Source organism: Aedes aegypti, chromosome 3 (genome assembly GCF_002204515.2).
Source record: "Aedes aegypti strain LVP_AGWG chromosome 3, AaegL5.0 Primary Assembly, whole genome shotgun sequence".
NCBI classification, from domain to species: Eukaryota; Metazoa; Arthropoda; class Insecta; order Diptera; family Culicidae; genus Aedes; species Aedes aegypti.
In genome coordinates, this window is record NC_035109.1 from 262818585 (window position 1) to 263222872 (window position 404288).

Sequence of the window (404288 nt, forward strand, 5' to 3'; positions counted from 1 at the left end):
CAGTGTCGTGTACTAGACTCGACTTCTAGTAGTAGTTCTAGTACACGACACTGAAGACGGCCTTACAGTTGAGGTCGAAATACGCGTATCTGTCAAAGGATAAAAACTCTAGTGAAATTAAATGGTATAGTACTAAATTCGGTTTTTTCATCTGCCTATTTTGTGTGTTAAGGGATATTGAGATGCACCTAAGATCTTTGTCATATACCATTGTTGAGTTGTGTTGCGTTGAGGAGTGCTTACCATATGGATACCTTTATTATTTTTTTTTTCTCTCAAGTCCTTTTGTGTTCATACTCTAGCATCTCGGCTGGAACGAGGCATTGAATGATTTTTTTGGCATTTGCGCCTACAAAGTAAAATGAGATTCCACAAGACTCTCAAACTTGCGAAAAAAAACATGAGAAGTTCACACAAAACCGATGAAAACATCAAAAACTTCGTAGTACAGATTTCATTCTTGCATTGTTACACTGATGATCGACAGTTATGTTTTTAGCTAAGGTCGTTTTGAATTGATGAATCGTCGAAGTACACATTGTGTGGTGAGTGAGTGAATGGTTCCACCGGTGGTCAGAGACTCTGTTGTGATAGAAACTATTCTCATCAGGCTTTGTGCATGAATGCAACATTTTATAGAAGTGGCAATCGACTTCACGAGTCCACCTTCTTTCGAGTGACTTAGTCGGAAGTGGATGTGGCTTTTGGATATGATTCCATCATGGTTCGTTGATTAGTTTTTGACTATAGATTCCGTGTCAAAGCTCAAAGATTTTTTTTTACTGGAGTTGTCAATTTTTTTTTTTTTGTTCATGACCACTTCTTCATCGATGTTCTTGAAGCAGGACTGCCGATCCGGAGTTTTACCAAAGAGAGATCGATGTTACGTACCAGGAATTGGTATTCGATATGACTATGCTAATGACGTTTTCAGGATGTTTTATGACCCTTTTCCAGATCTCAACTAGGCAGCTCATAGGAAGTCTCTATGATAGCCCGGAACTTGACCTTTGGAAAAATGAATGTCTTACGCTATAGTTCGCAGAATAGAGAATCATTGCATTGTCATGCTGCTATCAGAAGGCTTTTTAATTTCCATAGGATTAAGCGTGAAAGATCGGTATTGATTCTTTGAGAGCAACATGCGGTTGCTGGAAGCAAGGTGAATATGGACTGTACTGCTCAAAGAAGTATACGCATTCTTTTTTTCAGCGATATTACTTGATGGAGGACTGTGTCACTTTTTTTATGTATTGTTTCATAGTCTATTTTTTGTCCGGAGAGAAAGGGGGATGTGTGGGGCGAGATGACAACAGAATGTTTGTGTCGCCTCGGCCTGATCGTTGCTCACCGATTAATCAGTCATAGCGAAGTGGATTACAAAGGAAGATGTGTGTTCCCTTCCGAAGTGGTTGTCTGCGTGATGGATGATTTCCCAGTTACAGTTTGAAGTTACACAATACTCGAACATTATGCGACTTCTGCCCAGAATACTTTCAAAATGTATATATGGATCCAGAAACACTTCGCCCAAATTTTGAGAGAATTTTGTTTCAAATTCCTAGATATATTCTGTCAATATTCTATGAAACCTGATATAAATTCTGTGATTATCCTGATTAACATTTTGCAATATCACAAGATTTGTTGAACAACAAGAATAGCCCAGTGATATCGAAGAAAACGAAAGTTGTTGCTGAATGTTATACTCAAGATTCTGCATGATCCCCTTAAAAATTATGTGATTAGCTTGACGCGGGTTCATAGTGAATTGTGCTCAAAATTGTATTTGAATCTAGCTCAAATTTCTTCAATAAATCATGTTTCGAACATCGTTATCAGAAATCCATTTATAATTCTTAAAATACTTTTCCTAGAACACATTCCTGGATTTTGTCTGAATTCTGATTACGAATCATTCTTAAGTCTTGTTCTAGAATCTTCAAGAATAATGCTCCGAACTTAATGAGAACAGCCCTGATTTAGAGCTTTTCAGTTCAAAATGTTCGAACATGTATAAGAATCCAATACCATAAGGTAAATCAAAACGTACCCTTCAATATCTTGAAATCATTCGCGATCTCAAAGTGGTTTCTCTAAAGGAGATCAAGGTCTGCTGCCTGAATCTATCAAATTCTGAAATACTGACCACGATTGGCGGTACCCTTTGCTCCTCACTTCAATCAATGAGACTGGCTAGAGGCTGCTTCGATATGTTGCTCGAAAAGTTTGTCTAAAGCATCGAATTGAGTACTTATTACTATGCAGTATCTATTTTGAACGCCATTAGTGATAGTTTTGAATATCATTTTTCGCAAGGAAGCTGTGAATTCAGAAATAATCCCTTCCAGTCAATTAGTCGAAATAGTAACAAGTTCAAAGGACATAACCTTCTAAGATGTTTTGCCAAAGACCTAAGAAAGTTCGAAAAAGGATCAATTGGTGTAGAAAAGGCACCAAAGAGGGGGCCTTCCTTAGCCGAGTGGTTAGAGTCCGCAACTACCAAGTTTCGATTTCCGGTCGGTCCAAGATCTTTTCGTAATGAAAATTTCCTTCACGTTCCTGGTCGTATAGTATCATCGTACCTGCCACACGATATACGAATGTGAAAATGGCAACTTCGGCAATGAAAGCTCTTAGTTAATAACTGTGGAAGTGCTCATAACAACACTATGCTGAGAAGCAGGCTCTGTCAAAGTGAGGACGTAATGCCAAAAAGAGGAGGCACCAAAAAGTACTGTTTCGTCAAAACTTACATCAGGAGCAAAAAGTTTTGCTCCTCTGAACCAAGATTTAGAAACATGTTTGTAAATCTCAGAAATCATTTTATCTTTTCTGCATGGAAAACCACCATTCGTTTTCATTAACATGTCCCTTCTTGCCAGCCCAACTCCAACATTTCCTAAGCCTATTAACGCTGAAAGCAATTTAATCTAATTCACTGAAAATAATTCGAATTTATTTGGCTCCAGGCTCATTACTTCTGAACCGAAATCGTTTCTGTCCTGCTGTTAAAACCCACACTCAACCATCACATCGATTCGATTCGAGAGAGGGACACATCCAAACACACACAGCCACACAAAATCGCCCAACTCCGGGCGATTGTTTGTCAAATCGAAGAAACACAGTCGGAATATCACTTGTGTCTAACCCCGTCGAACGACCCTTTCAAGATATCTCCTTCGAACACACCACCGTACGAACGTGTGACCCCTTTACCCGCATATAGTTCATCTGTATCGGTTGCGGAAGATCGTCGTCGTCGTTGTCCTGATTCGGTTCGAATGTGGCCGAGATCCGAATCGCTTTCGCACCCCCTTTCTTCATAGCACCGATTCACAGGGAATGGGATGAGAGAGCATATTGACCTCGGGTCAGCTCTTCCGGAGAGCCGGGGGCAAGAACACCTGCGGAGATAATATCTGTTATTGAATATTTTATTCTATTACTCCCGGACTTACGGCTCTTACGGCTTTCGGCCGAATGTGGTCGAAGCAACAACGAGAGGACGTACTTCGTCTTCGCATTTTCGGTCTGTGCGAGTGAAAATTTCGGGTTTAATTCCGGGGAGTCCAGCCGAGTGAATGGATGTTTCGATTTTTTTTATGCACACACTTAAATTCCCGGGTGACCGTTGAGATGAGAACGGGATCGAATCGAAAGGGAGAGTATAGTTGTTACTTTTATTGTTGGTCAAGGAGAAGAACCTTCTGGGAACGGATGTTGAGATGCTGGCGATGCCAAAACCGGACCGGACTTCTGCTTCTAGGGTGATAGTTGATTCTGAATTGCCAGAAGGGTAAATGTTTTGCTTGAATCTTTCCGGTGAAGATGTTACTTCGTGGAAAGGCTTTCGAATATATGTAGGATTGATTTTAAAGTGGAACGAAACTGATTTGAGAAGCAGTATATGGGCAGATTATGATCTGTCTTAGATTTTTATGAGATGTAAGCTTTTATAGGCAATCAGACGTTACAGCAATTTGAATAGATATTGTGACATTTCTCGCGTATTTTTTTAAAAGGACCTGTCTTACATTGAGAGAATCACTTTGATCATTAGCTGAGCTACATTAACCTTTTCTGATGGTATTTTTTTTGCAAGAATCGCTGGGCAAGGACATTGCTTTTCGTACTATAGTGAAAAACTTCATAAAATCTTTAGTGTTGCACTATTATAATCATTCAATCTTATATGATCATCCTACAAGTTTCTTTAAATATAAAATTCACACCTCTGCTCTGAACAAACGCACCTCTTCAGCACTAAAATAATGCTTAAATAACTCTCAGAGATTCGGTAGTTTGCAACATTTTCCTGTGCAAAATAATTCTTTTGAAAATTACTCCGGCATTTTTGTTCCAGCTTCATAATTTTGCTGACTGTTTTTGCTTTTTATTCACAAATTTCATCCGAAGTTTGACGAAAAGTATTCAATAAATGCGCTGAAACCGTTTCAATATTTCATATCATCATCCTAATTAAACTTCACAGATAAATTCAATCAAGATCCCTTCTAAAAAATTCCCAAGGTCTATAATGTGAACTTGTTTGTTTTCGGTACTCGGTGCTCTTGGTCATCAATCATGGTGCTCAATCATAAGGGCGATTGAAATAGTTCAGAATTATAGAGAAGATAGAAAAGGGAACTGACACATAAGAAGACTACGAGTGGTAGTCGAAATACGCGTATCTGTCAAAGATAAGAAATTAGGGTGGAATTTTAAGGTACAAAGTACACCAATCTACTTTTTTGATTTTCTATTGAAATTCTGCTCAGAGGATTCAAATACATTAAAAAGAGGCTGTTTGTAGAATTGTAGTTGATAAAAGCATCATTCCACTAAAGTACACGTCTTGCAATGGTTGCGTGGGTCTTTTGAGTAATCCTCAGAATAAGAAGTTTCCTATAGAGATAACTCAACATAGACCCATGTGGACAAAGATCACACTTCCATGCCGAATTCCTCGAGAACTTTGGACTTGGTAAACTTTTTTAAGGTTTTGTAACTTTTATAATATGGGATATTCATCACCTTCAAAATTTGTTTACGCCAATATTTGTCGATCTAAGTTATTTTTGTGTAAAATCAGTCAAGGAAAAAATAGTAGTTACAAGTAAATAAGGGCCATTTTATAATTAATCGGCAACTATTCGGATTTTAGCTACCTCGGAGAACTATAAAACGGCAGCACACTATGTATGCAGGATAGTTTAAATGGGTTCGAATTCTGAAATACATTCGTTTTACGTACCTGACCAGAAAATAAGTTTCGTTCATAATAAACTGACAGTTCGTTCGTTGATATGTTCCTGTTTTCATCATTGTGCAAGTGAAATAAGCCCGCAGAACTTAGTGAAAGCCGGCATCCAATAATCCACTGCCACTAATTATGAAAAGGATGTCTCCAAATGGATCAGCCATCGCACCGACCCTACAGACGCTGGAATGTGCGCGAACAAAATTATAATTTAAACATTACACTGAACTTCTTATTGTGGTCTTCACAGAGCTCTCAACAAAAATGTCCACATGGATCTACATGAAGGTCTCCAAAGGACTCCGTCACGACGTGAGGATCTCTACAGGGGATTCCACAACGATCTCTACAATGATACCTGGAGTATTCAAAGGAGTTTCCAAGTCTCCACAGAAATTTGTAAAACTTGGTATTTCACCAACGTATTGGAGAAGAGTTAAAATTAATGGAATATTTTTGAAATCTGAAGTATTTTAAGCAGCTGCTTAATTCTCAGTCGTAAAACAGTGTAAAGAAGTAAGATTAGGTTTCACAGGACCAGACAATTACCATGCAAAACTAGTCCAGCGAAAGAAATAGTGAATCTTCTAAGCCACACCCTGGCCAAGCCCCATTTTCCGTCAGCTGACCTCAGGATTTGCACCGAAATGATCCTACACACCATAGTTCATCCGCAAATGCCACCAATCCACCTTATGCATGATTTATTCCGTTTGCAAATGTCTTAGCCGTTGCCGTTGTCGTGTCGTTGGTGTCGTCTTATCTTTCACAACGCCGTACAATAACGACTACGAGGACGACGACGACGACGATGGAGTGCAAATGCGAAAAACACGTCCTACGACACACCAGAACACACGTTCCTATTGCTCTGGAAGGAATTCCGGAGATCCGTCGTAATCGACCTGATATCCTTTTTCTTTTTTCAGTGCCAGGAAAATATATGCCCAAGGGGGAGGTGGTCCACGTTGGTTGTGGTGGTGGAGCTTGAATGTCAGCCGGCGTGGATGAATTTATGTGAGAGTATTTTCATATTACCATCTCCATCCAAAAGGTCCACACGCCGCTCGCAGCCGGAGAATTTCCGTTTTTGTCACAGCAGACACAGGACCCGAGAGCGACTGCGGTTCTTTATGGCCTCGGTCCATCAGAGGAGATGCTATAGGAGATGTTGGTACAGCGATGTCCGGAACTGTGCGATTTGAGGGGGTTTGAGAGTATTTCATGAAATTTTTCGTACGCGTATGCAAAATAGAAAAATACTTAGAACTTTGAAAGCTTCAATTTTGATATTAACACACATATTGAGCTGTACAGTAATCCACTTATTACGCGTGGTATAAATGGATAAATCATGAGTGAAATTATGAAAACAAAAATCCTCACATGGGATTCGAACCCACGACTCTTGTATGCTAGACGAGTGCTTTACCAACTAAGCTACCGAGCCACTTGTTGAACCATTAACTCAAAAGATTTACAGAGGAATATATAATCAACCCTAACACTACTTACGCCTCTACTAGAATCTTGGATGTCTTCTCTGAAAAGAACCTTAAACGACCTTGTAATTTGACCCCCCCAAACGGTCATAAAAATATGTCGGTATGTACCACATATACTTAATTAAGTTTATTGTCATTCGCCAATATGTCCCAACATCCTAAAGCGCATTGTTCCAGCGAAGCCTGTGTGCACTTACGAGAGGTTATCTGGCCACCAACATAAGACGACATGAAGCTCCAAGTTTCGGCATCTCCGCGTGTGATGGAAATCCGACTTTCGGTTGTTAGCGCTCCTCCGATCCGGGGCATAAATAATACAGCTGGCTGGTTGGCTGAGTAAGGGAAATAATTTCCCGCTTGCTTTCCGTCTTTCCTTGGAGCGGAAAAGGCTTCGCAGACGTCTTGTGGGATCGTCTCCCAAGATTTTCCAGGAATTTTTCCGTTTCTCTTTTGTTTTTCGCTCTCTCTGGAAACGTTTTCCGCAGGGTGTGAAGGATCCTGCCAGCTGATTAATATTCTAATACGGTGCCGTTCCTCGTTTGATTTATATTGAATCCTGTTTTTGCCGCGGAGTATCGGCTTCTATGGACTTGGTTGCCATATTACGGCACTGACTCGGGGATGATGATGATGGCGATGACGATGACTATGGGTCCTGGGAAAGCTTCCACGAGTGCCAAGCAAGAAGACCCAGATAAATGACTGAGCACTCTTGGAGAATATCTTCCTGGCAGCCATGGCGGGGGCTTAAAGCTGGCAACTTATTACTTGGAGACGTCTTGAGGGCGGATTACTGCTCTAGTCGTCGCTCCGGCATAGAACAGATACCCTTCGGGCGGATCGGATGTGAGGTTAAAGAGCGAAGATTTACATGTCAATTTTTCGCTCGGTTGGCACTCACCGTGCACTATTTTTGCAGGGATTTGTCTTCAGTGCGGTGCCGGCATGGCGATGCTCCATCCTTGTCGTCATCATCGTCTTCGTTCCCGTCAACAAATTAGGAATTCATTACTTGGATGGAAGTTGAATCCGGATGCGGAGCTTCGGGTTTCGGTGAGGATTACGGCCAAATAATTGGAAGATTACCGGGTGAATGACGCTTGACATATGCATCATTACGCTCCTGTGGGGGAGAAATAGGATGCAGATTTGCGTGCAGGAAGATGATTGACTGGTTCTACGAACTGCTGATTTGGAGTCAACTCACGTTTTGCCGTGATTTTAAGAATTGCGTGCTTTCTAGGTATGTAGGGTTTTCAATTAATGTAGCTGAACGGGTCTTCTTATGATCTTTCCGGCAATACGTTCCAACTGACACAAAGTCCGTCTCTTTGCTTAGACGGCGCAGTTATTAGTGGAGATTTTTTTCTCCTAGTTGAATTTGTAGATGAATTCTCTATCCCAGTCGTGAAAATTTTCAACTGTGGTAGATCATCAACCGACGAGATTCGAAACTACAACCTCATCTTTGTGGATTTGTATTTAACATTTTACACAGTGTATTCTGTGCTGCTTTGTCTTCGGCGTCTTTCAATTGATATCGTTCTGTTATTCTGTTACTATTAATCTTAACTAGTTTGGGCAGTGACTACGTTAAGAATAGCTCAGTTCTTTATCCAGCATAGCGTAGCAACAATCATAATTTGTAGTTCAGGGGCAGCTTAGATGTTAATTTGAAAGGCTTAAGTCGGTAGGATTACTTAAGTAGTACATCGTGGATTACCTTATATTGGAATGCCTATTTGACCCATGCTACGAATGCAGTTTCGCAGACTTTGTGTTTTGAAAATTTCTGGTCAACAAACTGGGAACAATCTGAACTGAATTTGTTGTGACCACAATGCGCCTCCAAGCGCGAAACGCAACATACTGTTAGCCATCTATACTTTGGTAGCGCAACTAATCAGTGGATGATAGATTTGATTTTTCACGCATTCATCACATACCACTGTGGGGGGAAATGTTTTATTTTCTTGATAAAATACGAATAACAGTGAAACAATTAAGTGGGAAAGGTAGAAATATCCATACTCTATGTTCTACATTCAGTTTTTTTTTCATATTATTCCACTATTTTCATAAAAATTGAGATCCGGCTGGTAGAAGCACTAGTTTGAGGTTGGAAAACCAGGATATGTGAGGTTAGTTTCATCGGAACTTCCGCCTGAGCGGTTTTTGCGCTGCCTCTAAAAATACCATTGGGTAAAGAAATGAATTTTCTACCATTGGATCTCATTCTATTTCATACATTACTTCACTTAAGCGGTGAAAATCAACGGACGAATTGTCGTTTTGGGAACGAATTCATGGACACTCTTCATGCACTGTAAATCAATATGACTTGAATAGTGCCGTTGATTGTACACCAATCTACATTATGGTAGCTTTTAAAAAAAACATGTCATCTGCGGTCTGTGTAAACCTCAAAAGGGGCCTTAATGATGGTATTCCAATCTTCCCAACTCAGGGAACATAGGAAAAATGGTTTAGACAGGTTATAACAGTAAGGGAGAATAAGCCTTTAGGCAGATTAACGTTAAGCCGAAGGTTATTAGACCACATGCCTCAAGACCAAAAACGTTGATGATCCTAAGTGGTCGTTAGGCCAAAATGGCATTTAACTATTTTAATTTTTTTTCTAGCAGGGTACAAAAAACCTTCAAAAGCCTGGCATGTTGTGTGTTGGCTCGGTGTGGGACTCACGAGAGGCGTGCTTACCCATAAATAACTTTGCCTACTGCTCCTATGAAGAGGGCTGTGCTCATGAACTTCGTCAGTCTTAGCCCTAACTGTTCTCCTAGTTCACTATTGGAGCTCAATGTCGTCAAAAACGCTGTTCACTATGGCATTTCCACGGCGTCTCTGCGACTAAGCGTTTTGTCCAATTGACGGTTGAATTTCGCCGGGGCTTTGCACAGCTACTATTGGGCTGGCCTCACGGCAGAGCCCTGTATAGTTTCTACTGGACGCGCATGTGAACTTCGCTACTCTACGACAACTCGTTCTTTGCTACTCCGCGCGAATTGCTGCTTTTCAAACTCTTCAGGTTGACCAGTTGGATGTCGAGGTTGGCCCAGCGATTCCGGTTGGAGAATGGCTTCCGGTTCACTGGCGCCTCGACGACCCAACACTGGTGATTTGTGACGATCGCTGCTACTCGGCCTAGTTCTCGATGGTGGAGATAGCCTACTCTGGCGGAGAAATCTCAAACATAGGAATGTCTACCGAACAGCTGTTTGTATTACGCGTTTATTAATGCTTCGATACTGGCCAGTGGAGTGCCGTAGTCGGTCCAGCGATTACGGTTGGAAAATGGCTTCTGGTTCACTGGCGCTCCGACGACTCAAGCCGATGATACGTTACGTACTACTCAGAGTAGTCCCCGGCGATGGATATATCCTACTCCGACGAAGATCGTCCTGCGCCTGTTCGACCGTTTGCCGATGCTACTAGGAAGGTCAGAGGGGCCAGCCTTTGAGCCCAACCATGGGGTCTCGCCATTGTGGGTTTTAACGCAGGACGATAGACACAACTTTAAAAAGGGGACTTGCGCTTTTGCTGGGCCAACGACTTCTGCAACCGACAAAAAAGAGAAAGAATCATTGGCGTGGTTGCGAGTAATGACTTTGTTGTTGGACGGGTCTTACCCCCGAAATCGGAATCTTACCGGGAGCCCACCGGTCGTGCCGGCGTGAAGGTTTTTGCAGGTTCATTGAAAAGATGGTGCAGTTGCGTATGGAGTTAAGTTAATTGGATGGGACTTCACCCCGAAGGAGAGGATTTCGAGGAGTCGTCCGGTCGTCCAATCCTAGGTATTCTCTGACGTGGATGGAGTTGGGTTCAGGATGTAGAGTCGTCATGAACGGTAGTAGAGGTCTGTAATTAGGGTATCACGAATGCTTCCGGGAACGTTATTAGTACTTCTGTGGTGTTCGTACAGAGGGCAGTGACAGATTACATGTTCCGCTGAGTTGCGTACACCGCATTGTTCTTGACGGAAGGATCTGCCATCAAAATTATAGGTAAAACGGGTATGTCCGGTTCTAAGGCGCGTAATTATTTTCTAGTCGCGGAGCAAGGAGTGCTCTTCCCAACTAGAAGTACCTCTTTTTACCTTCCGAAGCTGAGCCGAAGTATTTTGATGCCACTCTTGGGCCCAGTAGTCTCTGACGGATTTAGCAACCCAGCGTTTTACGTCTGGGGTGGAACGAAAAGGGTAAAGCGAGACATTTGGTGTCCCGTACCAGATAACAAGTCTGCAGTGCCCAGGAACCCAGGTAAAGGTAACAGTCTCTGGAGTACCCAGTAAACACACAATCGTATATGATAGGATAAAAGAGTACAAATGTGGAGGCGATATACGTACATTTTGCATGCAGCCTAATGGCGCATGTACGTATATCGCCTCCACTTTGCACTCTTATGCGCTATCGTATACGAGTTTGTGTTTACTGGGTATGAGCTCATATGCCCAGTATTCACAAGAGGGACGGCCGTTCTGACTGTAAGGGCTGATAGAACGCTTGCGGAATCGGTGAGGATAAGGATTGGAGCACTTGCTGGTGAGATGGCTGCATAAAAGATGGCCGCTGCTTCGGCAAAGAAAACCGAACACGCTTTGACAGAGTGTTTTATTGGCGCTGGAGATGCCGATACCTACTACACGCTGGGGAAGAGAGCCGTCTGTGCAAAGGTGTATGTGTTCCGGGTATTGAGTCCGCAGAAGTTCCAGTACGGACGTTCTAAGGACCTGCGGAAGGTCCTTTTTATCTGGTCGTCTTTGTTCGGAGGGGGAAGCTTCCAACCTCACGAAGGATACCATCTGCTTGATTAAAGAGAGCGACCCTTTCCAGCTGTTTAGCGCTTTGCGGCAGATAGCTGCATGCACTGCATGGGGTTGATGGAAGTAAACCGGAGATAGTGCGGACGTACCAGTTGAAAATCGGTGAGTGAATTTCTAGGAGATTTTGTTGGCTCAAACAAGTGATCTCGAGACCGTAAAGTAGCCTGCTATCTACGATAGCTTGAGCTATCCTGAAGCGTGTGGAACGATTGTTGGACCTGTGTGGCTTGGGTATCGTTTTAATGATGTTCAGACGGAAACGACAGTTCGTTTTGACAGCATTGAAATGCTCCTTAAATAGCAGGTTACGGTCAATCAAAATTTCTAAAGTCCTGACATTTTTTCCTGTTTGGAATGGGCTGCCCAGTCAATTTTGACTTCTCGACTCACTAGCTTGTGTCGCGAGTCATAAACGTGGCCGCGGACGCTTTTAGCTGCGGAGAGGGAAAACAACGGAACAAGCCCCGTTACTACTACTTGCGCTTTGACTCTAGTGTGCCTACCAGCAAGATGTTGCCAGCATATACATAAATGTAAATGTCTGGAGGCAAGTTTTCAAACACTCCATTCATTGCTACCAGGAACAGCGTAACCGCGATGACCGAGCCTTGTGGGACCACAAATTCCTCGGCGAAGGCACTAGAGCTGTGGTTCCCTTCTGCAACCCAGAAAGATAGATGCAGAAGAAAGCTTTTGAGGAAGCCGACCAGTTTCCCGGAGAAACCCCATTCCGTCAGTTGTTTTAGTACCAAAGGCGTCCATGTTCTATTGAACGCCTTAGAAATGTCCAGCTAAATGAGATCTGCATGCTGTCCTTTTGTCCGTGTATCATGAAGGAGGTCGCCAAGGGAGGTGAAGTTAGACGACATAATATGCGTTATCGCTCTGTTAATCGCGTGCCACGTACTTAAATGTGGGTCTATCTTCCTTTCTCCGCGCAGTCCCAATAGTGCTGCCCCCTCGCCATTGATCAAACTCTGGCCATCTTTCGTACGTTTCTGATGTCTTTTTGTTGGTATCAATCGATATCCTCCGCCAAAATTATGCAAATGGGGATTATACCGGCTATAACGCATACAGCATCTGAGGATATCGTTCTATACCTACTCACGACTCGCTCTGCCATCAGCCGAAACGCTCTGTTCAGCTTTTCGCGTTTCCGCTTTGTTTCTAGTGCCTTATCCCAAGCAAGAACTTCATACTTCAGTATCGATAACGAGACGTTAGCTAGCAGACGCCCGTACAGCTGCTTGGACCACCTAAATTTGGCATGATTCTCCCTATAGCGTTCATCGCCTCGTCGGACTTTTCGCATGCGTAATCTTCGTGGCTGTTGAAATTCAACCGATCAAAACTTGACTCCCAGGTGCTTCAACATGCGCTTCGGTTCAATCACATACCTTCCGATGTTGACCTCCATCTGCTGAACCGCCTTGCAGTTTTAGATTAGCAATACCTCTGTTCTGCTCATCCAGCCCTCGATGACGTCAATTGATTCCATCACTGTCATCTCCACTTCTTCCAGCGTCTCGCCCATCACCGTCAGTGACACATAATCCGCAAAATCAAAAATATTCACCTTCCTGAGCAGCGGCAGTGTCAAAACTTCGTCGTACATCCCATTCCAATGAGTTGGGCCGAGACTGGAATCTTGACGCCCGCTGTCACATGCATTGACGTATCCCCTTCATTTGCTTCGTATACCAGGATTGTGCTCTGGAAGTAGCTCTTCAGGATCTTGCACAGATAGTCGGGAACCTGCATTCTGTACAATGCTGCGGTGATGGCCTCCCAGAATTAGTATTCCACATCTATCGTGACCACGACGCAATATTCATCTCCTCTTCGTTTCTGCTTCGATGCTTTTTCAGCGAACTCGAGTACTGCTCGAATTGCGTCTACCGTCGATAAGCCTCTGCGGAATCCAAACTGCATTTGCGACAACCAGCGCTCACTCTCCGTACTCTTCGTCCGTCTTATAAGGATGATTCTTTCCACGAGTTTTCCGAGCGTATCCAGCAGGCAAATGGGCCTCAACAAGGCGTTATTTCCCAGTGGCTTCTCTGGCTTAGGTAGCAGCAACAGTTTCTGGATCTTCCAATTTTCTGGAAAGTTACCTTCGTCAAGGCACGATGAGCGGATATGCGGATATGCCAGGATGGCAGCTTGCAGCGCTACGTTCGGCATTCCATATAAACCAGGGGCGATTTTAGTCGTTTCGCCGATACTACAAGCTCGTAGTCAGACACTTGCCGTTCCTCCGCGATTGCTTCACCGTACGGCGTTGGTGGCCAGGACGTTGGGTCTTGCTTCGGGAAGAGACGCTCCATGATCAACTTCAGCTTGTCTGGGCACATCTCAGCTGGTGTCGAAGAACCCTTGATCTTTGTCATAACGACACGATATGCATTACCCTGCGGATTGGTGTCTGCTTCTCGGCACAGCTTTTTGTAGCAACTAGTTTTACTAGAATTTGAGTGCAGTCCTAGTGTCTCGAAAAGCCGTGTTTCGCTCCCTTCTCTGCATTTCCTTCCTTGCGCCTGTTGGTGTATTATCCACACTCTTTAATCTTTATGAGATCATCAGTTATGCTTGTAGATTAAATGCTTTTACTTAAATGAGTTCAATGAGAACCTGGCAGTATGAACGGAACGAGCCCCCATGAGTGTAAATCTTGTTCATTTATATTCAAGAGATTGCTGGATTGCTGATCGTTGGAAGTCCTGTATTCAACGGAGTTTTTGGATAACTCTAGTCAGTTGTTGCACGCAAATCTTGATAGACTATGTTTGTTTGTGTCTTCATGAGTTGTATCGTGGAACTATAAGATATTTATGGTCCCTTTGTTGCTAAATATACACAACTATTATTCTTCAGTTTCAATTTTTTCAAGAACTCTGTTTAAAATGCGAAAATACCAGAAACATTCTGAATGGATGAAACTTCAATTCAGAGAAAGTTGCAATTTTCATTCGAATGTCTGTCATAGTTGACATCATTGACAGCAGGTATCCTTTACCATCTCAGAGTTCACCTATCCATACCCTAATTAGCATCCAATCAACACAACACGGCGTCGTTAATTCGAGCCAACAACAATGATTCCGGTTTTTGTTGTTTTTTTTTTGCGGTCCACTCCTGTTGGTGGTGGCATGCATTTAGCCTGCAGCGTTGTTGTTTCAATTTCGCAAATAAATTACATTTTAATTGTATTGAAACAGCGTGAATTCAATAACCGCTCACTTTCAGACTTCTGTTTGTTTTGCACATACACTCTGTCGAGGAACTGTTCTCCCCAACCCCGTCCTCGCTCCAAGCGAACAGAACCAGTGGGCAGAATAAAAAATCGCCCATAAAGCAGCAAAACCACAGATAGAGAGTCAAACAATAAATACTTCCAACACACTCTCAAACGCATCCTCCGTCGACCCTTCCTTCACTGTCCTTACGCCCATTGGAGCTATCCATTATCGGAATGGCAATTAACATAACAGGTACACAATGGATCCTTCCACCTTCCCTCCCCGAGATCCGTTCGTCCACCCAGCTTGAACATCCGGATAAGCTTCAACCGACACGAGGAAAGCGCGCGATGCGGAAGCTGAAACAACAGAGATCCTTTTTGCCGCCGGATACCCTGAGCTCGGAGTCCGAGTTGCGTAGCTACCACCCCCTCCTTCCTCCCAGTCGATGAGGGAATGAACAAACAAGGAAAATGTAATCCGCAAAAAATCCTTTAAGGACGATGGCAATCTGTGGGTGGGAACTTAATTATGTTAATATTAAACTATTCGTTTTTATTTTCGCCTCGGAAAACGTCTGGCTCTGCGATTTCGGGGTGGTGGTCTGGTCAAGCGCGTTGCCGAATCTTACTCCGTGGGCTGGTGAGGTCACCATGCACGACTGGCATAAATCATTGTGGAGTTATATTTAATCAAATGTGTGAGAATGAGGTGGTGGAGTTTTAAATTCGAAACTCGTACATTGAAGATAGAGCTTATGGTCACGCGCTATACCATAGGGATCTGAACCACGAAGCCGAGTCGCGTTGGTCAACTGCCACTTGGTACGGGAGAATTGATTATGAATTATGACCTCATCAGCGGATGAGTAAATCAGGGAGTGTTTGTTTGATTTTTTAATCGCATCACATGGGGAAGCGTGTCATTAATAGCACGTGTGCTGTTTATTTAAACACTGTCAAAGGGTGGATCAAGAGCTGGAGCGGTATAATTTAAAATGTGATTCCTAGTAATGAAATTACTTGCGTAGAGATAACAAAGAGAGATTCATACTTTTTTATATTGAATTCCTGGAAGATCTCCAGGAATTCCTCAGGAGTTCCTGTAGGTATTTTAGGAGAAATTTTTGCTAGAATTCATGGAGGAACCCCTGATGAAATTCCTAGAGGATTTCTTGAAGGATTTTTTGAAAAATTCTGGAGGATTCCCTGGAGGGATCACTGGAAGAAATTCTGGATAAATCCCTAGAGGAAATACTGAAAAAATCCATAGAATTCCTCCTGCAATCTCTGGAATGAATCCCTGGATATATTTCTGTAGAAATCCCAGGAGGAATTCCTTGAGGATTCCCTTGGAGGACTCCCTGGATGAATTCCTAGAGGAATCCCTAGAGGTTAACCTGGAGGAATCCCTGGAGGTATTCCTGGAGAAATCTTTTGAAGAATCCCAGGAGAAATTCCTGGGGGAATTCCAGGAGAAATTTCTGGAGGATTCCCTGGAGAAATTCCCGGAGGAATACCTGGAGAAATCCCTGACGGATTTCCTGGAGAAATCTCTAGTGGAATTCCTAGAGAATTCCCTAGCGAAATTCCTGGAGATATCCATAGAGGAATTTCTGGAAAAATCCATGGAGGAATTCCTGGAGAAGCACCTGGAGGAAATTCTGTGTCAAAATCTGGAGGAATCCCTGTAGGAACATATGAAGTAAATTTGGAGAAATTCAAAGAGGTATTCGAGGAGGAATACCTGGAGGTATTCCTGGAGGAATCCCTGTTGGAATTCCTGCAGGAATCTCTGGAGGAATTACTGGAGGAATCCTTGAGAAGCTCCTGGAGGAATACCAGGACGACTTCCTGGCGAGGAATACCTGGAGGAAATTTTGGAGACATTCTTCGATTAATCTTTGGAGAAATCTTTTTAGAAGTCTTTAAATGTATATAAGAAATTATCTCCAAAAGCATCGATTGAAGAATGCCCTAACCATTTTCTCAAGAAATCTGTGAAGAGATTCCTTAAGAAGCTATAGGAGAATCAAGAAGGAATCGGTAGCCCCAAACATTTTCAAAATATTTTTTCGGAAAATTCAATGCAATTTGGCTTTATCTCTCATGAAATGAAACAAATCGTACCCATTCAACATCCCATTCGTTCTGCTTCAAAATCACTTCCCATTGATCTTCCGCAAAAACCCCCAACTATCTATTGATTTACTCGCATTCGGATTTGTTTTAATAATATCATCAATGTTAAATTATTCCAGTACAGTTCCACCGCTCCCCGTCCAATCCCGCCGTTCTCTCGAACACGTGTGCGGCTCTCCGATCCCGATTGCATTTGCATACATTCGAATATCGCACCCGAAGCAACCAACGTCCAGAGGACCGTCCACTCCGAATCGGTATTTCTCGTTATCCGACAGAAGTGGCCGCAGGAATACATTTATTTAGTATTCAAATTCTAAATTGTTATCTTGAGAAAAAGAAGCTCCCCAAACTGCTGCTCGTGCTGGATGAGGGAATAGAGCCGAGGTGGTATCGCTATCGAAGTTGGGAAGATTAATTCAAATACTAAACCACAAGAACAACCGCACGTACACGGGAACCTCATAGCTAGGACAGCAGGACACCCGGATCGGTGTCGGATACTGGCCATTTGTATGTGCATGTTTCCAGAGGGGGTTAATTTACATTTTGCGTACCTATACGGCAACACAGGATATTAGGGGTGTGCGATATGAATTGATTAATATGGTGATACGAATTTCTTGCATTATCAATGATGAAACGGAACGAAATCATACGCATTAAATCCTACAGATGCCTGTCTGTCAGTAACGCTTTGTAATGTTTCACCGAAATGTTTCATTGGGCACTATGACTATTTTTGAATTACTACAACAGTTTAGAACATTACAATTACCATTTCGAAAGACAACAAATTAAAGAACATTACAACATAATGTTCTGGAGCGTCGTAAATGTTTCAAAACAGAAGGAACACTAGAACAGCATTGCATTTAAGATTAGAACATTACAACAACATTCATACAACGTGCTCAATGAAGTATTAATTCAGCAGAAATTCAGGCGAGTTTTCAGTTATTAGTACCATGTGTTTGTCGATGTCAGGCAATAAATAAATTTGAAACATAATCCTCTACTTCTTAAAATTACATCTTAACTGGGATGTAGTTTTAGCTTTCTGTTCTTACAGCACTTTCACAGTTATTATGGTAGAGATCAATTCATAACTTAAGATTTCAAGTAGGCCAGACAGTTTCGAGCTGAAAACTTGATCGATTAGAACCACCAAAGTGAAAGGCTGTCTGGTTCACAAGATTTTGCTGTTGGCTTAACAGAAAAATATATTTTCCTAAATAGGCCTTTTCATGTGACTGGTCCGTCTATGCATTTGTTTACATCGGTGGAGGACCGATGCATACACGAGGCTGTCATTTTCATAGAAGAGCTTCCCGATCAGCTGTTTTGGAATGTCATGTGAATAGGCCTATTGTTGGTTTATAATGTATCTGTTGAATTTGGTTTTGTTTCACAAAATGTAGTTTTCATCCTTATTCTTTTGATTTTTTTCATGATAGGCTTGAGAAAAATATTTGTGTATCATCCACAATAAGGTATGCAAAATCAACCAAAACTCTTCTTTAGTATTGTATAGATTAAATCGGGAACAAACCCAACAACTTGTCTTAAGGCAACTTCATCGGTGGTTCAAATCACTGTTTGGGTCCAAATTTTTGGACCATGGTAAAAATTGGAGCTTGTACCGGTGTTGCAAATGATGTTCCAATTTTATTTTTCACCAATTTTCTGGTCTATTTTTTTGGAGCAGGCTCCATTTTTGGTCGGATTTGGAACAAGATTTAAGCTGTTCCAAATCTGATTTGATACACGTTTGTTTACTAGTTCGGATTTTTCTTCCTGATCTTGGTAGTCTAGGAAGTAAGGGACCAAAACTTGTCTAGGTGTGTCTAACAGGATTTCCTCTGAGGATTTGCTGCAGGAATAGCTCCGAGGATATTTCCTTCAGGAATTCCTCCCGAAAACCCTACAGATATTTCCATCACAATTTTTTTCGTGGATTTCGTCCAGAAATTCTTCCGGGGGATGGCTCCAAGAATTTCTCCGAGGATTTCGTCCAGGAATGGTCTGGAGATTTTCACCAGGATTTTTTCCAGGGATTTGGATATGAAATTCCTCCAGGCATTTCTCCAGAAATTCCTTCAGGAATACGTTCACATAATTGATCCGGGGATTTCCTCCAGGAATTTCTTTGGAGTTTTGCACTAGCTATTTCTCCGGGGATGTCGTCCAGAAATTTATGTGGGGATTTCATCTAGGAATTTCACGAATTATTCCAGGGAGTTACTCCAGGAATTCCTGCTGGAAATTTGCTCTAGGAAATTCCTCCGGAGAGTGTTCCCAAACATTCCTCCTGGTATGTTCTCCATGGAGAGTTTTTTATAAGAATTTCTCCAGGGATTTCCCCAAGAAATCCTCCGGGGATTTTATCCAGGAACTTTTCGGGGGATTTCCAAGAATTCATCCGAATATTTCGTCCAGGAATTCTTCTGAAGATTGAGTCTAGAAATCCATTAAAAAAATCCTCCGTGGATTTTCTCCATAAATTTCTTCGGGAATGTTTTCAGAGAATTTATCCAGAGATTTCCTCCACAAGTTTCTTTGGAGATTTGCACCAGATTTCCTAGAGGGATTCCTTCGGGGATTTCAAGGATTCATTTGGGATATCGCGCAAAAACTCCTCCTGGTATTTTCTTCAGGAATTTCTCAGGGGATTTCCAAAAGCAATTCCTGTGTGGATTTCGTCCAGGAATTCCTGTGGGAAATTCGTCCCGAAATTCTTCCGGGGATTTCATCTAGAAATTCCTTCAGGATTTTTTTTTTCAGAGAATTCATTCGGAGATTTCCTCCAGAAATTTCTCTGGGGATTTGCACAAGGAGTTTCTCCGGAGATTTCCTGTTGGGGTCAAACCTACGCCACTGTAATCCGATCGCAGGCAACCCTGCTCGTCGTCACAAACACTTATCAATTGACAAGCCGTCAAACCTTGACAGATAGCACTGTCGTAATATCCGCTAACCATTCTTCTCTAAACCATTATTTGTACCACACGAACAAGGCAGAGTCAGAATTTGTAGAAAGATATAGATCGTGAATTCGAACCGTCATCCTGTTGCTTTAACGTTGAACTAAAACTAGGAGACCAATTGTAAGTTAAATTGTATGTATTACTTGAACTACTTACTTATAACCATTCTTAATAAATAGTTGGAGCTCGCTTAACCTATAAAACGGCGTGCTACAGAAACTCCGAAAACGTCCGAAACGTTCCAACAAAAATCTCCAAAATTGCGGTGAAACACGCAGGAACGCTTGCACCAGGATGCCGGAGACCGATCTATTTGATTGCCAGATGTGCGAGCTCGCAAATAACATCGATGATATGGTGCAATGTGAGGGATGTACTAAGTGGTCGCATTATGGATGCGTCGGCTTTGACGATGGGAAAAAGGAAGAAAACTGGAAGTGTGCCGGTTGTATTGCGAAATCATCTTCCAATAGCACCGGCGGAGATTCCAATGTTCAAGCTACCGACGGACAGCAGAAGACAAGAGGCTCTACAGGAGGAGCAGAATCCATTAGTGATCTCGCACAGCTTAACCTTAAACTGTTAGAGGAGCGCAAGGCCGTCCTGTCGAGGGAGATCGAACTGCAGCACTCAACTCAGTTAGAACAACGTAAACTTCAGCTGGAGAAGGAGGCATGGCAAGCAAAGTACGATATTCTCAACGCGAAATGTGAATCAACCAGTAGCACGGTAGGAAGCAGCGGTCTCGGAAACTGCATAAGCCGTATGAATCAGGTCGCTGTCAGCCAGTACCAACAAACATCCGTGTCGGCAAGTACGGTGACGACTTCATTGAATCCCATGATGAGACAGCAGCACACCGCTACTGGAGGAGGAAATGCGACATCAGTAGTAACGACGTCATCGCGACCAGGCTGTTCGCTGTATGGAAGCGAATCGACATCCTTTCTTCCGCAAATTACTTCTACGATCGCCTTGTCTGCAAATCAACCATCAAGTACGTATGCGGTGGGACAAGCAACCAGTTATATGGGAGACTTCCAACCTGGAGTAGGAGCGAATCGTCCGGGATCATCGACGCCAGTGACCAGTGTAAATTGGGTGAACCCAGGGGCGAATCCAACCAGCTCCGCCCAGTGTTTGCCACCATACGTCAGCTCGATGGAACAGCTAGGAGGTCATCCGATGCCATCGGGATACGTAAGCCACCCGTACCAGGTAACCAGTAGCTTAAATAATTTCGCACCAGTAGGCCAGGTAGCTTTTTCACAATATGCTCACAGTAGCGTAGGGTCAGGTAATCCTTATTTGGATTCAATAAATACACGCTATTCCTACGCTCCTCCTCTCCTTCCTACAAGCCTTCCTCAAACCAACCCACACGTCTCACAAGCGCCATTCAGCGCGCAAACGATTCCCGATGCACAAATCGATAATTCGTCACCAACGCCTCGCCAACTCGCGGCGCGACACGTTATGCCGAAGGAACTGCCATCGTTCAGTGGTAATTCAGAAGAGTGGCCCATGTTCTTTAGTGCTTTCAACACCTCCACAGAAGCATGCGGCTACAGCAACGTGGAGAACCTTGGGAGGCTTCAACGTTGTTTGAAAGGTGGAGCCTTGGAAGCAGTCCGTAGCCGCTTACTGCTACCCTCATCTGTGCCACAAGTGATGCAAACGCTGCAGTTATTGTACGGTCGCCCGGAGCAAATAATATATGCTCTACTACAAAAGGTACGAGATGTTCCGGCACCGAAAGCGGATAACCTGTGTACAGTGGTGACCTTCGGAATGGCAGTGCAAAACTTCTGCGAGCATCTGGAGGCGGCTGGCCAAGTGCTTCATCTATCCAACCCTGTCTTGCTACAGGAGCTTGTGGATAAGCTTCCAGCGAACCTGAAACTCGATTGGGTAACATTCAAGCGACAGTTTCTGGTGACGGACCTCCGCGTATTCAGTCGTTTCATGACGAACCTGGTATCTGCAGCGGCTGAAGTCACTCTCACGTTGGATCAGAAAGGGCCAAAACCGAAGAAGGAGGAGAAGCAGAAAGGATTCGTGAATGCTCACGCTATGCCGTCCAGTATATTGGTGACGGAAAAGCCGAAAACGGAGTTCGTCAAGGCAGCATCGCCAATTACCTGTTTGGTCTGTGGAAATCCGGATCATCGGGTGAAGGAATGTCCAATCTTCAAAAAGATGGATTCTGACGATCGGTGGAAGGTTGTTCAGACTCATTACCTTTGTCGGGTATGTCTCGGGAAACACGGAAGAAAACCATGTCGGTCCTCCACGCGTTGTGACGTACAAGGGTGCCAATCACGACACCATCGACTTCTGCATAACGAAACAGCAAGTTCATCGCCTGCAACCAAGGCGACAACACAAGGAGGTGAAATGACGCCATGCAAAAATCCTACCGAAGGTGTGAATGCTCATCACACTCAGAGCTCCACGCTGTTCCGTATGTTGCCGGTGCGCCTGTTTAGTAAAGGAAGGAGCGTCGAAACACTGGCCTTTATCGATGAAGGTTCTTCGGTCACGCTGTTGGAAAGGAGTATAGCAGATGCTTTGCAAGCCAAACAAACCGAAATGCGTCTCTGCCTAACCTGGACCAGCAACATCAGCCGTGAAGGGGAAGGTTCATGCCAGGTGGAGGTCGAGATTTCGAGCGTCGGAGGAGGTAAACGATATCCTTTGAAAGACGTTAGAACCGTGGAGTCCTTAGCGCTACCGGCTCAAACGCTGCACTACAAAGAGCTCGCTGATCGTTTCGAGCATCTCCGAAAGCTGCCAGTCTCGGATTTTGAGTCCAAAGCTCCTGGAATACTCATTGGAGCCAAGAATACGCATCTCACCGCCACTCAACAATTACGTGAAGGTCGAGTAGGAGAACCGATAGCGGCGAAAACTCGTCTCGGATGGACAATCTATGGGTCAATGCCGAACGGGTCGAACATCGCGAGTTGTAATTTGCACATCTGTGGTTGCGATTCCGACAATACTCTGCACGAGCTAGTGAAGCAGTACTTCACGGTGGAGAATGTAGGAGTTTCGGTGGATCGGAGCCCTGATTCGGACGAAGACAAGCGAGCCAGAGCATTACTCGAGAAAACCACTAGACGAATCGAAGGCGGCTTTGAAACCGGGTTGCTGTGGCGCCACGACATCGTGGAGTTTCCCGATAACTACGCCATGGCAGTGAGACGGCTACGGTGTCTGGAAAGGCGCTTTAACACGGATCCAACTTTGTTCAAAAGCGTTCAGCGTCAGATAATGCAGTATCAACAGAAGGGGTACATCCATGAGGCAACAAACGAGGAGCTGGATGCTGTCGATCCGAGAAGGTTGTGGTTTCTTCCGGTCGGAATAGTGCGAAATCCAAAAAAGCCGAATAAGCTACGTATTGTATGGGATGCGGCAGCAACAGTGAATGGAGTATCCTTGAACAGCATGCTATTGAAGGGCCCGGATCTAGTGCAGCCTCTTCCAAATGTTCTCTGTGGATTCCGAGAACGCAAGATCGCGGTGGTGGGAGACATTATGGAAATGTTCCATCAACTGAAAATCCGAAAAGAAGACCGATACAGCCAACTGTTTCTTTGGCCCAATGAAACCGGTCCAGATCCGAAGATCTTCGTAATCGACGTTGCGACATTCGGCTCCACCAGCTCCCCATGCTCGGCGCAATTCGTTAAAAACTTAAACGCCACAGAGCATGCGGAAGCTTATCCAAGAGCAGCGGAGGCGATTGTACGTCGACATTATGTCGACGATTACCTGGAGAGCTTCGACAGCGAGGAAGAAGCGTGCCAAGTCATAGAAGAAGTTAAGTTAGTGCATCGGCTGGGCGGATTCACTATCCGCAACTGGCTCTCAAACTCGACAGCGGTTCTCCGACGGGTCGGGGAAGCCGAGACGAAAACAATAAAGATAGTTGATGATAGCGGATCCCAAGTTGAGCGAGTACTGGGTATGCAGTGGAGGTCGACCGAAGACGTGTTCGTATTCTCCAGCGAAGTTGACGTAGAATCAGTTATCCCTACCAAGCGAGGCATCTTACGATGCGTAATGAGCCAGTTTGATCCGCTGGGGCTCCTGTCACATTTCCTCATCCACGGACGTGTGATAATCCAGGATATCTGGCGAAGTAAAGCTGATTGGGACGACACGATAAACGAAGAAATCCTAGAAAGATGGCGTGTATGGACGACCAAATTCAAGGAACTCGAACAGATCCAAATATCACGTGCCTATTTTCCGGGCGTTACGTCAACAGACATCGAAGATTTACAGTTGCATGTCTTCGTTGACGGCAGTGAGACTGCTTATGCCTGCGTCGCCTATTTCAGAGCCACCATCAACGGAAAGTTCGAATGCGCACTTGTGGGAGGAAAAGCGAAAGTAGCCCCGTTAAAAGCACTCTCAATACCAAGGCTAGAGCTCCAGGCAGCGGTCATAGGCTGTAGGCTAATGAAAACGCTCTGTAGCAGTCACAGTCTACCAATATCGAAGCGAATGCTTTGGACCGACTCGAAAACCGTGCTCTCCTGGATTCATTCCGATCACCGGCGCTACCGACAATTCGTCGCTTGCAGGATAGGAGAAATTCTTTCCAAATCCAATCCTGAAGAGTGGAGATACGTTCCATCAAAAGCAAATGTCGCAGACGATGGCACAAAGTGGGCCAGAGGGCCGAATCTGCAAGCCGATAGCCGTTGGTTTAAGGCTCCAGAGTTCTTATGGAAGCCTGAGGAGTCTTGGCCACGTCAAACTGAACCTGAGGGCACAAATGTCGAAATTAGATCATGCAACGTCCACCAGATAATGGAGAGCAGCGAAATCGTCAATTGGGACCGCTTCTCCAAATTCGAATGGCTCAGGCGAACAGTTGCCTATCTTTATCGTTTTGCCAACAACTGCAGACGAAAAGCGAAGCAGCAGCCGCTACAATATTCGCACATTACCCGTGAAGAAGTACAAGAAGCCGAGAACGCCATATGGCAATTCGTGCAACAAGCCGAGTATCAAGAAGAGATTATCCAACTCCAGAAAATGAAAGAAGGCCATAAGTGTCGGTTGAAACGAACCAGCCCTATTTACAAGCTGTCGCCCTTCATAGACGAATATGGAGTGATCCGAATGGACTCGCGAATTTCTGGAGCAATCTTCATACCTTACGATGCTAAGTTCCCCATAATTCTCCCAAAAGGACATCGCGTGACAAAATTGGTCGTTGACTGGTACCATCGCTCCTACCTGCACGCAAATAATGAGACAGTCGTCAATGAAATTCGACAACGCTTCCATGTTTCATGTCTTCGGGTGCTGGTGCGGAATTTATCAAGAAATTGTATGCAGTGTAAGGTTCTCAAGGCCAAACCATTGAGCCCACGGGAGGCACCCCTTCCTGAAGCGCGCCTCAGTCCATACACTCGACCTTTCAGCTTTGTTGGACTGGACTACTTCGGTCCAATCCAGGTCAAGGTCGGGCGCTCATTGGTCAAACGTTGGGTGGCACTGTTTACATGCCTTACCATCCGTGCTGTCCATCTAGAGGTGGTACATTCGCTATCCACTGAAGCGTGCAAGATGGCAATACGACGATTCGTCGTGCGACGAGGAGCTCCATTGGAGATCAGGAGTGACAACGGTACCAACTTCTTAGGCGCCAGTCACGAATTGATTCAGCAGATCCAAGAGATTAATCAGCATCTGTCCGCCGTATTCACCAACGCTACAACCAAGTGGGTATTTAACCCAACGTCAGCCCCTCACATGGGTGGATCGTGGGAGAGACTGGTCAGATCTATCAAGATCGCTTTTTCAGCCCTAACGACCACCAAAAATCCAGATGATGAGACACTTCTGACGTTGATGATAGAGGCAGAAGGCATAGTTAACTCTAGGCCACTAACGTTTGTGCCTCTAGAAACAGAATCCCAAGCGGCTCTCACACCGAATCATTTTCTGTTGTTGAGCTCGCGTGGAGTCGCTCAACCACCAATGACCATCCCAGAACGTCCCGAGTCCCTTAGGACCAACTGGCGAATGACGACGAACCTGGTGAATCAATTTTGGCACCGATGGGTGCGGGAATACCTCCCAACTATCGCTGTCCGTACCAAGTGGTACGAAGATACTAAGGACCCGAAGGTTGGAGACCTAGCAATCATCGTAGATCCATCGGTTCGAAACGGCTGGCTGCGTGGGCGAATTCTTTCCGTTATCATTGGTCGGGACGGAAGATGCAGACAGGTTCTTGTGAAGACATCTAGCGGTGTACTACGGCGTCCTGTGACAAAGGTTGCCATCCTGGATATTAAGCCAGCAGAGCGAGGTGATGTTGAAGGTAACGCAGTACCGCCGGAAGTTCTGGACCTGCATTACGGGTCGGGGGATGTTGGGGTCAAACCTACGCCACTGTAATCCGATCGCAGGCAACCCTGCTCGTCGTCACAAACACTTATCAATTGACAAGCCGTCAAACCTTGACAGATAGCACTGTCGTAATATCCGCTAACCATTCTTCTCTAAACCATTATTTGTACCACACGAACAAGGCAGAGTCAGAATTTGTAGAAAGATATAGATCGTGAATTCGAACCGTCATCCTGTTGCTTTAACGTTGAACTAAAACTAGGAGACCAATTGTAAGTTAAATTGTATGTATTACTTGAACTACTTACTTATAACCATTCTTAATAAATAGTTGGAGCTCGCTTAACCTATAAAACGGCGTGCTACAGAAACTCCGAAAACGTCCGAAACGTTCCAACATTTCCTACGAGGGTTTTAAGGATTCCCTCCAGGGATTTTCTCCAGAAACTTCTAAGAGGATTCCCAAAAGCAATTCGTTCTACCGGGGATTTTTTTTCGGAGAATCCATCTAGAGATTTCCTCCATGAATTTATCTGGAAACAGCACCTGGAATTTTTCCGGGAATTTCAACCAGAAATTCTTTAGGAAATATCCTCCAGTAATCGGTCCGATAATATCCTTTCCGGAAATTTCAAAGATTTGCCCGGGGATATCCCCAAAGAACTACTTTGTTTACAAGAATTTCTCAGCGGATTTAAAGAGATATCCCTCAAGAACTCCTCCGAGGGTTTTCTCCAGAAATTTTTCCGAGGCTTTCCTCCAAGAATTCCTTCATAAATTGCTCCGTAGATTACCTCCAAACATTCTTCTTCGGGGATTCGCTCCAGAAATTCCTCCTGAGAATTTCCTCCATGAATTCCTGCGGAGATTTTCTCCAGGAATTCCACTGGGGAATTTGTCCTGAAATTCTTTCGAAGATTTCCTCCAGGAGATTTTTTCAGAAAATTTATCCAGAGATTTCCTCCAGAAATTTCTCTGGGGAATTGCAACAGGAATTTATCCAGAGATTTGCTCTAGAAATTTCTCCGGGAATTTCCTCCGGAAATGTCAGGAATTCCTCCGAAGATATCCCCCAAGAACTCCTCCGGGGATTTTCTTCAGAAATTACCCTCGGAATTTCGTCCAGAAACTATTCGGGGGCTTTCCTCCAGTAATTGCTCCAGGTATTTCCTCCAGAAATACATCCGATGATTTCCTCCAGAAATTCTTCCGGGGATTCCGTCGAGGATTTCCTCCAAAAACTCCTCTGGCGATTGACTCCACAGGTTTTTTTTTTTTTTCAAATATTTCTTCGGGAATGTCCCCTAAGAACTTCTCTTGAGATTTTCTTCAGTAATTTCTCGGGGGATTTCCTCCTGGAATCTGTCCGGAGTTCCTCCAGGAATTCGTTTCGTCCAGAAATTGTTTTGGAGTTCCTCCAGCAATTCCTCGCAAGTTCCTCTTGAGGTCCACCGGGAATCACTCCGAAGTTCTTACAGTCCAGAATTCTTCCGTTGTTCCTCAGGAATATTTCCGGGGTTCCTCCAGGAGTTTATCTGAAAATTCCTTCAGACTTCCTCCAGAAAACACTCCAGAGTTGATCTGGGAGATCCTCAGGAATTACTTCGCGAAGATCTTCTGGAGATCCAACGTGAGTTTGTCAGCAGTTCTTCCTCAATAATCTCTGGAGCTTCTCGGAGAATTCTTTCGAAGCTTCGCCGCGAACTACTTCGGAATTCCTCCTGGAATTCCTCTGAAGTTCATCCGGGTACTTCTTCGGAGTTGTTTCTTGCAATAAACTTAAAAATTCTGCTGTTTCTTTCCACTATTTCTTTGTTTTTGTTGATCACATTCGAAATGGATAAAAAAAAAACAAATACAACAATCGGTGCATGAGCGTGCGGTTTGGTCTATTTTTACTGGTCTTTTTAATTTTGGTACACATTTGGACCAAAAAATGGACCACCGGTGAAGTTGCCCTTACGGACTTGAAATAAACTACAGCTGATTTATTGCAGCGATGGGAATTCCTGTCGTTGCGATGGTTTTTCGGACGCTGGAGTAGAAATCAGCTCTCTAGTGTTATGCTCGACAGACATTCTGAGATAAAATATATTTTCACTTAAACTTTGTGATAAGCGACTAGCTCAGGGCTTAATCCCAAGGTCGGCAGTCACTTACTGAGAGAAGACCCACAACACCATTTTCAAAGAAACCACCAACGACGTCACAGGCAAATCAAGTCCTCCTTCCTTGAAATGAATTAACGCAACACAATGAAAGCTACGCTTAAACATATTTATTCAGTGAGAGATACATTGATAAAGGGGGGGGGGTTATCGTTGCGGCCGTTCTGCGGTGAGGTGCGATGGGGCCCATGGGCATGCATGAGAGAGAGAGAGAACATATATTCTTGAGGTACTTGCCACTCGATGAGTTTGGGAGCGTGTTCACAGAATCCAGGCACGTGGTCCCACCGGCTCGGGTCTATTGGCTTGCGGACGGCCGGGGAAGTGCAGCTACGATTCCTGGGTGGCTACCCATCGTGAAGATCCTTGGTTGGTGAACAGAATACCGGCTGTATGGGTTGCGGAGAAACGGATGTTTTGGACGTTGACCACGATGGATTGTGTCTTAGGGTCGGCTGTTTGCGAGTGGGTTCTTCAAGCAGGGTTCTTCAAGGGTGATCCGACGGACCATTCGGGACGTTGGGTCCGTTTCCTCCAGTGACGCCACGAGACTCGTGTGCGGGGTGGCAACTCATCGGATGTTGGGCTGCCTATGAGCGGGGGTAATCCCACCGGGCCTCACAGTAGTCCTCACCTCCACAACTACGGTTGCCACTTCATCACCACGTGTGACACGACAATAACTAGGGGCTTGTCGGCCACCAGCCTCGAGCTCGCCACCAAACTTCACTACTCCTTTTCCGGCACGGCAGGCTCGTCCTGCCTTCTCCTTCTTATGAATAACTCGGCCACGTGGAGCAACTTCGTCGGCGATACTGGTTATGGAGCTGCCACGAGCCGTGGATCGGAGTTCAAACTTTCCAGGAATGGCGGGAGACACTTAGGGAGATTCCACTCTCGGCGTTCGGCTGGATCCCGGACACTCGAAATCACTCAGGTGGTCGCGGATCAATGGCTTCCTGTTTTTTCGTAATAGGTAATTCCGTTGCGTTTTCTCGACTTTTCGGTTCGACGTCTCGTTATCAACTAACTCTCGCGTAACATTACTAAAGGACCTATGTACAAATGAGAGATTCTCTCCTCTTTCGTTCTCTATTGATTATAACAGTGGAATACTAAAGATTTTGGGAAGTTTTTTACTATAGATCGAAAGTCAATTTCCTTGACTAGCGGTTCATACAAAAAGAGCAACAGAAGAGATTAATGTGACTCAGTTATTAATGAAAGAGAAAGTAAACAAAGAGAGCCTCTCAATGTTAGATAGGTCCTTTAGTAATGTTACGCGAGAACTGTTCTCCTCCCATTATATTCCCCCTGAACGTTCTCTCTCATTTGACCCTCTCATTCTCTCCTCTCTCTCTCAGTGTTCGGAACTAGGGCTGCCAACATTGGTAATTTTTAGTGGAGACTTGAGGGTGAAATTTTTCAACGAGGGGTATTTATATTGACCTATCTGCTGATAAAATTAATTTCAATTCTACTAAACTATGCTATGTACAACAAGAAGACCAAAAAAAATTAACAAAACCCTAAACTAGCTAAGGCCTTCAGCCTCCTGCTCCAATCGTTAGATTGTTGCCTTTGGAAACGGTAACAACTTATCTTAAAATCCTTTGGGCTGTTCATAAATTTCATAGGGGGAGGGTGGGTGTCATCGAAATGTTACAGCTCATACAAAATTCGTGAAATATATCGTCAGAAATAGTCATTTTTGGCATTATGAAATTTATGAAAGAACCCTTTACCAAATCACTTATACTTTTAGTTTCGTCTAGACGCCAACAAAGTACGGATACGAAACAATGATCAAAACACAACAACACACTTTGACGTTTCGTCTTAACGTACAACATACAAACTTGCATCCTACAAATTGTATAGAAGTTTGGACTATCCTACTTGTACGCAGGCCAATTACTGTGCTGTTCGTTATTAGCGGAACATACATGTTCTACAATTTTTAAACCGGAATCTTTATTTACAAATAAATACGAAGGTTCCAAAAGTGAATTAGATCGTAAATTGTAACACTTTGGTTAAAAGGACATTTAGTTCGTTTCAAATAATAGCCAGAATGCGTTTCAAGTATTATCCCAAGGCATTTTTATAAGTTTGCAAAGCATTCCTAAAGTTTCTGGAAGTAGGTTCAGAATACAGATAAATTTAAAATAAGCAATAAACAAGTCCAAAGGAGTAAAACAATTTAAGAGTATTCGGAGGTTTTCAAAGCATTCTCAAAGGGGACCCAGTTACACTTCAGAGCGTTCAAATGGGTTGCTAATATCTCATCATAGGTTGCAAAATAGTTCTTAGGGTGTTTTCAAAAATTCCCAAAATCCCATAGAGTTTACCAAGATAACCAAAATGGGACTGAGATGTTGTTTTCAAGGATTCCTGAAGGCTTCTTTGGCTCCTTCTACAAGGCCAATAGAAATATTTTTAAAAAAAGAACCTTGGATGACTTGGATGACTCTTTTCGAAGTACAGGAAAACTCTAGGATTCTCTTGAGAACATCTGAAAACATATGAACACTGTGATGACTTTTGAAACTTGTGGGAAACTCGACAACTATTTTTTTTTTTTTTTTTTGGAAACCAGTAAAAATTGCTTGGAGCCTTTCGTCTTTTTTTTTTGAAAATCAATGAAGATTACCAGGTACATACGAAAACACCCACCAGCAGCCCTTGTTACTTTTTTCTTGGAAACCTTTGTTAACACTTTAGGGACCCCAAGGGCAACTACTGATACGCCACAAAACCTCCCAAATTATCCCTTTGAACCCTTTGAAGCCCACTGGTGATTTTTGGAATCTGGTGATCTGGTTTTGAAGATATTGCGATTTTACACGAGGGACCGAGAGAATTAAAATATCTTTGACGGCCATTTTGTTTTTGGTCAATTTCTAGAAAAATAGTTTCATTATTTAGATTGACCGCCCTCAGTTGCTACTCCGTTATTGCTAGAACAGCTGTACTTATGAAGGGAACCAAGAAACGCTTCTCGGGATCAATACCATCGTCAATTTGTGAGTACTGGTGCTTTCATTATTATAACAAACAATAACGGCGCCGGCTGCATCCGAATGCAGGTCAATTTGGGGATGGCTGGGAAATGTTGCGTGTGGAAGCCGAAGAGTCCTCTGTACTGTCACTAGAAAACACTGGGAGTTTGGATATGGAAAAAGTTCATAACGGTATTCATTCAGATTCGAAATATCGCATACCCTTACTAATGATAGTATGCGCCGTTGATGAAGCTGCTGCTGATGATGATGATTGTCCCCCGACTGGACTAAAGTGGATAGGAGCTCCGATTCCGGATCCGAATTTCAAAACTATCCATTGCATCCAATTCTGACATCCCCGGGAAATTCAAGTACCATTTGTTCCTCTGCTGTTCGGGATGGAAAGCGGGGAGAGGGGCGAGAATTGCTACATTCTACACTGGCTACATGCTACACATGTTTCTGTGATGCCGAAGCTGATGCTGCTGCTGCTTCTGTTGCGAGTTGACCATATTGGAAATGTTCTACATTTATTGATGTCCTGCTTTCGGGGAGCCGTATTCTCCCGTTGTTAACCCCTCCGGCTACTGCTGTTGCTGCTGCTGATGATGATGATGCAAAATGGTTGAATCCGACGGTTGTTGGTGCTGGCGATGGTCAATTTGCATTGCTTTGCGGTTGCGGAACAATATGTGCTTTTGTGCTTTCGCTCTGCGTGGGATGCTCTTTAAAGGGGCCTTCCCTTCTGTAATGATCGGCCATTTGTTTCGGACAGTCGGTTAAACAAGGATACAAGTGTTTTTCAAGCTAGCTCCCGGGAGAGCAGTGCTTTCGAGCTTAAAATAGACCCGCAAACAATCTACAGTGCAAATGGACTCGGTTGGACAAGGTTTTTGGAAAGTGCAACAAAACTTCGGTTGAATAGTTGGAAGTTCTCGATGCACACATTTTATGGAGATTGATGTTTATTCAAGTTTGTTTTGTATGCTCTTTGTTTTTGAACCTAGTAATTGAAAGTTTGCCTTCCAAGGTAATCAAAGTCATTGCAATTGATGATTATTTTTCTATGATATATTTTACATTCATTAAGTAAGGCCACAAGATATGTCAACATATCTACATTTCAAATAGTGGACAAATTGTTAAGTTGATCAATTCATAAACTTCTCAAAAATTCGGAACTCATTTGAGACATCTCTTCAAAAATTCAATTCAAAAAGAAATTAGAATATTTCCTCCCAGATTCTTTCAGGATTAACTACAGATACTGCTCTACAAATCATTTAGAAAAACTCTTGCTCAAACCATCTCTGAACCCGCACAATAACTCCAGTTAAGATTCCTTCATGAATTATCCCAACAAAATGATTAACAGCCCACATAATTTTCTGGATTTTTTTCCAAGGAATATTCAGAAATTCCTTTAGATACTCACTTCAAATATTCCTGTAGAAAGTTTTAAAGCTACTGGATTCGGCACTGCAGTCTTGGGAGGATTCAAAACGATGTTTTTAGATTTTTCCATAGGTTTCGACTCAGAATCGAGTCTTCTTCTGGGTATACTTTTAATTTATTAATGATATCCCCGGAAGAAGACTCGATTTTGAGTCGAAACGTTGGGAAACATCTAAAAACATCGTTTTGATTCTTCCCAAGACTGCAGTGCCGAATCCAGTAGCTCTTAAGTTCACATCAGTCGAACCTCTTTCTTCTTCTTTCAGAAGATTTTAAAGAGATTATTTTTGATTGTGCCAGGAGTTACTCCATTTTTCTTAAGATTTCATCAGAATTCTCTGAAGATCAGAGATTTCCTAGGATAGGAATTCTGATGAAATCTTAAGATAAATGGAGTAACTCCTGGCACAATCAAAATTTAATCTCTTTAAAATCTTCTGGAAGAAGAAAAAAGAGGAACTCTTCCATTTCAATTTACTAATTTGGATAGTGCATCACTGCCAAAAAAATAAGAAGTATTCTACTCACTTCTACTGGAATATTCCTAGAAAATGATTTAGGTCATCCAATATCATCATAAGGCACGGGCTACAATTGTAATCAGAGGATACTGAGGATGTTCAGAGCTGCTCGATGATTCAAGGAACTTTCAAGGATATATGAGGCGTTGTGAATACATGGGAACTTCGGTTAATAACTTCGAAAGATTTAAACAAAAATCCATGGGAACACCTTAGTTGTTCTTGGGAAATCCCTTTAAATCTCTAGTTGTTCTTGAGAAGTCCTTGACATCTACAGGAAATTGCACCTAGTCAATCCATGTAGCTCGCTGCCCCCTACGCCTTCTTTTACCGACCAGATTCGAAGCAAATACCATCTTTACGGAGCTTTTGTCCGGCATTCTTGCAACACGCCTTGCCCAGCGTATCCTTCCAGCTTTAGTCACCTTCTGGATATTTCATTCGCCGCAGAGTTGGGCGAGCTCGTGGTTCATCTTTCGCCGCCACACACCGTTCTCCTGGACGCCGCCAAAGATCGTCCTTAGCACTCGGCGTTCGAAAACCCCAAGATCTTGCAAGTCCTCCTCGAGCATAGCCCCCGTCTCATGCCGGTAGAGGACTACCGGTCATATGAGCGTTTTGTACATCGTGCATTTGGTGCGGGTGTGAATCTCTCTTGACCGCAGTGTTTTCTGGAGCCCATAGTAGGCTCGACTTCCACTGATGATGCGCCTTCGTATTTCCCAACTAACATTGTTGTCAACAAGGATCCGAGGTAGACGAACTCGTCCACCACCTCGAAGGTATCCCCGCCTATCGTGACACTGCTTCCTAGGCGGGCCTAGGTCGCGCTTAGTTCCGCCTACCAGCATGTACTTTGTTTTCGACGCATTCACCATCACTCTTGTTGCTTCACGATTCAGGCGGGTGAACAAATCTGCCAATAAATGTTCTCCCAATAATATCTATGTCGCGAAGCAAAAAAATTGTCCGGATCTCGTGGAAATTGTGCCTCGACTGTTAAGTCCGGCTCGCCGAGGAACGAAAGTCCATCGCCCTGTCGTAGTCCCCGCAGAGACTCGAACAAACTGGAGTGTTCACCCGAGATCTTCACGCAGTTTTGCACACAGTTCATCGTTGCTCTAATCAATCTTGTGGGCTTCCCGGGAAAGCTGTTCTCGTCCATGATCTTCCAGGCGGCGTTTAGGATAGTGATTGAACGATTATCTTCACATTCCAGTTTGTAACTCTTTTTGTAGATAGGGTATAGAACACCTTGCTTCCACTTCTCTGGAAGCTGTTCCGTTTCTAAGATTCTGACTATTAGCTGATGCAGACAAGCGACTTACCTCTCCGGGCTCATCTTGATGGATTGGGCTCCGACATCATCCTTGCCAGCGGCTTATTTTCTTGAGCTGTTGCATGGTTTCCTTAACTTCCTACATCGTGGAAGCTGGTGGGCTTCCACTGTCCGCTGTGTTTGACGTAGCCATCGCCTTCGTTGTCCTGACCTTATGTGTCTGTGTTCTTTGCGCCATTCACGTGTTCATCGTAGTACTGCTTCCACCTTTCAAGATGTTCCCATCCTTATCCCGGCACATTTCAGCTCACGGAACGAAGCCTTTGCGGGATGTGTTGAGCTTCTGATAGAGCTTCCGCGTTTCTTGAGAACGATACAGCAACTCCATCTATTGGCATTCCACCTCTTCCAGGCGCGCTTTTTGTTCCGGAATAGACGGATTTGCTGTGTCCGCTTCAGTCTGTATCGTTCCACGTTTTGTCGCGTACCATGCTGCAGCATTGCAAGCCCACGCTGCATTCTTCTCTTGTAAAACCTCAGCTCCGTTCCACATATCCAACAAAGCTTTCGGCAGCATCGTTAATGGCTGCTTAGACTGTCCTCCAGCAGTCCTCAAGAGGGGTCCTATCGAGCACGCCCTCATCCGGCAACACTGCCTCAAGATGTTCCGCGTACGCATTGGCGACGTCCGGTTGTTTCAGTCGCGCTAGCTTATACCGAGGCGGGCGTCGGTACCGTACATCGTTGATGACGGATAGTTTTGGGCGCAGTTTCACCATCACCAGGTAGTGGTCGGAGTCAATGTTAGCGGCACGATAGGTTCTGACGTCGGTTATGTCGGAGAAATGCCGTCCATCGATCAAAACGTGGTTGATTTGCGATTCTGTCTGCTGAGGTGATCTCCAGGTGTATCGATACGGAAGGCTGTGCTAGAAATAGGTGCTACGGATGGCCATATTCTTGGAGGCGGCAAAATCTATCAGTCGTAGGCCGTTCTCGTTTGTCAGCCGGTGGGCCCTGAACTTTCCAATCGCCGGTCTGAACTCCTCCTCCTGGCCAATCTGAGCGTTTAAATCACCTATGATGATCTTGACGTCGTGGCTTGGGCAGCGATCAAATTCGCGTTCGAGCTGCGCGTAAAATGCGTCCTTGTCATCATCAGTGCTTCCAGAGGTCTTGCTATGCACGTTTATGATGCTGAAATTGAAGAACCGGCCTTTGAGCCTGCTACCACCGGATCACGCGCCGGATATCACTATAAAAGCTGTTCCCAGCTCACGTGTGTTACCGTAGCTCTGGTAGATGGTATGATTATCTCTAAACGTTCGCACTATCGAACCTGTCCAGCACACCTCCTGCAGCGTTACGATGCCGAAACCGCGGATATTCAGTACATCGGAGAGTATGAGTGTGCTTCCGATGAAGATTAGAGATTTACAGTTCCACGTACCGAGTTTCTAATCGCTAGTCCATTTCCGTTGCTGTGGTCTTTGCCGATTATTCCGGTCCGTATTCTCTCGTTGACGTCCCTGTGCTGATGTGTTTTTACGGTTGGCTTGCAGGGCCTGACACCAAGCCCCTAGATTTCCGGAGGACCATTCCCCCTAAATGTTCGTAGGACCATAGTGCGCAGTTTAGCTCTCTGGAACTCGGACGATGATCAGCCGCCCCTGACCTACTAACATGGAGTACAGACGCTCCAGGTTTGCAGAAGCAAAAGCAAACCCTCCCCCCTTCCCTGTCATCATACGACCAAAATTCCCACCAGGGTTGGTTACCCGATCTTCCGCAAGGTTACCCGTACCCCGGCCAGTACCATGAGGAGGTAGGGATAGGAGTTGCTAGGCAAGAGGCTTAGGACCGCACAAAGGGGTCTATTTTATTGCTGCAGGTACGCGAGGTACCAATAGTTCGTCATGCCCAGCCATTTACCGTGCCAGATAATGTCTTCACGAAGACAGATAATGTCTTCACATGGTTTTCCGGCAAAACTGAATAGATTGACATGTAAAACGCTGGATGGCTGGATATCAATTGATCGATGAAGAAATTGGCGATTCGTTTGCGACGTCAATCTGATTGAAGCTTCATTGAAATGAGGATGAAGGTACAGTGAGGATAGTCTTGACAATCAACTCAACAAGTACATATTTGCAGGTAGATACAGAAGTTGTGCTTATTGTTACACACTTAAACGGTTTCGCCGAGAACCCAACAGCTGATATATCGGTAATAATTTGACGATTCTCGGTAAAAAATTTACCGAGATCTCGGTAAACGTTTACCGAATCTCGGTAACTTTCGCCGAGATCTCGGCAAAAAATTCGGATTGCCGAAATCTCGGTAAAGTAAGTACCGAGATTCGGCGTTGAAAATAACCGAGTTCTCAGCTGTTGGGTTCTCGGCGAAAAGTTTTACTGAGGTCGGTGAAATAATTTAAGTGTGTATGTGAAAAGAGGTGATGATCTGCTGAATATCTTACCGTTTTAAAAACTCCACTTTTTATGATAAAAAATTTAATTTTTTTGTATTTCGGTGAATATTCGTTTAACACTAGATACTTTAAATCAGTTCTTCGTCGTTCGTGACGTACCATGTGTCAATTTGGCTTTTATCCCTTCTAAAACCAGAACCCGAACCACACACCCGAATACATAATAGCTGCAAACACACCACTTCGGGTCAAGCAGCGGAAACCCCCGAGAAATCCGCCTGATTTGTATCGAAAAATTCCGAAAAACCTTTTTATGACTCGCCAAAGCAAATCATTCCTTTTGTGCCGCCCCTAAACCTACATCATCATTTGCGTCGTGTGAGCTAGCGCGAGGAGCCCAAATCCCCCAAATATCCAGCCGAGTTTAACATTTTATCCCTCAAACTGTCGAAAAATCAAACCCCGCCGTCGCCGCAGGATGTGTTCCAACCCAACCCAACCGATGTGTGCTCTGGCTGTGGAAATGACGCGTGCTAGTGTGTCCTTTAGCCACATCCCTGAAAGGAGAAAGAGTTTCTACAAAGAAAGCGGATTTTTGTTTGCGTTGGGCCTTTCGATTCACACAATACGGCGGAGTGGCGACGGGTGAAAGCAGAAGATCAACACGTTCGCTGAACAGGACGTTCGGAACTTTTGCATCTAAGCTTATGCACAGGGGCCTCATTTCATATAAATCTTGGTTTGAAGTGAAAATCTCACTCAAAACGTTCAAACTCCCCAATAATTTAAAAAAAAAAATGAGTTTGAAAAAAATCTTCAGGTACATTTGACAGAATAAGTTTAAAATAATCATTTTTCGTAATTTCAATTATGAAAATCGTAACAACATTGAAAAATCATTATTTAAAGATATATACCAACAATTTTGAACAAAAAAAAAACAATGTGTTTGTAAAGCTTCTTAGTTATCCACTTTTTGACAATTTCAAATGGTAAACATGCCAGATTCGATTGAAAACAATTTCAAACATAGAATAAGGTATATTCTTTCGAAAGAGATTTAGTTCTTAAAAGTGGATTGGTTGAAAAAACATGTCGGCAAAAAATGCGCAAAATTTAAAACGGTGCGTTAACTGATAAATTTTTGATGCAGATGATTTAAAAATCGAAATATATCCCATTCGACTCAAAATTTTGCAGAATTCAACACTAAAGAAAGCCAGAAAAAATGTGATTCATCGTATAGCATTTTTTTTACTTTTAGCCAGCTTTGAGCTACTGTCCAAACGGAAGAATAAGGATTTCGCCATGCATTCTGTTCGGCGGTGAAAGGTTCGAAAAGGGGGAAAGGGAGCTTCCAAAGAACACCAAAGAAAACCGGATCAGTGGCTCACAAAATTTATGATATAAATATGTGTCAGTGATATTTTATGCTGCGGCTTCAAAGCCACTCGAAACCTATTCCATTTGCTGCTGATATTGGAAAGATATATCCATGATGCTGATGCCTTCCACCTCGGGCGAGTCGAAAAGGGATGAATCTTGGATTGTGGAAGATCTTAGGACAACAACAACAACAACCCATAGCCGAGATCCAGGGGCAATAAATCAGATTTTCGACTTAAATTTGACAGAGGAAAGCAAAAAAAAAAAAGAAATCTAGCGAGAAGAACGGGATGTCCAACGAAGCGTAACTGAAATATTGAAGTTCGCTTGGAGTTGGGTTTGGGTGCTTCGTCTGCTGTTGCTGCATTTAGGTTTTTTTTATAGAGCCAATCAGTAGATTTCTTCTACCACATTTACTCTATTGGATATTAATGTTGGATTTTTTGTGCTTTTGTTTCTTTGCAGGTAAATTGAGCATTCGATGGAATCAACTGGGATGTCGTGGGAAGCGATTTTGTCTAACAGAAGGTTCATTGGATTGGTAAATTGAAGCCGAAAAAGCAGGCTTAAAACTGAAACAAAGAGTCTTGAATATTGTTTTAAGGACATTCTAGAAAAAGGTATCGCCGAGTTTCAAAGCATCGTTCTACTTTTCTGATATGGTGATCCACATTTGAATTTGATTCTTGCCACTTCTGGTAGAGGCGGTCATATTTGAAAATGATCAACTCAAATGGACAACTGTTCAGATCACACTATTTTCAAGAGGATCAGGGATCAGAGGTTGAATTCTGATAAAATTGAAAGTATCTCTCATTTATCGCTCTCTGTAGCAATCATAGTCCGCAACAGATCATGAAAATCTGTTTATCGTCTATACTGCTCTGATCATATCAGGAGACTAACAGTGCACGATTAACATTATTGCTATCAGATGTTCGGGGATTGTTGAGCATGTCAGTAGAGTATAACACCTACCTCCAATGGTAAATAATCAAGAAAAATGTGTTTTGTCATCGCTCTCTCTTTGGTACTCTCCTTCGCTGCTGCTGTTTATCAAGCATATTACAACTTGCGAAACATTGCCGATCATGAACCGATACATATGCGATGTTTTTCTACGCTTGCTTTGATTGTGCTTCGAAATCAATTGAGAACGAATTCAGCTTAAGCAATACACTATCTTCGCTAGGTGGGTTGATTGAGGGTTTAACCTACCATTAGTTTTTATTACAAACAAGTATCATTCGTAGTTGCAAGACATCAGATACATTGTCAAGCACCTCATTCTGGATCGCACATGTTTGCAATTATCATCAAACACTGACCGGAAAACGACTTAACTTCGTTCCTTAGAGAATCCAGACAACAGTATTTGCTTCCTCAACTAGTTGCTACCTTCATCACACTGTTCAATTTGTATGTAGTTATTTGGATTTCATCGCTGTTATTGACGCTTTCGCACACGAGCGAGGTTTCAACGATATTTCTAAATTTAACAAAACGTGAGAGGCTAAATGTGGGCTGCAGTCCTGGGTGTTGAGACGCGGAGAGGCATTGTGAAAATGAGCGGCTCATCTTTGCTTTGCTTTGCGCACGGGACAGGACGGGGACACGACACGCAATATGTGCCCTGAATTGATGCGGAACAGCGGTGCATCTTCTGCAAACGATTTGGAAACGAAGTGCGGTTGAAGGTCCGACTACACTGACGCGGCAATTTTCTGTGATTAACAACAAAATGAGGCAAAGCCGAATATATTCGATTATTTTGCAGCGACATTGATGTAAAGTTGTCTTGATTTTATTGCTGTGTTTCTGTGAGAACCGCTCTTCAGAACCTTCTCTAAACCAATGCGACAAAAATCGCTGCGAAATCGCATTGATGTGATGGCGAAACGGTGATTGAGCTGTTTTACAACGACACAGAGACGTTCGAACAACATCACTATCAAATTGTATATTCATGATGTGTCTCAAATATGCGGTTTTGTAAAAGATTTCAGAAGAAATCACTCAAAGAATGATTCCCTCCTTCAAAGTTTCAAGTTGAAATAAAAATGAAACTAGTACAAAATATTAAATTTGAATTCTTAATTGTGCTGGAGTGAACAACAAGTACCTAAAAAAAGCCGTATACCGTACTGAAAAACTTATTGGATAGCTGGCAACACTGTTTGTGTACGCATAAATTTCCCTCAATTTAATCTTAAACTACTCTAATATGTCAAGTTACAATTTAGGAAAATGTTACCGGATTTTTTATAAAACCTAAGAACCATGATATTTTTTGCAGTAGTTGGCAGCACTTCCCAAAGGAACCACGAACATATCAGTTTAAATCAAAAGACCAACTCGATTCGCATGCCGTTTGGAAAAATAGGACTATTCCGCACTTGCCTCACCTATTTGGTTTATTTTTTCTGATATTATTTAAATTAAATGGGTTCATCCATGCAACCGTTACAATACGTTACACACAGAAATTAAAGCCGTCAGACTTTTTTCGAATGTAAACAAAAACTGTTTTCAAATTTCTGAACTAAAAGCGTAGAATTTCTTCGGTTTCCCATTGTCAATCGATTGGTTAGACTATGGGCAAGCATATTCTACAACCAGTGTCGTGGATTTTGTCGCCATTTATTGTTTTATGTCCAAAATGTATTGGTGTGTCCAAAATAATCCATAAACAAAATAATCCATAAACATTACAATTATTTTCGTTTTTCGGATCCTACCTGACCGTATGGGCATATTCATCCCAAAAAGGAAGTTTTTTTCTACATTTTAGCATGTTCTTTGATTTGGTTCCACTGTGCAATTAATTAATGGAAACAAAAATCTAAAATCACTTCCTTAGGGGGTCCAAAATACGACCGTTACCCTAATTAGTCTACGTAGGGTGATCTATTTATATCCATCATATCAAGCTTTGATCAGTGAAAATCTACAATTTTTCCAGTATTGCAATGAATGATCCTGATGCGAAACAATGCCAAACTATGCTTTCTATAGACGACTTTCACATCGTGCAATAAGATTTTGAAAAATCTGGATGTTTTATTCGTCGTATCCATTTTCAATTCGTCGCAATCACAACTATCTGCTCACTGTGATATAGTGAGTGGTCAAAATACAGCACTTCAATGTTATAGATAAATGCTTGACTGGACTATTGATTATATCATCGGGAAATCCTTTCCAAGATACGTGGATTTCTTCTAAAATTATCGACCCCATCAAAATACAGCCCAATCCTGTAAGCACTTTTACTTTTGACCGAACAATCATGACAGCTGCTCACAGTGCAGCGAAAACAATCACAACCAAAGGAATCGTTTTCTACGCCAAATATCACGCACATATTGATGCGTACAAGTTTTTTCTCAGTCGTTGAATCAGATTTCGCTCGGTACGTCTTCGTCCATGCGATTTCAGTGAAAAAGTTGGTAATAACACAGTAGTTTTATTGCATTTTTGGACCGACCATGACAGCATTCACAAAATAACACTACGAAAATGAATCTATATCACAGGTATGTTCGAATATCCACCGTAGTGGAGTTTGATACGACGAATAATAGCGCATGCGACGAAGTAAATCGAAACCCTATTCTATCTCCGATAAGAGTGAAATTCTAACTATAAGCAAACATTGAACAGGCGTTAAATGTATACTAGTTCCAGGGCGTCGTTGCAAACTAAAGGGATTAACAAATCCAGTGTAGGTCATTTGTGCAATCCACTGATTTAGATAATTATACACGTTACTTGTAAAGCTGTCAATACTGAATTAGCTGAATTGAATATAAAATATTTCGGTAATACAACAAGACAACAAAAGTGCGCAAATGTTTGGGAAATCAAATGCAAAATTGGGCAAAAACTACTTTGAAACAAAACATTTGTTAACTTGCATTTTTATTGAAAATTTGATAGCAAGGGAATGTTAGAGTATTGATTGACTATTCCAAAGTCTGATACAACCTACTGTTATATGCTTTCTTACACGTTTTATGCTATAGCTGGAAACACTGTTTGCCGTTAAATGCGCTACGGTTCAATATCCAGGCAACATTTTATATATTGTTATGGTTTTATAACTGGTTCATAGCTAAATGTCAATCCCTAAAACACAATAAAACCAATTATATTATTTGGGTGTTTCCTTTAGAAATCAAATTGGAACTAAAAACATGATGAATATAATTTTAAAGCATGAACTCATTTTATGCTGAACTTTTGAGGGTGGGTAAACAAATCAAGTTATTACAATACTTTGTTGTATGAGTTCCTACGATGAGTGCTGTATGTGTGGCAGAATTTCCTGTCTAATCCCCGGTCACAGAAAACCTATATACCGAACCACCTGCCATGTACAGAAATCGGCATGGAACGTTTGACAAGCTTGCACTTGTAGTTCTTCTCTGAGCCGGTCAACGAAAACAACTACAAAATGCAGAAATGCCTCAAAAAAATCAAAATTATTGAATAATTCATATTTTTTACATGACACCATCATCGAACCTCTCACCGAAACATTGAATTATTCATGCAACAGAGCATCCTTACTGAGTTCAAAATTACATAAATCGTTTTTGCGATTATCCCGAAGTTGTTGTTCCCGACCGATCCCGACTGGCTGTCTATTCCATAAGCTCCCGCACCTGTCGACCCTTGCGTTCCAAATATCACAGAAACTACCACGCACCACGAACGTCGCTTACTATTTAAAAGTCGCACCACCCAGGTCCTAGTCGCAAGAGCAATGCATATAAAATATAACAGACAAATCGGAAATAGAGACATGGCTTCCCGAAACCCACCTTTGGCCACCCGCCGCCGATCCGTCACTCTCCGTTGCACTTCATGAGGATACAGTTCGGGACGGAAAAAAGTATATTTTGGGTGTTTTTCATACGAAATGGTCAAGTGTGGAGGTCTGGATCAGGGCTTGTAGTGCTCCGATTGAATTGAATTTTTCACCACAGAAATATCATGAATTTCACTCATCAAATATTCAAAATATTTGAAAAATATATATATTTTTGAATCTCCTTATTTACGAGAAATGCCTAAACTATTTTTTGGACATATTTTTGAAGCAATCAGTTTTGTTGATTAGTATTATTCTACAAATTTGTTGTTTTTAAAAATTAAACAATTTTGCCGAAGATCATATTGCTCTTGTGATTTCCCTTTAGGAAATAATTCAAATTCATTTTATTTTCATTCCTATCAAATTTTGATATAAAAGATTACAAAAAAGTTTGTTTATGAAAAAAGATGAATTTTCAATTTAGCACATTCAAAGATTTTTCATGCTGTAGTGGAATTGGTTCAATTTACTTGGATCTCTAGAAGCCGAGATCTTAGTCCACAAACTTCGACATTTTGTGTGGAAAACAGCCAATTTGTACTTTATTCTGTCAAGTACTGTTTGTATGTGGCGACAACGTGGCGACGAGGGCGTTTTTTCGTCCGATTTCCCGCAGCATATTTTCCATTCCGGAGATGTGCTTTCGCATGGTAAATGGGAATTGTTATTGCCACTGGCCGCACCGTGCCGCCTTTGGTTTCGGTACCTTTTCTGGGGTTTCTTCCTACGCGGTGCATCATTTGACAAAACTTCGACCAGTGCATACCATGATGGTTGTCGCGCGATTTTCGCCGAATGAACTGTCCACGTCGTGAGTATGTGAGGAAAAGTGTTTGGATCCGATAAAAGTAAAACATTAAATTATAAACATAAAAATTTTGAAATTTCAAATTTTTTGGAAATTAAGAGAAATAAGCATTGCAACAAAATGTCAATTTCATTAATTTTTTGAATTCGCAGTTTTTTTTAATTGTGTAAACTTTGTAAATTTTCAAAATCTTGCAGTTTTGATAAGTTAATCTTATTTTTCGAAATGTCAGCAATTTTTTAATTAATTTCTTTAAAGCATATTATTGTCAGTTTGCCATTCCACTCCACTCGGGTTGCACTAAGAACCGTATCACTATATCTACCTACCTAGAATACCACGGCAAACGTCGACGTAATCGTCGTTCGGTAGTTGAGGAAAACTCGGAAAACTGTCAGTTGGACATTGGTGGTTCGAGCTTAGTGCTGCGAGTGATTTTCGCCGTTTCGCGTGTGTATTTCCCTAGTTTTCGGACGTCGTGTCTTCCCATCTCAAACATCATCGTGCTACATTGTGAGTATTTTTGGCACATTCCATACCGGATTACAGCATCAAATTCTCTGTCCCGGAACGATGGAAAAAGAATCCCCGTTAATCTAAACATTTATTAATCATGACGAATGGTTTGTGTAAACACATCTCGTCCGAAAAAGAGTCGAATTCGCGCAAAAGCCGAGCAAAAGTGCGAACGTGTCTCAGATAATTACCGAGCAGAAAACCGAAGACCGAGATGAAGTGCGGGGTGTCTCTAAAATTTATTTTTACGCCAAATCGCTCAAGTGAAATAAGCCATCATTCCGCGCTGTTTCGGGGGTGTGAAAATGGTCGTTAAGCAATCAGGATGAATGAGTGTGTAAATAATAAGATGAAAAATATTATAAACTAAACAACCATCGCGGCGCTGTACCACGTGCCACAAATTTCCACTGGTATATGATGTGCTCGGTTGTAGGATTGCAAAGCGGGAGATGGATAATTTCGACACTGCTTCCGCACAGTGATTAAGTACCAGTAATGAAAGTCAAAAAGATGGTTCAATCAACGGAACGTTTCCATCGTAATGGAGAACGTCATCAAGTGAGCCTGTGGCGCCTCGTCGTGGGTGGAAATTCATCGCATAACTGAATTTTCGAAGGATTTCTTCGTATCCCAATGAAGATAATTGACGAATTTTTAGCCAAAATCAATCAACTATCGGAATCGACCACCTTTAGTTTTGTGATAATTTTTACAGAAGTTTTATCGTGTGATAAAATAAGTATTGTATAAAGATATAGGGCCATTTCCACTCAAGAATGGTTTTTGAAAGAGTATTTTTGTATTTTAATCTGAAATATTTAAGTCCCGAAACAGATGTTATTGGTATGTGGTAGGTGGAAAAATTATCATAAAAATAACATCTTTATATTACACATAAATCCCTTTCTTGAGTTTTTTGTAATCTTTACCATTGTTAGGATAAGAATGATTAGGATGAAAATTCAAAAAACGTAAAAAAGTTGCTATAACTTTTTGTCGAAATATTGTTTTTTTTCTTTCGATGAAATGTAACTTTATTTTGCATTTATTCAGTGTCAGTGACGCTGCTGTTATACAAAATAATTTCCGAGCTAGCAGCACCCCCTCCGATTTTAATGAAGTTATATATATGTGTAGACCTTGACTAAATTCAAAATGGCCGCCATATTTTTTTTCAATTTTAAATGATATATCCTTTTTCTATACGATGCCATTAAGTTTGCTATGTGTTCCAAGCGAAATATGAGACATATCACGTGAAGAAATACTCAAGATTTATCAAAATATTGGCTTTTTCGCAAACTGTTCAGCTAGCTGGCGTACAAGGGGTCCACCAATTTGAGAAAACCGAAAGGACCACCCTTAAGTTTTATCGAAAACTAGCGATCAGTGACATAAAATTGGAATTCTAACGATGGGTGCCGATGGCGGCCTGGTTTCAGCGAGAATTGCTCCATTATGTTATTTTTTCTCTAACATTTAATCACTTTTCCCCCAGTTCTTATACGATTCAAAACAGTGAAAAAAAAATTTTTTTAATAAGGTCGCATTTTCCTTTTTTTTGTATTCTAAGAAAGTGCTGCCAACTCCGAAAATAATGTCAAAATCCCTTTTGATATGGAGTTCTCGATAATTTAAAGTAAACTGATAAGACCAAGTTGGGGGGCTTCGTTAAATTTTGAGATAATTGGAACCTTCATTTGTTTAGCTTTGTTTGAAAATGACTCATTAAAAAAATATATAAGACAAGTAAAATTTGTTGTTAGAAAAACGTGTTTTCCTTAAAAGTGCCCATCTCGCGATGCGTGAACGGTTGGTAACTATCTTTATACAAAATTTCAATAAAATTCAAAATGACCCTTTCTTAAACCGACTTTAAATTTTGAAAATCATTTTTTTCAATGAGGGTCACAAATGAGACAATTTTTGTATGGAGTTTTTGATATTTCAAAATAAACTGATTTGACCAAATTTCCTCGCTTATTAAGATTCATTCCATTCTGAGATAATTGCGTTTTTCGTTTGTTCAGAATTGTTTGAAAATGACATGATCAAAATTTTTAATTAGGACGAGAAAAAAGTTTTGAAAGAAAAACATTCCTATAAATGCTCATCTCACAACGCATGGATGGTTGATAGTTAACAGTTAGTCTTGAAAAATGGCAATTTTAATCGACTTTAAATTTAAGAAAAAAAATATTTTGAGTGTAGGTCACAAATATGATTATTTTTCAGCATTCTTATTCAAAAAATCAGTCAATTATCCAGACAACCTTTTTTTGTAGGAGTTGCTCTATTTCGATTACATTATTTTGAAAAAAATAAAATTGGGTTGAAAAAGTTTGGCCTTTTCCAAATGATAGTCCTGGTAAATTTTGGAAATTTGGGTCACCGAATTCCGTAAAAATTTGCTATTTTGTTCCTTATTCGAAACAAGGATACACTTGTTTTTGGATATTTTGATTAGGGTGACCATTTCCAAAATAGAGTGACCAGAAAAATCGCACTTTGCAAAATTTTTATTTTTAAAAAACTTTGCAAAATTTGTATTTAAAAAAAATATAACTTTTGAACCGCTTGACCGATTTTCAACTTTCTTGGACGAAATGAAAGCTAAAGATTATGGCTTTTTAAGAAAAATATAAATTTTCACAAAAATTGGTTTTGACATGAAAAAAAAACTGTTTCGTGTTTTGACGGCTTCGGAACAAAAAGGGCTATTGATGTTCTCATTTTTCTTGAAAGTTTAGAAAAATGAACGATTACAACGATGTAGGTTTTTGAGTTTTTGAGATATATTTTTTTGAAAATAGAAAAACAGTCATTTTTTATCGACATACACTGGAGGTCTCAGCGCATTAGATTGTTTATTTTAAGAGAATAAGTTTTGAACAGCTCAACTGATTTCCAAGCTTTTATGGAATAAAAGCTTAAAATTTCAACTTTTCAGAAAAAAAAACTTAAGACTCTGAAAAAAAAATTACATAAAAATATAAAAAAAAAAAACATAAAAAACTTGGACATGTAAAGAAAAACTTTTTTTTTTCAGAGTTTTATATTTTTTTCTGACAAGGTAAAATCTTAAGCTTTCATTCCATAAAAAAAGATTGGAAATCAGTTGAGCTGTTCAAAAGATATGATTTTTTAAATAAAAAATCTAATGCACCTAAACCTCCAGTGTGTGCCGATAAAAAATGACTGATTCTTTATTTTCAAAATAATATATCTCAAAAACAAAATAAAACATACATCGTTGAAAATTTGACAGTAAACGTTAAATTTTCTGAACTTTCAAGAAAAAAATGAGAACAGCAATAGCACCCTTTGTCCCAAGGCCTCCAAAACACGAAAAAACGTTTTTTTTTTATTTCGTCCAAGAAAATTGAAAATCAGTCAAGCGGTTCAAAAGTTATGAACTGACATTTCTTTCCAACTGCGTACTGCGATCAGAAATAAAAGCGCATTCTTGAGCGATTCCTTGCAGAAATTTCCCATGCATCACGATAGGCCGAGAAATTACTTGTCAGCAGCGATTCGAGGTTTAGAGGTAACGCAAGCAACTTGGTGAATTTTCATGTTATAAAACATAGCCTTCCGTAAAGCCTACATAACTTTGTTTTTATTTTTATGCTACTTTTATCCTTCTGGAAGCATTCTCCTCAAAGTTAAATTTATAAAAAGATTGTGGAACTCTAAATTCGTTCAAAATCGAAACTAGTTTTGGTTAAAAGTAATTTTCTCCATATTTTTTTATTTTACTGTAAAAATAATTTTTGTTTGACTTAAACTGCATAAATATTTATCCAATCCCAAATTTTTTACACGCCTTTGGAGGTAAAGTTAGTTGTTTTAAAACTGTGTTTGCGTTACATTTAATTAAAAATGGTTTGACTTAGTTATTGATTAAAAACTGCAAAAAACAGATGATTTTTCGACAAAAAATGCTGTTATTTTTCAGTTTTTTTTTTCAATAAAGCGTTTAAGTTAAAGTTCAGTTTTAACGTTAAACCTTAAAGCTGAAACTATTGTTCTCATTTATTAAACATTTGAAAAGTCAACAATTTTAAGATAATAATGTAACAAAATTTAATTTCAATAACTAAGTCAAAAAAAAATTATGTTAAGTATGCTGAGAACAACGTTTGAAAACAACAAAATTGGTTTCAAAAGTATGTCTAAAGATTTGGAATCTAAGTTAGAAAAAGATTTGGAAGACTAGTTTTGATTTAAGGCAAATTGGATGTACAAAGTTTGACATCCGGAAATTACTGCAAGTATTACCACAGGATTTTTCCAGTTTTGCTTAAGATTCTTAAAAGCTGATCCTTCCAAAATAGCTGATTCCAAACGTATTTACTTCATAAATTTTTCCCAGAAATTCTGACAAAGATTCTCCCTCGAATGGTTGAAGCAATTCATTCAGGGGCTATCTTGGGTCTTGGATTCTGGATGAGGTTCTGCTCTAAAGATTTTTCCAGGATGTCTTGATGAATCTATCTAGGGATTCCTGTAGAAGAAATTCCAAATTAAGGAATAAATTACTACAGGGGTGCCATTTGAAGTTCAACTGAATACCACTTTAGGAGTTGCTCTCAGGAACTCCTCTAATGATATTCGTTCAGAAGTTCCGATGAAGGCATACTTCTGTAGTTATTTTTAAAGCTATCCTAGAGGTGCTGCGGTTGGTTGCTTCAATTATTGGAGAAGTGCCAAACGAGATATAATAAAGGAATTGCTAGTTAAATGTCTTAATAAATTGATGAAGGAACTAGAAATAATAAAGTAATACGGAGCGAAAACTATGAAACAAAATTTTTGATTGTTATAATAAAATAGAGAGATTTCTTGTCAACTTCTGTGAGTAACTCTAAAAAGTGTCATTCTGATTTTTTTTAAATATTTTGGCAACCTTGAAGATTTTTTTATTCTTGAAGATATATTTGAAATAATTATCGACATTTTTCTGTAGAATTGTGAAGGATTTCCAAGATTTGTTTGTTAAAAAGATTACTGCATGTAACCCGCAGAAAAAAAAACTCGAGCATTCGCTGGAGGAGTCTGAACACAATGTATGGAAGGAGTTATATAGATAACTCTTGAAGAAAAAGCTTTGGACAATTTCCAAAAAGAACCTATAGTAACATTTGAGAAATTACCGCTAAAACTCCAAGAAAAAAAAATGGAAGGATCCGCCTCATGGAATAGTTTTTGAAAAATTATCTGCAAAGATTCCTGGAGTTCCTTCGTGGGTTATCGATGAAAAAAATTGAATTAATTCTTGGAAAAATCCCTAAACTAGTTTTAAGAGCGGTGTTGGAGGAAATCAAATGCATTAAAGTTATTCTATAAAGTGAACCTTCCCAAAAATTTTCATTATAATCGAAAACGAGTGAGAGAGGAGAGAATCTCTCATAGATACATAGGACATTTAGTAAAGTTCAGCTAGAATTGATCCCATTCAGACCCCGGATGCAGCAGACTCATAATTTGCACTTGCCCATCGTCAGTTACTACCAAAGATCCCATAATGAGGACTTGTCTAGGGCATCCTACCCCACAGCTTAACTAAAGAAGCTGATCGGAACTATGCAAGGCCCTTCTCGAAAACAACAACGTCTATAAGAGGTAATAGGTTGAAGCCGGTTGTGACCCCAGTTCGCTGTCATCGGTCAATTTCTTCCCTCTGGCCCTCGACCCATGATTATTCATCATTAATTTATAATTAGCACTGATTGAATTTAGTTATCAAGTAGGGACGGATTTGATAAAATGCGGACGAGCGATTTTTGATTGAAATTTATGAGTCTATGCTACGGGGCGGCGACCATCAGCACCGAGTGGATGACCAACCAAGCTCTGTAGGGGAGCTATGCTAATGATAATGTATGAATGGCACCTTCCGAACGACGAGACAAGCAAGAGAGGGCTCCATAATACGGCGTCCGTCGCACAGTGGTGTCAGTTTTGTACGAAGCTGTTAGAAATCTAGAAGATTTCACATTGAAAACAAAGGTTTTCATTTGCAATATCAAATTTGTTAGAATACAGTTTCAAAAGAAAATTGCTGAAAATTGTAATATATAAGAAATAAGAAGTTTTTGCTATAATTCTTGAAACTCGGACCACTTTGCGCCGCGAGGGCAAATGATGTGGGAGCATTTGAAAGGACCATCGTTTTGGACCATGTGGTCTAAGGGGAGAGGAGACCTTGGGGGCGGGAAACAGGGCGGTCGATGCGGGTTTTCGCTTCCGTCCTACTGGATGGTCTCCCGTTTATCGAGCCAAAGATAGATGGTCCTTGACCGAGGCGAGCGATTGTGTGTGCCCGTGTAGTGTTCTGCCCTGCCGGACATTTTATTGATGGCTAAGGATTAATAGGAAAGGTTTCCCGAGTGGCACACGGCGCTACGTACACTTCGGCAACAGCAGTGATATATCAATTAGTTTCTAATCAGAGGATAACCTCTGTCGCCTCGGTTAGTCTCGGTTGACCCTTCACTGCAAGGGCTTAAGCCACCTCACTTGTGGAAGTGGAGGTCGGTGAATGGTGAATGGTGACGGCTGCTGCCGTCAGGGTTCAGTCCACCCGAGCGTGAATGAGTCCCGATGTCTTGGATTCGCTGATCAGCTTGATTAATTGCTGCGATCGGCGTGATAAATTTGCTCTGTGCTGCAGCATCCGACAGTGTGGTGATGTACAGTTACGAAAGGAAACTAGTTGCAACTTAAATTCCGGAGCTATTTTGAATTGATGAATTCTGAACGAAATATGTGAATTCCGTCCAGAATGAGTCGAAATTATCAGGAATCTAATATGATACCGCCCATCAGAATTTTGTTAAATTTCCTTTATAATTACAGTCACCCCACGCAGTTGAATCACCCACAATTTATGAATCAGCTGACTTCAAAAGACAAAATTATTATCAAACTTGTCACAAAACATCACAGAATTATTTTTACTGATAAGAAACTATGTGCAAAAATAATTCTGTGATGTTTTGTGACAAGTTTGATAATAATTTTGTCTTTTGAAATCAGCTGATTCATAAATTGTGGGTGATTCAACTGCTTGGGGTCACTGTATTATTATCATCTTTATTACCTAGACTTTCAGCTGCTGGATGGTTCGTATCCATAGACTGCGTTTAATTTCTCTTAACACTGCTCATGAAATCTTGGGCGAGGTTTTGCCGCCAATCCGCCAATCAGTAGAACAAATTATCGATAACAATTTCTTCATCCATTAAATACCAATGGCCAGGGCAAACAAATTAAAAAATGATTGGTTCGTCCAAAGCAAAATCATTAAACATTGAGAAAATACCCTAGAACATCGCATCCAGTCAGGTCGGCACGTGTCCGCATGCGATTATCCTTTTTTCCCCTTTCCCGAAGCATCATCTCAATAGAATTATTCAATAGATTCCATTCACACGTGCTCAGAAAAAAATGTTCTCCTATGCAATGCATCACTTTGTACCTCTATGTCTCTAGGAAAGGACCCGACCCATTCAAATCCGTCCAACCGGGACCGAGGCAGGAATAAACGATTTATTGCTCAAAATAGAGACATGAATCAAAACAAGGAGACGCCTTATTCGCCCGAAAAAAAAATATATAAAGTAGCTGTACTGACTCGTGTTATAGCACCACACCTTGAGCAGCCAACCACGGCCACATACAGGGGAAAAGGTGAAAGGTGTCCCGACAAGGAATATGAGTGGCCCTGTACCAAGAGGTTGACACCTTTTTCTTTTCGGCTCTCTGAACCAGGACTTGTTATGTTTCCTCTCTCCCCTCTCGCTGGTCCTGTGATCTTTTATTGTGGTGGCGCTTCGTTCCGGACTGAAAAGGGATTGCCCTCTGCCGCTCCCTTGTGTACCAATTGATGTAATCTCTTGAAGGATATTTTTTTTTCGGTCGGTGCAATTCAAGAACGTTAACGGCTTGGTCTGGGAAGGCACGTGTTTGATTCCGTTTATTCTTCGTGCCTCTCTCTCCCTGAAGTGTATTTGAGAATGTTACTTATTTCGATTGGATTTGATTGCGGTGTGCTGATCTTTCCTAACCAGATTCAAAGGTTATTCCTTTTTTCGTTCGTTTTCTTCGAGGAGCGATTCCTTGTGTAATTGTTATTGGGATCAAACCGAAATCAACAAAATGGTGATTATCCTTTCCCATCCTACCCCGTGCATCCTTACACTACGAGACAAACGAAAGCAGAAAGCAATCTTTCCGATTGGCTTCATTCGAACGATCCGTACCCGGATGATGGGACCTTTCGTACTGAGGTGCAACATCACTCAGCACTAACGATTATGATGATGAAATTTCTGTTCTCCTCTATCATCACAGCATCTACCAAGACTTCCCGTCCCTGCCCCGTAGAATGTCTGGAAATGGAAACCGCATCGGAATGGAAGCACACAGACACACTATCGAAAAGCCAAATTATGTAAAGCCTCAAAACAATGTCAAATTGTCTATCACCCCCTTGGGATGGGTCCCGTTCTTGTGCCGGGCGATGAAGGGATGGAGTGTATCATCGGTTCCTGTTCGGTCCTATTCCGGGGGACTGATTATAATATAGCTGTGCACATTTGTTACATAGGAGAACCTTTCCGGTCGTTTACTTCCCGGAGCATCATCATCGAAATAGATGGACCAATGGAACAGACCGACCCCACTACAGCAATGTACAGAGCGAGAGGTAGGTGATTGAATCGAGAAAGGACATCAGATGCCTTTCAACCGTGTGCACATCCAAGTTGATTTTGATCGTCCTCAAAGCTCAGCTGAGTTTCCCTAGACGAGCTCCGATGAGTTGATGATTCTTCAAACAGTTTCAGGCTGTATAAAAAATTGGATTTCAGACATTGTTGAAACATCCGATATGGTCCTATGTTCAGGTCACAGCTCCACATACCCACAACTCCATCGACGATTAGCTGGTTGGATGTGAATCGTATTGCTTAAAATGTTCATTGTTTCTGTCGGCATCGGTGTCTCAACAGCTCCTCCCAGTAACTTCTGCGCAGAGTCTTTTCCGAAGCCAGATTTGCTCACTGGTACTTCAAGCGCCGTTGATTTAGTCACCGGCCGTCGGTAGACTCGTTTTGTTGTTCGGACAGCTGTCTACCTTATTCTCCTATCGACCTCTCGCTTAAATATTTCCACATTTTCCCGAACTCAGCGCCTTCAATTATCATCATTTGTTATGAACACACCGACTTATTGCGGTGCTTCTTCACTGTGATACTTTGTTCGCCGATTGATGGTTGGAAGATACTCTGCTGCTCAGCCATATTTACCAGGAGTGATATGCCAATACCAGAGCTCTATCTCCTAGCACAGCAGCTTCACGACTTGGTAGTCTACAATAATCCGTCTGATTCAAGGAAAGTCTCTTTAAAAGCCTATTTGACGTTAGGGAGGATCAGTTTTCTGATTCCTGGGTAGCGTAAGTTAGTTGTCCAGAATTCATCAAATCCTCGTCGGCTGCTAGAGCCGATCATCAGTCAGATTACGCCAGTCATCTAAAATCTCCATTGCATTCTTTAATGACTGACACATTCTTCGAAGTCTTCTACTAGCAATTACCTCCATCCTTTGGATTTCTTGGAACCTGGATAAAAGAATCCATTAGTTATTCCAGTCACTTGGGATTAAAACCAGAAAGCGTACACAAAAGTGCTGTCTTCGTCTTTTCATCGATGAAAGTGCCTTCTCTAAGAGATTCTTATAAGAAAGGGGTTCACGAAATGATCGTTCAACTGCGATACCGTTTTGATTCATTTTACGGACACTTAAGGCCTCAGTGAAGTATAACCCAGCAGAAGGCATACAAAATAAATCATTCTGTATGACTCTTAAGCGTTATCAAGCGTTGGAAGCCCTTAACTTTCGAATGGTGGGTAAAGAATTCGCTTCCGCAACTTGAATGATTTTTAATAAATCAAAATGTGTGGCCTTTTCATGATTCTCATTCCGGACGCTTCCTCACTTTTGCCTCATATTCCGGACACTTCGATTTGAATTCCGGACAACTCATGATAATCATTAATGGAACAGTCAAATCATCAATTGAAATCGTCAAACCACTAAATAGACATCTAAGGTAGTTGGGCATTATAAATTTTCAAAGATATTTATGGAAAATGCTTACTAAAACAAGCCTTGAAATCGAGAACTTTTAAACGGCAAAAATTGAAATATTTCGTGTGAAATGTTTCCCATACAAAGTAGAGTGTCCGGAATTTGAAGCTGTCCGTAATATGAATCAAAACGGTACCTCGAAATGGTCCCATAGCTTCTTAACTACCATATCGGCACTGATCAATGGTCTGATCTCGAGGGCTAAGTCTTTCGTACCTCTAACAGCAGTGTGTTTCCTACAACTGTGCTAGTTTATCTAGATTTGAAAATCCACAAGCCTTCATCGATTCTGTTGGCAACTTTATCGGCAAACGGATATGTGTGTAAAAAAATGAGGACGATCGCAGTAGGCAGCGCGCCTGAAACGGTTTATTCTGAACGCGTTCTACTAGGCAGTGCTTCGTTAAAGCCCAAGCAGGTTTTTGTGTTTATGACACTTTACACCAGACGGGTGCATTCGTGTCGGCAGAAGGTGGAGATGCATCGAGGCCGGGCCTTAAATTTTCAGGAGGACAAGTCTGGAGAACCGTACAGTGGATCGGCTGAGGGCTTGATCGAATGGTACTCGCTGATGGTGACTAATCGATCAAGTTTTCAGCTTGAACCGCTGTCTGATTCTCTAGATTTTTTTCTCTTGAGGTTTTGAGTTTTGGGTTCGTTTCATCTTTACCAGAAAAATCGTTTTTATTTTCATTGCGTCGTCGCTACGCCGGACTTTTTTTTTCTCGTCGTTAGAGTGCAATGGAGCTCAAATTTTCGCGTCGACGGAGAGATATTTTGCTATTGTAAAATAAACACGCTTATTAAAGTATCTACAGCAGCTCAATCAAGGATGGATGATAATTTTTGTGAGCTCGTTTCATGCTCTTATTTTAAAATTACAATACACAGGTCGGACTCAATTATCCGGAGTCTCGATTATCCGGCGAATCGATTATCCGGGATTCTATTATCCGGAATTTTGGACTCGATTATCCGGAGTATGTTTTTTATATTTTTGTTTTTCAGTTTTTATGCATAAATTTGAGATAATTAGTATTGCAGTATAAAATATGAATGGTTTAGCAGTTTTGAACGTTTATAGGAAAAGGGGAGTTGAGAAAAGGTTTTTTTTGGGTATGCTGGTCAAAAAGAGAATTATTTCTTCTCAAGACCCCTAATGCTCCTAGAAATAATTTCTGGCTATGGCACTGTATCATATAAATAAAACAACAATAAGAGATAATATCTAAGTTCTTTTATCGCAGATTTGAAATTATTTTTTAGTGATTCGATTATCCGGAGTGAAAAAAATCGATACCCCGGATAGTCGAGTCCGACCTGTATTATGAAACGTATTTTTATCATGACAACGGTGGGAATGCTGCTTAAATGAATTGATTCAACAAAATATGTTAGCTCGTCACTGTAAGTGTCGACATAGACAGTTGCACATTAACATAAAACCCCATACCTTTCCTTTTACCTGATCTTTTTCATTACAAAAATAAGCTTTGAATGGTTCGACGCTAAGAGTGTCGACTTACCGTATGTTCACGTTGTCTTCAGGGTACTGATAGGTGATTTTTGAACTGAGATGCATGAATCGCGTCACTTACCAAGGTGAATCCGTGACAACCATGGAGATGCAGAGGTGATCTTAGTCTCTAGTAACAATGGATGTCACACTTATATTCCTTCCCTTCTTCGATGACCGTAAGGACGTGGCCGGCGCCGTTATTGACTTTTTATGTTTGGAGTTCTCGAAGATGTACATTGAAGATGGAAAACTACTCCCAAGCTACATCTCTTGGTTCCTTGTGCAACTTCGATTATTCTGATCAATGACGGAGTAGCAACTACGAATTGTACGGTCATCAATGCTTATGCTTATTTGGGGATCCACAAGCCTTTATCGGCCATCAGTCCTGCCAATTGATACCAGCAACTTGCTAGATAAAAACTTTCTCGGTGACAAGTGTACTGTCGTCAGAGCCACTTTTTTTCTGCGCTTATGTTTCTTTTTATTGATCTCCGCTTCCACTTCTTCGCTCGTATCACAGTTGGATGATCTTGTAATCTATCTTCTTCTTTCTGTGATCTTTCTGCTTCGTGATCCACGATTCTGTTTCTTCTTTCTTCGCTTTACGGTCACTTTCCTTCTTCACATCGGATGACACCGACTTTTGACGATTGACAGTCTTCTCCTCTGTTCAAACTCGTCGGCTCTGTCGGCACTTCTTCGAGCATTACCATTGGTTGTTAATCGTTTCGCTTCCTTCTTCTGCTTCTCTATCTTCATTCTTTTGTAACACAGTGTTGGATAATTCGCCTAGCAAATCCTCTTTCGATTTTTCGATTCCGGTTCTTATTTATTTGGTTATTTGGTCTGCAACTCACAGACTTCTTCAGTGTCGAGTGCTAGACCTTTTTCTCAAATTCTAGGAGTTTTGAATTGCAGAATTCTTATCCGTATGGTTCCTGATTTCTTAAAGTCAATCAGAAGCTCCTCAACATATTTCCTACAAGATTTAAATACACCCTTAAATCCTAATTTACGAATCTCATAATAAAACATGTTTGGTAAGTGCAAATTGACAGAAAATTTACATTAACGTTTTTAAAAAATTCTACAGAAGCAATGACTACAAAAAATTGACAGAAGAAACGACGAATTTAACCAGGACAAAACGATAGACAATGTAAGACAAACTAGACTATATTAACTAAGTTATATATACTAACTGTATTTCGTACACAATAGTTTACCCTTGAAAAAGGCCAAAATCCGTGGCCGAAATGTCGGGCAGAATTAAATAAAATCTTGTAGAACATAAAGACTGAGATAGTTGAATAAATTAGTAATATCAAGTACCAGTGGACGTTAACGAGAGCTTAATTTTGTTTTACCAATTTAGGATGATAAAACGCCTAGATATAAGAAATGTATGTAATGTTTGGAATGTTTCTAATAAAGAATTAAAGAACTAATTTCAACAGTCTAAAATTTAAAAACAAATGTTTAAAACGTCAAAAACTTCAAAATTTTTAATACTTTTTAAAATTTCTCACGTTTTTTTTTTAATTTTGTTGATTTTATGAACACAAAAGTATTGTTACCCAATTGAGTACAATTCAATTCGTAAAATTCCTCAATTATCGGGGGTTTTCTTGCCTTCATACCAACGTGGCTCTTACAGCAAATGTTGCATTTCCATGCCTACAAATGCAAATAAAATTACCCAAACAAACCCAATTATCGTCTTTACCCCGCATCGACCATCAGCCCAGCCCCTTTCCAATCCCAATTGTCTTTGTTATCTAATGGATGTCGCGTGCTAGGCTCATAATAAGAAACGCAGAAGAGCTCAACGGAATACAAAAAAGAACCACTCACACAAACGTATTTTTATCGAAAGTCTCAACTCGAAACCCTGTGACAAAGTCTAACCAACCGGTAGACCAAACGGGACAATTCGAAGTGTCTGCTATCACACGCGTTTATATTAGTGTGAGAGTCAGTGCGGGTCATCCCATCCCGAAACCGACGACGACGAGGACGACGACATGCACCACAAAGGAATAGTGTGTTAATGGAACAAGGATTCTACGGTGGATATTCCACATTTTCGGCCCCGGTTGAAGAAAGGGGTTCCCCTGGTTGAAGCGGAGAGAGGCCTAAAACGATATTAAAAATACCCAGGGGAATGACACGCTCTCCGTTCTTTAGGCTGCTTTGAGGGGCTCCCGACAGCAGCACTAGTGATAGTAGTCAGCAATTTTGCCAGGAGACGAGTCTCACCCAGGGAGGAGTCATATTTCTTCCTTGCTTTGTCAAACGGAACATTGTCCCCCTCCGTTGAGCACCCAAAGTGACACTCACTCTCACACCGGTTTCTATACGGGCAGGAAGGAAGAGAAAGGTGTTCGTCGCCCTACCTTTGTGCAACATTGTGGTAGCGCACAGTGGTATCACTCATGGTTCAGAAAATTCAAAAAACTTAGTTGTCTTATTTTCCGTTTACTTGATTTCAATAATTGAAATACTATACCATCATTTTAAACATATTTTAGTAAAAGCGAGGAGATAACAAAGCATTTAAAAACCTAGTTTTGGTACAACAGTCAAACCAAGGTTCATGACCACTTCTTACAGCAAATATAACCATTGTGCAACATAGTTATTTCCAAAGGGAAAGGTGGCGGACCGGAGAGGAGCAGATTTAATGTCCTTGCTATAAATCAATTTGACGACAGTTAGGAAAAGTCACTAGCGAGCAGTTTAACCTCTTGTGGGAACACTTACAAGTTTTGACATAAACCTGGGCTCCGTTCCTCTGCTCTGTGTTGGTGCTAGAAGTGATGTCTCAGCAGAAGTCACTCGATTGAAGCCAAACTGTGCTTAATTAAAGTTCCGCAAACGTGAGAATACGCCACACGTTATTTTCATCCCACAATCCTATCTCGTGCCTCTCGAGATGATGCTTAACTATTATCGCACCGCGCTTGCTGACTCAAGATATGGAAATTTCAAGTTGTTTTCGTTTCATAATTTATAAACAGTACTTTAAATAGAACAACCTTGACGCGTAGTCGTCCTCGCTTGACACTGGCTGGCTGCTGTCGCCTTCTTGGAAGGAATGTAAGACTTCTGGATGGGCCCGTTTTCCTTCGCAATTTCACGCAAACGCTCCAGCGCCGTGGAAAATAACGACTTAATTGCGTTGTGGTTTCTGCTGTTAACCACCGTTGTTCTCACGGGGAAGCGGAAGAGTGACGCAATTTTCCTGTAGCAGACCGGGAGATAAGCTTTTTCAGGACCGACAGGCGATGGATACGAATTTTAACGAGATGAACGTAGGCGTCATCTGACGTAAAAACTTACGGCAATACGACGAAAGGTGCGAAAATGGGACTTGAAGATGTTTTTTGGGAAATAATGTGTGCTTCGGAATGGTTTTGGAGGATTTTACTACAAAAAGCGGTGACAGTAGAAGTCACTGACTTTACCGGAATAATACTACGTCATTTTTGGACATGTATGCGAGTTTAGAGTGGAGAACAGAAAAATGTGGCACTAGCATTAAAACATAAGACTGGTATTCAATTCACAAACAAAATCACGAACAAGAGAAACAGTGTGTGAAGAGTAACTAGATTGTTCAGTTTCTAAATTAAAAGTTATAGACAACCAGGATTCTCTCACGCTGATGAACTTTCAGATCTACACTCTAACGAGTTCATACTAATACTGACTAGAAAAAGGTTGTATGGGCCTGCGATAGTACAAAGCTGAGATCTCCAAGAGGTCAATAGAAATGCTGATAGACCTTCTTACTAGGTCAACACGGCATTAATTTATCTACAAACACTTCCACAGTTGCAGACAACTGAGAACTTTAAATACCAAATGATCTTCGTATATCGTATGGGTAGCACGAAGATATACTCTGGGAAGTTGAAAACAATTTCAAGCCGACCGACGGGACTCGAACTTATCTCCCTCAGCATGGTCTTGCTGAATTGCTGCTATGGCAGTTTGGGCCTTCTTGGATTGAAGATGTGAAGGTCTATACCGCAACGAGTTGTTCAATATTCTCAAGTACTCGTCGAAGCTTAAACTAGTTAGAACGTACATGAATGAGTCTTCGTGGTGTAGTGTATAGGACTGAGATACTTGCTCATGGAAGGTAAATAAATAAAATGTATCCATTAATAAATTTTGAAATTTTGAACATCCCTAACATTTTGATCGATGAACATCATTAAGATTCTCGCAACACGCTTACAAACGAATGCAATCCGAACATAACGGCAGTTCATTGGAGTAGGCTGTCATTGCTGTGGCGTAAATGTTCGTGTTGCGTAGCTTACGGGGGAGCTTGAGCGGAGCGGGACGACTGCGACTGATGGTCCACTGGTGTGTAGTAGTATTTTTAGGGCGAACGAAAAAAGGAGAAAATCAAATAATCTCAAAGAATCGTGTCTTGAGAGCTTGCGTATTGGTGTGTTTGGATAGCAATCTAGAGTGTCGTAAGAAAAATGTGATAGAGTGATTTGAGTGAAGTTCGCGGTGGCAGACGTAACTGTGAACAGGCCCGTTACTGTTGTCCACTAACCAGCAGATCTCGATGATGTTTCGAAAGAGCAAAGCACTGAAAATTTGCGACACGTGGTTATGAACATTGCTCAAAAACTCTGATGTTATGTTCGTAGGCCTGAAGGACAAGCAGATCTCGGATGCCCAAAATTATAGAAGTCTGCGAGTGGTCCCTTTTTGTCTTAATAAGCCTTTTGCTTCACAAAATTCTAAGTTTTTGAAGACTGTCAGAGAATCAAAAAGGAGATATCACGTTTGGAATTTCATTTGATTTGTACAAAACATGACTTGCACGAGGTATGTTTTATGGAAGATTTCCTCATAAGTTTCACCAGAAGTCTCCGCTGAAGTCTCCAAAGTGCCTATAAGTCTCCACAAAAGTTTCAGTTTAGTCTTTACAAGTTTGCACATCAAACAAGTTTGCACAAATCTCTACAGAAGTCTGCAGTTCTATGAGGAGAAATATCTACGGAAGTCTCCTCATAAGTCTCCTAAGAGATCTCTCCAAAGATATTCACGTCACTCTCTCTCAGCAATAACCATTGAAGATATAGTGTCGAATCCACAGAATATGGGAATGCTCCCCTAGTTTGTAAAACGTTGGGAGGGCGATACAAACCATTTGCGTTAGTGATCATCTCGTGCTGGTTATTAGTTTCATAGAAGCTCAAACTAGTTAGAACGTTCATGAATGAGCCTGCCTAGGTTATCACCGTTGCTTAGAAATTCAGAGGTCATATTCGTAGACTTGACGACCAATAAGATCTAACACTCGTTGGTACTTAATTGTTTGATCTGGCGTTAGTACAAATTTCAATGTTTAATCTGCGAGAGATCCCTTGTCTTCATAAACCTAAAGCCTTTTAGGCGGCATCCACAAATTACGTAACGCTCGAAGGGGGGGGGAGGGGGTAGGCTCAAGCGTTACGACCCATACAAAATTTTGAAAATTTCCATACAAAAAGCGTTACGGAGGGGGGGGGGGTCACAAATTTCCAATTTTAGCGTCACGTAATAAATGGATGCTGCCTTACTCAAATTTCAAGTTTCTGAAAGTTCTCCGAAGTCACGAAGGAGTTTTCAGATTACACATTGCAGTGAATTTGTGCAAAACATGACTGCCACGAAGAAGATTTGTTAACGGTCTCCTCAGAGCTCTCCATATAAGTTTCCTGCGAAGCCTCCAACGCCCCCAGAGGTCGTCACAAAAGTAACAATAGCAGTCTGCACAGAAGTCATCAAACAAGTATGCACAAAAGTCTACACGTAAGTTCCTCAGAAAAGTCAGCACTACTCTTCACAGAAGTCTCTACTGAAGTCATTCCTTAAGGCTCCACAGAGACATTCACGTCACTCACTCAGCAACAACTATAGAATCCACAGAATGTCAAAGAAATCAAAATGTATGCTCTCTGGTTTGTATAACTCAAGGAGGGCGACACAAGCAATTTACATTAGTGATGATCTTGTGGTAGTTATTTCCTCGGGAATATTCAAAGATTACAGGCAATAGCGTTATCTCAAATCGTTTTCAAAGATTCGATCCGATGAGGAACACTGCACTTGTTTTTTTTTAATAACAAACACTATTTTTAGGACTAAAATCTGAGATCCTTAAACGGAAAATGGAGAATTTCCAAAACAATGCCGATACAATGGAGTTCAACACAGCAGGAATCGAGGACGTCCGAAAACCGGTAAGGTGTGACGTCCGCCGGTGCATACCATGGAGAATCTACCGACTTGTAGCTGTAGCTCGAAGCAATGTGAGACACAAGGACTACCTGGAGGATTAGGGATTCAGAATCCAGTGTACACACCGAAATCGAGCAACAACGCTGCTCAAGGAGGGCAACATTCTGAACACTCAAGGTTGACGGAGATGAAGAATAAGGTCGATAAACTCATCCCGTTCGTCAAGGATCGCCACAATGTACAGACCGCGATCAGGAGCAAGCTGACAAGTGTAAAATCCTTTGTCAACGCTGCCATGAACGAGCAGCAAGCGCTTAGAAGGAGAGCAGAGCTTGCCGAAAAGGCACTGAAAAAGGTTGTGGAGCAAGCAGCGGCTGACAAGCTTGGGACCTCGAAGGCACGAGGCGACATACTTACGAAAAAGTGAGACAGAGAGTAACCAGGTGAAGAGGAAGTCCCAAAAAAGCAGCGCAAATAGCAAGGAAAAGGTGTGCCAGAAAAGGACGGGAACGATGACGGATGACAAAGCGTCGTCAACACCAAAGATAAAAAAGAAACAGAAAGAGAAGGTGGAGAAGAGAAAACACGGGAAGAAGTAAGGGATGAGACGCGCGCAGCGTGAGTGGTCGAAGTGGGATGCCATACTTGTTAAGGCAAACGACCAAACCATGTACGCAGATATTCTTCGAGCAGTTAAGGACGATGCGAACCTAAAGGCTTTCGGAGAAAACGTGGTTAAAACGCGGCGTGACCGAGCGATCAAGAGCTCGGTCTATCAAGAGCTAGTCGCAAACGAGGCTGACGTAAGAGCATGTACTCAGGAAGCCGTTGTTAAGTGCAGATATCTGGACGAGATAACAACCGTGGACGAGGAGAATGAGGGGCTGCATAAGTAATGCAGCCTTGGAGAGGAGGCCGTGGTCTGAGAAAGTCGTACGACGGCGACTCGTAGGCGAGCAGGTAGGCCTCCAATGCAATACGGTGCTTCAAGTGCATGGACTTCGGACACCTGGCGGCGAGCTTTAAGGCACAGAATCGAACTGTGCAGGAAATGTGGAGAAATATGTCACTTTGGGAAAGACTGCAAGAATCGACCAAGGTGCTTGCTCTGCTCACCGAACGAAGGAAACACCCGTAGGACGGGCAGCTTCAACTGCCGTAAATACCAAAAGGCGAGAGCAGCCCTACGGTAACGCAGATCAACCTGAATCACTGCGAAACCGCACAGCAACTGTTGAGGCAGTCAACAACAGAAACTAAGCACGACGTTGCGATAATAGCTGAACAGTATCGAGTACCACTCAATAATTGGGTGGTGGATAGCACAGGCACAGCGGCGATACAAGGGACGGGTAGGTTTCCTATCCAGGAAGTGGTTATCAGCTCAAATACTTAAATGTTCTAAATGCTTAACGTGCCTCCAAGAAGGACGATCGAAGAATTTAATCGGATGTTGGAGGAGTTGACCGACGAGCTAGTTGGTCGAAAATCAGTGCTGATTGGAGGTGACTTCAATGCATGAGCCGTGGAGTGGGGTAACAGGGTAATCAGCGCCAGAGGTTACAACCTACTGGAAGCTCCGTTAGCACATTTCGGAAAGACGGACGGGAGTCGATCATCGACCTAACATTTTGAACTGTACGGTAAGCGAAGAGTACACCCATAGTGATCACCAGTCGATACGCTACAGGATTGGCCAGCGGAATACTGCGGCAGTGCAGAGGAACACAATTTGCGACCGGCAGTGGACGACGAAGGCTTTCGACATTGAGGCATTTCGCACCGACAGTGATGCCCTGAATTTGAATGCGGTAGGGCTGATAACAGCGATGGCAAGGGCAAGTGATACGACGAAGCTACGAAAACGGGATCCCCGCAACGTTCGAGACGTCTCCCAGACTGGTAGAAAGAGGCACTCAACGCCCTCCGCACTGCTTGCCTTGAAGCCAGAAGGCGTTACCAGAGAGCAAGCAACGTAGAAGTCGTATTCCAAGCAGGGAAACGTGAGATAACGCTGAGCAAGTATGAGTGCTACAAGGAGCTGTGCCGAGCGGCTGACGCCAACCCCTGGGGGGACGCTTATCTAGTGTTCATAGCAGAAGTCAAGGGTCCATCAATGCCAGTTGAAACGTGCACTATGGGTCTCTTCCCAGCGCACGATCTGATATCGTGGTCCCCCACACCGTATGTCGACGAGGAAGAAGCAAACGCCGAAGATCGTCAGGTTTCCAATGACGAGTTTGTACCAGCGGCGAAAGCATTGAAGGTGAGAAAGGCCCCCGGACCGGATGGAACATCGAATGTGGCACTTAAAGCTGCGATCTTAGCGTAGCCGAATGCAGAAATGAAGGTGATGCATAAATGCCTGGACGAAGGTCACTCCCCAGGTATCTGGACGTCCAGAAGCTGGAGCTGCTACCGATACCAGGAAAACCACCTGGTGATCCATCATCATACAGACCTATATGCTTGCTCATGGAAAGGCAGTTCGGGTTCCGGAAAGTCGACGATAGATAAAATTGGAACGGTCCTGGGGAGGGTCGAGAAGCTATTGAAGCAAAAACGAAGAGATATTCGTTGCTGCGCTGTAGTTATGATCGACGATAAGAACGCGTTCAATAGCACCAGTTGGAAGGCCATCGCCTCAGCGCAGCATAGAATGCGAGTTCCTGTCTATCTGTGCTGGATTCTGCAGAACTACTTCGAGAAACGGGTGTTGGTGTATGCAACTGACGCAGGCCGAAAGGAGTTAAGAGATACTGAGGGAGTTCCACAAGGTTCCATACTGGGTCCGACGCTGATGAATGGGATGTACGACGGGGTTCTATCACTGGAGTTACCCATGGGCGTCGAGATCGTCGGCTTTGCTGATGACGTCGTGCTTACAGTAATAGGTGAAACGCTGGAGGAAGTGGATGTGCTAAAGATAGCCCACCACAAATCGGAGGTGCTATTAGTCAGTAATCGCAAAGCGGTTCAGCACGCTGAGATTACCGTCGGCGGACATGTCATAGCATCACAGCGCGCTGCCGCGGTCGCTCAGACACCTGAGCGTGATGATAGACGATCAGCTAAACTTCAACAGACAGGTCGACTATGCAAGTGAGAAGGCGGCAAAGGCTACCAACGCACTTACAATGATCATGCCGAATACTCATGGTCCGAGAAGCAGTAGGAGGCGTCTTCTGGCATACGCTAGCTTCGTCGATACTGAAATACGGAGTTCCGGCCTGGGGTGCAGCACTGCAAACCAAGCGCAATCGGGACAAGCTGATCATCCTGGGAGAAAACATCGAGTGTCATTGGCAGAGACGCGCTAGACAGGTGAGGAAATTGGCGAGGATCGGCTCGCTGGTCAAGTGGCAGCAAGAATGGGATGCCTCTGAGAAAGTTAGGTGGACCCACAGATTCATCCCGAAAGTGTCGACCTGGGTAAACAGAGAGCTTGGCTAAGTGAACTTCCACCTGACACAGTTCTGTCAGGTCCAGTTGCTTCAAACAGTGTTTGCAGCGGTTCGGCCACGCGCTGTCACCGTTCAGTACCGTGTGTTGTGAGAGAAAGAGGAAATGCCCGAACATGTTGTCTTCGATTGCCCGAGGTTCAACATGGAACGAAGCAGGGCAGCGGCTGCTTTTGGACAGGACTTCAATGCAGACATAATGGTAAGCAAAACAGTAAGCGATCCTTACTTTTGGAATATGGTGAACTGTATGGAGGTGGTGATAACGTATATCTTGCAGAGAAACTGGCGGGAAGAGGAGCGAACCGAGGGGCAAAGAGCAGTGCCTGCCTGGTGACAACCTCCAACGCCGGGAGAAGTCAAGAGGAGAAGGAAGCGAGAAGGGAAGAAGAGGCTGAACGACGGAAGGAGACAGAGAAGCGGAGGAAGATGAAAAGGCAGTTTGCTTAACATGCTTGAGCAAACCAGTGGAAGACTGCGCAGAGTGCAAGAGTTCAGAGCTACCCGTAACGCTGGTAGATCACCTTTTCGTGGTGCGTTACGGGGTAAGATCTACCATATTGTACTCTAGTTGTATCTGTTCTTGTGAATACCTATAAGTTACGGTCGGAAGACTATAAGAGAGTAACAAGCGACTAAAACCCACCTATTTGTCCTAGATGATGAGGAGGTCGAAGTGTAAAAATGGCTCAATCAGCATTTGAGGTTGGTTTCAACTCATGAGACAAGTACTTTCCGGGTTAAAGAGTTTATCTTTCGATATCTAGGAGGGAAACGATTCCGAATCAGTGGAGTAGCAGACGTCCTAACTTCTAAAATAAGCTTCTTTTTTCAAGGAATCTAAATGTCTCATGCGATGAAACCTGTTCACAGTTTCAAAAAACGACTTTGAACATTATAAGTAGAAGCAATAATTTGATACGCTAGAGTACCGATGCATGGTCAAAATCAGTATCATTCAACCAGCTTAGTGACCGAACCTGATTAAGGGGCGCGCTTTTGAGAGTTTAATGGTGATAAACTGTTTTCTCCAAAAGGTATAAAAAGCGGATCTTTTTCTAAATAGACTCTATGCAAAATGGTAAAGAATGATATTTGTATAAAAAACGACTACTTCATTATTTCTCAATAGTAATGGAGTAGAACGACATGCACTAAACAAAGGACACGGGTATACCACAATAGATCAAAGAAAACTGGTCGCAGTGGTTCATCCCAAACAGAAACAGAAAAAAAAGAGTACAGAGCGGGAAAACGATAAGAGCTTAATAGAGGTGCAGATGCACAGATACCAACATTGACAACATGGCCAAGATTGTAGTCAACAACATGTCCAACATTGTAGTCAATGTTCTATATGGACAAAATCAACAAAATTTGTTAGAAAATTCTAAACAAGTTCTCAAAGTAGTAAAAGAAATAGATAAATAAAGTCTAAAAATTATTGTTTGCGAAGGTACGAAGTATCTCAAAATCGTCCAAAATCCCTAGAAGGAGTCTCGAACACGCATTCGGCTGAATACTTACCAATTGCGCAACGGTAATTTCACCAAACAAAGAACCAACAAACACAAACACAACGGCACTTCCGGCTCATTTTCGAACGATAAAAAGCAAGATTGCCCGATTCAAATTCTCGTGCCGCATGAAACGGGCTGCGTGTTATGGCTTTCTTGTTTTCACCAATTATACCGAAGCCGCCCTGCATCAAAGCACGATTCTGCCGAATTTCATTTTGGGGGTGGAGGACAGCATCCTAGCGTGGCAGTGAATGCCGAATTGCCCCTTGAAATGGTTATGGTTACCAATCAGCTGACGACGACGGCGGTTGCCACACGGAACGCCGTTATTATCGCGCCGGGATGTAAAACTTGGAATGCTTGTTTTATATTCAATTTTCAAGCGATTCTGGTTCTGCAGCGGAGTCGTTGGCTTTTGGTGCGTCGAAGATGGTGTGCTTTTTGGGCATAGCTATGCGGGCGATGTGGAATAAAAACACCGAAAGTTATACCTTTAATTTCGAGAATGGACGCAATTCGTTTTACGACGGATTTTACCACCAAGGATGAGGAAAGGATGAGAATGGTACATTGCTTGAAATTACATATCAGTCTAATCTTTGCTTGATTACCTATTCATATGGAACAGACTTAAAAGGGCGGTATACCTCAGTATAGTAAATTCCGTTAAAAAAAAAAGAACCCGTATGGGTTTCGAACCCAGACACATTCAGCATACGCCGCGGACGTTACCACAAGGCTTAAAAAGGACATAGAATAGTTACTCTAAAGAATCTTAATCGTATGTTTAACGTTACTCGTTCAGTTAACAAATAAAAAAAATGATTCCGCCTCAAATTGTCAGGTTAAATTACTTTCTTAGAATTTCGAGGTCAAATGTACTCACTTTGTCAATCCTTTCTTCACTCTTCCCCAACACACGAAAAAGTTTCCTTCAAATCTTTTGTTACTCGCTTTGTAAGGAGTTTATAAAAAAAACGGAACTTGTTCGACGTAAAAGTTTATCTTTTGATACCATCGTCGTCGTTCTCGTTGTCGCGCGAGAGGGCGCTCTCCCACACTGATGGTGAAGTGATTTTCCAAGTTTTGACTCCGAACAAGGACACTTTAGCGCGCACCCCCCACTGCCAAAGTTAACAAGCGTTATTACACATAACTGAATAATAAGCTGCTGCTGTGTCGGTATCATTCTACTGCTATAATTACGCTCGGAAAGTTTTCGCAAACTTTGGCTTTAAATTGATCTCCAATGCAAACTAACGATACAATCGTTCGGGCTGCCTACGCAAACCGGCACAGTTGTTCGGTTGTTGCTAAATTTAGCATAGATGATATTGGGTTCACTTTCACTAGTTTCGTTCTCCAGAGAGGTGTTCGTGTGTGTTTTGCCACGCTCATCTTCCTACATCCGAAGCGCATATGGTAGCACCATTTATTTCCCTCTATCGGTGCCAGAATGTGTCGATATTTTCCTCAACATTATCTTCACCTACTCCGGGGGAAACGATGAGCTGAATTGAATCATCAGAGAGGGGGGTAGGCGCAGAGGAGCGAAGTAACATTATTGGAATATGTTTCACTCGTACTCTGTACGCTTCTGGGAACAACACACCATCCACGAAGGCAGGCTCATGCAAACATTCTGTAGCACTTAATGCGATATTCCTCCCTGTCGAGCAAGAGGCAATGATATTATCATTTATCGCATTGGAATATGAAATTTTCCAAATCATTAGCTGTGTGCTATGATTCGGTAAAAGTTTGATGTAAAACTTAGAAAATTATTTATAACGTTTCAAATTTTTTTACGCTGTTTTAATGTGGTTTGCTAAATTCAAATTAATTTTAAATAAAATTAAATTTATAGATTTCAAGAATAACAACCATGCTACAACTAATTGATTCATCACTTATGCGTGTCTTTGAATTGTCTTGTACTTAACTTGTTATAAGTCAATGATGTTCTTAATTTGAGAGCGGTTTCTAATTTGGCCATCGCCAGCGCCACCTCGCTTGAGCTGTGTATGAAAAGCGATCTGTTTTCAAGATGCGTGAAATCAGTAAACGCATGTGACTGGTATACGGTTAAAATAAATAAGGTCCACGAAATACTAAAAATGACGAAAAAATTCGAGGAAATAATGAAATAGTATTTGAAGTCAGGGATTGAAGTCTTGTGAATGACATAGAACAAATTGAGTTATTTCTATAAAATTATTTCTATAAAACTTAACTAATATTAACTTTTCTAATAACTGTTTTTGTTTTTATTTCAGGTACGTTGCTTGAACAGAACACAATCATAAACTGGTGGCTTGTGTGAGTATTGAACAAATAGATCTGAGAATCAAAAATCCTCTGTTTTAGAATAAACTGAAATCGCTATTGGGGACAAACAAAACTTTAAAATAATTAATTTAAAACAACACAACATTTTTTTCGAATTCCCAAAATCCAGTTAAAAAAATAAGTGTAGTAGTAGAAGAGTACACTAATGTAATAAACTTCAGTGAATTTCACGTAAATATCAAGAACTGAAGCGTTCGGTTTATCAAATCATTAGACTCTGGCTTTGTTTTACCGTCATTTATTCTAAAATTGGTTAACTGCCATCGAAATTCGTTAATTAACATTATTTAATGTTGATAACTTCTGAGATTCCACTAAGGACCACTGCACAATGGTCCGTATCGACAATTTAGCAATTTTGTTTTCTCTGTTCGTCGATTTTAGACGTATGATGTCTTCAGAGAAACTATTCATAATTGAGTTTTGCATTCATAATTAAAAAAAGAGTTTTGCATCTTCTAAGAAAAAAGTTGAATAGGGTTGCCAGTTTCAATTTTTACGCAAACTTTTTTGTTTGATGGAATTTAAGGCTTTCTTCAAATAGCTGTGTGTGGAAAAGTTACAGATCCAGTTAAAACCTACAACTTTGCTTAGGTAAGCACTTCGATAAGTTTAAAATCGAGTTTAGAGGGTTTTTAAGTGAATTTTCTTAATTTACATAAGTGACGTTCTCACAGTTTTTGCAGCAACAGTTGCCTGATGCACATTCTTTTGAATGCCGTTAAATGAGAAAAAAATATCGACCCAAACCCATTAGTAATGGACATCGAAAGATTTAATAGTTCTTCGCTTAATTTGCTTATAACTTCAAAATCACAAGAATTAAAAATTTGCAATCTACTGAAGACCACATTCCTTCAAAAAAAAAACCTAAAAATATATCTAAACGAAATTGTAAAGCCATAACTTATGAAATACATGATAAATGCATACAGGGGAAAAGTTTTTTTTTCAAGATTTCCGTACCTCTTCTGGACTCTTGAGAAAGTCTTGGATGAGTCTCAAAAGAAATTAATAATGAAATAATTGAAAAACTACCCCACAATTTATTAGAGGGAATCCTTGGAAAATCTCCAGTAAAACTCTTTGAAGGGCTACAGGAATAATTGTTGTTGGGTTTTGTGTTTGAGCAGAATAAATTTTAAATTGAAGAATCCAAGGAGGAATAACTTCAAAAATAGTTCCAGAAATCTTCGAAAGCAATTCTTAAATTTTGGACAAAATTATGAGGAATCCTTGATTGGATTTATTTGAAATTCTTGGAAAAATTTCTTAAAGATTTTGTGGAGTAATCCCTGGAAGAAATCATGAAGCAATTTCTGGGATAATCTGTGGAGTAATTATTTAAGGATTGATTCTGAAAACGGCTGAAAGTATTCCTGAAAAATTGCAAGGATAAGTTTCCAAGGAATTCTTGTATGATTTCTCGAAATAATTTTTACACGAATCACACTAATCGTAGAATAAACCTCCGTTATTTTTCTGTTCATTTCAGTAGGATTTTTTTTTTGGTATCTTAGGGCAATACCTGGAGAAATCGTTACAAGTATAAGAATTTATAAAAGAATTTTCGTTGTAATTCCGTTGCTTCCGTTCTTAAGGATTTGCTGGAGCAAATTTTTAAGGAAATTCTCTTAGAATATCTTTCTTTACCTGAAAAAAGCTCTGAACAAATCTCTAGAAGGATTCCTGATCACTTCAAGAATTTTCATAAAGAATCATTGCAATGCAAAAAAGGAAAAGGATCATTAGATGGATAAGATATTTTGCTTAAAAAGAGTTTTTAGAGTCCTTTGTTCACCTTTATTCGCGTTATCGAAATATGCTTTGGTAATTTTCAAGAATGTTTAATATATTGCGTACAAATATTCATTTCGATTTGGTTCAGGACATTTCTCATAATAAAATATTCTCAAACCTGGCTTCCTCAAGCTTTAGTTATACAGGGCCCTTTGATTTTCGAAGATTAGCAGCACGATGTATTTTTATGTTAGTTCTGTTCAAAAGTACTGTTCTGAAATAATACTACCTTTATCGATATACTAGATAATAAAGGGGCCCCGATTCGTAAAATTGGGTCCCCTCTGAAAATGATTTTCCTTGCCTCAATAATTTCAGTTTGTCGAAAACTCAATTTATAATGCTGTGAGAAATTTTCACCATGTTTTCAAGGCCCCTAAGGACCCAGGGCGCACCCACCGCACTCCCTAGCTACGCTACTGCGGGCCACCCTATTCAACTTTTTTCAAGATTCAAAATTCAATTATGAATAACTTCTCTGAAAACATCATGCGTTTAAAATCGACGTAAACTGAAAAAACAGCTTTTTCCTGCAAAATTGTCGATTCGGACCATTGTGCACTACACACTGGACCAGGAACAGAATTTAACCAGACAAAACCATTCTACAAATCTATTGTTTTAATAAGAAAAAGGTCATAGGTATCATAATACATCCGGCAAACTTTGACATCTGGTAGATTAAATATAGCGTATTTCATAACATTGAGAAGTTTTTCCAAACCTTGCAAATTCGTGAGGACCTCATGCAATCATCTGATATTTTTCGGGAACCCCATGAAGCACCTTGAAAATTTATGCAACTTTCTGAACACCTATGAGATTTCGAGCAAATCCTTTCGATCTCTTTTTGAAAACTTATGTACTCCTGAGGCATCGTAAATGATCCATGTGGAATCTTTAAGAATTATTGCTTTTAGTAGATTTGACACTTGGAGATTTTAAAAGAAATATCATGAGCGTCCAAGAGATGTTCAAAGATTTCAAGTATCCCATGAAAATTTATGCAAACCTTCAGAAGCACCTTCGGAGATGTTTTTGATAATATTTCAATATAAGTGAAAAATACTTGGAAATTACTCTAAAAAGTCACGAAATCTTCCAAGGGCTTTGGGAACCCCTGGAAATCTCCTTAGTTTTCCTGAAAACTCACTTGAAAATCCTGGGTACCGCGGTCAACAACTTAACCCTTTAAAACTTCTTGCAAATTTGCGGATTTATGAAGACTTTTGAAAATCCGTCGGACATCTATGATTGTTCTTGTGGAAGTACTAAGGATATCGAATTATTTCTTCAGAACCCATGGAAGAACATATTTGAAAACCTGATGACAACCCCTTGAGTACACTGTTTAAATCTTTGATTCTATGAACTTTTTCAGAACCGCTATAAACTCTTGAAAACTACTTTCTATCCTCCAATTTTCCTATCTTCCTTTCTTCCTATCTTCATTTCTTCCAATCTTACAATCTTCCTATTTTGCTATATTTGTATCTTCCTTTCTTCCTATCTTCCCATCTACCTTTCTTGCTATATTCCTATCTTTATTTCTTCCTATCCTCATATCTTCCTATCTTCATTTCGTCCTATTTTCCTATCTCTCTATTTTCTTACCTTCCTATCTTCCTGTTTTTATATCTTCCTATACTTGCATTTCTATTTTTCAATCTTCTTAACTTCATATCTGGCAATTTTTCTTTTTAACTATCTTTCTCTTCTAATATGGCATCTTTAAAGTTAATATATCATCGTCAATTTACCTTAACCATTAAAGATTGTTTCAAACAAAAAAAAAAACGAACAAAATTCATCCTGCAGTTAAATGCAGTCAGTGGCACTCCTGAAATTCCCAAATCTGCAAGCTCCATCAACGTCCCAAGTCATCCAAATCCTTTGAAGCCTATGCCACCAGGATGTTTGTGTTTCCACCGTCTTCAACGTTGAAGACGACGACGACCACCGCTCGCATTTATATGGCAATTTTCTACAACATTTTCCAATGGCACATCGCATCACCATCTTCTGGAAGGAGAGTGTCATCGTCCTTTTCGCATCGGGGGCACTTCAGGAATAACATCTTCCGTGCTGCAGTTGGATGGTACCTTGTAACAACAGCTACGTAACCGACGACGTCTTCGTACAGCCATCATCATCATAATCGTGTACTGGGAATGGGGGAGGTATTGGGGACACATGTCACTTCGACGCCGCACCTCCTTCGACTCGAGCGTCGCCTGCTGATGGGCTTCCATCGAGTGTCGTCGAGCTTCCGATCGCAAATCGACGTGGAAAACGCGCCTCGGTCGGGCGGAGAAGGAGGATGACACTTCTTCCATCCAATATGTTTTCATGGAACCGTGCAAGGGTTCTTCCCCATTTGCTTGTGCTGTAAGACGAGATGGGAAAGAGTGCAAAGCGGGTGGGGAAAGCGTTCGGTTTCGATTTCCTTATTCTTATTGGGAAAACTTCCTCGATTTTGGGCTGATCTTCGCACCTCGCAAGAAGCCCACCGCAGCAGCGCACAACGACCACCGGTGACACGGCATTAGTTTCTCTTGAAGGGGTGTGTGGAAGAGAGTGGGAGGACACCGGAGGAGCTGATCTATTTTCAATATTCTGTTGATGACTCCCCCGGGGATGCACACACCGTAGGCCGGTAGAATTAAGGTAGGGAAAACGACGCCAGAAATTCAAGCCTTTATAGAAAGCTGAAAATGAGAAAAACTCGTCATGAATAATGTAGCAAGAGTGGAACGCCATGGTCGTCGTCTTCGTCTTGGTTCTTCGAGCAGGCGACACAAACTGAAGCTGGAGGTGGCACTGCCGTAACGAACCGAAAGGTTCTTTAACTTTAATGAAACTCCACTTTTATTTTTTCCATGCACTCTGGCTGATGATGATATCAAACGGTGGTATGTTCAGGGGTGAAGAAAAGGGGGGGTACTGTCGTTATAAGCATAATTATCCCATGCTGCTTTTGTTAATTTTAACATTTTGCCATCTAGCAGTACATTTTCACGTAAAGTTTTGGATAACACTTACAAAAAAACAACTTTGTTCGGAAACTCCAGACTATTTGTCCCATTGATGAATTTCTACGCATAAACGTTCTGCTATTGAGTTTCTACGCATAACTGTCACACTGTACAACTCATGTAACTAAGCTTGAACATAATATTGAGATCGCAGTTTTTAAAATCCCATGTGAAACAAATCTTGTTCTACATCTGTATTCTGAGGGAACATTCATATTAACTCTTCTGCAGTCGTCTTTTAATTTCCGTAAGTTCGACCTTGAAAATCGCGGCTTAAGGACATTTCGTCGAATGACATTTGATCGAATGACGTTTGGTCGAATGACATTTGGTCGAAAGTACATTTGGTCGAAAGGACATTTGGTCGAATGGACATTTGGTCGAAAGCTTATTTTGAAATGGTTCATTGAAAGATCATTTGGTAAAATTGATTATTGTTCTCTAAGTTTTGCAAATTTGGTAAGATAACGTATTCTTTTGAATAATCTGAAATATTACCTGTTGTTGAATGAAAAAACGGGATATTTATTTGCAGTCATATTTTCAATTCGATACATATATGTATTATTTAGTGAGTAATATCCCGATATCTAGGATTTCGATGATTATACTGATGATCTTTATGGAATTAGTTTTTTGTACATTGACTGCAATATTTAGATCTAGTGAATTTATTATTCTTTTAAAATATCATCATTCTTTGTCAAACTGCTCAACGATGCATAATGATTTGTTAAATTAATTACCGTAAAACGGGGTAACTTTGATAATGCGGGTAACTTTGATAGTGAGAGACCCATCACACACTAAATGAAATAACAAGGTTTCTGATAACCAGTTAAGCAAAACGAATGCAAAAGTAAAAAGTATTAGTAAGACACTTCATGGGAAAGCTATTTTCGTTGGAATCATGTGCATTTGAAGATTTATACGCAAATATTGAAAATTGATCAGATTTTAGCATTTTTGAAACGCTCACAAACAATCTGTTCTACGATCGCTATTTTATGTAGTTTTGAATAGTTGGTCACTTATCATTGACAGCCTAGTTATCATAGAACATGAATATGGTCTCAAATCTTTTAGCGAAAAGCATCTTCACAAACTGGGACCATTTTTGTAATCTAAGTCAGAAATTTCCATATAGCGTTAAACGCCTAGAGGTATGCAACGCCCTATAAATGTTCCGTAATTGATTCAATTTTGTTCGATTTATACTCCATTATCAAAGTTACCCCAAAACAGAAAACTGACTTTCGATTTTAAGAAAAATTATATATCTATTCAGAATAAATCTTTTGGCAATCTATCATCTGCAATCGATAGCCAGGATGCCAGTACTTGTTTTAAAAATATAAATTATAATTCTTTGAAACAGCAAGCATAAATATTCAAGTTTTCTTCGAAAAAACTATCAAAGTTACCCCGTTTTACGGTACTCTTTTTAAACGTCATCGTTCTTCGTAATAAACTACTGATAATAAACTTCATCTGATGTACCAAATTTCGGGTTTTGCAGTTTACGGACGTGGGTATGATTTTTTGATGCGTAAATCAGACTTTAAACGGCAGAAAAAAATGCTTCAAGGAAAATCTTTATGGCGAAAAGAGTGTTATATGTCAGTTTCTCGCCTATGACCAATTGGCTTATTGTGACTTCCAGCTTAATAACATTCCTCAAGCAAATATATGACTTTGCTGTCGGTGTTGATCACATTGGGTGCATTACAGGGTTTACGGTAGGAGCTTTGAATAACTGAATAAGAAAATTGTCTTTATTCTATATATCGGGTAAGGAAAGACGAGTTGGCTGAGGAACAAAAGTTGGCATGTCTTCATTTAAGATCAGCTAATCCCAACTCGCAGATCATGCCTAAATGGAAAAGCAGCAGTAAAATGGCTGATACTTGTTTCAATTATTCAATAACTCTGCATATTAGCGAAAAAATGCTACTCTCGACGATAATGAGACTAAACGTAAAAATTTGCTTCCATACTGTTTAGATTCGAACACATGTTCTTTCCCCGAACTGTCAGTTCAATCAAATGTCTTATGGTTTCTGTTACAATTAAACCTTTTCGACCAAATGTCCATTCGACGAAATGTCCTTTCGACCAAATGTACTTTCGACCAAACGTCATTCGACGAAATGTCATTCGACCAAATGTCTTTCGACCAAATGTCATAGATTCGAAAATCGCAACATTCTTCTATACTTTAGGACATTTGGTCGAATGACATTTGGTCGAATGACGTTTGGTCGAATGACATTTGGTCGAAAGTACATTTGGTCGAAAGTACATTTGGTCGAATGGACATTTGGTCGAATTGCTCTAAAACATTTATTTTGGTCGAATGACGTTTAGTTTAAAATGTAGGTATTTGTACATTGCCTGAAATATTTATCTCTAGTGAATTTATTATTCTTTGAAAATTTCATCATTCTTCAAAAAACTACTAAAGAAGTTATTTCATTGTTTAACGATGTTAATATAATGTTTTTATTATTTACTATTCTTTTGAAATATCATCGTTCTTCGTAATGAACTGCTGATCTTCATCTGATGGAAGCATTCGGAGAAAGTACTCGGTATATTTCTTTGATTTCTGTCTTGCAGCATACGGACGTGGGAAAGATTGTTTAATGCGGAAATTAGGAATAAAACGGAAGGAAAAATTTGCTTTAAATTGAGGGCTGAAAGTCTCGATAATAAAGATAATAAAATAAATTTGCTTTAAGGAATTCCTTTATGGCGAAGTGATTGTTATGTGTTGGTAACTCTACTTATGGCCAATTGGCTTATTGTGACTTCCAGCTTAATTATATTCCTCAAGCAAATACATATATGGCTTTGCTGACAGTTTTGATGACCTCGGGTGAAAAACAGAGTTTGCTATAAAAGTTTTGATTTAATAAAAAATAAAATTGTGCTAATTTTATGTATCGGGAAAGGGAAGACGAGTTGACTGAGGCGACAAAAGTTGGATTGCGCATATGGATTATTGATAAAATGACTGATACTTTTTCAATTATTTAATCACTTTTGTATTAGCGGCAAAATGCCCCTCTCGACGCTAGTCAGACTAAACGTAAACCTTCATTTTCATACTATTTAGATTCGACCACTATCTTTTCCACGAAATGTCGGTTCGGCCAAATACCATAAGCTTTCTGCTGCAACTAAACATTTTCGACCAAATGTCCATTCGACGAAATGTCCGTTCGACCAAATTTACTTTCGACCAAATGTCATTCGACTAAATGTCATTCGACCAAATGTCTTTCGACCAAATGTCATAGATTCTTCTTCTAGTATTTGGAACTACGGAAATTGCGGTAGTTCTGAATTTATCATGGGAGTATTGCAGAAACCCCACTTGGAAATTAATCACTTTGATATCGAGTCCCAAAAATGGCTTTCGGCATATTAAACTTCATGATTTAGCAAACCCAGTCTATGGAAGGATAATTCCAGCCTTGATAAGAAAGACTTGGACACATGCTGGGTTGTTCTGCATATCCGGTTTCCCAGAGGAGTGACGGTTCTAGACCCTAGCTTGTGACATACCATACCTCATGAATTTCCATATAATGTCTTAATGAAGAAAGATGGTTCAAACCTGATCACATGCCAAGTTGTTCCGGAAACTCCGTTCCCTAGAAAAAGAGGCCGCTAAATTGCCGGTCCTGGAACCTGTCTATCTTGCCATCATATGAAAGTTCATAGGTTCGCAAATCAAGTCTTAAGAAGAATGATTTAAACGTTGTTCCGGTTCCCCAGAAACGCTCCGGAAATGGCCGTTATATTAGCGGTTCAGAGACCTACTTTGCGAAACTTCTTGAATTTGCAATTCGAGAAGGTTGGTTTAAGCGTTATTTTTTTATTATTTTACCAGAAAACGATGTGTTCCGGATAACTGGCTCCGCGGGGAAGTGGCCACTATACTAGAGATGGACAAAAATAATCGGAGCCGTTCAAAAGATCCGGATCACTCAGAAGAACGGGTGATTCGTGGCTCTTTTTTGTCGAGAATCGGTTCATTTGATCATCACGAATCATACAAAAAATGACCGGAAAAAGAACAAACCGATTCTTCTTCCCTATTCCCCTTCGTTTGTTTCTCGTTATTATAGCGCTTGACACGTGCTTTGCTTTGCGCGCCACAGCACCCACGTAAACGCAGTTTTCTGCAGCTCCGCTCTCTCAACATACACAACCAAACACTAATGGCTACGTGATTGGCAAAGCACGTTTTGTGTCTTCCTGTTTGTTCGGGTAAGGGAAATCGGCCAAGTACCCATATCGCGAGTTTTTGCGAAAGAATTTACAAAGAATGAGAGAATCAGTGAGAGAAAGATACGAAAGGCATGACGCATGACGTATAACAGGGAGTAAATCGCTGTTTTTCCGGTTCGCTTTGTCACTGAACCGTTCGAAAGATCCGGTTCGTTTAAATTAGCCGTTTTGTCCATCTCTACACTGTACTAACGGAACTTAAACGAAATTTTATGAAGATTCCGATCAGAGTAGAATTCCGTAAGAAAAGACGCACGACTTGTTCTCTTGTGAGTATTTCTCAAAAGTGCTTTAAGAGTTGAGGTGAACGTGAACATAACAGTAAGCGAAAAAAATGTACCGAGTTGAATTTTTACTCCTCAGAATAACCTTGAAATAGCAGATAAGTATCTGTCAAGCCTGCTGGATGGGTTGAAATAGCAATTTATTACCTTTGTTTTCTCTCATAAAGTCACGAACTTACTCATTCACTCTATTTTTTCACTAATTTAAGCTTTGCGTTCCACTCCAAACTATTATCCGTTTGGCACATGTCAATTGAGCTTTCATTGAGTGCCTTAACATGGTCTTTAGGATGTGAAGCCTCTACATACAATCAATGGTTTTTACGATACTACCAACTCTTGATACTATTTTATTAAAATTTATCACAATCCTGGTCGATACAAGGACAACACGTGTTAAAACCTTCAAACGCATTTTTCCCGGTTGCATGTTTTGGAACATGGTACAATTATGCGTATAACGGCCGGATAGTCGTCTCATTGGGCTCTTTTTCAGCCTGGCGGTAAGGTCCGTTGCTACAAAGCAAAGCCTGGCAAATGGCTGGAAACGGCTTGAACCAGCTTCAATCGGCTTAAAGCAGCTTCATATGGCTTTAATATGGATAAAAATGACTTGAAATGTCTTTAAGCGGCTTAAAATGGCTAAAAAGGTCTAAATGGCTTGAAAAATAGCACCAAACGGTTATAAATGGTTTCAAACGGTTTAAAATTTGCTTTAAATGTTCATAAATGACTTGAAACGGCTTAAAATGGCATAGATCGGCTCGAAGCCTGTAAAAACGGCATAAAATGGTTTAAAACGACTAACCTTGGCTAAAAATGGCTTACAATTGCTTCAAACGGCTTGAAATTGAGCCGTTTCAACCGGCTAAATACAACTTTGAACGGCTTGAAACAGCTTTAAATGGCTTAAACAGCTTTAAACGGCTTTAAATGGCTAGAAATAGTTTAAAACGGCTCAAAACAGCCTAAAATGGCTTAAAACGGCTAAACATGGCTGAAAATGGCTTTGAAGGGCCTAAAACAGCTTTAAACGGCTTGAAACGGCTTAAAATGGCTTGAAACAGCTTAAAATTGCTTAAAACGGCCAAATATGGCTAAAGATTGCTTAAAACTGTTTAAAATTAGCGTAAAACGGTTAAAAATGGTTTTAAACGGCCTAAATCGGCTAAAAACGACTTTAGATGGCTTTAAACGGCCTAAATCGGCTCCAAACGGCTTAACATGGCTTAAAACGGCTTAAAATTGCCTCAAACGGTTATAAAAATGGCTTAGAATAAATTTAAATGGCCTAAAACAGCTTTGAACGGCTTAAAACGATTTAAAGCTTGCTCAAATGGTTATTCATGGCTTCAAATGGTTTAGAACAGCTTAGAACGGTTTTAAACGACATAAAACGACTAAAAATGGCTGAATAAAGGTACAAACAGCTCTATACGGCTTAAAATGGTTAAAACTTGCTTAAAACGGCTAAACATGCCATAAAATAGATTATAACGGTTTAAATTGGCTTAAAATGGTTTAACATGGCTAAAACTCGCTTAAAACGGCTAAACATGACTTAAAATGGATTACAACGGTTTAAAATTTGCTTAAAACGGTTATAATTGGCTTCAAACGGCGTAAATACCTTAGAATAGCTTTAAACGTGGAAGGAACGTTCAACGTTCCTTTATGGTAATCATCGTCATCATCGAAACTTCAAAATCAGTTTTTCTGTTCAAAACTAAGAATTATTCGATGAATGTGTATCGGTTGGAGAATAGAATACAGGAACACATTTTCCTGTAAATTTCCTTGATTTTAAATGAAAAAATTTGAAAATTCCGAAGTCAATGACGGATCCTGCTACCTTAAAACGACTTTAAATTGCTTGAAAGGGTTATAAACTGCTTGATACGGCTTCAAATGGCCAAACACAGCTTTCAACGGCTAAAAATGACTTAAAACGGCTAGAGTGTCTAATACGGTTAAACATGGCTTAAAATTGCTTTAAACAGTTATAAATAACTTATAATGGCGTTCTAAAGTGAGGATGCATCGAAGCCAAACTCGAACTTTTCAGAGCACAAATTCAGAAAACCGGGCAAACATTTGTGCTGAAAATTTGATCGATTCATCACTCGCTGGTGATGGCCAATCGATTAAATTTTCAGCCCGACCAGTTTTCTGATTCTGTAGATTTCTGCTCAGAAAAAAACGAGGTTTAACATCGATGTTCTTTCACCTTAGGCCATTTTTAGCCATTTTATGCCGTTTCAAACCAATTTTAGTAATTTTGAACCATTTTAAGCCGTGCTTAGCCGTGTTTGGCCGTTATAAGCCATTTTAACCGTTTGAAGCGCCATCCTGTGAGTATTTTCCGAATCAATGTGGTGTTACAAATAGGGTAATTCGCCAATTGTTGAACGGTCAAAATGCTCGCTAATTGTTGAACACGCCATAAGGAATACACGGGCTGTTCAACAATAGGCGACGTTTTTAGCCGTACAACATTAGGCGACTTGCGCTACGTCTCATTTAGTTGTTCGCCTTTTTCGAAGACATCAATTCTGTACCTCATAACTGATATCAGTCCAGTAACCGAATAGAGAACCGAAAGAAATGTTTGCCCACTAGTGCTGTGGTGGGTGCGATTCCTGACCTAAGAAGTTTTTAGGCTTATAGGTCTCATTTTCTTAAACAATTTTGTCGAAAACACCAATTCTGCATCTCATCACTGTAGTGTAAAATTTGTATTTTTTTTTTAAATCATAACTTTTGAACCGGTTGACCGATTTTCAATTTTCTAGGATGAAATAAAAGCTAAAAATTTTGACTTTTTTTACATGAAAAAAAAATAAAAAAATACGTTTTTTGTGCGTCGGACTCGGGACCGCTGTTCTAATTTTTTCATGAAAGTTCAGAAAAATTTACGTTGACTGTCAAATTTTCAGTGATTTTTTAGTTTTTGAGATATTTTTCGTACATGATAATATATATAATTTTTTTGTGCTTCGGCTTCGGGCCGGTGTTCTAATTTTTTTCATGAAAGTTCAGAAAAATTTACGTTGATTGTCAAATTTTCAGTGATTTTTTGAGTTTTTGAGATTTTTTTTGTACATGATAAAATATAAAAATTTAAAAATACAATTTTTTATATTTAGAGTTTTATATTTTTTCTGAAATGTTGAAGTCTTAATTCCATTAAAAAATATTGTAAATCGGTTGAGCTGTTCAAAAGTTATGATTTAAAAAAAAATCTAATGCGCTGAGACCTACAGTGTGTGCCGATAAAAAAGGACTGATTTTTTATTTTCAACAAAATATATCTCAAAAACTAAAAAACATACATTGCTGAAAATTTGACAGTAAACGTGAAACTTTCTGAACTTTGAAGAAAAAATGAGAACAACAGTAACCTTTTTTGCCCCGAGGCCTTCAAAACATGAAGAAACGGAAATTTTTGATTTTCCCTTGCATTCCCAAATTTTGTGAAATTTTATATTTTTCTTCAAAAATCAAAATCTTAACCTTTTCAAATCGGTCAAACGGTTCAAAAGTTATAATTTTTAAGAAATTAAAATTTTGAAAAGTCACAAAAAAGTCGCGATTTTTCTGGTCACCCATTTTTGGAAATGATCACCCTAATCAAAAAATCCAAAAACACATGTATTCCTATTTCGGATAAGGAAAAAAAATAGCAAATTTTCACGGAATTCGGTGACCCACTAGATCGCTTTTTCATGGATTGACCAAATAAGAAGAAGTAATATTATTACAGCAAATCTGTTACTGTAACTCCAAATGTTTAAAAAAAAATTGTTTTTGAATTTGCACATGTCTCCTCGAATTTCCTCATTTCTCTTAAAACGCCTATGACGAATTTATCCAAAAACAAACACCTTCAGCCGTACCATCATCACCAGCACCGGAAAGACAGTTTAGATTGCGCGTCCACCAAAAACGTACGACGAAGGTGGGTTGGGTTGAAAAATTCATGACGAGCCAAAAGAGCTAGACAAAAAAAGGAGTTCAGACTTGAGAAGAGTGCATTTTGAACTTTTCACTCTGCTCCTACTTAGTGGATTGAAGGTGCCTAACTCTTGCCGTGTGCTTCAAAACAACTCCAGAGAGCTGATTGAGTTGACGATCCGAATAGGTGGAACTATCAGAAATGTGGATTGATGTAGCACCGGTTGTTTTAAATAAGATGCAGGATGACGTTAAAATAACTAAAATTTTGAAGTACAGCCTACCAAAATTGTAACACGTTTTATTAGAAATATAATTCTGGGTGAAAACCAATGACAGTTAAAACTATATTTTTTCCCTCATTTTTGTTCTTTAGTATCTTAGTCTCCTATCAAAATTTAACTGAATTAACAAAAAATGTTGTTCAAAAAATTATCTCATGTGATGCAAATAGCAAAACAACCTTCAATATCATTTTGTTGTTATGATAAAGATTTATGTTTAATTTGGATACGATCTGCCAGTCGGGAACGGAAGAGGTGTCATGCCGTGTGGCCACCCTGTCCGGATCGTGATGTATGCGCGGTTATACGCTCTTAATCAAGGATGTCTTCTTCGCGGAAAATGGCGCTTTTTTTATCTCGTTTCTCAAGCTTTTTGTTTCGCGGGCCCGAGGACGTGCTCGCGGTTTAGGGAAATCAATGAAAAGGAGGAAGTTTGCGGGCGGCTAAAAGAAAACATGATAAGCGATTTTTGTGGAAAGTGTATCAGCCATCATCATCATCGCCCCACGTCGCAGAAAATTTCCGCGTCGTCGTCATAAGGAAGCCCCGGTTTGGGATGAACTGCCTGAGCACAAGGCTCGGAATCGGAAGCAGCAAAGTCGGAAGGCAAGTTTGTTATGCTGATTTTCTTTGCATCTCATCAGCAGCGGGATTCGAGCTTGGTGGGATGGAAAACGCTCCATTTTTACCGTAGTGCTAATGAAGCGGGAAAGTGAGTGTGGAGTCATAGATACTTGGAATTTTTCTCTTTACGTTTGGATGGCAGTTTGTTATGCAATTCACAACCATAAAGCTGTGAATTGGTTCTACTTCGAATGCTCATATCAGCTGTTGAGCTGACTTTGCAGGACTTGAGAGGTATTAATAAAGTAAGTCAAAACACAAAGCTTTGAAAGATAGAAAGATAGGTAGATAGGAAGATAGAAAGAAAGGAAAAAAAGATTTTAGTGAGATAGGAAGATAGGAAAATAGAAAGATTGATAGATAAGAAGATAAAAACATTTAAAGATAGGAAGATAGTAAGAAAGGAAGAAAGGATGATAGGACGATAGGGAGATAGGGAGATAGGAAGATATGAAAACAGGAAGATAAGAAAATGGAAAGATTTATAGGTAGGAAAAAAGGAAGATAGGAATATAGGAAGATGTGAAGATTGGGAAATAGGGAGATAGGAAGATAATAAGATTGAAAAATAGAAAGATAGGAAGATTAGACGATAGGAAGATAGGCAGATAAGAGAATCAAAGGATAGGAAGATAGAAAGATAGGAAAATAGGAAGATAGGAAGATAGGAGATTAGAAAGAAAGGAATATAGGAAGATAGTAAGATAGGGTATAGGAAGATAGGAATATAGAAAACAGATTCCACAGTTGCTAACGAAGTAACGTCATTGAGCTTCAATGTTGTTGAAGTATCGTACAACTTCTTATGAGTTAACTTGATGACAAACTTGTACCAATTCTGTTCAAATTATCTATTCCTGCCACATGCTTCTTCAGATATATCTACAGCAAACTCCCTCAAATTGGCGTTATTATTGCAAACAAGTTGTAAAACAAAACTATGACCGTCTGTCAACCTCTGAACATTTCACAATACCTCCTGAATTCACCACAAGAAAACTTTTTTTTAACACATCGTTACAGCAAAACAATGTCATTCACCCAGGCTTTGCACCCACTTTGTAAGCCAATGATGAATCCATAGAAAAAGTTGCAAGTGACAACATTCAGCCATTGTTGCAGCATAATTCATACCGCGCGCTTTGTCACTGCATCCGTCCTCACAAAACAGCTGAAGACAGGATAGAAAAAATGTCAAGTAGCTATACACAGAGCTCCCTGCGCCGGAATACCCAGAAAAGCCTCTCGAGATGTTTCCAGCTCAAGCTCAAGAGCACTCACTCACCCGTTCGTTCGTCGTTCCGCGGGTGACTTTTGTTGCGCTGTCATCCATCTTCCCATTCAGAAAGTTTGCACAGTCTGACTGTGTGAAAAACGAGGAAAAAAATAAAACAAAGTACATTTCAATATCCTTCCAGGAAATGTTAAATGATGCCTTTCGCAAACCAGCCAGCCAGTCAGCTGAAAAATCTCAGCGGAAAATCCGCTTTTCCTATTATTTACTTCGCATACATTGTGGCGTTACTTCAGTTGAGGTTAAACTGGGTGGGAGCATTGTTTGACAGATGTTTAAATGTGGTGCTTCTTCAAGGAGGTTTCATGGCAAAACAAGTTTTTTTCTTTTCCTGACAACATTTTTTGTTATTCTTCAAATTATTCTAACATAAAATTAGGTATTCTTGTTAAGGCAACATTATCATCATTATTAAATTTGATAAAATTTAATAAAAACTTTTATCAATATATTGTTTTCAATATATGACATTGTATCTAAAGTAGCAGTTCAAAGTCAGTGTGAGATATCAGTTTGCCACAAAGCGGACTAGAATCTGTTAAACCAAATCAATCGTAGAAGAGTTTCTAGAAGAGAAAAAAACAAGTAGGGCTGAAATATATCCCGATGAAGCTCATCAAATAAAATTCTGCCTTCAGAAATGCTTTGCGAATTATTCCTTGAACGATGTTTTGCATTAAAATCACAAATGACAAACAAAATTGCACTGGAAAGGGAAATAGACAGCTAAGAAAATATATTCAATAAGCCGTGTATCAACAGAAACACTCAAATTTAAAAGAAAAAATGGTTTCCATATGACGAAAAAAGTTGATGTTTTATACGCTTATGGATGATGAACGCATCTCCACCACATGCTCAACTCAGACGATCATTTCGATAAACCAAAAATTTTGGATATTATTTGAGTTTAGATCTTCTTTTTCGTCTTCTTGGCATTGCGTCCCCACTGGAACAGAGCCTGCTTCTCAGTTCAGTGTTCAATTAGCACTTCTACAGTTTTTAACTGAGAGCTTTCTTTGCCATTTTTTGAGTTTAGATCCAGGTGTCAAGTATGCTTCAGAAATAACTACTACATGAACGAATGTGATGTTTCAATCCAAAGTTCGAACTTTAACCTTCCCATACAATCGAGGGATTCAAATTGGTCCCAGGGTTTAAACCAATTGGCCCTGCAGCTGGCGATCTCGATTAGCAAATCCCCCCTGCAAACGGAAACCAAATTGAGAAATCAAAAAGAATGCCATTCAAACGGGCCGAAAGAAAACAAGAGCCATATTTGCAGAAATTCGAATCAGCTTTGGGATTTACAGTCATTGACTGCCCTCACCCTCGATTGGGCCTCCCTTAGCCTAGTGGTAGAATCCGCGGCTACAGCTAAAGGTATCTGGGTTCGATTCCCGGTCGATCCAGTAGATTTCCTGCCACACGAAGGGTATCTTTGACAAAGAAATCTCTTGATCAATAACTGTCAATGTGCCTATAGAACTCCAAGCTGATAAGCAGGCTCTGCTCACTAGAGACGTAATACCAAGAAGAAGACTACCCTAACCGTCCTCCATCTCCCATCAAGATTTAATACGATTTCGACTGATTGTGCGATGTTTATGCTGCTGCTACTGCCCCGGGGCTCCAGATGACGCCCAATGGCTGCTTTCTGCAGCAACAACAATCGAGAAGGATGACGCCAACGACAACGACAATGATGCTGATGATGATTACGCCCGGTCAAGCGCAGCGAAGCGTTCGCAATCTCATAAAGGAATCGCAGATTCGGAAAACATGCTACTGGCTGCTGCTGCCTCCTCCGGAGTTCAACTGATCAGTCCCAGAGCACAGTGGACTATTTTGGAGGGCAAAAAGGGACGCAATTTGAATGACGTTTCGTCGAAAACTCAAAATGTTGCCTCGCTCGAATGTTTTGGCATTTTTTTTATTTTTTTTTTTTTTTCAAAAACCGTTCCATTACCCGCTGAATTGCGACCATTTTTCCCCAGAAAACAGCACTCTGTGTCTGGGGTGCCGAGGGAAAAATCGAGAAGAATGAGATAAAAAAGCAGCCCAATCCCCAAGGGGTGGGAAAATTGCTTTCATCCGATAAGCATCAGCATCGACTGATCCGATGCGCGACGACGACGACGGTATTGGCTGGGTGAGGTAGGATTTCCCAAAGAAGGACGATCGAAACGGGAGGAAAAAAAGGGTCAAAATATGTTTTCATTGTTATCGATGAGTGTGAGTGTGTGTGACGAGGTCGGGGAGAGGGGGTGATGCGCCACCCTCCTCGTGTTTGAATTGTTTGAAATTTAATTCTTCGGGATGTAATTTTCGGAATTGGTCCGGTGAACGATTGAGCCGATTTGGGTTTGGCAAAAGGCGATTATCGGTTTCGGTAATGAGCGGAAATCTCGTGTACAAATTGACGGAATGGTTTGCACTGGGGGATGATGGATTGCAGTTGGGCAACGTTAATGGGGTCAAGCCAACACGGTTTAAGCCAATGCCGATTGGAGTAAGTACCGTATCGAGTGATGATAGACTTATTAACTAAAGCTTTTCGCTCTAACCAATAGGAAACATGGATGTCATAAAATTTTTCCAAAAAATATCTATGTAATCTGTCAGGAATTTCTACAGAAATAAATCGATTGAATTCATCAACAGCAACTCCAGAGGAATATTTAGACATTCCTCCAAGATTTTTCGGATGATTCATCTAAAGTTACCTAATGAAATTCTCAATTTGAATTTCGTTTGGCATTCCAACAGAAATTCTTCTAAGCATTTTCCCGGCTATTCTCAAATGTACTTCTTCTGCGGCTTTTCAACGAAATACAATTCCTCGAGGTTTCCATCAAATGTATAGTTTGTAGAATACATAGTATTACTTCATCAATTGATCAAAGGATTCTTACAACATTTTCTTTATTAGTTACTCCAAGAATTCGTTTTCTGAACTTTTGAAAGGTTGTTCAACCTTTATGAACTTCTATAGAGGTATTTTGAAAATTAATTTCCGATAGTCAGTTTGAATCACTCTAGACATTTCACTCGGAGTTCTTCTTTTAACTGCAGTCAGGTCTCCTATTAGACACTGCCACACAATACGACAATTTCTCAGCTGTCGTTCATTCGATAGAGGTTAAATTCGGCAGGCATTAAGTTCATAATGTGTCTCAGCAATCAATGAAAAATCAGCCGTTTTTCATTGGAAACCGCTGGAAATTGCGGCGGGAGGAAAGTTTTATAGGAGACATGACTGTACTACTTTAAATGTTTTTTTTTCAAGAGAGTATTTCTTAGTATTCAACCTTTGTTCTTAAGTTCAAGGATTTGTCTTGAACGTGTCTGAATAGTCACGGCAGATAGCCTTATATTTCCTGAAATGGGTGTAGGTCACAACACAAAGCCCTCCTACCCATGTAAAACGTAGAAATGTCAACGAGCTACTGGTTGTCGGTGGATTGGAAATTGACGCTGTTTCTCGTAACTAATAATAAATGAGGGCTTAGACTGTGCGATCCACCGAATCTTCAAGAAGGAGGAACAAATTGTCTACTCGGAGCAAATCACAAGTTTCAGGACCTCTTGAGATTCCCAGTCAGATGAGGATAAGCGCGGCTATTGTGTATTAGTTGAGCTAGATTTTTTCTTCCTTAGGCTAGTTTAATAGTTTAAGAATTAGGAATTCCTGAATGTAGGATCTGGAGTTTGTACATTGAAACAAATATGATAGATTTGTATAAATAGCATTATTTGAGCGTGCTTCAATAAGGTTAATATTAACAAGCTATTACGTACACGGAGAAATATTTTTACCTAATTTTTGAGTTTATTTTACCCAAAATTAAGTATATCGATTACAGTTTCAACCCAAAATCTCTCGGTTTTCTCTTTCTCCCACACGAATATTGTCAAAAATAGAGAGAGCTGCATCTACCCAATGGGGGTACTTTGGCCCAATAAGCCAAATTTGGGTAAATGCAACTTTTTTTATGTTTGGGTCGAAAGAACTCAATTTTGCGTTAAATCAACCCAAAAATGAGTGTATTTTTCTAATGGAATTCAAGCCAAACTACCTAGTGGGGACCTTGGAAATTTAGCCAAAATTGAGTTATTGGGCTCAACTACGGAATTGCGTTGAAACAACCCAAAATTGAGTTGAATTCCGTCTTCGTGTATGATTACCTCAGCGTGCATGGTGTGGTGACAGTTTGAAACCAAGCAGATTCGGAGGTACTTGTGAAACAAGTTTCAGTTGAGTGAATATTGTTGTGGAGTGATAATGTTGTGCATAGCAGCGGAAGAATAATTCGGCAGATTGCGGATACGGCAGCGTCCATATATTATGTAACGCTAAAATTGGAAATATTTGACCCCCCCCCCGTATGTAACGCTTTTTGTATGAAAATTTTCAACTTCTTGTATGAACCGTAACACTTGAGCCTCCCCCTCCCCCTAGAGCGTTACGTAATTTGGATGCCGCCTACTACACTGAATACAATTTTTGGACGAAAAGGCCGGGAAACAGCCCTGTAAAGATGGTGTTCGATACGAATCCGGTCGGAACAAGAAGGTGTGGGGCGCAGCGAGCTAGATGGATTGACCAGGTGCGTGGGTCACAGTCGAGGATGGAGAGAAGCGGCCATGAACCAAGTGAATTGGCGAAATATTGTTGGCGAGGTTTTATCAAGCTAATTAATGTAAAACCAAATAAATAAAATAAATAATCAAGCATGTTATGGTCAATTATTTATTTATTTATTTATTTATTCTTCGTCTTCGGCCTTAGCCGTACAGACTGTACGCTATTCTAGGCTATATTCTTAATCCTACTAACAAATACATTTTAACTTATATCAAAGTCAAACAGATGAAATATAGTGTTGAAAGCACGAATACAAACATAAAATGGATTATTGAACCCGTAATTCATCCTACTAACAGGGAGAACCAATGCATTATGGCTTCGAAGTATGCGAGAAGGGACATTTATATTGAGACTATTAAGCAGAGCAGAACAGTCTATGCGATTTCAGAGAAAATCAAATATGAAAACGCGTTGCGGCTTTGTGCGCCTGGCGGAAAGCATCTCCAGGTCGATTAACAGACAGCGCGAGTTGTATGGGGGCAGTTCTGAAGAGTTTTCCCAGGGGAGTTGACGAAGAGCAAACCTAATGAAATACTTTTGAACACGCTCGATTTTCAAAATCTGTGTTACTTGGTGTGGGGCCCACACTGGGGCGGCATATTCCAGTATACTTCTAACTAAAAAACAGTACAGGGCTTTTAGAGCGTAGATATCGGTGATGAACGTTGAATGACGGCGAACGAAACCAAGTACAGAAAACGCCTTGGATACCGCCAATGAGATATGTTCGTTGAAATTCAATCTGCTATCCATTATCACTCCCAGGTCACGAATAGACTCAACCCGGTCAAGTGAGGCTGAACCGATTTTGTAGGAAAAACAAATAGGAGTATGACATCGAGTGAAAGTGATAACTTTGCACTTTTTTATGTTGACGAAAATTCCATTTTCTTGGCACCAGTCCAGAAGTTGATCGATATCATTTTGCAAGGCTGTACAGTCTAAGGCGGAAGCGATAATCCGGAACATTTTGAGGTCATCGGCAAAGAATAATTTTCCTGAAGACACTCGGTCCACTAGATCGTTGATAAACAGGACGAATATTAGAGGACCAAGCACACTCCCTTGTGGAACTCCGGAAGGGATGGAGAAATGATTCGAAACTTGCTGGTTAACTTGGACAAACGCTTTGCGGTCTGTGAGATAAGAATTAAGCAAGTCAGTGATCCAATTCGGAAAGCCTAAATGACGCAATTTTTCAATAAGCAGGTTATGCGGAACCAGGTCAAAGGCCTTAGAAAAGTCCACGTACACAGAGTCAACTTGGCATCGTGATTCCACTGCAGGAAAGTGTTGACATATTCCATCAAATTTGTCGTTGTTGACCGACTTTCGACGATGCCATGCTGGAATTCGCTGATGAAGGGTTTTTCTTCATTGTATAAATATCTACGAACACCAGTCTCGAACACTTTACCAAGGCAGCAAAGTATCGAAATGCCCCTGTTACAGTAGTTCTCGACTTGATTGATGGATCCTCCTTTGTGGATTGCTATCATTCTTGCAGTTTTCCACATAGCTGGGAATGTACCCTCTGTCAAAGAGCGATTGAAGATCAGTGCTACTGGAGTGACCAGCTCGTGTGCACAACTCTTGATAAACGATGGTGGTAGTCCGTCTACCCCTGGTCCTTTGGATGCATCGAGACAGTGGAGCAGTTCTAAGACTTCTCCGGCGGAGAACCGGAAATCCGGCAAGTTGACGTCATATGATGGAAGATGGTGGAATCTGGCTGCTGGAGAAGAATCCCGAAACATGCTTTGAAAAAATTTGGCAAATAGGTTTGCCGCCTCTTTGGCTGAGCTTTCTGTTTGTCCGTTGTATTGGACGTTGCATGGAGTGCGTTTAGATGACTTCTGTGCTCGAACGAATGACCAAAACGAGGATGGATTCTGCTACAAGTTGGATTGGATGTTGTTTACATATTCTGCATAAGTCGATGAAAGCGAGTCGTTGTAGTCAGTTTCCAGCTGATGAAGTGCAATTCGATTTGCATCAGTTCGATCGCCGAAGAATCGATTCCAAGTTTTTCGTAACTTGTTACGCATATGACGGAGCGCAGCTGTCCACCAAGGTTTACGATTGACGATAGCTGGAGCAAGCCGACGATGAGGCACGCATTCATCGAATATGCCGTGCAATATATTGTAGAAAGCAGACACCGTTTTGTCCACAGAAGAACAGCTGAGTTGATGGATCCAACCGATTGAGGAGAGTTTATAGCGAAGCACATCAATATCACATCGCTTGAAGTCGAGAGCCGTGGCATCCACTGGGACGTTGTCAAAACATGGTGAGGTGTACCGTGTGTCAAGTCGTAAAATGAACGGTTTGTGATGATCGTCCATTTTTATCAGGGGCAAAGGTGGGTCGATGAGTTCGATGTAGTCAGGAGAGTTGCTTATAGAGTTCAACTGAATCAGGCCACTAGTGGAAAAAGATTCGGTCAAAACAACATCCTGTTCGCTAGAAGCATTCGTCGGTAAAAAGCCATTGATATCTTCGTCAAACTGCCACTGAAGGTTAGGAAGATTGTAATCGCCTAGAGCTAGTATGATGTTGGTGTCTGAAATCATATCGCAAAGAGTTTGGATGGCGTTGGTGTGAGCGATGTCACTAGCTGGAATGGAGTTTGGTCGAAGGTATACAGCGACGATGATGAGTGATCGATTGGCAAGCTTGATGCGAACTACCATCTGTTCGAGTTGACCGCACTCACTTAGTTCAAGTGCACTACATTGAAAAGCAGTCTTGACAGCGATTAGTACACCGCCACCCCTCGAAAATTCGCTTGTTGCCGTGCTACGATCGCATCTGAAGATATTATATTATTTCGCTATCGGCGATATCCTGCCGAAGCCATGTTTCGGTAAAGACGATGACATCGTAGTCACAGCTGCTTAGCATAAGGCGAAGCGTATTGGTTTTAGTACGAATTCACCTAGCGTTTTGGTAGTATACGCTCAGAAAGCGATCGATTGGCGTTGATTGTCTGTTTACGGGAATAGTAGCTAATCCCCGCTGATGACCAGAATGTAGCTGTGTTGCGCACTGTACGTCAGAATGGTGGATTTCCACGGAATGCTGCGTGCATTCAGGTGTTCCGTCATTTGCATCAGCAGCATCGAAATGTGTTCTGTGGGTATCCAAAAGCACTTCAGGCAGATGAAGGGATGAGCAATTAGAATACTTGCCTGCGGTTGGAGTTTGGAAGACCCTTCCCCTTTCCACAAAAACAGGACCGGGATGTCTATGTTGGAAGGAACTGATCGGGTGATGCAAATAAGGCGAATATTCGTTGATTGGCTCGACTGTTTCGGGTGGGTTGGAGTCTTCCATGAAGCTTTCGCAGGTGCATCCCGGCGAATGTTGATTAAAGAACGGTGGATCATGATGTAGTGCACGTCGGGGGGCCCAAATAAGAACGGGGGAATCGACCATCAGGTTTCCAAGAACAGGTTGGCCACCGAAATAGGCTCTTTCACAGTTAGCATTACTGAAATCCGAGAATATTTCAGGTACGATGGGAGACGCATAATTTAGATACTTGCCTGCGAGGGGGGTCCGCGAAAATAGGACCGGGATGACTTTGATGGCAGGAACTGACTAAATTGTATGGATATAGTCGTTGATGGTGAATGGTGAATGGTGCGACTGTTTCGGGTGGGATAAGGCCTTCCTTACAGCTTTCGCAGGTGCATCCCGGCGAAGGTAGATGAGCATTCAATTGACAGTTATCGTTGCGGTTGTTGCTAACGGTGATAATCCAGGGCTTACTGTTGGCGCTCTCCGAAATGTTTGAGAACTGTAGTCCTCGAACTCACGAAACATGATTCCATCTGGCCAAGTGGAAGAATCAAGTGCGTTATCTTTCAATGAAGGATCAAGGCCAATTTTGAAGGACACAAAAGACATGTTGCTTGTGTCCGCCCTTTTGGCTACTAATTTAACAACGACTGGATCGGTGTCAAGTTCCAGGTTTGCTTTCACCATAGCGGCGATCGCTTCATTCGTCACATCTAGTCTGATACGGGATAAATATAGCCAAAATTTGGCAGATGGTTTTTCGCTTACGGGTACGGATACTACATTCTGATTCAGAAGTTTTGAATCAGATTGACATTCTGACGATGCTGCTGAGTCAAATCCTCGAGGTCGTTTTTTGGCTCGTGTCATTTCGCTAATCATTGGCCAACGGTTCGGAGATGACATCGTTGATGCAGGTTTCGACGAAATCTTCTGTATTTCCGTTTGAAGATTCGTGATGGCATTGGTCAATGACATTAACGGAGATTTCTCGTCTGCTTGTTTCGTTATGGCTCGCAGATGTGAATTTTCTTAAAGATCTGCACATTTGTCGCACATCCAGAAGAGATTCCTCCGATGTTTCGCAAAGTAGTCCGTAAGAGTACGTGAAACACCAGCACAAGTCATGTGGAAAACGCTGCCACAGTAGCCACGACAGACAACGGGTGATTCGATTCCCGCAATTTTCATGGTGCATTTGGCGCAGTCCATGATTGAGAACGTTGATCGGATGCGCCTTTAAGTAGGCTGCGCGAGGAACGATGCGAAGGTGGGTGACGGTGGTGAAAATAGCACTTGGATTGGATTATTGCAAGCAATTTGTAGTCCCAATATTTTCCGGAAGATGTCGCTGATCACGGAAAAAATTGCGATGGGGGGCAGGTAAGGGGAATGTTTTTGTCAGCACTCGACCAGGAATCACAACACTTATTTTCCACTAAGGCACAGTATATGCACAATATTCTAGCCACAGTTCAATGTTGTCGTATACATAAAAGGGATGAGCGACGGATCACGAATTTACACACTTCACAGAACGATAAAAACGTAACCAAATATTCCGCTTCAAAGTAAACACGATTGAAAGCAATTGAAATTGAATGATGCCAGATATCCGGGACTTCCAGAACCTTTTCTGGGATTGCCAAAATATGTCTATTTTGTAAACATAGATAAAGCATTACTAGATCAGAATGATTTACATCTGAAAAACTATGATCTTTTGGTGTTGTCATGGTTATATTACCAAGGTTAGTTGAAATTATGCCTTATGCCACACGAAAAAGGAGGAGGATCAAACCATCTTTAAGCTCTACTCTTCTCCTTGAAGTAGCTTCAAAAAGTTCATAATTCGGTTGCCCATTTTCTGAGAACGAGCCATTTGAAGCACACAAGTCTCGTCCTGGGATTTTAAGGGTTAAACTAGGCATACTGGCATTTTGACCAAAAACTTCAAATTAATTTCTCGAGATTTATCCTAGGGATTCTTTTAAAAATTGGCCTAGAAGTCCACCCAGACAACCAGAATGTACATATAACGAAATCGCCTTGAACGTAATGCGATGCTTATATGTTCAAAGATTCCGTATAAGATAAAGTGAAAAGGCCTTATGTGTACAAAAGTGGAAGCGATATATATGCATAATTTGTATGATAAAAATTTACATACAATGCGAGTGTACAGATTTATTTACGAATTGATCTATGACCTTATACGGCTTAGTTTACGATAACAAAATTGAAGTTGATTTGACAGCTGGTACGGATTGATTCGACTTCCTTCGTACATACGAAACGAAACAAAATGCACTGATGAACTCAAAAAATAGCGTTCTATGCGAAAAAGTACTTAAAAAATCCAATCATCACCCTCGAATTGAAACAACTAACCCTAATTTTCAAAATATATCATTTTTGTTCCTCATTAAAGTCAAACATATCTGGTCACTTTAGTTTACCAATATGTCCAAAACTCACTCATGCACCCGAACGCTGCCAATAAAAAAAACAGCAATATATTTGTTGCCTGGGAATGCTGAGTGACAGCCGTCTGAAGGTTACATTGAGGAATTCGCAATTATATTGTTAGATATAGCTCGAAAAAAATAACGTAAATCCAAATTTACCACTAAATTGCGCTATGGCTATTGCCAGGCCACGAAGGTTCGTGGTTTGTTGAAGTGTAAACCCAACCTTTTTTTAAGGAAGTCATCAGATGATACTTCCGCAGAAAGGAGGATAAACCAATCCACCAATCGAACAGTTCATAGTGGTGTTTATAGTTCAACTCGAGGTAAAGAACTAGATGCGAATTTGAAGCTCTTAGAACTTTATGCTTGTCACAGACATTTTGTTAATACCTACTATCAAATCTGCATCGTGGATTTTCATGTGGATTTTCATGGAGATTCTCCAACTTACTTCAAAATTAATCTTTCATCCTAACACATTCTATGCAAAAATCTATTCTGACAAACTTTCATCGTCGAAATGTCCTGATGCAAAACGCTCGGCCACATTATCGCTTCATATCCCTACCATTTAAATTCCGCCAAACCCCTAAGAGGATTCCGAGCATAATCGTTGAACTTCAGCATCCCACCGTAGATAATGAAGTGATTAAATCTCCAGCGTTTTGATAACCGCACTCAACCTCTCCCATCCGAACCCATTTTGTTCATAACAATTTCCCCGGTACTAACTCTAGAAGCTCTTACGTCGTCCGTCCATGTTAATGTGCAGGAAACTTACCATCACCGTGCTCGAATAAACTAGACACTCATTGAAGCCAGCGTCTACGTACCTTCACGGGAATAGTTATCAAATCACACACTCTTCCTTTCCTTGGGGTATACGTATTTTTTTTTGTCTCAGACAGATAATGTGTAACCGTATCAAGCTAATAAAATCAGTGATAATCTATTTTGCTTGTGTTGGGATTTACAGATACAATTCCAAGACTCTCGATGATCCAAAGAGGAAAAAGAGAAGGCGGGTGAGCCATCCTCATTTCTGTATGAAAAAGAACCTTTATTATTATCTGGTTTGCTTCTTCATGTGTGTACAACACATTAAGATCTGGCGAGGACACAAAACGATGCAATGGTGTCGCCAAATCGCCAGGAAGCTGCTGGCAGGGAAGTCGAACTGGTGCGAAGAAGAATTTCACTGCGGGTGCCGGAAGCACTCCAAGTTCCTCCTGGACCAGCTTGATGGGTTGTCATCATCGTCGTCATCTAGATGTGAAAGTGATTGGTTCAACCCTGGTGCACGACTCTCAGGAGCACTGCTGCTACTGCCACAGAAGACTGCTGTTCGTACAAGCTCTTCAGAGTCCTTCGCAGTCGTTACCATCGTCACCGTCGTCGTCGTCGTGCTCGGCGTCGCAGAGATCTAATTAAACAACATGAGAACACATAATATTTTGAAATAAAATTTATGAGCACATTTAATACACATTATCTTCCTTGTACGGAGATTCCTTTCGCTGCACGAGACATGTTCCGGATGCTGCTGTTGGCTGCCTTCGTTCTCGCCACCACCACAGCCAGCGACATCGCCTCATGCTCGGGCTCAAACGTACGTCGTTAGAGCTTTTTTATGCGCTTCTCTACTTTGTGTACTACGTGCCAAAAGTTGCACACGAAACGGAGGAAAATTGGAATTCACATTCATTAACCGCCCACACGTTGTCGGGTATGTTCCCGATGAGTCCTTCGGATGTTCTGGTTGTCAGTAGTCTTTGGCGCCCATGTCTTGGTTGAGTCGCAGTTCTCCAAAATGTTCATTGTTCATGTTGTTTATTAGAAATTTGGAAAATTGTTCAATACTTAGATCAAATTCGGCTTGCAGAGAGACAAAATCGAGTTTTTATAACAATTTTGTTAATTTAAAGAACCAATTATCCAGATGTATAGGATTGAGAAAAAAATGGTGTGCAACAAAAAAGTTTTTAGTTGGAATCGATCGCTCGACCGCTTGTTTGCTTGTCGGGCGCTTTTGCCAGTTAAGCCGTACATACTGAGTCTGTTGTTTGGAATTGATTATTCTCGGATTCTAACTGATGAAAGTTTTGACGAAATAGAAGAAAATAAAGTGAATCTTGACAAGAATTTTGAATTTTTCGACGCCAAAAAAATTGGAGTGGCTGTGTACAAACTTCCAAGGTACCTTTCCTCAAAAGACAAAACCGTTTTGAGTACGAGAAGTAGTCTTATGCGAGCACAAAACCACCAAACCCTAAACGGGTAAGCCCACAAATAACAAATTACTTGACAGATCCGCGAGACCGCGAAACTCGTAAGAAGCTTCCCGTAGGCCCGGATCCCTGATGGAACGGTCCCTGTTCGCAGAGGCGTGAAATTTATGACTCCGTAGTCACGTGTTTTCATTTTCCGGTGGCTTCTTCCAAGAGAGCAATAAAACCGGGTGCAATAATAATTTGTTTTCGAGCAAGCCGGCACCATTACCCTGCGTGGAAAGGTACGATTTCCAATCATCTTGGAAGAAATAAGCCAACCTGGATGGAAATGGTAGTATGTACCAATTTTAATGGCGCATCTTCCGAGACCGCACGCACTTTTATTGCGAACATTTGACGCCGATGATGATGACAACAATTTGCTCAATTCTCTTGATTGAAATGAGCCAGTGATTATTGAAAACTCTGTTAATTTGTTTCAACTTCAAATTTTAAAAATATAGAGACTTATTCAAATTATTGTAATACGTAATGGCACGATTTTTTTTTTAATTTTCAAAAAAATGGTTATATCTGTCTTATGTATGATACATATAATTTATATTTTAGAAATATTTAAAATTCAAAAAGTTGGTTTAAATTGAATTTATTGTTATTTGCATTTCTTCGCGTTTTATTTTTTTTTTTTTTGATCGTTTTCAATAATAACATTATCTTTAAGCAAGAAATCATATCCGTAAACCTATATTTTCGCCAAAAAAGTTTGCCAAAACTAGTCAAACCTTTGCATCAACATGTATTTCTGCAAATAGATTTACCAACTTACGGATTTACCCAATTCACCTCCTGTATCGGATTTGGAACACTTCGTGGAAGCGAATGGGCAATCAATTCTCCGAATCAAAACACTGCCCTAATTGAGACATTGTTGAACTTGTGCACTGCACGGTAAAGCTGCTGGCAGTTCAAACAAAGTTGTCCTCCTGGCAGCGAGAGCCGTAGCTAGAAGCCGAGTACCTTCCTGTGCTTTTTGTCGTCGCCAGACTGGAAATCCAACGCCTCAGACGGAAAATGGAGACGACAGATAGAGAGACCGTAAAAAAGTGGTCAATTGCTAACTTCACACGCCACTAGTTGCAGAGCACGGTTTGACAGTTGAAATTCGTTCGATTTTTTTGTTCGCAGAACGATTCATGCTCCGACGCACACTTCGAAATTAGAACCTACTATTGTTGGAATCAAATTTCCCCGTTTGTTTGCTGCGATTTCCAGCTTTGCTGTGGAGTTCATGCGGGGCTGTATCCAAAATTTTCCATTTCAGACAACTTCTTCAATTTTTTTGAAGGAAACTTCTCCAAATTCTCGATGATTTCACTATCTATATAAAGTTGTAGTATGTGTCCTTAAAATTATTGAGAAATTCCAATAACATGTACAAATTTTAGGAGTCACTCCTGTACGTACTACAATCGTCTATACTGAATCCTATTCCAGCCATGCAACGCACCGGCGTGTACATATCTAAATGGGTATCGATTGATTATTCAAATATTGGCCCACACGCTTGCACTCACACCTCCTAAACAACTCGCTTCGTATAGCAAGCAAAAAAGGTAAAAGGGAGTGAAAAACAGCACAACAACTAAACACAAAGAGCGTGGTCCATATTCTGCCAGCCAACAAATGCTCGGCACTCGGGAAAGAGGACGGATATTCCTGGCATCACATATCAAACGACCACCACCGATGAACACAGGGAAAACAACCGTTCTACAGACTAGCGGCTAAAAAATAGAACGACGACTGTCAATGCTGCTGGTTCGCCTCCACGGACTGGAATTCCAACCGAGCATTAGCCGGCACCTCGCCCCAGAAACCAATCGATGGAAAAAAGCTTCCTCCTGTTTGACAAACATGGGAATTTATAGGCTTAGAACACATTGGAGGGATAGACCGCCACTACCGGCGTCATCTACGATGGCAGTGTTTTTGCCTATGGGAACGAATGCAGCTCACTCACGGCTCTCTGCGAGGGAAGTGCTTTTTAATACAAGGGTTGACTGCGTGCTTTATGTTTTGACTCATTTGCATGAAGCTTCTAGTGCTGTCGTCCGGCAAGGTCTCATGCTCTATGTTCTACGATGTTCAACATTGGCTCGGTAACGAATTCATGAACAATGGAAGAGCAATATGGTCAAGTGCCAAAGAGAAGATTTACAAACTACTGTTCTCTGCGGAGGACAGAGATGGACTTAGAACTACAACCAAAATTCAGATAAAATTGAGAATTAATTTTATTGGATTTGGATTGGATTTGGATTGGATTTGGATTTGATTTGGATTGGATTTGGATTGGATTTGGATTGGATTTGGATTGGATTTGGATTGGATTTGGATTGGATTTGGATTGGATTTGGATTGGATTTGGATTGGATTTGGATTGGATTTGGATTGGATTTGGATTGGATTTGGATTGGATTTGGATTGGATTTGGATTGGATTTGGATTGGATTTGGATTGGATTTGGATTGGATTTGGATTGGATTTGGATTGGATTTGGATTGGATTTGGATTGGATTTGGATTGGATTTGGATTGGATTTGGATTGGATTTGGATTGGATTTGGATTGGATTTGGATTGGATTTGGATTGGATTTGGATTGGATTTGGATTGGATTTGGATTGGATTTGGATTGGATTTGGATTGGATTTGGATTGGATTTGGATTGGATTTGGATTGGATTTGGATTGGATTTGGATTGGATTTGGATTGGATTTGGATTGGATTTGGATTGGATTTGGATTGGATTTGGATTGGATTTGGATTGGATTTGGATTGGATTTGGATTAGATTTGGCTCTGGCTCTGATTCTGGCTCTGGCTCTGGCTCTGGCTCTGGCTCTGATTCTGGCTCTGGCTCTGGCTCTGGCTCTGGCTCTGGCTCTGTCTCTGTCTCTGTCTCTTGCTCTGTCTCTGTCTCTGGCTCTGGCTCTGGCTCAATCATTGTTGTTTCTAACTGAAATTTCATTGTCAAATATATACACCACTTTAAAATCGAACAAATTTAACTGCTTTAAAATCCCTGTAAAAACCTCAACGATTCATTGTTCTATCCTATCAAGCGTAATAGGCTATTTTGTAGAATGAAAAAAGTTTTTTTTGCCATCCCATGTTTGAAGTGCACATGAAAGCCAACTGAAAAAAAAATCCATATGGTCCTAGAATCAAGCACTGCCACTAGATGCCACTTCGATGATATGAAACAGATCAATTATTACCAACCATCCAGCCACGGGATGCTGCCATTGCGAAATCCACGACTACCGAACAATGAATGCCGGCTATCTGGCGGCTACCTTTTTTATGGAACAAAAGCTTGGATTCTGAATACAATTCATTTTTTCGCCGATTCTCAATGTTAGACAGACTCACTGAGCTGCAATGTAATTACACCGAGAATCATGAAAGTGGAAAACTACGAAAAATGTGGAATCTGATTGGACTCTTTCCGGCGATGTTGATGCGTGCCAACAAAACGCCATTCCATTCCAAGCACGAGTGGCAGGAAACTTCCGCACAAGCCATTATTTAATTTTCCCGCTAAGACTTCAATTAAAACCGAAACCAGCAGAAGCAATCATCTAATTTAATTTTTATTCCTTTCTGTCTTTTTTTCAGGTAAGCACACCAAACCGACTCCGACTTCGAGCGTGTCTCTGATGAGGCGGATATCTTTGCGAAGGGAATTAAATTAAATACACACCGGAAGAAACTATCCGGGAAAAGTTTTTACAAAACGTCTACTCAGCTCAGTTCAGGAAGCTAACCACCGAACGAAACGACAGACAGAGAAACCGACGAATCCGTTCGCAGTCAAGATAAGCTGTTTTTCCGAAGCAGTTGGTGTTTTTCCGATCCCCGTCCCCTTTTTACCCCGATCCAACATTTCGTTTGATCCGAGTGCTACGGCAGTTGACCAACAACTACTGGCTTCAAGTTTCATGAAGTGAGATTGTTCCGAAGATATATAAGAAAAGCTAACGAACCTCACCCAGAGGAGGTCGGGTGGGAAAAGGAATTGTGGTGTACTAGTTATTTTCCTTTTTTTCGGAATCGGTGGTGCTGGTGTTGGTCGTGAGAGGTCTCTCGCCTTCCGACGATTTCCGGGAAAAACAACCGAAGGAACGCGCAAGCAGCAGAAATGGACGAGAAAACTCTGGTAAGCCAATTATCTTTGCGCTGGCTCGGTTCGATATACTCGGGGGTAGTATCCGGTTACAGGTTGAAGAGGGAGGTGGGGCTTGAAGGAGGATTGTGGTTCCAAGCAGCGGGATTATAATAATTTCAATTTATATCTCATTAAAGAAATGCATCGCGTGTGCGGTTGGTTTGCCGCCATTTCGAGCAAGAAAAACGGTGCACTTCAGGTGCATCTGTAAAGGGTGGATTTAAGCGTGGGAAGTGAGCGGTTGTTTGATCCGGAAGTACTCTAACAAGGTGAAGGGAAGAGAGAAAGTGGGTGCGCTGTTGCTAATTTTATCAGTGGTGCACAGTGATCCAAAGCAGGCAAAACCCCAGTTTCAAAACATTGTTTCAGTAGGAAAACCATGTAAAACATATTTTTCTTCTTTCTGGTGTTGAATCTCTAATGGAACAAAGCCTGCTTCTCAGATTAGGGTGTCAAGAATATCTACAGTTTTTAACTGAAAGTTATCAATGGAAATAGACCAATTACATCTGTATATCATATTTCAAGTACTGCTTGAATACGCGTTGGAAATAACAATGGGCTATTTTGTGTTGATGTTCCGAAAATAGATTTTTTTCGTTCCGATTCATAAAGAAAATTTCCGGACAAATCCTCCTCCGTTTAGATTAAAACCCACGATCTTTAGCATGTCCTATGTGAATTGCTGCGCGTTTATTACTACGGCAATTTAGACCCTATCCACGATGCTCTATCATATCTCATGACCCTAAAGGTGTGGTATTCACCAAAGTTATTCAGAAGATGAAAACCATTTGAAAAATGGACAGTTCGGTCTGAAATTTCGCCACCAGGAGACACTAATTAAAATGGAGTAAAGCATTTTGAACTAGTTCTGTCTCGTGATTTGAATAAGATATAATGTTCAAACATTATTTTGAAAAGTCGTTAATTGATATATATGAAGAATCCTATTAAGTTCAAAATGGTTCAGCTAGATGACGCTTATGAACCTGTTTATGATTCTGCAAGTCGATGGCGCTAGTGAACATGTAGATAAAAAAGTCTTTGACAAAATTATTTTGAATATCCGGAAGGTTCAGATGTTCAGTTCAGCATTTTGAACTAATCTTTTTCTAATGAATTTCAACTGAATTTCAGTTTATTTATTTTATAAGTAAGCGGTTCAGAGATGACACTTCATGCTCAAGTTATGAATCCTAATGGATTTACTAACTACGATATTTTAATTATTCAGAACAAGTTAACTTCATATTCAAGCAATTCAGGGCTAACTGGATTCATATTCAAGTGATTCAGAACTGATTCGTCTAGAATTTAGAGATTCAATGCAGACTCACTACATACGCAAGTGAGTTAGATCTGATTTACTTCATTTTCAAGTAAATTTAAACTGATTCTATTCATTTTCAGGTGATTTCAGTATTTAACGGACTAAGATATACTTCATTTTGAAAAGTTTCAAGTCGGATTCCCAACAAATTGTAACTATTCTAGTAAATCTAGTCTACTGGATTTGAAGTTTCAATTGATTCAGAAAAGGTCACTGTGTATTCAAAATATCAGATCTGATTCAATTCATATATAACTGAGTCACTGATAGTCTGATTCAATTCATATTCAAGCAATTCTGATCCGATTCAGAGGAAAGCCTTGCAAAGCTCCTACTTCTTAGATCATTGGCATAATCAATAGTTTGGCTCCTGACAAGGCTATTGGTGACTCTTCAGCCTCACACCTCATTCTAATGAGGATCCTGTCCAGATTTGTTTCAGATGTACCTAAATCAATGGTGGAAATGTTCGCATCACGAAGTACTTAACGAGTGTAGTAAACCAACGCAAAACAAACATGGCAGACTCGTGAACAGACATGGTATGGACATGGCACCCACCTGTTCGCGAGAACATACCAAAAGAAACAGTCAAAAGTTCGCGAACCTTTTCTCGCGAGTAACCTAACAAAGTTTAATTTATTATGGTATTGACAGATAAATGAATTGTATATCCATCGAATCGACAGTAAACTACCAATTTGTAGTAAAAAACTATATACGACTATACACTCCCGTGCAAAAGTTTGGGTTCACCCCTTTAAAACATGATTTCAAATGTTGGTAGACTGGCCCTTAAACAAAAAAGTTGTAAAATTCAACGGGGCCTAGATATGATCCCTAGGGCAAGAAAAAAGCTCCCTCAAAATTTCAACGCATTTGGTTGCTCCACCAGCTGGCGCATTCAATTTGAAGTTTGAATAGGATATTCATTTCAATTATATGGAAAATTGGCCCTTTGTCACTGTTTCATTCCATATATTAGTTGACCGCGTTCAATTGAGCCCAGAATGTTAAATATACTATTTGATACCCTAATAAACATAATTGCAGAAGGTTGTATCTGGATTTAAGCTTATTTCCAATACCGTTTTGATAGTAGAATGTTAGAATTAGATCAGCACCCCCCTACAATCACTTATATGTATGCATATGTCTCATGCAGCAGCTCGCCCAGCGTCATAGGTGGCTATGATGCGCTTAGTGGCTACCATCAACCTTTGTTGAAGAAATACAGAGCAGTATTGCAAATTTATTTCAGATAGTTATAACACCAACTTTCTAAATGTTGATCATGATACAGCTTTTTACAATATTGTTCGCCATGATATCAAGTAGTGTTTTGGACATTCTGGGTTCAATTGAACGTGATCAACGATTTTCCGGAATCAAACAGAAGATGATATGCTGTTTCCCATATGCTTCAGCTAAAAATCCCACATAAACTCTAATACAAATGCGTCAACTTATGGTACAACCAAATGAGCTGAACTATTCAGGAAGTCTTCCCCTAACCCTAAAACATTATTCTACCTCATTGCCCCGTGGAATCATACAACTTGTTTTTTTTTCCCATATTGAGCAGGGCCAGTCCATTGGTCTATCCAATGCTGAGGAAATCAGCCATGTTTTTTCGGTGTGATTTTTGAAAAATATCACAACTCTAAGTAAAAATTTAGTATACAAAATTCAAAAAATGTGTATGGAAAAATACGTACGAATAACTCATTGCCTTTCGAATCCGCCATAGAGAGTTTCAATTGAAATTGTAATCACAGAGATATGTGGGCTTCGTGGCCGTGCGGTTAGCGGCGTCAGTCGTTTAGGCGTATTGTGTGGGTTCGATTCCCGCCCCGGAATCCGGTGGAAACTTTTCGTCAAACGAAAAATTCATTACTGGACTACTGGATGTGCCGTGTTGTCCTAATGTTCGTGATTGTTTAGTCTGTGCAGTCTTTGGCTGAAGACGGTGTAAATTGTCATGTTTTGAATTTTGTATATTTTTAGGGGGTGAATCACGGGAGTGTAGGTAGCGCAGTAGTGATGAATTCCCTTCGTATTTTACTAAAATATTTTCTTATAAATTTAAAATTATGTCATAAAAAAGATATAGCTGGGAAAACTTAAACACTGATTGCACCGGGGTGATGCAAACAACAAGTGTTGAGCTAAAATCCCAACTTTAACTTTCGGCGCGTGTGTGATCGGTTCTGCTCTACAGAGAACGGCAAAGTCCCCCCGTAAAAGGGACTTTTGAAATTTCTGTGGTTGGTGGCACTTGTACTCCGTGTTAGTGTTTCTCGGTGCTAGTCCAGGACTAGCGAAGCAAGTCCTTCGAGACTCGGCAAGGCGAGTATCGTCATCACAGCATCATAGATGCGTACATGCATTATAATAGCACCACAAATGCTTACACACCTTATAACAGCACTTCTGCTACATTGAAACACTATTACAGCATCATTAATCAGGCTTCTAAGCCTGATGCATACAGGCATTAAATAAGCACTGTATTGGCTTTATATTCGAATACAGGGCATGTTTAAATGCCAACCAGTGTTTTGACAGATATACCACGTGCTTTGTGTTTGCATATAGTGGTAAGAGGGAGTCAAACATAAATCTTCTCACTACTACAATTGCAGGTTTATGACGGGGAAAAGTGATGGTTTAAATTGGTCACTTTTCTTTCCAATACTATTCATCTTATATGGCCGTAGGAGCAAAGGAGCAGGACAACAACTCAACAATACGGGTGTCGCAGGTTCGAGACGCAAAATGAGGAATTTCATCATCATAAAACGAGGATCAAAATGTGGCAATTGCAAGTCCTCAAAAGGATGAAAACTACTACCAAAACGAATATGTCTGATACGGACAAGTACTATCTGTATCATTTTATTACAATTTTTGCATACTTTGCATAATTATGGTCGGATAGACAAACATGTTTTCTACCAAATAGTAGAAACAGCTATGCATTTTAACTTTTCTGGGGTTAAAAAATTATTTTTTTAAAAAAGATTGCTTAACTGCATATGTATTGTTTTGCGGGGTAAAACGCCCCGCTTGAGTTCGGCGTTAGCCATGCTGTAAACGAACGCACACAACCACGCTTGTATATGTGTTGCATACATCCGGGCATTTGTTCAAATGTTATTGTTCAATAATAGCATACATGCTCATGCGAAAAATGTACAATTATAAGGTTCCAATTTTTGCGTAACTTCAACGTGGCATTACGTTTGGTAGAATTTGAATTCAAACGGCTGTTTTGGTGTTATGAAATAGGGGTGGGCGTTTTACACCCCAGAGTTGATTAAAGTTTAGGTCCTTCAAAAAGCTTTTTAAGGGCAAATTTAACATATGAAAACTACCAAAACGAATATGTCTGATACGGAGAAGTACTGTATCATTTTATTACATTTTTTGCATACTATTAGAGGTTTCCGTTTTCATTCATTCATTTATTTTCCTCGTATACCAGTTGCTTGGCCGCATACGCGAAAGCTCTCTGACTGCGTATGCAAAAGCACAAAATATTCGCCCTAAAAACCTGGCGAAAACAACTGACGTTTCTCACGTGGTCTTATATCAGCATTAGTGGTGCAGAGAAGCACGGTTATATCTTGGCACTATAATGGCACGCTATTTCGCCTTTTCTGGCATTATAATATATATAAAACTGTCATGCATCAGATGATTACCCTATATGCGCATGTAATGCTGTTACCGTGCCGCATTATCGTGCTTACTGGTTACTTGGGTGGTTCGAACAAAATGTGTAAGTTTTAGTGATATCAATCAATCTCTATAAATAAATAGGGAATTGTGTTTGTATGTAACAAAATTGCTCGAGAACGGACTAATGAACTAACGTGATTTTTTCACTGTGGTATTCATCAAGGGTTCCGATGTGTTTTTGGAAAGGAAAAATCCATGAAAGACATTGAAATTATTGAAAAAATGTAATACCTAATCTTTCACTTTGTATATGCCTTTTCCATGACTTTTTCAAAACGTATTCTAAACAACTACCGTTTTGTGTCAAATCCCGAATAAACTCATATTCCAAACACTCGGATTTTGTATGACGATTTGGTATCGCTGAAATATGTCATCGAATGGCAATTCGGAAATTGCAGTCATTGAGAATTCAATTTTAATGTCCGTTGATCTATTTCATGCTTTGGGAGTTGAAATGAAAACTTACTAAGATAAATTTATTTGCGAAATTGTTTATTCGAATACGATTTACCTATTTTTTTCTGTTCGGAATTTGAAACAAGGTGTTCAGAATATGAGAAGAATTAGACAGTTTTCGATATTTAAATTAAAATGTTGCTACAAGCTTTTACGTAAAACCAATACTGAAATAAAATAAATCAACAATATAATCAGCACACCCTTCGGCTAACAATTAAGTTTCGTGAAAAAAAAATTCACAGACATAAGCTAACTTATACTATTAGATGCACTGATGTACGTAAGTGTTCGTAATATGAATCAAAACGGTACTTGATTACAAGACATAGTTTGCCGGGACCACTAGTAATACATATAAATGGAAAGTGGCATGTCATGGATACATATAATATAAATGATAAATGATATCATGATGATATGTCATGTACAGTGTTGATAGACGCACACTCAAAATCTCAATCAATGCGCTCTCCCGTGAGAGCAAACTCATTAGAGATCTGCTTCGCAAATATCACGCTTGAGATTTCGATGCAAAATCAACTCAATCAACTCAAACCGTAAAAAATTATTCTGTCGAAAAACCCGGCAAAAACTCCTGACACCCGAACGTTGTTGTTTACGTTAGAAAGCCTTAATATAATTTTACCAGACTAACAAGAAATTGTTGCCGTGTGTGAGTAAAATGTGGAACTACGAGACAATGAGTCAAAAAGGTGAGCCAACTCATCAATGATTTTTTGACTGCTGAGTTGCATGATTGACAACTCACGCATGAAAAATCTCAAGCGTGAGTTGTGAGAAATTGAGTTTTTCACAACACTGGTCATGTAAACTTCAATTAGATTGTTAAGTGAAAAAAAATTGTAATGTTTTGTATAGCTTTATCGCTTTATCACATTTTTGCAAGTATATTACAATTTTATTGCGCTTCAATATCTAAATGTTGATATTTTATATTATAATTTAAAAAAATCCATTCACAAACTCATCTTCCTATCGATTATATGAAATTTACATCACGTGTTATATTAATTATTTCTCACAGCATCGCATAAATTAGCAAACAATTTTTTTTCGAACCCAAACAATAAGTAAGTTAAGCTCATTTTAGAAGTGTAGCTTCTGGGAGTCCAAATGAACAAATTTGAAGAATGTCCCGTAATATGCTTGCACTCTTTAACGACTTTGAGCCACTCCAATGTGTAACTGATAAATTCTCGCGTAACTTTTCAAAAGGGACTACAGTATCGGACATATAAAATGCCCTAAAGCCGTTTTCCCATACAAAATGGTCAACTTCAGATAGCTATATCTCCCCCGTTTCTCAACCGATTCTATTCATTTTTTTCTGTGACGAACTACAAATTACTTCAATTTTTGATAATTATTGAAAAAGTTGTATTAATGGTTTAAAAGTTGTATTATTGGTTTAAAAGTTACAGATAGGTTGAATTTTGACATAAAAAATGCACCAAGACGAAAAGTAATGTATCAGACAAACTATGCGTCGTATCCTTTCGGTGTCTTCAGCGCGTTTGGTCCTTGTCAGGCAATGAACAAATGCGCTGAAGACAGCAAGATGCTACGACGCGTAGTTTTTCTGCTACCTCACTTTGTGTCTTGGTGCATTTTTCATGTCAAAATTCAACCTATCTGTCACTTTTGAACCAATAGTTTCAACACAACTTTTACAAAAGTTTTCGAAAATTGAGGAAATTTGTAGTTCGTCACAGAACAAATGAAAGGAAACGGTTGAGAAACGGCAGAGATATAGCTATCTGAAGTTGACAATTTTGTATGGGAAAACGGCTTTGGTGCAATTTATATGATCTGGTCATATATGAGTTATTCTGCCTCTATTATAACATGTGTGCTACTATGGTGGTCCATGTTCCAATAAACGGAAAATCTCTGATCAATAATAATAGAAATGCATCAATCACTAACAGAATAACGGGGGATAGCTGGCATATTGCATAAAGGAAAATTTTCTGATGCAAATTTTACCATGAGCATCGTGGGATCACATTAGAGACTTTATGTTAGATTGCGGTCATTCCTATACCGTTCACATTTTGCCCTAAATATTGTTTTGTCCCATCTTCTAAATTATTCGGCGTGATGACTTGCGGAGTTGTGGCATTCGGGATAAAGGGGTTAAGCCTTTAGAATAACGTCCCCTTCATTTATCTTGTGGCAGGCACACGGAAGTTAAACCTATTGAAGTAAGGAAATTTTATACTACGAAAAGGTCCTGTACCGACCGGAAATCAAACTCTTAGACACCCAAGAGTCACTTTCTTGAATCATTGTCACTTCGTGTCAAGACAAACAACAAGGTTTCAGGTAGACATTTCATATTGCGTTTTATTCTAAACACACATTTTATCTTTACTGAAAATTCAAGAAATGCTGTTGCAAAGTTGTGATTTTATGGCTTTCGCAGTCTAGGGAAATCAAAACGGAAAATTTTGTTTTGCCCGACGTTTCGGCACTTTGTATTCGGCCTTTATCAAGGGTAAAACTGTCTACCGAAAACGGAAAACACGGTAAAAACAGCAAAACTGTCTGCTGAAAAAATGAAAAACGGTATGAATAAATGTAGTTGAGTTTACTACATTATCGGTAGTAAACGCTATATGTGGAACACGAGTGGAACATGTTTGTGTCATTTCTCTTCCGAACATACTACAAACAACGCGTTGCTATGAATAAAGGTAGCATTTACTACAAAGCTACTGGTAGTTAGCTTCAGAGGTTGCTACTCATGCTTTGCGATTGTTGAAATGAATGGAATAATTGAAACTTGAGTCAATATCATGGGAAAACGATGTCAGCTTTGACATTTCGAAAGGTATTTTAAGATTTCCGTAGAAATTTTGATATCTCGAAAAGAATTTTGAGATTCCGGTAAGGAATTTTAAATTTATTTGAGAGATCTAGTATTTTTTCTGACGTCTCAACTGGGAAAAAGCCTTATTCTCAGCTTAGTGTTCTTATTACGATAATTATGTTCAATCTGACATTACGATAATTATGTTGTTTCTTAGGAATTCTTGGATGTCGGACGGATTTCAACTATTTTTAAAGTAATTCTATGATTTCCTTTGGAATTCTGGAATACCTATAGTATTTCTGGGTTTCCGATAGGCATTTTAGATTTGTTATAACAATTCTGGGATTCTGTAAGCCATTCTGGGATTCTTTTTGGACTATTGTGAATCTGGTATGTGATCTAGCTATTAATCTTTTGAAATTATTCGGGTATCTTTAAGACGGTATTTCGGTAAAAATCTCTGAGATTTCAGTGAGATTCCTGCAAACTCTGGTCCGAATCTTTGGAATTCTTGTAAACTTTAGATCCCTTTGATTTCCAGTTCCGTTAGGATTTCAAAGGAAATCTTCAATTTTAGTTTAAATCTTTGAGTGTCTGAATGTAAAAATTAAAAGAAAATCCCTAATTCAACCACTATTGTGAGAATTTATTTTTATTTCTAAGAATTCCAGGGTTACTACCAGGAAACCTACCGAAATAACGAGAATACCACAGAAATACTAAGAATCCCATATCCATCATCGGAGTTCAACATGCTGTTTGTTTTCAATGCACAGAGGAAACTCAAAATTCTACCGCTATTTCATCAAATTCTCAGCACTGATATCTTGAAAATGTTAGAAACTTTATTTTGTATTTCTTTCACTGCTGGACTGCGAAGTGCGGCTTCATAAGTGCGGAAATGCGAATAAAAGTGCGAGATTGCATCGAATCATGTTGGTGTCTTCGGAGCACTTATTCTTTGGATTGTGAAGAATAAGCAGCAAACTTCTGCGATAGTCCAGTGATGAAAGAAATGCGCAATATATTGTCACAATTGCTGTAATCTTAAGATTCCTCCATAGGATACAGATTTCTAGCTAAAATTTCAAAATTCTCAGTAAAATCCTTGTTGTTCAATCATTATAAAATTCACTTGCACATAAAGGGAATGGTTATCGCAAATTTACACTTCAAATCGTGTAAAGTTACATAACCTACATGAATTTGTGTTCATGATCGATTATGCGATGCATAGCTGGAATGTTGTAATATTCATATTTTCACATGATTTGTCGTGTGAATAAGCAACAAATTTGGCATATATGCATTATTTTATTGATTTTAAGTGTCACTCTGAATGGAATTTTCTTAAAGTGCAGCATCACTCTGCACTCTGAATATAATTTTCTTAACGTACAGCATCAGTCACAGCTCAGGCTCGAAAGTAATAGGTACTACATGTTCGAAAGGTTTTTTATTCATACCAAAAGTGTAGTAAACCGTGTGGATTTTGTTTTTGAGTAGATGCTACATGTAGTAAAGTTGCCCGAAACGTCGGGCAAAACAAAACTTTCCGTTCTGATTCCCCTAGACTGCGAAAGCCATAAAATCACAGTTTAAATCCTTCTAGTCGAGAACGCTGATGCCAAATTTACATTTAAAAAAGAGAATGCAAATTTTCTTCAAACAGGACCCTTTTTCACCAACTGGAAGCCAATCCGTGACAAAATAGATAGGAAAACGATTTCTCCATTGCACCTAATTGATGCCAAAACAAAACTCCATTATCAGTAATTGACACGCCATATCCGCCGTTTCACTTGCTTCCGTGAATAGTGCGATACCAAATTCAGTGCCGGCAACAGAAGCAACTTTCCGTTTGTGTCATTCTGAGGTTTCCTCTTTTGCTAAATTTTGATTTGCATACGTTGTGGACTGAACGGGGGTTTTCGTCTTCGACATTTAAATTAGAAGTGGCGGAAATAGAATTGAACGAATTCACGAATGGATTGTCGGAAATGTCGTGAATTTAATTTGTTGGAATCGAAGTAGGATATAGTGATATTGGAGAATTGTAACTCAATGTTTGATTCCTTGAAAGTCCGTTTTGAGCACTTGGCCTAAGAACTATATCAGTTGATTACTTGCATAAGAACTATGTAGTTCAACTCGCGGTATGATTTGTTTGTCAAGCGGTATGATTTGTTCATTATCATATGCAAAAAAAGAAAGCATGCCCTATATCCCGACCAACCACTCTTCACAATTCTTTATAGATCTTTGACCAACGATGGCGATCGCTAACGGTTCAAAACGAATCTATATCGATCGCTATCGAAAATCACTGATTGGTTGACCGGGATGTTACTGGAAGGATAACACGTACGTAAGCGAGGGAAGGTTTTAACCCATTCCGTAAGCATTCACTCCAGGGCGCAAATAACACTTCCTCCGAAACACTCTCACACCCACACTAACATACATGTTATCCACGTGGCAGACAGTCGTGTTTTAGCGCGCCTACAGCACAACAAGACGGTTTTTGTTTTTCTTTGTTCCTGATGAGAACGACGGACGACGATGACGACGACGCCGAGGACGAAGGCTTCGCCTTTGGCACACGAAATACACCACCTTCGGAACGCACGGGCGCGGTAGCGTGGATAATTATCTTCCCTTTTTGTTTTACGATCTACGACCGTCGACCTGGCCTGGAGTTAGACGGCGCCTCCAACAGAAGCGTAGTTGCCTGCTGCTGCTGCCATGTTCGGTGTTTGTTTGTGTGTATGGAAGGCGCTATCTTCCTAGCTCTATCGTAAAGTTCATCCGCAAGTCGTAAACAAGGCTCTGGTTATCTAGGACCTTGGGTTTCCGCTAGATCTTGATGGGAGTGGAAGACACGCGAAAGATATTCCACATACTGGTGTAGGTGAATGTAAGCGACGAGGGGCTATTGGAAGCTCGTACTGATAACAACACTCAGTGACATTCATTAGGTGGAAATCTACGAAGTTGATCAATGTTTTCATGGCATTTTCGAATTATTCTTGAGACTTGAGTCTTCACGAACCAACAATGCAGCGACCCCTTGGCCCTTGTTAGCCCCACGTGACGGCAAACATGGTTGGCCTTTTTATTTCCGAGTGCAATTTCATTTCTATGCCCCTTTCACATGAAACTTTTCCTACTCGACCGTGTCATTACCTTTCCCCTGTGGTCCAATTTCTGCGCTACTACTGAGCAGCATAAGCATATACCTACCCTGGCTCTCAATCGAGACCATTCGCCCCTTTATTGGATTAGTCTCGTTTTGACGAGCTTGGGAAAACAAACATCCCCTTTGCTCCATCTGGAAGCTTTCGCTTGATGGAGAAGCTTGGTTGTTTATCTCGGACTTCAAGTCAGTAGTCTGCCGTTTTACGATCTACTTTCCATTGTCTGGCTAAACAAATTCAATGCCGAAAACCGAAATGCTCCCGACCCCCTCATACATAACATTAAATTACCCGAGTAGGGTCGTAATTAATCTCGTGCGAAAAATGTAAAATATTACAAATTCTTGAGCGAGAAAAACCACCCGACGCTAATTGCAGTTTTCGTTGGTTGCTCCCGAACGTGGCGGGATAGTGTGAATTACGACCTCGGTCTGGGCACTAAGTCTGGGGCTGTGCCCTGTGTTCCGCCCACCTGCTGTTTTGCAATCCAATAACACTGCACTGTGAACATGCAGAGGACCTCCAGTTTCTGCGTACGTGTATGTGCAGCGACCGTGTCGTGGAACAAAAAGCATATTTTCAATGGAGAGCCTTCAACATTCCAGGATTCGGCAGGGTGGTGAACCGAAGCTGGATTCTCACTCTCTTGTGGATCGTTCGGTGGTAATAAATATCCAATAAAATAAACTCATAAAATCTAATATAGTGGTATTCCCTTCGCCGTCTCTACTGATTCGAGGTTTTTTTACTTTCAGTGAAATTTGGTGGGTTTAAAGGTAAATTGGTGAATATAATCACCGGTAGAAGATCCATTTTAAAGTCAGTAAGCGGTTAGGAATGAAATCGAATCGAAATCGAATCGAAATCGAATCGAAATCGAATCGAAATCGAATCGAATCGAATCGAATCGAAATCGAATCGAAATCGAATCGAAATCGAATCGAAATCGAAATCGAATCGAAATCGAATCGAAATCGAATCGAATCGAAATCGAATCGAAATCGAATCGAAATCGAATCGAAATCGAATCGAAATCGAATCGAAATCGAATCGAAATCGAATCGAAATCGAATCGAAATCGAATCGAAATCGAATCGAAATCGAATCGAAATCGAATCGAAATCGAATCGAAATCGAATCGAAATCGAATCGAAATCGAATCGAAATCGAATCGAAATCGAATCGAAATCGAATCGAAATCGAATCGAAATCGAATCGAAATCGAATCGAAATCGAATCGAAATCGAATCGAAATCGAATCGAAATCGAATCGAAATCGAATCGAAATCGAATCGAAATCGAATCGAAATCGAATCGAAATCGAATCGAAATCGAATCGAAATCGAATCGAAATCGAATCGAAATCGAATCGAAATCGAATCGAAATCGAATCGAAATCGAATCGAAATCGAATCGAAATCGAATCGAAATCGAATCGAAATCGAATCGAAATCGAATCGAAATCGAATCGAAATCGAATCGAAATCGAATCGAAATCGAATCGAAATCGAATCGAAATCGAATCGAATCGAAATCGAATCGAAATCGAATCGAAATCGAATCGAAATCGAATCGAAATCGAATCGAAATCGAATCGAAATCGAATCGAAATCGAATCGAAATCGAATCGAAATCGAATCGAAATCGAATCGAAATCGAATCGAAATCGAATCGAAATCGAATCGAAATCGAATCGAAATCGAATCGAAATCGAATCGAAATCGAATCGAAATCGAATCGAAATCGAATCGAAATCGAATCGAAATCGAATCGAAATCGAATCGAAATCGAATCGAAATCGAATCGAATCGAAATCGAATCGAAATCGAATCGAAATCGAATCGAAATCGAATCGAATCGAAATCGAATCGAAATCGAATCGAAATCGAATCGAAATCGAATCGAAATCGAATCGAAATCGAATCGAAATCGAATCGAAATCGAATCGAAATCGAATCGAAATCGAATCGAAATCGAATCGAAATCGAATCGAAATCGAATCGAAATCGAATCGAAATCGAATCGAAATCGAATCGAAATCGAATCGAAATCGAATCGAAATCGAATCGAAATCGAATCGAAATCGAATCGAAATCGAATCGAAATCGAATCGAAATCGAATCGAAATCGAATCGAAATCGAATCGAAATCGAATCGAAATCGAATCGAAATCGAATCGAAATCGAATCGAAATCGAATCGAAATCGAATCGAAATCGAATCGAAATCGAATCGAAATCGAATCGAAATCGAATCGAAATCGAATCGAAATCGAATCGAAATCGAATCGAAATCGAATCGAAATCGAATCGAAATCGAATCGAAATCGAATCGAAATCGAATCGAAATCGAATCGAATCGAATCGAATCGAATCGAAATCGAATCGAAATCGAATCGAAATCGAATCGAAATCGAATCGAAATCGAATCGAATCGAAATCGAATCGAAATCGAATCGAAATCGAATCGAAATCGAATCGAAATCGAATCGAAATCGAATCGAAATCGAATCGAAATCGAATCGAAATCGAATCGAAATCGAATCGAAATCGAATCGAAATCGAATCGAAATCGAATCGAAATCGAATCGAAATCGAATCGAAATCGAATCGAAATCGAATCGAAATCGAATCGAAATCGAATCGAAATCGAATCGAAATCGAATCGAAATCGAATCGAAATCGAATCGAAATCGAATCGAAATCGAATCGAAATCGAATCGAAATCGAATCGAAATCGAATCGAAATCGAATCGAAATCGAATCGAAATCGAATCGAAATCGAATCGAAATCGAATCGAAATCGAATCGAATCGAAATCGAATCGAAATCGAATCGAAATCGAATCGAAATCGAATCGAAATCGAATCGAAATCGAATCGAAATCGAATCGAAATCGAATCGAAATCGAATCGAAATCGAATCGAAATCGAATCGAAATCGAATCGAAATCGAATCGAAATCGAATCGAAATCGAATCGAAATCGAATCGAAATCGAATCGAAATCGAATCGAAATCGAATCGAAATCGAATCGAAATCGAATCGAAATCGAATCGAAATCGAATCGAAATCGAATCGAAATCGAATCGAAATCGAATCGAAATCGAATCGAAATCGAATCGAAATCGAAATCGAATCGAAATCGAATCGAAATCGAATCGAAATCGAATCGAAATCGAATCGAAATCGAATCGAAATCGAATCGAAATCGAATCGAAATCGAATCGAAATCGAATCGAAATCGAATCGAAATCGAATCGAAATCGAATCGAAATCGAATCGAAATCGAATCGAAATCGAATCGAAATCGAATCGAAATCGAATCGAAATCGAATCGAAATCGAAATCGAATCGAAATCGAATCGAAATCGAATCGAAATCGAATCGAAATCGAATCGAAATCGAATCGAAATCGAATCGAAATCGAATCGAAATCGAATCGAATCGAATCGAAATCGAATCGAAATCGAATCGAAATCGAATCGAAATCGAATCGAATCGAAATCGAATCGAAATCGAATCGAAATCGAATCGAATCGAATCGAAATCGAATCGAAATCGAATCGAAATCGAATCGAAATCGAATCGAAATCGAATCGAAATCGAATCGAAATCGAATCGAAATCGAATCGAAATCGAATCGAAATCGAATCGAAATCGAATCGAAATCGAATCGAAATCGAATCGAAATCGAATCGAAATCGAATCGAAATCGAATCGAAATCGAATCGAAATCGAATCGAAATCGAATCGAAATCGAATCGAAATCGAATCGAAATCGAATCGAAATCGAATCGAAATCGAATCGAAATCGAATCGAAATCGAATCGAAATCGAATCGAAATCGAATCGAAATCGAATCGAAATCGAATCGAAATCGAATCGAAATCGAATCGAAATCGAATCGAAATCGAATCGAAATCGAATCGAAATCGAATCGAAATCGAATCGAAATCGAATCGAAATCGAAATCGAATCGAAATCGAATCGAAATCGAATCGAAATCGAATCGAAATCGAATCGAAATCGAATCGAAATCGAATCGAAATCGAATCGAAATCGAATCGAAATCGAATCGAAATCGAATCGAAATCGAATCGAAATCGAATCGAAATCGAATCGAAATCGAATCGAAATCGAATCGAAATCGAATCGAAATCGAATCGAAATCGAATCGAAATCGAATCGAAATCGAATCGAAATCGAATCGAAATCGAATCGAAATCGAATCGAAATCGAATCGAAATCGAATCGAAATCGAATCGAAATCGAATCGAAATCGAATCGAAATCGAATCGAAATCGAATCGAAATCGAATCGAAATCGAATCGAAATCGAATCGAAATCGAATCGAAATCGAATCGAAATCGAATCGAAATCGAATCGAAATCGAATCGAAATCGAATCGAAATCGAATCGAAATCGAATCGAAATCGAATCGAAATCGAATCGAAATCGAATCGAAATCGAATCGAAATCGAATCGAAATCGAATCGAAATCGAATCGAAATCGAATCGAAATCGAATCGAAATCGAATCGAAATCGAATCGAAATCGAATCGAAATCGAATCGAAATCGAATCGAAATCGAATCGAAATCGAATCGAAATCGAATCGAAATCGAATCGAAATCGAATCGAAATCGAATCGAAATCGAATCGAAATCGAATCGAAATCGAATCGAAATCGAATCGAAATCGAATCGAAATCGAATCGAAATCGAATCGAAATCGAATCGAAATCGAATCGAAATCGAATCGAAATCGAATCGAAATCGAATCGAAATCGAATCGAAATCGAATCGAAATCGAATCGAAATCGAATCGAAATCGAATCGAAATCGAATCGAAATCGAATCGAAATCGAATCGAAATCGAATCGAAATCGAATCGAAATCGAATCGAAATCGAATCGAAATCGAATCGAAATCGAATCGAAATCGAATCGAAATCGAATCGAAATCGAATCGAATCGAAATCGAATCGAAATCGAATCGAAATCGAATCGAAATCGAATCGAAATCGAATCGAAATCGAATCGAAATCGAATCGAAATCGAATCGAAATCGAATCGAAATCGAATCGAAATCGAATCGAAATCGAATCGAAATCGAATCGAAATCGAATCGAAATCGAATCGAAATCGAAATCGAATCGAAATCGAATCGAAATCGAATCGAAATCGAATCGAAATCGAATCGAAATCGAATCGAAATCGAATCGAAATCGAATCGAAATCGAATCGAAATCGAATCGAAATCGAATCGAAATCGAATCGAAATCGAATCGAAATCGAATCGAAATCGAATCGAAATCGAATCGAAATCGAATCGAAATCGAATCGAAATCGAATCGAAATCGAATCGAAATCGAATCGAAATCGAATCGAAATCGAATCGAAATCGAATCGAAATCGAATCGAAATCGAATCGAAATCGAATCGAAATCGAATCGAAATCGAATCGAAATCGAATCGAAATCGAAATCGAATCGAAATCGAATCGAAATCGAATCGAAATCGAATCGAAATCGAATCGAAATCGAATCGAAATCGAAATCGAATCGAAATCGAATCGAAATCGAATCGAAATCGAATCGAAATCGAATCGAAATCGAATCGAAATCGAATCGAATCGAATCGAAATCGAAATCGAATCGAAATCGAATCGAAATCGAATCGAAATCGAATCGAAATCGAATCGAAATCGAATCGAAATCGAATCGAAATCGAATCGAAATCGAATCGAAATCGAATCGAAATCGAATCGAAATCGAATCGAAATCGAATCGAAATCGAATCGAAATCGAATCGAAATCGAATCGAAATCGAATCGAAATCGAATCGAAATCGAATCGAAATCGAATCGAAATCGAATCGAAATCGAATCGAAATCGAATCGAAATCGAATCGAAATCGAATCGAAATCGAATCGAAATCGAATCGAAATCGAATCGAAATCGAATCGAAATCGAATCGAAATCGAATCGAAATCGAATCGAATCGAAATCGAATCGAAATCGAATCGAAATCGAATCGAAATCGAATCGAAATCGAATCGAAATCGAATCGAATCGAAATCGAATCGAAATCGAATCGAAATCGAATCGAAATCGAATCGAAATCGAATCGAAATCGAATCGAAATCGAATCGAAATCGAATCGAATCGAATCGAAATCGAATCGAAATCGAATCGAAATCGAATCGAAATCGAATCGAAATCGAATCGAAATCGAATCGAAATCGAATCGAATCGAATCGAAATCGAATCGAAATCGAATCGAAATCGAATCGAAATCGAATCGAAATCGAATCGAAATCGAATCGAAATCGAATCGAAATCGAATCGAAATCGAATCGAAATCGAATCGAAATCGAATCGAAATCGAATCGAATCGAAATCGAATCGAAATCGAATCGAAATCGAATCGAAATCGAATCGAAATCGAATCGAAATCGAATCGAAATCGAATCGAAATCGAATCGAAATCGAATCGAAATCGAATCGAATCGAATCGAAATCGAATCGAAATCGAATCGAAATCGAATCGAAATCGAATCGAAATCGAATCGAAATCGAATCGAAATCGAATCGAAATCGAATCGAAATCGAATCGAAATCGAATCGAAATCGAATCGAAATCGAATCGAAATCGAATCGAAATCGAATCGAAATCGAATCGAAATCGAATCGAAATCGAATCGAAATCGAATCGAAATCGAATCGAAATCGAATCGAAATCGAATCGAAATCGAATCGAAATCGAATCGAAATCGAATCGAAATCGAATCGAAATCGAATCGAAATCGAATCGAAATCGAATCGAAATCGAATCGAAATCGAATCGAAATCGAATCGAAATCGAATCGAAATCGAATCGAAATCGAATCGAAATCGAATCGAAATCGAATCGAAATCGAATCGAAATCGAATCGAAATCGAATCGAAATCGAATCGAAATCGAATCGAAATCGAATCGAAATCGAATCGAAATCGAATCGAAATCGAAATCGAATCGAAATCGAATCGAAATCGAATCGAAATCGAATCGAAATCGAATCGAAATCGAATCGAAATCGAATCGAAATCGAATCGAAATCGAATCGAAATCGAATCGAAATCGAATCGAAATCGAATCGAAATCGAATCGAAATCGAATCGAAATCGAATCGAAATCGAATCGAAATCGAATCGAAATCGAATCGAAATCGAATCGAAATCGAATCGAAATCGAATCGAAATCGAATCGAAATCGAATCGAAATCGAATCGAAATCGAATCGAATCGAATCGAAATCGAATCGAAATCGAATCGAAATCGAATCGAAATCGAATCGAAATCGAATCGAAATCGAATCGAAATCGAATCGAAATCGAATCGAAATCGAATCGAAATCGAATCGAATCGAATCGAATCGAAATCGAATCGAAATCGAATCGAAATCGAATCGAAATCGAATCGAAATCGAATCGAAATCGAATCGAAATCGAATCGAAATCGAATCGAAATCGAATCGAAATCGAATCGAAATCGAATCGAAATCGAATCGAAATCGAATCGAAATCGAATCGAAATCGAATCGAAATCGAATCGAAATCGAATCGAAATCGAATCGAAATCGAATCGAAATCGAATCGAAATCGAATCGAAATCGAATCGAAATCGAATCGAAATCGAATCGAAATCGAATCGAAATCGAATCGAAATCGAATCGAAATCGAATCGAAATCGAATCGAAATCGAATCGAAATCGAATCGAAATCGAATCGAAATCGAATCGAAATCAAATCGAAATCAAATCGAAATCGAATCGAAATCGATTTCATTGAAATAACTGCAAACTGTCAAAATATGTTTCTGGTATCTATGACAAGTATCTTCCACCCGACTAAGGGTACATAACAAAATCATATCAGCATATGTTATTATGTTATAAGGTTTTTTCGAACATAGGTTGTTACAATTTTGATGCAGGATGTTGTTAAAATAACTAAAATTATAACAAAAAGTGTTTGAATAGTAACATAAACATAACAAAATGTGTTTTAATTCTATCAAAAACATATCAAACCAAGTTATAATGTTTGATACAAAGTATTAAAATTATAATACTGTTCGATATACGATAATATTGTATATTATTGCAATGCATAACTATCTATTTATTTTGTTATAAAGTAGTTAAAAATGAACAAAAAAATATCTTAAAGGGAAATATAACACATTATGTTATATTTCTGTTTTATTATGTTCTATGGATAACGAAGCCTAACAAAATTATATCATAATATGATATGCATATCATATTCTGATAAAATTTTATTATATTTTTGTTACAAGCCTCTAGTCGGGCATCCAATCCAACCGTTTTGTGTCGATTCCAAGAAGTAAGGAGAAAGAAAACCCAACCAATGTCGGTGAGCAAAATTATTTTAAAAAGGGAGCAAATTGGCTTGAAAAATATAATAAAGGATAATTTATAGCAACATGATCCGGGAGCATTCAGTCGTCCTTGTCGTCGTTGCTCACTCTACCCTTCAACTGAAGCAGAGGGATTTGACTTTACCCCTTGCGGCAAAAAGTTGTGAATGTGTGACAAAATTGGCACTTTGTTCTTGGTGGAATCGGCAGCAACAGCCAGCAGCAGAACAAACATTTCGAAAAATTCATTGGGGCCCAGATTTTCACAGCAGGTTTTTCACAAGAAGCGCTTACATTTAATCAAGGCAATCGAGTGGGAAAACGAGCTCTCAGGATATGGCGCAAATATGGCTTTGATTAACCCCTTCTCTGGAGCTCCGGTTCCCCATTCGTGTTTGTGTACGGTTGAAGAAGCTTACCTAATTCGACAGAAGGAGGCTTATTTTTGTCTATCTGTATCATAAAAAAGCGCAACATAATTTTCAACTGCCTTGTAATGGCACTCGAATCCAAGATGGGACGGAAGTGGGGAACGTATTAAACCATCGCAAACTACGGGTCGGATGAACTGATTCAATTTCTGCGCCAGGCTGGGTAATCTTGGCTGGCAGGCGTCATGTTCGACGCGGTATATCCTTTGTGCTGCTGAAAAGTGAGAATTAATTCGAAATTCAATCCAAGCGGAAGCGGACCTTGCAGAAGCGAGAGGCCGAACCCGCGGAGCAAGTGTCATAATTTGAAAAGGGGATGCTGCTAGCTGTCAGGAAAAAAGGGTGGACGGCAAAGGCGAGAGGTGTGAATCCAATAAAACTGTTACAAAATCGTGTGGCAGAATTCTTCTGTCTTTAACGATATTTAATTTGGAAATTTTGTTCGAATAATAAATTGTATAATTAGACACAAACCGTTTGTCGGGTGGGAATCTTTTCAGCAGAGGTTTTGAACAAAGAGAATTGTCTGTTCAAGAAATTTTGGTATTTGTAAGGTTTTCAAAATGTCCAAAATACCTTGTTTTTTTCTCAAATTTCCCAAACACTTCGAGTCCCGAATACCGGTGCTTAATTCACCCAAAAATTATTATTTTGATAACTTTCTTCAAATGACGAATTAAGATCTTATCTTAAGGATTCTATATTCCTATTTAGGATACTATGCGATAACAAATCGGAATGAAAAAATGGCTTAAGCGTCAACATCGAACCCCAAAACTTCGAAAGGACAAAATTTCGAATAATCATTTATGGAAGAGAATCATTCTTTCAACAAAATTCGTTCTCTTTCAGTTCTCTCCATAAGACTGTTTCCTCCTTACGTTTGGTATTCGACGTAATGTCTTTCGATCTTGACAATTTTCCTATCTTTTGAAGTCGCCACCGTTTGGGCACTGACATACAGTGTTGACCAGACTCATTTCCCCGAAATTCGAATTGTGAAGCCATGAACTGTTATAACTGTGCGTTGTATTCTTGATAGGGAGGGGGAGGTGGTTGGGCTTGAGTGTTGCACATTGGATCCGACAGTTTTGATCTCGGTGGGCCGCAATTCAAGTTTCGGTGAAATGAGTCGCACTCACTCACTCACTCATTTCATTTCACCGAAACTTGAATTGTGGCTCTCTGAGATCAAAATTGATCGATTTTGTGTGCAGTACTCAAGCTTAACCATCTGCTTTTCTATCTTAGGAGGATAGAGGATGGTTGTAGTAGTTCGTGGCTTCGTAGTTCGGAAAATGATATTTTCGGGGAAATGAGTCTGAACAACACTGCTGACATATGCTGGAATTTCTAATTGGAGTTAATTTAAACTTTCTGACCTACAGTGAAGTGCTCGGAATGAAGAACGTTGAAAACCACTGTCCTAGAGTCTATGCTCATCTGTGCGAAAAATTGTTCAGCATTTAGCGTTTCGATTTTCTTACAAACAATTCTATCGCATTTCGGTTGTCTAATTGTTTTGCGCCTGGTTTCACCATTCGCAATAATTAATCACGATCTGTGGGCGAGATAAGAGTTTACTTCCGGATAGGGGTAGAGAAGCTATCATTCCTCGAGAAGGGAGAAACATTCGACATGCGGAGTCGCGCCGTATTTGAATTGGAGCCTGATGCCTCGTTGTCGGATTCAGATGTTTCATTATTCATGAACCGTTCCATAGTTGATGGGCAGAGTGTTGTTCTTCGTCGACTGCTCATTTGTTCAAACGCATCATTAATTCCTATTAGTCGGAGGCATACACTGAGGAAACGAAACGTAGGAGGGACACACGATTTTCTTATGGAATAATGACAAAAGGAATTAAAAATATCCACTATTAACATACGAGTTAATCCTCATCAACATCAACAGATAATTATCCGCATTGATCATTGACTCTCATAAGACAACCTTATGGAGTACGATTTTTGTGAGAATTTCATACGAATTACGAGGGTCATTATTATTCTAAGCCTGCGTTTGAAATCCTAGTGAATCCTAGTGACAATCGCTTGATCATCAAAAAAAAAATGTATGAATTACATACCAATTTCTAATGGAATAAAGACAAAATAGCCTAATGAGACTTATGTGAAAAAAAAAATTGTTAACTTTTATCAATTATTGCGTTAATATTATATACTGGTACATCACAAGTTACTCCTATAAATTATGGAATAATGGTCCTGAGCTGTAATAATAAGGACAAGAATTACAGGAATCGCATTGCATAGCATCGAACGTTTTTATGTTTCATAAAAATCTCACGAAAGAGAAAAAATCGGTCAATAAATCATGTATCAAGCGTTCTCTTATAAAATGCGTACGTATTTTTTAACTCAGTGTAGCAAACCGACCAGAGCCAGAGTCCCGAAGAGAAAGCGAAAGATCGATCCCATCCGGATGGCGGCGCGGTTTGATTGCTGATGGTCCGATGGAATCTAATCGAAATTCTACCCAACGATTTGCCGTGCATTTTCACACCCGGGCCGGAATTCGATCCGATCTGCTTTGAGGGTTGATGAGCCAGGAAATCGGTTCATTTTCGGAATTGGCATTGATAGGAATCTATAGAACGGGAGGGATGGGGCGATTGGGGGAATTGTTCCTATTGGGGATTCTTTAATATGGTTGACTGTTGATTGATAGTTTAAGTATCACTCTAGTAGTATTGTTGGACAGACATATTTAATCCCTTCCAACAAGGCAATATGGTCCAAAATGCTAGCCTCTGTAATCTGAACCCTAAAGGCAGGCTTGATAAAAATTAATCTGCAATGCAAAGAGGAGGCAATTTTGCCGTTTTTCTGAGGAGTAAAAATTTAACTCAAATTTTTCAACATAGATCCTCAAGCAATTTGAGTGAGAGTGCAAAATAATAAGATTTTTTTTCTGGTACTCTCTCTCTCTTGTTGCGATGCTCACCTTTACTCACGCTTTGAAAGAGCTCTTGAGTGTCCCACCCGAACAAGACAGTCCTCGGGGAGATGTGATGGCACTCTTTTTTGATAGATTTTTACTCTGTTGTGTTTTGTGCTACATCATCCTCGCTCATTTTTCGTTGCGATGATGTTGAGAAGTATTATCAAGCTTGGCACATGAGTTGATTTCAGCTGCTTATGCCCTTTCAATTGCAGTCAAAATATGATATAAAATGATATGAGATTTCCTACTATGTAAGACAGATAGCTTCAAATAGCCATTTTTAAAAGATCGATATTGTAAAATTTGACGCTTGGACTTAAAAAACTAAATTGATTTATCATGCTAATGAAATTCAAAAAATCATTTAGTTTTTTGATATCTTGAACATTTTTTAAATACATTTCTAATGAAATGTTTTGCATCTCTGTATTCTGACACTATTTGGAGGGATTGTCAAGTTCTTGAATGATAACCAGTTATGCGATATTAGTTTTAACATGGCTCACGCATACAAATTTGACACAAAAGTATTTGAAACGTCTATCAGAATCACAATGGACTTGACGGAACTACAGATTTCAGCACATTCCTTGCGTCAATCTGCTTCAAAGTGGATGGTTCCAAATTCTCATAATCATTTGCTTCCTTAATATGTATCTGTAAGGTGTCCTTAATCCTATATCTGTTAGGTGTAACAACATTCTTATAATAAATTGACGCTTATGTTATATTACCACGCGTAATGAGTTAATTAATTTATTCTTATAATGTTCTTAAAATAAAAAAGAGTTTTTTTTGGCAACTGTAAATTTTGACTTGGTTGCCAAAAACGAAATTCCACTGTATATCGAAAAAGTTATATTTACAACAAACGCAACTTTAATGAAGGACAGAACATGGTTTAAATTGTACAATTTTCTCCATAATCACTTTTATTTCGTGCACTTAACCATTTGAACGAAACAGCCTTAATCGAAAGCGATCGAAACGCCAAGACAGAATGATTGCAGAATTGACGATCAGAATGAAATAAAAAAAATGCAGGGTAGGTGTACCAGTTATTGAAATAATGGTTCTCTATTTCACCAATAATTTTGTGTGTTCAAGGGCCGATTTCTTCACCGTCGCTTAGGCTTGAAACTTAGTTGAACTATATGGGTAAGTGTGGTTTACGGCTTAAGCCATGATGAAGAAATCGGCCCTAGGTAGTTGATATCGAACATATCTTGATGTTAAAACATTCAAAAATATTAATTGCTAGTGATCCCAGCAAGCCTCGTTTTGCCATCAAATAGGCTGTTGATAAACACCATAAAACATCTCATATGAAATGATAGCTCCATTTACTCTATTTTTTCCTATTTACCCTGTGAATATCCATATATTGAAGGTAATTAAACTCATCGGAGCACTTCAGAAACATACCCATTAGAGATTTTTCTAAATTCGAAAGCAATTTCGTAACATACAAACACCATTCCATTTTTATTTATATAGATGTTAAATATTTCGAGAATTTAGGGGAACATGGTCCAATTCGGACCTAGTAACAGTTTTTTGGTCATATGTTTTCAGTACGATGAACGGCATGAAAAGTTTTATATTTTCTTGAGCTCCTGATTTAGCGCACACACTTTTCCCTTAGAGAGTTTTGTGATATCTCCTACCAGGACATGTCTAGACATGTTTGAACATAATTCTCCAAAAGGTCCGATTCGGACCCCCCATGTTCTAACTCGGACCACTCTATATTGTATCATTTTTTGCTATAGTAATTATGAAATATAACTCCGATTTGTTTGGTATCAAAGCTTATTGAACTTCTTCTATAAAGGCAAAGCATAAAAAACAAACACAATGCGTGAAAAATTTCAATTTAGTTCGAGTCAGATCTAGCTCAAGTAAAATGTGAATTTCATTAAAAAAAAAAGACGTGCGTGAAATTAGAATCTAGTTCAAAATTAGATACAATCAACTTTCTCTAACTCGATTCTAAACTGACGATCGTGTATTGGAGATATCGCAATAAAGAACTCATAGCTTTTTAAGTGTTGGAGCGTATTATTTTTTTGACAAAACACATTACAAAAAACATTTCAATTTCCGAAAACTTTTTCTTGATCGCAACAAAAACAAAGGCACCATCGATCAGTATTACAACTTCTGTGCTTTTCTTCCTAGTCGAAAAGACTTTCACGGGCGGGGCTCATGAAATAGACTGAGTGCTCGTTGAAAATCAAGAGGTCCGTATTGAACCATATCAAAAGGTCCGGATTAGACCAACACACATTTTAAGATTTTTAAACTAATTGAGCACAAACAGTGCAAAGACATATCAAAACCATATGCTCAGATGAAAGCTTAGGCTAAGCGGATTCGATTATAAAATAACACAGAAAAATTGGAGAATTATTGTCACTCACAGAAGCTTGGAAATAATGCTAACCGACTGTACACCAGAGCACTTCAAAACAACAAACTAATATAAAAACCAAATGCATTAACTGAAAGGCGTCAAATTTATTGTGTTAGATCCAAGCCAGACGGTGGGTAGAAAAACGGTTTACACGATTTTTACGGTAGCGTCAGTATTAAGAAATGATTGATGGTCCGAATTAGAACAGGGTCCGAATTGGACCAGCTTCCCCTACATATGGTCAAATTGAGATCCACTGTAGCCATAACTGGTACACTTTCCCTATTTAAAAATATTCAATAAGACACGTGTGTATCTTATAAGATGATAAGTGCCTGTAATATTTAATAGTGCCTATTAAATGATTTTAATCAAACAGAACATATAATTCATATACATTCAATAGTATTTTTTTATTTATTTTGTACGGATTGAAAAAAAAATCTGAAAAATTTCATAGTCGTTTTGATTTTGATATTTTCTGTTATCCATGGAATGACACTAACTTAACGTGTTATCTTTTTTCTATACAGTTTCGCTCAGGTTAATAACAATAAGCATTTATATCACCTTCAAATGACTGTTTCCTTTTGCAATTGGATGCTCTTAACCAAATAATAGTTTGACCTCTAAGCTATTCAGCAAGACTATTCTGAGAGTCGTAGGATCGAATCCCACCAGTCGAGCAAATTTTCGGATTGTACATAAATTACATCGATATTTTAGGGTATAGAGTATCTTTATGCTTGCCACACGAACAATGGTCAATTGTTCGAAAAAAAAACTCTCAGTTGGAAAAACTCTGAGCAAGTGCCATAATATTGACATATATATTGAGTTCGGAAATCCACAGTCCACATGGTTAATAATTAATTTACTCATTACGCGTGATAAAAACGGATAAATTATGAGTGAAATTATGAAAAAAATACACGTACTCAGATGGGATTTGAACCGACGACTCTTGTATGCTAGACGAGTGCTTTACCAACTTAACTATCGAGCCACAAGTGACCCGATAACTCAAAAGAATTCAAGTTTCGAATTAATATTGGTTATAAGAAGGGTAGGTGTGTACTGCTGGGATTTGCATTCGAAACTTGTAACTTTCTGAGATATTGGGTCATCAAGTGGCTCGGTAGTTTAGTTGGTAAAGCACTCGTCTAGCATACAAGAGTCGTGAGATCAAAGCCCACCTGAGACCGTGGATTTTGTTTCATTATTTCACTCGTAATTCATCCATCTTCACCACGCTTATTTAGTTAATTAATTTTACTAAGAAGCTTGCTCTGTTCTAGTAGAGAGGTAACGACAGAAAGAAGAAGAAAAAGAAGTCTAGTCGATTAAATTCACATTTGACTAAACGTTATCTTCCATGTGATTCCATGTGATCGAATGGTAATGTTGTCGAATAGACGCTTGGTCATGTGAAGATTTCTTTAAACATTCGGTCCAAGTTTTTTAGAAATATTCATATGGTGGATGTTTAGACAGAGTGAACTAGACGTTATTTTGACCACATAAGCCAAGGACCAACATTTTTAATGTCTCCGATAATTGATACAGATGTTCCATTAAATGGATAAGTTCCAGCATCACAACACATAATATAAACATTTTTTTCGAATGTTAAAAGAAGATTTTCCTGAAATCAGTAACAATTGATTCGGTCTGACTTTACACCGGATTAAAAATTGTGTTCGAATATCAGAAAATTCAATTTACATTCGTTTTGTGAGCAAATGGACATTTCATTGGTTCATTGGTTCTTAGCCTAAGTGGTCCGTAAACCCCTTTCATTCAAAAGTTTCCACTCTTCGAAAAATGTTTTACAAATACTTCATTTGCTCAAAAATTTGAATTTTATGATATGTTGAGTAGAATAATTCCAACAACTCTTCAAAAATTAATATTTGTGATATTTTGAAATAAATTTCCGCTATTAGTTATACAAGGCGGTCAGTCAGTTCCAGAATCATATGCAAACAACAGTAAGTAAGATAAGGGATTTGAATGCCAACAATTTCTGTTTCAAACTCTCAACCACCGCATTTCTTTGTATTTCAAGTATCCTTTGTGACATCAAAATACCTACAGGCACTCATTCTCAGAACTTTCACAACCGAAAATAAAAACAGCCACTTTAATCAGTTTAGAATGCAGTAACTAGTGCCTTTATTCATTGCTAGTGGAACAACTTTTGCCTGAACCAAAAAATAAAATAAAACACCGAAGGTTTCCCTACAAACACCCTTGAACAGGGTAAACACCGCCATTCACGAACAGCAAAAAGCAAGTTTGCTTTATTTTTTTCCTGCTTCATTCTCACTTGATGCAATTTTCTAACAAACTTCCTTCGTACCCAGTTGCGCTGCATGCATCCACCTAACTAAAGGACTGATGCTTGTTCGCCATTCATCGCATACTTTTCCTGCTACCAACCTCATCCTCATCCCATTCCTCGAGGTCGGTCGGTCCACATATATGAATTATTGAATTAGCTGTAATAGTCTAACGAAGCGTGATACGAGCAAATATTCTGCACCAGTTCCGAGAGCCGAATCGGGGCCAAAATAAAACTAGCAGCAGCAGCACAGGAAGCAAATCAAGTGTCAGGCGTCGGAGCAAATGGTTAGAAATAAAAGGACCGAGAGAAAAAAAAAACGCACGGAAATACGTATTTGAGCTCAAGAAACTCTCGGTAGACGGAGTTCGGGGCCATGTTTGCCTGAAAAGGATTCTGTATCCGAATTTGGGGGCGTGGGTGGATTAAATTTGTAGTAAAAATTGAAGTCGGTTCTCTTTTCGTTCCCGGAGAATGGCCCTCCGAAGTCAAAATGTTGGCTCACAGTCTGCCAGGAAGGAAGATAAATAAATTTTTTATGTTGGCTGGAAGAGATACAAATTTTCTTTTGGAAATGTGCCTTTATCTTGTAACGGTTTGTAGGTATCTGACGAAAGGCTGCTATTTCGATTGATTGAGAATATGTTTAGAACATCAAATATCAATCGATGCAGATGGATGGATTGAACTGGTGTCTGGGTGAAGGGACAAAATCTCGAAAGACAAAAATCTCACATCGATAGGTGGATTATTCAGACATTTTTTCCCACTTCTTCCGAACACACAGGCACTAGTTTGCCACTTCCTTCTGTTTTGCAACATTCAAGACATTGGAAAGCGACGACTCAGACTGCTTTAATATTTAAATTATGGCTGTAATCCTTTCAAATATTAAATTTTTCATTTTCACTGAACTTTGCACTTCGGGATCGCGGGGAGAGTGGGGATAAGCGATGAAATTTTATCTGGCCACCGATGCGCGATGGGGAAAGAATTGGATAGAAGTGTTTTCGCACGTGGGCACCGTGAATCTGCTCAATTAGGAATACAATCGCGCGAATTGGTTTCATCCGGAATTTCACGTCTGGTGCTGCTGCTGCTATAAGGAGAACAGAACACGTGCAAGGGAAAACAAGCGGAAAAAGTCCTTCCCCGAAAATGGCTTCAATGTAATTCAATTTTGGCACAACCGAGCCCAACTTGGTTTAAAAAGGAAAAAAAAAAACGAAGGCCACTTCGGTGGCGCTTCGGCTCTGGGGAGGTATTATAATAGGGACAGCAGCACACATACACAATCCACATACACAACAGGAAGAAAAGGAAAATCGCTTTTTGGCTTTTGGTTGTGCTACAGGACCGGAAAATGTTGCGAAATAAAAGAAAACAAAATGATTGTGCTTTTCTTAAACATTCACACAGGCACATCCAATACAAGGGAGAGAACCAACGACTCGAGGTTAATTTGCCCTTTGGGAAGGCAAGCTCTGAGCTAGTTTGGTCAAGAAAGAAAGCTGAATCGAATTCAATGCTTGGAGAAGACTTAAAAGAAGAATCCTAGCTAGCTTTAAGATCCTCAATCCAGAACAAGCACAATACTAAGCAAGAAGAAGTAATTGCAAAAGCTCTCCAAACAATCAGAAAAGCAAATCAAAGGATTCGTATCTACATCCATCGCCATACACAATCAACCGGTTGCACGGAGACAAAGCAAACCTAATTAAGGTAATAAATTAATCAAATCTACAAACAGCTCTCGCTGTCGTTCGCCCCTCCCCCTATTCCAGAGGTTAGTTGGCTGGATGGCAGCAGTTCGCTCTTTTGTAATTTATTCGACCAATTTAATCGAGACCGAGTGCGAGAGCGCACTCTACTGGTCGTGGAACGCGAACCGAAAACAAAGCCTTTAACCTTTTTGTAGCATTTCCAGTCGCTGCTACCACTGAGTCAGGTTTTCAATAGCATTCGAAAGTTGGACCACCATTCACCAGCCGTAGCCAGAGGCGACCACTCGGCATGGGATGTAACCCCAGTTCCAGTCCCGTTTTCACCTTTCGAAAAGTGCAAAACGTTTGGTGTCTAATTGCATTAGCTGGCTTGGTAGGGCTTGTCCACTCTTGCCCATAGCCTACGCAGCATTACTTCATGAAGAGGCAGTTGTTTCCGTGGAAGGGTGTTTGTAGGGGTCAGCGTCGGTGGTGTTGAAGCAGTGACAGAGAGGGAAGTCAGATCAATTCTCCGAATCATGCAACACTACTACTAAATGGTTTACAATCGTCGAAAACGTCAACGCTTTTTTGTTATGCCCATTTTAAAATTGGGACATAACTTTGGACATAGAACTGTCAGACAACGAAATATCAGTGACTCAAATAGCGAGTTGAAAACTATAAAGCTGATAAGAACAGTGATGGAAAGTGGCTTGTCTACTGAACCAGATAAAAAGCGAAACAAAACGCTCGCGAACATCAGAGTGCTGATCGTGCTCACGAGTAAACGAAGCGAAAGTGATTCGAGAACGTGCTCGAAACTGTTCAGAGTCAATTGCGCTTTTGGGAAAAAAAGCTGTTCCCCTCCAAGATGTCGGTTTGAAGGATAAAACATTGATTTATCTGTAAAAATTGTAATATTCGGTTTCTCGCTAGTAAAGGTTCGCGAACTTTTTGCTGTTTCTTTTGGTATGTTTTCCCGAGCAGGTGAGTGCGAACTTACTCACACCACGGCTGTTCACGAGTCTGTCATGTTTGTTTTGCGTTTTACTTTCGCGAGGTGCTTCGTGATGCGAAAATTTCCATCACTGGATAGGAACCAAGAAGAATATGCTTCTTTCTTGAAGCGTCTTAATGAACATGAACAAAATTTCATCATCTCCAAGTCGCCATATTTTTTTTTTTATTTCTTCGTAATGAATATCGCTTCTTCTAAAGTCCTGAATAAATTGATGTCTTAACATAAATTGAAAGTATTTGCACTTTCAATTTGCTAAGTTGTTAACCTTTTTAGGGCTGTTTCACTTTTTTTTTCTCTCTCTAAGCCAGAATCGTCTTTGAAGGTTTTTTTTTTTTTCAATTATAACATAGCGGTACAACATTAACATTTCTCGTGTCTCAACCCAATTTATGTGACTGCAGTATATTTAATGTTTTTGAATCCAATGCCGATCTCAGGAATATTCGAGCACGCAACAATTTTGTGCTACAGGTCGTTAAAGTTGTAGAAAATACTGGTTTTATTAATGTTTGAGGGAAATTTAAACTATGGTTCGTTATTTCCGTGTCAATTCAATTCATCAATCAAGCATAATAAGATTTAAACTTTGATGTGAGACATAGTTCGATGAAAATTTCCCGATTTAATATCGATTCAATCGAATTTTTTTAACATGTAATTGTGCACATTACACATTACGAAGTATCGAGAGCATTATCTTTTAAGATCGAATACGACTGAAAATCAACTCTAGTATGTTCTATCAAAGTCCCAACCATTGAAAACCGCTCTGACATTTACAATCTCATTGGACCACAGTAATGTTGACATGGCGACCGTAATATGAGCTTGAATAACTACATACGAGGTTGCTACTCCAGTATAATCGTATACCAGGAGCCAACCAGATGGCTAATGGGAGCTAACAGGAATCTTCTGTATATACGGTGACCGACAAAAAAAAGGATCATTTCACCATTATTCATACAAAACGATCAAGTTTGGTGCATTGAATTGGCTCCTAGATCTTATATTGGGCTGGAAGTTTCATTTTTGAATCGAAAGGATTTAGAGCAATACATTCTTTGGCAAAAATGTTTGATTTGACAAGAGAATCAAGTATGTAGAATTTATTTTTTCTGTTAAATTCATGCTTTTCAAAATACATCACAAGCAGAATTTTGACATTTTTATCCATATGGGACATTTGCAATAATTTCAAAGTGTGTAATCAAAATGGTGTTAGTTTTTTACTGCACAAATTTCATGTTATTTCCCAGTGGCGGTAGAAATTTAAGATCAACCGAAGCTCAAGGAGTCAAGAACCAAGTTTCCAAACTTGGCCATTTTGTATGAAGAATGGCAAAATGGTCTTACGGTCACTGTAAGTCCTCATGATCTTCTATGCAACAGTAGCACCCGCCACGTCAAGGTAGCGAAAAACTGTAAGTTTTCTATTCCCGTTTTTTGTAGTGGAAACATCCTCGATATCGCTGGGCACAGAATAACATTGTGGCTGAGGCAGGTTCTGTCCAAGTGGGACGTAATGCCAAGCAGAAGAATGTCAGATTACATACCAATAATGAGCGAAGGGAAGGGGTGGAAATGATGCCGCATTTAGCTCGTAGATTATAGACAAGGATTTATGGGAGAGCTGAAACTGCTTTCAGATCAAGCACATGGCCTTTGTATCGGGCGTAAGGAATTTCGTGCTATGTTGAAATATTAAAAACGAAGAAAACGGTTTCTTGAATTTTACTGGCTCTAGCGATACATCCAAACTATTTCGTTTATGAAGTAGAAGCGATAGCCGCCATTAGATCATTAATGAAACTCGATGACATGGTGATCGCTATATGATATGGCGACCGACATATGATATGGCGACCGTTATACGATACAGGTATGTTCCGTTTGTATCAACACGATCAGCTATTTACAATTAACAAAAACGTAACCGTGACAAAAACGGAATAATTATCTCTTCAAATCTGAAGGGAGAAAATGGCAGTTTTAACTGGAAAGTACACATTTTTATCAAATTTATACATACTATTGATGTTAAGGGACTGTGAGGAACCATTCGATCGTTCATTCGAAATGCTTTTTATTTTGCAGTCTTCAATCAATGAGTATGATTTTGCGATGAATCCTTAATAGTTTTAATTTTACTTTTGGTCAGTATGTCAATAGATGTATCATGAAATATTTAAACGATAATCACAAAAGTGATATCTGTGTGTCAAACTGATTAGAGTAACCAATATATTTTGGACTCCTGGGCCATTTTTTTTGCAAAATTCCCAGTTTAAATCAAAAGACCAACCATATTCGCATGTCATTTAAAAAGATAGGACTATTCCGCAATTGCATCAACCGTTTGTACACAGAAAATGTTTTTATTTTTTTCTGAAATCAATTCAAATCAGTCGGTTCATCCATGCAACCGTTACAACACGTGTTACAACCGTTACAACATTTCTGTACTTGTGCCACCTCTAAATCTTAATATTTTTGGCTGAAAATTTAAAGTTTCCCATTTTATGTCATTTGAATTCAGAAGAGTACACGAATTTCTGGTTTTGAGCGCTTTCGAAAAATGTGTCGAACCCTAGCGTCTACTCGAAGATCAGGATCCCACCAAAATTGGAATGGGAACGTGCGTGACGCGGGAACGTCAGGTATCAACAGTTTCTCAGTTTGTAAATCATTTCATATTCCCTCTTCCTAGATGTTAACTTATTGTACGGAGATTCCGAAATTTTCAATAGATTGTCTAGCTCCCCTTTGAAACACTTTTGCAATAATTTGAGACAAAAAAGATCAAACAAGAACAAGATCAAACAAAAGTTGAACAAAAAAACTAAATTTCTTAGACACAAAAGTCAATTCGGACAAATTGAGATATATAATTGTGAAAAATAATGGAATTGTTCTGGTGCGCTTCGATCCCGCGACTCCCAATACGCTAGACTGGGCGCTTTAAACAAATACGCCACAGTACGGATAACGATTCTGCAGCGTCCATCATGAAGCCACATTCCCCTTCAAAACTCTACATCTCGTTCAGCTCTCTTAGATGACTAATTCGACTCTCCTAAGTAAGTTGGTTATCGCGCCCAGTCTAGCCTATTGGAAGTCGTGGGATCGAAGCGCACCAGAACAATTCCATTATTTTTCACATTTTTATATCTCAATTTGTCCAAATTGACTTTTGTGTCTACGAACTTCAATTTTTTTTTTTTTCAAGACAATTTAAAATTGTGTAAGCCGTAATAGATATGACTACCCCAGTTGCGTTTAAATTGTCTGTTTCTGGACATATTTTAAGTTTGCTTAGGGTGAAACATTACAATGTATAACACAACCTAAATTACGTTCGGCTTTTTTTGTCACTGCCTTGTGCACTAGTCTGCTGAGCACTAGACACAAATTTTTGCTTTGTGCTTGGTGATGCCAATCTCGGTAAAAAAAATTCAAAAAACGCCGATATTCAAGGAAGAAAAACAGTTTGTCAATTTTCAAAGGTGCAGAAGAAATCAATAACTACTTATGTTATATCATATTTGAATTTTCTCGTTTTAAATCACTCATTAAGGGGGTCTGTAGCCTTGAGGTTACGCTTTCGCTTCATAAGCGGAAGGTCATGGGTTCGATTCCCAGCCCCTCCACAAAAAAACCCGTCCAGCCACCAGAAGACGCCTCACGGAGGACCGTGCTTTGGGGAGCACATCCATCCTCTGTCAGTATCAGATGGTGACTGAGACAAACTGACCCTCTTCGCAGGCAGCTAGCCTCACTAATAGCAGAGCTCTCTCCTACCTGCTCGGTGTTAGAGTAAAAGAGTAGGAGAGAGTGATACTAGATGTAAATATAGATAAGTTAAAAATAGATCTGTATCGATAAAGAAGCTACAGGTCAACTGAGTCCGGCACAGTAGTGGCCACGAGCACGGAGTGCCTATAAAAAAAAAATCACTCATTATGCCAACCATTATGGTGGGCTTTGTAGCCGTGGGTATCTTCTTTAACTTCCCTTGCTATTTCGTTCTAAAAAATCTTTGGTGTGGCGACCGCCAGATAATAAGGCGATCGCCATATAATATGGCGACCGCCAGATAATAAGGCGACCGCCATATAATATGGCGACCGTAACATGATGTAAAAGTTTGTTTGCAAAACGAATGTACGTTATTCCATGAATGCAAACAAAGTTAGTAATTACATAAAATGATACTGGGAAACCCTCGATTTATTGATGTTTTTGAACGAAAATATAGTCTTGAGAGTCTCTGTTTACTTATACATCATCATTTGCGCACCTTTCGAAATAAAAATTCCCAAAAGCTCTAGTCTTGCATTGTCACAATCGAAAGAGAGAGATGAGATAATTTACTATTAAACATTCATCTATTATCTCTCAAGTGAAATATGGTTTGTTTGGTGAAAGATTGTTCCTTTTTCCAAAGATGTTTTCGATTTCTTTTGTCTCTTTTTTCCTATTGGCTTTTTTCCTGCTTTTGACCTTTGTCATAGATTTTACAGCAAAGTAGGTAGGTTTGTACCATTTCAAAATCCTACTACTCGACTGAACCGAATTCTTCGAAAGCACACTCTTCTCCTTAAATGGTGATACCTATTCTTGACTTGTCTTAAGTCCTGCTCCTGTTGCCACACTTATTCTCGTTGGCATTACTTCCTCACTGAGACAAACCCGGCTTCCCAGCTTAGTGTTCAATGAGCACTTCCACTGTTATGAACTGAGAGCTCTCTTTATGAAAGTTGCCATTTTCGCATTCGTAAATCGTGTGGCAGGTTCGATGAAACTTTATGCCCAGGGAAGTCAAGGAAATTACGAAAAGATCCTGGACCGACCAGGAATCGAACCCAGACACCTTCAGCATGGCTTTGCTTTGTAGCCGCGGACTCTAACTACATGGCTATGGAAGGCCCCTACCACTGTCAATTGGTTAGAGAGGGAAGATCCTCCGAAAGCTGCACTTCCCAGTTTGCAAGCACATTACAATGAAATTCATTTGTAATTTAATAAAACAAATGAATTTATCGTACTACCGTGCTCTAGCAAAGCTTCCTTCTGCCGGCACGCGGAACTATCGGGACTCGTCTAGATTTTCCACTTCTTTTGCTCTCTTGCACCTTCGCTGCAATGGGTCCATCACCTGGCGGACGGAAGCCATAAAACTCCAAGAATAGCACGCCGGAAGGTGCAAGGTGAATGAATGAATGACAACGAATGAGAAGCGGCGAATCGGATTGGTACCTGCAGGCAGGTACTGCACCGTTTCCCTAAATTACTGCTGCAGTTGGGACTCATTTTGCTGCACTAATTGTGTTTGAGGCGTCGGTTGGGTGGCAAACCCCTCTGCGGGGAGAATAAATTTTGCTGGGTGAGGTGGAATTGAAAGGAGAGCTACTTAATGGTGTTCCGTTGTTTGGATGACTTGTGATAACTACGGGCCAATCAGTAAGGACTGGTGGAGATTGGATTTATAGGACGAGGATTAACAATGAATTCAACCTAGAAACCATACCAAAGTGAATCAAGGATTTGCCTTAGCAGTTCTAAGCAATACTCTAAAAAAAAAGAGAAAAAGGTCAACATTTTAGGTTTTGTCATGATTTTAAAACTAACCGTAAAATAAATAATGGTCTCCAATACATTTACAGAACCAGAACTGTTACTAGCGATCTTAGGTTTAGTGAATCATTTAAAATTGGTCTTCTTTTTCTTCATGGCTCTACGTCATCACTGGGACAAAGCCTGCTTCTCAGCTTAGTGTTCAATGAGCATAACTACAGTTATTAACTGAGAGCTTTCTTTGCCAAATTTGAAATTTTCGCATTCGAATATCGAGTGGCAGGTACAAGGATACTCTATGCCCAGAGAAGTCAAGGAAATTTCCATCGCGAAAAGATCCTGGACCGACCGGGAATCAACCCCCGACACCTACAGCATGGCTTTGCTTTGTAGCCGCGGACCTTAAAAACTTGGCTTAGGAAGACCCCTTAAAATTTGTACAATATTTGTAACATTTCTAGTTTTAAAACATATTTAAGTCAGCTATAAAATCAACTTTTGGTAATTATGACCGCAATAAAACCTAAAATGTTACTAAAGAGCAAGTTTGTGGGTATCTTATTTTTCTGATCGTGCACCATTCCAATTGAAACTAGTAAACGATACCACGACTCCCATGTTTCAACAACTTGCACTTGGAACCTCGTTGAAGTTCGGGGACAAACAAGCTCAAGATTGAATTAGCCGTCATCATCGTCATCATCGCCACCACACTCGCCGCCTGATTCGTCGTCGTCGTCGTCATTTCCGAGCCTTCTGTCGCTGTTGCTTCTTAGTTAGTGCAATTGCTGCCATCATCGTCCGTTAGGAGCACGGCAAAGTTTTCTAATTATGAAACCATATCGGGTTCGGGTGACAACACCCGCCATCATGTCACCACCTTGTCGTCATTTTCCGACGTGTTTTTTTGCCCCTCTCGTCGTTCCGATCGCTGTTGGAGTGGGGTAGCCAATCGCTGAGATGAAATTTTTGGCTGTCACCAAGAGCCGGGATTTCAACTTTTCTAGCCAATCGGAAAAGTGAGGGGGGGGAGGCCGAAGTGGCTTGAGGTAGGAAACATTACTGCCAAGTGTCGCTTGGTTTATTTGACAAAGAAACTTTAATAACTAAACCATGGCAAAAAGTGGTTTGGAGTGCGCGTTTCTCAGAGTAAGCAAGAACACGTCGTTATTGGACGAAAGATGCAAGATTTTTGGAACAAGGATTTTAGTTGGATTTGAAGCCAATAGCCTTATGGGGGGTTTTATGAGATCTAACATGCAGCTTGCTACTTTGAGACTTCGAGCAGGTCCCCTCATTTTTAACCAAAAACATTTTTTTCTAAATTTCGTTGTTAATATTGTTTCAATCATAACCTTTCAATATTTGCTCCATTGCATCATCATACGATATCTATGCCTCAGTTCTCCGTAGTGTTCGTCACCACCAAAACGAGTACCCGAGCGTCACTTAAACCGAACCATCATCTTCAACGAAGAGTTCTTAGCCCCGGAAGAGAAATGGCAGTCTAATGCGGAGAGAGATCCACTTCTCAAACTACATCACATTTAAAGCCCTCTGCATACAAGTGCGGATACCTACACACATCATCATGTCTCCTTCGTCCTCCACCGGAAAGGTGGCACTTTTTCAAGATTTTCCCCGTCACAAGTACTGCATATATTGAGGGAGCACTCGTTATTTTCCACCAAGTACCAACACCGGTAGTGAAGGCATTTTTCGTCTATTCCTTAGCATACATGAATATCAAGAAGTATTACCGCGCGCGCACGGATGCCTCCTCGTCATCGCACACGTCTTCTACAAAGGACGACAAAAATCGGTGTTTATCGTGCAACTACTCCACATACACGGATTGCAGGTGGAAAACTGTAAGAAAAATTCACCTTCGTCGTTGTCTTCGTAGTCATGCAGTGGTTCAGATTTCAAAAAATAACGCATTCTTAAAATTTTACAAGTTTTGTTCATGAAAAATTATGAGGAACATTTGTAAGGTTTTCGATTTCAATTTTGGGCAAAATCACCTTTTGGTTGATTGTCATAGAACAAAATTTTAACAAAACATCCTGTTTTTCAAACATTTCGATGCTCTCAACTTGTTTCGAAAAAAAAAAGGTTTAGGCACACCTAGGCACACTTATTTTTCCCTAATCGATTGCTTAGACTTAAAAAAGTATTAGAGCAATATTTTTACGTGGACAGCGATTTGTACGATATGATGAATCAATACTTCTTTTTCGACATACAACGAAAGATGACAATTCAATAGGATTAACGATAGATGAAGATGAATTTGCATCCCAGAATGCTGGAACTAGGTAAAACAAAGTTATCGACTAGAAAAAACTTGTGCCAAAAACTAACTTGTCACTAGTTTTTGTGAATTTGAAATTAACAGTTGAGTTTTAAATCACAAATTAAAGTTTTTTGAACATGTTTACCTCTCTACCGTTAAAACATACAGAAAAACAAGTTTTTTTACTTTCATTATGTGTCTTTAACTTTATTATATTGTAGATGAATGTTCAACCTTGTTTGGGAATTCGGTTCTTGACAACTTTTGAGAAAACCAGACCTCTGCGACTCATCGTCAAGTCTGCGTGGGTGGTGTGTCGTGATGAGGGGACAAGTGCTCTCTCTCTATAGTGTGGAGTGGCGGTGGCCACAAGTTTATCAGGTAGGCAATAAATTATTCAAACTCTATGTGCTCACTTCTCGCTGCTTATTCGAGTGGTATTTATCATTTTCCGCTTCTTTATTTCGGTCCGCTGTCTGGTTGAAGGGCTCTGCGAAAAACTGTATTGGATTTTGGTGCCCGGTGGTGGAAGAAACCTTTCTCCGCAATACGGTTTTGCACCATTTTCGTGCCTTCGTTGTCGTCGTCGGCAAAAACAGATTAAATGAAAAATTGATTTGGCGGTTGTTATAAGCTCCAAGCCCAGGGAGGGCATGCCGCCTAAACAAAACAGGCAAAAAATTCTGTCAAGTTGTGTGGCTTCCGGTTCGCTGAGTCCTTTCGAAAAGGGGTTTGCTTGGTGGCGAACCTCCTCTATGCAGAAAAGAGGATACTTTCACGGCGGAAGGGTACGTTCTTCGTTTATTCCCGAGACTTGACTGAAATGTGAGATAACTGGGTGATAAATTGCATACTATTTCCACATTTCAACTTTTCCGGTGACTTTTGTCCTCTACACAAGGAAAATGGAGTGGGGCGGGATATGCAGTACCTTCCGTTTTGCTGCAGGGTCCGCTGGCAACTGTGACACCGACATGGGCTGTCAGGTTTGCGACTTTGCGGGTTTATAGTTAACTTGCTGGTTTGAGTCATATATGGAATATTCAAGACTATTTTTACTTTTGAGGTATCAAGAATTTCGGTTTTTGGAAGATTTTCACTCGGCTGCAAAATTTCATTCGAAAATCATTACAAGGATTACAAAAATAATCTTTCCAGTACTTTTACCAGGGATGCCTTATAGAATTCTTTCAAGGACCCATTCTGGAATTTCTCCAGCTGTTTTGCAAGAAATCTAGCAGCAAATCTCTAAGGATTGCTAAAAAAAATCTCCAGGAATTCTTTTCAAAAAAGTTGTGTATATTGCAATTTTTTTAACACCTCAGTCGTCGCTGTTGTTCTTTATACCTTTATACCACCACGCTGGTTCTGGCGGTGGCAAACCGCGTGACGACTGGAGGGTTAAGAAATAACTGCACAACAAATCTATAAAAAATGTAACTTAAGAATTCCATTAAGAATTGTTTTAAGGAAGTCCTCCAGAAATACCTTGTGGGATACCTCAATGCAATTTTTTCAGAAATTAATGCTAGTCCGTTGTCTAGTGTGGTGCTTCCTTCAAAGGGCAAATAGCCCACTGGAAGCATTAACGTGTAGTGTCTTTAAAAATTCCTGCTGCAGATTCTCCAGACACTTTTGCAGTAAAGTATCCAGCAAAACCTTTATGGCTGCTCTAGAAATCCATGGATTCCTATAGATATTCGTTAAGAGATTCATAGATGCATTCCTTCGATTATTCCTCTGGAAGCTCCTCTGAGAATAAGAACAGAAATTTCTAAAAAATATACACATCTCCTCAAATATTTCATTTGCTAGGAATCCAACTGGTTGTATTTTGATTTTTTTTTTCATGGAGGGTTACAATAATTCCTACTATTTTCTCCAATTATTTGCAGTGATTTCTCCATAATTTCTTGCAATCTTGTTTTTTCCATATGATTTCCTTTGAAGTTTATCATGAGACTACAAGACACTTTGCAACAAAGCTCTCCAAGTTTTCCCGCAGTAATTTCTTTGGAGGTTGCTTCTCTTATTCCACCAGAATTTTTATTGAAAATCTTTTCAGACATGTAATGGAAAATCTTCCAGAAATATCTTCCCCGATGCTTTGAATTTTTTTTTCCACGAGTGCTTCCGAGTATTACTCCAGCGATTCCTCTTTGAACATTCCCCATTCACTATAGCCGTGATTTTGGTTGGTAAATGGCTGGGCATGGCGTACCATTGGTACCTCGCGTACCTGAAGGAATAAAATAGACCCCTTTGTGCGGACCTTAGCCTCTTGCCCAGCAACTCCTATCCCTACCTCCTCGCGGTACTGGCCGGGGTACGAGTAACCTTAGGGAAGATCGGGTAACCAACCCCCGGTGGGAACTTTGGTCGTATGCTGACAGGGAAGGGGGGGTTTGCTTTTGCTTTTGCTTCTGCAAACCTTGAGCGTCTGTACTCCATGTTAGGAGCGGCTCACAACAGCGTCTGATCCCCATGTCAGGGGCGGCTGATCATCGTCCGAGTACCAGAAAAGGACTCTAACCTAAACTGCGCACTATGGTCCTCCGAACATTTAGGGGGAATGGTCCTCTGGAAATCTAGGGGGTTGGTGTCAGGCCCTGCAAGCCAGCCGTAAAAAAATCAAGCAACGAATAATCAACGAGATAATACGAACCGGGACAATCGGCGAAGACCACAGCGACGTAAAGGGACTAGCGATTGGAAGCTCGGTACGTGGAACTGTAAATCTCTCAACTTCATCGGGAGCACACGCATACTCGCCGACGTGCTGAAGGACCGTGGATTCGGCATCGTAGCGTTGCAGGAAGTGTGTTGGAAGGGATCAATGGTGCGAACGTTTAGAGGTAGCCATACCATCTACCAGAGCTGCGGCAATACACATGAGCTGGGAACAGCTTTTATAGTGATAGGTGATATGCAGAGGCGCGTGATCGGGTGGTGGCCGATCAATGAGAGAATGTGCAAGTTGAGGATCAAAGGCCGGTTCTTCAACTTCAGCATAATAAACGTGCACAGCCCTCACTCCGGAAGCACTGATGATGATAAAGACGCTTTTTACGCGCAGCTTGAACGCGAGTACGACAGTTGCCCAAGCCACGACGTCAAAATCATCATAGGAGATCTAAACGCTCAGGTTGGCCAGGAGGAGGAATTCAGACCGACGATTGGAAAGTTCAGCGCCCACCGGCTGACGAACGAAAACGGCCTACGACTGATAGATTTTGCCGCCTCCAAGAATATGGCCATTCGTAGCACCTACTTCCAGCACAGCCTTCCGTACCGATACACTTGGAGATCACCACAGCAGACAGAATCGCAAATCGACCACGTTCTGATTGATGGTCGGCACTTCTCCGACATTATCGACGTCAGGACCTATCGTGGCGCTAACAGCGACTCTGACCACTATCTGGTGATGGTCAAATTGCGCCCAAAACTCTCCGTCGTTAACAACGTACGGTACCGACGGCCGCCCCGGTATGACCTAGAGCGGCTCAAGCAACCGGATGTCGCAGCGGAATACGCGCAGCAACTCGAGGCTGCATTACCGGAAGAGGGTGAGCTGGACGAAGCCCCTCTTGAGGACTGCTGGAGAACAGTAAAAGCAGCCATCAACGATGCAGCTGAGAGCAACGTCGGGTACGTGGGACGGAGTCGACGGAACGATTGGTTCGACGAGGAGTGCCAGGAGGTTTTGAAGGAGAAGAATGCAGCGCGGGCGGTCATGCTGCAGCAAGGGACCCGGCAGAACGTGGAACGCTATAAACGGAAACGGCAACAGCAGACCCGCCTCTTTCGGGAGAAAAAACGTCGCCTGGAGGAGACGGAGTGCGAGGAGATGGAACAGCTGTGCCGGTCTCAGGAAACGCGTAGGTTCTATCAGAAGCTCAACACATCCCGCAACGGCTTCGTGCCACGAGCCGAAATGTGCAGGGATAAGGATGGGAGCATTCTGACGGACGAGCGTGAGGTGATCGAAAGGTGGAAGCATCATTTCGACGAGCACCTGAATGGTGCTGAGAGCACAGGCAATGAAGGACGGGACAACGGAGGAAATGCCTTCGTCAGTACTGCGGAAGATGGAAACCAACCAGCCCCCACTTTGAGGGAGGTTAAGGATGCCATTCACCAGCTCAAGAACAATAAAGCTGCTGGTAAGGATGGTATCGGAGCTGAACTCATAAAGATGGGTCCGGAAAGGCTGGCCATTTGTCTGCACCGGCTGATAGGCACAATCTGGGAAACAGAACAGCTACCGGAGGAGTGGAAGGAAGGGGTAATCTGCCCCATCTACAAGAAAGGCGACAAGTTAGACTGTGAGAACTTTCGAGCGATCACCATTCTAAATGCGGCCTACAAAGTATTATCCCAGATCATCTTCCGTCGTTTGTCACCCGTAGTAAACGAGTTCGTGGGAAGTTATCAAGCCGGCTTCGTTGACGGCCGATCGACAACGGACCAGATCTTTACTGTACGGCAAATCCTCCAAAAATGTCGTGAATACCAGGTCCCAACGCATCACCTTTTCATCGATTTCAAGGCGGCATACGACAGTATCAACCGCGTAGAGCTATGGAAAATCATGGACGAGAACAGCTTTCCCGGGAAGCTCACGAGACTGATAAGAGCGACGATGGAAGGTGTGCAAAATTGTGTGAAGGTTTCAGGCGAACACTCCAGTTCGTTTGGATCCCACCGGGGACTACGACAAAGTGATGGACTTTCGTGCCTGTTGTTCAATATTGCGCTAGAAGGTGATAGTTTGGTGATGACTTTTTCAAATTACTTCGTCAACATGCAATATGTTTTAGAAATACATTAGTAAATATAAATTCATGAAAAGTTTTTCAAATATAAGCATTTTATTAACATATTTTCATCAAGTTTTCAAACCACCACAACAAAAAAGCCCCACGTGGCCCCACTTTTCTTTCTTCGGGACAATGAAACTTATGTTCTTGACTAGTCGTATACAAAAAATTAGCTGCCGCCATCTGCCGCTTCATGAGTTATCCTGGATTTTGTAAAACACTATTTTTAGACTGTTTTTATCAACAACATAATTAAATCTGAAAATTTTGCTAGTAAATGATGTAAATTTACTTTGTTATAGTTTAGCTTCTAATACTTGATGACAAAATATTTTTTAACATTTTTTTTGTATGAAAAAATGGTCAAAATCGATTTTTTGACTGTTTTTACTAAATTGTCATATATCGTAATCCACGTCAGTGATAGAGTGTAAGTGTCTTCCGAAGAAATATCAAAAATGCCTCAATGAACAACTTTGCTAAAGAAAGTTTTTTGCTAGGACGCTCCTATCAAAAGATAAATCTGATCTAGATCAGTTTTCACTTATCAAGATCAAATCTGAATGTGTCAAAATATAGTACAAGTTATTCCAAAACACTTTGTCGAAGACACCAAACCTCTAGGGTGCATAACTAGAGTACTAGAGGTTTTGGCCGTCGAAAACAGCGATCTGCCCCATTATGCGGTGTGTGGCGGCGAAGGATGAACCACGAGCTCGCCCAACTCTACGGCGAACCCAGTATCCAGAAGGTGGCCAAAGCTGGAAGGATACGATGGGCAGGGCATGTTGCAAGAATGCCGGACAGCAACCCTGCAAAGATGGTGTTCGTTTCGGATCCGGTTGGTACAAGAAGGCGTGGAGCGCAGTGAGCTAGGTGGGCGGATCAAGTGCGTATCGATTTGGCGAGCGTGGGGCAGAACCGAGGATGGAGAGATGCGGCCACGAACCGAGTATTGTGGCGTGAAATTGTTGATTCAGTGTTATCTGTGTAGATGTTAACTAAATAAATGAATATAGCCGTGATTTGTCAAGGTCCTCTAAGAATTGCTATTTAAGTTATTCAACAAATGCCTCCATTAGGAATTTCCGCAAAAAAATCCTTTCTCAACTCCTACAAGACTCCAGCAGATATTCCTGTAGAGATTTTTTTATTTTGACGGTCCAAAAATTCTTCCAGTTATTCCGCTTGGTATTCGTTCAAAATATTTGTTATGGAATTCCACAAGAAAGCTTCAAGAAATCCCTCAGATAGTCCTCCGTTTAAAAAAGAATCTCCAATACAATCTCAAAGGAACAAGCATTTCAGAATTCGTTCTCATTTGATTTCGAAGCCAGATCAATGTGAGCATCCCATCTGTATCGGTCCATGATCAGAAATGTTTCGTAAGTTGTAACAAGCTTGATAAATAACAGCAGTGAACGAGAGCCCCAAAGAGCGAGCAATGATAAGCGATGAGAGTGCGATCGCCCTCTGTTAGTAAATAACTTCTATTCATTTCTCTCATCGATCGCTAAAAATCCATCATGTTTTCTCATTACCTTCCTTACTTTCTTTCACTTTCAGTAGTATCGCGTTCACCGAAAAAAGCCAATATATGCTCATTATGATAAAAGCCATTTCTCTCGCAAATTTACCATTGGACGTATTGACAGTTCAGTTCAATTATCGCGCAGAGAAAGTGTGCTTTTTACGCTCCCAGTGGCTCGAGAAGGAAGATGCGAGCAAGTTAGTTTTCGTAATGTCGTTCGTTCTGCAATTCGGTTCGGTTATCGCGCTTCATAAAACATGGATTCTTTCGGTTTTCGCGTATTGAGTTGGATAATTCTTTCTTATGGTTGTTAATTTAGCCCATGTGCGTTAGGTGTGTCGGTGGCAAAACTGAGATGGATTTGTAGTGAGCTCGTTTCATGATTCTTTTAAAATGATCGTGATAATGGGATGAATGCAAAAAAAAACAATGATTGTGCGGCACTACAAGTGTCGGTATACTCTAATTCATCATTTACATAATACAATTTAAAAGATACATACCTTTTCATCTCTTTCTGTAATTTCGAAAAAACTTTTTATGGTTTGGCACAATAAGGGTCAACTTTTTTTTTCACAGACTAATAAAGAATCCCCCATACTAAGGCTTTCCCTGTGGTAATCATGGAGAGGCAGAGGTACACTCGGTCTCCAATAGTAACGGGTATCACACAAACATTTCTTACATTGCTCAAGTACCGTAACACACGCGTAACATGCAAAAATAACAAACATGTACTGTTTTATATTTACAAGTTCTTTTAATTCTGATTGTGTAGCTTTTGAACCCTTCCCACTAACAAAAACTCCTTCCCGCAAGACAACCATGAAGATGAAGAGGTATACTCGGTCTTTAGTAACAAGATATGTCACACTGTTGATTTCTTGTGTAATTTGTTTATTCTGGTCAATTACGGAGTAATAACTACAAACCGTAGTTTTCTTATAAAATTTGAGTATTGCTTGACTAATTTCATACCGGCCACATAAAAATAGAACTCTCGAAACACTTTGAGGAATTATTCCAAAAGTGCAACTTAAAGAAGCTCTTTATTAGGGTGCGGCTTATTTTTCGAAAGTTCTCAAAACCAAAAATGTATGAGCTCTTTTGAATTCAAATCATATAAAACGAGAAACCTTGAGCTAAAAATATTAAGGTTTTGTGGTAGCACAAGCAACTTAAATGTGAATTTTCAAGTTACGAAAAATGACTTTCAGTTATGTCTTCATCACTATGTTATTTTATAACCCATTTTGAAGCTCTTGGCATAATTCTTTTCAAAATTAAATTTATCAATAGTTTGTTGCTCCAAATTAGTCTTAAACCAAAACTAGTCTTAGTTAAAGTAGTTTCCTACAAATTTTTACTCTTATAACTTAAAAAATCACTTTTGTTTGACCATAACTTCATTATTAGTTAATTCCATATTCCAAATTTTCTAACATGCTTTTGTTTTTAAACTGTAGATACAACAAATTCATTTAAGGCGAAGTAGGCCGTCATTGAAATTTGTACGCGTCGTTGATGATTGTTGCTAATTCATCTCACCATTTCGAATCAAAGAAAATCAGTTGGTTTTGCACTGACACAGCTGAAAAAGTATCAGCATACTTTATGCATGTTAGCGCGTACGGTGATACTTTTTCAAGTCAATATAAACTATCAACTTAGCCTTAAATAAATGATTGGACTTAGTTATTTAAAATTCAAAACTGACCAAAACCAAAAATTTTCAACGAAAAATATTATATTTTTCAAAATTTTGTCAGATAAACGTTAATACTTGAGCTCGAACTGGTTTTTCACAGCAATTTTCCATAAATATTATACCCAAAATATTTTATTCAAATTTGTAAAGATTTATACACTATTCAACTCGTAGTTAAAACAAAATGCCTTATAAACTTCAGTTTGACAGTAAAAATGTAATACCTGGAAAAAAAACAACAAATCAAAGTGATTTTTGTTCATTAAAAAATCATGTTTTTGTATAGTTGTTGTTAAAGTCAAAACAATGTTGAAATCAACTGAATCGGATGAACACTAAAGTTATGGTCAAACAGAGACGATTTTTTTTTTAGTAAAAAGAGGAAAAAATATAGAAAACTACTTTTAACGAAGACTAGTTTTCATTTAAGACAAATTTGATATTTAGCAAACGTTCCATAAGTTTTATTTTGAAGAGAATGATGCTAAGAGCTTCAAAATTGGTTAGAAAATAACAAAGTTGCAAAGACTTCACTGAAGGTAATTTTTCATAACTTGAAAATTCACCTTCAAGTCGTCTCCAGGCTCAAAATTTAAGGTTTCCCATTTTATGTTATTTGAATTAAGAAGAGCACACGAATTGTTGGTTCTGAGAACTTTCGAAAAATAAGCCGCACCCTACTCTTCATTTAGATCCGTTAATTTCTTTGTGATTTCTGTCAGAAAAACTTCTCTTTCTGAAATTTCATCAAATTTCTTTCTAGAATTGCTGGGACCTCTATTCTAGGTAAATATTCCAGAATTTCTGATTGAATTTGCTTTTTGAAGGTTCCTTTTAAGTTAATTTCTGATTCCTTTTAAATCAACTTTCAATATTTTTGGTACTTTTTTGCCAAAATGTAATGAAACTTTATTGATTTTACCCGATGTTGTCTCTAATAACGGATGGACTTCTATATCAATAAGGTCTTTAGAATTGGAGCAAAATTTTCGTGAATAAATTCAAATGTTGCATCGCATTGAAACAGTTTTAGACTATGTTCAAAGTCCAACCCAACAAACGACTATTGTCAACAATTTGAAGAACGTGATTTTCCATTAATATATGCCACAGGCATCTCTCTTCTTCTTCTTCTTTCTGTCGTTACGTCCCAACTGGGACAAAGCCTGCTTCTCAGATTAGTGTTCTTATGAGCACTTCCACAGTTATTAACTGAGAGCTTTCTTTGCCGATTGACCAGTTTTGCATGTGTATATCGTGTGGCAGGTACGGAGATACTCTATGCCCTGGGAATCGAGAAAATTTCCTTTACGAAAAGATCCTCTTCCAGTGGGATTCGAACTCACGACCCTCAGCATGGTCATGCTGAATAGCTGCGCGTTTACCGCTACGGCTATCTGGACCCCCCTGGCATCTCTCTAAAGGTTCCCACAATTTTTTGAAGGATGCTCAGAATTCCTGAATCGCTTGTTTTGTTTTTCACAATTTTCAAAAAGATCTCTTTCAAACATATTTTAAGTAACTATTTTCAGAATGATTCCAACAATAATTTTAAGAGCTTGTCCCGAATTTTAATTAATACTTTTACAGAAATTTCTGCAAAAACTTCCACTTTCTTCTATAAATTAAATTAGAAATCTAAAATCCAGAAATGATTAATTAGGAACAGTCCGTTGAATTATCAATGATAAAGGAATGCTTCATTTACGTAATTCAATTACCATTTCATTAGAAAATGGTTCAAATATATTTATTCCTAAAGTATACAATCTTCAGATCAGAAACATTCAAAAATTTACAGCTCCATTCCATAAAATAATACATAAAATAAAACAATTAAATTATTAAAAATATCTCACGAAATAAAACTTTTCTCTTTCTTTCTTTACAGGTATGTTTTCAGTGAACCTATCGAAATATAGGTAAAGTATTCAATTAGATTTCAGTTTTTTACAATCCTAATATTAAATTGGACTCCATCTAGTCACAGACTGAAAGTCTTTGAAATGCACATGGCTTCTGAGGTTTGACTACAGTATTTTGCAAAAGCAATTAATATCAGATCGAATCAACAGTTTTTATCGGATTGAGTTTTGACCTGGTTAGTTCTAATCCAGTATGATCATTCAATGAAGTTATCTCTTTACACAAGATCTAGGAATACAGTAATGACCCGATTTTGTCAGCCCCCGATTTTGTCTACCCCCGATTTTAGTACCCTTTTTGACCCGATTTTGTCTACCCCCGATTTTGTCAGCCTAAAATTTATATTTATTTTAATCAGAGTATACACGTCTATCCTAGCAAAACTGGGTACATAAAGTCAATTATAACCTTGGCCACGTCTATACAACCATCAAAGAACCGGTATTTTGAAATTTTAAATTTTCAATAGTTATCCAAGGAACTGATCAATGTTACCTTTGATTACGGTACATACAATTTGGAAGTAAAATAAAATGTTTATATTAACAAAACCATTAAACTAAGCCCTTTAATTAAAAAAAAGCTTGAAACCTGTCGAAAAAAAAATTCCCGTTTTTAGCTTTTTCCCGATCTTATCAACAATAAATGCAGCATGGGGCTGACAAAATCGGGACATTACTGTATTCCGGGTAATTCACTTGTTATGCAAATATGCATTCAATTATAGCAGTCGTTTAGCATTTGGCATAAAGTCGTTTGGCATAAAGCCGTTTGGCATAAAGTCGTTTGGCATAATGATCGTTTAGCATAAAAGTCGTTTGGTATAATTAGTCTCAAACCAAGAATTTCTTAGGATGACATTCGTTTTTACGTTTCTTAATATGATGTAGCCATGATTATAGCTATAAGAACGGTTGATTTAAAATTTAGATAAATTTCATCTACTTTTATACATTGGCTGTTCTTAAGAGCTATATTTTTAGATAGTATTTTTAGTAAAGCTAAATGTTAACCATTTTTATATTTTTCTGTTTTATCAATTCTTGCAGGACGTGCTGTTAGAATCATAATTATATTAGAACCTGTCAATATTCAACATATCTTTTTTTTTTTTTTTGCAAACACTCGAAAGATGCTGGAAAGAATATTATTGCAATTATAAATTTTCCTGTTTTTTTTTCGATAATAGACGGAGTTTTCAATGTACACTTCCAAAATCAAAATATGTATTGAATCGTTCAAAAGTTTTGCCACAATTTGAGTTATGCTGTGAGAAGATTTGTTTGCGTTAGAGCCTTAAACTTTTTAAACGGAAAAATAATCTGCTCTCGTATATTGGCTATTTTTGCATTATGCTGCAATAATAGATCTTTGGATTAGAGCTTTTAATATTATGCAAACATTTTTTCCCTTCTTTTACCAAGTAATTTTCTTTGTTTCTTTATTGGTGTAAATTATAATGTAAATAAATGAAATAAAAGTAGATAAATAAAAAAGGAAATTTTCATCAAGTGTTACGTCCAAATTGGGACAGAGCTTGATCTGAAGCGGAATATTCTAAGACCGTTCCCTTAATTTATCACTGCGAACTTTTTTTGCCAATTTACTATTTTCAAATATATATATATATCGCAACAAGCTCAAAGATATCATATGTTCTGTTACCGTCAAGCTACCATTCACCGTGCAAAAATGAAAAATTTACGTTTCATAAAAAATAATATAACTTTTCCAAAAAAAATTGAAGCGTACTAGAATACCCCTATGTAGAATGCAATTATATAATAATTCAGAGAAAAATCGAAAAAAGTGAGGCAAAACAAAAAAAAATACTCAAAAATTATGTTTAAAAATGTCATGATAAGGTCGCCTCGTACCATTCTATGTCTCCATTCACCGTGCGTATAGTTTTCGTCATGATTTAATTTTGTATCTTGAAGAAACGTTGTTGATGGAGCAACTATGTACTTAGTAGTGTGCGCACTCATTTTTTAAAGTATTCAAATCTTCATTTACAATCAAAACCATAAAAATTTTAAAAATTGACTAGATGAACATTTTTTTATTTAAATCGATATAGGAGGTTTAACTGTATTGTCCAAACCATTCCATATTCGCTCAAAAACATAATATGGAGTAGTTTAATTACGACAAAATTGTTTGAATATTCTGTAGGAATTTGTATATGTGCACGGTGAATGGAGGCCGCACGGTGACTGGTGACTTAACGGTATGTAGAAAAAATTATTTAAAAAAGATCTTCCACCAGACCCGTCACGAGTTTTATTTAGTCATGCCCTCTAATATCACAACGATTTTGGACATTGATTGTTTGGAAAATCTCTGAACGTCTGCTTGTTGAGAACCTACCAAAAATGTATGCTATGGGTTCGGTGGTGTTGATCTCGGTAAAAGCTTCAAAAGTGCCGATATTCATTCTAAGTCAATCATTATGCCAAACGACTTAATGCCAATCCATTACATCACTCGAATGATAGCTAGCCATCCATCAAACCACTCGATCAAAGGGAAACAGCCAATCAAACTTTTTAAAATTGGTCATCATGTTATCTCTTGCTTGACATTGATTGCGTCTGGCTTGCGTGACAAAGGTTTCTATCCTGTTATGACCCAAGACTTGCGTAATTAACCGTTCTGCAATGTCACTCACCCCTTGTTTCTTGTTTCAATCCGAATCCAAGCCAAATTCAGATTGTGCGGTCGTGAAACTCGCTGTTAAAATATAACAATGTTTTGCATTCTTTTTTTACGATGAACACTCCCCACCCATTGCCAATATAATTCGCATTAGCAAATATTCTAATGAGAATAGAACGCAACTCCGCTGACGAAAACCCAAGGGCAAAAAACGCAGACGACAATGTCCGAAAAAGTTTTGGCTTTTTTCAAGCACCACTCTAGGAGGGTAGAAAAAAGCCATTTGTCATCGTCACCTGACTATCTGCACTGCCGAGTTATTCTTTCCGGCAACTTTCCAATTTTTTATGCCCCCCTTGACTGGTGGGCCCTGTTTCCCTTCGCTGATTGGGTACGGACTGAAAAAAAACTTTGCGTGCCTCCCGAAGCTAACGAATTTAAATTAAGCCGAAACAAGGAAACAGTATCCGAGGATGTGACCCACCCTCCTCACACAAAAGCCAACAGCTTGGTAATCATTGCCAAAAATTCGTTTCCGAGTTCGACAAATATACTGCCTGAACCTTTGGCCCGCCTCAGTAGTGAAAAATTGGAACGACAGGAAAATGTAATAAAGGTCCTAGGAGAGAGAGACGAGCCACTCAAACGTGCATCTTTCTGCATCGTCATCAGCAACAAACGAGCACCGGACGAGTCTGCACGTACTTTTTAAAATTGAAAAATTTCTCTCTCAAACTACTACCGAAGGTTCTTCCTTGTTCTTTGAACCTCCAATTGTGGAAGATTCCAACATCCCTCAAGTGCGGTCACATCAGTGAGTGGTCTCCCCGAAAAAAAAACTGTTCAACCTCATCCTAGAAGGTTCATGTCATCGTCATTGGAGCAATCGTTATTGCTAAAACATAAAGTACTTTATTAATATTCAAAAGGCATTTTCCAGCGCTACCTGCCCGCTACTCTGCACCGCGCCCCGGTCGAAGTCCGGTCCTCTGTTCTCGTTGAGGAGGGATAGGAAAAAACTTTGCACAGCACAGATCCTGCAAGAGGACCACCACGTTCCGAAACTCGAGCGCGCTTCTTCCGGTTCCTGTCAGGTCCACCTAACGAAGGCTGTGGGCATGGGCGTAGCCGGGATGTCCATAAGGGAACTTTGAGGATTTTTCACGAATTTATCGCAAAAACGATCACTATAAACGGCTGTAGTAACTTGAGAAACGTCTTTGCGAGCCAAGATTAAACCAATGATACTAGGAGTGATCATCATACAAATTTCTGAAGGAATTTAAATTAAATCCCAGGAGAAATTTCTCCTTCCTCCAAAGAGATTCCTTGGCGAGAATTCGAGCACAAAATTAATTCCACAAGCGATTTGTTTTTACATCGACCCTCCTTCTGGCTACGCCCATGGAGCAATGCCCGAAGAGTGTCCGGCCACTGTCCCTAGTCCTTGTGGGTTCGCCGGCAGTGCCGGGATGATGTCGGGCTTTTCCGGAAGGAAGGAAAAGTCATTTTGCGGTTGGTTCACTTTGCGCGATATCTTCTCTTCTGTCCTCTCCGACGCGCATTGAAATCAAAAGAATAAGAAGCACAAAAAAGATGGCACTGTTTCTACCTCTCTAAAGGATGATGACGACAATAATGATGATGATGATGATGATGGTGCAGAGCCGAACCCGTTAGGGGAGTTCCGATGAGGAACTACTTCTTCGTCAAGGCAAAAAGCGAAGACGAAGAAAAACGATTAAACGGAATCCTCCGGAGAAAATTGGCACCCGGAATTGATGAACGGAGCGAAATGCTTGGTCGGATGAAACTGAGAAACTGTTCGAATGCCACTTCCGGGGGATTTGTGTTGTCGATATTCTAATTTGATAATTATTTTTTGTGGCGGTTTGGCAATCATCCTGTGTGCCTTCTCGGAAAGTCAGCTACGGCAGTTTTGGCTCGTTTAAATTAACATTTGTGTGGAAAGCGGGGGTGCGCGAAGAAGGGAGCTCCATCGTCGCAAGAATGTTGACACAGGGTAGAAAGACTACGGGCGGCGAAGAAAAAAAACGATGGCCGTGATGAGCTGTACGTGACCTGGATGATTAATGTCAAAGGAGTCGTTCGGTTTTCCATTCCATAGAGTGTAAGGCGAAAAACTGCTATTGGATAGGCTGGTGGTGAGGCGAAAGAAAAACTCTTGATTTATTTCTGTTCGGAAGAAACGAACGGTCTACATACTTGGGCTTGGGCTAGATTGATTTCTGGCAATCAAAATTACGACGAATCATTTGCTATTCGGCTGACGGTTTATTCAAATTATATTGATTTCTATTTACAGTGTTTCGGTAAGAATGTGAATTTGTTTGGGGTAAGAACGTCAGTTTCCTTTGTTTGTTTGATTTGGTTCTGCTTTTAAGACATGTTTTTCAATCCTAAAACAGTTATGTCTAACATTTTTTTTACGTATTTTTAAGATCAAAATTCCAACATCCTTATTGTAGTGTTTATTTTTTTTCGAATTTGTAGTGTTTATTTTTTTTCGAATTTGTTTCCCTTTCAACCTTTTGTCTGTCTATTTACTTCGTCTTTGTCTTTCGACCTTCTGTCTTTTGACTTTCCATCTTCCAAACTTCTGTTTTCCAACCTTCTGTCTTTCGACCTTTTGTTTTCCTACTTCTTTTGACATTCTTTCTACCGACCTTATTACTTTCGACCGTCTGCCTTTCAACTTTCTGTTTTTCGACCTTCTGTCTGTCAATATTCTGTCTTCCGATTTTCTGTCTTAATACCTTCTGCCTTTCATCCTTCTGACTTTCGATTTTCTGTCTTTCAACCTTCTGCCTTGCAACCTTCTGTCTTTCGACCTTCTGTCTTTCGACGTTCTGTCTTTAGACCTTCTGCCTCTCAACCTTCTGTCTTTCAACCTTCTGTCTTCCAAACTTCTGTCTTCCAACCTTCTCTATTTCGACCTTTTGTCTTCCCATTTTCTGTCTTTAGAACGTCTACCTTTCACCCTTCTGTCTTTCGACCTTCTGTCTTTCAACCTTTTGTCTTCCGACTTTATGTCTTTGGACCTTCTGCCTTTCAACCTTCTGACTTTCGACCTTCTGTCTTTCAACCTTTCGACCTTCTGTCTTTCGACCTTCTGTTTTCCTACTTTTTCGACATTCTATTATTTTATGACCTTCTGTCTTTCGAACTCTTGTCTTTTGACCTTCTGTCTTTCGACCTTCTTTCTACCGACCTTATGACTTTCGACCCACTGTTTTCCGACCTTCTGTCTTTCAACCTTCCGTCTTCCAACTTTAAAATTTTTGTCTTCCAACCTTCTGTCTTTCAACCTTTTGTCTTCCGACTTTTTGCCTTCCAGCCTTCTGTCTTACAACCTCCTGTTTTCCTACTTCTTTCGACATTCTTTCTACCGACCTTAGGACTTTCGACTTTCTGTCTTTTAACCTTCTGTCTTTCGACCTTCTGTCTTCCGATTTTCTGTCTTAAGACCTTCTGCCTTTCAATCTTCTGTCTTTCAACCTTCTGTCTTTCGTCTTTCTGCCTTCCAACCTTCTGTGGTCCGATGTTTTGTCTTTAGACCTTCTGCCTTTCAACCTTTTGTCTTTTGACCTTCCGTCTTCCGACTTTCTGTTTTCCGACTTTCTGTCTTCCAACCTTCTGTCTTTCAACTTTTCGTCTGCCGACCTTCCATCTTTCGACTTTCTGTCTTATGATATATTACTTTTCGACGTTCTATATTTTGACATTCTGTCTTTCAGTTGCCTTTCGACCTCCTGATTTTCAACATTCTGTATTTCATCCTTGGATCTGTCAACTTCGATGTTTTGTTATTTTCTTGATGGATTGCTGATAAATTTTATGATTGCTGGGTAATTACAAAATGAAAACTTGTGACGATTCTCAAATAATATATCCCGTCGCTCCTAAGCAATCGCAACAGCTATTTTGACCATGAGACTTTTCTTAATTAAAAAAATTCTACCTTTTACGGTAGAGTCCTAAGAATTTTAAACGAATATCTTCTTGTATTCCTCACAGTTTCGAGAAAAAAGATCGAAAGAGAAAAGTTCGAGAATGATTTACTAATTGAAAAATCCTGCCTTCTTCTTGAGACACTTCATAAATTTCTCTACAAAATTGTATCTCTTAAACCATTTGTTTTTCGACCTTTTGGTATAAGATGTTTTGTTTTTGGACCTTTTGTCATATATTTATTTTACTGATAATTTCTTGGTGTATGTAACTCACGACGAAGTTTCTTGATAGACGCCTAAGTAGAAAAAGAGTACTTTTAATATTTAAAACAATGTTTAAGTTCAAGTCCATATTTTAGTATATGTAAAATTTGATTTGAAATCCTTCAAGATTTCTGCATGAATTCCATAAAACCTGAAGCAGAGTTCAGACGAGATTTTTTATCTATTTCTTGGAAAATATCATCCCCGTTCCCAGTATAAGCTTCATCAGCTTCCGGAAGAAGCTTTCTCAGCTTAAGGGAGAAGGTTTGAAAGCTTCCGAGAGATGCTTTCTCAGAATCCGAGAGAAGCTTTCTAAGCTTCCGTGAGAAGCATTCTTAGGTTTAAAGGTTTTAAGACTTTATTGAGAAGCTTTCTAAGCTTCTGGGCGAAGCTTATTCACCTTTCGGGAAAAAATTTCTTCGCTTCCAGGAGAAGCTTCCGGGAGAGCTGAAAGTTATTAACGTATCTTCTGCAAAAATTCGCCTGAGCGATGTCAAAGCTTCACCTGAGAACATCAAAAAATATCTCCCGAAAATAGGACAAGCTTCTTCAAGAAGCTTGAAAAATCATCTCTTGTTAGTTTGGAAAGCTCCTCCTGGAAGCTTTGAAAGCTCCCCCTGGAAGCCGGGAATGCTTTTTCTGTAAACTTGTGAAGCTCCTCCTGGAAACAGGGGAAGGCTTCTCCTGGAAACAAGAGAAAGCTTCTCCTGGAAACAAGAGAAGCTTATCCTGGAAGCTGGGAAAGCATCTCCTGAAAACTGGGAAAGCTGTTCATGGAAACTGGGAAAGCTTCTCCTGGTATCTGGGAAAGCTTCTCTAGAAGCTGGGAAAGCTTCTCCTGGAAGCTGGGAAAGCTTCTCCTGGAAACTGGGAAAGCTTCTCCTGGAAGCTGGGAAAGCTTCTCCTGGAAGCTGGGAAAGCTTCTCCTGGAAGCTGGGAAAGCTTCTCCTGGAAGCTGGGATAGCTTCTCCTGGAAGCTGGGAAAGCTTCTCCTGGAAGCTGGGAAAGCTTCTTCTGGAAGCTGGGAAAGCTTCTCCTGGAAGCTGCGAAAGCTTCTCCTGGAAGCTGAGAAAGTTTCTCCTGGAAGCTGGGAAAGCTTCTCCTGGAAGCTAAGAAACCTTCTCCTGGAAGCTGGGAAAGCTTCTCCTGGAAACTGGGCAAGCTTCTCCTGGAAACTGGGCAAGTTTCTCCTGGAAGCTAAGAAAGCTTCTCCTGAAAGCTGGGAAAGCTTTTCCTGGAAGCTGGGAAAGCTTTTCCTGAAAGCTGGGAAAGCTTCTCCTGGAAGCTAAGAAAACTTCTCCTGGAAGCTGGGAAAGCTCCTGGAAACTGGGAAAGTTTCTCCTGGAAGCTGGGTAAGCTTCTCCTGGAAGCAGGGAAAGCTTCTCCTGGAAGCTGGGAAAGCATCTCCTGGAAGCTGGGAAAGCTTCTCCTGGAAGCTGGGAAAGCTTGTCCTGGAAGCTGGGAAAGCTTCTCCTGGAAGCTGGGAAAGCTTCTCCTGGAAGCTGGGAAAGCTTCTCCTGGAAGCTTGGAAAGCTTCTCCTGGAAGCTGGAAAAGCTTCTCCTGGAAGCTGGGAAAGCTTCACCTGAAAGCTGGAAAAGCTTCGCCTGGAAGATGAAAAAATTTCTCCTGGTAGCTGGGAAAGCTTCTCCTGCGTTGCTGTAGTAGCTTCTTTTACAAAGTTTTGGAAGCTGCTCTTGTGATGCTGGAAATTCATCTTCTAGGAAGCTAAGGATTACTCTCCTCTCCTGGAAATCCTTAGAATTTGGGATTTTTTTTATTATAAATGTCGAAAAACTTCTCATAACAAGCAGGAAAAAAGATAACAAATCTCTTTCCAAGAAGCTGGTGAAAGTTTCTTTAAAGTAACTAGGAAAGTTATTCCTAAGTAACTGGAATAGCTTTTTCTAAGAAGTTATAAAAACTTTTCCTCAAAAGCAATAAAAGGTTTTCGTTAGAAGCTTGAAAAACTCCTTCAAGGAGCTTTTTATGTTTTTCTAATGAAGTTCAGAAAATCTTTCCTTAGAAACTTAGAAAGCTTCTTTTGAGAATTAGTATACATTTTTTGGGAATGCTTTTCTAGAAATGGGATATATATTTTTCAGGAAGCAAGGAAAGCTTATCCTTGCAGCTGCGAAAGTTTCTTGCAAAAAGCTTGCAAGAAGCCGGGAAAGCATCTCCTAAGAATTTAGGAAAGCTTTTCCTAAGAAGCTATGAAAGTTTAGTATACAGCCATTCCATGAAAAACCGATCTAGTGGGTCACCGAATTCCGTGAAAATTTGCTATTTTGTTCCTTATCCGAAATAAGGATACACGTATTTTTGGATTTTTTGATAAGGGTGACCATTTCCGAAATAGGGTGACCAGAAAAATCGCGATTTTGCAAAATTTTTATTTTAAAAAAAATTATAACTTTTAAACCGTTTGACCGATTTTTAATCTTTTTGGACGAAATGAAGGCTAGAGATTTTGACTTTTCAGGAAAATATAAAATTTCACAAAAAGTGTATTTTTTAAATAAAAAAAACCCAATAGTTTCCGTTTTTTTTTTTGTGTTTTGAAGGCCTCGGGACTAAAGGGGCTATTGCTGTTCTCATTTTTTCTTGAAACGTCTACTGTCAAATTTTCAGCGATGTATGTTTTTAAGGTTTTGAGATATATTTTTTTAAAAATAAAAAATCAGTCATTTTTCATCGGCACACACTGTAGGTCTCAGCGCATTAGATTTTTTATTTAAAAAAAATCACAACTTTTGAACAACTTAACCGATTTCCAATCTTTTTTTATGGAATGAAAGCTTAAAATTTCAACTTTTCAGACAAAATTGAAAAATCTGATAAAAATATGTTTAAACGTGAAAAAATATAAAAATTTCTAGTTTTTATTTAGAAAATTTCATATATTTTAACGGAAAAAAATAACTTTTCACAGTTTTCTATTTTTTTCTATTTTTCTGAAAAGTTGAAATCTTAAGCTTTTATTCCATAAAAAAAGATTGGAAATCCGTTGAGCTGTTCAAAAGTTATGATTTTTTTTAAACATTGAAAATTTAATGCGCTTAGATCTACAGTGTGTTCCGTTGAAAAATGACTGATTTTTTATTTTCAAAAAAATATATCTAAAAATTAAAAAACATACATCGCTGAAAATTTGACAGTAGACGTAAAATTTTCTGAACTTTCAAGAAAAAAAGAGAACAGCAATAGCCCCTTTGATCCCGAGGCCTTCAAAACACGAAAAAACGGAAACTATTGAGTTTTTCCATGTAAAAAACATAATTTTTGTAAAATTTTATATTTTTCCTGAAAAGTCAAAATCTCTAGCCTTCATTTCGTCCAAAAAGATTGAAAATTGGTCGAACGGTTCACAAGTTATAATTATTTTAAAAATAAAAATTTTGCAAAATCGCGATTTTTCTGGTCACCCTATTTTGAAAATGGTCACCCTAATCAAAAAAATCCAAAAATACGTGTATCCTTTTTTCGGATAAGGAACAAAATAACAAATTTTCACGGAATTCGGTGACCCACTAGATCGGTTTTTCATGGAATGGCTGTATAAGAAGGTGGGAAAACTTCTCCTAAGACGTAAAATAAGCTTCTCCAAATAGGCTGAGAAAGCTTCTATTAAGAGACTAGGTAAAACGTTTACTTAAAATCTCGATAAGCTTCCCCTAAGAAGCTTCTCATGGAAACAGGGGAAAGTTTCTCCTGGAACCTGGGAAAGCTTCTCCTGGAAGCTGGGAAAGTTCCTTTTATGAAATAAGAAAACATTCTCCTAATAAGCTAGAGTAGCTTTCTCTTAGAAGTTGAGAAAGCTTCTCCTAGGTACTGGAAAAGTTTTTATTAGAAACTGGAAAAAAATACTGGAATCAGGTAAAAGTTCTTAGGAGTTGGGAGAGCTTTTTTCATGCTGGGAAAGCTTCTTATAAGTTGAGAAAGCTTCTCCTAAGAAGCTGGCAACCCTTCTTATTAGAAGCTGGTTTAGTCTATCTTAAGAAGCTGAGAGAGTTTGTTCTAAGAAGCTGCAAAATTTCCCCCAAGAGAGCTGGGAAAGCTCTCTGTCTTAAAAGCTTAAAGCGTTCCGCTTGTGATGTTGACAAAGCTGAGAAAGTTTCTTCTAAAAATTGGGATAGGAAAATTTACCTCTATCTCCAATGAAGAAGATGAACCTAATTTTCAAGAGGAGAAAGATGACCTCTTTCGGACGCTTGGTATATCTTCTCTTTTAAGGCGTAGAAAAATTCGCCTGGAAACAAAAATCTTTTTGTTAAAACCTGGAAAGCTTCTCCTGCAAAGTGTGAAAGTTTTTCCTAAAAAGCTGTACTTCTACATTTACTAACAGAAATTATACCACAGAAGGAAAAAATGACAAAACCAGAAGCAGGAACAAAATTTTGAGTGGTACACTTAATGAATGCCCTCAAGTGAATATATTTATATGCCACACAAATCTCGTGCCCCACGAGAAACCTATATCCGCAAATCAAATATGTTTCCAAACGAAACAAAATTGCTGTTTGATGTTATATCATCTCAACATACACAATCTGACTGAATAGAGAAGAACTTCAGTCACACTTGACTGCAACCCAACCCGATGCGATGCCCGAACTTCAATATACGGATTCTTTCGTATGCTTTTTCCTCGAATCCAAGCCAAACAAGGGAAATCAATTTTTATTTGCCATTTTGGTCCCGACAAACATTATTGACTCCCCCCTCCTCCCATGCAAACGCTTTATCTATATATGCAGCACGGTTCGGTGACAGACAACCGGAGCGATTCAAGTGAGCATACGCGCGAAGCACACAAATATAAGAGCATCCTAAGAAAAACAAACAACAATTTGAGAGCCCGGTTCCTGGTGCGTTGCTGGAGTGCACCACGGAATCCTTTAGCTTCACCGCATCAATAAAGGGGAAGTGGAGGAGACATTCGTACACAAGGATCGTTCAAAAGGGCAAAGCATAAGTGTAGAGGTACCTCTCCGACCTTTTCAGACCGTCTCAATCGGCCTGCAAATGCACGGTCGCTGATGTGTTCCTTATCTTTACGGTTTGCGGTCGTTGTCGTCGCCGATATGAAACGACTGTTCTAGGGTAACTACACTTGTAGAAATGGACTGTTAAAAATCATAAGTTTTGTACCCAAGTGATATTTTCGGTTTTATTATGGTTTTAAAACTGTTGTTAGCTTTAAAATAGGTCATAAAACCATGATAAAACCAAAACATTTACTTTACCAATAAGTTTTCGTTATCTTGCAACAAGAATTCCTATCCCAAGAAACCTTTCTGGTTTTGTCATTCTCTTTTAAGTGATTTAAAACGAAAAATTGTACTATAAAACCTTAATAAAACCAACATTGTTACTTGGGATGTTATTTCCGCTCAGTGTGTGCCATACCCATGGTTTTTTCTACCATCACTCCTACAGCAACCATCAAAACCCAAAGACAAATTTCGACTTTCCTCGAGAGACAATTCCGCATTCTAGAGCAACACATTCCAGCCCCCGCGCGCCAAGCAGATTGTGCAGAGAGACCGAATTGCAAACAGTGCACTTTCCATTCCATTTTTCGCCGACTGACTCAGACTCATGTGTACCAGAAGCACTTTGGCAAACATTTTAGAAAAGATTTACAAGATCGGAAACTTTGGTGCTGCGCGCATCTTACAGGGACTGAGACGACGACGGGGACGATACTTTGCCAACAACATCATCATCATCAACTTCGTCGTCGCCGTCTTTTCCGGTGGTGGTGGCATCTTCAGGGGACTCGGTTCTCATCATTTCACGTTCAGTGAGTTCTCGCAAGACCCCGAGCGAAGAGCCCTTGGAGGATTGTCAGCTCTATTCGGTCTCCCGGTAATGTACCGGAGCGTAAAGTACTTGCAAAGTTTTGAAAATTACTGATACTTGATAAAGTAACTTGGGAAGTTCCTGGTGGAACGCTGCTGGTGACACTTGTAGTCAAAAGATGTTCCTCTTGGTTTGTTTTTTTTTTGTATTATTTGGAAGAGATTTGTACTTCTGTACCCACCCCCGCAATTTGATGGTTCGTTGGTTAACCTTGGTGATTCGTGCCTCTTTTTGGCAGAGCCGTTGTTACTCCGTTTGTCGTGTGGAGTGTAAATAGCTGCTCTGATAGTAATAAAAAGCCACGAATGGAATCGATCCAACAACAAAACGAGCACGAATTTGAATACTGGAATGCATGAAAGACAGCTTTCGATGGCTTCAGCAAGAAGAGCGCAAATTTTATTACAGTTTTGGCTTCTTTTGCATGAGGTGCCGTAATATTCAGTTTTCATGACACTGTGAATTAATTCATGAATCCTAAGCACTAGCCGAGAAGCCAGTGCTGTTTGACAATAGCTAGTATGAATATTGATATTGGTAATAAATAAATAGTCTTTGTTACTCGTGGGGTTTTTATTCGTACCTGATGATTTGTAATCGCCTGATCTACATAGCATGACTTTTTTGTCTCTACCTGTTGAGGATGAAATTAATTTTATTGCTATGGTAGTATTGGCAAGTTTGTGATTCTTAAATAGAGCCAAACAACAGTCTTGTTCTTGAGCGGAATACACGCGATTGAAATTTCCGAAAACTATCAATGTACCTCCAAAAAAACTGGGACAGCATTTACGATGAAGCTGGGAAAGCTTTTCCGAAAAATCTGTCAATGCTTCTCGTGAGAGTCTGGGAAAGCTTGTTTGAAAATACAAGGAAGGTTTCTCCGATAAAGCTATAAATGCTTCTGCCAAAAAGCCGAAGAAGCACGTAAGTTACTTTTAAGCAGCTTCTACGCAGAAGTTGGAAAATATTCTTATAAGAAATTGAAAAATCTGTAATGAACCGAAGAAGCTGTGAAAGTTTGTAACAACAGCAAGAAGAATTTTATTTGAAAGCTGAGAATGTTTCTTTCAGAAAACTGCCAAAGCTTCTTCTGAAAAACTGGTAAGCTAATTACTGAATACTGAAATAGCTTCCTCTAAGATTTCGTGAAAGCTTCTACAAATAAGCTAGAAAAACTTCCCCTAGAAATTGAAGGCTCCCCTTAAGAAGCAGGGGCTTCTCATGGAAGCTGGAAACGCTTCTTCTAAGTTAGCTCTAAAGTTTGGACAGCATCTCCGATAAAACTGGGAGAGATCATCCTAGAAAATAAAACCAGCTTCTCCTGGATGGCGTCAAAGGTAAGGTGAAGCCGGAAAGCTGCGAAAGCATCTTTCATGATGCTTAAAAAACTTCTTCTAAGAATCTGTGAAAGCTTTTCCCAGAAAAGCTAGAATAGCATCTCCTAAGAAGCTGGGAAAACTTCTGCTAGGAAGAGTTTCTCCGAAAAAGTTGAGAAACTTTCTCCTCGAAGTACAAAATGCTTCTTCCTGAGCTTGGAAGAATAATTTTGGAAGATGATGAAATTTTTCCTGGAAACAAGTTTGATATTCTTCTTCCAAAAAGTTAAAAAGCATCTCCTATGAAGTTGAGAAAGTTTTCATTAAGAAGTTCGGAAAGGTTTCAAAAAAACTGATAAAGCTTCAATTGAGAAGCTGAGGAAGCTTCTCGTAATAAGCTGCGTAATCTCATCCTATAAAAAAATAGGTTGATTTGAAACAAGTTGGGAAAAAATTTTCCAAGGAAAATGCTCAAGCTTCTCTCTGGAAACTAAGAAAATTTCTACCGGAAACTGGGAAGCTTCTCTTGAAAGCTGAGAAAGCTTTTCCCTAGCAGTATGGAGGCTTCTCTCGATAGCTGAAAAAGCTATTCCTGGGAACTTATAACGCATTTCTAATAAGATTAGAAAGCCTCCTTATAAAGCTGAGAATACTTTTCTCAGAAGTTATGAAGGATTTTCCAAGAAGTTAAGAAATCTCCTTCTAAAATCTGAGCAAGCTTCTCCTAAAGCTGAAAAAGCTTTTCCTAGAATCGGATAAAGCTTTCCTTAGAAGCTGAAAAAACTTTTTTCAGTAGCTATGAAGCTTTTCTCAGAAGCTAAGAATGCTTTTCTAAGGAGCTGAGAAGGCTTTTCTCAAGAACTGAGGAAGCTTTTCTCAGATTTTGAGAAAGCCTTTATAAAAAGCTGAGTAAGCTTTTCTCAGAAGCTGAGAAAGCTTTTTTTCAGAAGCTGAGATAACTTTTCTCAGAAGCTGTGAAAGGTTTTTTCAGAAGCCGAGCAACCTTTTCCAGAAGCAGGTTTTCCCAATAACTTAGAAAGCTTTTTCTAAAAGGTTAGAAAGTATTTTCCAAAAGCTTAGAATTCTTTTCCCAAGAACTAAGCAAGATTTTTATTTAGAACGCTTTTTCCCAGAAGCTGAGAAAAGCTTTCTCCCGGAAGCTGAGAAAAGCTTTCTCCCGGAAGCTGATAAAGCTTCTCCCAGATACTGAGAAAGCCTCCGGAAGCTTCTCCCGGAAGCTGAGGAAGCTTCGCCTCGAAGATGAGAAAGCTTTTCCCGAAAGCTAAGAAAAAGCTTCTCCTGGAAACTGAGAAAGCTTCTCCCGGAAGCTGCGAAAGCTTCTCTCAAAAACTGAGAGAGCTTCTCATAGAAGTTCAGATGGCTTCTCCCAGAAGCTGCGGAAGCTTCTCCCGGAAACTGAGAACACTTCTCCCGGGAGCTGAGAAAGCTTCTCCCGGGAAGTTCTAATAGCTTATCCCAGCTTAGCTTAGCTTTCAAAAGAACCTTTCACAGCTTCTCAGCTTTCCAAGCTTCCAGGAGAAGCTTTCCCAGCTTCCAGGAAAAGCTGTTTCCAAGAGAAGCTTTCGCAACTTCAAGGAGAAGATTTCGCTGCTTCCAGGAGAAGCATTCCTAGCTTCCAGGAGAATCGTTCCCAGCTTTCAGGAGAAGCTTTCCCAGCTTTCTGATTAAACTTTACTTCTCCTGGGAGGTAAGGATAAGGTTTCCAAGCTTCCAGGAGAAGCTTTCTCAGCTTCCAGGGGAAGCTTTCTCTGCTTCCAGGAGAAGCACTCCTAGCTTCCAGGTGAATCTTCCCATCATTCCCAGCTTTCAGATGAAGCTTTCATTGCTTCCAAAAGAAGCTTTTCAAGCTTCTAGCAGAATGTATCCCAGCTTCCAGGAGAAGCTTTCCCAGATTCCAGGAGAAGCTGTCCCTGCTTCCAGCAGAATGTATCCCAGCTTCCAAGAGAAGCTTTCCCAGCTTCCAGGAGAAGCTATCCCAGCTTCCAGGAGAAGCTATCCCAGCTTCCAAGAGAAGCTTTCCCATCTTCCAGGAGAAGCTATCCCGGGTGCCAGGATAAGCTTTCTCAGATTTCAGGAGAAACTTTCCCAGCTTCCAGGAGAAGCTTCCCCAGCTTCCAGGAGAAGATTACCCAGTTTTTAGGAAAAGCTTTCTCAGCTTCCAGGAGAGGCTGTCTCCTGCTTTCAGGAGAAGCTTTCCCAGCTAATAGAAGAAGCTTTCCTAGCTTCCAGGAGAAGCTTTCCCATCTTCCAGGAGAAGCTTTCCTTGCTTCCAGTAGAGGTTTTCCTATTCCTAGGAGAAGCTTTTCCAGCTTCCAAGATAAATTTTCCCAACTTCCTGGAGAAACTTTTCAAGCTTCCAGGAGAAGCTTTCCCAGCTTCCAGGAGCAGTTTTTCCAGCTTTTTTAACTGCCAGGAGAAGCATTCTCAGCTTCCAGCAGAAGCATTCTCAACTTCAAGAAGAAGCTTTCCGAGTTCCATGAGAGGCTTTCCCAGCTTTCCAAGAGTTTGCCTTCTTCCAGAAGAAGTTTTCCCAGCTTCAAGCGGTGCATCCAGTCAGGATATTCACTCATTTCTGACTTCAATTTACAAACCAATGAAAGTCATAAATCCTCACACCAAGCACAGTGAGATTTAATCGAATCAATAAAAGGAATGATTTGCAGTTATTTCACCGCCTTTGAATTTTTCCTTTCATGGCCCTGGATTTTCCAGAAACTCCATTTCTTTTACCTTGCTGCAACCAAATGGGACCATTGCCTCCCACTATCACTGTTCTCGATTGATAATGGGAAAATTTATCTTCCCTTTAATTTTTCTCAGTCGCTGCAATAGAGACCATGTAAAAAAAATACGAAAATCGCCCTCCCTCGAAAAACATTGATAATAATCACACGTTTTTCTTCCCTATTTCTCTTCTCTACTTTTAGGTAAGCATTCGTGCGGAGGAAATTTTTCCAATTCGCAATCAACGCTCGGAACAAACTCGGAAGTGGTACACCGCCCCCTGCCCAGTCTCTATTTCCCTTCCGAGCATTCGGACACTGCGGTGAGTGAGTGCACATGAAAAATTTACGCTTCGTGGACGATATTGAAGCGCAGTGCTGTGGCAGCGGCGGAATGCTGCCCAACTCGGAGATGCTATCGAGAAATAGATTGTTTTCCCATCCCCGTGCATTTGACTGCCTTGGAGTTGGGGTGGTTCAAATTTCAAAAAAAGTTTGAAAATGACATCTCCCAAATCTTTCCGAGAATATTTGTAATGGAAATACTGTGATGGAAATTCTGGTTAATTTGCAGCTATTTTTTGTGGAATTGGTGATATAACAAAGATTTATATAAAGGTTATTTCAAATGTTTGTATAAAAACATCATAACAAAAACCCTATGAATTTTATGTGGCTCTTAAAACACTTCAAATCATTCAAAAGACTTCTGAATACTGTCAATACGTTAAACGTGTATTTGTGTCTTGAAACGATATATGATCCGAAGTGGCGGATACTGGTGCTATGACTACAACCGGTACAGCTTCTCTATGTTTAAGTAGTTAATGGATGATCAATTTGGTGAGCTCGTTTCATGCTTTTATTTCAAGTGTATGATATATTGAAGCAAATTTTATCATAACAACCGTAGAAAAGTTACTATTAGCAACGGAATAGCAACTACGAGTTGTGCGATCATCAATGCTCAAAGCAAATACTCGTCAACATGAAGATTGTGAAGAAGATATCGAAGATTGTAAGTTGAGCCACCCTACCCCCGGCATCAGGCTATATCGTTAGCCAATTGTTGATCAGACAGTTTTTCCCATTTTCTCGGATAGCGGCACATCTCACCACGCTTTTCCGCCTTTTGTCTGCGGAGGAACACTACTCTGGAAGAAGGCGCAGCAACAAGCGCTCTCATTTCGTGACTTTTGACTGCGGTTGCGGGTTTTGTTATTCGCTTCCATGTGCTCTTGGCATACTGTTGAAGCCAAGAATGCCGGGCAACAATCCTGCAAGAAGGAAGCAGTAGTCAGTCAGCGCTCAAGTGCTCTTCAAGATAAATTAAAGGAACTCGATGGAATCCTTTGTCTGATGGAAGCGGCGGTTCGTTTTGTAGGTATGAGTTTGCAGCCACATCACGCCAAAGCCAACGCTCGGAAATTGAGTGTGAAAATTGGCACTAGTGGAATTGGGGAAAGGGGATTTTCGATTACATCGATGTTCTCGATATCCTTTTTTTTCTGTGGAAGTACGTGGCTCATTACGGGGTGGGTGGAAACGGCTTGAACAAATAAGAGGGGTTTCCGATTGGTAAAAGCAACGTCCTTTGCCATAAATTAGAATAATTCCCCGAGGAATCTCTAACCTCTACGCAAGCAATTCGATTTCTTCCGAGTCAGTCTTAATTACTGGTCTTAAAAGTGGAACATGCGAACCACCTCAAGGTACCGTGCATATTGACATTGAATTGAATATTTCATTCAACCGTAAGGGAAATCGAATTAGAGAGAACGATAGAACCCGATCGGAAAATCCTCTTTGTTTTATCGACTTGATGCAGCCGAAGAATTTCCAGCAATGCAGTTGAATGCACAGAATGCGGCAGGTGGAGCTTCCGACCCGCAGCTCACAAAAGTAAAAGATGCAGTGGAATTCCCTAATGTGTGATAACATTGATTGCACTCTGCTGCCAAGTGAAAAGGAAGTTTATCTCCAGTCAGCAGTCAATTTGATCGATTTGGGGAAGGAAAAGTTTTAAATTCCTCAGATGCCATGTGATTCGAATGGATGAGGGATAACTTTTGTGCAAGAATGTATCCTTTATGGGAATTATCAACTTTGACCCATGAGATTACGGAAGTTACAGTACAGTAATACTTCGATGTAACGTAACGTTAAATGGTAAGGATATAAACAAAAAGGGTTTGCATGAGTCGCACAAACCAAAAAAAAAATATCTAAATTCACAGTTCACGTTACATAAGCGTCAAATATGAAAACAATATCTAATGGAAAATTCAATCCTAAGAAGCTTTCCCAGCTTCTAGGGGAAACATTCTAAACTTCTAGGAGAAGCTTTCCCAGCTTCCAGGAGACGCTTTCCCAGCCCTGAAGAGGCTTTTCCAGCTTGTAGGAGAAGCTTTCCCAGCTTCTAGGAGAAGCTTTCCCAGCATACAGAAGAAGCTTTTCCAGCTCACAGGAGAAGCTTTACCAGCTTCTAGGAGAAGCTTGTTTAGCTTCCAGGAGAAGCTTTCCCAGCCCCCAGGAGAAGCTCTCTCAGTTTCCAGGAGCTTTCTCAGCTTCCAGGAGAAGCTTTCTAAGCTTCTAGGTAAGCTGTCCCACTTTCTTGGAGAGGCTTTCCCAGCTTCTAAGAGAAGCTTTCCCAGCTTCTAAGAGAAGCTTTCCCAGCTTCCAGGAGAAGCTTTCTCAGCTTCCAGGGGAAGCTTTCCCAGCTTTTAGGAGAAGCTTCCCCAGCAAGCAGAAGAAGCTTTCCCAGTCTATTGAAGAAGCTTTCCCAGCTTCCAGAAGAAGCCTTCCCAGATTCTAGGAGAGGCTTTCACAGCTTCCAGAAGAAGCTTACACAGTTTTCAGGAGAAACTTTCCCAGCTTCCAGGAGAAGCTTTCCCTTCTTCAAGGAGAAGTTTTCCCACCTTCCAGAAGAAGCTTTCCCAGCTTCATGAAGAAGCTTTCACAGCCTCCAGGAGAAGCTTTCCCAGCTTCTAGGAGAAGCTATCCCAGCTTCAAGGAAAAGCTTTCCCAGCTTCTGGGAGAAGCTTTCCCAACTTTTTAGTGAAAATTTCCCTGCATCTCAGTTGAAGCTTTCCCAGCATCTCAGGAGAAGTTTTCCCAGTTAGCAAGAGAAGCTGTCCCTGCTTCCATGAGAAGCTTTTCTTTCTTCATGGAGAAGTTTTCGCCGCTTCCAAGAGAAGTTTTCCTACCTTCCAGAAGAAGCTTTCTCAGTTTCATGGAGAAGCTTTCCCAGCTCTCAGGAGAAGCTTTCCCATTTTCCAGGAGAAGCTTTCCCAGCCTTCAGGAGAAGCTTTTCCAGCTTTTAGGAGAAGCTTTCCCAACATCCAGGAGAAGCTTACTCAGTTCCAGGAGAAGCTTTTCTATCATTCAGGAGAAGCTTTTCCAGCTTCTAGAAAAAGCTTTCCCAACTTCTAATAGAAGCTTTCCCATTTTCCAGGAGAAGCTTTCCCGCTTCCAGGAGAAGCTTTGCCAGCATCCAGGAGAAGCTTTCCCAGCTTCCAAGAGAAGCTCTTCCAGCTTGCAGGAGAAGTTTTCCCAACTTCCAGGAGAATTTTTCTCAGCTTTCAGGAGAAGGTTTTTCAACTTTCAGGAGAAGTTTTTCCAGATTACAGCTTTCTCAGCATCTAGAAGAAGCTTTCATAGCTTCTAGGAGAAGCTTTCCTAGATGCAGAAGAAGCTTACCAAGCTTCCAGGAGAAGCTTTCCCAGCCTCTTCGAGAAGCTTTCCGAACATCCAGGAGAAGCTTTCCCAACTATCAGGAGAAGCTTTCCCAGCTACCAGGACAAGCTTCCCAGCTTCCAGGAGAAGCTTTGTCAGTTACCAGGAGAAGCTTTCTCAGCTTCTAGGAAAAGCGTTCCCAGCTTCGAGGAGAAGCTTAACCAACTTATAGGAGAAGCTTTCCTTGCTTCCAGGAGAAGCTTACCCAGCTTTCAGGAAAATCTTTCCTAGCTTCCATGGGAAGCTTTCCCAGTCTCTACGAGAAACTTTTCCAGCTTCTAGGAGAAGCTTTCCCAGGTACAAGGAGAAGCTTTCCCAGCTTCTACGAGAAGTTTTCCTAGCTTCATGAAGAAGCTTTTCAGTTTCAACAAAAAGCTTTCCCCTGTTTCCATAAAAAACTTTCCCCTGTTTTCAGGAGAATCGTTACCCTGTTTCCAGAAGAATTTTTCCTCAGTTTCCTGGAAGAACTTCCTCCGTTTTTTGGAGAAGCTTTCGCAGCTTCCAGGAGAAGCTTTCCTAGCTTCCTGATAATGCTCTTCTTGCTTTAGTAGTTATTGATGGTTGAATCTTGAAAAATATTTTGTTATAATGAAATCTGCAAATACTTGGAGTCGTCATATCGAAGAAAAAATTACGTTGTAACAAGTTATGTTATAAAGAGGTATGCCTGTATTTCAGTGCTAATTCTATTTACTGAGACCAAAAAGTATGTCTTTCTAACCATTTTAAAGCAGATATCCTTTCTATGACTTCAATTTCAAGACTCACAGTTCGTGAACCCGGATAAATTCTAGCTCCAAGAGCGCAGCATCCTCTTCTTTTGAAGATGCTTTCAGAAAGATAGTTTGATGAGTTTTTCCATTTGAACGTAAGATGACTGGAAAAATGGGTGGCAAGCAAGCAAAGGCAGCAGCGGTCTGGTGGTCGTTTGATACATTTGCTACACTCTTTTTATCCCCGCTCGCTTGCCATTGAAGTTGACTGGTGCTTTCTGTGTTTTTCCCCGGATTCGTTTCAATTCTGGCGTTTTCCAGTGGAAACGAAGCAAAAGGTGTTTACTCTTCCGGAAATGAACCCACATTATTTGATAGCGTAGGCGGCAAATGCTCCCCCAACCGAAAGCCATGTGCGACACTCAAGTTTTGTTGTGTTTTTACGACAGTAGAGGTTCTTACCATAGGATAGGAGGCTCCCGGCTCAATGTTAAATCGATCACCAAGCCATTTCACTTCTCGGTCGACCGGTACAAGCTGTTGCTGTCCCCAAAACCGAATGGACCCAATGAACAAGCAGACCCACATTTTTGCCCATCCAAAACTGATACACAGACGAGCGACGACGGAACCCTTTAACGCCGAAAGCATCGAACCTTTCTGTCACAACTGTCACTTCTGGCACATCAAATCATAAATTTTTCAGATCCATTAGGTCCCTCAGCACACACAAGTCTGACAGTTTTTTTTTTTGCACAGGACCACAGAGGTTCAGTTTTCTGAAAATCTGGCAAAACCCATATTTCTAGACTTGATTTTAGTTGAAAGCCAAAGTCAAACATTCATCGGCAATATCCGATAGTTGAAAATACCTAAAAAAATATATTTTTGTTAAAAAAAATTTTTTTTTCCTTCGTGTTTTAACACTTAATAAAAAGTTCTCTGGAAAAGGCTCAAAATCATTCAAAACTGTAATTTTGTTCTATGGGCACCAACCAGTATGCCTAATATAGGGCATGCAACCCTTAAACATGTTTCACAACATTTGTCATGATCAAAACCTGTTAAACATCAAGAATGAGCACTTTTTCCATGATTTTTCTAAAATCCAGACCACTGTAATCCCCCACTCAAACACTCTTTCACCTCGCCAGGATCTGCTCTCATAATTTTTTATTTCCCTTTGTCTTCGTACCACAGCGTCGTCGTCGTCGTGTACGCAAAAGGCGCAAACTTGACTCTTTCCCGGTTCTGCACCGACTAGCAGGCAACCGAAAACAAAATTTCCCCATCGCCGGCACACTTTCCTTCCAACCAGGACACCAACCACCTATCTATCCGTCAAGCAATTTTGATGCCAATATGATCGATATGGATTCGTGTCACGTCGCCGAACGTTGGTGAAAATTGAGGGAAACTACTATGGGGAGGATTTTTTTTTCTAAGTCCAATACCACGATTTTTCTGCTCTGCGAACAATGTAGAGCTGAAAAGGCCGTAGCTCTATGTCCGGAGGAAGTCTGTTTGCAATATTGAAGTCTTTGTATATTCCAAATAGAATATCACCAATTTCTTGGATATTTTTATCATACAAGTCTGATGTTCCTCATATATGTTTGCGTTGGAAAACTATCAAAGCAACGCGTACCATAAATTCATAAATTTTCTGGAGTTTTGAGATTAAGAGTATGTATTATCAAAATTCCAAGGTTATAAAAAATAATAATGATTGTTGAAAATTGTGATGTAACAATGTTGAAAAAAATACAAAGTTTACAAAATTAAGAAAGTTTTATTCTCAATTTAAAAAAAATACAAAATAATTTTTATAAATATCAAGGTTTTGAAATTTAAAAAGAAAGAAACAATTTACACCGTCTTCAGCACATAAGCTGCACAGACTGAACGATCACTAACATTAGGCAACGGACAACACGAAGCACCCAGTAGCCCAGCGATGAATTTTTCGTTTGACGAAAAGTTTCCACCGACTGGAGCGGGAATCGAACCCACTCCCCGTGGCACAATATGACTAGACGATTGACGCCGCTAACCGCAAGGCCACGAAGCCCACATTTAGATGATAAATAACATTTTAAATTTTTTGACATGAAAATATAATAAAATATAAAAAATTAATCAAAAAACAATTCAGAAGATTTGAATTATAAGGAATTTTTTGAGCAATTTGAATAAATTGATTATTTAAGGCGCAAGAAAAAATGGCATAAAAGTCAGAATTGAAAAAGCAGTTTTCTCCTTTAAAACAACAAATTTATGAAAATAAAAACACACAGCCTTTTTATTTTACAAATCAACGAACTGTGTGTTTTTATTTACTTCGATTTGTCTATTTCAAAAAAGAAAACTGCTTTTCCAGTTGACTTTAGTACCATTTTTTCTTGCGCCTTAAGTCGGAGTCGTTCTTCTGTTTTGCAAATATCTCCGAATCTTGACTACTAAGAAAAAAGGCGCCTTCGGCATATTTGTTAAGTTAGTCAAAGGCTCTCATTGTTGGAGCGTTGAAGCTCGATATTTCACCACCAGGGTGCGGTAGTTAACATTAATGTCGCGCAGCCTTACCACTTTTTTCACAGATGGGGTTTTCAGCAAAATTTTTCAGTAGCTCAAGGGCTATCATTACTTAAGCCAAAAAATTCAAGCAAGTGCCAATAGGTGGCACTAGTGAACATAAAACTTTTGGTTTGCAAATATCTCATCATCCAAGCAAGAGCCAAAAGACTTGAGATTTAGCCAATATTGAGATTAAGTGAGCATGGCATTTTTGTTTCGCAGATATCTCAGTATCCTTACTATATGAAAAGTTGGCGTCTTTGGTAGACTTGTTCATATAATACATTGTTTTAGCCAGTAGATTAAAAAAAACATAAGTTTCATGCTCACTAATGACAAAATTAAGAATCACCCGACTCGAAGAATGAGAGTCTTTGATTTACTGAGAACTTTACCGAAGACGTCATCTTTCTCATGATTCAACTAACAATAGCCCTTGGTTAGTGAATAACTTTGCCGGAGGCGCCAGCTTCCTGAATGGTTTGGATTCTGAGATTTCCGCAAAACAAAAGTAACATGCATCCTAGCACTGCCTGGAGGTGCAACTCCGTATCTGAATAGCCACCGCATGTCAGCTCTTGAGCTTTTGAACAACTTTTCCCAAGACACCAACCTACCAAATCATCAGAATCTAGAAATATCATGTGTAATATATCATGGTTCATATATTGCAAGATCGAAAAAATGCCCCTACCGGTCAAGTTCCGGAGACAGTACTGTACTATCTCATAACACATACGAGATATTGATTTATTTAGCTTTATCGATTGTACTTGAGCAGTGTTGCCAGCTAATGCAAAATTTTGAACTTCTCATAAAAAATTGCATTACAGTTTAAAAGCAATCATATGTTTCTAAGCATTTTGCTTTTCTATTCAGCTCAAATTTCACGATTTTTAACTTTTATCATGTCTCGTCAAACAGTGTTGCCAGCCATTTGAAAATTTGTGTTTCGGCCGGCTGTATGGCGTGCACTTCCTTTAAATTTGGTGAACGTTCGGTATCGCTATCTTTAAAATTTATTAGTTTCTGCATATTACATGTCGAATTATTTTTAAAATAACCTCGAATCGGTGGAAATGCCAGCTTTAAAAAACATTTGCAACATATTTTAACGTAATCTAATCTAAAACAATGCAGCATATCGTTAAACAGGATCGCATTGACAGAAATCTTAATGATTTTCATTTTATATTCTTCACACAATTACTAGTAAATTAGTAATTAGAAGACACAATGCGTATGGTTGATTGACAAATTAAGACATAAATCTAAAAAAACGTGTTCTAGTGAGACTCGAAACCACGCCTCCGTATAGGCTAGACCGGCGCATTAACCAGCTTAGCTACATAACACCTACGGAATAGAAGACCAAACTTAATCCGAGAACCAACTTTAACACGTCTTAGGTATGCGGCTGTAGCTTGTAAAACAATCAATATGACAATTTTCATAAAATCGAAAAGCGAATTTAGTTTTAGTATAATTTTGGATATGAGTTTGTTATCTCATAAATTCAAACTTTTAGTAGACATTTATTTCAGTTAGAATGTGATTTAAGCTTATACATGAAAAACGTGGGTGTAGTTTTCTGCATTATATTCCAAAAATTATAAATTATAAAAACATTATAATATTATAATTTATAAGTAATTTTATTTCATTATATCTCTGAATAGACATTAAAATATGTATTGACATTGGTTTCAATCTGAAATGAAAAGTTTTGAAAAAGCAATGTATTCATTTTAAACATATTTAAATAAATGTTACCCCTAGGCGATAGCATTATGTGAAACAATATTATTTTGATCACAAATATAGCACCATTTAGCCAAAATGATTTTCGTTAAGAAATTCGAAGGTGAATTCAGACTGTACTTAAACAAAGCTAGCAAGTATAAGAGATAATTTCGTCAGAACTTCATCCAATAGTGATCGTCGAAGTTTGGATAAAAGGGCATTATTTGGCTTAATCAGCTCATTTTTAATAGAACTTCAGTAAGTATAAAGTCCTATTATTCTGGGGCCTTCCTTAGCCGAGTGGTTAGAGTCCGCAGCTATAAAGCAAAGCCATGCTGAAGGTGTCTGGGTTCGATTCCCGGTCGGTCCAGGATCTTTTCGTAATGGAAATTTCCTTGACTTCCCTGGGACTAGAGTATAATCGTATCTGCCACACGATATACGAATGCGAAAATGGCAACTTTAGTAAAGAAAGCTATCAGGCAATAACTGTGAAAGTGCTCATAAGAATACTAAGCTGAGAAACAGGCTCTATCCCAGTGGAGACGTAATGCCAAGAAGAAGGAAGATGCAACGTTTGGAAAAGGCATCTATGAAGTCAAACTCACCATGAATCCAGTTAATTTCTGACAAAAGCATGCATTGTTATTTTCCCAACGTTGTTAAACCTAATTTAAAGAAGTTACCTGAAAATCTTCTCCTGATGAGCTCGCTGCCGATGGCAATCCGCCCAATTCGCACCTTAATGCGAGAATTTGGCACCCCGAGTGGCCCTCCTCCTAGCAAGGACCAACATATTTTTACGCTCGCTTGAGGAAAACAATCAAAACTCCCGGACTCGAAAATCCTATTACAAAGTTTAATTGACGAGAAGAAAACCCCCGGTAAAAAGGCAACACCAGCCAACCAACCAACAGGCGTGGATCGACATTGTTTTCCTGCTTAATAATTCACTCGCAAAAATATCGCTTCTGCTGGGTGCGTTTTTCCTCCGGAGGCGGCTGCCGTTTTTATTTCGGGTGGGGGAGCCTTCCCAAAGTACGCGAAAATGCGGTTTTCCTCGGAAGGCCTCCGGGGAAATAAGGCACCGTTTCGGCGACGGCACGTTTATCCCGTTTGTGATGAATATTTTTCCAGGAAGATCCAATATGCTGCCGCAGATTTCGCTTCGTCGCCCGATGTCTTCACATTGTTACTTCAGCAGAATCAAAATGTTTATGCTTCCACTTACTGGCGCTTAACTTGCTCTTGAAAATCAAAGTCATCCACCCCCTGGAGCTGCTTTGGTTGCACCGAATGAATCGAAGAAAGCTGAAACACTTTTCAACCACCATTCAGACGCTATGACGTGGATAATTTGTGATTTAACAGCAATTGACATCGGAATGGCTGTGTGAGCCTTCGCTTACCACTTTGAATTTGCTGACTCAAACTCCGTGCAGCCATAGAAAGCCAAAGTCTGAACCCCAACCGCTCCATTTTCCACCGGTTGATGATGCAAGTCGGTCATCAACGTAACCCTCCTATACAAATTCGAACAGGTATGAACATCGTACGGGGAAAAGTCCGGAGGCAGGTTAATGATGGGAGGATTGGAAACTCGAGGAATGACACACACGCAATTGAGTTTCAATGCTCTGAATCCAGTCTACATAGATCGGCTCACCGACTTAATCGATTCTAACACCTTCTGATTGGTTTACACTCATGCGAATCAATAGATGGAGAGAGAGCACTATCAATTGCGAAGGATTTCAATGGGGATCTGTTTTATGGGGAGTAATTCCGCAAGGAGTGGATTGGTCTATTTAATCAATTTGATCTTGACTTACTTACCTTTACGGTTTATTGGATTGGAGAGTGTTCGGAGGCAACAAAGGAACAAAACTTGAAACGTTGTTAGAACATTAAATTCTATCAAATAGCGAAAGCATACCTTATCGATAAATAAAAATGAACTTTCTTCTCTTGATAGATGTTCAAAGGATTACCGTGTTGATTCGAAGTGTCCGGATGCTTCAAATCCCGGACACAGGCAGTAAATCACCCAAAAATTCTATTTTCGACATGTTTTATGCATGGAGAATGTAGAAGTCATCTTAATTATGGATTTTGGGGTAAAAATCCGGAATTTGCTCCAAAAACACCGTGAAAATGGCCACTGTCCGGCTTTCGAAGCGTCAGGCAATTCGATGCAACTCGGTACTTTTGAAGTTGATCTTGTTGAAACAAACATTTTGAACAAATTGAAACGCTCCCAAAAAAATTTTTTTTCATTAGATTTTTATTTTTAGTCAATTGCGTCTATTTCGTACCAATTCGAACAGATGTTAGCAGCACCCCCTCAGACTTCAATGAAACTTTTTTTCCCAAATTAATCTTGACTATCTTTTGGAAAGAGCCAAACATTTTTACCCATTTTTTTCCAAAATAATGTACAGTGAAACGTCCATGTTTCAATATTCCATTACCCGACTCGACATCGACTCATGGAACAATACTTAAAAGAAAATTTCCTGGTTACTATGATGGCCCCCTCAAACAGCTTTCCAAAGTTTTTTTCTTCCTTGATTCGATATTTACATGAGTCGAAGGTCCCGTCAGATAGGAAAAAAAGTTATTGTAATAAGAACTTTTTCTTGTCTTTAATATATATTTTAGCGTGTCGTTTTCAAACAAAACAAAACAAGTGAAAAACACAATTTAAGAATTCATTGCAGCTCATTAATCAAGTCAATTTGGTCTTATCAGCGTTTCTCGTCACATTATAACACAGCGCAACAAAAATGAATTGCATAAATTCATAAATTTCCCAGTACTTCACAATTTTTAGCTACAGGTCGCCAAAGTTGTTTAAAACATTGGTTTTATTGATGTTTACCTTAAATTTGAAGCATATTTCATCAAACTTTTTTGTGATCTTATCCACCAAGCATACAAAAGAGGACTTAAACTTTCGTTTTAGAAATATTTTGGTTGAAATTGCACGATTAAATTCAGATTAAATCGATTTTTTTCAACATGCTTGCAGTCTCCTTTTCTTAACCATCAAAAAATAACTTTTCCGCATCACAAGTATTATAAACTTTGATGATAAGTATTGTTATACACATAAAGTTTGATTTCTGTGACACATTAAGCAAATAAATTGCCTTACAAGCTGGTAAACTTGCATGCAACTTGGCTGAAATAGTCAATTTTTGCATTTTCAACTATCAATATCTCAAAATCTAGACGAGCTATGATATTTCTGTAAACGGCAATGGATTCAGCAACCCTTAATTAAGTAAATAGAGGTATTTTGATGCTGGATACAAAAACGTGTTCCGCAGTGTAATCGAAGTTGGCAGTACTTATTTAGAATACAAAAAATGATATTAAACCTGATTTTTCCTTTACTGTTTTGTCTAGTAGGGTGCAGATCTACTTGGGCACTTCCATGATTCACTTTGGCATGGAGGGGTTTTCTCGGCCAAATTGTATGAAACTTTGCAATGAGAAGCACATCAATACGACGCCTCTAGTGACCAAATATGAACTTAGTAGCTTTTAAAAAAATCCATTGTCGAAGTGAATAAAAAATGCCAATAATAGGATCCGGCTCCCTACTAGTGAAAATTTGATAACATGTGAAAATGTGATAATATTTGCGATAAGTTCTCATGTCCATTGTTTGTATTTTAAGAGAATGCTGCCAAATCTGAATATAATGTGGCGAGGAACTCGACATTAGAAATTCTCCACATTTGTAAGTAAACTGATAAAACAAATTTACTCACTTATTAAACTTCTTTCAGTTCAGAGATTAGTGTAACTTTTACATTTTTAGTTTTGTTTAAAAATGACACGCTTAAAATATATTTAAGACTAGAAAAAGTTTCGATAACAATAATTTTTTTTTCCTTAAAAATGCCTAAACCTATTAAAGACATGAGAAAGTTTTTGTTAAGATTTTTTTTCCCTAAAAGTGTCCATCTTGCGATGTATAGACAGTTGGTGGTTAACTTAAATACAGTAGGGACCCGATTTTGTCAGCCCCTCGATTGACTTTAGGCTGACAAAATGGGAAACCTGGCAAAATCGGGTCATATTTTTTATTTCTGGTTTTCAAATTTTGACGTGTTAGTATTTGCTTATGAACCGCGTTTACAACCTTCATAGACTTTTAAGGGGCGAGAGACATAGGCATAGCCAGGTTTTTGTTCATCAGGGGGGATCGGCCCTCACAATTTCATTCTCAATTTTCGTGCCGAAACAATCTTTATACAGTGCATCTGCACCTTTTTTGCATGAGCCATTAAACTATGCAGCATATCCACCTTATTTTTTCACTGTTTGCAAAGAAACGTGTCTTGAGTGAACGTGTCTTGAGTGACGGGTCCATTTAACGTCGTTCAAAATTACTTATTGGAAACATTCTGTAGATAGATGTACTTGATTGTTAAATTATCTAAAAAATTCTCTTAGGACTCCAAAATTCATATGAAAATACCGCTCAGATTTTTTTTTAATTCCTTCGAAACTGCCTCACGCTCTTCTTGGGTTTTTTTTAGGTATAATTCATAAAAATTTTCAACTTGGATTTTCTTAAAAAATATATATGACGTTTATGATATGTTTTGAATATTTTTATAGAATTATTTCAGAAGTTTGACAGGCATTTCATAAAGAATTTGACCTGGGATTGTAAAAAATTTCTCGCAGTATGAAAACCAAAAATTAATATTTTTAGAAGCTTTCTTTAGTTTCCGTTTTGTTTGTGTTCTTAGAGGTTATTTGATGAAGTCGTGATCTAAAATTATTCATATATCTATGAGATGATTAAATGCTTAAAATGAGCTTAGTAAAATTGCTAGTCAAATTATGAAAAAATCTCGTTAGGTGATTCCTGTAGAAATCCTTCAATAATCTTAGCAATTTTATAGAAAAAAATAGGAGTTAGATTAAAGGGATTTCTGAAAGAATTTAAAAAAAACAGTTTTGAGAGAAATTTTAAATTAACGAGAAAAAATAAGTCAAACTCTATTAGGAATATTCAAAGAAAGTAAAAACATAATGTAATTCTGAAGGTATCACTTCAAGAGCTTATGGAGTTGTTCAAGGCAGAATCCCAATAAAACATTAAGGAGCATTTAAAAAGGTATATTACTGAAGAAATACCCGAATGAATGTAAAAAGTAGTTAAAGTAATTGAAGTCATTCCTTACACAGAAAGAAAAATCCATGGAAATTTCAGCGTAAATGCATGCACAAATCATTACCTGAATAATTTTGGAAAACAGTTCTCTCAGGATTCCATGGAATAGTTTTTGGTGAAGTATCGAGAGAAATTCTTGGAGAAATTCATAAATGAACCTACTCACCTAGTTTCTTTTTCATGAACTCGGCTTATCAATTTTAACCAATGATTGTGATTGTAAGTAACGAAACACGAATTTCTGGCAAAATGTTTTTAAAAAGCCTGATTGTTTGGTAGACTAAGATAAGTTTTATAGTCTATCACGACGTAATTATTGTATAAATACGAGTTCTAGAGACAATCTTTGAAGAATTCAAACACAAGATTAATTCCTGTAATAAAATTGCTCTATCGTACGAAAGGGAAGGAGCCATTCACATTACCCCCTCTGGCTACGCCCATGCTTGCCTGACATCGAATATTAACGTAAACGTGGTAAATCATGATGAAGATTCTTTTTAATATATGTAAAATAGGCTGACAAAATCGAGCCGGAAAGCTGACAAAATCGGTGGTAGACAAAATCGGGTCAATACTGTACCTATATTGCGACAAAATTTCATTAAAATAAAAAAAAATGATAATTATTTCTAAATTTAAACTTTGAAAATCAATCTATTTCAGAGAAGATAAAAAATGAGATAATTTTTATAAAAAGTTCTCGATCATTTAAACTAAACTAATTCGACTAATTAACTTGCTGATTGAGCTTAATTTAATTCTGAGTTACTTTCACTTGTTTAGTTTTGTATGTAAATGACACGCTAAAAAATTTCATTCAAAACAAGAAGAAATGTTTCCCTTTTTAGTAGCCATCCTGCAAAGTAAGGACGGTTGGGTGTTGATACAATTACATATCTTGAGACAACACTTCATTGAAAAAACAATGACATTTTTTTTTCAAATCGCTCTAAATATTGAAAACCATTTTTTTAAGTTTGTGGCCTAAGAGATTTTTTTCAGTATTTATTCAAAAACTAAAACAACTGGATTGACACCTGGAACCTATTTCAGAAAAAAAAAACTGGTACACAAATTTTTCTGAAGGTCCGTAATATTTCAACAGCGGTTCCAGTAGATCGACGTGTGAAATTTTTCAGAACATGAACCTAAGCAGTGAATTACTACAGAATTGCAACAGATTTTGTTAAGCAGTTAGCGCGTTTTTTCTATCAAAGCTAAAATAATAAAATTCATAACAATACTTCGCCTACACATAACAGAATTGAAACAAAATATGTTATAATTTGAACAAAAATGTAACTCATCATGTTTCAAAACAAATAAAAGAGTAAATCATTTTGATATTTTCCATAACTGAATTATAACAAATTTGTTATTTTTCCCACATGAATTAGAGTGCACATGTATAAGCAATCATTTCAGATTTTGTATAACAAAAAGAGTTTTAAGTTGAAGCAAATTGAAACAGCCTTTGTTATTATAGCTTATTATGTTTTTCTTTATGTTATAATTTCCTCCATCGGCTCAAAGTGCTTCTAACGAAAATAAAACATAATTTGTTATTCGTAACAAATCTTGATAAAATTATGATACTATTTTCTTGTAATCCACTGCACATTAGGCCAGACCGCAAAATTAAGAGGAAAAACATATTTTCATTAGGAAGATGATTTTTTTTGGAATACAAGTGTCCTTGGCAATATTGTTACATATAATGAGGACTGCTTTTTGACATTAGGTGACATAAGGGTGGTCCAAAAAAATACGTTAATATTTTTGTCCACATTTATGCTTTTCAAGTTAGCGCTTCGAAGTGGTCTAGGAAGTTGTTCTTTCCCTACACTTTTTTATATTAAACTTTGGGAGGGATTATTAGAGTATGTTTAAAACTACAAATAAACTTTAACACTTCACTTTTTGCAAAAAAAAATAAAATACTAAAATCACTAAGGTGAGCAAATACCTTTAAACTCTAATATGTGTTGCTTATCTTGACAGATAGGCCTATTTCGTCTGCGACTTACAGACTTCTTCAGTGTCGAGCACTCGACACTGAAGAAGTCTGTAAGTCGCAGTCGAAATAGGCCTATCTGTCAAGATAAGCAACACATATTAGAGTTTAAAGGTATTTGCTCACCTCAGTGATTTTAGTATTTTATTTTTTTTTGCAAAAAGTGAAGTGTTAAAGTTTATTTGTAGTTGTTCTTTGTTTAATTTTGAACAACTTTGCCGAAGATTCCAACCTTGTAAGTCTATTGTAGCGTCTATTGCTATGGCGTTTAGAATGATGTAGGGTAGGGAGGTCCATGAAATTTTTTTATTTTGCCCATATTTTTTTACTTCACATTCTATCAAAGATACGTCTTCTACAAAGTTTTAGAACTACTAGTGTTAACGCGCAAGAATTAGGTGATTCTATTCATTCATAACTTAGAGGTTTAAATGGTATATTGTATCTCATGAAAATCTAGTTGTATAATCATTCGACTGCTCAAAAGTTATAAGCTCTCATCCATATGGACGCCATGTCATAGACTAAAATAAAACACACACATATATGACCAGCACTAACAAGAGCTGTCAACCATGACCTGAATCTTGGAATTGATTCAGATAGAGAACAAGGAGGGGGTGGGACGATTTGTATAAGGACATTTGGCATAATGAGAAATACATTCCTTCTTTGAAATGCTACCTGTTATTGTATGAAACTGCTTTATGCGAAACTTCCATTTTGCCAAACGCCCTGATACAAAACGTCCTTAGGAGAAATAGGTCACTTACATGGATTTCCCCAAAGATACTTCCACATATTAATTCAAAAATTTGTTCAGAAAATACTGTGGAGACTTCGCCGGAAACCTCGCCAGAGATATCTACCAGCGTGGATTTTTTTTTGTTTTTGAAAAACTCTAGTGATTCCTTTAAGTTCCTTTATGATATCTTGTCATGTTTTCTTTCATTGCTTCTAGCAACTCCTTCCACGATTTCTCCAGAAATTCACCAAGTGATCTCGACGAATTCCTTCAGGAAGTTCTTTGAAATAGCTTTAAAACTCATTCAAAGCAATCTACCGAGAATTTCTCTGAGATGTCTTACAAGAATATTCATCGTGTTTTATTATTTTAATTTTTTAAATTCAATCCGGATTGCTTCAAGAACGATGGCTCGTTGAAATCATGTTGTGTTTGTAAGGAAACTTTTCATGAAATTGTTCATAATATTCGCTATCAATTCCAGTAGGGTTTCTGCTAAACAGCTATTTTGAGATTCCATAGAGTGTTTCGCATGAAAGAATGCTTTCTGTGTTTTCCATAAATACTTCCAAGATAACTCCTGGAACTTCTCTTAAAGCTCATTCAAAAAATCTTCATGAAACATGAAATCCTTAACCAAATCCACTGTCAATTTCTCCTAGCATTCTTCTAGTGAGTTCTACGAGAAAACCTCAATGAATTCTTGTATAAATTTCTAAATGTGCACCTCCAGTACTTATCACAATAATTCTCCAATATTATGAGTTCTGTAGAGATTCTTCTACGAATTCCTTCAAGAATTTCTCAAGAAATTCTCCATGAAAATTCCATGAAGATTCCTTCAAACGTTCATTTATGGTTTTATCTACCAAGCCTTCCTTAAAACACTTTTTCTGGGATTTTTTTCGAGGAATTCCTGATGGGAACATTGTGAAGGATTTCTTCAAAAAATTATCTAATAATGTTTCCAGGACTTTCTTAGAAAATTTCGCCTGGACTTCCTTCGTGGAATTCCTTATGGAGAAGTTCACACAGAAATCGCAGAGAAAATTACTGTAGAAGTTCTAGAGAGAATTCATGAAATTTACTGGATGAACTCCTGGAGAAATCTCAAGAAATCACTACAGCAATACTTGAAAAAAAAATTCTTAAAGGAATCGCAAGATGATTTTATGTGGAATTTCTAACAAACTTGTTAGAAGAATTTCTTAAAGATATGTACAAATACTTGGAATAATTTCTGAAATAATCTCTAATTGTCAGTAGATGAAAAAACCCGAATTTAGTACTATACCATTCACTTTCACTAGAGTTTGTATCCTTTGACAGATATGCGTATTTTGACCTCAACTGTAAGGCCGTCTTCAGTGTCGTTTACTTAATACACGACAGTGGAAACGGCCTTACAGTTGAGGTCGAAATACGCGTATCTGTCAAAGGATACAAACTCTAGTGGAATTAAATAGTATAGTACTAAATTCGGTTTTTCCATCTACTTATAGGTATTCTACTAAATAGCTCGAAGATATACTATCACTCTAATTGTCGCTAACAATCCTGGAGGAATTCTTGTGGAGATTCCTGAAGGAATTTCTGGAGAAATCCTTGAAAGAATTTCATGAGGAATTTTTAAGGAATTCTTAGAGAAAATCTGGAAGGAATTCCTAGGGTAAAACCTCAAGTAGCCATACCTGTAGCCATCTTCAGATGAATTTCAAGAGAAAGCCCACAACAATTCCTGGAAATATTGCCAGAAAAAATCGTGGAATCCTGGAATATTGCGGAATATATATTTAAAAATTTGGATAGGCTCGCGGAAATAACGCGCAGTGAGCTATCTCCGCACAGAACAAAAATCACATAGTGTGCGTTGCAGGCTGACTGAAAAAATATCAATTTTTTTTTTTTTTTTTTTTTTTTTTTTTTTTTTTTTTTTTTTTTTTTTTTTTTAAATTCCTTTATTAGTATTATTCCAAACATTACATTCATTTCTTATATCTAGGTGTTCTGTGTTATTAGACAACACTATCATCCTAATTTGGTAAAACAAATTTAAGATTTAATTAACATTTTGTTAATAACATATTACATTTCATTTGCCGTAGCAGTTCAGTTTTTTTTTTTACAGCTGAATTGATTTCACCTGCTTATAAGAGAAAAAAAAAACGTTTTTAATATACTTAACCTAACTTAACCTAAACATATAACGCATTAATCGTGGCAATAGAAGATTGTAACGATTTTTGCCTGAAATTATTAATGATTGTATTTGACATTTGTTCCAATGTTTCAACATTGGATATTCTATGTAACTCATTGGTACTATACCAGGGAGGAAGCCTCAGAATCATTTTCAAAATTTTATTTTGAATTCTCTGCAGAGCTTTCTTCCTGGTATTACAACAGCTAGTCCATATTGGTACAGCATACAACATGGCTGGCCTGAAAATTTGTTTGAATATCAAAAGCTTGTTCTTAAGACAAAGTTTTGATTTTCTATTAATAAGGGGATAGAGACATTTTACATATTTATTACATTTGGCTTGAATGCCCTCAATGTGATTTTTGAAAGTTAAATTCTTATCTAGCATGAGCCCTAGATACTTAACTTCATCTGACCAATTTATTGGAACCCCTCTCATCGTGACAACATGTCTACTTGAAGGTTTCAAATAAAGAGCTTTTGGTTTATGTGGGAATATTATTAGTTGAGTTTTGGAAGCATTAGGAGAAATCTTCCATTTTTGCAAGTATGAAGAAAAAATATCCAAACTTTTTTGCAATCGACTACAGATGACACGCAGGCTTCGTCCTTTGGCGGAGAGGCCTGTGTCATCCGCAAATAAAGATTTATGACATCCCTGAGGTAGCTCAGGTAAGTCAGATGTGAAAATATTGTATAATATTGGTCCCAAAATGCTGCCTTGAGGAACACCAGCTCTTACAGGAAGTCTTTCAGATCTGGAGTTCTGATAATTAACCTGAAGTGTACGATTTGACAGATAACTTTGAATTATTCTAACAATGTATGTTGGAAAATTAAAGTTTTTTAATTTTACAATCAAACCTTCATGCCAAACACTGTCGAATGCTTTTTCTATGTCTAGAAGAGCAAGACCAGTAGAATAGCCTTCAGATTTGTTGGAACGGATCAAATTTGTTACACGTAAAAGTTGATGAGTGGTCGAATGTCCATGGCGGAATCCGAACTGTTCATTGGCAAAAATTGAATTTTCGTTGATGTGGGCCATCATTCTGTTCAAAATAACCTTTTCAAAAAGTTTACTGATGGAGGAAAGCAAACTGATTGGACGATAGCTAGAAGCTTCTGCAGGATTTTTGTCTGGTTTTAAAATTGGAACAACCTTAGCATTTTTCCATTTGTCAGGAAAATATGCTAATTGAAAACATTTGTTAAATATATCAACTAAAAATGATAAGCTACTTTCTGGAAGTTTCTTGATGAGGATGTAGAAAATTCCATCATCGCCAGGAGCTGTCATGTTTTTGAATTTTTTAATAATAGTTCTCACTTCTTCCAAATCAGTCTCCCAGGCATTTTCGAAAACGTTCTCTTGATTGAGAATATTTTCGAACTCCTGAGTAACTTCATTTTCAATTGGACTAGTAAGTCCTAAATTAAAATTGTGCGCACTTTCAAACTGCATAGCAAGTTTTTGAGCTTTTTCGCAATTAGTTAGTAATAATTTGTTTTCCTCTTTCAATGCCGGTATTGGCTTCTGAGGTTTTTTCAAGATTTTAGATAATTTCCAAAAGGGCTTAGAGCCAGGGTCCAATTGCGAAATTTTATTTTCAAAATTTTTGTTTCTTAATTGAGCAAAACGTTTCTTGATTTCTTTCTGCAAATCCTGCCATATAATTTTCATTGCAGGATCGCGAGTGCGTTGAAATTGCCTTCTCCTCACGTTTTTAAGACGGATCAAGAGTTTAAGATCATCGTCTATAATCACGGATTAAAATTTTACTTCACATTTTGGAATTGCAATGCTCCGGGCTTCAACAATGGAATTTGTTAAAGTTTCAAGAGCATTGTCAATATCAAGTTTAGTTTCTAAAGAAATGTTAACATCAAGATTGGAGTCAACATACGTTTTATATATATTCCAGTCGGCTCGTAAATAATTGAAAGTGGAGCTGATAGGATTTAGAATCGCTTCTTGGGATATTTGAAATGTAACAGGGACATGATCAGAATCAAAATCAGCATGAGTAATCAGTTGGCTACAAAGATGACTAGAGTCGGTTAAGACCAAATCAATCGTAGATGGATTTCTAGAAGAGGAAAAACATGTGGGGCTATCAGGGTATTGAATTGAGAAATATCCTGAAGAGCACTCATCAAATAAAATTCTGCCGTTAGAATTACTTTGAGAATTATTCCATGACCGATGTTTGGCATTAAAGTCACCAATGACAAAAAATTTTGACTTATTGCGAGTCAATTTTCGCAAGTCAGTTTGGAGCAAATTAACTTGCTGCCCAGAGCATTGAAAAGGCAAATAGGCAGCTATGAAAGTATATTTACCAAACTGTGTTTCAACAGAAACACCTAAAGTTTCAAAAACTTTAGTTTCAAATGATGAAAACAGTTGATGTTTTATACGTATATGAATGATGATTGCAACTCCCCCACATGCACCATCAAGTCGATCATTACGATAAACAAAAAAGTTAGGATCTCTTTTGAGTTTAGATCCAGGTTTTAAATACGTTTCGGTAATAACTGCTATATGCACGTTATTAACCGTAAGAAAATTAAACAGCTCGTCCTCTTTACCATTCAGAGAACGAGCATTCCAATTTAAAATATTTAAATTATTATTTGGATCCATTAGAAAAACGTAATCCAATAACAATTTGATTTGTAAATTTTACACCTACTTGGACTGCTTCAGTCATAGTGGTGGCTTTGAACATTGCATCAATCATTAGATTCAATTGTTCAGTTAGAAAATTAAAATCAGAGGCAGACATGTCATGTGATTTCCCATTGGAATTTCCGGTAGACGAAGAAGCGGAATTACCTGTGGCGGTAGGGTTTTTTCCATTTGATTTGAAACAAGTAGAATGGGTACCCATGGATCGAACAGGAGAGGAGTTCGAATTTCCTGCTACGATATCGGCAAAGGATTTACCGTGGGTAGATACATTCGAAATTGAAAGATTCGAACGGCTACCCGACGGATTAAAATTAGTTTGTGAATGAGCATGATTATGATCTTCCTGATGGGTATGATTCATGATCAAGCGATCGTTAACTGAAAAATGAGCATTGTTCGACACTCTACCAGGCAAATTCCGGAAACGACCGTTATCGTAACGGATATTATCTTTCATCTGCCTGGCACGAGCCTCAATGACCCTTTTGCGTGAAGGACAATTCCAAAAATTGGACTTATGGTTTGCCCCACAATTACAGCATATGAATTTGGTGGTATCTTCCTTCACTGGACAGTCGTCCTTAGCGTGAGAAGACCCTCCGCAAATCATGCATTTAGCATCCATGCGACAATTTTTTGTACCATGACCCCACTTTTGGCACCGACGGCACTGAGTGGGGTTCTGGTAATTTCCTCCAGGTTTCTGGAAATGTTCCCACGTCACACGGACATCAAACATAATTCTTGCTTTTTCTAAAGCTTTAATATTATTCAGTTCTTTTTTGTTGAAGTGAACTAAATAATATTCTTGAGAAAGCCCTTTCCGAACAATGCCAGATTGGGTTCTCTTTTTCATAATGATTACTTGGACTGGGGAAAATCCAAGTAAATCATTTATTCCATTTTTGATCTCTTCAGGTGATTTATAGTCACTTGAGAGACCTTTCAAGACAACTTTGAACAAACGTTCAGTTTTGTCGTCATAAGTAAAAAATTTGTGCTTCTTCTCTTCAAGATGTCTGAGAAGAAGTTCACGATCTTTAATAGTTTCCGGCAAAACGCGACAGTCTCCTTTCTTTGCGATTTGGAAGGAAACCTTGATTCCCCTAATGGAGTTCAAGATCTCCTGCCTAAATCCTCCAAATTCGGAACAACTGACCACGATAGGCGGCACTCTTTGCTTCCTCACTTGAATCAAAGAGCCTGGGCTAGAGGCTGCTTCGATTTGGTGTTCGGAAAATTTGTCTAGAGCATCGAACTGATTGCTCATTTCGATACAATTATCAACATTATTCATTTCACCCTTGGAAGAAAGTTCGCATTCCCGGGAAGCGTCCTTTCTTCCATTCTTGCCACGTGTAGTGACAGTTTTAAAACCCACTTTTTTGGAAGGAAGTAGTGAATTCAGAGATTCACCCTTCCTTTTGTTAGTTGTTGATACCATGTTTAGTTAATAAACGAAAGAAGACGTGACCTTCGAGAGGTTTTTTCCCGAGACGGTGTCCAAGAAGGATTACCACCGCTAGCTTTCGCCAACGGGTCCAACGAAAAATCGAAGGCACGGGTCCAAACAAGGATCGTAAAGGGATCAATAGTAGAAAAATAGTACTGAAAAGTACTGTTTAAGTAGCACTGAAAAGTACCGTTTTTAATTTTAGCACTGAAAAGTACTGTTTGTGTAGCACTGAAAAGTACTGTTTTATTGCTTTAGGTAGTTTTTAAGAAAACTTCCAAGAGCAGAGAGAATTCGTGTACGCACAGCACGAAGGTACGATGCGCACTGAAAAAAAAAAAAAAAAAAAAAAAAAAAAAAAAAAAAAAAAAAAAAAAAAAAAAAAAAAAAAAAAAAATATATATATATATATCAATCAATCACTACTTTTCTCATCGTTGGTTCATCATGTCCTAGGAGAAGCCTTGGAAATTGAGCCTTCCAATTAATTCCAATGCTCTTGGTCACCTATCCCTCCATAGGGGACACTAATTGGAATCACTTAGAAGGAGACAGTTCATGAGATAAGGGATATAGATGTCATGAAGTCATCTAGCAAATCTGCGCCCCGGGCTTTCAGCGGGCTTTCAGTACGTAGATGTTCATGAAAAATATAATATTTCTGTTTAACTACTGGACGTGGACATTATTACAATTTTTCATGTGTTCATAGCATACCAATCACTGTCGTAGAGGAGATCTTTAAATTTGTTCCTGATTGTCACGCCAATCAAAACAATCACACCTAACGACAAGCAAGGCTGACTTTGATGTTTAGCCTGGAAAATTTTGCAGCCTGAGTGTTTCAATTTTCCAGGAATCAAAATTTTTCTTGCAACGCGTAATAATGAAATCTCAAAAGAAATTTCTAAATAATTCCAAGTGGAGAATTCTGTAGGATGGTGGGAGAAACAGCTTTCAGATTTTCTGGAAAAAAAAGTCCCTGAAATATCCTCTATACGAAATCCCAAGAGAACGTAGAAAAACGTTGAAAGATATCCAGAATAATTTCTACGAGAAACAACTGACAGATTCCATTGAATAATTCCACCTTAAGTAATTGGTCGAGGAATCACTGGAAAAAAATCAAGAGGAATCTTCGCCGAAATTTCTAGAGTTTATTTCTGGAGGAGTTCCTGGACGAATCCTTTTTAAAACTTTTAATGCAACTTCTGGAGGTATCCCAGAGTGAATTCCTTTAAAATACCCTAGTGGGATTTTTTGACTATCCTGGATGAAATTTCCTCCAGAAACCCCCATCTGGATGGATTTTGAGAACCCGTAGGTAGTTTCAAGTTCTTGTTGCTCGACGATTCTTACGTACGTTTCTTATTATTATTATTTATCTTTGATAGGGAGATTTTCAGCCCTTGGCTGGTTCATCTCCGATTACGTTTCTTCATGACATGAATTTCGATTCTTAGAATGATTCTTCCACAAGGAGTCATTTCTCACATTTCATCTATACTCAACTATTAATCTAGCAAAAATGGTTGCAATATTTTCGAGATCCTTCCGAGGGTTTCCCAATTGCATTTGGGTGTTACTGAGACTTTGAAGGTTATTTTTCAAATATGCAATTAGTTTAAAACAACAACACAGCCTGAAATGTTACTCTGAATAATCGTTTCTTCCAAAAAAGAAATCATTTCCAAATTCCATATGTAATTATTCATCATTATCATTACTTGAGATATTATTGCACCACGGTGCTCCAATTACCGTTATTATCAAATAAAATATACCATTCAAACGGCAGTCAGCAGTTGATTCCTGACGTTGTTCTGCACCTCTGGGCCGATTTTTAAAAAAATCCTTAGGCAGAATTTTGAGTTACGCCCTTTAGAAGTTTATATGATAGAAATCATACGAAATATGCCACTTTAACTTGTTTAAACAAAGGAAATTATAATAAAATTTTGTAGTTTTAATTTTTTATATGGTTTAAGATATTAAAAAATACATTTTCCTAAAATTTTTCTCGACCGACATTTGAAAAGGGCCAATGCTTTGTTTGATTATTACTAATAAGCCAATACACGAAAAATGACATCTACCAAATTAACGCCTGTTAGTGATTTTAGGAAATTGTCCAAAGCATTCAAATTTGTATGAAAAATTCTTGGACAGGATATGCAGATACGCCCTTTTGAAATGTATGGAAAGATATGGAATATGGGATATGGTGGATTCTGGTCCATCTGTAATCAGCGATTAGCTAGGTGCATACATAATCATTGCACTTTTGCGGTTGTTCTTATTTCATTCAATTTAGCAAGTTGCATAGAAGGAATTATTTCCAAGAATTTTCCAATTTGAGACCCCCTTTCCTCCCCCACGTTACAGCTTTTGTATGGAAAATGTATGAACCGTAACACTACCGAACCTCCTCGTTACGTAACATTTGAACGATTCCAAATTTACACGTACACATGTTGTCTATACTGACATTGAAAAAGGACCAAAGTATAATTGAAATATACACATTTCAATATAGCTGAACAATGACTGTATCAAAGTTGACCGGAACACTCGAACATCACTTATCTTTATCTATATTATATATTCATACATACATACTTCTATTCTAATCTGTTCTATTCTATTCAATTATACTCTACTTAAATTTATTCTACTCTGATCAACCCTACTTGTTCTTATACATATTTTTACAAATAGACACTGTAAAAATTACCAAGTGCGCGCAAAAGATTTGAACGGTAATCTTTCGATATTTGTACGGCTTTTTAGCGCTCTGTAAAAAAAATGCTATGCACAGATTCTGACTCCTAATGCGTGCTTCTCATATGATCCATAAAAATGAAGATTTAAATTATTACACAGTAAGTCCAATTAAGGGTTTCAACTTATATATGATAGATTTTATGTATTCTAAGGAACTTAAGCTTTTTGTATTAAATGCTTTTCATTTGAGCTGGATACTCGTTTTAAAGGTAATTTGAACAAGTTAGTCGAGAGCTGGGAAGAGCAGAGTCTGACAAAATCTTCGAAATATCATATCACCATGTTTAATGTAAAAGACTTCTGCAATGCAACTGGTCGAGGACTAGGCTGACATAATGAGCTGGCGTCAGATAACGCTGTGCATAACGCTGTTTCACAGACCTGTCTGCATAATAAAATCGAACAAACATCGAAAGTGTATCGTTCAATTCTTTTGCGCGCAGTTTTTGATTACAACATTGGCATTTGTAAAAATATGTATAAGAACAAGTAGGGTGGATCAGAATAGAATAAATTTAAGTAGAGTAAAATTGAATAGAATACAACAGATTAGAATAGAAAAGAATTAAATAGAATTGAATAGAATATAGAATATAGAATTATGTAGATACAGATATGTAATGTTCGAATGTTGCGATCAAGTTCAGCTATATTGATGTGTATATATTTCAATTATACTTTGGCCCTTTTGTAATGTCAATCTAGACAATATGTGTACGTGTAAATTTTGTGCAACTTGCTAAATTGAATGAAATAAGAACAACCGCAGAGGTGCAATGATTATGTATGCACCTAACCGTTGATTATAGATGAAACGGAATTCACCATGCAATATTCTTTCCATACACTTCAAAAGGGCGTATCTGCATATTCTGTCCAAGAATTATTCATTCATATTTGAATGCTTTGGACAATTTCCTAAAATCACTATCGGGCGTTAGATTGTTAGATATAATTGTTCGTGTATTGGTTGATAAGTAATAACTTAACATAGCATTGGCCCTTTCCAAATGTCGGTCTAGAATTTTTTTATGAAAATGTTTTTCAATATATAAAACCAGATAAAAAAAATCAAAACTACATTTTTTGTATAATCTCTTTGTTTAAACAAGTAAAAATGGCATATATTCATTGATTTCTATCATATAAACTTCAAAAGGGCGTAACTCAAAATTCCACCTAAGGATTTTTTTCAAAATCGGCCCAGAGGTGCGGAACAACGTTAGGAATCAACTGCTGACTGCCGTTTGAATGGTATATTTTATTTGATAATAACGGTAATTGGAGCACCGTGGCACCCCTTCCGAAGGTATCCTAATTGCATTTGTGGATTTTTAGGGCTTTGAAAATCAATATATATCTTAAGCCCATTACATTGCCTAAAAGTAACGAAGTCATTTCGAAGAATAAATCTTAATTAAATCCACAAGATATTCACAGAACATATGCGTGTGATTCAAATTAAACAAGTCAAAGATCTGTGATATTATCTGTGATTATCCATCACGTTGTAAAGCGGTCAAACTTTCAATTATGTTTGCTTTGAGTTGGGATTTTCGAATTATCTGGTTGTTGCATCAATGGGACGAATTATTCTTATGGCAATGATGATTGCAATATTTTCGTGCCCTTTCCAGAGGTTTCCCAACTGCGTTTGTGGTTTATTGATGCTTTGAAGGTCGATTCTTGATTTTAAAATCAGTTTTGAAACCGTGGCAAAATCAAAAATATATTTCAAAGAATCCTTTCTTCGATAAGTCGTCATTCTTCACATTCCATCTACAGTTATCCTTAAGGCAATGATGATTGCAATATTTTCATAACCTTTCCAAGGGTTTCCTAATTGCATTCGTGGTATTATTGAGACTTTGAAGATCATTTTTCTATTTTGAAGCCCCAATTAAACCACGACAAAGCCTGAAATGTAACTTTCCTTTGCAAAAGAAGTCATTTCCCGCATTCCACCTGTAATTATTCTTCGAGCAATGACGGTTGCAATATTTTCGCGCCCCTTCCAAGGGTTTCCCAACTGCACATTCCGAGTAATAAAATACCTCTATGCCCGAGTATATTTCATATGCCAGGCCTGCCCCCCCCACCGCTCCTTTCGCACCATGTTATAATAATCAGATGATGCGGCAAAATTAGATGCTTCCAGTGATATATCATACCGAATTCTATTTCTGCCGGTAAACGCCAACTGGGGCACACATCCATCCCGGTGCCGGTCTCGGTGTTTCTCTCCATTTCCAATTTAAATGTACCTACCTACACACGAGGGCACAACACACTTCCACATTCGGTTGGTTGCTGACCGGGTTTCGACGACCTCGACGATCCTCGCACCTCCCGAGTTCAAACTTATTTATGACTATGATGATACCCGTGTGAGCTTCAATGCCCACCCACTCTTCTACATCGTACAGTGGTCCAAAGCTGGCTAAAAGCGGAAAATGAAGCTTGAAATCATCAATTGGGGTAAATTTCAATTTTTCGCATAATGTGATCTGTAAAAATGTCAGTTGATATGTTCCTCTTTTGACGTTTTCAAATTTCGTGGTTGTTATTAAATCCAAACCGCTGATTCTGTATCAAACTTTAAACATATCTGATAGGGTTAGTAGTCTAATTGCTATCGCTTCTGCTTCTCAAGCAGGAGGTCGTGGGTTCAACCACAGGCCCCTCCATTTCTCCTATTTGTAACATTCTTCCTAAAGTGGTTTTGATCTACTTTGTCACAAGCGCTATTATTCGTCGTATCAAACTTGAAAGGTTTTACTACGGAGAACATTACAACTTACCTAGAACATAGATTCATTTTTCAAATATTAATTTAAGAAAGATATTATGGTTCGTCCATTTGTACACCAAAAATGCACTGTATTTCGATAAATGACTTATGTTCAATTATGCACTTTGCAATTTTTCACCGAAATCGCATGGACGAAGACTTCAAATTCAAATTTCTTCCCGCCCCCTGTATGACTTACTTCACCGGGCACTCGTTTGCACTATAGAAAACCTTGGTACATCTTCACTGACGGATTGCATTCCAATCAAGAATCGTTAAACTTGGTTAAGAACGTAAACAATGTTCTTCATCCGGCCAAACCGAGAAAAAAAAAACTAGTACGCATCAATGCGTGTGTGATGTTCGGTGTAGAAGTCTATTCTTTTGGCCAAATCGTCATGTATAATGTCTAATCACTTCTTCCGAAAGTACTGGGAATATTGATTGTTCATTTCAGCGATCGTTTCCATCCAATTGCTTCTAAAAATCATGTTTCGTAAATATATTAGGATTTTCAAAAGGTTTGTCGTACTTTTGTCAAACATTTCCATGGAGTGCGACCACTATACACCGCCGTACCTGTGGTACACTTCCGAGTATCACTTGAAAACCCATCATCACTGGTTTCTAACATTACGCCTCACTCCGACTTCATCCTCATACCACCCACCAAAAATTTTAGCCGCACACGGTCCAACGCTCCCCCTGAATGTGTGTCGGTCGTGTGTGTATCACTCACCGGGGATTTGGACCTTATTTCAGAATGCCACTTCGGCTCCAGAATTTGTAGCTGCTGCATTTCCACTAGTTATTTCCACCGTTCCCAACTAGTTGACCATGGCTGGCTGGTGGTGCTCTTCCCTCGTAGTGCTTCACCGGCACCGGCAAAAGTGCAGGAATAGAAAAGTTTGAATTTATTTCCACCATATGAGAATTTATAGTTTCGGTGTGGAGTTTTCTTTTGGTCCCCTTTTTTCCGACGCCCCCTTCCCCCCCCCCCTCGGGTTGGTGCTATGCGCAATGAAGTGTTCAGCTTCGGGGGTCTGTCTGGGTAAATTTTCCAGGTTTGGGTCAGCCGCAGCAAAGTGCTTACCTCAGCTCAAATCGAGAATGCACCGGAAGTGGTTCAGTTTAGGGGGGTGGGCGTGAAGGGTAGAATTTGTTGGTAACTTTTGCAATAATGCACCCAGGAAATTTCTCGGTTACATTGGCTGTCATTAGTCTTCATTATTTGTGAGGTTTTCTTTGGTAGATGGAGGGGGTCACAAATTCATGCGAAATACCTTCTAAATGAAGCATGTAAGAGAAGTGGTCTTCAATCAAAATTTGATGTGAGGCAATGGTTGCAGAGCATAACATCAAAGGTTAAATGCATGGACTATGTCAACCCTGTCGAAGCAAAATTAGAATAACTTGAGATATTGTTTAGGCAGCGTCCATTTATTATGTAACGCTAAAATTGGAAATTTTTGACCCCCTCCCCCCTCCGTAACGCTTTTTGTATGAAAAATTTTAATTTTTTAAAATTACGGTTACGGTTGAGCTTACTTCTCCCTTCCTTCTAGAGCGTTACGTAATTTGTGGATGACGCCTTAACAATTATGAGAAGTATTCGTGCCAGTAAACGTCAAAATCCCATACAAAATACAAACAGAGCCCTAACCAGCATACTAAGATGAGATTCAATGTTTTCAAGCTTGCGATAAACCTTTGTCAGCTGCGTAGAACTTTTCGGCTACCGCAGAATGGAATATTTTGAAAACATCCGCAATTTTATAATAAATAATATGTGACTAAGAAAAGGGTTCAAAGGAAAAAAACGCAACGATTTACTATGACCAGGAAAATCAAGAAAATTTCCATTAAGGAAGGGTCCTGGATCGTCTGGATTCAAACTAAGACACCTTTAGCATGACACGTAGTACTCATTCGTATATTCCAGTAGATTCAGCATTTACATGGATTAAATATGCCGCAACATCTCCTCATACTTTATTGATGCCATCCCCAAAGAAAAACAAAGCTCTCTAAAATAAAACCCAATCAAACCACCTCCAGACCACACACATCTTACACCGTGGATCCCCAAATGACACTGGAGGAAAATTGAGAAAACATTCACCCGACATGCTTGTCAAGTCCGGCGACACCAACCACATGAAAGAAAAATCATCACACAGAAAGCATTTTTATATTCCTCCGTCGTATGTAAATTATTCATGTCCCTTTTTCCGTCGTCGTTCGATTCACCAGGCCAAGACACCAGCAATCAGCCACCAAACTATACTGTCTCGGTGAACCAGCAACGGGGAGAAACCATTTTCTTACAGGATTCATTCCTGTGTTGCGGAAAGTGCATCCCAAACTAGGTTTTTCGCTTGAAGTCAGTTATAAAACCTTATAACGGCCGTTATAAAACCAACAGCAGTTCGAATTGAAGCGGTATTGATTAGTTTTTCTCATCATTTCTATGTAAGCTCTTCAAAATGATAAAATTTTTCTGAATTTCCAAAGAATGACTCCATTGCCCTATCGCACTATAAACGGATCTACTTTACTTAGTACCGTTCCAGAAGACGCCGGAATGGCAAGTTCCATTTTTTCGTTCCAAGTGTTGGTTTACGGAATTACACTCACGTCTTCCGGAATGGGTTCTATTCCGTCTTCTTAGTTCCAGTCGGGTGGTAGTCTTCGTCTTCGTCGCCATCATCGCCGCTGTAGCTCGTCTTCACCTTCATTTGTATTCTAATCAACAATTTGCGAAAACGAAAGAAATCTCCTGCTTTCAGCTCCTCCTCACTGTCGCACTATTTTCACCGTTCCGTATTGTCCCTATCAATTGCTCAAGGCAGGTCAGGGAGAGTGAGATTCCAACCGGTCAACGGAGCTGTTTTCCGAGTCAATTGGTGCTGAAGACTACGAAATGAGAAGACGGTGGACTCTGGGACTCTAGACCAGTTATCAGAAATTGGAGCCTGAATGCCGATTTCATGCTAATAAGTCACTAGATATTATGGCTATAACACAGATTTTCAACACCAAAAAATATATTTATTAGAATGGCATTACTGGATGTAATTTTACTAGCTCTAGTCGAGCCCAGGCTTGCCAGAAACTCCCCTGAGATGAAAAAAATGAGGTGATTTCGAGGTTTTTCTGAGGAGCAAAAATTGAACTCAAAATTCCCTACACAAAACTTCCAACGATTCGAGTGAGAGTGCATCGAAATGCGAGGTTTTTTCAGGTACTCTTTCTCGCTTGCTTCTATGCTCACCCTTACTCACACTTCAAAAGAACTCTTGAGTGACCCGTCTGAACAAAACAGGCTCGCAGTGTTGTGATGGAACTTATGTTTATATAAGTTTTTACGGTTTTCTTGAGAAAAACACAGAAAATATAAAAAGAGAAGCGTTTTTATCCATCGCTCGTCCAAATCGAGGGTGGTGCCTTGTGCCCTCTATGAGAAAGTTACCCCAAGTTCCCCTACAAACAATAAAGCGATATTCAGAACTAAAGAGGCAATAGATGGCTCATTTTAGAAAAAAAAAACGAAATCTTGGAGTAAAGGAGCACAACGGAAGATGAACTGAACACAAAAAGTTATATATTAATCAATACGCTTGATATTCAATCAATAATTTTTCAGTCCAGATTCCTAATTGCAAGTAATTTACTTTTTTACTTATTTTCCATATGCTTTGACAGTTCTCGACTACCATTCTTCCATGCGCTTGTGTTGGAAGTTTGAGAAATTTGGGAAACGAGCGTAGCGCGGTCAGTGAGTAGAATACAAACATCAGTGTCGCCGCACGGTGGCAAGTGAGAGAAACTGAATGTTCGAAAGGTTGGTTTCTGTACTTATTGCCGCTGGCGCCAACTGTTAGCATAAAAGAACGATGTAAACAGTCGTTACCCTATTGGGTTGTTATTGACATTTCAAACTACGTTACAAGCTGAACCAGAGTGCAAATTTTCAAAATTGTTAGTGACCTGCAAGTATTATTGAAAAGCGTTTGAAATAGGTATGAAAATCACTTTTGAATCATCCCTCGACAAATTTCACTACGAAACGAGCTGTCATTATATGAAGCAAAATGAACAATCTTCCAAAGACGATGTCTTCGAAAAAGTGCCACCCCTGAAATAGTATTACGGGTAAAGCATCGAATGGAAGCTCTGAATATTTCATTCTGCCAAATCCATTGGCGTTCTCGCTTTGACTATCGTTTAGTTTGTTTTGCTCGGAGATATCCGATAACGGTGTTGTTACCGTTTGCAAATTTCATTATTCCAGTTGGACAATGTTTTCTTCATTTCACAATATGGATGCCGATAGACAACTGAGCGAAATGGAGGAAAATCTGCTTATATTTATACTCTTAATAAATCTTTGATTCCAGGTCTTTGGGTTCGTCGTATTGGACTGAATTTGATTTCATGTAAGCTTTGCCTTTTTATTAAAAGTCTTACATTTGATTGAAACAGAGAAAACTCAATTAAAGTCGAACGGCGTAATTCCTAGTTATGTAAAAATAAGTATTATAAGAACGGCTCCAGAAGCACATTCTCCACCAACTGGGAGATATGTGCCATATCACATAAATTTTTCGCACAACATCTTGACTAAGGTTTAAATCGCGTATGATTTTTTGTTTAATTTCCAAACCGACTCTATCGATTGCTGTACTGATTTTCAACCGGTAATGGTAGGATTGTTTCGTTCAAACGATGTATTTGTAAATCATATTTGCATTATGATTGAAAAGGATTCTAAAATTGTTGAGAAAAGCTTGTTTTTAGTAAATAACACGATAAGCGAGACCTTGCAATTAGCAAAGTTTCTTGCTCAAACAACGACCATATGATACCTGAACTTTAATTTAAAAATTGGGTCCAAATTTGAACCTTGACACTTCTAATCATATTCAACGTTCTTAATTGGCAAAAATACCACATTGGTTATACTTTTTAACACTGGAATTATTCCTATCTGACATTTCGGAGAGGACACGAAAAACCTTTTTGTTTTAGCCAAGGGGTGTGCCAAAGCCACAGAAACTAGAAAAAAGATACGCACTAAGATTGGGTCAGGGCTTTAGGACCCTATTGCGACTCATTTTTGATACTTATAACTAAAACTTGCTAAACCACTCTCACATTCTAAAAACAGAAAATCTCGATTACTTTTTCAAATCGACCTAAGTAATTTTCATACGGTCTTGAGAAAGTTAATTAAGAATAATTACAACCTGTCTTCTAAAACTGTTTTATGACGAAACCCCTTTTTAACATTTTTTTACCGTATACATCGCTTGAATTTTACATGCATCGTTTCCCTCAAAAATTATATGATAAAATGATAAGCCGTTTCATTCAGTTACTTACGACGTTTTTGTACCAGTGTAAAATCGACTCAAGTAGTGTTTAGTTTTGATTCGTGGTTAAGTCACTTTGGCTCTCCATACAACGGAGCGACGAAAGGAATGGTTAGGTTGCGAAAGTTGAAAATTTTCATTACGCCGTTTTGTAAATCCTGAAATTAAACGTTATAAAAGGGCCCAGATAGCCGTAGCGGTAAACGCGCAGCTATTCAGCAAGACAAAGCTGAGGGTCGTGAGTTCGAATCCCACCGGTCGAGGATCTTTTCGGGCTGGAAATTTTCTCGACTTCCCAGGGCGTAGAGTATCTTCGTACCTGCCACACGATATACACATGCAAAAATGGGCATTGGCATAGTAACTGTGGAAATGCTCATAAGAACACTAAGCTGAGAAGCAGGCTCTGTCCCAGTGGGGACGTAATGTCAGAAAGAAGAAAAAGTTGATTTAGAGCGAAACGTGTAGAATTTCGTCTGCGAAACACGTTGGGTTGATAAAGTAAGTTTGTTAACTATTTTGACTTGAGTCTGTTTGAATAAGTTTTCGAGAAATGTATTTTTATTTAATTTGATCTGGATTTTCTTAAATAACCCCGTACAAGGGAAAGCCAAATCAGCTAATTTTCCTCTTTAGATTGTCCGACGAAAGCGATCGTAACGGAATTCAATCAATTGGAAAATCTATTAAAACTTGGAAAATTTACCGACATTGCTTTCGCTGAGCTCGCACACACCCGAAGGACAATGCCCCACCACCACCACCACGAGGGGGCAGATGGCGTAACTATCGGACCTCGAAACTTTTCGCCAATTTTTCATCATATTGGCTCGTATAGGTCGCATCCGATGCTGCTGATGGCGTTCATTGAACACAATGGCACTCGAGTTGCAGCGTCGAATCGACCCGAGGAGTGAGGGTGGAAAGCCATTCATTGATGGCGTGATCAGCTTTATTATGAAAAGTTTTTCCTTTTAGCGCTTTTTTTCGCCGGTTTCTCCGAACCATTTCCGATTGGGTATTCCACCTATGAGAGAAGGTGAAAAGATAGCGAGATGAGCGTTTCGGTGGGCGAGTCCTCACTGAAGAGGGAGGAAAATTGACTTTTTAAACAATGGAAAAGCGAAAAGTCTTCTATTCCTTTACGCGTTTTCGCGCACACATACAAAGGCACAAAGCATTTCGGTGTCAGCTTCTGGAGCATGATCACACAGAGTTCATTGATTGAATCTACGATAATGATGATAATAATAGCGGGAAAAAGTCCTCCGGAGAGGGACGAAGCAATGACGATGGTTCCTCCTAATGCCAACGGACAACGAGATAAGAAATTCAAAATATTTTAGTCTGGTCATGTCCCCTTGTTTCCGTTCGTTTTTTCGTTTCGGTAACCCGCTTCCGTTGTTATTATTTTCATTTGGATGAGTTTTTCCATATTTCCATATTCCGTTTTCTTCCACGAAAGTAGCAAAATTTAATGTTTTCTCTGTATATTCCGTAAAAGTATGCTGAATTTCATTTTTTTTTTTTAATTTTTCTCAAACTTTTTAAATAATTGTTTTATTTTTCAATTGAAGAAAAATGTAATTTTTGAGTTTCAAATAAAACAAAATAAGTTTTTTTTAAATTTTTTAATTTTTAAAATTTTGATATTTAAGTTTTTAAATAAACGCCATTGATAGCCACTTGGAATTAAAACATTTTGTATAGTTTCTTCTTCTACTTCTTCTTGGCATTACGTCCTCACTGGGACAAAGCCTACTTCTCAGCTTAGTGTTGTTATGAGCACTTCCACAGTTATTAACTGAGAGCTTTCTATGCCAGAGTTGCCATTATCGCATTCGTATATCGTGTGGCAGGCACGATGATACTCTATGCCCAGGGAACTCAAGGAAATTTCCATTACGAAAAGATCCTGGACCGACCGGGATTCGAGCCCAGACACCTTCAGCATGGCTTTGCTTTGTAGCCGCGGACTCTAACTACACGGCTAAGGAAGGCCCCTGTTTTGTATAGTTTAATAAAGTTCAATTAAAAGTTGATGTGTATTTGAAAATATCAGTGTAACAATTATTGAGTCAGGGACAAAGATGGATTTCCCACGGTAATCCTAATCGCTCTATGAACGAATAAACGGAAAGCTGTAACTGTTGGCATTCACCTACTATTCCTTTAAAGGTTAACGCCAGTCCACCCGCGCCACCTAGCCAACAACGACATCGCCTCCACGCGTATAAATATCACAAGGAGAAAATAATTACGCTTAAATTTATAGCCCTTGATGATAATTACGACTTTTGAGTATGGTTATAAATTTCACGTCTCGCTGCAGCCAGTCACCGCGCCAAAGGAGGAAAGATGGTGCATGGCGGATGCCAGATATTAAAGTTTCTCTGCGGAAGACAGTGAGGTTCATCACGGAACCAGCTCGTTTAGTTTGAGCAGTTAGCGCTTGTTACATGTTGAAGGACATTTTGCTAATTTCATTCCTCGCGTGGCATCGCTTTCGCCGGTTGAATGTGCGTATATAACGACCCTTATCATGACCTAGCCGAAAAAATCCACGATAAGGTTTTATGATCCACGTAAACCGGCGATTCGAGTAACGGAAGCCGCACGAAACCAACGAAATCTGATATCTCAATCCACGCCGAAACATATTCCGACGCACACATTGATCGTAAAGCGGGGAAGCTTCGCTACAATGATGACTGATAGTGACAGTAGCGACTCGGTGAGAGAATGCTTGCTTCATGTCATCAGACTCCGATCGTTAATATCGACCGACGAGCCATGGCAAGAAATACCATCACAAGATAACGCTCCGCACAGTCCGACTAATCCTCGTTGGACTAATTTGGTCGACAGTGGGTTTCTGTTTCACCTCGTGGGTAGGCACACCCACACGCACATACACAAAAGTAGGAGCAAAGGAATGTGAGGACACGTATAGGCATTCCTGATGGGACAAAAAAGTTAAAGCTTACCGTTACAGTCTGTGATCTGTGGATTCAGGACCACATACAAACGTACAAAAGGAGGACAATAACGAACCTTCCAACTGCAGCTTCGTTTAGATGGAAAAAGGAGACTCCCCGTGGGAATTCCCAATAGGACGTATTCCTATTCGGTCCTCACATGTGAACTTTTAGGAATCGGCACAGAAACTGCACGAAAGTCACACTACGAGGGCACAGGGTATTCAGTCCATGTGCTTTGGTATATTACTACCTTATAGCTGACATGAAACAGTTGGTTGTGTATTTCCTCTTATCATGAACTTCCTGTGAAATACAGCCCTACATATTTCCGTTAAAATCGCAGTAAAGACAATTGTCTATCAACCATCTCATGATTCGCAATTTGTTTTGCTGTAAAATCTGCCATAATGAGTGTGAATTGATAAACAAAAAAATGGGAAGAATAAAAAATCTTAAAGGAATACAAGAAGGGCTAAAACTCGCTGAGATTTAATAAAGGACCTATGTAACAATGAGAGATTCTCTCCTGACTCGCTCTCTTTCGATTATAACAGTGCAATACTTAAGTTTTGGGGAAGTTTTTCACTATGGATCGAGAGACAACGTACTTGACTAACGTTTATACAAAAAACGCAACAGGAGAGGTTAATGTGACTCAGTTATTGATTAAAAAGAGGGTAAACAAAGAGAAACTGTCAATGTTAGATAGTTTATATCTAAAAGTAATGCGAGAAATGGTCGAAAGTGTCGGTAAAGAAGTGCTGAAGCAGTTGACAGTTTCCGCTCGTTATCATCGGACGTTTTCACTTTTGCTCGCAAACTTCGTTTCGATTATCATGTATATTATCAGAAAGAATACACTGGTGGTTGATCTAAACGTTCTTCCAGTAAGACCAGAAGCTGAAAAAGTTCATCAATTTCTGGAGAAAAAAATGAAGCCATAACTTGCAGATGTTAAAAGTATACAGCACCATAACGTTCGTAAGTGTGTATTCATCGAAATGGTGGATAATGGTACCACACTGCGCTACATAAAAGCACACAACATCAAAAGAATTTTTGTTTGCAACAACATGGAGTTCAAGATTCCTGTGTTTGTGGCAGTGGCAGGCAGTGACCGTAAGGGTACATGAGGTATTTCAAACGGAGTTAGAACACTTCAAAAGCGACTGAAGGGAGAGGAGATCTGCTGAAAGTTTGCTCGCAGCTTAGAAGACATAACGTCATCTTGAAAGGTAAAGTAAGTCATCTTGAAAAGTAAAGTAAAGTAAAGTAAACAGCTTCTAACACCTCGATTTTCGGTTCTCCCTACCTATTTGCATTCGAGCTTTTGTCACGTTGTATCCTTAACATTATAAAATTTATACAACCTTTCTTCACGGTATGTCCCATTATGCATAAAACGTTTGGAATAAACTATGATTCGCATAAATCAGTTTCACAATGGAACAGAAAATATTGAAACAAGGCTATTCGAAGTATGACTGTTTGGAACACAAGGTTTTGTAAGCTGTATTCTCACGTAACATTTCTCATTTTGTAATATCTCCATAATGCGAAACGCCAACGCTTAAATATGAAATATTCCTATGCATTTTTTTATTTGAATTGTCTCTTCTTCGTCATTGCATTCTACTACTTGGTGTCTTATTTGTTCCATTTTCCCCATCTGAACTGTCGGTCGCATCTGTCCTTATTATTTTTATTATCTGTGTTGTCATTCGACTAGGTTTTTCAGAGATTTCTCCTAAACAGGACAAGCAACATTCTCTACTGTCTGTCTCATCAGTCCTGTCTCTCTCATCTGCATTTTCTGTCCCATGTATGCTGTCAGTTAGGTCTAGGGTTATTAATTCATAAAATATCAAGTCGATAAACTTGACGTGTCATTATCATTATCATCGTTAAAGATGTCAACGTGTCCGTTATCAGTGATAACGATAATTGTGGAAATTTTGTTGATATTGAAGTCATCAGACCAGAGACGAAAATACTCAATCTACCCTCGCCTACATTGATACTTGCTGGGTAGAATCTTCGTTGATTTTTATTTGTTTTTATTCTCGCCTTGACAACACAACAAAGATTAGCAAACCGCTTGCCGCAAAATTGTCGGTTTTCTTTTAACCTGCTGATAATCAACCGCTCTGTGATAATCGGAAACAAAAAATGATATTCATTTTAAACAGCTTTACTTTTTTACATTTCGCTTTGGGAAATTGTAATTTTTGCACAAAGTTCACTAAAGAAGCGTCAATATCATCGATTCCGCGCGTCGGATCGTTCATTTTCGTCCCTGCATCAGACATTAGTTTATCGCCTAGAAACACCGTCTGTCCCAGCTGCCTTGTTTTTGATATGGAATTTCTTTTGGAAGTCCTACACAAAATTCTCCAGAGCTTGCTACAGGAGTACCGAATCTAGCGATTTCTTTTGGCCTCATACCACTCCAGGACAGAATAGTGGCATGATGCCAAATCTGGCCAAAATAGCGGAGCTTCGTCGTGCTGCTGCAAGAACGGCAAAAGGCGCTTCTCGAGGCACTCAGATTTGTAGATCTCGTCATTTACTGTGCTCTTTGTCACGAAAGGCTCACTCCTCAGTCTGCAAGAGCAGATGGCCTGCCAAATCAGATATTTGGAGGCGAACTTCGACATTTTCTTTTTTCTCAATTTGTCGTCCACATCGAACTCACCCTTGCCGGTGAAAAACACCAACCCCGGAGTTTGCTTAAAATCGGCTTTTATATACGTTTCGTCGTCCATCACATAGCATCCATATTTTGTCAGCATCTTCTCATAGAGCTTCCGTGCCCGAATTCTAGCCATCGATTGTTGCCGCACATCGCGGTTTGGGAAGTTCTGTACCTTGTATGTATGTAGTCCAGCTCTCTTATTTGCATTCTGGACGTAGCTCTGCAACATGCCGATCTTTTTAGCCAAATCACGGCTTGAGACGTTGGGATTTGCTTTAATCATCCGCTTCACCTTTCCCTCCATCTTTTTGTTCTCCGGTCCCGGTTTGCTTCCAGCTCCTTTGAGTTGGTCCAACGTCAACCGCTCCTGGAACCGCTTCAACACTCTGGAGACGGTTGAATGGTGAATGTTCAACATTTTTCCCAACTGCCGGTGCGACAGGTCAGGAAATTTCAGGTGTTTGTAAAGAATTTGTTCTCTCAACTCACGTTGGTTCACTTCCATTTTCGTTGAATCGAAAATCACGACTTCGACATGTAAACAATACACATCAATGAGAAAGTGTGCAAAATTTGGTTGATTGGTAGAATGGTAGAAAAGTTATGCCCTGTTGAATGTGTCGCAATAATTTCGTGTTCGCCCTTTATGTCTACAAAATCTATCCCGCCTGCCTTCAAAGTTTGTCCCACATGTTCTGTTCGGTTTGTCTCCATAGTTTGTCTCGTCTGTCTGGTTTGTTTTCAAAATATATGTCTTCTGCCTAGCTGGCCTCCAACAATTCTCGTTTTATCTTTCTAGATTCCCTTAGAATTCCTTCACGAATTCAGCTAGAGGTTTCTCCTAAAGTAGCGTGTTTACTGATTTTTATCTACAGAAGGAACAAAAACTCCTGCTCCTACTAGAAGCAACAACAATAATTCCTGCTGGGGAGTTTAAAAATTGTTTACGGAAATTTCAAAGAAAGTTAAAAAAACACAGAGATCCTTCTAGAAACATTCCTAAAAATGCTTTCAGTTGCTATTACAAGTTTTGTGGAATTCTCTGTTTCATCTGTTTCGTATGTCTTGTTATTCTTTCTGAGATTTCTCTTGGAACTCTGCCGTGAATTTCGACTCTAAATGCTCTAGAAATTTCTCCAAAAGTGATTCCTCCCGGAGCAAAACTCAGACAATGGTTCTTCCTAGGATTCTTCCAAATTTCTTTCAATGATTTTTTTCCAGAAATAAGTCCGTATCCGCATAAATTGAATGTCGCTTTCTGGCCATCTTTTTTTACTATTTGCCTTTTGAGGTGAAGAGCGAAAATTTCAATCCTGGTTTCGAGTACCAATATGTTGCCACTATTGCCGACATTTCCTTCAAATGGTTCATCAATTGCCGACTGATTTCGGGTCCAATTTGCCATGAGTCTATTCAAGAGGAACCTGATGTGGCCATTGGGTACAATTGTAGGCACGATTTTCCGATTTTCCTGCCTTCCCTGTCTCGATTATTTGCAGGGAGTGGCGCTTCCAAATGGTAGACAGAACGGCTCCCATTAAACCTTATGCCTTTGACACCGGCCATAATAAAAGGCCATAATGGAGGCAATTGCAACACACCACCAAGCTTGGGAACATGGTTTCTTGGAACATCGTTTCCGTTGAGCGTGGCCGTTGGCTTTCAGCGTGCCGAGCTGCTTATCATTCCCATTTTTCTTCATTTCATCCACCTGACTTTTCCGACTTTCCCCGCCGCGAGCATGTCGGAAGGAGTCTGAACTGCTAACAACTTCCAACCCGGGACCTCCTCGTGCAAGATAGTCGTCATCTGTCGCCGTGGTCGTCGTCTTCAACGTTCGACTTGTAGCTGGATCTGCGGGGACAAACGCAGAACGGCCACATAGCTCGAACAAATTGCCGTCCGTCGAATGAAATTAGCTTTTCCGTCTTGCTTGTTTTACGATCCACTGACGACAACATCTTGTCCTCGGCGTATGTGGCCCGGCAATCGTCTTCGTGTTTGTGTGTAAGAATGTGTGGGAGTGTGTGTACGTGTGAGTGTGTATGTACCCCAGAGGACAAACACAACGGGGACAACGCAAATGGCCACAGTCTAGAAGTTGGACACAAACGACAAGCAACCAAGGAAGCAACGCACAAATTGGCGTCAATTTTCTACTGAGAGTACAGCGTGCTTTACAAAAAGTAGGACAATCAGAAAGTTTGCTAGTTCTTATATGAAATGTTTTTTTTTTCTTTCTGTTATGTTTTTTTCCTTTGTGTCTCAACTTTTCTATTTTCTTTCCTTTATTTCTATATGCCTCATTAAGTTTAAATTTTTTGTCTTTCTACAATTTTCGAAAACAATTTTTTTTTGGAATGTGTTTTAGCAAATAATTTGAGTATCGTGCAACCAATGGAAAAAATATCTTGAAGTAAATGAAACATCACTATCAGAAGGCCGGCTTCAGAGACACGTTCCCCACCAGTTGGGATATTTGTGCCATTTGTGTGAAAATAAAAACATAAATGATGTTTTTTGTATCATTTCCATTGTTTGACATTATCTCACATGTTGAGAAATCGCAAGACTTGAACCCATTTTATGAATATTCAAACAATTTTCAAAAATAACTCCAACATTCCTTCACAAAACCTATCCCCATTCTGTTACACCCTGTATCACCCCTAAATACACAAGAAAGTCAAAGTAACCTTGGTGCTCGATGGCCTCTCTGCAGCTCAGATTTCCTCAACCAGACAGCCAGACGATGACGACGACCGGGGCAAATCAGTATCGAAAAATCAATTTATTATTTTATCTATCGCTCATTCGGAAATGATAAGTTTTATTTGCTGTCGTTTCCTTTCCTTTCCCTTTGCAAAATAAATAAAATTATCGTCCTTGTGACAGACATGCAGGGAGCTAGTTCCTGTATGCGAGCATGTCGCCGCCACCGATTCGTCATTGACTAACTGATTGGCGTGGAAACCCTTCCTGGACAAACGAAGACAGAAAAATTGCTAGATCGAAAACTTTTTCAATCCTTCAAACTTGCAGCCGGCGCTGTTCGTTCTTGAAAAAAAAACTTGTCTATTTTGCTACTCTTATGCTAGATTGAAATACCGCACTATGCCTCTGTTCGGTCAGGACTCAGGAGCAGAATAAACCAATCAAAACTTGTTTTCTAAGTCCATCATATTTTGTGTAATGGTTCTAGTTTTGTCGCTTCGAATTTGGTTCCTAATTGGAGTTGTACAAGGCAAGGACGAAAAACGAAGATGTGATGTTTGAATTGTAAGTTTTGTGTCAATTTAAAATTCAATGCTGTTGTAATATCTGCCTTAATTGAGTTTCCTTTTTATTTTAAATTTTCATCAAATTCAATTACTGTTTGACACTTTTGTTCTGATTTCGTACTATTTTGGTGAATATTTCACTTAATTTTTTTTGCAAGTTTTGCTTAAATTATGCCAAATGCCTTATTTAATTTCCAAATGTTATGAACATAGACACCATTTTTTTCATTGAAATTTTATTTATAAATTTTGTTAATTTTGTGTGACAAAAATTTAGTCGATATTGAGGCAGTTTTGTGCAATTTTTGTGTTATTTATTTGTTAATTTTGCATCAATTCCATGTCTTTAAAACCTGTCTAGAAACTCCTCTAGCAATTCTAAAAGAATTGTGAAGTGCTATTCGGTATCTTCGGAAGCTGTCGGCCAAAAGCTTTATCAGTCTCACCTTCCATTTGTCCCATCTGTCTTCCAAAACAATGCAGTCTGACTTCAAAATCTGTCCCGTCTGTCTCCAATGTCTGTTCGGTTTTTCTGCAAAATCTTTTCCGTATGTCTTAAAAATCTGTTCGGTTTGTCCCCATATATAGTCTCGTTGTCTCCAATTTTGTATTACAAAAGTTAAATAAAACAAGTCAATATTTTGGCAATTTTATGCAATTTGTGTATCCTTTTTTGTCAATTTTGCCTCAGTTTTCATGTCTATTTTGATCCTGAGAATTGTCTGTTTTGTTTTTTTTTTTACCTTGACAGCTTCAAGCCATTTCATCAATTATATTCGAAGATTTGGCAATTCTATATTGTTTATTTTTCAATACTGTTCTTATTGTGTCATTTTTTTTTCAAATCCATTTCATGATAATTTACTCAAATTGAGTGTAATTTTGCTTCAAACTATTGTCTATTTTGTATTAATTTTTTATATATTTGGATATTGACCAACGTTTTTGTGTTAATTTTCTGTCTATTTCGTTTCAACTTTGCCGTGTTGATGTTGTGTCAACTTTGTACCGTTTTTGTACAACTTTTGTGTCTATTTTATGAACTTTAACACAAGATCCACAAGACTTTAACGAACTTCCTGGATATGACAGGTGCTGTTTGAGATAACCGCAATAAATGCCATAACTGTCTATTGGACTCTATTCTAGTAGTCTTACAGTGCATATCACACTTAATTACACTAATTATGATCACAAAACTTGCTTCTGAACTTATCAACTAGTCAAATTCAGTTTATTAATGAAGAAATTCAACCAAAAACAGCCTCCTTTCCCGTGAATCCATTTCTATTTCAATTGCCTTATCCAATGTTGTTCGCTTTAGTGATGGCACTAGAGATGTGTGCTCAACCAAGTGTATCTAATCGAATTTTGCTGGATTCGATTTGATTGTGACCAAAGGAAAGTGCGTCTATAAGAAGGTATCTTTTTGTTTATCTAAGGGTTTGTCTCGTTAGAATGTTTCGAATGTTCGGAAAATATGACAAGACGTTTACTCTCAAACTCTCCATAGGGTCACCTTGTGAATCAGATTCTGATTAGAGATTTGGATCATCATGCTTGCCCCACGATACACAAATGCAAAAATGGTTTATATGAAGAAAACACTCAGCTTCATTGAGAGCCGTTCAGCTCTTAGCTATTTTACTTTGCATATAATCGCAGTTTGATTGGATCCCCGAATGCAAAACATAAAAATTTCACTTTTGTGCCTCTTCCTTGTTGAACAGGGTTTGAGACATCTAAGTTCATATCTCTGTTCGGATCAAGATGACTCAAATATTTTTTGCTGATCAGACCGCTTTATTTTACGCAGATAAAGTTGTTATTTCAAAAATATTCAGTTTTAGTGTTTGTACAGATTAAGGATTACAATTTTAGTTTGACTTCTTGAATCTTTGCTTCCTTTCGCTCCTCCTGACAAATGCTGCACAAACTCTTAGCTAATTATAATTACGCATATAACAGTTAACGTCCTGTCATAATCGCTAACAACTTACAGTTCTCCGGCAGTACTATTCGCAATAAACCATATATGATTCATGTCCAACGTCTTGTGTCTGTAGCCTGTTATCTGTCCGTTAAATGTCTCGTTGTCTGTGGATTATCTCTCCTACCGTCTCTATACCGTTTGACTGTCGGAATCTCGACTCCAACCTAACCACAAATGTTTTGCCTGGATAAAAAAAAACTTATTTGTTTTGTTGTTCTGTTTCCGTTACGGTCCTGCTAATCTTAACTCTTACTTGTATGATTGGCAGCTGAACCGAATCAAAACTCGCTAAAAGCACCTCCAACGCACTTTTTTCCGCTAATTAACAAAATACTTCTCCGCTAATATAATTACGCGCACTTTTCTGTCTTCTACTACTTTTGACACTACTTTTGGCACTGTCATCTCTCGATCTTGATTGTCAACGGGCGCTCACTTCTCACGTCTCATCGTCGCGGCAGTGCTGCCAGAGCAATCTCAGATGGTTGAATGGTAGAACATAATACCGTTTGCCTTGGCACCTTTTGTTACTTTTTTACAATCTTGATTTTGTTAGTTTTTAACAGATGAGTCATTAAACTGCCATTCAGTCGGATTTTTGTGAGTTACAGCCAGTTTGTTAGACATGTTTCCTAAAAATCTGATATCTTACTCTCGTGCCACTATTTTTTTCTTTTTTGAGAAGGTTTGGAAAAATCTTTGATTGCAGATACATAAGTCAATATTTCAGGTACTGCTTTTTACAGACCACTTAACCATGTCACTTTGTTCCACTTTTTCCATATTCTAAGCATGGTTCTTTTCAACATATGAGCCGTTGAGCTCTAAGTCAAGCAGATTTGCGTATATGCGAGCCTTTTAGCCCCAAGCGATTTTACCTTAAAGATAATCGTGGCCGTAAGCTTGTTTGGTCGTCAAACGAACCTAGATTTTTCTTCATTTACCTGATGGCAGGATAAATTCATAGAAACATGTCAAAATTTACCTGAATGGAAATTTTATTTATCATGCATTCTTCTCTTGAATTTACTCATTCTTCCTGCAAATTATACAGATCGTTGTCAATGAAGCTATAGGAGATCTGCCCAACAAACTTGTCCAAGAACGGATAACCCTCTATTATGCGAGCCATTTAGCTCCAACCACCCTCCTGTTTCAATAAATTGTGTCCTCAGCTCTTATGCCTCGATTTTGTTACTGACTTTCTTCACCTGATAGGTTGGAAAATATCATAAAAACTAGTTGATATATAACTGGGACGGACTGCAGAAACTACGAAATTCAAACTTAGTTTCGCCCTAGCCTGTCAACGTGAGCCATTCGGCTCCTAGCTTCTCTCTCATAGCTTGTCCAAACACTGAAAACCTTGTGTGACTTACATTTAGCTCTCCAATTTATCGGAAGCTTTTCAAACAGTCTACACCGAAAGATTTTACATGGTGAAAGAAACTCTTCCGAAACGTTTATCCCTCTATTTCACGAGAGATTCAGCTCCTACCACCAACCTGTTTCTTTAATATGTTTTTTCAGTTCTTATGCCTCGATTCTGAAACTGACTTTTTTATCAATCGAACTGGATAGTATCATAAAAATTTGTTAAAATATAACTAGGATGGACGGGAGAAACTTCTGGTTACAAACGTAGTTTCGCCTCTTTTACAAAACAGTGCCCTCTGACCTCATCTACATTTAAATTTAAGTTTCCTTTCACTGATGAGCCTTCTAGCTTCTATTCTTCCATTAATTTGTGCAGATCGTCGTGAATGTGAGGCATAAGGCTTCTAGTTATCGTAAGCCAGATATCTTTCATAGTATAAAGGTTTACTCAGGATAGCCTCAACGGTAGTAATTCTCGCCGAACTATAATAAATCAAGCGTGTGCTAGAATAAGGGCGTAAGTCGCATGATCGATTTCTCTTCATCGATCCTCTCTTCTGTGAATAAAGATGACAAGATGCGGATTGGTTAGCATTTTTTCACTCCAGGACGCTAGGCAGCGATGCAATCTTGCGTCCTGAGGTGAAAAAATGCTGACAAACTTGCGTCTTGTCGTTTTCATTCACAGAAGAGAGGATCGATGAAGAGAAATCGACCATGCGACTTACGCCCTTATTCTAGCACACGCTTGAAATAACCTATGTAATATCGAGAAATTTTCTCCTCTCTCGCTCGAAAGTAGGAGTGACTTCTTCTAAATATTAAATTGTAATATCCCTTGAACATCAATAGAAATATGGCTGGGACGGACGAGATACTGAACCTCCACTTTACCACCTTATTTACATATCAATTTTAGTTTTCTTTCACCGATGAGCCATGTAGCTCCCATACTTCCCGCGATTTATGCAGCTCATCGTACATGTGAGCAATTAAGCTCCGAGTCAGATTACGTAATAACCAAGATCTACACAGAATGGTCCTTACGGTAGCAATTCATCCCCAATACTTATCTCAAACTGTTTAAATCTATTCTATATGGAAAGAAGTTCTTTGAAAACCACACAGAAAAAAGTCCGTTCTCGTATCCGTGAACAGCAGACATGAACTCGTCAACATGCAAAAATACACCGTGAACTAGATCATGTATCTGTGACCAAGGATGGTAGTTCACGGTGTATATTTCACGGTGCTCCAATTACCGTTATTATCAAATAAAATATACCATCCAAACGGCAGTCGGCAGTTGATTCCTGATAGATGGAACTGATGATTTGTCGACGTCATATGGATGGCGTAGAACAGTAGAGAGAGCTACAAATGTGCCGAAGTTGAATAATGAAGAAAGAGAGCTACAAATGTGTGGCTAAAGCAGATTGGAAATATAATGTTCAACCTGAGGACATATTTTATCCCACTGTCCCCTACTTTCACTGACCGTGTAGGACGGTGGTCGTATTATCGCCCAGAGGGACAAACATTGAATTCAGCACCCTCTTCATCACGCTTTATTGTCTTTATTTCTTTCGGCAGTGGGTTTTTCAGTCGGTTCTTTTCGGACTTGTCGAGTTGAAAAGTGGCGACAAAAACGCCGACGACGACAAAAGACAATAGGTAATGACGATATCAATGAAGAGAAAAGTTCTTTGGTGAAACTTCCTATTGGAAAAAAGCCAGAAGAGAAACCATTTCGATGGACGAGAGGGTTGCTCGCGAGGATTGCGATAAGAAGGGAAAGTTTTCCGATCACAACACCGACCGACTGCTGCTGGGCCGTATTTCTCACGGTAATAAGTATTTTTAATGAAAACTTTCCCGCGTTTCGCTGGTTTCGCTGGTCCCCAGAAGTGGAGACACCCGGTGAAGTTTTGCGATTCTTTTGACTGCCAAATGGCTTCCTGCCTTGCCCTGTTGAATCCTTGTTGAGGTGGAGAAGTGGTACTCGCCGGAAACCTTTTCACGACAGATGGCGCCATCGTTTCGGTGATACTGTTTTCATTATGTGTATCTATTTGGGCTCCGCACTTTGTTCGGTCGCTTTTTTAGCAGAGCCGGGATGACGACGTTCTGTCTCTCGCTTCTGTTCTGTTATTGCTTTGTTCCGACATTGCTCTCTTTTCGTTCGTGGTGACTTGGAAAATGGGGAACTTCCTTCGTTCGGAACTTTCACGCCCTTAAAGGGCGATGGATTTTTACGGCATTTGAAAATTTAATTCGTCCGCAAATCAATTTGTTTGCTGGCATAAATTAGGAAGTGGTCCCACGCGCCTTCAACTTCGGAATAAAAAGGACCACCACCACTTTTACGACGGTTTAGCCGAATAGATTTTTTTACGATGATAGATTACAGTCGGCGGGCGACTGCGAGCCGAATTGAGAATCCAGGCGACGATTGGCTGACGGAACACCATCAATGGCACGTTCGGCAAACTCGAATATACTGTGGGTTGGAAAGATGCGGATTTGGGCCGTTGAAAGGGATTAAAGTGGACAAGCTAATGGAAGTTTGCGAAATGGATCCGGAGGAGATCGATTTAAAATGCCCGGATTAGACCATCAAAGTTCGGTGAAATTATAAGTCGAGGAAGTGAGTAGAAGAAGGGAGATAAAATGAAATTATCAAGAAAGTGATAAAATATGATGAAATGAAGATCATTATTGAAAGCTTCCCTTTCGTCGTCTATTGTATTGTATCTCATTCATTTCTCTATCTTGAATCGAATATTCAACCAGAAAGAGACAGAATTTTGTAGTATAATTATAATTATACATACTAAAACATATATTGAGATGTTCGGTAATCCAATACGCATGGTTATTGAATTAATTAACTCATTACGCGTAGTTAAAATGAATAAATTATGAGAAAAAAAAAATCACGTGTTCGGGATTCTAACCCAGGACTCTTGTACGCTAGACGAGCGCTTTACCAACTGTACGGTAGCATAGTTGGTGAAGCGTCGTCTAGCATGCAAGAGTCTTGGGCTCGAATCCCAGCCGAGCACGTGGATTTTTTCATAATTTCATCCATAATTTATCCAAATTTACCACGTGTAATGAGTTAATTGATTTGATTTTATATGTATACATTTTTTCCTTGAATTCAAGCATTGAGTTATTTTGCTAGCTACTCTTAATTATCCCTAAACTTCTCTCCTCCAGGCCGATTGATAACAATATATCCCATTCTCCTTCAGGAAAACTTCACATTTCACACTCCTCGAAGAAGTTTTCTCCTATCCCATAACAAATTTGATTAGTTCGGTGCGTAACTTTCGAACAGAATGAGTATTGTTCAACTTTTGCTCGCAACAAAAACAACATTAGCTAAGAACAACGGGTATCATCAACGCGTATAAATGCGTTGGAAGGCAAACACTAACTACTGCACAGCAACTTTAATTTCTCCAACTGCTTTAAACTACCCGAAAGCACTGAACACTAACTAGCGACTAGTATGCATATCTCTCAAAGAGGAAAAACACCAACAACAACATCAGCAGCTCGGAAAAATCCCGCTCCGCCGAAGAACACTCGTAATCGGAGCATATTGCTTGCATCCAGTTATAGTAGCACAAAAGTTTTGCCGCCTTTTCACTGGAGGAGTTTCGCTTTCTCGTGGAAAACACCGCTTTCCGCCACACCATTCCGCCGGGAGGGCTCGTACAACCAACCAGACAACGCGCGCGGCGGGACGCGAGAAAGAACATTTTAAATTAAATGAATGAACAAGTTTCTTCCAACTCGTTAAGCTTTCTTTCCTGTCGTCGTCGTCGCCGTCGTCGTTGAGTTTATATGGGGGATCCCAATTACCACAGGCCATGAACTTATCAAGGTTCATTCAAAAATACCGACGAGAGTTCCTACGAGACTGATCTACGAGTTATAGCTGAACTTCCTACTCATTAATTCTTAACGAATTCATCCGCATGATCTGCCACCATTATCCCTATTTATTCTACTGGATATTCCACAAAGATACACTAGAAACATTGAGGAATATTACTACCTTACGGTTCAAACAATTGTTTTGATCTGCCACCATTTCAAATGTTTGATCTACGTTATCCATGTAATCCGCGAAGCAAACAAATTGATTGACTCTATTGAAAATCGTTTCACGGTTCTGCTCTACATCTCCTAGCGCACCATTATTGAACAAAAGGCATGGATGTTCAGCATATTGTGTGTATACGGCGACATTCTAACAAACTGGAGTGTAGGCCCGAAACCTTTACACATTTTTGTACACCAGCATCGTCGCTCTGGGCATCCCAGGAAAGCTGTTCTTGTCCATTATTTTCCATAAATCAACGCGGTCGATACCTCTCGTATTTGACCTTAAATTTCTCACGCTACTTGGAACCTCCGTGCCTGTCCACTCAGCGCCATTCAAATGTTTGTCGAAGCGCTGCTTCCACCTTTTGAACAGCTCGTGTCCGTCTGGAAAAATGGTCTTATCTTATCACGAAGCTTCTGCTGGGTGCCTTGAGTTTTTGATAGAACTTCCGAGTTTCTTGAGTGTGGCACAACAGCTTCATTTCTTCACATTCCATCTCCTCTAGGCGACGCTTTTTGTCCTGAAACAGACGGGTCTGCTGATTCCGCTTCTATCTATAGCGTTCCACGTTCTACCAAGTACCTTGCTGCAGCATTACTGCCCAGGCTGTATTCTTCTCCTCCAGAATCATTCTACATTCCTCGTCGAACCAATCACTCCGTCGACTGCGTTCAACGTACCCAACAATGATCTCGCATGCGACGTTCATGGCTTCTTTTATTGTACTCCAGCCGTCCTCGAGTGGGGTTTCAGCGATCTAATACTTTTTGGGCAACGTTTGTTCAAGATGCTGGGCGTATGCTGTGGTGACACCCATCTGCTTCAGCCACTCAAGGTCATAGCGAAGCATCCCAATGAAAAGTTTAGCTGAGTTTGAATTGAATAAATAGTCATTAGATTATTCCAGTTTAATATACTTATTCCCATATACATTATTGAGGAATTCTTAAGCTAACAAAGTTTGGTGGATGCTCAGAAGTGATTTCTGGAGGAAACATTGTAAAATTTCATAAGCAATCTCTGAAGTAATATTTGATGAAGTGAATGATGAGAAAATCCTGAAGCAATTCGTATAGCACTTGATAGAAAACAGCCTGAAGGAGATATTACTGGATGAAATACTACAGGAGTTGTTGAAGGAATTCATTGATTAATTTCTGCAAATATCTCTGAAGTACTTTGTGGATGAATCGTGCAGGAATCTCTGAAGGAATTTTTGGAGGAATATCTGAAATATCTGAAGGAGTTTGATAGGGAACTCTTAAAAAAATCCGGGGAAGCTCTGTGGCTTTTCATATAGAAGTTCTGTAGTCAATTTTAAATACTTTTTTTTTATTTATCTCTGATGTTAATTTCTGGAGGAACCTCTGAAAGCATTTCTCAAGTAATCCCTGAAAGAATCTTGGGAGGGTTTTCTGAACGAGAACTGAAGTTTTCTGGATGAATTCTCAGAGAAATTTCTGAACGAATCTCTGATGGCAACTTCTATAGGAATTCCTGGCATTATTTCTGCAGAAAATTATGTATAAATCTCTGGAGAAATTTCTGGAGGAATCCTCAGAATATTTCAAGAGAGAATTTATGGAAGATTATACATATGTGGAATTTCTGAAGGAATCACAAAAAACTTCTGGTTAAACCCTTAACAGTATTAAGGAAGGGATTCCTTCGAAGATATTCGGGAGGAATCCCTGAAAAAAATTCTGAAAGAATTCCTGATGGAATCATTGGAAAAAATTCTAAAGGAGGAAAACCTTAAGGAATTTGTTGGGGAATTCTTGAACGATTTTCTGTAGAAATCTCTGGAAGGATCATCAATAGAAGAATGGTTGGGAGATTTCACTGAGGAAATTCTGGTTGAATTTGTGGATGATTTCCTGGTGAAATATTTGGGAGGAATCCTAAATGAATCTCTGATGGGCGCTTCTGGTGGAACTTATTAAGGAATTCATAGTGTAATTTCTGCAGTTTCTGCTAAAAATTCTGGATGAATCCCTGAAAAAAAATTTCCGAGAAATCCCTGAAGTACTTGTTTGAATTGTTCGATGTCTAAAAGAGAAAAAACTTTAATGAAGTTGTTTGGGAATTCTTGAAAGAATTTGTGGACTATTCTCCTAAATTTATTTCTGAAGTAATTCCTGGTGGATTACTTCAAAAATCCCTAGAAAGTTTTGCAGGATCCCAGAAGGAATTTCTGCCTGAATCTCTAAAAGAATTTCTGGAGGTATCCCTGAAGGAGTTTCAGGTGAAATCTTGTATGGATATTCTAAAAGAATTCTTAGAAGAATTTCTCAAGAAATCTCATACCTCATGAAACAATCCATGGTGGGATTTATGGATGAACCGCTGAAGGACTCCTTTGTGGATTTTCTGGATAAATGTCTGGTGGAATTTAGGAAGATTTTCTAAAGGAAGAATACGTTGAGTAATTTGTTGAGGATTTTTTATACAAATTTCTGGAGAAACTCTGATGTAACTATCTTGGGAACTCCCAAGTGAAAAGTGATGGAGAAACTCTTAGAAGAAGTTCTGGGAAAACCTTTGTAGAATTTCTTTGATGAATCCCTGGTGGAATTTGAAAATAATTCTGACGTATATCATTCACGTATGCTACCGAAAGTTTTAATGGGATTCAACCGTGAATCGTTCTGGTATTCATGCGATAATAACATTGGGATTCAGACAATAATTCTAGCACACTTCCGAATATATTTCATGAATTCTTCTAAAATCCTTCTGGTAATGTTTTTGGGATTGTAGAAGGATTTCCGGAAGAATTCTGGGACAATTTGCGAAAGAATCACAGAGAGATTTCTGAATGTTGGGGGGATTTTTGGAAAAATTACTTATGGATTTCCGTAAAAATCTGAAACAGTCCAATGAGGATTTATGGTAGAATTACAAATACAGTATTGGACAAAACATTTGCAACTTTTTCGATTTGACCAACTTTGGTAAGCTAGATCTTAGTTATTTATAAACCGATTCGAATAAATCACAAAACATCAGATATAACTTGAATTTTAATATATATTTTTGAATATTCTTCCCAATCACGAATTTACTAGTAATAACGGTTTAACTGAAGTGCAATTTTCGACGAAAAATTCAAAACAATTTATCTCAAAATCTGATAGCCCTACACAAAAACTGTCTTCAACAAACTAGTTCATCTCGTTAAAATCTTCAACTTTGCTGAAGATACTATAAAGCTATTCCTTCAATATGTTTAACTATATCAATTATAGAAAATCGTCAAAAAATTCACTTTATTCAAACCGTTACTGCTTTTGAACTTGTGATTGAAAGAATCACTCAAAAAATTATATTGAAATTCAAGTTATGTCTGGTGTTCTGCCAAAATTTCATTCAAATCGGTCCATAAACAACTGAGATATAGCGTACCAAAGTTGGTCATTTTGTATGTAAAATCGAAAAACTTGCAAATGTGTTGTCCAATACTGTAGGTTTTTGGATGTTTTTCAAAGTGATATGTATAAGAATCCCAGCAGATTTCTCGGAGGAATCCCTATAAGATTTTTAGGAAATTTTTGGAAGATTACACTACGACATTCGGAATAATTCCAGAGCGATGTTTGAACTCCAGAAAGATTCACGGAAGAAAAAAATAATTTCCGAAACTATTTCAGGGTAACTTTAATAAGAGTATTGGAAACATTTCCGTTAGAATGTCAGTGGTATTTTTTAAGAGTCCCGGAGGGCTGTCCTGAATTTTTTTTTTAATTAATAACTTATTAATCACAAAAAAAAAATCAAGAACATTTCCCGAAGAATCACAAAAAAGATTGTATCAGAAAATCAGAATTCCAAACGGATATTCGAAAATTTATATGAAAGATTTCTGGACAGGGCCATGAGGATTTCCAAACAATTTCTGAAAAGTTTTCGGAAGAATTTCTGAGAAGTTTTTTTAAAATTTCGGATGGATTTCCATAAAACAGATTGTTAAATAAATCCGTGAGAGATCTCTTTAAAGAATTTCATCCCTCGGTCAAGCAATCATTGAAACATTTTTTTTTTGCAGAATTCCAGGGAAATCCAAGACGAATTTGCGGGATGATCCTAGTGAAAGTCTTCCAGGTACTTTTTTTTTGGACGAATCGTAGAGCGATCAGAGAAATAACTATAATAATTTCAGAAGGATTTTCGATAGAAACCAAAAGGACTCTCCGAGAAATTTTTGGAAGAATCTCAGAAGGATTTTTCTGAAGAATCCCACAGGAGTTCTTGGAAGATTTTCTGAAAGATTTTCTGCAATATCATAAATAAATTGCTAGAAGAATCCCATAAGCATTTCCAGAATAATCCAAAAAGGATTTTTGGACGGATCAGCTCGAGATAGGTTTATGAATGAGCAACAGAGGGGTTTCCTGATAAATTTCAGAAAAATTTCGTTTAAAGGTTTCCATGAGGATTACCTGAAGAACTTCCAGAGAGATTTTTAAAATAATCCCAAAGAAATTTACGGAAAATAATCACAAAGAAATCCCAGGAGATGTCTCAGAATTTCTTGAAGAATCCTAAAGTGATTCACTTTATAATCTTTGAGGATCTTTCCGAAGAATCTCAGAATAAATGAGAGAAGATTTAAAAATAGTCACTAATGCATAAACTTTTTTTTTGTAACTATTTGTTTAGTGTATTTTTTTCCCTGTACGCTCTCGAGAAATGAATCTGGCCCTGGTGCAACAACCGCGCTACATTCGATGAATCCTATGCAACAAAAATTGTCGGCGCTATCCGTCAAACCCAGTTAACACAAACTCGTATGCGGTAGCGCATAAGAGTACAAAAGTGGAGGCGATATACGTACATGCGCCATAAGGCTACATGCAAAATGTATGTATATCGCCTCCACCTTTGTACTCTTACATCCTATCATATACGATCGTGTGTTTACCGGGAATTTGCTCTCCAAAACCATTTTGATGAATATAACAACACAGCTCTTGTTTTACAAAACACACTCCACCCTGCATGGTTTCGAGCTGTCACTCATGCACGCTGAGATAATCAGAGGTAATAACGTGTTTATATTAACCTTCGCAAATCACGCTCAAACAAAGCTATTTATACAAATCGATTATATTCCTTTCCATTTACACACTCCAGACCCTACACTCTTGTTAGTCTTTTGCACTCTTCGTTGAACCAGTCGCTTCGTCTTCGACGTTCTTTTTCTTCTTCTTCTTTCGGTTAGACTAGGCCAGAGCCTGCTGTTCAGCTACAGTAGTGTTCTTATGAGAAATTCCATAGCTATTAACTGAGAGCATTATTTGCTTCTTGACCATTTTTGCATTTGTATTTTATGAGAAAAGCACGAAACTACTCTACGCACAGGGTAGTCGGGAAAATCTTCAAACCGAAAAGTTCCTCGACCAGTTGGATTTGAATCAACGACAGCTTTCTGAACACGTTTACTGCTACGACTACCAACATTTTCCAGTGTCAATCATGTCAGGATGTGCTCACTGCTTCGTGGGTAGGATCCTACAAGCTTTTACACTCTCCAGAAAAATTAAGTCCTCCAACCTGCTCGTCTAGTTGCTAGCGATACTGTGCAACTACTCCATCCAATGACGAGCGTTGGATGTTGAATCACATCGTTCTGTCAACTGAAACACGTGACGCTGGATAACCGTGCTCGAGGTACTGGGGTAACGAACGCAGAGTATAATTTCTTCAAAAGCTCCTCCACTGTAGTATTAACGGCATCAACAAAAGTTATCAATAGTTTTAAGTTATAGCGGACATGCTACTATAATCAAACTTCCACAAAAATACGCTTATAATATCTTCCACGCAAATATATCTACCCCAACACCACGCAATTAGTCGGAAAACCCAAGAACCATAAACACACGGATACAAAACAAATTCAAACTCGGTTTTCCCAGTAACCTCTCAACTCCGACCGTAAAATGGTAGCACACAATTCAAAGGGCAGATTATCCCAAGAAAGCCATCCAAGCCGTACGGAGTCGAGGAGGAGGAGGAGGAGGAGGAGGAGGACGACGATAATAACGACTTGTCACACGAATTTAATATGTTCTGCGAAGGAATGTGAAACCGCACCCTCCCGTCTGCGCCATCTACCGCCAATTCCCCCCACGTTCTCTACATCTCCGAGTGTACGGCTATATGCTGCGTCGTCGTTTCCGGCAGCCCGGTTGAGAGTGGTTGATAGCGTCTCTACCGAATGGCACAGTGTTTGGAAGCACACCCCGTTCGTTCCAATGGATGCATCCGTATTCGTACGCGTAGTCCTAGTTGTCACTACGACGACGACGACGACGACGACGACGAGCTACTCGAGATAGTGATGCACTCTTTCCTTTTGCTGAACTCTATGGCACAGATAAGCGGACGTAACACATAGAACGATATTGCATGAAACACGATAATGTGCTACAATCGGCATGCAGAAGGCGCTATTTTTAAACCTCAAAAATGAAAGAAAGCGATGCGTGCGCCTCTGGATGTGAGGTTTGGAACAGAGGAAAATTGAAATGATCGTTTCAAGCGTAATCGATAGACAATCTGTCAATGCTACGTTTGTTTGTCTCTGTTTACGGTGTTCATGATGGTGATGATGATGACTCCGGCCGGTATGGAAACAGTGCAACCTAGCAGCCACTAGCCAGGAGAATAAGGAAATATTTTCCACTCAACTAAACTCATTTGGTGTTATTTTCCACCAGAATAGATTCCATAAGTCTCCCATTGGAGAGGACGACCGAAGGACAGGAGGCTCTCCGAGAAGGTGAATGTGCGGCGGTAACGTGTGAGACAAACTTGCACCGCAAAATGAGCAAGCAGCTCTGCGGAAGCTCGCGCGTGACTTGATGCGCAGTCTGACAGGACACACTGTTGGAACTCTGACAAATGACACGAGCAATCCGCTTCGGTTATGGAAGGGGGGGGGGCACATGTCAGACGGCTGGGAAAATTAGTGAAAAATTGTAGTTTTACCAAATATTTATAGGGTTGATATGCTGTTGACTGTAACTGGAAACATATTGCAGTTTGATAGTTACTGATTGACCACTACTCCAATGTAATTTATTGCCACTTCAATTTTATCCGCCGCACTAAGGAGTAACTTGAAAAAGTTCGTGGCCATAATTTCATATTTGAAAAACTTGTAGGCAGGCCATTGATGGCAGAACATAACTATGGCCATGATTGACCCAAATAACTCCTGTATGCACCGAAAAGAAACATAAATTTGAACAACGCCAAACCATTTCCATCACGATGAACACTGTTACTAGTCTTCACCGTCGTTGTTTTTTCTGTCTCACATTTTTTCCCATAAACTACTTCCCTGGTCTAGCTCTGATGGCTGTGGCACTGCGCTGATGTGACATCCACCGCATACAGATGCCACCGAAACCTGGCAGTTAATGTGAAAACTCGTCAACCCGGGGTAATTTTTCAAACACGCAGACTGATTGCAGGTATGCTCGGGCACCATTTATTTCGGTTGACTCCGCTATACACATACCTAGTAGTTGATGTTCTGCAGATATACATCCGTAGTATAGTGACTTCGATGAAGCTACCGAATGGAAAATGTAGCCAACTCATCTGCATGGATGATTACTTTTCACGACCTCCACCCCTCAGAAGGCAAGAGTTTCGCAGGACAGTAAATAGCTGGGTGTCACCTCTGGTGACCGAACTCCGCAGGGTCAATCGCAGGGTGATAGGGGAAGGTGAATAAGTCACTTCCCGTTGCGAAGCCAGAAGAACTTTGTCACGTTGTTGTCGACTGCTATCGTACAGTTGCTCACTAGTAGAGGGCAACCAACAAGACGGACGCACACGTCAGTGGAATACATTTTTCAACTCTGCTGTGTTGAGGATTCGCTACAGATAGGTACTACTTGTCGAGTGAGAGATAGTAGTCAGTCCTAGAATTTTTGCAGGTGGAAATAGAGTGACACTGCAGTGTCGTGTTGGAAATGTGTCAAAGTTACTACTTAATTTGCTTGGGTTGACGTGGGTCTGGGTCCACACAGCTGTTAGGGACTTGAACTGCTTTAATAATGATGCCAAACATAGATTTACTCCAATTAACATCTTTTTTTTCTTTCTCTATTTCCAGGTATGTCAAGAAACTTCAGACGTTATCCTTCAGTGAAAGTTAGTACAAAAAGTATTTAATATTGCAATACGCAAACAATTTTCCACGGAAAAATATATAAAATTAAAAAAAAAACTACCAAATTTATTTATTCTTACCATAAAACGTTTTTAGTACAACTTTGAGTTCTAAGAGCTGTTTTTTTTCATGCCCAAACTTATGAATTTTGGAACTTGATTTTTATTTTTTTAAACGAAAGCACAAATATTCTGAACAGAATCTCTACAAGGATTTTGAACAGAATCACCACAAGGATTTTGAACAGAATCTTTACAAGGATTCTGAACAGAATCTCTAGAAGTATTTTGAACAAAACCCCCTCAAAGATTCAGAACAGTATCTCTACAGGGATTCTGAACAGAATATCTACAAGGATTCGGAAAAGAATCCCTACAAAGATTCTGAACAGAATCTCTACGAGGATTTTGATCAGAATCCGTACAATGAATATGAATATAATCTCTACAAGGCTTCTAAACATAATCTCTACAAGGATATTGAACAGAATTTCTACAACAAGTTTGAACAGAATCGCCACAAAAATTCTGAACAGAATCTCTACAAGGAATCTGAAGAGAATCCGTGCAAGGATCCTGAAGAGTCCATGCAAGGATTCTTAACAGAATCCCTACAAGGATTCTGAAAAGAATCTCTACAAGGATTCTTAACAGAATCTTTAGAAGGAATTTTTAACAGAATCCCTAGAAGGATTCTGAACAGAATCCCTACAAGGATTCTGAAAAGAATCCCCCAAAAGGACTCTGAACACAATCTCAACAAGGATTCTGAACAGAATCCTTACAAGAATTCTGAACAAAATCTCTACAAGGATTCTTAGCAGCCTTAGAAAGCCTACAAGGATTCTGAACAGAATCGCTACAAGTATCCTTAACAGAATCCTTACAAGAATTCTGAACAGAATCCCTACAAATATATAAGGATACTGAACCGAATGCCTACAAATCTCTTCAAAGATTCTCAACAAAATCTTTAAAAGGATTCTGAACAGAAAACCTACAAGGTTTCTGAACAGAATCCCTACAAGGATTCTAAACAAAATCTCTACAAGGATTCTTAACAGAATCTTTAGAAGGAATTTTTAACAGAATCCCTAGAAGGAATTTTTAACAGAATCCCTAGAAGGATTCTAAACATAATCTCTACAAGGATATTGAACAGAATTTCTACAAGAAGTTTGAACAGAATCGCCACAAGAATTCTGAACTGAATCTCTACAAGGAATCTGAAGAGAATCCGTACAAGGATCCTGAAGAGTCCATGCAAGGATTCTGAACAGAATCCCTACAAGGATTCTGAAAAGAATCTCTACAAGGATTCTTAACAGAATCTTTAGAAGGAATTTTTAACAGAATCCCTAGAAGGATTCTGAACAGAATCCCCCAAAAGGACTCTGAACACAATCTCAACAAGGATTCTGAACAGAATCCTTACAAGAATTCTGAACAAAATCTCTAAAGGATTCTTAGCAGCCTTAGAAAGCCTACAAGGATTCTGAACAGAATCGCTACAAGTATCCTTAACAGAATCCTTACAAGAATTCTGAACAGAATCCCTACAAATATATAAGGATACTGAACCAAATGCCTACAAATCTCTTCAAAGATTCTCAACAAAATCTTTAAAAGGATTCTGAACAGAAAGCCTGCAAGGTTTCCGAACAGAATCCCTACAAGGATTCTAAACAAAATCTCTACAAGGATTCTTAACAGAATCTTTAGAAGGAATTTTTAACAGAATCCCTAGAAGGAATTTTTAACAGAATCCCTAGAAGGATTCTAAACATAATCTCTACAAGGATATTGAACAGAATTTCTACAAGAAGTTTGAACAGAATCGCCACAAGAATTCTGAACTGAATCTCTACAAGGAATCTGAAGAGAATCCGTACAAGGATCCTGAAGAGTCCATGCAAGGATTCTTAACAGAATCCCTACAAGGATTCTGAAAAGAATCTCTACAAGGATTCTTAACAGAATCTTTAGAAGGAATTTTTAACAGAATCCCTACAAGGATTCTGAACAGAATCCCCCAAAAGGACTCTGAACACAATCTCAACAAGGATTCTGAACAGAATCCTTACAAGAATTCTGAACAAAATCTCTAAAGGATTCTTAGCAGCCTTAGAAAGCCTACAAGGATTCTGAACAGAATCACTACAAGTATCCTTAACAGAATCCTTACAAGAATTCTGAACAGAATCCCTACAAATATATAAGGATACTGAACCAAATGCCTACAAATCTCTTCAAAGATTCTCAACAAAATCTTTAAAAGGATTCTGAACAGAAAGCCTGCAAGGTTTCCGAACAGAATCCCTACAAGGATTCTAAACAAAATCTCTACAAGGATTCTTAACAGAATCTTTAGAAGGAATTTTTAACAGAATCCCTAGAAGGAATTTTTAACAGAATCCCTAGAAGGATTCTAAACATAATCTCTACAAGGATATTGAACAGAATTTCTACAAGAAGTTTGAACAGAATCGCCACAAGAATTCTGAACTGAATCTCTACAAGGAATCTGAAGAGAATCCGTACAAGGATCCTGAAGAGTCCATGCAAGGATTCTTAACAGAATCCCTACAAGGATTCTGAAAAGAATCTCTACAAGGATTCTTAACAGAATCTTTAGAAGGAATTTTTAACAGAATCCCTAGAAGGATTCTGAACAGAATCCCCCAAAAGGACTCTGAACACAATCTCAACAAGGATTCTGAACAGAATCCTTACAAGAATTCTGAACAAAATCTCTAAAGGATTCTTAGCAGCCTTAGAAAGCCTACAAGGATTCTGAACAGAATCGCTACAAGTATCCTTAACAGAATCCTTACAAGAATTCTGAACAGAATCCGTACAAATATATAAGGATACTGAACCGAATGCCTACAAATCTATTCAAAGATTCTCAACAAAATCTTTAAAAGGATTCTGAACAGAAAGCCTACAAGGTTTCTGAACAGAATCCCTACAAGGATTCTAAACAAAATCTCTACAAGGATTCTTAACAGAATCTTTAGAAGGAATTTTTAACAGAATCCCTAGAAGGAATTTTCAACAGAATCCCTAGAAGGATTCTGAACAGAATCCCTACAAGGATTCTGAACAGAATCCCTACAAGGATTCTGAAAAGAATCCCCCAAAAAGACTCTGAACACAAACTCAACAAGGATTCTGAACAGAATCCTTACAAGAATTCTGAACAAAATCTCTACAAGGATTCTTAGAAGCCTTAGAAAGCCTACAAGGATTCTGAACAAAATCGCTACAAGTATCCTTAACAGAATCCTTACAAGAATTCTGAACAGAATCCCTACAAATATTCTGAACAGAATCCCTACAAGTAGAATCCTACAAGGATTCTTAGGGCCCAGATAGCCGTAGCGGTAAACGCGCAGCTATTCAGCAAGACCAAGCTGAGGGTCGTGGGTTCGGATCCCACCGGTCGAGGAATTTTTCGGGTTGGAAATTTTCTCGACTTCCCAGGGCATAAAGTGTCATCGTACCTGCCACACGATATACGCATGCAAAAATGGTCATTGGCATAGTAAGCTCTCAGTTAATAACTGTGGAAGTGCTCATAAAGAACACTAAGCTGAGAAGCAGGCTCTGTCCCAGTGGAGACGTAATGCCAGATAGAAGAAGAATAAGAACAAGGATTCTTATCAGAATCTCAACGGTTCTGAACAGAAACCATACAAGGGTTCTGAACAGAACCTTTAGAAGGATTTTTAACAGAATCTTTAGAAGAATTTTTAACAGAATTCATACAAGGATTCTGAACAGAATCTCTAAGAGAATTATGAACAGAAAGCCTACAGGGATTCTGAACAAAGCTCTTCAAGGATTCTTAACAGAATCTCAAAAAGGATTCTGAACAGAAAGCATAATCCCTACAAAGATTCTGAACAAAATCTCTACAAGGATTATGAACAAAATCCCTACAAGGATTCTGAAAAGAATTCCCCAAAAGGACTATGAACACAATCCAAACAAGGATTCTGAACAGCCTCCCTACAAGGATTCTAAATCAAATCTCTACAAGGATCTTTAGCAGAATCTCGACAAAAGTTCTGAGCAGAATCTGAACAGAATCTTTAGAAGGATTTTTAACAGAATCCCTACAAATATTCTGAACAGAATCCCTGCAAGAATTCTGAACAGAATCCCTACAAGGATTCTTAACAGAATCCCAACAAGCATTCTGAAAAAAATCTCCACAAGGACTCTGAACAGGATCCCAACAAGGATTCTGAACAGGATCTACAAGGATTCTGAAAAAACTTCCTACAAGCATTCTGAAAAAAATCTCCACAAGGACTCTGAACAGGATCCCAACAAGGATTCTGAACAGGATCTACAAGGATTCTGAAAAAACTTCCTACAAGGATTCTGAAGAGAATCCCTACAAGGATGCTGAACAGAATCCTAACAAGGAATCTTAACAAAATCCTTACAAGGATTCTGAACAGAATCTTTACAAGGATTCTGAACAAAATCCTTACATGAATTGTGAACAGCATTCCTACAAGGATTCTGAACAGAATCACGACCAGGATTCTGAACAGAAACCCTGCAAGGTTTCTGAACAGAATCTGTAGAAGGATTTTTAACAGAATCCCTACAAGGATTCTGAACATAAGAACACAAAGATTTTTAACAGAATCCCCTCAAGGATTCTAAAAAGAATCTTCACAAGGACTCTGAACAGAATCTCAACAAGAACTCTGAACAGAATCTCAACAAGAACTCTGAACAGAATCTCAACAAGGATTCTGAACAGAATCTCTACAAGAATTCTGAACAGAATCTCTACAAGAAGTTTGAACAGAATCTCTACAAGGATTTTGAACAGAATCTCCACAAGGATACTGAACAGAATCCCAAAAGGATTCTGAAAAGAATCTCCACAAGGACGCTAAACAGAATCTCTACAAGTCTTTTGAACAGAGTCTCTACAAGGATTTTGAACAGAATCTCTACAAAGATTCTTAACAGAATCCCTACAAGGATTCTCAACAGAATCCCTACAAGGATTCTGAACAGAATCCCTACAAGGATTCTGAACAGAATCCCTACAAGGATTCTGAACAGAATCCCTACAAGGATTCTGAACAGAATCCCTACAAGGATTCTGAACAGAATCCCTACAAGGATTCTGAACAGAATCCCTACAAGGATTCTGAACAGAATCCCTACAAGGATTCTGAACAGAATCTCTACAAGGGTACTGAACAGAATCTCTACAAGGATTTTGAACAGAATCTCTACAAGGATTTTGAACAGAATCCCTACAAGAATTCTGAATAGAATTCCAAGAGGATTCTGAAAAGAATCTCTACAATGATCCCGAACAGAATCTCTATAAGGACGCTAAACAGAATCTCTACAAGGATTTCAAACAGAATCTTCACAAGAATTTTGAACAGAATCCCAAAAGAATTCTGAAAAGAATCTCTACAAGGATTCTGAACAGAATCTCCACAAGTATTTTGAACAGAATCTCTACAAGAATTTTGAACAGAGTCTCCACAAGAATTCTGAACAGAATCTCTACAAGGATTCTAAACAGAATCTCTACAAGGATTCTAAACAGAATCTCCACAAGGATACTGAGCAGAATTCCAAATGGATTCTGAAAAGAATCTCACAAGGATACTGAACTGAATCTCAAAAGGATTCTTAAAAGAATCTCTACAAAGATGCTAAACAGAATCCCTACAAGGATTTTAAACAGAATCCCTGCAAGATTCTGAATCAACAAACAGATTATTTTTGATTTTCGGGAAAAACTATCGACGATTCTTATCATTGGTTTTCTTTCAAAGTTGTCCTTCTAGTTCTGAGTAAAATAAAAATGTAAAAATTTCAAATTCATTGTCGAATTCGTGTTGAATTATCACTGCAATTATACGCCTTTAGATCATCTTTTTGAACACACTCACAAATAAACTGTTGCACCCCAAGACGAACCACCTCAGAAGGTAACAAGAAACCGTGTCCCGAAGAGACGTTCAGCTTAAGATAATCATCTGTCTTTCGGGTTCCTGGTTTTTGTCTGCCCTGAAACCCCCTTTACTGAAGGGAAGACTTCGTACTTGATGTTGATTAATGGTGTACCTCTTCCTAAGTGTGAGTGTGTGAATGCACTACTGGAAAGAGGCAGCCTAAGACGTTTAGTCGGACAATGACTTGATGGTGCCAACATGGTGTAGTAAACGGATGATAGTCAAAAGCTGGCTGTGTGGCTTCTTGACTTACTTCAGCTTCAACTTCAAGTGTCTAAATGGGGAAAAGCGTCTGGAAGAAGCTGTGTGGGTGGTTTCAGTTATGTGATAAACTAATGTTATTGATCCCAGGAACATGAGGTAATTTGTCACTGACTCGGGTGCGGAATTTTCTCGGTATGCTGTAATGGGTCACAGTTAAAATTAAATTATTTGAGATCGGAGGGTGGGCTCAGAGACTGAGTTAACATCGATCGAGATTGTAATTTTGTGAAAAAGGAATGGTTGCTTTAAAAACGAATCCGGGATTGGATTAGCTTCTTAAGCTATGTAGATCTGTTTTCGGATAACTGCAAATTTGTCAGCTTGAAATTAAAGACATTTTGGCTTTATACCTTTACTGGTTCTTTAATTGAAAGACTTGATACGTGAAGCAGTAGGCTTATTACAGAAATGTTTCCAAGAAACCCAGCATTATTTGTATCGAAACAAATTGCAACAACTAACTTTCTTCCAGTATTTAGAAAATGTCGTTGCCTCTTAACTATCGCCTCATCAGAAATCATCATTCTACTTTGTTCGAATACACTTTCCTCAGCGAACGCAGTTTCGAGCAGGCGAGGAAATTTCTCCCAGAATGTGTGCACCCCGGCAAACCCATTAACGAAATGTGTGCGAGCACTTTTCCTCCCTGCTCCTCTGCTGCAACGAAGCAAATAATTTCGTGTTTATATCTCTAATAAAGTTCATGTTATAGTAGAGCACATAAATATAAAACCGACCGATAGTGAGTTGCAACGACTCTCCGGCTGTGCGAGAGGTGCCACTGCAGCTTCTGCCTTCCGCTGTTGCTCTGCCTCCTCCTCTGGCAGAACGCGAAACGGAAGTTCAGCAATGCCTTACGGAGATGGAAGAAAAAATATCGAAATACGGGAAAATATTCCACAAACATCGCACGGGCTGCCTGTTTTCTCCTTTGGCCGGAATGTGTCAGTTTGGAGGAAGAAGAACAATTTTCTTCGCATGGAACACTCTAAATATGTTCACGAGATCTTGCCGGGATGAAGTAGGGAGTTTCGAAATCAGCCTCTAAATTTCACTACGTTCGCTATATGGCGACCGTGACATCTTAAGCAAATATAAGAAAAAATAACAGGATAATTAAAGGAAATTTTGTTCTAGCCGTTTAAGTAGTATTCCTCGATTAGTACTGAAACGAAAATCGAATATCGTTTTAAAAAATTATTAAGAGGGTATTTTGAAATCATGGCGACATGGAGACCGTGAACTATATTCCATGGATTTGAAATGTTCTAACACATGTTATTTTCAGCTTTTAGCCTGTAGTCACAATTGAGTACAGTTCAATGCCAACGGCTCAATTCAAATGCTTAGAGCTTCTCCGGGACTAAAAGTAGACCAATTTGTTGATTTGAAGTTATGAAAAAGACTTAGGATCGAAAACTCGGCGTTGAACTGTATTAATCAACGATTTTGACTGTGACTACAAGCTTAAGTCCTAAAATAAGTTCACAAAGCTAAAATATAATTCAGAAACACAGCTCACAAATTTATCAAGTTCCAATCTTCAATGAAAACCACCACCCCAACCGAAAGAAAACTAAACGATAGTAGTTCTTTCCGAGTTTCACAGAAGCAATGCACCACCGGTGCCAACGGAGCTTCCAAGACTGCCACCAGCGAGGGCACGTACACGACTTTTGTTACTTTGGTCGTTGGCTGCCCTGCCCTGGTTGGATGTTCCCCGAGGTGGATGGAATTGGGCATCACTATGCCATAATCGAAAAAGGAAGCCACCGGAGGTTTTCGCGCCGAGAATCAACTCGGGATGTGACTGGGACCCCGCATGCCAACCCGCCAGAAAACGGGTATTATGAACGATCGAAAGCAGTAGCAATAAAATCGAACTGCAGTTTTTCGTGAGATATCTCAAAATGTGAGCAGCGCAGCATTTCCGTGGGGAATTCGCTTCGAAACATGACTTCCGAGTCACATTCGGCAAGAATCTTTTGTGGCGTGCCCGGGCTCTCGCTCGGAAATGTAATTGGAATTTTTGATGTAGTATCGAACATGCGATTTGCGGTTTGCTGAAGAGCGGTGCTGCAGTGCTCAAAAACTCCCCCAGAATTGGATTTCAATTATTCTGCTGGATGCGTCGTTCCGCGGGGTATAAATATTGCTTCCTCAACTGATAAATCAACATCGTCTCTGCCTTGTCTCGATCAGTGCCACACTCGTTTCTATCCCCGGGAAGCGATACAATTTTGTTTTATTACATATTTGTCCCAATAAAACTAAACAAGAGAGCCAAGCAGCAGTCCCCATCAGTTTTCCGGTTTGGCCCGTGGCGGAAAGGATCCCATCGAGTTCGACCCGCCGAGTTATTCCTCTATTAACAATCCATAAATATCATTTTCCACGCTTGGCATCCGCTCGGCGGCAATGACTCCTCCGACTTCGGTCCTGAACCACCCAGCGATCCTAGTGGTGCACTCTCGGTTCTTCCTCAGAAGAATTTCGGCTTCCATGGTGCACGCCACTATAAATCATAAAATTTACTTATTTATTGCCGATGCGACCAGGGAAACAGCGACGAGGACGAAACATCCGACTCACTTGCAGTACCCTCTCGCAGTTTAACTCACATTCAGTGGCTGCTTCTTTTTTGGCATTACGTCCTAAATGGGATAGAGCCTGGTTTTCAGCTCAAAGTTATCCACTAAGAGTTTTCTTTGCCAAATTGTTCATTTTAACATTCGTATATTGTATGGGAGGTACGATAATACTCTACATCCTATGAAATCAAAGAAATTTCCTTCACGAGCAGATCCTGAGCTGACGGGAATCGAACCTAGATACCTTAAGTTGTCGCGCACGTTACCACTAGGCCAAGGAAGATCCCCGCAGTCAGTGGCTTTGGAGCTCAAACTGAGAGGGGGAAATGGTCGCCCCATTGAACGGTGTTTTGTCATTCCGTGCCAAGTCCTGAAGCTAAATGTCGTAAAATTTTCTGCTCCTTGACTGCTATTGTTTCGATGGGAGTAACGGTGCCGGTGCATTCAGACGTTCGGCGAGTGTCAGGTTATGGATGTCCTTACTGCTGCACCGCGGATGGTACATATGGCGACCGTTTTTAAAGCAATATCATCGGAATATGTTTCTATAATGTTTTGAATAGTGATGTGATGATCATCATCTTTGTAAAACTGTTGATAAAACTTAATCAACTAACATATTAGCTTCTGTTAAGGTTTTATAACATATTAAAAGAAAAAAATCCTTAAATCCATAATAAAACAATTAAATAGATTTTTACATAAGCTCAGAATTCCAACGGGATTATTTTCGGAACAAACGAGATTCTTTTCAAAATCCTAGCGGGAATCTGATGATGAAATTCTATTCAGATTCTTTGCAGGGATTCTGTTCAGATTCCTTGTCTTCCTTCTATTACGAATCCTTGTAGGAATTATGTTCAGAATATTTGTAGGGTGTGTTCAGAATCCTTGTAGGGATTTCTTTCAGAATCCTTGAAGAGGTTCTGTTAAGAATTATTATAAGGATTTTGTTCAAAAACCTTATAAGTATTTTGTCAGAATCCTTGTGGGATTCTTTAGAGTACCTATTCTTGTTGCGATTCTGCTGAGAATCCTTGTAAGGATTTTGTTCAGAATACTTGTCAGCATTCTATTCAGAATACTTGTCAGCATTCTATTCAGAATACTTGTAGGGATTTTGTTCAGAATACTTGTAGGTATTCTGTTCAGAATCTTTGTACGGATTCTGTTCCGATTCCATGTACGGATTTTGTTCAGAATCGTTGTAGGCATGCTGTTCAAAATCGGATCAGGATCCTTTCGGGATTCTAACATAATCTTTTCGGGATAATAACAGAATAATTTTGAATTTCCAAAAACTTTTCGGAATTCCAGCAGAAACCTTTCAGGATTCCAGCAGATTCCTTTCGGAATTCCAACATAACGTTTTCGAGATTCAAACAGAAACCTGTCAGGATTCCAATAGAATCCTTCCAGCATTCCGACAGAAAACATCAATTACGGTAGCTCAGACATCTCTGGTAGATAGTTCGCCTGAACTGGGTTTATGAGGTCACCAAGATAGAAGTTTCCTTTACGGATGTGGAAGTGCTATTTGGGCTGTGCCAGTCTGCAAAGATTGGTTTGAGCTACCGTAAACATAGTCACTAATGAAAGTAGACAGGAACATGGTTTTATAATCACAGCACGAAAAAGAACGGCATCGATACAGAGACGTCAAAAGCGAATAAGCATTATACCCAGATGATTAGCCAAGTTAATCAACAAAAAAATTATAATCCCAGCCTTGAGTAGTGTTTGATCCTTTGCTCGCGTCACTTGCTCCTGCGGGGGCGGGTGATGTGAGCAGGATCAATCGTGTCGCGCGTCGCTCGCGTGGCATGATCTAATAGTGGCGCGGTTCGCGAATCAGGTTAGTAGTGTTTGATCCTTTGCTCGCGTCGCTTGCTCCTGCGGGGGCGGGTGATGTGAGCAGGATCAATCGTGTCGCGCGTCGCTCGCGTGGCATGATCTATTAGTGGCGCGGTTCGCGAAGCAGGTTAGTTGTGTTTGATCCTTTGCTCGCGTCACTTGCTCCTGCGGGGGCGGGTGATGTGAGCAGGATCAATCGTGTCGCGCGTCGCTCGCGTGGCATGATCTATTAGTGGCGCGGTTCGCGAAGCAGGTTAGTTGTGTTTGATCCTTTGCTCGCGTCGCTTGCTCCTGCGGGGGCGGGTGATGTGAGCAGGATCAATCGTGTCGCGCGTCGCTCGCGTGGCATGATTTATTAGGGTCGCGGATCGCGAAGCAGGTTAGTTGTGTTTGATCCTTTGCTCGCGTCGCTTGCTCCTACGGGGGCGGGTGATGTGAGCAGGATCAATCGTGTCGCGCGTCGCTCGCGTGGCATGATCTATTAGTGGCGCGGTTCGCGAAGCAGGTTAGTTGTGTTTGATCCTTTGCTCGCGTCGCTTGCTCCTGCGGGGGCGGGTGATGTGAGCAGGATCAATCGTGTCGCGCGTCGCTCGCGTGGCATGATCTATTAGTGGCGCGGTTCGCGAAGCAGGTTAGTTGTGTTTGATCCTTTGCTCGCGTCACTTGCTCCTGCGGGGGCGGGTGATGTGAGCAGGATCAATCGTGTCGCGCGTCGCTCGCGTGGCATGATCTATTAGTGGCGCGGTTCGCGAAGCAGGTTAGTTGTGTTTGATCCTTTGCTCGCGTCGCTTGCTCCTGCGGGGGCGGGTGATGTGAGCAGGATCAATCGTGTCGCGCGTCGCTCGCGTGGCATGATTTATTAGGGTCGCGGTTCGCGAAGCAGGTTAGTTGTGTTTGATCCTTTGCTCGCGTCACTTGCTCCTGCGGGGGCGGGTGATGTGAGCAGGATCAATCGTGTCGCGCGTCGCTCGCGTGGCATGATCTATTAGTGGCGCGGTTCGCGAAGCAGGTTAGTTGTGTTTGATCCTTTGCTCGCGTCGCTTGCTCCTACGGGGGCGGGTGATGTGAGCAGGATCAATCGTGTCGCGCGTCGCTCGCGTGGCATGATTTATTAGTGGCGCGGTTCGCGAAGCAGGTTGGTAGTGTTCGATCCTTAGCTCGCGTCAAATAATTTATCATGGTCTAATCGCTTATCAAAGTGAATCCTGTGACCCAACGATCCTCCCCATTAACAAACATCCCTCCCAGTAACCTTTGTGGAGATGCAGAGGTAAACACGGTCTCCATATAGCAAAGGTTACACACTAACATTCCTTCCTCCAATCCCACCTGACTGCAAGGACGTGGCCGGCGCCGTTATTGACCCTGTATAAATAGAGGCACTGAATTATGCACACTGAAGAAGATTATGGCCAATCCCAGCCGAACTTCTAGTTGATTCTTTGTGCATTTTCACTGACTTCGGTCAATCACGGAATAGCAACCATTGATATGTGTAGTCAGTCTAAGCTAAGCTAAGCTAAGCTAAAAAAATTATAATCCCAGCCTTATTGAGCCTCAGGTTTGGGACCGAAACTCCATAGAGTAGGATGGCTTCATCTGTCAGCCAATTTATGAACACGCGTAGTCTCGATGGCTCTAGTCTCGTAATTCAACCAATATATTTTCGAACTCGGATCTAAAATTGGTTTCACTACTGATAACCGCATTGCTCTCCATTCCGATCCGATAGCAACAGTCGCGGCCGTACAAAGGAATCGCCGAAAAAAAAATCCTCGATCGGGAAATGGAAATCTAAGAAAAACATAATAAATACGATTTATTGAATTCCGGGGATTTATTCTGCGTGTGCCTTTTGGAGCATGTACATAAATACTCGGCTCGGCACCATCGGGAAACACAAGGGTCTTCAGCACCCGCCTTCGTCGCATTGTTATTGCCGCGTTATCTACCGAAACGTTAGAAATGGCAACAAATCACCCCTCCCCCTTTCCCGCGGATGAATGGGAAGGTATAGAAGATACCATTTGCCTTATCATCGCGTCGCTTTCGCCGGTTCTTCTTAGCATTACGTCCATACTAGGACAGAGCCTGCTTCTCACCTTAGTGTTCTTATGAGCACTTCCACCGCATTAGATTTGGTATTTAATTTTGAGGGAAATTTCTATTACAGAAAGATCATAAGCTAGCTGACCGGGAATCGAACCCAGCCATGGTTTTGTTTTGTACACGCGAATGCCACCACTAGACTAAATAAGATCCCTCGGTTCATGGAGTGTGAATGCTACTATAGAAGTGAGTGCAACTGAAGCGGAAGCCGGTGTTTTTTTTTTTTTTTCAACGCGACGGCAATAAGTAATAGGATTATGTTACACTTTTTGCCTCGCTATCCTCGCTATCTAAATCGGGCCACTGACTGTATCGATTAGGATGGTATGATTCGCGCGCGAGTTCCATTTTCTATGAGCTGACGATTACTGGGTCGGTTTTTGATTTCAAGGTAAGGAGTTAATTGTATTAACAATTAGATTTTTGTTGGAAAATTGTAGTAAAGTGATCTTTTGAAGGTTTATGAACAATATGTTTAACCAGATACGCCTAACAGTTACATTTAAAGGTCATCTAGGTATGAAGTTTCGCATTATGTCTTTTATAAAGTGGTTTCTGTGCTTATTCGCTTATAGTGCCTTTCTATCGATGCAGATCTAGTTTCATCGCTGCTATTCTTTTCTGTGCTATGATTGTAAAAGCTCATTGCTGCCAAGTTTTATTAGTGCCTAGCTCAGATCAATCTTCAGCGCAAGAGAATGACAACGATACATCTTTGCAGACTGGTACAACATCAGTGGCACTTGGGATTCTGTCGGAAGTCCGAAAGTATGCTGTTGGAATCCCGAAAGAATTGTGTTGGAATCCCAAAAATATTCTGTCTGAATCCCGAAAGGATTCTGTCTGTGAAATCCATAAAGGATACAGTTAGAATCCCGATGCACAAACAAGCCTATTCAATTAATTTCCATCATTGTTTGAGTACAACGATGATTTAATGGTACTTCTTTGATTACAGAAGTTTGAGTCCTGTGACTGTTCAAGGTCATCGGAGAACTACTTTGGCAAGGGTAATTCCAATATAGGCTATTTTTAACCCGTTCTACCAATTGAGATTTTATACAAATCACAGGGGCCCAGATAGCCGTAGCGGTAAACGCGCAGCTATTCAGCAAGACCAAGCTGAGGGTCGTGGGTTCGAATCCCACCGGTTGAGGATCTTTTCAGGTTGGAAATTTTCTCGACTTCCCAGGGCATAGAGTATCTTCGTACCTGCCACACGAAATACGCATGCAAAAATGGTCATTGGCATAGTAAGCTCTCAGTTAATAACTGTGGAAGTGCTCATAAGAACACTAAGCTGAGAAGCAGGCTCTGTCCCAGTGGGGACGTAACGCCAGAAAGAAGAAGAAGAAGAACAAATCACAGAAATGAGCGCAGGCCATCCGATCTACGAAACGAAGCCAGCGTTCTGTTGGAGCCTTACGAACAACATATCACCTACATGGACACTGCAGTGATGGAATGTTGCGAACGTGCCTGCTGAATCGAAACAAAAACAAAATAAAATGCTCGCGAGCGTCGGATTTTCTGGGCATCTGTCGTGCTCGCGAGTAAATGAAGCGAAAGTGGTTCGTGGACGTGTTCGGAGCTATTCAGAGTCAATTGCGCTTTTGGGATAAAAGCCATTTTTGCTCCGAAATTTCATGTTTTGAAGGGTTTTTGACTGCAAACTGATAGTTTACTGTAGATGAAATACAAAATCATAATAAAGCACACCTTGTTCGCTAACTCGCGAGTAAATGTTCGCGAACTTTTTTTTCTATTTCTTTTGGTATGTTCTCCCGAGCAGGCAGGTACAAATTTACTCACACAAAGCCTGCTCGCGAGTCTGTCATGTTTGTTTTGCGTTGGTTAACACTCGTAAGGTACTTCGTGATGCGAACATTTCCATCATCGATGGCCAGAAACCCCTCAAAATGACCTACAGGTACAGATCATAAGGGTAACTATGATTCTTCATAACTCGAGATCATCAACTCAAACAACTTCCAATTACTTAATAACGGTTTTAAACCTACAAGCATAACAAGTGTGCTCTTGATTATTTTTGAAAAAGTTTGGAGTCATGAATGTGCATATATTTATAGACATAGTGAAACTTATCCATAAAATGCGATGATTAAATGCTTTCAGCATACGCGTAGGTACAAGGGGTGGGGGGATACGAAAACAAGGTTTAAGAGGAAAATAACCATCATCGTTTTAAGAATTTTCAAAACCAGTTTTTTGCTCAAAATTGAATCAATGTCCAAAAAAAATCTCTCATTGCATTGCACTTGCGATCCGTGATATGATGATAGATTTTCAAGCGGATTTCTTAAAATTAAAAAAAATGGTTGTAAATTTTAGATGATGATTGAATGATGGATTCTTGAACCTTAATTCATAACGAATCATTGTAAGCAATTTCAGCTTGGCTGATTTTTTCAGATGGACAGCAGAAATCTCACCTGGTGCGAAAAAGTTGAACAAAATCAACCAAACCTTCAATTTTCAAATAATTTCGCATAATTTTCACCAGATCTGCAGCAAATAATTGGAGCTACCCTTTGATATTCCTTTAAGAAGTAAAATCAAATTCCTCAAGATGAATTAAAGGGTGGCTTCAGAACTTTTGCTACAAATCTCTTGAAAATTATTCAAATAATATTGGGGGATTTTTTCATGCCTTCAAAGTGAATTTGTCCTGGAGGACAACCATTCTTTTCGTGTCTACTTTTTATCCACAATTTTTTTTCTCTGATTGAAGTACAAAAAATATTTTATTTTTCAAAAGCTCAAGATTTTCCTTAGAAATTTCTTCAAATAAAATACATTGATTTTGTCAAATCTTTCACTACAGAACTTAAATGAAAGTTCTACAAGGAATTCCTCAAAAGCCCTTGAGAAATATTCCAAAATATCTCAAATTACTTCAGAAATTCAGTAAATTTGTTGAAAACTCCCAGGAATACTTTTGCTTCCCAAATAAGCTGTGGAGAAACATTTACCAAAATAACTGTGAAGAAAGGTGTAAAGGATTTATTAAGATATTCATATGGAAATTCGCAAGGATCTTCATAAAAACAGGTTTTTAGAAATAGTTCTGTAGAGGATTGCTGGTAGATTTCATTTGTCCTTTATTCATTAACCTCCAGCGAAAAGATTATAAATAATCACATATCCAAAGATGGTTAGGAGGAATAAGATAACCGACTCCCGTCCTTTCTAGGCGACATGAATGGCGCCGCTCTGGTGAGTCAAAAGCCAATTAATATGCAACGTTCTCCTAGTGACCACCAGATGTTGATGTGTTCGTTCATAACATTCACGCTTGAAAAAAGGTACACAGCTCATACGGGGATGTCCGATATTCCCAATCATCTCTAATGGCATAAAATGTGAGGAAAAGAAGAAAACACCAGCACATGAACATTTTTAGCATGTATAAAAAATTACTCAAATTTTGTGTTGGTCCAGAAGAGCCTGATGTTATGTGATCGAACTGACTTCTGTGTAACACTTTTTAAGCGTGGTTGTTTTGATTTCTTCCATTTTTGTTTTTTGATTGCACTATGATTTGAATTTAGCTGAATATAATGTTTACGCGCTTTTAACTCAACAGATGGAATAACGTGTCGTCGGCAAAATATATGGCAAAATAAAGAGTCGATCATCTTTTTCCTTTCTACCATCTTTGATGAAACATCAGACGAAAACGGTCTTGTACAAAATTGTTTGAATTAGTTAGGCTCTTCGTTTGGCGTTTTTGAAAATTAGGGTGGTCCACATTTTCATACAAATGATGTATTGCTTCAGCAAAGTTGTAGACCATTCTATTTCAAGCAACTTTGCCAAAGAAGTTTTTTTTTATCTCCTCAATTGATCGATTAAAACCTTTTTTTTCCTGACATAGGGTGGTCCAAAAAACTGGTTTTCTGGGTCTAGCTTTTTAACTCTGATTGGGGCAATCATAAAAAAAAAATATCTTTTGATGGCATGTGAAAGACAGTGTGAAATGGTATATTATACCAAAAAATACATATATGTTATTTTTGTAACTTTACTAAAATTTTAATTCTTGTAATTCATCTTTTTGCATGAAAATTTGCGTTGTCTTAAGTTTTAAAGTCAACAATAGACAACTTTGACGACAAACCTTAAATTAGAAAGACTTTTCTATTATTTTGCTTTTTGAGCATGAAAATTCAATTTTGGACAAAACCGATCTTCTACACAATTGTTGATGAAAATGTAAGCTTGTATTCGGTGTCATCTAAAACTAGGGTGGTCCACAATATCACATAAACAATATAATTATCTTTCTATTTGCAAATATGATACTATATACTCTTTGAGAAAGTTGTAGAACGTCAAATTTTAATCAACTTTGCCAAAAAAGTTTTTCTGTAGCTCATAATTTGACCGATGTAGATCATTTTTTCCCAACCATCGTAGGGTCTAGTATTTGTTGATTTTTTTTATGTATGGTACCTAATTTCTGTAAGTTCATCCCAGATTTGAATTCAGAAAAAAAATCACAATACGAATATTCATATGAGACACCTCTGGTGATATTCTTCAAAAATACCGGCTATATTTTCGAGATAAAGTTTTATAGTTGTATCTCATAAATTGAAAACAATCCTCCCGCAAAAGTTTGTTTGGAATTTCTGCAAGTAGAAAAACATGGTTTATGCATCAATCTGTCCGTCATTGTATCATAAAATTTATTAGATATAAATACCTTCAGTTTGAATCCCATCCGTTTTGACGCCAATGATTGTCCATTATAAAAAAGACGAAGAAAACCGATCCAGATTTTTAGTAATGAATCCCACATAAACTACAACTTTTTTGTAAGGAAAATTCATCAAAAAGTATCAGAAATCTTAAACTGATATTTTATTTTTGTAAAAATGCGATGAACTTCTCTGATAAATTGCTAAGAATATTTTTCAAACTTATGACTTATGAAAATCTTGCCGAATATTCAGAGAAATCCTTAGAGTAACGGAAAGGAAAAAGAGTTTCTACATCAATCTCTTCGTTATTGTACCATGGAATTTCAGAGTTCTAGCACTACATTTTCTAATATGTTAGATACAAACACCTTCGGTTTAAATTCCATCCGTTTAAACACCGATCATTGTCAATTGTAGAAAACGGACAAGAATTTTTGTACTGAATCCTGTAAAAACCGCAGCTTCTCTGTTTATTGCTTATGCAAATCTTGCCGAATATTCAGAGACATCCTTAAAGTAACGGATGAAAAAAAGAGTGTCTACATCAATCTGTCCGTCATTATATTATGAAACTTCGGAGTTCATGCACAACATTTTCTAACATATTAGATACAATTACCCTCGGTTTAAATTCCAACCGTTTTAACGTCAATCATTGTCAATTATTAAAAAACAGACAAGCACAGCTTTTTTGTAGAGAAATTTCGTCAAAAATATTCAGAAATTGTACACTTAATTCTTTTTTTGTGAGAACTTCTCTGAGAAATCGCAAAGAATATTTTCCAATTGAATCCTGTTTCATTCTTAAATCCGGTTGAATATTAGAAGAAATCCTTAGAGTAACACCTGAAAGAATCATTTGTTTTGTTTTGTTTTTTGCAGGAAGTCTTGGATAGTTTTTGCTGTGAATCCCTCAACAATTTCCAAGAGATTTCCTTGAAGATTTGTTGAAGAAATCAAAAGCAAAGTTAGAAACGAATTTTGGTGAGCTCTTTGAAGAAATAGTGGACTAGGAGAAACTCTCATTTTTTTTAAAGGAATCCAAAACAAATAAATGATTACATTTTTAACTATGACTGGACTCGAAAAAAAAATACACAAAAATGATCACCAAAAATTCATTTTAAATCGGATACTTCTCAAATTTGAAGGGATTAAATAACTATATATAAGCTATGTTTTAGCATAATTTATTTATTGAATTTCTTCCTCCAAGCTGAATGCTCGTACATTTCTCTAGACATTGCTCATGAGATCTTGGGCGAGGCTTTGTTCATCTTTCTTACACAACTTCTCCCAGTTTTTGTTCCAAGTTTCATCAGTTTTGAATGTTTTTTCGATTTTCTTCAAATTCTTCTTCGGACGAAGTTCTGGTGTTTTTTGGCGGGTCCGCCTCCTTCGGGACCACGACGCTCTTCACTTCGTACAGGCTGAGCGTAATGGCACGAAGCGAGATCCGGCCAGAACAGCGTGGAACCACGGTGAGAGCGGGGGAAGGGCAGCAAGCGCTTCTGCAAGCATTACTCCGATAAATCTGCCAGTTTATGGTGTCGGTTGTAACGAATGGCTTGCTGTACCGTCCACACGCGCAGATCGCCTGCCACAACAGGTACTTTTTTGCGAATTTGTCCATCTTTCTCTGCTGGAACTTTTCCGGAATCTCCATGCCGGACGTACCGACAAAAACTCTAGGCCAGGGATTTGTTCGGAGTCCGCCTTGATGTATGTCTCGTCGTCCATGACGAGACAACCAGTCACTTACGGTACAGCTTCCGCGCACGCAATTTGGCCACCGTGATTTGCTTGTCAGTCCGGTTTGGCGTCTTCCCGGCCTTAAAAACACGTAGCACAGCCCGCTTCATGGTCTGCTGGACAAACCACTTCGACGAATTAACCTTTTTGGCCACATATCGGATGGAAAGGTTCGGGATATTCTTAAAGTACTACCTTATCTTCCGCGCTTTCTCTGGGTATTCCGTTTTCGGATTTCGGCCGCTTCCAGCTCGATGGTTTTAGTCTCCTGGAACATACTCACAACGCGGAACACGGTGCAATGGTGGATTGCAAGCCTTTTGCCGATACATCTGTGAGACTGACAAGGATTATCGATCACTGCGAATGCATTTCGAATGCATCTTGAAAATTACTTGACAGATCGCAATTTTGCACGCATAAACATAACTTTAGAGTGTTAGTATTACCCAAACTTTACCCAATTTTTACCCACGCGATAAAAACTTACACCCAAAACAAAGTGTCGCACTTTTTCTGAGTCCAATCTTCATATGTAATAAGTACGTAGAGGATCTTCCAGGAGAAATTAAAAAAAAAATCTTGAGCCCTCTGGCGGCATTTTTCAGGATCTTTTTTCAGAAATTTAATAGAGAATCGTCAAGAAATTTTCTGGTAAAGCCAGGAAGCGAAACGTCAGGAAAAATCTGTTGAAAATTAACTACCAATTTCGGGAATGAAGCTCCGTAGGAATCCCAGGAGGAACTCAGTGAAATTGGTGAAGTAGTTCTTGGAGAAAGCACTAAAAAGTACGGGAATTATTAATGAAGAAATCCTCGTGGAAAGTCTCAGAGAATTCTCTTTTAAGTACATAGTTGAATATTTATAAAAGTTCGCAAATAGAAACACAAGGGATACTCCTCGTGAGCTCCTTGGAAGAATTCTTGATTTTTTTACTGGGTTAGACAAAGAATGAATATTTTTCGTGGTGAAAATCGTAATTTGCAAATATCACTGATATGCAATGATTTAAGACCAAGTCACCTGTAAATAAAATCAATAAAAGTTTATGAAAACTACGAAATTTATGAAAATTGTAATTATTGCGACCTGTAAAACTTCTGTAAAACTAGAATTTGCTAGGTCCCCTCCAGCGAAATATTCTGGCAACGCCAATGTTCAAAGATCGCACTTAATCGGTGCTCTGGGAGTTTTAATCTAGGTACTCAATGGCTTGGTAATTACTAATTACTTTTATAACTCTGAAGATCTTCTTCTTCTTGGCATTGCGCCATAACTGGAACAGAGCCTGCTTCACAGCCAAAGCTTTTAACTTGCCAAAGTTGAAAAATTTTCTTTCGTATATCGTGTGATAGGTACGATGAGAGGGAAGTCAATGATAATACCTTGGACCGACCGGGAATCGAATCCAGACACATTAAGTATGGTTTTGTTTGGTAGCCGTGAACGTTACCATTAGGCTTAGAGAGGCCTCTAAATCTGAAGATCTTTAGTTGAAGAAATTAGTGAACAAGAACTTCCTAATTACTGTCAGTGCTTTGAGGTCTATTGGCCAATTTTACACGAGTTATGTGAGGTAATATTTTTTTTCTAAATCTCTAGGAAGGGTAACATTTCAAAGTTCCAAAAGATTCAAAATTTAAAACAAAAAACTTTAAACTTATGAATACTTGAAATTTTATCTACTCCAGTGTTTTTGTCGATGTTAGAATTTAAAAAAATCCACATGATGCTGAATGCAGCTCGAGAGTACACCGCATCGAAGCAATAATGATTATCTTCGTTCTGGTATCAGTTCTTTGCGTGAAGTCCGTTCTACACGGAATCGGTTGTAATCTCCGTAATTCCGCACGAGCCTCTCATCTGCACCCACCTAGACCAGGAAAAGCATCGCTTCTCCACCATCACCCGGAGAACGGAAGAAGAAAAACGACTGTCGCTGAAGCAACTGGCGGAATTTTCGCTATTTCCAGAAGAATGATAGGTACATTATCGCTACTTTCCCAGCCCCACGCTCTGTTTCGGGATGAGGGTGCAAAAAGCCGTGTCGAGAAGTGAATTATTGTTATCACTTTTTTCTGCCGGCTTCAAATCGAGAGTTTGGGAGAGAGCCCCCGTGTCTATCGGTTGGTTGGGGTGGTTCCACGTGAATCTGCAGGGCGAAATTGAACACCACCTAGAAGAGGAGCAACCCTTGGCTCGGGATCTACGAGCCGAAGTGCTGAGGATATCTCGGGTGGTGTCTAATAAAAAGTGAGCAAGCAAATCCATAAAACGAAATAATCGCGAGTTTCTTTGGTGAGAGCGAAAAAAAGTGGGCCAACAACGGTTTGGTGCGAGGGAGGGAGACCTCGTCTATTATTATTGCAGTCAATATCGATTTGAACAATAGAGTAGGACGAACATTTCGAAGGGAGGGAGAAGGCGGAAGTGGATCGTGAAAAATAAAAGTTGTCAGGATATTCCGTTTAATGGCTTGCCACTATGCTAGAGCTCAAGACATTCGTTTTTTCTCTCTCAAAAGGAAAGCTATTCCAAGATAACTAATGATTATCACTTCCTTAATTCAGCTGCTCAAGTGCTTTTGTGGTGGTGGTGGGGCTGATGCGATGACGGTGCACAGCCCAAAGCATGGATCTGTTCCCGTCCATCAAGCAAAAAGTTGTTATTAGAGCTTCCACAGTAGGTATTGTGTGAATAGATTTGCAATGTACAATGCACAAAAGGTCTGCAATCCATGCCACGTGTAACGCAATGGACAATGAATGCAAGGATAAGAGAGCTTTGTGGATGAGTGGCGGCTAGCTACTAGAATTTCTGACCACAATTCCTACCAGTTGTTGTAGTTCAAAATGAAAAGGGCTCAGGTGAAATCCCTAACAAAGGCTAGAAACTAAATACCTTTGAATGGACTTTCTCTGGCTGACTGAAAGGGATACCTGCAAATTGGTTCGTCCGAGATTAGTACGATAGTGAGTCGCTCCATTTAGTTGCAAGATGAAATTGTCGTTCGATCATAAAACTACAATTTACAACACAGAAACAAATGAATCCTATTTGACTTGCACTTGATAGATCGAAAATAGTATGAAATACCCTAGAACCACCTGACACACAGCGAGCCCTTTCAAAATTGACAGGTTCCCGAACTATATTTAGCTCATCTGCTGACAGCGGCTGTCAGCGCTTATGATGGTCGGCAGTGCTCGCATATTCGGGCGGAGTGCTTGTCATCAGCAACCGCCAGCCAGGCATTATCCGGAAATCCAATCATATCATTAGTGTCGTCGAGCTGCAACATCAGGCGCGCGCATTGTTCGAATCTGGTGGGGATGTGGGTATACCGGTGAAAAATGGGGCTTTCTCTACTGGTTAAAATAAACGCAATTTTGGCAAAAAACTTAATTTTCATTAGCTTATGAATATAAGAAAGAGAAGCACAATTAATGATTCGAAAATGTTAACGTTAATTTGAACTTTTAACGATATGAGTCATTCCGATCAATGTTACCCCGGATTACGGTACTTTGACAGTTCGACGGCTACAATAAATCCAATTGGCTGTAAATAATCACTGGGTTTGAATCAGACCAAAAAATAATATAAAAAACGGAACAGATGCAATGCTCTATGCCTTCAATGGCTATGCTTATTCTATTGTTCGAGTCAAACACGCTTCGGGTACATAAAAATATCATGAAACTTCTGGAATTTCATAATTTGTTGAAAACTGAGTGAAAATCCCTGCAAATATCAATTGAGAATGTGTTCCCAGTCAATATTTTGGTAGATATAACTTGTGATATTCGTAATTCTATATAAATCATTTTACTCGTATAGAATACATCGAAAGGGTATAGGAAGCCACAATATGCGTCCCATTGAAGTGCATTTTATTGCGGAGTTTCACACAATGAGAGAGCTATATATGCACTTCGAAGGACTTTTTCAGGCTTTCTGCGGTCAGAAATTTTATGTCAAAAGTTTTGAGTTAAACACAAAAAGTTTTCACCTTGCCTCATACACAGGACCTCTGTATTCATAATCCGACACCTTACCACACCAACACCACCAAATGACTCATGACTGTGATGCGATTATTTGCCAATAGAAATGTATGCTTCCTATCCAGCGAACATTGGCGTAGCTAGGATATTTTTCGAGAGGGGGCCTGCAATTTTTTGTTTTACAGACGTAATACCGGTCGCAATAATTTTGATTCATGCAAACTTTGTATTTTGCATAGATTTTTACTGATTTTATTTGTTTGTGATTTTGTCTCATATCGCCATACATCAATGATATTTTGCAATTTCAATTTCAACATGGGAAACTATTAATTCTTTGTTCAATCCAGTAAAATAAATCCTGAATTCTTCCAAAGAACTGACGAGGAATATCCCATGTGATTCTTACACGAACTTTTCAAGTATTCAACCATTTAAATTTTAAGAGATTCATTTGAAAATTATCACGGGGATTTTTTCATGAACTATTTTCGTACTTTTTCAGTGCTTACTTCTTTTCCAGTTCTCAATATTCTGGTATTTCCACGGAAAATCATTCCCGGGATTAGTACTTTTATTCAACAGATTATTTCGGTAATTGTTTTGAGTTTTCTATTCTTACAAGAAAATTTCTTGTGGAATCTCTATAGAATTGTTTAAAAAAATATCTTGAAGAATGCTTTTGAAATTGTACAAACATTTCTTCAGAAAGGTTCGTCACGTGCTTATTGTATATCAATTCCAATTGTTAATTCAAAATATCATCAAGTTTTTTGTGTTCACTAACAATTTGTTAAGGGGTTTTCTGGAATTACTGAGTTTTCCTTCAAAAAATAGTGCAAGAAGTTCTATGAGTCGCTCCAAAATTGTCTGCAAGATCATCAAACAAAGATTCTTTCCACAATTTTTTCATAGACTCCACCAACAGTTTTTGCTTTGAGGTTCTTCCTACAGTTTCTGATCCGATTCCTTCAACAAATCATCCAGATAACCTCTATGGTATTCTTCAAGGATTGCTTGAACAATTCGCAGCAAAAATTGTCCGGGACTTCTTGCAAAAAATATTTTATACTCCAAGGATTCCTTCTAATATTCCATAAGACTTTCATAAGCAATTTAACAAGATGTGATCGAAAAAATGTTTAAAGCGATATCTCAGAGAATTTCTCCGCAAATCTATCCACAATTCTGTTCACAAAAAATCTAAGTTCTTTTTATTTCGCTAGTTGCTCCTGGCATTCTATCAAAACTCTCTGGATAATTATATTCTGAAATTTCTAAGAAATTCCTCCATAAGATAATTTGAAAAAATAAACAATGATATAATGTTTTTAGCGGAACACGTTCAACCATTCTTTCAAAAACCATTCCGGTGTAATATTCAAAAATTTCTAGAGCATTTTTTGCAGGAATTTCTTCAAAACGAATTCCATGTCAAATCGGTCAGTCCAAGAATTCGACCATCATTTGCAGTAAATGTTGCACATGTTTTGGAATGATACAGTAAGTGTTTTCCATAGAAAAATCGATCATAATATAATATAAGTAAGTGGAAAGAAATAAGGCCGTATAATTTTTTTTCCTTGTAGGCCAAACGGTTCACTACAACTTCTTCATAGAACATTTTTCTTTTAAATCAACAGTTTCGGAGTAAGAATTTTTCAAATAAGTTGCAGGCAAAAATTTATAGGCCATTTTCGAAAGTAATTCTTGAGTCAAAATGATCGATTTTTCTATGGAAAACACTTATTCTTCCATACAAAAAGCATGTGCAAAATTCAATCCAAATCAAAGATTTTCGAGCACAATTTCTTTTTTTTTTGAGTCATTCTGGATGGAATTCGTCAACTGCAGTACTGGGCAAAATAAGGGATGCATCGGTAGCTGTATGCATGCATGTATGTAGGTAAGTAGCCACCATCTTTGCTTAAGTCTTGCTCTGCTAACGGTTCCGCTAAACAGTAAGGTAAAATTTCATTGCCAACCTGATTTTAACATACTGCTGTATGAAGGGCCAAATGGGGCGTGGCGAACCCATAATTCAGAGACACTTACACGAAACCCGCGGAAAGTAGAGAATCTCTTTCCAACAGAACGATTGAGTATTGGAATTTGAAGTCGAGCTTTCCACGGGATGGTTTGTTAGAAGAAGGGCACCTCAAAAAGTATTAATCGCCTGCGACTAACATTCCTCCTCCTGACTCCGAGTGGCACTCCACTTCATTGTCCAGTTGAAAAGGGACGCATCGGTCGCTGTTCACACAAAATACACAAGGCTTGGATTTCAGCTGCATTGAATCGACCTGAAATTCGCACCAAATGCTAGAAAATACTATACATTTTATCTAATAAGCAATTCAGAACATTTCATCTACAAACTTTCAATTCACCGCAAATCTTCGTAATTGATAAAAAGGAACAAATAACTTATACGAGCTTACTTAGCCAAATTATAAAAATCGTAAGTTTTGAATCGCTGTCATTGATCCGTGAATGGTTTTTTAGATTCTAAATATAGAGCAGGCCTGTCCAACGTAGGGCCCGTGGTTTCATTTTTTTTAAGAGTTTGAAGATCCTTCTCATATTTGGCCCTTTTGCTAGCTACACTATACGGAATTTCAGCCAAAATTGGCTCATCTACAGAATTGCATCTAAACAACCCAAATTTGTGTGGAACGGTGTTTGAACATTTCAACTTTACATTCTTCAATTTAAAGTTTTTTTATAAAGAAGGTTTTATTATTCATAATGTTTTGATCCTTATAAATTTGCTTGCTTTTTAATTCAGTCATTGAAATTTCTTATCAAAAAGACTAAGGTTATTCTATTAGGATTATTTACAAGAAATCCCTCCTAAAACTTTCTTTACTATTAAAGAGACAAAATTTAATTAGTAATCAGTTTAAATAATTATTTTCGACAAAAAGTTAAAGTTCAAACCCAATCACACTGAATAATGAGGTGAGTTCTATCAGACTTCTAAGCGTGAGTTTTATACCTGTGAAAGATTATAACAAATATGAGGCAGACTTATGGGAAGATTAATGGCTCACACAATTTTCAACAGGATTCTCACATAAATTCCATGGAAAGCTTTGACAGAATTCTACCAAATGTTAGACAAGATTGTCATAGAATCATTAGTAGGGTTCTCACAAAATGTTGAGCTAGACTGTCGAAGAATCCGTAGTAGGATTTCATAGCATTATACTGCCCTTTTACGCCTACTTGTATCATATTCTACACAGTTCGAACGAAACGTGTAAATTTGTGAGACATAAAATGCACATAATTGGAGCGTGGAATGTCATGGATATTTACATGATATGTCATGTACACTTCAGTTATATGTCATGTAATCTAGCAAGATCCTGAGTGATTACATGACATATAACACATTTTTACACGATTTCACACTAAAATTAACATGACGTTATGTTTACTTCGCGTGAATGAAGTTTACATGACGTGTAATCTTCATTATTTTTAACCAATTATGCTTTTCGGCTACGCAGTCTTAATTTTTACAACGGCTTATTTATTTGCCCGACGTTTCGACACGGGAATTGTGTCTTCCTTAGGGGATTACAACCATACAGTCGATTCCCCACCAGCTCATCATTATTTTTAACTGTGTATGTAAATCTTATGGACCGCAGGACAAATATGCGTTAAACGGCAGTCTAGCCATCACCAAATCCGGACCATTAACCAAGGGAAAGTTTCTCACACAATTCTTTAAGAAATTTCAAAAGAGTTTCGTGTTAGACAGCAAGATTCTAAAAAAAGCTATCGAAATGAGTCTTTTTGCGATTCTCATCCTAAGCACGTTTTTTATGGAATTCTGAATATGATTCTCGCAAAATCCAGTACTTTCATTTAAGAAAATCCTTTGCGGGATTTTCGATTAATTTTAGACGAGATTTAACCAAAATTCGATGAAAATTTCTGTTAGAATTCCAGGACTGGTTTTCATGAAATCCTGGACAACATATTTGCAGAGTTCTGACAAAATCCTGAGCGCGATTCTTCCATTATCTTAAAAATCAAATTTATGAAAACTTTGTGGAAAACCAATTTTTTCAAAAATCGAAACTAGTCTTGATTTAAAATAGTTTTCTCCAAATTTTTCCTCATTTTACTAAAAAAAATCATCTTCGATCTAATCTAATGATGAACTTCATAAATACTCAACCGATTCCAACTCTTTTAACATATATTTGAAGCAAATTTAGTTGCTTTCAAACTATATATATATATATATATATATATATATATATATATATATATATATATATATATATATATATATATATATATATAACACATTTTTCTAAGAAATGGTCTTGACTTAGTTTTTCAACAAAAATCACCCAAAAACATAATAAATTTAATGAAAAAATCATATTTCTTTAGAATGTTTAAGTTTTTTCGCTAAAAATTACATATTTTTTCTGTAAAATTTAAGTACATAAAGCATTCTTGTTTCAATTACGAATTGAATGGTGCATATATTTTTTACAATTTGCACAATTATTTTGGTTGAAACATTATTAAGAAAATGTTGCAAAGTCCTTTTCAAATGTTTTACAAATGAGAAAAACCAGTTACAGCTTTACAGATAATGTTTTACTGGCAACAATTTTTAACAACTGGCATATTTCGTTGCAAAATCATGTTGTTTTGCAGTTTTTGTTGAATAGCTTGGCCTTCAAATCGCTTGCGCCACCTCTAAATGTTAATATTTTTGGCTCAAACTTTGACGTTTCTCTTTTAACGTGATTTGAATTCAGAAGAGCACACAAACTTTCGGAAAATAAGCCACACACTATTGGGCTATAGAGGGATATAGATATTCCTAAGGAAATGCAACATATTCTCAAATGATTTTCAGAACATCTACAAGAATTTTTCAGAGACGAACCAGCCACGATCTGAGCTGAAAGTCTCTTTAATAAAGATAATAATAATAATAATCTACAAGACTTCTCAAACATTTTTAGTGACTTGGACTGAAACTCAATCTTTCCTGATAATTAATATGATATTATTTCAAATTTTTCAAAATTCATATTCTCTATATGATTAAATAATTGAATCATAAAAAAAAATCTAAAAACTATAACACAAAAGTACAGAAGAAACAGGAAAAAAACGTTTCTATTTAGAACAAACCCTCAATCATGCGAAAATTTTGCATTTCAACTATTCAAATCGAGTATGAACTAAATGAAGCTGCCTCCACTCACACGACTGTCAATGAGACAAAGTTACAAATTGAAGAAACCTGCCAGCAAACAAACGACATTATTCCGATGATCTCGAAACGATAAAAGCAGTTATGAGTACTGCAGGCCCACCCCTCCGTTGCGGCTGCAAAAAGAGTAGACAAATAGACGTGAATGATACCATTCAATATCTAAAGCAGAGGTTAAATTCTGAGAAAATTGAGAGTATCTCTCGTTTATCGCACTCTATAACAATCACGATCCGCAACACATCAAGAGAGTCTTTTTACCGTCTACTGCTACAGCTCTGATTATATGGCGGGGATAACAGTGAATACAAAAACAAGCTCCAGACCTGACGGACGCAACTGGTATAGGATGTTCGGGGATTGTTTATCATGCCAGTGAAATAAAACACTCACCCCCAATGGTAAACAAGCGAGAAAGGCTTGTATCATCACTCTCTCTTTGAGGCTCTCCATCGCTGCTGCTATTTATCAAACTTGTAACAACTCGCAAAACATTGTCCATCATGGACCGATACAAATGCGACATTTTTCTTTGCTTACTTTGATCATGCTTCGAAATCAATTGAGAAAGAATTCTGCAGCGCCTGATCTGTAGAGATCCCTACTTTCTGTTTTACGAGTGGGTTGAAACATTGTTGATAGAATAGATGTATCTTGATACAGCGATCTGAAAAAAAATTTTTTTTTTTTGTTCTTCAATTCTATGTGTTCACTTATTTGATGTAAAATCTGGCTTCCATGATCGATTTCCGCAAACTTTTTTCAAGAATTCACCTTAATAGCTCTGGACCCTACCTGAATGCTACCTTTTTATGATTCCTTCAATATCTAGTAAAAGAAGTTTAACTGTAATTTGTAAATGGAATGATTCAGTACACAGTTTGTCAAATAGAGATTTCTAATAGATGCATGAATGACATTTTTCATCGTCAGTTAACTATTAATGTACTTTTTACCGAGACAACTTTCTGTCAATCAATATATTCAAATTTGTCATATTCAACATATTCAGTACTTTCTTCCAGAGTATTTTCTTGACAAAAAGTTTTGGGTTTGTTTGTCTGTGGTTTCAGTACTGAGTTACTCTTCATAATTTCTATGTCTACCAAAAAACAGACTCCGCTAAACTAAAGGGTGGGGTGATAGAGTACAGCAAACACTCGGACTCGACCTACTGCCCCAACGAACGGCAGTCCAAAGGCTAAGCAAGTAAGCCTCTTAGAATGTCCGGTTCATATGGAAGCATTGTGCACTATGCGTTGCATATGTTGGATGGCGTACTGAAACGTTTGGGAAAAGCTAACGAAACTGCACTGCAGCAGCACCATCACTGTTCACATGTCGACGGAAGGCAAGCTTTCAACCCAGATGAATATCAAATCTATTCTGAAATGTGGTTATTGTGTAGAATTCGTTCCCAGAAACTGAATCTGAATGAGGATGATGATGATGATGATCATGATGATTCTGTGTGGTGATGATGTGGATGATGACTGACGAAATGGGAAAGATAAATATGATTTAGCTAAAACAAAGCCAACAAACGAAGGCCCCGGAAGGGTTGCAGTGCAGACATATATTAGCAAGCAGGGCAAGATTATCTGTTGCTTCCAACAACACTAGAGTTCGAAGAAGTTTATACGGCGGGGTAGGAAATATGGTGTGCCAGCTCGGAGTGATAAGATTGCAGATTTTATCACCCGGGACCGACTGCCCGGTTGGATATAGTCGGAAAATCCACACATTTTCTTCATCGACACCGACGAGATCCAATCAACACAATTCCACTTAGTGACGGGGGCGGTAGCAAAGCATCATTCTTTCCGGTTCCCCTCCGATGATTCCCCTTTCCGGAAGACAAGAAAGTCTAATTGGAAGACAAACAAAACAAATTTCAAGAAGTGTGTGCTGGCTTGGAACTCACTCAGCAAAGTCCCCGCTCAACCCTTGGGTTGCGTCTTCTGCTCAAGTGTCACATTATCTAATGGTAACAGTATTATCCAATATCGAAACCACCGGAGCAGAATCGATTTTCCTCCGAACAACCAATGCGAAAAGTGCTGGACCAAGGAAAAACTCCGATTTGCAGTCCGGATCGAACAGTAGAGGGGTGGAAAGTGGGCTGAAAGGAAACTACTGTCGTCCAAATGACATCATCAACATCGATTGGAAAAACAAAATATCCATCAATCGATAGAACGAGTGTCGGTTCGGAACCCTTCGGGGAAGATAACCACGGGATGGTTACAATGGATCTGAGGCAGTGTTTCGAATTTTTGGTATTCTTGACTTATAGCTAGAGAAGTAAGGACTGTGACAAATTCAGTTTGTCTATATTTTTGGTTCCAATTCAAAAATTAGATCATTTCTACGAGTAGTACCCCCTAGCCAATGCTCTACGATTCAACTGAGGAAGAAAATAATTCCGCCAATCGTGATAAGCGTTTCCGAATACGTAGGATCTTAAACTTCCTAAAAGAAGCAAAGTGTTTATAAATTTACCTGAAACTCTCAGAGATTTCTAAGTACTTCTCAAGTGGTCGCCGTTAAGTCAGAGTGGACCAAGTACAAAACTTGAGAAAATTGGATTATCTCTCATTAGATGCAAAATTACTTTACCTATGTTACACTTTGATCAGATTTGAAGAATGCTGTAAACTGCGAGAGATATGTAATGAATTTACTTTGGATGATCAACAAAAATCGATAAAAGTGTGCAGTCAGAATGGACCAAGTGCTTATTACCATAACAGCGAAAATGGTCAGCGCGCTTAGGAATGCGAGGAAATGAAAGACATTTCAGGAGATTTGTCAGATTTTTCGACATCGAATCATTCTTCTACTTATCCATCAATAGAAATTTATAAATATTACATGATTCGATGCATTTGATTTTGATTTTTGACCATTTACCATATTCGGATGGGTGGTCAGAAATTGCAACAAATTCTGTGCAGACAGAGCGGACCAAGTGTTGAAAAGCAATAAAAAGATTGATTACTGCATTTTTTGAGTCGATTTCAGAGTCCGATAGAAGTTTTCGGTAGTTCTATGGTGTATGTATGGCATGTCCTACGATCCGCTTATAGGACCAGCATATTTTGGTCGGTACTCAAGATTTTCACTTGGTCCACTCTGACTGAACGCATATTTGAATATTTCTGGTCTTCAACGCCCTGACCCTGCGAAACCTTAATTTTCAAGCTATCGTAATGCCACTGATTTTGGTATTTACTATATGGGTTATTTAAGAATTTACGATACTGGTGTCGAAGGGTCTTGATAATCTGTTTATCTTAGAGATATGCACCCAATTTGACCATGCAAGCATTAAATGGTCGGCGTTAAGTCAGAGTGGACCAAGTCACATTTTTCATATTTTGAGAAAAATGGGTTCAAAGTCTAACGCTCTGTAATTTTTGAACTCGTTCAAATTTAGATTCAATATTTCTACACGTCTTTGTATTACTTCCAAACAATATAATGTGGAGTGATAATCATGAAAAATCATAATCCAAACCTCTGATAGAACGATTTTTTGATGGACTATGTGTACTTGGTCCACTCTGACTGAACTAAATACCACCGTTCAGTGAGTTGGTTCACTCTGACTGAACAATTTCTAGGAAAATAACAATCATTTAATGCTTGTATGGTCAAACTGGTTGCATATCTCTAAGATAAACAGATTATCGAGACCCTTTGACACCAATATCGTAAATTCTTCAATAATCCATATCCGTCAATACCGAAATCAGTGACATTGCGATAGCTTGAAAATTTAGGTTTTGCAGGGTTAGGGCATTGAAGATTAGAAATATTCAATTATGCGTTCAGTCAGAGTGGACCAAGTGAAGATCTTGAGTTCCGACCAAAATATACTGGTCCAATAAGTGGGTTCTAGCACATTCCGTAAATACACCACAGAACTACCATAAGCTTCTATCGGACTCTGAAATTGACTCAAAAAATGCAATAATCAATCAGTTCATTGCTTTTCAACACTTGGTCCGCTCTGTCTGGACAGAAATTATTGCAATTTCTGACCACTCATTCAAGTATGGTAAATGGTCAAAAATCAAAATCAAATGCATCAAATTAAGTAATATTTATAAATTTCTATTGAAGGATAAGTAGAAGAATCTTTCGATGTCGAAAAATCTGACAAATCTCTTGAATTGTTTTTTCATTTCCTCGCATTCCTCAGCACGCTGATCATTTTCGCTATTCTGGTAATAAGCACTTGGTCCACTCTGACTGCACACTTTTATCGATTTTTATTGATCATCCAAAGTAAATTTGTCACATATCTCTCGCAGTTTACAGCATTCATCAAATCTGGTCAAAGTGAACCGAAGGTAAGGTAATTTCGCATCTAATGGGAGAATAATCCAATTTTCCGAAGTTTTGTACTTGGTCCCCTCTGACTTAACGCCGACCAAATGATTGTTGTTTTTCAAGAAATAGTTCAGTCAGAGTGAACCAGCTCACTGAACGGTGGTCTTTGGTTCAGTCAGAGTGGACCAAGTACACATAGTCCATCCAAAAATCGTTCTATTAGAGGTTCGGATTATGATTTTTCATGATTATCACTTCACATTATATTGTTTGAAAGTAACATAAAGACGTGTTAAAATATTGAACCAAAATTTATACTAGTTCAAAAATTACAGATTGTTAGTCTTTTAAATCCATTTTTCTCAAAATATCAAAAATGTCACTTGGTCCACTCTGACTTAAAGCCGATCAAGTGTTATACAAACATCATTCTGCAACTTTTTACGTTAATTACTATTCCCAAATTAATTCGTTAAATTCCTCACCTAAACCAAATTTGATATGTTATAAGGTTGAAATGTTGGTCTACATAATATAAAAAAAAGAAAAAAAGGTCAACAGACGACTTTTTGAAATAAGCCTTTTACAGTCTGAAACTGAATCCATTGTGGAGCTGCCGAAAAAACTAAGGTGGCTCATTTATTGTCAGCATTCCAGAAAAGAAGACGAAACTGCCCATTTCACCGCCACCAATTGTTGACCGTTTGATCCCTTGCCATAGAAATGGAGTTATCTCGCCATCTGGACACAAAAAAAACATTGCGCTACTGTGAACAGACTGCGTTGACCTGATTGTCGACTGCTCTATCTCTCTTTCTATCTCAATTTCCATCCGAAAGCCACACAGAATTGGCTTCCGTTTTTATCTCTTCATTAAAATGCTTCTCTCACAATCAAGCTAAATCCAAGGAAATTTCCTCCGTATCGCCATTTTGCGGGGCTGGGACCTGAATTGTGTCACTCCGGATCTTTTCGGTTCCGTTTTTCCTCCTCATTTTGGGGACTTCGCTGTACCTCGGTCAACCAAACTGGGCGGATGGGATAAATTAAGAGCCGCCCAGTTGGCAGTCGCCTCTTACTGTTAGGAATATGGAAATCTTCCGGCTGCTTTCGCATGATAAACGGAAAAACTGAGCTGTGCTCATCCAATACAACAATAAGGAGGAAAAAAGTTCCTCCCGCAATGTAAGGCAATGACTCCGAAGCACAGCCTACATAACGAACCGGCTAATTACCATCCCCTGTGAGGCGTAATTAGTTCCGCTCAGGTCGTTGAAAAATGAGCCCACGGCTCATCGACACATACACGGCAGGCAGACTATGCCACTGTGCGTGGACTCACCGAGACCCTCCGGATTTAATTAAGCTAATTTAATTTTATTACGTCACAATTTACTCTCCTCGTTTTGCCACCCATCCAGAGTGGTAGAAGAGTGCCATAGCTCGGCCAAAAAATCCCAACTGAATTAATTACTTATCCTGAGTCATGTTACCAGCCAGCTCCCCTCGCACATTCAGGAACCGATTTAACATAACATTATAATCCCAGTTTCAAGTGGTGCATACCCTCATAAATGCTAACGATTTCTTCCATTACTTTCTTTCTCTTTACAGGTAAACTCATCCCACTAAATTCATCCTACCGAGGGAAAAAAATCAATGTAGTAAATATCGGTAAGAAAATGCCCCACCGAAAAACTATGCTCATAAAACTCCGAACCGTTTTTAATTAAATTCCTAACGCTGACGTCCTGGCGATGCAAGCAAGAAAGCAAACATCCAACGACGACGCCACACCAGAACGTTGTTAGGATAAAAGTGTGGACTTAGGCTTTGAGGCTCCAAAAAAACTTCCGAGTCCCGAAGAAAGGCATATTTGTGGACTATGATGGCACCGCATTACCAACCACCGGCACTGTGTAATAATCAAAGTGTGGTGTCTCGGAAAATTTATGACCATAATATGCGGTATGAAAAGTACATTCAGATGAACTTTGACCGTAAATTGCGCATTCACTTTTGGGGGCATTTTATTTGCGGCGTTCCTCCGTTATTTAGGCAGGTTGATGGTTTTCAAATAGATACCTTGCCGTTAATAATGGATAGCAAAAATCAAAGATAAGAATGTTGACTCTTCTTTTGCTGTCAATTGACGTAAGGAGCTGTGCTATACATCTACTAGAAAATAGAATTCTAAATAGCTAAACGATTTGGAAGATCATTAATGATGTCTATGTCATCAGGTAGAGATTTCATTCGAAATCCATATACCTATACAAAATAGCAATGAAGCATTTATCATCATCCTAAAGTGTTTTCCTCGAATAAGAATAAATTCAACACTGCCGTTCTTAATTCTGATTCGTCATTTTTTTTATTTGGAATCCATTCCATATCATAATCATAATTACACAGTTCCCCAAAACATCATGAAGCGTATATATTCAAAACTGCACTTCGTATTTGTGAGAACCTTGAGAAGATTCTTGGGTGATTCAAGCCCTGATCTCTAGTAAGGGTGCGTAACCCCTGTGCCATGAGAGGACTCATGAACGCAGAAGTTAACCTGAATTTGATTTCAGCCCAATAATCACGTGGTCCTTTTTCGCAAAGTGCACCTCTTTTGGAAGAATTAGATGCCCATCCAAACACAATGCTTTCTATTGATATCCAATGCCTAGCCTGAGAGCGCATTATTTTTTTAAGTATTGAAATAGCACATACAACTCAATAGCCGAAATGTTATGCAGGAGTTGGCTCATAAGTTTGACTCACTGGCTCGTATTTACACAGATTTGTCACTTAAAACTCTTATATTTTGGGGTTTCTATTGAAATCAACCTTTCTAATCAAATATAAATTTTGGGTTTTGACAGATTTCCGATGGGTTTTCTGGTTGAATTACTTTTGACGGCTTAAGCTCGAGAAAGTGGTGATGCACCAAAATCTCATTTGTGAGTTTTGCGAAGCAGATCTCAAATGAGTTTGCTCTCGTGGGAGAACTCAATGGTGGAGATTTGAGTGTGAGTCCACCAACACTGGTCTTCATTGGAAATTTGGTCTTTTTTCTATATGGACAGATGCAATACTTTTCAAAATCATCAAAAATAGCTTTTTGTTACGACATCAATACAAAATTTGTTGTTTTGTATGCTTTTAAACCTAAAAACAGTCTACAAGTTGGAAAACTTACATTCAAATTGTTCATAATCGACATATACTACATTTTCAACAGTCAATATGTCTAAACCAGACGTGCTATGAAATTTTAAAAACGAAAATGATTTAGCAACCTCAAATAAAGTAAATACAAGTATTTTGATGCTTGTTCCACTTAGGAATCAATGCAAAGGATTCGATAATAATTACGCCATTATTTACAAACTCTCATGAAGCAAGGTGTATAAATTACTTAGTGCCTAATTTATTTGACTGTTCTGTTGTCCCTTTTTTAAAGTTTGTACAATGTTCCAGCAAAAAAAATTGTTGATAACTCAGAATGGTCTTCTATCGTATGTGAACAAATTATTTTGAATCTCTGCAGAAGTTCATTCACAATATAGCTTGGTACTTTTCATATGTTACGCTGGATATGATATGAAGTGTCACTTTGATGAGCTCGAATGTTTAGAGTGTAGTAGTTGCCACGTTTGCCTTGTGTGGCGCTACAATCACAAAAAGGAGGTCGCCAGAAGTTCGCGACTACGAAGCTGCTGATGTTCTGTGAGAAAAATAAGGAGAGAGATATTTTTTGCTTTTTTTCTCACACACGACGACAGTTCCCTTACGAGGTTTTCCGTTGGTGCGAGTGATTTGTGGAATCTCTTTTTGCTTCGTAGTCGCGGATAAATGAGTGTCACTCATATTGTTCATATTTATGCCTTTACTTCAAAAGGGCCTTACTGACATGAGCGATTTCTCTCCATCGATCCTCTCTTTCGCTAATAACTTCGCAAAATTAGATAAATCTGTAATATTGCTTGTTAATGATGTAAGATATAGTAATTCTTCATCCTACAGCACAAAAATATGCTATGAAAAGAGAATCAGTTTTCTGCAATAACCCAAAGAAAGAATACAGATAGGCCGTCATGAAAAAAACAATGCTGATATAATATGATTAGTGTGAGTCTACCAACACTGGGTACAGCTCTAAGCTCGAAAAAGATGGCATATCATGCATAAAATCAATGAGTTTACATTTTTTTTTATTCAAAATTGGTAGAACTTTTCTTCTGAACCGTAACATTAACTTGAAAAGGTAGTTGACATCTTCCTAGCGAAGACTACGACGATTTGCTGACTAGATCCTAATATGTATTATAAATTTTACACCTTATCGGACGCGACGATTAGTAATCGTCGCCAGCCAGCTTGCCGCTACGAATTCTACGTTTTCCAGTCTTACCAACATAACGGCAAATCACCTCCATTGATTCGATTGCTGGCGACGATTTTGTCAGTCTGTTCGAAAGTTGGCGGCGCGTTTTGTTGTGTGAAACAATCAATATTCTTAACAAAATCATTCTAAAAAAAATTGATGAAGATCCTGGAGGAATTTATGCTAGATCCTTCCATGATGTTTGTCAGATTCCAAGGTAGAAAGGTGTCTACTTGATCCCGGGAAAAAATCCTGTGAACAATTTCAATAAGATTCCATTCTTCTGAACCCTCCGTTGACGTTCAATCATTGTGCGTCCTTCATCATAGAATAAGCTTCCAGGATGCTGGAGCTTACCTTTCATATTGCGCAGGGGTGTATCTTTTACATTTCATTGCCAAGTACTTTACCAATCCATTTTGCTTCAGATCCCTGGACTGTTCATTAGTTCGAGCTATACTGCCATAGAGCTATGCAGTTTTGCATATTTAGGGGGATTAGGGGCATAATGAACATACGGGGCGAAATGGACACCCTCTCAATATCTGATAATACACATATTTCATCAAAAGTTCATTCACTGCATGAAATCTGTAATGCATTTGAAATGCTTGACGGTAAAAATTTTTATTTTTTGCTTCAATTGTTCTTTAAAATTTGACTTAAAATTTTTCTCAGTTTCAAATTGGCATATAAGCAAGACCGTGGAAGAATCTAATTTATGAGCAAAGTAACGAACCCAGAAAGGTTCTTTTTAGCTATTATGATTGAGGGAGAGTCCTTTTGCATATCGGAATGATTGACAGTCATTGAATATGTTGGAATAACTAAATTTCATACAGGTGTTCATTTCGCCCCGATACCTTTTTACCAGCCTTGTTTTCGACCCAATTTTCTATCTCGCTTTTCTGACATATGATATGATTTTTATCACTATGAATGAATGTGGCACGTCGTACTAACATCAAACTTGAAAACTAGCCGGGGGTAAATTAAAAACATTGCCATTTAAGGGTCTTAAAACGAACATTTGCTTAACGTGTCCATTATGCCCCTAATTCCCCTACGTATTATCGTAACGGTGTAGAAGCATAGACAGTTCAAACGAAACGTGTAAATTTCTGAGACATATAATGCACATAATTGGAGCGTGGACTGTCATGGATATTTACATGATATGTCATGTAAACTTCAATTATATGTCAAGTAATCCAGCAGGATCCTGAGTGATTACATGGCATATAACATTTTTACTTGATTTGAGACAAGTTTACATGACGTCATGTTTACATCGCTTAAATGAAGTTTGCATGACATGTAATCTTCATTATTTTCAACAGTGTCCAATCGGTACAACATCACTTTATCCAAGTCACTGGAAACCAACAGAGACGTCAATAGAGCTATGATAGAGGGTCGTTTACTCTCGTGCTTTTAACAGATTTGCACAACATGACCATGAATTCGTTAACGACATGTTCAAAAATGCATTAGACGTTCTGAAGAACAATATGACCTCCTCTGGATCCATCCTGTTGGATGCCTCTAATGTGGTTTCGAGATCCACGGCGTTGACAGCTACACTATGACTCGTTCGCCAATATCAACATCACTGGCGAGTTTGTAGTGTCGATCATATACGTTGCGTAGCTAGGTAGTTGATTTCTCCTTCAACCGTGAATCACTGGGGCCCAGCTCAAGGAGTTGGAGGAGGCCTTCTCAGACACCTTCAGCATAGCTTTGTTTTGTAGCCGCAGACGTTATCATTGGGCTTAGGAAGGTCTCCACCCTGTCTGCCTCACATTCACTGACTGGTAAGGTCCAGAGACAGCTGATCGACCATCAATTCCTATTGAAAAAGTGCGATCGTATGCCGTTTATGGTCAACTGGAACGCGGAATGTACCACAATGACAACTAAACCTTCCGGGCCTGGGTTATTAAACCGATAGTTGGGGAATCGCATTCTCAGCAAAACTGCAGCTATGACTTCATAGGGTCTATCAAACACGTAATACCATAATAACTGCACAGTGTCGATTCCACTTTTCTTTTGTTCGGATTCGTGCTTGCCGTCTCGCCCGAAGGCCGTCTTAATTGCATCCACCATTGACGTTTGTCTTCTGAATCCCAATTCCCATCTTCTTTGAGTTTCCATGCTCTTCTTTCGTAAACCTATTTAGAATAACATTCTCTAGAAGCGTACTAACTAATGGTATTCAGCAAACATACAGATTAGCTCTTCGAAGAAGGGGCCATCCAATTTACAATTCTACAACGCTTTCCTGAACACATACTGAATTGCCAAGACCGCTGTTCATAGCGCTACATTGGAGATACCATCTGAACTGGAAGCAATTCCCTCGCAACTGTTATCAGCTCATCGATTGAGGCTTGTACTTTATCAGTGGTGGAAATGTTCGCATCACGAAGCATCTCACGAGTGTAAACCAACGCAAAACAAACATGGCAGACTCGCGAACTGGCTTTGTGTGAGTAAATTCGCACTTACCTCTTCGGGAGAACATATTAAAAGAAATATCAAAATGTTCGTGAACATTCACTCTCGAGAAATCGGAAAAGGTATGATTTATTATGGTTTTTACAGACAAAACAATTGTATTGGATCTACAGTAGTTTAGTCAAACCCCATTAAAACCAGAAATCTTGGAGGGTTATTAGGTTTTTTTCAAAAGCGCAATTGACTCTGAACAGCTCCGAACACGTTCACGAATTACTTTAGCTTCTTATACTCGCGAGCGTGATGGATGCGGGTAAATCAGCACTTTGATACTCGCGAGAATTTTTTTTTTTTTTTTTGGTTCGGTTCATATCAAGCATGTTCGCCACTCTTCATCACTGCTTACGATGTATGCTTCGGAAAGAGATGGTTGTTTCATAATTTCAAATCATATTTTGAGGTGTCTGTTTGTGATGTAAGCTGTGGTAGAAAATGCAGTAAACGTGTTTTCCGATGAGTAACGTAAATTCATTAATTCGTTTTCGTACATTCCGATGTTTCTCAATCATGGTGGGCTTTCAGGAGTCCTTGAACGATATGAGTCGTAGAAAACTGCGTGAATATAGAAAGCGTTAGCGTCTGAAATTTAAATGGAAAATTCTGAAATTCAACACGATTTTCTAATAACGGAATATTTCCATGTCATCTTGCGCAAAGAACACAGACGTTTTATGATAATACACTTCCAACAAAATTCCGTTGGCCTGAAGGATAAAGAAATCCTCGGAACATGAACAACAACATTAACGCAATGTTATCTAATCGCATTCAGTCGGGTTTTCCCCCCTCCTTCTTTCGGCATTTCCACCACTTGTCACGTCGTCACCGTCACTGGCCGTGTCATCAAATCATCAACGCTTTGCGTAAATATTTTGCGATTCTTTTCTCGGAATCCGGCGAGATATCGAAGAAAAACCCTTCCTGCGTCTCCGACTGCTTCCAGTCTGGCACATCTTGTCATCGATAGCTTCTCTAGATGTCTGAGTGATGCGGAGAGGTTGCCCCAAATGTGCTTTGAGTTAACTCGTCCCCGGGTTCGCACTGCGGCCGGCGAAAGTTCAGCATTATTATTTTAACGATGTACATTTGTTCTCCTGCTCCCGCTTTCTATCGCTGCATAAATGGCCTCCCCCCAAATAGAATCATAATCGTTAGGAAACTCGGTAAAACTCGTCGGCGTACATCGAGAGAACGATTCCGGGAAGTCTGGCCACATAAAAAATAACTGAGAGACGAGTTGGTCGGATTGCTGCCACAAGAATACGGCAGCATTTCACTATGAGTAGATTTCGTATAGACTGGCGGCAAAAATATTTTAGTAATCACTTGTCATATTATTGAGTTTTGTGATACGAATTTCGACACCAACTTTGACTAATGATGCATATAGGCCACTTATATGATTTACGTTGTTACATAAGAACTTACATTGTAATGATAATTTGAGTCATTTTGAGATATCCGTGTCTAGCTGTCATTGAACGATTTTTTTAAACATTGAAAAAAAGTTATTCTATCCCTAAATATAAAAAAAAAGTGAAATTCCTTACGATCCTTGAGTTTGCATCTTAAAATACACTTGGAATTAAATTTCTGCCTGGGACAACTTAGGACAAAAAATATGGGATGTGTAAAATTTGGAAAAAAAAATTGAAATATGTTTTTTCAGTGTAGCACTTACATTTACCGGAATTGAAGCACAAGCCTTATTTTCCAACGTATGCATTGTGTTTGCCCTAAATTCGTTATTTGTCATAAAAACTCTTATTTTGACATATTGTTTCAGTGAAACTACTAAACATCTTGCTTTTATATTCTAGGAATATCTTAAAAGTAGTAATATGGAATGATGAATAAGAAAAATCTATCAGATCTAGTCATTTGTTCGATTATTGGCCACCTGACAGCCCAAAGTGCATTTGGGCTGATTCAATAGGCTCGGTTTGAGTATGCCGAAGTCCTTTTTCCGTTCCTTGTGCCTTCGAACGAAGAAATTTGGCTTCGAGAGGTGGCAAAATATTGCTTTCTTGATAGCGCCAACGATTATTGCCACCCACAGAGCGAAGTGCTCTCGTTTCAAGCTGCCAATATAATATCGTTATGGTGTATCGATAGCGCACTCGGTGAACACTTTGGCACTCGATCCTACTGCCAACCGTGGAGGATGTGAAATGGTGTTGTGGGAGGGGCGGTGGAAGAGGTGGGAACAGATTTGAAGTAACGCTTCGGCGACACAGCTGAGTAATTCCCTTCATACACAAAAGTGCAAAATCAACGGCTATGGGGAGGGCTCTCCATGGGCGGTGCCAGAGAAAGGATCTTACTAGGATTATGAAAATCCGATCAAAAATTATGATTATGAACCGGAACTCTACAAAAAAATTCTAGCAGAACAAAACTTGTAGATATTTCAAATGATTGAATTTTTAATATTTATCCATAGGACTAATTTCACCAAATGTTTTTCGTGATATTTTCTTGGAATTCCTCCAAAAAATATTACAAAACTATATTCTCAAACTTTTTAGTGTTTTTGTAGGAATTTCTCTAAAAAAAATTGAAATAACTTTATGGATCTTCCCAGAATTACTGTTCAAAGTTTCATTGTGAATTTCTCCAGAAATAAGCTACTCTACAAGAAGTTACCTACCAAAAAAAACAAAGACTCCTTCAAAACACATATGATTTTCTAGTATTTGTCCATGATATCTGGATAACACATTCTTCTGGAAATTCCTTCATGTACTTCTTCCTGAACTCGTCCAGGAAAAACAGTTGTAATTTCTTGCGTAACCAATTAAGTTCTTTTAGAAATCACTATTAGAACCCCTCGCAAATTTCTACTTCTGAAAGTTTAATCAAAAAACAAAAATGCATCTTGTGCTCAACAAAAAAAAAGTGACTCAGAGATAAATTAAGGACATCATAATAAAAAGATTCTTTCGAAAAAATCCCTTATTTTGTTTCTGAATTGCTTTTAGCCTCTTCTAAGCAATTATATCAGAAACTTTTACAAGGATTCGTGCAACAAATTTTCCATAAGTTTAGAGCAAAAAAAAACAAACAACAGAGCTAAAACACTCTTACAAAGGTTTTGAACCATTTCGAACATCGCTTAAGAATACATTCGGAGACTTTTGAAAGATTAAATAAGGATTTAATTACACTTCCTCTAAGCACGGAATTCCAATCAAATTGAAACAAGGATTTCGAAGTAATCCATCAGAAACTGCTCCAGACTTCCTTTCAGGCATTCTCTCAAAGAAGTTTATAGGAATTTCTAAAGCGATGTCTCTTGAATATTTTCCAGTCGTTTCTTCGATGAATTACTTAAGGAATTATATTGAAAAATTGTTTCAGTTGTGTTTGCAGCAATTTCTTCAGAGAATTCTCGATGCTTCCATCAGATGTCTTTCAAACCGTTTCAACTAATTGATTTTCTTAAATTTTCCTGATTAATCATGAAGTTTCTCGAAAACAAAATTACGAGTTTTTCAAAAACAAATAGGTTTTCGAAAAAATCAATTTTGTAATTTGTGCAGAAGCTCCTTTTCAAAAATGTATGCAGCAAAACAGGTTTTGGAATGGTTAGTAGGAACTCCTCGAAATAGTTTTGAAGTAATTCTAAAAGAAAATTCAGAAGAAACTCCTGACAAAACTTTTGAAGAATTCTTGGGAAAAATAATTTTAACATCCCTGAATGAATTGCTATTGGAACTTTAGAAAGTATGCCTAGAAGAAGCATAAGATAACTTCTTAGGAAATAACTAGGAAATAGTTTCTAAACCTTTTCTTGAAGACAACCTTTTGATGACTCTTTGAAGTAGTTTTAATGTTAAAAGAGAAGTATTTAGTTAATTGGAGGTAGGTGACGATATCGATTCTGAAACAATTAGAGAAGCAATACCTCAATGATTTCTCAAAGGTATTCTAGATATGGACAAAACGTCTCTTTTTAGTGAACGGATCCGATTCTAAACACTCACTTTAATGAATCGGATAATTTGAACGGTTCAGTGCCTCAGCAGCTCGTAAAAGAAGAGCGAACTGAACCGAGCGAAGGGAAAAAAGAGAGGATCGCTCCCTGTTGCGCGACATGCGTTGTATCGTTCGCTCGTTCATGCTTCGTACATTCTTCCCTAGAAACTAACGATATACTCGGCCGATTTCTCCTACTCGAACCAAATGAAAGGTGCAAAAATATGCTCTTTGCCATCCAGGTGGGCACTTTCTCTCTTTATCTTTCATTTGCCTGGGAACAAATGTGTCTGTTTATGCTCAGATCGCCGAGTGGGAGCACGGAGTAGCAGCAAACTGTGCTTGCATGTGTGGCGTGACGCGCAAAGTAAGGCACGTGTCTAGCGTTATAATGAAGCAGAGATATGAACGAAAGAGAATATATTTAGCAATTTTAATGTTGTTTTGCTATTAAAATTCCTATCTTATTTTTGAGAAATTTGGTAAATAAATGTGATTGATAAGCTAAGTGGCCTTCCTTCTACATTTCAAACGATATGGATAATAATCACACCAGATAATGAACTTAAAAATGACTAATTCACAATTCTGCCACAAGCCGTAGTGATGGAAAAAGGAAATAGAATTCGAAGAAAATTTCAGTCATTACCTCGCCGTCCGACAATAGTGAGCAAAGCATTTCTGTTAAAGCCACGTCACTCCCTTTATTTACAATGACAAGTTCCAACACTGTTCTGAACTAACGTTTGCGCTCCACCATGGGTTTTTTCGACTGAAACTCTGAAGAAAGATGCATCAAACATATAAGGCATATTGTTGCAAAATATGACCCTGTAGCTTTAGAAACCCTGACCAAGTGATCTTGGTCCATGGTCGCATTTATTCAAAAATCTCTTGGAAATTGCCTTTGGAAGAGGACCTGGCTACACCCATGCCACTCTCCGAAGGATTTCATCGTTGAAATTTTTTGTGCTCGATTGGCTGTGGCAAAACAGTCCGAATGACAGGAGTAAATTAGCCTTTTCAGTTTGATTTTTCCATTAAAAAGCGGAAATTACTGTGCAGGAAAACAGAGTTGCCCACTCGGGGACCGAAAGCAGCTCCCGTGTACGGGTTGCTTACCGGGAGTGGTCAGATATGGGGAAAATGCAATTAAAACCTATCAAGCAAAGTGAAGTTGATCGTCTGGATAAAAATGTCCCGATTGCATTTTCCGAATGTCACGAGACTTAATGACACTCGTCCGAAAAGTGTGGTGGGTTGGCTTTAATGATTTTTAAAGAAGAACGAAAGAATTCCTTTCTGAGGTTCAGTTTGGGGCTTCAAATATAATAAACCAGTCGGAAAGCAAACATGTTTATTGGTGGGCGCCCTTGGTTTTCACATATATTTGCGGTTTAACGTAATTTTCCACCGCCCAAGGGCGGCATGGTCATCGAATTTCTCGGAATACATTATTTGGCTTGGCGAAACCAACAACGGCCTAAGCCAACGGAGATAATCATCGTGCCCGACCGCATCACGTTTGTAGCGTTCGCAAAACTCGTTGTATTCTCGCTATGAGCACTATGCCCAATATTTTGCCACCCACACCAACCAACTACTAGGGGGGCGTCCTCCTAGTCAAGTAGACCACAAAACTACAACCAACAGATCCCGGCCAACACACACGGGACGATAGAGTATTCCTAGCTCATAAACCACAAATGGAGCGTTGGAAAAACTTTTGCTCCATAATGCACGCCATAGGGTAAGATGGGGCAAAAGATTCTCTCTCAGATTTCTAGCTCAACTCAAATCAAATGCGCAAATGTCATAGTGGTTTGAATGCCCTTGAAGCAACAAACTTTCACTCCACAACTATGAAAATCTTTTGATATTTTTAAATTATGCGACTACTGGTTGTTTGTTATGTACAAATTTTGATTTTAAACCTAACTTTCATGACAAGTGACTAAATGATTAAATCAGTCGGTGAGCTTTTATACCACAGATGTTTCAAAAATTTGCCCCGCCGGTCGGCAAAAGTTTGTTTTAGACAACCGATTTTGAAACTGTTATACTTTAGAAGGGATAAATAATTTGACGTAAGCGTTACTAATTTCTTTTAAATTATTACAGTTTTCTTTTTTTTATTATTCCACTAATTTTTGCCCCACCTCACTCTACATTCGGGTTCGGAGCGATGGGGCAAATGAAAGCGTGTTATTTGCCACTGAATCTACCGGCTTCGTTGCACCCGTGTTACAATCAGCAATATTATGTAGGATGTTGACTCAGGGTGGAGGATAGGGGTGAATCAACTGCCAAACTGTTTGTCTCGCCACTTGCAGCTCCTCTGACGGAATGGTGTTTATTTGAAAAGTTTTCCGGTGGAGAGGATTGAAATGATTCGTTCTGAAACGAGTTTTGGATTTCTGGAATCGGTGCACAACTGATTACAGTGAAACTTTGCTCGGACGATTTTCGTATGATGCTGAGTTATTCTTAGTAGTGGTGCGAATTGAGCTTGAATCTACTTGAAACGGCATGGAATGCTTCGAAAACTTTAATTTTGTTCAAAGACGTTTAAGACACTTAATAATAAGATAAAAAATAATAAAGCTACAAAATGCATGTTTTTTTAGATTAATTAAGACCATTGTGGCAGCATTGCATCATTCATAACCTCGATATTATAGAACGTGTAATTGGTAAGGTGGGTAGTTATAAAACTTAATGTAAATAAAATATGCTCTATTAAAACCCTGAATAACTCAAAGAAGTTTGTATCGATAGAGTTTTGTTACTCTTACTGAACGAAAAACTTGAACTACGGACTCAAGATTCCTATGTATGATTAGCTGAAACCGTGCTAGAATATGAGGTATGATGTCTTAGATTAATTGTTTTCTTGAACATCCTTCATCTTTTCATATATAAAGAATAATATAAGCGTAAAGTTCACTACTTTTGATGAAATTTTATCAAAGCCTGCTAGAATGAAGGCTTTAAATCATATGAGCATGATCGACCCATGCGATCAGTTCTTATTCTTGTACTCTTCTTCGTACACTCTTGTAGCTTGCATGCAAGTTTGCTACCTTATATGGCAATTTATTTGCTTAATTTGCCACCAAATACAAACCTTATGTGTTAAATAATTCTTATCGATACAGTTCACTACTACCCGAGGAGGAACAAATAACTCCCCAATAACTTATGCATACCATATTTTGGTATCATACCATAATTAGGTATTATTCAGTTGTCAATACCTCATTTTGGTATTATAATGATATTTGAAAAACAATTAAAAATACTTCATTTTGGTATTCGATAGCTATTGAGGACTGCTGGAGGTATTGAAAAATTTCACTTTTATATGAAAATCCATCAAGCATTATTTAGGTATTACAATACCTGATCTAGTTATCAGCTTGGTAATTGTAGAATATGCATAAGGTATTATTTGAGGTATTTTACCTCTTATGCAGGGCTCATTCATACCTCATTCAGGTTGTAAGTATTGGAAATTGTCTGGTATGGAATACCTCAATTTGGTATTCAGTAGTTATTTTCTTCTGCTCGGGTAGATACAGTTCAAGCTAAAACGTTATTTTTTTATGGCTAAGAAAAATATTGTATTTTTCATATAACATCGTTTCTCTCATATTTTGTATGGAGATTGCAAGCATGGTGAAAAAATCGATTGAAGATGAATTTAACCGTACAATTTCTACCAAATTATATCTGAAATAAAAGCTTAAGTCCCACATCACAAAAAAGTTTGAAAAATCATACCTTAAATTTTAAATAAACATCAAGGAAACCAGTTTTTTTTTACTCTTATCACACGAGTAACTGACACTGAAAAAGACTGCAAGTGGTAGTCGAAATACGCGTATCTGTCAAAGATAAGCATTTAGGTGCGGAATTAAAAGGTACAAGGTATTCCATTTACTTTTTTGTTTTGAAAATCACACCAGGACTCATGAAAGGATTGTTTATATTTTCCATGGATTTCTTTAGCATTATTTTCAAAATTCCTCACTCAATTTCCCCAGGGATTTTCTCAGAAATCCATCCACAATTTCTTCAGAAATTCCTTTGAACACATTTTAAAAATCCTACCAAGGAACTCCTGGTAAGACATTCATTAGGTGTTTCTCCATAAATTTCTACAAAGAGATTCTGTTTAGGCTTTTTTTTTTCAATATTTGTTTTTCTAATGAACAGATATAGGTTTTTATATTGGGCCACGCCTTCCATGACACCTGTTCCTGTTGTTATTCATGTGATAATATGTCGTAATTTGGTTTTAGTAATTTTCGTGTTTAGCTCCTTCTTCCTACAGTACAAATTCTCCAGCTACTGGTCCTTAAACTTGGCCTATCAACCGATCTGCATCTTAAGGTATGGGTTCAATACATTTGATAGTAATTTGTATTTCTCAGTGGCAAAATGTCGTAACTAATACAACATACCGCGCGTAGCTGCAGAAGTCTAACAAAAAGCTACATTAAAATTTCCTGCTCTTATGCAGGCTTCTTCCTTGCTCTTGACTTATCCTCTTTCTCTCCCTTTTAATGATCAACTACAGAAGAGAAGCGATTTTACCCACACACAAACTGAGCGTACGAACTCTGCGGGATGAAGAGTTTACACGTTGGTGTTTGCTTATTTTCATTCCCACAGTGGTAAACAGTTTGTTTTGACAACCTCAGTGCTTAAAAGAGAAAGAGATTATTTTCTCCCTTTCTCAGTTAGGGGAAGAACAATTTTTCCCATTTCTCAGTTCGGGGAAGAGCATTTCTAGACAGCTGTAGCCAGCAAGTTCAAGGTGGGTGAGGAAGGCTTCACTAGGAGGTACTATATTTTTATCAAAGCAAGCTTTGCGGTGGTAAAAAATAGTTATGTTAACATAGAGAAGTCATGTCTTGTGTTTTGGAAATGAATATAGATCTTATTTAAAATTCCCCTTTTTATTCTAATCGGTTTCGTATTTTAGAATGACAGGCCTGAAGCTCCTGGCTATGATACTGATCTATTTTGAAGAAGTTATACATGTGGCTTTCAACTGATCTAGAATCTGGTCTCACCAAGGTTCTACCTACCTTGATACCTTGATAGGTACAGCGTAGCGTCACGCCATTGCCGGGCGTATTGTAGAGCTCCATCTTTGTCGGTCTTGGGCGAAACTTCTCCAGTTGCCCCGAACGTTTAGGGTCGCCAGGTCCTCTTTCACTGTGTACAGCCAGCGTATTCGTGGTCTTCCACGAAGCCGCTGACCTCTACCTGGTTCTCTGCTGAATATTATTTCCACAATTTCTTCTTCCGACATTCGCACTAAGTGACCAGCCCACTGAAGTCTGCCGTATTTTACACGCTTGATAATATTCGCATCTTTGTTTAAACACTTGATACAACTCGTGATTCATGCGTCTGCGCCACACACCATTTTCGAGTTTCCCACCAGGTATTGTCCGCAGCACTTCACGCTAGAAAACACCGAGAGCTTTCCGGTCTGCCTCTTTCAACGACCACGCTTCGTGCCCGTAGAGAGCCACCGGAAGAATCAATGTTTTATAAAGGGTGAATTTTGTTTCCGTTTGCAAGCTGCGGGACCTAAGCTGGTTACGAAGTCCGTAAAAGGCCCTATTCGCAGCCGCAACACGTCTTTCCACTTCGCAGGAAACGTCGTTGTCACATGTCACAAGTGTTCCACGGTAAACAAATTCTCCAACAACTTCAAACACATCCCCATCAAACACTACCTCAGCACCTACACCACCAAGCCTGAATCTATCTCTACCTGCGACCATGTACTTCGTTTTGGTAGAATTAATGGTCAGGCCTATCCTCGCTGTCTCCCTCTTCAGAGGCACGAAGCCCTCTTCCACTGACCTGCGATCGATTCCAATTAGGTCGATATCGTCCGCATGTGCGACCGTTGATGATACTACCGTTTCTCTACACATCAGATCTCCTAATGACACTCTCGAGTGCAATGTTGAACAGTATATTTGAAAGTGCGTCTGTCTGTCTAACGTCACAAACGAGGTTGACACCTCGTCTGCAATCCGAACACTTGATTGCGAACCGTTCAGCGTAGCACCTACCAGCCTAATTAGTTTCGCTGGAAAACCATGTTCAGACATTACCTGCTACTGTTCATTTCGCTTTACTGAATCGTACACAGCCACAGCAAGCGGATGGTAAGTCTGCAAATTATACTCCCGGAGTTTATCTAGGATCATTTGCAAGGTAAACATCTGGGCCGTTGTCGAGCGGCTCTTACGAAAACCAGCTCGCTATTCGCCGACGAAGGACTCCTTGAGTGGTCTCAGTCTGTTGAACAGGATGCGCGACAGTGTTTAGTACGCCGAATTCAGCAGGGTTATTCCTCTGTGATTGGAACACTCCAGTCTGTGACCTATCATTTGATTGGGCGTATGAGGCCATCCAACCAACCGATTGGCATTTGTTCATCTTCCTATACCTTCAGAAGTATTCAGTTAAACCACTGGTAAAGCTGCTCACTTCCGAGAAGCTCGATCGAGACCTCGTCCTTCCCAGCAGCCTTACAGTTCTTCAGATCGCTGATATCCTTTTCAACCTCTCCTATGGTCGATGGGTCCACAGCTTGGTCGTGATCATCAATATTCATCCCGTGTCTCGCTACATTTCCATTTTCACCGTTAAACATTTGCTAAAAGTGCTCCTTCCACCTGGCAGCCAACGCCGTTTTATCGGTTAGCAAATTTCCTTCTCGATCATTGCACATGGCGGACACTGATACGGTATTGTGCCGCGCGCCATTAACCGTAGCATAAAATCATCGCATATTGTTCCGTTATCATCTTATCTTGAGCTTCAGCTAATACGCTTTCTTCGAGCTGCCTTTTCTTTCTGCTGCCTTTTTCTTCGGCTCTCGCTGCCCTGTACCACTCTCTGTTCTGTCGGGTACCGGTCACAATCATACGGCTCCTGGCGACATCCTTTGTGTCTGTCACTCTTTGGCACTCTTCATCGAACCAGTCGTTTGGTCTTCATCGTTGACCAGTGCCAATCAATTCCCGCGCCATCGTTGCCACAGCTTTGTGGATAGGGTTCCACAGGCTTTCGACAACTCCAGAAACGTAGATTCTTCTCAATTGCTCGTCTAGCTGCTGGCGATACTGTGCAGCTACAGTCGACAAGCGTTGGATAATAAAGCGCAACGTTCTGATAGTTGCGGAACTTGTGATGCTGAATAACCGCACACGAATTTTAGCTACAACGAGATCCGACTCCACATTAGGATCTCGGAAGCTCCTATTATGCATGACATCTAATAAAAGTCACCGATCAACCAGCACGTGGTCTATTTGGGAGCAGACATCGCCACTCGGGAGCTTTCCTTATCTTAGTGATAAAGTTCGCGGCTACAAACCAAAGTCATGCTGAAGGCTTCGATTTCCGGTCTGTCCAGAATCTATTCGTTATGGAAATTTCCTAGACTTTCATGGGCATATAGTATCATCATGACAGCCACATGAGATACGATATTCGAATACAAAAATGGCAACTTTGACAAAGAAAGCTCTAAGCTAATCATTAAAATAGTGCTCTTAGAACACTAAGCTGAGAATCATATTCTGTCCTAGAGGAGATGCAATGCAATGAAGAAGAAAACGGAGTACCTCCTAGTGTCAAATACCATGATTACTATAAGCATCTGAAGGCTCAAGAATCCATCATTCAATCATTAGCGATGATCGAAAATTAAAAACCAGTTTTTTCGTTCAATTTTAAAGAGATCCTCACGAAAATCTATCACTGCGTTACAGGTAGCAAGTGCAATGCAGTGATAGATTTTCATGAGCATTGCTTCGATTTTGAGCATAAAAACTGATTTTGAAAAATAGTAAAACGATGATGGTTATTTTCCTCTCAACTATATGAAAGCAAAAGTGGTCATCTTTTATTTTAAAAACTCACAGTTAAGAATAGTATAACTAGTCAGTAAACTTTGAACTGTCTGGAAAATTCTGAATTAGTTGGTCTATAATATCGAGAAGAAGCAGATACTGTAAACCGCATTACTAGTTAGACTACGATTGAAAACGTATTCAAACATATTTATCTCGTATTGCTCACACTGTAATAAATCTTGAACCAGTCCAGGCCCCCCCTCAATTGAAAACCATTTCGTTCAATTCCTTCCCGATAGCAGCCGGGCCGGGGAAAAAAGAGTCCAATTCATCCATCGTCGTCCCATATCAGGGCAACTCGAATAATCAACTCTCATTTCCAGTGCATTACTCCTGTTTAACAGACGAAAACAAAAGACCCAGAATGCCATAAATTCCTATTAAAATGCCACCATCAACAACGCCAACACTTTCACCCGGTGGACCCGAGAGCGAAAGTCGACCAGAACCGGGACGACGAGGACGAAAAACGACGCCAGGATCCTGATGGTTCGGTTCAGCTAAGTCGGAAACATTCTTCTCCCACCAGACTGTCTCGTTATTTTTCATTTCCCTAATATTTCCTTCCTACCCGGTTTTCTACAGCTTAGCTGGGCAGAACGGGTTGCTGGCCCCTTCCCTTCCGCTCGATCCGTTCCATCGGTACAGGACATAAAAACAAAAGAGATTCCTGGCGCCGAAAGCTTCGGATCACCACAATCAAACAATGCACATGGACGAGTGTACTTGAGGTCCCCCGCTACTCCTCCTTTCCCTAGACTCCCGCTCACGGTATCGCATTCACAACGCTTGCATGGGTAAAAGAACAACCACTCTCGAGATACCACCTCGGCTACTCAACTTCAGCTGGTTTCATACTCATCGTGTCCTGTTGGTACCACACGAGAATCATAGAGAAACAAATATTTATAAACTTAAATAAACTGCCCTCACTCACACCCCCAGCCGCAAGGGAGGAACCGAACAAGACGGGCGCACAACCTCTAAAACAATAGGAATCTCGTGGGAGGACCGTCACAGCGTGGCAGTAGCTAGCGAGCAAACGATAGTTTTTCCCAGTCATCACATTTGCTCGTTTGAACCCGGTAGAAATTCGTTTCCCCATGGCTGAGGATGCCACGCGGAGAATGTTTGTTTGCTTCAGTCGCAGCCACAGCCAACTGACCCATCATCCCCATGTTTTGTAGTGACCTCCACCACACCGACAAGTGTCACATTTCTGGGCACAAACATGTTGAGTTGTTATCTCCCGGCCAGTCAACAGGAACCACTGGACGAATCCGTTTCTAAACACTGGCTGTTCATAAAGTGGAATAGAAAGCTCCGAAACAAACCAAAGAATTAATCTTTAGTTATTTGCTTTTCCCTTCATTTTTTGACAAAAGGGTTGAATACATTTGATTCTTGGGTGTTTTTATGATCTTAACTTACTTATTCTCAATAAGTTATCCATGCCCAATTCCACCTGCTTGGCCTGTATCTTACAAGATTTTTTTAATGCTTGTGGAGGCATGTTCCTTATATTACGTTCAAGATTCTTAATATTACTTAGACAGAACAAAACAATACGTCTTACTCTCGCATTCAATGTGGATTTGAGTTTTAGAGTAGCTTTAGATCAATGTATGATTGAGCTTTCTGCATCAAAACCCAAATGAATTTACATTGTTTTGAAGTCAGGAAAGTAAAGCGTTACTCGGATAGCTTTTCAAGTAGGTAGAATGGAAATCTATTATCCGTTTTACTCCATCAGATCAAAAGCTGTAAACAATGTATTGAACTTAGTTTGCGACAGATTACGCAAAGAGTCAATTGGATAAATAACCGAATGGACGACATTACATTACACAATTAGCCCCATGTCAAGTTCTTTCAGTAAAACCGAATTTTTCTTGTAGTTCATCTGAGCTGGGAAGTTTAACTTTTCTTAAAAATCAAGTTTTTGTATTATCTTTTCAAGCGTTTGAATAATCTTTAGAAACATAGGGAATTAGATGATTTTGAAGTAAACCAAAGTTTCTCAGGTGTAGGTGACATTTTGAGTTAAGTTTACTGTAGAATGCTACTGATTCCAAAGTTAATAATCCTATTTGATTATTTTTCAACCCAACAGTAGAAAAAAGCACCCCCACTACTTGTTGCTGCACTCCACTTTCAGCACACTTCCTTCCACCCTCCGACACCCCCCGAACTACGGCAGGGATCTCCGCATGAGATAATTTAATCAACTGGATTAGGTTCACCACTCAATGTCGCCGACGAGTGGTACATCTGTCTGCACTTGCCCTCAGATAAAGATACACCATTCATCGTAATAGCATCGTAAAGTGAGAATCCTGCCGAAGGGAACGGAACGTACAACAGCACAAAAAAAAAGTTGTAACAATACGCCTACAAAAAGCTGCAAATAAAACTTTTCCATCCCGCAAACGACCACCTCGTCGTTGCTACATCGTCGTTCACTGAACTGACAACAGTCAGTGTCGTCTGCCATACCCGAGCAGGAGGACGTGGCAAACGAATACCAAATCAGGGTATTGAATTTAAGTATAAAATTAAATTAAATTAAATACCAGCATACTAAAATATGCTCTTCATAAGGTGAGATTAGGATTCACAATGGAAACATGCTAAGAATAAATGAAAACCGAATTTAGTGCTATACCATGAAATTCCACTAGAGCTTGTATCCTTTGACGGCTACGCGTATTTCGACCTCAACTGTAAGGCCGTCTTCAGTGTCGTGTACTAGACTCAACTTGAAAGATGCTGGTGTTCATCAGGTCTCCATGGAGGTATTGAATTTATGTATGCTTGCTATTCTCTTCTCATCGGGTAGCGCTGCCTGTTTATCCGAGTGCCGGGTTTTTGCTCACCTGCCGAGCTATCATGCTGATATCAACAAATAATGGAAATAATTTCCTGCAAACATAAACCTTTGCCGCCGCCGCCGTCGCTACCAAACGACCACCTCTCTTCCATATGAAATGTTTCCTGCAAAGTTGACTTCTCGTCCTTGCTACGCGGGGGACGTGGAGGAAATAGCTTTTCGCGTGCTAGAGAGGTGCGAATCGAATGCTACAGTAAGGTGTAATATCAACGTAGGGAGAAGTTATGCAAAATGCAACTATAAGGATTTGTGACGTTTCTCGTAATAGGATCCACAATTTGTTTATGTATATACGACATATGTATATAGTACACGACACCAGAGACGCATTTTGAACGCTCATGTTCTGTGAGCGTTCTCAAATGATCTTTTGATTGCTCTCGTGTTCATGTTCAGTTTATTGAACACGCATACGATGACTAGATTGATCATGGAGTTGTGATCTCCAAAACTTTCGACGAACGCAATTACGCTTTTCGACCTTTGAGCTTCACCATACCATCTACTAAGATTTTGGTGGATTCGATATTCGGACTACGGTTAGTATACCGTGATGCATCAATACCCGGACGCCTAAGACGACAGGAATGCTCAAACTTAGATTTAGCAATGTTTTGTTAGGATATTCTGGTAGTATTAATATTCAACATATTTCTACACTTTAGATCTTCATGGGAGTGATGACATTTTTGGTTAAAATTAATATTTTTACGAGTAAATCCATGAAACACTGGAGCATGTCTTGTCTTTAAATCCGGACACCTGATACAAATGGCGTTTTTAAATCCGGACACTTTTGGATCGAAATCCGGACACCTGTGTAATAATATGAAATATTTGTTCAACTTTCTAAGAAAACCATACAAACTCTTTCAACTAGCATTATTCAATATATCGACGTATATATTTTTCGTTTAAAACCACAAAGAACAAAACGTAATTAACATGTTAATTTATTTACCTGAACTGAAGCGCATGTAATTCGAATTCATTTACGAGTGGCTTGAATCTTAAAAACCAAAGAAATGGAAAATTTATCTTACATAACACCATCTAATGGTAGCTCACAATGCATTTTATATTTATTTTTCAAGTCTTCTTTCACGTTTTCTTTAAAAAAAAGTAATTTAAACTAATGAAAAGTGGATATTTATAAGATGTCCGGATTCAAAATCACTGAATCATAATCCCGGACAGTCTCTTTTCACAGCGTTATATGCACATTTGCAACATAATTTACAATAGTGGTGCTACTGAACATTGCGAGTATTTTTCTGTAGTCAATTACGATCAATACACTCCACAAAAATATGATTCACACACTTTTTCTTTAATCAAGAGTTTTTCGCGTCTTGGTTTGTGTCGTCAAAGATCGTTAAACTTGAATTTACGCGGGCCACGATAAAATGACGTCCCTCAGTAACAATCAACTTGTTATTATTTTTATTAATAATTTGGCAGTGTTAACTAGATCTAAAATGGTGGTACAATATTCTTCAATGTCAACAGTAAAAATATGAAAAAATCTAAACATATAACATTCAAATAAAACTGAAATTTATTAATATTATCAGAGTGTCCGGCTATTGGTACCGTCCGGATTTTGATTCACCACGGTAATCTAGGGCAACTTACAACTGGGATAAATGCTCCAGAATCTCATAAATGAAGCAAAAATAATTTAAGAACACTCAAGTACCTATTTGCACATAAACTGAGCTTGCGCCCTTCGACGGAACGCTGTTAAAACTCGGATGACAGTCATACACAGTTAAAAATAATGAAGATTACACGTCATGTAAACTTCATTCATGCCATGTAAACCCGAAATCATGTAAATTTATGTCCGAAATAATGTAAAATTGTGTTATATGTCATGTAACCACTCAGGATCTTGCTGGATTACATGACATATAATTTAAGTTTACATGACATACCATGTAAATATCCATGATATTCCACGCTCCAATTATGTGCATTATATGTCTCAGAAATTTACACGTTTCGTTCGAACTGTGTAGGATCAGCACCGATGTGGATGAATTGTAGTTAAATGTAATAGTGAGATGGACGTCAACCTCTATCCCAAGACAAAACAACATTCGGATAGTTTCCATTATTTGTATTGCAATAAATGACGAGTGAAACAAAGCTATTTTTGCAAATGTCTATAGCAAAGTTATGTTTTATTCATAAAAGTATTGCAATTGTTAGGGTGAGATCGTAAACCGATATTTATTATATTTTACGCCCAGACAGAATGCACTAACCCGCACCCAAATACATGGAGTCAAGAGAAACTCGAGAACAGGGAACAGCGAATGTTATCCCGATACTTTCAGGCTTAGAGATACCGTCTCAAACACCGCCATTGTTTAACCAGTAATTTCGTCGTATTTTAAGCATTATTAAGTATGCAAAAAGTATGAACCTGAAACAGAAATGATAGTCTAGAATATTTTTGAATTTATGATAAACAATGAATTTCAACTTACTAGGAATGATCTGACGTTGAATCGAATTGGTTTTCTGCGTTTAAAGGTTTCATGCTGATTAGCTATATAAAACGGTATAAAATCCAATATGGCTACAACTGGCGTATGGCCAAAACCGGTGCTTCTACCCTAGTACTAAATTTGTGTCTTCATTTAATTAAGTATTCCACTATCAGCTCAAAAATTTTGTATCAATATTAATTTGTTTTGTTTTCATGAATGGCTTTCATTTACATGCATCCTCTACTATGCTGCGGTTCAAAATAGTGTGTTTGCTCCAAACCACTCATTCATTATTCTATGTCGAATTCTGAGTGTGCTCACATATTTGAACTCATCCAAATGAAAGCTGCACAAGCCCTTCAAAGTTTGTTTGGGAATAACTATATGAAAAGCAAACCAATCATCCAATCAGGTACTTCTCCATGTGTCCTTGAGGATTGGTACCACGATGATACTGTTAGATACTTTCATCAGTCAGTTGTGACTGTAAACTTTGTCTAAGACCCTTGTTTAATCGGACGCTTCAGTTACTAGCTAATTTTTTTTTATCTAAATTCACAATTTTTGGCTATGATATTTATGCTACAATTTGTGTAAGCTATTTTTTCCAAACGCAGCAATGTTACTGTGGTGGCTAAAGTTGATCAATTATATAATCGTTGCACAAACATTTATCATGAGTGCTTCTTACTTTGTTTGAGTGTGTAACAATTATTTGAGCGTGTTTGGATTTTTTTGAGTGTGCGTAAGTTACAACACGAAAGGCCATAGATCAAAGCAAAAAGCCTTTCCACGAGAAACACGTTTCAAATCAGCTGATTGGAAGGCTAGTTGACAGTTCTTCGGGCTGATTCACCAATGTCATAACGCCAAAAATGACCATTTTTGACACCCACCTCCTTCAGCGCACTATAAACTCAGTATTACCCTTTATGTGGGAAAAATGCCCATTTTTTTGCTAATATTTGAAAGCGTCAAAATAGAGAGTACTTCAAAATTTTCAATAAAGGGTAATTTTCTCCCATTTTGAAGTTCGGAGCATTTGCCCATAGAAGAGTGAAAAATTTCTTGAGGTTTCTGAAATTGATCGAGCTTGATCATTCAGTCCAATAGTGGACGATGTGTATGAAAAATAATGGAACGGGTATCGAATAAATTGTTAAACGTAAGTATAAATTTATTCTGGGTTTTCCTACCACAATACGCCTCACTTAATCGATAAAAATTATTATTTGCAGATAGTACTGCATAAGAATTTTAAAACCAAGCTGGAACGTCAACAAATCTTCCGCTACGACAATCTTCCGCTCTAGTCTCAAAAAAAACCTGCAGTGAAACATTATTGAGCGGTCTTCAAGTAATCAGATGTATGTATTATAACGGAATTGTAGTTTTTTGATTAGACAATTTAGCTATCTGAGGAGAGTTGTGTTTGATCCTTCGACCTTGACGCTTGCTCCTGCGGGGGCCGGCGATGAGGGCAGGATCAAACATGTCGCGCGTCGGCCGAATGAAAGTGAAAAAGTGGCGTGATCCTTTAGTTGTGTTTGACCCTTCGACCTTGACGCTTGCTCCTGCGGCGGCCGGCGATGAGGGCAGGATCAAACATGTCGCGCGTCGGTCGAATGAAAGTGAAAAAAACCGCGATCGCTTAGTTGTGTTTGATCCTTCGACCTTGACGCTTGCTCCTGCGGGGGCCGGCGATGAGGGCAGGATCAAACATGTCGCGCGTCGGCCGAATGAAAGTGAAAAAGTGGCGTGATCCTTTAGTTGTGTTTGACCCTTCGACCTTTACGTTTGCTCCTGCGGGGGCCGGCGATGAGGGCAGGATCAAACATGTCGCGCATCGGTCGAGTAAAGTGAAAAAGTTCCGCGTTCGATTAGTTATGTTTGATCTTTCGACGTTGACGCTTGCTCCTGGGCAGTGCGTCAAGAAAGCCCGAGCAGTCGTCAGTTGTTTTCCCTCTCGGGTCGCGCGCCAATTTTTTCTGAGTGCTTTTATATAGCCGAGCAAACGAGTGAGGCTGAAAGTGGATTGTTGCTGCTCAAGGATGACGGATCAATTGGTGAGCTCGTTTCATGCTACTATTCTAATCTATAAAATATGTTTGACTGCACCTTTAATCGTTACAACGGTGAGACGTAAATATGATTTTCCAACAAACTATGAAAGGTTCGTCACTGTGAGTGTCGACATAAACTCTGATTTATAAATCAATTATGTCTACTTTTTTTTTCAAACACCTTTTTCCTGTTACCTTCATTTTTGTAATTAAAAATACTTTGAATGGTTCGACACTACGAGTGTAGACTTGCGAAAGATTCACTATATTCAACAAACTTTGAAAGGTTCGTCACGGCAAGTGTCGGCATAATTTTTCTCTATATAGATATTGTTCATATCAAATGAAAGTATCATATTTACATATAAGCATGTTTATATCTCACCAATAATTATTTATCATGGTCTAATCGCTTATCAAAGTGAATCCTGTGACCCAACGATCCTCCCCATTAACAAACATCCCTCCCAGTAACCTTTGTGGAGATGCAGAGGCAAACACGGTCTCCAAATAGCAAAGGTTACACACTAACATTCCTTCCCCCAATCCCACCTGACTGCAAGGACGTGGCCGGCGCCGTTATTGACCATGTATAAATAGAGGCACTGAATTATGCACACTGAAGAAGATTATGGCCAATCCCAGCCGATCTTCTAGTTGATTCTTTGTGCATTTTCATTGACTTCGGTCAATCACGGAATAGCAACCATTGATATGTGTAGTCAGTCTAAGCTAAGCTAAGCTAAGCTAGACAATTTAGATATCTGAGGATATTTTTCGGCCTTAGCAGTCTTGAATAACGGCGGAAACAATTTTGCCTTTACATCCGACGGTTTCGGTTGTTTTATTCAACCTTTATCAAGGATTCTAAAAAGATCGAATAGTTTCTTATCGGTTTTTAACTCTATCCTACCATTACTTACAAAGACGCGTTTCGTTGTGTATGTATTATATATTGTTCGTTTTGTTGAGGAATAGATTCTCGAACGTGGATGGAATAGATTCTTGAACGTGGAAAAATAAATACTCACACGTCAGTTTCTATGGCACTTTAATAGAAGCACACAACTTGCATTCAATGTACAATCGAACATAATGCGGTACATGTGCATTACTTGTTGGTTTTGTTAGCTACGACGCCATCCAATATATGGCAAATATGGTGGGAGAATATTTTGGTGTGACAAAATTATTTCAGTGTGAGTCTATTAGAGGGCAAAATCCTCAATAAGAGGTTTGACAGAATCGATGCCCAATCGATTTTTTTTTTTAATAATACCTTTCGCTAAGTACATGAAATTGTCTAACATACGTCTGAATTTTGTCATTTTTTATCATCACAATTCTTTTACGGAAATCGTTCAAATTGAAATTCAAAAACGAAACAAAAATAGAGTAAATTTCATCCTTTTTACTAAACAAACCATTAAGAAAAGTGGGTAAAATGTACTCGTTGATTTGACGTACAACCTCTTTTATTCTTTAATTACTCTTTTTATGAGATAAACAAGGTTCTTTCAACGTGGGTACTTTTTGCTTATTAATGAGCCTTTATATGGAAATTATAGCCCCGTGTCAATGTCGTGCACAACAGATCCGTTTCATAGTATATGTTTGCATGGATAAGTCACAAACAAGATGTAAACAAAACGATCAGCTGATGATGAGGACAAGCCTGCCAAAAAATTTGTTCGCCTCTTGCCAAACATGACGACATCTTTGTAAACTTCGTAAACTTTTGGCTTGCCGATGTTGGCATTGTACTGGTAGTTATTTCTGGTACATGTTCAGAAATAAAGTTATCACAAATACTGATTTGATCACAAATCACAGATTTTTGAGATAATTTTTTTTTTTAAGATTTTAGTATGTTTCACAAGTTAAGGACACGATTTTGAAAGATTTGTATCTGAAATGCTATTGCCCTGCTTAGTATACCCAAAAACTTGAATATTTTAAATTTTTAGAAACAATTATGCATCCTAATTTTACATCTAGAAGAATAATTTTTTATAACCATTTTAAAATGGTCTTCGTCAGCTGATAAATACACCTAACAACATCTAAGTAGTACTTATCCTCAAAGACGCATGGAAAAATGCTAGACCTGATTAAATGAATCACTTGATTCATCTAGTAGTAATTCTCGATTTTAGAACAATATTTCGGAAGACAAAACGTTGAATGCCTAATCGTCGAATCCCCAAAACGTCGAATGGGAGAAAACTTCGAAAGGACAAAACGTCAAATTATCTATTTTTTCGATAGAGAATCATTCGTTCAAGTTGTGTTCATTTCCTTCCTATTTTCTCTTTTCAACGTTTTGTTCTTCCTTTCGATGTTTAGGGTTCTCAGGCATTCTCTTTTCAAAAGTGATTCTCCCTGGCTTTATTTTACTCATCTTGACATGAGAGATGGAGCAAACTCGTACGCTCACTACAATCATGAGCCAGCAAAGAGGAAAAACAAATCTTTCGCTTTTAAGCACTGAGGTTGTCAAAACAAAATCTTTACAACTATGGGAATGAAAACGCAAACACAAACGCATTAATTCTTCATCCCGCAGAGTACGTATGCTCAGTTTGTATGTGGGTAAAACCGCTTCTCTTCTGTAGTTGATCTTTAAAAGGGGGATGAAGAGGCTAAGTCAAGAACAAGGAAAAAGCCTGGATTCTTCCGGGACCTCAAAAAAGTTCCCGAAACACCTCAGAAATTTTTAGTTGGTCAAGCGGCTTTCATGGGCTACTAAATAATTGGCAGACCTCTAGAAAGCACTTGAAAGCCTACTTTTTGATAGAAAACTAAGAAAAACTCAACTGGATACAATGGAAACTTGTTGAAAAGCACTTTAACACCGTTGGAAACCTAAAAGAAACCGCATGAAAAGATCTACAAACTTAGATATGCTTCCCTAGTGCGAATCTCGTTTTATTGATACCTAATTTACGATTTACTGATTAAAACACGTTATTTATGTATTGCCATCCCATGAAACTTGTTTGCTGATTACACGAGTGTATATCTAGTTTGAAATTACCGTGATTTGGTGTTTTAATTTAAGATATGAAGAAACTCCTCAGAACTTCCTGAAAAAATATGTTGGGAAACTCTTTAGAGGGAAAAAATCTGTCCTCGTAGTTTTTGAGCAATCCCTTTCTTCATCATTCACATCAGAGTGGATTTCAATAAGAGTGGCCCCAATGTCAAAATTTGAACAGTGAAGAACTGTCATTTCCATACGCATCCGTGTTCCAATCGACCAACAGTCCTGTTAAAACTGGAACATGACGTCACATTAATTATATGGTTGCGACACCAGGTACCGGGTTTGCGGTAACAATGGTATCACCGATGGAGGCGAACACTCGGAAAAGCACGATAGGTCGGCATACCGGCACGGAAAAAGGACAGGATAATTGATATTAATTAGTGCTAAATTGCTATATACTCGGGGATGTGTTCTGGATGGTGCAATAGCAGCAGCAGTTTTCCTCGTTGCTGAGAATGCTTTCAGTAGCCGGCATGTCTCTTTCAGCGGTCAAAGTACGGAACGAGGTGGAAACGAGAAAACTCTTGACGGTTGAAAAGGGAGCATCTCGTCTGACCATTTCGTTGGGTTTTTATCTGTTGAAATAGAGTGCATGAATATTTGACGATATGAATAATAAAGCTGGTGAAATTAAAGGTATGGTTTTATAATGAATATACCAACTTCTAATGAATTCCAATTCATGGCGATGCCTAACCAACGTTATCTTTTCGGTTACCTTTAATAACTAAATGTTCCACGTTATTGTAGTGTGAAACACTGCTCCAAAATATTAACACAGAACCATTTTCCGACAGTATTCCGATGTAATCACTTTCTGTTTGCTCAAACAAACGACCACTCTCGGCTGACCTCATCACACAGCAAAGTGAACTCATCAACTCCTATCACTTTCCCCTTGTCCAACTTTTTTTGATGTTCCTCTTATTTTTCGTGTTATCCCTATAGGGCCAATCTAAGGCTATGAACTGTCCCACTTACATATTACATCACCCGGCAACGGGGGAGATGTGCAGTTCACTCATTTTAGGCAACAAACTGACGACGACGAAACATTGATCCAAGCGGTACTGTATGTTTTCCTCACGAACAACGCAAACATTTACTTGTTTATTAAGCAGCAAGAAAAACATGAAAATTGTATCATATTACCATGCGTTTTTACTCTCCTCCATTACTGCTCTACTCTCTGTTGGTTACGTCCATTCAGAACGTCGTCGTTGCACAACTTCTCCTTGGACGACGGTGTCGTCTTTGGCTAGCGAAAGAAAAAGAACCGACAATACCTGCTACTAGGAAAAGCTTCTTTGTCCACATGTCCAGAATCTAATGCTGGTGAGAGAACGGAAAATGCAGTTTATCCAGAGGGATATGCCACTCTTCGATAGTGAAAGGACCGAGAAAACGAAGAAAGAACCATGCACATATATTTTATGACGTCTCCAGAGAACCATATGATCTCGGTTGCAGCAAATTTTCCTGCAAAAAGGGGTTTACATTTACTGTTTGATCGGAAAGGGTATGCAGGTCAAGTGGATAAAAGATTCCTATTACAGCAGCTAGTTCATATTGGCATAGCATACAACATGCCTTAAAATTTGTTTGAGTATCAAAAGCTTATTCTTAAGACAATATTTAGATATTCTGTTAATAAGTAAATACAAGCATTTTATAAATATCTTACAGTTGACTTGAATGCCCTCAATGTGATTTTTGGAAGTAAAATTCTTATCTGGCATGAGCCCTAGATACTTAACTTTAGCTGACCAATTTACGGAAACCCCTCTCATCGTGACAAGATGTTTACTTAAAGGTTTCAAGTATAAAGCTTTTGGTTTATGTGAGAATATTATAAGTTGAGCTTTGGAAGCATTAGGAGAAATCTTTCATTTATTTAAGTAGCTTTTTTGCAATCTAGGTACTACAGATGACACGCAGATTTCGTCCTTCCGCGGAAAGGCCTATGTCATCCGCAAACAAGGATTTTTTAAATCCCTGAGGTAACTCAGGTAAGTCAGATATGAAAATATTGTATAATATTGGTCACAAAATGCTGCCTTGAGGAACACCAGCTCTTACAGGAAGTCCTTCAGACCTGGAGCTCTGATAATTAACCTGATGTGTACGATTTGACAGATAACTTTGGATTATTCTAACAATGTATGTTGAAAAACTGAAGTTCTTAATTAAAGTTTTTTAATTTTACAATCAAGCCTTCATGTCAAACACTGTCGAATGCTTTTCGTATGTCTAGAATGCAAGACCAATAGAATAGTCTTCAGATTTGTTGGAACGAATCAAATTTGTTACCCGTGAAATTTAATGAGTGGTCGAATGTCCATGTCGGAATGCGTACTGTTCAATGGCAAAAATTGAATTTTCGTTTATGTGGACCATCATTCTATTCAAAATGACCTTTTCAAAAGGTTTACTAATGGTGCTGATTGGACGATAGCTCCAAAAGTGAATTGATCCTAGGTTTTGCCTAGCGTGCAATTGATCCATTTTTTCCATATTCGATTCGTTGCGGGAAAAGACGACCGTTTGGGACTGTACATATTTATTTTCGGATTTCTGTGTACTCCGTCCAGCTCCACAAAGCAGAAGATGTCTCCGATGACAGGGAATGTTTCCTTAGATATTGATACCCGACAAAGGAACGATTCATTCACTGGCATCGTTAATCAGGGTTCAATTTCCACCCCGGTTCTGCGCCCATAACCCCACAAAAAACTCTCAATGAATTTTCGTTTGCCTCATTACCGGGAAAGATTACGCGCTTTGCATTTGAGCGCATTTCAATTTCGGGAAACTCATCCTAGCTGGAGCATCCGAAATGAAATCTTCCGCAATAGAAAATTAAATTTCCTTTTCCGATGATGGTGGCTGTTTGAGTTTGAGTCGTGCTGTGGCGATTTGCGGTTTTCAATACGAATCGAAACCACCATACTTTTCCGGTTCGAATTTCTTAATGCGCTTCGAAAGCGCGCGCTCTCAAACGATCGAAATGGATCCGTCCGTCCTTCGCCAGAAGCTATCGCGTCGTCACCGACCACTACCGGTCTGTCATCGTTCTGTCGTCGTCGTCAAATTCCGTCGAAACTATAATCGTCCCAGCCACATGGACACATGGATAACGACGTAAAAAATAACATACACCCAATCAGCATTAGGGCGAGGCTTAGTTTTCTAAAGTTTTGAATTCAAATCATATAGGGTTCTTCTTCTTCTTGGAATTACGTCCTCACTGGGACAGAGCCTGCTTCTCAGTTTAGAGTTCAATGAACACTTCTACAGTTATTAACTGAGAGTTTGCTTTGCCAAAGTCGCCATTTTCGCATTCGTATACCGTGTGGCAAGTACGATGATACTCTATTCCCAGGGAAGTCAAGAAAATTTCCATTACGAAAAGATCCTGGACCGACCGGGAATCGATCCCAGACACCTTCTCCATGGCTTTGTAGCTGCGGCCACTCAGCTAAGGAAGACAGAAACATTTGGTTTTATGAACTTTCGAAAAATAAAGCGCACTCTAAACATCACAAGGATTTTGACATGGAGAAGTTCTTGGAGGGGGGAGGGGATGCTGGGAAATCGAATCCTACAAACGACTCGCGTTCAATCCCCGCGTCTAAATGAATGATGATGGAAGCCGCTGATGATGATGATGGTGCCACAGTCATTCAGAGCGCGGGAACGACACATTGATTTTGATATTTTCCGCTACATGTGGCTTTTCTAGTGCGCGCTGCGCACTCGAACAGCAGCTTTGTGCAGTGAATGAGCGGAAAATTCGCACTTTACGTTCAATCGGCGCTGAATAATGGTTTGAGGGGGAGGGGGAGTTGTCAATCGAATTGGCAGCCCGTGGTTGAGTCGATGTTTAATTGAGTTTTAGCCGCTCCGAGCGATGTCTCCGACAGTTGGTATATCGTATTAGCCAATGTCTTTGAGTTTTTCATTTTCGCCGGAAGGTGGGTTTTGTGATTGCGGCGTGGCTGAAAAGGTTTTCTTAAACGTTATTGATTTTCATTAGAATAATTTGGTCAACGGTAATACATATGTCGATCATTGTACTGAATCCACAAAACCAATAGATAATAATCTCAGATTCATTTTACATTTAAATGGATCGATCCAAACAGAAAATAGTTCAACAATGATGGTTCAACGGCAAATAATGAATATGAATAATAAATACATAATGTGACTTGTGTAACTTGTGTGACTATTGCTGAGCTTTTAATTCACACATATAAAACAGCATACACTCAGTTTACATTACGATAAAACTTTACTGGGTTTAGGAGTTAGCTTAGCTAAGCTTAGCTTGAACTGACTACACATATCAATGGTTGCAATTCCGTGATTGACCGAAGTCAGTGAAAATGCACAAAGAATCAACTAGAAGTTCGACTGGGATTGGCCATAATCTTCTTCAATGTGCATAATTCAGTGCCTCTATTTAGACAGGATCAATAACGGTGCCGGCCACGTCCATGCAGTCTACACTTGTAGTGTTGAACCATTCAAAGGTTTTTTTAATTACAAAAATAAAGGTAAAAAGGGGTGTTCTGGAAATAAAAAAAATATTAAACATAAACAATTCATGAATCAGAGTTTGTGCCGAAATTCACAGTGAAGAACCATTCATAGTTTGTTGAAAATTCATATTTACGTCCCACCATTGTAAGGATTAAATGTGCAGTCATACACATTTTATAGATCAGAAATAGTAGCATGAAACGAGCTCACCAATTGATCCGTTATCCTTGACTGAGCAGCCACAATCCACTCTCAGCTTCACTCGTTTGCTCGGCTATATAAAAGCACTCAGAAAAAAATAGGCGCGCTACCCGAAAAGGAAAAAAAACTGACGACTGTTCGGGCCTTCCTGACGCACCGCCCAGGAGCAAGCGTCAAGGTCGAAGGATCAAACAGAACCAACCGATCGCGGCACTTTTTCATTTACTCTAACCGAACTTACCGATCACGCCACTTTTTCACTCACTAGACCGACGCGCGACATGGTTGATCCTGCCCTCGTCGCTCGCCCCCGCAGGAGCAAGCGTCAAGGTCGAAAGATCAAACAGAACTCGTAAAACTTTACTGGGTTTGGAAGTACCGATAAAGTAAGTCAGTAAAACCAAAATTATCTCCATGCGTAAGTGAAAAGCGAATATCTGGCATGTCTAATAGTAAAACTCAATTTTAGGTTTTCCACCATTTGTATTAGTTTATCGAATTTTTTGGGTACAAATACCCTCCTACCAGTGACCTACAGCCGTCCGTCTTTTTAGGTCTGGGGAGGAGGTCTTGTTTCCAGTTGTCATGTTGATGCCCTGACTGCCATTCCGGCTTCTTCATGCTCTTCATCCAACCAATCAAGATACCACCATGAATAGAGACATTGACGACTACAGACTAGCCATCTCTGATCATTGCTTCGGCATAATTGTTCTCACGGAAACTTGGTTGGACTCAGGCACGCTCTCTCATCAAATATTCGCTAAGGCTTACGAGGTATTTCGCTGCGATAGGAACGCTGACAAAAGTCGGAAAGGAACAGGTGGGGGTGTATTAGTAGTCGACTAGGCTACTAGACTATATTTAAAGCGAACAAAGTCGAAAATCGCTCCTGGATTTGCTTGGAGCAAGTGTGGACTTCGAGTGCTCGAAGCTTATTCCTCTGAGCATTGTACATTGTACACGTATGGAAGTGAATGCAAACTCATTGAAACCCATTGCCAGTCAGTCATCTCCGTATTGAAAGCCACTAAAGCAAGGGATGAAGTTATCGTGTTCTTCTTCTTCTTCTTCTTCTTGGCATTAACGTCCTCACTGGGACAGAGCCTGCTTCTCAGCTTAGTGTTCTTATGAGCACTTCGACAGTTATTAACTGAGAGCTTTCTTTGACTATCGTGTTGGGCGACTTCAATTTGCCAGAGATCTCGTGAGAAACATCGAGCAATGGTTTATCGGCCAGTCCGTCATTGATTCCAACGCTCTTTTTCGTGTGGACAACTAGAGCTTTCGCTACGCTCTCTCAAATAATCATGTCACTAACCAGAATAACCGTAGTCTAGATCACGTGCTTCGTGAGCGCACAGGACACGGCCCCTTTTTTGTATGAAGCTCCTGTTTCTTTGGTGAAACTTGCCCTCCACCATCCTCCATTATTGTTAAACATAGTCTCTGAGCTGCCTCACGGTTTTGTTATTCCGTCTGTTGCCAGCTTCTACGATTTACGTAAGACCGATCATCGCAATATTGCTCAGTTGCTCTCGGGTTTTGAGCAAGGAGCGTAATGTGGATTCCAATGACGTCGAAGCTGCAGCACAGAGCTTTCCCAATGTTCTTTCGTATATCTGTCGTCCTTTATTTTCCGATATCGATAGAACTATTGACGGTCCGATAACGATGTCAGGAACAGAAATCAAACGTGTCAGCCAAGTCAGGAACTTAGGGGTGCTCCTGGATGCACAGCTGTATTTTAAACAGTATGTGGACTACGCCGTAGGAAAAACATCTAAAGTACTTGGGTTTATCATCAGAACTGCTGAAATCCTTGTACTGTTCTCTATTGTGGTCCATCCTAGAAAAATGTTAAGTTCTAAGGATCAAGTTTGTTCAACGTCGATTTTTAAGTTATGTTTTCCATCTTCCTAGCAACTAAAGTCGTTGCCAGTTGATTCTTCATGTTCATCGAGACACGGCTAGACCGCTACTGCAGGGGCGTATGGATTGTCCGTACATTTAGGCTAGAATCGACATAAATGTTTAACATCGTGCTCTTATAAGAGCCTATAGGCACACTCCAATTCAATGTTTGATTTTAATTTGTCTCGCTATTTGCTTCGAAGGAGATTCAGCTCGTTTTTTAGAAACTTTCTCAGTGTGTTACCGTTTGTGAAAATTTTTACAGTTGCCTTTTTGAATTTTTGTAAGTTGGAACGTGTTTGTACATTTTAAGAAATTTGTTCGACCTCAAAGAGGAAAGTTAAGGAGAGAAATCGAATGCTTAATAGAGTTCGCCAGGGGAGAACGAGAGATATGTCACTTAAGGTGTTTGTTAACGTCAAAAGCAATAGTTTATAAAATTTATAAATTATTCAATCCAAAAATTAGATCATAAACAATCGATAATTGAACTTTTTTTCCATTGGCACAATCATTTTGAACCAACATACTTGCGGTACATGTGATTTCACAACTAATTTAACCACTAACATCAATTTTCCAATTTTCTGCCACTAAACGTACAAGAAAACCGACCGGATCTGTACATTTTTTCAGTGCTCTCTGATCGTCTACAACAGCGGTTTTCATATCGTGTTCCGCGTCAGCTGTGAATGTTTGTATTGATGCCCTGAAATATCTCAACATTTTACATTGAAATACGCTTTTGATTATACCAAACCAAGCCATACCTGAAATTTTCAAGAGTAAAAAGTTGGATCCTTTTTTGACATTTTTGATTTAATTCAGCAGGGGTTAGTCCACATTAGTCCACATTATGTGTCATATGGAAGCATTTCTAATGTCAAAATTCCATCAAATTCTGCCGAGCAAAAAACCCTAATGCCAAAGTGAGTCAAGTAGTTCTGCATCCTACTACAGTCAACTCTCCATAACTCGATATTGAAGGGACCATCGAATTAGGGAGGTATCGAGTTACAGTACACAAAACCAATGCAACTGCAATCCAAGGGACCATCGAGTAATTTAGAAAACAAAGCAGGCGACCGCGTCGAAGATTAATAACTCGTTGCTTTCAACCTGAGACGAGACTCGCAAAGATGGTCTTCTTTTTCTATGATTGCTGTTTTTTTTATCCTACTCTGTGTTTTCTTCAAAAATGCGCAAGCCGTTCAAACCAGTGTTGCCATTATGCAAGATTAATCTGGCACTGCAAGACTTTTAATCGAGGAAAAGACAAAAAGACAAACTACTCATTTTGCAAGTTGATTGGTTGAAGATAACTCAACCAATCTTAATGATTTTTTTTTTGACAGAATCTCCGTAAAACCTAACATTGTTTTGCACATGTATTTTTTTTTTTTTTTTGATAAATTAAGTAAAAACAAAATGGTGGCCAAAGGATTTTTATATGGGGAATTTCGTTCCCCCAAGTAACCAATGATTCAATATTGAAACCGATTTCAAAAACAAAAGAGTTGTTTAGAACCGCTAAATTATTGAAAAACAAAAAAAGTCATCGTAAATAAAATATTGTTTTGTGGTAGAAAAATGATGATGACAGTAGAGACGTTATCCTAGTGACTTTGATTATTATGCAATGGTATTATAGCATTTAGACTCTTCTGTTCATTGAAAAACTGACGGTAGTAGTTTAAACTGTGTCCAGATCAACTCGACTATAGTGCGATTCTCATTTATAAATTTGATATAGAGTTTTGAAAACAGACATGGTGAAACTTTCTCAGGGATTTATCGTTTTGACTTTAATTTTGTACAATCATAAGAATCTATGTGCCAGAATGTAGATAAACATAAAGGATTTATTTGATAAATACCATAGTTTAAATACTAGAATGTTTTCCAATACAGACAAAAGACCATGTTTTAGTGCTGATGTGAATTTAGATTTTTTGTTTTTTCTGTGTTGTATATTTTTTTATTACCATCGAAATTGGAGTCTAGTAGTATACCTGCACAGTGGTATCAGCCAGACTTTGCAAGACTTTTTATTTTGAACTAGCCAGACATTTTCAAAAATCTAGTGGCAACCCTGCACACCAAAAAAATTTTAGGTTTACACGTAACGTTATTTTAGTTTCAATCATGTAAAGCCATCTCTCATGTATTATTCAATTATAAAACCTATAAACACATCTATTATATACAACATTGTAACCAAATTCCTTAATATTGAACGCGAAACGCCTTCTCTCAAAGAATGTTGCTCGCAAAACGGCTCGGTTTACATGATTTTTCCACTGAAAATTCAATCATAAATAATGCACATGAAATGACACGCCGTCGATCCATCCATGTGCATTATTTTTGGCAGAATATTCAGCGTGGAATCATGTAAACTGAGCGATCTTGTTTTCAATTTCACTTTCAAGATGCAAGAAAGCATGCAATATTGGCGAATGTTGGATGCAAGATCATGAAATGTTTAGGTTTCACTCAAGTTTGCAAGCATTCCTGAATGCAATGAGGCAGTTTACATTTTTTATCGTTTAATATGAAATGATAATTCGATTCACATGACAAGCATGAAAGTTTACGTGCCGTGTAAATTTAAGATTTTTTTGCTGTGTGGTTCAAACTCTCAAATGAACATCCCAGCAAAAAAATGATAGCGTTTGCATCACACCGAAGCATAAATAGCCTTTTGAGTGAAATTTCATACCAGCAACCGTAGCATATATTAGAAATAACAAGCCTAGTAATTAGATTTATCAGCATCTTTGGAAAAACTGCTCCTCTGACTAAGGATTTTAATACCAGTTTATTTTGAATACAATACTTTTCACTTTTTCAGCCATAAAAACAACGGGCTGCATTTGACGTTTCGTGGCAGCGGAATCTGGGCTGCATATGACGTTGATATTTTTCCTCTTCGCGAGTCTCTCTCAGCTTTTAACCAATCGATCGAATTTTCATCGAGAACCACTGTTTTGTTCTCTAAGTTTCTTTTCTTCAAAATTTAGAGCTGGTTCTAATTCATCTTCACCTTATGATGTTTTCGACGTTTCGACGAAACACATTTTCAACGAATCTTATACACAAGGTGTCTCGATCATTTTTAAACTTTCATATATCTCGAATATTTTGACGAAGACGTTTTACATTTGGGTCAAGATTTTGTAATTGGAAAGTTCAAAAAATTCTAACAGGGAAAATTTATTCATAATTTTTGTATGGGACAGTTTTGGCTGCAAAATTGGGTTTATTTAAATTAATGGATGGGAGTTAAATCTGAGAGTTGTAAATTAGGAATATTTTGCGATGAAACTCGCTTAGTTGTTCGAACATTTCCTTACCAAAACGATTCTGTCGTTTTCATGAGACGAATTTCGAAATTTTTGTCGAAAATCCAATTATAGTTTCATTTGTTACAGTTTAAATAAAAAAAACTTGCTCATTCATATAGAATAAATTGTTTTAGAGTAGAATGGAAAGCCTAAAATAAAATCAAAACTAAGGTGAAGATGAATCGAAGCCAAACCTCATTTTTTGAACACAAATATGAAAACAAAACTTTTGAGTTGAAAATTTATCAACAGCAAGTGATTAATCGATCAAGTTTACACTTAAACGAGAGTTTGGTTTTCCAAATTTGTGTCCTTGCAACTTTCAGGTTTAGCTTCGATTCATCTTCCCCTTAATGGAAAATGGACCAACATACAACATAGACCAGCATCGTATGAATTACAGGATCATTTTAAGCGTATAAAAAGTTCAGGTTCCAATCGAAGTGGTGATGGAAAACAGGTGCTTCGCGCAGCAATTTTATTTCAAAAAGTGCGAGCCAAGATGGCTGAAAACCCTTGGTCTACAAAATAACTATTCCGAGAAAAGGTGTAAATTGTGTGCTCCTTCCTATGCTGCACACGTTGTGATCTTAACCCAAACCTCTTTTTTACGGTGTTTCTACTGGCCACCAGATATGGAGGTGATCGTTTAGCTTTGGAAATATTTGCCTATTACAATAAGGCCATTAGACTTATCAGCTCTATCAGTGAACTCCTGGGAGTTCATGAATAAGATTTATATTCACATGGAGTTAAACTAATGCCTACGTTACATTATGTTTAGAGTTCCGGAAAGTGGTTAATCGACAACTTTTTGGGTCGTTTAACCAACAGACGTTCAAATCTACAAGCGTTACTAGTGATCTTCCAGATGTTCATGTGTAAGGTTTGTTTTCACGCAAATCAATAGAAAAATTCATGTAATGTTTAAAGTTGAATAAAAGTCCCAATTTTAGTACCAAACGCTTGAATTTTGGCCAAAAACACATGTTTACTCAATTTTTCAATGTTTTTCGTTGATTTAAGTTTTTACTGTTTTCGAGGTTTTGTCACACCTCTTGGCTTAAACTCAAATTTTCGATGTATTTTGTTTTCCGTGTCCCTTTCAAAATGTCAGTTAGGAACAACCCCAGTGTTAAAACAACCCCTGTGGTGCTTTTCTCGGAAAAGTGAACGTCGAACATGATCAAAAGTGCCAAGGTTCATATTTGGAACCATTTTAAAAATTAGAGTTTCAATATGATATAGTCGTTATTTGAGCAGAAAACATTGCACTCTCTTTATGACTCTTTATGCCGTCACTTTGCACTCTCTTTATGACCAAATGTGCTGTTACTCTATTGTGAGAAATGCCAAGGTAACTCTAATGTGAACAGTTCCACTATTTGTTCCTAAGTGAGTCGAATTCTATTCACTTTTGAGTAGTTTTCAACTAGCGTTATTGAGGGCGAGAAGGTAAATATAAACAAAAGTATAAATAAATACACGTAGAAATCGGACTACCCAAATTAATAGCTCTTAAAACTCAAATTTGGGTAAACTGCAATTAGTTCTTACCCTCGGTTGGGTTGTTTTGCCAGAAATGTTGTCAAAGGTCAATGGAATAAGCCTAATTTGGGTTCTTTCGAGTCTGACTAAGTTGTTTAACCTCAGTTAGCCCAAATTTGTGTTATCCCACGGAATTGAGTCAAGAAAAAGTCAAAGTTGGGTTGATTCGTGGCTTCATGTAGAAAAGAAATAAGATCAACAAAATTGTCAAATCAGATTGAAAAGTGGCAAATAATCGGAAGTAGAAAATTATCGATCTGAAAATTGGACTAGAAGGGAAAATTGGATTCAATTAAGTGCGAGGAGTGTATTGAACTTGCCAGTAGAATTTATTGGAATCCGGATTTGAGGTGAGACAATAGTTTTTTTTATGTGTTTATTGACGAAAAGCTAAATCTCTGATGTTGTACGAAGCAACAAAGGCGCTGTGGAATCGATGCAGAAAGTAAAATAAAAAAAAGGAACTATTGATGCAAGTAGACAGCAATATAAATAGCCTGAAATTAAGTGTATTGATATAGATTGCTTATAGTTCGTTCAATAAAATAGTTTCAAGCTGCTGTATTCAAAAAAAAAAATGAGCACTGCTTGGCCCAAAAAAGAACAATAATCGTTAAAAGTTATTCAAGAACTGTTTTGAACAATTCTCGAAAACTTATTCATAAAGACTCAAGTCAAAAAAGTATACAAACTTACTTTATCGATCCGTCGTGTTTCGCAGACAAAATTCTACACGTTTCGCTTTGAACCAACTCGATTTTTCACTTTTAGAACGTTTAATGTTCGGATTTACAAAACGACGAAAGTAAGATTTTCAACTGTCGCAACCTAACCACTACTTTCGCCGCCCCGTTGTATGGAGAGACAAAGTGACTTAACCACGAATCAAAACAAAACACTACTTGAGTCGATTTTACACTGGTAGAAAAACGTCGCAAGTAACTGAATAAAACGGCTTATCATTTTGTCATAAAATTCTTAAGTGAAATAATAGGAATTTCATAGTTTTTGAACGCGAGCTCATTGTATGCTAAATTTAAGCAAGGTGATTCATTTTAAAACAGTTTTAGAAGACAGGTTGTGATTCTTCTGAATTAATTTTCTCAAAACCGTATGGAAGTTACTTACGTCGATTTGAAAAAGTAATCGAGAATTGTAATTTGTTTACTTATTTAACGTCAAGAAAAATCAACCCAATACCCATGGGGCCTTCCTTAGCCGAGTGGTTAGAGTCCGCGGCTATAAAGCAAAGCCATGCTGAAGGTGTCTGGGTTCGAATCCCGGTCGGTCCAGGATCTTTTCGTAATGGAAATTTCCTTGACTTCCTTGGACATAGAGTATAATCGTACCTACCACACGATATACGAATGCAAAAATGGCAACTTTGGCAAAGAAAGCTCTCAGTTAATAACTGTGGAAGTGCTCATAAGAACACTAAGCTGAGAAGCAGGATCTATCCCAGTGGGGGCGTTGATGCCAAGAAGAAGAAGAACCCATGGTACTCCACAAGAAAATTTCCGTTCGGCGTTATAGAACCAAAAAGGTCGTTTGGCTTAAACGGGCCAATTTGGTCGAAAAGGTCCTTACGCCGAAATGGTCCTAACAGGAACCGACTTTGAGTCCAGATGCTGTAAGCTTGAGTGCCGTTTTCCCGAAATACAACAGCTTTTCCACGTCTACAACAAACCCAACTTAGCTTCGATCTAGGGGTGGGACAGCCCTAGGACAGGACGTGACAGCTCAACTAAGACTGCCCCGTTGTTTTTCAGTCGACAACCTGGATGAAACAAAAGCCAGTGCTGCCAGTATTCTTTTTAAGCAAACCTTGTGAACAAATTCAGATATCAAGACTTATAATTTGGTTGTTTCTTACATGCTTTATTCGTTTAGTGCAATTGAGCATGTTATCTCTTTCAAAATTCAGGTTTATATTCAAAGCAGGCGATATTTTTAGAGAAAATTGACATAATTTCCATTATTTTGCTCTCAATTCAGTATTTTATATTTATTTTAGTATTGTAAGATCACATGTGGTACACTTCATATCGAATATGAACAGATTTGAAACAAACAAAATTTGGGATAAATTTCCAAACTTTTGATGAAAACTCTAATTTATGAACTAGCAACACGGCCGGGCTAGAAACAAAGTGCCCTCTTGCAATCCAACTCAACGATGTGAAAGTAGGCCTTTGCCAAAACGACCAATGAGAAGTGGTCTTTTTTGACAGGCAATTGGTTTCATTTTTGTACTTTGACCTGACACGTCTTGTCTTAGGGACAGCCTACTGATCTTGAGTTAGATCCCAAGCTGTTTTTGAGCAACTCTGAGTAACTCGGTTTGCTCGTCTCCATGTAAGCATAGCAACCATAAGTGTGGAATTGTTTGTTTTGTAGTGAAAATTTTTCACGTCGTGTCGCGATGCAGTCGGCAAACCTTCTCTGAGGTCTTTTGCTGAGTGGGATATTTGAATTTCTTTCAGAATAGTTTAAGAACAACGGATTTATTACTAGAAAGTATATTGGACTAGAGTGAGGAGAGCTTAGATAGCTTCATTTAAATTAATTTTCTCCAAAATCGAGACCAACTTTGCTATGATTCTGTTAAACTGTCGTGACAACTTCGCCACTGATTCATTGTGAGCCCGAGCACAATTGTTACGTTGGTCTTAAAGTATTTATAGCAAATTAATGCTATGCAGTAGATTAGTCAATACAATTAAAAAGAAATGCGACAATTATACATGCCAATTTGTAGGAGCCTTTAAACGATTATGAGATTTGAGAAAAGAGTTATGTGTTATATTCGTACGAACGTTACTTTCTCCAATACATTTGAAATTGGGCAAAAACACTATTCAGAACCAATGATCTCGTATTTTTAGAAACTTTTAACAATATGATAGAACGGTATAGCGCTTTATTTGAAACAATAATCGAAATGTACAGCGTTTATCAAAAATAAAATAATAAACTTTTTTCTCGTCATTTGTTGTAACCTGAGGCAAAGTCGAAGCATATCTGATACAGAAGGAATGTTTCTCATATATTGACTGCTTAGATTCGAAAATTTCTGAACAAATGTGAGTAACTCAGAGTTGCTCGCTACGCATAGCCTGCTCAGAGCAACGCTGTCCTCCTCCTTGGCTTCGATCGCAATTTTTATCAACTCTGATAAAGCATACCTAGATTACAAGAAAAAGTTTACCTTTCACTCACATCACCTTACAGACAAACAGGATTTCTTTTAAAGATCCGCCAACCAACGCCAACAATCTACCACACGAATATATTAAAGAACTAACGAAAAAATTTCCGTGTCTGACAGCATCCAATAGGAGGCCCACATTGTACGCATCCTCGGTTCCGGTTTCCCGCGCCACTTGACATGTTCCGCTGAGAGCTAATTTATGGAACAGCCTTTTAAAGTTGTGTCTCATTTTTTTTCCTTTCCGCCACCACCATCGGTCCCCGTCAGCATACCAGCAAACGCCCACAACGATCGTAGAGTGTTTCAGGCGAGGCACCGCTAGAAGCCCAACGGTGATTACGGTGGCTGTGGGTGGAATACAGTTAGATTTCAGATAAGGCGAGGAAAATATTTTACATTTTGTAAGTTTTATAAATTTTGTAAATTTTGTAAAATTTGTAATTTTTGTAAAATTTGTAAAGTTTGTAAATTTTGCAAATTTTGCAAATTTTGCAAATTTTGCAAATTTTGTAAATTTTGTAATAATTCTACTCAATTTCAACTGATTTCAATTTCACGGATCCAATTGACCGCTCTATTGAAAAAACCACCGCAAGGCTCTACATTGCCTGTGACGTTGATGAAAAGCGCGGAAAAGTCCTTCCACGGCCCAACGACGCTAATGGACCACCTCGATGTGCGGGATGCGTGGTAGTACCATTGGTGGTGGTCCATCGTGAAGCAGTAGCGCCAGCTGGCGAGCAGGCGGAAAAGCAGAGACTGATGATTGTCATAATCATAATGATAATGAATTTTGGTTTTATTTCACCGCGTACCTACCGCCTGATAAAAGCTACCGCGAGTCCATGGCGAGGACTCAGGCTCAAGGGTGGCTTTCACTTTCATGTTGGAAAATGGTGCTTGCTGGAGGATGATGGTGATGATCGTTGGTACCTACAGTTTGATGCAGCTGCCCGAGAGAAAGAGAGAGAGGAAAAGTGCGGAAGAGAATATGTTTGGATTTTATTTTATTTTTCCATTAGCTTTATTTGGTGTTTTCCTCTTCGCGGAACCGTCAGTCTGTTCTTCGTTTCTGTGAATGAGTTTGTTTTCCCGGCACCCTTTTGTGTACTTTGACGGGTTCCTGGTGCGAGGTGGAAAGTAATGAACATTGAGCATGGGTTGTAAAGCGTTTTTCACTTCGACGAATTGGTAGCCAGGATGCTTAGATTGATGTGATGGATAACCCTAAGCCAGAAATATCTATTTCTGACCAATATGTTCCAATCCAAGTAGAAAATTGCGCATAATAACTTTACAAACCATAAAACACAAGAAGATGTCAGTTCTAATCGATTTTTGTCTTATAAACCTCTTGTTGGGTGCCATTTTGAAGTTTAATTCACACAATGACGTATTAATCGGCGTTGGACACCATTACACTGCAGTAAATGCATTGGGAAATCAAATATGAACTTTGATTTAAATTCATGAATAACTTCTTTCATCCATGAATATAATTCTATGGGCTCCACAAAATCGAAATACAAGCCTCTCTGAAATACAAAACAACTTTTGATTAAAATTTCATAAATAAGTTGTGTCATCTATTGTTACGATCGCATTAACACGGTTTATTGTCGTTTTGCCGGAAAACTCTTGCGCCAAAAGTCCTACCGGAACACGAAATTAGTCTCACGGTTTGCGATTATTTATCACGTTCTTACTGTTCGCTTTTATCGGACCGACGAAGACATTACCACGAGACCCAAATAAAACGGCTTTATTAGAATTCGTTAATTTTTGAGCGCATGTCATTTTTCACTGCTTCGGAAAAGCCTCTCCATTAGGGTGCAGCTGTCTGTTTTTTGGAAGTTCTCAAAGCCAAAAATTTTTGTGCTCTCCAGTATTCTGATCAAATCTCGATGTAACCTCAAAATTTGAGCCAAACATATTGAGATTCATAGCTAGCGTAAAATAGAGTGAAAAAACTGTCAACTAAGACTAGTTATGATTGTAGGAAAAAAATGGTGTTCTGATGTGAATGATTCTGAGAGCTTCAAAATGGTGGAAAATGACAAAGTAATGAAGACTTCACTGAAACCATTCTTTATACCTTGATTATTCACCTCCATGACGCTACTACATTCTAATATTTTTGCCTCAAACTTTAAGGTTCCACTTTTTGTGTTATCCTAAATCAGGAGAAAACAAGAATTTTTGGTTTTGAGAAGTTTCAAAATACAAGCCGCACCCTACTCCTCATCCATTGGCGGTGTCAACCAATGACACCGGAGCCGCAGCAGCGACAAAACTTTTTATTACCCTACCAATAAAGTGAACTTTCTGAGAGGCACGAGGTGTAAAAATAACCAACGATGAGGCGACAACATCGATACGGCAGGAAGCAACAAAAAAAAAGGAACACGAGCCTGTCATAATAAAATTTTGGATGAAGCAAGTTTTATTTGGAATTCGTGTCACAACATATAAACTGCATCGTCCCGCCGAAACCCGCGCTGCCAATCCGGAACGTGTTGGAAAATTGCTCGAATAAAAGTCCGAGACAACACACACCCCGAGAGGGAAAACCCAAAACCTGGGAAAGGTCCTCCCCGATCGCGCCAAATGGAGCAATTCAAGAGCAAATGCTCGTCGGGCTTTTTTCCCGCTAGCTCTTCGCTTTTATGCTGAAGGATTAATAGTACCATAAAGAATATAAATATGACAGTTATGAAGGTTTTCTTCTTCAATTTATACCGGATATATTTGTTTTCCGTATGCTGCTCGATTGCTGCCATGGATTCCTTCCGTATCCTGATGAAGGCGAAAAAAATTGGAGAAAAGATTGGCGAAAAAGAAGCTATTGTTTCCGAATTTATAGCCACATCGGGCTGCGACGAATTTCGGTGGACCTTTTCTCAGTGTGCCATTCGAATCCGATTGGCCCCTGACCGGTTTCATCTATGGGAATTAGTATTCTGGACTTGGCTTCAATCGACTTGAAGCAATGGACCGAGTTTACTATCAGTGTGAGACCTTTTAATGACGTCGCTTGGATGTCCTTGGATGTTATCGTTTCTGATTCGGACGGAACCGAAACAATGATTGTGCTAAGTTTGATTCTTAGTTTTTTTATGCTTTCCGAAACAAATCATCAGAAAAAAAGCAGTTTTTTTTTTGTGAAAAACAAGAGGAACTTTCTGAAGGCACTTGCTGAAGGAACTTCTTGGAAGAATTTCCTGAAGGAACTACTTGGAGGAATTTCCTGAAGGAACTTCCTGCAAGACGCTCCTCAAGTTTCCAAAGTTCCTTCAGGAAGTTCCTCCACGAAGTTCCATCAGGAATTTGTTTTCAAGAAAGTTTTTCTCCAGAAAATTCTTACAGGAAGTTTCTTCTGGAAATTCCTTCAGGAAGTTCCTCCAGGAAGTTCCTTCAGGAAGTTCCTTCAGGAAGTTCCTTCAGGAAGTTCCTCCAGGAAGTTCCTTCAGGAAGTTCCTCCAGGAAGTTCCTTCAGGAAGTTCCTCCAGGAAGTTCCTTCAGGAAGTTCCTCCAGGAAGTTCCTTCAGGAAGTTCCTCCAGGAAGTTCCTTCAGGAAGTTCCTCCAGGAAGTTCCTTCAGGAAGTTCCTCCAGGAAGTTCCTTCAGGAAGTTCCTCCAGGAAGTTCCTTCAGGAAGTTCCTCCAGGAAGTTCCTTCAGGAAGTTCCTCCAGGAAGTTCCTTCAGGAAGTTCCTCCAGGAAGTTCCTTCAGGAAGTTCCTCCAGGAAGTTCCTTCAGGAAGTTCCTCCAGGAAGTTCCTTCAGGAAGTTCCTCCAGGAAGTTCCTTCAGGAAGTTCATCCAGGAAGTTCCTTCAGGAAGTTCCTCCAGGAAGTTCCTCCAGGAACTTCCTTCAGGAAGTTCTTTCAGGAAGTTCCTCCAGGAAGTTCTTTCAGGAAGTTCCTCCAGGAAGTTCCTTCAGGAAGTTTCTTCAGGAAGTTCCTCCAGGAAGTTCCTTCAGGAAGTTCCTCCAGGAAGTTCCTTCAAGAAGATCCTTCAGGAAGTTCCTCCAGAAAGTTCCTTCAGGAAGTTACTTCAGGAAGTTTCTTCAGGAAGTTCTTACAGAAAATTCCTTCAGAAAATTCCTTCAGGAAGTTCCGTCAGGAAATTCATCTATAATCGGTTCCGAAAGGAAAAATGGATCAACTCTTGTCCTCATTTCCATTCGATTTCCATCCTTAAGCTGTTAAAATAATCACCATTATCAATATGCTCAATCAATACATTTCATGGGAACCCTAACGAGAATCTGCCAGACACATAGACACATCCCCCAACCGCAACGATTTCGAACCTGCGGAACAGAAGGAAGATTTGGGCAATCGAATTTCAAACTTTAATTGGATGTAACTAAGTTAATTGGGCAGCATTATTGATTCAGCTGAAAATGGTTTGCCTCGACGTGCTTTTCCAGAGCTTCGATCCATCCACGTTCAAGTATCTTGATCCGCTTTCTCCGCATTCGTAGAACGGAACCGTTTTGAACGGCAAAATTGTAAGAACCATCATTAAGCTTAGTCCAAACCGGAATTGACTCACTGCTAGCAGCTGGAAATGGAGCTCAGCACCCATAACAAGCCTAGGGAAATCTGATAAGAGATGGGAAACATAATAAATTCTCCTTCCACACACACACTCTGAGATTCCGGATTAGACGGTCGGCAGGAAATATTCAGCAACAATTGTACCGGATGCTTTCGACGTAAATACACTCAAACACAAATTTTCAGCCGAAACCCCAAAAAAAGCGGAAAATAAGCTCGAAATTGTCACTTATCTTGGGCATAAATCAGGGGGGTCCTTACACATCAATTCAAGGGCTGCGTGCTACATGCGAGAGCATACACACATTATCAAACGTCGAAATCTCCCGAAGCTCGTGCCGTTGGAGCTTCACCGCAAAAATTGGCAGAAAACTACTAACGGCTATTTCGGGGGGACCATCTGAGTCCATAAATCGGACCTTTATTGTCCTCGTTGGTGGGAGTCGTATGACAGGATGGATTATGTGCTAAACTGGATATGGAAGTCTTCTACAACATGTGTCAGGTTTCGTACCTATTGCAACCGGTGGTCTACAACTTTTTGATCACCGTTTGAGAGAAAGGGCATTCGGATTTGATACAGATTCAGGGTTTGAGTTTGAATTGGATTAGAACTCAGATTCAGGCCAAATGTGTGCTCTGGCTCTGGCTCTGGCTCTGGCTCTGGCTCTGGCTTTGACTAAACTACAGCTGCTCTTAGAAACTAAAATATAAAAAAATAATTCAATGAATCTTACTTTTCGACAATGATTAAAAATTTAATGCATAAGATGTGATTCTACTTATTACAACATTTCTAACAATCAAAACTCTTTTTCTTTTCTCCCCCCCGCAGGGTCGTTGTAATCGTGAAAAACCACCGTGTAAATACTTCCACCCTCCACAACATCTCAAAGATCAGCTACTGATAAACGGACGAAATCATCTGGCCCTGAAGAACGCCATCATGCAGCAGATGGGAATTTCACCTGGACAGCCAGTGCTGCCCGGCCAAGTGCCCGCAGTGGTAAGTTGCATTCCTTGATTTCTCACCAGATAAAAAAAGAAGCCTAAAGAAAAGAACACCCCAAATTAGCAAGATCAACAAAACCGACAATCCAACCGGTGTCTGTCTTGCTGCTCGGAGAGCGAGAATAATAATACTTTATTTTAGAAACAAAGCAAACCCTCCCTAAACCAATAGCCACAACAAAAAGAACAACAGAGCAATTAAGTCCAAAACCCGGTTCCCCTCCTCAAGTTTTCCCCCATTGCAATTCGTTTTCTTTCATTTTCTTCTTAACCAGAGGGATCCAAAACCCCCGAAAATTTTCATGCGAATCTCGGTTTATTGTTTTCCCTTTAATTGTAGCGCTTTTTGGCAGTGTTTTTCCTCGGTTGTGTTCCGTTTTCCCCCATCAGAGTTCCATTCAATCATAATCACCCACCGACCGGTTTCTTCAGCATTTTCATCGTTTCATCCTCATCCGCGCGCGCACTATGGGCCAGAAATTAAGATTTTGCGACGAAAGTCAATAAATTGTTTTTGTACAAATTATATGGACTGATTTATTTTTTGTTGAAGACAATTGTGATTGTATACAAACGGTTTTATTCGATTTGTAACAAAGCTGATTTTCAGCTAATTCTTGGTTAAATATGATACGAATAAATATTGTAAGCACAATGTTTGCATGAAGAAAAAATATCCATACTTTTTGGAATCTACTACTGATGACACGCAGGCTTCGTTCTTTGGCAGAGAGGCCTGTGTAATCCGTAATCAAATTTTTTGACATTTCCGAGGTAACTCGGGTAAGTCAGATGTGAAAATACTGTTTTATATTGGTCCCAAAATGCTGCCTTGAGGCACACCAGCTCTTACAGGAAGTCTTTCAGACTTGGAGTTCTGTACGGTTTGACTAATAACTTTGTATTATTCTAACAATGTATGTTGGAAAATTAAAGCCTTCATGCCAAACACTGTCGAATGCTTTTTCTACATGTAGAAGAGCAAAACCAGTGCAATAGTAGGAATAATGTTTGAAATTTTGACGCAAATTTTTGATATCTGGCCCATAGTGCGCTCATTTGTTCAATTTTCCCGCCATCCGTCTTCGCCGCTGCTGCAAGCACACACACACACACACGTGCGCGCGCTCATTTCGAACAAACCGTGTTTCTGTAGGTACTACCGATTCCAACTTAATTAAGGAAAACTCAAATTAAAGCCACTCAAGGAAACATAATTTCCCATCTGCTCCGCGCTGCACTCACACTGATTGCAAACCTCCTTTGTCGTCATCAAACTGGAAACGAAACGAAAACATCCCGGCCGAATGAGCTGCAAATGATTGCGGAGCTGTCGAACTCTCGAAACTCTCAAACCACCACCAACCAACCAGTGAGGAACGGTGAGTCCTCCTCCTAAAAAGTCTCGAGAGGATCACTCTAGTCGCCACTTTCGTTCCTGTGCGCAATTAAAAGTTGATGTCCGCCGAGAAACGAGACTTCGCACTCCCCGTCCGGTACCGATGCCTGCTGCTAGAACTGGAACCGGTGGCGGCAGGCTCCTTCAACCGCAAGGAGGAGAGAATCTGTCGAGCGGCTTTCGAGAACAATCGAAAAGTTTGCTTCTGGAAAAAGACGTGACGGAAGGCGACGACGAAGCTGTTTGGCTGTTTCGTACCCAAGAAGTCCTCTCGGAATTAAGAGGCCGCTTTTTTAAGTTTCGTGGTGGTAATGGGAAGTACGAGATCTCACGCTATAATTGTTCAAATGGTTGTTTGTTTGAATGTAATACAACTTCCTTTCGTTAATTTGACTGAACTGTTGGGGCCGAAACTTCAATTGATTGTTCCGGTACACGATTTCTACGCGTAGAAGTCATTATCTTATCGGCTCATCCTTCACGTAAACCATAAGTGTTAGGCTACTCAAATCTTCAATAATATTAGTAACAAATGAAGCAAAAATTCTGCAATATTTTTTGTTTTCTTTGATAAAGTTTTTGTGACTCTTTTAAGTTGAAAAGCTACTGGTTTTTTGTCTCAGAAGGTTGGCTTTTGTTTACAATTTCAATAAAAACTGTTCTTCTTATGTTTCAATGTTTGAACTTGTGTGAAATTGCCACACACAAAATTGATTCGCAAAATTCGAGTTTTCATCCGATTGCCATCAAATTTTCAGGGATTGAAAAGAAAATATAAAACTTCATTTTACCATTTTACTCGTATTTTATTTACAGTTCATACGCAAATGCCCGCACCTTGACCTTAACCCCGGCCATAAGATTCTGCACAACCTGTGAATCAACCGTTTTTTGCATGTAAACCCACACTTTTTTCAGTTCCTCGACTGTCTTCACTACCGTAGATCGTTTAGGAAGGTGCTGCTTCATAATTGCCCAGTACTTCTCGATGGGGCGGAGCTCCGGAGTGTTGGAAGGGTTGAACATTTTCGGCACGAAATTGACCTTATTGTCCACATACCACTTCAGCACGTCCTTGGAGTAGTGGCATGAGGCAAAATCCGGCCAGAAGATTGTTGGGACGTTGTGGTTCTTCAGGAGAGGAAGCAGCCGCTTCTGGAGGCACTCTTTCATGTACACCTGTCCGTTCATCTTGTTCTGGGTCACGAAAGGTGCACTCCGCTTCCCGCACGTGCAGATGGCTTGCCAAACCAGGAATTTCTTCGCAAATTTGGACATCTTCTGAGTGCGGACATGCTCCGGAACGCTGAACTTATCCTTGGCCGTGAAAAACAGGTTGCCGGGGATCTGTTTGAAGTCAGCCTTCACATATGTTTCGTCATCCATGATGCAGCATTCAACTTTCGTCAACATGTTGAGGTACAACTTCCTGGCACGGGTATTGGCGGACTTGTTCTGCTTCTCGTCTCGATTAGGGGCCTTTTGTACCTTGAACGTTCGAAGCCCAGCCTTAGTTTTGGCCTTCTGGACAAAACTTCGGCTTAGGTGCAGGTTCTTAGCCACATCCCGAACGGAGGCGTTCGAGTTTCGGTTGAAGGCCCCAACTACGCGGTTGTGATTTTTGGTGTTGTACGGAATACTTTTTCCTTCACTTCTGGGCTTCCGATCGGTGGTCAATCGTTCCTCGAACCGCTTAATCACTCGTGACACCGTGAAAATCGCGATTCTCAACGTTTTAGCGATGGAACGGTGCGAGAGATCCTTGTTATCGTGATGAATGCGCAAGATTTTATCACGCACGAGCTGTTATTTCGACTCAATTTCCGCGAGTTTTGATCACAGGACTTTAAAACTTGCAGGATGTAAATAATGCACTATGAACTAAATCCAATTTATGATCAAATAATTCCTTAATATGAACTTAAATAAAAAAAAAATGTCATGATAGAAACTCCGCAACTCATAAAAGACAATATAAATTCTTCAAACATTGTCCAAAATTACAATTATCCCTCCTATGTCTTAAAACTCCATCAAGTACTACACTTCATAAATTTCTCAACTCCGAATCGGTCGGTCCTTACGCCGCACTTACGCCACCACAAGTGGGACGACCGCGGGGTGGGTGCTACGCCACCACACCAACACACCCTCGGAGGAAAATCCTTAGCAGCTGCATCATGCATAGGGTGTCCCAGAAAAATATCATTGTTCGAAAAGTCATGGTGCTCAACCATGGGAAGACCGGACACTTATTTTCGCTATGGAAAACCTTCGTACTTCTTCACTGAAGTATTTCATTACAATCACACGCCGTAAAACTTCTACAATTCACAAATTTTTATGAAATTTTCTCACCGACCGAGTAAAATTGAGAATGTAAACAAAGTTCAATCCGTCGTACCGAGAAAAAAAGCTTGTGCGCATCAATGTGTGCGCCACGCTCGACGTAAAAATACGGTTCCTTTGATTGTGTTGTTTTCGCTGCACTGTGAGCAAATGCCATAATTGTACGGTCAAAAGAAATTGTGTTCATATGTTTGGGCTAAATTTTGATGGTGAACAATGAATTTTTAAGGAAATTAGTATATTCAATCATGCTGAAGGAATGGAGGGAGATGCCCGTAGATCTATATATTCTAGTAAAACATTTTATTATAGCGTTGATATGTTATGTTTTGACCACTCAATATATCACAGTGAGCCGTAAGTTGTGAGACGAATCTGGAAACTGATTGCGACAGAAATGAAAAGGATACAACGGATTCAGAATACGGCAAGATGCATTTGTTTTGCATTATTTCCAAAAAGAGAACAAGATTTATTAACATCTTATTGTACAATGCTAAAGCCGTGTTGAGAAAGAATGGCTTGGCATCGGTTTGTATCTGCATCATTCACTGCAATATTGGGAAAATTGAAATTTTCACTGATCAATACTTAATACGATGAATACTAGCACATCACCCTTTGCCTATTTAGAAGATTTTTTTTAACCATGTGTGATTCACATAAAATTCATGAGTTTGAGGTTTGTTTCACTTCATATTCAAGTAATTCATGCTGGATTCGTCTCATATATAAGTGATTCATATCTGATTCACTTGACCTTCAACTGTTTCATGTTTGATTCACTTAATGCCCAAGTGATTCAGGTCTGGGTCACTTCATATTTAAATGATTCAGAACTGACGCTCTTCATATCCAAGTGATTTAGGATTGATTCACTTCATATGATTCCAGTGATTCGTGTTTGATTCATTCTGTTGCGATGCCACTTGAACAGGCCTAACCTGTGAACAGGTCTAGTCACGAGCATAAACCCAGCATGACAGTTTGCATTCAAGAGTTTAGCTCTAAGCTGTGTTGTTATATCCACCAAAATGGCTTTGACGAGTGAATTTGATGGATCGCGCCGACAATTTTTGTTGCACAGAAAGAAATAACAGTCGTGATAGAAAAACAAGTTGGATAAGGAAAATCATTGAAGGTAGTTTTTGTCAGTGCTCACCGCATCAAAACAAAGGCGCCACTGTATATGACAGCATTGCTGTTCTGTCAAACGCACAAGGCTACGGTGGCGCTATCTATGCTTTCCATAGCGGCCGTTTTGGTTATTTTAATGATCCATTAAGAATTATTGTCGTTCTACCACTATCATACGTTAGAAGAAAACACATTGCGCAGAACAAAAATAAAATGCTTTTTGAATTGCGCAATGATGTTGTTAAAACACGACTTACTTTCAATGATATACCGCTTAATTTAAACATTTCTGAATATTTACCTTGAGAATATGTATTTTGAACATAATATTAATAAAAGTACGGAACCGCGACAATGCCGCGAAATTTTGGTTTAATCACATAAGCCAACCGCGAAATTTCAAGATTTTTACCGCAAATGTTCGTTGTTCGTACTCATTTCTCCCGCGTTCTTCTACGAGTGTTTATAACTTACATTAATATCATCAGTGCCCCACCAAAGCGGATGGCGCCCATGTCCCTCAACTCGTTTATGCAATTTTCACGTACTTAGCGTATATAATATTTGCTTATTGACATATTAGTTGAGGTGGTGGGAGGTTTTCGAAAATTATTTTCAAATTCTTCCAGAAACACATGTGGGATTCTCATGAAAATATCTCTAGGAATCATCACAGAATATCGCTCGGATTTTATATAAATATCTGGGATTCTTCTGAAAATACCTCTGTTACTTTTCCGAAAATACTCCAATTTTTTTGAAAATATCTCTGATTCATCCGATATTCCTTCAAGTCCTTCAAGATTTTACCGGAAGTCCATAAGAATTCAATTGTTGATATTAAAAGACAAACAAATTATTATTGAACTGCATGTTTAGTTATTCAATATTTGAAACAATAATGGTTAAGTTTAATATATAAATACAACGACATTATTCCACAGATTAAATTATTACATGAATGAGCATTGTCCAAAGAACATTTCATTAAATTTTGTGTGATTTTTGTGCGTTATACACACCAGTATACTCTCAAAAACGTATTTGATTATTCTCCATATGCTTATGTACTAAAAAGAATTTCAAATCAATTCGATTTAATTTAGATATATAGTCAAATTTTATACACAGCAACCTATTGCAAAATGTGTCCAGGTGCTTCTGAAACAAACTTTAACATCAACTTCGGAGTTTACAAATCAAAAAATAAAACATAATCGGATAGCAAAATAATATTAACCGATCATTTCAAATCGCCGTCCCTTTCCGTGCGCGCGCTTTCTGCGAAGCTGTCAAAACAGACTTTTGTGCCTTCCTTCTTTCGCTCTCTCTCACAACTCAGCACGATGAACTAATTTACGATGACGTCACGCTGCAACTTCCAGCGGGAAGAATACCTTTACTGTGGGCCGTGTGTACAAAAAATGAACGATTCCGCTGCGCATTATTCCGGTTGTTGGTACGGATGTCATTTTATGTAAACACGGCCCGCATTTAGAGCGAAAAAGAAAAAGAAAATCGTCAATAAAAGAAGATCATGGATAAGACCATCCGCCTCGGGATGAATTAGTAAGCTGTCTGGTTGTTGCAGATGAACACTTACCGTGTAGCACAACATGATCATTGCAACCAAGATCGCAACTCACCAGAAAACGATAATTTGGATTAACAATAACCCTCAAAGGTCAGTCGAAGACTCGATCTTCCTATCTCATGTGGATCACAAAATAGAACTACAGTCATCTCTCCCTTACTCGATATTGAAGGGACCTTCGAGTTAGGGAGGTATCGAGTTACAGAACACAAAAGCTGTGCAACTGCGTTCCAAGGGACCATCGAGTTAGCCATGAAAACCAACTTTTACTATGGTTCTCTAACTCGATATCGAGATACGGAATATCGAGTAAGGGAGAGTTAACTGTAGTTTAGAACGCTTAATTGAACATGCTTACTAGCACCACCTAGTGGCAATATTTGTGACGGTCTTCCGCATGTCCTTATTGTGACCACATGAACATGAATATGCTTAGAATGCTCAATTTAACATGCCCACTCAACGGCAAAATTACGAACCAAACTGTTTGCCTTCCGGATGTCTTTGATTCGCTGAACAACTTTACTCATGTGCGCCATCTAGTAGTAAAGTTTTGAACCAAACTGCCTGTCTTCCCAACGTTCTTGATTTATAACGAATTTTTGGACAGATGATTTATTCTACGAAAATGTTATAAATTAGCATATTTTTCATTTTCAGCACCATGATTGTTCGAACATTGATTTTTTTTTTCTGGGACACCCTAACCCGGAACGAACAGTGGGAGAAAAGTGTTCCTGTGACGCGCGCGCGGTGTACAGAAGAACAGTTTGCATAACAACAGCCTGATTTACTTTTTTCTCCTCGAGGGAGTAGCAGCAGAACAACGGCGGAAGGAGGTCTGTAACAAAAAGGAAAAGTTGAGCACGCCTGAAGGACTGTTGAATGTTTCGAGAGTGGGGTGTTTTTTCTCTGCTCTTCGAGGTGAGAAAAGTGTTGTGTTATTATTTAGCATGAATTGAATTTCCGTGCGTGGTGCAGCTCGGGAAAATCCTTTGGCCCGGCTTCGTCTTGATAAAAAAAAAAGCTAGAACCAGCAGAGCTTTGTGCGCTTGAGCCTTTTGTAGAGAGTCGAAGATAACGTCGCACCTCAGACATACACGACGTGGAAGCATCCAGGCAAAGCTATCCAACCGCAACGCGACCAGAGTTCAGCGCAGCCATCTGTCTATGTGTAGTGCAACAAACAATATCCACCGCCGCCAGGAGGAAACAGGTGCCGGTGGATGCCGTGCAGTAGAAAATTATGCTATTATTGCAGCTTTTTCGTTTCTTGAAAGCTTGGGAAGGAGCACATCGAGGGAAAAGAGCTGTTGTGCGAATATTGTTATAACGATGATTTTAATTGGAGACGTGCACCGAGATGGGTTGTGGTTGATTTTTCCCCGAGTCGAGAGAGCTTCCACACCGTATAATGGGTGCCACTTGAAGGTTAATAGGAGAACTTGCAGTTCATCAGTTGCTCGTTGGTTCTATGGAAAAGCAACACTTGAGGATATTCCTCGACCGAGAAGGGTGGCTTTTGAGTGGAAGCGCTTTTTAGGCCGATGCTTGAATGTTCGCGTGGTAACATCAAATCATTTGCATTTCTTCTAAGTATCTTGAAGGGGGAGAGTGATTAGTACTTCTAGAAAAACGGTTGCCCTTATTGGTGGTCCACGATGCATACTGCGGCAAATTGCTGTTTTTAACGGCCAGAACCTCTTGTACTCTGGATAAGCCTCCATGATGGTTTGATGTATTCGGCGATGGAGCAAATGTCGCAAATTATCCTAGTTGTTCCAAAATACTTAGCCGAAAATTCAAAACCTCTAGGATTGATACCTTCGTCGGTCTACGGTATATCTCTATCATTGTCGATGCAATTAAATTCGTAGGCATACCCTGCTTATTTTCGAACCTTTAGTTCCAACCGCTTGTTTAGCGCAACCACTTGAGTTGATCACTCCATTTGTATGCCCAAAACGAAAAAAAAAAGCAGACTTTACACATAGAGCTAATAAATATCGATCACACATATATCCTCCTCTTCCCAGGCAAATTATACTTCTCCTTCGCTTAAAATAAACCGAAGCAACGAATGTTAAAAGCTCTCTGCTTTCTCCATTTCTACTTTCTCATCCTCCACGAAACCCCACCCACACTGAAATCGTTGTAAAAACAAACAAAACCATTGTGCCTCGAATGCGGATTTATACGACGGTGGTTCAGAATGGCGCCACGGCGACGGCGGCGGTTGTCCCTCAAGGAGCAGCGGCCGCAGCACTCGGATTTACTATCTCCTGGGGAGGCCATCCCCATCCACCGTACACGACGTATGTGCTCAGTCACAACGCCAACGGCAACAGTTGCGTCCCGGCAACGGCCATCATGAACGCAGGCATCCCGAGCCCGATCAGCAACAGCGGCAGCAGTTGCAACAACAACAACAGCCATAGCAATAACAACAACCATCACACCAGCCACACGACCTGCAACACCTCTACTACCACCCCTAATCATCATAATAACAACAACCACATCAGTACCAATAACAACAGCCAAGGTGGCGCCTGCAAAGTAATTGCCCGAAGAGTAAATCTTATACATTCGATTTTTTTCTACTATGATCTTCCTTATATCGCCTATATAGTGGCTTGTTTTTTGTAAGTGTTGCTGTATTTGCTGCCTGCGGTTCGTTTTTTGATTTTTGCTCAAAGTTTTCCATTCGACAATACGGTTTTGGACATTGGTATTACGTCTTGTGAAGCTTAGTCTAAGTTTGGCTGAGAGCGATTGTTTTATCATTATTATTTATCTTTATTATAGTGGCTTTTCGCCATTGGCGGGTTTACCACTCTAGAAGTCAGTTTTACCAAATTTACTTAAAAAGATGTTTGAGATAGTACAGCAATTATTTTGCATGATTTTTCGTTATTATTAGTCCAAATTTTATGATTTGTATACTCCAATGGCCTAATTCTGATGTCCATTACATATACTGCGAATTCAATCAAAATGCCCAATAATCCGTTTATTGGGAACGGAATTCACCAGAAAAGCATTACGAAACGCTTTCCTCACACCTCCACCAGCTCAATCTTCCGGCAGTCGAACGCTTTCCTCGCGTAGGAAGCAAATTCCCTTCCGGTAGGCACAGCCGAAATGCCTAAAGCTTCCAGCTGAAAACAAACACCAATCCAACAAAACGCGATACAACCGAACACCATTCCTGGCTGGGGATGCCCAGTCGCTGTTGTTGCTTTTCATCGATGCTGAACCCCTTTGGAATGCTTTGCGTGATTATTGCCCATGGGTTGGGGGGTACAACCCTGTAATTAGTGTCGCTGTGTGTGCGTGTGTTTGTATGTGTTTGTCCCTAAAGGCTGGGCCACAATGGTGTGAGCGGCAACGCGGCGCGGCAGCTTTTGACAGAAAATGTATGGGTTAACTGTCAAATCTTGCCGCACCGCGTTGCCGCTCACATCATTGTAGCTCAGCCTTAAGAGCTCCGTACGCGTGCGCATAGGAGTGAGCAGGCTTTCCCCTAAATCTTACAATTATCCTAGCCCTTCCGAATATGTTTGTCTGTGTTTGCGTATTACTGCTTTCCGGTTTACGGATCGCTGTCCATCTGCCCTCAATTCATACTTTAGTTTAAGTTACATGAAAAACGATGGACGGAAGTTCATAGATATAAGACGTAGATATGTTGATTGCTTTTGGTATTAATGCGGTCGATGCCACGATTAGTATCGAAAAAGTGTGATTTTTCCTCTAGTGCTTATGTAATGTTTTCGTATTTTTCTAGCGATTTATTTATGTTGAAGTATCAGAGGAGAAGCATATTATTGAGGAAAACGACCTCATAACTTGTCGAACCAATTTTGCAATCACTAGTTGTAATCCAACAAAATTGTGATTTAAATGCTGGTTACACAACATTATATGGCGACCGTGATCGTACAAGAGATGGTGACCGAAATAGCGTGAAGAAATTTTTTCTTGTATATGCTTAGTTTAAAAAGCTATAGAATAGATTGTCACAGATAAACAGACGTAGCTTTTAGTACCAATACATAGAAAGCAAAAGAATCGTCACTTTGAATGAACCCTCTGTCAACTATTGGCAGCATCACACGAATCAGAATCGGTCATGATTAATCCAGTGTGGAGTTCGCATCAAACTTAGGAAAATATATCAAATTAATTAAACTGGTTTTCCAAGTTCGCCCTATGCAATAGAACGTTTCGACTAAATAAATTATATTACCAGCCGAGGCCCATGAACGTTCGAAACCATCAGTAGGACAAACATTGGCAAATATTTTGTGCACACTGATGCTAAAAGTCCTATGGACTCTTAGGCTAGCAATTGAAAGTGACTATATTTGAGGGGTTCAACCGCAATCAGTAGCGTAGCTACGGGGGTGCGGTCCGAACCGGGCCCCGGGTTCCTAGGGGCCCCGAAATCATGGTAACTATTTCCCATAGCAGTAGAAATTCAGTTTTTAACAAACTAAATTGTGTACAAAACGGGAAAATCATATTTGGAGGAGCCCTTTGTAGCATCCAGTGGAACAGTAATTTTTAACAGGACGTCGCTTTTTTGACCTAAAAATACATTATTTTGTAAATCATCAAATAAGCCGGAGGAACCCAGGAACTACTTTGTAAACATTTCTATTATGAGTCATATTCTAAACCAAGCCGGTCTCCACGCCTTTCAAAATGAATGTTTGTACTCCAAATATAAAAAAAAACGACCATTCCATAGCTTTACAGATTCATCACGGAAAGGCTTCGGGACCGATCGGTCTAGCGCCTTTTTCCAGAAATACATACAAAGACTTCTCACTGACCATAAACGCATAATTGTCCCATATGAATAGGAAATCCAGCAGACATGGGACTGATATGCTTTTATGGGCAGTTCAGGGATCGATCCAGAAATTATTATAAAGATTCCACTAGTGTTTCTCTCATAAATTATGTTTAGTTAGTTTTTGAAGTAAATTCTCAATAGGTTCTTCAATTTAAAAGTTCAATTTAATAGTTTGTGGTTTAAGGCCACAAAATGCTTCAGCAATTATTCATATAATTCCTGGAAAAGTTCCATCGAGATTTTTCAGGGGTTTCCTCTAGAAAATCTTACAGGAAATTATGCAGAGTTTCGTTTCGTAAATTTTTCACAAAATACTTAAACAGTTTTTCAAGGTACTTATCTAAGACTTTCTCAAGATTCTAGAAGAAATCTTCAAATCTTTAAAAAGCGTTTGTCTTGTAGGAATTTACTATTTATTTTACTATAACCAGTGATATCTTTAGAATTTGGTTTTGAAATATCCTTCGGATTTTTTTTTCAGAAATTCCTTCCAATTATTACTTGAAAATTTATTTAGCATTTTCTTGGAAGCGTTCATTGAGAACTTCTTTGGGAAAATTTTGGAGAAACCTGTTATAGATTTCCCAAAGGAATATTTCTCAAGGTAATTTTAGATAAATTTCTAGTTGCAATATTAAAGAAACTCTGATTCTAAATATGAAGAAAAATACCAAAATGAATTCAGAAGTTATTTTTGAAATCTATTGGAGAATCGCTCGATGCGTTTTGAGAGAGATCACTTCCTTGAGAAATTATTCTTTGGGAAAATCATTGAAGTAATTTTAGAGGGTTTCGTTGGAAAAAAAATCCTGGGAAAATTCTTCTATCCCAACCGAAAATCTAGGAAGAATGCTTTGTGAAATTTGCAAATAAAACGCCTAAGGTACTCCTGAAGAAATCTTCGAGTTATTAATTGAAGCAAACTTTGAGCAAACACCTGAATGTCATTCTTGGGAAATCATTTAATACATATACTAATATTTGGCGAAACTCCACTAGAAAACCCCACAGAATTTTTTTAAAGACCCCCTGAGAGATGACTGGATTTTCTGAGAAATCCTTATTGAAACTAGGTTCCTGATCAGCCTCTTTTAAATGACATTTTGCTAGAATCTCTATAACAGTTCTGCCAAAATATATCTTTCAGAAAATCTTCTCAATCTGCTCTAAACATTTTTATGAATGATTTCACAAAATATCAGTGGAAATTTAATCAAATCATTTTTCAGGAATTGCGTTGCGCAGCAATTCAGTAATTCATAGATTTCATTACTCTTAATGGCAATTTTGTGCTTCTAAATATAATTCCAATTGCTTATGTTGCGCTATTTTGGAGTAAATAGCCATTCAATCAGAGTTCAGAATTGAGAAGGTATGAAAGCTTCCATTGCCGGCCACGCCTATCTTCTTCGTTATTGGGATAGGAAAGGATAATGATGATGTGATACCTACTTAGTAAGAAGCCAGTGACTCACCGACGCCCTCATAGATATCAATGTACATAATTGACTGTAGATTATTTTAGGAACCATACATCAATTCATTCAGAATCATTCCTTTTTCTAACGATGAAAAAATTTTCTTGTAACAATTTTCACAATTAATGAAAAACATTATCGTGTCTTCCATCATCCATAAGTACGACCTGTCGTGTTTTATGTATTGACGAATTTCATCCAGAATAAGTAGAAAAATAAATAAAAAACGTGCTCGATAATCTTCGATTTAGATTAAATTTTGCACATGTTTTTGGTATGGTAGAATAAGTTTCCCGAAGAAAAATGTATTATTTTGACTCAAGAAAAACTTTTGAGAATGGCCTATAAGTTTTTGCATGCAACTTATCAGAAAAATTCGAAACTGTTGATTTTAGAGAAAAATGTTCTATGAAGAAGTTGTAGTGAATCGTTTGGACTATAAGAAAAAAATGAACTATGATGTTCTTCTCATTTGTAATATTTGAGGGACCAACTCGTATTTTAGCACTTTGTTGATCGCGTTGTTGTATTTTGTACAGCATAGGTTGAAAAACCTCGCTTACCGTACAAAACCTCAGCCTTGTAGATCAGGATACATTGTTGGAACATCAAGTATCGTAAGTACATCACGTAACTGGTGAAAATCTAATAGGACAAGGTCTTATGCAACAAAAAATAGTCAAATACATATATAGCTCCAGACATTTGCATTATGTATTCCATAATCACAAACAAATGAATGTATGAAGTTGAAAAATTATATGTTAAAACAAAACGTCTTTTCTTTCGATCTAAAACCAGTTGAAGAATTATATTGCTTGTCTGTATGTACTTATCTGTCATGCCACAAAATACAGGTAAAAATTTGATTTAAACATTTACTAGGAAATAACCAAGGAATACTTCCAGAAATTCCAACCTAAATTGATCCATGGACTTACGCAGGGTTGTGACAATTGGGGTTTGGAAAAATATTGAGATTATTTCATTTTCAGATTTACTAAACGGTTTTAAAGCTTAAAATATGAAAATAGTACACAGTATTCCTTATGTAGTTCCGCACCGTGGCATCGATACCGTCCCGCTGAAATCCCTCTTAGGAGTTATTTATTGAGAAAGCGTTCAAAACTTTAAAAACCAATCAGCAAAGCGCTGCTCATCTGCATTGCATTTCGTTCCATACTTTATGGTAATTTCCTCGCCCAGTTTAGTTTTCATGACTGCATTTTCCGCGATTTTCTTTTTTGTTCGTTCTGTTCCAAAGTGTGCCACATAAGTTTTCTCTCACTATTTAGTTCGTCATTGTGTACCCACCTGAAGCTTTCCATTCTTTTTTTTTTTTTTTGTACCGTCGTCGTCGCCTGTATTCGTTCCATCTGCCTCCGTCAGTCAAACAGTGATCGTTTGAGAGGTTCTCCCTTTTACCCCTCCACAAAGCTGCGCGGGTTTTCCTTCCATCGAAGGCACCAACAAAACAGAGGAGAAAAGGAGCTTTCAAACGATTTCTGTTTGAACATTTATTTTCCACAAAAGCCCCGTGAACGATTGTCGAGCTTAATTGCATTTTTATGTTAATGTTAAACCGCAATATTCCGGCCCGGGGTGGCAACCGGAAACCCTCCAACAACCAACCAACACCCCACCTGGCGGCGTGCGCTGTCTGCTGTCGGAACTGGGTCGTTCATCTTATGCACGCGCTTGGTTCAAAGGGGGTTATTATGCAACATTCATGAGTGTCAGATTTTTTTCACAGAAAGGTGCTCTTGATAACAGGAAACAAGCTAATAAAAACAGCAACATATTCTACCGTTTTGTTTCAAATTCCTATCATGACTTATATTCCAAGCAGTTGCCATTTCTAAGGTGAGAAAAGCCAATTTATTGTAAATAACATAAAACGAATTTCAGCTCCGTAAAGCGTTAAACGTGATTGAGCCTCAAATAAACGAAATAGTTAAAAAGGAATCCTGGATTCAAGGTCAAAAGAAATCCAAACTTGTTTGTTCTTATTTTTTTGGTCAACAGGATGGAGCATGTGGTGGAGATGCTATCATCATTTAAAGGCGTATAGAACATCAACTTTTTTCGTCATTTGAAACCAGAGCTTTTGAAACTTTAGGTGTTTCTGTTGAAACACAGCTTGGTAAAATTGCTTTTATAGCTGCCTATTTGCCTTTTCAATGCACTGGGCAGCAAGTTAATTTACTTCAAACAGACTTGCGGAAATTGACTCGCCATAAGTCATATTTTTTGTCATTGTTGACTTTAATGAAACACATCCTTCATGGAATAATTTGCTAAGTAATTCCAACGCAGATTTTAATTTGCTGTGCGCAGATTTGAGTGCTCTTCAGGATATTTTTCAATTCAATACTCTGATAGCCCTACTTATTTTTCCTCTTCTAGAATCCCTTCTACGATTGATTTGGTATATAAAAGCTCTTGTGAGAAACCATAAAAAAAACTTCGATATACAATTTATCAAAAAAAAAAACGAGATGAAATATTTTGCGGTTTTCTCTAGTTTATTTCTTATGATCAAGAGCAAATAAAATCTAAGGTACATGAACGTTGCATAATAACCCCCTTCAAACACTCCGTGCAGCAGTCAGCGCTTACCGCAAGGTAGTAGCGCCTCCCAACGGCAATGAGCAAAAAGCGAGAAAAAAAACTCCTTCCAACCACACTGCGTATAATAATCGTGCACTTTTCCCTCTTTTTCTTCTTCTCCTCCTCTCAACCGACACAGGCAACCAATCCCTACCTGGCCAGTATGCCCACGAGCACGTACAGTCCGTACTTCCCGCCCGGGCACCTGATGCCGACCCTGTTAGGCCCCGCGGATCCCTCGGCCGTCTCCCAGGTGGGCCCGGTCGTGCAGCAGACCCTGGTGCCGGCCACACAGCAGAAGATTCCCCGCTCCGACAGGCTCGAGGTAAGCTCTTCCCAGTCCCACTCGGGGTTCTGTCCAAAGTCCAGATAGATTTAGGCGCTATACATATAAATATAGTTTTCTGTCTTGCTATTTCTTACCCCCTTCAAAATGTGGCAAACGAAAAAAATGCAATCGTTTGCCACTTTCACTGTATACATATATAAATATCGATAGAACGCTTTGACTGTACAGAAATGAGACATGTTTTGTGATGTCTGTACTTATGCGCACCTCACTGTTTTTTTTTTTATTTTATTTTCTCTAATATACTTTAAACAACTAGTTTGTATGTAAATGTACATTATGTTTCTACTTAATTGTTAAGATTTACCAAAGCTGCTATTTATCTATTTCTTACATAAACTGTAATGTACACTGATCGATTACTTCTATTTACTTTAATATCTCGCTGTGTATAGATTTAACTGTTTCTCAATAACCGACTCTTAGTGTAAACGAAATGCCTAATTTACATGTTACGAAATAGAGTGAAGGAATTTTCAAAGGCGGGTTGTATGCGAATTCAATCAAATTTAAACGATAGGTAAATCTGTTGCAGAGTCCAAGGATAGGGTTCCACTAATAATTCAAATATTCTAAAGATTGAAACATTCCCCTGAACCCTCCCCTTTTCTAGGTAACAGAAGCAGCATGGACACGAGGGGTCCAAAGTTTGCCTCAAATGGATATCTCAACATCCGAGCAATCGAGACCATTTTTCGTCTTCCCGTCGCCAGAATGTTTTTTTTCGGTCTGCGCGTCTTTTGCTTGGTGATGGTTCGTGAAAAAATAAGCAGGCGAGACCATTTTTCGTTTTTGCGTCGTCGAAGTGCTTTTTTCGGTCTGCGCTTCTTCTCCTTGGTAGTGGTTCGTGAATTAACAACAAACGAGACCGTTTTTCGTTTTCGCGTCGCAGGAGTACTGTTTACGCGTCTTCATCTTGGTAGTGGTTCGTAAATAACCGAGCAAGCGAGACTGTTTTTGGTTCCGCGTCGTCGGAGTGCTTTTTTTTTTGGTCTGCGCGTCTAATTCTTGATAGTGGTTCGTGAATAACTAAGCAAGCGAGACCGTTTTTCGTTTTTGCTTCGTCAGAGTGCTTTTATTTCGGTCTGCGCTTCATTTGCTTGATATTGGGTCGTACAGACCCAGTAAGCGAGACCGTTTTTCGTTTTCGCGTCACCGGAGTGCTTCTTTTGCTTGGTAGTGGCTCGTGAATAACCAAGCAAGCGAGACCGTTTTTCAGTCGCCGGAGTGCTTTTATTTCGGTTTGCGGTTCTTTTGCTTGGTAGTAGTTCGTAAATAACCAAGCAAGCGAGTCGTTTTTTGTTTTCGCGTCGTGCTTTTTTTCGGTCTGCGCTTCTTTTCCTTGGTAGTGGTTCGTAAATAATTGAGCAAGCGAGACCATTTTTCGTTTTCGTGTCACCGGAGTGCTTTTACTTCGGTCTGCGCGTCTTTCACTTGGTAGGGATTCATAAATATCAGAGCAAGCGTTTTTCGTTTTCGCATCGCCGGAGTGTTTTTTCCGGTCTGTGCTTATTTTTCTTGATAATGGTTCGTAAATAACCAAGCAAGCTAGGCCGGTTTTCGTTTTCGCGTCGCCGGAGTGCTTTTTTCGGTCTGCCAAGCGAATCAACCAATAATGTGGACCATGTGTTTCAAAAACAACCCAACTACAACCGAATACCGGTGAGATTTTTCCTTGATGGATTATATCTGATTATATATCATTTACCCGCATGAAGCGATTTGTACAGGGAGCTTGGAACTGCCTCCTTCCTGTTGATAACAGCTCGTGGATTGAGAGCGTGACCCCATCTATTGGGAGTATTCTGTCAATCGGTGGCTTGATTATACAGTTGTTCGTGGAAGCTTTCTTCTGGAAGGAGCTTCTCTTCTCTGACGCGGGTTTTGTGCAAGTGTCTCCGCTTGCGGGTCCGCACATCAAATTTTGCCCTTCATACAGGAGACTGACTGCTCACAAACAACAGTACAATCTTGTTCAAATCGCTTTTCAGATTCTTCCAGTGCTATAGGCGAATGCCTTGCTATAATAGATGGTAGAACCAAATCTTCATCATCAATCATTAAACGGATATCAGATTATCAGGTAGAAGGCATTTGGCAAACTGAGGGCTATTTACAGCATTACAAATTTGAGAATTGTGTATTTAGATCGATTTTCACTAGGTACTACTATTCTGAACACAATTGTACGTTTATTCATTATCGATTACCTAACAATCATCCCTGAACCTACAACTACTTTTTCAATGCCCACCACATCGCGCTTGGGCGATTCATAGCTGAAATAACGTTGACAAAGCAAATGGTTATCCTGAATGACGGTTCAGCAACTCGCATCGACCCTGCTTCTGGCAACACTTCGGCGATCGATGTGACCATCTGCTCGGAGAGTCTGGCGGACCTTATCAGACACGCACGGCTGCAATCACTTCCCGATTGCGGTGTCCATACCCGGGTGGTCATTTCAGCAAACAACGCGGCGAAAAAGGATCTACGTCCAAGCTGACTAGACGTTATATGAACGAATTACGGCAGAACCTATCCGTCTAAAATGGTACCGTGGTGGTGCCCCGAGGTAAAAGTGGCAATTCGTCGGGCGAAGAAAGTGTCTTCGGTCGCTCCGACGACTACAGCCTGAAGCGTTGGCGGAATTCCAAGCAACGAAAGCGGAGGCGCGAAAGGCGATTAAAGAAGTGAAGGAGAAATCGTGAGAAAGCTTCGTAAGAAAGATTTCGCTGCACAGTACGACGACCAAACTGTGGCGCACGGTTAACACACTGCAGTGCGTGGAAATCGGACGAGACGCTCAGTTGCTCTTAAACGGCCAAACGGATTCACGGACAATCCCGAACAAGTAGCGAAGGAACTAGCGACGTACTTTCGATCGGCGACGTCCAGCTACTCTCCATCGTTTCAGATGGTGCAAATGGCAGCAGAGAGAGAGAGTCCATAGAGATATTTCGTCTAACACCGACGAAGCGTACAACGTTGACATCACCCTAGTCGAACTTCTGTGGGCTCTCGACAAAGGGCGAGGTGCCTCGACAGGTACCGATGGGATAGAGTACCCGATGCTTTAACGTCTTCCCGCGTCCGTAAGGTTTGTACTGCTGGAGCTGCTGAACAAAATCTGACGTCCTGCTGCTTTCCGACCTAATTCGCTGACAAGCTTCATGGCGAAGACACTTGAGCGAATTGTCAACCGACGTTTAATCACGGAGCTGGAGTCGAACGGACGACTTGACAAGCGTCAGCACGCTTTTCGTGTGGGACGCGGTACCGACACGTACTTCGCCGAACAGGAAAAGTCGATACCGAACGCCGATGAGCACTGTTTGATAGCGTCTCTGGATCTGCCGAAGGCATACGACACCACCTGGCGACACGGTATTCTTCGCACCCTGAAATCATGGCAGATACGTAGTCGGATGATGAACGTCCAAAGAACACAAGCTGGAAAATGGTGTGCCGCAAGGATCAGTGTTATCCTTAACGCTGTTCCTGGTGGCGATGCAGCCCATCTTCCGGATTCTGCCGAATAAAGACGACATACTCTTGTACGCCGACGACATTCTCCTCGTCCTTAAAGGGGCAAAGAGCGAAGGGCATACAGGAAGTTGCAGGGCGCCGTTAAGACTGTATGTAAATGGGCGAACAGTGTCGGCTTCGCACTGTCTGCTGTCAAGTCGCAAGTGTTCTACTGCAGCCCGAATGCACGCCGAGAGCCGGTGCGGAATATCATTGTGGATCAAGTTTCTGTCCCGAAAACCAACCGGCTCAGGGTTCTAGGTATCACTCTAGATCGCACCTTGACCTTCAAACCGTATTCAAAATGGTGAAGAAAGTCACGTCTGCGAATACTCCAGATGATCGGAGCCAAACTACCGCGAGGCAATCGGACAAGTCTGCTACAAGTCGGATCGGCGTTAGTAACTGCAAAACTGACGCACGGTATCGGATTGGTGAGCCGAGGAGGACCTGCAGATCCTCGCTCCGGCTTTTAACAAAATGGTTCGGTTCGCTTCAGGAGCCTTTATCACCATCCTGATAATTTCTGTCATTGCTGAAGTGGACACCCTACCATTTGAACTACTGGCGGTTCAGTATATAGCGCGGACAGCCATCAGTATTCTGGCGTAACAACATTCTTCCATTGATTCGGCGCTCTTCGGAACGTTTGGAGGAACTAGCCGACGCAGTACTCCTTGCTGTCGATCACCTTGCGATACAGGGCGATCGTGCTTGGAATGAACAGAAACCTTCGATTGTATGGGACGTGAAGAGGAATATTCGAGCCGGTGACCCTCCGGAGAAAGTCTGCCCAGTCGTCCAGCAACTTCTGTCGACCCGTTTCCACAACTCGACCGTCGTCTACACTGACAGGTCAAAGTGCGAAGACACGGTAGGAGCCTCGCTCTTCAACAATGGCCTTTTCGGAACGTCTACCGAAGGAGTGCAGCGTTTTCTCTGCAGAAGCGTATGCGATAAAGAAGGTGGTTTCCATCGCTAACCTACGAAATGAGGTGGTCATCCTTTCGGACTCGGCGAGTTGCGTGCAAGCCTTAAAGGCCGGATCTTCAAAGCACCCGTGGATTCAGTAGATTGAGTATATCGTGCAAAACGAAAACGTTCGGTTTTGTTGGATCCCGGGACATGCTGGCATAACCGGAAATAATGAGGCCGACCGCTTGGCCAAAGAAGCTCGGCAGCAACCGGCTATAGATATACCTATCCCAGGCGAAGACGCACTGAGAGCGACGAAAGCAGCCATACGGAGCCGATGGCATACCCAATGGTTCCAGACAAGGGACAACAAGTTGAGGGAAATTAAACCGGACACGAAGAGGAGGTTAGACAGTGTCAATACGAGTGTTGCGGAACCGCAATCGATGAGCGGCATCTTATTCTGCATTGCAGAAATTATGAACGAGAAAGACAGAGATACACCATCGCATCACTTAGCCTGAGGGAAGCGCTAGACAATTCTGAAGAAAGGAACGGAAAATTGTTGAAATACTTACATGGTACAAAATTGTATAGCAAAGTGTGATGGAAAGGAGTAAAGTAAAATAAATTTGCATACATACTGGAATTTTTTACCCGGACACTAATGCACCCTTCTGGTGTAAATTGTCATTAATAAACAAAAAAAATCATCAAGATCCTTCTTACTTATCTGAACGTTGAAATACTCGTTTAAGGCAAATTATGGACCCCTCTCGCTTTTTCCATTACCTAGAATGGATGGAAGGGGTTAGGGGTATGTTTCACCCAAGGATTGTTAGACCATCTAAATGCACTTAGGGAAAGTGTACCAGTTATGGCTATAGTGATTCCTTATTTGGCCATACGTGAATTCTCGAAAACTTTTGCATTTTAAATATTTTTGAATGCTTTGACAGCAAGATCTAATTGGTTTCGAACTACTAAGACACACAAAGTGATTAAAAACTTGAAAACAATTGGCATATCGTGTATGTCGAAATAGGGAAATATTATGTCCATAACTGGTACACCTACCCTACTTCGAAATTTATTTCAAATTGATTGATCTACTGGTTTCTAAACTGTGGTCATTTAGAAAAAGTTGTTCTTTGAGCAAATATTTGGCCTTCATGTATAAAAACTAAATGTACAAAAAGCATATGCATTTATATTATAAAACATGCGCATTTAAATGGAATAAAAAGCTTTCATTTCCTTTTAAATGAAGTTAGGAAAATAATAATTGAACGCAAAATAATGAAATACGGTTGTAATTCGGCAGAAAAAAAATCAAAATCGTTTTGAAAAAGTACCGAAATTGGTTGACCAAAACGTACGAAATGTTAGTAATTATAGTTCAGTATGTGCACTAGAATATTTGTATCACTTAGTTTGCGTATTTTGAATCTTTTTCTTCTGTATTTTGAATTTATAAAAGGGCCTTCCTTAGTCGACTGGTTAAGCTACAAATCAAAGTCTTGCTGAAGGTGTCTGGATTCGAATCCCGGTCGGTCCAGGATCTTTTCCTAATGGAAATATCCTTGACTTCCCTGGGCATAAGGTATCACGACGAGAAACGACTGCGAAAATGGTAACATTGGTAAAGAAAGCTGTCAGTGCATAACTGTGGAAGTGCTCATTGAACACTAACCTGAGAAGCAAGTTCTGTCCCAGTGAGGACGTAATGCCAAGAAGAAAAAAATAGTCTAAACACAAACGTCTAAGAGACAAATGATATAAAGAATTGAAATTTTCCCTCGAAGAATGCCGGTATCGGGTCAATAGGCCGAACCAAATGGGGCTGTTAGACTAAATCTGTCATTAGGTCGAAACTTTCAAAATTTAATTCTAAGATTGCACTAGAACTTCAAAGGCATAAATCTTGCGAAGAAAGCATCCAACAACATTTCCCTATTTATTTTGGCTTTGTGCACTAGCAGAAATCCTAAAATAAGATGATCAGAAAATTCACCAACTATTTCTCCAGTTTAGTTCCTTTGAAATCGTAAGTAGGGGTACAAGTCAGCCATTTGTCGGCCATCTTTGAATTCACCGTAACAGGAACCAGATGTTTTCCTTCTTTTATTATCGATTATTCATTCTGTGTTTTTACTTTATTCGCCCTGCGCAATTTTGAGGCTGATCAATTCGGCCTAACGAACTTTAGCCTATCATACTTCGGCTTAACGTTCTTTGGCCTAATGACCCAGTCCTTCCAAAATTTTGTGTCCTAACGTTTTTTTCTTTTTGACTTGCTGTGTCTAAGCCGTAAAATAGAATGTATTCTTGTTGTTTATCCTATCAGTATACTGCCATCACCGAAGCTTTTGAAAATTCCTTCAGCTCTTATTCATTAAAACCTACTTCGCTGTACATAACCTTTACGTTAGCCAATTAAAACACGATTAGTAACTACTATTGGTCGGTTTATGGAGCGCTTAGACGCAGTAAAACTAAAGTAGACCAAAACATAACGGAATGATACGATTAAGCAAATCTGTTTGCTTTAAACCTTAGCAAAGTAAAAAACCGAAAAACAAGTACCTCAATCAAACTCAGTGTCTTGTGTAGAGCATTCCAATGATTGAATTCTTTGTGGACCGAAAAAAACTAGCAATAAACGCAACAATTGACGAAAGTTTAATCATTAAATCTCGCTTCAGCGCACGTTTGTTCCTTTTACCTTTAAAACATATTCACACACATTTTTCATTGTATTGTACTGTTTTATTCTAAACTTTTCGGAATGTATTTCAAAGCGCAAATAACTTTTTAGTTAGAATCATTAAGTTTTTTTTACTCTGTCTATCTCGTTCCATGGTAAAACCTCGGCGGTGAGATTGAAATGTGTTTGTGTTCAAACTGTGTTCGATCGAAAATCAAAACCCGTTCAACCGTGTTCGGGGTGGGTATTCGTGTGGTTGATTGGTTGGGCGCCACATTGTTCCAATCAGCTGAACAAGCAAGATTGATAGAGTCAGGATGTTCGGTGCACCGGTACCGAGCGTCAAAATAAATAACTGCGTGTTGATTCGGGATATTTATTGCAATGAAAAACATATCAATGAACATGCCGCGCTGTCAAATGGACCCCCTTGCTGGACAATGGTCACAGCGTGGTAGGGAGGGCAATGTTTATTTATAGCACGAAATGACAATCAAATTATGGTTCACAACATTTCTTTTTTTTTCTGTGCCTCGTTCAGTCGTCCATCAGTTATATTGTGACCAATTCTTGCCGATGTGTTGCAGCACAATGCAGTCGGGTGGAAGCCTGGAATCACCGAACACATACATGTACAAAAAGCACATCGAAGTGAGAGGGGCAATTTGTTACCTTAATGTGACCCGCAGTTCTCGTCGCGTTTCCTCGGTTCTCTTTGGAACCCCACCAACGTGAAGGGGACCAGAGGCGGAGACAGAACTTTTCGTAACAGTCGAAATTCTGAGTAGATTAATTTGGATTTTCAGAAATGATCATACAAAGCATCATTTCTTAAAATGGAAAATCGTATAGAGTTCCAAACAGAAAAATAACCTTCTACTCAGAAAATAGATACTAGAAGTTCTTAATATCTACCTTATTGTGGTAGCTAGAGTTGATTTAGACAAATATTGATTAGTTTTATATGAACGTGCATGTTTCGTTTCAGCCTGCATGCATGATATAAGTGGGTATATTTTATCCAATTGTGTATGTTTTATTTGAGCGTGTCAGAATTGACTGCTAGAGATCTCGGAAAAGCGCGCACGCGGCTTTGTATGCGTGTCGAATGATCGAAACCTCAGTTTAGTGAAGTTTGCTGTAGTGTAAAGTTGTAACTGAAGACGGCAGTGCAAGTTTTCAGCCGTGGGCGAATTCGGCTGATGGCGGAATCGGCCGAAAGCAGTGTGGATCAAGCGTGGACACAACACTTATGAGACAGCATCCATGAATATCAAAACGTTGCGATTGATTTTCATAAGCTAGCTCATGTTTAGCAGCACGAAATTCTCATGCGTTGATAGCCGTAGGTGTGAGTCACGTGCTCAGTTATTTCAATGAGCTTGGATCGATTCCAGGCTGCATCATTTTGCAAACTTTTTGCACATTTCATGATATAAACTAAGTCATCGTCATCATTTTTATAAGGTAGCTTAAAATATTCATGTGGATTTTTTATAGCAAAAAATCTTAAGATTTTTTATTGACGTCAAAGACGATTTATTGTATGAATGTAGTGTTCAGTTTTTGGTGTTCAGTTTGTGACGCCCCTGCTGGAATCTCCGAGCCAAAACCCGATTCTGTACCGTCGTTTGCCACGGCGTAATGTTTGGGGCTTGTCGTTTATCACAATATTTCACGCCGTGTTTGCAAATTTGTTTCGAATGCAGTCTCGTCGTCCTCGTCATCATCACCGGCACACAACTGGTGGAATGGCGTTGAGGATTTGACTTTTTGATGATTCTTTTTCCAACATTGCCTCTGTTCAGTGGCAAGCGGACAAGTATGTGTCCAGTGAGTGAGTTAGTTCAGTTCAGGTCGACAAAGCACTTGGGGTTGGGTGCCATGTATGGAACCGGTCAGCTGGATCAATTTCAAAATGTAGTGTATTGTTGCGCCGATGTCAGCCAAACGGTTTTCAGAACCAACAGCGGAAAATTGTCACTGTCAGCAGATGAAAAATGTGGCAACACGCGTTGATAAATTGCAATTGCACGTGAATGCATCAATTAGGCATATGCCAAATCGAGAGCCAAACATTCATCGCATGACGTTCAGTGTGTTCAAATTCTTTAATGTTTTGAGCAAGAGACACAAATGAATAACAAATAAACCAAATAGGTTCTGTATGTGAGCTGCTGTTGAAAAATTTATAGGTCCTTCTGTGTGAAGCTCGTCAGTTTCTGTGTGAAGCGCATCTGCTTCTGTGTGAAGCTTATCAGCTTCTGAGTGAAGTTTTTTAGCTTCTGAGTAAAGCTTGTCAGTTTTTGAAAGCTAGACAGTTTCTTCTGGAAACTTGTCAGCTTCTTCTGGAAGCTTGTCAATTTGGAAGCTTGTCAGTTCTTCTGGAAGCTTTTCAGCTTCTTCTGGAAGTTTGTCAGCTTTTTCTGGAAGCTGATCAGCTTTTTCTGGAATCTTTTCAGCTCCTTCTGGAAGCTTGTTAGCTTCTTCTGAAAGTTTCTTAGCTTCTTCTGGAAGTTTGGACAGCTTTTTCTGGAAGCTTGAACAGCTTCTTCTGGAAGCTTGAACAGCTTCTTCTGGAATCTTTTCAGCTTCTTTTAAAAGCTAGTCAACTTTTTCTGGAAGTTTGGCCAGCTTCTTCTGGAACCTTAAACAGCTTCTTCTGGAAGCTTGTACAGCTTCTTCTGGAAGCTTGGACAGCTTTTTCTGGAAGCTTGGACAGCTTCTTCTGGAAGCTTCGACAGCTTCTTCTGGATGCATGGACAGCATCTTCTGGAAGCTTTTCAGCTCTTTCTGGAAGCTTTTCAATTTCTTCTGGAATCTTGGACAGCTTCTTCTGCAAGCTTGGAAAGCTTCTTCTGGAAGCTTGGATAGCTTCTTCTGGAAGCTTGGACAGGTTCTTCTGGAAGCTTATACAGGTTCTTCTGGAAGCTTATCAGCTTCTTCTGGATGCTTGCCAGCTTCTTCTGGAAGCTTGCCAGCTTATTCTGGAAGCTTGTCAGCTTTTTCTGGAGGCTTGCCGGTTTCTTCTGGAAGCTTGTTAGCTTTTTCTGGAAGCTTGTTAGCTGCTTCTGGAAGCTTGTCAGCTGCTTCTAGAGAGCTTGTCAGATTCTTCTGGAAGCTTGGACAGCTTCTTCTGGAAGCCTGGAGAGCTTCTTCTGGAAGCCTGGAGAGCTTCTTCTGGAAGCCTGGAGAGCTTCTTCTGGAAGCCTTGGCAGCTTCTTCTGAAAGCTTGGGCGGCTTCTTCTGGAAGCCTGGACAGCTTCTTCTGGAAGCCTGGACAGCTTCTTCTGGAAGCTTGGACAGCTTCTTCTGGAAGCTTGGACAGCTTTTTCTGATAGTTTGGAAAGCTTCTTCGGTTAGCTTGGACAGCTTCTTCTGGAAGCCTGGACAGCTTCTTCTGGAAGCTTGGACAACTTCTTCGGTTAGCTTGGACAGCTTCTTCTGGAAGCCTGAACAGCTTCTTCTGGAAGCTTGGACAGTTTTTTCTGGTAGTTTGGAAAACTTCTTCTGGAAGCTTGGACAGCTTCTTTTGGAAGCTTGGACAGCTTCTTCTGGAAGCATGGACAGCATCTTCTGGAAGCTTTTCAGCTCTTTCTGGAAGCTTTTCAATTTCTTCTGGAATCTTGGACAGCTTCTTCTGCAAGCTTGGATAGCTTCTTCTGGAAGCTTGGACAGCTTCTTCTGGAAACTTGGATAGCTTCTTCTGGAAGCTTGGACAGGTTCTTCTGGAAGCCTAGACAGGTTCTTCTGGAAGCTTATCAGCTTCTTCTGGATGCTTGCCAGCTTCTTCTGGAAGCTTGCCAGCTTATTCTGGAAGCTTGTCAGCTATTTTTGGAGGCTTGCCGGTTTCTTCTGGAAGCTTGTTAGCTTTTTCTGGAAGTTTGTTAGCTGCTTCTGGAAGCTTATCAGCTGCTTGTAGAGAGCTTGGACAGCTTCTTCCGGAAGCCTGGAGAGCTTCTTCTGGAAGCCTGGACAGCTTCTTCTGGAAGCTTGGACAGCTTCTTCTGAAAGCCTGGACAGCTTCTTCTGGAAGCCTGGACAGCTTCTTCTGGAAGCTTGGACAGCTTCTTCGGTTAGCTTGGACAGCTTCTTCTGGAAGCCTGGAGAGCTTCTTCTGGAAGCCTGGAGAGCTTCTTCTGGAAGCCTGGAGAGCTTCTTCTGGAAGCCTTGGCAGCTTCTTCTGAAAGCTTGGGCGGCTTCTTCTGGAAGCCTGGACAGCTTCTTCTGGAAGCCTGGACAGCTTCTTCTGGAAGCTTGGACAGCTTCTTCTGGAAGCTTGGACAGCTTTTTCTGATAGTTTGGAAAGCTTCTTCGGTTAGCTTGGACAGCTTCTTCTGGAAGCCTGGACAGCTTCTTCTGGAAGCTTGGACAACTTCTTCGGTTAGCTTGGACAGCTTCTTCTGGAAGCCTGAACAGCTTCTTCTGGAAGCTTGGACAGTTTTTTCTGGTAGTTTGGAAAACTTCTTCTGGAAGCTTGGACAGCTTCTTCTGGATGCTTGCCAGCTTCTTCTGGAAGCTTGCCAGCTTATTCTGGAAGCTTGTCAGCTATTTTTGGAGGCTTGCCGGTTTCTTCTGGAAGCTTGTTAGCTTTTTCTGGAAGTTTGTTAGCTGCTTCTGGAAGCTTATCAGCTGCTTGTAGAGAGCTTGGACAGCTTCTTCCGGAAGCCTGGAGAGCTTCTTCTGGAAGCCTGGACAGCTTCTTCTGGAAGCTTGGACAGCTTCTTCTGAAAGCCTGGACAGCTTCTTCTGGAAGCCTGGACAGCTTCTTCTGGAAGCTTGGACAGCTTCTTCGGTTAGCTTGGACAGCTTCTTCAGGAAGCCTGGACAGCTTCTTCTGGAAGCTTGGCTTCTTCTGGAAGCCTGAACAGCTTCTTCTGGAAGCTTGGACAGTTTTTTCTGGTAGTTTGGAAAGCTTCTTCTGGAAGCTTGGACAGCTTCTTTTGGAAGCTTGGACAGTTTCTTCTGGAAGCTTGTCAGCTGCTTCTGGAAGCTTGTCAGCTGCTTCTAGAGAGCTTGTCAGATTCTTCTAGAAGCTTGGACAGCTTTTTCTGGAAGCTTATCAGCTTCTTCTTGAGGCTTATCAACTTCTTCTGGAAGCTTGTCAGCTTATTCTGGAAGCTTGCCAGCTTCTTCTAAAAGCTTATCAGCTTCTTCTGAAAACTTGTTAGCTTGAAGTTGGTCAGTCCAGTAAGTTTCTGTTGGAAGTTCGTCAGTTTCTGTGTGAAGCTAGTAAGTTTCTATATGAAGCCTGTCAACTTTGTGTGGAGCTTGTCGTTGATTGTTAGGGAGCAGTGCTAGTACCATCTAATCAATCTTCGAAACACATTTCAATCTCACTAAGTACCGTTATGAATGTTTGCATCGAATTTGCAGCAATGTTAAGTATAATAATCAAATATGAAGCTTGGATCAAGAATAATTGCTGCAATTTTGAAGTAAATCTGATGTTTTATCATTATTTTTTCAATATAAAAGCCGGTGTCCTGTTACTGTATTGCTATTTAATTGAATTAGGTTACCAATGAAGCGGGAAATTCGGCAAATGAAGATGAGATAAGGATCGACAGAGATCAAAAGCAGACATTTGTTCGGATTTCCCACGCTTATAATGCTTCTTACTTTAATCAAATGGAAATGATACATTAGGATAGCGAAGACACCAAATTTGAAAATATATCATATAAGATAGCTAATCGAATTGTGTTTCTAATCGATATCTAAGAACCAATTTTTGTTATCTCGAAATATAAAAACGTTTCTAAGAATAGCTTACAACCTGTAAGCAGATCTGTATAAAAAATTTAAAAGCGTTTCATAGTGCAACCAGCTCAGTGATAGATAACAAGTTGTATTATAGCCAGATTGTTTAAACCCTTGGTTAGAATAGTTCTAGCACGGAATAGTTTTAGATTAGATTTTTTTTCTATATGCCCATCTAGATTAGGCTTCCAAAATCGAGACCGTCTACTTCTTCCGTAGGATACAGAAACCATCCACCCCTTCAGATTTCTCGTCCCGTCTCTGATTGTGTCGGTTATAACACCCCCCAAAAAAGGCACTTCAGCCGAAAACCGAATCACACACGTACGTTCTGTCACGTCCAACTTCGCTACAACACTACCAAAAAACACGACTACACTCTGTGTATAGTACTTTAGTTATTGTCACCTTCCACCTGCGCCTCTCAAATCGCCCCCCTCTATCTGTTTTCATTTCCTTATTTTTCCACTCTAGTACTACTCGCTATGCCCTCTTCGAACCTTCGATAAATTAACCCTTCGAACCCGTATGGATTACGACCCAACATAGCCAAAACTGCCCCTTCGATGGGGGGGCATTTATTTAACGATTTCGTTCGAAATTCCTCGAAACTTCCCACCACTGAGCGACACAGTCCATCCAAAGATCTGTTGCGGACTTCGCGTTTAAGGTTACACACATGGAGCGGGTTCATGCAAACACGTGTACTTACTTCGAGCATTAAAGGGCTTCAAACGTTTCAAACTTCACCACAGAACACACGGGAAGCGAAAACTGCATATCGAGAGGAATGGCTGCTATTAATCAAATTAAAAAAATCTGGAAATTAAAAATAAATGAACGCAAATGATTTAACTCATTCTTATGTTTGGAAACACTGTAACGATCGAAAGTCTTAATAACAACGAAGAACAAAAAAAATAGTGTGACAAAACTCTTGTCACTTTGACAGATCATTAGTTGGTAAGATATAGACGACAAAACTTATTTTCTTTGTCTTGCCTGGGAATGTCCTGTCAAAACGATCTGAGTATAGGCCTATTCACATGACGTTCTTAAACAGCTGATCGGGAAGCTCTTTGACAGTTCTTCTATGAAAATGACAGCTTCGTCCTCTACCGATGTAAACAAATGCAAAGACGGACCTGTCACATGAAAAGGCCTATAGTCAGGTTACGGACAAAATATTGAAAGTCAAATCGTCAAAAGACAATAGGTCGGACAGTCCCTGATAGTTTGTCAGTGCTGGCAACCCTCTCGATATGTCGTCTTCGTCCAAATATAAATACATACAACAATTCTTGACAAAATTCAAAGCACTGCTGCAAACATTTTTTGCGTGCGCTTCCGAATTATTCTATTCGTTAGTATCGTTTTTTGCATCTCTTTGCTGACGAACGTTTTTTCCTAATTCTACTTTCTTATGTTTTGTACGCAACGTTTCCAAAGCAAATTTGCTCTATCTCGATCGGTGCTCTCTACACCACAGACAAGTGAACCAGCAACGCTCTTCACATATGAATATATATTTGCTCGCAAGTTTTCGTTTGTACCGCTAATTATCTGCCAATCTGTTTTGAGTTTTCTCTTTCGATTACTACTAATAACACGTTTTTTATTAATCAAATTGCCGCTTAAAAGACAGTTTTCGTTTGTTGCCAATTTTGTACCGATTCACTGCAACCGTGATCGATGTGTTTTTTATTGCTGATACTTCTTATACTAAACGATCGAACGCATATTTTTACCTTTTTGCATATTTGTTTGTTTAGTTGTTGGCAAGCAACTAAAACTTTTAATTAGCATACTTTTTCGCAAATACAAACAAAATCGCTACTAAAAATGCATTTGAAGCCAAACTACCATTCTTTATGTTTTTTTATTAAACAAAGCTACCTAGAGTTAATGAAAACCTTTAACCTACATAAAACAAATGAAAACCCCAAGAAAAGACAAACATCAATTAGCAGATAATGTCTTTAGGTATGTCGCGAATTCATGCGCGGTGCCTGCAAGCGAGCGGAGTCCGAGTGCCGTTTTGCACATCCGCAGGACAGCGTTACAACACACGAAGACGGTTCTGTCACGGTGTGCATGGATGCCGTGAAGGGTAGATGCGCTCGTGAACCTTGTCGCTACTTCCATCCTCCTTTGCACCTGCAGGCTCAAATAAAAGCAGCGCAGTCACGCGCAACCGCGGTATGGCTACCTTTAATACAAATCCAAAAAAAGAAAACATATTTCTTGTACCGTTTTTCTGTTTTCTTTATCTCTGTTCTTTTTTCTCTCATTCTTTCAGTTTCGCGTCTAATCACTAACAATAACTTTCCACCTACTTGTATCTTCCATCTGACTTTCTTTTCCATCTTTTTCATCCTTTGGTTTGCCATTTATGTGAACTTACCTGATTCGTTTTGGTTTGATTTTTTTTCTTTTGTTTCCAATATTGTTCTTTGAAAGTTGAAACACATTCTTCAGAGACCGATGGTTTGAATTTTCCGTTTTACTAACACAAAAACACGCACACTCCAACGTCACCTTTCCCGATTGCAACAATTTCAGTTTGTGTCCTTTGGCACAGAGCACTGTTGTGTAGCTGATCCCAACTCCACCACCACCTGTCCACCCTCCTAGATCCAACACTTGACCAAAAGTAGTCAAAGATAGTTAGATAACTACAGTAGATTCCGTCCGAATTTTAGTAGACACCAGTGAACAGACATTGTATAGTATAACGAAGAAAATGAGAAAGAAAGCAAGAGCTTGTCATTTCGAAATCAGAGACATCTACTCGTCAGCATCCAACTACGCGTGTTAATGAGAGAAACCGGTGAAAGCTGCAATCGCTCTTTTGTTATAAATCGCTAAGAATTTATACCGTTCGTGACGTTTAGAAGAAACCACTAATTCTTTACAGAAGCCAGAAGTTTTTTTACAGCTATTTGCAATGCGCAGCAAACAAGTTTGCCTACGTGCGTGCTCTGAAGCTAACAGTACACGGCGTCAAATATCTGACTGTAGTCAAACATCTATTGAAAACTCTAAGAGACGTTAGACATTACATCTAATTTGACCCGATGTACTTCAAGCCGAAGCAGAAAATGCCAGCAAGTTGATTACTCTTCTGCCATTACACCTCATCTAGCCGTATTGTCTCTTTCTTTCTTTCTCGTTGCTGTTAAAGTTAACTTCCCATAAATATTCCATATCCTTGCTTGTCGTCTTACTCTAATAGCGTTCAACCCTCGACGACGAAAGACCACTTTTGAATGCATGTCCGTTCTTTGTTTCATCCCCCATCCATTGTGTTTAACTACTGTCAAAGTAAAAACTGTCATTCCCATCGTCCATTTCACCATTTCATCTCTCGAGAAAGTCTAGTCCCATCAGATCATCTTTCAGCGGATTTCTTCTTTGCCCGTGCGGTGTCGGACTCAACGGGAAGACATCCGTTCATACTGAATCTGTCATCTATGTCTAGAAACCGCGTCCGGTAGATTAGCCACGCCACCTATCAATCCAATATAGTTAAGAACCGTAGAGTAGATCCCCGACTAGGACTAGTACTAGTTTACCGTTCAAGATTCAGTACACTGTTATGTGATCGCTTGAGAAAATGGTTACACGGGAAATTACGTGGGATTCAGGAGAAGGTTAGCTTTGGAAAACTCAATTCAGAAACAGATTAGCAGACTCTCTAAGCAGATGAGTTCAGTTTTAAAATCAAACGAATCACATTAAATCAACACTAAAGAAAACTCATCAAGATAACTGGTACAATATATTCAGAACAACAAAACATGTGAAATTTCAGCTAAAAACCGAACAACAGAATACGGAAAGCATGTGGAAATGATTCTCGGAAACCAGAAAAACCTTACATCTGTCTGTGAAAAGCTGTCTGTGGATGGAAAACATGGACGATAGCACATACATTGAATTAGCTGCGATACAAACTTAGTTCTGAACTTTTAAAATGCAAAGCTTAATGGCAAAAATGTATGTTTGCTGCACATAGAAACTAGATGCGCATTATTTTCAGTGTAAACATTTGCAAAGTACAATTTTACTTTCCAGTTAACGAATGAAATTCGTTGACTTTTTGAGTAAAATCTTGACTTAAGAACAGTCTCGCTACCATTAAAACCATGGGATGCCTAGCGAACTCCAGACGTTGCTCGGATATATCCTACCAGTTTAAGTATTACCTTACGAATTTTGAAAGGAATCTTGGTTATTTCAGTGATATCGCGAAGGTTCTTAATAAAACCCTGTGGGTGTCAAGCAGGTGTTTTAAGGCGAAGTAGGCCGTCATTGAAATTTGAACGCATCGTTGATGATTGTTGCTAATTCATCTCACGATTTCGTGTCAAAGAAAATCAGTTGGTTTTGCACTGACACAGCTGAAAAAGTATCTATGCATACTTTATGCATGTTAGCGCGTACAGTGACACTTTTTCAAGTCAATATAAACTATCAAGACAGTTTTATCACTTTGAAATGCAAGATGAAAAGTCATTATTGTTGCCAAAATGAATGACGGGCTACTTAGCCTTAAGATACCATTATATTTTTCTTCAAGGTCTGGAAGATTTCTAGCGGGATCGTTTTCAAACAGGATTCTGTAAACATTCCGGGAATTTTTGTGAAATCTGTGGAAACTATGGCATTCAATCGAGAACATGAAGATTTCAAATTAATCAAGTCGGAATCAAATGCGGGCCCAATTTAACTATAAATGAATGTAACAAATTTCATATTGCGACTTTTGCACCCATTTAGACTCACCCCAAATTTCTTATTATCGCAGTCGAATCTCGCATACAACTTCGCAGTGCAAATGTAAGGTCTATCATGAGATAGGTTGTTCCAGCTTTTTGACAGTTGGCCAGTTAGCCTACCTAGTTAAACAGATCTTGCTGTGCGTAGTTGTGTGATTTGTGCGCAATAAATCGTACCGTGATAGTCGTTGCCTCTAATCGGGGGAAAATGTCTCAGTGAAATCGTGCTTAGAAGGGATGTCAAAAATATCACAGAAATCTAAACATTCGTGAAAGACCAAATACATTAGGGCTATACAATTTAGATCCATCAACTTCTTAAAAAACCCAAGCAACCAATAGTTCGGATTGTACTTAACCCGGTAATGCCCAAGGTATCCCCCAGTTGTGCTTAAGTCGCGAAATTGTTATCAATAGTTACGTTCCCATAAAATAAACATAGTTTCAGCAAAAAAAATATAGTCTGCGGTGAGGATCCAACAAAATAAGTGTGTCATCGATATCCATACAATTAATTTGGCGTTTTATTATGACAAAATTAATGATAGTTGATCCTTTATAAACGGTAAGTGTTGTCAAAACTATTTTCGGTTGGAGCTTATTGGAAAACTTACGCTTGCTACAAGGGGTCCTGAAAAAGTTAAAAGTCCAACTTTGAGAATGCATATCTCCGTCGATTTCCAGGCGATTTTCAAATTTTTTGCAGCAATGGAATCATACACAATTCAAGAGCAATATCCAGTTGAAAGCTATTTCAATAGATAGCATGTCCAAAGTTTTATAACAAAAAGTTCTGCCTAGTTTTATCTGGTACGGGGTTGTGGCACAAATTTAGACTCAAAATGCCATGCTCTTTCTATTCTAAGTGCTTGCTCAACCAATATTGAATAGTCAGCTGGAAATACCGCAATTTCTCTAAGTATTTGCTTGCCAGCATTATCATTTGCAGCATATCCGTTGAATGGTAGAAATATTAGAATAGCCAGACCCACTGTACAGACTTGGGAATGAAGATAATTCAAATACAACACGGCTATCAAATTATCCGTGTATAAATAATTTGATAAACGCAAATATTTGAATTTTTATTGAAGAAACGGCGACAACCGTACCAACCGTTTCATTTCAGGGAGATAGATAAAATCGTTGGGAGTGGCTTAGCAATGTTAATACACACGCCATCTGTTGGTTCTCTTTTTCTTAGGATGACACACAGGTATTTCTCCCTTGTGCCCTGGCTCAAACGCCTTGGCTTAAGCGCTTTTTCTCGCTCTCTAGAAAGACGAAACTATAAAATATCATAACTCACGTAAATCTAAATCATTCCTGATGAAATTTTCAAAGATTGTCCAGTTTTTATTCTAGTTTCGATGGCATGAATGACAATCCTCAAATACCGGATGGTTGCTGTATTATTACAGATTCCCTATGGTCATTTGGGGTATTTCAATAATTATTAAGTTTTTGCCTATGCAACGTCCCCCAACGAATAGTATTGAGTTTTTAAGTCTTCCAAAATACCCCCAGACTTTTCCAAAGTGCCCCGGGGGAGCCTGTAATAGGGGACAATTGGATTTTTGCACCAAAATGGGCCGTGCGACAGCTTTATCATCGTGATTTTTTATGAGAAGGCTTTCAATATATTTGAAAAGGATCTGCATTGGCCATTTCTAGATCTACTAGGGAGCCCTCGAGGAACCTTTGACAGGGGACATTTCCGTTTACACTCTAAAGCAGGTCATACGACAGCTTTTCTCCATGATTTTTCAAGTAAATTTGTTGAAATTATTTGAAGTGGGTCATTGGGTTATCATTGGGCTACATTGGCCGTTTCTGGAACCACCGGGATGCCCTCAGGGAACTGCTTCGAGGGCACAATTGCATTTTCTCGCCAAAACAGGTCGTGCGACAGCTCTTTCTTCATGATTGTTCATGAAAAGACTACTGTAATGTTTGAAAATGATCGATGGCTAGATTGGCCGTTTCTGAAATCATATGGGAACCGGTGACAGAGGAAATTATCGTTTCCACCTCAAAGAATGTCATACGACAGCTTTATCTCCATGATTTTTCATGAGAAGACTTTGAAATTATTTGAAGTGAGTTTTTGGGCATTGGGCTATATGGACCGTTTCTGGTATCACCGGGTTGCCTTTGGGAAGTGCTTCGAGGGCTTTTTCTTCATTATTTTTCATCAGAAGTCTTTTAATATATTTGAAAGGATCATTGGCCACATTGGCCGTTACTCAGGGAACCTGTGACTGGGGGCCATTTTCGTTTTCACTCTTAAAAACGTCATACGATAGCTTTTCTTCATGATTATTCATGAAAATGCTTTTAAATTATTTGAACTTGGTCATCATTGGGCTACATGGGCTCACTATAAGCAAATAAATGCCATTGAATATCAATTTACAGGCGTACAAGTTGAGAACTAGGGTTTCTTGTAATATTTTGCCAAAAGAAATTTTAAGTGTTACCAAAAAAAATCTCTTTCTGCTAAAAAATAATCAAATTTATTGTTAAAAACTACATGTCATTGTTTTGGAACTCAATTAATGGGCAAACAGTTAAAACAATAAGTATTTTTTCTAGTGTAATAAATTGAGAGTGCCAAAATTGACTATTTTTTATGCTCACAGAATTTCTACATGTAAGCTCCTGTATATTGCTTCATATATTGATTTAAAGGCAAAGAGGTAGAAAATTGTGGTGTTTCTCGATGATTTTTGGTGGATTTTTTAGTGTGATTCAAAATTTCTACAGGGTGCGCCATCTTTTATGTCGGTATGACCTATGACATTTATTAACCTATGGACTTGGTAAGACATGTTTTGGAACCGTCAATTCAGTACAATTTTAGCTATGAATAACTTCACAGAAGCAACGCCAAAATAGTGACGCGTCAAATATAAAAATTGATTGATTTTTCACAACTTCTTCACAAATTTTCTCATACCTTGAGCTTGAGCTTGGTTGGCCGCCCGTGGCGCCTGCCACGTCAGAATGCAGACCAATGTAGGGAAGGGGGAGGAATTGATGTTGCACTTATACTGGCCCACTGTAGACCGCGGAGTCCGACTACATCTACACCAGTTCATGCGGAAGTGTATGGATTGCGGAAAAGGCCTGGCAGAGAGATTTACTTTTGTGATTAGCAGACTGCCTATGTATCAGGCGTAAGAATAGGCGTGCTATAATGATGGAAGAATGGAAGCGTTAGGGAAACGGTTACTTTTCCGTCTCTGGTTCTAGCGTTTGCTATGAACAAATAGTTTGAGTGTGATAGATTAAGAATGGAAGGTAGAAGCAAGTGAGAGATACAACCACAAAGTACGAAGAAAGGGACGGGCCTGGGATGAAGCTGAAGCGGTAGCCATTATACGACCAACCCCGTCATCAGTTATCAAATTTTCTCATACCGACGTAAAAGATGGCGCAAGCAAGTTTGTACAAAAAAGGTAGATATAATCGCTATGAATTTCGATTTACATGCAGACAGGTTGAAAACGTTAAGCGCTGTGTGAAACTTTCGAGTAAAACAAATTTTGAGTGTAAAACTTTTTGACTACACTTCTACAATAGGCCTTTTCATGTGACAGGTTCGTCTATGCATTTGTTTACATCGGTGGAGGACCGGTGCTAACACGGATCTGTCATTTTCATAGAAGAACAGTTATAGAGCTTCCGGATCAGCTGATTTGAAACGTCTCGTGAAACTTTGGGTAGGCGTATTTAAGTATATTATTTAGAGCATTAAAAAATGGACGTTGATTTTGAATACTGCTTGATTCAATCATGCTCATGCTCATGCTGCTTGATTCAATTGCTGCAAGAATTTTTGAAATCACGTCAAAAACAACAGAGATATGCATTGTCAAAGTTGGACTTCTGACTTTTTCAGGGGGTTGGATGTGCAGGTATAAGGTACGTTTAATCATGGTACATCATAATAGCGCCACTGAGTGAAATATATCAGGCCTATGAATAAGTTCTCCAAACACAATATCATTATATTTTGTGTCCTTTTCAAGATATTTGCGCAAATCACTGTCCTCAATTTAGGACGCTGGGCGTTAACGGATTAAGCAGCTAACCCCAAAGTTCACTTTTGGTGGAAATCTAGTTTCAGTGAAACTTTTTCGCTTATTAAGAGAACGCCACGGATATCAACAGAACTCGATTCTCAAAAGAGTAACTCATGACCCTGTCAACAACTAGAATGTTTGAATTGAACTTCTCTCTTACTTGAAGGTTAATATCATAAGGTTTATGGACAAAAGGTCGAAAGACAAAAGGTCGAAAGGACAAAAGGTCGAAAGACAAAAGGTCGAAAGGACAAAAGGTCGAAAACGATTTGCATGGTGGGAAATTTTTCCTTCTTTGAAAAAAGATTTTCGACCTTTTGTCCCTTATTTTTTGTTCTTCGACCTTTTGTCCTTTCGACCTTTTGTCTTTCGACCTTTTGTCCTTTCGACCTTTTGTCTTTCGACCTTTTGTCATAGATTCATATCATAAGCAACTTAAACGAACTTTAAGTAAACTGAAGTTAGATTAACTACTTGAAATTAGGCCAAAACATGCCCTTTATCCGAAATTTTTGTTGCTTGGGAACTTAAGCTGAAAATTAAATCATAAGAAGTGAATTGGTGTATTCTAAAATAACTTCAAAAGCCACATGCGGTTCTCGTGAGGTAGCTCGAGCACCACTACCTACTCTACGAATGTCACAAACAGCGCCTTTCAAGAGACTCCCTTTTGAGGACATCCACAAGCTCTTAATCGTTGATTACTGTAATGTCACAAAGAAATGTCGGTTTGCTAAAGGTGAAAAACACCGCCTAAAATGGTAAAACGCATAATGCAAACGATATAGAGTTTAATACATTTTCAAGTAGTATTTTATTTCCTACACTTTCGTCTGAATTTGAGTGTTATAAGGAGTCATCAGGCTTAAAGTTCTTTTTATAAAAGTGGATCTCATGGACATATTGATCGTCATGAACCCATAAAGGAAAAATAAATCTATTATCATAAGTCTTCCAATAACAATATTATTATATTATAATATTAAACTTGCTTCAGCGCGCTTATTCTTCAAATTATGACAAATTAATGCGGTGAAGGCACCAGATCGATACCGCACTCGTATTCGCAACCCCGCAGTTCTAGACGCACTTATCATGTGCGCAATGCGCTTCAGTTTTCCAGTACCTTATTGAAACGGAATAAAACTATCTTTGTGCGTTTGAACTGAAGACTGGAGTAGATGATCACCAAAAATTCATTTTGAATCAGATAGTTCTCAAATTTTAAGGAATTGAATTACTTAATACTATCTATGTTTTGGAATAATTTATTTATTGAATTTCCTCCTCCAAGCTGAATGCTCGAACTTTTCTCTTAACACTGCTCATGAGATCATCTTGTGCTTTGCTCATCTGTCTTACACAATTTCTCCAAGATTTTCTTCAAAGCTTCATCAGTTTTGAATGTTTTTTTTCCGATTTTCTTCAACTGCTTCTGCAGCATCGCCCAAAACTTTTCGATCGGACGAAGTTCTGGTGTATTTGACAGGTTCGCCTCCTTCGGGAAGGGCAGCCAGCTATTCTGCCAGCATTCCTCTCGATAAATCTGCCCTTTTAGAGTGCCGGTTGTAACGAACGGCTTGCTGTACCGTCTGCACTCATACATCGCCTGTCACAACAGGTACTTCTTCGCGAATTCGTCCATCGTTCTCTGTCGGAACTTTTCCGGAACGTGTTTTGCTTGTCAGTCCGGTTTGGTGCCTTCCTAACCTTAAAAAAACACGTAGCCCAGCCCGCTTCTTGGTCTGCTGGACGAACCACTCCGACGAATTGGCCTTTTTGTCAAATTCTCCGGTGGAAAGATTCGGGTTATTCTTAAAGCACTGCCTTATCTACGGCGCCTTCTTTGAGTAGCTCTTCTTGTTTCGAATGCATCTTGAAAACTACTTGACAGATCACGATAACACAGTGCACACATAAACATAACAACCTAAACTAGTATTACCCAAAATTTCATTAAGTTTTACCCACGCGATAAAAAGTTACACCCAAAACAATGTGTCGCATTTTTTCCGAGTCCAATCTTTAGACGCTTGGACAGATTAAGCCAAGAGGTTGTAAAGTTTTTAAAGATATTACATCACATTCATGGTGTTTTTGGATCTCAAATAATTTCTCAAAGCTCCCGTGAGTGTTCCTTTTGCTTATTCGTAGTCTTTACTTCGATGTGTTCAGATAACAAAAATTCTGTAACTGTTTTGAGAGTTTTGCTGATCTAGGGAAACTACATATTTTATAGCTAAAATGTATTTCTCTTCTTATTGAGAAAATAAAAAAACGAAAACAAAAATTGAATGTAACTACATCGAATGTCTAAAATGAAATCATTTTTGAAGCAACTTAACCCAAATCTTCTTCGTCAAATGAATTTCCAACCATTTTCACATTTCCATACCTAATTCTGTTTCAATCATGCTGCATACAAGAATAATCAATAAAATGCTTAGAATAAGTCACTAGAAGTAAGTTAAATTAAGAATATTCTAGAAACCCTAAGGTATCAGCTAACGATACACCACGGAGTCGTCGTGAATGCGATAATCAAACCGTCCACAGAAAGTTCAACGCCTAGAAAATCTTCGATTCCTCTTTGTCTCTAAGATATACAATATACAGCTTCTACCGTATTATGATGAAAACAAAAAACCGTGCTCATTACATTCAAAGCAAAGCGTATCATTCTAAGATGTACATATTGTGCGCTTCGTGGAAGCTTCTTATAAAACTCTTACTTGCAGACTGCGCTTTTTTTAAAACCGTACTATTCACTCACATCAGTTTTGTTTTAACTTACGATCCCGCCTACTACACCATTCACTCGTGCCCCTAGAACCAAGGGGTCCAAATTTATATTTATTCAAAATTGATTTACCTTCTTTTTTCTGTTTATATTTCTTTCTCTTACTTTCCATCAACAAAATACTTTATTAAATTAAATGCTTGTTATGCTTCTTTTTCTTATTCTCAAACCATCACCACAAAACACATAAACCCCTTCATTTGCCTCCCTGATTGCTCCGAACCGCAAAACAACAACCAATCGAATCTACCCCTCGTCACGCACAATCCACCAACCATCCACCATCCCCTCGATGCAAAAAAAACTCTCAAACATCGCTCCACCAAATGAAACCCCCCCAAAAAAAAAAAACAAACCTCTAGACTGCACCTGTATCCGCTGCGGCTGCTGTTGCCGCTGCTGCCGCTGCCGCCGCCGCTACCATGGGCACCCTACCGCCGCCACCACCGCCATCTGCCGGGGCTGTCAATTCGACGCCATTACCACTCGGCCAGTCTCCCCTGGAGGCTGGCAAAAAGCGTGCAGCCGATAGTGACATGATACAAATGGTACTTGCGTTAGTTTATACTTTTTTTCCGTTTTGTTTTCATTGTTTCTCTCACCGATCCCAGCCCCCCCTGACTACCATGAAACGTGCCCTTGCCCCCTCAAACTAGTGATCTTCAATATCCTTTTTGTCCCTTTTTCGTGTTACTTCTAACAATAGTTTTTTTGTTAACTTCAAGACCTGTTCGAAATTGATTGTTGTTTCCTTTCCTAGTTTTGAAAACATGAGATTGAATTCTGACAGTTCCCCATTCAAAATCCCAATTTATATATAAATTTCAGTAGCTTCGCATGATTTTGTTTAAGTTTGCTTTTTTGATCTGAAAGCTAAAGAGTAGCGAGACTCGGCATCGAAACTTGAACTCCATGCAGCTAACGTTTTAGTGAGTCAAAGTTGCTAGTATGTATGCTCGTAAGCATACGCACACATCAAAACGCATTCGGTTTCATTGTTTTGCGCGTCCGAGTGAAATTCATGTTTTAGTTGCCGCTATCTATGGTTTCGATTAGTTTTTTGCGCGCAATTCTTCTCCTACTGCCAAAATCAAATAGCAGTCGTCATAGTTGGCGCTGCCACTATCACTGCACAGCCAGTGGTGTTCGATCAAAGCAAACGCTAAGCTCATCCATGCCTAAATAAGCTTCAAGGGTGTGTGCGTGCGAGCGAATGCAATTCAAGCTACGATGCGTGATGGTGTTTGTGGAAATGAACTGTTTGAATGTGGCTATCGTGTGCTTTATCATTTTTTAACGGTTTAATCATAAAAATAAACATGAAACTGTTTTCATCATAATTCCCGCGTTTGCGTACAATTTTCACGACAAAATGACGAAGATGGTTTACCTGGGTCGCTGAAACACCGCTGGAGCAAACATCCTCGCAACTTTAAAACGATCGATCAGAAAGCAAACCGAAAACAATGTAAAATACTAGTTTTAGAAAAAATAACGAAAGTAATCCTAATACAGATTGTCAGGATTATGAAAAACACTGAATTCATAAGTTAAGGAATTATCATTTGTTCTACTCATTGTTTCTTCCCGTATTATTCTTTATTTTTTGTACAAATACTCTAAACATTTATTCATTTAGCGCCGCTGTCTGTACACCTAACTAATGAGTGTTTTATTTTCTCGCTTTTTCTCTCTCTTCTCGTATCGCAACACAAACACATCCACAAACAACGAAAAATAAACTCCCAATACACACAATCCGTTTTTCTCCCGTTCCTCTCCCGAAATCCTTGTTTGTGTCTATGTTGCGCTCTTGTCGCTGTGTGTGTGCATTAATGCGTGCTGCAAAATGTCTATCACTCAAATCACCATGGGAACCACCAACATACCACAACCCACCAACAACACATCGCACATGTCTGTGCTGCCTCTCTCCTGCTCCTCCTACTACTACCACTACTGAAATCGCAACACCAACAAAAACTACTCCTACTACTACTACTACTGCACATTCGCACCCACCAGATGGACATGAAAACGATGGGATCTTTTTACTATGAAAACTTTGTAAGTAACCGTGCATATTTCCTTGTTTTGTTCATCTTTTTTCTCCTTAGCACTTCTGTTCATTTAGTTTACCATTCATTTGCTAATCTGCAAACCATGTTAGTAATCGTACACTGCCCATTAGTTCATTATTGGTAAATCTAATAAGGTTGATTAGGTACTAGAAAACAGTGATCTCCAAACGTAATGAGAATTGGTGTCTTGGCTAAAGGCTTCAAACTTTGCGAACTAATATATCGAGAGACAAAAACCAACCCTCTTTATGCAAGACGCTGTAGTTTGAATAGCTACCTGTACCTTCCCTATTATCTTTCTATCTCTTTATCTCTTTGAACCACTATAGTATCTCTAGAACAATTCTCTGTATGACATAGACTTATGCTAATTTATGTAAATTTGATTGCCAATCATAGTTCTTGCAAGAAACGCCACCAACAATGGCACCGCATTTTGATTGAATTAACCTATTTCACTACATGGATTTTCTTCTTTTTTTTTCTTTCCCACCTGTGTGCTCCGAAAACTACACCATGTGTTACCATTAAATGTATAGGCTTTTCCCGGAATGGTCCCATACAAACGTACCGCCGCTGACAAGTCCGGAATCCCGGTTTATCAACCTGGTGCAACGACCTACCAGCAGCTAATGCAGCTTCAGCAGCCATTCGTGCCAGTGTCATGTGAGTACCCAACACCCAGTCCTTCAGCCACATCTGCTACTTATGTTCCACAAACATCCACAGCAACCCTAATTGCTAATACCAGTAGTAGTAATAGTGCTCAGAGCACGATTTTGACCAACAGCAGTTACTATACTAGTAGTGGTAACAGTGTTAATATTAATAACAACAATAGCAAAGTAAATAACAAAAATACGACACTCGTCAAGTCACTCTCACTGCAATCGGTTTCGTCAATCGGTACAGGCCTAAGCCATCTTGCCAACGGTCAAATGCACTCGGAAAACGACCTCAGTAGCATCAAGTCCGAGCCTCACCTCAGCGATAAAGATGAGCAAACCTTGAGCGAAGCTAACAGCAATGCCCTACTAACCTCTCCAACTACCAGCACGTCTAGCTCGCAGTCTCAGACGCTTGTATCCTCTGCGTCCACAACCCAAGCGGTCCCGGTTCCAATCACCAGTGCAATGCTACAATCCTACTCGACAGCTGCCCACATTAATAGCTATAACACCGCCGCTGGTCTCGCTAGCATTCAAGCACAGGCGCAGTCATATGCCGCCCAGGCAGCTGCCGTTGCACAAGCGAATCAAGCCGCCGCTGCTTCTGCACAATACACAGCACACTACGCTGATGCCGCCAATCTAGCCAAGGAAGTTGCCCAGAAGAACTACGCCAATGCACTCAAAATGGCTGCCGCTTCAAATGCCCTAACCGGTAAACCACTGACCGCTCTCAGCTACACGGGAGTTGCCTTGAACAAAACCGGAGTCATGCCTCAGACTCCGGCGTACGCAGCTGCAGCCGCCGTGGCCACACCAGCCGCTGCCCCATCTTATCCACCACCTCGCATTAGCACTCCTGCCGTAGCTATGGCAGCTGCTACTCCTCAGCAGTCAATGCTTCCGGCCATTACGCGTCCGCCACCGCCCATTTTGCCACAAGCAGCCTTCGCGCAAATGTTACGTCCTCAAATGCCGGCCAACTTCCAACACCCTTACGCAGCCGCATTCGCTGCTCAGCAACAGTTTCTTAACCAAAGCCTAATGTACCCGTCCTTCCCGGCCGGTGGCTACCAATTCGGCACCCCCATGCATGCAGCTATGCCTGCGACTAACCTGACGGCAATGCCCCAGGTACAACAAGTACCAACGCCCGGTGCTACCCCCGGCAGTGCAGTCGTACTTAATCCCTACAAAAAGATGAAAACCTCATAAGTGCAATCAGCAGCCGTAGCAAACCGCACTCAAACACTCAAATTGCCATGCGTAGAACAGCACTTACATCTGCACCTTCCCGAATTACACTAACACATCCATCTCGCACTAATCGTTGCCATGATTCAGCGAACCATCGTCGTGAGCTGAAGCAAAAAAGTTGATTAAAACAATAAGAAATTGAGAAGATGATAGTGCCTGAAAACACACTGAACATTAAGAACGATAACACAAAGAAGTTCACCAAGAAAAAATGAAAACCTAATAGGAAGAGTAACACCATTTTATCGGAAGTAACAAAACAAAGTATATTTTTCTCGACGATAGCATCGTTTGATAAAGGATAGAACGTAAGATTAACACACAAACCTTGGAAAACACTTGATAACATTGAGTGATCTTGTCAGTACGGTTAAGTAAACTAAGAATAGCATCAGTTTTTATCTTAATAGTCTAATAAGTTAGTTAATGATAAGTGCAATTCTTTTTTTTTTTCTTGTTAAAAATCAACTCACACAAGGTTCTCCGCTGAACCCTAAAAATTGTACAGTTTCGCTATAGTTTCTCACTTTTTTTTTGTTCTGTTGTTAACACGATTCGTTTACGTTATTTATACGGGTAGTTTTTGGTTTCGGAATTCAGTGATGGATGGAAGCGGAAGGAATGAAAACTCTTGCGTATATGATTGAAAAAAATCAAAACCAATGGAACTGTGATAGCTTCACAAAACATACAAGCACATAGAAGAGCGAGCGCCCGTGTGAGAGCGTTCACCAATACACCTACACAAGCATGCTGCAATTCAATCGCTTCAAGTCACACGCACACATATGAGGATGTTGCGAACGGGATGAGGTTTACACCTTGGTTTGATTGGTTGGCGTTTCGTTTTTTTTTTTTCTTTTTCGTTCCCGCAGCCGCGTAACCGTTTTTGACCATGAGCATAATAATATTGAAAATCAAATTTCGAACTAGTAGTCATGTTAGTGAAACTGTTTTAGACGTTTTAAAAACAAACCTAGAAGTGCATTTTATATATTTTTTGTGTTTCGTTTTTATACCAGTAGGGGTGTAGAGACAACAACAACACTCTTGAGGTGTTTTGTACATAATTGATAGAATTGAATGAAAACATTGTTGTGATAAGTTTTTCATTTAACTAGATTTGTTCCTTAAACTTATTTACTCGATACTTTTGTAAACAGTTATTTATAAACTAAGATACAGTAGGACGTAAGTTTCAGCAAATATTTTACCATAAAACAGACGAAAATAATCAAAAGGTTGTGTAATACATAGAGATGCTGTCGGATTTGCTGTAGGTTGATAAGCATAAAGAATATTAGGGATGAAGATGACGGTTTTCAAGCAGACACGTTTTAAGCCTCTTCGTGGTAGTTTGACGTACAGCACATCAAAACAAGTTTCAGAACAATGAATATTAACACTATTACCGCTACTATTATAACTGCAACTGCTGCTACTTAATGAATGGTGAACGAAAAAAAAACTCTCATAAATGAAACCATGATTACTTACAATAATATTGTTCAATCATACAAAGAAAATTTCGCAAAACTGAGCAACGCTATTACTACTACTACTATTACTACTATTACTGCTACAATTACTACTACGATTACTATTGCTACAAACAGCTATTGATAACGAAAAAAGTGTAATGACAATGTGTTACCTATAATGTTGGGGAAAATGCTGTATCGCTAGAGATATGACCGCTTGAAACATTGAAATAAAAGTGACTAAAATAGTTATCCTCTCACCAGTAATCAAAAACCACCCAGAATACACGCTCTTGAATGCTTACATTACGTATAATTGTACATGTATGATGAACAAAAAAAATCGAACTACTATTTTTGCACGTAATTACTACACATACTATGCCAACTCATTTATGCGATTTGCAAGAAATAAATGATTTGATTTTCAGCTGTAGTTTCGAAACAGTCAATAGTGTTTAGCCCTAGTGTCCATTGCTAAAAGTATTCTTGGTAGACGCGTATCTACATAGTGAGCTAGAGAAAGAGGAAGAGAGACGATAACTAGAACAATCATTGATAGTAAAACTATTTGCATTGATAATGGTAATACAAAATAAAAGCAAGAACCAGTAGACAATTACTCCTCCCCACGATTTGTAAATTATTGATAGGTCGAAGGTAAACTGCATGGAATTGTAGGAGGTTTTGGAAGAAGGTGACAAAGTGCTTAAAACACACGGGAAAACAGCCTCTGATCAAAAATGTAGAGTGGTAGTGGATTGTCGCAAATCATCTTGAACATAAACCAACTTAAATTTTGAGAAAAAAAAACAAATCTGCAAATGTTTAATGCTAAGCGTTAGATTGCTACTACTAATACATTATACTTAACTTTAGATTGTCCCACGCAATGTGAACAATGAAAATTATATAAAACAGTAAAAATGCTGAATAAATCATCTAGAGTTTAAGATTTGTTGCATTTTTTGTTCAGTTTACATAATTTTGTTGTGCTACTTTTTGTGAAGATTGCCGTAAAATTGTTACATTATTGGATAATAGTTTTCCTTTTAGTTGTACTTGATTGTGATTGAAAACCGCACATAGCTATATATACATAAATTGTAATTTGTATTTTTCCTTTGTTTAATCGATGAAATCAACTACTGAAAGTAACTCCAATTTGCTTATTTGAAGGTATTTTTACTGTACTCTTTTAGTTGTGTAGATCATTTCTTTGTTTTGCCTATCAAACACGCCTGGAATACAACTCGTAGTATGATTGTACGCCTGCAAGCTTTTTATCGCCCCTCACGTTGAATATTCCTCACATCACACACGCTCCACCCTCACCTTTACGCACTTAAGTTATAAAAAAACTGCATTGTTCAGCCGTTATTATTTCCATAATTGAAAAGAGATTATCCGTTCCGCAGATTTGCCACAAAAAAAGAACGAATATTTATTTGCTCACGCTTTTATTCAAAAAAAAAACATCACATACTAACCCCCCATTACACGCCACTACTGTGAGTAACGAGGTTCCCGAACTATGTTGAATATATTTATCGTAAGGTTGCTTCACACAAAAAAAAAGTCCATTTGGATGCCACCCGAACAGCTACTTATGTTTATAATTATCATATAATCTCAACATGCAACATTACGCAAAATGAATGAGCTTCTCCAAATATATATAAACATTTTACGAAGAATGGTTTATGGTTATCAGTCGAATTTCAACTGCTTTCTTTGTTGATTAAATGGGACTTCTTTTCATTAAGAGTTGATGTTTATGTATAGATCGATTATCGCTTTCTTTCCTCATGTGTAAGTTGAATCTCATTAGTGAGCTACGAACAAATGTATCGACTACTCAGCAAACAAACCTTTCGTAATATCTTCTTAGAATCCAAGCAAACCCTATATGCTTTTTTCTTTTTTTTTTTTAATTATCTTCAGAACAACACCAGATTCAATAACTGAAACAGACACTAACACAAAACACATGCTACTTATTTAAAACCTCAATGCACAACTTTTGTTTGCTGCCACTTTCCCCGTCTGTAAAAGCTGCTTGAATATTTCCCCTTTACTCGCATAAACAAGACAACACTTTCGAATACTGTAGTTACCCTCAAACACATACCAATGCTTCTACGCTATTCGCCGATAAACGCCACACTTACAAACTACTTTCCTTTCAGTATTGGACAGTCGATATAATATTTTGCCTGTTGATACAGTTCTTCTAGTTATTCAACTCTGCCATTTCGCTGTCGCTTTTCTTTCCACACGATTCTTGGATATCTGCCATTTTGAACAACAGTTGCGTTAGAGTAGATTTCTGGGAGCGATAGGAGCTCAAGAGTGTAGATTGTAGCTTGAGGGAGCAAATCAAACGCTTAGACTTTACACGCAAACAACGGACCATTATTCTAGACAAACATTAGGAAGGGGCCAAAGAACTCTTGAGACTTTTTTGGAAACGTTGCTGTTGAGTCCTTTTTAGTCCGTCCACGCAAACTAATACCACTATCAAGAAGATCAATATTAGATCTTTCTGCTAGTGGTATTGGTGAGCGTGAAAAGCCATTGTTTACCAATGTCGATGTGCACTTTCCAAATGTTTGTCACAATACTTTAGATTTTTTTTCTACCGAAAAACGCGATGACGGATCACTGATGAGTAACAGGTTACAGCGTAAATTCGATAAGTGCACGTTCAACTACAGGTCAGGTGTTATCGCATCACTATTCTTTAACAAAAAATAACCGTGACTCTGCGATGTTTTCTTTATGTACTTTATTTACATTGCGATGTTATCTTCACTCAGTTGTTCTACTCAATCGGTAGTTTTACTTACTCAAGTTCCAGAATTGTGCAACTAACTCCATTTTGAGGTAATGTACAAATAATTGACTACGTGACACTGATAAGATAAAAATCCATCAATTATTAAGAGCCTTTCTTTCTTCTCTTATTCTGTTATTGCGCGTAAACGTGGTTTGTTTACGAAACAGCATGCGCCGCCATACTCTTTTTGAAAACGATCTGTCAGAAACACTATCGATCATAGGCCTTTTCACAAGACGTTTCAAATCAGCTGATCGGGAAGCTCTTTGACAGTTCTTCTAAGGAAATGACAGTCCCGTGTTGGCACAGGTCCTCCACCGATGTAAACAAATGCATAGACGGATCTGTCACATGAAAAGGCCTATATGACTATCAGTTTGACATTTGAAAGACACACATACTTCTTCTTCATTGCTGAAACGTCCACTTTGAATACAATCTTCAGCAAAGTAGTAGCTGATAAATTTATCTAACAGTATCAGTTCAATACTAATTCTCAAAAGCAAATGGACATACACTATGACCGATTGAACGAATTCTGTGAATGCTGTGAATCCAAATGATGGAAGAACACTTAGAATCTGAATCTGAATCGGATAAGCGGTGTGTAGTAAAACAATATTTTGAACCCCCTAATTAGGGATCACTCTCTGTAACAATCATAATATACAGCAGATTATGAGAGAATGTTTATCGTATACTGCTACAGCTCTGATCAATGTATAATAAAACCCCTCTAAACAAGCTCCAAACCTAATGGACACCTATAGACTAAAGTTCGTTAACTAACAGGCTTCAACAAACTATCAGTTGACGTTAAATGCAGCTAAAATGCATAATAAAACATCGCAACAGGGTGCAGGCTCTTAGGCCGTATGTCGTTAGGCCGAAAAGGTCGATAGGCCGAAATAACATTTGATCATTTACTACTATTTCAAAAAGCTAACGTATTCAGTAGTTTTTCCTTCTTTTAATCAAAGGCTGTTCTTTCTATTTGTGGGCTTTCAGGTTATGCAAAGTATCCTGGTCTAACAAGTACCAAACAATTTGACCTGAAAATTCATTTGGCGGCTTCCAGGTAACGCCAATTGTGCTGACCCATCCCTGTTAGTCATCCATTCGATCTTACGGCTCATTAGAACTACCAACAATTTTCGGCCTAATGACCCTTTCAAAACAGGTTTCAACAAACTACCAGTTGACGTCAAATGCAACTAAAATGCATAATAAAACATCGCAACACAATACAATTCATTTTGAAAACATCGCACAAAAGGTTTTTTTACCTGTGTTGTACAAAATACAACAGCGCGAATACAGCGGGGATTCGCTAGTTGGAGCAAGACTGCCTTCCATTTAGTGAATCCAACCCGTTCGTTGGATCGACTGATAGTTGGTGAAAATGCTCAAGACTCATACATCTGAAGAGCAAATCGTCACGAAACCGACATATACATGCATATTTTTTTCTATATGTGGAGAGTTCAATACTCAGACGTCAAAGTAAGTTTGACATCTACTCTTGACATTCGAGTGCTTTTTAGTTGGACCATCAAGTCATTCCATGTATCAGAGCTCCAACGAATCCCCACTGTACTGAAGTGTTTATTGCAACGTCTGACAGACCTCAACAATCAATCAGTAAATGTCAAATGTAATTAATGTGTATCCAAAAAAAAAAAACATCGTGTTTCAAATAAAGCGCGTATAAAAACATCGCACAGCTGTTATTATTTTGTTTAAGAAACCATTCTACATGACTTTTCGATTACTTTTCCTAGCAAGCCGCTCGTTGTTATTGTTTGAATAACTAGCATAACATATGAATGGCGTTAATCAGAATTTTGATGATGATGACGTTTTCTTCTCTTTAAGGATATGTTTCTACCCGGTTACTTGTTTGATGTTACCAGCAGACGAAATAAGTTCTTTTCTGCCGGCTAATTTTAATTTTACTCGTTGCACGCCATTATTGAATGAGCTCCTTCCGCTGGCATGTTTCAAATCTAGTAAAAAAAACTAAAAACATATTAATTGAAACGTTCCATAACATGGCTTATACAGTTTTTACGGTTAACGGTACGTATGCTAGTCTTCATGCGTTCAAATGTCCCTAAGGTCTATAAGGCATAGGCCAGGAATTTCTCTGCTATAAATTCACTCTGAGTGAACCACTTCCCCTGGCCTATTTCAGTGCAAAATTCTCACTCTATAGAGCTTAGTGACATTTGAACACACGTAGACTAGCATGCGCTCGTCATACACAGTTTGTTTTTGTTTTCCTCAAAGAAACTTGCACACGCTTTCCAGGCTCATCAAAATACATATGGAAATATTACCCAATTTGAAAAATTTACACCCGGCTTCTGGGTGTTTTTCGAGACTGAGTGCATATTGTTTTCCTCTAAGGTTCACAACTACATCCACACTAGAGCACCCATACCATTGGGCGTGATAACCACTACTGCCCCTCAAAAAAAAACTTGAAAATAATGGTGTCAGTATCTGTCAACTATGACTGGTAGTGGCACCGTTGTTTTCAGATTTCCCTACACACTAAGCTCCTACGGTAAATTTCACCGTAATTTCAACAGGTGAAATAAAAAACCGTAATTTCGTCGGAATTTTACGGAATTCGGTGGTCTTTTACCGAATACTGCGAAAATTTACCATACTCCGTTAATTTATTTAACCGAATCCGTAAAATAATGTAAGTGTGTAAGGAAGGAAAGAAACAATTTTCTGATTACGTCACCGTACAATGGGCAATAGAAACGTTCCCGCATAACTATGAACCATACATCTACTGTTTCCCAATCAATCCACGACAATTAACGACAGTATTCGCATAATTCGGTGTAAAATTGAAAATAACAATAAATTAACAGTACCATAAACGGGTTTTACAGTTTAGGGAATGGTAATTGCACAAATTACAATGTGGGGAATAGGCAGTTAAATTATGTAACCATTTAAAAAGGCCGATTTTGTCGAACAAATTTTTTTCATTACAATCTGCCAAACGGTACACATACCTTCCATTTTTTTTTTATCAATCTACTGTAGTCCAAACAATTAGAGAATGGTTGAACCTTATAATTTAAATCAAAACAAATACTATATATGTAATTATCGTTTAATTGTGAGCTATAGTATTAACCCATGAATATCCTTGTTGTGATTAATCAATGAAAGATAATGGATTTAATATTTTATGCATTTTTATTCATATTAGAGCAATCACACTGTAAAACAGATTGCGTGTCTAATTTCACCACTTTTTTCTGCTTTTTTCGACGTTCCAAACTCTGGGGGTTCTTGCTTACACAATCCTGGGCCTTGGAAGCACGATTTCTCAGCTAGAAGATTACGGGAAGATCGGTAACGGTAATAATTTGATGGTTCCATTTCTAGTCATTGCAACAACACATCCTGGAAACAAAAAATTAATGCCCGTTAGAACTTGGATCTAAGTTACACGGAATAAATTCTTCTTACCTAAGAAATCTGGATATGAAACGGGTCACTTGAGATTTAGCTCACAAGCCTTAAAACAGAGGGAAGAAGCTTGAATCCTTCTCAAATAAAGATCCACCACTTGAAAATTTATTTTACACGAGTTTTTTCCTACTCCTAAACCAAACAGAACAAATGGCGAAACGATGAAAATGTTGAAGGTATTTCGTTCACAAACACTAAAGCGAGCCACTGTTTGCCAAACTGTTAAAAATAGGTTGTATACGGTAAAATGTAAATGTGTTTTCCGATAATGACCGTTTCTCAGAATGTGAAGTAATAATTTTACCATTTCTTGGAGACTTGCAACTCCGTATAATTTTACAATATCTGGACAGTATCTTTTACTGCTACTGTTTGGCATGCATTACACAAACCATTTTTAATCGTCTTATGCCTTAGACTGAATACAGTTCAACAAAAAATCAACTGTTAGGAGTACATTAACCTTAACAGATAAAAGTGATTAATTGTTTTGAATGTAAGGCGAACTGTGATTCTCTATGTGGGTTCATTGAGACGAAAAATTCTCCACTCTCTGCCCCCTTTTCATCATATTCAATTGACTGTCCTGCAGGAATTGTTTAGATTTTTCTATATGAACTAATCTACAATGACGTCACGCTGAATTCATCCACTCCATGTTAATCCGGTGAACTTTCCTTCACTGGATGTTGGTCCGGATGTCATTTTATGTAAACACGACCCGCAATTAGAGCGGAAAAGAAAAAGAAAATAAACAATAAAAGAAGACCGTAGATAAGTCCATACAGTTTACATTCTTCATGCCGACTAACCAGTTCCACTTTCCGTTATCGTTCCGTTATCATTGCGTTTGAGTCTTTATGCGCTATCGTATAGTGGTTATAACGCTCGATGATATGGATGCCCTAGTGTAGATGTGGTTGTGAAACTTAGAGGAAAACAATATGCACTGTGCTTCGAAAACTCCCAGAATCCGGGTGTAATTTTTTTAAATTGGTGATACTTCCATATGTAATTTGATGAGTCTAGAAAGCGTGTGCAATTTTCTTAGAGGAACCCATAAACAAACTGTATGACGAGCGTTTGATAGTGTTCGTGCGTTCTAATATCTCTAAAGCCCTCAGCACACTCTTTGCCAAGTGTGCAAATTTTTACACACGCATTAACTAACACTTCAATATCCACTTGACACTTCAGATGTTTTGTCATTGTTGAGACCGATGTTTGCACGTGGTTTATGCGTGCGGAAAAATTTGCACACTTGACAAACAGTGTACTGAGGGCTTAAGTTCTATACGAATTTGTGTTAACTGAGGTAATCCTTGCGCAGTTTTGCCTAGCTGCACGATTTAGCAAAGCGAAAAGCCTTTTTCTAGGCCCAACTATAATGACTTCAACAACTGTGATCCAGCTGAACAATGTCTCTTCTAGCTACTTCTACATTGTTTGGCGGAAAACCTACTTACCGTTTGGATGTTTTTCCGGCATTCAAACAGAATCTTCATCAGAATAAGTGAAGTCATCAGGTTTTGTTCAGCTGACTGAGAAACTGATTCACACAGACTGGACATATTTTTTTGAACGTGAGCCAAAAGTGGACTGAACGCGTTCTAATTTTGCACGAGAACCTAGTAGACATTGAACTCTCGTGCAAGATTCTGCACCTGCTCAGCCCTTATGATAAAACAATGCCGGATATTGCCAACACGTGACAGAATCTGTTCAAAAAGAGCATTATTTCTAACATTTTTCTCTTGATATAAAATTTCAAAGCTGATGTTTCGAAAGTCACATGGTAAAACGGATTCAATCAAAATATCAATTAAATCTGAGGGCATGGTAAACCTTAGGAAAAATAAAATTTTAGAGTTCAATCACTAAAATTGGAAATTCTAACATAAGCTGAGACGTTCAGTAAAATAGCTAAGATAGGACTTCAGGGCCCTATTAATAGCAGAACAACATTTACAACTCTCGGTATTTGTTTTATTTTATTTCTCAGTACAGAAAGCAACATTTTAACTAGAATATGTTCCACAAAGCAGCCGCTCTACAGTTAGCTGCCTCTCCATTTTAACTCGTTGAGATAATTTGATAATGAAGTGACAGCAACCTGTGATAAATTATTCCGCCCATGTTCGCAAGGATCATCGTCATATACTCCAAACCACAGCCTCACTCCCATCCCTAAAAACAAGTGTCGGTGAACGATTTTCTAACCGACCTTTAAATCAACACAAACGCAACCTGCAGTGTAGTTTTTAATCCGGTAGCTAAATGACAAAATCGAATGAAAAGAAAACCAGTAACAAGATTATGTGAACAACGTTGTGTTTTTAATAAGTGCCTACAACGACAAGCAGCGCCAACCCGTTTGGGATCAGGAACCAGATAAGTCCTACACTCAAATCGGTTGGCGTCTCTTGGAATCTAAAAATCTACACGCAGAATTGTTTTTGAGAAACCGTGAGATTGAAATAAGAAATAAGTTAATTTCAACCGTCTAAAACACGAAAAAAATGAAGGAATACTAAACATAATGGGTGAAAAGCTGCTGTTCTGATACAGTTGGATCTCTCTTACGTTTTCTACGTTTACCGGGCAGTATTGTGGTATTCTCGAAAGTAAGCAAAACAGTAACGGTAGTAGGTTCTACTGAACGGAAAATGCATCCACGTTGCGTACTAATAGGGTTCTAAATCCAATAAAAAAAAATTTATGCAAGGAGGACTTTGACGACCGAGGAACCTTATTCCTTCGAAATGGGAATTGTGAGAGAAGCACTTGTAACTATTTTAAGTCAAACTGTGAGACGAGGGAGAAGGTAAACCACAAAAAAAAAACAAATGATGCGAACACAGAGGACAATTTAGGCAGTATTTGTGAATTGGATAACCATTACTTAAACCGTGGATGAATGAACATTTGTATTTGAAACTAAGGAAATAAATTCTACAAAAATTGTATAACTATTAACTATTACTATGAAAATGATACATAGCATAAAACTATTACTATACTATTAGTTTATATTACTAAAACAAAGAAAAATGCATGGAATAAAAGTAATTGTTTACATTTCAATGAAAACACAAAACCGCAACTATTATTTGACATTTGGTTTAGTTTCGTAACGCAAATGCTGTACTCTCTCTCGATTTTGCTCTCTAAACCTAAGCGTATAGATTTTGACCAGTTTCGTTGCCCCCCAGAGGAAAGTGTGGCTTGTATATAGAATTGGATTCTCGTACCTTTGTCAAAACCCAAATTCTGCTACTCTCTATCTCTATCTTTACCCATCTCTCTAGCTCTCATTTGGTTCTCATTCGTTTGATCGTTTCGGTCGCCTTTTCATTTCGCCTTCTCAACCCTTTTATTCGTCGTAAGTTTTCCCTAGTATGTGTATTTCATTGCAATTAGTTTTTACTCAGACATAGAACGTTATTGTTGCCAAAACGAAATGAAGTGCCTTGTCATTCAAATATAAGTGTGCTGTCTCGTGCACCATACGGATGCCATCCCATGCAATTGCCACCTAAGTATGCACCAATACCATTACATACATGTATATTATTCGAGCGAAAACAACACCAATGACGCCTGAGTAACACAAAACCCATACATACACAGCAATAAAAAACGCTTGTTGACTCCAGTGAACGCCGCGATCTTGCATTGAGTAGCGCATATAAAACTTCTTTGAAATCAGCTTGGTGCTCGCTAACTGCTGTTCGGTTTGGTGGGAAATGTGCATTAAACGATTCGGAAATGTGGATAGCTTTTACACAACACCTCACCATTGCGCTGCCAGAACACAACTCACATCATAGGGAAATTTGAATGTATTATTTTTCTCAACTAGTAAACATGATTCCTATTTAGAATATTGGACGTTGTATGGATACTTGGAAATGGTACTTACATAAGGGCTTTCCATTCAAAATGAGTGCTCTTCAAATTGAACGTACTTTGTAGAACAAGCCCGTTGAAATTGGCTGCGTAATGCCTGATAACGCTTGAGTCTGTCAAAAAAGTGGTATATGAAGAAATTAAGAAAATTATTTTTCTTATTAAAAAATGTCAGTGTTTACAAAATACAGACATGAGTTTTTGAATTGAACCATTCAAATTTGTATTTTAGTTTGAACCACATAAAATTTGGCTGAAAACAATAGACAGAATATCAGGGATTAAATTTTGAGAAAATTGAGAGTATCTCCCACTTATCGTTCTTTTTAACAATCATGATTCGCAGCACATCAAGAGAGTCTGTTTATCATCTTCTGCTACAGATCTGATTAGATCGGGGGGATAATAGTGCATGATAACATTCATCTTAACAGACTTCAAAACTGGAGATAGTATTGCTATCGGATCTCTGCTGCTATTTATCAAACTTGTTACAACTAGCGAAACCTTGTTGATCAGATCGATACAGATGTGATTTACTTCGCTTACTTTGATTTTGAAATCAAATTACAGTCGACTCTCCACACTTCGATATCGAAGGGACCATCGACGTATGCAGAGATCGAGACAAAGAACTTATTTTTGAATGAATACTGTTTCGTTATCAAATTTCTACGACATCTTCGATTGAACTGACAGCACTCAAACGAAAAGAATCAAACCACCAATTTTTAAGGAGTCCAGAGAGCAATTCTTTCGAATTACGCTCTTTATTTTCATTGCCCATTGCACGGTGTCGTCATCATAAAATCGCTCTCTTTCACTCCTTTCAAAAAAAAACTAAAAACAACAGTTCCAGTACCTTTCAACTTTAACAGGTACTGACATCGTTGTTTACAAATTTTGTTAAAGAGCGAAAAAAGAGAATTTCACCGTGAAATGAATTATTACAGAAATGTATTGAAATCATTCTCATCTATATCTGTCCACCCGTTAAATCTAGTGATAGATAAGAGATTTAGGTAGCTTTTAAATAACCATAAACAGTATTTGTTTTAAAACTTGATATAATGAGATTCAAATGACAATAGGCCGATAGTGCAAAAGGTCTAAACACTATTTAAAATGGGGAGAATTTCCTACAAAGCAAAGAATTTTCATATTTCGTCCTTTCGGCTTTTTGTTCTTCCGAAGCTTTGTCCCTAAACACAAAAACAGCTTTGAAAAAAAGTGTACACTTCTATGTAAACAACAAAATTTTCAAAACAATCCAAAATAAAGTTCTGCATGGTGGCGATGGTAATGGTATTGGATAGACGGCAACAAATTGCAGTTATCACACGTTCGAGACAGTTCAACTAGAATAGATCACCCTCCAAGGCATGTCTGAGTATACGTTTAGAATTCCATCACCTTAGATTCAGTTTCGAAATTCGTTAAAATTTAGTTACACCTAATTATTGTTAGTCTTGGTCTAGTCTAGTCGACGATTACAGCAAAGTTGTCGCTACACTTCCAGTACATTTGATTGTGTTCTTTCTGACTGTTCGATGTGAATTCCTCTAGGATTGAAATTTGAACGGAAATGTGTGTGTGCGTGCGTGTGTGTTCTTGCTTGTCGAATCACGAGCAACCAAGGGGTCCTTTCGGGTCATAGCCGGGACCTGTCTTCCCTTTCGCTCCGAAACTAGCTCAGCTGTACAACGTATTCTCTACTGTTTTTTGCATACACATACGTCTATATATTTTCACCATTTACCCATATATTGTATACCTATTTAGCATACTCAGTACTTGTAATCGGTTGACCAGTGTGTGGAAGTACATGAAAACTGTTTTGTTACTTATTAATTTGAGTATGTATCTAATTCGAATTCAACGCCAATCCATAAACGTATTTCTATATATAAACGCTTCGGCTGATGTTGCGAGCATAGGAGGTAAGAGTTTGCACTGCTATTTGCTTGTATTATTTAAATTTTAGTTTATGTTCACCTGAACTCATAGAACCTAACACTCCATTAGTGTTTTATTGGTATTACCGTTTTGTTATCCAGTATGCTTACCACTAATTATAATTTTGATTCATTATTTTCTTCTTATGTTTTATTTACAGAAACCGTACACACCGCTAAAAGCTCTAACCACATAACAAAAAAACGGCTTTATTTTCTCTCACCACGTCAGTTTTTGCGCACAACCAACTCAAAAGTTTCTCACCACACCCAACCACCAAAACAGCCAATCCCACTACAGTAGCTATGCCAAAAAGAAAATAAAACACCAGCACCAGCAAACTGAAAGCTTTGGTTTTACCGCTTGTAGATCATTTGGAAATTATTGCTTGTGATGGAAATTTTATCATTTCCAGTATCGTTTTTTTATTTTCAGCACCCGTTATGAAGCTTCATTCGCATTCATATATTGCTCCAGGCTCTCATATTCCATCCCACAAGATCAGTTCCCATTTCCTCTTGTGAACATCTCCAAACATCCTTCGGATATTCCACCAACAAGTCCTCTTGATCCAAAACTGGCCCGATCACGAACCTCCATCAGCCCGAAAATCTCCATCATAGCAATTTATGTTATCTCCTCGATAGCTCAGAGACCCATCCCCTCACACTTTCTATTGACATTACCTACATATTGTATACCAACTTCGCTTCGTATTGACTGTGGCTTATGGAAATCACTTTGAAGAAAACAGTATATTGTACAACCTCTCTCTAGAATCCTATACCTAATTATATTTAGTTTAGAATGATCGTACATTTGAGCAGAATATTGCCAGCTACCCCTACACTAGAATTAATGCAGATGTTTTCATTTATTTTCGAAAGGTTTCAACATGTTTAACGAAGTGAAAGAGCTTAATGTTTTGAATAAGATGCGGCCCCAAATGCAGTGGTTAATGTTGATATGGCTTAAATGTTCACAGACATGGATTACAAACAAACAGCTGGAATCCCCCGATGAAGTTATAGAAAGTGTAAAATTATGTTAGAATTTTGTTTGATTAAAAGTTGATTTACGTACGCTTTTTTGAATTTCGTTTAGTTTGGGTCACGTGAGTCTCTTTTATAACTTTTTTTTTCAAGGATACAAGTACTCGTCGTAGCCCATTACACTAAAGTGTACCCTCTCTTCCCTAGTCAATGAAAAAAAATTAAATCAACCGTTTCACTATGATAATGAATCTTATGTTTTGTTCAGATAGTAAGTATTCATGATTATAAAATGATTGCAATACTCACAATTTCTTAGAGAATTCTTAAACATAAACATTTTGAAGGATTTCTTTCGAAAAATCTATTCAAGGAAAGTTTTACAAATTTCCCCAAGAATTCTTACTGGAATTTCTCTACATATTCCTCTACAAAGTTTTCTAGGGGTTCTTTCAGGAATAACGCAAAGAATTTTTTTAAGCATCCCTTCAATTCTTACTAAATGTTTTCAGACATTTAACAATCCTCTAAAGACTTCTCAGAATAAAATCATCTAGAAAATCCCCAACGAGATTGCTTTATAAACCTGTGACACCCGTAATGTTAGCTTGCTGAAGCCTGTTCCTGTGCTCCTTCGGCCACAGCAGAAGAATATTATTGGGGAAAAAGGGGACCAATTGAAACCATCACTTTTCTTCGTCGTTAAGTCTGCGATTGTGGTAGTTAAAAGATCCATGTTTTGCTAATTCTTGCAAACGCAAACGCTGTGCACGTAGTATGTCTGTCAAATCAGTGGGTAGCATTGAAGCATGCCTTATATACGAATATAGAGCCAATGTACTGCTTATTTATTGCTCCGTGTATATGGTTTTGAAGCATTGATGATGCATTAATATTGTTCAGTTTGAAAAACTTTAAATTATTTCTTACGCTATGCCAAAAGAAATTTCTTCACAATTTGCTGAAGAAAACCGTTCAACATTCCAACAATGGGATTAGTCTCCTAATTCCCCCAGAAAGATTAATTCAGTTTTACAGATTGCTTTAATAATTACCATCTCAGAGTAAGAACTAGCAAAATATGTGTCCTTCCGGGACACAGCTTATTCTAGGGTTGAAAAAAATTGTGTAGTATGTATTTTTGAGATGCCATACAAGAATTGCTTGAGAAGCCTTTTTATCTTTTTCAGTATTACTGTGGGTTAATTCAGTATCAGTTTTTTCTGAAATTTATTCACATACTATCACAGAAATTCTACCAAAGAATAACTACCAACAAAATCTAATAGGAATTCTACCAGAAATCATATTATAAGTTCAGCGGGGATTCCTTACATATCTTTTCAAAAAAATTGAATTTATTCAAACATTTATTGGATATTTTTTTTTGAAGTAAATTCTCAATCGATTCTTCAATTTAATGGTTCAAATTCCACCAGAACCTCATCCAGAAAATCCTCCAGGAATTCCTTTATCGAATCATTCAAAAATCCCTCCAGGGAATTTCTTTAGAGGTTCTTCTGAGAATTATTCCAGAAAACTCATTAAATTGTTTGAGATATTCCTCCAGAAACTTTACCTCGAATTTGTTCTCAAACAGCTCTGAGGATGTCTCCAGAAATTCTTCCAGGCTCTACAAATTTCTCCAAAAACTCCTACACGGATTTATACAGAAGTTCCTCTAGAAATTCTTCTAGTAATTCTACAACAAATTCTCACAGTAATTCTTCTAACGATTGTTTCATAAAGCATTTCAAAAATTCTTTCAGATATTCCTCTAAAAATACATCCTGCAAACACTATACGTATATAAAGAACTTCTTCAAGAATTTCTCCAGGAATTTTCCAAGTATTTCACCGGGGATTTCATCAGGAATCCGTCCAGTTATATTACCAAATGTACATCAGAAAATCCCCTAGGTATACCTCCAGAGATTTCACAATGAAATTTCACGATCTTTCCTCCAAGTCATTAAAGAGTGATTAGTTACCAGTCCTGAGAATTCTTGGATGAATCACTGGCGAAATTTCTAGAGTAACTCTTGTAAAAATTGCTTATAGAAGCCCTTAACCAATATGTTGAGAAATATACGAATGGGTTCATTTCGTGATTACTAAATTAATTGTTGAAAATAATCGAGGAAGAGTTTCAAGCACTTTTGGTAAAAGAAAAAAGGAAAAAAATGATTTGGATTGCTTAGGGATTCACAAAAATTACTTCAGTGACCTGCCGGACAGGTCAATGGACAGAACGAACCGCTCGACGAGCTTCACGTATCCGCCAAGAACTACCGGTATGGTTTTCCTCCTGTGGATCTTTCTACTTGTTGTACTATGTACAACAGTTGGGATTTATATGCTATCATTTTACAACAAAGATATCTATCGGTACCAAACCAAAATGTATTCCTCAAGAATCTTCTTAAGAACAATACTCAATAGTTTTTGTTTACAAACTTGCCGTTTAGAATGCGGTAAACTTGACAAATGTACAAAGAAGTCGCATGATTATGATCGTATTGGAAACGGTTCAAGTGGACTACAATTTAAAATCGATATAACTCAAAATTCAAATAATTTCGAGGCATGGGGTCTTCAGTTGTTCTGTAGGTGGAGCACTATCTGATGGTACCTCATTTCATTTGGAATTTGACCGCTAGGTGGCATGCATGAAATTTTTACTTTTGTTATGTAGATATCTCAGGAGCCTGTCCATTTAGAAAGATGGCATCTTCGGCAAAGTTGTTCGGTAGCTCAAGGACTATAATTATTCTAAGCAAGAGTTTCGAGATTTTGCCACCATGTGGCGCTAGTGAGCATGGAAGTTTTGTTTTGCGAATATCTCAGGATCCATGCTATTGAGAAAATGGAATCGTCGACAAAGTTGATCTTGGGCAATTAAACAACTTTGCCGAAGATGCCCTATTCCTATTATTTTAATCAATCTCCAATTTCATGGCCTAAATGAAGATAGCTTTTGAGCTACTGAACAACTCTGCCGCAGACGCCATCTTTCTAAGTGATTAAGCTCCTGAAACATTTGCATAAAAAATGTTTCATGCTCATTGGCGTCACGTGGAGGAAAAATTTAGAATCAAATAGCTCGATCAATGATTGCCCTTGACTTGCGTTACCTGGTGGCAAAATATGGAATCAACTGCCTCTAACAATGATAGTCCTTGAGCTACTGAACAACTTTGCCGAGAACACCATCTTTCTAAGTGGTCAGGTTTCTGAGATATCCGCAAAACAGTTTCATGCACACTAGTGCCGCCTAGGGACGTTCCGATATATCGAATCGTTTTGATCAACAGATTCCATTTTGCTGTTCGTGAACGTTCATTTTGATGTTTTTGCGTCATGCAACATTTTCTACCAATAGTTCAATGTATAAAAATTATCATTGTGATAAAAAAATGTTGGAAAACATTATTTTACTTTTGATTTTTCGTATGACTTTCTTTCGATATTTTTTGTTTCGATATATAGAAAGAAAACAATATCGAAAGGATTCCAGAACACAAAGTTCTATATTGTTGCGTAGGTGTTAATTACTTTAATGCTTTTTAACGTTTATGATGATCATTATTCGTTGCTTTACTGGATTGAAACATTAGTTCTGCCAAACATATCGATTTGAGAAGTCACAAGCAGGAAAAAGGAACTAGTTGATAAAACTGACTCGACCGATATGGAACGTCCCTAGTGCCACCTAGTGGAAAAATTTCGAGTTTCATGGATCAAATTATGATAGCTCTTGAGTTACAGAACAACTTTACCGAAGGCAGCATCCTTCTTAGTTGTCCGAATCCTAAGATATCCTAAAAACAAAAGTTTCATGCTCGCTAGCGACGCCTGGTGGCAAAATCTCGAATCTTTTGGCTCAAATAATGATAGCCCTTAAGTTTCTAAACAACTTGTTTGCTCATTTTTCTCGAAAAAAAATCATCTGTGTTTGATAAAACTTCATGAATACACAACCGATTCCAATTCTATTAACATAATTTCGAAGAAAAATTAATTGTTTTCAACCTGTGTGTACAAAACATTGAATTAGAAATCGTTTTGAATTAATTATTTAACTAAAACTGCCCAAAAACAAGAATTTTCAAAGAAAAATACCAATTTTATTAACCTGTTTGTCAGTTGAACGATGAAAAAAACATGTTTCTGTTGTATTCAAAAGTCAAAATATTATTTCAATTCAATTGTGTTTGGTAAAATAAGGAAAAATTTGGAGAAATTTACTTTTAACTAAGACTTGTATTGATTTAAGACAAGTTAAATGCTCAATGGATCTTTCATAAATTCAATGTTAAAGACAATGATACTAAAAGCTTAAAAAATTATAAAAAAAAAAACAAAGAAATTATGAAGACTTAACTGAAGGTCATATTTTTTTAACATGAAAATTCACCGCTTGCGCCACTTCCAAATCTCAATATTTTGGCTCAAACTTTGTAGTTTGAATTCAGAAATGCACACGAATTTTTGGTTTTGAGGGATTTTGAAAAATATTATTCTGAAAGCATAACTCAATAAAGGATCTCTCTAAAAAACCTTGATATGGATGTACTGAATCATTGGCAGAAAATATCCGGAAAAGGTTAGCTCCAGAATCCATAAAATTAAAAAAAAAATATGGACAAATTACTGATAAGGGCAATTTTCCCAGTACCGGACAGCACCCAATAACCGGACACCTTCGGAAAATTGAGAAATCATGGTCCAATCAAGATGGTGTATTAGAGGAAAAGGAAGCTATTATAAATAGGAATGGTTGCGTAGCATAACACATTCTTGAAATATGCACGTCTTTTAGGAAAAACAGAGATATTTGAAAACCGATAAAAAGTTGACATATCGCCTTAAATTTGAACTTGTTTAATAATGATTTTGAATGTGGAAAAATAATATTGATCATGCAGGCATAATGGAAAACCATCATAATTTGAAAGTGATAATGTATTTTGTACCATATTTGAACTAAATATTGTGAAACTACAATTTTTGCCTAGCACCTTATGTCCACCAGTTTCGAACAGCTTAATTTGTTACATGATATCTTTGTTATTTTTGCACCAATGTCCTCAAATACATTCATTTTTCATGGGTTTATAGATCATGGTATCAAATATTAGAAAAATTAGAAGAATTAAAATTCAGAACAACAGCTAAATTATGCTATTTTTCATCATGTATGAAAGAGGTTTTTTGATTAACCACTTGCACACTAAATAAAACTCAAATTACTTTTGTGAATGTTGCAAATTCATTGAATTGGCATTGGCAGTAAAATACTAATCCTAGAGTATAAAATTCAATGATGTACAAATTTACAGAATTCGAGGCATTTCCAGATCGTGTCCGGTATTGGGGGCCATCTTTTAATATTGGTCAATTTGGTACTAAAATACATCATCAAAATGCAATGACGAAATTCATATTAATATTTTCATATTTTTTGTACGCTACAAAAACAATAATATTTATCATAAATAGGCACCAAGACCGTATAAAATAAATAGTTTTTGAATTACGAATTTAGTGGCTTAGGTGTCCGGTACTGGGGGATCTCCCCCTAATTATAAGGTAAGCAAAATTTCTACTCGTTTTTCAAAACTTATGAAGAAATTTGCAAACTATATGAGGAATAGAAGAACCGATAAATACATTATCAGTAAAGCTTTCTGTTTGATACAATCTAGTTGATTGAAAAACGAAAGGAAATCCTAAACCAAAGCTCCACTTATGGCCAGAAATGCGATTCTAACTGTCTTTCTCACACATATTTTTCACCTTACAAACTCTGGAACTCTTTTCTTCTTCAGTTTTCAAGCAACTTGTTGAAAATTAGCATGATTTTCATTTCTATACAAAATTCATAGGAGCCAATACAACTTAATATGCTTTGGTAAAGTTGCAATGATTTATACATGAGACAGGATTCCAGGGATAAACCTTGCTCGTTTCCAGAAAACCAAAAGCAACAAAATCAGTTTCGGAAGGCTACTGCTCGTTTGCAATGGTGCACGTATTGTATGAACCGATGGGTACTCAATTATAATTGGAAACAACTTCTAGAAACGTTTATGAATCCAACATGGCCATCTTGTATGACCCTTTTGCTTTAAAGATTTCAGCTAATGCGTGAAAATAAAACAAACAAAACTGCTATTCTTTACTTCCTTTATAAGATGTATGCCTTTAAAATTGTGGCACAGTATTGCAGTTGGAACTCAAGCTCTTTCACCTTAAAAATGTATCGTGTTAGGTATGCTAGTGTTTTAATGGCATCAGTCGACTACTTATTTGGATTCCAGTTTTGCTTTAGATGTTTCGTTGTTCTGTTGTGGTTTTAGTATCGATTGTTATTTTCTGGGTGAAACAATCCTTTATTGGTTGCATGATTTCGGTTAAACTTTTCGATATTTGTTTATGTAGATTTATTTTCTCTTCCACTCCACAGATGCTTACCATTTCTTTAGATATTGGAATTGTTTCAATCAAATGAATTGTGTTTTAAAATTTTCCTGTTTTTACCTTTCTTTATTTCACGCTAACCATAATTTACCTGGATTATAAACTATCGATTTCCGTTAAACTTATTTGATTATAATTGAATATGATTTCAACCGTCACGTAAAACCGACATCGGTCGTACACAATGAAAATGCAAATGTGCAAAATCGGCGAAAATGTTGATGCTGGATTGAAAATCGATGCAAATGATAAATCACTGAACTACACCATAACCAATCATTAATTGGAAAACTATCACACAAAAACCTCATCCCAAACGATCGGTCCTCGACATGCTGTTTGCTTCCATCGGCCCATCACACCACTGCATGTCGCCATTCCTTCCTTTGAAAATTATCGAATTAAATTGCACCCAAACCAAAACCCACTTCCACTTTGTAATTGATGTCGTATCAACGTCTTCTTCCATGGAATTCACACTTTTTTATGCAAAACTCTAACATTGTCAATCGCGGTGGCTCTCTGCTACTCTCAATCTGTCCCCGTCTCCAACTCCTACTGCCCCTTTCTGTAATGAAAATCAAATAATGCGCCCTGTGAATTGAACGGTCGGGAATAAAATGTGACCACTTGTGCAAATGACATTTCAATAATCCAACAACAGCTTCGTCTACGATACCCTTGAATGCTCCTTACGTTATCTACACCGATGCCAATGGACAGGTACAGGTTTTCCTGCTTATGTTATAATTTTTGTTTGATTTGGAACTGAGCCCTTCTGTCTCGAAGGCAGCATATCAAGACACCTTGACAATTTTATATCAGGAGCTTCTACAGTACTGACAAGAACGATCTAGTTTGGGAACCTGTATCTTTATCTCTAGAAATCTGATTGATCTGGAGTTTGAACGGTATGTTGCAAATAGGGTTTTTTGAATGAAAATTTCAAAAAAAAAATACGCTTGTGAGCCTACTCACTTCAAGCATTGCGTAATTTGGTGACGGCCCCTATGAAGTTCAGATTTCAGGTAAATGTTAATTTGACCCTAAGCAACTGAATAATTGTACTGAAATCTTTGAACGTAGTTCAAGATGTTTTATTAGACCTAAACATCCGAATAAACTAATTATCTGAATTAGTTTAGATTTTGCCATGTGAGTTATCTTGATATGATGTCTTCTCGACTATTAAATTGCTTATGTTTGCTGCTTAATCTGGAAATACAATTTTTAGTTGCAACTCCTTTAACCCCAATAAAAAAAACATATGCCCGCTTCTTTAAACTAAATGACCCAATGCTCTCCTTTCAGCCCCACCCCTGTCTTGAACATAGAATGTGCTTTTTCAGAAAAATATACTCGCTCAGCGCCGCAGCCGCTTTAGAATCGTTTATTTTCTTGTCCGCATCTTCAACTATATATTGGTCGCTTGCTTGGTGGCAGCTGCACCGCTTATGTTTCAGTTTTACATTGACCGGAACCGAAAATTTTGACCGTCACATAAACTCACCTACTCCTTCTACTGCTTCTAGCTTTTATGATTAGAAGAATCGAACTTGATAGTTATGGTTCATTACCCGAATTTGGGCTGCCGCTGAAGAATGATTGCCTGCTGCTTAGTATGCCTCAATGCTCACACAAGGAAACAAAATCTTACTAATTGTGCTTTTTTTCTAATTTCGATGAAAATCATATAACGTCAGCTTCTTAGTATTGTTTAGATGTTTTGGTTCATTGGAAACTATCTCTTCTTTTTGAAAATAATACCCTTTCTAATATTCGATAGGGCAAACATACTGTCAGCAGAAAAGTAAAACTAAATCCTAAGACTAGGCAGTGAACAAACATAAGTTGAATGGAAAATGCTAGGAGAAACTGTTAAAGCCACAATGTTATAACGAATTGAAATCTCAAATCGCGGCCCACCGTCTAAAACCCCTAAAACTGTGGATAAGCCTCAACTACATCATTATTACCATTATAGCTAGAAGATATCCCCCATATTTGATCCCACGTCTTCCCACCATCTCCAAAATACATCCTTTAGCTCTTCGTCGTTTCCGTCTCGATACCTCCCCTCAGCAATCAAAACCACCATCCCTCCAATCACTTCCCCAAACAATCTTCCGTATTTGGTTTTAGTTTTTCTTTTTCCGTTCCAAAATAACGTTTTCCGTTTCAAGTTTTCTAGTTTTTAGTTCGAGTTTCGATATCCATTCATTCATCCCAACAACCGCCACCATCATCTAACTCAATTTATAACTTTTGAAATAAAAAAAAAATCACCATTTACCTTCCATCACGCTGGCTCGAGTGCAAATTAAAGCTAAACTAATCGAAAGTCTGTCTTTCTTGTCCACCCGTTACAGTTACTGGACACCCTCCCGGTGTGCCAAGATTTTAATAGATCGATGTGCACGCGCCCGACCTGTAGATTCGTACATCTAATGGAGTGTAAGTATTGAGATATTTGATCGCAATAAGTATTGCAATGAGGTTTTTGATTCATTGAATAACTGAGGGCTTTCCTTTTCCAAGGTAATAATATGGTTACAGAGGCATTACCAGTATTTATATTGATCCATAAAAAATAGAACTTTTGTTACGTGAACGTCAAGTTTAAAAATATTTCATTTATTCATTTCATTGTCTGATTCAAATAAATATAAATTTTAGCCTGGCAAAATCGGGCAAAAAAGGATGCTAAAATCGAGGGTAGGCAAAATCGGGTCATAAAAGGTGCTAAAATCGGAGGTAGACTAAATCGGGTAATTACTGTATTGTAAAACCACAACTCAAATTTTGGCAGCACTGCTTTATTGGCAGCACAAGATATCATTATCTGAGGGTGTTATATTAAAATTCTGATATTTTTCAATATTACGTCACGAAATGTTTCGCAAAGCTGAGATATGTATTGCAGTTGGTCGTACAACAATTCTTCGTGTAATTGGCAACACTGTTTAAACAGAATTAAGACTTAATTAAAAAAAAAAAAGCAAATTCAAATTTCCAGAAAACTTCGAATATTTTATATATGAATTCTGGCAATCTAGGCAATCGCTAATAACAATGCTCAGGTGAAATAAACGATTAACAAATATCTCACAACTGCTGGTTAGTGTCACTAACTAGTTAGTTAGTCACTAAGTATTAGTTCGATTCCCGCCACGGTCTGAAAAACGTTTCGTGAGGAATGTTTTCCAACCGAGCCACTGAGCCTTGCATGCTAGTTCGTTATCTTCCTTCAAAGGGCAAATAGCCCACTTGAAGCATCAACGTGTAGGAGTCTTTAAAAAATATATTCTGCGTTTTTCTGAAAAATAAGCCCAGGAGTGGGGCGTTTTTTAATAATGTAGTTTAAAATCTCACCGGGTATTAGAGTTGTACAAAGGTCATCAATTTTTAGTCCTCTTCTGATTGGTGAAGCGTTCTAATCAATCTCGGGACCTAGAAACTCAGAGCTCGACCCGGATAAAACTGCCTTTCGTTCAAGCCCATTTTTGAATCCGATATGTTCCTGAAGCAAAGCATGGTGAAAAATTTTCATCCAAAATCAGTACTGTCTCAACACTTCATTTGGTTACTTTTCAAAGAAGAAAATGAACAAGACATAAAAAGTATTCAACAGTCAGAATTCTCGACTAACGCAAAGGTAAGTAATTTTGGATATACTTCGAAATTAAGTTTAAAGTATTCAACTTGAAGAACAAAATTGTATCTTATTTTGAAGTTTTGTCAAAGTACTTCAGTTTATGTATTTCAGTTTAGACAAATAGACGTAAAACTAAATAAATTTCCATCGACCACGCGTTCAACGATCGTTTCGAATTTTCTGTCTTCCCAACATCACAACCAGCGCGCGCCCATCGTTATTATTCGTGTTTGACGTTTCACCGCCATCTGCAGGTCTTGTTGCACTAAACATTATTTCGTGCAATATGCTCGCCATATGATGATAGTGTAAACTGGGCAATCGAAATTAGAGAAATATGTTCAAAGTGTTACTTTGCTTGTCTGTACTAATATCTTTTATAAACTACAGGATAGCCAATGTTCAAAAAAGAGTTTGAACGGAGTGGTTGTAAATGTATTATTCGATTCAATGCCCAAATTTTACAATGTCGTAGAAGCAGGGGTGGTAGTGACTAAGTGTCTTAAAAATAATAACTTTAGGGACCTTTTGCTTGAGAAAATAGTCAAAAAACCGATCTGTAACCAAAAAGAGGCCATATGAGAACTAAGAAATAAAAGTTTTTCAGTTTTTTCTTTTGAGAGTACTCTTCTCTGCCCTAAAAATTCGTATACTATTCTTTTTTGCTAAATGAGCTCAACTATTTTCCAGATATTACTGACGATTGCAGTACAAATCAAATAACCTTTTTAAAAGAAATCAGATTAATCTCTGTCCCATGTTAAAACAGTTGCTCTACCAAAGTTTTATTATTGGCCGATTCTCAAAATGATCATAAAGAATTTATACGGTCAGTTATCTCACTAAATATAGAAATAAGAGACCTAGTGATAAAACTATTGATAAATAAACAACTAACTATTGGTATAAACTTAGTATAATGAAGTAGTTTTAAACTTTTTACAAAAAAATTTATTCAAGCAAGTTTTCCAGAAACGTCGTTTTGGTAATCCAATGGTTGAACAAAGCCGTTGGGATGAAAGGGTTCAACTTGCAAAAATAGTATCGAAAACACAAGAATAAGCAGTTTCCTCTCAGATCCATGATTTAAAAATTTACCCTTCACAGTTGACCTGTGAAATTTTGTTGAACATTTAATATCAAAAATTCTTGCTAAACATTAAACAAACACTTGGAAGACTGCTATATTTCAACAATTTGAACGACTTTCTATGTAATATGCGTTGTATGATAATCTTCTTCTTCTTTCTGGCATTACGTCCCAACTGGGACAAAGCCTGCTTCTCAGATTAGTGTTCTTATGAGCACTCCCACAGTTATTAACTGAGAGCTTTCTTTGCCGATTGACCATTTTTGCATGTGGCAGGTACGAAGATACTCTATGCCCTGGGAATCGAGAAAATTTCCTTCACGAAAAGATCCTCGACCAGCGGAATTCGAACCCACGACCCTCAGCATGGTCATGCTGAATAGCTGCGCGTTTACCGCTACGGCTATCTGGGCGTTGTATGATAATCGCTCAGATCCAATTTACAGTATAGTAAATAAGCATATTACTGAATTGACGAACGAAATTAATGTTTGATTTACTGAAATCTTTAATGACAAGCCTCTCAGACAAATTAAACCGTGTTTAAAATGTATGAAAAATGATTGTGCTTATGTATTTTAAAATTGTTGGCATTTTGTAGTAGTAAAAGTCGTAATTAGGATAGATTCCCACTTTTTTCAAATCTATCTTTTGGACGACAATAGGGTCAATGAAACCAACGACCTTGAAAGTAGGAAAAAAAAACAAAATTCTGAGAACCTGAAAATTGAGACAAACACGTTGTAAAAAGGCGATTTTTGTTTTCTAGGTTAGACTAAGTGTATGGAGTTGAAAAAATGTACTCTTTCCGGTGAGAGCAAATATGGTAAGCCGAGCCGAGACATATCTTTATGGATATTTCAATTCATTTATTTTTATTTCAACAAGTATCACTTGTTAGATTGCAACAAATATTACTGTATGCATTTTTCAAGAATATTTTTCCAGAAAATCCTCGAAGAATTCATTAAGTGATTTTCTTCCTATTTCATCAGTATTTTGTCCTTTATTTCCGTTTAAGACATCTAGATGTATTCAACTAGTAATTTCTCCAGTAAATCCTTCAATGATTTCTTTACATATCTTTCTTCCTACAATTTCCTCCATTCAGGATTTAGTTTTTAGAATGATTTCAACATGGATTGTTTTGAGGATACCTTCAGAAATTGCTCCAGATACTCCTGACAAGATTTCTTCAGGAAGCCCTCCAAATAATATCCTGTAGGACTTTCTGCAAGAATTTCGGAAGAAAAACGCAATCCCGTAAGAATGATCGGAATAAATGCTGTAGTATTTTCTGGTGTGAGATTATATATGAAAAATTACTCGAGCAATGTTTGGAAAAACTGCAAGAGTTGTTCGTCAACGGAATGTTGGACAAATCCTTAAAAATAAATACGGAGGTACCTATTATGGAATCCCTAGTCAAATATATTGACATTAGAGTGTCCATTTCCCGGCCATTTTGCTTGTCCCGGAATTCGGGACAAAAATTGATGCTTGTCCCGGGAAATCCCGGGATCCCGGGATTTCCGAGATTTTCAATAAAACCAGTATTTTTTGTTGAAATTTAAGTAGAATTTCATCAATGCAATATTTCTATAATGAAGTATGAATAGAAAGTAATGTTTAACGGTAAAAAGTTAATAACAACATATTGTACTCCATGTATAACTTCATCAGGTAACTAAACTAAAATCAGAGCTTGACTCATAATGGGATTTGTTTGGGATATTTTATTTAAGTTCACTATTATAAAAAAGAAAGTATTATAAACATCTAAGTCATAATATTTAAACTACTAGCTTCAGACATTCAGAATGTCATCAAAGCTTTGAAGAACAAAAATAACATTTTCAAATCATTGAAGATATGTAGTTGATCATCCTAAGAGTTGAATACTTAAAATATTGACAGATGTTAAAGTGTACTTCATATTGACTTTCATAGCCTAGACTTATGAAACGTCTAATGTTTGTAACTGAACCATGTTTTTACTTATTTGGTAATTTGATTTTTTCGTCAAAATAATAACCTATCTATTTTCTTTTCTTTATTGTGATTTTCTATTTTATCGAAAAAGGTTGAATCTGAAAAATGTCATTGTTTTGCATTGAGGTGAAACAGTTTGGAATCCTACTTATAAGAATGCACTTAAATTTCAAAGGCATTAATCTCGTGAAGCAAGAATCCAACAACAGTACACTTTTTATTTTGGCTTTGTGCACTAGCAGAAAGCTTAAAATAAGAAGATTAGGAACATTTGCCTATTACTTCTTCATTTCAGTGCCATTGAACACGTGAATAGGGCCATTAAGTTGGTCATTTTTAAATTCCGGGTTGTTTCACTTCAAAATCTAGTGGTTTTAAACAAATTTTACATTAATTTCGGGAATCCCAGGATTCCCGGGACGGCAGAACGTATATCCCGGGAAACGGGAAATCCCGAAATTTATCAAATCCCGGGATTTTTTGTCCCGGGATGTCCCGGGATGGACACTCTAATTGACATTGATAAAGCATGAAGAATTTTAGTGTAATTCCTAAGATAAACTGTAGGTGAATACTTGAGACAAAACGGTATTCCTTCATTCATATGAAAATGACTGGTAGAAGAACTAAACAATTAGCGTAAGAGCTCCTTGAAGAATTCTTGAAGATAAAGTAACTAAAGAATTTCATCAAAACTATAGAATTGGAGAAAGCTTTGGAAGGACAAACTCCTGGAAGAGTTAGTGGGAAATCTCAAAAGAAATTTCTGGAGGAATGTCTGTAAAAGCTTCTGAAACTACTTCCAGAATAAATCACTAAAAGAATTCCTGAAGCTTTGACTCGTGTAATCTGATAAAAATTCTTCTTCGCGTAAAAATCACTAATGTTTTTTTTTGGCCTCTAAATTATGCACCAGGACTTACTGAAAGGATAAAGATGAAAATACTGACTTTAGAGACCATTATTGTTTAAAAGAGACTTGGAAGACCTCCGTTTGATAAAACGAGGCTTTTTAAAAACTTACATTGAAATAGAGACCGAGTTTCTAAAACCCTGTTGAGTGATGCAAATTCATGATTTAAGGATTGCAACCAAGATACCAATTCATTCGTCATTATTTAAATAATATTAATTGTTGACATCATTTGTTATCTCAGCAATCCACGCTGAAACCAGGCCGCCATCGGCACTCATCGTTAGAATTCATTTGAGTTAAACAAACTTTGGCGGCCATTTTCAATTTGGCTGCCATCTTGAATTTTGTTAGAACAACTGTTTTTTCATCATTGGCGCACCGCTTGTTTTGAATTCTGAAATCATAATCAGAAAGCAGAGAAAAAACTGAGTAAGGTAGGCTACAAAAACTAGGTGAGCAATGGTATTTACCCCATGTTATGAACGAGGTTCTAAATCATGTTCTTCGATTTTGACGTATATGGCGAGTGCGATCAATGCAAACATCATTTTTTGCACAACAAAGAAACAAGTTTTCAATCGTATGTTCTGTTTGAGTGTTATTTTGAGTGAAAAAATCTGGCGGTTATCTTGGATTTTGACGCCATCTTGATTTTAAGTAGTAGAATGATTATTTCACCTTTTTAGCACTCATCATGTTGAAATTCGAGGCAACTACTAAAGCAGGTTACGCCTACTCTTCTTCTTATTATTCTTCTTCTTCCTGGCGTTACGTCCATACTGAGACCGAGCCTGCTTCTCAGCTTAATTATAGAACGGGTAATTAAATAGGAATTTCCTTTTATAATGCATTTTCCACAAAGAAATAATTCTTCGACATATCTTCGAGTTCAGGAATAGTATTCATTCTACGTAGAAAATAAGAAACTTTCACCAACTCCGGCTATCTGAGTGTTGATGGGATTTAGGTTATGTGGATCTTATTCAACATTCTATTTCGTGTATACGTCTTGAATGTACTAACATTAAAACAAAAAAACTACAAATGAACTTTAACACTTCACTTTTTGCAAAAAATAATAAAATACTAAAATTCATTTGTAGTTTTAAACATACTCTAATAATCCCTCCCAAAGTTTAATATAAAAAAGTGTAGATTAAAACAAAAGGTAAAAACAACTCTGTACCACGCCACCTCTGTTTAGCATGAACCACGAGTCAGATGTCTCACCGGGATTACCTCGAAATATTACTTCACAACTGCTAAGGATGCATGCTCCTGTGCTTGCTAGTCATTTAGGCTTCACCACACTGCTCATCTTGTTCAAAAATTTCTCCTGTAATTTCTCTCCAGAAACATCTTCTAAAGTTACTGCGGAAACTGGTTCAGAAGTTACTTTATAGATCCTGTATAATTTCTCCAGGTATTTTTGAAGCAATTATTCCGAAGATTTTTTCAGACATTACTTCAGAAATCATTACAGGCATACTTCCACGTGTGCTTCAATGAATTTATCCATACCACAGGTTACCCGCCCTGAAATTTGAAGAACGTATTTAGAAGTTCTTCAGAAAAAAAATCCTACGATTTCAACCCGGACGAAAGTTTATCTATTTTTTACTTATTTCTCCTGCTGTTCTCACATTTTTTTGATGGTTTAGAAAATCAAAAAGTCAACCAGGGACTTCAAAAAACCTCCGAAGATGCCTTAAAAAAAACTCCAAGGAATGTTGTTGATTTAACATTCGAATTTTCTATCTTTGAACAGATATAAAGATTTACTTGATTCTACTTGAACAATGTTGCCAGCAAGCCACTTTGAGTGTGTTGAACATGCAAACACTCGTATCTGGCTTCTGACCAGAAAAATTGCGACTGTTTTCTATTATTCACGGTGTCTGTGGGTGAAAATGTCATCTAAAAAAAAATTCTTTCAGATATCCACCAAATGGAAGCTTGGCTCTCGCCTTTCATTTGGTGCTGAAACGGAAATGTTCTACCGGGGGATCTATAACATTTTTTTGTGATTTCTAGAACGATTTTTAAGGAAATACTGTTTTGTCTCATATTCCAAACAGTGACTATTTCAAAAGTACCAGACCAGTGGATTGCAACAGAGTTGTAACAGATTTTGTAAAGCGTTGTAAGCGATTTTTTTTCTAACACAAAAATCTAGTTGAAATAACAAAAAGTACAACATAATTTCCTCTACACTAAACAAAATTCAAACAAAATATGTTATATTTTCAACAAAAAAGTAACTCATTGCATTTCGAATCGATTAAAAATACATCTCATTTTTTTATTTTCCATAACTGAATTATAACAAAATTAGCAAAATAAGCAATTGCTCTCAGATTTTTTATAACAAATTGTATTATAATCATGTTTTGAACTGAAACAAGATTGAAACACCCTTCATTATTATAACTGATCTTGTTTTAGTTATGTTATAATTTTCTCCATCAACTAAGTGTTTCTAACAAAAATGAAACAAAATGTGTTATTTGTAACAGTTATTTGTACTAGAAAAACGACATAACAGACAAAGGCAAACAAATTGGTTTTATTTACGTATCAGTTCATTGAACAAATTTTCAATCATATAATAGACAGATTTTTATTAGAAATAACGTTTTCACAAAATAAATGACAAAAAAACATAAAGGCGAATTTTATATTTTCTTCATCACGAACTCTGCTGTTGATTTGGCAAAAAAACTGAGGATTTTTTTAGTTTGTTAAATGGTACATGATTCATTTTTTAACAAGTAGTGCATAATATATAAAATGTAATGAGCAATTCTCGCTGAAACCAGGCCGCCATCGGCACCCATCGTTAGAATTCCAATTTTATGTCTCTGATCGCTAGCCTTCGATAAAACTTAAGGGTGGTCCTTTTTGTTTTCTCAAATTGGTGGACCCCTCGTACGCCAGCTAGCTAAACAGTTTGCAAAAAAGCCCATTTTTTGATAAATCTTGGGTATTTCTTCACGTGATATGTCTCATATTTCCCTTGGAACACATACCAAACTTAGTGGCATCGTATAGAGAAAGGATATAGCTTTCATTTGAAGTTAAAAAAAACCCGGCGGCCATTTTGAATTTGGCCGCCATCTTGAATTTTGTTAGAAAAATCGTTTTTTCACCATTAGCGCACCGCTCGTTTTGAATTCTGAGATCACCATCAGAAAGCTGAGGAAAAATTGCGTAAGATAGGCTACAGAAACTAGGTGTGCAATGGTATTTACCCTATGAAATGAACGATTTTCTAAAACATGTTCCACGATTTTGACGTATATGGCGAGTGCAATCAATGCAAACATCATTTTTGGTACAACAAAGATACAAGTTTTCAATAGTTGGTGTATTTTTCGAGTCAGATGAAGAATAGGTGTATTATTTTGAGTGAAAAAATCTGGCGGCCATCTTGGATTTTGACGCCATCTTGGTTTTAACTAGTAGAATGAGTTTTCACCTTGATAACACTCAACATGTTGAATTTTAATGCCACCGTTACACTTACTATTCTTCTTGTTCTTCTTTTTCCTGACGTTACGTCCCTACTGGAATAGAGCCAGCCCCTAAGCTTCAAAAATAAATTAACAAGTAGATTTTTTTAACGCTTATTTGTCACCTGAATGATTGTTCTGCTTATCTGCGAGTTGAAAAATAGCATTAATTCTTTCATTTATTTGGTCTAAAACCATTGATAGAAATGAACAATCTGTTGAACAGCTAAAATAAGATAAGAAATAAAGAATCTGTTTGTTTTTTAACGGAGATCTTTAATTAATTAAACATGAAGAGCGCTGAGCTGGTAAAAAATCATTCTACTGCTAAAAACTAAGATGGCGTCGAAATCCAAGATGGCCACCAGATTTTCCAAACTCAAAATGATTCACCTGAGTTTCGGCATTACGTCCACATTAGAACAAAGCCTGCTTCTCACCTTTCAATTTCGCTATTTTTCACATGCATGTTGGGTGTTAGTAAAAACAATACTTTATGATTCAGAAAATCAAGAATTTTTTTTGCTTAAAAATTTAAGATTTCCATTCTAAATTAATGCACTTTTGGAAATGTTTTACGTTAAAACTACAGATATTACCACAAAACTTACTAATGTCCCAACGCACAATTTATAAACTTCATTCGATGACAAAAAAAGCATATGGTAAAAAAAAATTGTTTATTTCAATCAATGTTTTTGGACGGTTTTTATTCATTAAATTTATTTATTCATAATAACTGAATTCAAAGATATGTCGAAGAAATATTCTGTTATTAAAAATCGTATTATAAAAGAAAATTCCTATTTAATAACCTGTATTTATAACTAATAAAGCTGAGTATCAGGCTCGGTTCCACTAGGGACGTAACGTCAGGAAAATGAAGAATAATAAGAAGAAGAGTATACGTAACCTTGTTTTTATTGGTAACCTCTAAATTCGACATGCTGAGTGCTATCAAGGTGAAAAATTCATTCTACTAGTCAAAATCAAGATGGCATCAAAATCCAAGATGGCCGCCAGATTTTATCACTCTAAATAATACACCTATTCTTCATCTGACTCGAAAAATACACCAACTATTGAAAACTTGTATCTTTGTTGTACAAAAAATGATGTTTGCATTGATTGCACTCGCCATATACGTCAAAATCGTGGAACATGTTTTAGAAAATCGTTCATTTCATAAGGTAAATACCATTGCACACCTAGTTTCTGTAGCCTATCTTACGCAATTTTTCCTCAGCTTTCTGATGGTGATCTCAGAATTCAAAACGAGCGGTGCGCTAATGGTGAAAAAACGATTTTTCTAACAAAATTCAAGATGGCGGCCAAATTCAAAATGGCCGCCGGATTTTTTTTAACTTCAAATGAAAGCTATATCCTTTCTCTATACGATACCATTAAGTTTGGTATGTGTTCCAAGGGAAATATGAGACATATCACGTGAAGAAATACCCAAGATTTATCAAAAAATGGGCTTTTTTGCAAACTGTTTAGCTAGCTGGCGTACGAGGGGTCCACCAATTTGAGAAAACAAAAAGGACCACCCTTAAGTTTTATCGAAAGCTAGCGATCAGTGACATAAAATTGGAATTCTAACGATGGGTGCCGATGGCGGCCTGGTTTCAGCGAGAATTGCTCAATAAAATGTTTTCCTACTAAAATAATCCTACACAACAAAAATTTGTGAATATAAAGCAGCACGCAATTTGGACATCGACGGAAAATTGTGGCAGGCATTAGAAAATTACAAGCGTTTGCCTACAGCTAAAGTAAATATGACCATCTGTCAACCAATCAGGGCCCTTCCAACTATATTTCAGTTGAATCCGCTAGAAACTTACATGAATCTGCCACAAAACAAGCAATTCTGTGATACACTCATTTTACTCAGAACGTGTTTAACTTTCGTCGGATTCATAGAAAGGTGATGAAACAGCTGAGAGAGCTCGGGCGTGTAGCTATCGCTCCAGAGGCCGCGAGTTCATATCCCGTTTAGAACTTTTTTTTATATATTCATATAGTTAGTCGACAGCCTGTCTTGGTAGTGTCATTCGCAAAACACACCCAAGCCGTTCCCATAGGGGACGTTAGCCACAAGGAAGGACGTTTCAAGTAATACTGTTTCATATGGTATGCCCTCTTCAACATCTAATCCAATTTCTCTCGCCGTTCCCTTACGGTACCTATCCATCTAGTATTCATTGCTTTCTTCTCCATGCTCCCTCTTGCTTCGAGCAAAACAGACCGATATGCCGATAAACAAATTCAAAATATAATTATCACGGTCGATACCTTTGTATGAGAAATTTTATTTGTACAAAAGCTTACGAAAGAGAAAGTTGCTCTAAAATAAACTGAAAAAATGTTATGAACAGTCCATAACACAGCGTAACAAGAATGACATTTTTGCGTGTCTCAAGGATAAAATTAAGTGTCTTTTGTAAATTTGTATAAAGTTGTATAAAACTTTGGTTTCACTGATGTTTACTTTAAATTTAAAATATGATTTCTCATATTTTTGTATGATCTAATCCACCAAGCATGCAAAAAAAGACAAACTTTTAATTTCTATACAATTTACTTGAAGTTACACGATAAAATTGAGATTTAATCGATTTTTTCAACATGCTTGCAGTCTCCATCCAAAATTCTTCTTTCCTGTTATATGGCGAAATACAATACTTTTCGAAATGATCATAAAATAACTTTCGAGCATCGAAAGTATCATAAATTATGTTGATAATAATTGTCATACATGTGAAGATTGAAGTCTGTGGCAAATTAAGCGAATAAAGTGCCATACAAGCTTAGACGTGTTAAGATATTTTGAAAACGGCGATGGATTCAGCAAATCTGATTCTAGTAAATAGCGGTATTTTGGTGCTTGAGACAAAAGCGTGTTCCGCAGTGTAATCACTTGATGCCCTCTATATTACCACCGGTTATTTGTTATATTGTAGTGGATTATTGATATTGAGTTCAATGTGAACCAGATGGAACAATGATACAACTTAACGGAACATAATGAATTAATCATTTCGAAAATAATATTTGCCAGTTCACTGCTTCTTAGATGGGGTTTGCCCTGCCAGCATCTAACTATTGAGACCTCTCAACTAACAGATATACCAAATGAGCGAATCTCTTTTCTACAGTTTTTGTATCAAGTCTATTGAGAACAAGAGTTTGTGAATCGAGCATTCTCCAAGCAAGCAAAACTCAAACGTGTGCTAGAATAAGGGCGGTTGTCGCATGATCGATTTCTCTTCATCGATACTCTCTTCTGTAAATAAAGATGACAAGATGCAAATTTATCAACATTTTTCACCTTAGGTCACAACACAAGATTGCATCGCTGTCAAGCGGTTTGAAGCGAAAAAATGCTAACAAATTTGCATCTTGTCACCTTTATTCACAGAAGAAAGGATCGATTAAGAGAGATCGCCCTTATTCTAGCACACACTTGAACTTCCGAAGATAAGTGGCATTGAAAAACAACCTAATTTGTTCATGTAATCTATTACTGCAGGACATAGGGGCTGTCCATTTATTACGTAAGACATTTTTCGGCGTTTTTCAACCCCCCCTCCCCCCATGGTAAGATTTTTTGTATGAAAATTAAAAATAAATTGTATGACGCGTAAGAAATCTCAGAATCCCCCTCCCCCCATAAACCCTTATGTAATTAATGGACCGCCCCTTATAGGAAAGAATCCCTATCATGGCAGGGAAGATGGCTTCCTCACGCATACATACATATTCAGCCATGGTTTGCCCTTTTTCTCAAATTATGCAACTTACCTGTAATTATTCACATCCAAATTGCTAAAACACCATAAGAACTGGATTACTTTTCCATTTTAATCATTTTCTCAACTAATTATACTCGAAATCTCGAAATTCGTGGTATTTTTCAACACGTACGACGAGAAATTCACTGCTTGTTTACACTAGTCCACTAGCAATCAAAGAACAATTTTCACTCAAATTCCTAGTTTCTGCTGAACTTAGGCCGTCCAGCACGATTTACTTCAACTTATTGTATGTTGTGGAACGCGTAATAGTCAATTTCTGGTAGAAATAACTCATACCTTCGCTAAACCGTGCTCTAAACAATCACGCTATTACAATATTTCACTTTTTTATTTTTCCATCAAATTCGCTGTTGTAAGTGTCGTTGGAAGGCATGTGCGACATCCTGCCATTTGGAGGCGAATTGAAAATAAACGCTAACTACAAAAATACAATGAACCACAATTGCTGGCAACGATGTACAGTCATCTCTCCCTTACTCGATATTGAAGGGACCATCGAGTTAGGGAGGTATCGAGTTACCCGGGAATAAGAGAATAAAGTTGTGCCTACCACTACATTTACATTTAAATTTGTGGATTCAAGGGTGTTTCACCTTAGAAAAGTTAACAAGTACACTATCTTCAGAACCTCATTACATAACGTTTCTAATAATAAGACACATTACTAATAACAGTTTTCTATTTCTTCGTTACTTCCTCCGCCAGGTGATAAAGTAGAAGTATGTGATCAACGCGTGGCGGTCTGTCGTGATCATGCGAAGGGTATGTGTAAGCGCAAGCAATGTAAATATTACCACATACCGATTGTACTGCCACCAGCGAACGTGATGGCCGCCACAGCAAAAATAGCAGAGTAGAACAAATACCAACCGGCAGCAGCAGTAAACTATCCATAACCCGAAGCAAACCTACCAACAACCACTTCTAAAGGATAACTCAGATTACCCCATTCATCCGAACAGTTACGGTGTATAAAATTGCAGAGATCATCATATTCGGTGGTGGTCTAACTAACTAGATTTCAACCACGCAAACCAAGAGCAGTGAAAGCGAGAACAATAAAAAAACACCCATCAACACAACTACAATCCCAGCCAGAACTGAAGAGAGTGAGCAGCAAGTAATACAAAACCAGGCATAACATCCTAACCGTTTTTTCTAGCTCTACTATTGTGTGTAAAGAAAAGTATTCGTTTATTGTTTTGTTCGTTACCGGTGGAGTGAGCGATGCGTTTTTCCTCTATAGAACTGTACGCGTGCGCTGTATTCAAGTTTTGTATGTTGTAATTGGAAGTTTCTATTTGTCTCGAATTTATAATTGATTCGTAATATATTCAAATGCGGTAAATAATCTGTATTATGTCTGTGTATTTTTGTATATTTTTTGTATTTAGCGAATATGTTATATAACTGAATATTTTTTCCTTATTTACAGTGCATATTATTGTATAAGTTTAATAAACGTCAAACGGGATAAATTTAGGATAATTATTTACGCATGACGAAGCGATATTGATTCGAAAATAAACATCAAATGTATAATCTAATGGTTGCATTGAAATACTTATAAGTTCAAACTAACACCACAAGTTCTATAAATATACATTTTCTATGGGAAATTAGGATGCTAAAACGTATTGAATTTTGTACTAAGTCAACCAAAAATAACTAATTATTCCGTACTGAAAGAGCCTATACAAATTTATTGACGCTGTTCTACACACACAAACTCCCTTTGGTTCACACTACCTAAAATTTAGCGAAATAAATGAAAGCAAACAATAATCTAAACCCCTAACAAATCACAAGCGATATACAAACCATCTCTAAGACACAGTAAATTACTCAACTATAACTTTTTACCTAATTTACTGACCGGGAAAGAACTGCAAAATATCTACCATTTATATTCGAGTTTATACACATTCACACGAAGGCAACGTTACACACACTCACACGTTCACGTTGATTGAAAAAAAGTCACACTCACGTTGATTCTCTGTAACATACTCTTACACTGAAAAGCAAACATTTGACAACGGCCCTATGTACCGATACTGACTCACTAACACACTCACACAAAACACACTCTATTGATTGGTGGTAACTCAATACCAGCAGCAACAGCAGCACACAAACACAACTATTGAATGATAAATCACGTCCTATTGGAGCAACGATAATGAATAGTTTATATGTTTATATTATATATCAAAATGTGGTTAGACTACGGTTGAACTAGAATGAACAAACAGAAATTCGAAATGAAAACAAGAATTATGATGATAACTCTCTATTGTTTACTTTTTTATTTCCTTAACGATTTATAAACGTTGCGTTTAATTATTTGTTTTTGTTTATCTTCGTTTGATTTGTGGGTAATGTTCATATTTTATTTAGGCATATATTTCTCTCTAAGAAAGTTTAAGGAGTAAAACACACACACAGAGACGTAAAGTCACACTCATATACACTAAATCAAAAGTATTCCTATTACAATCTCGTATTTTTAAGTGCTAAAATTGTCAATAAACCAGAGTGATTATCAGCTGAGAGGTCCACAGTTGAAGACTCTTTTGATTACTCGAAGAATTGTTTAATTGATTCTCCTCTTTTTTTTTGTGTGACCACAAACCAAATCAGGCGCGAGGGGTCCCACGATTTGTGGGCCATCTTCGCCTCGAAAAAAAAAACGATTTCAAATTGCGTTCAAAACGTTAGAAATGATGAGATGGCAAAAATCCAAGATCCCAATAGGTGGGAAACAATCGTTTTAAAATAACACAGATTTAAGTAACGATTAGGCAAAGGTAAATTGAAGAAGTTTATTGATAGGGAATGGAGAATTCAACAAACTATGCTGAGGAGTGCAGAAAAAAGGAAAAACTACCGCAGAAAACAGAGCATGGCTTGCTTTTTACAGCGGGATCGGATCCCATCAGTCACGAGTACCATTTGAGCGATGATGGTACGCTTTCATTTTTTGGTTTGTCCTCAATACTATACGATGCATAATTGTGATACAACTGATCGTTTATTTGTTCCTGATGTTTTAGACACGTACATTCATTTTTTTTCCTGCATAATAAATCATCCCAATTGCTAAGGTCAGACTTCAAAGTGGAAATCTGACTGCTTTTTTGAAGGTGGTGGTTGATGGTTAGTGGACGAAGATTTGACATCCATTTGGAAAATTTGTTCACACATTTGAGCATTTCAAACTTACAATGAATGTGCTCGGCTCAGTAAGGCTTGATTACGCATGAGCCAAATGATTGAATAGTTTATTATAAAAATCATAATCAATATTGACATTAGAATTCTAACACGAGTTCCACTGGTTGAACATAATTTCGATTAACATATACTCATTTCCTTCGTTTGTTCGTGAATATGACGTTTGTCAACTCATCTGACACTTATGACATCGAAACATTACCTATATTTATAGTGATAGTTGTGTATGATGCAGTGATCTATTAGAAAGGAAGCTTAACATATAGCTGTCTACTCTCGCACTAATGAATATCTAAATGACATGTTCTATTACAATAAAAGTTCTATAAGTGCAACATGTTTACTATTCAATTATTGGAAGTCAATGCAAGACCGACAGACTTCAATAACCTGTCAATTGATGCTAGAAAAAATAAAATTTGCAATGTAAACAAAAAACGTTTTGCATTCATTGATATTCTTCTGTATAAAGATGTAGGAATCGAAGAACACCCTCTAATTTTTCATACAATCAAGTAATCAAAATGTAATTCTAAACTGCATCTTCAATGGTAAACCAAAATTCGAGGTAAATCTTTAGAATCTAGCGAACAATGATTTCTTTCAACGATTTATCAATCAACCCAGCCATCAGCCCCCACTTACTACGCAAAACTGAGCTCTCGTTTATGTCCAAAGATCTCCGCTTCGCTTGGCAACTGAAACCCCGCTTGGAAATCATATAACCGGAAACCGGAAACCGAGATTAACTACTAGGAAAGTGAATACAAATACATACCGTGCATGAATATCGAATGCGCAAAATACCATACTACAAAAGCGAACCAAATATGATTTGTCAAGACTGAAGCAGGGGATGGTTTTCAAAAAATCTAACTCTGTAAACTATAATTCATTTCACGAAGGGAGAGAGATAGAAAAGAGAGATAGAAGACAAAGAAGTAATCCAATACACAGGAACCAAGATGAGAGACGGTAACTCATACCGCGAAGAGAGAGAATACTGAATTAGTGAGAGAATGAGATGCGATTACCGTAGCCCATTTTTTTGTGTTCCCCTTTCGATCGTACTTCGTACACTTTGAGCACATATCCCTTACAAATCCGAGAAACAGCGAGGAACTATTCATGCTGATTTCAATATCAACATCACTGGGTGAGAAATATCCCATTGTAGAATGATGTGTCTGAAACCCGTACAGTTTTTTGTCCTGTCACCCTGACCAATGTTCATAAACTTACGTTACCTTGGTTCGAAAGCCGTGACTGCCATGTTTAGCGGTGAAAACGGAGGCACTACTTTTGGGGAAAATCCGAATCGAGTGATTGTCGAAAAAGCCAAACAACAACAATCAGAATCGAGACCAACATTTGAAAATGTTATACGTCGCAAAGGTGGATAAAAGACGCATTTCTCAGAAGATAATGCAATTCTTAAGCGATTCAATATGTCAGAAAAATCCCTGAAACGTCAAACCTCAACAACGTTTTACTTCGTTTCTGAATTTTCCGAAACAGAGTTTTCAAATATTGGTCTAGATTTTTTTCGCATGGTAGACAGCTATGAAAAGGCAAGCAGAAAACACTAATCGCAAACAGAAGATAGAATATTTTTAGATAGCTAGGAGACACATTTATATATTATCATTAACTAAACCAATTGGATCCGACTGGCGGAAACACTTGGAGATGTGAAACACAATGAAATTGTACTTTAAGCAAAACAAAGGAAAAACGAATCGAAATGGAATCGAATGCTACTGAATGTTCAAATCTGCTGGGATCGAAATCAACTGGAATGTTGGTCTAGTGGGAAGCAAATGTGACACGACATAGAACTCTGTTAGCGCGCTTCATGCATTCTGTTTTTATAGTTTCAGAATCTAAGAGTGTTTAATTGCATACAAATCCAAGAAATAACGAATTATTCACCACTCAAAAACAAAAATAGTAACAGAATTACTTTCTAACTAAAAATCCGATAAGTGCAACAACTTTGTTTTTCGCAACTCATGTTACATACACTGCGATGTTTTTCGGGCACTTGACATCGACTGTCAGTTTGTTGACGTCTGTCAGTCGTCCAATTTGATTCACCAAGTGAAACGTTAACATGATGCACTTATCGAACGTCTACTGTACGGTAAGTCATATTTTGATCACTACAAGATCGAATCGATGACAAAGTTTTTGATCACAAATGTTGTTTGAATTACGTTGGAATCAATTCAAACTTGAAATGGTTTAGCGTGTTTTTGGCGGAAGTTTAAGCGTTTTATACAAAAAATGAGTTAGGGCTGTATGATCCTATCCAGCTTTTTACAAGCGCTAATGACTGCCGCAAACAGGCTCGCTTTCTGGTAGGAATAAGTCATTTTGACATTTGGGTTGGGTCGTTTTATATCAGGCTATCGACATCGATGGAGACACCATCATCTATGGTGACAAAGGGCTCGATTGGCTTGTCAGATGGATCGAGCTCGGGACATTCTGTCTACTGCAAATCGCTGCAGTTGATGTAGGGCAGTTCCATAGGCTGTTTTATATCGAACGACCCAAGCCAAACGTCATATCGAATGATCCCTACCAGAAAGCGAGCCTGTTTGAGGCAGCCATTAGCGCTCGTGAAAAGCTGGATTGCAATGAAGTGTATGTAGTGATTTTCTTTGAAAAATGTCAGTATACGCATAATTGTTATGCAACATTGCATTGAAGCTTCCAAATTTCTATTAAAGCACATCTAATATCCATACCAAAGTAACTTTTGAGGTTATTTAATGATTTGATTACCGAACTGAATCTAAAAGCTGTCTTTGAGATATTTTTAATATTATTGTGGGCAATGTTTGTCACATTTTCTCATTAAAAAAATGTTTAAAACTGCATTATACAAATACATGCTTAATATTTTTTAAGCAGTAGTTTTTAAGTTAACTTATTAGTTTATTAAATTGATTTTTTTGGGTAATTAAATATCAAATTTTCACCACAATTTCCGTTTGACGTTCGGCGTCATCTAAAAACTTTTAAATTTTGTCAGATTGAATACAAACTAAAAATAAACAGCAAAAACTGTGATAATATAAAACACACAAAACAAACGAATATCGAATACTTGCCTCTAGCGTTTATGATTTGTAAAAATCAATCCCTTCATTGTCACTGGTTCGCCGCATTCCACTCCCACAGAAATCATCCAAGCAGATATCGCATCATTCGGTTTGTCTAGTCAACACCAATTTGAATCAATTTAGATCATCGCCATTATCTACATAACCCCATGTTACGTTTGAGAGACTGCGAATCTCAAGATTTTTTATTTTCTAAATTATTCTCAACGCGTAATACTCATCTTTCGATACAAAGAAAATTCGGCCAAAACACTACCATCGTCAAGCAAATACTCCGCTTTCGGTTGCTTGTCCGTTTGTTTCATCGAATTCGTAAAATATGTATGTGTTCTATCTTAATTCTTATTTAGTTCCTTATTAGTTGACTTTCAAATTGAACGCAAAATCTCTTGAAAAATGTTCCTGAATATTAAATGGACACCATCTATTGTGTCGAGTGCCCTAAAGAATTGAAACTACCCAAAACTGATGATAGGGTTAGAAGAATAAACAGTAACAATAAACAGTTTTGTGACATATTTTTCCCCACAACACCTTACCGCCGTTCAAACTCACACATACACACAGGCCGCAGAGAACAAGCAAACCTTACCCTGCACACACTGTCCACACATTGAACAATAGCTCCAACAGTTACGTGACCGAGAAAAAGTACATACAATAATAAAATGCGTTTGACAGCACAGTCAACATTTATGGAATCCCAAGATTTTTATGGCAACTGTCAAATTAGAAGACATTGACACAGAAAGGTTATATTATTTGTAAAAAAAAATGGGAAATCTTAGCAAGGATAAAAGTGAAACAAACAAATATTCTAATTGAAGTAATGAAAAATAAACAAAACTAAATTACATATAAATAATCTGTAAGATTTTTAGTAATAAAATATTATTGAAAACTTTACTCAAAATACTTTAAAAATATTGTATGAATAAAAATCACTATTATCATTATTGATAATGGAACACACACACACATAAAACAAACACACGGAAAGTATTTCAGTTTACTTATTAACTAGTAAACCTTTACACAAGTGAACGAATAAAAAAACTCCATCGTGAACCTATAGTTGATCGAATAGTGAATCCTTAATGGGAAAAGAAAATTACAAGATACCTTAACAAAAAAAAATCGGCAAAAGTGACAACCGAGAAAAAGTAAAACACAAACCTTTCAGAGTAGCGTATAAAATCAGTGACCTCAGTGTTCGAGGAAGAAAGCAGTAGAATAGCATTGCTCTAGTACAGCAAAACTTTCCCGCAGAAAACAACAAAATGAGAACAAAAAGCATAAAACCAAATGTGACCGATCGAACAGCGAAGCTACACAGTAAAAAAAAAAACGTGTGCAAAGTGATCGGCACATCCGAAGAAAACAAGTGAAAAAAGTAAAACGAAAAAAAAACATAGGAACTCACGTAAAAGTGACTCGACCGAACCGCCCCCGGAAGTGGCATGTGAAGGGACCGTCCTCACGGGTTAGACCCACCACTCTCCTTGGGCGTGATAGCGAATCACTCGCGTGTGCATTCATCACTGCGTCTGTGATAGTTCTAAAGAAAATTTTAACGTACTAGATCAAGTCTATGGAATTAAGGTGCGCGTTGTGCATAACAAGGATATTCGCAAGTAAGCAAAAGTAGCAAGAATGAAAATCAAAAAATCAAAAAAGCAAGCAAACAAGCTCCGAGCATATGGACTCGACGCCCATGGCGACCAGAGGATCTTTTTTCGATCCGCTCTTCCCCACAGAGAGGCGTTTCCTGGTTCTGGCGCTTGTGGTCCCCGATTCCGAATTGGGCAGGGCGCAAAACTAAAACAAATGTCCAGCTCGCAAATGACGAATCCGGGTCACAGAGCAGAGTGAAGAAAACATCTAATTAAAAATAATAAAATAATGTTAAACGATAAATTGTTGTTGATAAAAATAAATAAAAAAAAGCATCACTTTTATTATTAAAAAAACTTGAGGGAAAACCTATGATTAGTTGTGTAGCAATTCTTTAATTAAGGGATTAAAATACAATATGAAATTAAATTTAAATGAACACATGAGAAAAGTATCTAAATTAACATAAGAAAATGAGAAAAAAAACTAGTGTTTTCGAGAAACCGAAACAAAAAATATTAAAATAAAATATTACAAAATTATACATATGTTCCATTTTTTAAATATATTAAAACTATGTGAGAAAAAAAAGTAACACTAAAAAGTGGGAAAACAAAACTGATCAATCATTGTGGTGAAATCTATTTTTCTTCAGTTCATCTGCAACCAATACAAAACAAAAAACGAAAAGGAAATATAAGTAAAATATACGGTGAAAATGGTGGAAACAAGTAATAATGAATATTAATAATATTGAAGTACAACCACTTTTATTTTTCAAGGTAACAAAAACAAACATACACACTTACACTTAATCACGCGAATGGAAGAATGAACACAAAAAAACTGGAAGAAAGATAAAACTGATTTATGTACTAAAATTATTTTCAAAATAAAACATTTCAATTCAAATTTAAGTAGACCATGCGAATGATCATTTGAAAGAAAGTGCCCTTAAGTACAATGAGCCACAATACATCACTGAGTAACTCATTTTACATCGAAATCAACAGATAATGAAAATACCTAAGTGATACTTGATGACTCACTAAGTTCGATTTACGTCTTATGCATGATTCTTCTCCGCTGGACTCGGCCTGATAGAAGGAAACTAACGGCATTTCCTATCCCCCAGGCGTTGGGTGCCCTTAGTTTCTACCCGCTGTATAGTTCATCTGATGGTTAATTCAGCGCACTACTTCTGACAATATGTTCAACGCAACAGCAGCGAAAGTAAATTATTTGACTACTTCAATTTAGTGCTTGAGCGGTAATACCAAACGCGGTAAGTCAAAGAATGCTTTTCATCGCTAAGTTGGCCGTATTTGAAGTCAACTTAAACAGGATTTGCACTTCAAACGCAAACAGCAATGTTCTTGTAAACATAAAGAAAAGTAGGGATGTAGTAGGCGGAGTTTAGTATCAACATTAGAATCAAGGTTTCTTGAAGGTAGGTTTATCAATCTAAGCAGTCAGTGGGTACGAGGTGAGGTCAACTGCGTGGGAGGTGGAAGTGACAGCTGTCGAGTAAGTTTGTATGTATCGTTTCTATGCACACTTAGACCAAATCGCCGACTTCGGTAATCTCATTACCGAAATCTCAACAGCTGAACGATCGGTAATCGATTCGGTAAACGAAAAGATTACTGACCATTCGCACCTCAGCTGTCAAAACTACCGAGTTTTCGGTGAACGTTTACCGTAGATCTGTAAATATTGTGTATGGGTTTGTTTCTCCGGATAACCAAATTGCTATTAGGAAATAGGACACATTTTCACATTTCACCTTCTAATAATATAATCATGATCTAGCAGCATAAATCTATCCATGAAATAATATCACGGGGACTCGTGCTGGGCTGCGGGAGAATGGCGGAGAAGCAGCGGTCGTTGCAATCCTGCTACAAAGAGTAATATCATATAAAAAATCACTTTTAAGCTATCTTTTACTCACCTCTATCGTATTTCCTTATTTGGTAAATCCTTAGAACACATTTTTATATCGATATAACATGGGCTTGCCAACATTTTCACCATGACGACGAAAAAACATTGATAGTTTGACACTATGCCAAATCACTGATTTCGGTGATCTATGGGTCAGTTTACCGAAACTTCAGTTAAATAGTTTACAGTTTACGGTAATACTGGTGATTCACAGACGGTTCGGTGATTTTTTTGACAGCTCAACAATAGATTACCGGAGATCTGTTATTTCACTCCTGACACACTGTCAAAAACTAATCGTTTACCGAAACTTGGTATTTCTGTGAATTAGAGATCTGCTTCGGTAAATTTATTTACCGAACGCTCACACTCTATTTGAGTGTGTGGGATTGTTTACCACAAAGCAAATCCTTAAGCGAAGTATGCACTTCAACAGAAAAGTAATCGCCTATCTCGATGCATGGGAAATTTCTTGCAAGAAATGCTCAAGAAAAGCATTATTCTTTGATCGTAGTACGCAGTTGAAAAGAAATGTCAATTCGAATGGAGCTCACTGTAGGAAATTTCTTGAACATTTCTTGGGCAGAAATTTTTACTTTTCTTGAGCGAAACAGCATACTTAGCTTTACGGTGAAATAAAAATTTTCTTCCGCATTCCTGAGTGAAAATACCTTTTATGTGTTGAAAATAATAAAAAAAAGATTTTTATCTTGAAACCTACCTAGTCTACTCGAAGAACTTGATCCAATGATTAGTGTTTGGAATTAATCAGAACATTCAGACAAAGTGTATAAAGGCTCCCACAAAACAACGCGATTTTTCTCTGTGACAGCGATAAAAAAAATTGCAGAGATTTTGTTGTTGTTTCGCTGCATGCACAGTTTTATGAGCGTGGCTAAGCCGAGACGGCACGATTTCGTTGGTCTAGGTAGTATCAAATAAGAGTGCTTTCAGCGACACAACGACGAAATCGCAGCGATTTTTCGTCGCTGTCGCAGAAAAAAAATTGTGTTGTTTTGGGGGAGCCTTAAATGCTTGTGAGACATCCTAGCTTTTCCTAGCGTCTTCTAACAAAAAAAACTCGCCAGCTGTCACCTGATATTTCAACATAGCGGATGCAGTATTCTTCCAGATTGAACTATCTCCCTTTTAGATGCCGTACTTCGGGGTAACATTGATCAGTTTTTAGGATATTTCCTAAATATTTGTTCAAAAATGCAAATGTTCTGAGTTTTATATTTTTAAAAAAAGTACTGCCACCCATAGATCGTGACAATATACTGCAGTATACACATGTATTTTGTTTTTAAGATTTAAGCATGTTTACAAAAATGATTGTGATGTGATTTTTTCATTTAGCTAATATGGGGTAACATTGATCATCCATGTAAACAACGTTCGGTAATATTGAAAATGTCGTTACATACTTAAATCATGGCCCCTGAAGCCGGAAATGATGTCCAAACGCTTACATCACATTTACTTTTTGAGTTATTTTAAAATTAAAAACATTTCGAACAGCGGAATACGCCTAAAGGTAGGCAATTTCTTAAGGGAAATCTACATTCTACAGTAATTCGGTAATGTTGCCTAATTGAACATACTTATAAAAGTTTTGACAGCGGAATCGTTTTTGGCGTGAACCGCATTTTCCTTGCTCATATCGCTTGCAGAACCTATGTGAGACATGAATCTTCGGTAGAGTCATCCTTAACCTTTGAAATCATTGTTACGCAAACTTGACAAATTTACGCATAAAGTTAACGCAATTTTTGCAAAAATCTTTATTTTTAATAGCTCATAAATATAAGAAAGAGAAGCAACATTCATGCTTTGGAAATGTTTCATCAATAAATAATGATACCAACTTATTACGAGATGAGTCATTCCGATCAATGATACCCCGGTTAACGGTACTCCCATTATCAAAGTAACCCCAAAACAGAAAACCGACTTTATATGAAGAATTATATATCCATTCAAAATAAATATTTTGGTAATCTATCAACTCCAATCGATAGCTAGGATGTCAGTACTTGTCTTAAAAATATAATTTTTAATTCTTCGAAACAGCATGCATAAATATTCCAATCTTCTTCGAAAAAAAAACTATCAAAGTTACCCCGTTTTACGGTACCTTGGTTAGAGTAGGCCATGCTTGGGTTTGAAAAACAAAAGAGGATTTTTTCCAAGATTCTTCTTCTTCTTGGCATTAACGTCTTCACTGGGACAGAGCCTGCTTATCAGCATAGTGTTCTTATGAGCACTTCCACAGTTATTGACTGAGAGCTTTCATTGCCAAAGTTGCCATTTTCGCATTCGTATATCGTGTGGCAGGTACGATGATACTCTATGCCCAGGGAAGTCAAGGAAATTTCCATTACGAAAAGATCCTGGATCGACCGGGAATTTGTTTTCTTTGCTTTGTAACCGCGGAGTTTAACCACTTGGCTAAGGAAGACCCCTTTTTTCCAAGCTGTCATTGCGTTTAGACGTGACATTGGAGTTGCCACAAGCTACAGTGGCTCAATTTCATTTTCGTACGGGGCACTGTTTTCATTTCAAGTTGGTATAAAACTATTAAATGGTGCATGGACTTCGATATACTTTATCAATGATGAAGGTTATAGGTGTCATCTATTGTTTGGCAATGACAAACTGTATTCATTTGCTTAAATCATTGGAATAATGGAAAAGTATTGAGATTGTGTCTATAATTAACCCAATTCCATATTCGTACACCTAACAAAAAAGAAATATACAGCATTCAAAACTAATTTTTAATGGACTAGATGACTACTTAAGCTCTTCGTTGTGTTGTTCAGATGCAGTAGAATACATTTGGAAAATTTATAAACGGATATATTTGAAACTTAAGTAAATTTAAGAAAAATACCAGTTTTCCCATGTTTTTTGCTAAAATATTCGGTAAGTCGAACAATAAATTGCATTTTTTCATCATCACTTCCTTAAGAATGATAATTGCGAATATTGCACAAGTTTCAAAAAATTATAATCAGTTTTAGAGTAGCTAAGAGTGGATATCGACAACTTATACTTTTGAATCTTAGGTAATATAATATTTATAACAAATCCAAAACCAAAAATTTTAGTCAATTTCTTTATGTTTGGCTCCTAAATGTATATACATAATCCATAGTTAATGTTCCTATCAAAATATTGCGTAATTATCATTTTTAATTTACATTTTACTACCAAACATGATTATAGAGATTTATAGAATAAATATTATTGCCATAACCACAACACAAACGTGTTTTTAAAATGATGAAAACAACAGGATATATTCTATTAAATAGTGTATCAATGCTTTCTGCTCATTCAAGTTATTTTGTATTTTTCTTATAACATCAATAAATTGCAAAATAGGGTGCTATTTTGAATATAATTTAAATATTATTTCAAAGATAATTGAATATTACGATGACATCAATTATGTGGAGGTATGTACAGCGTAGTTTAGGGTACTTCATTGTAAAACGAAGTTCGTAGTTCAAATTCTTTTTACAGACAAATTCGAAATTAACATTTACCTGTTGTTTAGAATGAAAATTTGGTTTACATTGATTAAAAATATCATTTTAGAAGAGTTTTGAACTTATGGCACAACAATTTTCTGAACTCAAAAGGGATAAAAACTGTTTATGATTTCTGTAAAGTGTATATATTTCAACTAAATTTCTATCAGAGCTTACGAGTATAATCTATAGATTGGATCCAATGACAAAAATAAACGTAATTGTTCGAATTATTGGATTTTATAGCAAAAATCATTGGAAAACTGTCATTTCTCATAATTTTACCTAAATTTTATATATGTCCACTAATAAATTGTCCAAATGTATTTCACTACATCTGAACATCATAACAAAGCACTTCAGTAATCAAATAGAGCTTCTAAATTTAGTTTTGAACGTTGTGCGTTTGAATTTTGGTAGGTGAGTTAAGTATTGGGCTATCGGAGATCAGTTTTTAAAAAAGAATTAAACTTATCACTTCCACGATTGAACAAAGAATGAATTTATTGTCTAATTAATGCTATAATGAAACCTACACTTGCCCTACTCTGCTGACCTACGTTTATAGTCCAGTTTGCATACTCTGCATACTTCCGTCGTCCGGGGTCCGTCTGTTGCTAGGTCGATTTGCTACGTCGTCGTTTGGTGCACTTGCCGTGGCTCCGCCTGGGGTTGGACTTTGGTGGTGATGTGGACTTATGCGATGTGACCGGATGATACCTTTGGTTGATTATCGAACTTGATGACCGTTGCGAATTTGTGTGGGTTGATGTCCTCCGTAACTACTCCCCCTTCGAGACCGATTCGTCCCGAATTGGTAAAGGTGTACTCCTTCCTTGCATTTATGTTTCTTGGTGTAGGATAGAGTTGGTTTGAACTTCCAATTGCTCGTTTTGGTATATTGATGTAGATGAGAACGGTGGTGGCTATTACTGAAATTATACTGAGAATTGCGAAACCTAC

General features: G+C 38.9%; 2 protein-coding genes and 1 long non-coding RNA gene across 15 annotated transcripts; all 3 read left to right on the top strand.

Moving 5' to 3' along the window:
• Positions 1-44663: 44663 nt before the first annotated feature.
• On the top strand, positions 44664-398561 carry LOC5571120 (protein muscleblind). Of its 13 annotated transcripts, XM_021851935.1 has the most exons (13): positions 44688-44813; positions 70009-70051; positions 101993-102533; positions 309167-309337; positions 318033-318380; positions 324913-325098; positions 340019-340234; positions 350067-350252; positions 351730-351771; positions 352325-352451; positions 375536-375594; positions 377241-377325; positions 390563-398561. In XM_021851935.1, the coding sequence occupies exons 3-13, from the start codon at positions 102516-102518 to the stop codon at positions 390712-390714; spliced, it is 1590 nt and encodes a 529-aa protein (XP_021707627.1). In that variant the 5' UTR covers positions 44688-44813; positions 70009-70051; positions 101993-102515; the 3' UTR covers positions 390715-398561. The 13 variants fall into 13 exon arrangements, 11 of the variants coding, with proteins under 11 accessions (XP_021707633.1, XP_021707627.1, XP_021707629.1 ...); XR_002501876.1 differs by lacking the exon at positions 375536-375594 and having other exon boundaries at positions 44670-44813; positions 377214-377325; positions 390563-390698; XR_002501877.1 differs by lacking the exon at positions 375536-375594 and having other exon boundaries at positions 44676-44813; positions 390563-390698.
• Positions 346127-347374, top strand: LOC110678716. Its single transcript, XR_002501878.1, has 2 exons — positions 346127-347084; positions 347336-347374. It is a non-coding gene; the product is annotated as an uncharacterized LOC110678716 (long non-coding RNA).
• On the top strand, positions 352458-357134 carry LOC5571121 (ice-structuring glycoprotein). The gene has a single exon (XM_021851947.1). The coding sequence runs from the start codon at positions 352724-352726 to the stop codon at positions 353666-353668; it is 945 nt and encodes a 314-aa protein (XP_021707639.1). The 5' UTR covers positions 352458-352723; the 3' UTR covers positions 353669-357134.
• Positions 398562-404288: the final 5727 nt, after the last annotated feature.

Bases quoted from the DNA above. Each gene is read 5' to 3' on its own strand.
- LOC5571121 (XM_021851947.1), top strand. From the start codon at position 352,724: ATGCACTCGGAAAACGACCTCAGTAGCATCAAGTCCGAGCCTCACCTC.
- LOC5571120 (XM_021851935.1), top strand. The intron at 318,381-324,912 runs GTAATTGCCCGA...CAACCGACACAG, and splicing joins GCCAAGGTGGCGCCTGCAAA to GCAACCAATCCCTACCTGGC. The intron at 352,452-375,535 runs GTGAGTACCCAA...ATCCAACAACAG, and splicing joins GCCATTCGTGCCAGTGTCAT to CTTCGTCTACGATACCCTTG.